The sequence below is a fragment of the Stegodyphus dumicola genome, chromosome 3 (genome assembly GCF_044657685.1).
Source record: "Stegodyphus dumicola isolate Sdum_Otavi_A_Nest chromosome 3, ASM4465768v1".
NCBI classification, from domain to species: domain Eukaryota; kingdom Metazoa; phylum Arthropoda; class Arachnida; order Araneae; family Eresidae; genus Stegodyphus; species Stegodyphus dumicola.
The window spans coordinates 264,836,020-265,377,602 of record NC_140770.1 but is presented as its reverse complement, the minus strand read 5'-3'; the positions used below and the strand labels follow the sequence as shown (position 1 = coordinate 265,377,602).

General features: G+C 33.8%; 5 protein-coding genes across 6 annotated transcripts; 2 read left to right on the top strand and 3 right to left on the bottom strand.

The window, feature by feature from the left end:
- Nucleotides 1–89,166: 89,166 nt before the first annotated feature.
- LOC118199980 (TAF5-like RNA polymerase II p300/CBP-associated factor-associated factor 65 kDa subunit 5L) lies at nt 89,167–139,751 on the top strand. The gene is made up of 14 exons (XM_035371885.2): nt 89,167–89,362; nt 97,897–98,054; nt 111,306–111,424; nt 113,850–113,979; nt 116,615–116,678; nt 119,902–119,956; nt 121,440–121,623; nt 122,581–122,784; nt 122,945–123,042; nt 123,261–123,342; nt 124,570–124,681; nt 124,763–124,931; nt 135,763–135,961; nt 139,001–139,751. The coding sequence occupies exons 1-14, from the start codon at nt 89,285–89,287 to the stop codon at nt 139,122–139,124; spliced, it is 1,776 nt and encodes a 591-aa protein (XP_035227776.1). The 5' UTR covers nt 89,167–89,284; the 3' UTR covers nt 139,125–139,751.
- Nucleotides 139,752–153,156: 13,405 nt separating this feature from the next.
- On the bottom strand, nt 153,157–167,715 carry LOC118199981 (uncharacterized). Its single transcript, XM_035371886.2, has 5 exons — nt 167,520–167,715; nt 167,043–167,214; nt 163,354–163,545; nt 157,175–157,422; nt 153,157–153,833 (listed from the first exon to the last, which is right to left on the bottom strand). Exons 2-5 carry the CDS (start codon nt 167,209–167,211, stop codon nt 153,288–153,290), a joined length of 1,155 nt encoding a protein of 384 aa, XP_035227777.1. The 5' UTR covers nt 167,212–167,214; nt 167,520–167,715; the 3' UTR covers nt 153,157–153,287.
- A 611-nt stretch (nt 167,716–168,326) lies between these two features.
- Nucleotides 168,327–191,385, top strand: eIF3k (eukaryotic translation initiation factor 3 subunit k). The gene is made up of 8 exons (XM_035371887.2): nt 168,327–168,484; nt 168,640–168,738; nt 176,464–176,584; nt 177,625–177,699; nt 177,786–177,852; nt 178,247–178,324; nt 184,935–185,060; nt 191,289–191,385. The coding sequence occupies exons 1-8, from the start codon at nt 168,432–168,434 to the stop codon at nt 191,318–191,320; spliced, it is 651 nt and encodes a 216-aa protein (XP_035227778.1). The 5' UTR covers nt 168,327–168,431; the 3' UTR covers nt 191,321–191,385.
- A 7,214-nt stretch (nt 191,386–198,599) lies between these two features.
- LOC118199979 (neprilysin-2-like) lies at nt 198,600–325,721 on the bottom strand. The gene is made up of 21 exons (XM_035371884.2): nt 325,564–325,721; nt 272,169–272,302; nt 265,548–265,655; nt 258,167–258,328; nt 252,958–253,041; nt 249,883–250,094; nt 248,042–248,221; nt 245,584–245,670; nt 243,197–243,321; nt 234,964–235,186; nt 229,939–230,037; nt 227,632–227,709; nt 227,448–227,551; nt 221,677–221,741; nt 218,220–218,271; nt 218,037–218,104; nt 214,343–214,470; nt 211,122–211,187; nt 207,751–207,846; nt 199,494–199,570; nt 198,600–198,852 (listed from the first exon to the last, which is right to left on the bottom strand). The coding sequence occupies exons 1-21, from the start codon at nt 325,620–325,622 to the stop codon at nt 198,753–198,755; spliced, it is 2,307 nt and encodes a 768-aa protein (XP_035227775.1). The 5' UTR covers nt 325,623–325,721; the 3' UTR covers nt 198,600–198,752.
- Nucleotides 325,722–420,346: 94,625 nt separating this feature from the next.
- mib2 (E3 ubiquitin-protein ligase mind bomb 2) lies at nt 420,347–539,955 on the bottom strand. Of its 2 annotated transcripts, none has more exons than XM_035355174.2 (18): nt 539,738–539,955; nt 489,803–490,070; nt 482,097–482,268; nt 477,458–477,564; nt 474,253–474,447; nt 469,981–470,129; nt 468,109–468,219; nt 464,194–464,298; nt 463,210–463,378; nt 460,222–460,352; nt 458,337–458,485; nt 452,757–452,913; nt 446,492–446,646; nt 442,883–443,009; nt 441,307–441,522; nt 437,494–437,678; nt 431,401–431,615; nt 420,347–430,122 (listed from the first exon to the last, which is right to left on the bottom strand). In XM_035355174.2, exons 2-18 carry the CDS (start codon nt 490,023–490,025, stop codon nt 429,893–429,895), a joined length of 2,796 nt encoding a protein of 931 aa, XP_035211065.1. In that variant the 5' UTR covers nt 490,026–490,070; nt 539,738–539,955; the 3' UTR covers nt 420,347–429,892. The 2 variants fall into 2 exon arrangements, with proteins under 2 accessions (XP_035211065.1, XP_035211066.1); XM_035355175.2 differs by lacking the exon at nt 539,738–539,955 and adding an exon at nt 539,588–539,730.
- Nucleotides 539,956–541,583: the final 1,628 nt, after the last annotated feature.

Sequence of the window (541,583 nt, the reverse complement as noted above, 5' to 3'; positions counted from 1 at the left end):
ACTGATTGTGCACTGTGATATTGAGAACAGCTGTACTTTTTTTGGAAAGGTCTAGAACTTTAAAGTGTTTCTTTTAGGAAAATAAATTTCATCAAGCTATCATCGGTTTTGTGTGCATTTAAGGCATTAAAAAACCGTAACACACATAGCAATTTTTGGTGTCGGAAGTGAGGTGGAATGACAGTGACCAGAACGATGGAGGAGGAACTGAGACAGCTGATGGCAGTCTGTGCATTAAAGAAGAGAAAACGAACCAAGAAAAGATGTAATGGGCAGTCACGTCCCTTAAAGAAGAGATGGACTAGGCCATCAATTCAGTTTAAAAAAAGATTGAAGCAGGTCAAGAGGAAATGAAAGGAGAAATTACTGCCATAGCAGGAAACAAATATGAAGGCAGAATTGACCCGGTTGAAAACAAAGTAAAGTTGGAGAAGCTGATAAAAGACTTACTGTTGCCGAATATCTGTTTGTTGTGCATTAGCACTGAAGGCGTAATGAGTACGTTTCCTCAAGCACAGAATTAAAGAATCATAAGTCAAAAATTTTAACTACGAAATCTTTATTTAATAAAATAGGATAATTCTACTTAACTTAAGCATAACAATAAAGTAATAATCTTCACAGACATTAAAATTGAAGTATTCAAAAGAATAACTTACATTCCATCATCGGGTTTTCATCCGCAGAGAACCCGTTGGCGCTTCGGGAAAGAACCCGTTGGCGCCGTTGCATTTTTACTCGCCAAGCTCGCCGTTCATCGACTATGAGCCGAGCCGTAAACGTGATTTTTAGTGCATGTAAATTCAAATTAGCAGACAAAACAATATATTAAGCATATGGTAGGAAAACTTCACAGATAATAAGCATGTAGGTGTAAAACTAGACTATTAAACGTGATATACGAAAATAAATTTGTATTAAATTCAAGTTAGCACAGAAAAGAATATATTAAGCATAAGACAATATACAGTCAAAAGTCGTTAATCCGGACTCGTCGGGACTTCGGCGATTCCGGATTATAGATCATCAGTTTAAATCTGGTAAAATGGCATGCAGAAATTATAAAATTAAAAATATGAAACCGTAATTTACGAAATAAAGAACAATTATGATCTAAAGGGTATCAAAATTTACAAAAAAAAAAGCTTAATATTTATTTGTTTACTTTATTAAACATTTCTTTCAATGTAAGTTGTTTAAGTTGCTTCGTTTTTTATGTGATAATACATTCTCTTTAATTCTATAAACAGACATAATTTCGTGTTCAGTTACAAAGTTCCGCTGTTCAAGTCCTATAATTGCTGTGTCAAGAATACCGACTAATTTGTCAATCGAAAATTTTCGTTTTCAATAACCTCTATCACTTTCTTCGCTATCCGAAGCGAATTATAATGACGAGGCATTTGATTTAAATCATATCGAAGACACATCGAGATGAAATACTACATTGAGTAAGCAATTATAAGCGAAATAAAATAAAAACATCTGCTCTTAAGATAAGGATAGTGCTGGATCAACTTCCAATTCATTGTACGCCGCCCGGTGTTAAAGATAAACAATGTTTAGATAAACAAACGTTAAAGTTTACATAAACAAAGGATATGCCATTATCCATTTTTTGCAGCAATTCTACTTTTTGTTTAATGGACTCCGAAAGATACTTTCGCTTCGTATATCCTTTACATATTAGTAAATATATATCGGAAATTCTATTTGACATAATCGAAAGTTCAAGCTTACTTTTATAAAATTGCTCTAACAGTCTGCAAAAAATAATAATCCGGATCCAATTCGAAGATTAAGGAACAACGCAATTTGCAACATTAACTGAAATAGATAATTAGATAATTTTAGCTTAGCTTATCCCGTCCGTTATACATTAAACGCGCATTCGTAAACGTATTTTGCGCACGCGCACACGCAAATTCGCAGCGGTAAAGGTCTTACGCGCTTGACGCATGCGCAGAAAGTTTGTAGCTTTGAGGTCCGGATTATAGATCATTCCGGATTATGGGTGTCCGAATTAACGACTTTTGACTGTATAAGGATTTGTAACGGAAATAAAAATTCATTTAAAAAATATAAATTAATAGTAATATACTGAAATTAACCGATTAAGCGTGATATACGAAAAAAATTGTCTTAAATTCCAGTTAACACAGAAAACAATATATTCCTTACACCAGCAGTGGTTTGCAAATTTTGATGACCATGGTGATGCACCGAACTATTCTGTCATCTTAGATAATCAATAATAATTTTTATTTCAATTTAATCATCCATTTATGTCACACCTGCCATCCTCTGAAAGGTTATTGTTAGAAAATATCTAACATATATCTACAAAAATATTTCTATCTATTCATTGTTAAAAAAGTCAGAAAAAATAATAATAAGTAAGAGAAGAATAATATAAATCTGCAAATGCGAACAACGACAGTGATAATTCAACAAAATGAACGCATGAGGAATGGTTGCAAACTTCGAACAAGCGATGAAGTCCTTGGATAAATCCGATGGGTTACCAGGTTTGAACTATTATCGCCAAAGTTGGCGATGTTTACATTTCCCGGGTTCTTTGCGGAAGTGCTTCCGAATCATCATCAGTACTAATTATCACCAGGCTTACCTATTTTAAGCAATAAGAAAAAAAGAAACAGGAATATACTTTGACACCGCACCTGAAAAAGAAGAAAGTACTAACTTGATTAGACCTTTGGCCAGGTACAAGTAGCTAGGGTGAAAAATCAAATATACTGCATTGCACACGAACTTTACTTTCTCTCGCCAATATATATCTTGGCGCACGTTCGTTTCGTATGCCTTTCGAGTTTCATTATGCAAAATACCTAAATTTATGCTAACATTGCCCCTGTTTTGCTAATGAAACTCATATCAATGAGATACATTCCGATGACATCGGAGATCACGTGACTTACGCATAGCTAATGTAAACAAACAATGCAGATGACCTCAGAGATCACATGACTTACGTATAGCTAATGTAAACAACAAGGTCATTCTTCCTCTTCTTCTGTTGCGGAATGTCTCATTGCAATTCATTCTTGCAAAACTGAAATTTAGCTTTAGGAATTGGTTTAGTCATAATATCAGCAACCATTTGCTCTGTTGAAGGATAAGCAAGTTTTACTATTCCTTTGTTATTCAAGTCGCGTATATGATGAACTTTTGTATCAATATGTTTTGTGCGCGAACTGAATTTTTCAGATTCTACAAGTCTTATGGTAGACTGATTATCTTCAAATACCTTTATCGGTAGAGTTTGGGGTAGATTGAAATCTTCTGTTAATTTTAATAGCCATAATAGTTCTTGCGTAGCTTGCGATAGTGCAACATATTCAGCTTCTGCTGAGGATAACGAAACACAAGTTTGTTTTCTTGAAAACCACGAAATACAGTTTTTTCCTAATAAAATAACACTTCCTGATGTAGACTTTCTATCTTCAATATCTTGTCCCCAGTCAGCATCTGAATAAACTGTAATATTAGGTTCTTCACTCGACGAAATTTGTAAGGATACATTCATTGTCGTGTTTAAGTATCTAATGATTCTTTTAACAGCATTCCAATCCTTTTGACGTGGATTATTACACCTTCTGCTGAGTATGTGAGTTGAAGCTGTGATATCTGGTCTTGTGATAGACGATATATACAAAAGACTTCCAATAGCTTGGCGAAATTTATCATTTGAAGTTAGGAGATTTTCTTCCTTGTTTAGGTTATAATAGTTCGTTTCCATTGGTGTGCTAGTGGGTTTCGCTTTTTCGAGTTAAAACTGCTTGACAAGTTGATTTATTTTATTTTTCTGTGATAAGAGATAACTTCCATCTTGCTTGCGATTTATTTCCATGCCTAAGAAATATTTAGCTTCACCAAGATGCGTTATTTGGTAACGTTTCTTTAAATCATTAATTGTTTGAAGAATTAATCCTTCTTCTGTAGAACTTATTAGGATGTCATTTGCGGTTTTGCAGCTGAAGATGGTGGTTCGGTAAAACCATCGAAACTAGTCCTGTGAAAATTTGGTAAATATAACGCTGATTTTTGTTGTTTGACTTCTGGATTAGTATTTATTCGGCGTGTTATTGTGTCTTAATTATTAGGATGTCATCAACATACACTATTAAATTAATTCTTTTATCACGAACCACTTTTTTCCGGAACTACGAATCCTTCTGGTTCTTCCATATATATTTCTTCATTTAAGTTGCCATACAAAAAAGCTGTTTTAACATCCAGTTGATGTACCTTGGCATTATTATACGCTGCCCATGCTAAGAAAACGCTTATCGTAGTGTGTTTCACTACTGGTGAAAATGTTTCATCATAATCACTGCCGTATTTTTGAGTAACTCCTTTGGCTACTAAGCGTGCTTTGTATTTTATATTTTTACCAGTTTCATCATATTTTGTCTTAAACACCCATTTGCTGCCTACTGCATGTTTTCCTGATGGTAATTCTGTAAGTGTATAGGTTTCATTTTCTTTTAGAGAATGTATTTCTTCTTGCATAGCCTTGATCCAAGTTTCTTGCTCACGTTTTGGTAAGTTTAGAATTTCTTCAAAGCTTTCTGAATCTTTATTTTTAGGTAAGATTGATTCTTCGTCTTTCCGGTGGGACCCCTTTGGTTGATCTGCTAGAAACCCTTCTTTCTACATTTTCTTCACATTTAATTAACTCTTCAGAACTTTTTGAATCTTCTGTAAAATCATCGCCAAGAGATGTTTCTTCATTATTTTCTTCAACTTCTTGCGAGTTATTGAATTGAATTAATTCTAAATCTTCAGCATTATTTTCTGCATATTTGTCAGATAAAGACGCGTTTTCTGAAAATTTAACAGTTCTACTTACTATTATTTTCCTTCCACCTACCTAAATCCTGTATCCCTTACTTCGTAAATCGTATCCTACGAATATTCCTTCTTCAGCTCTGTTGTCGAATTTACGTCGTTTTTGTTTGTTGACATAGTAAAATGCTTTACAGCCAAATACTCGTACGTGACTTAAGTTTGGTTTTCTACCATTCCACAATTCATATGCTGTTCTATCCGTGGCTTTAGTTGGTAACCTATTTTGAAGATATGCAGCTTCAGCCCAGAATCCTTTCGGTAATTTAGAGTTTATTAGCATAGCTTTTGTCATTTCTATCAAAGAGCGATTTTTCCTTTCTGCGACGCCGTTCTGTGCCGGACAATAAGGAACCGAATGGCAAATAAGGAACCGAATGGCGAATGGCAAATGCTCCACCAACGCTACGAAACGGGACTTGAAGAATGGATGCAACGAACGGAAAGTTTAATCCGCCCTTTGCAAATGGCTTTACAAGAAACGATCGAGCAACTGAAACTTCCTCCTTCTTCTACGACTACGGTCATTGAAACTTTACCGCTCGAATCGCCTCCTTCTCAGCAGCTCATGATCGAGTCGTCGCGATCTAAATTAGAGCAATTACAAGAAACCCTCGACCAGTTTTTAACATCGTATCAATCGGAACAAAAACAGCACGTCCAGCAATTGAACGAGGAACTGAAAGGACAATTGACCCTTTGTCAAAACGAAAAACGGATGTTGGAAAAGCAGTTGGAGCAGGGTCAGAAAGAACGAACCGACCTCCTGCAAAAATGGAAAATCGAGTCCGAAACACATTTCCAGGAAGGTATTCAACGCGTTCTTGACACGCTGCAAAAGAAAAATCCTCATATCGAGACGATTCTTCGAGACGAAATGGCTAAACAAATGAAGGAGTTCCACGAAACGCAGTTTATGACGTTTTTACAGACGATCCTTCCCCCCTCATTTTGGAAACCTTTAGGTGCGAACCAAGATTGGAAAACGTTTTTCTTCCAGCAAATTCAAACGTATATCCAGTATTTACAAAAATGGCAAACCCAGCTTTTGAACCAATTAACACTTCTCGGGAATGCTTTAAATCAATCGCTAACGCCCGACAATTTAGCTCATACCATTCTTCACAGTCTCCCTTCTTCCTCTAAAAGCATGATGGAAGACACAACCCTCTTGCAACGACTGCACGATCTTCAACAATCGATTGAGAACCAGAACGAAGCGAAGGAGGTCCTACAACAAATCCAAGCTCAACTCCATCGGGATCGTAGCCAAGAACATAAAAAATTACAGCAGAGTCTAGAACATGAAAAACGGCAACGCGTCGCTTTGGAAAAAAAACTGGAGGTCCTGAAAACGAATTTGGTAACTCTGATACGGACTAAATGGAATGCGTATTTTGGGGCCACGGATTACGATCAGATTCTCTCGGAACTCGAAAAAGTATTCCATTTCAAAGAAAATCTAGAGAGGACCCTCGAAACGCAATTGGCGCAACTGAAAGGTCATTTTCCCGAAATACCGGTCGTTCAATTCGATAATTTGGCGTCGAGCATGATCGAATGGGCTCGACAGGTCGAGAATCACAACGATTGTGAAGTCGAGCTCCATAAAACCAAAGAACAACTTTTCGAATTGAAACAGAAACTCGATCAAGTCGAAAGTAATTATACGAAATGTAATGAGTACCTCCTCTACGCCAAAACGAAATTGACCACGTTCCTAAAAACGATCCTTCAGAATGACCCTAGTGATCAGAGGGAAGATTGGCCGCAAGCTGTTGTCCATCAACTCCAAAACGTGATTCACGAGCATCGACAATTTCAAGATCTCGTTTATAAACAAATTGTCACGCTTCGAGCCCAGTTTCCGAACATACCGGATCCCATTGAAGAATTGGCGAATTCGGTGATTTTATATTTCGAGCAGGAACGAGACCTATATCGACGGCAGTTGGAGGAACGTCCTCACATCACCGAAGTGAAAGAACCCACTACTGTACCGGCCATTACGTATCCTACGGATCAAGTGGAGGAATTACAGCGGGAAGTGAAAGATTTACAAAACCAACTGGAAGTGTCTCGGTCTCGAAACCAAACTTTAGAAAACCAACTGGCTAAAGCTCTCGTAGCTCCGCAGGATGTAGAAATGTCCGATACTTCGAAATATAAACGAAAGCACGTATCGACGGTCGACGAAGACTATGTAAGAGGTCTGTCATTGGATTTACAAGAGGCCAAACACGCTTTGGATCGATGTCTGGACGAAAAAGCCCACTTTCAAAAGGAATTGGAACACATTAAAACCGAACCAACCCCTTCTCCCTCCGTATCGTCCGATTTCAAAATGCTCAGCGACCTGTTTTATCAATTATACGTGTCCTATTTTCGATTACGATTTGATGTCGTGTACGGAAAAACCGTTTTTTCGTCGGAGGAATATATTAGATCCGTGCTGAATAAATTGGATTTCGTGGATCGAAGCATTCGATCCAATATGACTGTGAAAGAATGGACCGATGTTTTATTGCAATACATCAAGTGGGACGTACAAACTCTGACAGGAGGGTTAGATTGGCAGGGGTCGCATACAGCCTACATTAAAGATGAATTCTTAACCTATTGCATGAATCAAACGATTGAAATCATTGACCGGTACGCGAAAGAATTGAGGAAACAGACCGAGATGTTTAGAAGTCCATAAAATAATAATAAAGGGGAACTATGGAATATTCAGAGTTAATCGATCGTATTCTTGCGCACCCGATTTTAAAAGCGGGGATTGACGAAATCGTTGAAAATAACCCGAGAACGTTAAACCTCGTGAGCCGGGAATGGAAAAATATATTAGCCAACAATCCTCAGTTTCAAGATTTTCAAGCTAAAGCGATCCCGTTCCAGCATCCCGTAGAAAAAGGTTATATTCAGATTGAAAATATTAAAGATTTCAATCATCATTATAATATTCTCGTAGCGGGGTATTGGGTTCTCTGCGCTACTAATTATAAGAGGAATCTGAATGCCCATTCTTTCATATGTAAACTCTGTCCTCCTCTGGTGGACATTACCAAAGCCGTGGCCGCCGATCATTCCCAAATGCTGATTTCAGAACAATGTCGGTTCTTCATTGAAAAATGTAGACCTTCTCTCTGTAAAGCGTGTCGGCAAATGAGTCAACGAAATGATCTGAATTCTCAGATGTCTCAAAATCAATGGTGTTTACGCAAAACCAAAGTGTTTGATGGAACGACCCTTTTAAACGTGTTTCAAGAAACCCTGGACCAAGAATTTGTGAATAACGATATGTTTATTGGTATTTTAAATATTAAAATTAATTCGCGGTACTTTTACGAAACGGACGCTTTGTATTGTAGAGTAGGAGGCATTTGTAGAGATATGATTCTCTTTCAAGAAGATGCTCTGAATATGATCGAAAAACCCGTGTTTCAGTTAAATATTTTAGAACCTTCTTCGAGAAATATTATTAACGAAACCATTTCCACTACCTTCGATAAAGAGAAAATCAAAACTGAAAAGGTGGATCCAGACCAGGTTCCCATCAAAAGCAAGATCAATCCAGATCTGTGCAAACCATTCAAGAAAGAGAAGCCTAAGAAGGAGGCTGAGGATGTAAAAGGCAATGAGGATCCAGTCTATTTAGGTGAGGTTTCTGCCAGTTCTATGAAGAACAAGTTTAGTAAATTTGCGTATAAACCGTACGCTCTCAGGTCTCGTCGTGATCTGGATGATCAGGATTAATAATTAAAAAAAAAAACTTTTTGTTAATTTTTATCATGTCTTTAGACATGATAAAAATTAACTACCCTCCCCTTTTTCTCTGGGAATGTTGTCTCACTCTTTCGAAAAATAAACCGTGACTCATTCTTGGAATGATTGCCATTAGAAAGGATGAGTTATGGTCTATTTTTAGAAAGTGTGAGACAACATTCCCGACAAAAAGGGAAGGGGGTTGTTAATTTTTTATCATGTCTAAAGGCATGATAAAAATTAACAAAAAGTTGTTTTTTTTTTTTTTTTTTTTTTTTTTTTTTTCAGCCGACTCGATCAACAAGACCATCATTTTTTTTCAAGAATGTGTTCTCACTTATCTATTTAAGCCATTCGAGTTTCATTTCAGATCGTTTGATGCTGTGGCCTGTGTACAAGCTTCTACATGATGAAAACAGATTCTGTGTCAAGGTATATTACCATTTTGTTTTTTTTCCTTTTTACATAATAGAAATTTTTCTGTACTGACTTTTTAACCCCCCCCAACCAAATCAATTTTTTTCTCCAAACCTTTTCGCATTTAGCAAGTTAGGAACCGCGTATCAGAAAACTGCATGGCATTTTTCATAATGAGATTATCGGGCAAATCCTTTCTCGTCAATTGTTTATTTAAAGCCGTTTCTTTGGGATACGTGATGCATTTGGATTGATAGAGATACGAAGATCCTGTTTCTTCTCCCATCACAACAATCGGTTCAGGGTGACAAATATCTTCTAACGTATAAAACCCAACCCCTTTCTTGTACGCGACATTCGAAATGACGGTTTCGGGAACGAGGTCTAAATTGGGTAGTTTATGAAAATCGAATAAACAATGCGCCAGCAGGAAATTGTAAAAGGGAGAGAATTCCGTTTTAGGGTCGACAAAGAGACCTCCATTCGCCATGTCGCATACCTTTATCTTGTCGAAAAGCGTCGCTACATTTGAATTATTAATATAGTGGTATAAACCGCAAAGACGTTGCTGAAGCGTGCTCTTGAAATGCACCATCATTTCTTCTTGCATCTTCGTGGTATTGTTCACGCCTAAACCAATTTCGTTCGTGTTGCCAACACTTAAATTCCGTAGCAGTTCGTAATGGAAACGCCGATCAAACACATCCATGGCGTTATTGCGTTTCAAGTCGGTCGGGTCTTGAGAATACAGGTGGTTGATATAGTGCTCGATGCACGGGTTGAGTTTAAATATGAGATCGTCCAACTGGACGTCGTGTAAATCGGGTCGGAAATGTTTATCCAGGAACTCGCGTGTCGGTAAAATGACAGTATTTTTCGGAAACGAGAAATTTTCCTTCACAATCAGGAAAGGTCCAACAACCTTGGTATGCGATTCCATTCGATGATAATAAATTTGCAATCCATAAGGATTTCGAAGATGGTTCAGGCAGAGAATATTCCGAAACGCCGAAATATTGTCCGACCCACAAGGAATTTTTCGATTACTAAAAATACAATTGGATTCGTTCATTGTCTTGGTTTCTGAAAATCCGGCAAGGGTCAAGAGACATGCGATTTTTTAACAAGTCTGGAGGCAAAGTCGCTAAACAATTTAAACAATTCGACATTCCTGTCAAACGAGCAGGGGAGGTCGCTAAAGTCGTCGCGAAGAATAAACCCCTTCAAAAAGCTTTTAATAAAGTGTTTAGTAAGAAAGCTCTTCTGACCGCAGGAGGGGTGACGGCCGTCGCGCTCGGTTCTCAATATGTCAACCAATACATTCGGGACAATTCGGGCTGTTTTCTCTACAACGGAGGGGACATGGTTTGTAAACTTAAAGAATTGAGTTGTTGTCAACCCGAACCTGTTCACGGGATCGAATCGTGCACGGGATTTCCTATTCAGCAATGGAATGCGTGTGAAGGATACAACAACGAGAAAGAGGATACGTGTTGTCGATTATGTGATTGTCAATATCACGATTGTACACCGACGCAAGAATTGAAATGCCGTCGACCCACGATCGGAGAAGCTTTAACGCATTTCAGTCAAGACGTGACGGGTTCCATCACGAGTGGTATTTTGGATGTTTTGGGTAATATACCGTACCTAAAACCAATCTTGTTGGGAATCGTTCTTGTCATCATCGGCCTTATTATTTGGAAATTCGTATAAGAAAAGATGGATATCGTTACACTTCAATCCTTAAAGACTCCTATCGATCACCTTCTTCATCATAAATATCGTCCTCGACTGAATACCGTGGTACCTCAATATATCAAATTTCATAAATTTCCGCCCTTCACGAGCCTCGTCACGCTCGAACTGGTGCGCGATCCAGAAGTACGGGAAGCGGTGCGAGACTATATTCAAACGCTGTTTCGAGAAAAAGAGAAATACGGCTATTTGTATTTTTTGAGTGAACAAAACCTCGTACTTCCATTTACAATTCAATGGAATACAGAATTGGTCGTGGATCCATAACTTTTTTACTATCATTACGGAAATAGATCAGATAGCCGACCAGTTCGCTCAACGGGGAGATATGACGTACGAAATAACTCGCGTTGAAATACTCTATTTTTTAGTGTTGATTGTGAATATTCAACTCAATTGGATCACGGTCGATTATTTGCTACGATGTAATCAGATGTATGATTATTTGATTGCTGCTCCTAATCGAATCTTGACCAATTCCGAAATGGAAAAGAATACAATATGATCTCCAAGTGACGAAATGCTTCTTCTTCAACCCTCCTGAGCGATCTGAAGTAAAACTTGAAATGTTTAAATAGATAAGCGAGAGCCCATTCTAGAAAGAATTTTGAGATGTCTTGCCAATCGAGTCGGCTAGGAAAAATTTCTGAGAGCCCAGAAAAATTTCTGTATATGAAAAAAAAAAAAAAAAAAAAAAAAAAAAAAAAAACTTTTTGTTAATTTTTATCATGTCTTAAGACATGATAAAAATTAACTCTCTCTTCTTTTTGTCTGGGAAGGATGTCTCACCGTTTGGAAAAAACAAATCATAACTCATCCTTTCTCATGGCAATCATTGCAAGAATGAGTCACGGTTTGTTTTTCGAAACGGTGAGACATCCTTCCCAGCCAAAAAGAAGAGAGAGTTAATTTTTATCATGTCTTAAAGACATGATAAAAATTAACAAAAAGTTTTTTTTTTTTTTTAAGCTCTCAGAAATTTTTTCCAGCCGACTCGATTCACAAGACATTTCAAGATGACGTCATCGTTTCAGGAATTGTGTATATCAGTGGATAACTTTCGCACTTCTTGTGGGTTGAGTTCCTAGCTGAGCTAAGGGAATCACCATTTCTCAATCTACAGATATTTGTTTCGTTTTTTTTTTCTCTTTACAACAGAACACATGGAGAGGAAATTGGTCGTTCCATAAATTCAATTCTTAACCGGACAATATCGAGAAATTTTCGAGCTTCCCGACTTAGGCGAATGACGATCGGGGACGATGAATTTCTTGGTACAATGATACCTTCTTCTTCTTCGGTTTCGACCGTTTCGGCCGAAAAGCATATTTTATGTCGAGCCAAAGTTAGAGCCAATTGAAAGAGTTTCAGATTGCCGTACCTGATTTCTGGATCCGTGGAACGATTCTGATGATAAAATTCCAGCCATGATTGAACCAGGTAAGGTAGATGAGCATAGGGTTTAGCAAGTGGAACTGGTTTTTCTTCTTCGATTTTGGTCAGACACCATAAATCATGAGGAATGGAAGCATATCGAACTCGGTGAAGCGCATGCTGACAATCGTATTCGTAACTCTCGAGAAACGTCAATTCGCTCACATCTGTGACGGGATGGAACAGACACGCTGTGTTTCTATTAGCAGGTTGTTTCGGATGAGATTCGAGCATGACATAACTTAAACATAAGAAAGCCTTTTTGTATTCAAACCCGATGATCGTCGAACAGAGTACGACCGGTTGAAGTGGATACGTGGTTTCTGGTTCGTAAAGAACAGGAATCCAGTGCACGGTCGTGGGAATGGCTTGATATTCCATGTACCGCTGATACGGTGATCGAACATATAAAATCGTTTCCGGTTCAGAACCGTTGACGACGAGTCCAATGCATTTCCCGTTAGGATTCGATCGAGTAGCATTTTATAACCCGATTTGAAATGGGTATTCGAGTCCGACCTTCTCAAGCGAATTTCTCTGATCGTACGTATTCAAAATATCTTGGACAATATATTGAGGATGGTGCTGATACGTCCATTGTTTTTGAATGAGCGCCGTACTCTTATTGTACTCAATGGGAAACGGGATGGGTTTCTCAGGATTCACGAACGGTAAAAATTCAATAAAGGAAGACGGAAAAGCCGTTCGCGTTTTCAGAGGATCGTAATAAACGTCCGGTCGATCTTTCCATTCGTTGATGAAATTATGGACGAGGTCATTCTCGTGATGGACCTGGTTGGACAAAAAACAAAGACGATACCTTTTCCCTCCGTCATCTTCTGGTAAATGTAATCTGGGCCCGTTATCATCATCAAAGTAATGTCCTCCTGGATACGGTATATCCCATTCGTCTAAATATAAAATTGTATGATTATTTTGGGAGCGGTACACGTTTTCGAACACGGGATTTTGTAAATACCGTTCGATCGTTTTAGGATCTTTCACAAAAAATGGTGTAGCGAAAAGTTTGAAAAGATTGTGGGAGGATTCCGATGAATTCGGGATCGTGGGGAAAATGACCCGTTCGTTTTCTAAAAGAAGGATCCATGATGCATTGCGTTGAAGAAAAACGGTACACGACAAGTCCGACATTTTACAATAGGCGGCTAGGGCGAGAACGAGTGGTTTCTGACTCGGGACGACTTTATCGAAATGAACGAGTTTTCGAATCACAGAAGGTTGAAGCCGCATATGGGCTAAGGGAAAAAAAATCGTATCTTGAATCACATTGAATCCTCTTAAATGCAAGCCATGAAATTGGCTGTAAAGTGTAGCGTATTTATGAATATTCATTATCCTTTGTTTTTGAGAGGGTCGGATTAAAAAAAGAAGAAAATAGACATCTGAGAAAGTATCCGCAAGTGGAAAAGCTTACGATGAGCCGATTTTATAGTTGGCGTAGTATCCGAACTGACATTCGCTAAGGGGTCTAATAAAATCTAAAATCCATGGCTAGAGAATAGATGGGAAAATCTTTTATGCTTCTGATAAAAACCGCTCGTTGTAAATCCAGAATCCATTGGTTAGAACAGATGCGGGAAATGTATTTGGAATTCTAATAAACAGACCAAACTGCCTTGAGTATCTGCAAGTAAAAAAATCTTACGATGAGTCAATTTTATAGTTGAAGTAGAATCTTGGATCCATTAAGGATATTGATAGAACTTGTATGTAATTAGAGAGAAAGGAATGAACAAGATAAAATGAGTTATGAATCATTTCTCCGATCCGTTTTTGGATCTAATTATAAGACATTTATGCCTTTTATTCATACTATTCAGCTTTACTGTTTATTTGTCATTACATTAGTAATTTGTCTGACCATCTACATGATTTATGAAACACAGCAAGATAAATATTAGGAAAACTATGTTCCCCCTTCATGATATTTGTTTTTCAGACATATATATTATGGATTAAGTTATTTCTTTATCAATAGCGTCAGATCCTGGCACCCATTCAAAAAATCATTAATAATAATTTAATATCATTAATAAAATTTTGAAACCTTCTAGTATAAACCTTTTTATCAAATTTTTAGTAAAATAAAAAAGATCCTAAAATCCTTACCTTTTAAATCTAGTGTGTCCCATAGGACAAACCGGTTTGTCCTATGGGACACACTACATTTAAAAGGTAAGGATTTTAGGATCTTTGTTATTTTACGGTCAAGGAAAATTTAAAAGTTTTATGGAATCCTTATATTTTTTTTAATCAATTTACTTTTTAGGTACCAAAAAAGGATTAGATTAAAAAATATAAGACGAAGTGAAAAATAATAGATAATAATTAATAATGAAGGGTAGGAATCAAGATGGATACTGAGGAACCTACAACTTTATCTGAAAGGAAAAGAAAAAGAAAAGCATATTTGAAACATTATTGGTCACTGGAACGAGTAAAAGAAGCAAATCGATGGAGAAAACGAGAAAGACGAAAAGATCCAAACGTTCGATTCAAAGAAAAAGAATACCAACGAATGAGACGATAGAAATGTTGGGATAACGCTCTTCCTAAACATAGACATAAGCCTGACAATACAGTATTCAAACAATGTCCGTCGATGGAGGAATGTCAAAATATTATTAAACGTATGAATATTTCGGAAGGAACACGAGCTAAGTATGAATTTTATTTTAATGAATTCTATGATTGGTATCAAAAACATGGTGACGGTATAAAATATCATTATAAAAGAGCACTAGAGATATATGAAACGTATCTGACTGAAGAAAAGAGGAAATCGTATAATAAAATAAAAAATAAAATTCTGTTTTTATACCGTTTGCTCGGTGAAAAAAGGGAGCGCTCGAACCAAATTCATATTAAAAGATGTCAAGGTCCTCTTCTTACATTAAATGATCTCAAAAAACTTAGAAAAATAGTTATAGATCGCTATGAATATGAAGAGATGGCTTTATTTATTCTTGTCATTCTTGAAACTGACTTAAAAGCAAACGAAATTTTAAAACTTCTGAACGAAACAGATCTTCGACGACATTATGCAGAAAAGAAATTGGCATCGTCCAATATATGGGATCAACGTAATCGGTTTTTGTATGAATTTTTGGCTTGGGTTATTGCCGGCCCACTTTTCCCTCGATCATTAGATGGTTGCTTAAGAAAATTAAAACGATTCTTTTGAAAGTATTTTCCGTATCAACCCTTTAATCCTTCCTATACCATCATTAAACGTTCCATGAAAATTGCAAAATATCGTAAATATATACGAGAAGAAGCTAAAAAGGAGATGGAATCAGTAACACAAGAGTCTATTCTTTAAAAAACTTTCAAAAAATATAGGGATCATTGCTTTTATGGATTGAAAAAGATAACCAGATTGGATCTTCAAAAGCACTTCGTAATCTGAAGTAGAACTCAAAACACTTAGATAGGTTAAAAAAAATAGGATAATCATTTCTTTCTAGTAAAACGAAAAATAATTAAGAAGGAAAAATCTCTTACCTTTATTGAAGCATTTGTCGTAACGTAGAAGCTGCGTTGAAAGATGTTACCTCTTCAGCAGTACAGACTGATCTGTAGGGAATGTCGGATTGTTTAAATAGATAAGTGAGAGTCGGGATAATTAAAAAACTATAAGGATCAAGTTGATTGAATTGAAAAAAAAAAAAATTCTCTCTTTTCGTCCGAAATTGATGTCTTCAATTTTTCGAAATTGTGAGACATCATTTTCGGACGAAAAGAGGGGTAATTTCTAATTGCACCCAATGTAAGATAGAGTCACGGTTTGTTTTTTCAAAAAATTTGAGACATTTTCAGACGTACATTTTTTAATGATCCAGTTCATTACGGATCCCGATAAAACCGAGCTATATTCCTATGCACACACTGAGGTTTTCCTTGAATCATAGCCTTTACTTGTGGAAATTGACACATGCATTCATGCTGATTGAACCCCCTATAGATAAATGTACCATTTTGACAAACGTCTTTCGCCAATTCTCCACAATCCGGTCCATTGTAAAAAGCTGGATCCGTACAGTAACACGACCACTGATAGAATCCATTTTTTTCGGTAAGAATAATCATACCTCCTTTTTCAGTTTGACACGGGTAAGGATTCAGTTTGGGCATACAGAGTCCTCGAACACATTGCATTTCTTCCCCGTTTGTGCAAAGAAAATCACATGTATCCACACACCGGACTTTTTCTCGTCGACAATCTTTAAGCGGTATAGATTCGTTCATGGGGATGGAATCCGATTCTATGACAGAAGTAGGAAAGAAAAATAGAAAGAGACCAAACATCATCAAGAATATATACATTTCAGCCATCTTTTTTTTTTCTTTGGAAAAAAACAAAGGATAAGGATATGGAAAGACGAGTTGATCAACACGAAGAACGTCGATCTTGTCGTCAAACGGCTCTTCAGTCTAAAATTAATACTTGGCGAGATGCTTGTACGGCATGCTTTAAAATCATGGATGATTGGGCCACGATCGATTTTAAAAAATTCCATTTCATATTTGAACGATGGGTCTCGATTCTCAATCGTATCTTGGAAAATCCAATTCGTCGATTGGACCGTTACGAAATGTCCATGTATTATTGTGAAGAGCCAGGAGGACCCAAAGAGGTTATTCAGTTATATATTAATGAAACCGAAACCGAGGAAGGAAAAATTCCCGTCTACGTTATTTTTAATCTTTTCGAGTTTATTAAAATTCATCGCAATTACTGCTTAAACTATTCCACTTCGAACAAGATGCTAGTAGATCAAAACAGGGGCACGATCAATATGAACACCTATTATGCTAATCAGGTTAATGTAGATCAAACTCGATTTTATCGTAATGAAACGACATGGCAATTATTATTCATTTTTACTTTACATGCCTTGGCTCATTTAGATGTGTTTGATTTATACGATCACGCTTACTATGATACACACCAGCACGTTCGAGATTCAGTTTTCTTCCGATTATATTTCTATGGACAAGTCATTTGGGGAATATAAAGCAAAAAAAAATGTCTTATCCTTCCAAAGTTCCTATTGAGTATGTTCAAAAAGTGTTAGAAGAGAAATTAAATCGAAACGTGCGTCGTTCTGAATTGACAGGGACATGTTCGTTGGGGCACGTTTTATTCGACTTGTCTCATTTACAAAAATTTTTTCCCCGCTATAGTCCAGAAGAATTTATAAAGTTTCGAGACGATAAATTTATAATCATTCCTGGAAATTACTGGTATGACGCTATGAGTGAAGAACCTCGTGTCCAAGACTATGTAAAACGTTTCTTAAACCGTAATAAAGTAGAAATAAATCCAAATATGCGGCGTCGATCTCAACGTCAACGTTCTAGAAGTCGATCGAGAAGTCGATCTCAAAGTCCAACGAGAGTCCGAACACGATCTCAAAGTCCAACAAGAGTCCGAAGTCGATCTCCAAGTCCAACAAGAGTCCGAAATCGATCCCGAAGTCGCTCTTCGAGTATAGATATACCCATTCGGCATTACTTGGCTCCTCTACCCAAAAAAAGAGGGAGAAAGAGAAAGTCTAAACTCAAAGCTCGTGTTGGCTACGATCAAAAGTTTATAAAAGCCCTCGAGACAAACGAATCAGGTCTGATTCTAAAACCGACTCGAGGAATGGATCGAGATTTAAATTTGCCGGGATCTATTTGTCGGGGTATTCGCCAAGTCTGTCGCTACAAGGATCCTCAAACGAAACGTTACATCAATTTTGTTCGTGACGGGAGTGAAGACGATGAGTACGTGCTGCAACTGGAATATTAACAAATGATGGGATTTTCTAACGGATTAAAAGCTAGCGGGACAAGAGCCTTCCAGTGATCCGAATAATATAAATTATAAGGATCGTAATCATATACATAAGACGGTAAAATGGCTTTATCGGTATGATTCTTCCAAGCATAATCATCTCGAAGGGACAATAATACTGATTTAGAAGTGCACGGTGACAATAAACCTTGAATCATGCGTGTTTCCAGTAAAAGAGATGAACGGGGTCCAAAATATTCGGGATCCATAATTTGATGAGTGATCTTGGCCGTTTTATAGTTATACACCCATAGTCGTATGGACTGGGGTAAATATCGAGTACTTTCGTCGTGAGTTAAGTTCAAAAATTCTCGAATGGCAGGAATGTTACTATTCAGATACATTATGAAATTATAAATTTGTTCTTCGAACATCTTGTATTTAAACATATCAAATTCAGCAAGATGGTGACTGGACAGTTTAACACGAAAACATTTTTCCGGATATTGATTTATATTAAAATCTTTAGGATCGATTTGTCGTCGAATAACCAATTTACTACTCTCGTCCGAAGTGATAAATTCCAGTTTATATGGATTGGGTTCTTCTAAATATCTTTGATTCAACTCGAAACATGGGGAGTCAAATCGTTTTACTTTCCCGTCTGATTTATAAACCTCTTTGTAATAAATATCCATGACCACATAACCCAATAAAATGAGATATTTTTTCTGTTTCAATAAATCGAGGACGAGTTGTTTATAATCCATCTTCTTGTTTATCTCGCAGAAAGCCACGTTCGAATGAGTTGACGAATAGGCTCATGGGGCATGAGTTCTTGAAAAGTATCTAAAACATCGGCCAGACTGCGTTGTCGACTTTTACAAATCAGTTGATGCGTTACATCGTTGAAGACGACTTTCTCGGAGAGAATGCATTGACCACGACATTTCTTCTTAAAATAATCCGGATGCATGAGTTTCACGTACCGAATAATGTCTCGAGTCGTTCGTCGTTTCAAGAACCGATGCCATTTCTTCTCGTTTAAAAATTCTCGATTACCGATGCGTTCTCTCTTTTCCACATTCAGAGCTCCAATATCCACGAGCACGGGATGATGGTCCGTGTACACAATAGAACATAATTTTAAAACGGGAGCCGTTCCTCCGAGTCGATAACAAATACTACACAAGAAAACAATGAACGTGTAAAACGTTTCTGCTAAATATTCCGGTTGAAGAATGCGAGCACTATAAAGTCCAGGATTCATTTCAAAGAGACCTATTGTATATCCCGAACGTTCTCGGAAATGCGTCGCAAAAGGCAACACATACTCCGAACTCAATTGTCGATGAAGAAGGATCAAATCGAAAAAATGTTCGGGCAAGTCACAAGAGCTGCTGGCACTGTAAGATCTCCATTGCATCGAGTGGGAAGTAAACAGGCAGTGGAATCGTCTTTGATTGAAATTATTTAAAATGAGGAAACAGGCATAATCAAAATGCCAAGGACATTTGGAAGGAGCATAATAAACAATTTCTTTCACGTGTTCAATAATAGTATGAGTGGTGGATCGACTCATCTTCTTCTTTCTTTAAAAAAGAAAGATGGTGGTGGTCTGTGTCTTAGATATGGATGAGACGCTTGGATACTTTGAAGGAGAAACATTTCAAATTCGACCCAAAACCAATTTCCTGATCCAGTTTTTACGTCTTTGCAATATCGATATCATTTTGTGGAGTAAAGGTTCGGATGATTATGTCGAGCGAGTGATCAACAGTTCATTGCACGATATTGCACGATATGCGTATCGGATATTTGGCCGCATGCAATGCGAAAAGTCGTGCCGAAAGTATAATATTTCAAAATGTTCGGAACATATCAGAGTCTTGTACGATTACGACATTCTTTTAATTGGGGTCGATGATAACGTCAATGAAAATATGGACGAGCGCTATGATTTAAGAATTCACGTGAAGCCGTACAAGCAGATAGATCCCCGTGATCAAGAACTGTATAAAGTCGTGGAAAAAATTACCCAATTTTGTATAGATCATCAACGAGAGTTGTAGATGAAGCGAGATAGGGTTTTTGCTATGTCAGCTGGGAACCCCATTCCGTATAGAGAAGTGAATACGAGAAAGTTATGTGTATATAGTTCTTGAAGCAATGACGTCATTTTTAAACAAACCAATAGTGAGCCAGTTTTAAAAAATGATGATTGGGAAAAGGTCGGTTGAAAATCTGGCTGGAAAAAATATGTCAGAAAAATTTACAACCATTAAAAAAAAAAAAAAAAAAAAAACTTTTTGTTAATTTTTATTATGTCTTCTAGACATGATAAAAATTAATGACCCCCTTTTTTGTTTTCAATGATGTCTCAGCACCATGTTTCTAAAATACACCATGACTCACCATTTCTAAAAATAAAATTCCAAGAAAAGAATGAGTCATAGTTTATTTTTAGAAATGGTAAGACATCATTCAGAGACAAAAGGGTGGTAGTGTTAATTTTTATCATGTCTAAAGACATGATAAAAATTAACAAAAAGTTTTTTTTTTTTTTTTTCAGATATTTTTCTTCCAGCTCTCACAAATTTTTTTTTTCCACTCGACTTCATCAACCAAACAAGACATTGCAAAATTCTTTCTAGAATGAATTCTTGCTTATCTATTTAAGTCATCCCATTTTCGCTTCAAATCAGTTTGTGCTGCTGAAGAGGTAACATCTAAGGCCAGTAGTCTAATAACCAAGATACTACATTCTACTTTGTTCGAAAAGAAGAAATCTATTGAGTAAGAATGGATTATTCGTTGATTATCAAGAATATTCTTTCTTCTCCCATCCTTGAGAAAGCTATCGACGAATTAAAAGAACGTCAAGGTGCTCTCAACTTAATATGTCCCGACTGGGAAGATGTTTTAAATCACGATCCGCTGTACGAGACACATTGTCAACAAAAAGTTCAATTTTCCAAAGGAACTCGAAAAGATACTGTTCACATCCGAAACATTATTGGTTTACAAAATTGCTATAATGTTCTCGTGGCTGGTTATTGGTATTTGAAACCGGGGGAGAATAATAAAACAGGAACTTCGTTCATGACTCGACTGTGTGCTCCTTTAACTAAAATTGGCGAAAGCATGAAAGAGAATCCGCAACACAAATTTGCGGAGAATTGTCGTTTTTTCATGGACCGGTGCGATCCCGCGTTTTGCTCTGCTTGTAAAGGAGCCCAAGATAAATTTCAAATTCATAGAAATATGTGGTGTATACGAAAGAGTCGGATCTTTAATGGAGAGGGTTTAAAAAATACTTTTCAGTGTTCGATTGAAAATATGTTTGGTACGACGACTTCTTTTCTAGGTATTCTAAACCTTCAAATTTCTAACCGGTACACGTTCGGAGAAAATTCGTACAAGGTAGGAGGTTTAGTTCGCGAATTTATCTTATTTAAAGAATCTGTCCTGTTCTCGACCGATCTGGATATTGAAACTCCTCTTTCCCTCCCTGTAGTCGAAGAGATGGAAGAAGAGGAAGAGAAGTGTCCCGAAATTATCGGCATTCCCAATTACTTCAAACCCGTTACTCATTTTTAAATAAGAAGAAAGCATTTAGAAATGGATTTATGGAAAATCCATCGTCGACATTTATTATCCAAACGACGTTACCGATTTTTTGCCAAGATGGCTCAAAAAGAAATGGATCAACTTCCCTATCTCACCCCTCATAATATGTTTATTCATCGAGGTTTATCGGAATCGCTGTTGAGTAACAGTTTTGTGATTACCGATCATATGCTTTCCAGCATTATACACCGAAAAGATAATATTGATCCTCAGTACAGTCAATATTTGAACAAAATCGTTCCTTGCCGCAATTTTAATCAACCTCTCCTCCTTCAGTTAATAGCCACCTCGATCGCGGAAAAGGTGAAAACGGAACAGAAAGAATTACCGATGGACACAAGAGGACTTCCTAAAGACCCAATAGAGGATCCAAATGCTAGGAAAGTAAGTGTTATTAAGGGGGGTCCAGGAACCTCCACGGAGGATGCACTGAATCAAATGTTTGGCGTAAACAAGTAATTTAAAAAATAATGGACGACCCTGTCAAAATGGTGAAGGTTCAACGAAACGATATGGTCTACAGTGTTCGAAAGTATTTATTATCGATCCAGAATCTACAAACCAAATATAAATTTTTGCAATATTTTGAACAAATAGGGGCCCAACGAGATAATGCCGGTCTGGTGCATGAAGATCGAGGCGATAAAATAAAAGTTGTGAACCACTATTGAAAAAAAGAAGATGACGCTTTGGATATTTCTTCTCGTCTTTTATCTTTACCTGATCATGATCTACCTGTTTCGAAACGAGTCCCAAACGACTACAACCCCTCCTTGGCAATCCATTTCTTACCACCCTCCTCAGCGGACGACGCTTTATTCGACTTGCATTCACGCAACCGATTGTGACGACGATCAAATATGTTTTCGGGGTGAATGTCTTCCCAAACTCCTTCCCCATGCTACTTGTTCTTCAGCTACGGGAGAGTGGGTTCTGGTGAATCAAAAAGGATTGAAATTCGCGACCTGTTTTTGTAAATACCCTCATCTCGTCACGCAAAAAGAACGCGGGGGGAATTGTGACGTAGACATTGCTTGCGGACCTCACGGCCGATTAGAAAGTTTAGACAAAGATCCTTTGAAAGAAGGTAAATGTGTTTGCGATTTTGGATACAAACCGCTTTTGCAAGGTTTCGGGTGTGAAGAAATGACCGCTCACGAACGATTAGCGTTTTCGAAGGAAGAAGAAAAAAACAACGTATGGGATCCGACCGTATTTTCCGAAAAGTATCTCGCGTCTTTCCAAAAACCCGGTTACTTCCAGCAGCCCTGTTCCTTCGATGCTTTTACAGGTCAGCCTTTAAAACATACTTTTTATCATGCAGAATTTGGAAGTTGTGTGTGTGATCCGAGGTATGGGAATATCGGGGTGCGACTCGATCATCCCTATTATTTGAAAAATAACGATAAGGGCTATAATGCTTGCGCGAATATTTTTAAAAGCGAACCCGATTCCCCGATCCATCATGTGAAACTGTTTGCCTATTTCTACATGTTTGATTATTCGCCGGTCGCGTTCATCGAATTTGAGAATTTAGACCCGACTCAATTATCCTATCCTTTCAATTATTACGTGGTCCAATCCAAGAAACACCATCTACAAATCGAAGAAACGTGGCCTTTTGACTACATGCAATATGTTTTTAAGTACCTTCCCTTTACGGTGCATACGCGTCACTGCCACGAAGATCCTATTTTTCATGTCAAAACGTGCTACGAAACCATTATTCGACAAAACCAGCTCACACGTTGCCAGTTGATCGAGCAAGAACTGGATGGAAAATTAAGTCAACACGCGAATGCCTACACGCTCCTGTATCGATATCCCGTATGTCTTTTTTCAGAGGAGGATCGACGCGTTCCCGAAATTTATCAAGGCCATGTCGTTCTCAATCCTTTCCATTTACTGTTGAAAGCCCTCCCAAACCTTCTTCGATCGAACGGTATTCAGATGAAACCGAATGAGGAAGGCATGTGGCATGTCACGTTTGCTCGAGCTCCTTATGTAGAAACATATGCGGCGACGTTAGATCCAGCCGTCTTTCCCGATATTAAAGGAGAACCCACGAAAGCGTTGGAAAAAGGTCATTTCTTTTAAAGAGAAAGAGAGAGAAAATCAAAATAAAAGAAAGGGAGACATATAATCAAAATAAAAATGAAACGCGCTCATGAAGAATCCGAAAAGGAAATGGACCATGAAGAGGGGGAGAAGGAGGAAGAAGAACCTACCCATAAACGAATTAAACAGTCGGACGTGTCTCTATTATTAGAGCTTCAAAATAAACACACGGATCCCGGTCAGCAAATGAATCGAGAATTGGAAACGGCTCGCGAAAAATATCTCGTTTCTTATCTACGGAAAGTCATTGAAAAACTGCCCATGAGTAAACACGTTCTAGATTCAACGACCAAAATTCCAGAAGGCTACGAAGGATTTTTAAAAATGTACAGTATCGCTAAAACATGCGTCCATTCGGAAATTCAGTTAAAAAAATTGATGGCGTTTAATTCCATCTTTGACATGTTGAATGGCGTGATCGGAAAAGTCATTCACGATAAATATATCGCTCCATATTTAACGAAACTCGTCACCGATCGCGATTTGAATCGGGCTTTTCCCGTATTCCAAGAAACTCTGCAAGCAGACGATACGAACGTATCCACGGAACTCCATTGCGTTTCGTTTTTGATTCAAGACGAATTGTCAAAGAAGGAGCCTCTCAAAGTCCCCAACCCTTTGTATAATCGTTTCACGCAGCAAATGTATGCCGTCAGTAAATACGTGACAAGTATATTAATGGCGATCGCAGCGAATCATGCAACTGCATCTACGCCTGACTTTGAAATGATCGGAACACCTAGAAAAGGAGAAAAATAACCAATGAAAAAAAAAGCTTAGGAATACGAAAGTCCATTAGTAACAAAACATGACAATGTCAGTTGGAAAAATTTTCTAACAGCTGGAAAAAAAAAAAAAAAAAAAAAAAACTTTTTGTTAATTTTTATCATGTCTTTAGACATGATAAAAATTAACTCTACCCCCCTTTTTCTTTTTTGTTGTGAATGATGTCTCACACTTTCTAAAACTAGATTTCTAAGCAAAAGAATAAGTCATATCGTTCTTGGAAATTTATTTTAGAAACATGTTAACACCTGATTCAAACCAAAATAGGGGTGAGGAGTGGTAAAGTTAATTTTTATCATGTCTAAAGACATGATAAAAATTAACAAAAAGTTTTTTTTTTTTTTTTTTTTTTTTTTTTTTTTTTTTTAATAGTCAATTCGATGTGGACAAGAAGTTACCCTTTTTTAACCAGAATAAACTTTCACTTAAGTATTTAAATCGTCAGTCAGTGCTGTGGACTGGATCCAAGCTTATACTCCATCATAGGAAAAAACCTTCTTATTTGGGTCCATATTCTTAAAAGAATTTCTTTTTTTGAATGTCTATTCTCCATTCGATAAACCACGCAACCAACACCAGAAACACGATCCATCGAAACTGAAATATATAGAAGAGTTTAGGAAAGAAATGAAATCCATGGAAAATAGTTTCGGCCGCTTCATGGTACCGTAAACGCCGATCAAGGTTGACGAGCTGTTTAACCGGTTCAGGAGCGATTAATAATTGTCTGTCTTGAGTCACCAGAATCACGGAATGAGCCCAATCCACCTCATTTAAAGAATCCACGTTGAATTTTTCTGCCGAGGGGTAATTGGGATAAACATGTTCCGTTACATATCGTAAATGCGCGTCTAAGAGTTGAGCTGTAAAAATAATATTTTTGGGATACGTCAATAACAACTGACTTCTTAGAAATTCTTCCTGATAAGGAATCCAAGCTGATGAACGATCAAGAATCGTTTCCATCATGATATTATTTCATGTACTCTGTTTTTTTCTTCTTTACCTATTCCAATGTTTCATGTACCGAAATTTACTCGTCTATTATTCGGGACAATCGATCCCTTTTCATTTCAATCTTCTTCAATGGTATCGACAAGTCCATCAAGAAATCACATAATAAAGGAATCATTAGTGGATAAAACAATGTTTGGTTTTAATCTTCGTTCGACTCTCGCCATAACCATTTTAATATGTCTGGTGACAACACTGGTCATCATGGCCCTCATCGTATATCGTCTCTCCTACGGCAGTGTGGCTTTCATTTACGATGCTGCTGATCCGAATAAAGTCACGACCAAAGGAACGACAGCGAGCGATTTCTGGGCCAACAATAAAATGTTGCTCATTGCTCCAACGGTTGTCAATGTGATCAATATACTAATGGTCGGTTTATTACTTTACGTGTAACCGAAAAGAGAATAAAGACTAGATTCAAAAATACATCACGATGGATACAAAGGCTATCATGGTAATTATCTTATTAGGAATTGTATTTGTCTCGTTACTCAATTTCGGCTACCTGGCAACAGCTATTTACAGTGATGCGACACCCAAAACAGGAGCCGAACATTTTAATCAACGCAACTGGATGTTTTACGGAAATATAATGCTACATATTATTGCTCTGATGCTAGGTAGAGGCATTTTTATGAAAAAGTAATGATTTAATTAAAAAAAATATGACAAGACCTACCCAAGATGAATCCAAAATCTTTCAGAGAAATACTTTCATAGATAACGATGAGTCACTCGTATTCATAAACACGTTCAAGGTGATGGACGGGCGTAACTTCAATCCAAGAAGAAATATACCAACAACTGCTTTTATTGGCATCTTGCCCACTCAAGAAGGAAGAACAAGAATGATCAGAGTCAGCTAGAAAAATTTCCCAAGAGCTGGAAAAAAAAAAAAAAAACTTTTTGTTAATTTTTATCATGTCTTCTAGACATGATAAAAATTCACTCTACCCTCCTTTTCGTTTTGAATGATGTCAACATGTTTCTAAAAATAGATCTCTAAGAATGAATCATACTTTTCTTGGAAATCTATTTTTAGACACATGTTGACATCATTCAAAACGAAAAGGAGGGTAGAGTTAATTTTTATCATGTCTAGAAGACATGATAAAAATTAACAAAAAGTTTTTTTTTTTTACTAGAGAATATTTTTCTCGGCTCTCAGAAATTTTCCCAGCCAACTCGATTGACCAGACCACCATTTCTTTACAATAATGAACTTTCACTTATTTATTTAAACCATCCCAGTTTCACTTCAAATCAGTTTGTGCTTGAATACAAGCTTCTGTTCAGGTATGTTAATAATATATTTTTTGTTTCTTTGGCTTTTCGCGTTTAGTTTATGTGATTCGTCTTTCGCTATAGAGATCCAATATTTTATAATGGCAATTTTGATTTAAGATGGTCACCATTTTCGCCATTTTCCGTAGCGCTTGATCTGCTCGAGTGTCCATGTTGCGTCTATCTTCATAAGACATATCTAAATACAACTCATTGGCGTTCGGTTCAATATTTAGGTGATACACTTCATGATTGCGTTCTTTGTCCATGAGAAACTTGAACACATCAAATTCATTTGGCCGGCGATCGGATTTGAACGGTTTCAGGACTCTCGGACTGTAAAGTCGTTTCCCCTTCGGATCAAAGACGAAACCCGGACAAGGTCCACTTTTTTGAGAACGAACTTCCACCTCGTCCGGTTCGACATTTTCTTCGACCTGTCGGCCATTGTCGGAACGATATTGTAATTTAAACCGTCGCCAATTGTCAATAAACGCGTCGAGAGTATCCTCCGATTCTGGAAAATATTGTCGGTAAAGCGTTTCGGCTTGAGTTTGTTCTTCGGGTAATAAATTGGCATACTCCACATATTCAGTGAACAATTTCCGGAAAATAGGATCTTTCTCACTTAAATAAGTGGCCATTTCATCCAACGTCATTTCGTATAACTGTTCGACAAAATTCATGATGGAAGTGCTTTCTTCTTATTATTATTATTGAATTTTCAAAGCGGACATTATATCTTCCATTCTCTCACATTGATAGCGGTATTTTAAATATTTGAAAGATGTGATGGCCATGAGCGCTAGAAAAATGACGAGCGTTAAGACCGTGAAATGAAATTTAAAGTGAGTTTCTTCCTCATGCACAATCAACACGCAAATGGAATAGAGTAATCCGCCCGCTAAAGCAAAGATACCGAACGGTTCTTTTCTGAATTCATGTTTCCTTATTTTTAAATATTTTTTTTCATTTATTTCAGAAATATTCATGGGGATCCTAAAAGCGACTGGGCAACTCTCAAGTTAGTAAATACTTTATTCCAAAATTCTTCGTGAATAGCGAGCGAATTTTCTAAAGAGGCCTGGAACGTTTCGTACTGAGGCAGAGTTTGAGCAAACGATAAAATACAGTCTTTGGGATTCTGCATCGGCGTATGAACTAACCATTCGCGTAACCGGTTCCACGTCTCGGGCCAACATTGAATTTCTTGGTTGAACCGATCGGCAATCGAGGGACCGAACGTTTCATTCAAAAACCAAGAAATGCAAGCTACAGTTTGTTTCATAATCGTTTCTGAATTCATGTTTCCTTATTTTTAAATATTTTTTTTCATTTATTTCAGAAAAAGAAAAAGAAGAGCAAAGAATGAATCATTTAGACGAATTGTTTCAGTACCTTCTCCAACACAAGAAAACAATTGTGTTTGGGAACCTGAGTCGATTACCCTATGTGATCAACGATTACATTTCCAAACATTTATCCCACCTCACCATTTTTGTCATTTGTCCCTTTTATACGTACCCGTCTTCCCCTCATGTGCGTGTGATTAAACCGGAAGAATTGAGCACGAACACGTGCGATTTATTATTCTACATTGAACCTTTTCCGCATGCCGTTTTACACCACGACATTAAAACGGCTCAACACCTCGTCATTTTAACGAGCCACATGATTTTTATCGATCGATACCATACGTGTTCCTATTTATCCTATTTTCATTTCCCGGGAAGTTTAGAAAGGTATATGGAAAAAACCAAACAGCTGATGGATTTGGAACAGACGTTCCTTTACAAAACGGATCTACCCGAAGTTAAAGAGTCCAAGAAAGCTCTTTCGATCGGTCCTAGTCCTACCCTGGATCGATGGATCAGTCCCGAGAATCCCGATCCGACTCCCTTAGAAAACATGTCATGGATTTTAATCGATCTCACGTCCTTCCGGAATACGTCGTCACTGTTATTTCATTTTTGGACAGCTTTTGATTGCATGCTGAATCATATTGATCGCATTGAAGGCTGGCAATTGTGTTTTAAAACGTCCGCGGAAGCTTGTCCTTATAAGAAACTCGTTCAGAAATGGATCGATTATCTCTGTTGTAGGGAATTCCAGCACGGGAACGTGATACAATTGAATGAAATTCTCTCCCTCACGCCTTTTTATCGAGCAGGGACGGTCGATCTTCCCATTATTTTAGAAAAGAAACGATTCGGACCTTTGGAATATATTCTTTGCACATCGGTTCAAGATGCGTATCGAGCTTCTATGCGATATAACTTAGATCCTGTCGTCGGATCCGTGTTTCGATTGAAATAAAGTCAGAATGAATGATCCTAACGAGGATGATGTTTCAAAGGAAATTCCACCTCTTGGAACACCCGAAGTTATTTATTATGACGATATTCTACCTTCACAAATTCAAAACCAAGTCGACCTTCCCGACGATTTCGAACTTCAATTTCCTCTCCACACGTATGCCAAATCCGATGTAACCACTAGCCCTTACATTATTCGAACGTCCGTTTCTCCTTCTTCTCGAAGTTCGAGTCCAAGTTCAAGAAGAAGTCCAAGAAAACGCAGTCCGAGTCCAAGAAGGAGCAGAAGTCCAAGTCTAAGCAGGAGCTGAAGTCCAAGTCCAAGAAGAAGAAAAAGTCAGAGAAATCGTAGTCGTAGTTTAGAAATACGTCATTCTAGAAGAAGAAGTCCTGTAAGAAGAAGTCGTTCGTCTTCCTTTTCATAGTCTGCATCTTCTTCCTCCTCTCCTTCCAATATCAATCGTAGAGGAACACAAAGACCCATTCGTAGAAGACCTATGAGAAAACGTCGAGGATACGTTCTTGGATCTCGAACCGTTCGTGTGGGTCCTAATCGATTGCTTCATAAATATGGTAACCATTCCATTACGTTTGTGACCGAAGGTGGGGCCCACATACGAAATAAGAAAATTCTCAATAAAGCTTGTCGATATCTATTAAGTCATTGCTCACGACGGCATCCAACAGCTCGAGATCGATTGCCACGACAAGCTCGTATTGTTTTGAGAAAGAAAAGAGCTTAAACACAACGAGTTGAAAAAGAAACAATATCCAAGCAATTCAACAAAATAATAAAGTTCACTTACCAAAATGTGTATATAATAGACTTTAACTGAAGCTCTTTCGAGGCTGGTATCCAAAGCACAGACTGATCTGAAACCAAAACTCGAGTAATTTAAATAGTTAAGTGGAAATCCTTTTTCTGGTTTTATCGATCGAACCAACTGGGAAAAATTTCCAAAGCTGTATTAAAAAAAAAAAAAAAAAAAAAAAAAAAAAAAAAAAAACTTTTTGTTATTTTAATCATGTCTTCAGACATGATTAAAATTAACTATCCCCCCTTTTGTTCAAATGATGTTAATCTGTTGTCTCGATATGTTTCTAAAAATAGAACATGACTCATTTCTTTCTTGGAAATTTATTTTTAGAAATATGTTCGACAAAGATGAGACATCATTCCCAGACAAAAAGAAGAGAGAGTTAATTTTTATCATGTCTAAAGACATGATAAAAATTAACAAAAAGTTTTTTTTTTTTTTTTTATTACTACCCAACTTTTGCTTCTCCTTTCTACCTTCCCCCCTTTCGTTTCACAGTATATAAACAGCTGGAGCTGAGACGATTTTCTCATTTCATACTGAGGACAAGATGGATCAGGAAAACACTGTAACCCTGGAGCCTTTGACATTACCCTTGAAGGATCGTCTCAAGTACGTGTTGGATGAAGTCGTGCTGGAAGAATTTAATCAATCTAATTTGTTTACGACTAAAACCACCGTTCAGTTGAGAGTTTTAAAAAGAATAGCTAATATGATGATGTTTCCGTGGACCTTGATTCAAGATTTGAAACCTCTTGTACCCGTCCATCGATACTGTTTAAATACCATTTGGCGTTTATGGATGGATGTGCAACAGCAGTTGGTACAAAATAAAACCATCTCCACGCCAGATGAATGGAATATGATCGAGAAAGTTTTATCTAAAGACTATTCTAGATCGACCGATCTAATAAGACTTTCCAACATCTTATTCAAACGACAGGAAATACCTAAGATAGAAGTGTATAAATTATTTGCCGTAGACGGATTGCTGGGCGAGGATCTGCAAAAGTATGTTTTTAATCTACAGTACGGAGGAGATGAAAAAACACCTTTAAACGAACAAGAAGCTCTAGATTTTAAAGCAGTTCATGCTCGAATCGTCCGTTGTTTATATCACGAAGTTTCCAAACGATCGGAATCTCTTCTCTACGTGGATGTGATTCGACGTACTACAGAAGAAATAATAAACACTACACCTTCTACCATTGATGAAGTAAGCGAATGGGGTGCATTGTATTTAAAGTATCTTGGAGAGGATCTATTTTCAAATATATTTTACGAAATTAAAGTCTGGAAGACGAAAGAATTGGAACAATACCAGGCGAAAAAGAATCAACAAGAAAATAATTCTCAAAAGAGAAAGAATGTGAGAGAGGATCCTAGAATCAAGAAGAAAAACAGAAATAATATGTCGGACCCTACTTTAGCTTCGAGTGATTATTTCGACCCTTCGATTGTCGATTTACAACCTGTTCGTTATCCTTCTCCCAAGAGTCTACCTCCATCGGAAAAGGGGGAAGAAGATCCTATTTCTCCCGAGAGTCCACCTCCATCGGAAAGGGGAGGAGAAGATCCTGTAGAAGCTTCCTTCGAAAGACTAGAGTGTGAAGACGAAAATGTAGAAACTACAAGTAGTGAACAAGGCAAAATGAACCCCTAGAGACTCGGAACATTTTTTCCATGGCTCTTTAATGGAATATAAAGAGTGGACAGTCCAATAATACATTGAAGGTATGTGGGAGACTATATATATATATTTTTGGAATAGATTTAAATACTTTAGATGCACAAATATTAGACGAAATGAACTTGTTTTTGTCCTTTACAAGAAGAACTACTAACCATGATAAAATGTTCTTCGAATAGCATCCTTTCCAAAATATTTTTTCATCAGGTTCCATCCTCAACTGTAAAAACTGATTTTGACAAGATTTTATAGATAAGATAGTTCATTAAAAAAAATTTTTGAGAACTGGTTTTTATCGCTATTCCATACGCAACTGTAAAAACTAAAATTTATAGGATTTTATAGTTGAGACAATTTATTTTTTAATTAAAAAAAATTTTTTTTGGAACTGGTTTTTGTATATGTTCCATACGCAACTGTAAATACTGAATTGAATCTCATTTTATACTTGTTACTATATAAAAAAAAGAATCCTTTTATTTTTGTTGTTAAAAAAGCAACAACATCGAACTTTTTTTCAATATATAGGAACAAAGCCCTCCTCCAAGATGAAATGGGATTCGTTTCAAAATAGAAATGAATATACTGTCACTTCTTACGATCTCGATCACGCTATTCGGTATGCTCAAGAAGCGACTCAACTCTATATTTACGAACAAGCTCTTCAAAGTCGGTACGCTTTTATTTTTAAACATACCACCTTCCAAATAAGAAAAGCCGACTCCAAACGGGATTACTACATACCTAAAACCCTCGATCCGGAACAATGTCACGTCGTCGAAGAATTTGTTTTTACGCAAACGGGATGTGACATGATTGCCTGCTTCCCTTTCCAAGAAAATTTAGAATCGTGTTTCCCGGAAGATGAACCGCGATGGATTCGACTCGGAACGGGTTTCAGTTTAGCTTGCCAACCCGCCTGCGATCGTTTATATTCCAACACGCAGCAGAGTATGGACACGGAATATCGAAATGGAAAATGTGTAGCGTAAATCTCGCCAAGAAATTATTAGCTCTCTTGCCCGAACAAGTTTTCTTTCAATCAAATCATCCTTCTCTTCCTCGTCATCATGCCGGCCTCAATCTCGTCGAGGGTCATTTACGACTCAACCAGCCTTATTGTGAAGCGTACGGTCTTGTTTTCAACGGGTCTGATTGTGTGACGACGACGGGGCAAGATATTGGCGAATTTTTCTTGGGAAGCAGTATCTATCGATCTATTTCCACTCTGCAAAAAAATCATACGTTACCACCATATCCTCCTCATCTTCCCGACTTTGTACAAAACTGGCCCAAGAAACATGTGAAACGGTCCTTGGTTCATGAATTGGCGATTGATGTAGGGATCGATATCGGATTAGAAGCCGCGCAAAAAATCCTTGAAAAACGGATGCCTAAACTCTTAACCAAATTGAGTATGCAGTCTCTTCCCATTCAATCGGCCATCCTTCAAGCCTTCGTTCGGACCCAATTAAGTACGCTCGCAACACTTTCCAGAATCGCCGCGACAGGATTCTCGATTACTTCCAATGTGCTGACGGGTATAAGTATTCTGTCCGCCGTACTCGATATATTGGATCCGTTTCATTTCAATAAAGTGCTGACCGCTCGAACTCTTTACGATATCGACTGGCGATTAGACGTTCAGTTTTATCAATCGGAAACGGACCATGTTCTAGAAATCACACCCGATCTTCTATGGGACGTGTTAGAAGAAGATGCGAGCGATCGATACCTCTTCTTTGCCGAGAAAGTGCAAGAATATTTAGATGCTATCCATAAAGTACCCATGACCGATCGACCCCAAACGCGAATGTCATTTCTCCAAAAATCACGAACAGACGAAAGAACCCCGAAAAATTGGATTTATTTCACGATAATTGTTTATTTGTTAACAGGATTCATCTTCCTATTTCAACCCTACATGCATTACTTATGCGTGACCATATTTTTCCTATTTGTGTTTTATTTTTATCGTCATTCTAAATGAAAGCTGAAGATTTTTGGAGGGGAAAAAAACGAATGACTTGGAGGGAGAGTAACTAACCAGTGAATAAACTAAAAAATCAGTTAGTACTTACAAATTACAAGATGTTTCTTCTTTCACAGCACAGAGTGATCTGAAGTGAAACTTGGAGTTTAAATAGATAAGCAAGAATCCCTTCCAGAAACAATTTTGACATGTCTGGTTTTGTGGATCAAGTCGGCTGGGGGAAAACTGTAAGAGCTGAAAAAAATTTCTAGATTAAAAAAAAAAAAAAAAAAAAAAAAAAAACAACTTTTTGTTAATTTTTATCATGTCTTTAGACATGATAAAAATTAACTACCTCCCCCTTTTGTCTGGGAATGTTGTCTCACACTTTCTAAAAATAGACCATTACTCCTTTCTAAAGAATAGAATTCCAAGAATGAGTCCTGGTTTGTTTTTCGAATGGGTGAGACATCCTTCCCAGACAAACAGAGGGGACAGTTAATTTTTATCATGTCTATAAGACATAATAAAAATTAACAAAAAGTTTTTTTTTTTTTTTTTTTTTTTTTTTTTTTCAGCTGTGAGAAATTTTTTCCCAGCCGACTCGATGGACAAGATACCATTTTTTAATAATGGACTCTCGTTTACCTATTTAAGCTTTCCAAGTTTCGTTTCAGATGAGTCCGTGCTGCGGATACTGTTCTCCTGAAGATCTTTCAATAATACCACTTTCTCGGATAAAATTCATCACCATTCGCTTTTTTAGCATAACTTAGATAGATATAGAGAAATTCCTCGTTTTTATGATCTTTCGGGTAATACTCATTTCCATTTTCGTCTCGTGCATATCGGATGTAATTCGTCTCTGGCTTTTCCCGAATTCTATCCTGTATATAATATTCTTTTCCAATGCTGGATTTAGGATAAATCTCTCCTCCCCTCGCATTGACAGCATACGTTTTCACATTTACATCCAATGAATTTAACGGGTATTCTCCTCCATTGTTTAATTTAGGATAAAATTCGTCTCCGGAATTGGATTTGGCGTACCGACGAGGAAGCGCTTTCATGACCCCGATATTCCACAGCGTAATATTCATTTCCATGCTCGTCTTTGGCAAAAATAGGTCGATTGTCATTATCGAAATAATACAGCTCCTGTTTAGGTTTTTTAGGATCTTTTGGATATCGTTCTTTTCCAAATTCATCTATGGTGTAAACCGAAACCATGTTTTTTTCCTTTACCGATCTTGATATTTACATGAGTCACCTCCGATTATCCAGTTATCTTTTGATACATCTTTCGAATCCAGTCTTCAATCGATTGGCCCGTCGTTTTGAGATGTTCGGAATTATGAACGGTCAAATAAGCCATGTAAGCAGCTAGACCAAACGGGAGGACTAATAAAAATAAAAAGATGAGCCGGTTCGTTAAGAGGGTGACTGCGACTAGGATGATGCTGATATAAACCGTAGAGTAAAACAATATGCCTTGACCTAAATAACGATCCATTTTTTTTTCTACTTTATTCCATTTGAATCAACGAGTCAGCCGAGACCGGATAGTCATCGGTCGTGACGGGCTTTTCGGTCATTTCACCCGTGTACAACAACGTCATGTCAGGATCGGGGAGGGCTTTTAATTTTCGGTCTTCCCAGTAAGCTGAACGAGGATGCGTGACGAGAATTCTAAAAAACAATTTCATGTCGCGCTCGGTCCAAATTTCATAGACTGAGGTAAGGAGGGGAATACCTTCGGGATGCTGCGTCGCATCAAAAACAGCTTCTCGTCCATCTATTTTATATTGCGCTCCATGTTCCGGTATAATACGACTCAGCTCTTGAACTTCAAGTCGAAGGGTTAATCCAGCCGGTAAAATCCCTTCATAGGCTTCTTCTTTGGGTACGCATACGTGATACCCGTACAGAGTGGCTCGAATTCCTTCTGTGGAGGAAGAAGGACAAAAGACAAAAGGTTGACGCCAATTACAAGTGGCGTATAATACGGAATCGGGAATAAATCGTCCCGATCGTATGCGATGGCCTTCACGACACGTTTCGGGAACACTATAAGTCGAAGCCTGTTTCACGAATCGCTGCGACCAAAATTTCAAACCTTGCCGTCGAACGCGTTTCTTTCGAATTGTTCCCTTTTCGAAAAGACACATGTGAGGAGAAGTGGGTAAATAAATAGCTGTTTTCAATTGTTTGAGGAATGGGTACGGCGTGCAGTCGGGATGAGAACAAATATTATAGCCGGGAATATAAACTTCTTCGTTGGTTTCGTCACAAGAGGCACGAGGTTCATGATCAAGAGTCGTCCAGGGCCGAATCCAATTCGCAAGGATCGATAAATGATCGAATTTAAACACATCGGGATGCCGATACTGAAACGCGCCGGGGATGCGCGGTCGACATTCATTTCCGTCAAAAATGTTTGAGGAGGACACGTTTGAATTTCCCTCCGAGCGCAATCAAAATATCGATCGCTCGTATCACCTATCGCGAGTTTCGACGACGACGACTTATCCTCACAAGCCCATTCAACCGTATATTGATCCGACACTCGATAGCCTGGTTCTAGAACCGTACGTTTTCGGGTTGGATCACACGTGTAAGCTACAGCTCGATCCAAAGATGTTGAAAATGGATAGGACGGGAGATGTTTCGTATACTCGTGAGCGGGAACGACAATTTCTTTTGAGCTCGGTTGAACATTTTCACAGAAAAGAGGCGGTTGACATGTTTGGGACGTTTCGTCATACACCATCGGTAAATGGAATAAGGCACCGCCGATCCATGTATCCCAGGAAAGAGGACAGGATATAGTGTCGCGAACCATTCCGTTTTCACAAATCGCGTAACCCGGAGAGTACAGAAAAGATCCTTTTTGGACGATGGGGAGAGGTCGTTGCGTATTATCCGGAAATCCGTCGCAGAGATCAGACACGCATCGCCGATAATGTGTCGAATATTTTTCTCCGGGCGAACATCGAATCATTTTCGGTCGATGGCCACGACACTCGATATACGTCACCTCGTCAATCGGAAAATGTTGACCGTCTTCACAGTAAGATACGAAATGTTTTCGCGAAGTGCAAGCGTCGTAGTAGAAAAATGTCTTGGGCGGACAGGCGATTCGAATCGGTTGTTCGTTCTGGCATTCGTAATAAAAACGTCGATTGGTTGGATCGGGTAAAACCGATCCGTCATGCTGATCGATGCAGGGATTGAGGGGAATGCAGGTAGAAGGAGAATGTTTTTCTTGACACATGAGCACGTCTAGAACACGACCGTGCCGACATCGATAATAATAATACATTATGGACTTTTCGCGGGGTACAAAACTCTGCGATCGTAATAAAAACAGGTAGAGGTTTTTCCCCGTTGCGGGGAGCTGAGTATCATCGGGCTGTCCAAAACATTCATCTTTTTCCCAAATCCGTCCTTCCGCGAAATAATATTCGAGTGGGAGAGGAAACGTCCATGTTTTTCCGTGGAGGTGTGAAACGAAACCTCGTTGTCGTTTGAGGTCTCGATCTGATATTGGAAACGCGTCGTTGTCGTCCGAGGAGAAGAAGGAACTTTCGGGGACGGGACCGAAAAATTATAGAAATACAAGTAGCAGGAGTATAAACCCAAAACGAATAAAAGTATGGCGAGCATCCAGCCTTTATTCATAAACGAGATGTGCCAATTATGGAAAGAGCAAAGAATTCCGAAAAAGGACGCAGCAGCGTGTTGTTCCAAACTGAATTATCGACATTTTTTAAAACAAGATCGCGCGTTGGATGAAATGCCGGCTCTGTATCGTGAATGTTTATCCTGTCAACAAAAAAGAAAGATCTTGGCGCGATAAAAAAGTAAGTCAGAATGGATTCGTATCGTCTAACCCGACGTTATTTTCGTCAATTGCAACGGCTTCACTTCCTCTCGCAAATGCGGCAACGCGATTGGTATCATCATATCGTCATCCAATACGTGATATGGATCCCCAAAAAGGACGCCATTTCACACTTTTTCATCCGGCTATGGATACCCATACAGAAGAGTCGCTGGTCTTCTTTGGAAAACGTCGCTTGTTTCTTACGTTTATGTTGAAACGGATCGTTCACCAAGGTTTGAATGCCGAACAACGGTTACAACCGAACGCGTTATTACCTTTCAAATCGCTCGACGATCCCGTCTATGAAACACAACGCAAGGCTATTCAAAATATTTGGGAGGTCGATGCTCATTGGTATACTACGGAGAATAAAAACGATATTGCCGTGAAGAATACGGCTCCTTTCATCAAAACCGAACCTTAAGCTCTGTAATTTAAAATATCCATCGGATGGGTGAGATGATGATGGGTGAGATGCGACACGATTTCAATCGTATGAGGCCATTTTAGCATGTATTTATAATGTAAAAGATCGTGCCGCTTCAGCGTATCGAGCCGGATAGCTGAAATATAGGTTTTTTCTTCGTTGGTTTTCTCGTACAAATAACAAATACCTTGATCGACGAACACGTAAACGTCTTGAGGAAACAGTTGCAGAAGCGACTTGTCCTTGGAAAAGTGTCGAATCACAGTATAATGAGAACTCGTAGGGATCGGAACCGGTTCTAATTTATAAAGGAGGAAAGAAAGAAAAATGATACACCCGAGCACGATCATTCTGTGCATTGTATTTCTAGTGACTCTCTTGAATCTTTTTTATAAACCCGATCTCCGGATGCCTTCTATTCCTCCCTCATCATCATTAGCCTTACCAGAAATTTCAACCGAGACGTATTGCCCTTTCCAAATCTTTCAGTGTCCCGATAGCCATTGCGATTGTTCTCAGCTCTGTGAAACAAATCCCACGTTTTACGAAAAACTCACTCTTTCTGATAAAACATGGAATCATCTCGAACCGGGTACTTATTGTATTCCCCAAGGAATCCGGACCGCTTGTCTTTCTTCCTCGGAAATTCCTATTTTTTCGGCCTCGGGATGGCTCTGTGCTCCTCGTTCCTCTTTCACCCATCCCTGTCAACATCCAGAAGCCCGTGATCCTTCTCTCAATGTTTTAATAGATCATCGAACCCAACAACCCGCTCAAGAAGTAGCCGATTATTACGAAACGTTAGAAGATGGATCGTTCCGATACCAATGTCAATGCCATTCTTTAGATCGACGAGGTAATCGAATGATTCAAACATCTCCGTGGGTCTGTTCTGTCGATTACTGCGTTCGAGATTTGTGGAACGTGCCCGGACTAGGATGGGACGCCGAACGACACGTCTGTGAATGTGGACCCTACGTGCATCGAGTTCTGGGCGATCTATCTTCCCCCTGTGTTTTGGAATATGCACACATAGACGAAAAGCATAGGTTAACGGGAAAACGAGAATGTATGACCGACCAATCTGTTGAATTCCGACCGATTTATTGTCCAGAGAATCAGTCGGTTTTACGGTTCACAAAACGGGTCTTGCGAGGCAACACAGCGTACGATTATGTCATTGTACATGGAACAAGTGTTCCTAAAATTTCGAGAGGTCAAGAATGACATCTCATTTCAAACGAATCGAGAAAAATTTTCAAACGGACCAAGAATTGAGTCGGTTTGAAAAGGAAGACGAAAGCCCCAAAGAGGAAGGATGGTCGAAGAGACAAACGTTCGCCATTCATTTACTACTGGTAACGGCAGGTCCTACGATTCTTTTCGCTTTACTGGGCAACGTATTGAAGATTCATTATTATGTCGTCTGTTTAATTCTATTATTTTACTTTGGAGCTCTGGCCTACTTGATACGATACCGATTTCAGTGGCTATTGCAAGCTTTTAAAGAAAGCCAGAAATATATTCGTTGAATATGGGACTTGAAGAGTGGATTATATAAAAAAAACTTTGAAAAAAAAATGAAGAGGGAGAAGAGGAATAAAAAAAGAAGAAGCAATAATTTAACCATGGCGATGGATCCTGTACTTATTCATCTATCTCCCAAAAATTCTGAAGGTAAAGAGTTAGATTTGGAAATATGGATAAACCCCGATGATACGGATGACAAGATTATAGAAATACATCGTCATAATCGCAAAGACAAAACGAAAGAATTTGAACCCTGTTGTCAAAATCCTTTTTTAACTCCCGCTATCCTCCAACGTAGAGAAAATGAAAAGAATAAGACGATAGATAAAACATTAGAATTGACCAAAGAAGCCATCCACATGTTGAAAGAAGTCTTTTCGGGAAATGGAGAATTCAGTACAATGGAATTTGATGCATCGTCCACTGAGGTAAGAGCTGATTTTAGACAGCCGACCAAAAAACCTGAAGTTGAGAAAGCAACAAGTTGTCAAGGTCGTAAACATAATAAAAGAGTTAATAAAAAGAAATAATACATTTAAAAAGACCTCCCCATCCTTCTATGAATTTCTTGAACAATGAACTGTTTTCACGAGACTCAATCCACATCTTTGCTGGATCTAAAGAGAATTTTGAGAGAAGACATGGCTTAAACTGTTTCCAGAAGAGTTGAAGTGCAGGCTTTTTCAACAGCACAGAGGGATCTGAATCAAAAGTTGAAATGCTGAAATATATAGAAGAGAAATTCCATTCTTAAAAAAAAACTGGGATTTCTTGTCAATCGAATCGGGTGAAAAAAAAAAAAAAAAAAAAAAAAAACTTTTTGTTAATTTTTATCATGTCTTTAGACATGATAAAAATTAACTCTACCCTCCTTTTTGTTTTGAATTATGTCTCACCTTTCCTAAAAATAGATTTCTAAGAATGATCATGTTTTTCTTGGAAGTCTATTGTTTACAAACATGTGTAGACAACATGTTGACATCATTCAAAACGAAAAGGAGGGTAGAGTTAATTTTTATCATGTCTAAAAGACATGATAAAAATTAACAAAAAGTTTTTTTTTTTTTTTTTTTTTTTTTTTTTACTGAAGAATTTTTTCTCCTAGTTCTTAAAAATATTTTTCAACGATATCTCGATACCTCTACCTATTTTATTCCCCCCCCTCTCTTAGTATATAAATGGTTGAAAAAGAAATCGGGGTTCATTCTGTTTCGTAAAAAGATAGCGAACACATGGCAACGGATAACTTAGTCATTTCATGTGAAGAAGATCCCTTTGAGGATATTCCAGATACGGAACCCACTTTTTATGGTCCATTTTCACCCGTTTTTAGAGTACCGAAAAAGTCTTCTCCTTCTCCAACTCATTCTTTGGAAATACTGTCTTCTCCTCCCTCGTCATCCACTCATCAGTGCTCTAGAAAGAAGAAGTCCTCACAGACCAAGCTCCACCAAAAAATTGTTGGTGTGTTGGCTGTCACCTCTGATGGATATACTCTTACGAACTGCGTCCGGTTTATAGCCAGAGACCTGAAAACACATACGAAGGAATTTATTCAGCAATTGAATGCGGATCTGGAACGACTTCATATTGAAAAACTGTACGTGGCGAATGAACCCACTCGAGAAAAAATTCATCAAAAGGTACATCTCAAGTTTTTATGGACTGTTATTTACAAACCTCAACATCGTCAGCCCCAGCAATGTCCATCTTGTCGATCGAAATCTTGTCATCGATTTATGGCCATGAATTAGTGAAATTTGCTGTTCATAAATGTATTCATTGAGTGGATAGGTAATCAAGGAATTTTTCTCTCTTTTTCCTTTTTTCAGATGATCCAGAGAAACAAATACTCTACTTCATATGGTTTAGTGGTAAAGACCTCATCAGGACAGGTGGTGATGATTCATCGAAAAATGCCATACTGTTTTCAAAATTATTTAATTCAGCTTTTAAAAAATAAACGTATCGAACCACCCTTCGATTTGGAAAAAATATCGGTGCTTCAAGATGAATTTGAAAACCATATTTATCCGACTCTCCATCCCAATTTACAAGACGATTATGATCGGTACAAGGCTAAATTAGCTTATGAAGATGAATGGGATTTCCCGCATGGACAAATGGATAAAAGACGCTTCAAGAAAGACGACGACCCTCGATTCAAATGGTTCAGAGTCGCGTATCAGGAATTTGAAGAAGAGTCCGGCTACCGATTCGCCTACCAACCCTCGGACGTGGCTCAGTATCCCTTAATCAAACTAGAATTTACGGGATTAGATCAATGCATTTATACACAATATTTTTTTATAGTCGAACATCCTAAACATTTACGCCGTAATACCTACTTTGATAATTATTCTCCTTTCCAATCTCAAGCTGCTTATAGAATGGCTCTCGAACGCAATATCGAGAGTATTGATGATCGGATGGTCTATCGGGGTTACTTAATTAAAATCGAAGAGGCTCTAAAGTATCTAACACGTCAACAGGAAATGAAAAAGGACGGGAAGGATCAAGTGTTGCTATATTTTTTAGAAGGAGATAAATGGAATCCACCCGATTCTATTTGTTATTTAGAAAAGTAAAAAAAATGGAATAAGATCCCTTAGCCACCCCGCATTTCCCACTTGAAGAATCCATCCTATCTATTCTTTTTTAAATGTCTCGGGATGTCATCCGACGCATTCTCTCCACCAAAAAAAAAACGAGTTCCTCCCACCTACCCCAAAAAGAAGAAGAAGAAGAAATTTCCCATGAGTCTTTTCGAGAACACTCCTTCCCCTCTCTCTTCCTATATATAAAAGAAACCGAGAGAAAAGTTGTCTTTTCTTTTTTTTTTCCATCTCGTCCTCAGGAGAAAGAGAGAGAGAGAGAGAAAACCAAACGCCATGGAGTGGTTACGGCGAGAGTCTTTTTCCCTCGCGATTCGTTTCCGTTTCGCGAAGACAATTCCCCTCACGTTTTACTTGGGGTCAAGCACGCTCTATTTTCGAGGATCGGAACTCGTGACTTGCCTTTCCCAGCAAGGGACTTGGATGAGTTCGAAAAGTCAACGGACTATTCAGCAATGGATCTCTCGAGCCCCTTTTCGCCCTTACCGATCCTTAACGACGGATCTCTGGATTGATACGTCGGACCGCCCTAGCCGGATTCTCCGCTATACCCCTTTTACCACCTTCGATTCCCTGGAAAGACTCCTCAACGATTTGGGTCCAGACGCTCTCCTCTTTTCGACCTGGCTTCAGAGTGTGATGAGAGAACCTCTTCAAATCCAAGAAGATTCTCAGACCGGGGAAACTTATTTTAGTCCCGTGGAGAACAAGGTGATGGACTTTCAGTTTCAAAATTTATCGGAACTGTTTCAATGTGCTTTATATTTTTATTCTTCTTAAAGAGGAGTGGGGGGAAAGAAAACCTAAAAATTGTAGAATAATCATAAAAAATAATTTTGTTTTTCTTTAAAAAAAATATTGAGATAGTCCAATCTTGTGGAGGAGGTGGAAAATTCAAAACTATTATCTAAAACAGATGTGGCGGTCAGTCCATTTCGATCCACGGAGGAGGATATGTGTGAGATTCTCTGATCCATAGAGAGTTTCAGAAAAAAAAAACTGCGAAAGTTTCCCCTCTATCTCCAAAGAATGGGTATCCAGGTTGAATGCAGAGTACAGACTGATGGGAAGCCGAAACTCAAGTTCCTTAAATAGAAAAAAATGAGAGCTCCTTCTAGAAACAATTTTAGATGTCTTGTTTGGATGAGTGAGTCGACTGGGAAAAATTTCTCAGCGCTGTGGAAAAAAATTTTGAGTTAAAAAAAAAAAAAAAAACTTTTGGTTAATTTTTATCATGTCTTATCGACATGATAAAATTAAGTCTCTCTTCTTTTTGTCTGGGAATGATGTCTCACCGTTTCGAAAAATAGAACATATCCCATTCTTGAAATTCTATTATTTTAGAAAGGATGATGAGTGATGGTCTATTTTTCGAAACGGTGAGACATCATTCCCAGACAAAAAGAAGAGAGAGTTAATTTTTATCATGTCTATAAGACATGATAAAAATTAACAAAAAGTTTTTTTTTTTTTTTTTTTTTTTTTTTTCAATTCAGGAAATTTTTCTCTGAGCTTTGCCAATTTTTTTTCCCAGCCAGCTCCATCCATAAAACAACACCTCTCAAAATCTTTTCTCATTTATCTATTTAAACCACTCGAATTTTTTTGCTTCCAATGAGTCCACGCATCTTGGCCTTTCTTCCACTCTGCTCTGAGAAAGATAAGGTAGATTGTTTTCTGTGGACCGTCCTGTTGACGCTTCCGATTTATATAGAGAGCTATATATATAGATAGGGTCCCTCCTAACTCCCTCTATTATGACTATTAGTCTTTTCTTTTTTTTCCAAGAAATATACAAAGAATGATCCACAGTTTTTTTTTCCGTTAATGAAAAAACAAATATGCTTCTACCTTCCGACTTCTTTTTTAGTACCTCTTTAGGTGTCTCCTCCTTCTGGATCTTTTCCTTCTCCTCTCTTCCTCGCGAGCAGGGAATTGGAAATGCTGTTCAGGATGCAACGCTCGTAAAGACTCCATTTTCTTCCTGGAGAGGGCGTCTACGGCAAACACCGTCTTGTCATGAAATTGGAGTTGGTAGTAAAGAGGTCCGTGAATAATGTACACGGAGCGAGCTCGCAGTCGATAGGGAATCATACGATACCCGTCGGCTTCTGATTCCATTTCCCATCCATAAAGACGGATAGAAGCTTCTCCGGTTTGAAGAATATGAACCCACTCGGGTGAAACGTAAAACTGTTTTAAAAAAGTTCCAGCATCGACGGCGATCACATTTTCCCATCGCAGATAAGCGTGTAAGCGAAAGGTTCCTGCCTCCATCATCGATTGGAAAGCAAAGTGCTTGAAAACTTCGATGGACGAAAAATAATGCAGGATTTTTCCATCGTAACAGGATAAATAGCACATGGTTTCTTGGACTATTTGTTCCATACGCTCCGGGTCCCGAAACCATTCTTCGAAACGGGAGAGAGGTTCCCATTGATCAGCTACTTCGAGATGACAGACGGGCGTGATTTCCACCAGGGTAGGTAGAACTGCAACAGCATCGGTCGACATTTTAGTTTTGCTCGGTTGAGAAGGAAGAACGAGAATGAACCCTGTAGGCAGAAAAACTCGGATCTATATAAATACTAGAGGAAAAAAGGCGGGGGGGGAAGGGAAGTTCTTCCTTCCTCCCAAAGAATAAGAAAAGTGGGTGGAAAGAAAAAAATCATTTCACTCTCAGGAAAAAAAAAAGAATTTTTTTCATGTCGACATGTTGTCTAGACATGTTTCTAAAAATAGATTTCCAACAAAGGTTCATTCTTTTCTTAGAAATCTATTTTTAGAAAAGAATTGACATATCCTTCAAAACAAATTTCTTTTTTTTCCCCTCCCTCCAGCAGCCAACTGGATGGGCAAGCGTTTCGGGTCAGATCAGTCCGTGCTGACATTATTTTTTTTTAAATACAATGGAATTAGTATAGGAATGTACTAGAAACTGACCCAAGGTTGAAAAGAAAATATCAAAATCAATACTCACTTCATGACGATTTCTTTTTTCCAAAAACCTGTTGAAGAATTCTTGATGGGTTATCCAATCTCTAGACCTGTCTGAAGGGAATTCAATCTAAGAGCGCGCATTTACCTGACGCGAAACTCGGAATATCTGCATAAATAACAAAACGTCCATTCTTAAAAACTCATCGTCTAGTCCATTGAGTTGGTTGGAGGGGGAGAAAAAATTTCTAAGCAATAAAAATAAAAATAAAAAAAAAAACTTTTTGTTAATTTTTATCATGTCTTATAGACATGATAAAAATTAACTGTCCCCTCTTTTTGTCAAGGAAGGATGTCTCACCGTTTCGAAAACGAAACCAAAACTCATCCTTCTCATGGCAATTATTCCAAGAATGAGTCACGGTTTGTTTTTCGAAACGGTGAGACATCCTTCCCAGACAAAAAGAAGAGAGAGTTAATTTTTATCATGTCTAGAAGACATGATAAAAATTAACAAAAAGTTTTTTTTTTTTTTTTTTTATCACTCAGAAATTTTTTCCAAAGCTCTGAGAATTTTTTCCCAGCCGACTCGATGATCCAAACAAGACAGATCCAAATTGTTTCTAGAAGGAACTCTCCCTTCTCTATTTAAACCACTCATGTTTCCAACTTCAGTTCAGTCTGTGCTGTGAATTCGACCTGGATACACACTTCTCCCTCTTGGAAAGAATTTCTGTGAAGGTATGCGAACATTTTTCTCAGCTCTTAGAAAATTTTACCAGCTGACTTGATCGACGACAGACATCTCGAACATTCTGTTATCTGCGGAAGCCGTTTCATTTTCGTGCAGTCCATGCTGTGGACTCACCTGAATATCCATTGCTCCCTCCCCTTCTGGAAAGGGTCGTAGCTTTTTTAGATCCTCGTCGCTCTTTTTACGTTTCGTTGGATATCTAGGACGAACTTTTTTACCTTATTCCTTTCAAACTCTAATATTGAGGTCGGAGAACCGTCATGGAAAATCAGCCATGATCCTGACGAATCTAAACCGACTCCTTGAAAACAGAGCTATGTCATGTTTTTTTTTGATGACAGATTTCCAAGCTCCGAGTAATGAGAAATTTAGAAATTTTGCAGTGTTAACGGAAAGGAGGAGACAGAAACCTGGAGAATGGAAATGCAGCTAAGAAAAAATGCTAAGAGCTCAGGAAAAAAAAGGCTCTTTCCAGGAGGGAGGAGAAGCGCGTATCTAGGTTGAGTGCACAGCACACACGGATCTGAAGTTGGAAACGCGAGGGGTTTAAATAGAGAAGCGAGAGTTTCTTCTAGAAACAATTTTGGATGTCTTGTTGTTTGGATCATCGAGTCGACTGGGAAAAAAAATTCTCAGAGCTCTGGAAAATATTTTTTAAGTGATGAAAAAAAAAAAAAAAAAAAACTTTTGGTTAATTTTTATCATGTCTTCTAGACATGATAAAAATTAACTGTCCCTCCTTTTTGTCAAGGAAGGTTGTCTCACCGTTTCTAAAAATAGATCATGACTCATTCTTGGAATAATTGCCTTGAAAAAGGGTGAGTGATGGTCTATTTTTAGAAAGAGTGAGACATCCTTCCCAGACAAAAAAGAAGAGAGAGTTAATTTTTATCATGTCTCTAAGACATGATAAAAATTAACCAAAAGTTGTTTTTTTTTTTTTTTTTTTTTTTTATTTCAATCTCATCTAGAGAATTTTTTCTAGCCGACTCGATCGACAAGACATGACATGACCATTGTTTCTTTTTTTTAATAATGGATTTTCACCTATCCCTTTCAACCCTCCGAATTTGGCTTTGGATCCGTGTCCTTGCTTCCACATTCAGAGCTCTTTTCTTCAACATTTCGATGCAGGGGAACAATCAATTCTCTCACGACGTTTAGATATTCTTTCAGAATGCTAGAAAACTCATTCAAAGAAGAAGTATCTAAGGGGGGAGTTGCCGGTTGAGGAAAATTCACGAGTCTTGGAACCGGATTATGCGAATCCGTCTGTATGCCAAACTGTAAAGGAGAACCACCCGCTTTAGGAGAGCATATAATAGTAAGATCCATCTTTTTCCAATTTTTGATTTGAATATACTTGTTTCTTCTTACTCGGAACATTTTTCTTTTTCTTCCTCCTCATCCAGGAACTGAATTCCAGGTGGAACGGAAGCATTTGTAATAAACTGTTGTTTCTTGGTTCCACACGCCTGACATTTTCCCGTGACCATCGGCCGTCGATTTTTCGACATGCGATAGTGGACGTCGACCGTATCGGTCTTGGTTCGGCATTTCACACACCAAATGGAATACGAAACAGGTTCCGCGTCAGAATGCTCCATTGCAGTAACACACTCTTTATTATTTTCTTCTCTTTTGATAGAGAGAGAGAGATCTTAACCAGAAGTGTAGATATAAAATTTAGGATACGTTTCGGATCCGTCCGCTCTTTTCGCATACCCCACTTCTTCACAGAGGTATTCCGTTTGCTGATCCGCTCTTCGAGGATAAAACTCGTTTCCCCAAGCATCGCGAGCATAACGAATTCGATCGCCGGCCGTTAAACAATATTCGACTCCATCCGCCTTTTTAGGATACATTTCATGCCCCGATTCGTCTTTGGCATAAGGGAATAAAACAGACGTATAAAGCGAATACTCGTCCCCATTTTAAAATTTCGGGTAGTATTCTCGTCCAAAAGACGTTCGGGCATACCGTCGAGGAGCTAAAATGTATTGGTTTCCGTTTAAATCTACTGCGTAATACTCATAACCGTTTTCGTCTCGAGCCAAGATAGGATTTCCTTCAGGATCCGTAACGTATAATTCGTAATGAGGATGTTGGGGTCGGTCGGGTATCGTTCTTTCCCCGATGCGTCTACTCGATAAACAGACATGCTTAGTTCTCGTCGCCTGCTCCTTCCTTCCTCCCACTCGAGACCCGTTGAGATGAGGGTATGAGGTTGATATCTATAAAATGGGTTGACCCTTTCAAACTATTCTATTGTTTAAAGACGGGTGCGTTAGGAAAAAAAATATTAATAAAAGCAAATATCTGAACGGTTTAACACAATGGGTGAATGGAAAAAGGAATAGTTCTCTCTTTCCACTCACAGGATGGTTTCTTCTTCTTGAACGGCTCACACTCAACTGAAGCGAAACTCGGAACTCGAAATGTTTAAATAGATCATAGAGTCCATTCCAGAAAGAATCCGGAGATGTCTTGTCCAGCCAAGTTGACTGGGAAAAAAATTCTCAGAGCTCTGAAAAAAATTCTCAGAGTTTAAAAAAAAAAAAAAAAAACTTTTGGTTAATTTTTATCATGTCTTATAGACATGATAAAAATTAACTGTCCCCTCTTTTTGTCTGGGAAGGATGTCTCACCCATTCGAAAAAACAAACCATGACTCATTCTTGGAATGGTTCCCATTAGAAAGGGTGAGTGATGGTCTATTTTTAGAAAGAGTGAGACATCCTTCCCAGACAAAAAGGGGGTTCATTAATTTTTATCATGTCTAGAAGACATGATAAAAATTAAACAAAAGTTTTTTTTTTTTTTTTTTTTTTTTTTTTTTTTTTTTAGAGTTACAGAAATTTTTTCCAGCCCACTCGATCGACAAGATGTCCCCATTTTTTATTTAAGAATGGATTCTTATTTATTTGTGTAAGCATTCCGAGTTTCGTTTTAGATGAGTCTATGTTGTTGAAGAGGAAACATGGGTATTTTTTTTTCCTATCTGATTTCTAAGATGAATTCAGTGAGTTCACCTTGACCTTTTCAAATTTTGTTTGTTTACTTTTAGCCCAGAGGTCGACGGATAAATCATTCTGATTTTTTATATATTTTTTGTGTCGCTTTCTCTCTTTCTAAGAAACCTATCTCGTTCCAAGTCTTCTCGAAGTGCTATTGGTTCGTTTCGAGACGAGGTCATTTCACATCCCCCTCCTCAAAAAGTATATGTATATAAATTAAAGGAAGTGATTTTCTATACACACACTTCACCTTTTTGAGTGGTGTCACGATGAGCCTATCCAGTAGAGAACGTCTTAGGGAAAGAATGCGTGAACAGAAACGACGCTGGCGAAGCAATTCAGCTAATCGAGAGCGAGAACGAATACTTCAAAGGGAACGTTATGCTGTTCTTAAAAAAACTCCCGACCGCGAAAGAAACATCTTCCTCCCAAGCAGTGGGAAAGCTATACGAATTTGCAGTATAAGGATATGTGGTCCGAAGAAGCCTATCAAAAATGTATTCGACAATGTAATAAAGAGCAATACAATTTTCTGATCTACGTTCTCGTCCGTTTGTATACCTATTACGCGTTACCTGAATCAAAACGTCCCCCTCCTCTGGATATTATTGTGCAAGGATCTGCCGGAACGGGTAAATCTTTCCTGATCCAAGCTTTATACCAAACTCTGATTCGAACGCCTCTTTTTAGCGAAGCGTGCTCGGTTCTCAAACTCGCACTCAGTGCTCAAGGAGCGGTTTACATTACGGGAGATACTTTGCATCATGCCCTGCGTCTTCAAATGAACGGGACTTTTGTTCGACCTCTGACCCAAGAGACTTTAGACTATTACAGACCCCTGTATGCTCCTTTACGGATGGTGATTTTGGATGACGTTTCCACAATCGGATCCAATTTATTTTCGCGCCTCGACCAGCAACTTCGACAATTGTGTCATGTGCCGGATAAGCCGTTTGGGAATGTGCATATGATTAAATTCGGAGATTTGCAGCAGCTCCAACCGATTCGCGACACGCCCATTTTTTATTCTGAAGGGTGGTGGACGCCTCAATCCACGCTCTACTATGAACTAGTCGAATGTATGAGATTCTCTCTGGATTACGAGGAGAGACTCGATCGTTTAACGAGAAATCACTTTTTAGAACCGGACGATGTGGCATTTTTCCAGTCCCGCGTTCGCAGTTTCGACGAAATTCCTCGCGAAGCTATTATTCTCTGTTTTTCGAGCAAGGATGCAGAGAAATATAATATGAAACGTCTCCAATCCCGAGGGACGTACTGTTCGTGTCTGGCTCGAGACGTGATTTATTCCGAGAGCGAAAAATTGCGGAAGAGGATGATGAAACGGAGTCGACATTTACATCGATCTCAGATGGCGAATCTCGAATCCGTCCTCCATTTACAAAGAGGAGCGCGATATCAATTGACTAAAACGCTCGACAGATCCAAAGGATGGATGAATGGAGCGATTAGAACACTACACCAAATAGACCAGGCTGAAGACGGAGTTGTGACGCGTGTCTGGCTGCAATTTTCGAATAGTCTAGCTCCTATCGATCGCGTCTCCATTCGTATCGACACCTGTTCGACAAAAACACTCGCATTTTATCGCGAACAGTTTCCTTTGATGTTAGCCGAAGCGATTACGGCTCATAAAGCCCAAGGAGCCACCTTTCCGTCGATCGCAATTTACATGCACGGACCTTTTAATCGATTTCAGCAATATGTCGCTTTTTCTCGAGTGACTCAACCCCAGGGATTGTATATTCTGGACCAGTTTCGTCCCCGCATGAAATTGGCGAGCAAGCAAAAATACGAGCAGGAACTGGAGCGATTGCAAAACATGTCCCGGATTCCGTATGATATATCGGCTCGAGAAGAGAACCAAGATCCGTACGAGTTTCTCATGAACCTTCTTCAATGTGGGAATCGTCTTTCCTTCCATCTTTCCAATAGAAACATCTCCCAAGAAAAAGAAGTCGTCAAACTAGAAGAAAAACCTTCTTTGCATGTAAAACCTGTTATAAAATGTGAATCTTAAATCTTTTTTGAAAAATTCAATAAAAAGAAATATTCTCCATCAAAACCCCTCCATTCTTTCAAAGCTTCACAAAACGCTCAACAATGTCCACACAACGGGAAGAGAAAAATCGATCTCAACGGTCCACACAACATGTTGACTCCTCAAAATATGTTTCTCCCAAGTGACAGGATGCTTCTTCTTCAACGGCTGACACTCATCTAAAGCCAAACTGGGAATGCTTAAATAGATAAACGAGAGTTTATTCTTAAAAAAAATGGCGCTGTCTTGTCAATGGAGAATCGAGTCGGCTGGGAAAAAATTTTGAGAGCCGGGAAAAAAAAATTCTCTAACTCTAAAAAAAAAAAAAAAAAAAAAAAAAAAAACTTTTGGTTAAAAGACATGATAAAAATTAACTCTACCCTCCTTTTGTCTGGGAATGTTGTCTCTCCGTTTCTAAAAATAGACCAGAACCCATTCTTGGAATTTTATTCTTTTTAGAAAGGATGAGTGATGGTTTATTTTTAGAAACGGTGAGACAACATTCCCAGACAAAAGGGGAAGGTAGTTAATTTTTATCATGTCTAAAGACATAATAAAAATTAACAAAAAGTTTTTTTTTTTTTTTTTTAGAGTTAGAAAATTTTTTTTCCTGGCTCTCAAAAATATTTTCCCAGCCGACTCGATTCTCCAATTGACGACACAGCGTCATTTTTTTAAGAATGGATTCTCGTTTATCTATTTAAGCATTTCGAGTGTCACTTCAGATGAATGTCAGCCGTTGAGGAAGAAAAACACAGATTCCCATTTTCTCATTTCCTTCAGAGAGAGAGGCCTAGATTTTCGAGACTCGATGACATTTCAAGCATTTTTTGTTTAAGCTATTCGACTTCATATTTGTCTGACGTTCAAGAGTATGATCTCTCGTGGATGGATCTCTTCCACCTCATTCTCTTTCCAGTCGATTTAGAAGGGGAAGGGGAGATTTTTTTTCCCTCATGGAGGATGTCTCCTGAATACCGTTCAAAGAGTCTATGGAGAAATTATATGGTCAGAGTCACGAATTTCCAGGGCAATCTGCTTCTCAGCTAAAAAAAAGGATCTCTCTTTCCCAGTCTGTCTTCGATTGCCTCGTTAACTGTGAAACCCATCGCTTTTCCGATTTTATTGTTCTCCCAGTATAATCAGACAGTCGGTCACAAAAGTATTCGAACACCGGTACCCTATCAGAAAATGACAAGATGGCGTTTTTTTTTCTCTTTCTCTCTGTGTGTCGTGTTATTCCATCCTAGGTTTTCTTCTCCCCCCCATCTTGGAAAAAACTGGAAAAAATTGGTTACGATCTCTTTTTGAATGGGGAGATGCCATTTTGAGCAAAAGCTGACGACCCTATCTTCGAGAATGGAAATGAACGCCTCTCCCTCTCTCTTTGAAATGGGAAGCCATTTTGGGACCCTCTATTCTTGGGGAGGGAGAAAAACTGAAGTCTGCATTTCGCTGTCTCTGAATACGGAAAGCCCTTTTGGGAAAAGCGGACCCTCTTCTTTTGATCTTGGAGAACTGGAAATGAACGCTCTACACGATCTCTCTTTGAATTCAGAAGGTATTTTGGGACCTTCTAATGTTGGAAAACTGAAATGAACGCTCTACACCTTCTCTCTCTCTCTTTCTCTGAAATGGGTAGCCATTTGAAAACTCCCTAACTTTGGAAAAAAACAGAAATGAACGCTCTACACCATCTCTCTTTGAAAATGGGGGGGTGTCATTTTGAGACCTCCCTCCCCTAAACTTGGAAAAAAAACTGAAATGAACGCTCTACACTTTCTCTCTTTGGACATGGGTAGCCCTTTGGGGACCCTCTCCTCTTGGTAGAAAAAAAAAACAGAACTGAAGTGAAGGCTCTACACAATCTCTCTTGGAATGGGATCCATATTTCGGGAAACGTGGATCACCTCATGCTGGAAAACTGAAGTGAACCACCAAGATTGGACTCTATATAATATTTTTTTTAAATTGACATCATGACCCTCCTCCCATTTGTTATTAAAAAAATTGTTTTTTTTGTTTTGGTTTTTATCCCATTTCCGATGTGATTTCAGAAATGCAATTCCATAACAGTTCAATTTCATTCGAGGTTAAATGATCTAAACAGTCTTTGACCCACCCATCCGTACGATTATTTTCTTCTCCTTCCTGTTGCACCAAATTTTGTAAGTCCATATAATCATTCCATACGGGAAGGGCTGGATCCTCACAAGGCTGTCTTGAAACACTTCGAGTCTCTTTGGGATGAGTGGAGGGATCTAGGATGTCTGGACCCGGCTGCGATTCTACCTCCATGATTTCTGGACCCGTTGGAACTTGTTTACCCGGCTGAAATTCTACCTCCATGATTTCTGGACCCGTTGGAACTTGTGAACCCGGCTGTGATTCTGCCTCCATGATTTCTGGACCTGTTGGAACTTGTGGACCCGGCTGACATTCTACCTCTACGATGTCGGGACTTTTTGAAGCTTGTGGACCCGTCTGACATTCTACCTCTACGATGTCGGGACAGGTTGGAGAAGAAGAAGAAGAAGAAGAGGATACTGGAAGAGGTTCTTTCTGTGAGGAGTCCGAAAGAGACTGCCTGTTTGAACAAGTCGAGGAAGAAGAAGAAGAAGTAGAAGCTTCTGGATTCTGAAGCGGATCTTGCACGCCAGGTAGGTTCCGGTAAGTCGACCGTTTTTTAAGAGGTAATTTTTTTTCTTCCTCCTCATCTTCAATTGTGATGACTTTAATTTCATTCCGTTGCCGGGTCGATTTTGTTTCGGGAAATAACGGTTTGGTCCAGCTCCTCTTATCATCTAAGGAAGGGATGGGTAAAGGTGGCGGAGGGTTTTCTTCTTCTTTTTCTTGAAACATCATCGGCGATTGAAAGAAATCTCCTCTTTCAATTGTTTCCAAAGCGAGTACGAGCACCGATCGACGAGAAAGAGAATCTTCTGAGTCGTGACGATGAGATATTGCGTTTTCGGGGGAACGACATACTTTTGAAAAGGTCTTAGAATATATTTCTTATATTTCATCCTGTCGCTGACTTTAAAACTTCTTTCCTTCAGATTGGGGGACGATGATTCGTAATAGGCGAGAGGAGTGGCTGTGGTTTGAACAATATGAACTTCGTCCTCAGCCGTCGTTCTCACTCCAAACGTAAAATATCGTTTCGTGAGAAAAATATTCTTCCACCGAAAACTCGTGCGCGGATCTGTATATCGCCGGTCTGTTTGCATGGGCCGTCTCAAAGCTCGATCCATCCGATTCCAAGAGAAGGGAGATTCCTCTTTCGTTTGTTGCGATTCGAATAAATTTCTGTATATATTCTGAACGAGCAGGTTGGAGGATTCGACATCTTGGTTGAAAGAAACGATCGCTTGATGAGGTGGTAAATGCGGAATAAATGTCGCACAATGACACGCCAAAAAAATTTTCAAGTTGGAGATTTGCTTTAGCGTCTTCAAATCCTCCCCGTTCGAAATCCGTTGAGTTGGAAAAACGTCTAATAGCGACATGGCTCCCAATGGAAAAGAAATGATCTCGCCCAGTACTCTCGTCTTTTTATATATCTATATAAACACACACAGACACACATAGAGGCTCTATGACGTCCGTTTTATTTGTTTTTTTTTGTTTCTCTCTCTGTTCTTTCCAAGAAATCTTATCTCCATGACCTCTTTTTCTTTTCTTAAAAAGATGAATGTGTGTGGGAATGAGGAAGTGAAAGTAATAATTTAATAAACGAAAAATTATCCAACCATGACCTTCTTTTTTTTTCAAAGTCACCCTTTCCAATCCAAGGACGTCCAGAGATAGAGGAAGCACGGAGAGAGGAGGAGGAGGGAAGGGAAGGTCACACTCTCTTTCTCTCTATAAATAAAAGGGGAGAGCCCCAAAGTCGTATTTTTGTCCAAGTGGATCATGAGGAGGCATCCCCAGCTCACTACGTGTATTCCTTTCAAATATAAATATGTTGATCTTTCCTTTTATATCATCCAAGGAGTCGTTTACCTGAAAGCCTCCGATTTTTCAAAATGTGCGGGTTATTATACCGTGGGGAATTATCAAAAAGTGCGGGACGAATTTTCGTCCGACGAAAACGTGTTGATGGCTCGTGACATTCCACCTTTGGATGCACAAATTTTGTTAATGAAACGAGCCAAATATTTTTACACGTCCCACTTTCTAACCGTCTCGCAAATGAATAGGATTGTGGATCGTCTTGAGAAGACAAAAGGGATTCTCGTTCATTTTAGTGAATGGTTGCACAAATGTTTGCACGAACCTCTCCTGATCGAGAAGACTGGGAAGAATACCTATTATATTCTTCTCGAGGACTCTCCTCGCTCGTCTCATCATAGAGAGGCCACGACTTTTGAAAAAATCCTCGAGCAAGAAAAAATAGAATGGTGGAACAACTACCCCATCCCTCTCCCCGAGCATCAAGAGGAGCCTGTTCAGAAGAAAAAGAAAAAACCTTTCCAAAAGCCTATCCTCATCCTCCTCGATAATGATGGGGATGAGGAGAAGCCTGTTCAGATTCCTCTCCGTTTGTCAAAACCCGTCGAGGATGAAAAACCTCTCCCTTCCTCAAAACCCCTTGAGGAAGAGAGACCCCTCGAGAAGGAGAGATCTCTCCCATTGTCAAACCTCCTCGAAGATGAAAAACCTCTCCCTTTCTCAAGACCCATCGAAGATGAAAAACCTCTCCATTTATCAAGACCCCTCGAAGATGAAAAACCTCTCCATTTATCAAGACCCCTCGAAGATGAAAAACCTCTCCATTTATCAAGACCCCTCGAAAATGAGGGACCTCTCGATTTGTCAAAACCCCTCGAGGATAAGGGAACCAAAACTTCTCTCTCTTTCGAAGAGGAGGGACCTCTCAATTTGTCAAGACCCCTCAAGAATAAGGGAACCGAAAATCCTCTCCCTTTCTCAAGACTTCTCGAGGAGGAGGAGGAGGAGAGACCGCTTCATGTCTCAAGACAGGACCCCCCTCTATCTCTTGAGGATCCGAGGGAAACGATTCCTATTGAAAAACCATCTATCGACGATCCCCAGAAAAGGTCTTCGGAGGAGATTAGACTTCCATGTAGAAAACGAATCTGCCACAATCATAATAATAATAATAATAATAATAATAATAATAATAATAATAATAATAATAATAATAATAATAATAATAATATAACCCCTTCTCAACAACAGAATCCTACAACATTTGCAGATAAATGCATTCAAACCAATCCCTTTATAGTAACCCTTTTGATTGGAGAACCCGTGCATTAGCCTCGAAAAATAAAATGAGATTCTAGACTGTTTCTATGACCAGAATGTTAAGCCAATAGATAGGTCTAGCTCAGAATTTTTCTTTTAAAAGAAAATAAATAAATAATCCAAAGACTATTCGTAAATATAAATGGTAAAGTTTCGAGTCGGCTGGAAAAAAATTTTCAAAGCTGAGAAAAATTCTCCAACTCAAAAAAAAAAAAAACTTTTTGTTAATTTTTATCATGTCTTAGACATGATAAAAATTAACGACCGTCTTCTCTTTTCATCTGAGAATGTTGTCTCACTCTTTTGAAAAACAAATCGTGCTTCATTCATGGAATGATTGCCATTAGAGAAAGGATGAGTCATGATCTATTTTTAGAAAGGGTGAGACATCCTTCCCAGACAAAAAGGGAGGGTCGTTAATTTTTATCATGTCTAAAGACATGATAAAAATTAACCAAAAGTTTTTTTTTTTTTCCCAGCTCTGAGAAATTTTTTTTCTCCCAGCCGATTCGAGACTTTACCATTTTTTTAAGAATGATTTCTGCCTGATCTATTATTTCAAAATTCCAAGTTTCGCTTCAGAACCATCTATGCTGTTGAAGAATAACGTGATATATGTATTTTTTTAATGAGTTCTGTCAAGATTGAATTGTGCAGGATCGACCTTGCGAATTTCTTCTCTGTGTCTTTAAATAATAATGATACCGAACTGCTTTTTGTAGAGCGCAATGGAAAAAACCTTTTGTATGGTTAGGACAATTCATGTGTTCGATCCCATTGTATTTGAGAATCTCTTGCGTCGATCCCGAAATGTAATAAATGGATCTTTGCAACCATTTCTCTAAAAACCGCCGTTTCATTTCTCCTCGCACCCAAATCATGGAAAAAGGTTCCGTCAACATCGTTAACACCCATGGAAAACAACTGTACGGAATTTCTCCTTCGTACCACGACAAGCCGTGATAATAATCACTTGCCCACACAGCGGTTCGTTTTTCTTTCTCGGTGAGCATTTGCCATGGAAACGGGGGTTTAAAAACAAATACCCCTCTAGAAGTACCGTTCAATGTGACGTAAGCCAATTCTTTCACATTAAAGACTCCTTGAGAATCGTAGAAACCTTCAAAGTCGAGCACGAGTTCCATGTTTTTTATTTCTTTTTCTTTCCAAGGTGACCTTTATTATTATGATGATGGATGTGTATTGAGATACGCACGATATTATTCAAAAAACAAATATATATACGAATGTGACCTTTCCCAGAATTCATACGACCTGTCACGTGCAACCTTCTCTCTATATATATATAAAAGAGGAGACGGCGAGAGAACGCTATCCATTTTTTCCTTCAGGACACACAGCGAGAGAGAGAGAGAGAATTTTGTTCTCTTTTTTTCCTCAATTGAAGAAGATGGACATTTTGAGTTCCAAACCTCTCAAAGATTCCTACATTGTTCTGGACATGGAATACTTTCACTGTTATGATCCAAAGACGGGAGATATATGTTTTATCTTGAAAGAACTGGGCTACATCACTTGCGATTTAACCTTATGCGGATCCATGATTTTTCTCCCTCCTGTCCATTACGATGACTTATCGTCCCGCAATCAAGCTGTGGTCAACCAGACTACAAATAACCGACACGGCCTGCAATGGACCGAGGGTCGTCTTTCCTACGAGCATCTTCCTACAATCCTGAAAATACTGACCGAAAATGTGGAGGTGATCTACGTCAATGGATACGATAAAGCCGAATTTTTCAGCAAGCTCTGCCAGCGATCCGTTTATGAGTTTTACATCCCAGGGAAAACCGAGTGGCGGAATGCACGCGACACCAATATTTCCAAAAGATGATTCATTTTGCCGAGAACAAGGTGAGAAATTTTCGATACCATTTGACGGAGGGTAGTTACGTTTTCCGGAAATTACATTGTAACCCCTCCGAGAGCAAAGCTGTCGAAGACTAAGAGGAGGCGGAAGAATCTCCCCAGGAGAACTCGTGCGACGATGAGGAGGAGGAGGAGGATGAACTTTCTAATAATAATAATAATAAATGTCTAAGTTGGGATGCTTTAGAGACCCAAGAATATTGGTCTCAACCCTTATCTCACCTAGACCTGAAAGAGGATCCTCAAGTGTACTCTTTGTGGTCCTCTTCTAAAATTTGGTCTTGGAGAGAACCCTTGAATGTTCATGAATGAAATGGTATGTAAATCCCTAGAGAAAAAAAAATAGAAAAAAAAAAGTTCCTTTTTTTTGTAATATGTTGATTTCTTTCCAATCCCATTTCTTTTCCATAACTCCACCCCAATCGACGAGAAGAAGAAGAATTTTCCAAGTTACACAAGACGTAGAAATATTTCACAAGGATTTATAAATTACACGCTCACACATGATATATGTACAGAGAGAAAAAAACCCTCTGTTCTCTAGCCAATACGTCAAGACTTCCCTAAACTAAGAGAGATCATAAGTACCGAGGAAACCTTAGCAGAGCAAGTGGAAAGACTTTCAAAGAGATTAGAAGAGTTAAGACGGGATAGATTTACAGTTCCGCCGACTAAAGAGGAAACTATCATCGATTTCAACAAACCGCTGTACTTTCATCCCCTACCCCAAAGAATGAGACGAGTGGACTCGCCGTTGAACAGTTCCAATGAGAAACAAAATGTCACTTATTTGAATAGTCAATTTCAACACATGAATATTTCATAAGTATTTTTTCCCTAAAGCGTAGGGAGATCGGATCAGTAGTTTTTCCCTTTTCATCGTCGAAAAAGATTGGGAGGAAAAATCTTTCTCAGCTCTCTCAGAAAAATTTTTCAGCCTTAAAAAAAAAAAAAAAAAAAAAAAAGAGAAAAAAAAAACTTTTTGTTAATTTTTATCATGTCTTAGACATGATAAAAATTAACTCTACCCCCTTTTTGTCTGGGAATGTTGTCTCACACTTTCTAAAAATAGACCATCACTCCTCCTTTCCTAAAGAATAGAATTCCAAGAATGGCATCTGGTCTATTTTTAGAAACGGTGAGACCCTATTCCCAGACAAAAGGCGGGTAGAGTTAATTTTTATCATGTCTAAAGTTCAGGGTCCATCTATCTTCTTATGTGAAACGGTGACCCTGACGAGATCGAGATAAACAAGTCCTGTGAGTTGTTTTGTAATCTTGACGCGATCCAAGAAAGACTTTTTATTTTATTTTATTTTATTTTATTTTTGAAATAGGCGGGGGGTAGGGAGAGAAAATATTCTCACGACCCTCAGATATCTTTTCATAAATATATTTTTTATCAAAGTGTTTCTTTCATTCCGATCCTTTTAAGAGGTTGGAATGACCCTGACATTTAGATTGGGTCGCGATCCCGACAGATGTCGCGCGAGTATAAAAGTGTGTGTCCTCCACGAGATTTCTTCAGAGAACAGAAGAAGACGTGAACTGAGCTGGTAAGTCCCTTTGATCCTATGAATATGGTTATCTATAAACTCAATTTGATTCTTTGTTTCTTTTTTTAATAATCATAATAATCATAACTTCATTTAAAAAGAACTCTCTTCTTAACCCTTTGAAAAGAAAAATGTCTCTTTCAAGACGACGACTCTAAAACGTTTTATTGTTTTTTTCCCTTTCTAGATCTTCCCTGTTATACATATATACCTTTTCGATTCTTTTTTTTTTTTGCTCCTGTTTGTGGAAGACATCACCGTATTCATCGCCATGGCGTGTTCAGAAAACTTTATCGTGCTCGATCTAGAGGGTTTCCAGTCCTACAACCACAAGAAGGGTGAATTTACCTACGTTTTAAAAGAATTGGGCTATGCGACAAAAGATTTTTTGACCGTGGGATCGTTGACGTTTGCTCCTCCTCACCCCTTCCACCAACTGAATGAAAAGAACCAAAAGACGAATGCCTGGCTGACAAGAAAGCGGCACGGACTTCGTTGGAACGAGGGTCATATTCCCTACAACCATTTAGGACGCATTCTCCAATCGCTCACTCACAGCTTCTCCACGATTTATGTGGTGGGATGTCAGAAAGCTAAATTCTTTGCTAAAGCCTTGGATTATCAAAAACCCGTGACGGAAATTTATGTGCCAGATGGAATCATTTGGAAGTATCGGGAAAAATGTGCCCGACATCATCAAAGGATGAAATATTTCCATTGTGCCGAAAACAAAGTGCGCAACTATCGATGGCATATTACGGAAGGAGATTTTCATATCAATCACGTCTATCCAGACGGAACGGAGAAAGAGGAGAGGATTCAGGAGGAAGCAGACAATCCTCTGCAAGCTTTTGATAAGGCCTACGATCAGTTAGAGAAGGATCCGTCCCCAAAAGCGTACGATAACCTCATCCAGAAATGGGATAATCTGTCCTGTTTCCAAGTGATGGAACATCCGGATGAGCATACGCCTTTAAACTTGATGGGCTCTTCTACTTCTTCTTCTTCTTTGTCGTCAACTTCCTCCAATAACTCGAGGAAGACGGAGGGTTGGGGAGACATACCTGAAAATATTCCCCATTACGATCCAGCAGCCTGTTGGGACGAACCTTCCAAAGAATCTCATGAGACCCCCAAAATATCTTCAGAGGATCCAAAGACAAAATCCACTGAGTGTTGGGACAATGAACGGACGACTCATGCTCCAAAATCCACTAAGACTATGTCCACTGAGTGTTGGGACAATGAACAGACGACTCATGCTCCAAAATCTACTGAGACTATGTCCACTGAATGTTGGGACAATGAACGGACGACCCATGCTCCAAAATCGACTGAGACTATGTCCACTGAGTGTTGGGACGATGAAACCGAAAAGACGACAGAGAATTGGGATGACCGTTCTCAAAAGTATTTGAATTGATATATACATAAACTCAGGAGAAAAAAAAATAAAGAAAAGATTTTTAGAAATAAGTAGAGAAAGGTTCTCCGCTTTCCCTATATTTATGGAAATGGACTGAGGAGAGAGAAAGAGAGACGAATCAGGAGACCAAAAAAAATGGGTCTCGGAAGGAATGAGTGCAAATGCATTCGATTCCTTCCGAGACCCATTTTTTTTGGGTCCCTCTCTCATCCAATCTTGGAAAAGAACTTTGTCCTATTTTTCTACGTCCATTCAAAAAGAAATGAATCTATCCATAAATTTTCTTAAAAGAAAGAAAAAAACAAAAAGATCCATTACCTCTTGACGGTCCAAAGTCGAGAATCTTGGAAAACGTTATCCAGTCTCTCCATCCAGTCAAGCTTCTCTGTAGAAAATCTAGTAGGTGCATCTGCATTCTTGAACACCCGGCAGTTATTATTGGACGCGAAACGTCGAATGCTGAAATAGTTAACAGTGAGCCCATTCTTAAAGAAACGGGGATGTTTTATTCATCCAGTCGAGTGCGGAAAAATTTCTGAGAGCCGGAGAAAAATTTCTCTGGCTGGAAAAAAAAAAAAAAAAAAAAAAAAAATACCCCCCTTTTAGTCTGAAAATTGATGTCTTCAATTTTTCAAAAATTGAAGACATCAATTTTCAAACTTTCAGACTAAAAAGGGGGGTAATTTATTTTTCAGAAACTTTTCCCAGCCGACTCGATGTGAATAAAACTTTACTGTTTGTTAAGAATGTTATTTAATGGATCGATTTCAACCTATCGAGTTTCGCTTGAGTTCCGGCCGTGCTGTGGGCCCACCTGGATACAAGTTTTCCCCTTTTGGAATAGAATAAAACTTTACTCTTTTTTAAGAATGTTATTTAATGGATCGATTTCAACCTATCGAGTTTCACTTGAGTTCCGGCCGTGCTGTGGGCACACCTGGATACAAGTTTTCCACTTTTGGAATAGAATTTCCGTCAAGGTAGGCTACTTTTCCTCTTTTTGCATTTTTCATGTCATTTCATTTGTATTACAATATACTGAAAACGGGCGTTCGAACTGATTTCTAGGCTATTTCTATACAAATGGAGCTCGATCCAAGAAAGAAATGATGTCTTTTTTTTATTTTGTGGACTGCCAATTTGTATTGGAATATACTGAAAACGGGTGTTTGAGTCGGTTTTCAGTATATTTCAATACAAGTGGAGCTCGATCCAAGAAAAAATGATGTCTTTTTTTTTATTTTGTGGACTGTAAATTTTGTATTGGAATATACTGAAAACGGGCGTTCACGTTGGTTTTCAGTATATTCCAATACAAATGGAGCTCCATCCAAGAAAAGAATGATGTCTTTTTTTTTATTTTGTGGACTGCCAATTTTGTATTGGAATATACTGAAAACGGGCGTTCACGTTGGTTTTCAGTATATTCCAATACAAATGAAGCTCGATCCAAGAAAAAAATGATGTCTTTTTTTTTATTTTGTGGACAGCCAATTTTGTATTGGAATATACTGAAAACGGGAGTTCACGTTGGTTTTCAGTATATTCCAATACAAATGGAGCTCCATCCAAGAAAAAAATGATGTCTTTTTTTTTATTTTGTGGACTGCCAATTTTGTATTGGAATATACTGAAAACGGGCGTTCACGTTGGTTTTCAGTATATTCCAATACAAATGAAGCTCGATCCAAGAAAAAAATGATGTCTTTTTTTTTATTTTGTGGACAGCCAATTTTGTATTGGAATATACTGAAAACGGGCGTTCACGTTGGTTTTCAGTATATTCCAATACAAATGGAGCTCCATCCAAGAAAAAAATTATGTCTTTTTTTTATTTTGTGGACAGCCAATTTTGTATTGGAATATACTGGAAACGGGCGTTCACGTTGGTTTTCAGTATATTCCAATACAAATGGAGCTCCATCCAAGAAAAAAATGATGTCTTTTTTTTATTTTGTGGACAGCCAATTTTGTATTGGAATATACTGAAAACGGGCGTTCACGTTGTTTTCAGTATATTCCAATACAAATGGAGCTCCATCCAACAAAAAAATGATGTCTTTTTTTTATTTTGTGGACAGCCAATTTTGTATTGGAATATACTGAAAACGGGCGTTAACGTTGGTTTTCAGTATATTTCAATACAAATGGAGCTCGATCCAAGAAAAAAAATGATGTCTTTTTTTTTATTTTTTGTGGACAACCAATTTTGTATTGGAATATACTGAAAACGGGCATTCACGTTGTTTTCAGTATATTCCAATACAAGTGGAGCTCGATCCAAGAAAAAAATGATGTCTTTTTTTTATTTTGTGGACAGCCAAATTTGTATTGGAATATAGTGAAAACGGGCGTTCACGTTGGTTTTCAGTATATTTCAATACAAATGGAGCTCCATCCAAGAAAAACATGATGTCTTTTTTTTATTTTGTGGACAGCCAATTTTGTATTGGAATATACTGAAAACGGGCGTTCACGTTGGTTTTCAGTATATTCCAATACAAATGGAGCTCCATCCAAGAAAAAAATGATGTCTTTTTTTTTATTTTGTGGACAGCCAATTTTGTATTGGAATATACTGGAAACGGGCGTTCGAGTCGGTTTTCAGTATATTCTAATACAAATGGAGCTCCATCCAAGAAAAAAATGATGTCTTTTTTATGTTGTGGACAATCAATTTTATATTGGAATATACTGAAAACGGGCGTTCGAGTCCTTTTTCCGACTATTTCTACACACATTCCACTATATTAAAATGACGTCATGGTTGAGTCCAAACAGAGTCGTCCTCGGATAGAGTCGTCTCCGGACAAAGTCGTCCCCGGACAATTTTATACCGAATTTGTATAGAAATATACTTAAAATGGGCTTGGAGGGGGGGGCGGAGTCCAAACAAAGTCGTCCCCGGACCATCTTGATGACCAGACATATTGCCTTTTCAACAGCCCGTATTATTCTGAACAAAAACGTGGAATACTTTTATAGAAAAGAGAAGAATTGAAAGTGAAAGTCAAAAAGCAAAATGGGATCGGCAGGGAAAAATTTCTGAGAGCCGAGAAAAATCTCTGAGTCAAAAAAAAAAAGAAAAAATATATAATATATATATTATATAATATATATATTATATAATATATATTATATAATATATATTATAAATACTTTTTGTTAATTTTTATCATGTCTTCTAGACATGATAAAAATTAACTCATCCCCCTTTTGTCTGGGTATGTTGTCTCACCGTTTCTAAAAATAGACCAGAACCCAGTCTTTTCTTGGAATTTAAAAGGATGAGTCATGGTCTATTTTTAGAAAGTGGGAGACAACATTCCCAGACAAAAGGGGGGTGAGTTAATTTTTATCATGTCTAGAAGACATGATAAAAAGTAACAAAAAGTTTTTTTTTTTTTTTTTTTTTTACATCTCAGAATTTTTTTCTGAGCTCTGAAAAATTTTTCCTAGTCGATCCCATTTCGTTTTTCGACTTTCACTTTCAACTCTTCACTTTTCCTATCCACTGTCGTTGGAATTGTGTTCACTGGAGGCTATTTCTTTTTTTGCAATCTCGCTTTTAGTTTTCTCTGAGATTCTTTAGAAATGGCTATACAAATTTCACCATCTATATAGAGATGATGTCCAAACAAAGTCGTCCCCGGACCATCTTGATGACCGAATATGTATAGAAATAGTCTGAAAATGGGCTTGACGGCCGGTTTCTGGACGATTCATCTACAAATTCGGCCGCATCCAGAAAAACAAAAATACATCGTTTCTTTTTGGGCGGACAGGAGATGATAAATTTCTTTTCTCTCTCTCCCAAGATTGGAGGAGAGAGTGGCCCAAAAAAATGGGTCTCGGAAGGAATCGAATGCATTTTGAAATGCACTCATTCCTTCCAAGACCCATTTTTTTGGTCTCCTGATTCAACTCTCCAGTCTATGGAATAGGGAAAGCGGAGAACGTTTCCCCTTCCTTAAGCGACTGGAGACCATATCGCATCATCATCATCATCATCACCATCATCCTCTTTCTGATACTTTTCAACGAAGGCTTGATGTCTCTGGATGATTTTGGGGAGATGATGGATCCCGAATTGAGTGATGAAAAAGAGAGGACTCTTTTTCCTTTCTTGTTCGTCTTGCACAGTCTCTCGGAGGGTGATATACGTTTCCCCGTCCTCCTCAATTTTCGTCAGAGGTCTCATGAATATTTTACACATCCAAGGGAAGAGCGACTTGTTATGCAAGGATTTCGAAGCGACGAAGGCCGCTTCATTCGAAGTGAGGACAATCTGGTTCGGTTGACCCCATTCTTTGGAGTAGTTGTCCAAATCGCCCAGTCGAAGAAAATGGTGTCGATTAGGAAAAAAGACTTGGAGAACACTCGTCGTATGCGAGACGTTCGTAGGCAAGAGAGTCAAGATATCTTTGGCATTCCAGTACAGGAATCCTAGATCCACATACGCGTGCACGTAATAGTCATCGTTATATTCCAGTTTGAGCAGCATGGCTTTTGTATTTTTTTTCCGTTCTCAAGGCGAAACACTCGTCTGATATGAACAAGAGCTCGCTGGCGATCCGTTTATATAGACTCCTCAAAGAGAGTGGGAGAGGGGAGGAGGAACAAGGTTGATGAATTCTAAAATAAAAAAAATGATAAAACATGAGTGTTTGTGATCGGCTGGGAAAAATTTCTGAGAGCCGAAAAAAAAAACGTTTTGTTAATTTTTATCATGTCTTCTAGACATGATAAAAATTAACTATCCCCTTTTGTCTAGGAATGTTGTCAATTAACTATCCCCTTTTGTCTAGGATTGCTGTCTAGGAATGTTTCTAAAAATAGACCATGACTCATCTTTTCTAAAGAATAGAATTCCAAGAAAAGAATGGGTTCTGGTCTATTTTTAAAAACGGTGAGACAACATTCCCAGACAAAAGGGGGTACATTGAGTCTGTGCTGTAAACCCTGAACAACCTATCGGTCACCGGTAATATATCTGGAAAGACCCCAAAAAGCTATCCACTGTCGTTGGAATTGTGTTCACTGGAGGGTATTTCTTTTTTTGCAATCTCGCTTTTAGTTTTCTCTGAGATTCTTTAGAAATGGGTGAAGATAGGTAGCGTGAAGCGGGGAACACCTGGATCAGGATTCCCGATTAGGGTAGAGAGGGAGGCGTGTAGCCTTTTGAACAGCCCACAGTGTTCTGAAACGTGGAATGCTTTTATAGAAAAGAGAAGAGTTGAAAGTCGAAAAACGAAATGAGATCGGCTGGCAAAATATTTTCAGAGCTCAGAAAAAATTCTGAGATGTAAAAAAAAAAAAAAAAAAAAAAAAAACTTTTTGTTAATTTTTATCATGTCTTCTAGACATGATAAAAATTAACTATCCCCTTTTGTCTAGGAATGTTGTCTCACCGTTTCTAAAAATAGACCAGAACCCAGTCTTTTCTTGGAATTCTATTCTTTAAAAGGATGAGTCATGGTCTATTTTTAGAAAGTGGGAGACAACATTCCCAGACAAAAGGGGGGGGGTGTGTTAATTTTTATCATGTCTAGAAGACATGATAAAAACTAACAAAAAGTTTCTTTTTTTTTTTTTTTTTTTTACATCTTAGAATTTTTTTCTGAGCTCTGAGAAATTTTTCCTAGCCGATCTCATTTCGTTTTTCGACTTTCACTTTCAACTCTTCACTTTTCTATAAAAGCTAAAAGCATTCCACGTTTCTGTTCAGAACAGTGTCTCTCTCTACCCAAATCTGAAACCCTAGTCACGAGAGAATATGAGACTAGAAAAATAGTTTAGCTTATTGATCTAAAAAATGTCCCATGCTAGAACTCAGAATTATAATCAGAGCGGGGCTTTCCAGTATCCACTTCCAAGATTTTAGATTTGCCATGGGTGACATGTTCCCAAATTCATAAATTCTTCAATTATAGTCCCCTTCTTTGACAAATGGCTAAGAAATTCTTAAAGAATATCATGATAAAGATTTAGCTATCTATATATAACATTATGTTTTCTTTTCAAAAAAAAAATCCAGTCTTGATCGAAATGGACTTTACGCACAATTTATTGTATCCCCCCCTTTCCAAGATTGGCTTGAAGAAGTGATAAAAAAAATGGGTCTGGAAGGAAAAGAGTGCATTTCGAGAAAAGAAGAGGACCCTCTTTTTCTCGCAATGCACCCGTTTCCTTCCAGACCCATTTCTTTTGCCTCCTCAGAACTCTCTTTCTTTTCTCCTCCCTCTCTCTCTTAAGAGGGATTGAAAGAAAGAGGCTAGATGGAAAAGTTTCTTTTTTTTTCTTTCGAGAAGATAAAAAAAAATTTGGAGGAGGAGCAAATATTTTTGGGTGGTGGTGGTGGTTTTTTTTAGAAGGTGATGACTTTAGTGACATTTAAAGAGACCACCAGAGGATCCGTTTGAGTCTCGACGACCTTTTCTTGACGGGGGTCTGTCTGGCAATAAGCGCTGGCATATTGTTTAGGGTAAGTAGAAGAGTCCGTCATGCCTGGATGAGGCGGTATGTAGCGCACTCCCAAATTAAAGAGGGTGATGAAGGGAAATCTCTCCCCCGGATAGAGCAGTCGGTAAACGGGTTGATTGGGTACAACTCGAACCAGCGGCTGAGTTAAAATGCTATACACCCAGGCCAGAAGCTGATTATTTTTAGGATTATTTTCGGCCAGATGTAACATTTCTTCGCTGGAGAGGACATATCCCTCTTGAGAACTGCCGAGACTCTCAAGATCTTTTATTTTCCTGAAGACGTGGTGTTCGTCGAAAAACACGGAGAGAATGTCCCAGGTTCTTTTACTAGAAGTATGAATCAGAGGCAAAATGTCCGTAGCGTTCCAAAACAATCTTCCGTCATCCACATAACAGCGAATGCTCACAAACTCATTATATAAGACGCGGATCATCATCTTGAGTAGAAATACAGCTACGCACAGCAGTCTCTCTCTCTGGGAAATAGAGTCTGTCTTCCACTCGCTTCTCTATATATACGAGAAGACCACGTGATGGGCGACGTGACGGTTGACTTCTAGAAAAAAAAATCAACTTTGTCTACCTCTCTCTCTCTCTATGACCTTCTATTTTTTTCCTAAAGGACACCCCGTCACCTTTTCAAAGGTCATGGGATTGAGAGGAACGAAAGAAAAACACAACCATCCTTTGTATACTACCTATGACCTTCTCCTAGAGACCCCTGTCATTTTCTTCTCGAGAGCTACGTGATGAAAGCTTTTTTTTTATTCTAGAGTTTATCAACTTTGTAGACACATGACCCCGTCACCTTCTCAAAGGCCATGTCGTATGGAATGGGACCCTTTTGGTTTTTTCTTTTGAGGAAATAAAAAATAAAACAACTCTATAAGCATCTCTCTATGACCTTCACAAACACTCATGTTTTATCATTTTTTTTATTTTAGAATTCATCAACCTTGTTCCTCCTCCTCCCCCTCTCCCTCTCTCTCTCTCTGAGGAGTCTATATAAACGGATCGCCAGCGAGCTCTTGTTCATATCAGACGAGTGTTTCGCTTTGAGAACGGAAAAACAAAATACAAAAGCCATGCTGCTCAAACTGGAATATAACGATGACTATTACTTGCACGCGTATGTGGATCTAGGATTCCTGTACTGGAATGCCAATGATATCTTGACTCTCTTGCCTACGAACGTCTCGCATACGACGAGTGTTCTCCAAGCCTTTTTTCCTAATCGACACCATTTTCTTCGACTAGGCGATTTGGACAACTACTCCAAAGAATGGGGTCAACCGAACCAGATTGTCCTCACTTCGAATGAAACGGCCTTCGTCGCTTCGAAATCCCTGCATAACAAGTCGCTCTTCCCTTGGATGTGTAAAATATTCATGAGACCTCTGACGAAAATTGAGGAGGACGGGGAAACGTATATCACCCTCCGAGAGACTGTGCAAGACGAACAAGAAAGGAAAAAGAGTCCTCTCTTTTTCATCACTCAATTCGGGATCCATCATCTCCCCAAAATCATCCAGAGACATCAAGCCTTCGTTGAAAAGTATCAGAAAGAGGATGATGGTGATGATGATGATGATGATGCGATATGGTCTCCAGTCGCTTAAGGAAGGGGAAACGTTCTCCGCTTTCCCTATTCCATAGACTGGAGAGTTGAATCAGGAGACCAAAAAAATGGGTCTTGGAAGGAATGAGTGCATTTCAAAATGCATTCGATTCCTTCCGAGACCCATTTTTTTGGGCCACTCTCTCCTCCAATCTTGGGAGAGAGAGAAAAGAAATTTATCATCTCCTGTCCACCCAAAAAGAAACGATGTATTTTTGTTTTTCTGGATGCGGCCGAATTTGTAGATGAATCGTCCAGAAACCGGCCGACAAGCCCATTTTCAGACTATTTCTATACATATTCGGTCATCAAGATGGTCCGGGGACGACTTTGTTTGGACATCATCTCTATATAGATGGTGAAATTTGTATAGCCATTTCTAAAGTATCTCAGAGAAAACTAAAAGCGAGATTGCAAAAAAAGAAATAGCCTCCAGTGAACACAATTCCAACGACAGTGGATAGGAAAAGTGAAGAGTTGAAAGTGAAAGTCGAAAAACGAAATGGGATCGGCTAGGAAAAATTTTTCAGAGCTCAGAAAAAAATTCTGAGATGTAAAAAAAAAAAAAAAAAAAAACTTTTTGTTACTTTTTATCATGTCTTCTAGACATGATAAAAATTAACTCACCCCCCTTTTGTCTGGGAATGTTGTCTCCCACTTTCTAAAAATAGACCATGACTCATCCTTTTAAATTCCAAGAAAAGACTGGGTTCTGGTCTATTTTTAGAAACGGTGAGACAACATACCCAGACAAAAGGGGGATGAGTTAATTTTTATCATGTCTAGAAGACATGATAAAAATTAACAAAAAGTATTTATAATATATATTATATAATATATATTATATAATATATATATTATATAATATATATATTATATATATTTTCTTTTTTTTTCTGACTCAGAATTTTTTCTCGGCTCTCAGAAATTTTTCCCAGCCGATCCCATTTTGCTTTTTGACTTTCACTTTCAATTCTTCTCTTTTCTATAAAAGTATTCCACGTTTTTGTTCAGAATAATACGGGCTGTTGAAAAGGCAATATGTCTGGTCATCAAGATGGTCCGGGGACGACTTTGTTTGGACTCCGCCCCCCCTCCAAGCCCATTTTAAGTATATTTCTATACAAATTCGGTATAAAATTGTCCGGGGACGACTTTGTCCGGAGACGACTCTATCCGAGGACGACTCTGTTTGGACTCAACCATGACGTCATTTTAATATAGTGGAATGTGTGTAAATAGTCGGAAAAAGGACTCGAACGCCCGTTTTCAGTATATTCCAATACAAAATTCATTGTCCACAACATAAAAAAAGACATCATTTTTTTCTTGGATGGAGCTCCATTTGTATTAGAATATACTGAAAACCGACTCGAACGCCCGTTTTCAGTATATTCCAATACAAAATTGGCTGTCCACAAAATAAAAAAAAGACATCATTTTTTTCTTGGATGGAGCTCCATTTGTATTGGAATATACTGAAAACCAACGTGAACGCCCGTTTTCAGTATATTCCAATACAAAATTGGCTGTCCACAAAATAAAAAAAAGACATCATGTTTTTCTTGAATGGAGCTCCATTTGTATTGAAATATACTGAAAACCAACGTGAACGCCCGTTTTCAGTATATTCCAATACAAAATTGGCTGTCCACAAAATAAAAAAAAGACATCATTTTTTTCTTGGATCGAGCTCCACTTGTATTGGAATATACTGAAAACAACGTGAATGCCCGTTTTCAGTATATTCCAATACAGAATTGGCTGTCCACAAAATAAAAAAAAGACATCATTTTTTTCTTGGATGGAGCTCCATTTGTATTGGAATATACTGAAAACCAACGTGAACGCCCGTTTTCAGTATATTCCAATACAAAATTGGCAGTCCACACAATAAAAAAAGACATCATTTCTTTCTTGGATCGAGCTCCATTTGTATAGAAATAGCCTAGAAATCAGTTCGAACGCCCGTTTTCAGTATATTGTAATACAAATGAAATGACATGAAAAATGCAAAAAGAGGAAAAGTAGCCTACCTTGACGGAAATTCTATTCCAAAAGAGGAAAACTTGTATCCAGGTGTGCCCACAGCACGGCCGGAGCTCAAGCGAAACTCGATAGGTTGAAATCGATCCATTAAATAACATTCTTAAAAAACAGAAAAGTTTTATTCTATTCCAAAAGCGGAAAACTTGTATCCAGGTGGGCCCACAGCACGGCCGGAACTCAAGCGAAACTCGATAGGTTGAAATCGATCCATTAAATAACATTCTTAACAAACAGTAAAGTTTTATTCACATCGAGTCGGCTGGGAAAATTTCTGAAAAATAAATTACCCCCCTTTTTAGTCTGAAAATTTGAAAATTGATGTCTTCAATTTTTGAAAAATTGAAGACATCAATTTTCAGACTAAAAGGATGGTATTTTTTTTTTTTTTTTTTTTTTTTTTCCAGCCAGAGAAATTTTTCTCCGGCTCTCAGAAATTTTTCCGCACTCGACTGGATGAATAAAACATCCCCGTTTCTTTAAGAATGGGCTCACTGTTAACTATTTCAGCATTCGACGTTTCGCGTCCAATAATAACTGCCGGGTGTTCAAGAATGCAGATGCACCTACTAGATTTTCTACAGAGAAGCTTGACTGGATGGAGAGAGTGGATAACGTTTTCCAAGATTCTCGACTTTGGACCGTCAAGAGGTAATGGATCTTTTTGTTTTTTTCTTTCTTTTAAGAAAATTTATGGATAGATTCATTTCTTTTTGAATGGACCTAGAAAAATAGGACAAAGTTCTTTTCCAAGATTGGATGAGAGAGGGACCCAAAAAAAATGGGTCTCGGAAGGAATCGAATGCATTTGCACTCATTCCTTCCAAGACCCATTTTTTTGGTCTCCTGATTCGTCTCTCTCTCTTCTCAGTCCATTTCCATAAATATAGGGAAAGCGGAGAACCTTTCCCTACTTATTTCTAAAAATCTTTTCTTTATTTTTTTTTCTCCTGAGTTTATGTATATATCAATTCAAATACTTTTGAGAACGGTCATCCGAATTCTCTGTCGTCTTTTCGGTTTCATCGTCCCAACACTCAGTGGACATAGTCTCAGTCGATTTTGGAGCATGGGTCGTCCGTTCATTGTCCCAACATTCAGTGGACATAGTCTCAATAGATTTTGGAGCATGAGTCGTCTGTTCATTGTCCCAACACTTAGTGGACATAGTCTTAGTGGATTTTGGAGCATGAGTCGTCCGTTCATTGTCCCAACACTCAGTGGATTTTGTCTTTGGATCCTCTGAAGATATTTTGGGGGTCTCATGAGATTCTTTGGAAGGTTCGTCCCAACAGGCTGCTGGATCGTAATGGGGAATATTTTCAGGTATGTCTCCCCAACCCTCCGTCTTCCTCGAGTTATTGGAGGAAGTTGACGACAAAGAAGAAGAAGAAGTAGAAGAGCCCATCAAGTTTAAAGGCGTATGCTCATCCGGATGTTCCATCACTTGGAAACAGGACAGATTATCCCATTTCTGGATGAGGTTATCGTACGCTTTTGGGGACGGATCCTTCTCTAACTGATCGTAGGCCTTATCAAAAGCTTGCAGAGGATTGTCTGCTTCCTCCTGAATCCTCTCCTCTTTCTCCGTTCCGTCTGGATAGACGTGATTGATTTGAAAATCTCCTTCCGTAATATGCCATCGATAGTTGCGCACTTTGTTTTCGGCACAATGGAAATATTTCATCCTTTGATGATGTCGGGCACATTTTTCCCGATACTTCCAAATGATTCCATCTGGCACATAAATTTCCGTCACGGGTTTTTGATAATCCAAGGCTTTAGCAAAGAATTTAGCTTTCTGGCATCCCACCACATAAATCGTGGAGAAGCTGTGAGTGAGCGATTGGAGAATGCGTCCTAAATGGTTGTAGGGAATATGACCCTCGTTCCAACGAAGTCCGTGCCGGTTTCTCGTCAGCCAGGCATTCGTCTTTTGGTTTTTTTCATTCAGTTGGTGGAAGGGGTGAGGAGGAGCGAACGTCAACGATCCCACGGTCAAAAAATCTTTTGTCGCATAGCCCAATTCTTTTAAAACGTAGGTAAATTCACCCTTCTTGTGGTTGTAGGACTGGAAACCCTCTAGATCGAGCACGATAAAGTTTTCTGAACACGCCATGGCGATGAATACGGTGATGTCTTCCACAAACAGGAGCAAAAAAAGAGTCGAAAAGGTATATATGTATAACAGGGAAGATCTAGAAAGGAAAAAAAAACAATAAAACGTTTTAGAGTCGTCGTCTTGAAAGAGACATTTTTCTTTTCAAAGGGTTAAGAAGTTTCAAAGTTTCAAAGGTCTTTTTAAATGAAGTTATGATTAAACCATATTCATAGGACCAAAGGGACTTACCAGCTCAGTTCACGTCTTCTTCTGTTCTCTGAAGAAATCTCGCGGAGGATACACACTTTTATACTCGCGCGACATCTGTCGGGATCGCGACCCCATCTAAATGCCAGGGTCATTCCAACCTCTTAAAAGGATCGGAATGAAAGAAACACTTTGATAAAAAATATATTTATGAAAAGATATCTGAGGGTCGTGAGAATATTTTCTCTCCCCACCCCCCGCCTGTTTCAAAAAAAAAATAAAAAGTCTTTCTTGGATCGCGTCAAGAATACAAAACAACTCACAGGACTTGTTTATCTCGATCTTGTCAGGGTCACCGTTTCACATAAGAAGATGGATGGACCCTGAAATTTAGACATGATAAAAATTAACTCTACCCGCCTTTTGTCTGGGAATAGGGTCTCACCGTTTCTAAAAATAGACCAGATCCCATTCTTGGAATTCTATTCTTTAGGAAAGGAGGAGTGATGGTCTATTTTTAGAAAGTGTGAGACAACATTCCCAGACAAAAAGGGGGTAGAGTTATCAGGTTCAATGTTTCTTCTAACCTTCTTCGGAAACATACAATGACCTGACTAGAACAGAGAGCTTACTAAAGCTATGTTCACTAATTGTAGTAAGTAGACAGGATACAGACGAAGGGTATACAAAACCCTTTATTTTTTCTTTATATACAATGACTTCCGTACTTCGGAATACAATGACCCTCCACTCGGGGTCTAACTTAAAAGATATCAAAATAAAACTAAACTCTAATTTAACTTTAGAATAAGATTGGCCTTATAATAACAGGAAGCGTATGTAGCACAGAGACTGTGAACACTACAATACGTTTAATTTATCAAGAGGATTAAAACCTCTGGCCTGGAAGGCAAAGTAGCAACTGCGTAACTTCTAAGGTAAGCGGCCTGCTTCGAACTCACGGCTTCCTCTCTTCTGCTTGGCAAAAAGGCCACACTTAAATACTTGGCGTTCGCCAGACAACTTTGCATAAACTCCTTCACGCTTATAATTCTGGCCGGAAGTAGAAAATAAGAAGTGATAGTAAAGATTTAAAATAAAATAAACGTTAGTAAAACTTAAGATCCTTACATACTTCCCGCCAGAGTTAATTAGTTTGAAACTGAGGTCTAAAACGACCTTGTTGAAAACTTTTAGCTCTAGAAACTAACGCGAGGCCAACCTTTAACAATCATAACTTAGCTAGAAACTAGAAAATTTTAAAAGAAAGAAATTTGTTACAATAGCAGCTCCCGGAATATACAACAATCTTTTTTCTTTTTCATCTGTACTGCATCAAAACAGGAGCTTTATTCAATTCTGGTTCCTTCCAGAGATCTGGAAGGAAAACTCGTTTAATGAAATGTTACAGAATGACATTGAAAATAACATATAGAATATACTTTTCTTAACATTCTTATTTCATTCATGACTATTTTAATTATCTCTCCCCGTGCTCTCTGACATGTGTTGTAAAAACACCAAACACGAATGTGTTTCTGTCTATGTGTTCAACACTTCCTCCTACAATCAAAACACTAACGTGTTAAAATTCAACATACGAGACCTCTTAACACACCCTAATTTCAACTCTAGACCCTGAGGTACTATTCTGAAAGTGGCTAACTCTAAAGTGTAGCGTCAGAGAGCCTAACTACATCATTCAACCTTTAACACATATTCACCATGATTTAATCTTTACAGTCACACGAATAACAAATTTTTAACATTACTTTCACTTTTACCATATCACGGTATTTCTAAACATTCAAAATAACAGTTCACATGTATACAAGAACATATCAAGATGCCGTTAATTTTACACATTTGAAAACATACATTAGTAGTACATTGTTAACTTCTATTCTTTTCAAAGCAAGTGCCAATTCTTTCTACATTGAAATAATACTACATTTCAAAAAGTCTTTCAGACTAAAACTTCTTTCTTGTTAGAATGTTTTAAATAAAATTTATACAATAACTTTTTACAATATTTAAGTCTTTATACAACGCTATTATACATCAACTTTAGTTTTACGCGCGAGTAATTGAAAAACATAATAAGAAATAACTCATTTTTCGCCCTTTTGGCGATAAAGGTAGACCTCGCATGAGGTAAAACTTCTTGAAATCTGCCACTTGCAGTAAGAATGAAAGATTACTTAAGTTTGCAAAGTAACATAAAATTTTACTTATCTTTGTAATATTCAGACATCCTTTTCTGGGCCCAGTCTTTAAAGGTGCTGCAGACCGTAGCTTGGTTGATCCTCCTTCTTGTACGGGCTCGCCCTTCAGTGCTTTCCTCTGGAAGCTTCCGTTTTTCACCACTACGGCCACCCTTGAACATCTTCCTTCTGTCCTCTGCTTGTGGTCTTGGCCGTTTGAAGGCAGCTGGTCTTGGTGGAACCGGGAAACTTCTGTCGTGATCCTGCTTGGACCTCGTTGTTGGCCGTTCAAATTTTTCTTGTACTTTTTCCTCCGCCGTTGATGGCCCTTCCGCAGTTCGGCGACTTTTGCTGCGGAGAGTTCTGTCGGATGAGTCAATCTTCCGTTTCACAGCCGGGTTATAGTTGCCGTCCTTTCTCCCGGTCTTTTCCACATACGTCGTCCTTCTCCCTTCTTCATTCTGGGGGTGTTCGTGCACTCTGTTTTTTGGACGGTGGAACGGCTTCTTTTTCTTTGTACATTCAATTTTTCCGCGGGGCAATTTTCTTTTCACTTGCTTCTGTCTCTCATTGGCTTGCCCTTGTACTTGTCGTTTTCCCACCTCTGGAACTTGTACCTGCGGTGTCTGCCGTACCGGATCCTGCAAAAGATCTGAAAAGATTTGCATTTTATTACGGTCATAGAATGGTTTTATCTGGTCAATGTTTGCGGAACAGGTTTCACCATTTCTTGCCTTTAACACTACAACAGCGTGAGTTATTTTTTCTATAACATATGGTCCTTCAAAGCGTGGAAAAAATTTGGCAGTTTTATCTTCTGGTGCTGAAGAAAGTGAATGCTTAATTTTTAGTACTTCATCCCCTACTTTATAAGTTACTCCCCGTCGTTTCAAGTCATAATACAATTTTTGTTTTCTTTGTGCTACTTCCGTATTCTTTTTTGCTTCTTTTATTAGTTTTTCTATATCACCCATTTTAAATTCTGGGGCTCTTTGTTGCACGTAAAATAGTTTATCTAACGGTGTTATAACCTTTCTGCCTAGAAATAACTCAGCAGGAGTTTTGCCCGTTGTATCATGTTTTGCGGTCCTAAGGGCGAAAGCAAATTCATTGACATAGTTATCCCAGCTTTTATGAAAATTTTTAACATAACTACGGATAATTTTCACTATATTTCTGTTGACCCGTTCCGCTATATTTGATTGCGGCCGATACGGGACCATTTTTAAATGACGTATGCCCAGTTTTTGGCACATGTCTTCAAATATATTACTTACAAATTGAGGACCATTATCCGATATAACTTTTAGGGGCGCCCCGTATTTTAAAATATATTTATTTAAAATAGAATCGGTAACTAATTTCGCGGAGGCTCGTTTTAAGGGAACAATTTCGGTCCATTTACTAAAATGATCAACTATAACAAGGAGATAGCGACTTTTGTTTAACTGACTTTTTGGGAAAGGGCCCAATAAATCGATGCCGATTATTTCATTTGGAAATTCGGATTTAATACTATTTAGAAACCCGGCCGGGCGGAAATTAATATAATTAACGGCTTGACATGTTGGGCAGGACTGGACATACGCCCTTGTTAACTTTTGCAGTTCAGGAAAGTAGACTGCCTCGCGTACGCGTTGAGTAGTTTTTCGAATACCAGCATGAGAAGCTAAAGGGCTGTCATGGAGCTCTTGCAGGATATTTAATCTAAGACTAGCTGGGATAACAGGTCGAAATTCGTTGTTGGAATTCGTAGTTTTTGTATAAAATAATAGACCATCTATTAGTTCGTAATGGGCCGCCCTATTTCTTATCGCCACAATATCTTGGTGGCTAAAATTTTCAGGATCCTTCAAATACTCATAAATACTTCCAAACTCAGGATCCTTACCCAGTTCGGTTATTACAGTTTCTCGGGAATTTATTGTACACGCTGTCAGCATTGCAACTTTTACGGTATTACCCTGTTCGTCTAATTTAATTCGTGACAGGGCATCTGCTACGATATTTTCCTTTCCGGGGGTATGCTTGATTACCAGATTATATTCTTGCAGCTTGAGTGCCCATCTTATTAACCTTGGGGATAAATTTTTTCCAGAGGACAATCTAGTTACCGCCGCATGATCAGAATATACTGTTATCGGCGCCTTTCCAAAATAGACTCGGAACTTTTGCACTGCTAACAGAACTGCAAGTGCCTCTCTCTCGGTCGCGGAATAGTTTCTTTGTGTTTGATTTAAAGTTCGGCTAAAAAATGCCACTGGCTGCTGATTTTGCGAAAGTACCGCTCCTACCGCATAATCCGAAGCATCCGCTGAAATTTCTAAATTTTCATCCTTTTCAGGAAATTTCAACACAGGGGCTTGCGTTAATGCTTGTTTTAATTTTTCGAAAGCACTATTGGCTTCGGCCGTCCACGAGAATCTTGCCTTTTTCCTTTTTAATTTTAACAATGGCTCAGCGATAGCCGCAAAATCTTTTATAAAGGACCTATAATATGAACAAAGTCCTAGAAAAGAAGAGAGCTTCTTTGCCGTGTTTGGAGTCGGATACTTTTGTACAGCGATTATTTTTGATTCATCTGTCTCGATCCCTTTTTGCGATATTTTGTAACCTAAATATTTTAATTCAGGGGCTGCAAATTTGCACTTTTCGACATTAACTTTTAGACCGGCCTCATTTAATAAAGAAAACACCTGTCTTAACTCCTGTACATGTTGGTCTAGATTATCACTAGTAATAATGATATCGTCTAAATAGATAAATGTGGACTTTCCGAGAACAGGTCTTAACACAATGTCCATGCATCGCTGAAATGTTGCTGGGGCGCCTGAAAGGCCAAACGGCATTCGCAAAAATGCATAAGTGCCAGACTTGGTTATAAAAGCAGTCTTAGGCACGTCCTCAGGCCTGATCCCTATTTGAAAATAACCATTCGTTAAGTCTAAAGTTGTCATAAATTTGGTTGATTTTATGTTCCTTAAAATTTCTTCTATAATCGGTAACGGATATACCGGATATTTCGTTATGGAATTTAATTTACGGTAATCAATAGCGAATCTCCACCTTTTTGGATGCTCCAAAGGGTAATCATTATTTTTCTTACATAAAACCACCGGACTAGCATAACTACTTGAGATAGGCGTTACGATCTTTTTACGTAGCATATCGGTAATATGCCATTCTATAATTTTTTCCTTATTCTTATCATACCGGTATGGTTTTTGACGAACCGGCAATGCATCTCCGGTGTCAATACTATGGTTAGTAACCTGGGTAAATCCTGGAATTTCACTAAATAAGGAAGCAAATTCACTTACCACTTGTTGGATTCTATCTTGCTCGTCATTAGGCAGGTGGTCGAGATTTAACCTTGGCGGTTCAACCTTTTCTACACGCACTGGTTTCATCGTCAGCTTAAGAGACGCTTCATTAAAATCCAGTGTAGCTTGTGCGTCTGAATGAAAGTCTATTCCTAGTATTAAGTGTGCTTGCAAATTCTTTACTATAAAAAACATCACCTTTACTTGTTCGTCCTTGATACGGATGTACAAAGGTACTTTACCTACGCACTTACATTGTTCTCCTTGCGCCGCTAATACTGTTGTATTATCTGCATTATATATGCGGTATTTGCGAAAATACTTTCTAAAAAAGACTTCTGCCACACAGGAACACTGCGCGCCGGTATCCAGGAGTGCGGTGGCCGGGATATTATTTACCAAGACTTCAATCTTCGGAAGAGTTAAATTTTTCACCATTACTGTATTTAACTTGTAGGAAGAGGGGTTTTCGTGGCCTTCGGATTTCCGCACCCTCTCGTCCGCAGAAATCCGTTTTAGTTTAAATTATTTTTTCTTTCGGTGCTTTCCTTCTTTCTGCACTGCCCTTGAGACTTTTTTCCTGGGTTGCTATTGAACTGTCGACGTTCGCCGGCTGTTTTTGAATGCTCGGGTTTCCTTGCCCACTGATTCGCTTTTTCTCCGTAGCCATGTGCTTGAGTTTGCTGTAGTCTTGGCGTACCAAATTGGTTTCGCTGTTGATATTGGCGTCTTCTTTCGACGTCCGCCGTTCTTCTACTTTCAAACTGGATTGCTAGCTCAAATAATTTTTCCAGTGTAGTCGGATTTCTCAATTCAATAAAGTCTTGCACTTGGGGTAGTAACCTCGGCAAAATCACTTGAATTATTTCAGGATCCGGACGGTTTCCATACAAGAGCTTGAAAACGTGAATTTTTCTTAAAATAAAACTCGACATGTTTTCCATTCTTTGTTGATATATACTGAAAAGTTCTGTTTCTAATTTCGCACGATCCCTTACAACAGGGAAGGCTTTTAGTAGGGCAGTCTTGAAATTTTCGTAGGTATAGGTGGGACTTCCTGCTTGACCCAAGAGACTTCTGCCGATACATTTAAACCAGTTAAGCGCTTGGCCCCTCAAAGCGCTGGTAGCTAAGGTAACTTTTTGAAACTCGTGCACGGGGTAGAGCATGAAGTGATCATCCAATTTTTCCAAAAAACTGGTTACTTGTGAGTTTCCATTAAACGTTGCTTCTGGTTTCATCGAAGCGCGCATGGTCTGGACAATATACCCAAATCCTTCCAGGGCGGCAGCTGGCATTTCTGGATTCTGAGCTGTTTCTGCAGGCAGCACAGGTTCTTCTTGAAACTCGGCCATGGTTATTCTTCGTCGGGCGCCACTATCAGGTTCAATGTTTCTTCTAACCTTCTTCGGAAACATACAATGACCTGACTAGAACAGAGAGCTTACTAAAGCTATGTTCACTAATTGTAGTAAGTAGACAGGATACAGACGAAGGGTATACAAAACCCTTTATTTTTTCTTTATATACAATGACTTCCGTACTTCGGAATACAATGACCCTCCACTCGGGGTCTAACTTAAAAGATATCAAAATAAAACTAAACTCTAATTTAACTTTAGAATAAGATTGGCCTTATAATAACAGGAAGCGTATGTAGCACAGAGACTGTGAACACTACAATACGTTTAATTTATCAAGAGGATTAAAACCTCTGGCCTGGAAGGCAAAGTAGCAACTGCGTAACTTCTAAGGTAAGCGGCCTGCTTCGAACTCACGGCTTCCTCTCTTCTGCTTGGCAAAAAGGCCACACTTAAATACTTGGCGTTCGCCAGACAACTTTGCATAAACTCCTTCACGCTTATAATTCTGGCCGGAAGTAGAAAATAAGAAGTGATAGTAAAGATTTAAAATAAAATAAACGTTAGTAAAACTTAAGATCCTTACAGAGTTAATTTTTATCATATCTAAGACATGATAAAAATTAACAAAAAGTTTGTTTTTTTTTTTTTTAAGGCTGAAAAATTTTTTTGAGAGAGCTGAGAAAGATTTTTCCTCCCAATCTTTTTCGACGATGAAAAGGGAAAAACTACTGATCCGATCTCCCTACGCTTTAGGGAAAAAAATACTTATGAAATATTCATGTGTTGAAATTGACTATTCAAATAAGTGACATTTTGTTTCTCATTGGAACTGTTCAACGGCGAGTCCACTCGTCTCATTCTTTGGGGTAGGGGATGAAAGTACAGCGGTTTGTTGAAATCGATGATAGTTTCCTCTTTAGTCGGCGGAACTGTAAATCTATCCCGTCTTAACTCTTCTAATCTCTTTGAAAGTCTTTCCACTTGCTCTGCTAAGGTTTCCTCGGTACTCATGATCTCTCTTAGTTTAGGGAAGTCTTGACGTATTGGCTAGAGAACAGAGGGTTTTTTTCTCTCTATACATATATCATGTGGGAGCGTGTAATTTATAAATCCTTGTGAAATATTTCTACGTCTTGTGTAACTTGGAAAATTCTTCTTCTTCTCGTCGATTGGGGTGGAGTTATGGAAAAGAAATGGGATTGGAAATAAATCAACATATTACAAAAAAGGAACTTTTTTTTTCTATTTTTTTTTCTGTAGGGATTTACATACCATTTCATTCATGAACATTCAAGGGTTCTCTCCAAGACCAAATTTTAGAAGAGGACCACAAAGAGTACACTTGAGGATCCTCTTTCAGGTCTAGGTGAGATAAGGGTTGAGACCAATATTCTTGGGTCTCTAAAGCATCCCAACTTAGACATTTATTATTATTATTAGAAAGTTCATCCTCCTCCTCCTCCTCATCGTCGCACGAGTTCTCCTGGGGAGATTCTTCCGCCTCCTCTTCGTCTTCGACAGCTTTGCTCTCGGAGGGGTTACAATGTAATTTCCGGAAAACGTAACTACCCTCCATCAACGGGTATCGAAAATTTCTCACCTTGTTCTCGGCACAATAAATCGTCTTTTGGAAGTATTGGTGTCGCGTGCATTTCGACTTGTTCCGCCACTCGGTTTTCCCTGGGATGTAAAACTCATAAACGGATCGCTGGCAGAGCATGCTGAAAAATTCAGCTTTATCGTATCCATTGACGTAGATCACCTCCACATTTTCGGTCAGTATTTTCAGGATTGTAGGAAGATGCTCGTAGGAAAGACGACCCTCGGTCCATTGCAGGCCGTGTCGGTTATTTGTAGTCTGGTTGACCACAGCTTGATTGCGGGACGATAAGTCATCGTAATGGACAGGAGGGAGAAAAATCATGGATCCGCATAAGGTTAAATCGCAAGTGATGTAGCCCAGTTCTTTCAAGATGAAACATATATCTCCCGTCTTTGGATCATAACAGTGAAAGTATTCCATGTCCAGAACAATGTAGGAATCTTTGAGAGGTTTGGTACTCAAAATGTCCATCTTCTTCAATTGAGTAAAAAAAGAAAACAAAATTCTCTCTCTCTCTCTCTCTCTCGCTGTGTGTCCTGAAGGAAAAAATGGATAGCGTTCTCTCGCCGTCTCCTCTTTTATATATATAGAGAGAGAAGGTTGCACGTGACAGGTCGTATGAATTCTGGGAAAGGTCACATTCGTATATATATTTGTTTTTTGAATAATATCGTGCGTATCTCAATACACATCCATCATCATAATAATAAAGGTCACCTTGGAAAGAAAAAGAAATAAAAAACATGGAACTCGTGCTCGATTTTGAAGGTTTCTACGATTCTCAAGGAGTCTTTATTGTGAAAGAATTGGCTTACGTCACATTGAACGGTACTTCTCGAGGGGTATTTGTTTTAAACCCCCGTTTCCATGGCAAATGCTCACCGAGAAAGAAAAACGAACCGCTGTGTGGGCAAGTGATTATTATCACGGCTTGTCGTGGTACGAAGGAGAAATTCCGTACAGTTATTTTCCATGGGTGTTAACGATGTTGACGGAACCTTTTTCCATGATTTGGGTGCGAGGAGAAATGAAACGGCGGTTTTTAGAGAAATGGTTGCAAAGATCCATTTATTACATTTCGGGATCGACGCAAGAGATTCTCAAATACAATGGGATCGAACACATGAATTGTCCTAACCATACAAAAGGTTTTTTCCATTGCGCTCTACAAAAAGCAGTTCGGTATCATTATTATTTAAAGACACAGAGAAGAAATTCGCAAGGTCGATCCTGCACAATTCAATCTTGACAGAACTCATTAAAAAAAAATACATATATCACGTTACTTCTTCAACAGCATAGATGGTTCTGAAGCGAAACTTGGAATTTTGAAATAATAGATCAGGCAGAAATCATTCTTAAAAAAATGGTAAAGTCTCGAATCGGCTGGGAGAAAAAAAATTTCTCAGAGCTGGGGAAAAAAAAAACATTTTGGTTAATTTTTATCATGTCTTTAGACATGATAAAAATTAACGACCCTCCCTTTTTGTCTGGGAAGGATGTCTCACCCTTTCTAAAAATAGATCATGACTCATCCTTTCTCTAATGGCAATCATTCCATGAATGAAGCACGATTTGTTTTTCAAAAGAGTGAGACAACATTCCCAGATGAAAAGAGAAGACGGTCGTTAATTTTTATCATGTCTAAGACATGATAAAAATTAACAAAAATTTTTTTTTTTTTTTTTTTTTTTTTTTTTTTTGAGTTGGAGAATTTTTTTCAGCTTTGAAAATTTTTTTCCAGCCGACTCGAAACTTTACCATTTATATTTACGAATAGTCTTTGGATTATTTATTTATTTTCTTTTAAAAGAAAAATTCTGAGCTAGACCTATCTATTGGCTTAACATTCTGGTCATAGAAACAGTCTAGAATCTCATTTTATTTTTCGAGGCTAATGCACGGGTTCTCCAATCAAAAGGGTTACTATAAAGGGATTGGTTTGAATGCATTTATCTGCAAATGGTGTAGGATTCTGTTGTTGAGAAGGGGTTATATTATTATTATTATTATTATTATTATTATTATTATGATTGTGGCAGATTCGTTTTCTACATGGAAGTCTAATCTCCTCCGAAGACCTTTTCTGGGGATCGTCGATAGATGGTTTTTCAATAGGAATCGTTTCCCTCGGATCCTCAAGAGATAGAGGGGGGTCCTGTCTTGAGACATGAAGCGGTCTCTCCTCCTCCTCCTCCTCGAGAAGTCTTGAGAAAGGGAGAGGATTTTCGGTTCCCTTATTCTTGAGGGGTCTTGACAAATTGAGAGGTCCCTAATCTTCGAAAGAGAGAGAAGTTTTGGTTCCCTTATCCTCGAGGGGTTTTGACAAATCGAGAGGTCCCTCATTTTCGAGGGGTCTTGATAAATGGAGAGGTTTTTCATCTTCGAGGGGTCTTGATAAATGGAGAGGTTTTTCATCTTCGAGGGGTCTTGATAAATGGAGAGGTTTTTCATCTTCGATGGGTCTTGAGAAAGGGAGAGGTTTTCCATCTTCGAGGAGGTTTGACAATGGGAGAGATCTCTCCTTCTCGAGGGGTCTCTCTTCCTCAAGGGGTTTTGAGGAAGGGAGAGGTTTTTCATCCTCGACGGGTTTTGACAAACGGAGAGGAATCTGAACAGGCTTCTCCTCATCCCCATCATTATCGAGGAGGATGAGGATAGGCTTTTGGAAAGGTTTTTTCTTTTTCTTCTGAACAGGCTCCTCTTGATGCTCGGGGAGAGGGATGGGGTAGTTGTTCCACCATTCTATTTTTTCTTGCTCGAGGATTTTTTCAAAAGTCGTGGCCTCTCTATGATGAGACGAACGAGGAGAGCCCTCGAGAAGAATATAATAGGTATTCTTCCCAGTCTTCTCGATCGAGAGAGGTTCGTGCAAACATTTGTGCAACCATTCACTAAAATGAACGAGAATCCCTTTTGTCTTCTCAAGCCGATCCATAATCCTATTCATTTGCGAGACGGTTAGAAAGTGGGACGTGTAAAAATATTTGGCTCGTTTCATTAACAAAATTTGTGCATCCAAAGGTGGAATGTCACGAGCCATCAACACGTTTTCGTCGGACAAAAATTCGTCCCGCATCTTTTGATAACTCCCCACGGTATAATAACCCGCACATTTTGAAAAATCGGAGGCTTTCAGGTAAACGACTCCTTGGATGATATAAAAGGAAAGATCAACATATTTATATTTGAAAGGAATACACGTAGTGAGCTGGGGATGCCTCCTCATGATCCACTTGGACAAAAATACGACTTTGGGGCTCTCCCCTTTTATTTATAGAGAGAAAGAGAGTGTGACCTTCCCTTCCCTCCTCCTCCTCTCTCCCTGCTTCCTCTATCTCTGGACGTCCTTGGATTGGAAAGGGTGACTTTGAAAAAAAAAGAAGGTCATGGTTGGATAATTTTTCGTTTATTAAATTCTTACTTTCACTTCCTCATTCCCACACACATTCATCTTTTTAAGAAAAGAAAAAGAGGTCATGGAGATAAGATTTCTTGGAAAGAAGAGAGAGAGAAACAAAAAAAAACAAATAAAACGGACGTCATTGAGCCTCTATGTGTGTCTGTGTGTGTCTATATAGATATATAAAAAGACGAGAGTACTGGGCGAGATCATTTCTTTTCCATTGGGAGCCATATCGCTATTAGACGTTTTTCCAACTCAACGGATTTCGAACGGGGAGGATTTGAAGACGCTAAAGCAAATCTCCAACTTGAAAATTTTTTTGGCGTGTCATTGTGCGACATTTATTCCGCATTTACCACCTCATCAAGCGATCGTTTCTTTCAACCAAGATGTCGAATCCTCCAACCTGCTCGTTCAGAATATATACAGAAATTTATTCGAATCGCAACAAACGAAAGAGGAATCTCCCTTCTCTTGGAATCGGATGGATCGAGTTTTGAGACGGCCCATTCAAACAGACCGGCGATATACAGATCCGTGCACGAGTTTTCGGTGGAAGAATATTTTTCTCACGAAACGATATTTTACGTTTGGAGTGAGAACGACGGCTGAGGACGAAGTTCATATTGTTCAGACCACAGCCGCTCCTCTCGCCTATTACGAATCATCGTCCCCCAATCTGAAGGAAAGAAGTTTTAAAGTCAGCGACAGGATGAAATATAAGAAATATATTCTAAGACCTTTTCAAAACTATGTCGTTCCCCCGAAAACGCAATATCTCATCGTCACGACCCAGAAGAGTCTCTTTCTCGTCGATCGGTGCTCGTACTCGCTTTGGAAACAATTGAAAGAGGAGATTTCTTTCCAATCGCCGATGATGTTTCAAGAAAAAGAAGAAGAAAACCCTCCGCCACCTTTACCCATCCCTTCCTTAGATGATAAGAGGAGCTGGACCAAACCGTTATTTCCCGAAACAAAATCGACCCGGCAACGGAATGAAATTGAAGTCATCACAATTGAAGATGAGGAGGAAGAAAAAAAATTACCTCTTAAAAAACGGTCGACTTACCGGAACCTACCTGGCGTGCAAGATCCGCTTCAGAATCCAGAAGCTTCTACTTCTTCTTCTTCTTCCCCGACTTGTTCAAACAGGCAACCTCTTTCGGACTCCTCACAGACAGAACCTCTTCCAGTATCCTCTTCTTCTTCTTCTTCTCCAACCTGTCCCGACATCGTAGAGGTAGAATGTCAGACGGGTCCACAAGCTTCAAAAAGTCCCGACATCGTAGAGGTAGAATGTCAGCCGGGTCCACAAGTTCCAACAGGTCCAGAAATCATGGAGGCAGAATCACAGCCGGGTTCACAAGTTCCAACGGGTCCAGAAATCATGAAGGTAGAATTTCAGCCGGGTAAACAAGTTCCAACGGGTTCAGAAATCATGGAGGTAGAATCGCAGCCGGGTCCAGACATCCTAGATCCCTCCACTCATCCCAAAGAGACTCCAAGTGTTTCAAGACAGCCTTGTGAGGATCCAGCCCTTCCCGTATGGAATGATTATATGGACTTACAAAATTTGGTGCAACAGGAAGGAGAAGAAAATAATCATACGGATGGGTGGGTCAAAGACTGTTTAGATCATTTAACCTCGAATGAAATTGAACTGTTATGGAATTGCATTTCTGAAATCACATCGGAAATGGGATAAAAACCAAAACAAAAAAAAAAACAATTTTTTTAATAACAAATGGGAGGAGGGTCATGATGTCAATTAAAAAAAATATTATATAGAGTCCAATCTTGGTGGTTCACTTCAGTTTTCCAGCATGAGGTGATCCACGTTTCCCGAAATATGGATCCCATTCCAAGAGAGATTGTGTAGAGCCTTCACTTCAGTTCTGTTTTTTTTTCTACCAAGAGGAGAGGGTCCCCAAAGGGCTACCCATGTCCAAAGAGAGAAAGTGTAAGCTTTCATTTCAGTTTTTTTTTCCAAGTTTAGGGGAGAGAGGTCTCAAAATGACACCCCCCCCCATTTTCAAAGAGAGATGGTGTAGAGCGTTCATTTCTGTTTTTTTCCAAAGTTAGGGAGTTTTCAAATGGCTACCCATTTCAGAGAGAGAGAGAGAGAGAAGGTGTAGAGCGTTCATTTCAGTTTTCCAACATTGGAAGGTCCCTAAATACCTTCTGAATTCAAAGAGAGATCGTGTAGAGCGTTCATTTCCAGTTCTCCAAGATCAAAAGAAGAGGGTCCGCTTTTCCCAAAAGGGCTTTCCGTATTCAGAGACAGCGAAATGCACACTTCAGTTTTTCTCCCTCCCCAAGAATAGAGGGTCCCAAAATGGCTTCCCATTTCAAAGAGAGAGGGAGAGGCGTTCATTTCCATTCTCCAAGATAGGGTCGTCTGCTTTTTCCCAAAATGGCTTCCCAATTCAAAGAGAGAGAGAGAGAGAGAGATAGTAAAAGGGTGTGTAGTGCGGTCATGTTCATTCTCCAAGATAGGGTCGTCAGCTTTTGCTCAAAATGGCATCTCCGCATTCAAAAAGAGATCGTAACCAATTTTTTCCAGTTTTTTCCAAGATGGGGGGGGGGGAGAAGAAAACCTAGGATGGAATAACACGACACACAGAGAGAAAGAGAAAAGAAAACGCCATCTTGTCATTTTCTGATAGGGTACCGGTGTTCGAATACTTTTGTGACCGACTGTACGTGTGCGAAAGCTTTTTAACGGCCGGGAAACGAAACCAGCAAACATTCGTGACTGGAAAACAAATGTTTTGTTATTATTCTTGGTAGGTTTCGGTTCTCGTCGGTTCGGAATCGTGTCCTTACTTCCGAGAAACAATTCTCAAAAACCACGGAGTATAAGGTGTCCATGTGACTGCATATCAAAAAGGAAACTCTCCCCAACAAAAATTCTTTTCTGATTTGGCATATATCAGCAGAAAAGAGCGCTCCTTTATCGCTTACTATGACTCATCATCACAATAACTTACTAAGAACATTTAGTGAATTTGAGTTTCAGAAAGCAGCGCCTCCTTATACTCTGTATCACGTGAAGAACATCAGTAAAACAAAAAGACGAAAGTAAAAGTCAGGTGGCCGCCATTAGTCGACGAAAAAGGTGAGTGTCTGGTCGAAGGGCCAAATCAGTGAACTGAAGAATCTAGTATAAGTAAAAAATGTTAAGGATGGACAATGTCAGATGGATATTTGTGCTTTTCTAAGAGAGTTGATGCAGTTGTTAGGATGAGTGAGAACTGAATAGAAGAAATTTCTGGCAAGTTTTTTAATATAATCTTGAATTGTATCTACTTTGAGATCACGGTGAGTATACGAATTTGGAATGAACCAAGGCGCGATGATGATCTCTTTGATTGCTTTGTTTTGAAGAACTTGGATCTGTTGAAGGTGAGTTTCGGCAGCGTGGCCTCAAACAGGACTAGCATAGAGTAATGCTGGTCGAAGTATAGATTTATATAAGAGGAGTTTATTAGAAACGGACATATGAAATTTTTTTTTAAAGTTAGCCAAGAAAGAAACGTTCCTGTATTCAAATTTCAGCTTAAGTTTTCCTTACCCAGACGATCTCTTAAGTTTCTAATTTTCCTTTTGTAAATGAGGAAATAATTAATCTTTAGCTTTTTAAGTTAAAAATTAATTAATTCACTAGTAGTTTGAAGTACCAGTCGAACTATCTGTTTCCTATCCACATTTTCTGTTGAAACATAGCCTTTTCTGAGATCACCGGAAGAAAGACTTAAGGGTGAAAGTTTGCGATTGTATATTTTATTTTAAACCGATTGTTGTTTGAGAATCAGCCGCTGAAGCGTGATGCGTAAATAGATATTATATGTTGTGCTGCCTTACATAATGTAACTCGATGCATCATTTGCTAATGAGACTCGTAGAGATGATGAACTCTGGTATCATTCGCTTTTCTAGAAAGAATGCATCTCTTGTAAGTTGAAAACTTGTCAATTTACAGAGGCAAATGGTTAATTTTTGAAATAAAATTTATTATTTATACTTGACACTTGTTTTAAAAAAAAAACGCAATTGTATGGCTATGTTTATTAGTTATCACATGTATATAATGATAAGCTGTGAACCAATATATATATATTTTAAGTGTAATATTACCGTGAAGCAAATGTTTGAAAATTTTCAGAGATTTTGAGGATATCAAATTGTGAATTTCAGACTTTTTGCCCCCTTTTTAATTTTTGTTTTAATTACTGGAGTATTTTTCATATTTAAATGATTTTAATACTTTCAGAGCACACCCTTTTTTATTTTATTTCGGGGCAGTTTTATGTTATGTTACAGAAGAAAATGCCTTCTGCAGTAGCCTTGGCAAGATAATACTGTGTAAGCAAAATTTGGCAGCTTAAGAAAGTGCGATTTGTTGCCAGTTGTTATGAGCCTGCATGAAACTGAAATTGACTATCATTCAGTATCTGCTCAGCATAAGTTATTTAATGCATACATGTAGAAGGAATTTAGGTTTAATCCTAGTATACGGTGCACACGGGATTTGGCGACTTTATGATAAGCAGTAAAAACGGGACATATACGATGAAGTAGTGAACAGGTCATTCAAAGAATATATATAGTTATACATAGTATATACTATGTATATAGTGATAGTGTATAGTATATACATAGACGTTGTTTGGGTCATTTTTGGTGTTGGCGATAATTTTCGAAATCTCGCCAAGGCTGCACCATATACTAAGATTTTACCGGAATTTAATATAAATTTGTCTTTATTAAACTGTTTTATACAATTTTATCAACAATTTATTTAAAGTAACAGCATAATTTAATAAACATATATACATCACCTTTTGGATTTAACAGAATCAACGTGAGCAATTTATTTTATATAACAACATATATAAACATGCGAGACAGTTATGCTTAATATCATGCATATAGAGAAATTCTATTTATGAACATGTAGAAAAATTCATTTTTTACAGACTGCCTCTGGTGGCCATAGTTCAGCAATTTCTGCTAACAGTGTCTCAAACATCAACTGTAACTTCTTTTGCCATTCATGGAAGATTAATAGTAGTAAGCATAATGAGTATTTTGTTTAATTTACTGTGCGGTTTCCCTTAGTTTCTGCCTGAAAAAGTCGTTAAGTCGTATTGGTTGTTCGTTAAATTTGAAAGCCTGCTATGTGAAATAGGTTTTCCGGTAACCCTGATGTTGAAAATGTTGGTGAAACTAGCTTTAGGGAAAATTGTGGATTTGTTTAGTTTTTGCCATTAAAAAGGGGTTATTTCTGCGACTATTGCCAGATGTGTTGTGATAAATTGAGATTTTGGCTATTTTTTGTAATAGTAACCCTTTTATATGAACATGTTTTTTTTTTTTTTTATTCATACCATTCTTTTCAGTTGCTATGCTTGGTTGCATGTGCGTTAGTGTTGTATTTTAAGGTGGGTACTATCAACTGAGTATGTCTGAGATAAGTAAGAGGATGAATGTTGATGGTTTGGATGCTATTATACGTATTTATCCACCATTAACAGCGGATGAGCCATAACGACCAAAAACTTAATTCAATTGTTTACGTGGAGGATGGAGGAGATGGTGGTGGGAAGTGTGAATGTACACATGAGGAAAAAAAGGTATGCTAAAAAATTGCCGATTCATTTGTTTATTCATCTCTGTGTGTTAATTTTTGTTAAAAGATTTGTTATTTAATGATTTTATGTTTGGAAATATGTATTTTTGATTGTTTGATCATCTCTGTGTGTTAAGACAGTGGCAAATTTTTTCTGGTTCACATGATATTTTTAACTTTTTAGCTTCCTGATTTTGTTTAAGTGAAAATAGATCGATGTGTACATGGACAAAGTTAAGACAGTGCACAATGCTTAGTTTGTGCAATTCTCTGATGTTTTTTTTTTTTTTTTTCAAGTTAAAATATGTTGATGTTTACATGGACACTGAGTTTGTGTAAGTCTTTGAGTTCTTGTTTTGGTTGTGTAGTGGGCGGAAGGATCAGCACCATCTTGAAATTGTTGCCGATCCTTTGCGGCGCTAATCTTGGTGTCAAAAAAGAAGCGATTTGCCAAGGGATACCATAGAATAAATTTTAACCTGTTTCTTGCACATGTACAGAATCCACGTTTCACCATGGTTGCTATGGAAGACAAGTATTGACAATATAATGCATGTTCAACAGAGTGTGAAAATACCATTCATGTGAGAAACCTTGATCTAATGCAACAGCATGATAATGTTATTAGAATTTGAATTAGATTTTATTATTTGATAATGGCAGGCCCAGCATTGGCAGAATAGTAAGGATGCTGGAGGCTGGTTAACTTGACTTGTTGAATGCGAGTGACTTGTAGTTAGATCAGGATTCAAATCCTAGTGAACAGGCTGGCTACGTGCAAATTTTTGTGGGTTTTTTTTCATATGCAGATCAAGCTGTGTGCTTTACTATAATTAGTATAACAATATACTTTGCTAATCTGAACAGATAATGATAAAACACACTAGGGATATCTACCTATGGGAAGAAATGACTTTGGTGGCTTACTTTTTAAGACAGAATAGCCTGTTATGTGTATAATGCCATTGGCATAATGCTAGTTTTTCTATTGGCATTCTATGGCAGTTTTTCTATTCTATTCTATATAGATGCATCAATACTCTCTTGAACTGATGGAGACACATAGATCTACTCTGGGTCCAAATAGCATGAGTTATGGAATGCTTGAGCATCTGTCTTGTATGCCACTGACTGTCCTTTCTTATTATAATTGAATGTGTAGGAGCATATCTTTTCCATTGCATGGAAGAGAGCTGTTCTCATCCCCATAACAAGGCCATGAAAAGATCTGAGAAATTCCTCAAACTGTCGGTCCATTGCACTTAACGAGCTGCGTCTAAAAATTGTTTGAAAAATTTTAAACTGTATCCTAGACTATTACTTAAAAAATAATGCAGTCTCATCATATCAGAGTGATAGAATGACTGTTGATAATATGCTTATTTTGGAAAGCCTTTTTGAAGAGAAACCACTTAGTCTTTGCCTTCTTCGACATTGAAAAAGCATACAGTAAAGCACGGAGATATGACATTTTGAATGATCTTTAAGCTTGTGGCTTGCACATAAACCTACCAATTTTAAATCAGAATTTTTTGAAGAACTTCTCAAGTATGGATTAATTCTGCATTGTCATTTGTGTTTGAACGAGAGGATATGACTCAAGGTAGTGTGTTCAGTGCTACACATTTCAGCTTAAAAATAAATTTCATGTTAAAAGAGCTTCACTCTACCCTTTCAGGAATGTTATATGTTGATGATCTCCAACTAAATTGTCAAGGTGCAGATACAAGATATATGGAGAAACAATTCCAGATCGCTTTGAACAGGATCCAGAAATGGTTAAACAAGGAAGGATTTGCATTTTCAAAACAGAACAAACTGTGTGTATCCACTTCTGTGAAAAGTGTAATCTTCATCCTCAGGGATCTTTTAATTCCTGTGGCATCCAAAGTGAAGTTCTTGGGAGTGATGTTTGATATAAAACTAAACTTCCTTCTGTATGTCTTATACTTGAGAAGGAAATATTTCAAAACACTGAATGCGCTAAACATCCTAGTGAACACTTCTTATTCATATAATCTTATTCCGAATTGTTGCTCATTGCTTCATATCATAGACCACTCATCTGCTTGAGATTGGATTATGACTCGATGATTTATGATTTGGCATGGCCTTCTATATTACTAAAATTTGGTTCTTTTCATCATCAGGCTCTGTATATATGTTCCAGAGCGTTTAGAACAGGGTTTCTCATAGTTTATAAAACATTCAAAAATAAACTGAGTTTAATTAAATGCTTTTTTTTTTTTTTTTTTTTTTTCTAGTTTGGAAATGGGGGCCAATAGTGGAAGGGGTATATTGAACAAAAGAGGTTGAGAGCCTTCTGTTCAGAGTCTGTACATTGATATTACCGGCATCACTTCAGTCGTGGCTGGAGCAACTGTCTCATTACCATTATTTGAATTTATTGTTGCAGTTTGACCATCTATTTAAACTGCTTTTGCCTGATGACACGTGTCAGCTTCTGTTTGAAGCATGACCATCTTGTGTGCCTTCTTTCTCTTTAAGAGTTTGCCCATTGATCAAAGAATACAGTATGACTACTGTGTATAGCCAAGCAGTCAAGCATTTTGAAATTTTATTTTGGGAACAAGCGAAATCCAACTTCTTGATGCTTTTTGCTATTTTTACAAATGAAATGCTTGCGATATCATATACAGACAATTCTTTCTTAAACATAGGCAAAAATATAGCTGATATATTTTTATCTGTGTTCAAGAAAAAGTTGTCATATGCAGCTAAGTCAAAGGAACTAATCATGTTAGAGCATCAATCGCATGAAGAGTATTTGTTCGTATGTTATTTGCTCAATACTGACCTTTGAATTATCTGCAGTGTATTAAATATTTTCTGGCATCAAAATCCAGTAGTTATTTATGTGATGAAGCTGTATTTGAACTTGAGGAAGTGTAGGTATCTGATACTTTATTGTTGGGCTACTGGGCAATTGGGAGTAAATGGCAGTGAGTTGGCAGACATCACAGCTAAATCTGCTGTTGAACTGTACAGTCAGCTTGTTCTTTTCAATAAATGGCAATGACTCTGGGACATTCAGTTTCACAACAAATTGAGAAGTATAAAATCTAGAGTGGAAGACAGTGAAAATGATAAAAGCCAAAAGAAGCAAATTCTTTTGACCTAACCTAGAATTGGGCACTTTCGCATTGCTCTTAATTACCTTCTAAAGGCCCATTTGCTCAAAGTGTAATGCCCTTCTGTCATATTCTAATATAATGTGTACACTTTAAAAGTCTTTGTTTAAAATATTTTAGTAGATCTGAATTTCATCTTGACCATTTCTTTGAACAAGAGGTCAGTTTTAATCTATTTCATTATATGAGAGAAACTGGTTTCTGTAATTTAATTTGAATGGTTTTAAGTAGATAAATGTGTTTTTATGTGCTATGTATATTGATATATTATCTGGCTTTGTATTTAAATTTATCATGTGGATCTGACATATGCTATTTTTAAACTGGAATAAATGGATCATGTATGTTAGGGTTGTGATGCATTATGCACCAAGAAATCCACCAATTAATCAACTTTCAGTTAAAATTTATGGTCGTTTAAGTTATTTGCTTCCCAGCTTCATTAAAAGAAAATATTAAAATCATGTTTCCAAAGTTCACGAGTGTTAATTATATAGCATAGTTTACCTCAAAACACTTTTGAAAATCATATGCTCTGACTTAAATGTTCCTAACTCCAGATACTGTTGATCATTTGAAGCATTTTTGTTCAGATAAATTGTTCATGAAGTGAGGCATTTATGATCCAAGGTTCCACTGTTTATATACAATAACAAAAATAGGTATGTAGAAGCATATATGTAAATGTGTATATAGTATATATACACTGAAGTGACAAAAGTCATGGGATAGCAGTATGCAGATATACAGATGGCAGTAGTATCACGTAGAAAATGTATAAATGCGAAGTGCTTTGGAAGGGCTTTCATTTGTGTTCAAGTTATTCATGTGAAGAGACGTGACTATGGCCGCACGACGAGAATTAACAGACTTTGAACGCAGAATGGTAGTTGGAGCTAGACGAATGGGTCATTCCACTTCGGATATCGTTACGGAATTCAACATTCAACATTCCGAGATCCACAGTGTCAAGAGTGTGCCGAGAGTATCTAATTTCAGGCACAACATCCCGCCATGGGCAGCGCAGTGGCCGACGACCTGCACTTAACGACAGAGACTAGCGACGTCTGCGTAGAGTTGTCAATGTTCACAGACAAGCAACACTGCTTAAAATAACCGCAGAAATCAATGTGGGACATATGAGGGACGTGCGCGATAGGACAGTGCGGTGAAATTTGTCTTCCTTGGGCTATGCCAGCAGAAGACCGACTCGAGTGCCTTTACTGACAGCACGACATCACCTGCAGTGACTCTCGTGGGCTCGTGAGCATATCGGTTGGTCCCTAAACGAATGGAAAACCGTGGCTTGGTCAGATGAGTCATGATTTCAGTTCGTAAGAGCTGATGGTAGGGTTCGAGTGTGGCGCAGACCTTATGAAGCCATGGATCCAAGTTGTCAACAAGGCACTGTTCAAGCTGGTGGTGGTTCCGTAATGGTCTAGGCTGTTTTTACATGGCATGGACTCGGTCCTCTGGTGCAACTGAACCGATCATTGACTGGAAATGGATACCTTCAGCTACTTAGAGATCACTTACAGCCATTCATGGACTTCACGTACTCAAACAACGATGGGATTTTTATGGATGACAATGCACCATGTCACCAGGCCACAATTGTTCGCGATTGGTTAGAAGAACATTCTGGACAATTCCAGCAAATGATCTGGCCACCTAGATCGCCCCACATGAATCCCATCGAACATTTATGGGATATCATCGAGAGGTCAGTTCGTGCTCAAAACCCTGCACCGTCAACACTTTCACAATTATGGACGTCTATAGAGGCAGCATGGCTCAATATTCCTGCAGGGGACTTCCAACGACTTGTTGAGTCCATGCCACATCGAGTTGCTGCACTTCGCCGGGCAAAAGGAGGACCGACAAGTTATTAGGAGGTATCCCATGACTTTTGTCACTTCAGTGTACATGAAACTTTCTGTAAGAGTAATTGTTTAAGAGTTTCTGTTTAATTTACAAATATATTTGCTTTCATTTATTTATTTCACTTTTTGGTTATCATAAAAATTAATTTGCTTACACATAACTAATTGATGCGTTTTAATGCATTAGTTACGGCTATGTTAATATCTATGTAAAAATGGCAGTTAGAGTTGACTTTAAGGTCCCCCTTGTATTATCGCGAAGTTGTTGTTTCATTTATCTCCAAGTTGTTGTTTTGTTTATTGCCAAGTTGTATTATTTATGGTAACCTGAGGGGTTGGATGTTATGGAAACCCTATTATGACATAATCGTTTGCATTATTCTGGGAAATTTTGAATCATTGGATGTTTTGCAAAGGCTTTTGTGGTGTGTGTTGCTTAGGAAGTACATTGCTTGTTTCATTGTTTAGACAGTACAATGGTTGAATGTAGTAGGATTAATTTGAAGTTTCTGTACGATTTGGAATGAAAGGGAAAAAGTGCATTAATTGATTGGTGTGTAAATGAAGGTTTACTTGGTAGCTATAGTCCGGAACTACATAGTATGTTTTTGAGTGTTATTTTTGTGAATTTCTGTGGCGACACCGATATATGGATTGTAGTTCAGATAATTTTAGGAAGTTTTTGGATGCTGTTAAGGAATTTTGTGTGTCACAGGTTGAAGACGAACAGATTTCTAAATAAGGTAAGGGAGTATTTGCTTTGTGTAGTGCTAAAATACATAACAGGTTTTTCCTTTTTTGTGTTATTTTATTGTTTGGTTTAAAATGTAGTTTATTTGATTATGTATTTTTTGTTTGCCTCTACTGTAGAATTGGGTGCTTCTTTGACTTTTTAAGTGAAAATATATTGTGGCCTTGGCTACTAATGTTTAAAATTAATTTATGATTAGGAACAGCATGAATTATAAACAAATAGCTAAGTTTATTGCATTCCAACTATCGAAATGCGACGCTACGAGCAACGTTTTGAAACCAAAACCTAGTAATCATGAATCAGAACTAGTTGCCATTCAGCATAAAGAAATTTAAATATAAATATGAACTACTTGTTGCCATTCAGCATAAAAGAAATATAAATATGAATAATTAACAAAATATTAAAGTTAATTTTATAAAATAATTAAACAAATGAACAAATATATAAGATAAAAAATAATTATTTCTCATGCAATAACTAGGCCACTACAATATCGATGTGTACATGGACAAACTCGAGGGAGTGCGTAAAGCATAGTTGGTGCAATTCTCTGATGTTGTTTTAAGTGAAAATAGGTCGGTGTGTGTGCATGGATAAAGTCAAGGGAGTGCAAAATGCCATTTTTGTGCAATTCGGGGATTTTTTTTTTAAGTGAAAATAGGTCGATGTGTACATGGATACTGAGTTTGTCCAATTCTTTGACTTGTTATTTTGGTTTGCGTAGCGGCAAATTTTGCACCAAAAATCACTGCTATGCAGGTCAAAATAAGTCAAAGAATTGCACAAACTTGGTATCCATGTACCGCTAAAAATCGCCAAGGAGTACCCTTAAATATACTTTTACCAAAATGGCTCTGCAAATGTCTTTATGTAAAATGGTTATGTAAATTATGTTATCAAAATGCTTTTATGTTGTCATATCATACCTGTCACTGTATAATAGTTTTCGGTATATAATCATTGGTATTTCTTTATTTAAAAAATTGTTATAATAAAAATTGGTTGAAATTTTGGTTATAAAGATTGCCATGACTGATTTTTATTTATTTATTTATTATACTGTAGATTGAAAGTATTGTTTCAAAAAATGGTGTACAGCTAACAGTAGGTATTAAAGAAATGGCTGTCTACAGTGTTGTGAAAAGTAATTCAAGTATTCCATGCTGTATAACATATTTTAATGAACGTATTGATTATCATACGGCTGATGATGAGTTCAGAAGGTAATGTATGTCTCATTAAGTATTTGCCATTTTTATTGATATGCTATATTTTTTATTAATCTGTATATTTCTTGTTTGATACTAAGGTTTCCCATTCAAGATTCTTGTTTAGTGTTTATTTTTTACAGATATCCTATCTGCATGTACCTTAAAGATGATGTGTGTAGTCATGTTAAAATTATTAAACCACCATTCTGTTAACCAAAGCATGTAGTACATTAGCTCTAGCAGATGCTAGGTGGGGATCTTACAAGTATAATATAAAGGCTAATAAAAAATTGGTATTGTTCCATTTCTCTGGTGCAGGCGATAAAGTCAACAAAAATTATACAGCTGATGTCAAACGGAATATTCCTGCCGTTAACCGTTTACTGCCGCAATTTCAAAACAAGTTGCGGCCATTCCCTGTCAGTTATGTTTTTTTCCTAATGTGCCAAAAATGGATGAAAAAAAAAACAGATGAATTGATTTTTTCCCAGAACAGAGAAAGAATAAATGAAAGGCATCTTGCATAAAATTGCTAATTGTGATAATAATCATGAAATGAAAATTGTATTTCCAAGATGAAATTGAGTGGTGCTGTAACTTTTGAACTTGTTGCAGTAAAAGAAGTAGCCGAAAAGGCACATGCTCTGGGTCATCGAAATTGAAGTGTGTGAGGTTTATTTATGGTTGGAATGAAGAATTAACTTCAGTTAAATGGTGTGAAAAGCAGTTGGAAATCAGTCACAGAACAGTTGTGGACTGGAATAACTACATGCCTGAGGTTTGTGTGGAAACTTTGCTTAAATGTCAACAACGGAAAATAGGAAGACCTGTTATGTATGTCAAAATGGATGAAAGTATATTCACGATGTGCAAAAACAATGTGGGAGATGGATTCAACCACTACAGTAGATCTTTGTTAGAGTTTGCATTGAAACAAATGAAATATTTCCTTGTGAAGATGCCAGACTGATCCATGGGCATTATATTAGAAACAATTAAGGAAAATATGAAGAAGGGAACTATAATATATTTCGATTCGGGGAAATTGTATTCTACTGAAAAACTGGAAGAGAAAAGTTTTGAATATTTCAACGTAAACCATAAATATTGTTGTTTATTAAATAAAATAAATAATGTTATTTATTATTTGTTAATCTGAAAACTGTTGTTTATTAAACGAATGGCATTAATTCCTTCAAAATTATGTAGTAACTGTTAGCACAACTTTGGTGTGATTTCTGCCAAATTTCATAAGTTGATGGTCGCCAACTTTCACAGTCGACGAGATAATACAGTAAATGCCATAAAATTCATTCTACAATCTGCTCTCGTGCATTCATCCAGTCGTTCCACCCAAGTGTAACGATGAACTTTAGTTGGTTTGTGTTTTATATTTATTCTTTAACAGGTTTTCGGAAGCTTGAAGTGTTGTTAGGTTTTCTTTTTCTTTCTTTCCTTTTCTTTTTTTATGAAACACATTTTTTTATTGTATTGTGAACATTCTTTTCTGAATCTTGATTAGCTTGTTTTTAGCCAGTCAAAAACATATAACCACATGCTATTTATATGTTAGAGCTGAAAACATGTTTTTGTAAGGCAGAACACAATCAAACACCTATGTAATCTGATTAGAGGCGAAGTATTGCTACCCATCATGTTGTTATCAGTGGTTATTCCTTGCTACACGTACCTGTTTTATATCAGTAACATCCAGTAAGATCAAGGCTGCATTTGAAAATCGGTGATTATTCTATAGCTTCATAGGGTTTTTTTAGTACCACTATCGACTTTTAATTTGACCACACTGTATATATATGTACAGGTATTCCCGTTTTCATCAAATGAAATATAATGACTGCTGAAGTATTTGTTAGAGCTTTTCTATTTTCTTAATAAATACTATATTGAAATCTACTGTGCACCGAGTTCATGCTATATTGAAATCTGTAAGTGCTGCATTGAAACAAATATATAACTGAAATGTATGGGCAGACGGCTTAAAATCATGTGACTCATGTGGCCACCAATGGTTTGCTGTTAATTGTATGTAGTATTCAGATGGCTGATAAGTGGTGTTCCCCAAAAACATTGAGGACGAAAACATTGCGGAGAAAACAATGCAAGGCGAAAATATCATGACTGAAAATAAAGCCATTAAAAACTTTGCCGTTTAAAAACATCGTTGTCAAAAATATCGCTGTAAAAAATAAAGTACCTACAAATCATCACATAAAAATAACATTGCACACATGCGTTTTTCAGGTTTTAAAAGCTGTAAATGCATTTTCGCATAATGATTTGGGAGTACAAGAAGGAAAGAGAGATATTTTTACTTTTATATTTCATATTTTTGAGTGAACTAATAAATTTTTACTGAAAAATTAAGAAGGAAACTTAAGCATGTAAAAATTGAAATTGAGTAGAAACTTAATGAAACTTACAGTCTTTATTGGATTTTAAATTTATAGTTAATTTATAAAGGTCAATTAACCTTTTTTTATAAAGTTTTACGCATAATGTTTTATGAAAAATACAGTGTGAAAATGTTTTGGAAAAGTAAGATAATAACAACATGAGGTTACCTCTATAAAAATTTGCTTAGTTAATAATCAAATTACTTTCTTTCACATTTGTTAATCTGATATTGCTTTGGTCAACATTATATCTCATTTTGTTTCCGTTTATTCTTAAAGTGTCGTTAACATTTCTTGCACTTCCAAATCTTTACGTGAATATGCATTTACACTTTTAAAACCTGAAAAACGCATGTGTGTGATGTTATCGTCATGCGATAATTTGTAGGTACTTTGTTTTTTATCATGATATTTTTGACGACAGTGTTTTTAAATTGCGAAGTTTTTTAACTGCTTTGTTTTCAACAACAATATTCTTACCACGAGGTTTTAGAACTGTGATGTTAATCTCTTTCTTTCCTCCCACGATGTTTTTCACCTTGCAGTGTTTTCTCCTCAACATTTTCATCTGCGATGTTTTCGGCTGTAACCAGTTAAGTAGGCTGCCTTTATGATGCCTTTTGGTCACAGTAAACCAGAACACCTGTCGTCCGGTTGACATGGGCAACTGCTGTCTGATTTTGATATCTTTTCATCTACAGGTCATCAGTCACCATTGTTTACCTTCGCTGACCACCACCAACCTTATAGCTATACCAGTAATTTTGAAGGCTTCCCTAGCTTATGAAGGAACATTTTTATTAGTTTCTAACTTTTGGGTAACAGATGTCAAACCTCCTTTAGCTTACCAATCTTTTCACTATGTGTAAAGGCATCTTGATGCTTTTTTGTAATCATACTGCACATACAGTCTTACTTTCACTTGGAGAAGAGAGCCTGAAAATGCACCTTCCTTTCTTGTTTCTAAGTTGCCTCACACTGCATGTGCTGACTCCTTGCATTTTGTGTGCCTTGATGTATGCCCTGATATCATGATGCTGATATTTGCATATGCACCACCTTTCTGCTGAGTTGGTTTTTCATTGTACTCATCCTTTACAACAATTTCATGGTTGTATGTTGAAAAATGAATTTTTTGCCTAAGTTTTGCTCACTATTGTGGATAAAAATTGTGATAAATTTGCATATCTATCACCAATCACTGAAAAAATTAAATTATGACTGATTAAAATTGATCTACTGCAATGTAAAATACTGTCACAGAGATGTTTCATTTTTTGCCTGCTCCATTTTTCATAAAATACTACTGCTAAACCCATTCAGTCCCTTATATCAAAGTATTTTAAAATTACTGCTGTCACGGTCACCAACTAAATGATGGAGTATGGTAAATGTAATAAACAAAGCTGTCACTGGCTTCAAATCCATGGAATATTTGTTTGTAAAAACTATATCCTAAAGAGCCATTAGATACACCCCCCCCCATGTAATCAAAGACTATTTTTTCTTCCTGATTCTTCTTCACTAAGAAGTTACAATACTTTCCTGCACAATAATAAAATGCTCAACAGTATGTTAAAAAAATTAAAATGTTCTTTATTTGTGATAAATGTTTATTATCATCATGTGTTATTAAACGCCTGATCGAACCTGGATGCTAGACTAAAAGAATTCATTTTCCTTTGCCCTCACTATTTATGAAGAATATTTTAAAACTACAAATGTTAACTATTATAATTCAAACATTTTATTACTTTATACAAAATGTGAGATTAATATTTAAAACATACTAAAACATTAATCTTTTCCTGTACATGAAAAATAATCAAATTAATCAAGATAAATCAATTATAAATCATCTCAAATATCATCCTACGAAAACTTCAGCTTGGTCACATAACTGTTCATTTCTGACATTTAAGGTCTTGAAGAGGGGAAACGTGTTATGGGATCTAAAACTTATAGGAAAATGTTTCTTATTATAAGCAATGTGATTACCTTGATCATGCTGTAGGAAAGGTGAGACTGAACTTGGCAGATTTCCTTTCAGAATGTAATTCCTAGTTCTTTTCTTTTAAATCTACTTTTTCTTTTGCTTTAATTTCATAAGTTTTTATTTACTTAACATCCTGGTGTGCCAGGAGACTCCTGTAAAGTGGTGCTCCAGTGGAACACAGATTAGGAGCTGCTGCATGACCATGAAACTTCATATAAGCCTAATATTTATAGTCCGAAAGCATCAAATGCATCAAATTCTTACAGGTAATCTGCAGTTTATGAATTACACTGGAATAAAAAGATCCCAAGATGTCAGAGGCGATATGTTCAAAAGGCACTCCTACATTGTATCATTGCAGCTTGTCTCAGCTTCGTTTCTTCGGTCCTTTCCGACCTGCACAGGCATCACAAGATCTGCACCAGTTTTGCACATCGTCCTTTGAATTATTCCAGTAGAAGCACTCACGAACTACCTGTAAGGTGTGCATTATTCCAAAGTGGCCTCCGGTAGGGCTGCTGTGAGAGAACGTCCGGGATCCGGTGTCTTGGAAGTATCAGCTGCCATCGGAAAGCCTTCCCGTCATCCAATTCGAAATTTCAGTATAAGACACTGTTTCGAATGTGTAATGACTCTCAGAGAGCCCAATATTGTTTTGTCATTGAACTATAGATCGAAATTCAGGTGGGGATCCCTTCTGAGGATGAATAGTTATGTCCTCAGAAGCTGAATGCAGTGCAGTTTGTTATTTTTAAAGTCCAAGGAAAAATTGTATTTCCTTAGAAAGTCCAATCTGAGTATAAAAGGATCTGTAATATCTGCCATGTGATGTTAGGCGGCACTTCCAAATGTGATGTTTATGTTTAATTTCCCATCTGTACAGATTTTATCACCAGGTGCAGTCTGAAAAATAACACAGGATAGCATGCAAATGAGTTCATCTTTAAACTGTTGAGCTAAATCTTTCCGAATGATTGTAATATTAGCTCCTGTATCGATCATCATATTGCAAGAAACTCCATTCATATGTCCCATGATGAAGAATCCATTAATTTCGCCACTCACTGCAGAAATATGAAGCACTTTGAAATGGGGCTTCTCATCCTCCTCCAAATTCCTCTCTGCGATAAGGCCATTAATTATTTATTTATTTTTTATTTATTTATTTATTTATTTTTTTTTTTTTTTGCATTGTTGCTGAGGAATGGTCTTATTTTCCATGCCCGGGGATGTTCTGCAGTTCTTCCTCTGTATGTAATCTTCAACACCGCAGTTCCAGCACTTTTGGCGTCAGGTGTTCTGCAATTCCGCCGTATGTTGGAAATGGGGTACAATTTCCGACATTTTAGAGCCAGTTTGTTCTCACTCCTACTCCGTATCAAAGCATTGACTTGTCTGCATAAATCATCTAAATGAGCCTTCACTTGATCCACTGGCTTGTAAACTTGAGCAGCTGTGATTGGGTGGTGGTCTCAGCTGTTCCTTGCTGGGCTGGTTTGAATTTCATGGCATACACTAGAGCCCTTTTCAAATCTTTGGCATCCGCCATTCGCAGAGCTTTCTGTGTTTGAGGATCCCGGATGCCATCGATGAAGTACTGCAAGGACAGGATTTTTCTTGTTTCTGTCGGGCATTCCGAAAAGGCGAGACGAGACAGCCTTTCGACATCCGTGGCTAGTTCCTGGAGTGTTTCCATGGGCTTCTGTTGACAGGATTTTAATTGAAGCCTGCTGTAATCTTTTAAACACATATCGCCAAAGTGCAGCTTGAATGCACCGTATAGGGTTTCAAAGTCTAGCCATTGGTTTTAGGGAAAAGTCTGAAGGATATCCGCTACATCTGCTCTCAGAGAAGCCGTGAGATAACAGGCCTTAGCTTGGGAATCCCAACTGTTCACTTCTGCCACTATAGAAAATTGTTTCTTATACGATTGCCAAGAGGGCTTTCCATCATATGTAGATGGCTTCAGAGAGGGACGAGCAGACATTGATAAAAATTTAAAACCATCTGTATTGCTCCTCTGCCAATAAAAATTTCTTCAAAGTATCATATTTTTTGGTGCAGAAACTGTGTCATCAATTTGTTGTTGGATGGCAGAAACTCTTCCTTTGATTCATTGTTTCACATCAGAAATTTTTTTTCTATTTGTTCTTTGACAGAAGAAACTCTGTAATCGATTTGTTGTTCCACTGCCGAAACTCTCTCTTCTATTTGTTCTTTGACAGAAGAAACTTTTTCTTCAATTTGTCCAACTTTTTTTTCAACCGCATATATTCTGCCTTCCGTAGCTCAAATTTGTTTTCAGTTATGCAGGCAATTTCTCTTTCCGTTTCTCCTTGTCCTGCTTGAAACTTTTTTTGATGAGCTTTCATCTTTCTTGAACTGCTTACATATCCTCTTTAACTGATTCTTGACCAGCTTTCATCTGTGCTTTAATGGAATCTTTCATCTCTTCTTTAAATGCAGGAAAGGCTGCTACCAACTGCTTTAACTGTTCCTCCATTGCTCTTGTCACTGGCATTCAATCCCACTTCCGACACCAAAAAGTGTTGCATGTGTACGGGTTTGTAACAGATTGAATGCACAAATCCGATAAAATGTTAATAAAATTTATTGTTATCAAAAGAAATATCACAAAACACTGGAATTTTTCTTAGAAATATTTGTACAAGTGTTCACAATATAATGCAGTAGTAATCAGTAGTTGTACTTTAAACTACTAAAAACGTTAAACTCAATGCAAAGCACAGAGAAAACTAATCCGATCAACAATAACAATAGCAGCTAACTAAACAACTACTCATAATAACAATAACTAAGCAACTGAGCAGAGATGGCTCTTTCCAGCTTTTTAAAGCTTTCAATCAGTCGCAAGAGAGTTCCAGTAATTTCTTTCCTTTTAGAGATTTCTGGAAATCAACAAGATGGAATACGGTTACAGCTAACACAGAAACAATTACATTTATTCAATTTCAATACAAATATTAGAGATATTTACTTATTCAATGTTAAATGCACATTCTCTTATATTTTTACTCTTTTGGCATAGCTTTCTCTTAAAATTTATCATGCACTGTATTGCACAGGGATTGCCATTCAGTAATGTTCTTTGTTATTTGCAAATGTGTAATATTCTTTAATTTATAATTTTGTTATGATTGGTGTGCCAACAGAATTTTCACGCAAAAAATTTATTAAATTTTTAAGTGTTAAAAATGCTTTATTCGTATTCTCATGCATTTTTGTTATTTTAGAATCCTAATCTAAAAATCATGCAAACACTTCGTTATTAGAAATAGTTTTAATGTTTAATTTACCCAAATAAGGTTACGAGTTGGCAATATGACGACACTGAAGTCTGCCAGTGTTTTCCATAACAAGAATTCTGTAAGATAGCATGAATATCTCTTGTTTGAAAAAAATTATGTTGATCAATATTTTTCATGCAAATATGCGTAGAAATGCTGGTCACTTAATTTGTTAACTTCACAAATCTTTTCCTGAGCTGCTATTGGAAGTACGAATAAGTCTGTGCCATTTTTATCAAAAATTGGGCATTTATTATGAAACAACGATTCATTGTTTCATTCACAGTACTATCCATTGCTAGCCACTGCTTTTTCCCATCTTTCTGGCAGCATACAGATACCACGTCAGAAGAATGCTTTATCTTTCGAGGCTATCCATCAACTCAGTTTTCGGTATCTTCATATGGTATGAAGTGCAGCTTAGACAGGCTATGCTTCAGTAATCGAAACAAATAGTAATCAGAAGTAACAGTGTCTGGTGAATACAACAGGAGGAGGAAAATTTCTCATTTGAGTGTTTCGAAGTAGGTTTTGACTGGCACCACAACATGTGGATGAGCATTATCATGCAAGAGAATAACTTTGCCATTTCTGAAGTAGTAGTGGCTGCATTTTTCTTCAGTGTTAGGCTCAGTCTCATCAGTTGTGTTCAGTAGAGAGCCACAATAATGGTTTTGTTCAATTTGAGCTACTCATAACACGATACCAAGTTGATCCCACCATATATGCAGCATCATTTTCCCCCACGAATATTCAGTGTGGCATTGTTGAAGCATGGCCAAGTGATCTCTGATTTCTTTTTCTTTGGGTTATCACATTGTATCCATTTTTCATCAGCAGTGACTATGCGATGCAAAAAGCGTTTTGTTTATGCATGACAAGCAGCATTTCACATGTAAAAAATTGGCAGTCAGTCAATGATTCTCTGCTTCAGTTGATATGGAACCCAGTTTTCTTGCTCTTGAATCATTCCTAATGATTTTAGACGATGTGAAATTGCTTCTCAAGTCACTCCTAATGTAATTGCAAGTTCTACTTGCGTTTGGCGTGAATCTTCATGTAATAATTTTTCCAATTCCACATCTCCAAGCACTTTCATCCTTCCACTGTGTTCTTTGTCTTCAACATCAAATTCACCATTCTTAAGCTTTCGAAACCACTTATGATAACTTCTGTCACTTAAGACAGCCTCACCATATGCTTCTATAAGCAATCGATGCACTTCAGCTGCATATTTCTTCAAATTGAAGAAGTAAATCAGAAGCTCCCCCAAATAACACTCATTCGGCTCTACATTTTTGCAAGGAAAAAATGTATGATGCTGATATAAAATCACTAATATTTCAAGGTTATGTTGTTAGCAGAAGTCCAACCATACAATATGACATTTTACATTGGACAATTATAACCATAATGTACTGGTGGCATCATTTTTTGTCAAACGGCAAAGACAAATTTGTACTCCCAATATTTTATTTAAGTACAAATATTTTGTTCTTCAATTTATATATGGTCCTTTAACGTGAAGTCAAATTTTCATATTCATATCTCGAACAGTTTTTTTTTTTCATTTGAGAATGACATTTTTTATATTGTTATAAAAAGTTGGATTTCATAATTTTTACGATTTGTTTTACATTTGCAAATGCCAAAAATTTATTGGCTATTTAAGAAATTTTTTGTAACTGGAAATATATGTATGTCGCCAAGAGTTTAAAAAAAAAATTGCTCAGTGAGGTTTTTTAAGAGCGCAGTATATAGTTATTTTCTTCCCTGGTGCACTAAAATTTATTTCATTTTAAAAGCTGCTTTAAAACTCTGGTATTTCTAAATTTATTATCAAAATATTTTCTAATCAAAGTTTTGTATTCAAACCATGGTAGAAGCCATTTCAAACTAGGGAATTTGTACATGGAAACTTCATGAATAATGGAAGCTTGCAGAATAAATTACAAATTTATGAAGCAGAAATGAAAATGTCAAAATCTGTCAAAAAAGATTTGGTACTTTTCTATTTTGCCGGTGCAAGTGATAAAGTCATCAAAAATGGTACAACCGATGCCAAACGGTAACCTTTTACACCTTATTTTCACAACAAGTTGCAGCCATTTCTTATCAAATAGATTGTTTCTTTTTCAATACTGGCATAAAATTACATAGAATTTTTACCAGATAGTTCAATTTTATGCCCTAAGGCTATTCAGGGTAATTAAGGCAATTAGGATGCAATTGACTCACCCGAAGGCGAAAATATAGAAAAGGCAAAGTCAAGGGTTAAATTCATCAATTCTATGAGAATGCACTAGCGAATTAAAGCACTGCGGTTTTACATAATTTCTGAGTAAGCTAGCTATTCGTGCGAATTGAAATAATTCTTGCACTTAACATTGTGTTCCAAATTGAGATTTAACTTGAAATTAATGTAGATAATTACTCAGAGAATTAGATTTTTGTAGTGCAATCTAACGTGAGAGGAAATCACTTGGGGTCACGGGATATGAAACAACAAATCAGGATGCTGTATCCTGAAAGCATAGTAAATTCTTAAATTAATGTCTTTTTACAAATTTTTTGTCTTTTTACAGAATTTTAAACAATATTAAAATGCTTATGCTAAAAAAATAAAAATTTCTTAGAACTAACATTCGTTAACATTTTTTATGTGTGTACTGTGTGTTGTCGCCTATAAAATCTGCTTCGCGAGATTTGCGCCGGCGAAACGGAAAAGTAACAAAGATTTAAATTCAAAAGGAGATTCAAAATAAAAGAACAGAGACTTCTAAAGTGTTGTAACAAAATGAGTATGGTCCAGAAAAGTTTTAATTCATGAAAAATATGTAATTTTTTAAAAACAGAACTTTTTTTCTGTATTATTTCCTCCAAATGCTGTGTTTTCCAAATTTTGGTACACTTTGTGAAAAATTATGACATGTATATGCATGAAATTTTATTATAGCAAAAAATTAGTTATTATCCATTCCGTGAACCTGTTTTTTTAGTGTTTATGATAATTGTTAAATTGTAAATTGGGGTTGAAAATGGATGAAATAAAAATGAATAAAGTTTTTATTTTTTTTTAAATATATTTTTATTTAGAGTAATAAAAATTTAAATTGACTCACTAAAGAGTGGATTTCTTGGATTCTGACATAATTTCAGGGCAAACATTTTGTTAATTTTTGAGAAATGTGCACCTAAGTGTGTACAATTCTTTGCTTTTTCCCAGAAAAACTTAATGTAAATGCCTTTAATAGACTCCAATGCAGCTATTGCAACTGCGTTTGATAGACTGCAATGCAGCTGTTTCAACTGTTGAGAAATATTTTTTTATTCTGTGTATTACAAGAATGCTTTGTTTTTAAAATATTTTAATCATTTTATGAAATTAAAGCCTAGTATTAACTAAACAAAAGTTCAGTCCTAGCTTAATGTTTAGCAGAAGAGGGTATATTATTTCAGGACTCTTAATGTTTCTTGGGTTATTAATCCAATATATTTCAGCGTAATAATGTTTTTTTTTTTTTTTTTTGTGTGTGTGTGTGTGTGTGTGTGATGTCCTATTTTCAAAGGAATCAACTGCATTTGGGGAAAACTAGATGAATTCTAAGGAGAAGGGCAATTTTTAATTCATCATGATTATTCCATATATGTTACACCTATCTTTGAAGAGGAAGGATTTTTTTTCAGACTTTAGAAGGTTTCTTTCTCACTTACTATAAGAGTTCAAGCTACTGAAATAGGCTAACTATATGTGCTGTTTTGAGCAGAGCAGTACCATTTCGTGGCCATTTAGATAAAAATGATAAGTTAGACCATTTTTAAGAGGAGCTATAAGTGTACTTTTGTTTGGCAATCAGGATATAAAGAATTATAAAAACTGTCAGTTAAATAATGTATTGTGGAATAAAGATAATATTACTTTACCTGATAGTCAGATTTTGAATATTTACGAAATTTACAAAGTATTAATGTTGAAATGTTTCTGAAATGCTGAAAAAATATTTTCTATTTTGAATAGGATGTGTCCAAAAGAGAAATTTGGTTTAAATGCTGAGATAATAAAAATTATGCTAAAAGTATCTTGGAATATGAAAAATTTTATGCTTAGGTATAGAAGAGCAAACTATTATATAAAGTAACTTAAAAAAAATATCATTGTAGAGTTGTAAAATGTGATAATCTTAACATACTTGTTATAAAACATTTGTATCATTTTTCTTTGTTATCATTAATTCTAGGCCTGTTTGTGCAATTTTATTGTCCTTTGTTACACACAGAAATATGGTGAGCGTATACCAAAGAGAATTTTCTTATGTTATTAAGAATCACACTTTATTTTAATTAACTTATGGATACTCGAGCAATGGAAGCTGTGTGTAAAGGCTGAAAAATAAAGCTTAAAGTACTTACTGATAGAAATAGAAATATTTATCTTAAGGTAAACTTCAACCTATGCATGTGATTTAAATTTCAGTATACCTATATATTCTTTGTAAGCGTTTACTATGTATACCATCAAGCGATGTCAACAAATGCCTTTACTCAAAATCTGTGGGTGATAGCAAAAATATAAGTTCTTATGTATTATTGACATATAAACGTACACGAAGAATAAGCTTTGCTTATTCCGTAGGAGGAAAAAATATCAGTATTGTTCATGAAGAATATATCATAAAGAACACAACTTTTGAAATTTCTCTAGTGAATGCTACCTCAATATGTTAAGAGAGTTTTTGTGGTCTGAAGTGGATCATATGAATGCTGAAAAAATATGGTTTCAACAAGAGGGTGCAACCTATCACACATTGATTGCAACAATGGGCTCGTTATGAGAGAGGTTCCCTGGCCGAGTGATTTCTCGCAGTGGGACGTGAATTGGTCACTCAGATCTTGTGAGTTGACAACAGATGATTTCTCTCTATTTTCTCTTGGATATTTGAAATCTCGTGTGTATGCCAACAATGATCATTTCCAGAGCTTCAGTATATAATTTGAGAATTAGAGGTGTAAGTATGCGGATAAGTTATGGAAAATTTCATTAAAAGAATGAGAGTGTGCTTGCAGAGTTGTGGAGAGCATTTGAGTAATATGATATTTCATACATAATCACTGCTAAAATATGTAAACATGTAATTATTTAATATGCAAATTACTTAAATTTCATCGGTAAACTTGTATGTTATTATGCACTCGAATGTTGCATTCTGTATTGGATGCCCTTTATAAGGTGCAAAAAAAGTTTTGGGAAATTCCTTCAAAATGTTTCCAGCATGGGTTATTAACATTGATTTGAAAGCGAAATATTGTGACTTGTTACGTGTGTAAATTAAGCAACAGGGATTTACTTTAATATGGTATTGGATTTTGTCATTATATATGTTTTAAATCTCATTGTGTGTATAGTTTTTTTATATCAATATACAGAATAATATAGTTTTCTTTCAAGAAGTAATTGTAGGTATTTCTTTAAATATCACGTGATTTATAATAATTCAGACTACCACGTAATTTATATTTATTAAGCTGACTTGTGTTTATTTTCTAGATTTATGGATTTCATTCGGAAAACTTCTGAACCTGTTAAGAGCCAGCTAACAAATTTCCTGTATCCTGTGTTTGTTCATATATATCTTGCTTTGTTTAGGGATAATAAGCTTTCAGAAGGTTAGTTTCAATCTTTGATAAAGTGTATTAACTAGTAGATACTAATAAAATACTGTAATATTCATTTTGGATAGTTCCAAAAAATTCATTTCATTTAATGAAGAAAATGCATATCGTGACTACAAAAACGTTTTTATAAATTGATTAAAGAAGAATTTTTAGGAATTAAAATTTTCAAATCAGTAAAAAATTTATTATGAAAACATTCCTGGTTAGTTTGTCAAAGTAAATCTTTTCTTGTGAATCTTTTTAATAATAAAAATTAAGTACTCTTGCTAATTTTTTTTTTTTTTTTTTTTTTGGTTACAAAAAATGCAAAACTAAGTCTTAGATATTTATGAAAATTAATATGTAAATAAAGCAAATTTAACTCCAGAATAAACCTGGAATTCTATTAACATCCTGTTTCTTTACTGTAGTTTTATCCATGGGCCATTTATAACCTTGGGATGCTGTATAATGTATTACTTTTATTTCTGCAGAAATGCACCAGAAGAATATTCAGTTTACAGTAAACAATTCATACATAATTTCTTTTCTTCTAATTTGTATGTAGAAAACAGAATGCATGTCAAAATATTTACTCTAATCCCCAAAGATAATGGTAATTTGACCTTTTTTAGTAATATGCCAGTACAAAAATAAATTTAATATTTGGTAAAATTTGACAATTTTAAATAAAACTGCAGTTGCTTTTGAGAAACAAATTATGTAATCTCTCTGTGACATAAAGAAGTTGTTAACATGAACTATACATGGTGTTTATAAATTAGTGGTATAGTTTTAAAAATAAGTCTATGTTTTAATGTGTATGGGCTAACCTTATAGCATAAGCAGTGGCAATTGTCCAAGTTTTGATGCATTAATTACAATCCTTCAATATATGCACCTCTGGTCACATGATACACATCTACACGGTAACCAAATTCTTCCAATATTCGATGTAGCATGTCTGCAATGCATGCTTTATCTGAACACAAACTTCCTCAAGGGACACGGGCATTGGCAGTACATAAACTCGGTCTTTAGTTAACCCCAAAGAAAGAAATCGCATGGTATTAAATCTGACAAACAAGATGGCTAGGAGGGAAGGTTGTTATCTGTTGTTGCAAGTGCGTCCAACCCAGCATTCGTGAACAACATGATTAAGAAGCTCTCATACATTTCTGTGAAAATGGGGTGGAGCACTATCCAGTTGTAAAATATAATCATCTGAATTGATGTTTAGCTAGGGTAATAACCAGGTTTCCAACATGTCTAGAAATGAGTCACTGATCACAGTTTCTTGTTTGAAGAAAAATGGGCCATGCTCTTTCTCATGGAACGCCGCACAAAAAACGTGCATGAAACTCGTGCTATGCTGAAGCCACAGATCTAGACACCTGAAAACGAAGAACACAGAAACCCTTTTCCTGTTGCAGTGCCATCTTGGAAGTGACACTACAGCAATGCAGTAAGCATGCAAATAGCAGATAGCACATGAGAAACTTGAACAGTTGCCAATGCTTATGGCATGCGTAGGTTTGGGTAAGGTAATACTTTGATTTATAATTCATTTTAAAATCAGACCATTCATTTTTAAACACCCTGTATTTCAATATCACTTATTGCTCTTACAAATTAATACAGTTCTTATAACAACCTGTTAAGCTATTACAGACTAAAGGAAGTATGTGGTTTACTTAGAAGTCTGCTTGAAATTACTGCTCTCACTTTTGGTAAAATGGACAGATGCTTGTGCTGTTTGGTCCCAAATTTCTCTTCCAACTTTTATTCAAATTCTTTCCCTATTAGAAAATTTAATAGCATATATAACTGAAGACTAAATCATTTTATTGTATTAATAATCATATTTAGTTTAATTTTATGTTTTTTAAATTGATTTATTTTAATCTGAGATTTTGTTTTTCAATGTTATAAGTGCCAACAAGTTGGCCTGAGTTATAAAAACTGTTATTAATTTTTAATTGTACCTAATTTTTTTATTAAAGGCCTTTTTGTGTTTAGTTTCTATTTTTATACACTTAATATATATTTTTTAATCTACATGAGCTAATTATGTAAGTCTTTTTATCAGAGATTTCTTTGCTTTGTTAATGTTAAAGCATTAAGAAAATTACATTGTTTTAGAAAATATCCTTTCTTTAAACTTAATCAAAATAATTTTGTTGTGTTTTTTTTTCTTTCTTTTAATTACATAATTTCGAGTTTTTTCATTAGTTGCCAAGTTGTATCAGCAAAGTTTGTTATTTGAACTTTAAAGAGTACCTGAATTCTTGTTGAATTTATAACAACCTATTTACTATTCACAGTCAAATTAAGAAAATTTTGAAATCTTATATTATATTTTAGCTTAAGGAACATGTTTGTGGAATTAATCAAAATTATGTGTATGTGAGATTTAACTTTTTATTAATATTTACAGCTAAAATTTTCCATGAAGCCTATAGTGACATTTTTTTAAGTGCAGAAGGCTACAATGATGTAATTAGTGACTTAATTAGCTTCAAAACAGTTAGTGATATCCTCAACCATCCTCACTTTAGTCTTTTTTGGTAAATATGTATTCTGTTTTTCCTTTTTCTAATCTATTGTTATGTTAAGCTTTGGTGATTATTCGCAAACATAGAATGTGTCTTTAAAGTGTCTTGTATTAAAAAATGAAACTTTTATCAAAGTTCATTTTAGTTATCTTTTCTTGCAACATCAGGCCTAAATTTAAACAAATGTGTGTGATTGAAAATGAGAGTATAACTTTATAAATCAAAAGTGTATTTTATAAAGTTATTTTAAAATTTAAGTATATATATAAAATGCTCCTCTTAAGTGTATTTTTTTAAAATTAAAATTCAGAGTCTCATCTGAAAAACAAATATGAAGTTTATTGAGATGATATGAAATCTTTATCCACAACGCTCTTTTCTGGAAAGGCAATGCTTCATCTGTAAAACTGGTGCATCTCCACAATATCTGCTTTTGGGGCACAACAGCTCACATGCAGTTGTCCAATAAATAATAGAGAACCTCAATTATTCAAGATATTTGGAAGCATAATCACCTCAGGTGCTCAAAACCTTGATTAGTACAGACTAAATTTAAATCATGCCAGGTTTTCTTTCAAGGTGATTTTCTGAAATTTTTCATTTACAATTCTAGAAATAAGTGCACAAGTACAACCATTTATACATACATTTTATTTCACTATAAAAATATTCATAAACTGGAATAAACAAATTTAACAAAATTTATGCAAATAGTAAAATTTTGTTAAATTTCTTACATGCAATTTTATAAGACAATTTCATTTGTAAAAGTTTTTTTTTTTTTTTTTTTTTTTTTTTTTTTTAAGATGGTCCATATATCTCTATTAGCTACTACATGATTTTGTGAGTTTTTGATCAACAAGATCCATAAGAGAAGTATCAAGATGTTACTTTAAATATTAAAGAGCTTTGCTCAAGGCTTCAGTATCTATTAATGGATGGTAAATCGGAATGGTAAAACCACTGAATACTGGTGATTCAATCCAAAATCAGATCCCAGCAAATGTGGTGGCTGTATGGAAGTTAACTTGATTTTCCTCTATGTTGTGTATATGCAAGCCAATTTCACATAAATAGTCTTTCATGAAAGCATCCTTTTCCTTAATCAGAAAATTCTTTTGCACCTTGCCATCATCAGAACAAATCAAAATCAACACATGACTAATTTCCAGATTTTTCCTTTTCTTCAGCATTAGTGCAATTTTTATTTTCCTTCTGATCTGCTGCCCAGCCAGTATATAGGTTAGTGACACTGACTGCCATACTGGTGGGCCCAAGTTTGAAACTTGGAGAAGGCATTAATGTTTGTAAATTATAGTGTCTGATTTGAGTTAAAATAATATGCCAATTATTGGTCGTGTTAACTAGTCCTGCAAATTTATGAATATTATGCTGATTCTTGTTGCTTTAACTCCTCTAATAATTATAGTGTAATGCAGCAAGGGGGCATTTAAAATAAACAGTGAGCCAAAAGTCCTCTACAGAGGTTATTGATAGGATGGAGAGGGTTGGAGACCCTTCAATTGCTGCTTGGGATGCTCTCCCTGAAAACTGAGATGGAACTGCGTGGTTGGTGCAGTGGGACTATATGTTCGACTAATGGTGAACATCTGGTGTTCCACACTCTTCTACTTCAGACCTATGATGCAGATTATTCCTTCATCACTTAAGAATTTGGATTGTTGTTTTCTATATTTATCCATTCCAAAGGGTTATCCTTTGACACGTGATTACAAGTCAATTATCAATTAACACTGCTTTCATTTTTAACATTTGTAAACTACACTTTTTGCTGTAATATACAATAGGAAGGCTGATAAATGACCCATTACTGATAAGAAGGGTTGACAGATTAGTCATTGGTAAAATTTGGGAACGTTGCTGATTTTTGTTGTATACTTTGTATGTTGCTACATTTGCTGGCCTATTTCTTTAATTGATAATTGGTTGCTGGCTCAATTGAAGGATTTTTTCTTTTGAAGGGGGGGGGGAAATGGTAACAAAAAGTTTATGATTGTTTGCCAGACTAAGTAATGTTTTAACTATAAGCATTAATTCATCAGTTATGATATAATAAATCTGAAGTTATTTGGTGATGATTATTATGGAATTGCTAGCTGGCTCAAATGTTCAAACCAACGACTTCTTTGCATACATTATTTCTATTTGAAATAAATCATCCTAACTCTTTATCCAAATAATATATCCATTAGTATTTCACTCACTGTAATCTTCTCTACTTCCATTATAAAAGCTTTATTCTCAGTCAAACTGTTTTTAATAGTTATAATAATCTGCTAGACTGATTCATGTAAATGTGCATTTTGACCCTGCAAATTGCAAATCAATATGAAAAATTATAATCCTGACTATTTTTATGTCAGTTCTTCTTCCTTTGTAAATGCCTCTAATTTGTAGCAGGACTTATCATGTCTTGAAATTTCTATGAATTTTTATTAAGTTTTGATGGAGATGTGACAGTAAGTGAAAAACCTAGTAGTAATGTGTAAGTGAATTTTAAAAAAAATAATGCTGATTGTTTCCAGTGAAAAGTATTTAAAAATTAAATCATGGAACATCTTATATGTTATTTCAGTTATTATTTCCTTTTATTGAAATAATTTTTTTTTTCTGTATTATTACTTAGGGAAGAAAAATATATTATACAAGCTTCAGAAGATACTATGGAACAATTAAAATCATATCTAAAGGTAAAATTTTTGGGTTTATTCTGTGTGTGTTGGGGGGGGGAGAAATTTTAAGTTTTAAACTTTGATCTTTTAATTTTAAATGTTTGGAAAGCAGAAGTAAGAGTATTATTATCAGTGCTCTTAAGAAAATGACTAAAAAAAGGGGTGCCATTAAAAGAAACAAAGCTGTAAATACAGAGGCTGTTCACACATTTTTTTTTAGACAATGTATATTGTATTCACAAAACTAAATTACATAAAATTCTTGTGTTTTAAATGTTCTATTTGACATCCCTTATTCTGAACTATTTTTTGACACCGCAGTTTCCAGGATAATAATGCCTTTTGAAGTAGCAGAAGAGGTATTCTATCCCATTCCTCCCGAACAGCTTTCCAGAGTCCTGTTAGGGTTTTGGGACAATATTTGGATAATGCAATTTTTAAAAAACCGAAAGCACAAAAATCCATAGGTGACACATCGGGGGATTTAGTAGTGATATCAGTGAAGGGTATGGTCTTGATACCAGTTTTTTGTTCCATTTCTTTTAGGAAATTTACAGTGGATTTTGATGTGTGACTGCTAGCTTTGTCCTGATGGAGTCTCACAGATTGATGGCACTGTGGGTAAAGCAATGGTATTTCATTCAGAAAAATTAGCGATAAAATATGTTCCTGATAGTATTTAGAGTTAATCTTGACATTTTTTTACACTCTCTTTATTTTTAATTTGCCATTATAAGAAAAACCAGCAACAATCATGAATCCCTTAGAAAAACTTTGTTTCGATTCTTTGAACCATGTACTTAAATTTTTTCTCCCCTTTTATGATAATAAATGGCTCTTTTTTCTTTTTTTTTTTGTTGTTACAGTTATTTAAATAGACCCATGCTTCATCTATTGTGACAATTGTTTTCCATTTTTCTTTGCATAAGTGTTTCTCATATAGAATTCTGCAGCGTGTCCTGCATTGAGCGATATGCTTTGGAAGAAGACGATGCACATTGCATTTTTACGCTTTCTTAAGATTAATGTTTATCATTTTGTTTACAGTGGACACCGAGCATTTTAATGATTTTGCAACTGTCCTTGGACTAGGGGGATTTTTTTTAACATTAAACAACGTACCTTTGCAATATTCGAAGATGTCCATTTTTTCCTTGGATACTTGTTTGGAATTTTTGTCCCACTTTTTTTTTGAGGCTCCAATTTGACGTTTTTTTCTTTTCTTGTTTATGATATTACCTATCCACGCTTTAGATATTACAAAACCATGACTTTCACATCGTTTTTGGATAACAGAGTGTGCATATTTCTCTTCGGAAAGAGCGTAAATGTAGCCTTCGAACCACTGCTTTGTTAAATTCGCCATTTTGAATAAAAACAAAACTTCAAGCCACAGACGATAATTTTGACTTCTAAAAACATAGTACAATTGCAATAACTTCTTTTGCAGCAAACGATTTTTTATTACCGCTTACCAAAATCATCTAAAAAATGTGCGAACAGCCTATATAATTGTTAATAAAATAAAGTGTATTACTGGATACATTCATCAGATTGTTTGCAGCAAAAAAAAAAAAAAAAAAAAAAAAAAAAAAATGCTTTTAATATCATTCCTGAAATATGTCGAGTGTAAAATTTGTTATGTATGTTAATGTTAGTTAATTAGATACTTCCCTATTAAAGTTGCTGCTGCACTTAATTGGCAAATTTAAGTGCCCAATCTGAACATACATTTCTTGCTAAAAACTTAACACAAGTCCTGCTTCAATAAGAAAGTGTCAAAAAATTTTTAGTGTCTACTTTAACTCATTTCGTGTCTACTTTGTTTTGAATTTGAATTTAAACAATAATTTTTCCATACATGCATGTATGCAGACTTGTGTGCTCACAGTTTTTCAAATTCTACTACAGCTAGTTTAAAGCACTATGTTTGGCAGTATTCCGTTTAAACTCTGCCAAGCTTATTTTAAAGAAAATATGCACCCATTTTGAAATATGACTTTAGTGATTTTATGGTAGAACCTATTACTCATTTATTGAATTCATAATTAAATGTGATACGATTTTATGAAGGAAATCCACCCCATCCCTTTTTGTCATCAGAGGTAATGACTGTAGCTCCATATAGCTTTGCTTTTTAATTTGATCACGTGATTCTTTCAATGTAACACTCATTCTGTAAATTGCTTTTAGTGAAGAATATAGAAGTAAAATTTATTAATGTATTTTTGCTTAACTGAAAATTCCAGTACTTATCATCGAAAAATTTTAAATCAGTGGCATTACAGTAAAGACATGAAAGCTGAAACTATTACCAAATAGTATGCATAGGTTTGATTCAAATACCTGCAGATCTGATTTTCCTTGTTATAGAAGTGCACACATTGAGCATGTCATCAATAAACATACATATGTAATTTTTTTTGTCTAATCTTTTGTTCTTCTCTAATTCTTCCTTGAATAAAAAATATTTATAACAACGTAAATTATGTCTGTTGATAAACTTTATTTATATGAGCATATATCTGTGTAAACCTTACATGAAACAAAGTATCTTATTACTGTAGATATGTTTTCAAAACTATTTTATTGCTAAAATTTTACACTAGCTAAAAAGGCTGGTTTAAAATGCATCTTGTTTATTACAAATTGATGTAAATAACAACATGAAGAATGGCATCTTTGTTCATGCTGAACAAAATTTACTTCATTCTGTGATATTTGCATGCCATTCTGCCATTTGTTTTTAAACATGTATTGATCGTAAAACTTTAAAATTATTATTAATAAAATAATGTCCAAATTTAAATGCTTATCATTGTTTCATTTGAAAAGAGTTTGGAATCAAATTTATGTATATAATTCGATTATTATTATATAAATTGAGTAGAATTGTAACACATGTTTTCTCTTTGTGAATAAATTTAAAATGCTGAAAAATAAATAAGTTAAAATTTCATAATTTATTAAACATTTTTTTTTTTTTTTTTTGTCTTTAGTAAAGCTTAAACATAAATTATCAAAAATAAATTTTGAAGAATTGTAAAACGGGAGACATTTTTCTGAATTACTTCAAACTGTTTGTTTTCATGCTAAAGCATGTTTTTAATCCATTATGTTAATAAAGTATGCTTCAGAAACGTTTATTATATAACTCAGAATTTATACATCCTTTGAATAAACTTATGATGATTTTTTTTTAATTTAATTTTACATCTTTATAAATGAGAACTCTTTTCAGAATGTAGAAAGTACTGTTTTGCTGCCTATTCTTCATTTCCACTTTTATATTGAGGGTAAGTAATTGTATTTGTCTCTTATTTCCATGTAACTTTTTACTGTGTTATGTTAAAAAAAATCTTGTAATTTTTCACATGCTGTTCAGTATGCATCTTTCTTAAAAAAATTCTTTAGTAGTTTTAGCATAAACGAAATGACTGAGATTCACCTTTTTTTATTGTATTGGGAAGATACAAGTGTATTCCAACTTATTAGTGCACCTTTGCAAGATATCTCTGAAAGTGATCAGTATTTTTGAGAAGTAAATGAAGATCGGTATTGAACATTTTGTCTCTTAAAAAATGATCATCTTCATAGATCAAAATCATCAGAAATCATGGAGGGTCATCTAATAGAGGGTTCACTGTAGTTTTGGTAGCATGGATATAATATATTGTAACAAATTTAAGCCAGAAAATTTTATATGATAGTGATTTTATTCTTAAAGCAAAAATTTTTAATCCAATATGTAATGAGATCCTTCCAGGGGCAACAGATAAGAACACTGAATATTAGCAGCTCAACCCAGATTCATATCATGGAAAATGAGCTGATTGTATAGGTGTTTTATTTATTTATTTTTTGTCATGTGTGACAGGAATAGGACTGAATTTCTCTTAGAATGTACTGGGTTCATATCATAGCAAGTGAGCTGATTGCATGAACTTTTCATGATTTTCCTAGCATGTGACATGAACATGAATGAATTTACTTTAGAATGCCCTTCACGAAGACATCTTTCCTCTTAGACAGATATCTCTTATATGCTTTGCCTTACTCAACTAACTTAAGCAATGATATATCCTATGTATTGTTTGACAGCAACTTTAATAGATGAATTGCTCATGTTTTGTGTGTGAAATTGCTTTATTTTTTTTACAGCTATTGGGGAAATATTTAGCGTTTTTAAGGAATTTATCACATGATGCACAGTATATATCATAGTGTTGAAATAGTTTAACAGTTCTTGTTTATGCCACCAGCAGGCATAGTCTATACCAAGTAAAATAAATGAAAGAAATTAATTTTCATGTATGTAAACCTTAATAAGTATTCTTATTCTAATTTTACTATGTTAAAATTGAATGAAATTTTTATTTATGTTAAAAAAAATTCACTTTTTTTTCAGTTTATTTTAACAATATAGTGCATAGCTTCTGACAAAATATGCAATGTTTCCTCTTTGGTACTATTTAAACCAAAGAAAATAATAAAAAATACATGAATGAATTAACTGCAAACTTGCATTTATTTGGCTAGATGGGAAACCAAGTGATACTGTTAATTAGGGTTTTGGATGTATGGTTAATTAGAATTTAACCCTTGATAATAGATAATTAGAATTTGGATAACTAATTGGGTAATTAGAATTTTATTGTGTTTTTAATTTTTCAGCAGTTTTTCACAGTCATTCATAAAAAAAGTTTATGCTTTATAAAGAAAATGTTTTGACCATAAGTGCCTTGCTATTATTTCATATACTTTTATAAATCATTGTAGGAGACAATGAACCTCAAGATCTTGAATATGTTACTGAAACTATAAAAGATTCAGTGCCAGTGGAAGTAGAACAATCACGAAATGAAAAATTATCTGCATTGAAAAACATAATAAAAAAGGTAACAGAAGGTCCATTAAGTCTTCCCACATCGTATGCTTATACAATTGAATGTGGTGCAAAAAAGTAAGTTTAATGAAATGACATTTAATGCATGTCTCTCAGAAAATTATTGAAAATGTGTAAAACATATGGTTTCACTAGTTTCTACTTGCTTGAATTATTTCGTAGGAATTCGTAGGAGAATTTAGTTCAATTAAGCTTGAGGACTATCAAGATTCTGAAACTAATTTTACTATTAATTTTAAGGAATTGGATTATTTAATTATAGCAGAGCACCCAAGGGCTTTCTGCTTGCAATCCAACCCAGTTTTAATCAAGGACACTCCAAGGTTGAAATATGCTAGTTTTGTGTCCTTTTTTCTCTCTTGCTTTCAGAGGAATAGATTTCATGGAATATAATTTGTCTTTTATTTATGTAGTGGCAACACATTGTATTTTATTTGCTCAGTTCCTTAATTTATAATGACTGATTAAAAGATAAAGATTTATTAAATTTGAAAGGTAAAGTAAAAGGTTCTTTGCCAAATGGCAATGCTTTGAAAATCTGCCATCTAATTTCATAGAAAATGAATTAAATGTCTTGCATTTTGTGCACTTGCAGCACATGCCAACAGCTGTTCTGGATACTTTATGCTCATCCATTCAGTATTTTTAAGTCAAGATTTTGTATGTTACGTGAAAACAGTACACCAACTACATCTGTTCTTGTTGCCATTGTGTTTTCCCCTACAATTGCCTTATTACTGGTGTTATATAAATTTTAAATAGGCAGTTTTCTAGCTAATCTGTTTAATCAGAATTAAGATTATTTTTCCATTAATTTGGTGATTTTATGCTAGATTCTGTCAAACTTTCATGATTTATAAGAATAGAATCATGGAACAATGTGCAAAGCTGATATTGATGTTAAATTTACTTTGATTTTTGTAATGATTTATTTTTAGTGCAAACATGAACAATATTGACTATATTGAAATATGATGTATATTTTTTGTAAGTCCTATTGATTCTTTATTTTAGTCTTTCTGCAATTGATGTGAATTCTCAGAACTCACTTTTTGCTTGTGCATTTGAAGATGCAAAAATTCATATTCTGAGTTTAACCTCTGACTTGTTGGAATCTGAAGAAGCTACAGATGATGTTTCAAACATTCAGTTAGCATTTAATAAAATTAACAGGAATATTAAAAGTGAAACTGAAAATGGAAGAAATAGAAAACCAAGGTAATTAAATAGTTCATATTGGTGAAAAACTGTTGCATATATTTTGATGGATATATTGCAAAAATTTTATTAATAAATTGTATCCTCTTTTTTATTTTTATTTATTTTTTTAAATACATTTTAACCTTCATAACACCTTTACTTTACTTTTTATGTTTAGTTATAATAAAGTACTTCGAGGTCATGTTGAATCAGTCTGTGGTTTATCATTTACTCCTGATCATGACTTATTAGTTTCTTGTTCTGAAGATTGTACTAGTAAGCATAATTTTTAATAATAATCTAACTTCACTTTTAGCTTTGTTCTCATTTCATTTAAGCTTATTGCCTATGTTTCTAAAGCAAATAAGAGTTACTATTTGCATCAAAATGTAAATGAACTAATATTAAATACAGAATGCATGCAGAAATGTTTTTTTTTTTTTTTTTTTTTTTTTTTTTTTTCCAATTTTTATACATGTTTTTCATTTTTCTAGTTAGAGCTTGGAATATGAAGACCTTCAAAAATGTGGCTTTGTATTATGGACATAGCTCAGCTATTTGGGATCTAGACATAAGGTGTGGCATTTCTGTGGAAAAAAAAGAATATGGCAGTATTTATAGCATGTTTATAAAATCATACCATTAGCAAACAAGTTTTATTTATTATTTTCTAGGTTAAACATTAGTTAAAATAATGAATTTTTTCTATCAATATTTAAATATAATTTCTATCACATTATGGTCTGCTACACCATTCCCTTTTTTTAGGTTGTTGAAAGCTATCATTACACATCATAATATATTGCTAGGGGAGTTGCTTATGGCACCATAGATATAGTCCTTCAGTTCCAATACAGTAGTACAGTGTGTTTATAAAACATCTTGCTAAGGATACTTCTCTAAAGATTCACATAATCATTGTTCTTGAAACTATAGAGTACTAGAGTTGGAATTTTTGAAATAAATTTAAACAGTGAAAGTATGATGCTCAGTTTCCGAGCTTTATGTGTTAAATGGAGGGGAGGGACAGCTTATTAAGAAAAGAATTGTGATGCTGCATCATGACATTATAGTAGTTTATAAATCAAAATATGTTATGAATGCAGTCACATCCTATATTTATAAATAAAAATAAATAGGATAGAAAATAACTTCATAGTTTTTGCTTGTATATTTAGAATACAGAAATTTAGGGTAAAACACTAAAGTAATACAGTAGAAAGTCCAAGATCTGAACTCGACAGGGCTTTGGCGTTTTCAAATTTGAAATTTTTCTGCATATTAGATCATCAGTTTAAATCTATAAGATGTCATATAGAAATTATAAAATTAAAAATATGCAATTGTTATTTATGAAATAATGAAGCAATTATGATCTAAAAGGTATCAAAATTTACAAAAAAAAAAAAAAAAAAAAAAAAAAAAAAAAGCTTATGCCTATTTTATTAAACATGTCTTTCAATGTAATTGATTGATGATCGGAGCATTGTCATTGCAATAAAAAACTTCTGCTATATCATCTTCATTTATTACTGCTTCTCCACATTTCTTAACAAAATCCATTAATTGGAAAATTTCACCTTTGGTTACGATATCTTTTTGAAATTTTTCTGAGTGTAATGTTATCCCCTTAAAACAATTTACAGAATTTTTACTTAATGAGAGATATTTATTCTGAAATTCATTCTGTTTAGAAGAATACTCTATTAATGCATTATACTATGATAGTAGATTATTAGGATTTTATTATATATGTATGTAGAAATGAAACAATATAATTTTAAATATTAATCTTATTTGCAGTTCACAGACAACATATTTTGCCACGGCTTCAAAAGACTGTACTGCTCGGCTATGGGAATTTTCTCACTCCTCTCCTCTGCGGATTTTTGCTGGACATTCTGCAGCTGTTGATGTACAGTATTATATCTGATTTTTTAACTTTAATTTTATGTAAGAAAATGCAGAGGTTTAATATTAAAAAAATATCTTTTAGGTTATTAGATTTCATCCAAATAATAATTACATAGCTACTGGTTCCTCAGATAAGACCATTCGACTTTGGACTACACAAGATGCACGTGCTGTTAGATGTTTTGTTGGCCATAATACATATATAAGTTCTATGGCCTTTTCTTTGAATGGACAAAACTTAGCAACGTCTGGTACTAATATTTTATTATTATTTTGAAGCATTTTATTCAGTTAATATATTTTATTTGTTAAAAATATTTACAGAAAATAAGTATAATATTTTGAAATAAAGGGAATGAGCCGCAAAGTGAAAAATATTTTTCTTATTTTTTCTTATTATATTTCTTAAATAGCTTCGGAATTTCTGCATACATCTTAAAACATATTTTGTTTCTTATTTTCAGATTTGTAGTTCTGTGTGTTTAGCTTAGATGGCTTAGATGGCTAAATACTATCTTGTTGCTTAGTTTAATTAAATGTTTTACTTTGGCATGTTTCTCTTCTCCCTTAGATTTTTAATTGGGACAAAAAGGTACACTGCACAAAAAAAAGGGGGGACAGTTCTATATCTCCCGTTCTACTGGGCCGATTGACGAAATTCAAGTTGCATTTTTCATGTCTCAAAAGCGCAACTTGCAATATGTAATAGATTTATATATAGCATTGTTCTAACATAGGTATTTTGACACAAAATCAGACGTTTTCTGAAATAACATACCAGTTTATTTCCATATTTCAATTCTACGACTCAAATTTTGCCAAACTACCAAGTTTTATAAAAATCGTACAAGTAGTTTTTAAAAAATTAGCTTTCAAAATTTTAGCTCCTCAATGTTAATTGAGTTTGGTATATATTTATTAATCTCTCTTTTTTTATTAAACTTATTTGATTCTTCCTTTCACATTTCGAAATTTAGATTCATTCCAAATAAAATTTACTCATTTTTTTATGATTTATTTTTAAAATTTGTATTTTTAAATAATTTTTATAAATTTTTCAAAAACATTTTTGAATTACAATCTGTAAAATTTTTACCATCCTCTTAAAGAAAATGTGTTTCTAAGCATACATCCAAAAAATTACAGTTTTTTATTCAAAATTTCTTAAGATATACGTGAATTTATATATTGGCATGTTTTAAAATTTGGCATATTTGTTGAAAGTAATAAAACGTCAAATGTGGTTTAGACACTTTGCTAAAATTATTTGTAGCAGAAGCGCAGTGACATTTTTTCCACTTATGCACAATGTAAAAAGCTAGGAATGAGGTGCTTTTTTTTCGTTCCAGCATAATGGAAGGGAAAGGAAAATTGGTTGCCACATATTAAGAGGTTCGCCAAATGAATTATTCTTCGCGCAAATTGAAACAATTATGCCAAGATAAATTTTTCGAATTGTCTGTAAATTTTGCACCAAATTTTACAAAATTTAATATCTAGGCATAATTTGAGTCGTAGAATCAAAATATGGAAAAAAATTGGTATGTTATTTCAGAAAATATCCGATTCTGTGTCAAAATACCTATGTTAGAACAATGCTGTATATAAATCTCCTAAGTCATATATCCTAAGTCGCAGTTTCAAGACATGAAAATGCAATTTAAATTTTGTCAATCAGCCCAATAGAACGGGAGCTATAGAACTGCCCCCCCTTCTTTTAGCAGTGTACATATTATTATGTACACTGCTAAAAAGTCAGTGTCTGACATCAACAAAAATTGGATATTAATAATATAAATAATGCACTTCAGCTACCACAAGTGAAAATATAAACTATAATAATATTGGCTGCCATGTATTTAGTGAAGCCACTCCAACAATTGGACATTGACAAAATTAATTTTCAGGTATGCTCAAGGGGTATTTCATGGTATCAAACTAGAATAAATGCTTCTCTTAGCTGCCTCAGTGATGTTAATGTCCTGCACCCATTTTTTACTTCCTTGTACGAAGTAAAAAGGAAGTATTGTAATCGCGAAAAGTTTCAGGCAGCATATTTCAACGAAAATATCCCATTTTGACCTCTTTCAAATGCAATTTAACGATGTATTTCCGTGATATCTGTATGTAAGGACAGAATAAAACACTCTTTTCCTCCAAAAAAATTATAAAACTGCTTTAAAATGAATTCTGAAGAGAATTTTTCGTGTCGTCTGTACAAACGTACGTACGTACGTGTCTCCCATAACTCAAAAATGAGTAGCCTCAGAACGTTGAAATTTTGTATATAGGAGTGCTATAACATGTAGATGTGCACCTCATATTTTGGTTGCAATCGGCCACACCAAACTTATATAAATATATTTATATATATATATACCCACTCTGTTACCTGGCTCAGTGATCTCAGTTTCTTTACTCTTATATGTTTGTAAACTGTACATTTTTTGCTTTAAAATGATTGAATTATGTTGTCCTTATCTTCCGGTTAAGGTTTTTATGCCTTTAGTAAATCTGTATGCAATATGTTTAGAATTATCAACAATTTTAAAATTGTTTAAGTGCCGCTAAGCCTAATAATGCTTTTGATGGCGGCCATTGCTCTTGTTTACATTTGAAACAGCAGGATAGCAGATTTGTTGCCAATCTAGAGAAACTTAGCATTGCAACAACAAAGATAACGCCTTCATTTATTATTTAAATATTGCTTAATCCTTTCTGGAATTTTTTCGAGGAAATAAGCGTTTAAGATGTACTTCGTAATTTTTAATACAGATATTTTGAGTTTTTATGTATTTTTGCCTTGTCGCAAAGTGAAAACTGAATTAATTGAATGAGAAATACTCAATCGTCTGTGAAAAACTGTTTCTTTTTTGTTTTGTTTGCATAATTTTTTTATACATAGTTCTAGCTTTATTATAGTATTTGAATAGAACATGTGGCAACGTCATGTCATCAAACAAGAACATCAAACAAGAGCTTTAATGGTCTGTTTCGGCGAAATGCGTAATGGTATTTAGCCTAGTTCGACATTCAATTATTTTTCCTTTGAAAAGCCTAGTTGAGGGTCCGATTGTGCTAATTTACCATTTTCCGCTTTGTAATTTTTATAATTTTTGTAATTTTGCAATTTATGTTTTAATTATAATTTTTGCAATTTATGTTTTAATCAATTTTATTTTGTTTTAACTTGTTCCGTCAATCTATTTTTATATGTATTAACTTTTCACATGTCACAACGATCAGATTAGTTTTTTCGTGCATTCACAAGTTTTCCAACATTGATTTTAAAGTTTTATTTCGCGTGTAAGCAGTTTTTTCTTTTTTCTGTGTTAATAATTTTTTCAAAAAATTTCTTCTATGTTAATATTTTAGTAATACTGTGTTGAACTATTTCATGGAGCTACAGCTCCTGGTAACTTTTTAGCAAACTCGCTACAATGTTTCTTCCTATTATATATATATATATATATTTGAGAAATTGGTTGTTTTACTTTAGACACATCACAGTCAAGGCTAAGCTATCCATTGCTTAGTCCATTTCACATATTGTTTATGGCACTTTAGGTATTTGGATCTCATTTTTGCAGTAAGTAGAAGCTTCGGTCTATTTACTGCAGTATACCATGAGTTGTTTGATTTCAAAAGTTGGTATCAAATATCCATAAATAATACTACTGCTTACATTCACTCCACACTACGATTTCCTTGCAGCTCTAAGATCTATTGAAATTGCTTTTCTGTGCAAAAAGGCAAACAAGAGAACCTCTCCTGTGCTAAAATAGACTTCTTTCGATAACTGCTTCTGGCCGTCATGTTTACTGAGCCAATAAAATTTTGTGAGCAAGCAAGACACATTGGATAGATTGCCATTGATCCTTTTGGATATCACATGTGTAGAAAAACCTTTGGCAAAAGATGTGAGAACAATGCTTTTCTTGTGCAAAATTAGCTGCGTTGAATAAGCAGCATATCTTTAGAATTTCCATTAGACAGTCTTGCACATTAGAGATAAAAATAGCTTATTGCATGCAGTGTGTTGCCACTGCTCACTTTGAAATTGTGTTTTTTAATCAAAAATTTAAAAGTTTTACAAAAATTAACTAGACAATAAAACAAATTTGAAATTCTATATTCGGGTTTCCAGTTGCCCATGTTCAGGTGCAGGACTATGTTTTTCAAAATTTGATGTCTCTAGATACTACTGTTTTTAACAGTGTAAGAAACATACATTCGTTCATGTATTTAGTTTCTTTAAATATAATACAGGGCGATAATATTTGGTGGCAACAATTTGAAAAGTGATTCAATGCAAAAGCTGTTTTGAGACTAATAGCCCTTCTGGGTTAACCGAAAAAAAAAAAATTACTTAATTTGCAACCAACTTGTTTGAGAAAAGGAGAAGTTTCTAGCAGGAAGTGAGGTTATGCTTTTCGTCTTTAGAGAATAGTCATGCTACTGTGTGAGACCATAAAAAAGGAATACTATATGAGCTACTACTTGACTACTATATGAGACAAATTTAGGGAAGAATTAAAATTGTTTTGTATAGTAATGCCAATAGATTTTTTTTAATATTTTCATAAAAATGATGGCTGTTATGTTTTTCAAGATATTTCTGAATGCATCTCTTTCCATGCATATTATGTATATGTGCACATTAATGGATGAACATAAACGATCAGATGCTTAAATTCTTGTGAAGGAATTAGAAGCATCCTCTGTTTAAAAACAATTTAACTAAAAAAAAAGGTAAAAAGATTAGCATTTTTTTAAATATAAGTATTGTATTTATATATTTTGAAAGATATAAAAAATTCACTAATGTACAGATTATTTATACCTGTATTTACAAATGTTAAGAATATAACTTTTAGAATTTAATCATTGGCAAGGATAAAAGCTTTCTAGCTGTTGTTATTGTAACAGAAAAATATACTTAAAAAATTTTAAAAAATAAATAAATAAAATTAAAAAAAATTCTGCATGTATTTGGAAAAATTTATTTACTTGAATAATCAGTTTCTGTAAAAATATTGAATGCTATTATTTTATTTAACTCTAAAATAACCTCAAAAGCAATATTTTTATCTTTGCAAATGTGCAAAATGTATTATTACTTAGTTACTAGGTAATTATAATTACACTGTTGATGTATTATTTTTATATATAAGATATTGTGTAGTACAATTGCAGCCTGTTTCTCTGAATTAATTTAAGCTATGACATTTCAGTTAAATATGCATGCAAGGGCCAGCGTCAAAATCCCATTACGATTTCTAAAAAGGGGGGAAAAATGTACTCAGTGCAGCAAAAACAAACTCTAATAGTAGTTGAATTTAAAGGTTGGAAACGTTACTCGTCTGCTATAAATACATATACCTAGGTTACTATATACTGTAATTTGGCAACATCATGAGTTGCTTATTTTGGCAACATAGCCAAATTTTTTGAATAAGTATTCATGAATCCTTTTTGGAGGGAGGGAGGTGTGGATTATCAGAAAAGGCCAATTTGAAATTTTAAGAAGAATTAAAAGTTTTTAAACTCAATAAAAATTTTATTCATATCATGAAAGAATTCAAAATTAAAGAAATCCTAAGAGACTGTCAGTGATATCCTGTGAAACTCAACACAGCATTGTCTGAAATAATTAAAATCAGAGAAGATTGCAGTTCATTAAACTTGAATTAGAATTTATGTAGAATAATCTTTAATTGGGAGATTGTTAAAATAGTAATCTATTATTTTGGGCATAATAGCCAGGTGGAACGTTAAAAGTTCTGAATCACTGAAAGAACAAAAAACTTCAGCTTTCATTAAATTTTTGAGAAATAATAATTTAAAATTTGGAATAAAATAATGTTAGATAAGAGAAATTATTATCTTTCATTACTTTTTAATGGGCAGTAGTACCAAAGTAGGAAAATGGTAGTAGAAGAGTTTAAGTTTTCAGGTCTATATCATTCTTTGAAACTGGGTTCTTAAATTTATTTATCTTATATTAGATCAGCACAAACATATTGATATTTTTAAATATAATTTAAAATTATTGTCACAAAAAGTGAACTTTAAATTAATTAGAGATTCTATTAAGACAGACTGGTATGAATATGTGTCTCAGACCCATGTAGACCATGTTTGACATTGTCAAAAAAATGGAGTGTTGAAAAGAAAATATTTTTTTTAATAAAGAATTATTAAATGAAATTGGTAACACTAAACGAGTGGCAAAAAAATTAGCTAGAAATAATAAAAAAATCTAGTTGAATCCATGAACTAAAAAAGATGAAGCTGTGTTCTTAAAAGCTAACAATAATCTAACAGAATTTTAGAAAAAAAAATTATATGAATTTTTTCAGAGGCATTGAAAAAAATTTGTCTTTATTTCAGTGGATGTTTGAAAGAATAAATTGTTCTTGTTTTTAGATAATCAATGGATATAGCATATAAAAAAATTGAATAACTATGCTGTCTAGATTAGAGAGTATCTGACAAATTAATTAAAACCAGTGCCAGCCATTCCAGAGAAATTATTATTACAGTCAAAAGTCGTTAATTCAGACACCCTTAATTCGGAATGATCTATAATCCGGACCTCGAAACTAAAAACTTTCTGCGCATGCGCCGCGTTGACACAAGCGCATAGGCATTTACGCGTGCGCGTAAGACCTTTTACGACTGCACATATGAGTGTGCGCAAGTGCAGAATACGTTTTCGCGTGCGCGTTTTATGTATAATGGACGTATAAGCTAAATAATTATCTATTTCAGTTAATGTTGATGATTGCATTGTTCCTTAATTTTCGAATTGGATCCGGCTTATTATTTTTTGCAGACTGTAAGAGCAATTTTATAAAAGTAAGTTTAAACTTTCGATTATATCAAATAGAATTCCGATATATATTTGTTAATATGTATAAAGGATCTAAAGCGAAAGTATGTTTTGAAATCCGAAATCTGTTTATCAATTTCACGCTGCTTGGCGGGGGGAACGCCGCGGCGTGCGCGTAATGAATTGGAAGTTGATCTGTCAGCACTATCCTTATCTTCAGGACAGATGTTTTTATTTTATTTGGCTTATAATTCCTTATCAAATGTAGTATTTCATCTCGATGTGCTCCGTCTTTGATATGATTTAAATTAAATTCCTTGTCATTATAATTCGCTTCCGATAGTGAAGAAAGTGACACAGAGGTTATTGAAAACGAAAAAATTTCGATTGACAAATTAGTCAGTATTCTCCACACAGCAATTATAGGACTTGAACAGCGGAACTTTGTAACTGAACAAGAAATTATGTCTGTTTAATAAAATTAAAGAGAAAGTATTATCACATGAAACAAAGCAAAACTTAAACAACTTACATTGAAAGAAATGTTTAATAAAGTAAACAAATAAATATTAAGCTTTTTCTTTTTGCAAATTTTGATACCCTTTAGATCATAATTGTTCTTTATTTCATAAATTACGGTTTCATACTTTTAATTTTAGAATTTCTGCATGCCATCTTACGAGATTTAAACTGATGATCTATAATCCGGAAAAATCGATAATCCGGAATCGCCGAAGTCCCGACGAGTCCGGATTAACGACTTTTGACTGTATTATTATTATTATTTTCATTTGACAGAATAACAAGTGCCAATCATTTTTGTGATAAGATTTTCCCCTCTAAAGATAAAATATTAATATATTTTGTGTTTGAGGATATTGAATAAATGCACACTTCAAAGAAAATCATTTCAGCTTAAGGCATTAATTTTTTTATATTAAATCAAAAGCAGTCAGTCACTTTTGTAGACACTGTATATGTAATTATTAATAATCATAGAAAATATATGTAACAACAGAAGAGAAAGATAGTAGCATTTATGAGCCACCAAAAATTGTCTCACAGCCCTTTACTGATATATGATCTATATTTTGTAAAATATTGCTATGCTGTAGAATATTGGAAACTTTATTCTTTAATTTCAATATACTAAAGAAAAAGAAAGTCCATTTTAAATGTATATTGCATTTTTCAGTACATTGTGTATTATTTTGTTTAAAGTTTGGAATGTCTTCTTGTGCATACTTTATTGATTAAGATCTTTACTTTATTTATTTATGTTATATGAATATTATTTTATGTAAATCATTGTATATTGTCTACTGTCAATATACAGTATAATTGTCATTGGTCTTTTAAACATATTGCCATCGGGCATTTTTGTTTCTTAAAATTTTGTTTCTTCTTTGTTTTAGTTTCTTAAAAATTATTAAAAAGAAAATTAAATAATTATCAAAGACCTTTATGAAAGGAAAATTAACTGCTTAATAGAAAAAAATGGTAATAAATTGTAACGTTAATATAATAGATATAACAGTAAATCAATTTAAGTTGTTGAAACTAATATCTGTGTCATTAATAATAGAATTAAAATAACAAGCAACAAAACTGGTGATTTTTGTTTTTAATCATTTTAATTTAATGTACTTTTTTATGTGATCCAGTTATAAAACATTTCAGTTTTTTACTGATAAAATAGATTTTGAAATATACCCTTTTCACTTGAAGAACTTTAAAGAAATAGTGCATGAATGTGCTTTCTCTTGTGATTTTGAGGTTACTTGAATCTGATTTTTGTTTTTGTTTTGTGAAAAATGATTAATTATCTGTGCTGAAAGTACAGAGTTCAAATATTCTTACTTTCAAATAAACTTGTGTAGCATTTTCTTTCTCTTAATGACAGGAATCTTATTTTTTCTGATTAAATATGGATGCCAGATGACATACTATTATTCTATATTTTGGAATTGATGCTATAGATTTTTATTTTGTAATTTGTATTAGGTGGGAGCATTAGTTCTCATTTTTTAATGGAAAAAGAAATTAGATAATATAAAAAATTAAAGCAGATAAAATTGCCTTCGTTATGCATGATCTTTTCTGATCTATCTGATAAATTTATTTCATGTAATTAAAATTTTCTGTTTTTAGTGAAAAAAGATTATATGATGATGTTTTGATATCCTTCACATCATCAAAGATTTGGAGAGTTAAATGTGGTAAGTAATGTTTAGGTGTGAGATGATAAATTCACATCTAAACATTACTAAAATGGTAAGTTCAGGATAATATCCTGGGTCAGGTAACACTTCCCAACCAAAGTTAAGAATGTTTTGTTAAGTAATTGAAGCAGGCTGAACTTTGGTATTGTCATAATAACAGATAATGCATTTTTTTATTTTTGATTGACTAGTGCCACCTACTTAGATGCTCTGTTAGTTAGGTTTGTCCAGCTGTTGGTAGATGAGGTTAGCATTCATAATTGGTTACATCCCATTTAATTATTTTCTGAACATCTCATTAAACACTTAACAAGATATTTTGGGGACACAATCTTCTTTTAGAAGTTGATTACATAGTTCTGATATTTGACACATGTTCCTGCAGTACTTAATATTATGATACAATATCCATTTCTAATCTATTTTTTTTTTTTTTCAAAAATGGTTCATTTCTCTGGCAAGAAAGCAAAGAAGCAAGTTCGTTGACTTGCTGTTTGCTTCACATAAATCTTGTGTAGAAATCAGTGTTCAAACTTCATGATGAACCCACATGCCAGCATTCTTCTTTCAACATATATTTTGTGTTTTGACAACTTTTCTGTTTATTTGTAAATGGTTGTAAAGGGTTCCTTTATTATGACTTAATTCAGAATTTCATCAGAAATAGTTGGTGGATGTCCAAAAGAGGACTGATTTGTACACCATCATGGAATGTTTGAAACCAACAGGGATATATGCTGTTATCATCAGTTACATACTTTCCATATGTTTTGTCAGTGCTATGGCAAATGGTGCCTGTATATTGTTTTTATAGTAACCAGTGTCTGATGATATGTTTTCTTACGGCTTGCCATTTTGAACTGTTAAATGCATAAGTTGCTTTGACAAATTCAGTGACGTTTTATGCTCTATTTCTTCACTGTTTGTTAGTAAAAGATTTCAGTCATTCAATGCTATCTGTTATGTAGGTCATGTCGTCTAATTCCAGTTTGCATCTTTTACACTTTCCCAATATTATTGATTCTGAAATTCTGTGTGTTGTTTGGGGTAGATTGCAGAACTATGAACTGAATTCTCCTTATTATTATTATTATTATTATTATTATTATTGATTTTTCATATCTGATGATTGGGAAATGTCGCTTTGATTCTTTATGCAGTTAACTGATTTGGTTTTAATTTTATGTGGCATACCAAAATTGTGCAAAAAATGTAGTACTCTTATTATCAGAATTGAAAAGTTTTTATTTCTAGTTAATAGATGAAGAGTTTCAGTAACATGGAAAAAGATCAACATCTCCTTATTTCTGTTGTTTAAAAATAAGTTCAAATTATTTTAAAATAAATTTTAATGTATAAAAATACCAGTGCTATCCAGCAGTACCCAGAGGTATAATGGTGCTCAGCAATGATTGCTGCTGCAACCTTAAAGGCATGTACATGATCTGCCTACAATCATATAATCAACACCTTTAAGCACATACTATCAGTAACTTTGGGTCAGAATTCTATGACTAATAATCTTGATATAATAATACTTCTGTATTCTAAAAATAGGTAAAATTATTATTATTATTTTTAATTTAAGAAAATGGAATATTAATACAAATTCATACACAGAGTTTAAGTAGTGACCTAAAATATGTTAACTTTAATTTAATGTTAATGCAATGTTTTACTTATTAAAAGAGACACTTTTAAAGAAAGAAGGCTAACATTAATTGGAAAATCATAATGGTTATGGTGCTGGAGAATATAGAGTGGATGATAAAAAATCACAGTTTGGTACATCATATTGTGTGTTTACATAACATACAATTTGTCTACCCTCTGTTATTGGTTTAATGATTAAGGTATATGTTTTATTTTGATAAATTATATATGTAAATTTGTGCGTAGCTTCTTTGTTCAAGAGCTTGAAAAACCATTTTTATGTTTGTTGTCTAGATAAATCTAACAAAATCTATTATGCTATTAAGAACTGCATGAAAATGAAATATTTTTAAATGTAATTTCCTCTTTTAGATGATGATGGCTGTATTATTATCTGGGATCTGGGTACTGGTATGAAAATTAAAGAGCTTCATGGTCATACAAGTCGAGTATTAAGCTTGAGCTTCAATGGAAACAGTTCTATGTTGGCATCTGGTGGTTTTGATGGAACATTGAAAATCTGGGATGTTCGAAATCACCCTTCTCAAAGACAGGAATCCTCTGACAAAGAGTAATTAATTATTTTTAATTTTATTTCAGCACACATTTTTAATGAATAAATTTTATTTATTTTTTATTGAAAGTTTTAAGTATTTAGATAATATCATGTTGGTCGAAATTTGGCATGGAAATGCCTGTTTAGAATCATTTAACTACAGAATTATAATTTCATGTTAGATAAATTTATTCTGACACAAACAATAATAATTTTATAAGCAATTTAAAAAGTACATACAATTAAAAAAATTAATGTTATGGCAGGAAAGTGTTACGATCATGATTCTGTCATTGATCATTATTCTTATAAATATATTCATCAGCAAAAAGTGGTTATTTTGCAACTTTTTAGAAGTCAACAAATTTCAATACTTTTTAATTTGTCCATGCTTAAATTGATTTATAAAATTACATGAACATCTGTTATTTTATACATCATCTTTTCCCTCTATTGCTCATTTGGATGGTTTATTAAACTTAGAAAATATTTTAAACATAAAAGTTTATGTTCAGGACCCATAAATATAATTTTATTAGGTATTTAATGCCATTTAAAATGGTAAGTTAATTAAAGAAGCTCACTTATTGTTAGCTATTAAAGCTATTAAAAGGTAATATTGTAAAGTAAAGATAATAAATATGCAATTATTTAAGAAAATTTTACTCTCGCTAAATTGCAGTGAGGGGAAGACGGACATCTGCTGTGAGCAATGTTAAATGGTTTTTTTCCCCTTCTCCCAGTTTTTGAACTTCCAGCTCAGTTGATAATATGCATTTGAGAAATATTTTAAATGAGTTTGATGTATTTATTTTTTTAAGTAATTCTTGTAACAATAATGTATTCTAAAATTAATTCTTGAGTAATTGCTTCATGCCTGAATAATGCTAAAATATGCCTAAATAATGCTAGTAAAGCATTTACACAGGTAATACATGCATTGTAAAGAACTGTTAAAAATATAGTTTAATGAATAGTTTGAGTAAAAATTAAATTATTTTGGAACCTTTCATGATGACCATATCTAAACTTGACCAATATATATGAAATCATAAACTTTGGGCCAAATTTGTGTATAATAGTCAAATTAGTGTATATTGTACATTTAGTATTGAACACCATCAGTAATCATGTTTTTTGAAGATGACTTTTTCTGCAAAAGATCAGAATCACCTGAAAACGTATGTGGTTCTGAAGGTTCAGCTGCAACATTAATGTGTTCTAATGTTTTTATTATTATTTGAATTTGTAACTCAAAAATGGAGTAGTATCCTAAAAGGCAATTTGCAGTTTAAGAAAAAATTTTATGAAGATTCGTAACACAGAATTCACAGTTGCTAGCATATATTCAATAAATTTTAGCATGGGCTCCTGTTGTAACTGTTTGAAAATGTCCACTTTTTGGAAAACTAAGTTCTCTTTCAGCTGTTCTAATTGATTTTCTAGAACTCTTATAGAAGACTCCCTTAACTTTCTTGATAGATATGTAAGATGTGATAGATAAGCAAGATTCTTGATAGAAAAGCAAGTGTAATTTTTCAAATGTAGAATATTTATTATGTCACTTTAAGCATGAATTGCTAGAACACTTTGAATGTACTTTAGCATATATTTCTTGAGATAGTTTACTTGATTTCTTGAGATATTTGAATTGTAGGTCTTTCCCACATTTAAAATCATTATAATTTATGTGGGACTATAATTAATGTATGACCACTGTAATTATTAATGTGGGAAGATGTCCTTCCCACATTTAAATTTAAAGAGAGGTATTTCACTGAAATGAAGTTTGAGCAGTCTTTTGAGCTTTACCTGGCAAAACTATGTGTTAAAAAGATCGCATGACTGTGAGCCGTTTGTGATTCAGAAGGAAGCACAGCAGTATGCTAGGCTGGAATTTTGCATTCTAATATGTCAGAACTTCAGTAATTATATCAAGGAAGGCTCTAGATTTAAAAGGCATCAGGCAAAATTTCTGGAGACAAAAACATGTTGCAAACAGGGCCTCTCCCTTTCTTGCTTTTGTAATCATAAACTTCCTTGATGAAGGATTTGGAAGCACCTGCTTCCAAATCCTTCATAAAGGAAGTTTATTGGCTGTAGAAAACCCATATTATGTTCTGCAAGGTCACCGGACCAGACTCTGTGGAAATTAATGCTGTAGGGATATGGCCATGTCAAAATGTAAATAGAAGAGCCAAGAACTGTGGATGAACTTAAACATATCAGCAATCACAATGGAATTTCAGATCAGTGCAAGACAGCTATTTTGGTATCAGGGCATAAAAAAATTCATTTGTGTGAAATGATATGCAGTAGGTGTCACACTGATAAGGGCAAACAAACATGCAATGTCACCAGGTAAAACTTTAAAGATTGACGTGCAGTACAAGCATCATTTCACTGAAATATCTTTTATATCTGAAATATCTCAACAAAGTTGTAGAGTATTTAAATGTAGACAGGATTTTCAAGAAACTGTGTTTTCAAGCTGGAGTTTGCTTTTAATTTTTTTTTAAGTCATTAAATTAACTATTTGTGCATAATCTTAGTTAAAGCAAATATTTTGTTATTAGAATGCACGTGTCCCATTTCCATCATAAAAATAGTTACTTCTCATAATAAATATCTGTAAATTGCTTTATTTCAAAATTAATTGCTATTATATGATTCTTACATAATGCTAATGAAGCAGGTACTTATATACCACTTCAGCCAATAATAACTTCAAATTTGGTAGCCAGAACTTATAATCAACCAATGAAGGGAAATCTTAACTGAAATTAAATCATTCTGAACCAGACTTTCATCTTAGACACATCACATTCTCTCTCTCACTTTTGTCAAATCAAATTATTTATGAAGATGTAGAAGACACAAACATGATCAAAAATGGGCACACTGCACTGTGAAATTTAAGAATGAGCTTCTTAATTGTTTTGTTGATAAATAAAATGTATTTAACTAATCATAAATGTTGTTTAATGTTTCATGCCATCGACTTGTAAATCATCACACACATATTAATTTTTTTCTTTTGTTATTTATTTTCAGGATAAAGGACCCACCCTCAAAACCTCTTGCATCATATGATATTAATAATATTATACAATTTGTACGTTTTAATGCGAAAGATCTATTAACATCATTTGCTACTTCACAAAGACCTGTGGAATGAATTTGTACAGTTGATGTATTTCTGTTTTACTAATGAAAAGACCATGGTTTTGGGTAAGCATGGTTCTTTGCTCTCCATGATGTATCAGAATGCATGAAGATCTCCGTGACAGAGTGGGAATTAGTTGCTGGCAACTAAAAAGGAAACATTTTGTATATTTTAGAAGTTGAGCTTACATATATGTAAGTTAAGATGGTTATGTATTCCCTGAATGTTTATTAACATACTTTAAATCCAAACATGTGTCAGTTTTGGCAAATTGAAAATAGGCATCATTATATTAGCTTTAATTTCATTTCATAATGTTCAGCCTAATGGATTTCAAAGGAAATGATTGTCTTTTCCTCAAGTGAAATATTTATTCTGTACTGTTTAACTGTTTTCAACACTGTAAGACAACACGATGTATATTTCTGTTAACTGTCCACTCCATAGAGTAAATGCAACATGATGAAAACTTTATTATATTTCTATTAACTGTGCACTCCATAGAGTAAATGCAACATGAAAACTTTATTGCAATAGTGTGCAAATTTCAGGGTTTCAAAAATTATCAGAGCTATGTAAATTTTTGTATTTTCCAATTATCAATTGAAAATATAAAAAAAGAGAATGTTTTTTCCTGCTGATTTTTTTTCCTTTTCTTCCCCCCCCCCTTTTGTGTGTGTGTGAGTATGTCATGCATAAGGATTAAGGTATTAAAATCCATAATGGTTTCATTGAACTAGTGAGCATGTTCTAAAAATTTAATCATAAACTTATATCAAAACCATAGTAACATTTATGATTTAAATTTACTAACAGATACAGGTAGAAAGGGGGCATCAGAATTTTACCATTGGTCAAACAGGTATAGTCCAATTGTATTAATTCTGATGAAGAGCCCTCCAGGGATGGATCTGAGGATCTCCTACTACCAAACTACTTGAGAGGACTTTTGGCTCATTATGTTAATGTTTACCCCGTCATCATGTTACTTGTTACCCGTTACCTCATCATGATACTTGCTCAGACCAGTTTATGTAAATTGTATAGTAAGCAGTCTAGTTTAAAACTGGGCTGTGATACAATGAACTTATACACTTAATTTTGTGATACAATGAACTGCCTACTATACAATCTTAACCATGGACTGATTCGAACTTCTGTGGATTAGCCATCTTTCTGAGTAGTGACAGAGATACTAAAAGGTTTAATGGAGCCTGATAAGTATTAAGAACATAGTTAGTTTTTTTCCATTCCAACTTTAAGTGTGTTTCAGATTTGTGTAATCTTTGTTATTGTTATCACATTTTCATTTATCAAAATAGATAAGCAGTTATTGTTATAAATTTACACAAAGTCTCAAAGTTTAATTTGCTGTCATTTTAGTTGTAATATCTGCAAATCATGGCTAAGAAAATTTGTAGCTTTTACCATCGAGTCTTATTTTGTGTTTTTGTAGTTGAGCAGTATCAGAGGCAATAATTTTCAACCATTGGACATAACTTCTGTGGACAGCTACTAAATGTGAGAGAACAGAGTTAATTGACATTATCATATCTGTCAATGCTCTTTTTTTTTTTTTTTTTTTTTTTTAAATCCTCCCAGCAGATCACTAAATCTCCCAGTTTTTAATTTTTAGCCTATTTAACAGAAATGTTTCCGAGCTGTAAATGAAATTTATTAAGTTAATGAAACTTGGTGCAGATTTCATTTTTGCGCCACTAATAATTTTCAGAATAATTTTTCTTATGAAATTTTATTTCACCTAAATTGTATTTTTTTTACATTTTATTGATCTTATTAAATTTCATTTAATCTGAATTGTCTTAATCTACTACAGACATTTGTAGATTTTTATATGAAGATTCAAGCAATGTTTAATTAATTAATATTTGTATTTAATATTATTCTGCTTCAATACATGGTACACAGCTAAGTTTATCCATACAAATACTATGTACATTAATTATTAATTTTATTTTATTCTTACTTAAAAGTACTTTGATAAATAAAATCTGTCCTTTCTTTCTCGGAATTTTCTCAGTAAAAAAGGGAAACAAAATTAAAAAATGAAACTAACTAAAGAACACAAAATTCAGAATATGTAATTAAACACATAGTATTCACCTTTGCAGTGAGGATGAACTGAAAACTTTGGCTGATATCAAATGATTTATGAAATCATCAAATCATTTGATAATGATTTGATGAGAGATAATTTAAACACTGATTACTACCGTGATCGTAAAGTATCATGAATGATTTCTTAAAACGCAAGATTTTAATTTATTAGTCAATATTTATATCATCTCCCTCCAAGTAATGCCCTCTGACTGCAATAATGTTTTCCCCAATCCTCAAAAGAAGTTTTCAGGATTCGCTATAAATTTTTTTTATATCGCATCAATAGACTCAATGTTGATGCAAAATGCCAATTTTAAGCATAAAAGTAAGAAAAAAATTTCACAGTACTGTATAAGGTAAATAAGGAGCTTGTTAAGTTGTATCGGTATTATTTTGGGTCAAAAATTCACAAAACAGTAAAAAAAAAAGTCCGTGGATTTACAAATTATCTTCCTAAAATTCAGTGAGATCGTTTGCTCCATATTGTTTTCGTCAAATATTGCAAAATGTTCAAATAATATTCTTCATTAACCCTCTCTCTTTATTTAATAATATTTATTTTCTGTATGTATATACATATATACAGGGTGCCTAAAAAAATGTAGAGTGAAATGGAGCCATTCCATACAAATATAATTGAGGAATCATGTTCATGAATGCTCAAATTGATGACCGTCATTGTCCGGACAATGCTGATAATGCACACCAAAGGTATTCGCAAATGTCACAAAACAGGTCATTAGGAATATCGTGACATTGTCTTTCAGTTTCCAGTTTCAGTGCATCAGTTGTTCTTGGTTTAGTGCGATAAACTTTATCTTTAAGATATCCCCACAAAAAGAAGTCCATGGGCACGAGGTCTGCGGAACGTGCAGGGTATTCAATGGTACCCCTTCGTCTAATCCATGTGTCTGGAAAAGCTGCATCGAGGTGAGGTCTTGCATTGCGATGGTAGTGGGGAGGTGCTCCATCTTGCTGAAAGTAAATCTCGTCATCATCACCAAACATCTCTGAAATTTGTAGACTGAAAAACTTCTGAAGCAAGTTGAGGTAACTCTCACCAGTAACAGTTCCGTAATTTAAAGAATGCCTCATCGATCCACACAATTTTGTGTGGAAACCCTGCATCGTCTGCACATTTTGCCAGGTACCATTCACAGAATTGAACTCTCTGGTCAGGATTGTCTTTGTTAGTGTTGGAATGTAGCATTTCCAGTGCAGAAGCTTCATTATGTGGTACACGCTATCTTTTGAGATGTGGGTTTCCCGAGTAATTTGTCGAAGAGATTTCTTTGGTGATCAGAGGAGTGTTTCCTGCACCTGCTCTTCTTTTCCAGGGCTCGCAGATGTCGTGGTCATTCAGAACTTTTCTTGTTGACATTCTGTATGGTTTCATCTGCTTCAGATTTGTCTCTCATGCAAGCAATGGTCCGCCGCATTGGTGGGATTTTTGCGAATTGCCATCTGTATCGTCTTTGCACTTCAATGGTGTTTTCGGTCTTCCTATAACATTTCAGGACAAACTTCCTCTCTTCCAAGCTAAGTTGATTTCTTGACATGCTGTGATAATTTAATTACACCTGCAGTTAAAAAAAGAAAGTATGTTAGCGACAGTTAAAGTGCGAGTACACTTTTTTCAAACACCCTGTATATTTTATCTGAATCTTCTGCAAGAATTAATAATTCAGTTTTCCACTTCTGTGTATATTTCAAATTTTAGGAAATAAAGTCTTTTATACATTTTAATATGGAAATGTAAAATTTATTTTGGTACATCAGCTTGTATAATTATTAAAGGAATTTTATGTACAAATAAATGTATGTGATGTAAGTACTAAAAAAGTATTAAAAATAATTATTTTGTAAATTTTTGGTAGTAATGCATCATATATTAATTAACCCTTTAACTGCTTAAGATGTCTTTAAACATTTTCAGAGATTGCTCTAAAAATGCTTAAGACAATACACAGAACTGAAATTTTTTGAAAAATGATTAAGATGTGTATTAAGGCAAGATTTTCTGATAAATGCTTAAGACGCGTGGAGACGCTATACGAGATCTTCCTTCGCCCTGCGTTTTCGCAGGAGGCTGTCATTTGGACAAAGCTCTTAATAGAGTGTGAAATCTGTTTGAATAGTGCACTTTAGAGAAGAGCCCTCTGAGTGAGGCCTTAGTGTCAGACAGCAAATATACATTATTCTGCAAGCTTGTTGAATGAAGATAAATAGTTTTACATCTGTTTGCCTTTTGATAAAGCCCAATACGCAGTCGCAGATTACATCCCCAAATGTTTAGTTAAAATAGAAAAAATTCATAATAAATCATATAATATATAATTGACTATTTAATCTTCGTATTAAAAGTTGGTTACAGCTTCTGATTTGTCAACTACAAGAAAAAGATATATAATGTCAAAAAGTTAATTTTGACATTATATATCTTTTTCCCCTTCGTATTTCAAGTAGAGTTTTTAATAGTATTTTCTTTCTTTTTTTATAAAATGACAACATTGTTTTCAGCATGTCTGAGTTTTGGAATTTGTATGTGTGACTGACTATTTACTATAAATGCAAACTTATGTATAAAAAAATTCTTAAATGTAGAAATTAAAATATTCTACTCAAGAAATTAAAGAGTAAATGAATATGCCGAAAGAATTTGTGAAAATTAATAGCTTTCTTTAAATAATTTATTAAAATTTGGAATGCAACAAAATTCTAAAATCTGCATGGGGGAAGAATTCTCAGCCGTGTCTTGGAACATTTTTAGAAAGAAATCTATTAGTATAAGTATTTTGTTCTTATAATTAATGGAATATAAGAGAAATGAAACAATAAGTGCATGGAAGTGTTAGATACGCTGCTCGACATTGAAAATGCAACACCAAGAAGGAGTGGCAAGAAAGAGATGAAATTTGGAAAAAAGAGACAGTAAGCAGCAATAAGTGATCTTTATTTCAAAATGATAGTCAGAATACAGAGCGAGAACGACGTCGGCTCATTAGGATGTAGGACCACCGCGGACAGCGATGCACGAAGAAACACATTTAGGCATAGAGTCAATAAGAGTGCGGATGGTATCCTGAGGAATGGCTTTCTATTCCCTTTCAACCATTTGCCATAATTCGTCTTCTGAACGAGGCAGGGGAAGAGTGTGCCAACGGCATCCAATCACATCCCACACATGTTCGATTGGTGACAGGTCAGGAGAGTACGGTGGCCAGGAAAGCACCTGTATACCTTGCAGAGCATGTTGGCAGATGTGAGCACTGTGTGGTCGGGTGTTATCCTGCTGAAAAATTGCATTAGGCAGTTTCTGAAGGTAAGGGATTGCCACTGGCCGCAGTACATTATCCAAGTATCGTTGGGTCGTCATAGAAAATTTGAATTTTATTAGTATTATTTTTTAATTTTCAGTAGTAAACTTTTATTTGAAGCAGAGAGCGGCAATCTGATGTTTTCAAATTATAAATGTTATATTTCTGTTCTTTGTAAATAAGTCACATTTAATACCTGTCCTTTTTCAAATCAGAAATTCACATATAGTTTTAAAAAAAAATTTCCCTTCACCCTGAATTTTAAGACATTTAGTCACAAAATTTTATGGTAGTGAATATTTAAAATTGTTTAAAAATGCTTGTCTATATATTTTTTCAGGCATTAACTACTGATAGAAAAAGACAAAACTTTTCTAAAAAGTGCAATTCCTTTATAAAAAGATGTAAATTTGAGCATAAAAGAAGCCTAAAAATTTGAAACTTTGAAATATACTTCATTTTTAACTATGAGTTTCTTTAAAAAGCAGTTTTAAAAGTCACATCATTGATCACGTTGATTAAATTTGATAGAAATCATAAAACACATTTTTATAACAATTATTCGAATATTATGCTAAACATCGTAAAAGTAAAAGAAGGTAAAAAATTTTAAAAGAAATTATAAAACTGTTTAAAAATAATTATTATTTGTATGCACATGAAAAATATAGAAAGTGATGAAAGTTTTAAAGATTTTTAATTTACTGGAAAAAAAAAAAATCAGAAAACATAAAATGTAAGTGAGCTATAAATAATGCTATTGTTGTACAGAAGGAATGAAAGGTGCACCAATTAATATAGATTTTATCAATAAATTATATCACAATTTAATCGATCTGCACTTAAATGCGATAGAAATTTAGAGTAACTTAGTTATAAAATGCATCATAATTAAAAATGAAACCGGGTGAATTTTAAAAACAATTTATTTGAAAATAAGTTATTTCTTCTACTCATGAAACTTTCTGGACATCAAGGAGGTATGAAGTAAGCCTTTCTTACCTCCATGCTAAACATTTACCTTAGCACACTCCCATGGTCCGTCAGAAAGAAGCTATTCATTTGTGATGTTCTTGACAGCTCGCATCTAGTAATGTTTGCAGTGTCATCAATCTCTTTTAAGCGGAACCAATTATGTAAAATTCTGGGAGGGAAGAGAAATAACAAAAGAACTAGCTGGCATTTTTCAAACATCTAGGCTTCATTTTGCGACAATTTAGGGGAAGTTGAGTAAAAAATCAGTGACAGTTTTAAAGGTATTTGAAGGAAAATAATTCGGCAGGCTAAGGGTTAATGTTTTTTAGGTATTTTTAGCAAGGTCTTAAAGCAGAAAACACATGAAAATATATTTTGATATAAATTTAGTGGTGGAAGTTAATATGGAAAATCATAAGTGAATGCATATTAATATAATAGAATCACTGAAAGCAAGTCTATTTTCAATCAATATATACATGATATGTTTAATCTGTATGATTTAGTAATGTACATAATTACCCCATACTGAAACATACTTCTATTCTAGCTGATACACAGAGTAGTCATAAAAAAACTTCGATATATGAACCCCTAATGAATTATCCACTCAAGCAATCAAAATGAAATTTCAGATGTTATTTGAAGGTATATGCTTGAGATTGTGATGAGTAAATCAGTGTTTCTGAACCTAATATACTTGTAGGGATGCTAAAATATTTCAGAGTTTTATTGTAGTCCAGTAAGGTTAGTAATTTGGACTATTGTCATAATTTTTACATATGCAAAATTGTAGAACTTAAACTATTGGAAGGTCTGGCACTGGTCCATGGATAAAAAAACACTGATGTAAAACAATACAGTTCTCACAGTTATGATTACAGTGAAAAAATTTCGAAATTTTCAAAGGAGAGGACTTACTGTTTTTCTTGTGCAAATTGATTAGAGCTTTGCCTAACAAAAGCCGACTACGAGATATTTAGTAAGACCTTTTTTTTCAACACACACACAAAAAGAAAACTTGTAAACTTTTTAATGATTGTTATGAATCATAATTAGCACTAAAAAAGGCATTGATTAGAGCTTTGCCTAACAAAAGCTGACTACGAGATATTTAGTAAGACCTTTTTTTCTATACACACACACACACACACACACACACAAAAAAAAAAAAAAAAAAAAAAAAAAAACTTGCAAACTTTTTAATGATTGTTACGAATCATAATTAGCATTTTTAATAAAATAATATGATTAAATTGATTTGGCTTCTTGGATCGGAATCCAAAAAGTGCTGTGGCAGTCAACTGTGTTAATAAACAGTATGGAAAAATTGTTTCTTCAGTCAGGTGTTCGAACATCTAATAAGATAACACTTAAAGGGAAACAATGAGGTGAATTGTTAAATCTGAATTGAGAAAATGTTGATGAAGCAATGCAAGTTTGTTACCAAAATCATAAGATAAGGTCCATGTTCCATAAAAACTGTATGTGATTTGGTAAAAAAATATTTAAAGAAACTGGTTGCACATGTGATTGACAGCCATGTATTCCTGTTGAAGTTGTTGCAGAAATGTATAATATGAATACTGTAGGTCTGTTGCATACTGTAAAAAGTGTTGCTCACAGTAAGAAATGCCTTTTTTAGTGCTATCCTTATCATTTATATTACTTTTATATTTCTGTGACTTTGATTATAATATTTTTTTATTTCTATAGAAATAACTGAAAATACATTAACATTCATAAATAACATAGTTTTCTCTATCAAAATTTTCCTCTAAAGGTCACTTGCAAAAGCTTCATTAATTCTCAGAATACCATTCTCTGCCCAGTACATTTATTTATACATCACCTCCTTCAACTTTATATACGTATAGGGTGGTGCAGAAATAGTCTTACCATATTTTAAAAAAATGACTCAATGTATTCATGATGTAATTAATCATAGTTGGCAACAGAAATTAAAAAAGAAATGATGAAAGTAAGTACATGTGCTTTCAATGTAATGGTCAACCATCTTGCCCTGAATAGTGAACCATGCTTAGAGACCGTAAATATATTGGTCATCAAAATTAAAGGATAATGACAGAAATAAAATGTAACTCATACTTAATGAAAAAGTATTAATAGAAATTTTTACATTAGTTAACACAAATAACAGTGTTTGGCAGTTGATTATTTGCAAAATATTGAAATTAAAACCAAATTTATGGGAATTGGAAAATGATGGAAAAATTAAGTCATCTCTTGTGGGAAAAACATTTTTCTTTAATATGGTACCTGGCCACCTTGGACAGATATGCATATCTCATATCTTGAGTTTATACACTTTACAAAAGTGTTGATCGAGTCTTGTGGAATTGCATGCCACTCTTCTAAAAGTGCACTTTTCATCTTTTTAAAGGAAGCACTTTGGTGCCTAAGGCACCTGGTAATTTCAGTTGGGTTCAAGTCTGGTGGCCAATCCATTTGAGTGATAGCTTCTGTTTTCAAGTATTTTGACATCACTCATGCTCAATGAGGTTGAGCATTGTCATCCATTAGCAAAAACTCTGGGCCAACAGCATCCCTAAACAGTCTCATCTGGGGTTCCAATACCTTGTCTACATATTTCTGAGTGATTACACACCCTCCTTGAAAGGTATGCAGCTTGGTGTGGCTGTTTGTTATGATTCTTTCCCAAACCATTGAACTGCAGTTGCAGAAACTGGATATTTCATGGACAAGGGAATGCAAATTGCATGTTCTCTTGAGATCAAAACAGGTCTAGAATCACTGTTCAGATTATATTTAGTCTTGCCAACAAACAACATTTGGGCTGGTTGTCCTGGCTGCATTGAACATGGCAACAGGACCAGTTTAAACGGGCTCTTCCAGAATGTCGAGTAAGTACGACCCAAACCATTAATTTTCTCATATATGGCTCAACTTCATTAAGCCTTCATGCAGCAGTAGAACAGCTAATTCGAGTTTCTGTGACAGCCTGAAAATCTAAAACCAAATCTCTTGCAGTCACTTTGTGGTTTATTCAATCCGACAATGACAGAAAATGGTCTTCTGATGTGGTTGTTGCCCTTGACCAGGCTGTCTGTCAACTGATCCAGTGCTTAAAAACTCTTGATATGACACTTTGAGGTATATTCAAATCGTGGACAACCTCCCTCAAATCTACCAATTATTTGCCACTTTTGGCCTTCATTTAAATGATGCCTTTGAGCCAAAACTACACAATACTGATCACTTTCAGAGACCACATTCACTTTAAACAGGCCCACCAGCAGCCAAGCGGTAACGTTGCTGAACACTGCTAGTTCGGTCTGAGGTTTGAATCCCGCGAACGGGCTGGCTGCATGGGCCTTTTCATGGCTTTCCCCATGTGTAAGGTGTATATGAGCCAGTTTTCCTTAGAAAGTCCTCCACGAAGGCATCCCTCCCTTAAGGCAGATAGCCCTCGAGTGCTTCGCCGTAATCTAATAAAACCAAATCACTTTAAACAAAACTACAGACCAGAATTCCAACATGCGCCCATTGCACACTACATTGTCAATCGCTGAATTTGCATACTTCTGGCACAAACATATGCATGAAAGTGCAATTGTGTGTTCAATTGTATTTAATTAACATAACAAATTACAGCATTGGGCATTCGTTGCGAGCATATTTTTTCTCATCATCTTTTAATTTTGATGACCAGTGTAATGTATTTGCATTTATTGGCATACATTTTAGTTGGAACATTGCGGAATTCTTTAAATCATTGGTGACTGAAATATCATATGTATCCCTCAAGTACCAGGTCAAGAGAGCAAGCAGGCTGGCTATTCCAGTGGGATATGAAAATTTCTATTGTGTGCATATTTCTAAATGCATCCATTCAAAACACACTGACATTACACATTACTCCTTTCTTTATACATATGGTAAGGATACTGATAGTTTTGTCTCTATGCATTGTGACTGTAAAGGCTATATAACATTAATAGAAAACAGTTTCTCTTGAAAAGGTCCTTCATAACTGCATCTCTTATTTGATACATATTTTTACATCATTAGGTCAACAAAGTAATCATTTTCTAGTCTTCCTGAATGACTAATCATGATAACTTTTTATCTCATTTTGCAGCCATATCATTTAAACATATGATGATTACTTCTGCATCATCATATACAAAAATCCTCATTTTCTTCAAACATGTTTTCATTTGCTGCTCCAAAAGTGCTGAAATACTGTTAATTTTTCTGAAGTTTATTTCTTAGTGACTGAAAAGACTGGCTGCTATTTTTCCCCAAATAAATGTGAAATAGTTTCTCACATTAACAGTCCTCCATAAATTGCATCTCTTCTTTGGCAGATAGTCCTCACATGCTTTTACATTATTTATGTCAACCAACTAACCATTTTCTAATCTTGATTAAATATGAATATAAAAAACATTGATCAGTACAAATAACTTCCTTCATATTACAGGAATAATTTATTTTCCTTACTCCTTAAAAAAATAAAACAACTTTTAGAGAATATTAAACAAGTCTATCCAGCAAAAACAGAAACATACCAAATAATGTTAATTTGAAAGAAAGGGGAAAAACTTAGCTAGTGCCATTTCTAGTCCCTTTTAATACAGACAGTGTTTACACATTTTTAGTATGATTTTGGAGCATTTCATTAATGTTTAAAATGTAAAAAATAATTTTTTAAATATTTGATCTGAGAATTTTTTTTTTTTTTTTTTTTAAACTAAGTTTGCTTTTTGATTTCTTTGACAGAAGGGTTTTTCACTACTTTCCAGATTCCATCAATAGTGGTGGGTTTGCCATTAGACAAAGCTCTTTTCAATAGACCAAAGACACACTAGTTCATAGGTGAAACGTCAGAGGACTTCACAGGATTACTTTGAAAAGGTGTATGCATAGTACTTATATTAGTCTTCATTTTCTCAGTTAAGGAATGTGTGTGTGTGTGTGTGTGTGTGATTATGGCAAAGCCTCGAGGGCTATCTGCCTAAGAGGAGGGATGCCTTCGTGGAGGACTTTCTAAGGGAAACTGGCTCGTATACACGTTACACATGGGGAAAACCACGAAAACACCCATGCAGCCAGCCCGTTCGCGGCATTCGAACCTCGGACCGAACTACCAGTGTTCAGCGACTTTACCGCTCGGCTGCTGGTGGGCCCTCAGTTAAGGAATGCAGTGGTACTTTTTAAAGTATGACTTATTGCTTTGTCTTGATGAAGTTTCACATTTTGAAAATCAATGAAATAAAGAAACTGAATTTCTTCTGTAGATATCAGACATAAAATTTTTCTCTTGATAGTATAATGAGTTTAACATTTTTTCCCACTCTTATTATTTCTAATTTTCCACTGTAAGAGAATCCTCCGACAATCATAAACCCCTTACTGAAACTTTCTTTGCATTGATGGAAACAAGTTTTTATATTTTTTCCTCATTGTTTTCAATAATAAACAGACCTTTTTTCATTGTATTCACTTATGTAAACACATTCTTCTTTGAGGGCCACAATATATTTCCATTTAGTCCCTGCTAAATAGTTTTCATACAAGGTTTTACAAATTGTTCTGCATTGCACCATATGCCTCAGCAAAAGCTGGTGAATATTTTTTTAAAACTTTTTTAAGTTGTACAGCTTAGTTTATTATTTCATTTATTGTTGCTGCAGATATATTTGAAGACTTTTTAAATTCCTTTCTGCATCAGTGGATTTTTTTTTGTTTGTTGTTGTTGTTGTTACCAATGGTTTAACTTTAGAAACAATATGTACTTTTTACAGGTATTCTTTTGGAGTCTTCTTTTCATGCAGACGTAATGATTAAAGGTTTTTCACTTTCTGAGTAATAACATTGCTTATTATGCATTAAAAATTTAAATACCATGCATTTCACAGCATTTTTAATTATGAAACATTTTCTTCAGGAAGTGCAAAAACATATCCTTCAATGCACAACTTGTTCACAAACAACGTTTTGAAAGAAGAATAAATTAAAAGTAGCAGATGATACAGAGGCTGTTTGTAAAATTATTAGATGATTTTGCTTTACTATAAAAAAATTCATTTGCTTGGAAATTTGTTTTTTAAGTGCAGCTATATTTTTGAAAGTATTAAATATCATCAGCTAATTGACAATTTTTTTCATGCAAAATGGCAGTTTTAAAGAGCCAATGGATAGAAGGCTATGTCTGTACTCTCTCTGAAGAAAATTATTCCTAATTATTGCGAAACATTGTGAAAGCCATTGTTTTTCGATATCTAAAGCTATGGTAGGTAATACTGTCAACAAAAAAGGAGAACGTCAAAGTTTGGCTTTAAGTAAAAATATTATTCCAAATAACATCCAAGGAAAAACGGAATGTTTTAGTTTTTGCAAAGGTAAGACCTTTAATGTTAAAAGAAACTCCACCAAGTCAAATGACAGTAGCAAAATCATTAAAACGCTCACTGTTGACTGTAAACTAAGTGATTACAACTGATTTGACTTTTAAAAAGGGAGAAAAAACATAATGTGGGTCACCTTTCTTTATGACATATGGCAAAATTCTTTATGAGAAACATTTATCCTGACAAAATGGGAAAAATATTCTCATAATAGATGAATCTTGGGCATACTTAAATGACTGTTATAAAAAGAGATCCATTATTATTATCAAAAATGAAGAAAAAAATCTTAGAAGGTTGTTCAAAGAATGTTTTTCACAGGTATTTATGATTGTTGTTGGTTTTTTGTATAACGACAAATTAAAAATAAAGACTGACAAAAATGTTAAGATCAAATCCACATATTACAGGAGCATATCTTATACTCAAGTTTCAAATATGAAATACCTTCTCTTTAGTCACAGTGCCATCAATCACTAGAACTGTATCAAGACAAAGCAAGCAGCCATATGTCAAAATCTACTGTTAATTTCCTGGAAAAGATAGAACAAGAAATGGTATCAAGTCCCTACATTTATATCCCTACTAAATATTTTGATGTATTACCTACAGATTTTTGCGCTTTTGGACTTAAAGCGAATTGTCTAAATGTCAACCTACAATACTCTTTGAAGTTTGGAAAGCTATTCTAGAGGAATGAGATAAAACACCTGTTATGAAGACTGCAAAAGGCTCTGCTTTTTTTTAAGTGAAGAATAAGAGTTCAAACAGAACATTTAAAATGAAAAAAAATTTAGCTGAACTATTTTTGTAAATACAAGGTCTAAAAAGTGTGCGAACAGCCTCTGTATTTATCATTTCGAATAAGCTGTCGCCAGAAATTTTTATACTAAAACAGTTTTTTTTTTTTTTTTTTTTTTTTAAATTCTTCATCAAAATCATTCTAAAAATGTGTAAACACTCTCTGTAAATATCCAGAATTCCATTTTATAACTGCACATTATCTTCTAATCTAATTTTAGTTTTTGCAAGTGTGCTATTAGCAAAACCATGTGTTAGTGCTCTACCATGCACGAGTGTGAAGTGCTATAAACATGCAGCAGCTTTATATAGTTAAAGTGGAATGATTTAAGTATAAAAGTGAAAACTTAGAAAGATCAAACATTAAAAAAATGAGATGCTTGCAAAAACTTCAAATGAAAGCATATCTTCTTCAAGGAAGAAATAAAAGATTACTGAATTTTTTTATCCTTTATTAATTTTAAAACTTAACATGTTAATGATTGTGAATAATTAAAAGTGATGTAAACAGTCCATTTTACAATATTTTCGTAGATATATCATACAGATTAAAATACACACTGCCATCAATCTTTAAGCTGTATGTGCTGAATCAGTGATGGAGGTAGAGGCAGTTGACAGACATCTTTCTCAACATTTTTAAGACTTTTTCTGATAAGTATATTGCATAAGTTTTCTAATGTGTGACACTGTTTAGATTTGTGCATAAGATAACTTAAAAGTGAAATAGTTTCTTCATTTCCAAACATAGTCATACAGTTTTCCCAATCATGAGCTTGCAAATTTGCACCACAGCTAACGAGTAATTGAACTAGCCTTTGATTTCCATTTCGACATGCATAGAATAAGGGAACAAAATTTAAATCATCTCGGCAGTCGATATTACTTCCGGAAACCAGGAGTTTTCGAACTAGAAGTTCATTATTTGAAGACACTGCCAAATGAAGAGGCGTCTGACCAAGGCAATTGATGGCATTAACATCACTTCCACTATTAATCAAGAGCATACACAGATCTGTATATGAATGTTTTTGACATGACTCTGTTATATTGCTAACTTGTGTAACAGCCCTGAGTAAAGCTGTTTCCCTATGAACATTACTTTGGTTTATCTGTAAAAGAGAATTATGTTAATATTTCATGTAAATGAAAATACTTTTCTTATTATTAGAACTGTAAAAATTGCTATATTATAATGAACTTGAAACATTTTAGAAAAAATTTCATTTTCAAAAAGTTCTGAATTTGAGATATTGTTACGTTTTTTTCTGACACCAGTTGATACGTTATTTTCTTCCTCTACATTTGTAAGGGATTCATGTGGATTTGGAATGACGACACTTGATGAAGTATCGAAACACACTTTATTAACCAGGACAGCTCCAAAGTCACTTTTTACAGTCGTCGAAGATCTATTATAAACACGCTGGAACAATCAGCGACACAGCCTTCACACTGTCAGGCAATAACAGTGGAGACAGCTCCCGACTCTGCTCGGTCGTTCTCGGAACTCCACATTACTCACGAAACTCTCCACGCTACAACTTGTGATGCACTCGACGACACATAGAACACAGCTCATGACTTTTTGGTTCAGTTGTTCCGGAGCTTAACACACTCTCGAGAGATGAACTAAACGCGATACACGAAGAGACTCTTTGATGCACTCGACGACCCACTCGGTACTCGCTGACCGACTGTCAACTCGATCGACTCTGCACAGACTGACTATCTTGCACTCTGACTCTCCGCGCACCAGCAGGGTTTATATAGTTTTTGGCTTGCGTTCGAGAACATTCTGGGCTAAACCGGTGAGAATTAGTTCCAGAAGGTTCTCCATCCGTCCATGGCATATCGCCAATTTTGTCACCAAATGGGCGATCACTTGCTGAATGTAGCAACCTTGCCTTCCCTTGCCATTTTATGGCAACTCCAAAACTGCTTTGCTGGGAAGCCATCTTACCACGCCTGGACATTTCGTAACAGTATCTTCATATACAGAAGTATAAAATTTAACATGCAAATGAGATCTCTTTCACCAAATAAAAGTTTGAAATAGATTTTTCAGATAATGTTTATAAACACATGATATTATTTTTTAATGTATACCGAGTTTAAAAAAATAATTTATAAACAAGTTTTCCAAAAAACAGGCGATGTTTAAACTGCTAGTATTTGGTTACATATTCTTTACATTTTCCCAATTAAATTAGTTTGAAACAGCTCTTCAACTATTATAAATTTTAACTGCTAAATTATTTTGTTACATTCATACTCCCCCCCCCAAAAAAAACTTTTTATTGTAGAAATGAAATGCTTATTATTAAATAAAAATCACTTAATGATTACAAAATATTTTCACTTAGATACAAAACTAACTATAGTTTTCAGACTGTTTCATGTATTGAATGGGTGCTTTCCTACAACACTTGAATATACCAGCAAGGCAACTTGAATATACAGTCAAAAGTCATTTATTTGGACACCCATAATCCGGACCTCAAAGCTACAAACTTTCTGCGCATGTGTTGCGTTGAAGACCTTTACGGCTACGAATGTGCGTGTGTGCATAATACGTTTACGCATGCGCGTTTAATGTATAACGGACGGTATAAGCTAAGCTAAAATTATCTAATTCAGTTAATGTTGCAGATTACGTTGTTCCTTAATCTCCGAATTGGGTTCGGCTTATTATTTTTTGCAGACTGTTAGAGCAATTTTATAAAAGTAAGCTTGAACTTTCGATTATGACAAATAGAATTTCTGATATATATTTACTAATATGTAAAGGATCTACAAAGCAAAAGTATGTTTTGAAGTCCATTAAACAAAAAGTGGAATTGCTGCAAAAAATGGATAAAGGCATATCTCTAACCATTTCGAAATCTGTTTATCAATTTCATGTTGCTCTGCGGCCGGGGGCGGGGATGCCGCGGCACGCAATGAATTGGAAGTTGAACTGTCAGCACTATCCTTATCTTCAGGGCAGATGTTTTTATTTTATTTGGCTTATAATTCCTTACTAAATGTAGTATTTCATCTCGATGTACTCCTCTTTGATATGATAGCATTGCAACTCTCCACATGTTTTATTATGAAAAAACATCAAATGCACAAGCATAAAGCATTAAAAAAAATCCGGTGATTCAGAGGTTTGAATTTTAAATCATTTCAGATATTGGATTATCAGATTTCAGACTTTGTATTCTATATTCTTAATCTGCTCTTCCAATGCACAACATAGGTGAACCCTATCTTGTTTTACAGAAGCTACAAATTAATTTTTTCCTTCTTTTGAACTATGATCTGTATGCTATGCAAGCATATTATGAAATTAAAAATTTACTTTTTGTAATATTTAAGTTTTACAGAAAACACAAATTGTTTTTTGTCATCATCAATAAAACAAAAATGGAAAGCTAAAAATTTAACTATAGCTGAAAATCTTATCACAGCATGTTGGAAAACTGCTTTTGATCTGGATAACAAAAGAAATATTATTCAGTATTGCAGTACTTCATTTATATACAGACTGTATTTCACCCACTACATTTGTTTTTTAGTATCAGACAGCACTGTAACAACAACATTTTTTTTACTCGAATGGAAACGAAACGAATTAATGATGTATACTGAGGATATCACTATATTTTATAAAAAAAAGTTTTAATAACAGTTTATATTAAAAATACATCACAAATTACACACACAGCACAGCAGTATTTCGTAAATAAAAAGAACAATTATGCTAATTATTTTTATTTTGATAATTTATAAAAATATACATCATCAAATTTCCTTAAAAGTTAAAAACATAGTGCTCACTATGCAATGCAACACTATTTAGAAATAATAGTAGGTATAGCTTGAGTTTAATGGCATAGCCAATTTTTGGGAAATGTAAAGACTGCAAATTTAGCCTCTTAAAAACATTAATCATCTTTTTTAATGATATTAAGAAAGGTTTTAAAAAAAATCTGCATTAACATCATATAATAATTTCACTTTTTTAAAATATTAAATATAATGGCTTGAATAAGAGGTGTGGTGAGTAAAAAAAACTCACAGGCATGTCCGATTCCAAGAAGTAAGCCCATGGAAGTAACAAGGACTATGGTGCTTATAATCTGTAAGTTATTTCAGTCTGCTGGATCAGTGTAGATGTGCAACTAATATTTTGATTAATAATTACCCCCCCCCATGGAAATTTGTAAGAAAATTTCTGCACATATTAAGTAGCACAACATTAAGCTAGATTTGTATAATGATCTTTTTCAGTCATACTTTTGAGTTCCTTTAGATGATATTTATGATAGTACAGGAGAGAGAGAAGTAATATGCCTTTGTTTAAACTCCTTGCATGGCATTAAACCAGACTTCCTCTCTGCCTTTCTATGAGAAATAACTGTGCACATTTGTTACTTAAAACATTTAGATAAAATTCATTACTTACCAATGCACCAGCATCTAAAAGCATAGGTATAATACATGTAGCATATTCTGCTGTGTTAGATGTGGCACTAAGAATTTCACCATTTCCCAGTCTGTCACTTGTACATACAATACTGCCTTTAGACAAGAGGAGTTTGACTATTTCTGGACAACTGTGCCTACAAGCTACTAATAAAGGAGTGGCTCCATCTACATCACGCTTACTTAAACTGGATTTAGTTGATTTCTCGAGTAACAACTTTACAATATCTGAAACAATGCATATATCATTTTTAAAACATACAATAAAACCAAAAACAGTACAATGAATTCAGAAGTGAAACAACAAAAATCAGCGTTATATTTTCAAATTTTCACAGAACTAGTTTTGATGGTTTTACCGAACCACCATCGTGAGATGCAAAAGCGCAAATGAACGAGATGAGACGGGATATAATGATCAGATCAGATAAGATAAGAAAGCCTGGACAGAAAATAAGCTAGTGGTGCCATCTGTTGGCAAAACCAGAACTAAAGCATAATTTCTTTAAAGGCCGAAGACAAAGATGGATTGGAATTAGGATCGGTACTTACATATTAATGCAACCAGGCCAAAATTTGCATAAATCGCCAAATTTGGCGACCCTACTTATGGCAACCCTACGTGTTTAGACGAAAGTTTATTTGTAAAAAGAAAAAATAACACTGGGCATGTACTACCACAGCAATGGGTTTTCGGCAGAATTTGCTGAGAAAAGAAAGAGAGTATTTTGGTTACTGTACCTAACAGAAGCGCCGTTACCCTCATGGAAAAAATTTGCGAAAATATCAAGGAAGGAAGCATCATTTATTCGGATTGCTGGAAAGGATACAATACAAGTGAGTTCGAAAATGCTGGATTTCTGCATGGAACTGTTGATCACAAACACTTTGTGGATCCCAACACGGGCGTTCACACACAACATGTAAAGCGCATGTGGGGCTCAGCCAAATGGCACAACAAAAAACAGAGAGGAACAGCCCGTCATCATCTTGACTCATACCTTATCGAATTTATATGGCGCCAAGCTCAAGCTGTTAATGGCGAAGACGGTTTTCAATCAGTGCTAAAAGCAATAGCCAAAAGATTTCCGCTGAAAAAATAATTCTGCAACTTATTCAAATTCGAAACCGGAAGGGTTTAATTGCTATTTTATATTTTAAAACAGAATAATATAAAAAACTGTATTAAAAATTATCTGTAATTAATAAATGTACATTTTCTTTCTATTCATACTTTTTTACTCAAACTTACAAATCGCGCCAACCTGGTTGCGATAATACGTAAGTACCTTAGGATCGTTAACTAGAACAGAAAGATTTTTTTGAATGTGAAATGCCTTTAGAAAATCCAGTTTTCCAATGGAAGATGTTTTTTGAATAATTTTGGCAGCAGAAAAATTGAAAGTTTGAAAATATAACGCTGATTTTTTGTGACTTCTGAATTAATATTTGTTCGGCGTGTTATTGTGTTTTAAGTACAATGAATCTCAATAGTATACAAATCAGAAATTACATATATTTATTTGTAATTTATATGTCTAATTGAAGCATAACAATCCTGCATTTAAAATTTAAAAGAAAAATTATACCTAGAATGCAAATTTAATTTCTGCTCAAGAAGCTCTTTAACTGAAACTTTATCTTTGAAAAAGTAAACAGAAAATTTACAAATATAAAAATAAATAAAATTAAAAATTATAAAACAAACATGTTGCTTTAGGAAATATATGTTGAATATATTTAAAACAAATAGAATTAATTCCGTTTTGGAGAGCAAGCACAGACATGTTCTCCATTAAAAGGATTTGCTAATGCTTTTCTTACATGGGTTAAAGCAAAGTGAAATTTTGAGACACATTGTCTAATATTCAACAAGGTTTAAAAAAAAAATCTGAAGGCCTTTCAGATTTTATATTACGCCCAAAGAGACATAATTTTTAACATTTTTTGGATTACCTTTATTTACTAAATATCAAGTTCTTTGCAATTAAACCAGAAAATTCAGTTCAACAGCAATCTCGCAAAATAATTTAAAATGAGCATATCTTTAGTATTTGTAATACAAAGCCTCGCGCACTGGAGATAAAATTTTTCCTCTGAAATCGTTGAGTTTGTTAACCCCTTCGCGCCGACTGTCACATCTAACACACTCACTTCCTGGCCAACACGCAGGTGTGCCAGAGCGTTTTCCCGCTCAGCCCCGACTGTCGTGTATTTGTGCCAGTGTCCTGGAATGTTTTAAAAACTATAATTTCTGCCACAAGATGGCACTGTATGTCCATATGGTTTCAGATACATGTACATTAGACCTTCTACTCAAAATGAGAGAAGCATGACTCACATACACGTGTTTTTGATTATATAAACAAAAGGGGAAATAAATGTTTCCGAATGGCGTGATTTATGACGTCTCTTTAAATTCGCACGCGGTAGTTGTTTATTGTAAGTAGAGAAGTTTTATTTTCGCTAAAGTGTTGGGTATTTCGGTTTGCAGTTCAGTTTTTAGAAAATAATTAGATTTTGTTAGACGTGAACACTTTCTGTTTTTACTGTTGCAATGTCGAAGCATCGAAAATGTTTAACAGAGCATGAAATAGCAGAAATGATGCAAAATATTTCAGATATTGATTCTGAAACAGAATCTGGTGAATATAATGATGATGAGGACATTTCGGACATCTTTATGCCGAGTACGTCGAAAGCAAGTACTTCTCCATGGTCATCCACAATAGAAAATTTATCGGAATTACCATTTAAAGCTTTACTCTATTTTAATTTACTATTATTAAAATTTATCAGAATTACTATTTAAAGCTTTACTCTATTTACAATAGAAAATTTATCGGAATTACCATTTAAAGCTTTACTCTATTTTAATTTACCATTATTAAAATTTATCGGAATTACCATTTAAATCTTCCTTTCCTGAATCATCGGCTTAATTTAGTTAATCAAATTATTTATCAGTATTCCTCTAAAAGCACCAATGTTAATATCACACCAAGATCAGCAGAATCATTAAATCCGCTCAGATTAACTGAAAGACATTTTCCAAAACTTTGTTCAGAAGAGACTGATAAGAAAATGAGACGACGATGCTTCGTTTGTCCACATTCCCGGAAAAATCCTCCAAAACGGCAAATGAGTTATTACGAGTTCAAGGAATGTAACGTAGGACTGTGTGTAGATCCCTGTTTTCAAATTTTTCATACGAAAAGAGAATTTTAAGTAATATATGTAGTTTTCAGATGTATACTGTTAAAAGTCACAAAATGGTGAGTAATGAAAATAAAATGTGTAAAATATGCATTTAAACAAGAAATAAGGTAATTAAAGTACATATAAAAATATCTATAAAGCATAAGCCATTTAAATACTCTATAGAGCATTATTAAACAATGCATTGATACTTCGGAAATTTCATGGATTTAGGCTTAATAGCAAAAAAGCCCCCGGCCCTGGACAGACGCTCGCGTAAGACACTGCCGGCCTCCACGATAAGCGCGCGTTTGCACTACCCGGCGCAAAGGGGAATAAAAAATTCTTTACTGTTTTACAAAATATGAAACAGATAATAACATATAACACTGCATGCGTAAACCGTATCATGCTGTAATCGAACTAGTATAATAATTCAAGGAGATATAACAGCTGAAAATAAAATTAAAAAAAAAAAATAAATAAATAAATGAATAAAATTAAAAAAAAGAAAGAAACAGTACGACTCAGATGAGAAAGTACGTTGCATTTTTGAAGTCATATTTTATGCTTTAGATAGTATGTACAAAAACCATGGTTCATACTATGATACCAAGAATCCCCCCCTTCCCCCCCACACACTTTAGATTATCGAGGACCGTAAGGGCCCCTTTTTTATTTTTTTGTAAATATAGGTTTTAATATATCTTTTTGTTCAGGAAGTAATGCCATTAAACAACTCTATTATTTTATACATATCAAAACTCTTACTTCGATTTTCAACTCCTTTGGCTTTTTAGGGGCTCCTTTTCAACTTTTGGATAAATTCTAGTTTGCATCTCAAACGGGCCTTAGAAATCTTTTCCCTTACTTTACCAACTGTGAAATTTATTTCAAAAGCAACCTATTTGTAGCCTAACCCTAAATTTCTCTTGCGTTCCCTAGTCTTTCATCTGAATTTAACAAAGACGATAAGAATAAAAGCATGCTTTCAAATCAGCAGTTTTTGTGATTACACTAAGAGATGGATCTTAAGTGCACTTCCATTTTCCATATTTTTAAGTGAGCTTTCTCTTTGTGTGATCTTATCGCACCACACAAAGGGAAGAAGGCGTGACTCTGGAATGACAAATCAGTTGTTAATCACCTTCTTTCATTTTCGTTGGGTAATAGGATTTTGGAAAACACGAAGCAATGGGTGTCTTTTGGGGGCTAGCATGCCACATTTAACTCCTACAATTGTGTACAATTTTGACCCCAGACGGCAATTTTGAAATTGATGAATCTTTCTCTTGAGAAAGGATGAAGTGCTGAAGTTAAAATTTTAACTAAATAGAGGTGAATGAAACTTGAGCAGAGTAAAAAAAGAAACAAATATACTTGTATTCAGTCCTAGTGCAGAGTCAGTAAACTCCCCATTCCTTTATGAACATAATACTGAATTTTAAACAACTTTTAAGTTAATCATAAACAAATTATTACATCATAAACTATTATAATGTAAAGAAATGCTGTCATTTCACAGAGTAGAGAAGGAGAAGCCTGGTGCAGCCATCAATTGGCAAGGTACCCTCAGTAGGGGCTCCTGTATACATTATATACCGGTATTAAAAATGTATACATAATCTTTTAATTATCAGTTTTGATTAAAATGCAGTAAATTTAAAAGGTTCAGCATGTGTACGCCATATATTTACAGATTTAAAATTTTTTCTTTCCCTCCAATAGAATTTATCAATCTTCATGATACCTTGGAACGATGTATATTAATTTCATAATAGCAAAATTTTGAGCATTGAGTGACAAAATAACTTGATAATAAAAACAAATAAAATAAAATAAATACAAATATTAACTGATTAAATATTGGTTGAATCTTCATATAAACAAATGTCTGCAATAAATTATGAGAACACAGATAAAATAAAATTTAATAATGGATAAGTATGTATTTAATAAGTAATTTAATAATGTATGTATTTATGCATGCAAGTTTATATTGTACGTACATATATGTGTGTATATACATACACATGTATACGCACATGCATACATACAAACATGCATACACAAATACATTTCCGAATCTGGTGCCGATAACAATAATATAAATATTTTTAATATGTCATCACTCATATCATAATCTAAACTTAATTCTTATTTTATTAACAACATTGAAAATTCTCTTGCACTTTGTATTGCTAAGGGATGCTGTCAAGATGGTCAAAGCTATTTTAAACAATTCATTACATTAAAAAATTTCAACAACACCCTTTATGTTTTCCAATCCAATTTCAATGGATTACAATCCTCGATCATTTTATGACTTTTATCTGTATAAAATCTTAACTGACTGGTTTTCTAATGCTAAATTACAAAATTCTGATTGCAATTTATCAGTTACAACATTAATACTATCATCTTTTAAAACAAGAGAAATAAAGTTGGAAATCTATTCAAACTAAATATTAAGGGAGGAAAAGTGCATTTGCTACAGCAGAAACATTTGTGACTTTAGCATAGAAAATTTCTTCATTGTTGGTTGGAAATTTAAGTAGTATGCAACTACACATGCAGCAGAAGTTTTACTTTTGAAGATTTTACATTCCATCAAACTTTATTTTTGTTTTTAAATTCCGAATAGTATTCAGCAGACCAGAACAAAATATTGGTGAACCAAAATTTGATCTGTAAGCTTCATACTGGATAATGCTGATCCAAATTACTTGAGGCTAAAATTAAGTATTAGATTAATGTACATTAGCAATTTGACAGTGCCAACATAAGTTTTCATAAATTTCACAAGAGTTATTGATCTTAACCTCAAGTAACTTATCTTACAAATCAATGCCCTTTATGTTCCCTCAAATACCATATCTTACAAAAATAGTTTCTTCAACCACATAAACTTTCATTTCAGCATAAGGGAGAATTTAAGTATTTCTATACATTTTATATTACCTAAAGAATTTCTTTTGCAGGCAATATGTAGAGGTATTTGACCTAGTCCATCGATGCTAGTAACGTCAGCTCTGTTTTCTAAAAGCAACTTTGTCAAAGCATAATCAGAATTCTGGACAGCCAAGTGAAGTGGACTATATCCAGGTACAACTTTGGAACTTAAACTACAACCTTTCTGAATTAAGAGTTTTGCTGAAAACAGATGTAAAATTATATTTTACTATATAGTTATATAAAGTTAAAATACATGTATTAAATTACATATATTTTAACTTCTTAATATAACACATGAGAAATTACATTGATGCATTATGTATTAAAAAAATCTTAATACATAATGTAGCATATATCTATTAAAAAGACATACTTGTAATAATATATCATAATTTAAATCTGAACAATATATATATACACACACAGTATCCATCAGTTATTAAAATCACTTTCATTCCAAATATACTTGACCTTATTAGGCAGCTGAATTTGGTTTGGTTTATTAGGTTACGGCAAAGCACTCGAGGGGTATCTGCCTTATAGGAGGGATGCCTTCGTGGAGGACTTTCTAAGGGAAACTGGCTTGTATACATATTACACATTACACATGGGGAAAACCACGAAAAAACCCATGCAGCCAGCCCGTTCGCGGGATTCGAACCTCGGACCGAACTACCAGTGTTCAGCGACGTTACCGCTCGGCCGCTGGTGGGCCGGCAGCTGAATTTAATAAACGACGATTTTAATATTGCAAATTATGGAATCAACCTTGAATTTATATAAGATAGTAACTAACCATTAATCTAACAACACCTAAATTATTCATTACATATTAATGGCAAAATTAAACTATTTAAAAAATTTGGAAATATATTTCTTTTTTTCTTAATAAAAAAAATTGAATTGATTTAAATATAAATCACAATCAGAAAATTTTTCAGCAGATTCTATTATGTTATAAAGCACATGGTTGAAATGTGTGCCATTTTGAATTTTATCTTCCTTTTCATTCTTTATTTTCTTAGGTCTTGGCTTAAATATGAAAAATAAATGTTTTCCTATGTTGCAAACCAAAGTTTATTATTAACACTATGAATCAAGTGGTCAAAAATGTTTTCAAATAATTTCTTCCCCATTATTCAGAAAAGAGGCTCTACTCTTATATGCACCCCAATATAACCAAATGTGGCGATATATGTTCTGTGCTGGTTTTTGCTACGCCTGTGCATTTTATGGCAACCCTGTTGACGTTGAAAAATCTTTCGCCGGAGTACTTTAATTGTTCATTGGTTCGTGTTGCGAGTATTTTGAAATGGCCTATGTTGCAATGAGAGACGTGCTGGCAAGATTTCAGTCCGTATTTTAGATTGTGTGCAAAGGAAATTTAATATTAAAAGGTATGATGTTGGAGTTGTTAACGAGTCTGCTCTGTGTCTGAGAAGATAGGGGGGAAGATAAAGAGGTGGAAGTTGATGAATCGAAGTTCATCAAAAGGAAATATCGTGGCCATCCTGTTGAGGGGCAGTGGGTATTTGGAGGTGTGGAAAGAGGGTTTGGGAGATTATTTTTAGTGGCTGTGTATAATAGAAGTAGGGAAATGCTGATGCAAAGTATTAAAAATGGATTGAGCCTGGTACAAATATTTTTCAGATGGATGGAAATCTTACAAGGATTTAGGAAAGAAAGATTTTGAACATTTATTTGTGAATCATAGTATGAATTTTCTGGATACTGCGCCTGGCTGTCATATAAATAGGATAGTGATTATGTGGCGGTTTGTAAAAGGCAGTATGAAATTGGTATTTCTGCTGTTCGAAAAAGCATTCATTCATGGTAAGTGCATTTTATTTTATTCTTCTTTTGTAGAATGTTATGTTCATTTTTTTAGTACGAATTTCTGTCGTTATTATTGTTTTTATGAACTGTTTGAAATTTATTTTAGTTATTTTGTTGATTAGTATGTAGTGCCTAAATTGTGCAAAGAATGCTGTCTACATGGTATTCTTTGAAATTTATTGTTGTTAATTTATTAAAGTGAGGTGTGCATAGTTCATAGATTCGTTGCCTAGATTATGCAATTCGTAGATTTTTTTAAAGTTTAAACAGGATGCTGTGTACATGGTATTCTTTTAAATTTATTGTTATTATGTTAATTTATTAAAGGAAGTGTGTGTAGTTCGTAGATTCATTCATTTCCTAGATTGTGCAATTTGTAAATGTTATTTTAAGTTAAAACATATCGCTTTGTACAAGGATTCTTGTCAAATATTTCTGGTTAGAAACTAAGTTTTTGCTATCTAAATTTTTTGTTTTTGTTTCGGAATTTTAGCTTACATTGTGTGCTCAAAACATGGTTTTTGCATGGGCGAAATTTTTGGAGACATTTTAGGCTTAAAGTTCAAAATGTAGACAAAACAATTAGATAGTAATATGGCAGCATGGAGTTTCTCACCAAAAATGTTTGGCGAGAAATTTGGCGACCTGAGGGGGCATATAAGAGTAGTTCCAGAAAAGATTTTATATATGGTTCAAACGCAAACTATTTTAAGTTTTTCTCCATTTGTAATTTTTCACATGATTCAAATGTTTACAATTCTGAATTTCATCTTCCTTTTTGCTCTTTATTTTGCCAGTTTGATCTTATAGATGAATAAATATGTTTTTCTATTATTTAAATATAACAAACATTCTCTACTCGTAGAAAGCAAATTTAAAATAAGATGCTTCATTTCTCTTTAACCTTTTTGGTAAAATCCTAGTAGAGCCCACCCTTGACGACAAACTGGGAAAGTGTACATCACCCACTCCTTTGCGCGTTTATCAAAATCACCAACTTGAAAATACCAAGTCGAAGAATTGCACAAACTCGGTATCCATGTACACATCAACCTATTTTCACTTAAAAAAACCTCAGAGAATCGCACAAACTTGGCACTGCACACACTCTTGACTTTGTCCATGTAGACATCGATATGCGCCATAAAAGTGAACGCGCCAAGAGTGTGGGCTCTGCTAGGATCCAAGCTTTTTTTTAATAGATATAACTTTTTCTTCTTCTTTTTAAACATAAACATGTTTAAAAATATTATAATAATTGATACGGATCTTATTCAAAATTACAACTGTCAAAATGAGAAAACATGTCGATTTTTTTAAATGCATTCACAGTTTCAAGTAGCTAAAGAAAAGGAATATTATTAAAATAATTATGATAAAATTTTTATTTTTAATCATTTCACTTGCTACATGTTTCCAAAAGTAACAATTATTATAATATTTGATTAATAGAAAATTTTCATAAATTTAATATCTATTCAGAAAATAGTTACATTAATAAAGAATTTTCATGGAATTCATAGAATGCTTTTACTTGCATTGTTCTTTAAAATTATCTTTGATGAATAAAACAAAGTACTTTATCAGGAGATATATATTGTCCGTAATTCATTTGAAATTAATACACAATAGCAAGAGCTGCAGTTTATAAACCTAAAGACAACTAATCCACACAGGTTATAAATAATATTTTATTGTATTTCTAAAACTTAACTGTTTGTGCAAAGTCTGTGATAAAGGAACATAAAAAAAAGTTTTAATGAAAATACTTTAAAAATTTAATTTTACTTTTCACCTTACATCACATTAAATATTTTAGTTATTAACTTTTTCTAGAAAATTTTGCACAAATAATTTACCTATTTTTATAGCATTCCTTTCAATGCATAGAGTCACAGCAGATTTGGAATGCATTACAATAGTGTCCACATCAAACCCTGTATTCAAAATTCGTTCAGCCGCTTCAACATCATCCACTTGTATGGCTTGTAGCATAGCGCTAGATAGTTCCCAGGGCCGCTTAGTCATTTTCTACAAAGAAACATACTTTTAAAAATATAACCGTTTTCAATAACTGAAAAAATTATGGCAATAGTTAATTTTTCATAGCAAGCTAGACGACTGCTTACAGTTTCTATAACTTATTTACTACAAAAATTTTATGAAAACTTAATTTTCCTCTGACAGAACACCAAAATATGTTCATGCGTAACCACACAAAAATTTCATGCATAAAGGTTAATTTACCATTCACATAACGACAAAATGCTGTAATTATATATTTATAATTATATGCAACAAAAAATATAAGGAAATAGTCCTAGTGAACAATTTACCAACTAATAAAGTGAAAGTCTACAGTGTAGACAGAAAAAAAATACGATTGCGTGATTCCCTATATAACACAAAACTTAGCGCTTCTTAAAAACTGACTATTACACCGCACAAGGCACATGAAGGTTAGTTTACGGCGTATGATTTCTGCGCCCAAAACAAACAAGATTTCGCTTCACATCACTTCTATTTTTATGACGGTAAGCATTCACAGCCCTCGAGAGAGGGCGCATCCTAAAATTGATACATTAAAAAAGCTAAGAAATTTTCGAAGGCCTAATTTATTCTTTGTTTACAGTATTGAGTCATAGACTGTACTTTGAGATCAACTAATCGGTTGTTTTCAGAACTTCAACGCTGTAGTCAAGTCGATGAAGAGTTGATCTCACGCAGAAAGCTCTCTCACTGATTATACTAAAATATGAAATAAAGTGTTATTGGAAAATACAAGTATAAATTTTTGAAGGTAAACAACTTTAATAATAAAAAGTTTGATACTGGCTGAAATAAAAAAATATGCTAATGAAATTAATATTAAGGTTTTAAGTTGATGAAAACTTTAAAAGCATTGCACATTGATCAAAACTTATCAGTTTCACAAAGCGAGTCAGAAATGATTTTGTCTCCTTAATAACCCTTTAGATTAGCATTAGCAAGTTCTGAGGGGGAATAAAAAAAATTACGCAATGAAAGATTTCAGAAAGGACAAAATTGTAAAACCCAAAGCATGAATGATATAAAAATAATTAATTTTCTCTTCACTGATATTGACTTCGTGAGATACTTTTCATTTAAGAAAGTTTTAGATGAAATGACTAGTATTAGACTAAATATAATTTAAGAATAAAAAAATTCTAAGACTCCATCAAGCCAAAAGGCTTACTGTCAGAAAAACAACTCTCTATGTTGAAAACATGGCGGAAGCAATGAAAGCAACTGTGGCTTCGATGCTCAAAGGCATAGACAGGTAATTTAGGCTATATGTATTGAAATATTTTTACTTACCGTATTATATCGTTTTATGAATATATGATATTTTATGGTAAATATTTAACTGGTATTTGTGTGATTAAATTTCCATGCAATACCCAGTTGTGAACTGTGACATCATTCCTTTCATAGGTACAACCCGGAAAATCTCGCAACTTTGGAAAAGTATATTGAAATCCAAGCTATAGAGAATGCTTATGACTTAGAAGCTAATTTAGCAGTGTTAAAACTGTAAGTACATTTTAGACATAAGTGTTAAGAGTATGTGAAATTCCTAAAGTATTTGCTCGAATGACTGCAACGTGTATATCTAGATACCAGGAGGGAGAAAGGTGTATTTTTATGCTAGCTTCGCTTGTTGAAGCTAAAATGTATTCTCTTTTCATCTAATATGAGAAAATTCATATTCTCTTATACTTTTTAAATGTGCTAGAAATATCATCTATGCCTCAAAAATATTAGGAAGATAGTTATTGTGTTATTACAACAGGTGACATTGACCACACTTTAGGTACCTAGGTGAATTGTTGCAGAAATTTTGACTGTTGCTAAAACTCAGATAAAACATATTACATTCTCATCAATTATATAGCATCTAATGCTAACATTCAGATTCAGAATCGTCTTTTGCAAGTAGATTTTTCTACCTGTGTTTCCTTATCGCAGAAGTGTGAAGCACAGGTAACATCATTTTATCAAGTCTTCATTGAGAATTATTTTATTTTCTCCACAGGACAGTCTTTAGTGTAAAATTCCATCTTTAGTTCCTCAGGTTCTGAATCAGCAATGTAACCACAGAAAACAACCTTGATCGCTGTTTCTCTTTTGTATCTGAACATACGAAACTGAATTTCATTCTTCGTTAGCAGTCTAAGTGATAAGTTATAATTTGAACTGTATTCAAAGATAATTTTATCCACTCGTTCAGCTTCATTAGTCAGTTTCTTGTTCTGGTAATCCATACTGTCATTAACAGGAGTTCAGTTAACAAAGCATAAACTTTATAACATAAGTTCTGTGAATTACAACCTGGGTGGGCACTGACTTGGCTGGTTTTGGGGGGTGTATCCTAAATTTACTTCCTTGTACGAAGTAAAAGAAATATTGTTACTGCGAAAAAATTTCAGCTGTCATATTTCAGCAGAAATATCCATTTTGACCATTGGATGATCTTTTTTACCCAGTATCTGCATGTACAGATAGAATAAGGGACTCAAAATAACCATTATGACAGCTAGAAACATCCCTTCCTCTTCATGTGATTTTTTTGCCAAATGTTAAACATGCACAAAAATAAAATTGACTGTAGTAAATGATAAACTAGTAATTTAATTACTATCTATACAATACAAGTTATTTAATATATATGTGTTAGGGATTTACTATATTTAATACAAGTTGGCCCACAATTTATTTAAAATAACATAATTCTACAGAATATATTTAATATATACATCACTGTATTTTATACAATTATGTAATCAATTTAGTTAAAAGTGTATCTAAACACAATGAAAAACTCTATTTATTACACATATCAAAATTCTGTTTATTCTTTAATATAATTTATTCAGTATTCTATTAAAAATTAATTTTGTAAAAGTATACTTAAGGGTACCCTAGGTGATTTTTGTCTGCACATGGATACCGAGTTCGTACAATTCTTTGACTTATTTTGGCTTATGCAGCAGCAGTTATTATGTCAAAAATCTCCACTACACAAAGCCAAAATAACAAGATGAAGAATTGCACAAACTTGGTATCCATGTACACATAAATCATGTATTTATTTTCACTTTAAAAAAAATTCTCAGAATTGCACAAAAATGGCATTGAGCACTCCCTTGACTTTATCCATGTACACATCGACCTATTTTCACTTATATTTATATATAAAAAATAAATAAATAAATTTAAAAAAAAAAAAAAAACAGAATTGCATAGAAATGATATTGCGCACTCCCTTGAGTTTGTCCATGTACACATTGAAATATTTTCACTTAAAACGTCAAAGGAGCACCCATTTCTACAGTAGAGGCAAACAAAAAATACATAATCTCAATAAACTATATTTTAAACCAAACAATAAAATAACATAAAAAAGGAAAAACTTGTTATGCACTTAAGCACTACACAAAGCAAATATCCATTTACCTTATTTAGAAATTCCTTCATCTTCAGTCAATTCCTTTGTCCTAACTACACACACACACACCACAAAAGCCCTTACAAAACATCCCAGGATTTAAAATTTCCCAGAATAATGCAAACGATTAAGTCATAATAGGGTTTCCATAACATTCAACTACTCAGGTTACCATAAATGAAACAACAACTTCACGATAATACAAGGGCTACCCTAAAGTCAACTCTAGTTAGAGTTCCCTGACATTTATCGCTGAGTTGTTGTTTCATTTATGGTAATCTGAGTAGTTGAATCTTATGGAAACTCAATTACGACATAATCATTTGCATTATTCCTGGAAATTTTGAATCGTGGGATGTTTTGGAGGGCTTTTGGGGTGTATGTTGGTTAGGAAGTACATTGCTTATTTCATTGTTTAGATTATAGAATGTTTAAATGAAGTAAGATTAATTTGAAGTTTCTGTACGATTAAGAACAAAAGGGGAAAAGTGCACTAATTGACTGGTGTGCAAATGAAGGTTTACCTTATAGCCATTTTCCAGACAGTCCAGAATACATAGGGTATTTTTTACTCTTATTTTTGTGAATTTATGTGGCGACGCCAATATACGGATTCGAGTTGAGATAATTTTAGAAAGTTTTTGGATGCTGTTAAGGAATTTTGTGTGCCACAGACTGGAGACTAAGGAATTTTTAAATAAGGCAAATGGATATTTGCTTTGGGTAGTGTTTAAATGCATGTGGTTTTTCCTTTTTTATGTTATTTTATTGTTAGGTTTAACCCTTTAACTGTCAAGTAATTTTGATGATTTGGGTACACAAATTGTCACATTTTTTATATTGCAAAAATCAAATGTTTAGTACAAAATAAAATATACTTAAGTAGTTAAAAATTGATATTTGAAGTACATGGGTAAAATTTTTAAAGTTTTGTAGCCACTGCATATTTGCTTGAGGCTGCTGCCACTCAACATGGCAGTTGTAAAGTTTGCTTCTAGTGGAGCATTATTTTCTAAAAATGAAAAAAAAAATTAATTATTTTCTAAAAAATAAATAAATAAAAGTGAATACCTATTAGTAGTTCAGTAATTCAGTCTTGTGTGGTACAACTGGAAACACTTTTCCAAGCAAAAACCAACTCCACAATCACTACACCAGAATCGTGTTTCCTTCCTTATCTTTTTTCCATTTTTATCCTTTTTCGAACAACACACTTTGCACTTGTAGGCTCACGTTTCGCAGGAGTAGGAGGAATATGGGATATAAAATGTCGTTCAGTAAGATGGGTAGGGTTATCTATTGTAGGTGGTCTGCCAACATTCTTTTGTCCAGAAGCTGCATCATCATATTTATGTAAAAGCTTTTCTACAACTTGGATTCGAAATTCTAAAAATGTAATACGTTTCCCAACTACATTTTTATAGAGAAAATATGAGTTCCAGAGTACCTTGTCTAGTAAACGTAAAAATATCTTTTTATAATATTTTTTCTGACGCTTTTGGATTGTTGGATGAAAGGATATTTCCTAATCACAGCGATCTACACCACCCGTAGTTAGACTGTAGTCAGAAACAAACTTAGGCTTGAGTATATCTCCATTTTTTTATTTTAGAGGCTGACCATGGAAGTATCATGAATACTGCTCATCAAACACACATCCTTCATCTTCGATTGAGGAATATAAATCATCTATATAACTTTTCAAAGAACTGGATGCCATTTTACAACAAAAAGATCCCGTGAACTTTGGACCAAAGAACTTATAACCTCTAACCTTTAAAATCTTCAGTAAAGTGCTGTCATCTATTAAATTGAGCGCACATTAACTTTTCCCGAGATACAGTCGGGTTTGACAGAGAGATGAAGCTGAAATAAACGTCTCCCGATATATATTCGGGTATAACAATACGATGCACTCAAAAAAAATTATCCCAAGGTATACTCGGGCGTGACATTTTCGAACATCAGTGCTATGCCCGAGATAATCTCGGGCATGACAGTTAAAAGGTTAAAATGTATTTTATTGAAATTATGTATTTTTTGTTTACCTCTACTGTAGAACTGGGTGCTCCTTTGACTTTTTAAGTAAAAATATATTGATGTGTACATGGACAAGCTCAAGGGAGTGTGCAAAGCCTAGTTTGTGCAATTCTCTGATTTTTTTTATAGTGAAAATAGGTCGATGTGCACATGGATAAAGTCAAGGGAGTGCGGAATGCCATTTTTGTGAAATTCTCGGATGTTCTTTTGGAACTACTCTTATATGTGCCCTCAGGTCACCAAATTTCTCGCCAAACATTTTTGGCAAGAAACTCCATGCTGCCATATTACTATCTAAATTTTTTGTCTACATTTGAACTTTAAGCCTAAAATGTCTCCAAAAATTTCGCACTTGCAAAAACCACGTTTTAAACACACAATTTAAGCTAAAAATTTGAAACAAAAAATTTATATAGCAAAAACATAAAGTTTTATATAGTGCTATATAATTTATATAGCAAAAACATAAAGTATTTGACAAGAATCCATGTACACACCAATATATTTTAACTTGAAAAAAAAGTCTACGAATTGCACAATCTAGGCAATATCTATGAATCTACAAACTACGCACACCTTGCTTTAATAAATTAACATAATAACAATAAATTTCAAAGAATCCCATGTACACAGCATTCTGTTTCAACTTTAAGAAACATCTACGTATTGCACTAATGAACAAAACTAAACTAAAATAACTAAAATAAATTTCGAACAATTCAAAAAACAACAGCAACGACAGAAATTCATACTAAAAAAATAATGAACATAACATTCTACAAAAGAAGAACAAGAATAAAATAAAATGCACTTACCATGAATGAATGCTTTTTCGAACAGCTGAAATACCAATTCCATACCGCCTTTAACATGCCGCAATCACTATCCAGAAAATTCATACTATGGTTCACAAATAAATGTTCAAAACCTTCTTTTCATAAATCCTTGTACAATTTCTATCCATTCGAAAAAATAGTTGTACCAGGCTCAGTCCGCTCTTTAATACGCTGCATCAGCATTTCCGTACTTCTGTCATGCACAGCCACTAAAAATAATCCCCCAGACCCTCTTTTCACACCTCCAAATACCCACTGCCCCCTCAACAGGATGGCGACAATGATATTTCCTTTTGCCAAACTTCGATTCATCAATTTCCACCACTTTAACTTCCCCCTATCTTCTCAGACACGGAGCAGACTCGTTAACAACTCCAACGTTGTACCTTTTAATATTAAATTTCCTTTGCAAACAATCTAAAATACGGACTGAAATCTTGCCACCACGTCTCTCGTTGCGACATAGGCTGTTTCAAAACACGCACGACACAAACTAGCGAGCAATTAAACTACTCCAGCAAAAGATATTTCAACGTCAACAGGGTTTCCATAAAACACGCAGGCATGCCAAAAACCAGCGCAGAATGCACATTGCCACATTTGGTGATATTAGGGCACATATAAAAGCAGAGCCTTTTTTTTAAGCAAAAATAGGTCAATGTGTACATGGATGTCGAGTTTATGCAAACAAAGATTTGCGCAAACTCGGTATCCATGTACCGCCAAGTTTCGCCAAGTGGTACCTTAAAATATACGTTTGCCAAAACATGATATAATTTGTATGAAATCTGTTTTAATGAAGAATTCTGGCATTGAACTAATATGAGACTACATATTTCTAGGCAGGGATAGATTTTTTTTTTTTTTAACTTGGCACATGTGCTTTAAAAGTCCTCTGAAATTTCCCATAATTTCCCTTAGAAAAATTTCCCATGACACTCAAGTTCTTAGTACCTAAGTAGGATATTATGCTAGTTGTATTAAACAAGGTGATTGCTTTTCTGAATTTGACTAAATAAACAAAAATTGTAAATATCCTCTTGCTCAAACAGCAAACAAGGAATTATAGTTTTTAATGATTGTGATGTGTTGTGTAGCAATTTAAATATTACAATTTGACTTAAACTGTCAGTTATTGGAGTTTAAATAGTTTTAAAACTGGTACAGCTGAATCCCATTTCTGTTTCTATGCAAACACTGAGGTTTTGTGTACTTTGTAATTCACCTGGCAAAATAATTAAATAAAAGTTACTGGTATCTAAGTTTATTATATTTAAGATATTTGGTAAACTTATCCCTAATTAGGTACCTGGTGGGAAATTGAATATTGACTTGATATTCTCCGTGTGACGAAGGCGGCACACGTGGAAGTTCATTGACAAAGGTCATGAAACTTTTTTAGTCTATCTAATCATTTATGTTATTAATTTTAGTCTATCTTTATTATTTTATGAGTTATTAAACATCAAAATGGGTTCGGGACTTTATATCCGATACCAAATGGTTAAAAGAAGAGAAGAAATTACATATTCTGCTGAACAGGTTTAAATAAAATATTTTATGTCTTAAAATTTCAAAGATTGTTAACAAGCTTTTATTTATACATGAATTAATTATTTTTTATAAAACATTTATAATTAATAATATTAATTTATCGTTTTATTAATTTTTCAAAAAGCAAAGTTTGAAATTTTAAGATATAAAATATTTTATTTAAACCTGTTCAGCAGCATATGTAATTTCTTCTCTTCTTTTAACCATTTGGAATCGGATATAAATTGCATTTTAAATTAATTTAGGTGTATTTTAATTAATTAAAGAGTTAAACTCCAACATTGGAAATCTGCCAAACAAATTCGCTTTTGTGACTTAGCTTATGGGACAATGTGCATCTGTACTGGTTCTGAATCCAAAATTACTTTATATCACCGTTTCTCCCTAATACAAACGGTGGCTGTGTGAAAGATGTAAACGGGGCTTCTGAGAAGGTTCAGGAAAGGTGAAGATTTCAATAAGAAATCCTTGAACTCGGCTTTCCAGCTCATTCTTCACAGAGGTTTGCCGATGTAGACTAATACTGAATTCAATAAATAATATATTATAGTTTTATACATCTTAATAAATAGGATCGTATATGTTATATTTATTTATATTTAACCTTACCATCATTTATGTTCAAACAATTATATACTTCAGTGAAAGCATTGTTTTATCATTCAGAGTATATTAAATTAGTGTATTTACTATTTTGATATTAAAACATTAGAGTGCTGATTGTCTGAGTTGACCAGTCATCCAAACACTAATTTTAAAGTCAATTAACAAATCAAAACAGTTTAGAAAAATTTCTTTTTCTAGAAAAAGAAAATTTGTTTTGGTGCTATCTGTCCCCTCCCCTTCCCCAAAAAAGTATTCCTTGAAATTTTAAAAATTTTTTTAGAAGGGGGAAAGGAATATCTTTATAAAAAATTGAAGGTTTTTCATTGATAATTAAAGAATAAAATTAATTAAGCTTCCATTTTTTGCAAAAGAATTCTGTTTATTTTAAAGGGTTCAAAGGCAACTAGTATTATTATTATTCCTAATGACTTTTCACACTTGCAGATATTAGTCTGAAATAAATTTTTCATTTTCTATCTGTAATTTGAAATGGAAGTTCCAATTGATTTTGATTATCAGTGTTCTGTTGTACATGTATTCAATCTTATTGCTTCAGTTGACTGTGTTACTAGACAGAAAGCAAAATCATCCTACTGACGTATTATAAATCTTTGAAAATGTATTTAGTGACTTTTTAATTGTAACAACTTTTGAAAAATTCTGAATTTGATAAAAAAATTTCGAAAGAAAGGAAACACAAATAATTTTTTAAATCCGTGTTTTTCTTTATGATGTGTGAATAATATGTTTCTAATTTCGATTTTTCTTTTTAAGGTACCAGTTTAACCCTGTTCGATATAGGCTTCCTATTGTGCAACTAATACTTTACAAAGCACTTACGAATTTGCCGCATACCGATTTTGTTCTATGTAAATGCCTGATTGAGCAACAGAATGTATCCTTTTTTTTTTGCAAGTTTGTTAAGTGTTCTGGAGAATTGGTTAATTTTTTTAATGGTATAATTCACAGCCATAAAAGTGGTCGTCTGTCTATCTAAATGGTGAGGAAGAGTCTATCTTTATTCAAAGCATTCATTGTTTAGTATTTCATCTATATCAAAAATCAAACCTTGACTATCCAAATAGTTTGGAAAATTCTGGATAGTTGAGAGTATAAAAAATGTAATTTGTGGTAAAAAGCGCAAATAAATGCAAAAAGAAATTTCCAGTCCAAAATTATAAAAACAGTAATCTTGTTTTTAGTGTTAATATCAAAAGACTTATTCAAATCTTTCACACCTGCAAGTTGCCCAAATGCCTAAATCCATTTTCTACCTGGTGTTTTCCTTTATCAGATTAGTGCACGGCTGATTGCTTTTTAGAGTTGCTTTCTTTCAAAGTGTCTAAAAGTAGCTGTGATATTTGAATGCACCTTCTTCCCGCCTTTGTTTAGGGTTAGCGTTTATCTTTTGATGCACACAGCTGCAATCTTGTTCTAAGAGAAAACCGCCAAAAGAGAATAGACATAGAGGATTTTTTGAGGGAAAGTGACTTGTATCAACATTGCACGTGGAAAAAACCATGAAAACCAACCATGCAGCCTGTCCATTTGTCAGGATTCGATCGCAGGTTGAACTACCAGTGTTCAGGACTACCACTTGACCGCTGGTGGACCTATCTGCTTAAGGAGAGACATGCCTTTGTAGAAGACTTTTTAAGGGAACGTGCTCATATTAGCATACATGGGAAAATTAGGAAAATATCCATTTATCTCTATTGATAATCTCTATGGGTAATTATATTAAACTATATTAAACTTTAAATGAGCTGCTGGTTAGTGAAGGTGACTTTTAAAATCTGAACCCTTTCAAATTTTATCCTATTTTATGCTGATTTATACTTTGAAAGTATCAAATGAATTTTTCCCCTGTATATTGTTATACCTTTATCTCTGATTTAATATTTTGTTTGTTGTGAATTCCTTAATTCCATTTAGTTAGAGAAAGATGATATTCAAAAAATCGTGTTTCTGCACAATCTTCTTGAAACATGCCAGTTTAAACAGTTTTGGGTAAGATAATTTATTATTTTGAAAAATAAACTTTTGTTAATTACAAAATAATTTGTAAATCATTAGCATTCCTAATATATTTCTAGGATGTAATCCAGTCTAATAGCTTAGGACCAATTAATATCACTGGTTTTGAAGATTCTATAAGGAAATGTAAGTTTATGTGTATGTTTGTATACTACATATATAATTTTCTTTGATACTTAGTTGCATTTTAATGCATTAATATAAATTAGGTTAATTTTTTAAGATAGTAAAATTGACCTAAAAATTATCGTTTAAATTTGTTTTGTTTTCCAAGTTCCAATGAATTTGGAAAATGTTAAGAAATTTTAAACAGTTTTAACTCTGTTGTTTTTTCTTTTTCCCTTAAATCTCGAATATAAATTCTTAGTAGACATAATTTATGGTAGCAAAAAAAATGAGAGGCACATAATCCCAGTGAGCTGATTCGATAAATAGCCATATAAGATTTTATTTTTTTTGTCTATGTGTAATTTTTCAAGTCTTAAATGTAGAGCTTATTTTTATTTATTTGATATTCTAGTTATCTGCCATGTTGTGAACATAACGTATCAGCATATAGTAAAGGATCATTTATCGACATTTTTAGGTGGTCTACCAGGTATGTAATTAATTTAATTTCTGTATATACAGGTAGCCCTCCTACAACATGGCATCCTGTAACAGGATTTCGCTATAACATGATTCATAAATTGCCCATGAAATCCCAAGAACTTTAGCGAACTCCGCTGAAAGTTTTTCCATATTGAGCAAAGCACCCAGATAGTCATTTAACATATAAGCATCCATGTTTAGGAAGTCCTGGCAGAGTCATTTAACGTATAAGCATCCATGTTTAGTAAGTCCTGGCAGAGTCATTTAACATATAAGCATCCATGTTTAGTAAGTCCTGTCAGTTGTCTTCCAAGATCCGGTTCCCATAAGAATAAATGTTCACAAGGAGACTAGCCGAGTAGCAGAGAGTGACTGTTGACTTCTTAACTGTTAATGGAGGAAAATCATTTCCCTCCATTACCTTTAAAGCATAGCAGAATGATAACAATACAGTGTCTCAAGAGAGCACAGTCATGAGATAAGAATGAAGAAATTTCCCTATCGCAGAAATTGAACAATATAAGGTCACAATAAGAGCTCCAAAATAACCTACATGTTCAGTTTCCAACATTTGAAATCCTTATCTCCGGGGCCTGAAAGCAAAAGTGCGTTACGCTGTTGGTCAGCAGTTTGCGACAAGCCATGGTGTGTTTAAGAATAACTTTTTCATCTTTAAGTCATTAAGTTTCAATCCTAAGTCATGTCTCATATAGATAAAAAAACAATGAGAGGAAATTCATTTCTTTAGAAGTAAAGATAAAGTCCTAGATTGTCTTTTAAATAGAAAAAGAGCATCTTGCATTGGAAAAAGTCTTAATTTGAATGAAGCAACAGTTCGTAGTATTAAGAAAAATAAGAAAAGAAGTGCAGCTGCTGCAAGATCTTCAACATCCAAAAAACATGCAGCTTGCCTTCATGTGGCAGTAATTGAAAAGTTGGAAAAGACACTGAACATTTGGATTAATGATAACTGTCAGAAAATAATTCCATTGGATGGTAATAGCATTAAACAAAAAACACTCAAAATTTACAACCAGCTTGAAGAGCATGGAGAATCAGCAAAAATTGCTTCAAAATTTTTAGAAAAATTCAAAACTTTATAGAAAAGCAAGGATACACAGCAAATCAATTTTTCAATGCTGACAAAACTGGTGGAAAAAAATGCCATGTTAAACCTTTATATTGAGAAAAGAAAAAAACTTCTCCTGGAATTAAGATGTGAAAAGATCATGTAATACTACTTTTGTGCAGTAATGGGGGACTTTATGACAGAACCCTTGCTACTTTTTAGATCTGTAAATCCTCATGCATTTAAAGGCATAAGTATACCTTACTGGTATATTGGAAAGCAAGGTACTCTTCTGCTATCAGGACTGGATTCAGAAGTATATGTAGGTGCGTATATATGTGTGTACACACACAGACACATACATGAACAGATCTATCGTATATATGTGTGTATACACATAGACACTTATGTATGGCATACATGAACATATCTGTCTATCCATACATTCATACATTTCTGCACCCAATCCTGATAACAGAACAGTACCAAAAGCAAATCCAAGAGCTTGGGTAGGGGGAACTTTATTTAAAGATCAAGTGAAATTGTTTTGTGCCAAACCTTAAACATTATATAAGGCAGAAAAACTTGAGCTTCAAGATGCTATTACCATTAGATAATGCTTCATGTCACCCAAAAGATTTGAATCATCTCAACGTCAGAATACTATTCCTAACACTACTTCGTTGCTCGAACCATTGGAACAAGGTATTATTTGTACCTTTTAAATGGATTTCATACGAAAAGCATTACAGTTGATTTTAGATGTAACCAATTCAGAATCAATTAATGTAATGGTAGCTTGGAAGAAATTTTCCATCAAGCACTGTATCAACATCATATCTTTGTTGCTGAAAGAACTGAAAATATCATCAAACGTATGTTGGAAGATATGGTCCTCTTCAGTTGAAATACAAAATGTGAATGAATTGTCAGAAAATGAAATTGGTGGCATATTAGAACTTACCAAATCAGTCGGAGGTGAAGGTTTTGTGGACATGGCTATTGAGGACATTCAAGATTTATTAGTGAAAGAAGTTGACGAAACGGATTTGATAGAAATGTCATTCGAAGCTGTAAATCAAACATTAAAAAAATTAAAAGATGGCCTAAACTTAGCTAAAAATATCAAGTCTTTTTTTTTTTTTCCTTTTGATGCGGACCCTTCCACTGAAAGAAGCCGAAACTTTAAAAGAGAGATGCAAGATTGTCTAGCTCCATACCAAGAAATTTACAATGACCTGGTAACAACCAACAAGCAAAGTAAAATTACAGATTTTTTTAAGAGGGAAGAAGATCCAAAAACTTTAAATGAAAGAAAAAGATCCAAAAACTTTAAATGAAAGAAAAAGTTCTGAAAGTGAAATCGATATCATTCCACTAGAAGAACATTTCCAGTTGACTATACTGAGCAACAACGACAAAGAAATTTATTAAATGAAAGTTGTGTTAAATTAAAATATTTTTGTATGTTGTACATGCATTTATATTTTAATAAAAAAATTAAATTGTTTATATAGAATTTAAAAAATTATTTGTTTTTAATAAGTTTTTGGAGACTACCCCCCCCCCCACTTTTTGTACTGGCTCTCGGTCTCATACAGCACGGTTTCACACAATACATCATTTTCTAAGAACCTGTTAACGAAGTTCAAAGGTAATGTGTTATGAACCTATGTAGCCTGTTATAGGAGGATTACCTGTACATTGTTATCTTATGTATTGGCTTTTTAATTTATAGTTTCTTTAAAGTGAATAATATTTAGAGGTGATTATACAGGGTTCATAGCGGTCCTTACAAGTGCTTATAAGTCCTTATATTTGAAAATAAAATATAAAGGCCCTTATAGGTGCTTACTTTTTCTTTAAAGCCCTTATTTTTTTTTTTTTATTTATTTATTTATTTTTTTTTTAGTGCTTATTTTTTGCTTTTAGTGCTTTTTTTTTAATCCTTTGTTTTTAATGAACGCGCATTTTTCCCCCGTTCCAAAGCCGAGACTTAACAACTTTTCTTCCTTATATGCAAACGTCAGATGGTGAATTATACTTCCGGAAATTGCTTCTCCCCCCCCTTCCTCTGCATTAACGTAACCTATGGTCCGCACGAGAGTACAGACAGGTGCACGTCGTTCTATTGGCCAAAGAATTGCGAAAACGATAGAAAATTCTGGTACATTTGGTATTCTTTTCCTCCCACCCAAATACTACACATGTTTGAATTTCTATCAAGATTTTAATAATTTGCATTCTCGTTCCGCGTGGTCAGTTCATATTCGTGTTTATTGTGATCGTTATGCTTATATTACGAGCATATGTATGAATATTTATAATAATATAGTTGCAGTAACTTCTGAAGTATAGATAAACTTCCAAAAATGGGTGTGTTTTTACACAGATTAGCTTTCTAAGGAATAATTTTCGGAATGGCTTAAATAAAAGGAAAGTAATCGAATAGTGAAAATAATTTCATTTTCTTTGCCAATACATTATACAGTATGGAGGTTGGGAGTTTCTCCGCAAAATCTCTAATATTGAAGCAGCGGACTTTTTTTGTCACTGTCCAATCTGGATTGAATAGGACTAAAAGTTTTGCGGTCTACCCAACCCAAGCGAAGATTGATTCTATTTCGGAAATTTAATACAGTCTGTTGAAAATTGGAATCAGAAACACCCCAGATTAGTAAGTCTCTTTCTTTTCCTTTATTTAGTTCTTTATTCTCCGAATACCGGCAGGTGTTGATTCCGATTGCGTAATATCACATATGGAAGAATTACGCCTCACGTATTGCGCAATAACGTTTGCGGTATTTTGCATTGATAATTAATTTTGATGTTCAGTCTGAGATTTGTTTATGAACACTTAAAAGAGTTTTACTGTGCTTTCTAAGCAGAATATTTCTCAGTTCCGTTGGTTTTTATATGATGCACATATCGAAATGTCAAAATCATTTATTTAGCTTAAATTTAAATCTAAAGAACGGCTACAGTCTCCCCCACTCCTCTTTTTCCAGTTACTATCCGGAATATTCGGGAATTTCCGAGTATGTGGGTTAGTTAAGTTTTTACTGTTAAAAGATGACTGCATGAAGCAATTTCCTGTCTTCTGATTTCAGAAACGTGCCTCTTTTTTACTTAAATTACTTTGTTTGGGATATATGTTAAGGGAAAACTGTTATGGAATGAAAATTTAGAAAATGTTCAGAATTTTGATTTAAATTAAATTATTTAAATATTAATATGAGTGGAAAAATAAATTGTATTTATTATTAGGTGCCAAACGAATACAATTAATATGGCTTATTATTTATTTTCTATATTTTCAACTGAAATATCATCATTAAATTTTGTAATATAGTTTAGTTCTGCATAGTTTTTTTTTTTTCTCTCATTGTAAACTAATTCTGTAAATTGAACTGTCATTTAAAATTTAAAAAAAAAATAGTTAATTGTTTTCCATTGTTGAGGTAATGCTCATTCTCGTAATAAATATTGCATTGCTCATATTTTAAATTACAAGTCTAATTTTTCTTTTAAGGTTATGCAGTTGTGTATAATGTAATTAGACAGGTGCTTATTTTTTCCTTAAAATGTGCTTGAAAAGTGCTTATAGGTGCTTATTTTTTTAACTAAAATGTGGCTATGAACCCTGTTATATTTAAATGTATATTTAATTGGAAATAAAATTATTATTGACCTTGTAACTGAAAGAAACATTTGCTGTTAAGATGGTTTTTACACATTTTGGTATTTTCATATTCATTTTTAATTTCTGTGTATTCTTTAGGTTTCTTAGTAAGCATGCAGAATGACTTCAATATTTGAGAACTATGATTTTAACAATAACTGGTTATGGCAGCATATCAATTCAGTTTCTGCTATTGAATTTTGTCTCACTTAATACACTTTTCAAAGTGATAGCAAGTTTTTGGAGTTTATTTGTCATAATTTCCTACCAAGAAAATCTGTTAGGTGCATTTGTTTTTTAATCAAATTAAGTTGTCTGAAATTATAAAGCATCAAATGTGCATGGTCCCTTCCTGTATTTCATTTTTGAGCAAAATAGCTAAAAATGTGTAGAAGTGCTTTGGGAAACGTTTAACAACAAAATTTATGGTCTGTTTCAAGAGGAGAGAATTAATTAGAAATGAACCACTTGTTTTCATTAATTTTTCACATGTAAGAATAATAAAATTATTAGAAACCTTCACCTTTCAAGATATCTCTGTAGATTTTGTTGGAACCCTCCCTTCCCTCCTTTCTCATTTATGCATCATGATAGTGACTGATGATTTTATTGCCTTGTGCTGTTAATTTTTGATTAAAAATAAAATGGTGACTATGCTGTAGCTTCCTATTTTCTCCTCTTTGTTTTGATGACTAAAACAGCAGCTAAATCAATCAGTGAAATTAGAAAAGCTGGAGATATCCATGATAAAACACTTACTTGCCACCCAGATGGTATAGTGGTTAGGGGAGCCTACAGTGATACCAAAGGGCATGGGTTCAAATCCTGAAGAAGGCTTGGATGTTGTAAACGTATAGTGTCTTTGTGGTATGGGGGCACTTTAAATATATGGTGAGCTGAGAGTCCTCTCATGTGATTTAGTGGTAGAGGAGAGGCGTGGGAAATCCTCAAATCACCCCCTGTAATGCTTTCCCTCAAAATTGTGTTGGAAGTAGAAGTCTAACATTTTTGAGGCCTCTGGCAGCCATTTTTCTGTGAAATACATGGACAAGACAACAACAGTACCACTTACTTTTTTCAAGAAACTTTAAAAAAAATTTTTTTTTTAATGTATAATCTTTTGTTCAATATTAAATGAAGTGAATTGCAAATGAGATACAGCTATCTTCAAACTGATTTCCAACCTCCTTCTAACGCTTCGCTTGTAGTTTTCTTGCATTGTACTTCCATAAATTCAATCATTTAAGAAATGCAGATTTTTGCATTCTGTATTGTTGGACAAAATGCCATACTTCTAAAGAAATGTGACACTATCATTTCATTAACTAACTAATCCCATTACAATTTGTTACAAGAAAAAAAGGAATTGACATTATTGTAGGAACAGACATTTAACAGAAACACTACAATCAAATGTGGAAGATGGAAATATACACATACTGAAATGCATACCTGGGTTTTCACGTAAGTATATTTTGGTGACATTGAGTGTTGGCACAACGATTTTGGAGACATAGTGCATTATTTCATGAATACTTTTTGGGGGGTTGCAGATAATCATAAGGTACAGTAAATTTTGTAAAGCTCTCTAAATTCATTTTTGGAAATATTTAATTATAATCTAAATATGACAATGCATGCAATTTCCAGTTAAAAAAATTATTAAAAATGTTTACATTAGATTGGAAACAGGCTTATTTTGTTTGGAGATTTTGTAAGAAGAATTTTAGGTTATGGATTTCTGTCTTTTGTAAGTTATAGTAAATTTTAAAATTGGCATTTGGAAAGTTAAAAGTCGGTGTATACTATATATATTTAAAGAATTTTTTTAAAATGCACTGCTTTTGATGTCTGTTCTTTGTTTAGATAATGAACTGCAGTTGTGGATGAATAAATATGGCTGGAAAGAAGTTGGAAATAACCTGATTTTGATTAATAATCAAGAAGAAAATATCAAAACGAAGAATATTACAGAAAAAATTGATTTTGATAGTAAGTTCTTTATCAGATTTTTTAACATTGTATTTTTCATTCTGACTTAACATTTTAAAACTTCTGAATTTCAAAATGTGTACTCAATTTTTAAAACACATTATGCCCGCATATGGTGTTAACTGCATAAATAACAAACTAATAAAATAGACTGTGATACAATTTTATCCCAGTTTCTGTGATTTGTGGATTTTTATAAGTTTGATCTTTATTTTTATGGCATTTGCTCATTCATAAGCTTAACAAATATGTTCTTCTGGTTTCTTTCAGAATACATTTAGACTCCCAATTAACTGGGGTTAAACATGGGAATGATGTGTGCAGTTAATTCAAAATAATGATTAAACTGAACTTTAGTCTGAAGGTAGTTAAAAAAACACGGGAGAGAGGATTGAACTGTTATAATTAGTAAAAAAAATGCTGTAAAGAATTTACCTATATTTTTTAGCAGTTTAATCTGGAGAAATAAGTTCACTTAGATATGTAAATTAAACCAGGATTCAAAGTAAAAAGGGCAGAACAAATGACAGAAGAATGAATATCATTAGAAAAAAAGAAGCTAAGTTGTAATGATTAAAAAATAGTGCTTACAAGTGAGTTGAACTATATTATTGAATTCAAACTTGCATAAAATAATCAGTTAATTGGTCAGAATGTTTTTTTTAAATAGAAATTTTGCAGTGATCTTGCAAAGTGTCATCTGGTCACTTGGCACATTGCGTGTTGCCTTGCCCAAGTAATCAAGAATGTAACAGTAAAGCAAAATTTCTTGAAATAGTGTCAATGATCTATATGAATTTACTTGAGATTGGCACAGTCAAAAACATAGCTAATGTGCATAGATGGCATATTTTTAATAATATGTGAAAGAAAAGCCGGTGAGATCTAAGTGAATGGTGGGAAGCCAGGAGAACGTGTGTCAATGGATTTTATATTTCTGTAGTCATAATGAAATACAAGATTAATAGTTCTGTATTTGATTTATTTTTATGATTGAGCTCAGGTATTTTGGACGCACTGCAAATGCTCACAGGTTAAAACTTATGTTGGGATGTTTAGTAATGATCATTGTATATGTATCCTGAAATGATTTTTTTGCATTAACTATGATTAATTGGGTTGTATCTTGATTTTGAATGAAAGTTTGAGATTTGATGAGTCGCAAATCCAGCTACTTATTTCACTATGCTGTCAATTTTATTGCTTTCTTACTTACTGTCCCTTCTGTTTATTGAACTTTTATCATTCAGTTTTGAAAATATTATTCAGAGTGTTTAAACTAAAATTTTTATTAACTTTACTAAACATGAATTTAATATTGTTACATTCTTAAAAATTGCTATTTCGTACATATACACTCTTAATCTAAGTCTTCCATTCATCCTACTTTTTTGTTTATGTGTGCGCAATTAACCTACTCTTTCTTAGCTTGAATTTCTCTTAGTCTGTTAGTGTTTTTCTCTGAAATCCATTGTTGGAAAAGGAGGAATGTATTTATTGACCTGGCAGCATGGGCGATCATTTGAGTGCACATGCACTGGATCCAAAAGACCCAATTGATGCTTTTTGAAGAACAATTATAAATCATCAGGGAAAGTGTTACATTTATGCCAATAATAAATTTTATGGTCAAACTTAGAAAATGTGTACTTTAAAATTTTTAATTTTTCCAAATGTTTTTATGAAATATAATTTCTTAAAGATACAGAAAATCCTATTATATATCAGCACAGGGGAAAAAATAGTATACCTTTACTCTGTATTGATTCTTTATTTTCTTTATCACACAGAGAAAAAGTGCAACAATGAATATTAGCATCACTTTGAACAAAATGTTGTCATGTGTTCTAAATACAAATATTTTTCACATTTGGGGCAGCGTGTTTTCATTTTTCTGTGCTTTTTCACTGGGCAAACATTGCATTATTTTCTTTTCATTTCCAATAACTTTTTTTTTTTTTCAAATAAAGCAATTTATGTCATTCTCGTTTTCAGTTTCAGAATCAGTATCGTGTGAACTTAAAATTCATGATCACTTCCATCCTCCTTTTCTTCAATACACTCTCCACCAGTTGATATGTCTAATAACTTTTTTAACATTTCTTCCCTGTAAGATAAATTATGCGACATGTTTGCCGCTTTTTATACTATCCCAAATCAACTATGTCTTAGTATAGTAAGAAGGTGAGTTGGAACTGAAAGACTCAATACGATCAAAATCAAGACTCCGAATCAAAGCCCTAGCAAAAAAACTTTGGAAATATAAAGAAGTTGACCTCAGAGCCAACTACGCTGGACCTCAACAACTTGCGTGAAAGAGGTTGGCTTTGAAAAAAGCGGGTTCATTGGACCCAGCGCATGCGCTTCAGGTTAATAGTGTTGAAAATATAGCTTATTTTAAACCTTTTACTGCATCATCCCTCCTCCTTGAAATGTTTATTTAGTTTAGTATTTTAATGTAATATAGTAGTTACTTCTACTTCTTTTTCTTGCTGCCTCTGTTTGCATTGAAAACGGACTGTTTCAACCTAATTGAGATGCAAAAACGAAACGTGATGTTACGTCATCTGAAAAGCCGATTCATGCTCATAGCTGATTGGTTGCCGTGAGATGACATCATTCCTACTTCTGCCATAAGTATCTCGCGTCGCTCTGGCTCAACCCTTCTAGTTCCTGCTTTCCTGGCACTTGAGTGAGCGGTTTCCAGCCCCTTCAGAAGGATGCATACAGTCCGGTGATTAAAGTGCCTTGGTTCCGGTTTGTGGGATGGCTGTTCCTGAATAAAGTTCCTTGGTTCATATCCATAAGATTATTGTTCCGGAATAAATTCCTTGGTTCCAGAGGCTACCATGTGAGTGACTGCCGTGGGCAACATCCATGTTCTTCAATAAAGGCGGCAATTAAAATACGTGAGCGGTGATTCCTTGTGCAAACGGAGTTAGGCCGGTTTTAAGTGTTTTCAAGAACTTGATTTAAATTTTCAGGTGTTTTTCTTGACCATTGATCATGAACTTATTGAATGTGTAGCCAGCTGCATTTTTATGCCGCATAATTACTGTTTAGGACATTTTGTTTGTATTGAACGCCAGTGTTTTGGAGACCAGGTAAAAATATTATTTGATGAATGATGGTTATATTATATTTTTCCCAAGACTCTGATATTGTTGACATTTATTTTTCTGTGTTTTTATTCTTTATTATATTGTTAATAAATTGGTTAAGTTCAAAATCTTTTATTGTCTTCAATGTCTGCACAACATATCTCAGGGAGCTTTTATTGCTACTACTGCTAAATGTTTAATTTCTTTAAACTTTAAACTTTGCTTTAGCATCAAATAGTCCAGTTCCCTTAATTGCAACTTTTAAATGAAAATATGGGAAAGAAATTCTTTGGCAAATAATTTGCTCTTTTGACTTTTTTGAATAAAGTGTCATAAGTGTTAAGAAAATTATAAATATGATTGTGGTTACTACATGTTTACATATTTAGCTTGCTTTAAAGAAAATGAACCGAAAGCTTCACTAAGAAGCACAGTGTTTGAAATTTATTTCCTTCTTGACCCACTATAGCCCCGTTCACATGCAACGCTCCTTCGCACAGCTGCCGTTAGCAAGGGGAGGAAAAGGAAACGTGAAAGAGTTTCGTCATTAGGACCCGTTCAGAAGACCACCGTCTTCCTTCCCCTTTACACCTAAGCCTCTGTGAACAATCACATCTCCGAATTGGCAGATTTCTAATACTGTTTACACATTTTTAACGTTGCTTACTATTGTTAATTTTGTAATCTGGACTTTCGCAACTGGTACTTGAACTTTCGTAATGGTTCCTGAAAAATATATGCTTTTTAATTATTATTATTTTATAAGCTGTTATTTAGTTCACTCTTGGTGCTTGTCGCTATTTTTAAAAGATGGTCATAGATTTTTAAACTGCTTCCCCATAAGATATAGAACTCAAACTTTGTACATACACTGCTTGTGGATGTGGTGTCACTCTTGATTTTTAGAGGATTAGATTTTTTTCAAATTTAAAGTTGAAACGATTTTTTGCAAATATTAACAAATAAACTGAGAATCTCAGAACACACTGTGGAGGGAAAAAAAAATTAAATGAAATTTTTAGCGTAATTTTTTTAAAAAATATTTTGGGAGAATTTTTTTAAATCGTTCATATTTTTAGACTTCTTGACGCCCATTAATTTTAAAATTTCATATCTAAAAATATATCGGTTACAAACTTCCGACATTTTTACACCTTATAAAACAAACGTTTCTCATTTTAAAAAATGATACAGGAAATTAATTGGATGATTTTTTTTTACTTTTTTGAAAGATGTGCAATGAAGGAGAATGGGAAATATTGGTTCTTCTTGTGCATCAATTCAAAACATCGGTTTCAAAGTAATAATCTCATTATACCACACTATTTTTATGACATTATTTATGCTATGTAAGTTGTTATTGTTGCCAATTGTTAGTTCAGCATTAGATTGGAGATATTTCTGAGTTAACTTTCTCTTAAGATACGTTTTGCATTCCGCTGTGTTTAACATTCTTATTAGATTGAAGCATAACTACTGATTATACTTAGTGATATTCTAAACACTTGTACGAGTATTTCTGTGGAAAATTCCAGAACTTTGAAGTGTTTCTGTTGATAAAATAAATTTAATTAAGCTATCATCGGATTTGAGTGCAATGACAATCATTTACGATCTATTATCAATCTATTACAAACCCATATGCATGCAACAATATTATAATTAATTAATGTATTAAATTGTTTTGAACGTATTTTACAAAACAAAAATAGGTAAAGAAAAATTCTGCTTGCGTTTTATGAGTTTTTGCAGTTTTTCTGGCCACATAAGGTTTTAAAAAAAGGTTTGTCATTTATGTTTATATTTACCAATATAATAAATAGCAGTAGGTTTGATTTATATATATATATATATATATGTACTGAAATTCAGTAATAAAATTTTAAAAGATTTGAAATCATTAAATGTCTATTTAGACAGTTTGTATTCTTTAAACTGCAAATGCAAACTGAGAAAACATTTGCATTTTTTTCAATAAATCCTTTTACTTAAAGTCCTAAAACATATACAGGTATGGACTAAATTTTTTATTATTTTTACTGCTTATTTAAAATTATATACTTTATAGAAACAAGGATGGGTTTTGCAAAATACTGAAAGGAAAAAATTATTTGAAATGAAAATGTGACTGAGATCATATTTGTTTCAAAGATTTTAGATAAAAGTATATTTTTTTTCTCAGAAACTAATTCGTTAATTACAAAATCATTCCTTGAAGTAATTAAGAACAGTCTAATAAATACAATAAAAAAACTGGGTGGAGACATTGAAAATTGTAGGAGAAGAAAGACATTTTAATTGTAAAATTTTTCTTCAAACATTTTAATTAAAAAATACTAGCAAAAACTTTTTTCAGCTTAAAATTATTTTGTCTCACAAAACCATTTAATAATATTCATAAAGAGTAGATGAAAATGCTTAAATTTTTTTTAAAAAAATCATTCAAAAGGTACTGAGTCCCTTGTCGCGTTGAAGCCGATATGCACTTGTCTTAACTTTAGTTTTAATTTGAACGATATTTCTGCAATACCTAGCATCAGATAACCTTGTCTGTATTTGTCTATAATTTGCATATCTTGTACAGTTCTATCTAATTTTTGGGAGGATGCTATCACATCCCCAGATATCTATCAGCACGATTGTTTCGCTGACAGTCCAGCGAGCAGTAACTAAAATTAAGTGAACCGCGCAGTAAGTACGGGAAATTCCCCCATTTGCCCTGCTCCCAAGAGGTAAGGAACATTCAACCAAGTTCTACTTCCAATTCGGCAAGGCAGTTAATGCTTGTTCCATGTGAACGGGACGCGTTGGAAAAACCGGTTTTCGCTACCGGTCGAATCTGCTCTTGTGAACGGGGCTTAAGAAACAAATATTGTCAGCAATATTTGCAGTTTAATGATAAGATAATAGTCCTCTGAGATATTTTCATATAGTAATTAAAAGGTAGAAGCAGTTTTTATTTAATTCACATAGGACATCTGTTACGTTTGCTTTATGGTATTGCTTTTATATCGCTACAGGGTATTAATAAATTTGTATTGATATATAAAGTGTCTGATTGACTGAAATGTTAGAATTTGTACAAAATAAAACTTCTTATAATTTTTGCGTTTTTTTTATTTTTTAGGTGTTGCTGCTATTATGTCATTGACAAGGTAACTGTGAAGTCTGAGAATTTCATTTCTGTATACGGTGTCATGAAATAAATTATATTCAGATTTTCATTGTCTGTTTTTTCCCTTTTCCATTGCATTGGGTTTGATCTAATTTATTCGAATATATTTGGCCTTAAACTAAATTTCTTCACTAATCATATTTAACCATCAATCATCAGGATGATGGAAGCCAGAGGATTCTGTTGAACAAGTAGCTCAGTTCCTAAGCCATTCTGGCTTTATTGTGAGGAAGTATTGGGACCAGTGGATGAGAGCGTGGTTGCATGCATAGCAGGTAGGCCAGTAGCCAACAGTATAAAAATCATCTGACATTTACACACAGCACCAACTGCATCATTTTCCGCTATCTGGACTTTAAATATGGACTTCTGTGTTTGGTTGTATCATTTTAAGGTGCCTGAATGAAGAAAATTTGTTATCACAGCGCTGCAATTGACATTCACCTACCATTGCCTCCATTTAAAGTCGTGTCGTGCTTGATGAGAATGCTTCATAATCAAATGGAACTAAGTTATCTTAGTGATTTTTACGCCCATGAGGGTCGCGTGACCTGCAACAGGGAGTCGCCAAAAATTTTAGCAGTTTGGATATTTCTTTAACTTATAATAATTTTACACTTATCAATATTTTTACACAATGTATCTGAAAATAGATAAAGATAAGACAATACAATACATACTCACGTGTGTTGGATTTGCGTATTGCTTATGGGGTCCCACAAAATTTTTATAAATATTTTGGGGATCCTGGGGTCGTGAAAAAAATCTCGGTTGTAAAAATAGGTCGCAAATGAAAAAAGTTTAAGAAGCCCTGTTCTACAAGATTCAGTATGGGCAGTGATGTGACAACTATGTACAATGCGCAACTACTGGGCTGATTGACAAAATTCAAATTGCGTGTCTCGAAAGCGCGACTTAGGATATATATTAGATTTATATATAGCACTATTCTAACATAGGTATTTTGACACAAAATCGGAATTTTTCTGAAACAACATACCAATTTTTTACATATTTCGATTCTACGACTCAAATTATGCCAGGCTGCCGAGTTTTGTAAAAATCGTACAAGTAGTTCTTAAAAAATTAGCTCCTCAATGTTAATTGAATTTGGCATATATTTATTAATATCTCTTTTTTTTAATAAACTTTTTTGATTTTTTTCTTTCACATTTCAAAATTTAGGGTTCATTCCAAATAAAATTCACCTATTTTTGGTGTTTTATTTTAAAAATTTCTATTTTTTAACTAATTTTTTTTAATTTTTCGAAAAAAAATTTGAATTATAACCTATAAAATTTTTACCATCATCTTAAAGTAGAAGTAGTTCTAAGCATACCTGCAAAAAATTAGTTTTTTATTTAAAATGTTCTAAGATTTTGCATATTTTCGCGTTTTGAAATTTGGCATCTTTTTTTGGAGCGATAATAACGCCAAATGTGGTTTAAGGATTTTTGTTACAGTGAATTGCCACAGCTATTTTTAACCTTAAATTTCAAATAAATTTTTAGGGAGAATTTATTATATCAAATTTTTTCCCTCAATGCTGCATAATAAATATTTATTAATACTATATGAAAGGCTATTTTTTTTAAAATTGTAGATATTCAAATTTTTAACTTTTTAAAAATTTTTTCCTTTTTTTTTTTTTTTTTAAATATTTGTAAGAGTAAAATTTTACCTTCGCTGTGTTATTGTCTGCTACTTTGACTGCATTTAAATTGAATTGTCTAAAACTGAGAAAGTTCATTTTATGTTTATTTTCACAAATATTTTAAGCAAACAGGACATTGATAGTTTGGGTTATGTTCCAGCTTTGAAAATTATATATATAAGTATGAATTTTTACATTAATCCTCTTTGAAAGAATGTTTTAAGTAGCTAATTTTCTCTCATGTTATAGATTGTATAAAACACATAATCTTTAATGTGATTTAGATTGTTTGTAGCTGATATAATAATCGGGTTACTCTGGTACAGAATAAACATTGCTGGACTGTTTTATTTCTTTGTCATTTAACAAAAAATCTTTTAATGAAAAATATTTATCCTTTGGATTTTGCTTTAAACTTTATTTATGGTTAAAATGAAAAGCTGTCTTCAACTGAAATGCAGTTGATGTAATTGACATTTAAAAAAAAATTGACAAGAATTTATGGCAGTGTAACAAACGAAAAATCTTAATTTTCTTGTGGTGAGCACTGAAAATAAATGTAGAAGGAAAGAAGAAAATTAGGGAGAAAAGTAAACAAAAATTTGAAGGGGAATTTGGCTGTCAGAAATACCAAGGTGTTTCAAAAAGTTGGATGCTTTTGAATATACTTTCAGAATACTTCAAGCAATTTGGGTGTTCAAAGAGTACATGTACACCAGCTAAGCATACCTGCAAAAAATTAGTTTTTTATTTAAAATGTTCTAAGATTTTGCATATTTTCGCGTTTTGAAATTTGGCATCTTTTTTTGGAGCGATAATAACGCCAAATGTGGTTTAAGGAGCGATAATAACGCCAAATATCATCAATTGAGCTTGTGCTAATGGAAAAGACAAAAACGATATCACTGCAGATTAAAGTGAAGAGAGACTGGTTTTCGACTATATGTTTGTATTAATTTAAATTACGTTATAGAACATCATATCATCATAAATAGAGAATCCCATTATTTCTTAGTTTAATTATTTGAATATTGAGGAATGTATCCAGTGATGTATGTGGATGTCAATTAAAAGACGTTTTCTCTCTTGATGAAAACTAGTCTTTCCTTTCATCTCATGCCTTCAAAATGCTTAGCGTCTAAAGACTGATAAAGGCTCTGACCAAATACTAATGGATTGAATTAGATTATTAAGTTACGGCAAAGCAGGGCTATCTGTCTAAAAGGAGGGATGCCTTTGTGAAGAACTTTCTAAGGGAAACCAGCTGGCATACACGTTACAATGAGAAAAACCACGAAAATGCCCATGCAACCAGCCCGTTCGCCGGGATTCGAGTCCCGGAGCGAACTGCCAGTATTTAGCGACTTTCGCGCTCGTGCTTTTGTGGGCCTTTATGAAATGGAAGGCAATAACTTTATTTAAAATGAATGTCAGAAATACCAAGATGTTTTGAAAAGTTGGATGTTTTTTAATATACTTGCAGAATGCCCGAAGAAAAAGAGCAAGCCATTAAGAAGAAAAAAAATGAATTTTTGCATAAAATATTTTTATTTTTGAAATCGTAAGAATCAAATGTCATACAATTAAAAAGTTTTAAATTAAAAAAATATTAAAATATTTTACTAAAATGCGATTAACATTTTAAGAAACTAAATGTAGGATGATAAAATTGTCTAAACCTATGAGCACAATATTAAAGCTATATTGTGCTCATAGGTTTAGACAATTATGCAATAATATATGCAAGTCATCCTAAGTTAAAATGTTGGTTATACATCTTTCTCATTTATATATCTTTTCTGAACGGAACATTGAAAGGTGTGTTAACTGTGTTTTACTGTATTTTCTCTTTTAATATATTCAGTTTTCAGATGCATCGTAGTCTGAGACACAAAGTATTCTTCTGAAAAAACTCAATTCAAAGAAATAAAATCAGATCCTGAAAAATTTATATTAATAAATATATTTAAAATGCTCAGTTCGAATGAATAAATAGAAAATTTGAAGAGACAATGCAGCACAAACAATTAAAATAAAAGTCTAAAAATTTAAAAATTACCTGAAATAATAACTGCGAGGGGAAAAAAATTATGAAGAAAACTATTTCAAAAAAATAAACGATGCACCGTATATTTAAACTACACAGTTCGAAAGGGTAAATAGAAAATTTTAAAACAGTTATTCAAAAGAAACCATGCAACTTAAACAATAAAATGAAAAAGAAAAAAAAAATATTTAAAATAATAAAAAAATATAAAGAACATTATTTGAAAGAAAGAACTTTGTGATTTTTTCCCCTTCCACGGGAAAGGAAAATAGGTTGCCATATATTAAGAAGTTCGCCAAGTGAACTATTCTTGGTGCAATCTGAAAAAAAGCGCCAACATAAATTTGTGAATTTCTCTATAAATTTTGCACCAAATTTTACAAAATTTCATATTTGAGTCGTAGAATCAAAATATGGAAAAAATTGGTATGTTATTTCAGAAAAAGTCCGATTTCGTGTCAAAATAACTATGTTAGAATAGAGCTATATATAAATCTAATATATATCCTAAGTCGTGCTTTGAGATATGAAGAACACAATTTGAATTTTGTCAATTGGCCCAGTAGAATGAGAGATATAGAACTGTCTCCCCTTTTTTTTTCGCAGTATACATGTGTGGAGGCCTCATTGTGAACCTGCCTTTGCTTTACAGTGTACACTTATCCCACAGCTGGTATCATGGTGATTGAAGGCCATTGCTTAGAAACTTGGTCACCTCTAATGTTAATCCATGGCGTCACAACAACCCAGCAGTACATTTATGGCCTTCAATCACATGTGTTGCTACTCATGACACGGCTTCCAGGAGATATTTTTCAATAGTACAGTAGTGATCAGCCGTGTACTGTAAGAGTGTCAGAGAAAGGCCTAGTCATATTTCCACCTTCCTAGCGTACAATATCTTTAGATATGTTAACCAATCAACCATGTTCTGAGACTACAGCCCAAGTCAAATTAAAGGTATGCCCCTCCCATATAACATTGTGCATTCACATGAGAGTTGGACTGACAGGGAACTAGAACCTTCATTCATTTTTAGTTTTTCATGTAATAAATTATCCTTTAATTTTGATTTTGTAATGACTTATATCAACGTTGCGCTCATGTATATAAAATTTCATTTGACTCTGAGAGTTCTTTCTCAGTGTGCAAGTTTTTATGGCAGTAGTCACACATTAAGTTCTGTCTTGGTATCTCATTCAGTAAATTTCACAAATTAAGTACCTTGTATGCAACAGCCCAAAAACAAAAAAAAACAAAAAAAAAAAAAAGAAATAGCTCACCAGGTTAGAGAGTTACCAAGCTTATGTTGAATTTTGCTTTAAGGCTAAGGGCAGTGTGACAGTAGGAGATAAATAACAGTAGATTCCTACTGTTATTTATCTCCTACTGTCATTCTATCTATCATTCATTCTATCACTCTATCTACTCTCATTTACTTGTTCTGGTATTAGCAGATTAAGGGCAGATTTAGTCAAAATGTGTTGATTAAAATAAATCTAACAATGATACTTCTGATTGTTGCAAAAAAAAAAAAAAAAAAAAAAAAATCATCCACTAGTTATTGACAGATAAGAGAAGTCACAATGTTTTCAGAGTTTAAAAGCTCCTGCCATTGTCTTACAACTTAAACAACACACACAAAAAAAAAAAAAAAAAAAGTATTTTAGAATGAAAATAAAAATTATGAAATTTTACTTTTCGTCTGTTTATTTTCATATTCAAGATATCAAACTTTTGACAAACATCAAGCATGCTTTTATCCTTCTAACTGTACCAGTCATGTCCGTCTATTAGATTAACCACAAGAATAGCTGTGAATTTTTTAATAAATAATAATATAATAAAAAAATTAAAAATGTTTTAAAACCTGCATGCTTGATACAAAAATATAATAAAAAAAAAAATTGGAAAAGTCTGTATCAAAAAATTGGAACATTCTAAAATACATTATCTTCCAAGATAAACTGATTATGTCTCAAATTTAAATGTAAATCTGATAAAATGACAGTTTAATAGAAATGAAGTTAAAAAAAATTCTGAAAGTAAAAATAGTTTTAATAAACATGACTAAGATGTCCTTAAGAAACTATAGGCTTCATAGATAAGGTAAAAAGTTTGTGTAGAGTGAGATGGGTTATCAAATTTTCTAATGTCAAAAATGATTAAAGTCCTCCTCTCTCAAGTCATTAGTTTATAAACAATTTGTGGGTATTTCCATTAATAATAGGTAATTGATGTTCAGATATAGCTAGATTTCTCAATTTTTTACTTGCCCAAATCAGGAACTTCGAGACTTGGAAGATGTAGACTTTGTAACTACCAGTTTAAATTTAATGTTTAAAGAAAAATTAAATATTAATTAAATTAAAAGCCATAGCCGACATCAGAACGTCTTGCTGAATTTGCAGTTATTAGCAAAGAAAAATATAGGCACAGCAGTTTGCAGAAAGTAATTCTCCCCAAAAAGGGGTCATAACTTAGCAATTATTTAAAAAATTGTTAAGAAACCAAATAGATAGACAACTGCGTGAACTGATGTAGTGAAACATAAATTAAATAAAATTATACTCTTTGCCAGTGAAATTCAGAATTATTTGAAATTATACTGGGTTATTTACTGCATAATATTTTTTAGATTTTTTGAAATGGGATTGCAATCAGTGCTGTAATAAGCATTATCTCTTATGAACAAATTTCTTATTATCTACCACATAATAGAAACAAAATATTCAATAAAGAAATAAGTATAAATAGTTATTTAAATTAATACAATTAGTCATTAATGCATTTTAGTGAATTATATAATTTGATAGGTCGCATATATCTTAGAATAGGTTCATTTAACGTCTTTCATGCTTTACTATCCTACCAAAGCTGTATTTAGTTGTATCATCATTTATAAGGCAGTTTAAACTGTAATTGTATGTACTCTTTTTATTTCCCTTATGAACATAAGAACTTAGTAGGTATGAATATAAAGATGTTTATTGTAGAAATCCCAAAAATTGTTGTTGTATCATGACAGGTGTTGTAAACAATTGTAGCTATTTACCTCCATATCGTAGCCCACTAGAGGTCGAATGATAAAGATGCGGAATAGTGGTAGTTTGAGCTGGGTTCAAATTCATGGCGAATGGGCTGGCTGCGTGCATGCTTACCTGAAGTGTAGCATGAATACGGCAAATTTAAGTCCTATATGAAGTCATCCCTTCCCTTAGACAGCTAGTTCTTGAGTGCTTTAATCCAGTTTGCCCACATTTTTCTTACAAATAACTTAACTAAATGCTTTGTAAGATAAATTTCCTTAAAACGTATGCATTTGTAAAACAGTTCTAACTATAATTGCAGTCGTTGTCTCTTGAACATTAGAAATATGATAAAATTGAAGGCAAGACTGTGTAGAAGTAAAGATGGTTAGTGTGAAAACGCCAAAATCTCAATAGTTCACGACTTCTATTCTTATTTACTTCTTTGTCGTAAACGAGATGTTACTTTGTATATGAGTTTTGCGTAAGGTGAGAACAGAATCTTGTTTACATTAAAAAATACAAAAAAGATGTAAAAAATGAATTAAATATTTTATTAAAAGAAAAAGAATGACTGTACAACTGTGCTTCGAAATTTTACATGCAATACCTGTGCCACACTTGCACCAATAATAAATTATACCAGTAAAAGCTTTCTGAAATAGAGATTTGTTCATTTGGCTTTGCTACCAAACTTGGCACTTGTTTTTCCGACTCATTGGAGAATCTGATGAGCACTGAAATTCTTTGGCAAACTCTGGTAGGTTAGACATTGGTCCTATCACTCTGAAACAAAGTTATTTTAAATTAATACATGCAGAATATAATTTTAGTTCTTTAATGCTTTTCATAAAAATTCTATTTTCAAATTTATTAGCTAATAAAAACAAAATATTAAATATTCAGAATAATGTTATAAAATGAAATATTAAACCACAGCTGCCTCCCAGGCTATCTAAGAGACTATGCCATTTCTTTTTGGTTATTTTTACAAGAAACATCAAGCATGCATTTTCATTAATAAATTATGAGAGGATTAAGATATGGAAGTTTCTTTTAGAAATATATTTTTGTTGTAGTTGGGCCTCATAGTCTGAAGAATAAGATATGATGTTATGGCTGCGACGTTTGTGAAACATGGAAGAAGGAAAATGCTTAGGGGGACTGAATATGAAATATTTCAAAGATTTTCTCATTAAAACTTAATTCTAAGTAACCGAACTTACATATTCAGAATATATGAGTGATAAGATTATTATATCAAAATATTTATTTTGTGTATTTAAAGGTGAAAAAAATACTAGTTTTGGTCAGAGAGAAATAGTGTACACAGAAATATGTAATACTGAAAAATAAGTGCACCAAAATATTTGCTTTAACACAAGCATATCATTTCAGAAAAATTCACAATATTAAACTGTACTTACCTAAACTGGGGAGGGCTATGCGATCCAGAGATAATTCTTAACTTCAGAATTTCTGGTCTGTATTTCCCACACCAGACCTAAAATAGATGATTAATGTTACTACTAGTACTCAAATCGTACTGTAGATGGCAACACCACAAAAAAAATTAATTTTAACTGGTGTCGCCATCTAGTGGTTACCGAAGATATTACAAGTTAGGAATTTTGCGTGATAGAAAAGTAGAAAGTGGAATACTTTTTCAAAATTTTGCCCCCTTTTCAAAGCTCATATAATACTGAATGCAATAATTTCTTAGCTCCTGAAGTTTTTACTTTAAATACCTTCTCCGATTGGACTGTTTTAAATCAAAATAATGTAACTGCTTTAAAAGAAGACTGTTTATCGCTAGCTGTTGGAAAAACATCTGAACTAACAGTTCCCTTTTTTACTTCTAATTAAAACTGACGTGTAAACTTGAGATAATATTTTACCAGAGGAATAGTCATGATATTTGGAAATTTTTTATTCGTGGATGTAGCCAGAAGTGTGCAGGAAGGTGCATTTGTAGCAGCTGCTTCTAGGTATAGTATCTTTCTGATTGCCAATCTAAGAGAAACTTAAACTTCGCAACAACAAAGATAATATCATACGCAGAACAGGATAATATCATACGCAGAGAGGGAGGAGCTACATCACAACACACTTCCATCCCCTAAAAATGCAATTTCTTTTCAAATAATATCCATTAAAATCAGACGAAAAGTATGTAGTCTCTTTCGTATAATTCTGCAAAGCTTTTTCCTATGTAAAAACTTCTGGACCGACAATTTTAATCTTTTGCAGATCTCACAGCTTATCATGCAAACAATTTTCAGCCGGAATCGGGGTAGCGTTTTGTTTACTCTCATTATAAGGGATACAAATACGTAGCGAGTAACTGATTGTAGTAGTTTCAAGAGGTTTCCTGTAGACATCACTGCCGCTATATCCGATCAGCTAACACCTGTGAATCCTTTCCTCAGTACCCTTGGGAATCAGTTGTCTTCGGGCTTCGTTGTGAAAGCTATTAACAACACTATCTGAAAGACTCATTCTCTTTTCTAGGTTAATGATAAAGGGGAAGGAAATTGTTTCATTCTACCATTAATTTCAGCCATTTTAGTATTTTGATTGCATAGTTTGTAAAGTACTTAATATTAAATAACGGAAGCAACCAACGTTATATGATTTTCAACGTTGTATGATTTACTTAATATTTCAGAAAATATCTAAAATTGGAAGTGCCGGATCCCTATGAAAAACTGTCAGAGAAAAAAATAATAATAATAAAATAAATAAATAAAATAAAAAAATCTGAAAAAGTTTCAGATTTTAAATTACTTCCAAAGGTTCGTTTTTTTTAAAACGTTTTATGTGTTACCTTTATTTATTAAATATCATGTTCTTTGCACTTAAATGATAAAATTCAGTTCAAGAGCAATATCTCAAAATAATTTTAAATAGAGCATGTCTCTAGAATTTCCAATACACAGTCTCACGCGCTGGAGATAAAAAGGTTTTTTTCTATAAAACGTTGCCGTTGATGGATTTGAAATCCTTGAGTTTATTAATGAAAAATTCGCTAAAGTTTTACAACATATTAAATCGATAATAAAACAAATTCCAAATTTCAAATTTGGGCTTCCAGATTACCATATTCGCAGTAAGATTACGTCATTCAAAATTGGATGGCTCTAGGCACTGTTGTTTTATCACAATGCAAGGAACATACGTACATTTATGCAGATTCTTCATTATTTAATTTCTTCAAATATGTTTTATCACAATGCAAGGAATATATGTTTTATCACAATGCAAGGAACATACGTACATTTATGCAGATTCTTCATTATTTAATTTCTTCAAATATAATACAGGGCGATAATGTTGGGTGGCAACAGTTTGAAAAGTGAAACGCACATTCAGAGTGATTCGAAGCAAAATCGCAAAACGAAAACGATAGTCCCTCAGGGGCAAAGCCCCTTTGGGCTAATAAAATAAGTAAAATGCCTAGTTGACTAATTAATAATTAAACAGTTAAATAATTAATTATTAAATTGAACAATTGATTAGAATAATTGGACAATTAATGTTAAAATTTAATGAGATAGATAAAAATATAACAAGTTATTGAATAAATGGTAAATAATTAAATATTAAAATAAAGTATTGGACCTTGACTTATTTGGAATTTCGGTTGGAATTATAATTTCACACAAAAAATAAGAAGTAGCTCAATTGGTCTTCAGTTTAATTTAAGTTCTGAATAAAATGTACTACTTCAAGGAATGATAGAAATAAAAGAGCATTCTTTTTTCCAATACACCCATAAAAAACGTGAAACTGGTTAAAGCGTCCCTAATGAAAATATAGAGAATGCTATAAACGGTAAGAGAATAGGGAGAAAATTTTAAAGGACGACCTGTAGGTATGAAAACAAAAAGATAAAGAGTCCAACATTTTCTGACCACTAGCTGCCAAGCAGAATATGACAGGGAAACAAATTTTAACCGAATCCAAGGGTTAGCTGAAAAAAAGTAGCAAGTGTCAATCCCCCCCGGTCTGTGGTTACATCGTTCCAAAAAGTCTGCAAGTACTCTTTTCAGCGGGAAAACACTGGCATTGGAACGAAAAATTTACCTGCTGTCATAAATTCATTGTATTTTCTGGAGAATAAACTTTTGATATATGGGTGAGGGTTTCTCTTTCCTTAAAAGTCACGACCTCCATTCCAAAGATTTGTTTCCCAAGGAAAAAGAAGCATGCATTCAGAAGTTAGAATCGATTTTTAATATAATTTTATTATTAAAAATAAAGTTTTCGAGATCAGATTTCTGCTGAAATTGTTGCTCAGCTAAATTAAAGAAGTGTCTGAGCCTTCCTATTTACAGCTTCGGTGCGCCCCGGCTAGAATGATGCTTTTTCCTAAAATCTAAGAAGCACCAGAGCCGGGCTCCGGTGCAATTTACTCTCTGGATTTTACAATTTTTCAAATTTCTCGAAAAGCTCTTGCACATGGAATTTAAAAAAAATTTCGTCTAGCAATCAGAATCTATTTAGAATAATATTCGTTCAATATATCAATCATTTTTGCCCACGGTTGCATTTACCTACAGCATGTCTTTTTCATTCATTCATCACATTGTTCATGCTTGTATAAAATTTAGTAAATTTTAACATTCAGTCAATCTAAAACAAACTTCATAAGGTGACTCGCAGTTTAATATAATTACTGATTTTTATTATTGTAAATGATATGATGGATACAAGAAAAATGCTTGGAGATACGGTTTAACATTTTCTTACTGTCTGTAACAGTTTTTTCCCGCATTGGGCCAGACACAACTTACAATTTGTAGCAACGCGGAAAACGTAACACAACTTAGGTATTGCTTAGAATAAATCAAAGTAAATGCCAATTATTGTTGAACTAGACTTGATTTAGGCAATCTTACCTGTGCAAAGATGATAGATGAATTTAATCTAGGCTTGAAGAATCTCTTTCTTGAAGTTAATAGTAAGTTATAAAACTAAATGTAACAGGGAATGAGTTTCTTTTCTTTTCTTCTCGCCTCTCCTTTTCAATGTATTATATCAACTGAATAATTTTCGAATTTATATTATTATTATTATTATCATCATCATTATTGCTATGACTCATCCTCATCATCAACAACAGATAAATGGAGTTCTGAAGAATTTTCATCCGTGTTTTTCTCAAAGAAAATTTAAAAGCAAATTAAAAAACGGGTTTGAAGCTATAAAATTGACTAAATATTATCATAAGGTCCTATATGCGACTAAATTGGCGCAAAAATAATGAAAAATATGAAGGAAGCATGTAAATCACCAGAAAATAGTTAAAGCTGAAGGTTAACTAAACATTTCCTCTCTCTCTCTCTATATATATATGATGTACAAGCTTTTGTCCGGAATGAATAGATTGGTGAAGAATCATAAATGTAGTCGTAGCTTAAATTACCAGACGATAAGCTTAAAAAACAGGATCCATTTATTATTATTCAGGAGAAATAGCAGTTACAAAATCAGATATCCGGAGTAAATAAAAAAGATTTACTAATAACTTTTTGTATGAAGTTTACTGCATTGTTACATTGGTTGGTTGGTTGGTAACGGAGGACGGGGACGCCTGATGTCTAACAGAGGTAAACAGGCATGTGTCCCGCGCCCTCCACTAACCAGGAACAACTCCCTGGGGCCTCAAGAGGCCGCCTCGGGAGATTTTTAGGATGTTAACAAGAGCATTTACATGGCCATACAAGGGCAGATTGCATTCGTTTTACCGTTTTGACATTTGTTGTTGCAATTTGCTATGGTAATTTTGCACATTGACAATAAAATTCAAATAAAAATACAAATTAAATATACAGATACAAAAATACAGTTACAAAATAATAGGATTAAAATCATAGAAAATCATAGGGAAAAAAAAAAAAAATAAAATAAAATAAATAAATAAATAAAAATAAAAAATTAAGTATTATGCATATACAGAAGAGGAAATGTTAAATACATTTGATTGTACATTATTTGAAAGGTGTCTGTTATAGGGACTTATGTAAGTTTTAGGAGTAGACTTATGTGTCTGAGAATGTGGAACTGCATACTGACTTAGTTAGTGTATCACGCCTTGAGAGTTTTGGTTAATGAGGAGAGCACAAATCTTGGCCCATTCTCTTGAGCTTGTTAACAACTTTGCAAATTGTATTTACTGCCGGTTTGTGCTTTATAACTGCATTGTTACATTAAAGGAAAGCCCCGATATTCCTTTGCGAGTCCTTTTATAGCCTCTGGAAAGGCGGAGCTTCCAAGAAATGACGTCAGCCTCGTCAGTCAATCCAGTTCGCTTTAAATATTTCCAGAACATTCTATAACTGTACGTGTAGAAAAGGCGGGAAAAACAACTTAACTACGGGGCTGTGGATTTAATTCCACGTACTTTCAAATAAGAGACCGTCGCCATTAAAAAATGAAAAGAACATACAGTTAGAATTTTAAGTGTATTCTTGACTATGGAATTTTATTATTACATATATGTACGTGTACGTAGAAGATAAAATATTTATTTTAATTTCAGACCCTTTGCTTATTCTGAAACGCTTTCTTTTCAAGTTATACTTATTATTATAGTATGCTATGTTTTATTTCAGTAAACTTTAATCGCCGGTTTTTTTTTTTTTTTTTTTTTTTTTTGGAAAACGCTTATTTGTTTAAAAGTTTTTATTTGCAGCATACCTCGCTGTAAGTAACTCAAGATAAATTAAATGAAAAAATCTTGATAATATTTTTAGTGTGCTTTGCTTTCATCGAATGTTTCAAAAATCTAATTCATTGCATTCACTGTTGCTTTTTTTTTTTTTTTTTTTTTTTTTTTTTTTTTTTTACTTTATTGTACGAAGTAAAGGAAGTATTGTAATCGCGAAAATTTGCGGTATCATATTTCGTCGAAAATATCTATTTTGCCCGCTCTCGAACCCATTTAAACAATTTTTCTGTTGACATCTGTACTTTCGGACAAATAAAGGATTTTTTTCTTCCAAAATGTTCAAGGAACAAAAGAAGAAGCATATCGAAATAGTAAAAAGATATCTTCAAACAAACGCTTTCGCATGTTTAAGATGCGGTAATCATTGAGTTGATATCAAAAAGCGTATATCAGTTAAAGAATCCCCCTCCCCGGTCAGAAAAATATACCATCATATTACATTCTATAACATTCTCTGTTTTCATCATCAAAAAGAACAGAAATTAATTTCAAAGGAAAAAAGTTCTTGGCTCTATTTTCGAAATGACGAATAAGATACGTTGAGAAATATATATATCATCAAAAGTTGAAATCCTGAATTATTGTCAAAACAGTTTGGTAAGTTACCAGTTTTTAATAAAATTACAGTAAAGCATGTTTTTAATTTTTTTTTTTTAAATTATCACAAACCAGTACACATAATAGCATTTTTAGACATAATTTGGAACGAAATCATTGGGATTTAATCTCCTATTTGAGTCGAAAAGTAGCTGAATTGTTAAAAAAGCCACGAAACCTTGGTAGTTGCAGCGGTGGTTACTTTTACAATTTGATTAAACATATTATTGTTTTTATGAAGTTTTTTTCCCCTTTCTTTGTTTCTTCTTCTTTTTTTTTTTTTTTTTTTTTTTTATCTACCTCAATATGCGACCTGAAGGAGAGCTAGTTTCCTTTAAAAATCCACCCATGAAGGCATTCCTCTCACAGCTAACTAGCCGTTGCGTAGTTTGCCCTAATCAAATAATTCAACCAATTCAATTGCAGATTTTTGATTTTTTTCAACCTATAAAATTTTTCATGAGAACTGCTTGCTAATATATAAATATTAATTATTAATCCAAAGAGGCAATTTCCCCAGAAAGACTATTAAATCTGTTTTGGCATTTTGTGTTGATTCACGATAAATGTCGGTTCACTTTTCAAATTGTTGCCATCAAATATTAGAGACCTGCATAACATTTAAAGAAATTAAATGAAGAATCTGCATAAATCTATGTATGATTCTAGCATTGTGATAAAACAACGGTACTTAAAGCCATCAAATTTTGAATAACGTACGTTTTCACCCGGATATAAGCATATGAAAGCCCAAATTTGGAATCTGGAATTTGCTTTATTATCTATTTCATATTCTGCAAAACTTTAACGAATTATTGATTAACAAATTCAACGATTTCAAAAGGAGCAATGGCAACACCGTATGGGAAAAAATATTTTTACTATATTAATATTAAAAAATATATTATATTTATTAAAAAATACATTTTTATATCCAGCGCGCGGAACTGTGTTTCGGAAATTCAAAGATATGCTCCTTTTAAAATTACTTCGCGATATTGCTATTAAACTGAATTTAATGGTTTAAGTGCGAAGAACATGATATTTAATAAATAAAGATGACACACAAAACTTTAAAAAAAAACGTTCCTTTGGGCGTAATGTAAAATCTGAAAGCTCTCAGATTTTATTTATTTATTTTTAATTATTAACAAGGTTGAAAACATGACATTTAAGAAGTAAATTGTTTTGCGCGTTTATCTGTCATATGGATGAAGGCCTTTGCACTTCTATAATATAAAAGACCAACTCTGAATGAAAAGGAATATATGTATCGTTTTGATCTGATCCATGCAGAAGCTTCCAAATAAAACACAGGAGAAAGACTCTCTGTTTGAACCTGAGAATACAAAAGCATTTACTGGGCTACATGTGAATGGTAAATGAAGATTGGAAAATGATTGTATTTTGAGTTCAGTGGTCAAAACACTCCTCTGCACACTAAACTCCAGCATCAAAGTTATATATTAACAGTTTTTACGTTTAGATTTATATCTAAGCTTCAATATTGTGATGACATGATACGATGAAATTTTTTGACGTCAAATACCTTAGCAGCAAAATATTTCCAAAATTTTGGGAACATTACCTTTTGTTACCATTATCATCAAGTTTTCTTCGAAAATATTGCCAGAGTTGGAACTTTAATATCTTTATCTTTTCCATAGCTTGACGCATAACCAGTTCTCATAGTGTTGCCATTCGTTTACATTATTCTTTCAAATTTAGTCAGTCTATATCGGCTTAAGAAACTGAGTAATTTAAAAGCAAAAAACGTAGCTGATAATTTCAACTAACGCAAAAGTAGTCAATAAATAAAAATTACTGTTTTGTTTAATTTTTTTTGTTATGCACATAACTGATATAAATTAAATACTTAATTTATGATATACTTTATTGATCATTTTAATGAAATTTGCAGTATTACTGTAATTAAAATAGATGTTTGTAACGCCATATAATAAATTGAATGGAAATATTTTTACTTCCTTGTACGAAGTAAAAGAAGTATTGCAATCGCGAAAAATTTCGATATCATATTTTGACGAAAATATCCATTTCAACTGCTCTCGAAACAATTTGAACGGAAAATCAGCTGTTTTTTCAAAATTCAGATAGAACTATTGGCGCAGTTTTGGTGGAATATCCGACAACTTTCACGGTTGATGGGATAATATGTAAGCTCCCCCCCATAAAAAAAGATGATTTATGATAATCCAATTGATAATTTTGTATTTTCTTAATAAGATAATTGAATTTTATGAATGTTTTGGAATATTTTCGGCTAACTAATTTAAGGATTACCCACTGTTTAAGTAATCTTTAACTATAAGCCGTTAAACAGATAAACTTACATTAGCTGCACTTATCCAAAACAATTGACTCGGTGTATATTTCAATCCTGGCAGCTTTGGTTCTTTTCCATGGTCTTTTACCCAAGAGTGATAGGCCTGTAAAAAAGATAAAGAGCAAAACTTTGATTAAAAAAATTGTTTTGCTCAAATCATAACTGAAAAATGAATTTATAAATGACCGTTAACGACATTATTCAGCGTAAAAAATGTGTTGAAAATACTAAAATGCTCATTAATAAAAGTGTTAAGTATTTAATGATAGAAAGCATATTAGCGATATCCTTATAAAATATGAAATGTATTTAATTAAAGTGTTACGTAACTGCTAAATTATCGCCGTTATCGATATTAAAAGTGTCTTAGTGTAGTTTTTCCGTTTTTCGGATCAGCTGACCTAACATGTGATAAACAGGTTAGGCAAGTAGAGCGTCAATTAACCATGCCAGCCTGCAATTTGCCAGTTTTGATATTTGTTGCTTATCTTGTGGAAGAAGTTCTGTAGGGTGCTGCGCAGCTCGTGTATAATTAATAAAAGGTTTCAGTTCTTTAAGGAGTGGAGAGGCGTGGTAAGAGAGTGTTAAACGAGGTATTAATGTGTTTATGCAATTATTTTTAATAAGATACTAATAAAGTATTAGAAGAAAATTAAGTATAGTGTTTATTTGAATTCAACATGACTTCAAGAATCTCCAATGGAAGAAAGTGCTTGAAAAAATTATTCTCATATGTTTATAATGTTCCTTGTTAGTTTGTCTAGACATAATATCTAAGAACCTAGTGAACTAAGTAGCGAATTAGTGCTGAGTTCAATTAGTTGCTTCAGAGACTTTAAGAAGGGTTAAAATACCCTTTTATTCACTCAAAGAAATAATAATAGATTGCCCCTTCTTGGGATTACAGGAAAGCCTCCACTTGGGCTTTTAACCCAGGATAAGAAAATAAAAAACTAATCTAATACTAAATTAAATAGGCTTAGCTGAAGGCAGACACAAATACCTAAGTTGGCACTTAAATTAACCTAGCCAGCGATTCTGAACAGGCACGTACAATGTGGCCGAGTGTGGTAGATTCAGAAACGAAGTAGCCACTCCTAAGTACTCTCTCTCGAAGTAAGTTGAACTTTTTTAAATACTTGTTCTAACTCATTTGCATTCAACGCGATTCTAAAAACTCATTCGGGTAGGGAGTTGTAAGTAATAAATAAGAATTAAAAGGAAAGAGTTTCAAAAATTAAAAATAACTCTTATAAAATTAAAATACATCTTACATGTTGTTTTGGATTCTTACACGTTGGTTGTTATCGCCAAGAAGAAAAGTTTAGGAATTTAGTTGTTCTCAAAGCATCGGCTAAAACACCATGGATTGATTTAGTTTTGCCAACTTGAAACAAGTGAGTGAAAGAATTTGTATCTACATGATATTTATCTTTGGAAGTGAAGATGAGTCTTGAAGAGACAGTTGAACGGAATAGGAAAATTAGAGGTTCAGTTCGAACCACTGTCCCAAAATTAAGAAAACAGAAGACGAATCACAAAATGAAAATCCAAATAAAGAACTGTTGCAAGAATGGCTTGCGGTGTTAATCGAGACCGAAGCTATTTTATTAAAATATGATGACGTTATTAATGCACGTTAATGACGAAGCATTATGCAAGAATTAGAAATGGAAGTAGAATATTTCTTAGAATACAGCAAAGCTGTCTTTAGATGTCAGTTGAAAGTTACCAGATACGTTCAAAATGCTGTTAAGACCGAAACAATTCCACAAATTTTCTGAAATCAAAATTAATTACAATAATAAATTACCTCGTATTACTTTAGAAACTGTAGAGTTGGCTTTCAGTCTTTCATTAAAAGCGGTATCTGTTTTGGGCGACGTAACTTCAGATGCGACTAATTTGAGAAAGCTAAACACTAATTCTAAAGAGTTGTGTAATTTATAGCTTCAAAATGGGTTGTGTGAAGAAAGAAGGGTCGAAAGGAATAGTAACTTAAAAGTGTTATGCTTGGTTTGGAATATGACAGAGAATGTTTTAAGATAAGTCCTTACATCATTGTTGAGCAGATATAATAAGAGATCAGTGTTGAGTACAGCAGCTAAGGTGTTTATCCAGTCGGATTTATTTCTCCACTTGTATCGCGAACTAAGAGATTTATGCAGGAAATATGGGAGGAAGTTTGGATTTGGATTCATAGTTCACAGCAAATTTACAGTATAAATAGAGTAGTGGCGCATAGAAGTTAAGGAATTAAATGAGTTACAAATAGAGAAGTACTCCTTTGCGGAAGTTCTAAGTAAAGGTTATAAGTATTTATTACCAAAAGGGTATTTCTTTTTGGATGTGCTACACATTAATAGAATTTAATTATTTTTCTTGTAACACTTCTTCAACATATTAAGGTCTGATACATGCCAGATCATCTTATATGCATCTTGTGATCTTTCTTTGCCTTCATTTTCTTTTTAAATCCTCCCAAATGCAGTATCACTTTCATAAAATCACACAGAAATTTTAAAAAAAATAAGACGGAACAAACTTGAGGACACAGTTGAACACGCTGAAACAACAATTTTTATCACAGAATGCGTAGAATGAACTGCATGAAGGTTAAAGCGTTTGATGGTGAAACTGAACAGAAGGATGAAATAGGAGGTAAAATATAGCTTTAATCACGAATAATTATAGTAACTACTCGAGACAACAACTACCAACACACAAGAACGATGGATTTATTAGGTAGTTTTATTAGGTGAAGCACACTAAACAAATCATACACAGATGCAGTACCCGGTCAAACTTCCAGCCACGAGTTCCTCAGAAAAGTCAAGGAAAAGTATCACAGCTGTAGCTTTTGAGATATACCCGCATAAAGCAATCGAGACACACCAAATCGGATGATGGCGAGAGACATATGACACCTCCTTCCAGCTCAGTCTCCTGAAAGGGCACTTTCTCATACTTTCTTACACCTTGCGGAAAATGGGCTGGTGTTGTTCGTCCTTCAACTCATGCGATACCGGATGGCTACTGGAACAACCTTCAGCAATTACGGCGAGACCTCTTTTATGAAAATATGGTATTATACCCTGCAGATTTGGAAAGCATTGCCATTCGTGTACTATTGCCTCAGAAGTGGCACATTTATGCTTGAAGAACTGCCGCTTGGTGGAAAGGAAGCCCCTGTAGCTTGGTTTTCAAACTCTTGAATTTCAATTTCTACGATGCATTCTATGAAAAAATGATAGTTCTGATGCATTCTATCACCTCTTAAAGTTTGTTCCAGCGTTTATTTTTTTAAACATCCTGTGCTTAGATTAATATGATATTCTAAAACCAAATCATTATTTCATAATTTTTTTAAATTCTTACCAGATAAGCTTCTTTCAATCCTCCGTTGTCAGCTATATTTTCTCCTTGAGTGTTGATGCCGTTTACCTGCGCAAAGACAATTGTTTTAGTATATATACATATATATATATATATATATAGGAGATCTATATCCATATTCTAAACAGAATTGAAGCCTGGGAAGGATCAGAGAATAACCCCACCTTCTGAAATTATGCTCGTTCGCTTTCTCCATATGCATACGTGAATATAAACATGGATGCATGCACATAAAAAGTTTCTTACTTTCCAAAGATATTTTTTACTTACGTTCCAGATTACAAGCTAAGGAGAAGCAGTTTCAAGTTGGGAAAATTTTACTTAAAAATGCAACATAATAAGGAAAGTCAGATAAAGATTTTACGAAATTTTTTTCCCTATGAAATTTTTAAATACTACCTCTAATTCATAAGATGTATTCATTTTGCTTCCCTTAATTGCACTTCATTTATTGCCTTATTAAAAAGCTTGTTAGCTAACCACAAAATTATTACTAATAGCTAACCACAAAATATTTTTTTCCCTCTCCATTAATTTGTAATTTTTTAAATTTACTAATTTCCGTTTAATTTTGAACTTTCAAAACATAACAAATTTAGAATTTTCTAGAATCTCATTCATAAAAAATAAAATTTTACAGAAAAATAAATAAAATTTTTATGGCAAAAACTATCTGCTTTTAAAAAATTTGGGAGAGATGAGCTATGTTTTTACTATATTAAAATGTTTTGTCAAAACTGAGAGCAAACATCTTTGCTGTTATCTTCATTTTAAGTTTACTTAACAAACTTATGGTTAACAAAAATGTATTTATTTTGTAGCTTATAAATTCTACTAGTTGCGTATTATAAGTTTCGAGTTAATGAAAAGAAATTGTCATTATGTTTCATTTTAGACACAAATGCATCCCTGAAAAGTCGCGTGTGGAGGAGGATAACTTTATCACAATTAACGATCTCCGGTAAGTGAATTTATGTTGAAAATTTGGGGTCCCGTCTGTTTTTTCATAATAGTTTCCCCACAGAAGCACGCATGGACCACCGCAACGGTCTGTTTCCTCGATGTTAGTGTGATGAAAGTGTCCCGGTCTCTCTCCATATCAACTGAGGCTGAGATTCGTTTATCAGACTTAAATGCCTCTCATCGGTAAAGATAACGTGGCTCCATGAGTTGTCCAGTCTTTGTGTTCACCACTGTAAACAGCTACAAACAGAATTTTTGGCGTCTGCTGCTGTCAGTGGTATGCAGCATTCAGGAAGGCGAGTGAATAGGCCACCGTCTTGAATGATGAAGTTGTCTGGCCATAGTAAACTGGGACATATCTCATACGGTTGCCGTGAGCAACTGCTCAGCAGTACTGCTCACTGTCTGGTTTCGATCTCCTGTCGCCTGCAGGGCAATATGTCAATCATCAGTCACCGGTGTTTTCCTTGGCCGACCAGCACCAACCTTCCTTTGCAACTATACCTATCATTTGGGAGGTTTTCCAAGTTCTTGAAACAAGACTTTTATTAGTTCCAAACTCCTGGGCGACAGACGTCTAACAACGCCCTTCCTCAAGCTTGCCAATCATTCCACCACGTATAAAGGCGTTCTGATGTTTTCTTGTAGCCATAGTACCCGTGCAATCTCACTATTACTTGCAGAAGAATTGCCTGGAAATGCGTCTCCCTTTCTTTTTTTTAAATTCCCTCGCATTGCGCGTTCTCACTCCTTTCCTTTTGCATGCCCTGACATACCTACCTCTGTCGTCATGCTGCTGATATTTGCACATGCATCAGCTTTAAACTGAGTTTGCTGTTCAATGCACTAATCGCAAAAAGCCCTTTCCAACAAACACATTTTGTTTTCCAAAATAAATATTACAAGCAAACTGAGGGATTAGCCATGGGAAGCCCCCTCAGTCCCATCCTGGCTGATATCTACATGCATTATTATGAATCAAAATTGTTTGAAACTTTAAACTTCCCGGCATGGTTCCGCTACGTAGACGATACTTTTACTCTGTTTGAAGGTAATAAAGATGATTTAAATAAAGTTCTTTCAACAATGAATTCTATTGATCCTGCTATTCAGTTCACTTTTGAACTTGAGACTTGCAATTCTCTTCCGTTTCTCGACATTCTGGTCACACGTAACACATCCAACTTCAGTACTACGGTTTACCGTAAACCTTCATCGGTTTGCCTTCCACCACACTTTAAATCATGTCATCCGACTAAACAAAAGTTAGCTTCATTTTATTCCTATATTTTCCGTGCTCTTCAAGTTTGCTCCTCCAAACTAGCCCTTGATGAAGAACTAAAGTATTTAAAAGCAATAGCTATTGACAGGGGCTTTCCACCCAACATTATTAATCAAGCAGTTAAAAAATTCTCATCCCAACACACTAAAAGGCACAATCTTGTTTTAGGAGATTATAAAAATTCTGTTGTCATTCCCTTCTTTCCATCAATTAGCTATAAAGTTGCACATATTTTGCAGAAATTTAACTTTCGGGTTGTTTATTCTCCCATCAATAAAATTCCGAGTTCCATACTCAAGGACCCCATTCCGGATATGAATTCCTGGAGTATTTATAGGATTCCTTGCCAGTGTGGTTTAATTTACATTGGCCAAACTAAGAGAGCCTTAAAATTTCGCGTCAAGGAACATGAGGCATATGTTAGAAAAAAGGAAACACAGAAGTCTTCTGTTGCTCAACATTGTTGGTCCGAAAACCACACTTTCAGTTTTTCTGCTGCCAAAATTATTCAAAAAACATCTTCCATTGGAGAACTGGATTTTCTAGAGGCATTTCACATTCATAAAAATCTTTCTGTTCTAGTTAACGATCCTAATTCCAATCCAAATTTGCCTTCGGCCTTTAAAGAAATTATGTTTTAGTTCTGGTTTTACCAACAGATGGCGCCACTTGCTTATTCTTGTCCAGGCTTTCTTATCTTATCTAATCATTATTTCCTATCTTGTTCATTTGCGGTTTTGCAGCTGAAGATGGTGGTTCGGTAAAACCATCGAAACTAGTCCTGTGAAAACTTTGTAAATATAACGCTGATTTTTGTTGTTTGATTTCTGAATTAGTATTTATTCGGCGTGTTATTGTGTCTTAATTTAATGGCTGTACGTTGAAAAACAAATTTGTTGCTTAATTTTTGCATCCTAGCGTAAATTCATGCACACAGAGAGCTTTAAATGTATCTTACCTGCATTCCATTTTCAGCTGTATAATTACTATACTGATCTATAATACACTGGGCTTTTTTCTTGAAGAGTTCATCTGTTTTTTGATCCCACCAGTTCACATTATTGCCATCTTTATCAAACTGCCGACCTGTGAAGTTATCATCAGTATTAGAAATGACGTAGGAAAGGAAAGGAAAAAGCACATTCATATTTTGTTTGATAAAAGTGAAATTCTTATCGTAAATCATAATTCGAATTTTATAATGCACGCATTTGCTTTCTAAATATGAAAGAGCGAATAGATTTTCGTACATAGCTAAAAAAAATAAATCCAGGAATTTATATTTTGAACAGTTGCATAAAATCTAAAATTTTTTAGTGTCCAAAAGGGCTAAAACAACTCAAAATCTTTCGAGATCTTAGTCTCGAAAGATTTTGCATTGTTTCACTTTTCACTCGAGTCTATTGGTATTCACAGAAACAAATCTATCATATTTAAACTGTCTGTTATTAATTAACAAAGTAAACTATCTAAAAGCAATAGGTGGTGTTCTTAATATTATTTTTTTAAATTTTCATTTGATTGATTTAAGTAAAAATGCATATAATTCATGATATATCTAATAAAAAACATTACACATTTTTATAGAATAACATTGTACACTTTTCTCCTTTTAAATAAATAGGACATATATAATTTTCTCATGTTGGTGTAAATGCATATTCATCTAATATATTATAAAATGTTTCACGATTCCACTTAAGCTATCTCTATCGATAATCTCTACTGATAATCCATATTAATCTTTAAAAAAGCGTTTTTCTCACGATTGTTAAAATTTGAACCCTTTCATATTTATTTATTATTCTTTTACTTTAGTATGGGTTTTAAAGCCATGCACGATTATCTTCGTAGTGCTTTCGCAATAAATGCAAGAAAACCTGGAAGTAAATACTGGAAGTAAATACTTTATATAGGTGGCCCACCCACGGTCGAGCACTAAATGCCGCTGAATACGAGTAGTTCAGTCCAGGGTTTGCGTACGGCGAATGGGCTGGCTGCATAGGCGTTTTCGTAGTTTTTTCCTTCTATATAACGGCCCACCAGCGGCCGAGCGGTAAAGTCGCTGAACACTGGTAGTTCGGTCCGAGGTTCGAATCCCGCGAACGGGCTGGCTGCATGGGCGTTTAAGTGGTTTTCCCCATGTGTAACGTGTATACGAGCCAGTTTCCCTTAGAAAGTCCTCCACGAAGGCATCCCTTCCTTTAGGCAGATAGCCCTAGTGTGCTTTGCCATAATTAAATACACCACACCACCTTCTATATAAGGAGGATACGAGTTAGTTTCCCTTAAAAAGACCTCCATGGGGCATATTTCCCTTTCCGCGTAGTGCCTAAGGACAGAACACGTAATAAGTACAAAATTTTATATAGGTTACATCTTCTCATAGAATTATATGAACCTAAAGGGTGATAGCCTAGTCTCCTCAAAACAATTCTATAATTATGTTTTCCATTGTAACAGCAAGAAGAGTAGGGCTTGAATGTATTTTCGAAATTATGTTGCGTCTGGAGACGAAAGGGTCTTAATCGAGACCTGCATACAAAATCAAAATTAAATGCTTTTTTTTTTTTTTTTTTTTTTTTTTTAAAAAAAGCCAAAAGAAGCGTTAGACCCAAAGGGCTATTAGTGTCAAAACGGCATTTTGCGTCGTTCACTTTCTGCGTTGGTTCACTTTTCAAACTGTTGCCACCAAATGCTATTGCCATGTATTATATTTAAAAAAACTAAATAATGAAGAATCTCCATGAATGCATGAATGTTTCTAGCACTGTGAAAAAAACAACGATAACTAGAGCCAGCCAATTTTGAATAATATTGTCTTCAAAAAACCAAACATGGGCACTTGGAAGCTCGAATTTTAAATTTCAAATTTGTTTTGTTATCTATTTAAAATTTTGTGAAACTTTGGTTTGATTAAATTTAACGAATTAATTGTTTTGTTATCTCACATTTTGTGAAACTTTAACGACTTAATAACCAGCGCGCGAGACCGGGTATCAGAAATTCTAAATGTATGCTATTTTGCTGTTTTTAAATATTTTGTGATATAGTTGTTGAATTGAATTTTATTTGGTTTAAGTGCGAGGAACATGATATTTAATAAACAAAGGTAACGCATAAAACGTTAAAAAACACCCTATCGAAAGTAATATAAAATCTGAAAACTTTCAGAATTTTTTTTTTTTTTTCTTTATTATATAAATTATTTTTTTAAGGTGAAGCTTCTTGGAAAAGATCTCATGTGGGTTTCTAACTAATCCTTCAAATTGCAAAAAACAACTGGAGTTTGTTGAAAGTGCTGTTTATCTTACTTAGATTTTGAACATTTTGAAGGGAAAAGCTGGTAAGCAAGTTAAGCCACTTTTATCGTTTTGAATGGAAATAACGATTGCATTTGTTTGGAATGCGATGCTTTGATAAATAGTTTGTTTAAAATTAGAAACTTGTTTACTATCTGCAGCGTTTCTAAATCTACTCTATTTTCACAGGTATTTCGTCAAACGAGGTCTTTCCATTTTAGAACGCAAATGTATTTGTGAAATAAGTATGAATAATTTTTAAACAGTACCCATTGGTTTTAATGACTAAGAAGGTAATTATAAGTATAAACTTCGTTTCCTTGACGAAACTTTTGATGAAACCCTTTCTTGTGAAAACAGAATAAATCATTTTTTCCCTTTGTAACAAATTCATAGCTCGCCTATAGGAAATATTATACATTTCTTTCCCTCTTGCAATGCCCAGAATTATAATTCATAACTATAATATCTTGAAATACTTAATATTTTTGTATTAATGTAATTTACACTGATTTTCCATTTTCGAATAGGTGCTTTTGTGCGTTATTTCCTACTTAATCTTGTTGTAGATTATCTGTTGTAACAATTTTGAAATTTTTATACTTACTACAATATAATAACCATAAATTAATGACTCACAAATTTAAGATAATCAGCATTTACAGGCATTCAAATTATTTAAATTTATCTGATATTAATTTCTACCTCACCAGTGGCAATGTAAATTGGACTCCTAGACTTTGATATCTTTCTATATATTTATTGTTATAATTTACGTGCTCCGCCCTTAGACACTACATGGAAGGGATGGGTGCCTTCAAGGAGGACTTTCCAAGGTAAACTGGCTCGTATACACGTTACAGATGGGAAAAACTACGAAAACGCCCATACAATCAAGACGGTTCGAGGAAATCGACCCTCGGACCGAACTAGCAGTGTTCAATGAGTTTACCGCTCGGCCGCTGGCGGGAACACTCTGACAGTTCGACTTAGGTTCAAAAATCCTGGTGAAAAGGCTGGCTGCATGGGATTTTCCCCCAACATAACATACGTAACAGCCAATTTCCTTTGGAATTCCTCCACTGAGGCATTCTTCTTAGGCAAAAAGCCCTTCTATACCCTTTAATAATTTAAACATCCCATTAAGCATCAGTTTATGTTTTAGGTCCTTTTTTACGTTTATGTATCATAAATATAATCATCATTTTTTCTTCTTTCATAATTTTTTTTTAAGAAATGTTTTTAATATTTGATGACTGCAGCTTTTGCTTGCTCTTTCACATTCTGAAAACAATGCACTTAACATAATATATTGCTTATATTTTATTTTAATGTAAATAATTTTGTCACCTCTATCGTCAAATCCGTGCGTGATTTCGTGACCAATAACATAACCAATGGCTCCAAAGTTTAGGTAGCTGAAATAAAAATAAAAGTCAATATTAAAGTCTTATAAGGTTTTAAAAGAAGTTATTGTAAGAGAAGTAAACATTTCAACTTAATTTACATTTAGCTAGCATAGAAATATCTTACTGTGGTCGATCCTTGTTGAAGAAAGAGTGTTGTAAAATTCCTGCAGGAAATTCTGGAAAAAAAAAAGTGGAATGTTGTTGTTTATGAATGTACTCAATAAATATAACGTCTATTTTAATACAACGTCATTTCAATGTTCTGAAATGGTAACATATGCGAGAGGAACTGAATAAAGTGAATATGAAATATGGCCATTTAAATTATTTTCAAACCTTTTATTTGTCTCACAAAGACATACACATTGTTTATAATGAACACAAATTCCTTAAATATATTGCACACAAAAATAGTGAAATTTGAAATATATTTATTTCAAAGATCTGCCACAAACAGAAGATTGTTAACTTACGTCGAGCTCTCCAGCCTATACATCATCAGCTACCGGTCGATCGCGACATACTTTTGAGTAAATTGTAAGCTATTCGTCTGATGCATTATTAGATAATTATTTGATATCCCCCCCTCTTTGGCAAATTGCAACGTTGCTTTTAAAGGAGGGATGTAACTCATGTTCACGAGAAGTTTGGGTAGTTCTGGGCCCTTCACTTGAAAATTATCAATGGCTTGTCTTTGATGTTGATGGTGCTTCGAATAAGAATTTCTGAAACTGGAAGTTTACAATTATTTATGGTGTTTTTTATTAATTATATCTTCTTATAAAATACTCACTTCCTAAAACTATATTACTGTGAGTTTCTAGTTTTTTTTTTAGCCCAAAGGGCGTTAGCCAAGAAAGGCTATTAATTTCGTTTTGGCATTTTGCGTTGATTCACTATAAACGGCAAATCACTTTTTAAACTGTTGCCACCAAATGTTAGAGCCCTGCATTATATTTAAAGAAATTAAGTAATGAAGGATCTGCATAAATGTATGTATGTCTCTCACACTGTGATAAAACAACGGTACCTAGAGCCATCCAATTTTGAGTAACGTACGTCTCCACCCGAATATGGGCATCTGGAAGCCCATATTTGGAGTTTGGAATTTGTTTTTTTATCTATTCCATATTTTGTAAAACTTAAAACAAAAATCAAAATTTTGATTCCCAAACTCGACGATTTCAAAGCGAGAAATGGCAACACTGTACGAAATAAAGAAATATTTTTATTTCCCCTTGCGAGACTGTGTATCAAAAATTCTAAAGATATGCTCTTCTTAAGTATTTTGTGATATTGCTGGTGAATCGAATTTTATGGTTCAAGTGCGAAAAACATGATATATAATAAATAAAGGTAATACACAAAACATTAAAAAAGTTCCTTTGAGCGTAATATAAAATATGGAAGTTTTCAGATTTTATATTTTTTTAATATTCAAGTCTCATTTGGAGTTATCAAGATGAGAATGGGAGCGGAAACTTTCTAATATAACTAGTTGAGTTTTCCTTTGAACATCTTAGCGATAAAACATCCGTTTTGTTACCGCAACTTCTTCATGAACGATCCTTGTATTCCTTACGAGTTTTTCATGGCTCATTTGAAGCGCTCTTTAACCGTATCTAGTACTTTAAAGAAAGGAACTTATATTTTATATACAAGATCGTGTTTCAATTAGCATAGCATAGAATTTTTAGTCCAAAGGGATTTGAGTCACCAAAGGACGGTTACTTTCGTTTTGGCATTTTGCGTCTGACTCCTATAAATGCCGGTTCACTTTTCAAACTGTTGCCACAAAATGTTAGAGTCCTGCATTATATTTGAAGAAATTAAATAATGAAAAATCTGCATAAATGCGTATATATTTCTCGCATTATGATAAAACAACAGTACATAGAGTCATCCAATTTTGAATGACGTAATCCTACTGCGAATATGGGCATCTGAAATCCCAAATTTTAAATTTGTTTTATTATCGATTTCATATTTTGTAAAACTTTACCGAATTTTTGATTAACAAACTCAAACGATTTAAAAGCGAGCAATAGCAACACTCTACGGGGGGGGGGGGATGGAACATTTTTATCTCCAGCGCGTCGAACTGTGTATCGGAAATTCTAAAGATAGGCTCATTTTAAAATTATTTTGCGACATTGCTATTGAACTAAATTTTATGGTTTAAGTGCAAAGAACATGATATTTAATAAATAAACGTAACACACAAAACGTTAACAAAACGCCCCTTTGGACGTAATTAAAAATCTGAAACACTTCAGATTTTTATTTTTATTTTTTTATTTTTATTTATTTTATTTTATTTTATTTTATTTTATTTTATTTATTTTTTAGAAAGAGAAATTTTAAAAAGTAAGATGGTATTACTCTTATCATTTCCATATCGTTTTTTAAAACGGTTTCTTTTCTTTTAAAGTCTTCTATAGATATCCCGCGATTTTATTTTTAGCTGCGTCTAGCCAAGAATATTGCGATAGCTGAAAGCATCATTTTTTACTTTAGAGCAAAGTAAAGCCGTTTGATTTAAAAAATTTCATGACATATTCCTTTATTTTACATATTTTAGTTTATAAAATAAGAAAAAGAAAACCACTGACTCAGAAACTAGAAAAATTATTCTTCCTAATCAGAGTATTAACGAAGTTTTCTTTGAGTGTCTTCGGATCTCTTTGGTGGTATCAATTAATTTAAATTTCTGTTTAATTTTAAGTCACTTAAATCTGTAAGCCTGCTAATAATAATGGGTTAGATCTTCTGATTTAAAAATCCATTATCTTTATGAACCCCACGATGAATAAAGAAAATCGATCAATTTTGATAAAATCGCAAATTAAACTGAAGATTATCGAAAAACTTTATTTTAAAGTCTGTTTTACGATCTGTCTGAAGGTGCTAAGATCAAAGTTCTGCAATGATTCGTATAAAGCTGAAAACGAAGCATATATAGAAAGAATACATAAAATTTACTTCATTAAGGAAAAAAAAAAAAGCTGTATCAAATTTTGAAAAGTAATGATGTAAGATTTTTCATTGTCATCGCAGAGAAGTAAGTATGTCTGCAAAATTTCAAGAAAATCGAGTCAGAAGATTGGGGTAAAAAATTGATTACAAGATTTGATTCAAGTGAACAAACAAATTGGCCGATATAAAATCGTGTAAAAGCAGAAGCTTTCAAATGTATTTCATTCAAAATACATCAAAATACATAATTAATATAATTATTATTGTAAAGATGCCGTTTCTGTTTATACTACAAGAGTAATTTCTAAATTTGAAGAGAAAAACTGCATTTTTTAAAAATAATTTTTTAGATGAATTTGGTGAAATTTAAAGTAGCTAACCTAGGGATGAGTTTGAAAAAGAATAACTATCTTTATATTTTTTTTTCGGAATATTTAAAAGCGTCTCCCTCTCCCTCAATAATTTTAGTTTTGATGGAGAAGACTAGTTTTCGTATTCACTTTTACTCTAGTTTCTGATAACAGATAAATTTCAAAATTACTGCTCTGGAAATTTTTAAAATTAGAACGATCGAAATTTAAAAAGAAAAAGAAAAATGAATTTACCAATGCTGTTCTCCAGTGAATTATAAAAGGCATTGACAACAGCAGCCCTTGCGTGCTTCTTCCATCTGAAAATAAATACCATTGATATGAAAATAAAATTGTGTTTTTAACAACTACAAATTTATTTTTAATTTATTGATTAAAAAATTTTTTTTCGTACATAAAATTTTAAGTTAATAATGTACAAAATGTAATGCTCTCAATTTGATTTTTGGTACATGGGTATTAATCGACACCCCTGTATACGCCGCCCATAATATCATCCATCACTTTGCAGTCGTAAGAGCTTTGCGATAACACTAAACGGTGTTCTAAATTCTTCGAGAATAATGCGTTTATTTTTGGTTTCTCCCTTTTCCCAAAGGATGGAAATGTATTTTTCTTTAATTTGGAGATCAATTTTAGACCAGTTACAGTAAGCATGCGCTATTTTTGTATACTTAACGTATTACAGGAACTATCTTAGTAAAAGTCGCTAAATTTTCAGAATGTGCAAAAATCTGGCAACCATGAGCATAACAATTCTTCAGGCAAACATGCTGGTAACAATCAAAGAATCAGTCAAGCAACGACTCCATTTTCGTATGCGTTCTTTTTGTTGTATTCCAAGTTTCAACGTTTTTTATAACCAAATCGTGATATTTTTTGTTTTTCACTCAATCTTAAAATATACGCGTGTGGAATTTGCCAGCAAAAAGAAACTACATTAAAATTTCTGCAGAAATACAGTATTTTTGGGCGAAATCTTTAAAAGAACAACTGTTTTGATTCTGTTGTGAAAGTTGTCGTCATTAAATTGCTAGCAGAACAAAAGAAATAAAAACCAGCTTGTAAGTAGGTTTATTTATTGATTTTCGGGATAAATGTCTAATTAGAATGCAAAAAAACATTTGCAATTTATATTTATGTATAAAATAAGTAAATATTTGTAACTGAATGATGGTCTACTGTGGTCTCAAACTCAAATTGCACGCGGGCCAAATGCACGATCTGACGGGCAGCAATTAAAAAAATTTATTAACAAAACAATTTATTTTAAAACAATTACTAGATGTTTGTGAAAACATGCATGTAAAATTGACGAATAAAAAAATTAAAATTTATACTTATTTTCTACCTGAAATATAAAAGTTGGTATCTGCAAGAGTTATTATTAAGATTTGGGATTGGGAAATTTGTGAGATTAATTAAGATTTGTGATCTGCTTTCTACAGAGCAGCAAGTAGTGGGTTACAGCAAGTAGTCAATTCCAAGATGATGTTAATGTGAGTAGACGTTACAGCACAGGTCGCCCCAGAGTTACGACGCCGAATGAGGACCGGTATTTGGCAGTTACTGCCAAAAGAAACAGACGGAGCACAGACTCAGACCTGTCTCGTTAGCTCTCTTCAGTCACTGGTACGACAATTTCAAGGCTCACCGTGTACAGACGCTTAGGGCAGATTGCTCTATATGCTCGTAGACCTGCCAGATGCGTTCCACTTACTGCAACTCAGTGTCGCCTGCGGTTAGCCTGGAGTAGAGAGCATGCATTGTGGATACTGCAACAGTGGGCTTGTGGGATGTTTTCCGACGAGTCCAGGTTTAGCTTGCAATCTGATTCTCGCCGGACTTTCATATGAAGAGCTCCAGGTACCCGTTACCACCAAAAAACATCATTCAACGACACCGTTACGGTGGTGCAGGAGTGCTTGTTTGGGGTGGAATTATTCTGGGTTCCAGAACTGACCTGCATGTTCAAATTGGAACCATGACAAGCCAAATCTATCGAGACGTCATTCTGGAACAACATGTACGTTTGTTTCGGGCCGCCATGGGCGCACAATTTATGTTTATGGATGACAACGCCCGTCCTCACCGTGCAAACATCGTAAGCGAATGCCTTCAATCGGAGGATATCACCCGTATGGACTGGCCAGCATTCTCACCGGACTTGAATCCAGTAAAGCACGTGTGGGACATGCTTGGCCGACGAGTTGCAGCCCGTCAACTTCCTCCTACATGTCTACCGGAACTTCGGAGAGCATTGCGTTTTGAGTGGTGTAATATCCCCCAAGATCAGATCGATAATTCGATACTCAGCATGCCTAGACGTTGTACGGACTGTATTGCATCATCTGGGAAACATACAATGTATTAACAATCATACCAACCATGTAATATTGGTTTTTTGTAAATAGGTTTTTTTTTTTGTAATTTGCTCCAGGGAGAAAAATCGCTAATTTTTTTAATAATATCAAACATATGGCATCTTTCTTTGCTCTTTACCTTTTGTTTAATAAATAAGCTTTACAAATAAGTCAAATTTGTTTTGCTTCTAACTATTCCTCTGCCTGATTTTGCATTATCCTTAATTTATGGACATGAGTGTAGTTGAAAATTTGGGAAATAGTATTTCAACCAATATTTCCTATGATTGATTTAAAACATATACCCTCCCCCAAAAAAAGGATTCTGATTGATATCGCTATCCATAGGTACAACAGTTCGTATATATATATATATATATATATATATATTTCACTCTAGTTATTGTATTTTGTATCCTTTTGTTTTGTTCACTTCCTTTTACGTATGTAATAGTTTGACTGAAATGCATGAAAATGATCTTTAGTGTCCTATAATATACATATGCGTGGATAGATTCTTTGTTTTATGCAATTATTGAGCTTTTCATTAGAGAATAATTCACTTTCATAAAATTGTGGCTTAAGTTCTTACATAGCCTCTAGCTGTGTAACGAGAGAGCTCTGTATTTATGTGAATGTATTAAGCTTTCATTAATTTCACTAACAGTTAGCTCTATTTTTTCTACCTTCTCCGTAACTCCGTACCTCTTCTTTCTACTCACTTTGAAATGCGTAAATGAGGGTTAAATACAACAGCGGGTAAAACACAAAAGTATACTAATTGATTGATTTATTTGACTAGAACGAGAGTGTCTTATAAAGTATTATTTTAAGATAACAAATTCTTTTGTTAGCGAAAAGAGACATTTGCCTAATTGCCCACAAAATAGACATTGAAAATCTACACCAATCTATGATCGATTTTTTTAAACCAAATTTAAAATTTTAGATTTGCATGTTCTTCTTCCAGTTAGAACTTTTGAGTCATTTCTAGATTAATCTGTGCCGCGAAGTTTGTGTAACGCTGATGACGTAGTAATTGGGAAATCTGAGTACTGAAACCTTTCTAAATCAAATGAAAACCTTCCTCTTCGTAAGCTTCCATACTGGATAACTACGCACTTTAGCTTCTCTTTCTACGCTGCTTGGACGTAATTTCGCTGTGCTCCTTCCTGTCACAATATTATCAAAAATGTAAATGTTCTTGAATAGGCACGATTAAAGTGCCAAATGAATTGTGGCCACAAACGTCAGTTTAAATAAAAATGGAATTAAAACCGCTTCGACTGCGAAGTTTCTTAGTCTTTATGAATTCTGCGGTCTAAGTATCAAGTATCTTCGCAATCAGCATTTCTACGCGTCTACGTCTCAGTGTTCCTGCATTAATACTTCTGTGAAATTCGTTTTCATCACAATTTTTTATTACACACATACACACACACATATATATAAGAATATCTAACTCATTTTTATTTAGTTTATGGCAGGTCATTTGACTTAAATGGACTAATTGCTTTCTATTATTTGTTCATACCTTTTGAAGTAGCTCTAGCAAAATAATAATTTGAGCCTTACTTGGAAAAAGATGAAACAGTCTCACTTTATTGTGTTATTGTTAATTGATGGTAGATCGGTTTGTTCCCCTTGACAAGTCAATTAATCTGCAATCAATGACACTAACTACTTTTTCAGTACTTAACAATTTTTACTTTTAAATTTGGTGTTTAAATGTTTTTTACTGCAATAAAGGACTAGATTATACTGATTTAAAATGCTAGTTAGAATACTGACTAAACATGTTTTCTTTAATTGAATTTCTGTTCCTTGGAGATAATACTTATATATTAAAAACTTTTTCCTAATAATAAATTATTGGTTTATTACTTAGCAGCTTTAGCGTAAGGTTTAGGTTTATTAATTTACTTATAATTACGTTACTTAAAAAAAATATATATATATATATATACATGTTAGTAATAGCGAATATAAGTGGTGGTTTAAATATATGTGTATATAAGTGGACATAATTGTACAACTTAATTTGTTACTATAAGATACTTACAAATAAATGCGTTTCACAAAATAGAAAACTTTATATCTTTTGAAAAATTAATGTTTAACGTTACCCAACTACTGATGTATCTTAATGGATTTATAAATTAGAGTTAGTCATAAATTAATTTTTGGACTAATGTTGCTATTTTTTAACTACGTAAATAATACCATTTATGCAACTGAAGTTTACTAATTTGGAGCAAATTCTTAAGTTTGTGCCAAGGAGACTAGAACAACTGGAGTAAGCCTTTGCCATACGTGCCGTGAAAAAATGAAGCCATAAAACGTCACTGTATGACGTCACGGCTTATCGTGGCAGCTGTCCTAAGTGGACTTCTGGTTGATTTTGTTTATATTCTGATCGGAGCTGCTTACATCATCATTAAATGTTTATAAGTCTCCCGTTCTAATTTTAGTACGTAACATAAAGGTATTTTTTTACTTAGTATATAGAAAAATAACAAGGATTGCAAGTAATTGTTTCAAACTTAATAAAATCTAGTTACGTGAAAATGTGCGAATGGTAACCATATAGTTATATGTATATAAGATATAACAAATGTATGCATGGAAGATCAGCGGTGGATATTTCAATGGTATTTTATGTGAATTATACCTAAAGAAATTTTTCTGAGCTTGTGGACATTGATATTTGCTCTCAGTCAGTATATTATATTTAACAATATCTTTCGCAGTCTTACGCGCACTCTGTATGGCGGCCATGATAAGTCGTGACGTCACGTTGTCGACATTTCCTTGGCTGCACTTCTGTGACGTCAAGGCGGCTTACTCCATCTTTTCTAACTTCTTTGGTACGTGCAATGTTAATTTGAGATAGACAGTTACGTCATGCACGTGTTAAATTTTTGTATTGAGTATATAGAAATGAAACGTAAACTAGGGTCTAGATTTTGTTTTGTTGTGGCTTATCCCACCCAGTCGACAGCAACATCAGATCAGGTCTCTGAAATCAGAGCAAGCCCACGAAATTCATCGCGGCAAGGGGTCAAGATTGCGCCTGTCGTTGGCAAGAGCCTTGGGCACTATACAGGTGACAGTACGACTTTGCCTATTTCCGCCACCAATTTTGATGGAGAACACCCCTAAGGGGGGATATGGGTCCGTGAATCGCGCACCCCTCTTCCCCTACCGCCAACCTGTCGAGAGGACTTTCAGCTCACCGTATATTTAGAGTGCTCCCATGCCGCACAGATACTACACACTTAGAAACATCCAGGCCTTCTTGGGAATTCGAACCCAGGCTCTTCGGTGCGGCAGTTAGAGTCACTAAGCACTATCCCGGTTGGGCGGCAGAATCTAGATTTTTCTTTGTGAAATGCTGGGTATATATATACAACTAATGAACTGTAACCGAAGCGACTGGAATTTTCTGATATGTGGACATCGTTTTCTAGAAAAAAACACCATGCTGTTTTTCGTTTCAGTAACCCGAGGCTTAAAAATACCTTCGTTGTTAATGACAAAGCTTTCGGGATATTGTTTACTTAAATTTTTATTTGCAATACTCTTTTTCAACAAAATAATAATAAAGAAAATTAAAATGCAAAGAATTAAAATATTACATACTCTCCTTTAATGTTCGGTTTCCGAAGCCGGGAAAAAGAGTAATCAGTTGACCACCTACGCACCTTCATTATGTTTTCGAAATAGCTTTCGTTGCTAAGCGTTAACTGTAAATGAAATAAGTAATATTAGTAAGCATCAGCAACAAATCTTTAAATTATTTTACAAATAAAATTTTAGTACTTACGTTTGTATACAGATCGGAAACGTAAGTATCATTCAGAAGCTCTTTTGGGTATCCAATATATGGTGTTATGGCATTAGCCTGTAAGTTATAAACAAATTAGCATTCTTTTTCTCGGAAAATAGATATAGATGTAATCATGAATGGTTACATATTCAAAATATACATTCTATTTAAAAGGTAAAACTAATTTAGTTAATAATTATATGAAGGAAAAGATAATTAGTGGGAGAAGTGAACATGTTTGACATCTTTCAAACGAGTTGAGTAGTCAGAAATATTTCTAAACCGTAATTCCGTAATTCTTCTGTAATTCTAAACTGATGACTGCACTCCGTTAAAACTAAGACGATTATCATCATAATAACATATATTTGTAAATCGACAACATAACAGATATTTGTAAATCGACAACATAACACATATTCATATATCGATAACATAATAGGCATTCGTAAAACTAGAAATTTTTAATGTAAATTAAGCAACTTACGAAAGGAACCGGGGGGAAGAATTCATTAATAAATTCAGATTAACGCGGAGTCTTGAAACTAGGGATTATCATTTAAAATGTCTGAAAACATTTGCGTTTTAAGGCTCTTCTTCCGCCACATAAACTCAACAAAGAATCTAATTGATTATTTCGTCATTTTGAACTCCTCCATACCCTTTCAATAGTTTTGCGCATGACAACCATTACCGAGACCGATAAAATTATATCAATACGGTTTTTGTATTTATTTAGCTATTTTTAGTAGAACTGTAATTAAAATTGTTTATTTCCCTGTGCAATGCAGCGCCAGACGAGTTTTAAGAGAAAGCTATGACGAAAAAGTAAAAATAGAGGAGCACACTCATTTAACATTTAATAAAATACGTAGATATCTCGTAATTGTACTCTTTTGCTTTCCAGAAACTAGCAGAGCGGTTAGGCACGGCAACTGAAAAATACCTTTTTATTCCTCGTTAAATTCCGCCGTACACCCACTGGGGAAGAAGATTACTATCAACGTTGTTTATTTTGAGGCCAAACAGACTTTCGTCAACTTCGGCAATATTACTAGAGCCGCCTATTTTAACTGAAGGTCAAAACTTTAATGTATGGCCACCGACTTCTCTTATACATCTATTCCAGTCAACAGCAGTGCAATGATTCATATCAAGTTGATGAAAATCGAATTCAAGGAAGTTAATTCTAAACACGGTGCACAAATGAAACGAATTGCCGTTAGGAAACTGATTATCTATCCTTCAAACCAATTATGAGAAAGTAATTATTTTTTTAAATCGGCACGTCATATCTTCACATTTCCATCTCGAAGCTTTTTTCGAACGAACTGAAGTAGAGTTTCATTTTATGCTTTTTTGAGCACTGTCTTACTAAGCGAAAAATTCTTCGTTCCTGAAGAATTTTTTTAGAAGTTCTTTGATCATTAGATGAGTCTCAAAGTTTTATATTTATGGTGAAAATAATAATAAAAACACAAGTTACCGTTACATCTTTAGAATTTGTATTCTCGTTAGCGATTTTGTAAGAACATTCTTTTACTTTTTTTAGAAAAGTAAACTTTGTAGCGACTTTATACATTGGCGACTTCATAGTAATCAATCTCTTGGCAAGTTTCGCAAAACATTTGGCGATGACTTCGCTCTTGATAACAGAACAATACCGATTTCTCTAATTCTAAACTGATGACTGCACTTCATTGAAACTAATACGATTATCAGATAATAAGATTTTTCGCATTCTTTATCACCTGCATTTCCTGGAGTAATTGGAAAGCACGTCCGCCTAGCAATTGGAAGGTCTGCATTTCGAGTACCGACGAGAGCACTGCACATTTTTCACGTTTACCGCTTCAAATAAACCCAAAAACTAAACAGTGGCACGCGAATTAGAAAGGTGGTAGATGATAATTCGTCATCACCTTGGTTTGAAGACTGGCTCCAGGGCTCTCAAGTCGCTCTTTAAGTGAGGGAAAATGTAAGGTTTCCCCCTCCATATTGCATGCCTTCGTGATGTACTGTATTGCATGCCTTCTATATTTCTACGTGTATAGCATGCCTTCTGCCTAGTGAATTGCACATTTTCATGTTTTCAGCTTGAAATAAACCTGATGACTACTATTTTATTATTTTGAAAAGTGAAAAATCATCTTAGAAATCTATAATAATTATTACGACGGGATTTTGTTTAACAAAAGTTGATTTAACTTTATGAAATTTAAGATTTTAAAAAATATAAGTAACTGAGTAAACATGTGAAAAATGAAAAAATAATAATAAATAAAAAAATATGTATAATAAAACCTTTTCTTTGGCTTGTTTTTTAGTTTCTGTGTCCATCCAATCTATGTTGGCTAGGATATTTAAAAACTCTTTGTGAATATATTCAACTAGTTCTAATGCCTAAAAAGAAAGAAAAAGTTTCACTCAAGCACATCATTCATTATACAAAAGTTAACAATTCTTGTGAAAGTACTTAATAAAGATAGAAATTAAAAATATACAAACAAATGTAAAACATTAAATTTAAGCATCATATAATTAACAAAAATATCTATATATTTTTTAAGTTTAGGTATTATCGCAACCACCTTAGTAGAAGACGTCAAATTTCCAGAGTGAGCCAAACTTTGGCCACCATGCGCACACACATTCTTTAGGCAACCATGATCATAACAATCTTTCGCCATTTTCGCATTCTTTCCTTTTGTTGTATTACATAGTTCCACCGAATTTTATAGACAAATCCTGATAGATTTTGCATTTGCTTTAAAATATCGCTTGTGGAATTTGCCAGCAATGGGAGAAACTGTGGTAAAAACATAAATGCAACATTTTGCTAAAAGGAAAGATGATGACATGAATTTGATAGATAGCAGGTGCATAGTACCAAGTTCGTTCAATTCTCTGACGTTGTTTCAAGCGAAAACAGATCACAGTGTGTATGGGAAAAAAACGCTAAAAAAATTAGAGAAGCACTTCGCTAAAGATGTAAGTGTTTTATATTTTAATGTGTCATATAATCATTATTTAATAATTACCATTTTGTATTTTAAATTTTTTTCTTTTATGTTGTAAGGTATTTCTCCCACCTTCCTAGCGTGCCTTCGTGGTGCAGTGGTTCTGCACTCTGGGCCGGTATTCCAGAGGTCCGCGGTTCGATTCCCGGCGAAGGCGTTGCTCATTTTTCATCTCTCTGGCTTTTCCAATTAACCTAATCTCTCTACAATGTATGCTGACAATGCTTATCTATTTACCGTAAATAGGGATTATATGGGGGGGGGCGATCTCGAAAATCGCGAACTTCCACCCAATAAGTGATGCTTACCTTTTCATTTGTAAAGGACCACTAGACTGCACCTAGGTGGTTGCATCAATACGTAAGAACCTATTTTTTTAACTTAAAGCCATGTTTTTTGCATGGCTTTAAAATTCCATGAAATTTTATTCTTTTCTGGTGCATTTGTTCATACACAAGTTTTCATACGCAAGTAATTAGCATTCGAATCTTTGAAAAATCTTCGGAATAACTATTATAACTTCTCACAAGAAAGAGTACAGCATCTATTACATCAAAGATATTCAATTTTTTTCAAGTCTTTGAGTGGATTACCTCTGATGCTACATCATGACATGTGTTTTCAGTTTATATTTTAGTTTTAAATAATGAAATCCTTTTGATGTTAGAAACACCTTTAACGAAATGTTTAAACATTTTTGCAAAGCATTTATCATCTGATAGGTTGACAGCTGTTGCCATACATTTTTCGATGATTTATACATCCATTTATTTTTAAAGCTATATCTAACTGGTATTTAAAATCATTTCATTTATAACGCATCAAATTGGTAATTTTCATAAATTATTCCAGCATTACTGTAATTCATAAGAAATGCTTCATAGAATACAGATTTTTTTCTTAAAAAAACGTTAAAATTAGTCTCAATGAGCCAAAAATCAGCCATTTAGTTTCCTCAATGCGAAGATTAGTTTTAGACATTTTGTACTCTATAAGAAATTATTAAAGAACTATCAGAGAAATGAACTTCCCTTAAAGATAATAAATCACATTCAAGAAAAAGAACTTAAATAGGGTAAAATGAGAAATGTGTATTTCTGAAAATTTAATAAATCGAAAACTATAATTAAGTTTTTGCTTAATTCTTATTTATTACAGCAAATTATTTTTAATGATTGATATGTAAAAAAACTGCTGAAGATTTTGTAAGTATTAATTGGAGGAAAGGATGATTTTGATGAATTTTTCTGATCTTACTTTTCCAATGATGAATTAATAACAAACCGAAGATCCTAGTAATCGGAAAAATATGGTTTAAAATCAGAAGAGTACTAAACTATTTTTTTTTTTTAAAAAAAGACATGTTGAGGGGTACACACTAGCAACGCATTAAAAGTACTTCATTAAAAGTATCATAAAAAGTATTGCATTTATTAAATGAACTGCGTCATAAGCTCCAAAAATAAAATAAAAAATTTAACTTGCTTTATATGTGAGCAATAAAACAAATGAGAAACATTCCCAAACTACAAAAGCTGTTTATTAAAAAATGATAAACAGAAAATTTTATTGTTTTTTAATTTGTAGGCAAATTAAACAACAAAAAATTTGCTTTTTATTATTTTTACTTTAAAGTAAAGGAAGTACTGAAATCGCAAAAAAATTCGGGTTTAATTTCGACGAAAATATCTATTTCGGCCGCTCTCGAACCCACTTGAACAATGTTTTTGCGTGACATCTGTACGTACAAACAAAACAGAGGACTCTTTTTTCCAAAACGGATTGTAAAATAGATTTAAATGTATTAAAAAGAGATATTTTTCGTGACATCTGTACGTACGTACGTATCTCGCATAACTAAAAAACTATTAGCCTTAGAACGTTGAAAATTGTATACGGGACTGTTATAACATCTAGTTATGTACCTCCCCTTTTCGTTGCAATTGACCCCATATATACAGGGTTATCCAAATTAAACTTCCCCAACTCAGAGGCCTGTGCAGAGTGTTGTATGGGTCATAATGTGATGAAATTTTAAAAACAGACACTTCAGATCATGCGCTCGAAATTTATTAAACAAAAAAAATTAGTACAAGAATTTGTCGATAGGTGGTGCTGCAAATCAACAAGACATTCTACAAATGTTCTATATGTGTGCCATGGTTCTCCACAACTCTTTCCATTCGCAAAGCAGTGTGTTCCATAGCGTAAGTCTACATGAATTCCACGAACATGTCGAATAATTGCGTCTTTCAGATGTACCAAGGTCACTGTGTGTTCTCGGTAGACCCGATCCTTTAAGAATCCCCATAACCAAAAGTCGCATGGCGTGAAATCAGGCGAGCGGGGAGGCCAAGCTGTAGGGAAACAGCGGCTGATCACACGTGCATCGGTAAAAGTTGCCCGTAACACCTGTTGAACGCCACGAAGAATATGGGGAGGTGTACCATCCTGCATAAATATCGTGTCCTGGAGGCGGCCACTTGTTGCAGTTCAGGGATCACAAACGTTATCAACATGTCCTGATACAGTTTTCCTGTGACAAAGCAGGTTTTGAAGCCTGTTGGAGTCACCTCTTCAAGAAAATAAGGCCCAATGACGAATGTTGAAACCGCACCCATACAGTAACCTTTGGAGGGTTCAAGGGCACTTCATGGATTGCACGCGGGTTTTCACTTGCCCAAATGCGGCAGTTGTGCGTATTCACTTGACCATTCAGGTGAAAATGGGCCTCATCCGTCCAAAGGATGTTCTACGGCCAAGCAGCATCGACTTCCACTCTGGCAAGGAAGTGCAACGCAAATGTTTCCCGAACTACAGGATCCCCGTCGGACAGCTGATGACGACTATGGATTTTGTAAGGAAAATAACCGAGGATTCGACGCATCACACGCCAGACGGTCGTATAGGGCATATCAACAGCACGAGAAACAGTTGGAACACTGACAACACCATGTGGCGATTGGCTAGTGGGGTCCACGACCGCCAAAGCAACGTCTTCTTAGCGTGCAGATTCCACAACCTGTCGTCCTCTACCTGGTAAACTTCCCAGCTGTCCCGTTCTTTCGAACTTCTTCATCATGTCTCGTAGAGCGCGTGGTGTCATTGGTACTCGGCGTATGATCTTCAGCCGACGGAATGCTGTTATCGCAGCACAGAAGTTCTCGTCATTCTGGCAGAAAAGTTTCACTAACAGAGCTTTGTCTTTCAAAGTCACCATTGTGCATCAGCGAGCTGGAAACATCTGCCTGTGCAAGGCCTGTCTTCCACTTTTGTAGGGCTCGTCTTTTGGATACGTTGCGCAGAAGCTTTATTTCTGCAAATCACGCTGCTGCAATAGGCACATTACTAGTGTTACAGCGCCACCTATCGGCAACTTCTTGTACTAATTTTTTTTTGTGTAATAAATCTCGAGCGCATGATCTGAAGTGTCTGTTTTTAAAATTTCATCACATTATGACCCATACAACACTCTGCACAGGCCTCTGAGTTGGGGAAGTTTAATTTGGATAACCCTGTACTATATATATTCCCACTCTGTTACCCAGCTTGGTGATCTAAGTTTTTTATTCTTATATTTTGTTAAATTGTGCAGTTTTTGCTTTAAATTGATTGAATTATGTTGTTATGCCTTTAGCTAATCCGCATGCAATAGTTGTAAAATTATCAACAGTTTAATAATTTATCTGAAGTGGCGCTAGGCCTAAGGAAGCCGATTTTTGTTAGAAACTCAAATTTTAATTGTAAAAATCGTTTTTTTACGGTATTCGTTGTTTTAGATTATCCTATATTTTACAATTTTTAATGAAGTTGTTTTGAGTTTTTATGCACTTTTTGCCTTACCGCGAATCGAGAACTGAATTGATTAAATGAAAAATATATCTCTAATGAAGTTTGAGAAAATAAGCTTGAATGAAGTTCAGCAAAAAATATGTGTAATTTAAAAGGCCGTACAAGGAAGCCATGTGGTGTGTACATCAGATAATTTTTAACTATAACCTAACCTCATCACCCTAACTTTGAAATCTAGACTTTCAAGCTCAAACTCTTATTTATAAATTTAGTATTGTTTTTATTTACACACACGTTATTTACATATATGAATACAGGCTGAAGTAGGTATAGTAGTAATTTTCACAGTCATACACAGTGGACACTTTACACATAACAACCGCTATTGGAAAAGTGTTAAATGAATTTTGATTTCATTATAAAGAAGCAATAGGAATTGATTTTCCGATTAAGCAAAGTCATGAGACTACAGCAACATAATCCATTAATCTGCACTCGGTCAGATTTAGAAACTTACCGCATCTTTGCTGTCTTCTCTGAAGTAATGTTTCACGTAATAGGAACTGAGAGCAACTCCTAAGCTTCCACTAAGAGATGAGAGGCATTGTTCCCACCGAGGCTCTTCCTGGCTTTTTCCTGTGATTACTGAGCTATATTCTTGAGCCAGAGTCCTCCAGTCCTTCGATAATATAGACAAGGACTGGCCGGCAACCCTCCACATCATGTAATTGGCCACCACCCTAGGGAAAAAAGAACAACGCACAGTGTTTTAGTTTTGCTTGTTCATTCTGGAGAGGTTTATTTTAATTTCCTAATAGTTATTTTTATTTCTGAGCAAGCTTTCCTTTACTTCCTTATTGCTCACCTACGATTCCCTACCAGTATGAGTTTTCATGATCATGTTTTATGTAAATGAGGTCCAGTATTTAAGTTGAAGTCTCGATCACTTCATTGAAAGGCCTCAGAAGTACCTAGCAGGGCGTTACGAGAGCGTGTTCTGCCTTCTGGCCACGTTACTATAAGTCTAATCTTACTACCCATCGGTCATATTTTTACGTGCCTGCTAGTTCTCCGGTGATCTTTAATAAAGCCCAACTCTGTTATAGTTCGACCGTCTAAAACGCAACCTTGGCTGGCATTCTGCCAAAACACATAGACTCGTCCAAAAGGGGCGCTATTACTTGCTGCGACGTGAAAGGTCACGTGTCAATCTTCTCTTCTCCGTAAAGAGAGAATTTATACGCTCGAGGGAAAGAACATTTCTATACTTTTACCCTATTCTGAGAATGATTCGGTCTGAATGGCGCATGCGTGTTTGCGCTCATGGTCGCGGATGAGGCGGTCAAACTATAGTTATATCTGAGCAGCTTCGGCTGGTTTTAGTTGCGCAGATCGGTTGGTTTTAGTATTAGATTAGTTTCTTATATTCTTTCTCAAACGTTAAAGCCCAAGTGGAGGCTTACTGTAAGCTCGAGAAGGGGCCATCTGTGAATCATATCTTTGAGTGTGAATTTAACCCTTCTTTAGACTTGCCATTTTGGCACGAAAACTAAGCGATTATTCAGCATACAGTTCTTAAGTACTCTAGCGTCCAAGAACCACAAATTTAGCTAGGATATTGGAACTCAACTAAGGAATTTTATTTTTAAAGATTCATAATTTTAATGAATCGCCTGGTAAATAAACACAGATTCTTTGGAGGGCAAGCATAACATTTATTTAAAGGAAAAGACAAAGATTTAAAAACGGTGAAGAATTCGGAAGCATTACTACAGTGTATTCTTATCAGGGCTAATGCCGAGGAAGAAGGTTACGGATAACTGAAAACACGGTAAAAACAAGTTATCAATTTTCATACATATTGCATGCATTTATTTCTAAAAAATCAGTAATTTGTTTTTGAGAACTTATCTGTTCTCAGAAAGAAATCTGTCTTATCTGTCAGATTTACCTGCATGTTTTTCGAAATGTTATTATTTTATTGGAATCTCTTTCGTCTTCAGCTCAAATTTGTGCATGTGTTTTTCACACATTCTCGTGCCTAGCCAGCGTCAATCTCAGATAATCCGCAAACCGGATTTTTAATTTCGTAAGTCATTAAATTTTTCAACAAAAAATAAGGATTTTATTAAAAGTTCTTTTCATTTATTAAAAATGTAGTTACCGATAGAATAGGTGATAGTAATATGTTATAGATTTATACTTTCTCTAACATTTCTTTCCCTAATTATTACATAAGGTGTTCCAACAGCATCTTTTTAGTGAGATTTTACCTTTTCTATTTACTGAAAAGAATGTATTTTTTAATTATGCATAAAGAGATAAATTTCAAACACCTTTTACTTGGAAATATAAAATTAAAAACGGAAAAATTTAATTTATTGTACACTACTCATAGCCTCGAATGTCAAATAATCCGCGAAGGCTACGTAAAAGTGTTGCGTCAATTAAAAAGGGGGGTTGCTGTCTGGTTTTCCGTAACCAAACTCTGTTTTGACATATGGAACAATTTTAAGCTGCCAGTTTATAAATTAATTCCCAGAAATTCAAGTATGTTTTAAAACTAGCTGTTGAAATAGTAATTTCAAACGGTAGAAAAAAGAAAACAGTTGATAACATTGAACACATTATGCTATTATGTGGAATACATTGTGAAAGAAGCCACTGCGATATTATTTCAGCACAATAATAATAACTGTCGGATTTATATGCCATATATATGCGTGAAAATATATCCCATAGTCATGTAATTCAATCTATTCAAGACATAGCCGTGCATATTTCGCACTGGGTCACTTGCGAAAGAAGTTTGCGGCAAATATTTCCCTTAAGTGGTAATAAGTCCCCTTAAGTTCTGTTCTGCCAGAGCAGTAAATCTACGCAGTGACAATAATAATACTAATTTGAGGTGTTAAAAATATTTTTTAAAAAAGTCACAAATCCATATTTATATTGTTTAAGAAATAAAGAAACATTTCAAGTAAATTAATAAGAGTTTTGCATTTTAGCATTTTAATATGGTTTCATAAAAATGTGAAACTTTATTCATCCTGCTTTGCAATCAGAAACGTATATTGCAGCAAATTATAAATTTGAAACTATTATACTATGCATTTGAGAGTTAGGCTTTGAAGCAAAAAACAAGCACATTCTTTTGGTTTCCTTTATTCCTCTTCGTTCATAATTGTTGTCTGTTTTTATTACAACTGAAGCAAATTCGGAAGAACTGTATTATCGGTGTTTAAAAATACGTATTATAAAGGATTTTCCATTTGAGTAAAAAATCAGTCATTTAAAAAAAAAAAAAAAAAAAAAAAAAAACTGAATATTTTTTCTTAAATTTCTTTAGGATTTTGCATTAAAATTGATAATTTTATTTTTCCTTAAAAATAGCAAGAGGTCCAGCATACTGAGATCAAATCTGACTTTAAAAAACTGAATTAATTCATTAGATGCGAATTGGATTATAAGCTACATTTTTTCCTAAGGTTGATACTTTCAAAACCTCATATCTCTCGAATTTTCATAAAGACTTTAAATTCTAAATCTCGAATCTTAGAACTATTTTCATCATTCAAATCTTTTGAACCCTAATTTAAAAAATTGTTAAGCATTTTAAATCAAAACTTTGGAATGACTTGTTGTACTGATGCACGGTAAATAAGAATTCACTAAATAAAAAAAGATGATTGCAATTTCAGTGGTATTGGAATCTTCATTTCATTTATGCCGACATTGAGCGCTGCATCGTTTTAGCATAATTCCTAGCGAAGTTTGCCAGAATTTTTAAGTCATCAGTTCTTCGGCCATCACTGAAAATTTTCGAAAGTGTCTCTCGAATTGTCTCTATAATTTTGGACATAGATAAACTACTATAGTTTGACCGTCTCAAGCGCAACCCGGGTTGGCATGTAATGCTGGTTTTCAACTCAGGTAAAGTCTCAATTCTTCCTCCATAAACACGGTTTTTTAGGAATTCCCACAACCACAAATCACATCGATTTAAGTCGGGTGAACGAGGAGGTCAAGGCATCCGGAAAAACTCTGTATATTAAAGACGATTCTCGCCAAAGTTAGCGCGAAGCAGTTCTTTGACTTGACGCCCAATGTGGCGAGTTGCTCCATCTTGCATGAAGACAGCGGTGCGGTCTGATAAAACAATTCTGGCAGTAAAGTTTGATCTTTCTTCTCCAAGGGCATGATTAACGATGACAAAGGCACGCAGAATGATTTTCTGGCTCTGACTGCAAGTCTCTTTATCGGTTTGACTAATTTGCATAACGAATTTTTGAAAATTGCCATCTGGTGGTCACAGTTTGAACAATATTTTTTATTGCAGAAATCTTTTCCCCGTAGTCCATATAACGTATATACCAAGTTTAATCAAAATCCGACAGGCAGAACGGGTTCTACGGGGTCTGAATAGGGTCACTTTAATTATAGCCACCCTGTATAACATTTATGCATGTCAGTAGAAATTTGGAGAGCTAAACTTTCATTTTTACTGTATTTACGAAATAACGTCTTTACAGTAGTTATAAGTATCTTTTCTTTCTATGACATTAATTTTGCTTTGGCTGTATTTGAAAACCAGCTCAAGATTCAACAGCCATCGCTGAAGAGTTCGACTGGTTTACAGATGGAATATGTGACCGAAGCAACATTTATGTATCACTACATGAATTGCTAGATTTATTAGTATAGTTCGACTGCCTCCTCCGCGACCATGAGCGCAAACACGCATGCGCCATGCGGACGGAATTATTCTCAAAATAGGGTGGAAGGATGGGGACTTTCTTTCCCTCCAGTTTAGCTCTTTCCGGAAAAGAGAAGTGCTTTCACGTTGCAACAAGTAATACCGCCCCTTCTGGACGAGTCTATGTGTTTGCTGAAATTCCTCGCAAGTTACTTCGCGCTACCACTGCACACGCTATAATGCGCTTTCAACACGTAATTGATGATGGAGCACACGTTGAGCACATTCTGTAATTGAATGAATATTAATTGATTCTGGCAGATATTTTGTCCTTCTTTAGGCCTCACAATTCTCTCTGGTGGTCAAACTTTGAACTATTTTTATTGCAGTAATCATTTCCCTATAGTCCATATAACATATATAGCAAATTGCATCAATATTCAATAAGTAGAACGGGTTCTAGAGTGGTCTGAATAGGGTCACTTTAATTATAACCACCTTGTATTTGAAAATCCTTTGTAACATGGCAGACGTCTCCATTCTCGTTTAGTTCCAGAGTTCTAGCCAGACAGATGTACGTATCCACCCTGACTGTAAACTATTGGACCTATAAAGACGGTCAGATGACTTATCGCCTCGCGTTAAAGTTCTAAATAAAATACTCAGAATCTTAAAATAAATCTTCTTTTTTAATTGTATGACTAAAGGTTACATGGTCTGTGTTCTACTCAGTATGTAGGATCATCAAAAATGATAAAATAAATTGAAAATATTACTTTACACGACAAAGAGTGCCCACAAACTGTGTTTAAGGATCACAAACTTTCACTAACAGTTACAGCTAGCAAACTGGAGATGGAATACGTAAAATAGCTACTAAGAGAAGTAATAGCGAGACGTCAGCTATAGCTGCCAAAAGATTTATCTTAAGACATCTGCGCTTAATACATGAACTTAACGTGGATATCGCTGGAAGCCGACGAAAGTAGAAATGAAAATGAAGGGAAAATACACTGGTGTGCAAAACTTAAGCAAAAGTATAATTTTGACCATAGCCATGAAATTGCAGAAAAGAAGTTTTTGCGATGAATACAATGAACACGCAATTCAGTAGAAAGTTCATACGTATGCAAATGTCAGGAAGAAAACGTCACAGGCGACGTGAGCGTACGCAAAACACGTGCGGTCGGCGGGCTCAACTCAAGTCTACAATAAAAGGAAGGACGTAGACGCAATTAAGCCATTCGCTGCAAGTGCAAGTGAGTTCTTTCTTGAAATATGGCTATAAGAAATCACCTGGATGACTTCACACCTGGAAGAATGATAGAAAAGCTGGAGGAGGGGCGCAGTGTGACCAGTGTGGCTGAAGAGTTCGGGATGAACAAAAGTGTCGTTTCGCGCGCTTGGAAAACCTTCCAAACCATAGGTACAGCTGTTAGAAAAGTTGGTGGTGGCTGTCCCAAGAAAACAACTGCAATGGATGACCGATATATCGTCCTGCAGGTAAAAAGAGCCGGAAACCAGTCAGCAAGCGCCATAGCTCAACAACTGTATACAGCAACGGGGCGACAAGTGTCGCGGTTTATTGTGTCCAGACGCCTTCACAGAGGTAGCCTATTCGCCCGCCATCCTTTATGCTGCATTCCTTTGAAAGTTGGCCATCGACGACACTGTTTACAATGGTGCAAGTAGCACGAAAACTGCGCTTCTCATCAATGGAGCAGTGTCCTCTTTATGCATGAGTGCCACAAGCGATTCTAAACGCCAGCTGATTTGGAGACAGGTCGGTTTCATCCCAGTAATGGTTTCATTCCAGGATCCGAGGATAGTTTCATTCCAGTAACATCACGTAAAGAGACCGTTACGGTGGTACTGGAGATTTCGTCTAGGGAGGCATTATGCTGAACGGGCGCACAGAGCTCCCTATTTACGACAGAGTTTCTGTAACCGGAGATCGCTATTGTCAGGAGGTGATCCATCCCCATACGGGTCTGTTCTGTGGTTGCCATTGGAGCAGACCGATTTTATGGATGACAATGCACGGCTACACCGGACTCCTGCTGTTCAGAAGCTACCGAAAAGTGACGATATCACTCGAAAGGATTGGCCAGCGTACTCCCCTGATTTAAATCCAATAGAACATGTGTGGGATGCTTTGGGGAGATGGCTTGCAAGATTACATTCTCCGGGAACATCGAACAACTGAAACAGATGGTGATTGAGGAATGGACACTCTTATCTCAAGATCTGTTGGACAGTCTGGTGCTGAGTATGGAGAGGCGGTGCGAAGCAACCATTGCAGTAATGGGAGGGCATATCCCATGCTAAGTAATATATCTGCTTGTTGTTCTTCCTCTTGTACAGACAGTCTTGTGTGACGATACTATGAGTTCAATAAAGCCTTTTTTGTTTGATTCCATACTGTTTGCATTGTATTCATTTTTGTGCACCCATGGTTTCGTCATCGTTTAAATACAAACTGCTGTCTCACATTTCTGAATTTCATGTCTCTCAGAAGATTTCTCGTGGAGCTATGGCAAAAAGAACACCTGTTGCTTAAGTTTTGCACACAGTGTAATAAGATAGCAATAAATGTAAAACTCTTCCTAGGTAATAATATACTAGCTTGATCAATTGAGCCAAACGCCTCGCCTGATTGTTTCTTCATTTGCTCTGCAAGTTTTGTTGAGAAGTAGGCATAAGGAAATCTTCTTTTTCAAGTATCCTCAAGAATTAAATTACAAGGTTGTGCGAAGAAAAAAGGTCGCGCTTTGGTAAGGTGCAGGAAACGTTTATCTTCAGAGAATTACATGTATATATATTCCTTATGTAACTAGCAAGTTTTCCATGAATCAAATACCATATTATACCTGTTCCCTTTGCAGCATAAATGAAACGTGTCTTAATCATAGAACGCGAGTCTGCCCATGAAATCATCTAAACTAAATTTCCTCCAGTTGACTTTTCGGTAGTGTCCGTTGTCAGATTTGTAAGACTTGAACTGCAAAGGCTTGTGCAAAACACGCCATAATTTTTCTTACTTGTCTTTGTTGGTATGATGCACGGACTTTGTGAGGCTTCAAGGCTAAATAGCATGCATACAAATATTTTCCGCCAGTTCATTATTGAACTTCTGCTTAGTTGTTGAGCTGGACAAATGCCAGAACGTTTGCGCTTTTTTCTCGAACAAGCCCCCCCCCCTTTAAACCGTTATATTTGGTTTGCGACGTTGTGACAGTGAGATTCATTTTTAGCAAATTTGATTCAGAAATGTCTCCAAACAACGATTACTTATAGAGGTTTTCCATGTTCAAACCTACGGTGAATTTGTTTCGTTTAAGCTGCCATTTTGAATTTTGTCATCTCTAATGAGTTTTCCAGCATTGTCAAATAAAAGGTAGAGAGTTAACCCTTCGTTTCATACTTTTATATGTAAAGTAAACTTATTATAGGGATTCCAAATATGGTTTCTTTTTGTATTGTTTGTCTTAAATTATCTTATATTTGTCAAATTTTGTCGAGAAAGGGATCTTAAAGGTTCAAATGTTTAACTATGTTAAAGTTTATCTATGCTAAAATTTGTTTGTATCCTAATAATAAATACAGATGTAAACATGGAGAGGGATATCTAGTACAAGTAAGTATCTAACAGTTCGCGAATGCTACATAATTGAAGAATGTAGAGATCTAATGCCAGGTTTAATAACGCAGAATCAGATTCAATGACAGCGCCATCAAATCGTCCATTCAATTTTAATAAATGTACTCTGCATTCCTTATAGGAAGTTCTGTATTAATCTATATAAGGCGAGAGAGGTTGCATAGATTTGTGTTATTTGAAGCTTAGGATCTGAGGCAAAAGTAGAGATCTACTTGAGTTCTCTAGAAAACGACAGTTTACAGATTTTGGTTTGGTTTATGTGATTATGGAAAAGCCTCGAGGCCTATCTGGGCCTAAAGGCCAAAGGGCCGAGAGCCGCAGTTAAGGTGTTGCAAAGCCTCAGTTTGGCCATGCCTGGTATACAACACAAAATCTTTAGTAAATTTACCTTACCTTTTATCGACTTTTGTGATGTATTCAGCGAACTTGATGACAAATTTTGGCACATTAATAATCAAGGTTTCGTTTTCTGTGATTTCATTGTTCAGTAGTCCATTGAAATATTTCAGCCAGTCAATCTGCCGAAAAATAAAACAAAAGTATTTTATACATTTATTCTTATACGGGTACTTTTCCGACATATATCATGAAGCACAAATAAGAAAATAAAATCTAGGAAAAAATAAACTTTAAAAAATAATACTTAGATTCAATAATAAAGTAGGTACTGCTAAAAATACGAAAAATATAAAATATTACTTTCATTTCCTATAAATGTTTCATTCAGACTTTTTATTTATTTTTTCCCTTCCTTCCTTTTTTCTTCCACGATTAAAATAATCGATTACAGTTTCTATCAACTATACTTAAGAACTTTCTTACTTCGTTTATTTAAGTATCTTTCTATTTTGGCCGAGAAAGCAACGACTCGTAAACTTTAAACCAATTTTTTTTCCAAAAAGAGTATTCAATATTATGTAACAAAGCAATAATTCAAACGTCAAGACAAGATTAATTTTATACTTATATTACAAGGATGACCCAAAAAGTGACTTTAAGAAGGTCAGGTGTTAAAAAACATGTATTAGACTATTATACTATAGATACATTATTTCCTATAGATTAAAATATGTAAATGTGCGGAGACTTATCGGATCTAATAAGGATACTCGAGACAACTATAAATTTTCCTGTAGAGGATTTTAGAAGGTCATTAGGATTTAGAGGTCATTGGGATTTTTGAAGTAAGAAACATGAAAAATGAGCAATGCCTTCGACGGGACTCGACCTCTCGAATACGCTCCAAGTGTGCTACCCTTATAGCACGAAGGCACGCAGAAAGGAGGGAGAAAATACTTTATGTATTATTCCTTTTAAAGGGCAACTGGGGATTAGGGGATCCAATTACTAAATCCTGGCGGTGAAGAATCATCATCCACCACGTTTTAGTTCGGGCGCCATTAGGCGTTTTAGTTCGGGCGCCATTAAGCGTTTTAGTTCGGGCGCCATTAGGCGTTCTAGTTCGGGCGCCATTAGAGTCATTAGGGTTTCTGAAGCAGGAGAAGTGAAGAATGAGCAATGCTCTCACCGGGACTCGAACTTTGGATCTCTCGAATACGTGCCGAGTGTGCTACCGTTACACCACGAAGGCATGCAGAGAAGAGGGAGAAAATAACCTTATACCCCTCAGAAAAACCTTATACTCCTCAGAAAATGTCCTCAGAAAAACCTTATACTCTTCAGAAAACGTCCTGCTACATGATCCTGAACCATTCAGCGTTCAGTGATGGATCCAGAGTAAGGAATGATTAGACTACTCAGCGAATATTACTTACAGAAATAGTCAGTAAGCAAATATTGCTTACAGAATTCATGATTAATGTAGCTTACAGAAGCAGACACTGTATTTTATACACACTATGTAGAATACATGTAGTATACACACTACGTAGAATATTTGGAAGAAAAACGTCATAAGCATACAGTAGCTAAAAATACACAATACGCCAAAAAGAGTATATTTAACTATGGTAGATGCTTTAAGCTGTATTACATAGAAAAGAAATAAATCGCTATTAGGCAACAAAAGCCTAATACCTCTTTTCCTTATAGGAAAAGAAATATTCTGTTGTTGTCTTGTCCATGTATTTCATGGAAGAATGGTTGCCAGAGTCTCAAGGAGGTTGGATATTTCCACCCCAACTTTGAGGGAGAGTACCCCGCGGAATGGTCCAAAAATTTTCGACCTCTCTCCTCTATCAACAAACCACACTAGAGGCCTTTCGGTTCACCACATATTTAGAAAGTCTCCATGCTGACTATATACATATACAGACACTATTATTGTATATTAAGACACTATACATTTATAGACATCCATGTATTTCATGGATTAATGGTTGCCTTGTCCATTCCTCGATAAAATGCATGGAAGAATGGTCAAGGCATATTTAAAGTGTCCCCATTCTGCAGAGACACTATACATTTATAGATATGCCTTTCCATGCCTTCTCCGGGATTCGAACCCGGGCCCTTCGGTACCGCAGTAGGCTCCCTTAACCACTATGGGCGACAAGAAATATTCTAGTAACAATCAAAGCGTATTTTGCCACTTTTACCCATTAGCTATAGACACGCATAATCAAAATTTAAATAGTTGATTAAATTTAATTTTAAATATGATAATTTAAGTGCTTTTATGTCTATTTGTAAGCATAAAATAATAGTTTTTTACAAGAATGCTATACATTCTGCTATGCTTGATACATGTAAAATTGTGAAAATAGCTGCCATTTTATTTAAGAATGCCAACGAAATATTTTATGAGGCAATAACTTTACCTGTGGTACCTCCTCCATAAGCTTCTTAACGGTGTACTTGTTGTACATGCTACTCATATTCCGTCTTTCCTCACGTGGCAGAGAAAACTGTGAAAAAGTAAAACTAGTTTAGAAAATGCATGCGAAGTACAAAACATGTGAATCAAGGAACGAGATACATGACTTCAGAGATCACGCGACTTATGTGCAGTTAGTGTAAACAAATAAGGCCTTTCCTCTTCTTCTTTTCTTGCGGAATGTATCTCATTTCGAAGCTTAATTAAATAATATACTTTAAGCAATAATGCAGTCTTAAGTTTGTAATACTTGCTGATTCTTGCAATTTTTTTTTACTGAACCTAAATTAGTTAATTAAAGAAGAGCAGGTTTAAAAAAATAATCAGGGAATGGCTGAAATTTTGAAATGATCACTGTATTAATTCTCATTTCCACTGCATTCCGCTCGTTATCCGAAAACTAAGTTCATATATACAGGCATTTTATAAATGAAACATAATTTTCATGTGTTGCATTAATCGATCCTTTTGTAAATGAATTAATAAATCATTTGATGGGTAAGAACATAAAGAGATTGATATTGTCATAATCTTATTTTGCTGAATGATGTTCAATAACAAATTAACTGCTTCATTTTCCTGCCATTTTGTGGCCAAAAATAAGCATATTTTTTATGACCAATTTTGTAATTTAGCCGATTACATAAATTCAAATCAGTAGTCAAAAGTTTTACAAGTATTGCATTTATTAAGGTAATTTTTAGTTACGGCGAAATTAAGGCATTTTTACTTAAAGTTGGCTTTTTTATGACGAAACTGCAGATCTAGAAAGAACATTTTACAGGAGGTAAATGTGAAAGAAGTAAATTCGCTGTGAAAGGAAATCGCGGGGCGGTGGTGGAAAAGGATTACTCGCATCCATTTTACAAAAGTCCCGAACCTGAATTAGATCATATGAGCTTTCCGTTTCGTCATCATCACTAGGGAATTCCGAAAAAGAACTTTCAGGACTACCATAATCGTTTATAGAAAATTCAGATTCCCTATCTGATCCAGTATCAGAATTGCTATTGAACAGTTACAAGCCATTTAGTGTTACCCATCGTTCTTTTATTTTCATGACAAAACTGGGAAGAAATATCAATCAATCAATGAATCAATATATCTATTGCCCGGATGTCGCCGCTAAAACGCGACGTGTCCGGCTCAGTAATAAATGTGCCGCAAGGGCGCATGATAGTAGTATGTTTGGACTGAGTAACAGGAAAAGTCGAAGTTGAAGGGAAGAAATACTATCCGCAAAGCCTAATACACTGAACACGTGCAAACAAACTTATTGAATTTCTCCACCTAATGAAAAGCGGTAAAACCTATCCTTGAATTTATTTTACAATCCATTCTCTCTCCTGGACCACTAGAGACATCTATTAGAAACACTGCAAAGTAAAAAATGTAAAAAAAGCCGGGGAATTCGGTGGATTGGTGTGGGAAAATACACTGCTCGAGCGGTGTACGGACAAATCAAAAATGTCCCTTTTCGCAACACCCGAACGGTGTTCGGGCAAAACATTTAAGTGGGTAAAACCCACAGTTAATCAATGCTAATGTTAACATAATAGCAACGTCCCTAATAGTTCCCCATTTTTCTTCTACAAAGGAAGTTGAAGCACATTTCGGAAGCCCGTATATACTTTTCTTGAATCTCTGAGAAATGAAACTGTGAAGGAAAGTTTCTTAAAAGAACTATCAAAGATTCACTAAGCGTTTCTGGAATATTCCGTAACGTAACTTTAAAAAAATGTTTCATTCTATCAGTAACTATTCTAATGCATCACAGGTAGTTTTATGCCAAATTATATGAAAAATTATTGAACACACACGTTGTCCCTTGAGCTCCGTCCAGATGGTGGTATAAGTGTCACAGAGACTTAGTCATGAGGCATAAAATGCGGGAGTTTCGTTCACACCCGCGAGACAGGGTATAAGCCGTAGCGAATTAGAGAAGCTAAATTCGTGTATGCTTGGATTTGTGTTTACAGCTTTTCCGCTCTGTTTTCTCTTTCAGATTTCTCGCGTTCGCTGTGATTGGTCGACTTTTATACCAAGTCGGCATAAAGTTGGAAACTTCGTATTTTATGCCAAAGCCCTAAACCAGTTTTTGTGACGTAGCACGATTTGGTTGCCTAGCAAGGAACCTCGGCTTAAACCAGTTATAGCATTTATACTCCGGCTGAACGGAGCCTTATAACTAATTCCCTGAATTTTTATAATTATGGGCAGAAATTTCAGTTGGATAGCTTTGAAATTCCTACTCACTGGATATTAAGTAATACAAAGAACGAACTGTAGATCCTTATGAAATAATCATAATACATATAATGAATAGGAAAATGAGACAGGTGAGTATGTCTAAGAAAAGTAAGCAGATTAATGAAATGAAAGGAAGAGTCTTTACTACTTACATTGGCGAGCATGATTTCGAAATCAAGGGCTTTTCGAAGTTCTTCCTCTGATGTACTTTCATCTGCACCCAGCTGATTGGCTGCTTTCACCATCAATTTGAAGTAAGCAGCTGTAGAAGAATCATTTAATCCCCGCATTAAATAGGTACGATCTGGCATTCCTAATGATGTCTGGTCCAGCTTGAAAAAGAAATCAAAAATAGTTTTATGTGGGTTGGCTATGAAAACAAAATTCAGCATTACTTTTTTTTAATGGAAAGTGCTATGTGATTGACTTTTTTGGAAACAATATTTCATGCAATCTTTTTTCTTTTTAACCAAGAGGTAAGCCATTTTTTAATGAAAGTCTGAAGTATGATTAAAATGAAGTATGATAAACAAATTTAGAAGTACTGATGTGACGTAGAAACGCAAAAATACTATTGACATAGATACTTGATAGCTTAGAATGTAGATCCAGTGAAGATCAAGAATTCTGATTGCGTAGAAAGCTAAAATGTTCAATCCCTAATGCCTAGGAAACTTGGCAGCCGAGTAAGATTAAATAGTCATTTTTTTATTTCAATTGACATTCGTGGCCACAATTTACTTGGCAGTCTAATCTGCCTATACAAGAATATTTATATTTTTGAATACTCCTGAGATAGGAAGAGAGGCAGACTAAAGTGCGCTGTTATCCAATATGGAAGCTCACCAAGAGGAAGGTTTTGGTTTAGGTTAGAAAGGTTTCAGCTGTCAAAATTTAGAGCTTAGGTTCAGAACTAGCTACGTCATCGACGTTACGGAAGGCATGGAACATAGATTAATCTGGAAATGGCGCAGTCCAGAAAAGTTGTTATTTTTTTAATACAGAGAGGAAATACACAAATTAAAAATAAGGAATTATGAGGCTATTATTAAATTAAATTATAAAACTGATGCACATATTTTTATCGTGTATATATATAGATGATAATTCGCAACATTCCAAGAGAGTTCCTCACATGAAATGTTTTATCACTAGACAATGCAGGGAGTACAAATTTGAGAGAAAAGAAAGATCGGATAAGGAAGAAAAAGGAGGGAGCAAATAAGAAGTTCAGTTATGGAAGCTGGTCTCTATTTCCAGTGATCCTGTAAGGTAATTTTTAACCGTATATTGATCTACTCTATGATTTTAAGACTTAACGCCCCACAGACGTATACATATAACTGTTTTTTTATTATCTGTATCATCGATTGTCTTACAACATTCAGTAAACTCCGCCAAATATTAACAAGCAGAATGTATTAGCTAAGAAACCAGTAATAGTTAAAGTAGATTTTATTTCAGAAGATTTATAGTTGGTTTTCTTACAGTCGCTTTTTCTCGAAGTATTATTCTTTAACTCTTTTACTTGAAATTAGGCAGAACTCACTTTCAGGTTTATTCTACCAAATTCAACCCATAAATTTAGATGAGTTTAAATTTAAGTTGACATGCTTCTGTACCATTGATTTATGATAAAAATATTCATATGATTAGCGTTTCATAGTAGTTCATGTGCTCAAACAGGTTAAGCACGAATATTAAGAATTCTGAGCTATGCCTGTAGGTTGGGCTTAGTAAATTAGTAGATATTTCGTCACGTGCAGCATGCTTTTACTGTACTGCATTGAAGCACGTTTAAACTCCCTTCTATAGAATTTACAATCATATTAAGGAATTTAGACCTACTTAGCTATAATGACATGAATTCTTGAGGATCAAGAAGAGTTTAATACTAATCTTTATTCCTCTTCGTCATACTCTTCTTTTCATAATACTGATTTAATTTGAGCATTTAGAGGCATATTTACGGAATGGTACACCAGGTACTCACTTCTATGATGTGAGCCGTGTTGTTCCTGTAGTCCGCTGTTACAGACAAGTCTATCAGGATATCGTGACTGTAGCCAAGCTGACGGAAACGAATAAGGGTATCAATCCAGTCGAAAGAGGCTTCATCCCATTTTTCTCCTTCTACAACAGGCCAGCCCCCGAGATCTTTCAAAGCTTTCTTCAGAGGTTCGCTGCCCGATTTCTCGATGCTTTCTGTTCGCAAGAAATGTTTAGTGAGGCACAGACAGGACAAAAATGTTTTATTGTTCATGCACATTTACTACTGTTATGCAATTTAATTTCCTTTCTGGTAGGACATATTCACAAAAGCAGTGCTTTGCACTCACAAGTGATATAATGTTCGTTTATTGTTTAACATTTAATTATTTCTTACCATACAAGCAAAAATAAAAAACATTAAATGAGACAAAAGTGTGAAACTGTATAAAATGATGTCAACGCAAGTCTTAGTTTTAAATACAAATTGAATAGATTGCATTATACTCCTGCAGAATGAAACAAGCAAAACTTTGTTTCAACGAATTTTATTTAGTTCGGTAAATTGCTAGGTTCTTTTGATCTTCCTTCTTTTCGATTGGTTAATTTACTTAAAATAGATCGTCGAATGCAAACTTTTTTCCGATAATCGATAGTTGTATTTTTGTACTTAAATCTTTTCTAAATTCTTTTGCTTCTAGAAGTACGATTCGCTATTGTTACTATCAATACTTTAGAAAGTTATATTGTCATTATCTATCTATGTTCTCTTAGAGCGTTTCTATGTGGACGCAGAGGTCTTTACTAAATATAAATAAACCGTAGTAAGTCTAGTAAGTAACCGTATATATGAGTAATATAAGTAAACCGTAGTAAATCTAGTAAGTAACTGTATATATAAGTAATGTAAATAAACCATAGTAAGTCTAGTAAATAACCGTATATATAAGTAATATAAGTAAACCGTAGTAAGTCTAGTAGTTTAGTAAGTCATACTAAAGTATTTTTTTCTGAAATGACTTTTTAATATTTGCAAAACGAATTCTACAAATTCATAAAAAAGTTCCATTTTAATTTTGAATAAAAACATTTTCTTAAAGCTTTATTTTTCTGCTGAACTATTTTAAAGTCTATACATTTAAAAAGGGTTTAGGAAAAGCTCTTTTTTAGCTAATATTACAAATTTAATTTGAATTAATTTTAATCGTAAAATGTTGTCTAATTTCTGTCTTTTTAAATATTGTTGCGTTATTTTCTTCCTTCACATTCGTACGGGGTTCGTAGATTTGGAGTGAATAACGACGACACTTGATGAAGTATAGGAACACACTTTATTTACCAATATTAATCAGGACAGCTCCAAAACACTTTTACAGTCGTCGAAGATCTACTATAAACACGCTGAAACAATCAGCGACACAGCCTTCACACTGTCAGGTAATAACGGTGGAGATAGCTTCACTGCAAAGCACCAGAGTACAGCTCTCTACTCTGCTCGGTTGTTCTTGGAGCTCCACGTACTCTCAAGACTCTCCGCGCTACAACTCGCGATGCACTCGACGACACACAGAGCACAGCCCCCGACTCTTCGGTTCAGTCGTTCCGGGAGCTTAACACACTCTTTCGACGATGCACTAACCGCGATACACTAAGAACTCTTCGATGCACTCGACGACCAACTCGGCGCTAGACTTCGAGACACTCACTCAATGGCTGATTATCAGCTCGCTAGACAAAGCAGACTAACCAACTCGCACTAACTCTCCGCGTACCAGCAGGGTTTATATAGTTTTTGATTTGTGTTCGAGAACATTCTGGGCTAAATCGATAAGAATTCCTTCCAGAAGGTTCTCCATCCGTGCACGGCATATCGCCAGTTTTGTCGCCAAATGGGCGATTTCTCGCCAAATGTGGCAACCTCGTCTTCTGTTGCCATTTTATGGCAACCATAAACCTGCTTTGCGGGGAAGCTATCTCATCGCGTCTGTACATTTCGTAACAGTATATACCAGAAGATACGTCGCCAGCTGAATTAATAGCAAAAATGCAATAAATGTAACAGTTTATCTGCCTTTACAGTTTACACTGCAGTGCAATGTATAATGCCTGCATATTTCACTCTATTATACGTTAAATGCATGATAAATACGTTGCGTTGATATATGCAGTTATCTTACTCATTGCTTCACATTTTCGTTCATTTACCAATAAGTGCATATTTCTATCGATATTTCCTCTATGATAAATATTTTCCCATTGATCAGACAACTCGCTAATGTGCCCTTTAAGTGCTGCAGCAGCCTGATCAGTGATGCACTCACTCATACACATGGCATGAAATTCAATATAATCCTTGAGTATATTTTAGTAAGAAAAATGTGAAGACCAATTGCTAGAGAAAGAAACGAAGACAAATTCTTTCATAAAAATAGAGAAAATGATTACTTTAGAAGCAATTTTTAAAAGCTTTCTTTTCGTGTTGGCTAAACAAAATGTATATTTACACGTATTCAACAACACCAGCTTTCTTTCTATTTCAACACCAACTTTCTTGGAAATAGTGTGCCTTAATTTTTAAGGTGGTTGATTTAAGCTATGTAAATCTGGGGAGTTTAAGATAATTAGCATGTATACATGTTATAATAATAAATTTTAAAAATGCCTCAGAATCATATTCATAATATATTTTAAGTTATTTACATTTATTTATAATATGATTGTGAAATCGAAAGCGACTATGATTTCCAGTAATTTTTCAAGAGTATTACTTACAAGCTTTTTAATATGGTAAAATCAAACGAAATGTGTATTATGTTATTGATATTTCGTTTGCATATGCACAGAGCTTTTGCTTAATAATTTAGATTTCGAAATTATACAGTGCAGAACTATATTGCTCGAGATATGATGATTTTTTTAATGTTAGAGATGCTTAATATATTATATCGAACGAAAAAAAAATGAAAAATAAAATAGCTGGTTAGCCATTTAGAGATCAAAACATCTTGATTATTTGAGTCATATATAATACATAAATATTAACGAGTCCATTTTTATTTAATTCAAAATTAAGACTTACTGAGATCCAGGCAAGAGTCGTACATTCCTTTTATCATGTGAATGAAATCTGGTTCTGTTCCTGTCACTTTCTTCTCGAGCAGAACTAGAAGTAAAATGACATTATTTAGATGATTTTTAACTACATATTTACATTTGATTCTTTTCCTAAATGATCCACATAAATTCTCTATACTGATACTTACCTCTATAAGTTGGTAGACATTTATATAATTAAATATAAATTACGTATTTTGCAACGAAAAACATAAGCTCACACAATTAACCCTTTCCGCACGCTACCTTTTAAAGTCGGAGTTTTGATTAAAAAAAAAAAAAAGTACGCAGTCTAATTAGGCCTGGAGGAGTACACAAGTCAAATTTTGTGAAGTACACAAGTTAATTCTGTGGGTGGTTCACTAGAGCTTCGAAAAGAGTGCTGAAACGAGCATTGTTGTCAATGAAATGATCGATGAGATGCGGAGAAACAATGAATACAGACTCTCAGTTGTTCGCCGTTTGATTTTAGGCAAGATTTCAAGGTAAAATTTTAACTTATATAGAATAAAGAGATTTAGCATATAGCCAAAAAATAACATAGAAATTTCTTTTCAAACAATTCCTTTTATACCCTAAAAAAATCCAAAAGATTTCTTTGAAAAATGAGGGTCTTAAAAAACTAAACATGGCTAAAATATATGGACTGGTTTGTGTTGAGCTGCCATCTACTAGAAATGAATAAGGTTCAGAGTAACCTATAGTAACCTATAAATCCTTTTTGATTCAATTTTTCTGTGCGTACAGAAAGAAAGTTTTATTTGTGTCCAGACCGGACACACTGTGCCGCAAAGGGTTAACTCTCTTATATGAGATATATCCTTTCTTCGTCCTGTTTATTCGCAGTGGATTTGATGGATACATTTGTCTGCAATATTCTCTACATTGTATCCCATAGAAAAGCAAGCTTCTTTTGCTCTCTTTTTAATCGGAGTTTACACAATTAGCTGGAATTATCTCAGTCACTACGTCAGAGCTTATTTTAGTGTTTTTCACGTAGGCCCATTTTCATAAAGTCTACTGATTTCAGTGAGGCAGCCATAATGCTTCAGTACATCGATGTCGGTTATCTTTATGCATTGCGAACTGCCTGCAGTTGCTCAAGATAACTAAAGGAGCTTTTTCAGATATAGAAGATCAAAGATGTAGAAGATATTTCAGATATAGGTCTCAAGATAGCACAAGAAGCGTTTTTCAGATATAGAAAAAAACGCTGTTAAAATGGGGTGCGTTCTTTAATGACAACAGTGATACTTGGCCTGACACTGACATTGAGGAAAGTGATCAGAATTCGAAAGTTTCTGATAATGATACAATATTGAAGCAGGCCGTCAATTGAAAATAGAAATGTCCTGCAATCAGGTATGTTCCAAAATTTCTGCCGAGCAAAACGAAAACATGATAGACAAGAAGATCCACCAGGAAAGGACATCGTGAAGGTACATGTTACCGGGTACATGGAATAAAAAATTCTTTGCTTGCAGTACCATGTATTAAAATATTCTATCCTAAAAGTAGTAGTTAGTTATATTAAAATATTCTTTACATCTAAAATATGTTATTCATTTATAGCCCATTTTTTTATTTCAGTCATTAGCTAACTATATAAAAACCTATTTCCGCCTGTTATCGCCGTACAATCTGAGCATGCGGTTGCCAATGCTCGAGAAATTTACCCAATGGGTAAAAGGCACGTCCCTGGAAAACTACCCACTTAAGAGTCAAGCTGGAGATCAACCATCTGCATGGCTTCCATTCTGTATGTTTTAATAGCGAAAAGTACTTCACATTATGCGTAGAAAATCATCTTCACCTGTTTTTATATGGCCTGCATAAGAGAATTGAGGAAGATATACTGAAAATCCTCGGTGAGCTCAGAGTTAATTATTGCCAGTTATTAACAATATATTTTGGAACTACTGAGGATATACTTGACTGGAGGTTTTTGGCGGAACAATCAACCATTTTTACAAATGACGTAATCATTTTTGATGTTCATTAGCGTATAAGGATTCTGCTATCCACGAGCAGACAGCCCAGTTTTCCCCAGCTTCGAAATGCAGCCGAGAAGAGCGATTCAGCTGACAATCAAACTGCTATAATATTAGCCGAAAAGCTACAGGTATCTGTGTTTTTCTTTCCGTATCTACAAGACAAGTTAAATCTGGTGTGGATTTCCTTCATGAGTAGTTGAAGGCATTGATAAAGATGCATACTGCGGAAGATAACGGTAGGTTGCCCGGAAAATAATGCAGGTTTTTGCAATTGTTTATCTTTCCTGTACATTTTTAACACCAAAAATATTTTGAATTGAATTATTTTCATATCATTTTTTATATATCATTTTGAAGCTCTATTTGCGCTCTATATTTCTATAATAAACATTCTGTTCCAAAACTATTTTCAAAAATACTTACTAGGTGTTTTTTAGACGTCAAAACGGGATTTTCGGCAAATTTACTTTTATGAGTACAAGCTAGGTCACAGCGCAGTACAAACGGCTCGAAATGTCAACTAAGAAGGGGGTGAGAAAAGTGTTAATGAATTTACAGTTCACGGAGATACCAAAAGTTTCGTCGGGGAAAATTTGACCTGGAGCATCGTGGACGCTCTTCAGCTGTTGATGACGCTAATTTGAAGACTTAAGTTGAAACAAAACCCGTGCACAATTGTTCGAGAGATTGGCATAAGCAAAACAATTTCTGATCACTTGAATCATATAGGAAAGTCAAAGAAGCTCGATAAATGGGTGCCTCACAATTTGAGCGAAAATAAAAAAAATCGCCGTTTTGAAGTGTCGTCTGCTCTTTTTCTCCGCAACAAAAACGGCCCTTTTCTTGATCGAATTGTTACGTGCGATGAGAAATGGATTCTCACCAACAACTGGCGACATTCGACATTCGGCTCAGTGGCTGGACCGCGGTCAGACACCACAACACTTTCCAAAGCCAAATTTGCACCAAAAGAAAATTATGGTGACTGTTTGGTGGCTTGCGGTTTGTCTCGTCCACCACAGCTTCCTAAATCTGGGCGAAACTATTACAGAAGATAAGAACTGTCAGCAAATCAACGAAATGCACCAAAAATTGCAACGCATTTGTTCGGCATTGGTCAACAGAAAGCGGCGAGTTTTTCTCCATGACGATGCTCGGCCGCACGCCTACAGAAATTGGATGAATTAGGATACGAGATTCTCCCTCTTCCCCCATGTTCGCCTGACCTCTCGCCGACCGATTACCGCTTTTTCAAACATCTGGATAACATTCTGCAGAAGAAATACTTCAGAAACCAAGACGAGGTCGAAAACGCCTTTGACAACTTTATCGAGTATAGAACTCTATACTTTTATTCTACCGGCATAAATAAACTTATCTCGTTGGCAAAATTGCATTGATTCGGCTGGTGCTTACTTCGATCAATAAAATTGTTTTTGAGTTGAGTTATGATACTTTAAAGATGTAGGTTAAAAAACTGCATTATTTTCCGAACAACCTAATATATTACCTGTCTTGAGTTTTTATGGTCTTATGCCAGCTATATCGACTTATGTTACTAAGGTTTTACTTAAGATGGGCCTCACTTTAATATTTTGCTTAAATCTTACCCTTTTAAATTATATTAACGCGTTTATGCCATAAATAACCCGCTTTCATTCCATAAATAACAGCAGCATAAACTCGACGTTTATGCCGTTATTTATGGGTGCATACGCCCATATATTTATTTAAAAAAATTTCTTAATTGCTTATCATTTGGAAGCTCAGAACTTAAAGGTTTAGGCAAAGCGAGAATTGAAGTTTCTCAACAAATAAGGATGTCTCAGATTCTGTGTAGCGATATCTAAAATTACTTGAATTTGATTCTGTTTGAAGGTATGTAGAGGTGCTTAAATTCAATCTTCAGGCAATTTTTAACGCTACATATCTTGATAACATTATTGTGGTTAGGTGAATGAAACTCGAAAAAAATGACAGCGGAGTTGATGTATTAATCTTCTATTTAGGTGTTTAATAAAAAGAAATTATTGTGCATTCTGTTCTTACCATAAATTACTACCAATTCGTGCAGATATGGAAATTCGGTTATTTTAGAAGTCTTTTACTCGCATTTAAAATCACCAGTGGTGCCACAAATATTTTACCCTTACTCTATTTTAAATCATTATTTTCAATAAATACTGGATGCGGGGTGTACGGTGGGATTGCACGTTGCACCATAATAGATAACTCTAGATCTTTTGGAAAACTTCAGTTGCTCATCTTGTCAACCATTCTTTGTAAACTGTTATAAAACTTTCAATTTTTTTAGGGTTAGTTAGTATGGGGTGACATTACCAGTTGACTCCTAATACATCGCTGGTGTCCCCATACTTTTACCTACACCTAAACCCATTTCCCTATCTTAACTGTGTTTAGAAGCGTTTGTATTTTATAGATTCTGACGCATAATTTTTTCAAATTTAAATCTGCTATTTATATATGGAACTATAGATAGAATTAGGTCTGATAATCTGCGAGAGCACTTAATAAATTCTGATTCTCTCCTAAGATAAAACACAAAAACGCAGAAAAAATAATCATACGAGAACATGATGAGACCATTGCAAAAGATAGGAAAAGCCCCATATTATTCCGTCTCGAGTCTGAGGCTTAATGTATATCTGTAAAATGTCCAGAATAGTTCTGTTTCTACGGCTTTCCTAAAAATAATCGTAACTAGCGTCAAAATACTCAGAGCTTATTGTTTTTAAACTTTTTTTGATCCAATGAATACTTTTTTCCCCAGTAACGAAGAATGGAATACTTAGTGTTATTAAGATTTAAGTTCTTTGCTCATTGTTACGCGCCTTATTATGAAGCTCTAAGTACAATTAGGAGATAAAAAAAAAGTTTCAAATATGTTTTGCTTGTTAGGGAATATCATATATGCATATACACTGCATCCATTTGATACAAACTAGAATATAGTACCCATTTCTTTGTCATAGGTTTTCCCTCTGAAAACGCCAACCCATTAACGAAAGAAATGGGAACTGACATAATATTCGGAGACAGTTTAATGTTTTATTTCCTAACCAGTCTCATCTCCTCAAGGTAATGCGTTTTCTTTGGCAAACAGATGGTTTTTTTCGAATATTTAAACATGGTTTCCTCTAAGCTGAAACGTGTACTAACCTCTAAGTTTAAGATTGAGATCGTCTTGAACTTCAGAAAAAACAGAAACGGATGATCTATCCTCCGAAATGGCGTGCCTATCTAGCCAGCCACCGCAAGCGAACTGGTAGAAATCATCGCAAGGATCCGCCTTGTCATCTAGATTGGACAAGATGTCGGCAGCTGAAAAGGAAATAGAAAATTATCAGTTAGATGAGAATAATTTAGATTATCAGTGTAAATTATCATATGAAACACTGGGACGGAAGTTCCGAAGGTATAGACTGAAGCTCTTTTGGAAGACTGATAAAAAAAATCCTTGACGTGAGAGCCAAACCTTATTACTAAAATTGAGGAAAATCACAGCAACAAAATCAGGGAAGGAATAATTTTGTTAAAAATTACCACAAAATCAGATCTCATATTGTAGAGTTATTACATTATTTTAAAGCAGGAGATGTGAAAAATATGCAATACCCCCGAATTAGGACCTCTCGAATACACACCGAGTGTGTTTCCAGTTACGCCACGAAGGCATGTTGAAAGGAGGGAGAAAATATCTTATATACTCCTCTTTATTATTATTATTATTATTAAAGGATGACGTGAGATTGGGTAACCTAATGGCCAAATCCTGGTGGTGACGAATTATCGTCCACCATCTATTTTTTAGATCGGGCAGCACTGTAGAGTCATTAGAAATTTTTGAAAGCAGGAGCCATGAAAAATTTGCAATACCCTCTCCGAAACTCGAAACTGGATCTCTCGAATACTCGCCGAGTGTGCTTCCAAATACACCCCGAAGGCACATGGAAGAGAGGGAGAAAATACCTTAAAATACAACTAAATAAGTGGAGCTCTTGTTGTCTATTATATATGAGGGATTTATTTAATCCCGCTGTTCAATTTCTCGAACCTTTTCCCCATTTGCTATTTTTACTCCTCTAGAATATACTGTACATATAATCAATTTCAAAGTGAAAGAAAAAGTGGAAACAAAATGAAATTTAGTGTCAAAAAAACAAAAGTTATCCTGATTATCCAAGCTACGTGAAGTTGGTGAAATCATCCAATTAGTTTCACTGAACGGTAAAAATGTTTAAAATTAAAGGAAAAGTATCCAAATCAAAACTATTAAAACTACAGTATAATCATATCCTAAAGTATTTTCCAAATAGCAAAATGCATGAAAAAAGGAAATTAACCTCCTTTGTTTAACGCTTCAAAGAGAACTTGTCAAGGGAAAAGTGTTTGAAGCATTAACCGCAGTCGATTAATGAATTCCGAATACATGCTTCGTTCCTCTGAATCATTTGAGACTTAACACATATGTGCGAGTGTGTATATATATATATATATACTCTACGACCATTCACATATGCATTTTTTTAAAAAAATGTTTAATTTAATTTAATTTTAATTTATTAAATTAGTAGATTTATTTTCATGATCAATTTATTCCCCATGTGTAACGTATACACGTTACACATGGGGAAAACCACGAAAACACCCATGCAGCCAGCCCGTTCGCGGGATTCGATCCTCGGACCGAACTACCAGTGTTCAGCGACTTTACCGCTCGGCCGCTGGTGGGCTCAATTTGCTTTTTCATGGATAGATTTTGCACTTGATTTGCTTATGCTTCTGAATTTAAATGATATTGTAGATTAGTTCGAGAATTAAATCTTTTACATGTTTGCATATTTTTAAATTATTTAAAATTATTTTTGGCTTTTTTTAGAATTTAAATTTGCTTTTTTATGTGGTGTGGTGTGGTGTATTTAATTATGGCAAAGCACACTAGGGCTATCTGCCTAAGGGGAGGGATGCCTTTCGTGGAGGACTTTCTAAGGGAAACTGGCTCGTATACACGTTACACATGGGGAAAACCACGAAAACACCCATGCAGCCAGCCCGTTCGCGGGATTCGATCCTCAGACCGAACTACCAGTGTTCAGCGACTTTACCGCTCGGCCGCTGGTGGGCTCAATTTGCTTTTTTACTTTTATATGTATTTGTTAAGAATTTAAATTTGTTTAAATATATATATATGTAATGATATTTTTAAATTAATTGATTAAATTAAATTCTAATAATATTGCTTAATAATGTGATGGCGATTCTCTACCTAAATTGCATCCCTGTTCCTAAATTTTGGCGAAATCCTTTCTTTAGCATAAAATATATTAACCTGTTGGCGCCCGCCAAATCGCCAAACTCATAAATCTGTCATATTACATAAAGTACTTAAGAACACTCCTGATGAGAAGATAGCGTCACCTCGTGATTTCAATTAATATCGCTGATTGGAGGAGCTTCGTGACGTACACATATGTATAAGTAGGGCTTCTGCTCAAGGTACGAGGAGAACGCTTACGAGATGGATGCTAAAATAAACCTACCACTTTATATTCCAAAATTTGTCTCATTCCTGTTGCCCCGGCTGCACAAAACAAATAATGTATGAGAAATTACATTTCATATATATATATATATATTTAAACAAATTTAAATTTGGAAAGACAGTTAATCGATTAAGCGGATCTTAATTTAACTTATGTTACTCTGCGTTATTTGTATTACTTTTTACGCTTTCAGATATGCATAATTTGGCCAACTATGAACTGTGTATACTCCATCTTTCTTGTGAATTATTTGGAAACGAAACCATGTTCTATGATTCTTTGACTGCCATAATGCATTATGCATAAGCTAAGCAGTTACACATCACGATAGAATTCAAAATACAGCTTGTGTTCCTTAAATTTGATTTTAAATTATTATATGCCCAATTATTTTCCTTCGAACTATCATAAGTTACATCTACATGGGTTTAATGTTTCAAAATAATTTGTTCTTTTAAATGCAGTTTAGGAGAACGGAGTCATCAAGCAGAGGGAATATTACTTTGTAAGAATATATTTTGTAAGGCTACATGATCTGTGAAATAGGTATTAAAAATCGCAGGAGGCGGCTTCGTAGTGTTTGACTGTATATCGAGAATAGCCAGTTAGAATTTGCTTTTGAAACAAGTATTTATCTTTTTTTTTTTTAAACAAAAGGTTTTGCTTTATACAAAAATTAATTTATTTTCAAGGAAAGATATATTTAAATGTTTATTTTATCAAGAAACTCTTAAACAAGTTTTAAGACATTAGGGTAAAATAATAAAGTCAAATTATTCATTCATTGTTTAATTATAATTCCAAAACTTCACACCTTCGTGATAACGTACAATTCAAAGATGTCCGAGAACAGTTTATAGATTATGATGAATTATTGATTCTAAACAGATAAATGCATGCTGCTAGTAGCTATTTATACAGTGAAATTAATTACATATTGTTATACGAAAATTTAAAAAATATTACTGATTAAAAATCAGTTTCAAATTTGACAACAGTCTTCTAAAATGTATAGGCTATAATATAGTGTGAAATGAAATCTTGCGCAGATAAAATATTATAAAATGAAACAACAGTAAATACGCAAATCGAACAGCTGTTCAGTTCATTTGAGGTTAAAGGAACTTTATTATCGGCATCAAGGATTTATTCTCCCCCAAACCGTAGATAAGTGACAATCGAGAATTTATGTTTTAACTGTTAGTCTTGAAACTGCTAATGAAGTCTCTTCAATCTTTAGCTCATCTGTGGTTTGGTTTATTGAGATTACGGCAAAGTACATTAAGGCTATCTGCCTAATCGGAGGAATGCCTTCGTGGAGGACTTTCTAAGGGAAACTGGCTCGTATACACGTAAAACATTGGGAAAAACCACGAAGACGCCCATGCAGCCAGCCCGTTTGCAGGATTCGAACATCAGACCGAATTACCACTGTTCAGAGACGTTACCGCTCGGTAGCCGTGCGACTATCTTAACTGTGTGAATTTCCTAATGACTCTCATCACTTCGCAGCATATTATTTGGAACTTGTTAACTTTATTTATGCCTTTAATAATACTGGAAATACTCAACAATCAAAATGATTACGTTTTTCCTCCTTAGGTTATAAAGGTATTTTCTCGCTCCTTTCCGCATGTCTTCGCGGTGTAATTGGAAGCATACGGACACATATTCGAGAGATCCATGCTTCGAATCCCGGCGAGGGCACTGAACATTTTTTACGTCTCCTGCTTCAGAAATCTCTATTGACTCTACAAGTGGCGCCCGAACTGAAAATTGATGGACGATAATTCGTCACCAACAGGATTTGGGCAATTGGGTCCCCTAATCCTTAGTCGCCCTTTAAAACGGGAAGTATATAAGGCATTTTTCCCCCCTTTCCGTATGCCATCGTGGTATAATTGGAATCACACTCGAGGAGTATATGAGAGGGCCACCGTTCGAGTCCTGGCGAGGATATTGCACATTTTCCACATCTCCTGCTTCAATAAAACCTTAATATCTCTAAGGTACATGTTAATTGCCGGCAATTTTCGAGTTAAGTTTGTCCTTTTTTTTATTGAAATAGAGTTTGTTTTAAAAACTATGATAAGAAGATGTAAGCTAAATATATTCTAAGATTTTAATTTTTTACCTTGCGTGCACATATAATTTACATATGAGTTATCACGATACCGTTTTTATAGGGCTGAATATTTCCTTTAACGCAGTTTTATAGATAGTGCATTGTTAATAACTTATTACGCAAATTCGTTGGGAAAAAGACAAAAGTCATAACAGAACAAGAATAAAATATGATATTAACAGTGTGAAAAAATGTGAAAAAAAAAAGTTTTAGTTCTTTTACTTTCAAACTTTAAAACAAATTTAAACCAAATTCTCTTTTTAAACTTATAAGGTATTTCTCCCGCCTTCTTAGCATGCCTTCGTGGTGTAGTAGTGAGCACGCTCGACGCGTATTCGAGAGGTCCTTGGTTCGAGTCCCGGCGAGGGCATTGCTCCTTTTCCATCTTTCGTGCTTTCAAAAAATATCTAACATCTCTACAGTGGCGCCCAGGTTGTGAATGATGATTCGTCACCACCTGGTCCCCTAAACCCTAGTCGACCTTTAAAAGAGGAAGTATATAAGGCATTTCTCCCGCTTTCTTAGCAAGCCTTCGTGGTGTAGTGGCCAGCACGCTCGACGCGTATTTGAGAGGTCCGTGATTCGAGTCCCGTCGAAGGCTCCTTTTTCATCCCTCCTGCCACCCAATGTCTCTACACATTCAAAAAAATCTTTCTGTTCTAGTTAACGACCCTAATTCCAATCTATATTTGCCTTCAGCTTTTAAAGAAATTATGTTTTAGTTCTGGTTTTATCAACAGATGGCGCCAGTAGCTTATATCCTGTCCAGGCTTTCTTATCTTATCCAAGCATTATAGCTTACCTCGTTCATTTGCGCTTTTGCAGCTGAGGAGGTAGTTCGGTAAAACCATCGAAACTAGTACTGTGAAAATTTGAAAATATAACGCTGATTTTTGTTGTTTGATTTCTAAATCAAGTCTATTTCTGTTAGCCTTTATTAGTTATCCCTGTTAATTTTCAGCTTTCACATTTTTATATTACCCCCAAAAGCGAGTTTTGTCCTTTTACATATACATACGCGTTTCGAGAGCGTACAGCCGTTGGGCTAAAAATATTAAATACAGCGTACAAAAATATTTAATTTCGTGCAGTGTATTTTTTTTTTTTTTTTTTTTTTAAGTTTAAAAAATATGAAATCGATAATAAAGTAAATTCGAAATTAAAGATTAGGGCTTCCAATTGCGCAAATTCAGTTGGAGGACTACGTTATTCAGAGTTTGTATCTAGATATATATTGTGTGTGTGTGTGTGTTTTTTTTTTTTTTTTTTCAATGTGAGAAACATACATACGTTCACGCAGATTCTTCATAATTTAATTTCTTTAAATATGTACAGGACGATAGTATTTGGGGAAGCAATTTAAAAAGTAATACAGCCGTTTACAGTGATTTGACGCAAAATGCCGTTTTGGTACTAACAGACGTTCTGGGTTAGGGCTAAAAATGAACAAGACTTTGTCATTTTTAGCTTTATCGAGTGTTAGGAAACTTAAATACACACACACACAGCGTTAAAATGTTTCTCTATACGGAAAGTAGAAGCGATGCGGATCATAAAATCATTTAAAATTTTGAAGTCTTAATTTAAAATGAGGCAAAATTCAGCCAATCTGCATAGGACAAGGTATGACATTTTCTTTATTAGGATTATATGGTTAAAAGCAAAGTACATAACTATCTTCCTGACGGTAAGAATGCCATACTGGAGTGTTATTTTAAGAAAATATGGAGCATATTCATGTTATGAATGGAACAATTATGTTATGCATGGAGCATATTCATGTTATGCATGGAGCATATTCATGTTATGCATGGAGCATATTCATGTTATGCATGGAGCATATTCATGTTATGCATGCATTACCACAATTCTTTTCTAAAGTAGATTTTTAATGTAATATATTAGGTTGAAAGTAATAAATGCTATTTATTTATAATATGTTACGTTGTAGAGCTCTTAGATTTATTTTGAAGCAGGAATCGTAAAAAATGAGCAATGCCTTCGCCGGGACTTGAACCACGTGGCTCTCGGATACGCGCCGAGCGTGCTGACCAGTACACTAAGAAGGCATGCTAAGAAGGTGGGAGAAATACTCCTTTTTAAAGGGCGACTGGGGTTTAGGGAACCCAGTCGCCAAATTCTGATGGTGAAGAATCATCATTCACCACCTTTTAGTTATGGGCGCCACTGTAGATCTATTAGGTTGTTTCGAAGTAAGAAAGATGAAAAATGAGCAACGCCTTCGCCGGGACTCGAACAACGGGCCTCTCGAATACGCGTCGAGCGTGCTGACCACTACACTACGAAGGCATGCTAAGAAGGCGGGAGAAATACCTTATAACATATTTGAAAAGTAAGAATATAATAGTTCCTAGGTTTAATCTTTTTCCCGCATTTATCTTTCCTCCAGTATCTAGTAAAAAAGATAAATCGAGGTTCCACTGTAATCAGAACTGTTTTAAATGTATATGCTAATCTTTAATTTGAATGAAACTTAAACGTTTTAAAAGAAAAAATTTCTTTCCTTTCTGATTTCCCTGAAAGTGTGAGCAAAATTTAATTTAAGAACTGAAATATAAATTTAGCTTTATGTTACAGAATCCTGAAATCAAGTTGATAAAAAGCTCTTCATTTAGGATTCAAGAATCCATGACGCACTTTTATATTGCAGCAGTTGAATGCAAAATGTATGTTCCCAGTGACGCACGTTTCTACGGGCAAATCACAACGCTTATGCAGATGTCGTCAAACCAGAGCTCCAGTCTACAAATCTTGTCATAAATGCGACATGTTTTATTACAGCAAGTTTTTTCTAAGAAACCCTTATTTACGCTTTCTAAGGAAATGACCGATAAGAAAATCTGAATATTACCTGCTTTGACGCATCCGGGTGTCAAGCAGAGATCGGAGGCAAAGGAGACGTTGAGCGACGACACAAGGCGATCTGTGTTGGATGGCACGTATATAGCTTGTCTGGAATCTAAAAGAGAACATTTCATCTGTTTTAGAAATATAAAGGATGTACATGTTTTAGCAATAAAACATATTTATTATAAATAGCATGGCTGCGGCTTCGAATCGCACGAATCTTGAAAAAGATTCCAGATAAAAAAATTCAGATGGAACTTTTTTCGTCATTCGAATTTTCCGAATTCTAACCCAAAATTCGATTAAACGTTTTAACTTAAATCTTTGAAAAATTTAATTTTATTGATATCCGATGGAAGGGCTGATTAAAAAGTAAACTTGATTTTGCAATTTTAGTGAATCTGACCCACCGATATAAATTTGGAGCAGGTCTAAATCGCATACTCTTACTTACCATGCCATTAGCGTTACGAATTTAGCGTTACATGTTTGATGTTTATCCGTGTAAACTCTTGAAATAACCATGTGTCATCTATCCTCGCTTTTGTTTAAAAAGATTATGGAAAAAAATAAAAAAAAGTAAATTAGCTGTTACTCATCCTCCCCCCCCCCAAATTATGCTGAGAAAATGAACCTCAAGATTCAAGAGCTTTTATTATGCATTTCATTTATTAAAATGATATGCATTTCATTTATTAAACTTCCATCGTACGTTACAATACCTCGAGAAATGAACCTCATGCTGAGAAAATGAACCTCAAGATTCAAGAGCTTTCATTATGCATTTCATTTATTAAACTTTATCTGTATATTTTTAAATTTTATTTTAATTAAATGCTGCTTTCCAATTTGGATTTAATTAAAAATTCTTTTTAATTATTATTTTTTTCCTTTCTGTTTCTTAATCTTACATGAAGTATTCGAGAGAATATTTTAGAATTCGGACTCTAGGAAATTCAGGATTCGTTTCCTATTTAGTACATTAGGTGGAACTTCAGTTTTCCAGGCCTCACATATTAAGAAGTTTAATTATCTTAATTTTGCCTCATCTTAATTAAATTTATTTTTTCATTGACTTAACTAAATTAAAAGAATAAATTAAAAGGGTTTTAAAAAGGGTTTTTAATTAAGTAATATGAATGTGTACGAAATGTAGACAGGCCTACAGTTTTTGGAAAAAACTACTAAAAATAGTTAAATAAACACAAAATCCGTAAAAATATTTCCGTTTCTATGCTATGTTGCAATGTACTAATACAGTATCATTAAACAGACTAAGAAAACATTTTCCGTGATGAATGGTAACAAAATATATAAATAAAATTTTCTGAAGTTTGATTTCCACAGATTACAACAAGTAAAAAATTAAAAAAAATTTCATAAAGTTATCACTTAATAAGCGTAAATAAAGACAAACTTTTTTTTTAAATTTCACTCACAGAAAAAGAGTAACAGCTGCCGAAGAAGATCCATTTTATATCTAAAAACCTGTACTCCTTCTTGTTGATCACTTAAAAGTTCTGAAAGTTCCAAAATTTGTAGTAACTTCTTCAACAACATCAGTCTGTTAGAATGTATTTTAACAAAGTGAGAGTAAAATTGATTCTTGCTTCGTCAACAATACCTCGAGAAATAGTAGGGGATAAAATCAACAGCCATGCATTGTTTAAGAAATAATCTTTTTCCAACTATTGCAGTATGTACAATAATGTAACGTACGGTTTTATGTAATTACTGAAGCCATTTAAATGATTTTTTATCCGTTTAAATGTGTGATCAAGACGGAAAACATGTGCAGAAAGCTCAATGTAACGACCTAAAATATTTTAAATACAAAATAACAATAATAATAAAATATATACTATATAAAAAATCTGAAAGGTTTCAGATTTTAAATTACGTTCAAAGGGGCGTCTTTTTTTAGCATTTTGTGTGTTACCTTTTTTCATTAAATATCTTGTTCTTCGCATTTTAACCATAAAATACAGTTCAAGAGCAATATCGCAAAATTATTTTGAGCCTATCTTTAGAATTTCCGATATACACTCTCACGCGCTGGAGATTAAAATGTTTTTTCTCTACAACGCTGCCATTGCTCGCTTTGAAATCCTCGAGTTTATTAATCGAAAATTCGTTAAAGGTTTACAAAATATGACATCGATAATAAAACAAATTCCAAATTTCAGATTTGGGCTTCCACATGCCCATATTCGTAGGAGGATTACATCATTCAAAATTCGATGGCTCTATGCACCGTTGTTTTATCACAATGCGAGAAATATACTTACATTTATGCAGATGTTTCATTATTTAATTTCTTCAAATATAATGCAGGACTCTAACATTTGGTGGCAACAGTTTGAAAAGTGAAACGGATATTTATAGTGAACCAACGCAAAATGAAAACAATAGTCCATCAGGGACTAAGTCCTTTTGGACTAAAAATATGAATTTGGAAGCTTTCAGATTTTATATTACGTCCAAAGAGACTTTTTTTAACGTTTTGTCTATTACCTTTGTTTATTAAATATTATGTTCTTCTCACTTAAACCCCATAAAAGCAATATCGCAAAATATTTAAAAAAAATGTATATCTTTAGAAATTGCGACACACAGTCTCGCGCGCTGGAAATAAAATGTGTTTCATTAAAATTCGTTAATGTTTCAAAATATGAAATAGGTAATAAAAAAATTCGAACTTCGAAATTCGAGCGTCCAAGTGTCCCTGTTAGGGTGGACGATTACGTTATTCAAAATTTGATAGTTCTAGGTACCGTCATTTTTTCATAATGTGAGAAATATACATACATTCATGTAGATTCCTCATTATTTAATTTCTTTAAATATAATAAAGGACGGTAATATTTGGTGGTAATATTTTGGAAAACGATACAACGCAGTGATTCTACGCAAAATGTCGTTTCGAGACTAATAGCCCTTCTGATCTAACGCCCCTTTGGGCTAAAAAAAGGATTCAAAACATGTGGAATTAGAAACGCAGAAAAACTATTTCCAATAATTATCAAATTTTACATTAGAAATATTATTCCACTCCGGTTTTTGACGGAAATTTGCTTTTAGTAGAACACTTGTTTCTTGGAAAATTCGAACCGCTATTTTATAAAAACTGCGTGACGTGTCAGAATTATTTTTTCGAAAATAAGAAGCAATTGAATCAATTATTATACTAAACTGAGTTCTTTTGTATAATTTAATAATTCACAATTTCGTCATATAAAATAATTCGTTATGTCATCATTTTCGAATAAATATATCTATAGAATCAGTGTGATGATAGTCCAAACATTACATAAACCATATCATTAAATATCCACGGAAAGGTATTATTAACGGGCCCAAAGTAAGTAGTTGACAGCAATAATTAAAATACCACTTCCCATAATAATATTAAGAACTAAGCATTCAATACATTCTGGAGAGATAGCCCCACTCACAGTAATGTATTGTTTGATGTATGAACAACCGATCCATAATAACACTTAACCTCTGAAAGATTAAAAGTATATCATTTAATTCTTATTCTTTAATTTATGTTCTTTATTTTACAAAATTGATAAAAGAAAAAAAATCGGTGGTGGGGGGTTGGGTTCTTTGGTAAAGCGGCTATATTGCACATTTTTGGCAACATCTGAAATTTGCACGTTGCAGGGTGAGAGGTTTTGTTTGCCATTTCTGGCGGCTAAGAGTGGCATACATTTTAACAAGGAAATAAAAATAAATATATAAATAAGCAAAAGTTATGTGAGGTGAAGAAAGATTTCCAACGAGCTGCTATATCAAAAATTAGCTGCTATATAAAAACGTTTAGCTCAAAAGGAGCTATTAATCTTGAAATGGAATTCTGCGTCGGTTTACTCGGCGAATCACTTTTCAGATTGTTGCCATAAAACATTATCTTCCTGTATTATTTTTAATGAAATAATGAAAAATCTGCATGTATTTGTGTATATTCCTTGAACTGACGGTAATTAGAGCCATCAAAATTTGAATAACGTAGTCCACCACCCGAACATGTACACTTGAAAGCCTGAAATTTTGAATTTGTCTTATTATTTTTTTCATATTTTGTTAAACATTAATGAATTTTTGGCTAATAAACTCGATGATTTGAAAGCGAACGGTGGCAACACTGTCCGAAGTAAACATTTTTATCTCCAGCGGGAGAGCCTGACTGCCGGAAATTCTAAAGATATGATGTTTTGAAATATTTTGTGAGTTTGCTGTTGAATTGAATTTTATGTGGTGTTACTTAATAAATAGAGTTAACGCCAATTAGAGATTCATATCATATTTCTTCGAAAGTCATACAAGCGTAAACTAACATCAGTCTAACTTATAATAAAAAAGAATCCGAAAGCTTTCAGATTTTATATTACGCCAAAAGGGGCATTTTTAAAACGTTTTGTGTGTTACCTTTATTTATTAAATATCACGTTATTCGCACTTAAACCATAACAGTCAATTCAACAGCAAAATCCCAAAATATTTAAACAAGAGCTCATCTTTAAAATTTTTGATACGCAGTCTCGCGCGCTGAAGTTAAAAATGTTTTTTTCTCTTACAGTGTTGCCATTGCTCGCTTTGAAATCGTTGAGTTGTTAATCAAAAGTTCATTAAAGGTTTTCACAATATTAAATAGATAATAAAACAAATTTGAAATTCAAAATTCGGACTTCCAGATGCCCATGTTCTGGTGGACATACATTCATGCAGATTCTTCATTAATTAATTTCTTTAAATATGCACTACCGGATATTGAAAATGCAACAACACCAAGAAGGAGTGGCCAAAAAGGGATGAAAGTTGGTAGACATTGGGAGACAGCAACGAACAACAAGTGATCTTTGTTTCGAAATGATATGCATAATGCAGAGCGAAAACAGCATCGTTTCTTGTAGGGCTACCTTCGACGGCGATACACGAAGCAACACGTCTAGGTACAGAGTCAATGAGACTACGGATGGTGTCTCAAGAAATGGCTCTCCATTCCCTGTCAACCATTTGCCACAGTTCGTCTTATGAACGCGGCAATGGCAGCGTCTGCAAATGGTTTCCAATCACATCCCAAATATGTTCGATTGGTGTGGGAACAGGAGTTAACGGTGGTCAGGGCAGCATGTGTACAGCTTGGCACGTTGGCTGATGCGAGCAGTGTGTGGTCGGGCGTTATTTTGCTGATAAAGTGCATTGGACACCGTCATAGTGCCCTGAATACGAACTAGGGGTGACCTGGAATCGTACGCAATTGCACTCCAAACCATGTTTCCGCGTTGTCGTGCAGTGAGGAGTTCCACAGTTGCTGCTAGATTGGACCCGTCTTCACATGGATGCCACACTCGCATGCGGCGATTATCATTGAAGAAACAGAAGCGAGGCTCATCTGAGAACATGACCCTATGCCATTCCGTCGTCCACATCGCTCGAGCCCGGCACCACTGCAGACGTTGGCGTCATAATATGAGGTCAATGGCGGTCTTCTTAACGGACGCCACGCGTGCAGGCCACTAGCCACCAATCGACGGTAAATGGTTTTGGTCGATAAGGGAACAACCAGGTTGTCTTGAACATGCTTCAGAATGCAAGCAGAAGTGGCTTGTTGGTGCGTCACCGCTTGTCGTTGGATGCTTTGATCCACACGTGCTGACGTCACTCTAGCTGTACCGGCATACCTTGAACTTGCCACATTTCCTTGTTCGAATCATCGTCGCCACAGCCGGTGCACTGTGAATGAGTCCAGGTACGTGTCAGCTGAAAAGTGCCGTATGGACCAACCTGACCTTCTCAGTCTGATCACCATGCCCCTTGTCTACTGGAATTGCCTCCACTGACGATTGCCGGGCATTCTCTGCTATTACAACGCGTCCTCTAAGACAAGAACAAATTTTCTACGATGACTTCCCCAGCAGAAATAAAGGCATGAAAACTGAACATTCTAGAGGTTCCTTCCCTTGTCTTCTTCAACGTGCGCTGGAGAGCTGCGCATTTCACATCATTCGCATAACTCGGTTACCTGCGTCTACCTTGAAATTTACATGATTTCCAGACCACACCTTCTTGATGCTGCATTTTCAATGTCGGGGAATGCAATGCAGGACGATAATATTTGGTGGCAACAGTTTAGAAAATGATTTGTCGTTTATAGTAAAACGCCACAAAATGCCATTTTGAGACTAATAGCTCTTCTGGGCTACCGGCAGTTTGGGCTAAAAGAAAATGAGAGGGGAAAGGGGTAGCAGGAGAGCTTAGAAAGAGCTTTAAAAACCCTTTTGGGAGACCATTTAAATTTGAAACCCTTCGAATATTATTTATTTGGATAAAGGTGGTAATCCGACTAGAGTCCACTTAACTTCACTTTAATTTAAATATGGAAAGACAAGTGAAAAAGTGTCTTCCCAAACCGGTGTTAAACCGGTGTCTTCTTTAAAGTGTCTTCCCAAACCCATGTGAGTAGAGTAGAAAAATTAGCAGTTTGTTATCAAATATTAAAAAAAAAATTATATATATATCCTATGCCATAACTGAAAACAAAATACTTTAAAATAAATTTTTTTAAAGGAGACATTTACAATACAAAATTAACTGAACAGAACTATGCGGTACTAACCTAAATTTCTTTGGTAAAGGTACCCGAAGACGGCCAGCGCAGCGGCCATTACTGAAAGCATCAATAGGGATGTTACTGTAACAAAACATAATGTCCTCTCTAACTTTGTTCGACGATTCCACCATGGAGGATTTCTGAAATGGAAAATAAGGAAAGGAATGAATCAAAAACAACTTATACTATGTGTTACATATTTGTCACTAAGAAAGGCATACAAAAAAGGCTAAGTATGACAATTCAGAGAAAAGTTTATCCGTAAGATTTTCAATGCAGTTCAGTGTCATAAAGTCCAGATACGGCGCAGATTTAGAACGAGTTTTTAAAAGAAATATATACAAGATGTTTGTTGTTTCTATTGAAAAGAGTTTTAAGCTAGATAAAATATTATTTTTAATAAAACGCAATTCTTTCTTCGAAGTTAAGCAAAAGGTTTGGATTTCATGTATTTTCAATCGAAAGTTGTACGTTATTTCGATGGAAACCTGACAAGTGCTCATGTTTCTTTTTCCTTTTTATTAACAACAAAAATGCTCTTTTTTCAAGGTTAAAAGTATTTTGCCTCATTCTTCTATGAGCAGGATATTTTTTTATATTTGAGAATTATATTTGTGTCATATTCGTTCGAAAGTCATACAACTATAAACTAACATCAGTCTAACGGTTTTTAACTATATTTGGTGTTTTAAGCTTTACAGTATTTTACAATTTTTAATAAAGATATTTTCAGTTTTTGTGTATTTTTGCCTTGCTGCGAAGTGAGACCTGAATTGATTGAATGAGAAATATATCTCTGATGAAATTCGAGGAAATAAATTTAAATGAAATGCAGCAAGAAATTTGCATAATTTAATAGGCCATACAAGAAAGTTATGTGTTATCTACGTCAGATTTTTATAATTTGAACATCATGTGGTATTTTAAAGAGAACTAAGCTTTATTCTGAGCGTAAGGATTACTCTTTCAAAGCTTTTCGAAATAGCGTTTCATATTTTATTTTTGTGACGATAAAGAAAAGGCAAATTTTATGTAGTTAACCGGAAAAGCAGTTTTAAATTATTCTTTTTTATACTAAAGATAACGAGATATTACTTGCAGATAGGTAAATCTGAAAGATTTGAGATTTTAAATTACGTCCAAAGGGGGCGTTTTTCTAACATTTTGTGTGTTACCTTTATTTATTAAATATCATGTTCTACGTACTCAAACCATAAAATTCAGTTCAACAGCAATATCGCAAAATAGTTTTAAAATGAGCATATCTTTAAAATTTCCAATACACAGTCTCGCACGCTGGAGATAATTCCCCCCTCCCGTACAGTGTTGCCATTGCTCTCTTTGAAATCGTTTAGTTTGTTACCAAAAATTCGTTACAAAATATTTAATCGATAATAAAACAAATTTCAAATTTAAATTAGGGTTTCCACATGCCCATATTCTATGGAAGATTACGTTATTCAAATTTTGACGGCTCTAGGTACCGTTGTTTTATCACTATGCGAGAAACATACATGCATTTATGCAGATTCTTCAATATTAAATTTCTTAAAATATAATACATGGCGATAATATTTGATGGCAACAATTTGAAAAGTGTTTCGCCGTTTATAGTTTTCAATGGAAAATGCCAAAACGAAATTAATAGTCCTTCAGGGCAAATTCCCGCTTTGGAATAAAAATAAATAAATAAATAAATAAAATATGAAAGGTTTCAGATTTTAAATTACGTCCAAAGGGACTTTTATAACGATTTGTGTGTTACTTTTATTTATTAAATATCATGTTCTTCGGACTTTAACCATAAAATTCAGTTCAAGAGCAATAATGCAAAATTATTTTAAGTTGAGCATATCTTTAGAATTTCCGATACACAGTCTCACGCCCTGGAGATATTTTTTTTTTTTTCCTGTAGAAGGTAGGCATTGCTCACTTTGAAATCCTTGAGTCTGTTAATCAAAAATTCGTTAAAATTTTACAAAATATGAAATTTATAATAAAACAAATTCCAAATTTGGCCTTCTAGATGCCCATATTCGTAGTAGGATTACGTCATTCAAAATTGGATGGCTCTAGGTACTGTTATTTTATCACAATGCGAGAAACATAGATACAGATTCTTCATTATTTAATTTCTCCAAATATAATACAGGGTGATAATATTGGGTAGCAACAGTTTGAAAAGTGAAACGGACATTCAGAGTGATTCCATGCAAAATCGCAAAACGAAAACTGTAGTTCCTCAGGGACAAATCCCCTTTGGACTAAAAACTAATTGACTCTACGTATATTTGACACATTTTTCTCATTGGCACGAATTCAATACTTCCCAAGCGTCAAAAATTCAAACAAAATGCATTTTAGCATCTAATATTTTGGTAAGATGATGCCATTTCATATCGTACTGGTAATCAAAATCTGTACTGACAATTATTCGCCCTAAGACGGATAGTAGACAGGTAGAGACACTGCACCAGTCGGCGTTACAAAAAACAACAAGTTGTATAAAATGTAAATTATACATTGTTATGTGATATGTTCTGCTCATTGCGCAAAAAGGGCAGAATTCTTTCAACATTAATAATGGAAAAATAATATTAACCTTAATTAATCCAACTCCTGTCTTACTCGAATAGTATTCTATCTGGGTCTAAATCCATGTGAGTTACTTAGGCTGGGCTCGCTTTTCTGGTGGCTACGAGGAAGTGATTAAACTAGAACGGCCATTAAGTTTGAACATTCCTCGCCATCAAAGTGGGAATATTTCCTAGATGAATATCCGGAACGGGTCTTCGGAATGATTAAGTTGAAAGGCCCCAGGGACCGATGGACCTCGATTAAGGGAGGACAACTCTCACTTCCGGTTTCAGAGCAGAGCAGCGAATGAAAGTCGAAGACGTGACTTGAAATTAATGAAAAAAAAAAAAAAACCTTCGTGCCTTGAACTTGGGATAAAACAACAGCAACTCTCGATTGAGGAAAGTGAAATATGTGCAAACCCTAAGGGTTATGACATCACCTGCTGGATTCTGCAGCATTACTTACGGTTGATCTAAAGTCTTTTGAGGTCAGCTTATGACTTCTTAGGTGATTTTATCGTAATGAATGTTTCCATTTGATGCTATCTAGGAGGTAATGGAATGAATTTTGATGAAGCTCAGGTAGTAATTTGTTTCGTCGCTGAAATATTATCGATTTAGCTTTTAAAGCGAGCTTTGACATGTTCAAAATGCTACCCACATGAAAAAGAGTTTTAATGTGAACAACATGTTGACAAACCTGTCAGTTTTAAATAGCTGAAATATGCAGTCGAATTGCCGAAATTGAAAACCGGGTATGGAATGAGAAGATATAACTTAATGGAAAATTCGACTCATTGAGAAAGAGCAAACTTTTTCGCCGAGAAAGAGAAAAACTTTCGCCGCCCAAACGGTACAGTGATTAAGGGAACCTACTGCGATACGGTGCCCGGGTTCGAATCCCGGAGAAGGCATCGATGTTTGTAACTGTTTATTGTCCTTGCGGCATGGGGGCACTCTAAATGTGTGGCGAGCCGAAAGTCTTGTCGTGTGGTTTGATGGTAGGGAAGAGGGTTGTTAGGAGAGACCCTCGGGGCCACTCACCGGGGTGCTCTTCCTCAAAATTGGGGGGAAATAAAAATTCAAACTCTTTGAGGCTTTGGCAACCATTTATCCATGAAATTCATGGACAAAACAATAAACAACAGCAACAAACATTAATTCCGAATCTTACATTTATTTTCAATTATTGAAGTTCTGCTGCAGTATGGTATGTATTAAGTTAAGGAGAAAAATAAAATTTCAAGGACGACTATTAAAGGTTTTAAAATATCTATTATGCTCATTGCATAGTTTAAAAGACAAAAACAAGTAAATCTATTATTTTAATAGTATAGTTAAAAGACAAAACAAACAAAAATTTTACACTATTGTCAAATTTCAGCTTGCATTAGAAATTTATTTACAATCACTCTGATTTAAAAACGACTAGATAAATGAGCTAAGATTTTCTTGTTTAATCAACTGATTTTTTTAAAATTTATTTTCCATATTGTCTTTAATATTTGTCAACAAACTTCACTGCTTAGGTTGAGAGTAAAACGAAATTACTTTTCAATGTCTGCTAAGACCTCAAATTCAAGATTTCTAGCAAAATTAGGGTACAATGACAAATTAAAATGTGCCCACTTTAGTGATTAATGATTCCATGTTGACTAGAAACTTAAGCCTAGTATTTAGAATAACCCATAAACATGATAATTTATATATAAAAAATTATTAACTGAATTCTGAAGTCTTTATAATACTAAGATTTTCTAATTTACGAGTTATAAATTCTGCATGTATATCAAGAAAACAAATATAGATAACATTACTTGCATTGTTCAAGATTACAATATTTGTTTACACCCATATTTAAAAAAATATATAAATTTAAAATTATCTTTTGTATTGTATTTCCTATTTCTGGACTCATTTTCGTTTGGGATTTGCTGTTTAATTGTTTCAATTTATTTAAATATGAGCTCGATGCCTTTTAGATTCCAGTCGTCAAGTATTGGACTGAAGGATGCAGATTTTGATTTAATTAGATTTAGGATTAATTTTATATATTTGGGCATTTGTTAATTCAGAAACATACTTTTTCTTTTACATTCTTCTTTACGTCTATTTCCTGATAAAGAGCGCTGAACACTGATAGTTCGGTCCGAGGTTCGAACGGTCTGGCTGGCACGGCCGTTTTCGTGGTTCTCCCCATGTGCAACATTTTTACGAGCCAGTGTCCCTTAGGAAGTCCTCCTCGAAGGCATTCCTTCCTTTAGACAGAAAGCCCTCGAGGCTTTGCCGTAATCACATAAACCAATCCCTGATAAAGATGTGTCCGGGAGATGTAAAATCCTTTATTGTTTTCGCGTTTTTTTTTTTTTTTTTTTTTTTTTTTTTTTTTTTGTGTGTGTGTGTGTGTGTGTGTGTGTGTGAAGGCGTTTTTATTGTATAAATTTTGTTTTTTAGCTACATTAGCTTGTCTGAAGATTTTAGAATAGTTATTATATTATATTTTTTTAAAAATAGTTTTTTAAAAATAGTTATAGTTATTATTTATATTCATATACATTAACAATTTTGATTTTTTTCTCTCTTGTGTGTCTATGAGAAAATTTCTTATTCCAAAACTGAATATGATATTTAAATTTGTATAGTAAATTTGTTTAGAAATTCCGAAAAATATTCATCTGTATCTATTTTTCGTTCTGCCCGGTGGAGTAAAGATCAAAATTCTCCGATTCCGAAAAACAAGATTGTATGTGAGAAAATTTTAAGGAAACAAAAAAAAAAAAAAAAAAAAAAAATCTGAAGGGTTTCAGATTTTAAATTACGTCCAAAGGGGCGTTTTCTTAAAATCTTGTGAGTTACCTTTATTTATTAAATATGATGTTCTTCGCACTTAGACCATAAAATTCAGTTCAAGAGCAATAGAGCAAAATAATTTTAAATTGAACATATCTTTAGAATTTCGGATACACAGTCTCACGTTGTAGAGATAAAAATTCTTTTTCTGTACAACGTTGCCATTGCTCGCATTGAAAACCTTGAGTCTGTTAAGCAAAAATTTGACAAAATATGGAATTGGTCATAAAACAAATTCCCAATTTTAAATTTGAGCTTCCGGATGTCCATATTCGCAGTAGGATTACGTCATTCAAAATTGGATGGCTCTAGGTACCGTTGTTTTATCACAATGCGAGAAACATACGTACATTTATGCAGATTCTTCATTATTTAATTTCTTCAAATAATACAGGGCAATAATATTTTGTGACAACAGTTTAAGTGATTCAGAGTGATTCGACGCAAAATCGCAAAAGGAAGAGAATAGTCCCTGAGGGACAAAGCCCCTTTGGACTAATAAAAGCAAATTTGTGTATGCAACTTCAAAACATTCTTGTGGCATATATGTAAAAAATTTAGAAAAAATCCGGTTGTAAAAGAGGTATAAAGGTGAATTTCAGGATTTGACGAAACAAACTCAGAAACCAGGTAAAAGCCATATTACACTTTTGTTATTTCTTGCAGTTTGTAAATGTTTCATTTTGTTCATTCGTAAGCAGGCCAGTTTCATTACAAATTAAGTTCAATTCTGACTGATTTCCCAAGGTTATAATGAGAAATTTTTTATTATCAAACTTCAGTTATATATAAGTATATACTTATGCGCTGTTTAAGTAATTTATTGTGTCGAAATAAATCACACAAAACAGCTTTTACTAAAGAAAAAATATGTTCTTTTCCAAAATACCTTATACCTTTAAGAAAGGGGAGAATAAAGGTAGGCGTGGTTACAGTTCACTGAATTTCGAGTTTCGATTATGTTCAGAAAACGATTCTTCATTTCAGAACGAACTGCAATAAAAATTGGCCGCATTTTTTTATTTATATAAAATTGTGACTTCATACAACAATAGACGTAAATCGGTCGTAACTGATTATGGTGTTTATCCGGAAAACAAATTGCAAAATTTTATTTTTGTATGTGTCACTGAGGCAACAGAGACCCTTTAGCTTTAAGATTCTATTATGTATCGTATTCTGAAAGTGGCTGAAGGACGGAGAAAAATATTAAATGAAATGTTGACGAAACTGAATGAAGTAATAAATGAAATATTGCTTGATAGGGTGGTATGTTTAATTTTTAAGATATAGAAAAACATTTACGATAACTTTTCTAGGGAGAAAACTTTGATTCAAGTGCAAAAAGTAGTTTTTGGCATAGCTCTGCAACAAAATATGATCGCGATCGAGCAGACGATATTGTTAAAGCCATTTTGGTGGATCGAGGAGACAACATACATTCTACATACAAAGTTTAAAAAACTTATTTAATATTAATAATCTTCTTTTAAAATGCATTCATATACTATATTACATTATTTTTTTGAGTTTTAACTTCTTTAAAACTAACTATTAATAGCCCGCACCTGACCCGCCCTCCAAAAAAAACAGCCGATGACATAAATTTTACAAACACAAATAATAATAAAGAACTCCAGAATAAAGGACTCCATATTTTCCAAAACTGATTATGAAATGGATTTGAAAGGAATTTTTTCGTGATGTCTACATGTATGTGTATGTCTCAAATAACTAAAAATATGATTAGCCATAGAACGTTACATTTTTGTGAATGGACTGATATGACATGCAATTGTGCGCCTCCCTTTTTTGTTGCAGTCGGCATCACCAAACGTGATATATATAATGAAATCTGTGGTTTATTAATATTGCCCTGTGAAGGAAATTTATTTAGCGCAATTTTCAGCCACTTCTAATAAGCTCAATTCACTAGACAATTGTAATTTGGTGACGGTAGAAAAGTTGGAAAATGATGAAATTTAGTAGCTTGCTGAAGACGCTGCAGTTTCGCAAGACATCATTAACAATCCATGCAGTCAGTTATAGTACTCAGAAAACTAAGCAAAATACTATATATTGTTGCGTTCTATCCAACTTCTGACACCAATTGTTACGTTATTTTCTTCCTTCACGTTCGTACGGTGTTTGTAGATTTCGAGTGAATAACGACGTTACTTCGTCTTCTGCGTAGAGTATGCATTTTATGCTACCAAAAAGAACATACCGCTTCTACATGTTCAGAGACGAAGCAAGATGAATCGTGCAGCCAAAGAAGCTAGATTCCATCAGGCATGTAAGGTGAATCATTAATTGCCTTTCTTTTGTATAAAACGATTGCCAGCTGATGCAAAAAGAATTTTAATCAGAGAAGGAACAGATATTGGGAATCGTTTTGTCCTTTATTGTTGTTTTGAATAATACTGGCCAATAAAGTGTGAAGTATCGAAACACACTTTATTGGCCAGTATTATTCAAAACAGCTCCAATAACACGTTTACAGTCGTCAATGAACTACTATAAACACGCTGACACGATCAGCGACATAGCCACCAGGTTATCAGGCTATCACGGTGGTTACAGCTTCACTGCAAAGCACGAGTACGGCTCCCGACTCTACTCGGTCATTCTCGGAACTCCCCGTACTCTCGAGACTCTCCACGCTATCACTCGCGATGCATTCGACAATACAAAGAGCACAGCTCCCGACTCTTAGGTTCAGTCGTTCATTGAGCTCGACACTCTCTCTCGACGATGCACTAACCGCGATACACTACGAGACTCTTGCGGCGCACTCAACGACCCACTTAGCACTCGCTGCCCGGCTGTCAACTCGATCCACTCCAGAGGGATTGACTCGCTAGACGAGACACCAACTCGATACTAACTAACTCTCCGTCTACCAGCAGGGTTTATATAGCTTTTGGCTAATGTTCGAGAACATTCTGGGCTAAACCGGTAAGAATTCGTTCCAGAAGGTTCTCCATCCGTCCATGGCATATTGCCAATTTTATTGCCAAATGGGCGATTTCTTGCCAAATATGGTAACCCTGCATGCCCTTGCTATTTTATGGCAAACCTAAAACTGCTTTGCGGGGAAGCTATCTCACCGCGCCTGTATATTTCGTAACAATATGAAAAAGTGCATTAAGGGGGGAACAATATATATACCACTGGCTGCATATCAAATTCGTCAACAGAGTACTCAAAATCATATTGGACGTTTTCCCAGAAGGAACAGGGAATCTATTCAGCAAGAGAATCTATTTCTGTAGGAATCTGAATATCTCCGTAAGCTAGGAGACAACTTCTATGGTACACAAAGATTTGGATTCTGAAGGATGGCGTTTTATTATGTTTGTAAAGAATTTATTTTATTCTAACCAATTATTTTTAGTTTTCTTTTCCTCCTGATTTCAGTTTCCTGCCAGAATGTAAATTTTAAACAACGTTTTATGCTAATCTAAACGTATTTTAGAAGCAGTATTAAGCAGCATTTCGTGATTTCGAAAAAAGTAGCAGCAGAGACAGTTCCGATTTTATGCTGGGTGTTTGCAATTAGCTCTCTAGACTTTTTTTTATATATATATACTGATATTTCTAGGCTCGGCTTTACTGTGTGCAACCGATTTAGCGTTGGTTAAGCTAAGGAGCCAGCCGTTAACCATCTTAATTTAATGTCCATTTACTCCTTTATTTTCCGCTAATTTACTTAGCCACAAGTGGTGGTGAATATTGAGCACCAAGTGCGCCCCTCTTTTTAATTTTAGTTTAAATAAAAAGTTTATTTAAAGCCCTCTTCTGCAGTATTTATTCTTTCGAAACACAGCGAGTATTCGTTACTTCGTCTTCTGCGTAGAGTCTGCATTTTATGCTACCAAAAAGAACATACCGCTTCTACATGTTCAGAGACGAAGCAAGATGAATCGTGCAGCCAAAGAAGCTAGATTCCATCAGGCATGTAAGGTGAATCATTAATTGCCTTTCTTTTGTATAAAACGATTACCAGCTGATGCAAAAAGAATTTTAATCAGAGAAGGAACAGATATTGGGAATCGTTTTGTCCTTTATTGCAGTTAACAGCGTTTTAGTGATGACAGTTAAGTTGCGAAGAAGAAAGTCGATGACCTCATGATATCTTACATTGTTGCACTCGGAAGTTCTTTTGTTGTTTGCGGACGATAATAAGCTTTTGTACAAAAAACAACTGATAATACATATGTCGGAAGATAAAGATGTACTACTCATGAATTTAAATCATCATTCAGAGTGTCTGCTGGATTTAAATCCCACTAAATGTGCAGAAAGCATGAAGTAAAGCGGAATTACTGGCTGTCGATCAATTCACAGACGTCTAATCAGCTGGAACGTGCGTCTTAAAAAGTGCATAAGAATGCCACAAGATTAACTTTTAATATAAAGTTAATCTTGTGGCATTTTTAATATAAAGTTAATCTTGTGGCAACAAACGTATCGTAAGAACTCACAGATAATCTGATTTTATTTATGCTTTTTTACAAGGTGGATATATGATTGCAATAATTCATGGGGTCCATACATCTTATCAGACGTGTTTTTCTTCCATTTTTTTATTATTTATTTATTGTTTTAACAAACATCAAAACATTTTCAACTCACTTCTGTAAAGTTGGCAAATGTACATAAATTTAAATGACCGAATAACTTTTAAACATTTTTTTTTCTTATACTCTAAACAGCATTTTCAGACTTGTAATATCTTGAAAATATTTTAGCGGCTACATGCCCGTTTTTTCTGCATGTGGCATCCACCGCTCATTTTGTTGAGTGTACGTAGTTGCCTGACAAACCCCAAGGGTTTAGCCGAGTTCCTTTGGTTATTCTCCTCAAAATAAGTTGGGAGAGTGTTGCCTCAAAAATCTGAATTGACAGCCTGATGCATTCTTCTGTTTTTTTTTTTTTTTTTTTTTTTCCTTTAAATGTAAGTTATAACCTACCTGACGACTTTTTAACAAGCATGAATAAATGATATTTAAAACGGTGTAGGGCTTCCCTTATTTTGCATACTAAATTATTTTAAGTTCGGTGCCTTTCTGGAACCTCTCATTTTCACCTCGCATTTCCTCGCCAGGATGCAAATTTAAAGTTACGTTGAGTGAGTATTTAGACGAATGAATCTTGTAGCTTATTCAGAGCATGGTATCGTTAGCCAGCGCACGTTACAAGTCTGTCCTTGTTGTTACACGGAGTTGCTGATACGCTTTTTTGACCATTTAATAAGTATAACGTCGGGTAGGTTGTTGAGTCAACCTAGTTATCCTTAACTTAATTTTTTAATCCACCACTACTCTTTTTTCAATTTATTGTGCAATGATTCTAAAGTTGTCGATGTTATTCTAAGCACGAAGTACGTGCCTTTTTCTGTTCAGAGTTTGACGAATTATAAAGGATTATTTTTATTCTTCTCTGCTGGTATTCTTTACGCCTGTGCAAGAGGTCGCCAGGTTACTTAGTAGGATCTAGCAGAGTTTATGTTACCAAAGACAATGTACGATCCTACACAGGGAGTAAATGATTTAAGATCCTGTTTTTGCTGGACACAAGTTTATAACATGAATTGTAAACTAGCTAGCATTTTTGCTCTAGTTAGTAGTTTCTTTAAGCTAAAATTCAGTTCTGGTATAAATCCGGACTTTCGCAATGTAATTGATATTGCACGAGCCATTGCTGCATTATTCAGAAGAGACAGTATTTGTAATCTATTGTTTGCATTCATGGCGTAAGCTAAAATATTAGGAAGCCATTTTAATTAGAGATTATTCTCATTTAATTAGATTTGTGTGGCTGTACTTCTAAACTTGATTTGCTGATACAAATCTGTAACCTCTAATTTTGTTGTTCCTAAATTGATTACATGTATCTAATCTTGTTGTTTTTAACCTTGATAAGTCAGCGACACGATGCTGCCAAGACTTTTAATTTTGATACCTTTAGATTCTCGGAATCTTGGGAGCTTCGAGAATCTCAAAATTGAGGTTATTTACCTCAGCATGAAGCTCACTGCTTCATCCGCATCTCTTCAAGTATGGGGGGAAAGGTAAAGAAGAATTCCTCTTTCCCCCCAAAAAAATTGGGGGAAAAGAAAAGATGAACCCGAATAAAGACATGACACCCGTTTCATGTTTTTTTCCTATCAATTCATTGCTCACGTGACAGTCTCGGCCTGTCTTCGGTTAAATGAGACCTTTTACATATTCTAGTCACGCTCTAGGAGCCAAATAATGCTTTCTAAAGTTGCTCTTTTTTAAATTATTACCAGCCGTTTTACGAAGAATGAGAAATCTTGCTTTTAACGGTGAAAGAATGAATATTTTATGACAAAATTTTACTGAGATGAATCATCTAATGGCGACCACCTCTCTAAAATAATTATTTCTAAAACAACTAGCATTCCTTAAATAATAAATAATCCTCAGTATTCGATACCACAATCTATAACAAAAGACCTTTCAAGTACTCTGAAAGCGTTGATGATCGCCTTAGAGAGGGTTCACTGTATTTATGAAGATTGTAATATAACTGAAAGCTTTCGAATATGAAAAACTGCAAACTTAAAGCCAGTGGTTCTAATGGCGACCACCTAAGGCAATTACTTCTGAAAGGACTAGCATTCTTTAAATCATAAATAACCCTCAATATTGAATATGATCTCTCTATAAAAAATCAAAATATTTTGAAAGCATTGATGGCCGTCTTACAGACGGTTTACTGTATTTATGAAGACTGTAATATAATTGAAAGCTTTCGAATATGAAAAATAGCAAATTTAAAGCCAACGCTGTTATAAACTTAAGCCAACACCGTAAAACCAATGGTGTACAGTAACAAAGCCAATGGTGTACAGTAACAAAGCCAATGGTGTACAGTAACAAAGCCAATCGTGTACAGTAACAAAGCCAATGGTGTTAGCTAATGGTACAAAATTGTAGAAAAGCGCAAAATCTTCGATTTTTATGTCTAGGATCAGTCATTAGGATTATATCAAGTAACAATAATGTATCAGTCCTTAAAGTATTTGGAGTGTCGTCGCTTTTATAGAATTCGGGAATTTTCATGGATCATAAAGAAAATATTGCACATAAAATAATATGTAGCAGTTTTGTTTTAATAATTAAACATTTTAACTGAATAGTCTACAAAATTTCTTATTTTTGAGGTGCAAACGTTTTCTTCAGACGATGAGTATTATTCTAGAATAGAAGGCAGGAAAGCTTAATGTCATACATCTTCGCATAATTCTAACGTGATATTTTTCTTAGTATTTATTATTGTTGCTTATGCCTGCAATAATATAATTTAGAGAGAGTTAGCTATTTGGAAGCTAATGCTTATCAGGCAAGAAAATCTCACTTAATCCTGTTGTTGATTAGAATTGATGATACTATACTTGTAAACAATTAGCTGTTACTATTGTGGCCCATAAATTATGACCAGAGATTGTGAAAGCTTTAAATCTGTAATCCTTTTAATTCGTGCAATAGCCAGTTTAATCTGCGTAACTTAACTCAAAGTAAAATTTAACTCAAATATAGGCAAAGGTCAAATTAAAGGCAGTCATTTTTAGGTCAATAAAAGTGACCGTCAAAGAGGTGTGATGCTTAGATTTTAAAACCCTAATGCATATGTTGTAGAATTCAGTTTAGTCTAGCTAATATAATAGGAAATCATATCAAAGTACCTCTGTTACCTTCTTGCGAAGAGTAAATAGTGAAGTATTGTTTCTATCAATGAAGGATGGTAAGAAATTGTATTTTATAGAATAAACATTGCTTTATGAAAATGCTGCAACGCGAATATCTACTACTGACGTCAGTTATGAGTATCGCTTTCTAAAGTGAAGTAAATTGATAATACTGTGCCAGTGATTCGCACTCAGCAAGACCTCAGGTTTTTTTTCTCTTTGAATTATCAATACTTTTAAACCAGTTACTACTTTTAAGTCAGTTTGAAATTCCATTCACTCGATGGACATATTAGATATTATTTCTTTATACTCCAAGTTTCTCGAGGTATTTCCTTGATTTTAAACACGAATTAAAATTTTTGGTCCAATAGTAGTAAATATTGCACCAAGATTTAATCTGTTATTCATCAGAAGCCAAGAATGTCGATCTCATTAAATCATCTGATTTTATTTCATTAATTTTTTATACTTTAAAAAAAATACGAAAACTACTTTTGTATATATTGTTACGTACGGGTTCGTAACGGATTGAATGCACACAGAGCCAATGGTAACTTGATAAAAATTTCTTTTTCCAAAAACATTTACAGCTTTTAAACTTTTTACAGATAAGTACTCGTGCAGCTTTTTTCTGTATGACAGAACACAATTATTAATTACCACTTCAAGCTACTAAAAAGATTGCGTAATACAAAAGGCCTCAAATGCGTAAGATCGCACGATGATCTTTCAATTACTCTGAGCAAAATTGATGCTCTTTCCGGCTTATATAGTTTATCCCCAATCCGCCGAAAGCTTTCCAGTACCTTTGATTTCTCGAAATTGCTGGAACGTATACACAGTTACAGTTACATAGGATAGAATTACAGTTACATAAGAATCGGACCAGTTACTGTTACACAGGGTCAGACCAAAATGTTGCCAAAATGGTCACCCTGGTTCGATCATAATGTAGCTGTAACATTGTGGCGACTTTTGGCGATTTCTCGTCTAATTTGGCTAAAAACGTTAATCCCAAAGCCATCCTCAGTTTGGCGACGTAGCCATTTCCTTAATTTTAAATGGATTTGCCCTTGTAACTTTGTTTTTAGGTTGAAGCTTTGCATTCTTGAGGCCTTGCATTATACGAGAGATACTACAATATAATTTCACTAAAAGTATTTGCATATAATAAAAAATTCGCAACAATATTGCTTTTCATAAGAAAGAAAATTATTTATGGTAATTTTTTTCATATTTTCTTTCATATTTAGTATGTAGGATTGCGAATAAAATCTTAATCATAAAAAGGATCCATGAATGAAAAAAGCTTAAGAAGCTTTGGAATACACAAATCATTTATTAATAGGGGAACTTAAGATGGAGAACGTAAGAAGTTATAAACTGTCGAGAGAAATTCATCGCTGTGGCTTATGGCAAGAAGATAACTAACTAATCACATTAAAAACTGTACATGCTGCACAAGTAACTTTCGTTCATTAAAATAATTAGGTATGAGTGTATGAATATCCATTGTGTATATACTGCATGTGACGGGGAAATGATGTACGGAAGGCATCGTCTCACTGCCATTTTCAAAGACAGCAATTTTAACAACGACAAACATTTGTCTTTGTCCATATTGAATCTCTTATTTTAAAAAGGATGGATGCCAAAAAATAAGCATTTCTGGTAAATAATAAAAAATATTTTTCTTGATCATTTAATACATCTGAAGTGTGCAAATTGCCAACATGTATCAAATTGTTGCCGTTTTTTAAACCTACTCTCAAAAATTATCAGTGTAAAACGTTGTTGTTGTTGACTAATGCTCACTTGTCTGACCTCTAGTCAGCCCAAGCCCATGAAAATCCTGGTGGCAAGGAGTACAAGATACGCCCGTCGTTGGCAACAGCCTTGAGCACCTTACAGGCAGCGATTTATCTCAGTTGTGCCCCCCGATTTTGGACGGTCCAAGGGTCAGCCACCCCTCTTCCCCTACCACCAACCTCTCGAGAGGACTTTCACTCGCGCATATTTAGAGTGCCACCAGGCCGAACGGAAACTATATTTTACAAGCATCCATGCTTTGTCCAGAATTCGAATCCGGGCGCTTCGGCACAGCATGGCGGGTAAAACGTAATGAGAGAGTTTGACAGAGTCAATAAATCATAACTTTTTGTCATCATTTGCCATAAATCCTTTGGAAAGTGACAGAGCCGTTTATAGTGATTCGACGTAAAATGCCGTTTCGAGACTAATAGCTTGGATTAACGCCCCTTTCGTCTAATAAAATGTGAGGTATATATATAAAAGGATTGCAAAGGTAGGACCTTCACAAGATCACTTTTACTAATAAAGAATATGTCCTGCGGTTTAGACAGAGAACTTTCTTTCAGTAGCTGTTATTATGTTACGATGGGACGTAGGTATAAATCTTAGTCAAGTTCTGACAAGAATGTTTGCAAATAAATAATTAGAAAAGTAATCGCTCATCCTTGATAAAATAAATCGGTAAAATTACAGCTATAACTGAATTTACAGCACTTGCGGTGAAAGAACTCTAGGAGAAAGTGACCCTGCCCCCAGTCACACACATCTTCCTTTTTTTTTTTATTTTTTATTATTATTATTATTATTATTATTTTCCTTCGCCCGGATGACCTTCATTGATAAAGAAAAAAAGGTTCCGAACTGGGATCAAAAACCTGCTGCTTATTTCGGGTGGGTTCGGAATTTATTCAAATGAGGTCGATGATGTTTTTGATCATTTACTTGTCTTCTTCATCTCTGACGTACGCACGACAAATAGACGTGATTCTTTTATTCATGGGATAGTTTCAAGAATTGATGAAGGGGAGGGATGAAAATGAATTCTGTCTTCGTTGTGCCTTCTCCAGCGAATAAACGCCCTTTATTTGACGGTTGAAAAGTTCTAGTCAGAATGGTTAATGTAACTTTTGAGGTATTTCCGATTTTTTTTAAATCTAAAATTTGGATGCATTCCAGCATTTAGGTCTTCAGGTTCAAGTATGTTTCTTAACTAGAACTATGCAGTTTGAAATATAACAAATAATTAAAATTTTTTGCATACAAAATCTTTTGACAAATAAAAGTTTAATTTAGAAGTTAAACAGCAAAAATCAGCGTTTTATTTTCAAATTTTCACAGGACTAGTTTCAATGATTTTACCGAACCATCATCCTCAGCTGCAAATGCTGAGGATGAATTAGTATTTGTTCGGCGTGTTATTGTGTCTTAATTAAATAAAGCATTTTCTGCCTCCTTTCTGCATGCCTTTGTTGTGTGACCGGTGGCCCACTCGGCGCGTGTTCAAGAGGTCCAGGTTCGAGTCCTAGCGGACACATTACCCGTTTTCAAGTCTCCAACATCATAAAAACTTAATGACTCTACAGTGGCGCCCGAACTAAAAAGGTGGTGGATGATGATTCTTCACCACCAGGATTTGGCGATTGGGTCCCTTAATTCCCAATCGCCCCTTAAAAGGGGTGGTATATAAGGTATTTTCTTCTTCCTTCTAGCATGCCTTTGTGGTGTAACGGTTAACACACTCGGGGCGTATTCGATAGGTCCAGTTTCGAATCCCGGGGAGGACATTGCTCATTTCTCAAAGGGAGCAATGGCGACATTGTAAGGGGGAAAATAAACCTCTAGGTGCGAGACTGACTATCGGAAATTCTAAAGATATGCTGTTCTTAAATTTAGCCAAAACGTGTGTGATTGTGTAAATGAAATAAACACCACTTTGGGCTTAATATATTGTTACGTTATTTTCTTCCTTCACGTTCGTACGTGTTTCGTAGATTTGGAGTGAATAACGACGACACTTGATGAAGTATCGAAACACACTTCATTTACCAGTATTGTCAAGATAGCTGCAAAACCACTTTTACAGTCGTTGAATTGTTATAAACACGCTGACACGTTCAGCGACACAGCCTTCACACTGTCGGGCAATAACGGTGGAGACAGCTTCACTGCAAAGCACCCGAGTACAGCTTCCAACTCTTCGGTTCAGTCGTTCTCGGAACTCCACGTACTCTCGAGACTCTCCACGCGATGCACTCGACGATACACAAGAGTATAGCTCTCGACTCAGCACAGTCTCAGACAAAACTCGACGATGCACTAATTCGCGATGCACTAAAAGACTCTCTCGATGCACTCGACGACCAACTCGGCGCTAGACTTCGAGACACTCGCTCAATGACTGACTATCAGCTCGCTAGACGAAGCACACACACTCTCTCGACACTAACTGACTGCGGACCAGCAGGGTTTATATAGCTTTCGACTTGTGTTCGAGAACATTCTGTGCTAAAGCGGTAAGAATTCCTTTCAGAAGGTTCTCCATCCGTCCATGGCATATCGCCAATTTTGTCGCCAGATGTCGCCAAATGGGCGATTTCTCGCCAAATATGGCAACCCAAAAACTGCTTTGCGGGGAAGCCATCTTGCCGCGCCTGTACATTTCGTAACAATATGAAGGCTTTCATATTTTATATATACACATATATATATATTATATTTTATCTTTCTTACCCTAACGCTTTTAATTTCAACTATTACAAGGAAGAAATTCTAAATATTTTTAAAAAATAATTTCTCTTCGTGAATTTTTAAACTTTAAGTTTTCAGTAATTTAATTTTGCATTTTTGCTTAAGATAAAATATCGTGTTTTATCTCAGTTCTATTATGAATTGAACCGGCGTAAAATAAATGTGTATTGATAACTTAGAGATTTCATTGCAAGAAACGTATGATACATTCATTGATTATTCGAAAATATATTTGTTATAATTTTGCAACAATATACTAATACTTCTGTATTAATATCCTACTACTCGTAAACCGTAAAGGGAAAAACCTTTCTCGATCTTTTCATGGGGAAATTTACGTTGCGCCTGCTGCATGCAGTCTTTTTCATGTTTATCTTGTTTATATTCCACATATTACGCGCTTGTTATGTAACATTATTAGATACGTATTTCAAAAATTAATTACAGACGTATAATATAATTTAGGTTTTCCCAGATGGAGGTTTCAAATTATTTTTCTTCGTTCAGCCTTATAGAAATCATGCTTCCTTCTTTTTATTATTCGAAGGTCATGCATTCTAGATAGATACACAATAGCTGAATTAGTTTGCTGGATCCGAATGCGTTTCTATTCAGGTGTGAATCATAACTTTTATTTCTCTCTTAAGAGTATTAAAGATGTAAGATTCGTAAAACAGTAGCAGAAGAAAATGTTTATCAATTGTATTGCGTTATTCGGGATGCAAGCACAGATGTTTAATCATGTCATCATACTTTATATTATCCGACTACGTTTGAAACTCACATTTTGTAAAATAGTATAAATAAATCTACTATTGGTGTTATTTAACAAAATGCTACTAAAATGATAAAAAAAAAAAAAAAAAAAAAAAAAAAAAAAAAAAAAAAAAAGGTGGTAAACATATTACTAAAGTATAATTTTTTGTTTTTTCTTACATTTTGGTTTAAAAATGTGTTCAATTTCTGGATTACTAGATACATTTCCACAAAAATATTTGTCAGTATTTTACTTCTGTTTTTGTCACTTACACTTGTAGAGACATTAGGTATTTTTTTTAAAGCAGGAGTGATACAAAATGAACAACGCTTTCGCCGGGAATCAAACCGCGGACCTCTGGAATACCGGCCCAGTGTGCAGAACCACTACACCATGAAGGCACGCCAAGAAGGTGGGAGATATACCTTATATACTCTCACTTTTAAAGGGCGACTGGGGTTTTTAGGGGACCCAATCGCCAAATCTGGAGCCGGAGAATCATCATCCAACAACCCTTTTAGTTCGGGCGCCACTGTATAGACATTAGGTATTTTTTTGAAGCAGGAGTGATGAAAAATGAACAACGCCTTCGCCGGGAATTGAACCGTGGACCTCTGGAATACCGGCCCAGAGTTCAGAACCACTACACCACGAAGGCACGCCAAGAAGGTGGGGGATATACCATATATTTTTATTAAGGTACAAGGAATTAAACAGACTGAAATCTAAGCGATAAAATAAAATGTCTAATAAATACGGTTGTTTAGGTACACGCACTAGCTATTTTTCGAGAAATTTTTCTCTTTTCATTTACAAAATTGTCTGAGAAAAGTTTTAGGTGTGTACATAAACCTAAACTTTAGAATATTGTGGAATGTTTCATAAAATTACTAAAGTAATATTTTAATTTAAAGTTCTTTTCGTAACAGAAAGGTTGGAAAAAAATCAAATTTTTCACAAAAAAGAAAATAGGTTTAATATATTGAAAACACGCAAAGAAGGAAAGGAAATATTGCCAACTATGAAAATTAAATTGCAAAGCTAATCGTGTGCTCAAGCTCTTCATAACAAGCAGAAAGGTTCAAAATCATCTTTTGAACATCACTAAAAGTACTCAAATGAAAAATTCTCATTTTAAAGATATTTAGATTGGGCTGTGTACCTTTAGACATCAACTTCCGGGTTCTTAAACAGAAACTTCCGGTTCACGGTGTAGACCAAGAGCAGCCGTAATTCCGCTTCTACAGATCGGAGAGACAAAATAAAAGTAGTTTTGCGAAGCTTAATGTATAAACTTTAAAATAGAGTATTAAAAAAATTTTTTTTTGAAAAATGTCATTAAAATTCACAATTAGAGCATAGACGGACATCTTTGAAAGTTGAAAAATTTTCCTTGTTGCCCCCTCCCCAAAAATAAAATTCTGTATGCAGCTAACGCATTTCAAAAAATGCCCATATATAATAGGTCAGAATCCTTATGAATAGTTATTTTTCTCAGCTACCATACAGATAGCAAAGATAGTTCTTAGTATCTTGTTTAGCATAGTTTGAAAAACATTCCTAATATATGAGACACATGAGCCCTTAATGTCACTGCATATAGTAAATATTGCGTCTATCATTATCAAGCAGACTAGAACCTTAGTCTGTATGTTCGTCTTCATAGTTATTCTCATATACGGACGCTCAACCGGTATAGTCTTTAACGTCGTTGACTGCCATGCCTAAGTGTTCGAATCCGGAGGAAGGCATGGATGTTTGTAAATGTATAGTGTCCTTGCGGCATGGGGCGAGCTTATAAAGTCCTCTAGGAAGGTTGGTGGTAAGGAAAGAATGGGTGGGGAACCCTTGGACACGGCCCTGTATCAAAATTGGGAGGGGGGAATTGAGCTAAATCGCACTGTCACCTGTAAGGTGCTCAAGGTTGTTGCCAACAACAGGCGTAAACCTGCTCTCCTTACTATGAGGAATTTCGTAGGCTTGGGCTGACTATAAGTTAGGCAAGTCAACATTAGGAACAGCAACAATTTTCATACATGAAAGAACTAATTATACGAAAATGCTCATAAAAGCTCTTTTTGAATCGTTCACTGAACGTAAGCATTGAACGTCACGTTTTTTTTTTTTTTTTTTTTTTTTTTTTTTTTTTTTTTTTAATAAGGATATAAATTAACTGTTTTTGCTATTTTTTTCTTGCACTTTGAAAAAAAAATGATTAAAATTTAGAACCTACCTTGTATAGAATAGCAAGCGGTGGACTATTTTCAAAGTTATGGGATTTTACCAGCAAAAAAAGGCAAAAAGTGTGCATCAATGGACACGAAAAGGTCAGTTGAATATAGCGGACATAACAGTATTAGTTATGAACAATTACCTCCGACAACTTTGTACCTCATAGCGTTCTAAACAGGGGTTCCGGTAACATCGGAGAGGTAACAAAAGTGTAGTATACTTTAACAGAAACTTTAACAGTATGCATAGTTTTTATAATATGATAAAAAATCACCAGCTTAAATGGAGTACACGAAAAAAAAAAAAAACTTTAGAAAGCAAAATATTTTAACAATGGAAATGAATTCGTACGCATTCCTTCTGCCCCAGGTGTTTAGCTTCACCTACATGATAAGCTGATATCCAGTACATGGTTATTAATCTCTAAATCCTGAGATAAGGAGAGACTTTGCTGTTCTACTTACTGCGCAGCGTTAACCCGCAAACGATGCTAAAGTTTATCGAGATGTACGAGGCAAAATATTAACACGAAGTGTATTAAGATATATCAAGGTCAGTGGGAAAAACATTTTATTTACATCCTTTGATTTTACATCCCATTTTGCTTTTACACGATTTTAAATATCCATAATTGAGGGAACAAAATCCAGTTTATATTTCTATGTCATTTATTTTGATCTAACGTAATTCGTACTGAGCATATTTTTTTAAAATAGAATGTAAATTCTATTTTTGGGGAAAAAATAATTTTATTCAAGAAAAGATTTAAAAAATTCAAATTTTTACCAAAGATGTGTATTAGGACCACATATTTTAAAACTGGATTAACTTTGGAAATATATTATGAGTATATTTCCATAAATTATTTTACGCACTGATGTTCCCAACGTAAAAGCCGCGCTAGCATAACTCTACATCGTGTCAAAGAAAGCATTTAACCACTGAAGTGTAAACTCCACGACCTAAATAGTATTTCAGGAATGGAAACTGATTTAATTCTTTTCTTACGCAAACGAATACCACTGTTTATGTGTAATACGAATAACAGTTTGTCGGTAAGTCATTATAGAGGCTGTTTGTTCGCCCGTTTTTTTAGACGACTTTGATTTGCTATAAAAAATCGGCTGCGTGGACAAAAACATTTTTTTAGCTGCAACTATATATTTGAAAGTGTAAATTATTATTTCCTATTTGACAATTTGGTTTTCTAGCAAAATGGCGCTTTTAAAGAATCTATAGACGGAAGGATCTGTGTGTGTGTGTGTGCGCGCGCTTTCCGAAGAAAATTATTCCAATTTAATTATTAAAAAATGCTGTGCAAGTCATGATTTTTTTATGTTCATAGCAATGATAGATAATATTGTCAAAAAGAAAGGGGGGAAAGGTCAAAGTTTGGCTTCAAGAAGAAAAATTGTTCAAAATTTATATTCAAGGAAAAAGCGGAATGTTTCGAATGTTGCAAAACTTTAATGTTGAAAGAAAACCTTCAAAGTCAAAGGACAGTTGCATAATCATTAAAATGCATAATGTCAGCTAAAAACAAAGTAATGAATGCTGATTTGAATATTAAAAAAGCGAGAAAAAATCGGAATGTGCATTGTCTTTCTCCATTCATACCGTCGAAAGCAGAAAGCACTGCAGAATTCTGTACGAGAAATAATTAGTCGGACAAAAATGGAAAAATGTTGTCACAGTAGACAAATCTTGGTCGTATTTAAACCACAATAAAAAGAGATCCATTTATTATCATCAAAGAGTGGAAAAGAAATCTTAGAACATGGTTCAAAGAATCTAAAGAAAGTTTTACAAAGAGATTTATGATTGTTGCTGGTTTTTACGTAAAGACATAATTAAAAAGAGTACAGAAAACTAATAAGGTAAATTCCACATAATATCAGGAACATATTTTATAGCCAATTTTCAAATATGAAATACTCCTATACCACAGTGCCATCAATCAGTAGAACTGCATCAAAACAGAACAAGCACCGTATATCAAAATCCAATGTTAATTTCCTGGAAAAAATGGGACAAGATCAAGTATCGTGTATCAAGGCCATGAACTTCACTCATATCCCTACTAAATCTCCTGAGGTATCATCCACGGATTTTTGTGGTTTTGGGCTTTTAAAAAGCGTATTGTCCAGACTTCGACCTACAACCCTTCTGGGACTTTGGAAAGCTGTTCAAAAGGAATGGGATAAAGCTTTTCTGCTGCTAAAAAGATGTTTTGTCGTCTTGGAAATTACGGTGTACAGAGGCTATTCGCACATTTTTTAGACGATTTTGGTAAGCGGTAATAAAACATCGTTTCTTGCAAAAGAAGTAATTGCAATTGTACTATGTTTTTAAAAGTCAAAATTATCGTCTGTGGCTTGAAAGTTTTGTTTTTATTCAAAATGGCGAATTTAACAAAGCAGTGGTTCGAAGGCTACATTTACGCTCTTTCCGAAGAGAAATATGCATACTCCGTTATCCAAAAACGATGTGAGAGTCATGGTTTTGTGATATCTAAAGCGTGGATAGGTAATATCATCAACAAGAAAGGAAAAAAAACGTCAAATTGGAGCCTCAAGTGGGACAAAAATTCCAAAAACGTATCCAAGGAAAAAGCGGACATCTTCGACTATTGCAAAGGTACGTTGTTTAATGTTAAAAGAAAATCTCCCTAGTCAAAGGACAGTTGCAAAATCATTAAAATGCTCGGTGTCCACTGTAAACAAAATGATAAACGTTGATTTAAATCTTAAGAAAGCGAAAAAACGCAATGTGCATCGTCTTGTTCCAAAGCATATCGCTCAACGCAGGACACGCTGCAGAATTCTATATGAGAAACACTTATCCAAAGAAAAATGGAAAACAATTGTCACAATAGATGAAGCATGGGTGTATTTAAATAACTGTAAGAACAAAAAAAAAGAGCCATTTATTATCATAAAAGGGGAGAAAAAATTTAAGTACATGGTTCAAAGAATCGAAAGAAAGTTTTTCTGAGGGATTCATGATTGTTGCTGGTTTTTCTTATAATGGCAAGTTAAAAATAAAGAGAGTGCAAAAAAATGTCAAAATTAACTTCAAATACTATCAGGAACATTTTTTATCGCCAATATTTCTGAATGAAATACCATCGCTTTACCCAAAGTGCCATCCATCTGTGAGACTCCATCAGGACAAAGCTAGCAGGCACACATCGAAATCCATTGTAAATTTCCTAAAAGAAATGGAACAAAAAACTGGTATCAAGGCCATACCCTTCACTGATATACCTACTAAGTCTCCCGATGTGTCACCTATGGATTTTTGTGCTTTCGGACTTTTAAAAACTGCATTATCCAAACGTTGTCCCAAAACCCTAACATGACTCTGGAAAGCTGTTCGGGAGGAATGGGATAGAGTACCTCTTCTGCCACTTCAAAAGGCATTATTATCCTGGAAATTGCGGTGTCGAAAGATAGTTCAGAATAAGGGATGTCAAATAGAATATTTAAAACACAAGAATTTTATGTAATTTAGTTTTGTGAATACAATATACATCGTCTAAAAAATGTGTGAACAGCCTCTGTAGAAAGATAGTGAAGAATAAAGATTATTAAATGGAATATTTAAAATATAAATATTTTAAGTAAAATAATGCCTATAAATACAATGGAAATCTTCTAAAAAATATGCGAAATCCTATGTATTTCTGTGTTTTTCAATCAAAGGCAGATTAATTTCCTTATGGAGAACAATTTACATTTAATAATTACCGCAAAATTTATATTACGCGAATAAAATTTTATTTGCAAAACTTCGTTAACCGTATAAAATGAAAAAAGAATTCATACGGTTTTAAACTTCGTAGATCAGCCATATATTCGTTGTAATAAAATTAAAGCTGCCATTTTTAATTTTTGAGCCAGAATAACTATCAAAATCGTAAAAACAACCCTGTATTTAGCGTAGATATAATGAATGCAAGGTTGTTTTTACGATTTTGATTGTCACATTAGCGTGTTTCTCTTCTAGTCCAGAATAACTAATTGATGAGAACAAGGTTCTAGACTGGTATAATTTCTTTCGCAAACAGTTACTTCAACTACCCTTGTAGACCCGTTCTTTCTCCTTTTTTTTTCAAGGTATGCTGCTTAGAATCATTTCGTTCAACGTCTATTACCAACTGCGAGAGCATGACCGTCTTTATGCAATAAGACCAGAGGCTATTGACCAAGGTGAATGGCTTGTAGCCAAACTTTCACCTTCCTAAATGATTAATTTGATGGTCGGCTTAGGCGACTAGGTTCCACTAACTAATGTCGTTTTGTGTAGATGTGTCGCGAGTTTAATGTATCGACAAAACTCTAGTCGAATCAAAATGCTCGTGTACTCCTCCGGATAGAATTCAAGTGGTCAGCCTAAGAATGATTTGCAATGATCTATCTGGGTTAATATTTGTAAGCATTTCGTTCTTTGTAGTGTAGTTAAATCACGCAGAGCATGTACAAAGCTGAATGATCCTCCTGTGAAATTGCCGCAGTTGTCTGGTTTCTCCTTTTCAAAGTCATATAACCTCATCGAAACTCATTTAGCCTTCTCTGGTGAGTTACGCAGGCTTAAGGATTATTGGATTTCCTGGTGGCTGTAGTGGCTCGTCTGTACTGTCGATCAAATATAGGAAATTAATATTAAAAATCTTGGAAGGTTCAAAACATTTGCAGAGATAATTTATTACTCGAGGCCAAAAGATAGGAGGAGTTGATCTTAAGAAATTTTATGTATTGTGTTACTGTTAAGGCATTAACTCACGAATTCGTCCCCCTTCTCCTATTAATTTTACCGCTTGAAAACCGGAAGGGGAAAAATACCCGGTGTGTACTATTTCCAAAAGAATGGCTTTAAATGATGAACATCGCACTTTAAAAAGCGCACGTAAACACACACCAATATTGTTACGCGTCAAGAGAGGCAAAAGCTCTTGTCTTATGCAAATAAAATATATGTATGAAGTACAGTAAACTGAAACTACTATATGTCCAAAAGGAGAATTAATTTATCTCATTTTGTTTTAGAAAGTTAATAGAAAATTTTAACTGATCAGTGTCCGAACGTAGTTATTTTATTTTATTTCTTGTTAAGAAATTTAATAATGTTATTGAAACACATAAAAAAGAAAAAAATAAAGATTGTTCATATTCTGCCAAACAATTTAAGAAAATCTTTAAAGATTAGATATGCTTGACAATGCTTTACGAATGTATGCTAGTGGATGCAGAAAGAGTCTACTTTTTTTTTTTTTTTTTTTTTTTTTTTTTAATTATTAGTAAATGTAGAAACTAAATTGGACTGGTCTGCGAGGAAAATAAAAATGCATGTAATGCATCAAAAACATTTTTTAGTTCTGTCAGAGTTAAATACCAGTTAAAAACAATTTTAAATTTCATTCAACGACCGAACTCATGGGAAATTTACGGCAGTTTGAAGCTTTTGAAAATTTGTTATAAATCTGATTAGAGTCACAGCTTAGAAGACGAAGTTACCCTTATAAAATTTCGGGAATCAGTAAAATTTGAGGGCAAGAGATATACGCCTTACTTGTCGTGGAACAAGCATGCAGAGGGAATTTCAGTTTTCCTAATTAGTGGGCACTTAACCGACTTAGGCTTCTCCACTACTGGAGCCGGAAGTGGTGACCATTTTATTGGGGGAGCACCTAATAAGTTGGCTATACCTTCTGTGAAGGGACGGACAATTAAAGCCATGTCTTTTCAGGGATTCGTATAGTAATAGGCACCCCTAACCACTATACCGCCTGGGCAGCTTCCGTCAAACTGTAATTAGAGAAAACAAAGACGCTACCAAACTTCGCGTTATCTTCGACGCACCATCGCACGCTAAAGGCAAACTTGCATTGAAAGATTGTTTAGAATCAAACATTTCTTTCACTACTTTTAAAATGATATAAAAATATTAACTTGTGGCTTTTGAAAAATCTAGGTGGGCTCTCGAACTTTCCTGAATTCCCACAAACGGCTCTTACCGACATGCTCACACCTATTATATTTTAAAGGACTTATCAATTTCAGTAATATCCTCTTTACTTACACAAAATGATTGCCTATTTCTGCATACATACATTGTAACTATAAATCAGAAGTTTTTAAATCATCTGCTGAAAAACACTAGGGGAGAGTACGAAAAGGGAAGAAATATGTGAATAAAGTACGGTAGTTTATAGAATTCATTCATCATTTCCTGTTCTGACACTTTGCTTTCAGTAAGCAGTAGTAAATATGCATTCAAAGGAGGCTTCTGTTTCTTAAAGACCTAGCTAGACTTTGCGCTGCTTTCCAACTAAAAATTTATATTTATTTAGGTATTTCTGTAATTAGTTATACAAAATACGATTTAAAGATATATCGAAAGGACATAAATTAGGAAATAGAACTCTAATTAGTATGCAAAATCATTCAAAATTTCAGGCATCTAAGACATATTATCGGCAAAGAACGTAAACTGCCTGTATCTAAATGCTCTAATTTAAGAAACTGCTTCTTATTAACGTATCCTGAATGTTTGTAAATTTACATGAGATACTCGTATTTTCTTCACAAATACATATCACGCCCACAGCGGCCGATCGGTAAAAACCGCTGAACACTGGTAGTTCGGTCCGAGGTTCGAGTCCCGGCGAACAGGCTGGTTGCATGGGCGTTTGCGTGGTTTTTCCCATGTGCAACGTGGACACGATCCAGTTTTCACTAAAAGGACCTCCACGAGGCATTCCTGCCTTTCCGTGTCGTGCCTATGGGCGCAGCACGTAATAAGTAAAAAAAAAAAAAAAAAAAAAAAAAAAAATACATGGCACTGTTTTCACGACACATTAAGGATATAACGAATATGTATTAGGACCGTAAACGGTATAAAATATTTAAAGGGTTTTGCATGAAGTCTGTTAATATGAGAATAAATGAAAAATATATCATTCCCGGTGGTAACTTTGTTATAGATTTTTAGAAGTCGGCGGAAAGTAATTTAAACAAATATATGAAAATTTTCATAAAAAATTTTCCACAAGGCTATGAAATTTAGTATTAAAAAACTTATTTCTTATGTTGAATGCAATCATTCCTCTAATTATTTCAGACGATATTCTGAAATTTTTACGAAGATTAACTTTAAGACAAAGAAAAAGAGCCGTTATATTTACTACAAATGAGCTACTGTACTTCTTTTAAGATTGCAATGATTATTAAAAGTCATTTTACTATCGCATGCATGATTATAGTTACTTTTTCTATGCATTACTATCATGATTAACGGCAACTTCGATATTTTAGCCTAAAAAAAGTTAACCCAGAAAAGCTATTAATTTCGTTTTGCCATTTTGCGTTGAAAACTTTAAATGTCCGTTTCACTTTTCAGATTGTTGCCACCAAATATTATAGCCCTGTGTTATATTTAAAGAAATTAAATAATGAAGAATCTGCATCAATGTGTGTATGTTTCTCGCATTGTGATAAAACAACGGTACCTAGAGACATTGAATTTTGAATAACGTACGTCTCCACCAATTATGGGCATCTGGAAGTCCTAATTTGGAATTTGTTTTATTATTGATTTCATATTTCGTAAAACGTTAACGAATTTTTGATTCACAAACTCAAGAATTTCAAAGGGAGCAATGGCAACGTTGTACAGAAAAAATACTTTTATCTCCAGCGCGCGAGACTGTGTATCGGAAATTATAAAGATATGCTGAATTTAAAATTATTTTGCGATATTGCTCTTGAACTGAATTTTATAGTTAAAGTGCGAAGAACGTGATATTTAATAAATAAAGGTAACACACAAAATGTTAAAAAAAAGGCCTTTTCAGAGAAATTAGTAAATATATTCCTTTTCCTTCGCTACATTTCCCCCTCCTTGTTTATTACATAATGACGCGATAAATGCGTGAATGGATAACAACCCGACAAAAACAGTATCCTTTGTTACTGCATATCAAATGTAATTTCTTTATGACCCTTTTAGAACGCCTTCAAGTATAGCAAACAAGGAAATTTCATTCATGCGCTTCCTGTATCTTAATCACAGGAATATCAACTGCATCAGCTGCGCACTTACGCTTTGTCTAATTCCATTCACTTGCGGACAAACTCATCACTTTGAGGATTCCTGGTGCAGCTTACTTTGCCCTTTACGCTTTCGTACCATCCATCCATTTAAGAATTCAATGATTCCGACGTTAATTCGAATTCGTCTCACAGAAGCACTTTTCCTCATCAAGGTCTAACTATGGTTCAGAAAAATTCTCATTAAAATTCCAGGACATCTACGAACAACTTCTTTGACACAATAAACGTTGAAGAAAAGAAGTGGACAACGCGCCTGCTTAGGAAGTAGTCATTGTTGTTCATAAAAGCAATTGTCCATTACATGAGAAATAAACATTTGCTTAATAAAACTGCTGAAATTATCCACTCGCTTAAATATTCGCCAAAAGATTGCCTCAGGTATTCTGCTTCACTATAAAACTCTTCATTTTTTTCAGTCCCTGTTACTAATAGTTATACAAACAGGCTTTTAAAATTTGTTACTTTTAGGGTTGAAACGGCACATCTTATCCAATGAAATAATTTCCGTGTTTAAAAATTAACTTCGGATAAATTAAAAAAGGGGATATGTATGTAAACAACAAAGGCAGACTTTTGTGTATGTAACCATCTTTTTTATAGTTACGTGATTCCAAACTATTACGAACAGCAATGTTTCAATTCAAATTCATATTAAAGCATGTGCTAATCCACAGTCTGGTAATATCTATTTACAATCACGAGCTAATCCAGATTATAATTTAAACATGGGTACTGGAAGTGATTCGAATCTCGTTTAGATTTATTCATTTACCTTTTCTACGAAAACAGTATTCTATAAGAACCTAGGTTTAATTATTGTTAAGATTAGATTAAAAAAAAAAAAAAAAAAAAAAAGGTACGTAAAAATTACACACGGAGTTAATTATCTAAAACGCAAGATCTTTGAGGACGTGGGATCGTTTATGTAAGTTGGCAACTGAAATACAATGAAATCAATTTAACAACCATTTCTGAAAGTAATTCGTATTTTTAAGAGAAAACACCAGTATGCAAAATTAAGAAAATTTGGCAGATTATCCCTTTGCGGCACAGTGTGTCCGGTCTGGGCACACCTAAAAATTTCCTTCTGTACGCCCAGACAAATTGAATGAAAAAGGATTTATAGGTTACTATAGGTTACTCTGAACCTTCTTTATTTATAGTAGATGGCATCTCAACACAAACCAGTCCATATATTTTAGCCATGTTTAGTTTTTTAAGACCCTCGTTTTCAAAGAAATCTTCCAGATTCTTTTTTTTTTTTTTTTTTTTTTTTTTTTTTAGGGTATAAAAGGAATTGTTTGAAAAGAAATTTCTCCATAGGTGTGCCCAGACCGGGCTCACCGATAATCTAGGACAACTGAGAGTCTGTATTCTTTGTTTCTCGGCATCTCATCGGTCAATTCATTGACAACAATGCTCGTTTCAGCACTCTCTTCGAAGCTCTATACAATCAGTGTGCCCACTTTGGGCACACCCACAGATTAAAACGATAAGTGCTGTCTTCACAAAATTTTACTTGTGTACTCCTCTAGGCTTAATTAGACTGCCTACCTTTTTTTAATCAAAATTCCAACTTTAAAAGGTAGTGTTCCGGAAAGGGTGATATCGAATTCTGAAAACAAATGAAGAAATTTTAATGAAATTTGGTGTGAATGTACATTTATAACAGAGAAAGATTGATTTAAATTAAATACATTAATAAATCAAAATAGATTTCCTAATACTCGCGCCTTAGCTGCAAAGTAATAAAATAATAATTTATTTGCTAATGGGTTAATTGAGTATATTATCTTTTTAGATAATGTTAGTAGAATTGTAGTAGAATGAAGTGACCTGAAGCATTGAAAAATGAATTTTGAAAATTTTTTAAGGGAACTTCAATTTGAAGCATGAAAAACTGAAATGGAAACTTTTGCAAATGAACAAGTTGAAGTGGAAACCTTTCAAAATAAAAAAATAATCAATAATTCAAGTAATTATCGTCATTGATCGAAAATTGGTTGACCTTTCAAGGGGAACAAACCAACTCCCGGAAATTGGTTGACCTTTCAAGGGGAACAAACCAACTCCCATTACTTTGAATTATATTTCATAAATTTTGCAAAGATTACGTTATGTTTATTATGTTTATTAAGATTACTTTGAATTAACATGCATGAAAGCGAGGGTGTCGGGGATACTTTACTCAAGTGAGAAAGAAAAAATTTTTACAACTACTATTCAGTTTGGCGAAACATTTTTACTAATACTCAATTTGGCAATGATCTCACGATATTAAAAAATTCATAAGCTAAATGGAACTGCCACTTTCATAATGAATTCTATAATGTCCTCCACTTTAATTCATCTAACCTCAAATCTAACTAATTGATTAAAGCTCAACTTACCAGTTTGGCCTCATAATTCTTACTTGTGTAAAAGACGAAACACCTTCGCATTTATTAATTATTGTTGATTGATGGGGAGTTGGTTTGTTCCCCTTGAAAAGTCAACCAATTTCGATCAATGACGATAATCGCTTGATTTATTGATTAATTTTTCATTTCCAAAAAGTTTCCATTTCAACGTTTTCATTTTTAAAAGTTTCCATTCCGGTATTTTCATGATTGGTGGGGCATGGCATGATGAGATATCCCTCCCGAGGTAATCGTAGACCAGCTGAGCTCTATGAGGACGAGCGTCGCTGTCCATTAACAGAAACCTAGTACCAACTGCGCCAATGAAAAGCTGAACATAGAGATCTAAGATCTCCTCTCTATACCTAATAGCAGTCAGGAAGCCTTTTTCAAACACATACAGAGGTATGCAGCCATCCATAATGTCTACCCAAATGATTAAACCTCCACCACCGTAATGATCCTTTTCCCTGTTGAGGGAGGAAGGATATCGTGTTCCAGGATCTTTCCAGATACAGGCACCCGAGAATCAGTGCTCAAGCTGAATCTCTTCTGTAAAAGGCACGGTATTTCACCGAAGACTGATTCAAGGGGCATGTTATCTGCAAATGCTGAACGCGCTTTCTTGACTGTTGCAGCAAGCGGGATGCAAACAACGGGTTTTCTGGCATACAGGCTTACCTCATGAAGCCTTTGGACAGCTGTAAACCATGAAATCCAGTTCCAGTGGCAGCATACAGCTTACACAAGAGCTGTGAAACTGTAGCATACGCTGATTTCTGTGGCTATCTACCCTTGCGATCCAATCTACCGACAATTCTACAGCTCATTGGGTCATCCATACATTCGTGGCTACTCATTTTATTTGATACGTCATAAAATTTATTCAACTCTTGCGACGAACACGGCGAAAATTGTAAAGGGGTACGAGCATACAAATCGTCCAAAACCCTTCATGAGCTTGTATCCCCTCCACAATCACACAGACGTGTACATTTACGCATTCAGATGTGTACGTTTACGTAGACACGGACGAGTACGTTTACGTGTTCGACTCCTGCAGTATTTGTAGGAATATTTGCATAATTATTCGGCGGCATAATTATCGCCTTGGTTCAATCTTTTCGTAAAAGCTATCATAATTTACAAATTCTCTTATTCTTTGCCAAACAAAATTTTCTTATTCTTTGCCCACGGGTGAAACTGTCCATAGGTATGGAACATTGTTCCTCAGAGACGATTATCTTTGCAAAAGAACAAAGGCGCCACTAGTGGCTGAGTTTTAAGACCGCTGAATACTGGTAGTTCGACCTGAGTTCGCGTCTAGGCGAGAACGGGCTTGCTGCATGTTGGTTTTCGTGGTTATTCACATGTGTAATGGCAATACGTCAGTTTCTCTTAGAAAGATCTCCACGAAGGTATCTCTCTCCTTAGGCATATAGCGCTCATATCCTTTGCCCTATTCGAATATAATCCCAGTTAGAGCTGAAAATGTAAATGAGTTCTGAGAACTTGAAATGAATTTTACACTTACAGTGGAATACTTTTGAAAATTTTTCAATCTGCCTTTCAGAAAGTAAATTCGTGGAGAACGCAATATTGCAAACTAGAACTTTTAACAAAAGCAACTGGTTCTGTAAAGGCCCGTCCACACGAGGACGCTCCCGACGTAGTTGACGTAACTTTTTTGACACCGGCGTAAATTCGCAGGACGCAGAAGACGTAAAACTGAGTACGCTCCTGTTCAGCTTTTACGCCCGCGACGCGCGCGTATAGCCAATAGCCGACCGAGTTCTTATCACGTGTCATAATCAGAAAACCTTCTTGCTTACCCGTTTCAATATGGCGTCAGAGCCACACAGAGATGAGTTTTTGCTTAGAAATATAACTGTATACAGCAATAAAATAATCAGCATTGTTCACGCCATCTTAAGATTTCTCAAATCGTACAAATTAGTATAAATTTAAAATTCTCATTAAAGGGGAAAACTGTATACTTATAAAGCAATGATCCGACCACTATATCCATATGCTTCACCTATTTATAACACCGTAAGTAATAGGAGCCTAAATAAATTACAGTTTCTACGAAATCAAAGTTTCTGCCTTACAAAATTCTCCTTAATTGTTATAAATATTGGCTATATCATGAGTAATAAAAAGCTCTATAAATATCCCAATATTAAATATACCAAAAACTAACTTCAGCAATATAATAACTCCTAAAATAAAGCAGTTGACTGTGAAAGAGTATTCAATAAAATACAATTACGAAATTTTGGAGGAAAGTTACAACTTGTGTCATACAGCAATCATTTATTTAAGTTTAATTAAATGACCTTTGTAGCGACTTCTACTTGTTACATTATTTTTCACAAACAATGCTATCACAGACAGCTGAGTGGTCAGCGCGCTGCTTTGTTGGTGGAGGAATGGAAAGGTGGCAAGTTCGAACCTCACCCGTAGACGGTATAATTAAGTTAGCTTTTCTCATTTTGAAACGTGTTTCTTATATTTAATCATGAATCATTATATTCTTATTTTACCTATTATTATTGTTTTTATTTCTTATTTTATTCATTATTATTATTGTTTTTAATTTAGTTTAAAAATGTGCAGTGCAAATAGAAATCTTTATGTAAAAATATATCTGCATCTCTTTATCATATATCATCTATAAATTCTCTCTTTATTTTTACTTTATTGCATATTTTATCATGCACATAATTTCTCATAAACTGTCCAAAGTTTGAACCTCATTCTAAATTCAAAAATAAATAAAAAGAAAAACAAAAGACCAAGGACAGCGAGTTAAAAAAATATGAAGTTGGTTTTATTATATGGTGGATGGTGTATATAAGGAGAATTAAATAATTTAATTCTCTTTATATACTGTATTACAAACCAATTTATAAATCCTAACTTTCATACGATATAGAATCTGCAAGTCTGTCAAACTGGTCGATACTCATCCTGAAGGAATTAAAAAACAAGTAATATACCCCCCCAAAAAAAAAAATTAAGTCAATTCCTACTTAGGTCCACAATGAAAAGTTTAAAAATACAAAAATAAATAAATAAATAAATAAAAATACAAATATAATTTTTTAAAATTAAAAATTAAAAAAATTTTAATATCTGAAAAATCTGTATTAACATCAAGTGTCATTCACTGCAAGTTTAAAAAATTGTATTTGAACTTGAGTGGATGAATAAAAAGCATTTTATGTACTGAAAATTTGAACAAGATATAGGGAGAGTGTGAGCTAATAGTAGGAATTTAATAATTCCAGATATTCCTTTCGCAAACAAGGCAGTAAAAAAAAAAAAAATCTCTTTGAACAGGTCGCTCTAAATAAATCTTTCGGACTCATTCTTGCCATTTTTTGCGGTTTTGCCTCTGCTTAATAATTGCACATAATAGTAAAGTTTCAGCTATAAAAAAAAATCATCTGATTCGGACAACTTGCCGCAGACATACAGAAGGACAGCGAAGTAATAAGATACAACTCTGTTGACGCTATATTACAGCGTCACGTGATTTTTGCGCAAAATAATTCTATTGGTTAAACGCACTCTTCGCAAGCGTACTCGTTTGGACGCTTTTACGCTGGTAACGTAAAAGCGCGTTCGTCAGCTACGTTTCGAGCGTACTCGTGTGAACGGGCCTTAAGGCATTTATAACGTCTGTCACTTGAAAAGATTCCAATGCAAGTTTCAATGGGATTCCTAGCTCTTTGTTCACTATTTTAACATTCGAAAATTGTTCCGGCACTCCAAATATTATTAAAAGAGAAATGCATTTTAACCGTAACAATTACGTCACTACCGAAGAAACGTGTAAGGTTGATACACAAACATCCGCCGAAGATAGATTAGATGCTTTCCTTTATCACATTTGTCCTACTTAGAAGGGCGAGAAGTTTGCAAAGGAATCAGTAGAAATCAGAACACCTGTCAATGCTAAAACAAAACAAAAACAAAAAAAAACAGCAGAGGCTTTACAGCCTTTTGTATTCTGTAAAGCCTTTGCTGTTTTTTGTTTGGTTTGGTTTGGTTTGCTTTTTTATATATTATAAGTCTTAATATACAATGATGTCATTCAAAATATTTAACAATCTATTCCCCTAGCTGTTATGGTTTTGCCTAAGGGTCGAAGAAGAAAGTTACGGAAGTGAATTACACGATGAGAATCATAAAATTTGGCCAAGTGATGAAAACGTAGTCTTGCACCGTAACTTTTAAGAGACAGTGAAGCAATACTATGTCCTATTTGCAAAGTCCATGAATCTGATGGCGTCTTAACTAATCACCTGTTAATGTTTCCTATTGAAAACGTTTATAAGAATATTTAAATTAATTATTTTCATAGTTTAAATTACAATTCGTTTGTTTCAAGAACTACTTGAGTAGAACTCATTTTTAAAGCAAATCGATTTAACGGTAACAAAATCAGCTTTGTAATTTAGTTTAATAATAGCCTCTTAATTTGGGTATTTCCTCTCAGTATGCTAAAAGTAGTAATAAATTTTCTGGACTGCGCCATTTTCTGAATTAATCTAAGTCCCCAGCTTGCGTAGCTCTCATGACTAGCTAATTCGGAACCTAAATTCAAAATTTTGAAAATTGAAATTTTTATAACTCTTCGTAAGCTTCCATTTTGCACACGCTATTTCGCTGTGCTCTCTTCCTATCGCAATAGTATCAAAAATGTAAATGTTCTTTAATAGGCACGATTAGAGTGCCAAGTGAATTGTTTTCACAAATGTCAATTGAAATGAAATTGAATATTTAATCTTACTCGGCTCTTACATACTCTTCATTGTAATTTTTGTATATATATAATACATTTTTATTGATTTTTTTTTATAAAGTTGTTCTGCAGAGTAAAATTCTGCGCAGAAATTTTTGTTTTTTGAGTTTCTTTGATGTTATTTTTTGCTTTTTTCACTGTTTGTAAGATATTGAAAAGTTTTGCATGATTTCTTTTCCTTCAATGGAAAGTTGGTTAATTTTTTGGTATGTAATATATTTAAAAAAAAATTTTTTCGGAAGTTTTTTGCAGAGTAAAATTCTGCGCAGTTTTTAAATTTAACGTTTGGTGTTTCCTTCAGGCACTTTTACTGTACATTTAAAAGCCAGACGAAGGCTGGCAGCGTAGCTACTAGTAAGTAATAAAATGATCAAGTTTCGCAAATAACTTGAAGTTAACCTCCTGAAGTGCATAATGACATATATTAATCATTATTTTAGAATTAAAAATATATATTTGCTTGAGGGGGATGTCTACACAAATCCACTTTAATTTTTTATAAAATGATTTTGCAGGTGAGAACTAATCCCAATACGCTATTCGTTCTTAAATTTTGCTTACAAAATATTGTGTACAAAAACATAAAATAACTGAAGAATCAATGTAATATCATTTTTCAATCTTAAAAATATCTCTAAATATTAAGATAGACGATATTCGTAATATGGCCCATTTGAATACTTAATTCTAATAATTGTAGAGACATGAGGTTATTTTAAGCAGGAAACATGAAAAATGAGCAGTGCCCTCAACGGGACTCGAACCTGTGACCTCTCGAATACGCGCCGAGTGGGCTAAAAGTTACACTACGAAGGCATGCAGAAAGGATGGATAAAATATCTTATATAAAAGTGAAGTATCTTCTTTATATCCTACAAAATCTTCTCTCGTAGACTAAAATAATCAACTACTGTCAATCGTCAACTACTGTTTAGTAGTATTAAAACTACAGAACTCGGCTAGTCGCACCCTGTTAAAAGAATGCCATTTTGCTCTATATTTATAAGTTACGTTAGAATTCTTAATGCAAGCACAGGAAGAATTTATTTTCATTTGGAAATATTACTGTGATAAAAAAAGTATCTGGAACAATTCCATGAAATGCAAGATTTCAATTTATTGATCAATATTTATTATATCCCCTTTAAAAGAATCTTCTCCGACTTCAAAGCACTTGCCCAACGTTTCATTCCAGTCCTCAAAAAACGTTTTCATGATAACCTTTCCAAGACTCCTACCAGTTTTCTTTTATTACATCAACAAATTCTAGACTTGGCCACGAAACTATAATTTTAACAAAGGAAATACGAAATGTCATACGATCCCATTATTAGATGAATACGGAGCTTGTGTAGCCCTCTTTGTTAAATATTTGCCCTCAAATTCACAAATAAGAGCATTGCGAGCCGATGCATTATGGTGGTGTAAAATCTACGCTTTATCTCGTCATAATTCAGATCGTTTTCTTGTTTCATGCAAACGTCTCAAAACATTCAAATGCCATTCTTATTTAACAATATGTCTAAACTAAACTTAGTGGCGCAACAGCCCTAGTGGGCTAAGGCCTGTGTGGGCCACGGCCCTTTTTCTACTTTCTTGGCCTTTGTGCCGCGGAGTGCATCAGCATATGCCCTGGCCAAGTGGTAAGCTTGTCGCAGGACCCCCGATGTTTAGTCCCCAAGCAAACTTGGTACTCATTTTATCGACCCACTTGAGGGAGGAAAGGCTGAGTCAACCTTGCCCAGCCCGGGGATCGAAACCCCGGACCTCTGGTGCAACTGCGCGACGCGCTAAACCACTTCGCCACCGGGCGGTCAACAATATGTCTAGTTGTTGGAAATTTATGATGCACGACCAATCAAAAAAAAAAAAAAAAAAAAAAAAAAAACGATCATTATTATTTTAAATTTTGATCTATACTTGCTTACATGGTCCTTACCATCTTGCTTCAACTTTTGAGCGGTATTCAAGGGTTTGTTTAGCAGTTTCTGTATCCAACACATAGATCTATGTTTTGTAGGGTTTCGCTTATTTTGCATAACAAATTTATTTTAAGCTTGATACCTTCCCTGAACTCCTCAACTTCCCCTTACATTTTCTCGCCAGGATGTAAACATAAAGTTAAGTAAAGTGGGTATTAAAGGGATGAATCTCTGAGTTTATTCAGAGCATGTTTTCGCAAGCCAGCGCACGTTTCATTGCTGTCTCGCTGTTACGCTAGTAGCTTTTTGGCCATTTCGAATTATCGTCATGCCTGTTAGGTTTTGGTAAGTCAACCTGTTAGGTGTAACTTAACGTGCTAATTCAGCGCTATTTTATTTTAGATTTGATTTGAATTATATTCTACGTTTTAGTTTCACCGCAATTTGACGGTGCCATTGTAAAGCTCGAAGATCGTGCCTTTCTGTTAATTATTAATTATTTGACTTAAACAAAGGGGTATTTTTCCCCTTCTTCTGTGCTGGTAATTTATTCACGCCAGGTTCATTGTAGGATCTAATTTAGTTTATGTGGAATAACAGGGACAGATTTCAAAGATTCTAAAACAGAAATTACGTTGCACTAAAGAAATTTGATACATGTTCTTTGAGCCTTATAGATAGCTATAGTAAATGGCCATTTCGGGAAATAGCCATAGCAAAAATTCTCTGTTTATTGAAAAAAATCTGATGCGTACACCACATGACTTACTTGTACGTAATATTAAATTATACGTATTTTTTCTGCATTTCATAAGAGACATATTTCTCATCCAATTAATTCAGTTCTCATTTTCCGAAAGACAAAAATACATAAAACCTCAAAATATTTTTATTAAAAATTGAAAAATATAGAAAAAACATAAAAGATAAATGCAGTTAAAACAATATAAAGGACAACTTTTACAATTAAAATTAGAATTTCTACGCAAAAACAAGCAATTCGGCCAGCGGGCAAGAAGGCAGATTCTTCGGTGCACAAAATTGAAAATTTAGAAACTGACTTAATTTGTTGCGCACGCTATGCCGAATAAACAAATGGGATAACTTAAAAAGTTATATGTTAGTTCCAGAATGGATTAAGCATGATTTAATATGCAATAATAAAAAAAAACGTTACGTTGTTGTTGCGAAGCTTAGTTTCTCTAGATTGGCAACCAATCCACTATTCTGCTAAGTTTCAAACGTAAGCAAACATGGCTGTCCCGGTAATAAAAAATTAGGCTTAGCCGCACTTAAGAAACTTTTAAATTGTTGATAATTCCACAATTATTGCATGCAGGTTAACTAAAGGCATAAAAATCTCAACCAGAGTAACATAATTCAATCATTTTTAAAGCAAAAAATGCACAATTTACAGACATCTAAGAGTAAAGAACTTGAGCCCACTCAGCAGAGTAACAGAGTAGATATATATATTTACTTTTGGTGCTGCCGATTGCTAACAAAATGGCAGGTGCACATCTACGCAAAAATAAGCTAATAACTTAAATGATAATTTCCAGTATTAATTAAGCATAATGCGCAATAATAAAAGAAGACGTTACTTTGTTGCTGCGAAGCTTAGTTTCTCTAGAATTGCAATAAATTCACTATTCTGCTAAGTTTCAAATTTAAACAATTATAGTTACTGTAGTAAACAAAAATTAGGCTTAGCCGCTCTTTTAAATTGTTGATAATTCTACAATTATTGTATGCAGGTTAACTAAAGGCATAAAAACCTTAACCGGAAGATAAGAATCACATAATTCAATCATTTTTAAAGAAAAAAATGCACAATTTACAAACATATAAAAGTAAAGAAACTTAGATCACTGAACCGGGTAACAGAGTGGATATATATATAAATATATTTATATACGTTTGGTGCAGCCGATTGCAACCAAAATACGAGGTGCACATCTACATGTTCGTCTACATCTACATCTACTAGCAGTTTTATATACAAAATTTCAACGTTCTGAGGCTACTCGTTTTTGAGGCGAGATATAAGACGTAAGGAAAAAAATATCTTCTGAATTCAATTAAAATCAGTTTTATAATTCGTTTGGGGGAAAAGAGTCCTTTATTCTGTTCTTACGTTCAGACGTCAAGTGAAAACATCGATAAATTGCGTTCTGTAGCGGTCAAAATGGATATTTTCGTTGAAATATTGTATCCGGAATTTTTCGTGATTATAATTTTTCCTTTTACTTCGTACAAGGAAGTAACTAGTTTATTTACTATCAATACACGAAAAGGAAATTTAGTGTTGCAAGGTATTGCTAAAAGTCGTAAAATCTTTAAAAAATCTGCTAGCAAATCTTTCCGAAGCGTGTCTTAAACGGCACATTCCCATTACTATTTGATAATAGTAGTATTATTAATTTACAGACAGTTTAATAAAATTGGGATTCTGTTGTGATTTGATTCTAAGATCTTCGCGCAGTCAGATTGCTGTAACACACTGAGCTACCGAAACAGCCAACCCGACTTGGCATTATTTCCTCGATCTTGGCGACGGGGCAGTTTTTACTCGGCAACTAAGTAAATAAATAAGTAAACAAAATTCTCTGTTGTTAAAATACAGATCAGCGAACGATAAATGGACAAAATGGATTTCGATATGCTGTTGCGGTCATCATCGGGAAGCAAAAAAGCAATTAAAACTGTTTTTATTACTGCCCTGGATAAATGTTCGGTAATAATCAAATTTTGAAATAAAATTTAAGAAAAAATTACATACATCAAATTCATAATTGGAATTATAATGAATTTAATGGGAGAAATTTGTTAAGAAAACTTAGGCGCGTATGTGAGAAAAAATATACTGCTCTGCATTGCAGAATTTTACAATAACCATTAAGTTTCATTTTTGATGTAGACAACATTAGATAGAAATTCTACAATCAAGGAATTTAATATATAATATTAGAACCGCATTTTATGCAATTTTATAGTTTAACGTCACTGGTAAAAAAAATAATTAATCTTCTTAAAAGTTTCAGCCTTTTATTCCTAGCGAAGGAATCATTGCATGGAAGGCGAGAAAAATGAATTGCCAAAAAAAAAAAAAAAATATCGAACTATTGTAAAGAACTTGATATTGTTTCAAACGGTTTATTTTATTAGGCTAAAAATGTAAGGAATGTACTGTTTTAATTGAAAGATCAATGAAAGATTATATGCTACGTGGGTTTATAATGGTTTCGTGTTTTGAAAGGTAGAGGTTTTTTATACCAATAAACCCTCTCTTAAATAATTTTAATTTTTGAAAGATTTACCTTGAAGAATGAATTTTCCCATACAGATAGATATAAAACTAATTTCTTACCTCTTCGATGCAAAGCGAAATGTAGGGGTAATAATAAAACTAAAAACATAAAAGCGCATATAAAATTAAAATAAACTTTTAATGTTAATGCTATAATTATGCAACATTACAAATACGCATAAAGAAAATATCTGATGTAGACAACACATGACTTCCTTATACAATCTTTTAAATTATACACATTTTTTGCTACGCTTCATTTAAACTAATTTCCTCGAATTTCAATTAGAGATATATTTCTCATTCAATGAATTCATTTCACACTTTGTGGCAAGGCAAAAATACATAAAAACTCAAAACACCAGCATTAAAAATTGTAAAATATAGAAAAACCTAAAACTCCAAATGCAGTTAAAAACAGTTATTTTTTTATTTTTTATTTTTTTTTTTTCTTTTGCAAGTAAAATTAGAGTTTCTATGCACAAACAAGCAATTCGGCCAGCAGGCAGGAAGATAAAAATTTCGGTGCACAAAACTGAACTTTTGCTATCACCGGGCAAAAAGATAATGAAGTTGGTGCACCAACTGACTTAGTTCACTATTAAGAGTTTCAAATGTAAACAAATGATGGCCTCGTTAGGCCTAGCGTCTGTTTTAAATTCTCGATAACTATACAACTATTGCATGCAAATTAATTAAAGACATAAAATCGTTAACCGGAATATAAGAATAATTTAATTCAATTACTTTTAAAGCAAAAACTGCACAATTTACCAACATATAAGAATTAAAAACATGAGCTCAGCGAACTGGATAACGCAGTGGGAGTATATATATACGTTTGGTGCGGCCGATGACAACAGAAAAGAAGGTGCATGACTAGATGTTATAGCAGTCCCATCTACAAAATTTCAACGTTCTACGGCTACTTGTTTTTGAGTTATGAGAAATTCATACATACGTATGTATGCACAGACATCACGAAAAAATATTTTCTAATCCATTTTAAACCCCTTTTACAATCAGTTCGAGGAAAAAAAGAATAATTTATTCTGTCCATAAGTACAGATGTTACGCAAAAACATTCTTCAAATAGTTTCGAGAGAGGTCAAAATGAATATTTTCTTTGAAATTCGATACCCGAAATTTTTCGCGATTACAATACTTCTTTTGCTTCGTACAAGGAAGTAAAAAGTATCAGTTAATATCATTAGTAAAATAATGTTGAACTTTTCATGTCCACAAAGGCAACTAATAGGTTTTTTTTTTTTTTTTTTTTGGTCTGTCTTCTTTTAGCGTCTGTCATCACCTAACAACCACACATAAAAAAATTGTTTCTGATTAGCATGTTGAAATCTGATTGTAAAACTAATCTAATGAACATGACCTTCCGATTCTTTAATTCTGCATGTTATTAAAATTGCGCAAGTAAGCATTTTCCCTAGTACTTTCCATAGCTTATTTTGCAACCCGTTAGTATATAAGGTTTGTCGGTTTAGAAAAGGTTGAAAATAATCCATTAGACTTAATCTGGTGGTAGTAATTACCTTTTTAGAAAATAATCAGAGTTAAGCCTTGACCTGAAAGCTATTAGTTCTAAAATACACACACAGTCGAGTTAATCAATACTTGTTTTCAACGATTTGTTTTACAAACAAAAATTCGGGTCAAATAATATGTCCTCAATCCTCGTATACAAAGTACACACATATATCTGAAAATTAAATAAATATTATAACTCTTTCTAACAATTATTAAGCAAAATCGATATTTAAAGAAATCTGAAAGCTTTCAGATTTTACATTACGCACAAAGGTGCGTTTTTTTAACGTTTTCTGTGTTACATTAATTTATTAAATATCATGTTCTTCTCACGTAAAATTCAATTCAATAGCAATATTGAAAATAATTTTAAAATGAGCCTATCTTTAGAATTTCCGATGCACAGTTTCGCGCACTAAAAATATATTTTTTTTTCCGTACAGTGTTGCCATTGCTCGTTTTGAAATCATTGAGTTTCTTAATCAAAAATTTGTTAATGTGTTACAAAATATGAAATCGATAATAAAACAAATTCCAAATTCCGGCTTCCAGATGCCCATATTCGGAGGAGGATTACGTTATTCAAAGTTTGATGGCTCTAGATACCGTTGTTTTATCACAATGCAAGAAACATACATTTATTTATGCAGATTCTTCATTATTTAATTTCTTTGAATATAACACAAAGCGATAATATTTGGTGGTAACAGTTTGTAAAGTGATACGGACATTTACAGTGAATAGACGCAAAATGCCAAAACGAAATTAATAACCCTTCTGAGCTAACGCTCCTTTGGGCTAATAATGTATAAGTTTAGGAACCGTGAGACCGCATTAAAAGTTAGATTTCGTTATTTGTTGAATATTAATTTTTTAAAATTTTACAAGTTCCAAAACATGAATTTTTTCGTCATTGAAAACTTCTCTTTAATTGAAAGTATATGACTGCGACCAAAAATTTAGGGAGCATATGTTGCGGGAAACTGAATCATGGAAGTATATTAAAGGTTTTTAATATAATTATAAACTTTGAGAGTTTATGCTTTTTGAGGTTCAATGTATGCTTTGTTACTTGTGCACAATCATGAGCTATCATGTTTTCTAATTAGGGTAAACATTTACGGACATCCTCACTCATTTATGCGCGAAAATAACTAGGCATGTTTGTGTTTTGTTATCAAAAGAATTGTGTTAATAATTATATATATATATATATATATATATATATATATATGATATAACAAGCAAGGTAGAGACTTTTGGTGCTGCCGACTGCAACAAAAAGGAAGGTGCACAACTAGCTGTTATAGCAGTCCCATACACAAAATTTCAACATTCTACGGCTAATCGTTTTTTGAGTTTTACACTTAGGTACGTGTGTACAGACATGGCGATAAAAATCCATTTTTATTACATTTTGATTCTATTTTATAATTAGTTTTGGAACAAAGAGTCCGTATAGGCAGACGTCATGCAAAAGAATAGTCAGAATGGATTTGGGAATGGTCAAAAGGGGTATTTCTGTTGAAACCTGATAACCGGAATTTTTTGCAAGTACAGGATTTCCTTTACTTCGTTCAAGAAAGTTAAGAAAAGGCTACATGTGTTATTTTGTAGGCAAATCGTTGCGGGTTGAAACCCATTTCCTCATTTTGAGCTTTCTTAAAAACGTTCTTGAGTTCTTTTTTTTTTTTTTTTTTTTTTTTTTTTCTGCTTAAGAGAAAGATCTAATACTTCGCATTTGTCTCAGCATCGAAATGTTAACACCTGCAACGTTTTCCTTCTGTCAAATATGTAAGTGATCTGTTTCAGTGACGTTAACTGTACATATAAAAATGCTCAGTGGAAGTTTTATACATTCTGACCAAATTTTTATGAATTTCAGGAAGTATCGTACATCATCCTTTTACCACAAATAATGTGAAATATCAGTTATCAGGATACCATCATACTGCTGAGTGCATTGTTTCATTTTAATAACTGAATTTTAATAAACATTAACTTCGACACGATATATTTTACAAATTAAATTATTTCATTCGTTTCAGCAAGATTATCGCAAGGAATTCGTTACTTTTTTAAGCATTATAAACTAAAGACCTTGCATCGCTTTGATTGACAATACTCAGAATATCGTCTTAAATAGAATTAAAGTGTTATTCCTCGTATATTAGCTACACACTCCATGTGGCACGCAGCGTACCATGTAACGGTCATGTAACAGTCTAAAACAGTGATTCTCAACCGGTAGTACGCAAGAGAAAAACAGCTTATAAGCAAAGAAAAAAGTGTTTTTAACTATTAAATTCAAAAATAACGTGAAGAAAAAGAAAAATTGATAGAAATTTCCTGTGATCGAACTCAAACTGATGATTTCAAAAATAACACACTTGTTAACTTTTGGCTGGTTTCAAATTTTTATTGCCTTTTTGCACAACCTATATGTGTGAACAAGTATTTTCTTCCACGTTTTATTTCAAAGTGAAACACAGAACGAAATTAAAATTGCATCCTAATTTGCGGTTAAAGTTAAGTGAAATAAGACCAGACATAAAGAAATTGATCTCTCTTAAACAGGCCCAAATTTCACACTAATATTTAGAATCAAAGTATTATAACTTAAATTTTGATAATTAAAATGGTATCCAATTTTGAATTCAGTATTTTTATGTGTGCACATTTAATATGGCTAATAGGTTGCGCAAATGGCAAAATATATTTTTTTAAAATATTTCTGAAAAATAATCATTGCAAAATATAGTGGTGAAAATCTTTAGTCATGGTACTAAAGATTTTCAGTATTCGTTTAGATGGTACGCATTAGTCAAAAAGTTGAGAACCACTAGTCTAAAACATTTGGAAGAGTCTTTTTAAAATATTGTAGAGTCATTAGGGTCTTTGGTGCCGGGGACGCGAAAAATGTACAATGCCCTCGCCGGGACTCGAACCTGGACCTCTCAAATACGCACCGAGTATGCTATCGTTACATCACGAAGGCATGCAGAAAGGAGAGAGAAAATACCCCATATTTAATATACTTCCCCTTTTAAAGGGCGACTGGGGATCACGAAACCCAATCGCCAAATCCTGGTGGTGAAGAATCATCATCCACCACTTTTTAGTTTGGGCTCTACTGCAGATTTATTAAGTTTTTTTGAAGCGGAATACACGAAAAATGAGCAGTGCCCTCTCCGGTACTCGAACCTGGACCTCTCGAATACGCGCCGAGTGTGTTACCGTTACACCACAAAGGCATGCAGAAAGGAGGAAGAAAATACCTTATGATGTTTTTAATGTCAAAACACTGTCTTGTATTCAGATTAAAAATATATAAAGTATTTATTCTCATCACTATCTCCGTAATCATATTCATTGGTTACTTGACGTCAATGAAGATCATACAATGATCTTAAAAGAAAATAATAGACAGTAAATCATAGTTATTCACCCCCCCAAAAAAGAAGGGGGTGGGCTTGCCATTCGTATTGCCTTGCAGAACTTTCAAACTCTTTCAGTAAACAGACTTACTTATTTTTCCCAACAGTGCTTTCTTACGACACGGTTAGAAATAAATTAATGAAACGTTCTCTTTTCTCTTATTCCCCCCCTCCTCCTGTCTACTTTTTTCTTTTAACTTTTTTTTAAATGAAAGATCTTAACTATAAATGCCTTGATATTATATATCTGATCGCAGGTGGTGCTGCTGTTCATCCAGCTGAGTCTAGAGAATGGAGTGAACAAAAAATTACACTGTGGGGAACCCGACTAAAAGGCCCGGATGACAGTTGAAGTCTTTGAGATTTTTGTAGTTGTCAGAGCATAAAAGAATTCCTGCTGCTTCTACGTTTGACATATTACTTGTACAAGTACATGCTATTGTATTCATTGAATAGTTTAGAATTTAGTATCTGAAGCTTATTTAAAATAATGCTTCATCATACCTAACAGAATTTCTTAATCTGAATTAAAACACATCATACTAAGCTATTAGTTTTTTTCTTGGACATTTCTTCCAGTGTTCTTTTGTAGAGACATTAGGTACTTTTTTGGAAGCAGGCAAGATGAAAAACGAGCAATCCCCTTCGCCAGGAATCGAACCAACGGACCTCTGGAATACCGGTTCAGTGTACAGAACCACTACACCACGAAGGCAGGCTGGGAAGGTGGGAGAAATACTTTACACTTTTTACGTGTTTTAACCCATCCTCGCTTAAAGGAAGCAAAGACGCAGATGATGATATTTCCTAAAGCGCTAACAATTTTTTCAACAAAAACCTTTTGAAAAACGGTAAATGTTTTCCTTATTGAGTACTTCGAAAGCCTTAAAAAGGAACTAACACTATTCATCCTAGACGAAGACAATTTTTTTTTTTTTTTTTTTTTTTTTTTTTTTTTTTTTTTTTTTCATTCTCCCTATTAAAATATATAAAAAAGGATTTGTTTTCAATTTCCGAAAAACAATTCTAGTTATGGCGAGTGCAATCGAAATAAAATATGTCATTTATCTTCTAAATTATAGCAGTACATTGCTTATCGGAGTAATAAAGTCTTTTAAAAACAAGCTTTATTGCTAATATTTTTGATATTTTTAACAGCACTGAAAAACATTTTTATCTCCAGCGCGCGAGATTGTGTATCGGAAATTCTAAAGATATGCTGTTTTTAAATATTTTGCTATGTTGCTATTGAATTGAATTTTATGTCTTTTAAGTGCGAAGAACGTGATACTTAATCAGTAAAGGGTGTATAGAGTCATTAGGTTTTTTTTTTTTTTTTTTTTTTTTTTTTTTAAAGCAAGAATGATGAAAAATAAGCAACGCCTTCGCTGGGAATCGAACCACGGACCTCTGGAATACGCCTGGAATACGCGCCCAGCCTGCTGACTACTACACTACGAAGGCATGCTAAGAAGGCGGGAGAAATACCTTATATACTCACCCTTTTAAAGGGCAACTGAGGTTTTTTAGGGGACCCAATAGCCAAATCCTGGGTGTGAAGAATCATCATCCACCACCCTTTTTAGTTCGGGAGCCACTATCGGTTCGGGTGCCGAGTCATTAGGGATTTTTTTAAGCAGGAGTGATGAAAAATGAGCAATGCCTTCGCCGGGAATCGAACCACGGACCTCTGTAATACGCGCCCAACGTGCTGACCATTACAGTACGAAGGCATGCTAAGAAGACGGGAAGAATACCTAATTAAGGTAATACACAAAACGTCATAAAAACGCCCTTTTGGGCTTTATATAAAATCTGAAAGCTTTCAGATTTGGGGGGGGGATTTATTTAATCTTAATTACAAAAGCGGTGAATTTCATGATCCATGACTCATACAACGTTTGATGTTAATAATTAAAAACCGCTATGTGGTGTAAACGCCGTAGGTTCTAGAGTTACAGTAGAGCTGATTGTTCCTAACTCCTCTTTCCGACATATGGGGACCGCATGCCTTGCCCAATAGGTTAGTTTATTTCTTGTATGCCTCATGGTTTCAGAATCCTTACGTCAACAGGTCACGTCCAAAAGGTTTCAGTTCAGAGTTTCACCTCTAGTAGAAAACGTCGAACAGGTTACAGGTTACTGACAACTCAGAGGGTGGAGCCGTCTCATCGCGTGGACAAGGAAAGTCATGGGTTGTATGCCCTGCCGTGGAACTGATCAAAGTTCTGGGAAGAGAAAAACAGGCTGGGATAATGCTCTCCCCTTCCCTCTCTTTTTTCTTTTATTTTTTATTTATTTATTTATTTATTTATTTTTAATGATTTCAGCAATAACAAAATGTTTTTCCACATTACAATAAGTTGTGAATATAGATTTTAGAAATGATGTAATACTTCAGAAAATACTGGTAGTATTCTTTTAAGCAGATAATTACTAGTTCTGCTTCCCTTATGGATCTTTGTGTTTATCCAATATATAAACTTCATTGATTATTGATCGTCGTTGCATCGGTCGTTCTTTTATTTTGAGAGACATGAGTACAGTAAGAAATATGAGAGACACCTGATATTTACCATGTCGGGGAACACAGAAAACATCTAGCCCCCCCTCATAGTTTAGTAACGGTTTAGCCTATTCCCGAATCAGATTTGACAGTTTTAATCAGTAGAGCACAAAGCCCGTTTGCGCTCCATGTTTTTAACGGCTATTTTTAAAGAATTCCTTTGATAAACACTATAGTATATAAAGAAACAACCTTACAAAGAAGAGTGGAGGGGAAGCGCAGTCTGTCTATCATAAGAAAAGCTCTCGCCAGTTAGTCTGCAGCTGTCTGTTGCCGTAGAAACGAGCCTTGACTCATTTTCCGTAGGGGTGTCTTGAAGACAAATGATAATTCTTTTCCCCTCAGCCAATAGTTGCCCAAAACAAATAACAATAACAAAATACATCTGTCTCATCAGAATTTTCTTTAATTTTTGTTTGCTTAAAATAAATCTTAAAATTCTTCATTTTATATGTATATTGTTTACCAAAGAAGTAAATTATTTACGGAAGGATATTTATTTTTATATCTTTATTTTATATTTAATATCTGGGAGGTCGCCAAAAAAATATCAGTGATAAGAAAGGGTCGCGATTGAAAAGACTTTAAGAAGCCCTGGTTTAGATTAATCAGAAAATGACCCGAGTAATGCAGGCTGACAGTTTGATTCGCTTTATATGCTGCAGAATCATAATTTGATTTGCTTTGGCATTAATAGAAATTCATAAAATAAACAAATAAATAGAAGAAAGAAAAGAAAAGAAAAAAGTATTGCTATGATTTGTTCAAAGTAAATGTATCGGAGTATCCCCTAATTTTAATTACCCCCTAATTAAGTTGAGTATCCCCTAATTAAGTTGAAAAATGCATACATGAGAAATAGAACAAAATAAAAGGAATAAGAGAATACCGACAGAGTAACAAATAACCCATGGAGAAATACGTCAACTTGAAAATTAAAATATTAAAATCAAATAAAACTCGATTGAGGCTACTTTCATCGAAAAGCTTCTATGAATTTCGAGAGAACTGAAATGAGTTAAAGAGTCAGAAATTTTTCTGAAAACACTCCACTTAACTAGATGAAAAAAAAAAAATTAACAAACAATGAAAAGAGGAAGCATTAGCTTTTGCTTCCTTTTTACTGATTAAAGTGAAAGTTAAAAATATTTTCAACAAAAAGAAATGCACTTTCCCTTTTCAAAAACATATTATATTGCTCTCAAAGAAGGAGAAAAAAATCGTAATAATAATAATAATAATAAAGAAATAAAAATATTAAAAAATTGCTTTAAAAGCTAACTCTGCTGTTAGTGTTTTGCCTGTTTACTTTTGGTTAGAAGATGGAGGTGTAAAGAAATTTACCATAGGTTTAACTATGATTTTTTTTGTTAATTAGATGTTCACAGCGTATGTCAAGATGGCACACGACAAAATATCTCTTTAATGATTAGTGAGTAGACCCCTGTTTCTAATTTTAGACATGAAGTCCCAGTGTGAACGAATATACTTTTATAGTGAGATAGTTTTGATCATATGACACTTGCAAAAAAAATAATAATAATAATAATAATAACACAAAACTCATATTTATGCGGACCCACAGAAAAAAAAAAAAAAAAAAAAATGTGTGAAAGTGAAAGAGGGTGAGTTAGTTATAAAATCGTAATGTTACTAAAATTACGCCACATATTAAATTTGTGAAATAATTTTGATATCCCAGATTAAATAAAATTTCTGAGTTCTGTATACTATCTCTAAAGAAAGCTAATCAAAAAAGCTTTCGAATGCTACTTTCTAAAAGTTACCTTTCATGTTAGGCAAACAAAAGCGCATGTGAGTTTCAGATTTCCCTTTCTAGACATGTTAAAATCAAAAAAATTATATCTGACATAATTCAATTTTCTTACTTCCCCTAAAATAGAAATTTTATAGAGAGTTGCTTGCCATATATTCCGGCGTATACCAAGCACCTGTAATTTAAAAACTGTATTTTTTAAATTTTAGGTACCTTCGCCATATAACGCGCATCCTTTTCTTTACGAGCCCATCAGCGGCCGAGCGGTAAAGTCGCTGAACACTGGTAGTTCGGTCTGAGGTTCGAATCCTGTGAACGGGCTGGCTGCATGGGCGTTTTCGTGGTTTTCCCCATGTGTAACGTGTATACGAGCCAGTTTCCCTTAGAAAGTCCTCCACGAAGGCATCCCTCCCCTTAGGCAGATAGCCCTAGTGGGCTTTACCATAATTAAATACACCATATTAAATAAACCAAACCAAACAAAAATTAAAACACTTGGTTATTTTTAAAAGAAAGACGGTGTCAGAATGTAATTTTTTTGAGTTTATTCGATTATATATGGGAAAGCACTCAAGGTTTGTCTTTCTAAGGGCAGGGACGCCTTCGTGGAGGACGTTTTAGAGGAAACTGGCTCATATAAACCTTATTACAGGGAGAAAGCCACTATAAAAGGTCCATGCAGCCAGCCCGTTCACGAGATTCGAACCTCGGAGCGAACTACCAGTGTTCAACGATTTTACTACTCGGCCGTTGGTAGGCCCCGTAAGCGGTGTGAAATGGTGGATATGTTCATAAGCTATGTCATTTCTTTTAAATAAACAACACCTAGGTGTGTGTAGAAGATCTATTTTTTGTAAGCTCTTTTGTTTATTTTTAAATTTATAAATTTTTATCCGGCATATAACGCGTGCCCGTAAATTTCGAACTTATTTTTTGTATTAAAAGTAAATCTAATTTTAATAACTTTTAGGAACATAAGTTCTGCAAGTTACAGAACCCAGTTTTCTTTAAAAAGTAGCGTAAGAAGTAACTTAGTAAACAGAACACAGTCTATATGGTGCCTGTATGAAAGTTTAAGTTTCGTACGTTTCAGTAAAAGGTGTCAATGATTAAAACTCTCGATGTCTGAAACAAACCAAGATAGCCAAAGTCTGATTTTTTAAACTGAAATTATGGGTCTACGACCAACCGTTCGAGAGCTACTTGGAATTGCATACAATAACAGTATATATAGATGCAATTTCACAAACTTTCAACGCAATCAGAAATACTCTGTTATTAATGCTTCTTCAATTAGCACAAATGTTTTTAGGGCAATTTAATCAGGCCCACGCTGAGCCACCTGATTACTCAGAGGTTTTAATCTGAATCAACATTCTTTCTTTTCATTTCAAGCATCATCTTTCTCTCCCATTCGTTCTTTCTGTCATTCTCACTGTGTTGCTGATAACTTCTATTCTCAAACCAGATGTCAATTTCACAAATGCATAAAAGGCGTAACAAGTGTTTACTTGAAGCATTTACGTGTACTTTGACGATTATTTCTGATTACTTATTGCCATACTTTTCAATCATTAAGGTATTAATTTAAATAAAATAGAATATATTTACATGAGAGCAACTTTAAAATTTTCTTAAATTAGATTTAAAATTCTTAAATAAAATTTTAAATTATCTAACATCAGCTTTTGTCCAAGAACTGATGCTAGATAATTTTAGATTTCTGTTTACAGCAGAATATTAGCATCTCTCTAGTCTAAATAAATACATCTAATGTCTCTATGCACAATACTTAGCTTAAAGTCATCAACGATAAATTTCTATATCACGGAAGATAAAATTATATAAATTTAATATACCTTTCGAATCGAAATATTCTATTATTTATCGATGCAACGGAGTGAGCCATTTGTCTTTTGGATAATATTTTGACAACTGTCAGTGACAACATCCTGGTTAATAAAATATTGAACTGATCATTCATACATACTAAATAAATCTTATATATTATATATTTTATTTTTATGATATTTTGTCAATTGAAACTGATATTTTACATCACAAATTATAGTTATTTATCTTCCTCATATGGCTTCAAACACCTCTTGTAAATAAACAAAAATTTACTGTGAAATAAAAATAGATGCTTGGAAACAGAGTTTTACGACCAAGTTGTTAAAAACACATTAAGAACACGATTAGAAATGCCTAATATTTTAAGTCAGTTAATTTATTTTTGAGATGACATATTCACTTGGTAATGTATCCAAACTTATCTTCCAATTTATATTTTTAAAACCATTTAAAACGTGTAACATATTAATTGCTTAAGACACAATAACACGCCGAATAAATACTAATTCAGAAGTCAAACAACAAAAATCAGCGTTAATTTACAAAATTTTCACAGGACTAGTTTCGATGGTTTTACCGAACCATCATCTTCAGCTGCAAAACCGCAAATGAACAAGATAGGAAACAAGATTTTTGTTGTTTGACTTCTGAATTAATATTAATTGCTGTTAATAAAAGACAAGGTCTGGGTTACGTGTATGAAGCCTACGGAGAAATAATTTACCAAAACAAATAAAAATTATCAAAACACGAGAAACATAAATGGATCTCCTTTGCGTGCCGAAATGATAAAACTAATCACAGCCGCAAATAAAAATGTATTTATTGCATAATCTGCGCGATTTGATGTCCTAATAGGATAAACAAAGACATTCCGCCTAAAGTAAAATCTGAGCAACAGTTTGCGTGACTTGTAACCGCTTTGTCTCACGTGCTCTTCATTCTTAACAGCGAAACTAAACTCACCTGAACTTTTCCGGCTCCGATGTGAGTGTCAGCTGGCTATGGCACACGCTAGTCGACATGCCGTTCGTTAACTGTGACTGTTTCTCTGCGGTGGAAATCGCTCTGCGGGCAAACTTTCACCACTTCCTTTCCACTGAGCGAACGAATTGAGTCTACTTGCTCTCGCGAACTGCCATGTGCTTATCCGAACCTGTTTCTACGCATTCCCCCCCCCGTAATCTCCCTCCCTACAATCCCCCTCCATAGAAAAGATAAAAAGGGTCAACCCCCTCGGTTGACTTTCTCCCTGAGAAAACAAAACTTTTTCGTTTTTCAAGAACGACAAGATAAAAACACATCAGAATGGAAATTGGCGAGTATTTTAAGACAATTTAAGAACTCTCCGAGATCGAGATGTTCGATTGTTCCCTCGCTGTGACTGTTCGATTCGTAGGAAATAAAATGCGTGCGGATGCATGATTCGAACGCTCGGAAGGAAAAGTGGAGGTCACTTCTGCAGAAGATTCCTTCCTCATTTCGGAGTTCCTATGACGATATTCGCTTTTTAAAATATTTATTGCGTAAGATTTTTTTTTTTTCTCTCAAAATATTTTATAGGTATCTTCCGCGTATCAATTCAAAGACTGTTTTCGTTCTGGAAAGAACATTAACTACGTTATCACTGCAATCGGTTTCAGGAATTCTAACTCCATTAACATATCCGCAGAACCGAACATCATTCTTAAATTCTTTTCCGTGAAGCAGGGGGTAGGAGGAAGATGACTGCTTAGAAACTTAAAAGACAGGCATATATCATAAATAGACTAAATAGATGTACAACTGTACGTAATATTTGTTATACTACTTATAGTGTTTGTTATACTACTTATGACAGAAATTGTAAACTCATTTCTGAAATGGCGGCTTATTTTTATTGATTTACTTGAGTTTATTTTGTTTGAATATGCTTACTTGTATCACTTAGTATCAGTAGATGATTTTGGAGTTGCGTTGTCTTCTCTCTGCTGTTTCCTGCAATTATAATCATAATATCTTTTATCTATTTCTGTTTCACTTTTAACAAGTAAACAGTCAAAGAATCTAAGAGGTAATTTAAGAGGCTAATCTAAGCAAAGCGACAGTTGTAAGAGCGACATATTCGATTTCTATGTAAAGATATTCATGTCACAATATTTCTTGTCTTTTTAACTTAATCTAACGCCAAATTAAAGCTAAACATCGCCAAAAACATACTTCACTTTGTTGCCACAAGTAGTTAGAGAAAAGTACTTGCTAAGTTCAAATCAATAATACAAAAATTTTATTAAAAAAACAAAATCGGAAATCTCTCAGATTTTACATTATGCCCAAAGGGGCGTTTTTCTTTTTTATAACTTTTTGTGTGCTAACTTTATTTATTAAACATCATGTTCTTCGCCCTTAAACCATAAAATTCAATTCAACAGCAATAGCGCAAAAGAATTTTAAAATGAGCATATCTTTAGAATTTCTGATACACAGTCTCGCGCGCTGGAAACAAAAAATGTTTTTTCCTTCCATACAGTGTTGCCATTGCTCGCTTTGAAATCATTGAGTTGGTTAATCAAAAATTCGTTAAAGTGTTACATAATATGAAATCGGTAATAAAACAAATTTCAAATTACAAAGTCGGGCTTCCAGATGCCCATATTCAGTGGAAGATTACGCTATTCGAAATTGGATGGCTCTAGGTACCGTTGTTTTATCACAATGCGAAAAACATATATATATTTATGCATATTCTTCATTATTTAATTTCTTTAAATAATGCACACAGCTCTAATATTTGTTGGCAACAATTTGAAAAGTGAACCGACATTTATAGTGAACCAACCCAAAATGCCAAAACCAAATTAATAGCCCTTCTGGGCTAACGCCCTCTAGGCTAGAAAAACCGTTTGAAAGTTTGCGATTGTATATGTTACTAGCAACGTATGAAATCTGTCATTCTGTAGAATGCCGAAAACTGGCCGGCTATGTTAAACATTTACACAATGCCTAGGCGTTCTGCAGAATGCCAAATGACAAACCGGCAAAGTATGAAATACATTTCCGATTTGTTTCGAATAACCGGAAATACTTACCATAGGTTAATAAATTACGGGGGGGGGTAAGCCAAAATGCCTAAGAAGAAGTTACGGAACTATTGGTTACTGAATCGCTATGACGTGATTCTGTAGAGGGAAAAAAGTAAACACATTTATCCTTTTAAAGAAATTATGAGTACTATACAATATAACGTCACGGACTAAGAGTTATTTCATGTACTTCATAAAATTCCTCTAGCCGTTGGAAACGAAGGACATGACAGAATGTCGAAAGAAATTTCAACCACATACAAAAACGTTACACATAGTGATATTGAACTGTACATACACTGTAACTGAACTGTACATACACAGTAACTGTACATACTTTATGAGCTCTGCCAGAAAAAACAAAAAGGTATTAAAAAGGGCATTGTAAAAAAGTGAAACATATGTTTTTTTCTAAATTTTAACTCGGGTTGTCAAGTAGATCTCATTGATTTACAATCTCAGTCAGATAGAGAATAGAAATTTATTATGGTGTGCCAAAATCATCTCACTAAATTCTTTTTTTTTTACGTATTTTGAATAAAAGTTTTTTAATGGTATTTCATTATTTTTAGTCTAAAGGGGCTTTGTCCTTGAGGGACTATTGTTTTCGTTTAGCGATTTTGCGGCGAATCACGCTAAATGTTCGTTTCACTTTTCAAACTGTTGCCACCAAGTATTATCATCCTGTATTATATTTTAAGTAACTAAATAATGAAGAATTTGCATAAATGCATGCATGTTTCTTGCAGAGTGGTAAAACAACGGTACCTAGAGCCAACCAATTTAGAATTACGTAATCCTACTGCGAATGTGGGCTTCTGATAGCCCAAATTTGAAATTTGGATTTTTTTTTATTATAGATTTCCTAGTTTGTAAAACGTTAACGAATTTTTGATTAACAAACTCAAGAATTTCAAAGAGAGCAATGGCAATGATGTATACAAAAAACCATTTTTATGTCCAGCGCGCGAGACTATGTATCGGAAATTCTAAAATATGCCCAATTTAAAATTATTTTGCGATATTGCTCTTGAACTGAATTTGATGGTTTAAGTGCGAAGAACATGATATTTAATAAATAAAGGTAACACAAAATTAAAAAAAAAAAAAAAGAAAAGCCCGTTTAGACGCAATTTAAAATCTAAAACCTTTCAGATTATCGGATGCACACTTTTATAATAATTCTACTTTAATTAAACTTAGGAGATAATATAATCAATTAATCAATACTGTTTAGGAAATAAATTATTATTAACTAACTTTGCAGCAATTGCGCAAGTAATAATAACTTGTATCCGCACTAAATGGATTTAAGTTCATACAACATATTATATATATATATATATATATATATATATATATATATATATATATATATATATTACATATACGTTTTTCAAAATAACATTTGTATTTTTCATGAATGAACGTTTTTAAATAATACCCTTAGCATGACCTTTTATCGAAGCTTTCCCTAAAGAGCATTTGTTATTCTATGGAATACCTAGGTATTATGTACAGTGCCTATGTAATACATAACAATTCTCATATTTCATATGTTACCTAAAACGCCAGGTATTCTATAGAATGCCGGTGTTTCATGTATTCCCGATAACATATATACATATGTATATGTTGCGCTTATAAGCTCAGTAACATTGTTTCCAAAACTAACTTATAAATAAAAACATCTTGCTGTTATTAAATTCCTTTCTGCAAGGAAATAACTGAGTGTTTGAAATTGCAAATCTGCAGCTTCTCCATGTCTTTTCGGCAAGCAGCCAAATATGTCTGCGGAGTCTTTAAATCGGCACTCAATGAAAAACTGATCTTTTAAAACCGTTCGTTGGGAGGGGGAGGGCATGATAAAAAAGTCTGAAAGGTTTCAGTGCAACAGAATTGTAAGGTTTTTTTTTACGTTCTCGCCGAGTTCACCTCCCCCCTTTTTTAATTTTTTTTATCCTATTTATTTATTTGTGTTTTTAGCTTTATAATTAAGCATCGTTTTCTTAACATCTTTCAAAGCTCATTCGCCTATACCCCACACGCAATTCAACAAAAAATCGCAAAATTTTTAAATGTTGCATAACAGGGTATGTTTAGAATTCCCGATGCACTATTAAGCGTTGATATACATTTTTATATTTTTTCAGTCTTTTCTCAGTTTATCTCGTTTTCTTAGTAAGATGGCTAACAAAACAAAATTTTCGTTTTATTATTTATTTTTTATGTGTAACTTTTATTTATTAAATGTCACGTTCTTCGGACTTACGCCACATAAAATTCAGTTCAACAGAAAATCACAAAATATTTCAAAACAGCGTATCTTTAGAATTCCCGATAGCGTGTTTAGTGCCACATGTATTTTTATTTTTTTGCCACACGTGTTTTTATGATAGTGCCATATGTATTTTTATAATCGCTATATTATTTCTTTAAAACTTAGCCGCTTGTGCGTTCAGTCGACTTAAATAATTATAAAAACGAAAAAGTATATAATGGTTTTAGGGACTCTCGCTGGTGTAACTTCATGAAAATACTGAATTTTAATGCATGTTTATTTAAATCAATCACATTAAAAAGGAGGAAAAAATATTCTTAAGAAATGTGTTTATTGTTTTTAAATCACTTAGTTTATTATCAGATTAAATTTGAAAGCATCTTAAGCTTTACTGAATGGCAACACGCTGGCGGGTGGAAGATAAAAGCATTTGATTTCCGGCAACACGTACTTTTATGCAGCCGAGCTTTTTAATTAAAACTGAAAGATAAATAAATATCTTTCCCTTTTCGGAATGGCAACAGTCTTGCTTCCTGGAGAAAAGAATGCTTTATTTTGAATAGTGTTGCCATTGCTTGTTTTCAAATCGTTGAGCATGTTAATCGAAAATTAATTAAAGTTTTACAAAATATGAAATGACTAATAAAACAAGTTCGAAATTCAAAATTCGGTTTTCAAGGGGCCCATGTTCGGGTGGAAGATTACGTTATTCAAAATTTGATGGCTCTAGGTATCGATGTTTTTTTTTTTTTTTTTCCCACAATGCGAGGAACCTACAAGCATACATGCAGATTCTTCATTATTTAATTTATTTAAAATTAATACAAAGAGGTTATATTTGGCAGCAACAATTTGAAAAGTGATACGCCATTTATTATGAACGAATGCAAAATACCATTTAGAGACTAATGATTCTTAATAAGGTTGAAAAAGAGAACAGGGATAAAATTACCTTGTCTTGAAGTTGGACATCGGTGGAGGCATAGGATAAAATAAAATTTAGAAAATATTTTAACGAATAATGATACTGGAATCACACATCTAAATAAAAATATTTTGAGATTATTCGTACAACCCTTTCCTGCACGCTACCTTTTAAAGTCGGAGTTTTGATTTAAAAAAATATTTAAAAAAGGTAGGCAGTCTAATTAGGCCTAGAGGAGTACACAAGTAAAATTTTTTGAAGAGCATTTATCGTTTTAATTGTGTGGGTGTGCCCAAAAAGGCACACTGATTGAATAGAGCTTCGAAAAGAGTGCTGAAACGAGCATTGTTGTCAATGAACTGATAGATGAGATGCGGAAAAACAAAGAATACAGACTCTCAGTTGTCCTAGATTATCGGTAAGCCCGGTCTATGCACACCGTTCCCACACGGGTTCGCCGTTTGATTTTAGGCAAGATTTCAAGGTAAAAATTTAAAACTAATATAGAATAAGGAGGTTAGCATACAGCCAAAAAAATAACATAGGAATTTCTTTTCAAACAATTCCTTTCATATCCTAAAAAAAAAAATCTGGAAGATTTCTTTGGAAAATGAGGGTCTTAAAAAACTAAATATGGCTAAAATATATGGACTGACTTGTGTTGAGCTGCCATCTACTATAAATAAAGAAGGCTCAGAGTAACCTATAGTAGCCTATAAATCCTTTTTCATTCAGTTTTTCTATGCGTACAGAAGGAAAGTTTCAGGTGTGTCCAGACCGGGCACACTGTGCCGCAAAGGGATAACAAGATTTTTCTAAACATTGTAAGGTAGTTTAAACAAGAATATTATTTCTTCAGGTAGCAACTTCTAATAATTATAATTTCCCTTCATTTAAGTTATATAAATCTGAGATAAAATTTTCACGGAGGTCCAACTGTCAATACCCCTTATGTGCAGGCCGATGTTTTGCAACAGATGCACCAGAAAGAAATGATAAGCATCTTATCGCCCATAATGTGAAATTCAGCCTTTGAAACCAAATCTAAACGTGAGAGAAAAAGTTACAATGCGCGAAATTCATAGACCGACAAAGGTGGCCAGATATTCGTCATGGATAAGAACACTTACATCGATAGTTTCACTAAACTCTTAAACGAAGGACCATATAATCGATCCCTAATGATCCTTTACCGTCGGACCTCTCAAAGATATAAACTGCAATTAAATCTTCCCAAATCCTTTCGACCAACTTAAAACAGTCGCTTATCCCATCTGTTGTGAATTGTGCCAGATGCTCTTCATAAAAGTGGTATTCCTTTCCGCCCTATTGTATCAAATTTAAGCACTGCCTCGTATCTGTTAACAAGTATTTAGTTTCAAAATGTTTAACTCTATTAGATAATAACATTTACATCATAAAAAATTTGATACATTTTATAAAAAAAAAAGTTAAAAGCATTTCTCCTGGAAATTAACTCATGGTTTCTTTTGATGCAAAATCATTATTCACCAATGTTCCAGTGGAGGGTGCATTAAGATATCTAGAAGCTAGGCTTCGTGAATTTCATTTCTCCTCGAAATTTATGAGCTAATTTCCCTTACTCAACTCTGTTTGAAATAAACGCACTTTGTTTCCAAACTAAGTATTACAAGCAAACTGAGGGATTAGCCATGGGAAGTCCTCTTAGTCCCATCCTGGCTGATATCCACATGCATTATTATGAATAAAAATTATTTGAAACTTTAAACTTCCCGCAATGATTCCGCTACGTTGACGATACTTTTACCCGATCTGACGGCAATAAAGATGATTTAAATTAAGTTCTTTCCATAATGAATTCCATTGATCCTGCTATTCAGTTCGCTTTTGAACTTGCATGGCACTTAAGACATGCAATTCTCTTCTGTTCCTGGACATTTTGGTCACACGTAAAATATCCAACTTCAGTACTACGGTTAACCGTAAACCTTCACTTCCACCACACTTCAAAGCATGTCATTCGACTAAACAAAAGCTAGCTTCGTTTTATTCCTTTGTTTTCCGTGCACAAGTCTACTCCTATAAACTGGTTTTGATCAAGAACTAAATTATTTAAAAGCATTAGCAATTGACAGGGGCTTTTCACCCAACATTATTAAACAAGGAGTTAAAAAATTCTCATCTCAACACATCAAAAGCCACACTCTTGCTTTAGGAGATTATAAGAATTCTGTTGTTATTCCTTTCTTTCCATCAATTAGTTACAAAATTGCACGTATTTTACATAAATTAAACTTTCAAGTCGTTTCTTCTCCTATCAATAAAACTCTGTGTTTAATACTTAAGATTCCTTTCCGGATATGAATTCCTGGGGTATTTACAGGATTTCTTGCCAGTACGGTTTGCCAGACATTGGTCAAACTAAAAGGGCCTTAAAATTTAGCTTTAAGGTACATGAGGCATATGTTAGGAAAAAAGAAACATAGAAGTCCTCTGTTGCCCAGCATTGTTGGTACGAAAACTAAACTTTCCATTTTTCTGCAGCTAAAATTATTCAAAAACATCTTCCATTGGTGAATTAGATTTTCTAGAGACGTTTCACATTTAAAAAATCTTTCTGTTGTAGTTAACGACCCTAATTCGAATCCACATTTATCTTCAACCTTTAAGGAAATTATGCTTTAGTTTTCTTGTTTCATCAACAGATGGTGCCAGTAGCTTAACTCTTGTCTAGCAATTCTTATCTTATTAACTATATCTTATCTCATTCCTTTGCACATTGGCAGCTGAGGCTGATGGTTCGGTAAAACCATCGAAACTAGTCCTGTGAAAATTTGCAAATATAATGCTGATTTTTGTTGTTTGGCTTCTAAATTAATACAATTCTAAATTAATACAATAATAAATTAATACCTCTACTATATTTATCTAAGTAGTTCTTTCATTAAGACATGCATTTATTAAGTTACTACTCCCGCTGTTTAAAGAAGATTTGAAATTACATTTTGTTCATATGTTCTCAGAAATGTCACAGCAGCTTTGGTCCTCTCTTAATTACCATCACCCAAAATATTTTTAGGAGGGGAAAAAATCACGTGAAATTAAATCTAAATTGCATGGAGGATATGAAAGAGTTTCGATACTTTTTCTTGACAAAAACTAAAGCTTCTGATTTTATGTGCCACGGCTGAACAAGAATTAACATCGTTCTTTCCATAAAACGTGAGACATCAGAGTCGTGAGACATCTCCTGAAACATCAGAGAACTTGCAACTTTAACTGCAGACTTCTCAGTTCTTTCTTTTTTGTTTTCAGCAATGAAAAGGATTTCTATACGGAAAATCTGTCTTCTCTTTCCTGGAGTGTAGCGGTGAACGAACTTCTTGATCCGCAGTAGTGAATCCATCTTTTGTTTACTCACCACACGTATTGATGTTCAGATAAAACAGCGTGGATATTCGCAAATACGAATATTCTACTTGTCGTAACGTGAGTTGGCAGTTCTCACGAATTATCGCTGCTGCAGTTCCATCATTGAAGTAACAATGGTTCTTGATGAAATAACATGTCAATGCTGTTTCTTAAACTTTTTATTTTATGCGTCATTAGACCTGCACGAGTCTCCTTGAACAACCATTGTAGAGAACTTACCGGCGTAATATTTTTAGCGTATAATTTCATTAGAATTACAAAGTCTTCTGCATTTGTTTTTCCTAAACGATATGAAATACTAAAAGCGTGAGTTATTTGTTGACGCTCCTAGCCTGACTCAGTTGACAAAACAAAGCATTTTACTTGAAATTAGATTTTAGAAGTGCTTGGTCACAGAATAATTCATACAGATAGCTAAGGTATTCAGCCTGACTCCTGGATTCTTCATTCAAATTCCTTTAAAATAATTCCACTTGATTTACAGAACATTCCCCCCAAGATTTCTCCAAATCTTACTACTTTCCAATGGCTTGTAAAAATGGTTCTCTTCTTCATGCAGAAATTCTATCATGTTTATGGAACACTAGCAGTCTAACATTCGTAATTTTAAAATAGTTTGATTTGTGCATCATTTAAGGCATGCATTAGTCTCTTTGATTCTGAATTCTTTTAAAAAAATGTGCAACTATTTTTTCTTTTTTTTCTTTTTCTTTTTTTTTTTTTTACGTATTTGGATTTGCTTTGACTGTACTGTTAAGAATCATAGATCAATATATATATAAATTTAAACAAATTTAAATTTTAGACTAAAATCAAGAATCATGTCTTTAATGATTTGTATGTCGTCGTAGCTTTCTTGAATGAATTTTTTTAGTTTGATAAGGAATTTATTAGTACAGGAGTGTAACCAGTTGAGAAGTTTTTTGGGAAAGTAGTTTGAGTCAAAAAAACATTTCAACTGTTTTTTCAATGCAAGTGTATCCAAAGTGGATAAAAATCTCGCATTATTTTTTTATTTTGCTTCCTCTTTTTCCTCTCTGCGTTTTGTTGCAGTAGAGCTTAAATTGGCTGAAAATAGACTTCTTAGAAGTATCTCTATGACTATGTATATAAGTGTTAAGTCCATATGGATAAAGTGAACGTTGTTTTAGTATATAGAGAGATTCCTGAAAAATTCGTGTTTTGTGATTGGGTATTATATCTAGTATCTGAAGTTGAATAGAGTTGAAGTCATGGTGTTTAAAGTGCTCTAATTCTGCTGTATTGACTTGTGATGGTGTACTTATTTTAATGCTATTTTTTTGTGCGTTGAATTTTTTGATTTGAGCTCTATGGTTATTGATTCGAAAGTTAAGATTGTTTTTAGTCTGTCCTATATATTTAATATGTCAAGTACCGCATGTAATCATGTAAATACAGTTAAATGTTTTTCATAGAAATTGTTTTTTGGGTTTACCTTGTAAGGATCTTAAGTTTTACTAACGTTTATTTTATTTTAAATCTTTACTATCACTTCTTATTTTCTACTTCCGGCCAGAATTATAAGCTTTAAAGTATTTATGCAAAGTTTGTCTGGCGAACGCCAAGTATTTAAGTTGTGGCTTTTTGCCAAGCGAAAGAGAGGAAGCAGTTAGTCGAAGCAGGCCGCTTACCTTAGAAGTTTACTCAGTTGCTGGTTGCCGTCCAGGCCAGAGGTTTTAATCCTCTTGATAATTTTTAAACGTATTGTAGTGTTCACAGTTCTCTGTACTACATACGGCTTCCTGTTAATATAAGGCCAATCTTCCACGTTTATTATTTTAAAGTTAAATTAGAGTTTAGTTTTATTTTTATACTTTTACGTTTTGACCCCAAGTAGCGGGTCTGTGTATTTCCGAAGTACGGAAGTTATTGTAAATAGAGAAAAATAAAGGGTTTTGTATACCCTTCTTGTGTATCCTGTCTACTTCCCACAATTGTTGAACATTGCTTTAGTAAGCTCTCTGTTCCGAGTCAAGTCCTTGCATGTTCCCGAAGAAGGTTAGACGGAACATTGAACCTGATAGTGGCGCCCAACGAAGAAGAATAACCATGGCCGAGTTTCAAGAAGAACCTGTGCTGCCTGCAGAAGCGGCTCAGAATCCAGAAATGCCAGCTGCCGCCCTGGAAGGATTTGGTTACATCGTCCAGACCATGCGCGCTTCGATGAAACCAGACGCAACATTTAATGGAAATTCACCGGTAACCAGTTTTTTGGAAAAAATTGGAGGACCACTTCATGCTCTACCCCGTGCACGAGTTTCAAAAAGTTACCTTAGCTACCAGCGCTTTGAGGGGCCAAGCGCTTAACTGGTTCAAATGTATAGGCAGAAGTCTCTTGGGTCAAGCAGGAAGTCCCACCTATACTTACGAAAATTTCAAGACTGCCCTACTAAAAGCATTCCCTGTTGTAAGGGATCGTGCGAAATTAGAAACGGATCTTTTCAGTATATATCAGCAAAGAATCGAAAATCTCTCAAGCTTTATTTTAAGAAAAATTCACGTCTTCAAACTCTTGTATGGAAACCATCCGGATCCTGAGATAATTCAAGTGATTTTGCCGAGGTTACTGCCCCAAGTGCAAGACTTTATTGAATTAAGAAATCCGACTACACTGGAAAAGTTATTTGAGCTAGCAATCCAGTTTGAAAGTAGAAGAACGGCGGACATTGAAAGAAGACGCCAATATCAACAGCGAAACCAATTTGGTGCGCCAAGACTACAGCAAACTCAAGCACACGGCTACGGAAGCAAAGCGAATCAGTGGGCAAGGAAACCCGAGCATTCAAAAACAGCCGGCGAACGTTGACAGTTCAATAGCAATCCAGGAAAAAAGTCTCAAGGCCAGTGGAAAAAGAAGGAAAGCACGGAAACGAAAAAGGATTTAAACTAAAACGGGTTTCTGCTGACGAGAGGGTGCGGAAATCCGAAGGCCACGAAAACCCCTCTTCCTTCAAGTTAAATACAGTAATGGTGAAAAATTTGACTCTTCCGAAGATTGAAGTGTTGGTGAATAATATCCCAGCCACCGCACTCCTGGATACAGGCGCGCAGTGTTCCTGTGTGGCAGAAGAATTTTTTAGGAAGTATTATCGTAAATATCGTATATATAATTCGGATAATACGACAGTGTTAGCGGCGCAAGGAGAAAATTGTAAGTGGATAGGTAAAGTACCGCTGTATGTCCGTATCAAGGACGAACAAGTAAAGGTGATGTTTTTTTATAGTAAAGAATCTGCAAGCACATATAATCTTAGGAATAAATTTTCTTTCAGCGGCACAAGCAACGCTGGATTTTAATGAAGCGTCCCTTAAGCTGACAATGAAACCAGTTCGTGCAGAAAAGGCTGAACCGCCGATGTTAAATCTTGACCACCTGCCTAATGACGAGCAAGGAAGAATCCGACAAGTGGTAAGTGAATTTGCTTCGTTATTTAGTGATATTCCAGGATTTACTCAGGTTACTAACCATAGTATTGACACCGGAGATTCAATGCCAGTTCGCCACAAAGCATACCGGTATGATAAGAATAAGGAAAAAATTATAGAATGGCATATCACAGATATGCTACGTAAAAAGATCATAACGCCCATCTCAAGTAGTTATGCTAGCCTATGTGGTTTTATGTAAGAAAAATAATGACTATCCTTTGACACATCCAAAAAGGTGGAGATTCGCAATTGATTACCGTAAATTAAACTCCATAACTAAATATCCGGTATATCCGTTACCTATTATTGAAGAAATTCTAAGGAACATAACATCCACCAATTATATGACGACTTTAGACTTAACGACTGGTTATTTTCAAATAGGGGTTAGGCCTGAGGACGTGCCTAAGACTGCTTTTATAACCAAGTCTGGTACTTATGCATTTTTGCGTATGCCGTTTGGCCTTTCAGGGGCGCCGGCAACATTTCAGCGATGTATGGACATTTTGTTAAGACCTGTTCTTGGAAAGTCCACATTTATCTATTTAGACGATATCATTATTACTAGTGATAATCTCGACCAACATGTACAGGATTTAAGACAGGTGTTTTCTTTATTAAATGAGGCCGGTCTAAAAGTTAATGTCGAAAAGTGCAAATTTGCAGCCCCTGAATTAAAATATTTAGGTTACAAGATATCTCAGAAAGGAATAGAGACAGACGAATAAAAAATAATCGCTGTACAAAAGTATCCGACTCCAAACACGGCAAAGAAGCTCTCTTCTTTTCTAGGACTTTGTTCATATTATAGGTCCTTTATAAAAGATTTTGCAGCTATCGCTGAGCCATTGTTAAAATTAAAAAGGAAAAAGGCAAGATTCTCGTGGACGGCCGAAGCCAATAGTGCTTTCGAAAAATTAAAACAAGCATTAACGCAAGCCCCTGTGTTGAAATTTCCTGAAAAGGATGAGAATTTAGAAATTTCAGCGGATGCTTCGGATTATGCGGTAGGAGCGGTACTTTCGCAAAATCAGCAGCCCGTGGCATTTTTTAGCCGAACTTTAAATCAAACACAAAGAAACTATTCCTCGACCGAGAGAGAGGCACTTGCAGTTCTGTTAGCAGTGCAAAAGTTCCGAGTCTATTTTGAAAAGGCGCCAATAACAGTGCACTCTGATCATGCGGCGGTAACTAGATTGTACTCAGGAAAAAACTTATCCCCAAGCTTAATAAGATGGGCACTCAAGCTACAAGAATATAATCTGGTAATCAAACATACCCACGGAAAGGAAAATATCGTAGCAGATGCCCTATCAAGAATTAAAATAGATGAACAAGGTAATACTGTAAAGGTGGCAATGCTCACAGCATGTACAATAAATTCCCGAGAAACTGTAATAACCGAACTGGGTAAGGATCCTGAGTTTGGAAGCGTTTATGAGTATTTAAAGGATCCTGAAAATTTTAGCCACCAAGATATTGTGGCGATAAGAAATAGGGCGGCCCATTACGAACTAATAGATGGTCTATTATTTTATACAAAAACTACGAATTCCAACAACGAATTTCGACCTGTTATCCCAGCTAGTCTTAGATTAAATATCCTGCAGGAGCTCTATGACAGCCCTTTAGCTTCTCATGCTGGTATTCGAAAAACTATCCAACGCGTACGCGAGGCAGTCTACTTTCCTGAACTGCAAAAGTTAACAAGGGCGTATGTCCAGTCCTGCCCAACATGTCAAGCAGTTAATTATATTAATTTCCGCCCGGCCGGGTTTCTAAATAGTATTAAATCCGAATTTCCAAATGAAATAATTGGCATCGATTTATTGGGCCCTTTCCCAAAAAGTCAGTTAAATAAAAGTCGCTATCTCCTTGTTATGGTTGATCATTTTAGTAAATGGACCGAAATTGTTCCCTTAAAACGAGCCTCCGCGAAATTAGTTACTGATTCTATTTTAAATAAATATATTTTAAAATACGGGGCGCCCCTAAAAGTTATATCGGATAATGGTCCTCAATTTGTAAGTAATGTATTTGAAGACATGTGCCAAAAACTGGGCATACGTCATTCAAAAATGGTCCCGTATCGACCGCAATCAAATATAGCGGAACGGGTCAATAGAAATATAGTGAAAATTATCCGTAGTTATGTTAAAAATTTTCATAAAAGCTGGGATAACTATGTCAATGAATTTGCTTTCGCCCTTAGGACCGCAAAACATGATACAACGGGCAAAACTCCTGCTGAGTTATTTTTAGGCAGAAAGATTATAACGCCGTTAGATAAATTATTTTATGTGCAACAAAGAGCCCCAGAATTTAAAATGGGTGATATAGAAAAACTAATTAAGGAAGCAAAGAAGAATACTGAAGTAGCACAGAGAAAACAAGAACTATATTATGACTTGAAACGACGGGGAGTAACTTATAAAGTAGGGGATGAAGTTTTAAAAATTAAGCATTCACTTTCTTCAGCACCAGAAGATAAAACTGCCAAATTTTTTCCACGATTTGAAGGACCATATGTCATAGAAAAAATAACTCACGCTGTAGTAGTGTTAAAAGCTAGAAATGGTGAAACCTGCTCCGGAAACATTGATCAAATCAAACCCTACTATGATCGTAATAAAATGCAAATATTTTCAGATCTTTTGCAGGATCCGGCACGGCAGACACCGCAGGTACAAGCTCCAGAGGTGGAAAAACGACAAGTACAAGGGCAAGCCATTAAGAGGCAGGAGCAAGTGAAAAGAAAGTTTCCCCGCGGAAAAATTGAAGGTAGCAAGAAAAAGAAGCCGTTCCACCGTCCCGGCTCTAAAACGGAAGATCTACTCATCCGACAGGACTCTCCGCATCAAATGTCGCCGAAATGCGGAAGGGCCACCAGCGACGGAGGAAAAGTTACAAGGAAAATTTGCACGGCCAGCAACGAGGTCCAAGCAGGAACACGAAAGAAGTTTCCCGGTTCCGCCAAGACCAGCTGCCATCAAACGACCAAGACCACAGGCAGAAGCGAAAAAGAAGGTATTCAAGGGTGACCGAACTCGAGAAAAAAGAAAACATCTAGAGGAAGGCACTGAAGGGCGATCCCGTACAAGAAGGAGGATAAATCAAACGACTATCTGCACTACCTTTAAGGACTGGGCCCAGAAAAGAATGTCCGAATATCACAAAGATAAGTAAAATTTTATGTTACTTTGCAAACTTAAGTTAATCTTTCATTCTTACTGCAAGTGGCAGATTTCAAGAAGTTTTACCTAATGCGAGGTCTACCTTTATCGCCAAAAGGGCGAGAAATGAGTTGTTACCGATTTTGGTATTATGTTTTTCAATTACTCGCGCGTAAAACTAAAGTTGATGTATAATAGCGTTGTTTAAAGACTTAAATATTGTAAAAAGTTAGTGTATAAATATTATTTAAAACATTCTGGCAAGAAAGAAGTTTTAGTCTGAAAGACTTTTTGAAATGTAGTATTTCAATGTAGAAAGAATTGGCACTTGCTTTGAAAAGAATAGAAGTTAACAATGTACTACTAATGTATGTTTTCAAATGTGTAAAAATAACGGCATGTTAATATGTTCTTATATACAATGTGAACTGTTATTTTAAATGTTAAGAAATACCGTGATATGGTAAAAGTGAAAGTAATGTTAAAATTTTCTTATTCGTGTGACTGTAAAAAGACTAAATCATGGTGAATATGTGTTAAAGGTTGAATGATGTAGTTAGGCTCTCTGACGCTACACTTCAGAGTTAGCCACTTTCAGAATAGTACCTCAGGGTTTAGAGTTGAAATTAGGGTGTGTTACGAGGTCTTGGTATGTTGAATTTTAACACGTTAGTGTTTTGATTGTAGGAGGAAGTGTTGAACACATAGACATAAACACATTCGTGTTTGGTGTTCTTTTACAACACATGTCAGAGAGCACGGGGAGAGATAACTAAAATAGTTATGAATGAAATAAGAATGTTAAGAGAAATATAATTATACATGTTACTTGCCATTTCATTGTGTAACATTTCATTAAACTAGTTTTCCTTCCAGATCTCTGGAAGGAACCAGATTTGAATAAAAGCTCCTGTTTAGATGCAGTACAGATGAAAAAATTGTGTCCTGGGAGCTGCTATTGTAAAAACAAATTTCTTTCTTTTAAATTTCTAGTTTCTAGCGAAAAATGTTTGTAAAAGATTGGCCTCGCGTTAGATTCTAGAGCTAAATGTTTTCAACAAGGTCGTTTTAGACCTCAGTTTCAAACTAATTAACTCTGGCGGGAAGTATGTAAGGATCTTAAGTTTTACTAACGTTTATTTTATTTTAAATCTTTACTATCACTTCTTATTTTCTACTTCCGGCCAGAATTATAAGCTTTAAAGTATTTATGCAAAGTTTGTCTGGCGAACGCCAAGTATTTAAGTTGTGGCTTTTTGCCAAGCGAAAGAGAGGAAGCAGTTAGTCGAAGCAGGCCGCTTACCTTAGAAGTTTACTCAGTTGCTGGTTGCCGTCCAGGCCAGAGGTTTTAATCCTCTTGATAATTTTTAAACGTATTGTAGTGTTCACAGTTCTCTGTACTACATACGGCTTCCTGTTAATATAAGGCCAATCTTCCACGTTTATTATTTTAAAGTTAAATTAGAGTTTAGTTTTATTTTTATACTTTTACGTTTTGACCCCAAGTAGCGGGTCTGTGTATTTCCGAAGTACGGAAGTTATTGTAAATAGAGAAAAATAAAGGGTTTTGTATACCCTTCTTGTGTATCCTGTCTACTTCCCACAATTGTTGAACATAGCTTTAGTAAGCTCTCTGTTCCGAGTCAGGTCCTTGCATGTTCCCGAAGAAGGTTAGACGGAACATTGAACCTGATAACCTGTAGCAGGCATGGCGTTAAATTTTCAAGTTTGTCATCTAGTAGAATGACATTTAATGATTTCAATATGAGTTAAACTAGCAAGATATAAAAGTAAGGAGGCTGCTAACCTTCAATACAGTAAAGTTTTTGTATAAGAACTTTAAAACTTAAAAAAGAATGGAGATAATATATATATTAATATATATGTTAAAATTTAAATTTAACATATATATTCTTAATGCTTGAGTGATGAATGCCCTAGAGAAAAATAAGAAGCTGCTGTCCAAAATCTTCCAAGAGTAACAACGTTCACAAGAAGACCTTGGGAAAAATTACCCCCCCCCCAAGCTACAGCCATTGAGTAGCTGCATTGGAAGAAAGTGATCACTAATTTAACTGTCAAGATTTTGGGGAATTGAAATACGTGTTCTTCACATTACTATGATCGTATCTAACGTGACAGGATTCATTCACAGTCCAGCGCAATCAAGTTTCTGATTGAAGGTGCTTTGGTAAAGACAGTATGGAAAAGCCAGGATAAAAGAAATTACTGGAAAAACTGCTACTTTGATCGTCGATACTGACAACACAATTCGAAACAGAAATAAGAAAGTGAGAATTTCCGCTGTAGGATATTTGGGTGATCTTATCATTCATAGAAAAATTTGACAGGGATTTTTTGCTTTTGAATTGCAACTGAAAAGCTTTCAAAGTTCAGCGAAACTGCAAAGCAGAGTCGTAACTATCTGGCAAGCTCTGGATGCTGTACCCGGGAACAGATATCCCTCTATGCTCGGTTATCTATTCTACTGCTGAAAAATGGGACTAAGACAGAAATAAATAAAATTCTACTGTCAACTGCCAATTGACCCAGGTAAAATCGGGACAACGTCTGTTTAAAACAAAATCACAGTTACTACGAGGGTAGTAAAAAGCGCATAAAAGAGGAATAACACGCACCAGAAAAACACTATTAATAATTACCTGCATTATCAAGAAGTTTAATTTAGAGAATAATCTCATTTGGTCAAGTAAATTTAATCAGTAATCCAAACAAAAAGTGTACTGCGTGGAATAATAAACATAACAGGCGTTTTTTAACGTTTTGTATGCTACATTTATTTATTAAATATCACAATATTCGCAATTAAACTATAAAATTCAGTTGATCAGCAGTATCGCAAAATAGTTTTGAAATGAGCATATTTTTAGAATTTCCGATACAGAGACTCGTGCGCTGGAGATAAAAATGTTTTTTCTGTACAATGTTGCCATTGCTCGCTTTGAAATCGTTGAGTTTGTGAATCAAAAATTCGTTAAAGTTTTACAAAATATGAAATCGATAATAAAACAAACACCTCTTTGGACGTAATTTAAAATCTGAAACCTTTCAGATTTTTTTTCACCTGGAATGTGTTGCCATTGCTCGCTTTGAAATCGTTGAGTTTCTTAATCAAAAATTCATAAATGCTTTACAAAATGTGAAATAGGTAATAAAACAAATTCTAAATTTGGGGTTTCAGATGTCCATATTCGGATGGACACGTACATTATTCAAAATTGGATGGTACTATGTACCGCTTTTTTAGCACAATGCGATGAAACATTTCCTTATTTAATTTCTTCAAATATAATGCAGACCTCTAACATTTGGTGGCAACAGTTTGAAAAGTGAAACTAACATTAATAGTGATTCAACACAAAATCGCTGAATGAAAACTATAGTCCTTCGGGGACAAAGCCCCTTTGGACTAAAAATTAGACTCAACATTTTTAGGGCTTCCTGAAAGTGAAAATGCCAGTTCATAAATTAGTCATTATGATTTAATTAGTTAAAAACAAATGAAAAAAATCCTATTTTTTTAGTGAATATAAAAACAAACAACAAACCGTACCATTATAAGCAACAAAAAATACTTTCAAAATTACAAGCAAATTTAAGAATGAATGCTTTTTTACTCAAGATTAATCACTAATCACTAAAACCAGCAGCTTTTATTTTGTAGCTGCTATCTAAATTTGTTTCCAGAATTTTGAAATTACGTCAGTAATATGTACATAAAATATCAATCAATTCGTTCTCTGATATCGCTGCAAATTTCGCAGTCAAAGATACAACATTTTTCGTTTTTAATAAACTAACGCATTAAGAATATTTAATGAAATGCAATTTTTATTCTACGAGGTCTAAACTCCTCCCTAATTAAAGGAAATCTTTTTAGCTATAGTACTTAAACTAATTCCATAAGGTTCTTGATCTTTTTTATAAAGATTTTTGGAGGTGGAAGAAACAAAATGAGCTCTCATCGAGATTCGAACTACAGATCTTCTTCTAATTCAGAGGTATATTCGGCTATACTGCACTTGAACACCAGGAAAATTATTTTATCCGATGAATTTATTTGAGCTTTTTACTTCTTGTATGAAATAAAGGAAGTATTGTAATCACAAAAAAAATTCGGGTATCATATTTCAACGAAAATATCCATTTTGACCGCTCTCGAATCCATTTGAACGATGTGTTTTGCGAGACATTTGTACATACGTATATAATGAAAGACTCTTTATTCCAAAACGCATTGTAAAGTGGATCTAAATTGGATTCAGAAGAGACTTTTTCATGACGTAGGTACGTTATCTCGCATAACTCAAAAAGAGTAGTCTCAGAATGCTGGAAAAGTTTTGAATATGGGACTGCTATAACATGTAGCTGTGCACCTCCCTTTTTTGTTGCAATGGGGCAGACCAAATGTTTATATGTATATATTTATATTAGCACTCTGTTACCCTACTCGGTGAACTCAATGTTTTCATTCTTATATTAGGTAAATTTGCATTTTGTGCTTTAGAAGGGATTGAATTATGATGTTCTTACGTTCCAATTAAGGTTTTTATTTTTAGTCAACATGCATGCGATAGTTGTAGAATTACCAACAGTTTAAAGTTATTTAAGTGCTAATAAGCCTAACGTATACGCCATTTCTTTACATTTGAAACTCTTAGTAGAATAGATAATTAAGTCAACTTGAGTGTCTTTCTGCCAAGTGTGTTCAAAATTTAACTTTCAATTTTGTGCACGGAAAACTTTGTCTTCTTGCCCGCTGATCGAATTGCCAGTTTTCGTGTAAAAATTCTTATTTTAATTGAAATTTCTTTAAAACTGTTTTTAATTGTATTTGGTGCTTTAGGTTTTTCTGCGTTTCAGAGTTTTTAATGAAGATTGAGGTTTTACGCATTTTTGCCTTGGCGCGAAGTCGGAACTGAATTTATTGAATTAGAAATATATCTCTAATGAAATTCTAGGAAATAAGTTTAAATGAAGAGCAGCAAAAATGTGTACAATTTAATAGGCCGTGCGAGGAAGTCACGTAGTGTCCACATTAGATATTTTACTACCTGAAAATGCAAAGAATGCTAGATTTTTAGGTATTATTTAATTTATTTCACTTCTTTAATATTTATTTACTCATAGCTACTTGCTTTCGTTTTACTCATAGCTTTTTATACTCATAGCTTTGCTTTCATTTTTTACTCATAGCTTTGCTTTCGTTTCTCGGAGAAATGTTTAATGCTGCCTGCAAAAATGGCGGATTTCCTGCGTAGATAATTTATTCCCAACAAAATAATTAGTGAGAAGAAAACAAAGTTCCTGTTGATCTACAGGTTTTTCAATATCAATCCACAAACTTTTCCTTACTTTACAGGATCTTGATAATATTAATCAACATGCGCATTTATGCATTCACATAAATGAGATATAACTTTAGGACTAAGGAAGATTTCAGGAAACTAGTGACACTGCTCATATTCAAAAGTGTGATACATGATGAAAATCACATTTTATTTTAGGCAAAGGTTTAAGCCATGAATCAGAAAAACGATCAGAAATAAATTTATACGAACTTTTAAAATAAGATTATTATTTAAAATTAACACCTTATATTATATACTAGCCGCTACATGCCAGCCTTTGTCTGGCTTTTTAATGTACCAGAAAAATGCCTAAAGGAAACACCAAACATTAAATGTAAAAACTGGACTTAATTCTACTCTGAAGAACAACTTTATCAAGACAACAAACAACAAAAAAAGAAAAAATCAGAAATTTCAATAAAAATTTATTATATATAAAAAAGATTACAATGAAATAAGCAATATTCCTTAAAACAAACATTAATTATCTTAATAAATAAATTTACCAACTTCCCGTTGCATAAGCTTAAGAATTCAAATGGTATAAAGGAAGTTAAGAACTTTGTATCTTAAATAAATCATGCAAAACTTTTTATATAATTAAACATAATATAAAACATAATCTAAAAAATTACAATGAAATAAGCAATAAATCTCATATTTTCGAGAGGATAGAGAAGGGGAAAAAAAGAAATTCTTTCTGTTGTGCCTCGCGAGACACATGAGTGTGAGAATAAGAAGATTGCAATGTGCATGTTGCGTATATAATTAATAATATTTTATCTCATATTTTCAACAATCAGCAGTCCAGTATACAAAGCATTGAATGAAAATCTGTTGCCAAAGCCATATTTCTAAAAGAATGAAACTATTCAAAATGATACGATTTCATCAAAAATGATAAAAGTAAAAAAAATCTGATTCGAATTTTGAAAAAATCGCTTCGTGCACTGGCTCTTGTCTAGATGCACCTATGTACCAAATTTCGTAGCCGTGGGTTCTATTAGCTTACGCGCAGCACGAACGAAAGACACACACACAGACAGACTCTTTCTTTTCTTTTATTATATGTAGAGATTATTATATTTAAATCTGTCAATGTTGTCATCAAGTTTTTACATCAAAATTCGATAAATAGTCACTGTTCTTATCCGATGTAATTGTTCTAGTTTAAGAAATAAATCTGCTAAACCAGGAACGGGCTCACTTTTTCGGTAGCGTGCCAAAAATCGAAAAAAAAAAGCTTGGCGGGCCAAGATAAATTTTTCTAAAATTTTAAAAACAATATACAAGTATTACGATTTAAATATATTAATAAGATTGTAAGGATCGTATGTTTTACTAACGTTTATTTTATTTTAAATCTTTACTGTCACTTCTTATTTTCTACTTCCGGCCAGAATTATAAGCGTTAATGTATTTATGCAAAGTTTGTCTGGCGAACGCCAAGTATTTAAGTTGTGGCTTTTTGCCAAGCGAGAGAGAGGAAGCAGTTAGTCGAAGCAGGCCGCTTACCTTAGAAGTTTTACTCAGTTGCTGGTTGCCTTCCAGGCCAGAGGTTTAATCCTCTTGATAACTTTAAACGTATTGTAGTGTTCTCAGTTATCTGTACTACATACGGCTTCCTGTTAATATAAGGCCAATCTTCCACGTTTATTATTTCAAAGTTAAATTAGCGTTTAGTTCTACTTTTATATTACGTTCAGACCACAAGTAGTGGATCTTTGTATTCCGAAGTACGGAAATTATTGTATATAGAGAAAAATAAAGGTTTTTGTATACCCTTCTTGTGTATCCTGTCTACTTCCCACAGTGATTGAACATAGCTTTAGTAAGCTCTCTGTTCCGAGTCAGATCCTTGCATGTTCCCGAAGATAGTAAGACGGAACATTGAACCTGATAGTGGCGCCCAACGAAGAAGAATAACCATGGCCGAGTTTCAAGAAGAACCTGTGCTGCCTGCAGAAACGGCTCAGAATCCAGAAATGCCAGCTGCCGCCCTGGAAGGATTTGGTTACATCGTCCAGACCATGCGCGCTTCGATGAAACCAGAAGCAACATTTAATGGAAACTCACCGGTAACCAGTTTTTTGGAAAAATTGGATGACCACTTCATGCTCTACCCCGTGCACGAGTTTCAAAAAGTTACCTTAGCTACCAGCGCTTTGAGGGGCCAAGCGCTTAACTGGTTCAAATGTATCGGCAGAAGTCTCTTGGGTCAAGCAGGAAGTCCCATCTATACTTACGAAAATTTCTAGACTGCCCTAGTAAAAGGCTTCCCTGTTGTAAGGGATCATGCGAAATTAGAAACGGAACTTTTTAGTATATATCAACAAAGAATCGAAAACCTCTCAAGCTTTATTTTAAGAAAAATTCACGTCTTCAAACTTTTGTATGGAAACCGTCTGGATCCTGAAATAATTCAAGTGATTTTGCCGAGGTTACTGCCCCAAGTGCAAGACTTTATTGAATTAAGAAATACGACTACACTGGAAAAGTTATTTGAGCTAGCAATCCAGTTTGAAAGTAGAAGAACGGCGGACGTTGAAAGAAGATGCCAATATCAACAGCGAAACCAATTTGGTGCGCCAAGACTACAGCAAACTCAAGCACACGGCTACGGAAGCAAAGCGAATCAGTGGGCAAGGAAACCCGAGCATTCAAAAACAGCCGGCGAACGTCGACAGTTCAATAGCAATCCAGGAAAAAAAGTCTCAAGGCCAGTGGAAAAAGAAGGAAAGCACGGAAATGAAAAATAATTTAAACTAAAACGGATTTCTGCTGACGAGAGGGTGCGGAAATCCGAAGGCCACGAAAACCCCTCTTCCTTCAAGTTAAATACAGTAATGGTGAAAAATTTGACTCTTCCGAAGATTGAAGTGTTGGTGAATAATATCCCAGCCACCGCACTCCTGGATACAGGCGCGCAGTGTTCCTGTGTGGCAGAAGAATTTTTTAGGAAGTATTATCGTAAATATCGTATATATAATTCGGATAATACGACAGTGTTAGCGGCGCAAGGAGAAAATTGTAAGTGGATAGGTAAAGTACCGCTGTATGTCCGTATCAAGGACGAACAAGTAAAGGTGATGTTTTTTTATAGTAAAGAATCTGCAAGCACATATAATCTTAGGAATAAATTTTCTTTCAGCGGCACAAGCAACGCTGGATTTTAATGAAGCGTCCCTTAAGCTGACAATGAACCCAGTTCGTGCAGAAAAGGCTGAACCGCCGATGTTAAATCTTGACCACCTGCCTAATGACGAGCAAGGAAGAATCCGACAAGTGGTAAGTGAATTTGCTTCGTTATTTAGTGATATTCCAGGATTTACTCAGGTTACTAACCATAGTATTGACACCGGAGATTCAATGCCAGTTCGCCACAAAGCATACCGGTATGATAAGAATAAGGAAAAAATTATAGAATGGCATATCACAGATATGCTACGTAAAAAGATCATAACGCCCATCTCAAGTAGTTATGCTAGCCTATGTGGTTTTATGTAAGAAAAATAATGACTATCCTTTGACACATCCAAAAAGGTGGAGATTCGCAATTGATTACCGTAAATTAAACTCCATAACTAAATATCCGGTATATCCGTTACCTATTATTGAAGAAATTCTAAGGAACATAACATCCACCAATTATATGACGACTTTAGACTTAACGACTGGTTATTTTCAAATAGGGGTTAGGCCTGAGGACGTGCCTAAGACTGCTTTTATAACCAAGTCTGGTACTTATGCATTTTTGCGTATGCCGTTTGGCCTTTCAGGGGCGCCGGCAACATTTCAGCGATGTATGGACATTTTGTTAAGACCTGTTCTTGGAAAGTCCACATTTATCTATTTAGACGATATCATTATTACTAGTGATAATCTCGACCAACATGTACAGGATTTAAGACAGGTGTTTTCTTTATTAAATGAGGCCGGTCTAAAAGTTAATGTCGAAAAGTGCAAATTTGCAGCCCCTGAATTAAAATATTTAGGTTACAAGATATCTCAGAAAGGAATAGAGACAGACGAATAAAAAATAATCGCTGTACAAAAGTATCCGACTCCAAACACGGCAAAGAAGCTCTCTTCTTTTCTAGGACTTTGTTCATATTATAGGTCCTTTATAAAAGATTTTGCAGCTATCGCTGAGCCATTGTTAAAATTAAAAAGGAAAAAGGCAAGATTCTCGTGGACGGCCGAAGCCAATAGTGCTTTCGAAAAATTAAAACAAGCATTAACGCAAGCCCCTGTGTTGAAATTTCCTGAAAAGGATGAGAATTTAGAAATTTCAGCGGATGCTTCGGATTATGCGGTAGGAGCGGTACTTTCGCAAAATCAGCAGCCCGTGGCATTTTTTTAGCCGAACTTTAAATCAAACACAAAGAAACTATTCCGCGACCGAGAGAGAGGCACTTGCAGTTCTGTTAGCAGTGCAAAAGTTCCGAGTCTATTTTGGAAAGGCGCCAATAACAGTGTACTCTGATCATGCGGCGGTAACTAGATTGTACTCAGGGAAAACCTTATCCCCAAGGTTACTAAGATGGGCACTCAAGCTACAAGAATATAATCTGGTAATCAGGCATACCCCCGGAAAGGAAAATATCGTAGCAGATGCCCTATCCAGAATTAAAATAGATGAAGAAGGTAATACCGTAAAGGTCGCAATGCTCACAGCATGTACAATAAATTCCCGAGAAACTGTAATAACCGAACTGGGTAAGGATCCTGATTTTGGAAGCATTTATGAGTATTTAAAGGATCCTGAAAATTTTAGCCACCAAGATATTGTGGCGATAAGTAATAGGGCGGCCCATTACGAACTAATAGATGGTCTATTATTTTATACAAAAACTACAAATTCCAACAACGAATTTCGACCTGTTATCCCAGCTAGTCTTAGATTAAATATCCTGCAGGATCTCCATGACAGCCCTTTAGCTTCTCATGCTGGTATTCGAAAAACTATCCAACGCGTACGCGAGGCAGTCTACTTTCCTGAACTGCAAAAGTTAACAAGGGCGTATGTCCAGTCCTGCCCAACATGTCAAGCAGTTAATTATATTAATTTCCGCCCGGCCGGGTTTCTAAATAGTATTAAATCCGAATTTCCAAATGAAATAATTGGCATCGATTTACTGGGCCCTTTCCCAAAAAGTCAGTTAAATAAAAGTCGCTATCTCCTTGTTATGGTTGATCATTTTAGTAAATGGACCGAAATTGTTCCCTTAAAACGAGCCTCCGCGAAATTAGTTACTGATTCTATTTTAAATAAATATATTTTAAAATACGGGGCGCCCCTAAAAGTTATATCGGATAATGGTCCTCAATTTGTAAGTAATGTATTTGAAGACATGTGCCAAAAACTGGGCATACGTCATTTAAAAATGGTCCCGTATCGGCCGCAATCAAATATAGCGGAACGGGTCAATAGAAATATAGTGAAAATTATCCGTAGTTATGTTAAAAATTTTCATAAAAGCTGGGATAACTATGTCAATGAATTTGCTTTCGCCCTTAGGACCGCAAAACATGATACAACGGGCAAAACTCCTGCTGAGTTATTTTTAGGCAGAAAGATTATAACGCCGTTAGATAAAATATTTTATGTGCAACAAAGAGCCCCAGAATTTAAAATGGGTGATATAGAAAAACTAATTAAGGAAGCAAAGAAGAATACTGAAGTAGCACAGAGAAAACAAGAACTATATTATGACTTGAAACGACGGGGAGTAACTTATAAAGTAGGGGATGAAGTTTTAAAAATTAAGCATTCACTTTCTTCAGCACCAGAAGATAAAACTGCCAAATTTTTTCCACGATTTGAAGGACCATATGTCATAGAAAAAATAACTCACGCTGTAGTAGTGTTAAAAGCTAGAAATGGTGAAACCTGCTCCGGAAACATTGATCAAATCAAACCCTACTATGATCGTAATAAAATGAATATTTTCAAAGATCTTCTGCAGGATCCGGCACGGCAGACACCGCAGGCACAAGCTCCAGAGGTGGAAAAACGACAAGTACAAGGGCAAGCCATTAAGAGGCAGGAGCAAGTGAAAAGAAAGTTTCCCCGCGGAAAAATTGAAGGTAGCAAGAAAAAGAATCCGTTCCACCGTCCAGAAAAGAGAGCTCACGAACACCCCCAGAATGAAGAAGGGAGAAGGACGACGTATGCAAAGAGAACCAGGAGAAATGACGACAACTATAACCCGGCTATAAAATGGAAGATCTACTCATCCGACAGGACTCTCCGCAGCAAATGTCGCCGAACTGCGGAAGGGCCATCAGCGGCGGAGGAAAAGTTACAAGGAAAATTTGAACGGCCAGCAACGAGGTCCAAGCAGGAACACGAAAGAAGTTTCCCGGTTCCGTCAAGACTAGCTGCCATCAAACGACCAAGACCACAGGCAGAAGCGAAAAAGAAGGTATTCAAGGGTGACCGAACTGGAGAAAAAAGAAAGCATCTAGAGGAAGGCACTGAAGGGCGATCCCGTACAAGAAGGAGGATAAATCAAACAACAATCTGCACTACCTTTCAAGACTGGGCCCAGAAAAGAATGTCCGAATATCACAAAGATAAGTAAAATTTTATGTTACTTTGCAAACTTAAGTTAATCTTTCATTCTTACTGCAAGTGGCAGATTTCAAGAAGTTTTACCTCATGCGAGGTCTACCTTTATCGCCAAAAGGGCGAGAAATGAGTTGTTACCGATTTTCGTATTATGTTTTTAAATTATTCGCGCGTAAAACTAAAGTTGATGTATAATAGCGTTGTGTAAAGACTTAAATATTGAAAAAACTTATTGTATAAATTTTATTTAAAACATTCTAGCAAGAGAGAAGTTTTAGTCTGAAAGACTTTTTGAAATGTAGTATTTCAATGTAGAAAGAATTGGCACTTGCTTTGAAAAGAATAGAAGTTAACAATGTACAACTAATGTATGTTTTCAAATGTGTAAAATTAACGGCATGTTAATATGTTCTTATATACAATGTGAACTGTTATTTTAAATGTTAAGAAATACCGTGATATGGTAAAAGTGAATGTTAAAATTTTTTTTATTCGTGTGACTGTAAAAAGACTAAAGCATGGCGAATATGTGTTAAAGGTTGAATGATGTAGTTAGGCTCTCTGACGCTACACTTCAGAGTTAGCCACTTTCAGAATAGTACCTCAGGGTTTAGAGTTGAAATTAGGGTGTGTTACGAGGTCTTGGTATGTTGAATTTTAACACGTTAGTGTTTTGATTGTAGGAGGAAGTGTTGAACACATAGACATAAACACATTCGTGTTTGGTGTTCTTTTACAACACATGTCAGAGAGCACGGGGAGAGATAACTAAAATAGTTATGAATGAAATAAGAATGTTAAGAGAAATATAATTATACATGTTACTTGCCATTTCATTGTGTAACATTTCATTAAACTAGTTTTCCTTCCAGATCTCTGGAAGGAACCAGATTTGAATAAAAGCTCCTGTTTAGATGCAGTACAGATGAAAAAATTGTGTCCTGGGAGCTGCTATTGTAAAAACAAATTTCTTTCTTTTAAATTTCTAGTTTCTAGCGAAAAATGTTTGTAAAAGATTGGCCTCGCGTTAGATTCTAGAGCTAAAAGTTTTCAACAAGGTCGTTTTAGACCTCAGTTTCAAACTAATTAACTCTGGCGGGAAGTATGTAAGGATCTTAAGTTTTACTAACGTTTATTTTATTTTAAATCTTTACTATCACTTCTTATTTTCTACTTCCGGCCAGAATTATAAGCGTTAATGTATTTATGCAAAGTTTGTCTGGCGAACGCCAAGTATTTAAGTTGTGGCTTTTTGCCAAGCGAGAGAGAGGAAGCAGTTAGTCGAAGCAGGCCGCTTACCTTAGAAGTTTTACTCAGTTGCTGGTTGCCTTCCAGGCCAGAGGTTTAATCCTCTTGATAACTTTAAACGTATTGTAGTGTTCTCAGTTATCTGTACTACATACGGCTTCCTGTTAATATAAGGCCAATCTTCCACGTTTATTATTTCAAAGTTAAATTAGCGTTTAGTTCTACTTTTATATTCTTACGTTCAGACCACAAGTAGTGGATCTTTGTATTCCGAAGTACGGAAATTATTGTATATAGAGAAAAATAAAGGGTTTTGTATACCCTTCTTGTGTATCCTGTCTACTTCCCACAGTGATTGAACATAGCTTTAGTAAGCTCTCTGTTCCGAGTCAGGTCCTTGCATGTTCCCGAAGAAAGTAAGACGGAACATTGAACCTGATAAGATGAATGAAATTGCGATTTCATTTTTAAAAGTTCCTTATATTGAGGTTCGAAGGGAGATGTACTGATTCTAAGGAACAAGGCTAAATGCTCATCTGTCAGTCTACTGAAGTAATTATTTAAGGTTTATAGTTGAAAACACTTGTTCACGTATATAAGATGAAGCAAACATAGCACTGATTTTCTGGACTTGATACATTAAATTTGAGAAACCTGCTTTCGATAATGATTTGCAGAACTCTATACTTTGGCATATTTAGAAACAACTGCTTGAGATGATTGTTAGATTGCAACTGAATTAATTCAAGCTGCAAATCTGACCTCACTGCTTCACAGTTTACGATAAAAGGCACGGTAAAAATACCCAGTTCTGTCTGAATGGCACTGAAATCTTCGTTCGAACTCAAAATGCAGTTTTTTCAAACCATTTTCATAATTCTTAATCTTCTCTTTAGTTAGTGAGGGTACTGAATTTACCCTCGGGAAATGAGAAAATCGTTCTGCCCAGCAAACAGATTAAGTTTATTTAAGATAAAGTTTTTTCTAAGAGGTCTCGTTCACATACATTGGATTCCCATATGTCTGCTTGCCGAGAAAGAGATAACGCGTGTTGGCGCAAATCTACAGCTGTAACTAATAAAGAACTTCCGCTTTTAACACTTTACCGATTGAAAGCTGGCTGTGCTTGATATTTCCGTCGATTTATGTTTTGTAGAACAAAAATAGAGAAAATAAGAAGATCATCAGTCCTTCAGAAAAAAAAAAAAGAAGAAAAAAATAATATTTAAACAAAGTAGAAAAGACGATAAATACATAATATATTAAATACAAGGGTTGGGGCAAAAGTCATGGCAACTATATTTTTCTTTGTAGATATGTGAACGGATCACAAAACGTATATGTGTCGTATGGAAGTTCTGCAGACATAGTGTGTATGCAGAACAACAGATGGCTCTGTGATAGCTGGCACTGTGGTAGCGAGGGCTCTGAAATCAGTCAGTTGGTGAGTGCCGTGAGAGATGGAGGTTACGTGCGAGATAGAAGGCGCCTTCATCAAAATAGCCGTTCTCCGAGGGAGAAATGCGATGGAATGTCACAATGAATTAGTAGAAGCCCTTGGGAATAATGGTTCGTCACGATCGGTGAGTGTGCGGACCGACTTGGCACGTGCCGTCATCGAGCACCTCATGGATGAAGACAGACGATGGACATTACTGGAGTTAGACGCCACCATCGAGATAGATAAGGCCTGCGCGCTGAGTTACTACGTCACTGCTAGGGGACCGGTCTTCGCGCAGTTTAGCTTCCTTGCTAAACACCCGTTTTTCTAAACCTATTCTATGAAATTGGTATCTCGTACTATAAAATCAGTCTAAAACAAAATTACAAGCGGCAATATAATGTTTTACAAAGCTTATACGAATATGAAATATTTTCATTTTCTTTTGTTGGTTTTTATTTTCAAAACAAAATTATTTGAAAATGGTGCGGTGCTTTTAAAAGCAAATCATTTCTTTGAAGAAAAATTGGTTTTAAAATTCAAGTAGCTAAAATTTTTACTTTGATTTTTCTGCACTGTCTTTGTGTCTCTCGTTGATTCTCATCACCGCATCAAATTTTTTTTGTTTCACCCACTACTTTAACAAAATGTTTGCCAGTGGGATGTTATCTCTCATTCTATAATTATTGCATATTTTTTATAACTATCATATTAATGTAGCGGGATTATAAAACATCAAACGAATACAAGAGACTACTTAATATTTAGACTAACATTTAAATGCCTTATATCAGTCAGAAAATTTTTCTGAATGTAATAAATTACTAAATAGTCTAGTCTTAAAATTATTTCTTACTTACATGTTGTATGTTAATCTGTATTACAGTTAATGTTTTCCTCTTAATGCTAAATAATTATTCGACAGAATCTGTAGTTAAATTGAGATAATGTTTATTACATAGCTCTGAAGACTATCAATATTAAAATTCCAAATAAGACAGGAAAAAAGTTTTTTAAATAAAGTTATACACAATTTTTTTGAAAATATTTTAAAAATATACGAAATACTTATAAAACTTTTAGAAACTGAAATTTCTTGCAAATATTTGCATCATACCTATTTAACTATAAGCGTTACCTCTGTTCTGAAAATATTTTTTCTATTAATATCCACATGAAAAGAAAATATAAATCCTAACATCATGTTCAAAACTTTTCTGTAAGCAATTTTTTTAACTTAACTTGCATAGCTTTTGGTGGTGCCATGTACTCAAATTAAAGATTGTAATTTAAAAGATAATTTAATTTTTTTTTAATTGCATTGAATTGAATACAATGAAAACAAGTATGTCTACATATGAATTCAATTACTACTGCTTCTTCAATAACTGTACATTTTTAAAATTTCATTTTGCAGTTTCGCAAATTAATTACCTTAATATGAATCTTACATACATTACTTTAGAAACTTTTCTGTCACAGAAAGATTTATATTGCATAACAAATTTTAAACAAACTGATTGCATGATAATAACATATATAAAAGTGAACAGAATCTATATTAGCTAAACATATGCATTTAAGTTTCATCGTGATAAAATGATATTTAACGATTTGCAAAAAACATTGATATTTAAATTTAAGAACACAGTACTCTGTCAAGAATCAAATTTACTCTGCATTTGATATTCTACATATTATGTAATGAAAAAAGTGTTATGCTTTTAACCCCTTAGGACAGTTATTTCATATAAAATTAGTTTCCAATTAAAATAAATAATCATAAATTTTGCTGACAATTTTTATATTACTAGTGTTAGTAATTATTACAAGAGATGATGCTTCAGATGTCAAAAGTAAACATAAATTCAATTCTTAAAACATAATGGATAAAAAATTACAACTTATAAAAGCCAACAGAAAGTTTGCTGAGGGTCTCTTAACCGTGACGTCACAAGCCAGTTTCGTTTCAGAGCGCAGGCCTTATCTATCTCGATGGTGACGAGTTAGAGAGGGCAAGTGGCATCGAGAAACGCACCGTCCTCAGGATATTGCGTAATGAGCTAGCGTCAGAATCCTTCCCCAATCAAATTGATGGTGATCGTCGCGTATGACGTCAGGGGTGTCATTGTTTGCCACTTTGTTCCTCATGGCAGAACAGTGACCGCACAGTACTACAAGGGCTTCCTGGTGCGACAGGTACGACGTGTCGTTCGGGATAAACGTCCGGATCTTGTGGACAGTGCAATAATTCTGTACGACAATGCAAGATCACATAAAGCAGAGTGTGTACTGCAGCTACTGCGACGTTGAGGATGGGAAGAATTGGAGCACCCAAAACCGTACTCTCCTGACCTTTGACCCCTGTGACTTTGATCTCATTCCCAAGATTAAGGAACTAATACGTGGTAGGCGGTTTGCAACACGAGAGGCCATTGCTAATGCTGTGCGCCAACAAATGACCCGATTCACACATGGTGTGGTAAATGCTGAGGCTGATGGTATTCAGCGTCTCCCACATCGTTGGCAGCGTGTGGTGACAGTAGTAGGGGACTACATTGAGGGTCTTTAGGCCCAGGTTTGTCATGTCACCTTTATGTGTATTGTGTTATCATACTTTTGCACGGTGAAGGCTATATTGCCCTGTATACTACCGTAATAAATTCGTGTGTTACGATATTTCAGTGCTATGCATTGTCCACACATGTAGTTAAGACCTTGTCCTTTCGTCTGTATATGTCACGTTTTTCAACCGGACTGGTTAGACCATTCGCCATGATTCGAACCTGGATCAAACTACCAGTGTTCAGCTGGTTTATCTGTTCCTCTAGTGATCGGTTTCTTTGTCAGACTAGAAATAATAATCGAGGAAATAGTATGTTCAAGAAAATTAAGCCTTAAAAAGGCAACTTTTTCGAACACCTTGTGAACTAAAGTGCATTATATATGAGCTGCTCACTTTACGAACAGAAAATAATTTAAATGCTTGATAAAATTTGATTCAAATAATTTTTAAGTTCTTATACAAAGTAAAGGAAGTACTGTAATAACGAAAAATTTCAGGGATCATATTTCAAGTGAAATACCTATTTTGACAGTTTTCGAATCCATTTCGACGATTTTTTTTGTATGACATCGGTACGTATGAGTAAAGTGAAGCACAACATTTTCCAAAACGTATTTAAAATGGATTTTAAGTGACATCTGTACGTCCGTACGTATTTATCTCTCACAACTTAAAAAGGATTAGCCTCAGACAATTGAAATACGTTGAAATTTTGTATATGGGACTGTTGTAACATCTAGTTGTGCACCTCCCTTTTTTTATTGTGCTCAGCAATACCAAATGTACATCTCTCTCTCATAAACATAAAGTATCCAAAATCAAAATTAAATTGGAATCAAAACAAAACAATTCTCTAATAATATTAAATAAATAATAATAATAATAATTGCAACCGGGGATAAAAGGTCTAAAATTGTAGCAAAACATAGCCAAAATTAATATAAGAATACAACAGTTGAATAAACCCGAAAAATATTTACTAATATTATTGGGGAATTGCCTTGTTTTGATTCCAATTTAATTTTAATTTTGGATACTTTATAAGGTATTTCTCTCACTTTCCAAGCGTCCTTCCAAGTGTAGTGGTTCTGCACGCTGGGCCGGTATTCCAGAGGTCCGTGGTCCAATTCCCGGCAAAGGCTTTGTTAATTTTTCATCTTGGCTGCTTCCAATTAACTTAATGACTTTACAGTGGCTCCCGAACTAAAAGGATTGTGGATGATGATTCTCCACACCCAGGATTTGGCGACTAGGTCCCTTAGCCGCCCTTTAAAAAGGGGAGTATATAAGGTATTTCTCCCACTTTCCAAGCGTCAAAGGCGTTGTTAATTTTTCATTTGACTGCTTCCAATTAACCTAATGACTCTACAACTTAATGTTTAATTTACTTCAATCTTGGAGCTGTAGCGTAGGGACAGGTTAAATTTTTGTATTTTGTATATTACTTTGTTTTTCTTTATATGTATATATGTGTGTGTGTGTGTGTACGTATGTATATTAAGTAAACTTAAAATTATGTGAATAAGGTAAATATCTGATGTACCTCCTTTTGATAACGTTGAATCAGATTTTAATTGTACTTCTCTTCCTGTTTTTATATTTTTATATATTTCTGTTGTTTGGGAGAATTCTTTTGGTTTGAAAACAGTTGTTAATTTTTAAAATTTTCATTGGGAAACTTTGTGATCTTACTGGTTTTGAATTTCACTTCTTTTATGGCTTTGTGAAGAAGGTTTTCAATTTCTTACTACTTTGTTTATATACATCTATATGTATACCCATACCTTACTCAGATTAAATACCTTTACCCAGCCTTTATTTTCGTAGTCGTTGGTCGTAGTCGTATACTTTCAACTACAGAAGTGTTTTAACTGACTAAAATATTCATCTTTTGACAATGTCAAATTTAAAATAATTAAAATGCGGTCTCCGTTTCCCATACTTATATTTGGGAAAATTTTATACTCGTTACGAAAAAATAAAATTATAAGAAGTTTGACTCCAGTACGACAAAAACTGAACCGAGTTATTTAATTTCAAAATTTGCAATTTTTTATGCCCTTTTCAACTTACCTTGAGGAATCTGTTAGTTAGGTTAGAACAATTCGAGGAAATAAGTTTACTTGAAATAAAGCAAAAAATATGTGTAATTAAATAGGCCGTACAAGGAAGTCTTGTGGTCTCCATATCAGATTTTTTAAAATTCTGCAGTTAATTCGCAGCAAAATGGAAAACAAAACAAGATCATTACTAACAATGAATTTTGGAAATAATAAATACAATATATTTAAATAGATTTACTGCGACTGTAACTGAAATACTTTTTCTTTTAGCATTATGTTATTTAACTGATAAAACTCCAACTTGTAGTGTTTGTCCTGATAAGAAATATGATAATATTAGACGTAAAAGTCTTGAGATTTATGATGCAACCTAACAGATACCTTTTTTTATTAGCATTTTACTTCTTTTCATTGTTCTTCTTACTTTTTCTTTTTTTATCTTTCGTATTTTTATACTCATACTATTCTTTAATCGTATTGAAATGTACATGCTATCCTTATTGTACGATTATTAATTTCAGTAAAACTCTATAACTGAAATCTTCAATGAATCTTTCCTTGACGACCATCTTTAAAAGTTACCAGTATTTCTGGAAAGATACATAAGCATCGATCTTGGTACTAAGATGAACGCTTCCTAACTAGGTCCATATTATACGTTAATGCGGCAACCAAAATCTCTAATTTTGCAATCAAACTGAAGCATTTTATGCTGCAAAATTGAGTGATCAAAACGCTCTATTTAAGGTAACAACAAAGTAAAGAATTACTAATATCAAAACTAATTTTATGGAAGACGTTTTATTAGTAATTAATCATTCATTCAGCTTGTTACAAGTTTGACTCATTTATGAAAAAGTTCTTTGAAAATGATTCCTGACAATCTATTTATACTGTATTTCATTTCCTGTCTGCGCACATGGTAATCCGTAACAAATCAATATCCAAGTAGAGCCAAATCAAACCATTTCTCCTTTTGACGTTGCTGGAATGGGACACGTTTATTTCGAAGTTGACGGTTCAATACGTTTAAGCATGTTATTTTAATCATAAATTTCGTAAATCTTAAATGATTTAATCTTAGATTAAATCCTTTGGGAAGCAAAAAAAAAAAAAAAAAAAGTAAATAAATAAATAAATAAAATAAACCGCTAAATTTAGAAACGTTGTTAAAAATTATTGAACGTGCTATAGGATGTTGGCAGATCTTTATTCAATAAATATTCTAATAATCGGTAGTGCTTTTGAAGTTATTAAAAATTATAACACCATGCTCATTATATTTTTCCTCATATTAATATTTATTTATTATTAGCTCAAAGGAGCCTTAGCTTTTATTATTACTATTAGTTGCAAAACGCCATTTTACGTCGAATCACTATAAATGACTGTATCATTTTTCAAATTAAACAAACAAATATTATCTCCCTGTATTATATTTAAAGAAATTAAATAATGAGTGGCAACACTGTAGGGAATAAAACCTTTCTTTCTCCAGGGCGCGAGATTGTCTATGGGAAATTCTAAAGCGATGCTGTTTGAAATATATTTGGCCCAAAAAAGCGTTAGCCCAAATGCGGTTTTTTTTTTTTTTTTTTTTTTTTTTTTTTTTTTTTTTTTTTTTCCTTCTTCCCTCCATTTACACATAGTGTCTGCATGTGTAAATGAAAAAAAAATGCCTTTTTGGGCGTAATATAAAATCTGAAAGCTTCCAGATATTTTTTAAAAATTTATTATCTTTTTTTTATTATTATTATCTCTATTTGCTTAGGTGTTGCGCTTAATATCTGCTTTTCCGGTTATAAATATGCAGTATTTTGGAAATATTTTCCAAATTAAGATATATAACCTATTTGTTTCGAATGGAGCCAAAGCTGCATTATTCTTATTGCTGCATTTATTTAGCTTTGTAATTAATTCGTAATTTATTTATATAAAGGTACTAATAAGCCTATATATCGCACTTATTTTTCAACGCATTTCTTAAATTAACTTCAAGAACCGAAAAGGATAAGCCCTTCATGAAAATCGATGATAACCATCGCTAATTGTCATCTTCTGTAAGATGAATCTCTTCGTAGATTATGGCCAGTTGCGCCAAACAGGCAACTTTTGGCGTCACTTTTGCCATTTGAATATCTTTTTTTTTTGTTCTTCAATACAGATAAGTTCAAAAATTTTTGTTCTGAATTAACTTCAATAAATATAAATTGTGTGCTTTCGCTAGATTTTTGAAATTGTTTAATTTTAATATTGTTATGGATTTTGTATTTAGTTAGCTATTTTTTGGTATAATTGTAAATAAAATTGTTTTATTTCCCTGTCTAATACAGCGCGTGACGAGTTTTAAGAGAAAACTATGCCGAAAAAATAAAAATACAGGAGCATGCGCATTTAATACGTAGATATCTCGTAATTTATATTTAAATTGAAATAATGGAATTCTGTGTTAGCTGTAACTGTAATTCTACTGTTTTGCTTTCCAGAAACCTCTAGAAATTACGAGAAGCTTCTCGGGACTGATTAAAAAGCTTATAAAAGCCAGAGAAATACATCTCAGTTCAGTTGTTAACTAAGTTATTGTATTTTACTTAGCCGCTGTAATTTTGAGATCGGATTAGCTTTCTCTGCGTTTGAATTGTGTTCTATTTAAAGTTTTAGTAGTTAAAACATAACTACTGTGTGATATTGTAATATTGTACGAATATCTGTGAAGAAAAATTTCAGCATTTTGTTTTATTTCTTTTGATAGGAATAAATTTTATTAACTTTTCATCAGACTTGTATATTCAACCTATTACGAACCCGTACGCACCCAACGATATTATTAATTGCATATAATATTACTTTATTAGGCTTTATTAGGCAAACTGAATTTATTTCATTTGTTTTTATGCATTACTGAAAGGAAACTATAATAATTAAATAATTCAAAATGGTTTACCAACTAATTTTTGATGAACAGCAACACAGTGGTTTTTCTAGGAAGTTGATTTCGACTGACATCTGATCCACCTCCTCTTGATAACGTTATATTTTAGTTGTATTTCTCTTCCTTTTCTTTTTAATGTATTTGTATGTAATTTTATTGTTTTAGGCATTCCTTTTATTTTAAAATCACGTGCGGCGGACTCTTTATTGGAAGGTTTAAGGATTGTAATGGTTTTATAATTCATTTCTTTCATGCCTTTGTGGTTTTGGTTCTAAATTCATTAATTTTTTTATAATAAATTAACTTTTCAGCAGTATTTTGCACGTATTTGATTTGAGATTTTTTTCTTGAAAAAAATTTCTGTAATAATCTATCCATCCATCTATCTAATACAATCCATCAATTCCATCCCATCCCACCCACCCAGCCATCCATCCATCTATCGGTCCACATCTATCGGTTTTCCCGAACTGGAATAAAACGATACTCAAAGACATAAATCGCTAAAATGACATTTTCACACAACTGCTATGTAAGAAAATTATGCTCGTCCGCAATTTTTTTTAAATTACACTATCGAATAACACATATAAACCTTACAAAATAAGCACTTTTCCTATCATGGTACAATTCAAATTCTTAAAATTTTTCTAATAACCGATTCTTTAATTACTTACTTACGCCGTGGCGATTTGGTTTCAAAAACGTACTATACTGTCGGATATGTCCCACTTCAGGTTTTCTCTATGGAGTAGGCAAGAATTCCCATTTCAGCTTTTCCAATCAGAGCCAATGTCAATCCGAAAATATGATCGGAAATCACATAAATTTGAAGCAATGTATAAAATTATATCAGAATAATGCTCCGCCTCGTAAACTTCGTGTTCAGACAATGTTTAAATACAATATTAATGCAATAGAGCGATGATAACTATTATAGTAAATATGAAAGGAAAGTTGTTTGATTGCAATTAATGTATTACTTGGCCATACTGGTTACAAAATAATTTCGGCTAAAATATTTTAAGAATGATGAATCTTTAAGGAAAGTGAAAATACAAAACTTTTGAACATCGGGCTATTAATAAATGTAATTAAAAAATATAACACTCCACAAACTCGTGAAACCCGTAAAAAGCTACTATTTTAGTTTTTAATAAGAATTATTATAGCTATTAAATCTTTAAAACTATACCTTTCGTCACGGGGGGGAGTACGTTGAACCTGTAGAGACATTAGGTATTTTTTTAAAGCAAACAAGATGAAAAATAGTAAACGCCTTCGCCGGGAATCGAACCACGGACCTCTGGAATACCGGACCAGCGTGCTACCGTTACACCACGAAGGTACGCTAGGGAATTGGGAAAAATACCTTATATATCTCCCTTTTTAAAAGGCGGCTAGGGTTTTAGGGGACCTAATCGCCAAATTCTGGGTGCGGAGAATCATCATCTACAACCCTTTTAGTTCGGGCGCCACTTGTAGAGTCATTAGGATTTTTTTAGGGGCAGAAAAGATGAAAAATAGCAAACGCTTTCGCCGGGAATCGAACCACGGTACTCTGGAATACCGGTCTAGCGTGCTACCGTTACACCACGAAGGCACACTAGGAAAGTGGGAGAAATACCTTATAAACCATATGCAAAAATAAATAAATAAATAAATAAATAAAAAATAAAAAATAAACTTTTCTGGATGTTTGACTGTATAACCGAATAGAGTTACCATATGTCATTCAAACAGGGGATGTATCCTTCTTTCTCAGCTGAAATAAGCGTTGTTCTGCATCTTAAAAAGATTTTCTTCTTGCTTTTCTTAGTTTCACGCACAATTTATTTCGGAATCATTTCATTTTATTTTTGAGTTCCTGCTTCTAAAGCAGAAAGTGAGAGGATTTTCTCTCTAATAAACATTCTATGGGTAATAAGCCGAGCAGATTTAACATGGAATCTATGGTGAACGAAAGATAATATGGTAAAGGTTCTCCGCCATACAAGGGTAGTTTTTTGGGGTAAAGTCTATTCCTTTTCTCTTAGGTGAGGAGTATTTTAGTCCATTTCTCAGATACCGTAGGAACCAAGCTCTTTTGCTCAGAAATTAAATAGATTTTATTATGTTGATAATTGCGGACAACAAAAAGTAGCTTGAGAAATTTGTGAAACATTAGCAGAAGCGAAAGGTGTTGAATTAATTTCAAAATATTTAAGCACGGAAACTGCACAGTAGAATCCTTTACCAATTTTAGAGATTATGTGGGACAGGGAAAAAATCCCCCCTTTATTCAAATTAAGACTGTATTGGTTTCAGAAAATTTGTAGAGTCATTAGGTTACCTTGAAAACCCTTAGGACATGAAAAATGAGCAATGCCCTCGACAGGAGTCGAACTTGTACCTCTCGAATACGCGCCGTGTGTGTTAAGATAACAACACGAAGGCATGCAGAGAGGAGGGAGAAAATACCTTATATACTTTATATAAATTTGGTAAAAAACAAACAAAAGTTAAAAACAAAAGTTAAAAATCTCATCATCAAACTTAACGAAAACAAAAATATCTGTTTTCTGCTTCTCGCAGTTTTAAGCAAACAAAAGTTAGCCTGTAAAATTTTTTTTAAATCTTTTATCATTATTATTATTTTTAGCGTTTTCATGTTAAAATAATGCTACTCAGTGTGTGATAATGAATGTTTTTCATCTTGAAAGTCTGTTGTCTTGAAAGGATTTTAGCTTAATGAGAGTAATTTGTTTGCGCACTCTTTTGTTCCTTTAATTTTTTTTATTTTCGATCCTAAGCTAACTTATATGAGCTTAACTTAATTAAGTACCTATTTGATAAATTACACTTTGATACCTGAAGTGTCATCATGATACTAGGTATTAAAATACTATAATCGTTTAAATATATGGGGCATATGGAGAAGTGTTTTTAGTCAATTTTTAAACCTAAATTATTTTAATAATTTCATATTTTAGGGAATCATTAAAATATCTTTTATTTTGTTTTAATTGCAGCTAAAAATTATTTCTTAATCTAACGAAACATTCTTCGCAGAGCTAAATCTTTTTTACTTACTTGTGTTAAGTAAAGGAAGTTTTGTAATCTCGAAAGATTTCGGGTATCTATTTCAACAAAAATACATTTTTCAGCCACTCTCGAAACCATTTGAATCATGTTTTTGAGCGACATTTGTACGCACGGGCAGAATAAAGAACTCTTTTTCCCAAAACAGATTGCCAAAATGGATTTAAAATGGATTCCGAAGAGAATTTTTCGTAAAGTCTGTATGTACACTGCGCAATAGAAAAAGAAAAAAGGAATAGTTCTCTATCCTCGTTCTGCTGCGCCAATTGACGGGGTTCAAATTTGGTTCCTTGCCTGCCATGTATATTGCAACTTTATATAACACGCGTGACCTGTTATGATGACCATAAGCCAACTTGTTTGGTTAGGTGAGTCGGGCTGCGGCAACACCTTCTTAAACAGAAGAACCTTAAGAAGGTGTTGGCTGCGCCCACTTCTGGTTCCTTATTTACTCCCTCTTTTAAAGGGCGACTGGGGATTAGGGAACCCAGTCGCTAAATTCTGCTGGTTAACCACTTGCGCTAAAAAGACGTGCCACGCACGTCGAGATGCTTTTGTCTCAAACCGCGAGCGACGTGAACACCACGTCGATAGGCATTTATCGCAAAAGTGAAAACAACGGTGGTGCACACGTCGCCTAACAACGAGATTGTTTATGTCTCGAGTTACAGCTCTGGATTGCACTCGCAGACGCGGAGCGGCGTAAATGAGACACTTTACCTCTTGTTATATTGTAGCGCACGGCACCGCAACCGTGAAGTTTAGTCGTAGCGCAAGTGGTTAAGAGTCATTATGCATCACCTTTTAATTCGAGCACCACTGCAGAATCATTTTAAAATTTTTTGAAACAGGGAAATCCGCAATGTTCTCCCCGGGACTTTAATCTGAACCTCTGGATTATGTGCTGAGTGTGCTACCGTTACACCACGAAGGCATGCAGAAAGGAGGGAGAAAATACCGCACAAACTTGTTGAAGAGAGAGCTCTCCTATTCTATTTGAACTCGAGGGTTAATATTGAAAAGTGTGGCTGCCCACAAAGGCATAAGGGGACTCTAGAAACGAAACTTTGCTGCATTGCATCGTGACAATGCCAAACCACACTAGGCAAAAATTATTGCATATTAATTCGACTGTTTTATGTCATGTGATATATAGCTAAAATCAATTGGACGGTTTTTCTCCAGTTAGTTTCCAGAGTTGTAAAAAAGAGAAATCCATAGCTGCTGGTTGAGCTATCTGAAAGATGGAAGAACAGTCAAATGGAATACTCATAGCTGATGAAATGTGTTTCTTAATTATTAACAATTTAAGAAAAAATACTAAATAGTGGAACGAATATATGCTAAAAGCTAATACGTTATTTGTAATCATGTAACTCTTTTCTCCCTTAGATGTGAGTACATTTACCCTTCTCTCTAATCTCCTGTGAATACCGCGGAGATAAGCAAACAGTAAGTAGCTCGTTCATAATCATGATGTTCCTCAACTCTAAATTACTCGTTCTCTGAAAAACGGTTTTTCTGCGCAGTATATTTTCTAATCTAGCTTGAAATAGTTTGGATATACATTTAAAATGACTCTTTAAGACAAAGACCTACTTTAAGTAATACGTTCCGGCCTAATTAGGGGCTTGAAATTCCGTTTCAATTGCAAATCCTTGAATAATTTTCAACCACGTGAAACAAATGTGGCCTCAAAATAACAAATGAATCTACGTTCTTTTTAAATAGCACCCTATGCAAACTGGAAAAATGACGCAATATCTCCTGCGATACTTTTTCTTTTTTGAAGCCGTTTGTAGATAATTTGTCATGGATTTTATTTAGTACTGAGAGTTTAAAATACTTTAATCAAACTCCCTTGATGATGATAGGCAAAACAACTATGACTTTCGTTTTGGAATTTTGTGTCGAAAACTTTAAAAGTCTGATTCACTTTTCAAAGTGTTGCCACCAAATATTATCACTCTGTATTACATTTAAAGAAATTAAATAATGAAGAATCTGCATAAATTTATATATATTCCTCGCATTGTAATAAAACAACGGTACCTAGAGCCATCCAATTTTGAATAACGTACGTATCCACCCGAATATGGGTATCTGGAAGCCCAAATTCAGAATTCGGAATTTACTTTATTCTCTAATTCGCATTTTATAAAACATTTATGAGTTTTTGATTAATGAACTCAACGATTTCAAAGCAAACAATGGCAACATTGTACGAGGAAAAAAAAATATCTCCAGAGCGCGAGACTGTGTATCGGAAATTCTAAAGATATGCTCAATTTAAAATTATTTTGCAATATTGCTGTTGAATTGAATTTTACGGTTTAAGTTCGAAGAACACGATATTTAATAAATAAAGGTAACACACAAAACGTTAAGAAAACGCTCCTTTGGGCGTAATATAAATTCTGCTTTTTGGGAGGCTTTGTTCCTGAAGGACTATTTTTTTCGTTTTGCGATTTTGCATTGAATCACTATAAATGTCCGTTTCACTTTTCAAACTGTTGTCACCAAATGTTAAAATCCTGCAATATATTTGAAGAAATTAAATAATGAAAAATCTGCACAAATGTATGAATATTTCTCGCATTGAGATAGAACAATGGTACATAGAGCCATCGAATTTTGAATGGCGTAATCCTCCTACGAAAATCAGCATGTGGAAGACCAAATTTGAAATTTGGAATTTGTTTTATTATAGATTTCACATTTTGTAAAACTTTAACGAGTTTTTGATTAACAAACTCAAGGATTTCAAAGCGAGCCATGGCAACACTCTACGGGGGAAAAAAACCTTTTTATATCCAGCGCGCGGAACTGTGTATCGGAAATTCTAAAGATATGCTCATTTTAAAATTATTTTGCGACATTGCTGTTGAACTGAATTTCATGGTTTGAGTGCAAAGAACATGATATTTAATAAATAAACGTAACACACAAAACGTTAAAAAAAAACGCCCCTTTGGACATAATTTAAAATCTGAAATCTTACAGTTTTTTATTTTATTATTTTTTTTATTTTTTTTAATATATTAAAGTTTTGAAGTAATGGTGAGGTGAATGTCTGCTTTTAATACATGCACTTTAATTGAGTTAAAATAACACCCCGAACAATTATTATTGAAGGAGTTAAAGTAATAGCAATCACCGTAATAATCATAAATTTGCAGGATTAGCTTTGAAGGTTTAAATTTAGAACATACTTCTTCAGCTGTATAGGTGCAAAATTCATTTTGCACTTCACATTTGAAAATTTATTTTGCTATTATGCACTGAAGAAGAATGTTCTACATTTAAAGTACCGAAACTTGTCCTGCAAAAATTTATGAATATTACCCTGATTCTTGTTCCTTGTTCCTTTAACTCCTCGAATATTACTTTTTTATGCTTTAAATGACCCTCTCAAATATTTCTATAGAAGCTACATGAGCTGCTACAAAGCCACTCATATCAAACAGAATTCCTGGAGGTTTTGAAAGAGAACAAGAATCAACTGGTAGAAGCTACTGAGAACTTCCTGAAACTCGTCTCTGTTAATGCATCACAGTTTATCGTAATTTTATTAACATAAAATGCAATGAGTGATTTTCGCTTTTCCGGCCGCTCTTCTCCAGTTTTGAAGTGGTCCCGTTTGTTTTCGGAGAATCAGCCTAATACTTTTAAGAGAGTTTATAGAACAGCTAGACGTATAATGTGTACCTGACTGCTGTGATTGAAGACTGCTGTGATTATAAATTTCAAGAATTTGTAACCACCGCATTCGCTGAGCTGGAATTCTAGGTTTCTTTTTATATGTTTTGTTTTGCAGAAAGATCAGAACACTCAAAGACCCTTGTAGGCGTTACCGATCGCATAATTCACAAATGCACATGAGTATCGCCACTGCGGGAGGTGTTTCAAAAATGAACCAACGAGCCTCTATTGCTCTTGTGGCGGTGAAACTTTGAAACTCTGCATTTGAACGCCTGTTATTGTTTACATTTTATTTTGCATTTGTTTCACAGCTATGAGTGTATGGAGTATAAGTGCTGCTATCATTTTAGTAGAATATCTCGTAGAGCTTTCATTTGATAGGTTTATTTAATCGTCAAGATTCCACCTTTGGAAACTTATTACCCACTAATATTAGGATTAATGTTCGTGGCACTCTTTATATCGAGAAAATGACACAAATTACAATTAGCGTCGAATACTATGCATTTAACTAACGTCTGTGGTTTAAGAGAATTCAAATATATAATTCTTTTTATTTAGCTGAGAATAATTGGAATTGAAATTTAAAAATTGAAGTGTTTCAATGAATCTAGTATTTTCTTATCTTAGTGCTTGAATTCCTTTGCTTTTGAAAGTGTAAGATTCAATATATATATTGGGAATGATCTGATTATACCTATTGTTAACGTTAAAAGTTATATATGAATAAATTAAATACATTCGTTGTGAATAAGACAAGTTCATTCTGTTTGAAGAATATTTCTTCTGCAGTCAATGCATTTAAGAGTGAACAGTTATTAGTGTGAAATTTAACCCACTAAATGTGTAGGAATTCAAATTAAGAAAGTTAATTTTGAATAAAATTATGTATTGGCTATTATTATGTAATATCTTCTTCATATAGATTGTAATAAAAATGCTAAGACTTCTACTATTTACATACATTACATATTTACATAATTATACTTATATTTGATCTAACATCTCACTGAAAATTTTCACAAGAAGTCTTAGATACTTTAATTATTTCGTAAAGGAAATTGTGTGACAAAACATTTTCAACCATCTTGCTTGAAGCACGGCAAAGGTCATCTGAAATGTCAGAAATATTACTGGAAGGCCACTGGTCCATTCTACAAGCTACTACCACTGTGGTGATACAGATGTGCACTTAGTAAATATGCTTACCAATCATGCCAACAATACTACTGGCATGACAGCACTATGCTGAAAACGCCCAGTTGCCCATTAGCCAATGCCTGAAAAGCCCATATATGTTGTTGTCGTGTACATATTACATGAAAAATGGTTGCCAACGAAGAGAGGTTGGACTTCTATTTTCCTGCCCCAGTTTTGAGGTGGGATCCGGGGGTCTCTCACCCATCTCCTCTCTCACCAATCCACACGACAGGATTTTAGGCTCGCCGCATATTTAGAGTGCCGCCATGCCGCACCGACACTATACATTTACAAACATCCATGTCTTCTCCGGGATTGTAGACCATTATATAATGTGACAATATGTGATTCAATATGTGATGTGACATATGCATGTTCGAAATGAAAGAAAATTAATTACAGAAATTTTTAACAATTTCTGTTCGTTCATTTCAAATCGATATCAAATCTTAAGAGATCCTTTCGATATAAATCCCCTTACATTAAAATTAGTTGTCTGGGCTTCTTCCCCATTGTATCTCACTAAGGGAGACAAAAATGCTAAAATTGAAATATGAAATCCAAAATTTAGGAAGTTTTAAATGATTCACATGCAGTTGTTACGGAGTGTCACGAGTGATTTGAAAGGCTTTAAACTATTCAAGCGAAACGCAGCAAAACCTTTCTCCAAAAAATGATTCGCTATCAAATTTTTTCTTTCCACGCACTGATTCGGCGCATTTTCGCTTTTCAAGACTGACCTCTGCTGTGTATGTTGTCGGTTTTAAAAGTAGGTGAAAAAGTTGTGAACAGGCTCGGAAAGGGCAATTCTAATCATTCAGTTATGCGTGAAAGAGATTAGTACGGTCAAATTATTTTCTGTGTTTTCTCTAGTAAAAATTAACAGTTATCTCAGTTTGTCTTTTAGAACAATGACAAAAATAAGAACTCTCAATTAACAGCTTATCTTAAGGTTAATGTCGTTTATTTTCTAATTCTATTAAGGCTATTAACGATCTATTGAACCATGAAAGTAAAGTAAAAAATATATTATTTCGATAAAAAGTTAATAAAATGTCTTAATGTAATTAATGCCTTGTTTTAGTTGGCTTTTCTTAAAAAAATAAAAACTGACTACGGAAGTCAAATATCTGAATAAATTTAAATAAATTTGTTACCATTGTTTATTAGGTTGTTCCAGGTCACTAATTAGTAGTGTTATTTCATTGTGATTGCAAATGACTGAATTAAAAAGAAATGAGCACCATTAGAGAGACTAAAAGATTTAGCCTAAAATTTAGTTAGCTTGATGTACTAACTTACTCAAAGAATGAAGTTTATTTTGTAAAAATCCTGGAAACTTAGTAAAATGTTAAAAAAGTCTTAAAGCTTTCAGATTTTATATTACGCCCAAAGTGGCAGTTTTTTAACGTTGTGTGTGTTACCTTTATTTATTAAATATCTTGCTCTGCGCACTTAAACCATATAAAATTCAATTCAATAGCAATGTCACAAAATATTTAAAAACAGCATATCTTTAGAATTACTGATAGACAGTCTCGCGCGCTGGTGATATATTTTTTTTTCGTACAGTGTTGCCATTGCTCGCTTTGAAATCGTTGAGTTTATTAATCAAAAATTCAAATAATGATTCAGACTTTTATAGTGATATCAACGTAAAATACCGTTTCGAGACTAACAGCCCTTCTGAGCTAACGTTCCTTTGAGATAAAAATAAGAATTCAAGATTTATTACACTTTATTACTTTTCTAAAAAACACCTTATTTTGTCATTATGATGCTTAGAAGGGTCAAACGGTCAAAACGGTTTTTTAAATGAAACACTAAAGTTTAATAGCGCCGACTTTTGTGTTCCAAAGAAAGGTGGAGATATAAACATGATGTGGTTTTAAAAAGACTGAACTGCCGAATAAAACTTATAAAAATAAACTTCAAATTGCAATATTTGAAGCTTTGTAAGCCATATTTAAGAATTGAACGCACTCTGATGTATTGTACAAGTGTTTACATGAAGATACAAAGATTTCATATGTCGGTGTGATGAGTGCGACAGGGTTTTCTGTAGGAAACCTTTGAACATAACAGAAACTCTGCGCTTTGGTGCATACAGTGCTAATATGTTAAAGTCAAAGGAAATACCACAGAGTTTGAAATTCTAAAGATAATCAACCGCAGAGTTTAACGATTCAGTGGCAACTGCTATGAAATACTCCAATAAAAAGAGAAAACAAATGAAAAGATAAACTATATTATAACAATCAAAAATGGATAGGAAAAAAGGGCGCAACAAGAAAGCAACTAGTAGTAGAAATAAAATAATAGTGATTTTACTTATAGGTGTGGACAGATATGATTTCACAAAAATAAATAAATAAATTATAAAAATTAATTTTTCTCAAAATATCTTTTTTTAAGATTGTATATACCTTTTCTCATAGTTCTACGAAATTTCTGAAGCATAATTCTCATGTTTTCTAGTATAAAATTTAAAAAAAAAAAAAAAAGCTTTTGTGTTAACACTGTTTATTTTTTCTTTCACAGGTCATAATATTTTACTACCTTAATAAAAGTGTTTTTGTTATTTAAAACACGTAAATTTTAAAAAAAATGTAATTAAAAATTGTACAAAAAGCTTTTTTTTTTCTTTCTTTTCTTTTTTTAGCCCAAATGGACATTAGCCCAGAAAGGCTATTAGCCTCGAAACAGCTTTTGCATTGAATCACTTTAATCTGATGTATCACTTTTCAAACTGTTGCCACCAAATATTTTCGCCCTGTGTTATATTTAAAGAAATTAAATAATGAAGAATCGGCATAAATGTATATATATTTCCCGCATTGTGAAAAAACAGCGATACCTAGAATCATCAAATTTTGAATAACATAGTCTTCCATCCGAACATGGGCACCTGGAAGCCCGAATTTGGAATTTATTTTATTGTCCATTTCATATTTTGTAAAAACCTTAACTAATTTTTGATTAAAAAAGCTCAACAATTTCAAAGCGAGCAGTGACAACACTGTAGGGAATTAAGCATTTTTATATCCAGCGTGCGAGATTGTCTAGCGGAAATTCTTTAGATATGCTGTTTTCAAACATTTTTAGCCCAAAATGGCGTTAGCCCGAATGCTCTCGACATGTGTATGCGCCTATAAATACAAAAAAGCTCCCGTTTAGGCGTAATATACATTCTGAAAGCTTTCAGATTTTTTTTTTTTTTTTTTTTTTTTTTAAATGTAACGCAACAGACGTGTTTGATGTGCCAAAAAATTGCCCTTTTTCATTTATAATAGTTTGTGAGAAAAGGTGCATAGCCCACCTTAGAAATATTATTTGATATATCAGATTCCTGAATTTTAAAGAGCATAAGATTTATTAAATTATATAGTCAGTGTTGCTAACCAGCTTGCTTAAGCTAATTTTATGTTTCCCCTTCGAAAACTGAGAAATATAGTCTAAACGTAAGATTATAGTTAATTAAACATACTAATCCATTAAAGGTCTTTAATTCCCTATCACATCCTAAATATGTAAACAACGCATAACATGGGAAGTTTATAAGACCTTTTTACTTCCTTACACGAAGTAAGTGAAGTATTGTAGTCACAAAAATTCCGGGTACCATGCTTCAACGAAAATATCCATTTTGACCTCTATTGAATGCAATTTAACGAGGTTTCTCCGTCACATGTCTACGTAAGGACAGAACAAAGGTCTCTTTTTCCCCGAATGAATTATAAAACTGATTTAAAATGGATTCAGTAGAGACTTCTTGAACAGTTTCGTCTCTTATTTATAGAGTTCTTGTCCAAACTCCATTTTTCTGGAACAGCTCTTATCTCTTTTTTAACGGATTCTTGGCCCACTTTGAGACCGAAAATGTTACGTGCGTACGGATTCATAACAAAATGAATGCACAAAGAACCAGTGATAGATCTATAAAATTATTTTCCCAAAAGAAACACTTTACAATTCTAGAACTGTTTACAAAAGTACTCGTACAGCTCTTCTCAGTAAGACAGAACACAATCAGTAGTTTCATCTTCAAACTACTTAGGACGTTAAACGCAACGCAATGCAAAGCGTGTCTAAAAAGCGAAGCTCGCACGGAGATCTCTCAGTAATTCGTACTCAACTCTGAATTAAAATCTCTCCGGTGAATGATCTCTCCGGTGTTATATAATTTTCTCCACTACCGCCGTGACATTTCCAGTACCTTCCATTTCTCGAAATTGCTGGAAGGCACATATAGTTACAGTTACATTTATCGTCGGATATAGTTACATTTACATATAGTTATCAGACCAGTAACAGTTATAAGGGTTGTCAAATTTCAGTTTCGGATCGAAATGTTGTCAAATTGTGACGAGAATTAGTCACCAAAACTTGCTTCGTATAGCCATATTTACCTTAATGTTAAATGGACTTGCCCCTGTAACCTTATTCTTCTCGCGAAGTTTCATTTTCTTGAGGCATGCTACATTATACAAAGGATGCTATAATTTTACATCTGATTTCAATAATCATTTAGAATAGAATCAGAATTTCAATCATGTAATTCGTAGCAATATTATGTACAGGTTTACATCCGTGCTGCAAGAACTTCTGCGTCGTTAGTTTTAGCTTCTAACAAAAACATGTAACTTTAGGATTTGAGAAGAGATATTATATCAATTAATAATGCAGGTTTTATAAATTTACCTCCTTAGATAAATATCAAGTAACGTTCTTAGTTATTATTGTAGTTTACGTTAATTAAAATGCATAATTTTACGTAAATGTTCCAGGTATATATATTAATGTTTTTATTCAGTTTTTATTTAGTGTCTACATTTTTTTCTCGACATTAGTTTAAAGTTATTTAACATTTTTGTTGATTTCTCATATTCGTGTATATTTTGTAGACTATAATAATTTCCCCCTTTTTTGTAGACTAAAATAGTTTATATATATATATATATAATCGAAATAGAAATTGAAAAGCTAACAAGTAATGTGACGTAAGACCTATTTGGTCTTAAAAATTTTTTGCGCAAAATGCTGCAAAAATATGAAATAATGGGAAGAAATATTGTAGCGAGCATGCTAAAAAGTTACCAGGAGCTGTAGCTCCGATTGGGCTAATTTACCATTTTCCGCTTTGTAATTTTTATAATTTTGGTAATTTTGCAATTTGTGTTTTAATTAAAATTTTTGCAATTTATGTTTTAATTATTTTTTAATTTTATTTTGTCTTAACATGTTCCGTCGATCTATTTTTATATGTATTAACTTTTCACATGTCACAATGATCAGATTAGTTTTTTCGTGCATTCACATGTTTTCCAACATTGATTTTACACAGTTTTTAGTCCAAAGGGATTTCAGTCCCGAAGGACTATTGCTTTCGTTTTGGCATTTTGCGTCGGACTCATAAACGTCGGTTCACTTTTCAAACTGTTGCCACAAAATGTTAGAGTCCTGCATTATATTTGAAGAAATTAAATAATGAAAAATCTGCATAAATGATTGTCTATTTCTCGCACTGTGATAAAACAATGGTACATAGAGCCATCGAATTTTGAATGACGAAATCCTACTGCGAATATGGGCATCTGAAATCCCAAATTTGGAATTTGTTTTATTATAGATTTTATATTTTGTAAAACTTTAACGAATTTTTGATTTACAAACTCAATGCTTTAAAAGCGAGAAATGGCAACGTTATATAGAAAAAAAATACTTTTATCTCCAGCTCGCGAGACTGTGTATATCGGAAATTCTAAAGATATGCTTAATTTAACATTATTTTGCGATATTGCTCTTGAACTGAATTTTATGGTTTAAGTGCAAAGAACATGATATTTAATAAATAAAGGTAACACTCAAAACGTTAAAAAAACGCCCCTTTGGACGTAATTTAAAATCTGCAAAATTTCAGATTTTTTTTTTTTTTTTTTTTTTTTTTTTTCGTGTGTAAGCTGTTTTTTTTTTCCCCATGTTAATAATTTTTTAAAAGAAATTTCTTCTTTGTTAATATTTTAGTAATACTGCGTTGAACTATTTCATGGAGCTACAGCTCCTGGTAACTTTTTAGCAAGCTCGCTACAATATTTCTTCCTATTATATTGTTTAGGAAATAAATTATATACATATATATATATATATATATATATATATATATAGTACTCTATAAAGGCATTTATCAAGTGTTGTCATTCCGCGAGGCATTTTATTCTCAGCCTTATGCAAATAAAGTACTATGTTCAACTGCTCTTTCAGTATTAAATTCTAAGATACTGTTATGAAAAGATTATTAGTCCAAAAGGGATTTGAATCCCGAAGGACTATTAGTTTCGTTTTGGCATTTTGCGTCGGACGGATAAATGTCGGTTCACTTTTCAAACTGTTGCCATAAAATTTTAGAGTCCTGCATTATATTTGAAGAAATTAAATAATGAAAATCTGCGTAAATGTATGTATATTTCTCACATTGTCATAAAATAACGGTACATAGAGTCATCGAATTTTGAATAACGTAATCCTCCAACGAATATGAGCATGTGGAAGACCAAATTTGAAATTTGAAATTTGTTTTATGATCGATTTCCTATTTTTTAAAACTTTGACGAATTTTTGATTAACAAACTCAAGGATTTCAAAGCGAGCAATGGCAACGTTGTGCAGAAAAAACATTTTTATCTCCAGCGCGTGAGTCTCTGTATCGGAAATTCTAAAGATATGCTCGTTTTAAAACTATTTTGCGATATTGCTGTTGCACTGGATCTTATGGTTTAAGTGCGAGGAACATGATATTTAATAAAGAAAGGTAACACACAAAATGTTAAAAAACGCCCCTTTGGACGTAATTTAAAATCTGAAACATTTCAGATTTTTTTTTTTTTTTTTTTTTCCTTGTCTTCTGATATCATTATCATCTTGTCTTCTGATTTACTTAAATTTTAATAAACATCACTGCCTTATCTCATCGTCATAAAAGTGCCACATTTTATTGCATGAAATATCGTTGCATCACAGGGTGGTCATTGTTCAGTTGTGCAATTTTTTTTCTTCAGCATCAAAACAAGAACTCTTTTTGAGGAGCAACAAGTTTTTTGCTTTCGGAAAGAACTACTCAAATTTTTCTTGTCTTGCATTTTTATTTTATTTATTTATTAGCCTAGCCCAGAAGGGTTATTATTCTCGAAACGGCATTTTGCGTTGAATCACTTTAAATGCTCGAATCACTTTTCAAATTGTTGCGATCGAATATTATCGCTTTGAATTACATTTGAAGAAAATAAATAATGAAGAATTTACATCAATGTTTCTCGCATTGTGAAAAACAACGGTACCTAGAGTCATCAAATTCTGAATAACATACACCTCCACCCGAACATGGGCATCTGGAAGCCCGAATTTGGAATCCTGAATTTGTTTTATTTTCTATTTCATAGTTTGTAAAATTTTAACAAATGTTTGATTAAAAAATTCAATAATTTTGTGAGTATTGAGCAATTAAAGTGAGCAGTAGCAACGCTGTAGGGAAAGAATATTTTTTTCTGCAGTGCACGAGATTGCCAATCAGAAATTCTAAAGATGTTCTGTTTTTAAATATTTTTAGTACAATGTGGTGTTAGCTCAAATATTCTCGAACCGTGTATGTGTTTTGTAAATGGAAAAAATCTGATGTTTACACCACATGACTTCCTTGTACAGAATATTAAATTATACGCATTTTTTCCTGCATTTCATTTAAACTTATTTCCTCGAATTTCATTAGAGATTTATTTCTCATTCAATTAATTCACTTTTCACTTCGCAAAAATATAGAAAAACTTCAAAATATTTTTATCAAAAATTGAAAAATATAGAAAATAATAAAACATAAATACAGTTAAAACAATTTTAAGAACAACTTTTATACTTAGAATTACAGTTTCTACTCAAAAACAAGCAATTCGACCAGCAGGGAAAAAGGCAGATTTTTCGGTGGTCAAAACTGAAAGTTTACTTTAGATCGCGCTCGGCAAAAAGACACTGAAGGCAAAGAAAATAACTTAATTTATTATGGACGCTATGCTGAGTCAATATATGGGATAATTTAATAACTTAACCCTTTCCGTCATGCTACCTTTTAAAGTCAAAGTTTGATATATATAAAAAAAAAAAAAAAGGTAGGCAGTTTAATTAGCCCTAAAGGAGTACACAAGTAAAATTTTGTGAAGAAAGCACTTATCGTTTTAATTCTGTGGGCCCACCGATTGAATAGAGCTTCGAAAAGAGCGCTGAAAGGAGCAGTGTTGTCAATAAACTGACTGATGAGATGCGGAGAAACACAGAATACAGACTCTCAGTTGTCCTAGATTATCGGTGAGCCCGGTCTGGACACACCTAGGGTTCGCCATTTGATTTTCGGCAAGATTTCAAAGAAAAAATTTTTAACTAATATAGAATAAGGTGATTAGCCTACAGACAAAAAAAATAAGATAGAAATTTCTCTTCAAACAATTCCTTTTATACCCTAAAAAAATCTGGAAGATTTCTTTGAAAAATGAGGGTCTTAAAAAACTATACATGACTAAAATATATGGACTAGGTTTGTGTTGAGCTGCCATCTACTATAAATAATATATTTTCATTCAATTTTTCTGTACAGAAGGAAATTTTTAGGTGTGTCCAGACCGGTCACACTGAGCAGCAAAGGGTTAAATGATAATTCTAGAATGGATTAAGCATGATTTAATTATCAATAAAAGAAGATTTTATCTTTGGTTTTGCGAAGCTTAATTTCTCTAAATTGGCAGCAAATCCATTATTGTTGTAAGTGTCAAATGTAAACAAATATGGCTGGTGTTGGAAACAAAAATTAGTCTTAGGCGAACTCAAACAACTTTTAAATTGTTGATAATTTTACAATTATTGCATGCAGTTTAACTAAAGGCATAAAAACCTTAATCGAACGATAAGAACAACATAATTCAATTATATTTAAAGCAAAGAATGCTCAGTTTACCAACATATAAGAATAAAAGAACTGAGCTCACTAAGCCGAGTAACAGAGTGGATGTATATATATACACTGTGATAAGGTGGCATAAAGGTTCTTTGTCGAGAGTGCAATAGTTTCATATCTGCGGAGAAATCCTGTGCCTTTGTTAATAATTCCGGTTGCAGCCTCGAAGGTCGCTCCAGTGGATAAAGAGGTAAAAGAAGTCTTTTCATCAGGGTCAGGAGATGGACACTTTGTTAGGTGAAAGAATCTTCCCCCCCCCCTGGAGTTCAGCGCAAGTAAACACAGGGAGATATATAAGGTGAGTGTAAGATATATAATGTAAGGTTTTCTGAGAAGAGAGAACAACTTTCCTGTTTAGAGCTATGGGCATGTTGGATTGCTAAGAACGATCATTCCTCGTGTATAATGCGTTAGAGCATTTTTCCTATAACAAAATTCTGAAGTCCGGGACTAAATATATCCAAGTCCTACACTGTCAAGATATGCAACTGTTAAGGTTTTCATCTTATTAAAATTTATGTTATTGTTAAAACTTGAGTTTGAAGTTCATTCCAACCCTGTGTCACAACCAAGGGTTTGCGCAGCGGTTTCGGGCACTACACCACAACACTTTTGGTGCGGTCGACTGCAGCCAAAAAGGAAGGTACACATCTACATGATATAGCAGTCCTATATGCAAAATTTCAACGTTCTCAAGCTACTCGTTTTTTGAATTATGCGAACTACATACATACATATTTACGTAAGTACATATTCGCGTACAGACGCCACAAGAAAAATCTCTTCTGAATCTATTTTAAATCAGTTTTATAATTTATTTATGGAAAAAAGAGTCCTTACGTACAGATGTCAAGCAAAAAACATCGTTAAATTGTATTTTATAGCGGTCAAAATGGATATTTTGGTAAAATTATGGTACCCGGAATTTTTCGTGATTACAATATTTCCTTTAATTCGTACAAGGAAGTGAAAACGCCTGTTTGGCGGTAATATAAAATCTAAAAGCCTTCAGATAATACTAAATAGTTTTATCTTGAAAGACACCGCATTTTCTGCTTTTATCTTGAGAAATATAAATTTAAATATTTCCAGATTGTATAATCTTAATTATATTAAGATGCTTTAATAATATTGACGGAACATCATTGATTATGTATGTCCCCAAAGGCGCCGTTATCATACTTGCATGTTAGGAGATACGAAATTTCTCGAACACACTTTGCTCTTCTCGCAGCTTTAGAGTGCCTGTTTGTCACTTGTTAGCAGATAAGAATAGAGGGCGCTTATTTGCTCATAGGCTTACCACTGTTAGCAAAACATAAATCATAGTACATATATATATCAATACATTGTTTTGTTATGTTTGAAAGTATAAATCAAATGATCTTAAACAATAATTCGTAAATTTTAATATTTGTACTCTATTTCCTTATTGCAGTTTACGCCTTCCTGTTACTTTAATTCTTTCTTTGAACTAATTTGCTTTCCCATTCCATTTGACGAATCACTGAATTAATTGTTTATGATGAAAATATATTCTAAAATTTCGTTTGCAGGTAAAAGTATAGTTTAGGGTACCCCTTGGCGAAATCTGGCGGTACATGGATACTGATTTTGTGCAATTCTTTGACTCGTTATTTTGGCTTGCGAAGCGACGATTTTTCCGCCAAAAATCGCCTCTACACAAAGCCAAAATAACGAGACAAACAATTGCACAAACATGGTATCCATGTACACATCGACTTATTTTCACTTAAAAAAAAATCCGTGAATGTCACAAAAATGGCATTGCGCACTCCTTTGGTTTTATCCATGTACACGTCGACCTATTTTCACTTTTAAAAAAATCCCAGAATTGCACAAACTTGCATTGCTCACTCCCTTTACTTTGTCCATGTACACATCGATATATCTTCACTTAAAAAGCCGAAGGAGCACCCAATTCTACAATATAGGCAAACAAAAAATACATAATCTCAATAAAATACATTTTAAACCAAACAATAAAATAACATAAAAAAGGAAAAACATGTTATACATTTAAGCACTACCAAAAGCAAATATTCACGTATCATGATTTTCGAGTTCGCTTCGTACACCCAGAGCCACGTAGAAATCAAAATATCAATCATACTCAAATGACTTTTTTCAAACCAGGTACTCTTTCTGATCGAACGCTTCCCATAGTGACCATCTGAACCTTTCTTCCTGCAAACCCATTCAAATCCATCTGAACGGTTTTTACGTTCGGACTAGATGCATATCCTACATACAGGGCACTTATAATGGCTACTAAATAAACCCACCAGTCAATTAAAGCTCTTTTTCCCCTTTCGCTCAAAATCGTACAGAAACTTCAAATTAATCTTACTACATTCGGCCATTCTACCGTCTAAAGAATCAAACCAACCCACACCACAAAAACGCTTACAAAACATCTCATGATTCAATTTCTCGAGGCGCCGGAGCCCTAAGTCCTCCTTGTCAATGGCATTAGTGAATTAAAAACGGATGTGGCATTAATCATAATTGCAGAATTCACGCAATAAAGAGCAATAAACTCAATGGAAGGGAGAAAACTTAATTGCGCTAAATAAAATAAAAATGAAAGATAAACTAATGAATCTAATTCTTAATTCTCGTAGGGAGCTTTTATGTCCAGCTACCTGGATTTCATATCAGTGTCGGCACCTTTATGTAAGTCCGTGACTATTCACTTAGATATTCCCGTGGAAGTCCTGGCGTCTTGATGAAAGTTACAGTCTTTATGGAACTTCATAAGCGTGCCGGGCACACATTACATTACCCATTGTGTGTTAGTGGGTATAGGACAATTTGATAAAAATGGTCCGACACTATGAAACAAGTTAGACGCGCCAATCAGACTAGCTTCATAGCTTCACCTGCTCCTGCACTGACAATTCCAGATATAGAATTTTGATTGATGATAATCTGAAAAATATATTTAAATTATTTTAGTCATCTCTGGATTTTGTTTGCAACTGTTGCTTGGGTTAAAAAGAAAATTCTCAGTTTCAATCAGAAAAACCTTCGTTGAGGGAGCAGTGTAGAAGTAAGCTAAATTTTGTTCAAAGCAAAGAACAAACTGATAACATAAAATGAAAGAAAATCTGAAAACTTTCAGATTTTATATCCCGCCCAATGGGGCTTTTTTTAAACGTTTTCTTTCTTTTGTGTGTGTGTTATCTTTATTATTTATTAAATACCATGCTATTTAATAAATAACATGTTATTTAATAAATGAACTTGCTATTTAATAAATATAATTTAATTCTTCGCATTTAAACCACAAAATTCAATTCAAAGGCAATATCACAAAATAATTTTAAAAGAGCATATCTGTAGAATTTCTGATACACAACCTCGAAGGCTGGAGATAATTCCCCCCCCCGTACAGTGTTGCCAGTGCTCGCTTTGAAATCGTTGAGTGTGTTCATCAAAAATTATTTAATGTTTCACAAAATATGAAATAGATAATCAAACAAATTCCAAATTTGGTTTCCAGATACCCATATTCAAATCGAGAACTACGTTAAAATTTGATGTCTCTTACCGTTATTTTTCCACAGTGCGAGAAAAATATATGCATGCATGCAGATTCTTCATTATTTAATTTCTTTAGATATAATGCAGGGTTTTAATACTTGGTGACAACAATTTGAAAAGTGAAATGCCACAAAATGCGAAAACGAAATTAATAGCCCTTTGTGCTCATAATACAATAAATATCAAGTCTCCGGTGAAATTTCAAAAAATGTGTATTAAGCTATTAAACAATCACTTGCAGTAATTCTGTTTTGTCTAATTTCTTATGAAAAATCGCTCATTCTCTAAGAGCGTACAAACTAATAAACGAGAAGAATGTTGATAGGCAGGTCTACAAACAATAGATTACGACAAGTGAGATCGATTTGGAATTATTTGACTGCCATCGTTCTATCTAGAACTGGTTTTCATTCGCTAGCTGCTTAGTAATGGAGTTCGATGGCCTTAACGAAAAATACCGAAGTGTTAAATGATAACTTTCTATTTGATAGTTAGTTTTGATGAGAGCGGTTTGTTGAAACTGTTACAAGCACTCATATTTTAAGTAAATGTTTGTAGTACATATTCCAGTTCCTTTAAATTATTCTGAATTGTCTGTTTCTGTGCCAGAAGCAGTTTAATATAAAATTTTATGTCGTATTACATAAGCTATAATTAAATAAAACTTAATTTTAATTTTTGAATCAAAATTTCTAATTATTTATTTACTTTTAACCAGTTAACTGTGACGCCCTAGTTTAAAAGTGCGCACCGTTTTGTGTCGCCAGAATCGAGCCATGACGAATATATTCGTCAATCACAGAGTAAGTTGCGCTGGTAAGATATTGGAGGAAAAAGATGTGTTTATTTTATAAAATTGAAAATTTTATTACTAATATTTACTTACTTGAACATAAGTATATATTACATACATATTAAACTAAAAACGCAATAAATTAAATTAAATATTACACATATAAAAGTAAGAATTTAAATTCTTGCTGTGGAGTGATATTCAGCGAAACAGGGTACTATACACAATGGGACTTTGCAAATCGAACACCAGTAACGCGATTCCTTCCCGATCTTACGTTTGTAGCAATGCAAACACCTTCGCATAAGAGTTTTTTTTTCCCGATGTTCCGGGCATATAATCCGGAACATGATTCTCTCCTAATTGGCTTATATTAGGTCTAAATGGCCGAATTTGTGTCAATTTCTTTCTTTCAATTGGATACGTCGCAAAAGTGTCTTCGATAAATTTGAGAAAAAAGTTGATATGCGATAATGTTCCATTATTTTTTATATAATATGAATGCATTCAGACACATAATGTCTACGAAATGAAGAAATATCTTTTTGCAGTACATTTTGAGTAAGTAAACTTCCCTCTTATCTTTCCATTTCATTATACGCATGACGAGTATACTCGTCAATACACAAAATAGTGGCGCTTCTCCATGACGAGTATACTCGTCAATCACAGTTAACTGCTTAAATGGATAAGTAACTGAAGAGCCTCAACAACAATGAAGAATGGCCGAGTCTTTTTGTTTCAAGAGGCGCCAGCGTAAATGTGCGATAAAGCGCCAATTGTGATGAGCTATATAGTGTACGACAAAAGTAATTATACAGGGTGAGTCTAAATTGTTTTTACAAAATAAGAGGGGGTGATTGTACCCATCCAGACGAGCAATAATTAATATAGAACAAAGGTTTGCATTTCACTCTGAAAGGCAGAATATCCCACCCGATGGATAGGATGTGCTGGACCTGTGGCTCTCTTACCGGACATCAACCCGTTGGACATTTTTTTTTTTTTTTTTTTTTTTTTTTTTATGGAAGCACATGGAATTTTTAATGTACGAAAAGCATGTGGACTCTTTTGAAGATGTCGCAGCGAGAATCGTTGTTGCCGCAGACAAAATTAACACAACACCAGGAATCTTTAGAGGGTGTACCAGCTATTCATTTGCCGATCTGAACTGTACAGCAACACGCTTGGTCGCCACTTTGAGCACTTGCTGCGAGTGATTCTCTAAGCAATAAATTAGACTGTGCAACTTTTGATATCGTTCAATCGCTTTCCCAACACTGTTGTAAGTTCATGTTGAATTCTAATTTTACTCTTTTCTGCCTCTCAGAGTGGAGTGCGCCCCTATGTTCTACGGCAATTATTGCTCATCTGAATGGGTGCTATCACTCCTCTTATTTTTTAAAACAACTTAAACTCACCCTGTATATTTACATAATTTCCAAGGAGCGATAAAAATGTACATTGAATACATTTGGCGTCGATTGCAGGAAAAAATGAAAATATTTCAGCAACAATAAGCGAAGTCGGCAGCTTTAAGCCTCATGCTTAATCCGAAATTAACACTAGAGTTTCCATTTTGGATCTTTTTATTTGCAATATTTGTATTTATTTTGAATTAATTGAATAGTTATTAACTTCTATAAGCTGTATATATTTTTAGGATTGTCATTCTTGTGCAAGATTTTCTGCCAACATTTATGTTTGGCATCAAGTGGAACCGATAAAAGTACCAAGTAACCTTGTTGCAGTAAGTGCAAGATTAAGCAGTTTAGCTTAGGAAAGAAATTACCAAAAATTACCAAAAACAACCAACATACCTGCTGGCAGCCGAAGAAAGAGGCATAATTATTTTCGTTCGAAACACCTTCTGCTGGAGTTTAAGTGGGGCTTTTTCAACGTTCTAGAAATTGAGCTCTAGAAAAGAACTTACAGAAGTTCTTTGGCTCTAGTTCAATTCCTAGACATTATAGGCAACGCTATTGGTCAGAGACAAGTCTCGAGATGTTATGCAGCTATCCCGTATAAGGAAATAAGTTCTAGAAAAGAACTTACAGAAGTTCTTTGGCTGTAGCAGGGCTTAACTTCTAAAATCAGAAGTGACAAGCCCTCTGGAAGGCCGTCAGAAAGAACGTAGAAAAAAATAAATAAAATATCTTTAAAAAAATTCTGAAAGCTCTCAGATTTTAAATTACTTCCAAAGGGGTGTTTTTTTAGCATTTTGTATGTTACCTTTTTTTATTAAATATCATGTTCTTTGCACTTAAATCATGAAATTCAGTTAAATGTCGCAAAATAATTTTAAAATGAGTCTGTCTTTAGAATTTCAGATACACAGTTTAGCACGCTGGAGATAAAAATGTTTTTTTCTGTACAAAGTTGCCGTTGCTCGCTTTGAAGTGCTTGAGTTTGTTAATCGAGAATTCGTTGAAGTTTTACAAAATATAAAATCGATAATAAAACAAATTCCAAATTCGAGCTACCAGACACCCATATTCGGTGAAAGATTACGTTGTTCATAATTTGATGGCTGTAAGTACCGTTGTTATATCACAATGCGAGAAACATAGATACATTTATGCTAATTCTTAATTATTAATTTTTTAATGTAATACAGGGCGATAACATTTGGTGGCAACAATTTGAAAAGTGAAACAACGCAAAAAGTGAATTTTTTCTTTCCTTAAAAGTCTTAACTTCCGTTCCATTAATTCAAAGTGTTTGTTCCCCAGAGAAAGACAGGCATAAATTCGGAAGTTATAATCGCTTTTAGAGGTATATTTATTTTTTTAAATAAAATTTGTCTATTGAAACTGTGTTTCACTTATATAAAAGAAGTACTGATGCCCTTTTATTTAGGGTTCCAATGCGCTGCTGCTAGAATTAAGATTTACCTCAGAAACTAAGAAATACCGGAGTAGAATCCGGTGGGCTCCGGCGCAATTTAAACTCTGGGCTCTAGTTCAGTTCCTAGGCATTATAGGCAACACTAAAGACAAGTCTTGGCATGTTTATGCAGATATCCTGTGCAATATTGTATAGTCTGATTCAGTTGGTCGACTAGTAGAGGCACATTTTTGTAGCAGCGTTTTTGCAATTATGGAATATGCGAAAATCAATCATTTTCTTTTTGTGTGAAAGAAGGTCTGTAAAGAAATTATTCAATGTCTATGAGGAATATTTTGTTCCTATATTTCTGTTCTCACATTTGAAGAACCTTTTACGGGGCATTCGGTTTCAGAGTTTAATCATGGTATATGAATACGTGGTTTCCTGAAAACGATCTTTGAGGACGGCTTACAAAAATTAGTTTTTAGTTTAAATAAGTGTATTCAATTAAGTGAGGATTTAATTGAATAACTGCGTTTTATGGGGATTAAGTTGAAAAACGGCGTTTTTAGTTGGAATAAGTGTATTCAGTTAAATGGGGATTATGTTGAAAAACTGCGTTTTTAGTTGGACTAAGTTTATTCAATTAAATGGGGATTACTTTGAAAATCTGCCTTCTCTGTTGGAATAAGTGTATTTAATTAAATGGGGATTGCGTTGAAAAACTGCGTTGTAATACTGATGAATTATATTTACAATTTTACAGTTACCTTTTGTATGTCGTTGTCAGCATTAGCTTGTGAATAAATAATATCACCAAGTTATAAATAATTAAAGTTAAAAAATAACTATAGTTAAATTTAAAATAACTATAGTTATTTTTAATACGAATTAAAATTAAATTAAAAATGTAGGACATCGAATACAAAGCACAGTGATCCGGAATAATTTAAAACATGTAATCAAACTTTTTTTACATTCAAACAGTAATGTACGTTTATGATATTTTGATTTTCTGTTTTTATAATTTAACGCTTAAAAGAACCTTAGAAGCGAATGTCGAAGCTCTCAATATTGAAATTCTTTTTGAGTTACCGCACCGAAAAATGAAATATTAAGGGTATTAAATGCGTCAACGATTCCTGTTATTTTTAGCTTTTTAAAATTTAATGAAGATTCAAGTTCATGAGTTGGCAAAGAAGGTATTATTTTTATTTAGGAAACTAGGAGATGTTTTTGTATGATATTTCACATTTTCCATTTTCAAGATTTTTAATGGTCTTCGAAATTGTCAAGTTGCTGCAGTCTTGTTTTTTGCTCCTTTAAGCTCTTTTTAATTTTTTTTTATTTATTTGTGCTTATTTTTTATTTTTAAGATTAATAGATATGGAACTACGCTTTTCTGAAAGCGGGTCAATCATTTTGAATCTGGAAGAGAACATTGAACTCGAATGCACTGGAAGGACCACATAGCCGTTCACGCTAATGTTTATGAATCGCGTGATAAGCACCGCAGTTGCAAACCAGAAAACAACCTGTTATGTAACTTAATTGCAATCATTTTTAACCTTTCTTCTTGTGGACTTTAAACGGTGAATGTTCCAGTTAATTATAAAGAGGTAAAACGCAATAAAAGACTTACTAATAAAATTTTAATAGCGTTAAAAAAACAATAATTTAAGTGAAGTTATTTATTCATTTATTTTAATATACAGCTCATTGGAAGGTAGAGACTCCCTGACTTAGGCTTCAAATCACAATCATAACATGGTACCACACGTTATAGTATCACTCTAAAGACGATCCACAAGGGCAAGTCCCCAGTGGTCAACCCCAGGCGACAATGAACAAGTTCAGATATATGAGCGCAAGGACAAAGCAACCAGGCACCAACTGCTCACCGAAATAAACAAACACAATGATTTATTCAATACTTCAATACACAAAACAATTCATTCAGTACTTGAACACATAGACTGTAATTTTGTGATCAAATGTTCCGGATTCGTAACCCCTCCTCAAATGACTAGCAGACTGCTTTCTGGACCTCTCCCTTCCCTGGCACTCCAGTCAGGCATCTTCTCTAAAAGAAGCAAAATGCTTCACACTCTTTGCTACATCTATTTTTGCCTCCTCTGAAGAAAACTTCGCTGTTTTCACGTCCGCCAGTCCCGTTTGGGGCTCATTAATGAACTGGTAAGAGCAGGATAAGAAATCTCCTGTTGTGGACCAGTATGACACAAAAGTATCAAAGTATCATTATACCATAACCCGTTAACCGCTTTTTTGTGACGTAGCAGACCTTACCTAGCAACGAAGCTCAGCTTAAACCAGTTATGACATTTATACCACCGTCTGAACCATGGAGGTAGGAAGTAAGAGGATAGGTCATATTTGTTTTTTCTCATGCACTGCCTTGAAGCAGTGGCTCACCCCTCGTGGAAACCAAAACATTCAGTAACTTACTATTAAGGGGGGGATCAATGGGTTTTTACATGATCGTAGGCAAGCTTTTGATAATTACATCGCAAATATACGTATTGTCTTTTTCGACAATATTTCAGAGTTTGAGAAATGAGTTTAAAATTAATTTTAACGATCCTTTGTTTCACATTTATTGAATGTAAAAATCTTTGTCGATTAATTATGAAATCTATTAACAGTGATCCCCTGGCAGTTGAAATTCTTGTTTAGGGTTCATTGTGTTGCGTGTTTATGTTCCTGTTTGTGTTTATTGCCTTTGTGGGATTTTTTTTTCCGTTGTGTTGTCTTCTTCCTTATATTTTAGTTCTTTTTATTAATACTTAATTATATTTAGTTAGTTTTGTTTGCGGTTGGACCTGGTGGGGCTCGTTACAATCATAAAACCGTCTTTGAGACAGTTAGATGAACTGGAATTCTCCCGATACTAGTACCTATTACAGCATTTCTCACTTTGCTTTATATTTTACTTCGTTCATTTTCTATTAAGTCACCACTTCTGCATTGTTCCTATATTCAAAGTCGGTGCAATCGCTCCGAGCGGCAGAATTGAGAGTTTGCAGAATTTTCACTGGGCGGCGAAAATTTCCACCGGCTCTATCTGTATTTGTATATATTCATGTAACTTTTGTCATTCACAAGAGCTTTTCATTTCTGTTCTTCTTAACCGCGACGCCACTAATTTAGGCTGCAACTTAGGTATTGCTGGTAAATTGTTCTTGCTTGACCGCTAGTCAATAAACCGCTGGTTAATTATTCTTATCCGAAAACTTACGTTACTGTACTGAAGATACTTACGTTATTATATGTAATTTTTATTATTGTTGAGTTCGTACTGGTTTTTAATGAATTGAATGCACAAGTCCATAAGAAGTTAATAAAATTTATTCTTATTATAAGAAATGTAACATAACGCTAGGTTTTCTCTTAAAGATATTCGTACAGTATCACTATATCACACAGTAGCTATAATTTAAACTACTAAAACGTTAAATAAAACGCAATCCAAAGCGCAGAGAAAGCTAATCCGATCTCAAAATTTCAGCAACTAAGTAAACAACTACTGAGCTGAGATGTTCTCTCTCTGGCTTTTATAGCTTTTTAAATCGGCCGCACGAGAGAGTTCTGCAATTTCTGGAAAGCAAAAAGCGTAGACGGTTACAGTTAATATTATAGTTAATTGCATTTATTAAAATTAAATATGAGTGACGGAGATAAACTTTTATTAAATGTTAAATGCACGTCCTTTTGCATTTTTACTTTTTCCGCTGTAGCTTTCTCTTAAAATTCGTTACGCACTGCATTGCATGAGGAAATAAAACAATTTTAATTACAATTCTGCTAATAGCCAACTAAATACAAAAACCGTAACATTATTTTAGATATTGTCAATGTATTACCATCAGTCATATATTACTATCAATCGTTTCAATTCAATGTATTACCATCAACCGTTGCAATTTAATGTATTACCATCAATCGTTTTAATTCAATGCATTACCATTCAATGTATTACCATCAATTGTATAGTATTATACTATTCTGCTAGTGTGTATATCACATGCTGTAACAACTATGTGTCAGTTCGTAATGCCTCTTAAAACTGTCAGCATTGTACTTTTTTCTCATATTTCGAAAACCTCTTCCCAGTAGCTGCACAAACAAAGCTGTTAGTCACAGAAAAAACAGCTGTTCAATTGGCAGAGGGGAAAAGTGTAAATTATTTAAAAAAGGTTTTTTTCTGTCTGGATTTCTATGCAACATTTTACATTACAATGAATCTCATGAATAAAACAGATTTTTGTTTAGATAGCTCGATTTTAGAATATCTTATATTTTTTGTATAAACTACCATCTGCATCAAAATATTATAAACTGCAATGATGATGAGGAATTTTTAGTAGTTTACCAGCCTATATACATATTTATTTCTGTTAATTTTGTTCAAATGGAAGTATAATTTTCTTAATATCTTGGTATTTCCTACTTAAATGAAATGCAAAACAGATGCTGGTATTTTTAAGATTGAAACTCTGTTTAATTTTTCATTGATAAAACTTAGTTTTATCAAGACTACAGCAGAAGGTACTATTTTTGTTAAAAAGAGAAATATTTGTATGATTTTTTATAAATTTTAATAATTTTTTTCTTTCCTCTTCGATATGGCCCCGGCAACTGAATGATCTTGTGTTTTGATAAGCACAGAGGTAGGTCGAATGCTCAAATTAAATGATAAAATATACACATGTCCATAAATTAAGGATAATGCAAAATCAGGCAAAGGAAGAGTTAGAAGCAAAACAAATTTGACTTATTTGTAAAGCTTATTTATTAAACAAAAGGTAAAGAGCAAAAAAAGATGCTATATGTTTGATATTATTAAAAAAATTAGCGATTTTTTTTTCCCTGGAGCAAATTACAAAAAAAAAAAAAAAAAAAAAAAAAAAAAACCTATTTCAAAAAACCATTATTACATGGTTGGTATGATTGTTAATGCATTGTATGTCTCATAGACGACGCAATACAGTCCGTACAACGCCTAGGCATGCTGAGTATCAAATTATCGATCTGATCTTGGGGGATATTACACCACTCAAAAAGCAATGCTCTCCGAAGTTCCGGTAGACATGTAGGAGGAGGTTGACGGGCTGCAACTCGTCGGCCAAACGTATCCCACACGTGCTCTACTGGATTCCGGTGAGAATGCTGGCCAGTCCATACGGGTGATAGCCTCCGATTGAAGGCATTCGCTTACGATGTTTGCACGGTGAGGACGGGCGTTGTCATCCATAAACACAAATTGTGCGCCCATAGCGGCCCGAAACAAACGTACATGTTGTTCCAGAATGACGTCCCGATAGATTTGGCTTGTCATGGTTCCAATTTGAACATGCAGGTCAGTTCTGGAACCCAGAATAATTCCACCCCAAACGAGCATTCCTGCACCACCGTAACGGTGTCGTTCAATGATGTTTTCTTGGTGATAACGGGTACCTGGAGCTCTCCATATGAAAGTCCGGCGAGAATCAGACTGCAAGCTAAGCCTGGACTCGTCGGAAAACATCACACAAGCCCACTGTTGCGGTGTCCACAATGCATGCTCTCTACGCCAGGCTAACCGTAGGCGACAGTGAGTTGCAGTAAGTGGAACGCATCTGACAGGTCTACGAGCATATAGACCAATCTGCCTTAAGCGTCTGTACACGGTCTGCCTTGAAATTGTCGTACCAGTGGCTGAAGAGAGCTGACGAGACAGGTCTGAGGCTGTGCTTCGCCTGTTTCTTTTGGCAGTAACTGCCAAATACCGGTCCTCGTTCGGCGTTGTAACTCTATGGTGACCTGTGCTGTAACCTCTACTCACATTACCATCATCTTGGAATCTTTGCCAAAGCCTGAAGATGACACTCTGGGCAATTCCAAGTTCGTCTGATACTTCCAGTTGGGTACGCCCACATTCCAGACGGTCGATAATTCTACCACGTAAAAAATCATCCAAATGCGTCCTTTGTGTCATAACTATTCGGTTATTTCACTGAAATGCTTATAAAGAGCCTGCGAACAATTTTACTTCTTTGCCTGTATTCCTTATATATCACTCTCTTACACTCTCGTCATTGTAACGTACCATCGGTGTCATCTGGTTACTTCCTGAAATTTGCATATGATTCTTGAAGATGTGTGTAGTTATTTTACAGGTGATATATTTATTTTAGTGTTCGATTTCCGCGTGACTCCGAATTATCCTTAATTTATGGACATGAGTGTACATACATTTTGAACTAAAGCCACATTTATACTTTTGGAGGCGCTAGGTGTAGCATCCTTTCGAGTCTTCGAAAGAACAAGTCTATTTCAGCTAATCAAATTCATATGCAACTTTATTTATTTGAAATCAAAGTCGAACTTTAATTAGTAACTTTTTAATAAAATGTTCACATGCATGAATTAGCACTTAAAGAAGTATAAAAACAGTTCTGTTCAAATTTTAATTAAAAAAAGCTTAATAACTAAAAGTTTGGTGTTTAAAGTGTTTTTGTTGTTTGGATTCTAAGTTCATACTTTATTTCTCTATTTAAGTAGTACGTCTTAACTCAACTATTTTGTCCTCCGATTTTCACTTTAAGCTTAATTTGCATTTAATATGTCTAGAAATGAAGAATAGTCTCTCTTAAAGTTATAATTAAAATTTTAAGAGAATTTGATATGAACATAAAATTTATGGAAATGCAACTGAAAAAAAATGAACATTGTGTCAGCAATGAAAACAAATGTTTCTGAAGGAAAGAAATTAGAAGAAAGATCAATAAAAGCGCAGAATAGGCTGCATCAACAAAGTTGAGAAGGTGGAGCTGTGTGACTTCCATAAATGGGTGAGACTAAGCTTGTGACATCACAATGTATTCAAGGTCCATGGTATTCTCGCATTTACACTACGCATACTTTCTATTTTCTCATAAAAATAACAAAACAAAACAAAAAAAAAAAAAAAAAAAAAAAACCTGAAAGGTTTCAGATTTTAAATTACGTCCAAAAGGGAGTTTTTTTTTAACGTTTTGTGTGTTACCTTTATTTATTAAATATCACGTTCTTTGCATTTAAACCATAAAATTCAGTTCAATAGCAATGTTGCAAAATAATTTTAAAATGAGCATTCTTTAGAATTTCCGATACACAGTTCCGCGCCTTAGAGGTAAAAAGTTTTTTTTTTTTTTTTTTTTTTTTTTAGAGTGTTGCCATTGCTCGCTTTGAAATCCTTGAGTTTGTTAATCAAAAATTCGTTAAAGTTTTACAAAATATGAAATCGGTAATAAAACAAATTCCAAATTTCAAATTTGGTCTTCCACATGCCCATATTCGTAGGAGGATTACGTCATTCAAAATTCGATGGCTCTAGGTACCGTTGTTTTATCACAATGCTAGAAATATGCATACATTTATGCAGATTTTTCATTACTGAATTTCTTCAAATATAATGCAAGACTCTAACATTTGGTGGCAACAGTTTGAAAAGTGAAACGGACATTTTTATAGTGATTCAACGCAAAATCGCAAAACGAAAACAATAGTCCTTCAGGGACAAAGCCCCTTTGGACTTATAATGAGTTTTTTATTGTTGTAAATTAATATCAAATTCTTTATTTTAAATTTACATTTATAACATTTAAGCTTAGGCGTTACTGAAAATAAGTATAATAATTTTTTTATATCTAAAATTACCATGATACAGTTAGCGTATTCTAACAATTATTAAAAGGATAAACAATGTCGTAGTCTCTGATACTTGTATTTCATACAGCTTCAATATTTTCAAAGATTTTTAAGCTTTAGCATTTGTACAAATAAAAAAGACTTTTTAAATTATTGTGGGACATATTGTGGAACATTGCAATTTTATAATTTTTACAAATTACCTTATTGTTACATAATAACATAATTCCTTACATACCAGTAATTAGACAATTTTCATTATTTTCTAAAAATTTTTAACTTTACATTAATAAAAAAGAATAATATTTTTTTCTGCATCTACATCATTACACAGCCTTCATATCAGTTTCTAAAATTCCTAAATCACGTCATATTCTCTGTAGGCATACTAGAATTCTACGCATTAATAAATTTTAAAAAAATCTAATTTCTCACAATGAAAGAAAATACTATAAGAAAATAAATACTACAAATTTGGAACAGTAAGCAATGCTTCCCATACGCGCACACACACGTATTATCAATGAACTCATATTATCAAGTGTAATTACGATACCAAATACTACGTATTAAAATAATGAAGTAAACGTTACTTTATAAGGTCAAAGTTTACCGTTTTGCTACTATTGAGTAGATCGTCGGATTGTCGATATTTATCGTAAGTCGGAAAGCATTATCAACATATCAAAACCAAACAATTAAAAATGCAATTTAAATAACAAAAATGATGTCTCAAATATGATTTACAATTAATACAACAATACGAATTTAAAATACACAAACGATATGTCAAACATTGCACATGAAAAAGCTACATTACTGCTCGGCATCACACACAACCTCATTTTCCCTTGTACACAACGATCCGTATTCGCTCAAAAAACATTAAAGAATTTCACAAACTAGGTGTCCATGTGCACATTCATCTATTTTCACTTAAAAAAAATCAGAGAATTGCACAAACTGGGCATCGCTCACAACCTCGGCACTTAGCACCACATTGGCTTTGCCCATGCACACATCGATCAGTTTTCACTTACAAAAATAAGACAATTGCATAACCTCTGCATTGCTCACCACATTAGCTTTGCCCATATACACATAGATCTATTTTCACTTAAAAAATCAGAGAATTGGACAAACTCGGCATTGCGCACTACGTTGGCTTTGCTCATGTACACTCGATATATTTTCACTTAAAAAAAATCAGAGAATTGCACAAACTCAGCATCGCGCACAACCTCGGCATTTCGCTCTACATTGGCTTTGCCTATGTACACATCGATCTATTTTCAATTAAAAAAAAAATCAGAGAATTGCACAAAATGCAATACGCCGTGCCAACCTCGGCAAAATGCCGAGGTTGGCACGGCGTACAACCTCGGCATCGGTCACTACATTGGCTTTGCCCTTGTACACATTGATCTATTTTCACTTAAAAAAATCAGAGACTTTCACAAACGCGGCATCAAGCACAACCTCGGCATTGCGCACTACATTGGCTTTGCCCATGTATACATAGACTATTTTCACTTCAAAATATCAGAGAATTGCACAAACTCGGCTTTGCTTATATACTCAAAAATCTGCTTTCACTTAAAGGAAATGGGGGAATTGTAGAAACTCGCGCATAACCAACTCCATTGATTCGAGTTGTAAAAAAAAAAAAATGTTTCAGAAAGATTACACAAATCGAAAATAAATTTATCAGAATAAAGTAACTACCGAGCATCCAAACTGCCATATTTTACTATAACACCCGATATTTTACTTTTTCAAGTGAATAATTATAAATGAAACTTACCTTCAGTCCTCTCCTTTTGCACCTCATCACATTCTCCTTCACTCACCCATCGACATTCTTCTTCAAGCATAACTCTATGCACATTTCCCTACAAAAACATTTCCAATCTGTCACCGTATTTTTAGCAATACGTAATTCTGATCGTATAAAATCATTCCGGCACTTACCCAACTACATATAGGTAACTCGCAAAACACCACACATGCTCAATTTACTCTTCGCAAACCAGGAGTGCTTTCGAACAGACCTTGTAATTCGATGCTTACATTCGCTTCCAGTAACTCTACACATCCACTCAAAAACACCATCTATACAGTTCTTTCGCTCTACGAGTTTCCTATCAGTTTCACAAATTGGGCAATTATACAATCTTGCAATCAAACGTTTCTCCATACACCACTCAATCCCACTTTTTTTACCTCTTCGCTCCCAACTGATAGAAAAAAATCCAGATTCAGATGCTCATCCATTCTGCAGTAAGCACCGAATCAGACACACTTATCAATAATCAAAACATTCTTTAAGCAGAAGAATTCTTTTCTACTATATTTTGAGAAGTTACGGTTATAATTTTTAAATCATGCATTCAATATTTTCAATCGTTTGGTAATGATCGTTTTCAATCGTTTGGTATCTTAATAATACATTCGTGAGAGATAATTCGTTGCGTTAAATCCTAACACTACCACACAACACACAAAAGTAGATTTATAATTTTAAAAAACTCTCGTGCAGAACATTATAAACCTAACATTTTAACTCAGCTAAAATATAATTTTTCTTTAAATATGAAGCTATAGCATACTGTACTTGTTTTTAAAAAGGAAACGTAACCAGTATTACTTCATAAAAAGGCGTGTCCAAGCATAAGACAAGTAAACACCGCATCGACCGATGTAGCCTATTCTGAGATTTAAGTCGAAAGCTCAACAGTTTGCAAAAGAAACTTCGCGTTCAGGACGAAATATCTGCAGGTTCAAATTTACGGAAAAAAAGAGGTTTCGCTGCAGGCAGATCTCAGTTGTACGATGCTCATGTAGCGTTAGCAGCTGTCTAAAATAGATCCGTCAAAACTTTAGAATACTAGAATATGCGTACAGTGTCTCACAAAAGTGATGGGACACTTGTGCTTTACAAAAGGAAATTGTAATAAAATTAATTAAAAAAACATGTAAAAATTTTTTGTGGGTGTGTTTCATACTTAAATTTAGTAACAATTATTACATAACATACATTTTCTCAAAATATTAAAATATTAATTTAATAAAAATACAATTGTTTAGAACAGAGCAAAAAATGGCTCACATAAGTGATGCGACACTACGTACTATGCAACAAAAATCGTCTGAAGTAAGCAATAAAAATATCTTTTGGGGTATTTATTTTTACTCAAAAGCAATTGCCAATAATTTATAAAATCGTCTGCAGTATTTCTCTCCAGTTTGTTTTGGAATTTTTGTGTTTTTTAGCTCTGTGCAGCCATGAATGCTAAACGAAAAGAAACTTTGCCTGGAATTCGAAAATTAGTTATGAATTTGCATATTGAACGTGGAAAATCTATTAGATAAACTGCTGAAACAGTTAACTTCAATCATTCAACAGTTTTCAATATCATTAAACGATATAAAAAGAATCATATGATTCAAGATAAAAGAAGAATACCTGGCCGACCATCAAAGCTATCCAATGGAATAAAGCGAATTATCGTTCGAAATATTTAAAAAAAAATCCAAGAATGAGTGCTCCTAAAGTTGCTGCTAATTTACAAACATTATATGGAGTAATTGTTAATTCTGAGACTATTAGAAGAGTAATTCGATCTACTAGATATCACGGTAGAGCAGCCAGGAAAAAATTCTTCGTAAGTGAAAAGAATAGAAAACTCAGACTGGCTTTCGCAAAATCCAACAAAAAAACTAAGAATTCTGATTACTGGAATGAAGTTATATTTACTGATGAGAGTAAATTTAATATATTTGTTTCTGACGGTAGAATCTTGCTGTGGAGAAAACCAAGGGAAGAATTTCGCAAACAGAACTTGGTGCCAATAGTAAAACATGGTGGAAGAGGAGTTATGGTATGGGGGTGTATGTCGTCCGCTGGAGTTGGTAATCTTGTTTTTATTGACAGTATAATGGATCAATACAAGTATATTGACATTTTAAATCAAAATTTGAAATCTTCAGCACGAAAATTGAATCTTCATAACGATTTTAAATTCTACCAGGACAATGACCCCAAGCACAGTGCTTTGAACGTTAGACTCTGGCTGCTGTATAGCTGTCCTGAAATAATAAAAACACTCCCACAATCTCCACAATTAAATCCCATAGAGAATATTTGGCAAGAATTGGAATCAAGAATTTGCAAACACACCATTTCTTCAAAACAACAATTAAAATCGGTGCTTCAAGAAGAATGGGGTAAAATCACTCCAGAAATCACAAAAAAATTAGTCGAATCCAACCCAAGAAGATTAAATCATGTTTTAAAAGTAAAAGGAAATTCAACAAAATATTAAAACCTTTTAAAAAGTAAAATTTTTGGATAAATATTTGATGGAAAAGTAAGTGTCCCATCACTTATGTGAGCCATTTTTTGCTCCGTTCTAAACAATTGTATTTTTATTAAATTAATATTTTAATATTTTGAGAAAGTGTATGTTATGTAATAATTGTTACTAAATTTAAGTATGAAACACACCCACAAAAAATTTTACATGTTTTTTTTTAATTTATTTTATTGCAGTTTCCTTTTGCAAAGCACAAGTGTCCCATCACTTTTGTGAGACACTGTATATTCTAGATTTGGAATCTAAAATGTGCGTATATTCTAGATTTGGTGCCTTGTGGTTTCCGCGGGCGCTCATAACATTTAGAATATCTACAGTTCCAGAGAGGATGTCATAAAATAAGCTTTTCTTGGGGGGGGCATCCTTTATAAAACGGTGTGAAAGGATAATTCAATGTAAAGAACTCATATTTTAAAAGAGAAAAAAAAATGTATATACATACAATGTATATAGAACTGGTAGAAACAACTAATTCTGAATAAGAGAATCCGCTTGTGTAATTTTCAAATAAATACAAATGATACTGGAGAATTTCCATTCCTGGTACAACCAATGCCATTACAATGCCAGTTAATTAAATACGCTAAAAATATGATATTGTTACGGATTTTGTATTTAGTTGGCTATTTTTAGTAGAATTGTAATTAAAATTGTTTTATATCCCCGTGCAATGCAGCACGAGACTTATTTTAAGAGAAAGCTGCGCCGGAAAAGTAAAAATACAGGAGCACGCGCATTTAACATTTAATAAATAGATATCTCGTAATTTATATTTAAATTGAATAAATGCAACACTTTTGCTTTCTAGAAACCTCGAGAAAATAAAAATTACTAGAATGTTCTCGTGCATGATTAAAAAGCTTCAAAAAGCCGGGAAAACTCAGTTCAGTTGTTTACTAAGTTGTTTACTTAACTGCTGTAATTTTGAAATGGGATTAGCTATCTCTGCACTTTGAATTGTGTTCTGTTTAACGTTTTAGTAGTTTAAAATATAACTACTGTGTGATATTGTACGAATATCTGTGAGGAAAAATTTCAGCATTTTGTTTTATTTCTTGTGATAAGCATAAATTTTGTTAACTTTTTATCGAACTTGTGCATTCAATCTCTTACGAACCCGTACGTACGAAACAATATTATAATAATAGTATTGTCGCGTGCGTACGGCTTCGCAATAGATTCAATGCACAAGTCCGATAATGGGTTAATGAAATTTATTCTTATCAAAAGCAATATATCAAAACTCTGGAATTTTCTTCAGAGATATTCGTACAAGTGTTCACAATATCACGTAGTATAATCAGTAGTTATACTTCAAACTACTAAAAACGCTAAATTCAACGCAATGCAAAGCGAATCGAAAGAGAAAGCTAGTCGGATAATCTCAGTTCACACGGAACTAAACAACTCTCAACAACAATAACTAAGCAACTGAATTCAGACGCTCTCTCACCAGTTTTATAGTTTTCAACCGGTCGCGAGATAGTTCCAGTACTTCTCAAAATTCCTAGAAAGCAATACGAAGGTGGAATTACGTTTAGAGCTAACACAGTGGTCAATTACATTTATTCAATTTCAATACAAATTACCGAGATATCCGTTTACTCAATGTTAAATGCACGTGCTCCTGTATTCTTACTTTCCCGGTATCGCTTTCTCTTAAACATTTGTCTCGCGCTACATTACACAGAAAAATACAACAATAAAAAAAAAAAAAAAAAAGAAAAGAAAAGAAAAGAAAGAAAGAAAGAAAAAGAAAAGAAAAAAAGAAAGAAAAGAAAAAAAAAAGAAAATTTGGAAGGTTTTAGATTTTGAATTACGTCCAAAGGGGCGTTTTTTTTAACATTTTGTGTTACCTTTATTTATTAAATATCATATTTTTCGCACTTAAACATCAAATTCAGTTCAAGAGCAATATCGCAAAATAATTTTAAATTGAGCGTATCCTTAGAATTTCTGATACACAGTCTCACACGCTGGAGATAAACTTTTTTTTGGGGGGGGTGTACAACGTTGCCATTGCTCGCTTTGAAATCCTTGAGTTTATTAATCAAACATTCGTTAAAGTATTACAAAAAACGAAATCGATAATAAAACAAATTTCAACTTTCAGAGACCATATTCGCAGTAGGATTACGTCATTAAAAATTGGTTGGCTCTAGGTACCGTTGTTTTATCGCAATGCGAGAAACATGCATACATGTATGCAGGTTCTTCCTTATTTAATTTCTTTAAATATAATACGATGCGATAAATATTGGCGGCAACAATTTGAAAAGTGATGTATCACTTTATGTGACGTATCACCTCTTAAAGTTTTCAAGAGCAAGTTTCTTTAAAGTGATGTAGCACCTTTTAAAGTTTTCAACGCAAAATGCCAAAACGAAAATAATAGTCCTTCAGAGAAAATTACCCCTTTACATTAATTATAATTGTAATAAAACTACCTATCTAAATAAAAAAATCCATAACAGTATTAAGAATATTAGTTAATATTGTTACGAATTTGGTATTTAAAAAGCTAATATTAGTTCAATTATAAATTAATTGGTTTTATTTCTCGCGCAGTGCAGCGCGTGACGAATATTAAAAGAAAGCTAAGCCGGAAAATTGAAAATACAAGAGCGCGTGCATTAAATAAATAAATATCTCTTTTTGATTTCGAGAAAGTACTGGAAAATTCTAGCGCGTGATTTTAAAATCTTATAAAAGGAGGAAAACATCTCAGTTTGTAGTAGTTGCTTAGTTTGTTGTTGTTTAGAAAACTGCTCTTGTTGATTGTAGCGAATTCGCGGATTAGCGTTCTTTAGCTGTTTTGAATTACGTTCTATTGGACATTTGAGTAGTTAAAAGATAACTACTGTGAGATATTGTAATACTGCATGATAATTTGAGAAAATTTAAGCATTTTTGTTGTGATAATAATAAATTTTTGTTCATTTTTCATCGGACTTGTGCATTCATTTCATAACGAACCCGTACGCACGCAACAATATTATAGCATTAATGAAAAACTATGCTGTGGATAAATTATTTACTGATGTAATGTTATAAATTATTATGTAATGTTATAAATTATTTGCTGATGGATAAATTATTTACAATGTAACTGAGGATACACTCAATAATACCATTCGAAATCAGAGCCTTTTTCTTTTACCAACTTAATCTCTTTCACGAACTCCCTTCATAATCCTCGCCTTATATGGTAACGAAAATGGCAAATATTACACGCTTTCTACTATTGTCTGACACAGTTTTGGATTTCATCTCTTTATCACGTTGGTATTTCACTGAACAACATTACTTTACTAGTATATGGAAATGGAGCTCAGTTCTCAGATGTTCCTTGTACGTCGAATTACCGCGTATATTCGAGATCAGCGCATATCACTTATCTTTTCAATTTGGATTAGAAGATGAAATATCATGGCATTTTTCCAGGTCTACACGAATTTTTGCAAGAAATCAAAAATCAATCTTCGCAGGGAGATTGTTAATATCTGCAAAGATTTTAGTGTTCGGTATCTTCTCAAAAGCTCAGTTTATAAACTGTAGAATTGGGAAATGTTATGGTAGTTAAAGTTTAAATTCCAGTGTCTCAAACTATGGTGCATGTATCATCAATGGTGCGTTCCATTATTTCTTATGGTACAGTTACACTTATTATTTAAATGAATGTTCAAAATAAGGTAATATGTCACCTCTTTTAACATTTTGTTTTAATCTTTATTATCTAGATATACATATTCCGTTTTCGGCATCACCGCTCGCTTCGTTAGGCGCCTATGACGACGGCAACCATGGCCATAGTTACGGTTGAGGTTAATACTGAAACAAGTAAGTAAACTTTCCAAGAATTTTAGTTTGTTGAAACGTAGCGTCACACTTCCGTTCGCCTTTTCCCTTACCTCACACTTTTGTAGCTATAGTAGGTTGTCGTGGTAAAGTTTGAGCTTAAATTAAAAGTTGCATCAGATACAAAGTTCACATATTGCAACATACATCGAAAAACATTAAATGTCAAAATAATGCCCACAGGACTAAAGACTGTTTTAGATCATTTTGAAAAGATAGTGAATTTTATTAAATTTTAACCCTTTGTTCACAGTTTCATGAAGTGAAATGTTTAGCACAAAATGATAGGAAACAGATAAATTTTGCTTTTATTTTAACGGTTCCTATTAACGATGATAATTTGACGGCTGACATTCAGAAATGTTTTGAAGACTGTGACTAAACATTTTCTTTTCTTTTTTCTTTCTTTCTCTCTCCTTTTTTTTTTTTTTTTTTTTTTTTTTTTTTTTTTTTTTATTGTGCTGAACTTTGACAACTAACGGGTCACTGTTAGTTGTCAAGTTCATTGAAGTATGGAAAATCTATGTGGAAAACTGAGGAAATAATTTTATAAAATTATCTTATACAAGCATATTAGGCTTAAAAACGTTTTAAACACCCTTCATGCGCTTACTCCAGTGTTTGAATCCTACTAGTAAACGAGCTTCTGCTAACCACCATGCCACTAGCAAACGATACACACGAAGCTTGTAAATAATATTAGACTTTCGTAGTATAAAACTTAAAAAAAATCAGTTGTGCTCTAGTGGGAACTCGAACTTCGGATCTTTCAATTTTAGGTCAGATATTCTAACAATTACACCGCAAAAAATTACACAAGAAGAATACCATAGTTCGTTACAAGTTATGTAAGTCAGTTTCTCTAATATATCTGAATAATTATCGGCTCTCCAAAAGAATAATGATCGGCGAAGCTATACTCTTTGTTAATATGCTGCAAGCCATGAATTACCTTTTAAGTAACAAGTATGGCAAATCTCTGTATGGCATTAATGTTCTTAATATATTTGAAAATGAAACCATTATTATCTGAAGTCAGAGTCAGATGTTAAAACTAAATTGTGGAAAAGAAGAGTGAAGTTTTATATTTTTAGTTGAAAGATAATTCACTGTTATAAAATTAGGCGAACTTTAATCATAAATTTATATTAATTTTAATAAAAAACAAAATTGTTTCAGTGAAATCTGGCATGGATCTCGCTTCTTTAAAGATAGGAATATGTTCAGTTCTCTTCTATTTAATGAAGAAAAGCTAGCGTTAAATTATCTCGAAACCTATCAAAATAAAAATAAATAAATAAAAAATCTGAAAACTTTCAGATTTGATATTATGCCCAAAGGGGTGTTTTTTTAACGTTTTGCGTGTTGTCTTTATTTATTAAATATCATGTTATTCCCACTTAAACTATAAAATGTAATTCAACAGCGACATCACAGAATATTAAAAAACAGCGCGTCTTTAGAATTTCCGATACACAGTCTAGCGGGCTGGAGATATTTTTGTTTTCGCACAGGTTGCCATTGCTCGCTTTGAAATCGTTGAGTTTGTTAATCAAAAATTCGTTAAAGTTTTACAAAACATGATACATAATAATAAAAATTCCGAATTCCAAATTTGAGCTTCCAGATGCCCATATTCGTGCGTAGAACAACTTTGTTCAAAATTTGATGTCTCTAGGTACGGTTGTTTTTAGAAAATGCGAGAAACATGCATACGTTTATGCAGATTCTTTAATTTCTATAAATATAATGCAGGGCTCGAATATTTGGTGGCAACAACTTGAAAAGTGATTCAGACTTTTATAGCAAACCAACGCAAAATGTCAAAATAGCTCTTCTGGGCTTAGCCCATTTGGGCTAAAAGGATTTAAAAAAAAAAAAAAAAAAAATCTGAAATGTTTCAGATTTTAAATTACGTCCAAAGGGGCGTTTTTTAACATTTTGTGTGTTACCTTTCTTTATTAAATATCATGTTCCTCGCACTTAAACCATAAGATCCAGTGCAACAGCAATATCGCAAAATAGTTTTAAAACGAGCATATCTTTAGAATTTCCGATACAGAGACTCACGCGCTGGAGATAAAAATGTTTTTTCTGCACAACGTTGCCATTGCTCGCTTTGAAATCCTTGAGTTTGTTAATCAAAAAGTCGTCAAAGTTTTAAAAAATAGGAAATCGATCATAAAACAAATTTCAAATTTCAAATTTGGTCTTCCACATGCTCATATTCGTTGGAATATTACGTTATTCAAAATTCGATGACTCTATGTACCGTTGTTTTATCACAATACGAGAAATATACATACATTTATGCAGATTTTTCATTATTTAATTTCTTCAAATATAATGCTGGAATATAATAAATATAATACATTATAATATAATAATACAAATATAATACAAATATAATACATTTTGTGGCAACAGTTTGAAAAGTGAACCGACATTTATGAGTCCGACACAAAATGCCAAAACGAAACTAATGGTCCTTCGGGATTCAAATCCCTTTGGACTAAAAAAAAAAAAAACTGAAATGCTTTAGGTTTTAAATTACGTCCAAAGGGGCGTTTTTTTTTTTTATCATGTTCTACGTACTCAAAATATAAAATTCAGTTCAACAACAATATAGCAAATTAAAATAAGCATATGGAATTCACGATACAGCGTCTCGCGCGCTGCAGATAATTTTTTTTTCTTACAGTGTTGCCATTGCTCGCTTTGAAATCGTTTAGTTTGTTAATCAAAAATTCGTTGAAGCGTTACAAAATATGAAATCGATAATAAAACAAATTTCGAATTCCAATTAAGGCATCCACATGCCCATATTCTATGAAAGATTACGTTATTCAAATTTTGATGGCTCTAGATACCGTTGTTTTATCACAATGCGAGAAACATACATACATTCATGCAGATTCTTCATTATTTAATTTCTTCAAATATAATACAGGGCGATAATATTTGGTGGCAACAATTTGAAAAGTGCAACAACGCATATCGTGAATCGACGCAAAATGCCAAAACGAGGTCCTTCTGGACAAATTGCCCCTTTGGACTAATAAGAAAGAAATTAACTCCAACCATACATCGATCTATACATATCAATATTTAATGTTGTTATTTGTTAGGTGAGAATTACGGATTAGTATCCCACTTATGCCTGCTTGCATAAGTTCTAATAGCTAGCGGATCTTTGTTTACATCGACACACATTTTAGAGGAAAATCTGCTTTAAGTAATAAAGGTGATTGTATTATGTATACGAGGCCTTGCCCAATACGGAAACATTCTGAACTAATATATGTCGGTTCAAACAGCTGGAAAGATAATGAGCAAAAGCTGAACAAACTCTTTTGCTCTCTGTGCCTCGTAGTGAAAAGACCATTTATTTTTCAGCTGTGCTACAAACGAAGCAGCTTTGATTGAAACTTCAATAAACACAGCATGTCACACTTCCAATCACGCTTCGTTGCTATCATTTTGTTACTGTTTCTACTGATACCGGCTATTAAAGCGAAATACTATTGTGCTGTCAGGAGACCCCGGATCTGGGTTCCCCCCAGTTACTCCGAGATTTATGCGTCGCCTGCACTTTATCCGGCTGGGTTTTGTTGATGAATGTGCGCAATTTTAAAGAATTGCTAAAACGACAGTAGAAGAGGAACAATTTCCTTTATGTCGTATAACATATGTATATAATAAACGCATAATAAGTATTTGATTATAAAAAATATACGTTGATTTTCTGTAATTACATTACATTAACGCAAAAACCATACGCAGAATACCTGCTGAGAATATCCGGTTTAACTGTAACCACAGGCTATCCGGATATTATATAAAAATCCGGATAATTGTATTTTCTTTTTTCTTTTTTTTCCCCTCTGACTGTCAGGTACATGTTTATTGTAAAGTAAAAGAGCTTTATATTTTGCGTAATTTTATTACCCCAAAAGGGACTATTAGTCTTGAAATGGGATTTTGCTATAATCGCTATAAACGGGGTATCACTTTTTAAATTGTTGCCACCAAATATTATCGCCTTTTATTGTTTTAAAGAAATTAAATAATAAAGAATCTGCATGTATGCATATATGTTTCTGTCATTATGAAAAAACGACGGTACCTAAAGCCATCTAATTTTGAATAACGTAGTCCTCCACCCAAATATTTGCACCTGGAAGTTCGAATTTTTATTTTATTATTATTATTATTCATTTCATACGTTCGTAAAACTTTAATGAATTTTTAACTAGCAGGCTGAACTATTTAAAAGTAAGCAGAAACAACACTATTCGAAATAAAACGTTTACATCTCCAGCGCACGAAACTGGTGCCATTCAGAAAAATATAAAACATTTATATTTCAATATTAATTAACAAACTGGGCTCTATGAAAGCAATGTGTTGCCGGGCCGGAAGTAAAATACTTATATTTTCCATGCGTTTTGCCATTCAGTAAAGCCTAAGATACTTTCTAATTCAGTTTGGAATGTTATTGAGTGATAAACTAAGCGATTTAAATACATTAAACGCAGTTCTTAAAAATATGTTTTTCTACTTTTTAATGTGATTGATTTAAATAAACATGTACTAAAATCATGAAACGTCTAATTAGAAATATTCAATATTTTTATGAAATGACGTTAGTTGGAATCATTAAAATTATTATACACCTTTTTCTTTCTTATGATAACTATCTTAGGCGGCTGGCTGTGCGAACGGCTAATTTTTAAAGAAATAATATAGCGAATACAAAATGTGCATGGCAACCTCTAACATTCTATCGAGAATTTCAAAGATTATTGTTTTAAAAACAAATTTGATTTTGCTGTTGAACTGTATGCGGCGTAATCAATCAATGAAGCATCCTTCCTACAAACTGATGCAACTAGAGAAGACAGTTCCCGATTTAAGACCCTCCACATTAGGCAGGAGGTTGAAACTAGTTATGAATCAGCTCGGAGAAAGGTCAGAAAAAATTCCTTTTGGTACGAACCCGAGGGCCTCAATCCAGGAACGCAGACTCACTCAAAACGAACTCTCTCGAAATCCCATCGCTAAAAGGAAACACCAGGCGCTCGTGAAACTTCGAGTGTCGGAGACACCGATGGGGTGAGGCAACAAAGACTTCAAACAACAAAGTTCATGGTCGTCACTCTACCTACTTGGATGGCCGAAGCCACTACTGTCCTAGACAGCATAGGCTGTCTTTCTGGCAAACCGGGTTCGTGTTATTGTGCCTCCAAGGTTCCTACTGTCACAGTATGATACTAACCAGTGGTATAGTACGATATTAACCCTGAGGGGGTTGTATGTGGCATAAATGCGAAAAAAACGATGCCTAATAATAAAACTAAGAAGACGAAAGAAAAAGAAAAGTTAGCAGAAGTGGTGTAAGAGCAGACTGGTAGACTCGAGTTCAGTGAAAGCGTAAAAACCTTAAACGGTTTAAGCCGACTGTTAAAATCTGAAAGTGTACTGATTTTTTTTTTAAATCTTTTTTCTGGAACTTGATTTCTGTGTTTGAATCAGATCTTGAAATTAATATTTGATTCTTTGCTACCGAGCCGATTTTCTTTAAGATTTCGATCTTCCCACCATCGGATAGATTGGAAAACAATAATCTAAACGGAAGTTTTTCTAAATTTCTAAAATAATTTACTAAATTTTGTCTGTTTTTCTAAACTTAATCCGACATTTTTTAAGCTGATGTGTAATTGCTAAGGGTGAGAGACTTTTAAATAAAAAAATACTGTGTTTTTTATAATAAATCTTCAACATGTCTGTCGTCATTCATCATCAATATCTGTAGTCGAGAGACAATGTTGTGAACAGCATTGTTGGATCACTGTTGCTAAACGACAACAGTCCCTAATAATTGCGATAGACCATGCGATTTCATGTAACCCTACAACCAATAATCACACGGGTTGAGATCTGGGGATCTGAGAGGCTAAGCATGACGGAAGTGGCGGCTCAACATGTGATCCTCATTAAACGATGTGTGCAAGTGATCTTCATACCTGTAGCAATGTGAGGTAGAGCGCCATCCTGCATAAAAGTCATACCTTCCAAAAAGTGTTTATCAGCAGGACCAGGGATGAAACGATTGTGTAATATATCAGCGTACCTCGCACCCCTTACACAGACAGTTTGAATAGCAGAACTACGCATTTCCTCGAAGATAAAGGGTCTGATCACGATTGATGTGATAAATCCACATGACACAGTGACCAACACCCGAAGGCGAGAACAGAAAAGTGACAAAGTTATGAGGGGACTGATTCCCTCTCTCACTACAGCTCATTTCACACACGATTCTTATGCGGCGCCACTGATATTTTGCTGCTCAGCACCATATGTTGGCCTTTTTTTTCATTTATTTATTTACTTGCTTTCAATAAAACCCATTGTCATTTCAACCATGTCTGTCAGTTTTTACCTCTCTACCTACCTTATTCCGTGAATTATTGAATTTTCAAAATTTAACGAACCTTTGGGTCACCCTGTATTTACCCTTTTCCTTCTCGATACCATTTCTTGTTTTTATTAATTATTCGCCACATTTTATTATTTCATTCGGTTTTGATGACACTAAAAAAATCTTATTAATTTATCTACTTTGAATCTATTTTATTATTTTTATGACATTTAAATTTACTCATTACCAGTTTATCATTAACTTAACTTCATTTATTTGTATTTTTATTTATCGCTACTATCTGTTTAATTTTATTAGTCCAAAGGGGCTTTTTCCCTGAAGGACTATTATTTTCGTTTTGCGATTTTGCGATGAATCACTATAAATGTCCGTTGCACTTTTCAAACTGTTGCCACCAAATGTTAGAGTCCTGCATTATATTTGAAGAAATTAAATAATGAAAAATATGCACAAATGTATGTATATTTCTCGCATTGTGATAAAATAATGGTACATACAGCCATCGAATTTTGAATGAGGTAATCCTCCTACGAATATGGGCATGTGGAAGACCAAATTTGAAATTTGGAATTTGTTTTATTATCGATTTCATATTTTGTAAAACTTTAACGAATTTTCGATTAACAAATTCGAAATTCAAAGCGAGCAATGGCAACGTTGTATAGAAAAAACATTTTTATTATCAACGCGCTAGACTGTGTATCGAAAATTTTAAAGATATTCTCATTTTAAAATTATTTTGCGATATTGCTCTTGAAGTATGCGATATTGCTCTTTATGGTGTAAGTGCGAAGAACATGATATTTAATAAATAAAGGTAACACGCGAAATGTTAAAAAAACGCCCATTTGGACGCTATTTAGAATCTGAAACCTTTCACATTTTTTTATTAACTCTATTTTTTATTATTATTAAAATAGCCATAAAATTACTTAAAACCTTTTAAACTATATTTACCACATACGATCGGCTATGTGTGAACGTTAAGTGAAACTCAATTGCATTCTTTTGTAAAAAAAATCGAAGCACCATGTAGGACTTTTGCTATAGTGACGAAATTTGGTGTGCAAAAACATCTTGATCGAACATGCAAATGATCAAAGTTTCAAGGCAAATGAACAGGAATTGCGATCATAGAGCGCATTTCTAGTGCATCTATTCATTCTACGCAAAGTATAAAACTAGTAACAGATGCAGAAAATGTATCTTATTTTGTTGCTGCCATTGTAATTCCGTAAAGAAGCAAATAAAGATGCCATTACGACGATAATGAAGACCTTACAGATAACTAAGCGACTACGAATGTGGTCGCATTGAAGGGTCGCGTTAAGCTGGTGGTCATACCGAGCCCTACCGAGCAATAGGCCGCCACCTGCAGCGTACAGACACTGCTGTGCAGAGATGTTGGCAGCAATGCTTGCTACAAGGAAACTGCCGGCGAAATGAAGATCTGGAAGGCCAAGGAGCACAAATGCGAAGCAAGATAGGATGATTGTTCGCCAGGCCCCAACCGCCCCAACGGTATCATTTTCGACTATTCAACGCACTAAGGAGAAGAATCTCTAAGGAGAAGAATGAAAGCTTCCATAGACGCAATGTAAACCTGTTTCGCCTCTGCGCCGCTGTACCGAAGAGCCACGGCTATGCAGTGAAACACCAGCGCAGGGTGAAATTTAAACAGCGCAGTTCGAGGAGATAGTAAATTTTTTACTTTGAAATAACTCAAAATGTTTTATTTTCATACATTTCTGGAGTTTTATGAGTAAAATATGTTAGTTGGAATTTTGGGGCGAATTATAGAAATCCTGTCTAATTTTTACTTTCAATTTAAACAGCGAGCCGTACGAAGACAAAATTTAAATGAAATAAATTTCTTAATTCTTTTCTTCTGTAAACTTAAAAAGGGGGAAAATAAATGCCATACAAAACGTAATAAATTTTTATGGATCCATAGTTAAAATTTTACAGTGAAATTTTAAAAGCAAAATTTGCAATAACTAACTGAAACAGAAAAAAAATATTTAAAGACAATTAAAGGCACCCCTAAATAAATTGAAAACACTGAAATACATTATAATTATCCGACAATAATTTTAAAAACAAATTACCATGAAAATGTTTAGACAATTATTTGGAATGACCATTGTGAAAACCAAGAGCAAAGTTTTCACCCAATAGCCAAAACCATTTCACTTACAGCATTACATTTAAAAAGTCTTTAAAAGAATTTCACATAGCTAAAACCAAGTACCTCTGACTACAACAACAAAGAACGTTTTCGAACAACGTGGTAAAAGATTGCTAACATGGCCGACGGCATGCTGCATTCTTTGATGCTGCTTTGTTGCCTCCTGATGTTATTTCGCACATGCGCAGTGAGGTACGAAGGGTGGATAGCTTTGGAATGGTTTGCCCCTTTAAAGTAAGCTTCAGGGATATACATAATGTGTCTCTTCGGTCTGACGGAGCCACATTTGCCCCGGGGAAACTTTACTTCTTCTCCTTAGAGATTCTTTGCTACAGCCACGTCTATACCACCCGTGGTACCGTCCACCATCTCACGGCGCTTGTCTGAGGTGGGGTTATGCTCACATAGGCCTTTAAGACGTTTGGCTTTGATCCCACAACATCGGCGGAGTCATCTGGTGTCGCAGCCGATCATCATGGCTGCCATCAGACTGGCATCCTATAGTGTTCAGCGACGAATGCCGCTTCACTCTTGAAGCAGATGACCACCATGTTCGTGTCTGGAGAGCACGGGGCCAGCGGTTCCAATCAGCCTTTGTTTTACAAAGGCATACAGCCATAACCTCTGGTGTGATGGTGTGGGGCGCTATTTCTTATGACAGCAGGTCATCTTTAGTCATCCTCTGTACATCTTTAACAGCTCAACGATGTGTTGATACCATCATGCGACCGGTTGCCTTACCCTTCATGGCACGTCATCCTGCGTCCATTTTCGAACAAGATAATGCCAAGCCACCTACCCCTCGCATATCTCTGTACTGTCTCCGTGCGTTTGATACTCTTCCTTGGCCGGCAAGATCATCAGACCTTTCACCAATCAACCATATATGGGGCATGGTAGGCCGTCAGATTCGGGCACCACAAAACATTGCAGATCTGGAGCGACAACTGATGAATGCCTGGCAGAATCTGTCGCAGGATGGCATAAGGAAACTTTACCATTCCTTGCCTCCACAAATTCAAGCATGCATTGCAGCCAAGGGCGGTTCGACCAACTAACTAATTTGAACGCTAAGTGAGTGATTGTGACCTTGATTTTTTAATCATTTTATTATCTGTGTATGAACTATACACATATTCAATTTCATAAAAAAAACACTTCCTTCATGGTGCTTCGATTTTTTTGCTAGAGTGCGTTTGACTAATCCATTATTACCTATGCTAATGTAGCATTCAGTCATTTAGTATATAAGAGTATGTATCAGTGTCAGGCACGGATTAGATTTTAGTTCTCCCATACATGTTTACGTAAGTTTTTTCTTCATTTTCCCCTCTCTCGGTTTTTTTTAGTCGCTTCATACATTCCACAATAAATTCGACAATAGAAAACTTTTTGGTGCCCTTTTTCCTGAATACCTAAGGTTGTTTTTTTGTGGCTTAATTTAAGGTTGTTTTTTTGTGGCTCTTAATGGCTAATCCAGCCCTGGTGTGTGTGTCTGTATATATATATTGAAAAAAATATATGTACTAAAAATATATGTACAAAAAATATATGTACTAAAAAATATATGTACAGAAAATGACGATTTAAAGGAAGAAATCATAAAACTAATTAATGTACAAGTTGATAATCAAGTACCACCAAAATTTATTAATTTATATATTAAAAAGGCAGGCCTTGACTTTACTTTATAATTTTTTAGCTCTTTTGAATATGATAACATTACCTTGAACCTTAACTGGAGGGTAATGAAGGATATAAAAGAGTAGAGAAATTATTGTAAATTTTTATTGTAAATATTTTGTAAATATGTATATTTAATCAATACTGGATTCTTTCCTTTTACTAATAAAGGGCCAACTCTTTTCAAAAGTCTCAATTATAGCCCGAATTGAGTGAAGATTTTAATCTTCTTCTTTTAATTTTCCATACTCTAGCCAGTATTTAGTTAAGTTTTGATATACCAATTAAATCAAGTTCATTAAACTTTTAATATTTTCTTTCATCAAATTTAAGTTTTATTTAACTTCTTAAGGAATTTTTGAGAAATTTCTGGGAATTTTTAGAATTTAAGGATTTCATTTCAAAAAAATTTTGTGAAATTTGTACTTTAAAACTTTAATATTAAAACATTTCAGTTTTTCTTAATTACTTTAATTTTTTGCAATTTTCACACAAAATATCTTTCACTTAATTTTTTAACAATTTTCACAATATTTCAACAGAACACACATTTCAAATTACAAACAGTTTACATTTTTTTCAGATACCACTTCACTTTAATTTCCTTCAAGCAAACATACATCTCTTAATTGGCTCAGTTACTTAACCCCCTAAATAATTGATATTACTACCTTTAGGACTTTTAATTTAATTTAATTCAATTAATATTAATATTTACAAAAAAATTTTTACTATAACAAAGATAGCAGCTTGACACTCAACTTTACCTACATTAGCGCCATCTATATAATTTGAAGAATACACTTACTTCTCTTTCAAAACACTTTTGCAGACCCCAACACTCATATAGTAGGTAAGTTAGAATTAAAACTTACTATTTACTTGCTTTAAGTATTTTTTTAAAAAAAATTTTTATGTAGTATCTAAGTATTTTCTAAATATGAAATTATATTTTTAAATATTTATTTTAAAATTTGTAAATTAGTTCTTTTTGTTTTTTATTTCTTATTGGTTTATATGGATTATGTATAGTTCTTTTATAGTTTCTTTGTATTGATATGCATATTCGTGTAGGGGAAGTTTCTGTAGACAAGGATTTCTAAAATACATTGGTTTCTAGATTTTTTTATTATTTTATAAAAAATTAATTTTTAAAAAATTTAATTTAAAAAAAAAAAGTTTAATTCTTGACTTTACTTGCTTGTTTCTCAAAAGACTTAATTAGTATTTTCCTTTTTGAACTTTAATTCTTAAATGTTAATTTCTAAGGGTACCACTTTATTGGAATTACTTTTGGTTTTGACTTTTACCCTTGCCTGCATGAATGACGAAACACGAATTGAATGATCGGAGAGTTAGGTTTGGAGGCAACTTCCCCTTGATAAGTCTGTCTCCTGCCTACTCTACGATCATTCACATATGCATTTTTTTAAAAAAAAATTGTTTAATTTAATTTTAATTTATTAAATTAGTAGATTTATTTTCATGGATAAATTTTGCACTTGATTTGCTTATGCTTCTGAATTTAAATGATATTGTAGATTAGTTCGAGAATTAAATCTTTTACATGTTTGCATATTTTGAAATTATTTTGTTTTTTTTTTTCATTTTTTTAGAATTTAAATTTGCTTTTTTACTTTTTTTACTTTTATACGTATTTGTTAAGAATTTAAATTTGTTTAAATATATATATATATATATATATATATATATAATAAAATTCCTTAGTCAAGAGGAGCCCACCAGCAGCCGAGCGGTAAAGTCGCTGAACACTGGTAGTTCGGTCTGAGGTTCGAATCCCGCGAACGGGCTGGCTGCATGGGTGTTTTCGTGGTTTTCCCCATGTGTAACGTGTATACGAGCTAGTTTCCCTTAGAAAGTCCTCCACGAAGGCATCCCTCCCCTTAGGCAGATAGCCCTAGTGTGCTTTGCCGTAATTAAATACACCACACCACACCATAGTCAAGAATACACTTAAAATTCTAACTGTATGTTATTTTCATTTTTAATGGAGACGTTCTCTTATTTGAAAGTACGTGGAATTAAATTCACAGCCCCGTAGTCAAGTTGTTTTCCCCGCTTTTTCTACACGTACAGTTTTAGAATGTTCTGGAGATATTTAAAACGAACTGAATTGGCTGACGAGGCTGCCGTCACTTCTTGGAAGCTCCGCCTTTCCAGAGGCTATAAAAGGAACCGTAATAATTACTTATTATACTATTGATTAATAACCGTAATAATTACTTATTATACTACTGATGATCAGGATTCAGTTCTTGACAATTGCATTCTAAATTAGAACTTTAAGGATTGTCCACAGACCTGCTGACTTATCCAGCCATTAAGTAGCTGCAGATCATTTCTACATAACCATTGAACTTCCATTAATTCAGTCTCTAGAGGGTTGTATGTTTATATCATAATTTGACTTTTATAAAAATGATTATTCTAAATCTTATATTTCTAAAACTCGCAAAAGGAATATTGGGAGCTTTTTCTTAAATGTTACGATGCAGTAAACTTCATACAAAACGTTATTAGTAATTCTTTTTATTTACTCCGGATATCTGATTTTTGTAACTGCTATTTCTCCTGAATAATAATAAATGGATCCTGTTTTTTAAACTTATCGTCTGATTATTTAAGCTACGACTAAAGCTGATACATCTCATATATATATTTTGCAATGGTTTTAAATTTGTGTTCCTTGGAGATGGTATATGGAAAGTTTTCTTATTATAAATTATTATGAATTATATATATATATATATATATATATATATATATATATATATATATATATATATATATATATATATATATATATAAAGTTCAAATTTAAGAGCTCAAAATTTTTAGCTACGCCTCTGCTCGCATTCAAATCACGACTGAACTTTGGAGAACTTCCAGAAATAATTTAGTTATTAGTGTAAGACGTCATAGAAGTAATAATTCCCAGATTTCACTCTAGAATTAAGAAGGCAGCGTTTGGGCGGTGGACACGATCCTCATTTCAATAAATGGCGCCTTCAGGCCAAAACCTCTTACACAGCCGACTGTAGTTGCTTAATATAGTGTAAATTTCAAGATAGCCATACATTCTTAGGAAATAATTTCATACATTTGAGTAAACTGTGGCAAAATCTGAATGCATATTTGAAACAGCATTTTTTAATGTATAAAATAAGCTTCATTAAAATAAAACTTTGTTTTTTTTAAATCTGTACAAGACCTTCTCTCTTCGGCTTTTAATTTAAAAAATATGAATTTTTATAGTATTTTAATTAGTTGTCTGTCTCCTTATACGATTTCCAGTGAGAATGAGAATAGCATTAGAATAAATTCACACTAGTATGCTTTGCTTGTTTGAGACATTTTTAACTTAAAAAAAATTATTCTTGATATGAATTAGTATTAATATTTTATTGAGGAAGTAATGCTAAAATAAGCAATTATTCCAATGAGTTTGTAGTTCTGACAGTGAACAAGAGGTGGCAGCACCTACATGATTCCTAGCTGTGACATGGAATCATTGGCCCTTAGAGATTCTTTGTCATTGGGGGTCAGAAAGATACCGTTTTTTAGTTGGAGCATAAGGCGCCAAACGGAAACCAAGCTTCAAGAAGGAGATCCCGTAATTACTTGGACTCGTAACTTAAGAATTTTTCTTCCTGAAATGTTTTAGATTCCCAACTCAAAAATGAATATATTTGAATATTGAATGAATAATTCAAAATATCGACTGTGTATGCTTACAGACTTAGATTTAAAAATTAAATAATTTATGAGGAATAAACAATACTACACTTATAGTGTATCCATTTCAACAATTAAAATAAATTTGTTAACGGAAACTAAATTCTTTTTAAAAGATTTAAATTTTTAATATTTGCAATCAAAAATGATTTTTTGATTTTGTGAATTTTAATTTTAAAATAGAAACCAATACTATTTTAACGAGAGATTAATTCTCAACTTTATAACAAATAAACTATAAAAATTTCATCTTTACTGCTACAGAAAGGCCAGTTCTATGCTGGAATTCAGGCTACGGAGGGAAATATTGTTTCTACCGAATCGATACTTAAAATCAAACTTTGATATTTATTTAAAATGAATATAATAATAACTTAAAATAATTATATTATTATCTTAATATTTATTTAAATAATATTTCATTAAAATCATCACTATTTATTAACTAATTAATGGCAAACCATTTCTTAAAAGGACTTGCGTATTAATGCAACCATCTTCAAGCAATTAAATTGTCTGAATTCCATTACTAAGGTCTGTGAAATAACGTTTACTGAATATACCCACTCTTTCTGGCAATAAATAAATACTTTCTAAACTCTATTTATTCACAATCCTGAAGATAATGACTGTGAAAAATCTGTCTGATATTGATTCAGTGCTTCAACAGTTTTCAGCATTGTAGGAATCGCAGGGGTTAAATATCCCTCCTCTCATTTAATGACTAGATTCAACAGAAAATCTAATCAGTAATCATCTTAACAAATAAAAAAAAAAAAAAAAGAGTTTATTTGGTAAACATAACAGATCAGAACACAAAATTTACCCTGAGCATAAAAAATACTGGAATAGAATGACAAAATTTCCCATATCCTGTTTTATGAAAGTTTTTTAATTTCCTTAATACATTTTGGACAAGTAACAGTATCATCTTTTATGCTGAATATTGACAGATGATTGAAATAACAAATACAGTGGATGATCAGTTAATGAACAGTTCGGACAGCGAACACTTTCAGGAAAGATTTTTGTGTTTGGAAAATGAACAATATTCGGATAAAAAACAAAAACTAATTCTAACGAAAACCTCTTGGCTCTCGGAACACCCAACATCAGTCCTCAATTCGTCCTGAAAATGGATGTGCACGTGCTCTGACACGTCATCATTTATACTATCACAGCCAACTGTGCCATGTCATACTATGTAGCAGTGAGGCAGCATGTACGACGTGTACAGTAGTGTGCGATGACACTTTGTCAAACTGTGTACCATAGTTGGTTTCTGTCATTGTGATTTTCGTATGTGCTTCTCTAAATGCCTTATAAAAAACCTGAAAATCTGACAATATTGTGGGACCTAAAAAGAGTGGAGTGTCAGAAGAAGACCATAAAAAACAAGCAAGAGATTATAACTAGAGAGTGGACAAAAAAATGACTGATGTTGCTAGGCAGTACGGCTTGAACAAGTCTACAGTAGGCACAATCCTAGCTAAGAAAGTTATCAAGAAGACTCAAGCCGCTAAAGGAGTAATCAAAATTACATCTGAAAAGCAAAGAAGTGCCACCCATGAAAAAATGGAGAAAACTGAAAAAGAAGGGTATTGTTCACAACAAATATTTAATTGTGATGAAATCTAGAGCATTAAAAAAAAATTCCATAATGAATAGAAAACTGCCAGTGATGTGGAGATCGAATCAGAGGGCATGGGTCATGCAGGTTCTTTTCAAAGAGTGGCTATTTGAAGTTTCTGCCCTGAGCACCAAGGACTACCTTGATACCAATGACTTGCCATTGAAAGCATTGCTTCTATTGGACAACGCACCAGTGCACCCAAAGGACCTGGAAGATAAATTGCTGATAGACTTTCCCTGGCTGACAGTGCAGTTTTTACCTCCGAATAAGACTTCACTGATTTAGCCAATGGATCAAGAGGTTATTGAAGGTTACAAGAAATTTTACACTCATGTGCTGTTTCGGCGATGTTTTAGAGCATGCCAGTTCTCCTCAAAAATGACTTTAAAAACGTTTTGGATAGAAAACTTTGACATTCTCGAAGCTATTCGTCTTATTGAAAAGGCGTGGTCAGAAATCACTCAATGACAGTTGGTTTCTGCCTGGCGAAAGCTGTGTCCATCCCTCATTCAAGGAGACGGAGGTGATCAGGGCGACACCCCTGAAATTATGGATGAAATTGTAACAACTGTGAGAGATCTGGAATTGGAGGTGAACGAGGATGACATTGAAGAGCTCATGATGGAACATGAAGGTGACTTGAAGGCAGAAGAATGAGAAATTTTGAATGAAAAACACCAAGAAACTCAGTGAAATGTGTTTCCTTCTGAAAAAGAGGAGCAATGCCAACAAATCTGATATTAAAGATCTTTTGAAGAAGTGGGAGGATGTTAGAGCAACGATCTTAAAATGGCACCCAAACCAAGCTGTCAATAGGGTTGCTGATCTCCACAACGACATTACTATCAATCATTTCCTGAAAGTCCTGAAGGAGAGAGAAAAACAATCGACATTGGACATGTTCTTTAAATTAGGACATTAAATAAGTAAGACTATATGTATGTATTATATTTGTAATAAATAAACTTACTGAGAAATTATTACTTGTACATGGCATTTTTTTAAAATTTAACTTTTAGGATCTCCAGAACAAATTAATCGAATTCGCATTAACATATATGGTAAATTGGTGATCGGTTAACGAACAATTCAGATAGCTAACAGAATCTTGGAACGGATTATGTTCGTTAACCGATCACCCACTATACATTTCATATATATTTTGTAACATTAAGCTCTTTATGACTGTTTTGCTCTTAACTTATAACATTCAGCTTTTGTTCAAATAATTGAGAATGTAAATAAGATTGGAGTTCATTAAAAATACTAAAATTACCTGCAACACCAACACTCACACACACAAAAAAAGGGGGGAACTATTTTGGGGATACATACATTAATGTTTGTAAAGAATGATCATAAGTATGGCACATATATTATTTACATCAATTCATCCATTTTCCCTTCTGTTGTAGATATTAATAACCAGTCAGTTTCACAAATAATAACAATATCGAGTTATAAAATATTTATTTATATGATGAAATGATGTTCCTGTACATTTCACATTTGAGCACTGTTAATACACATTTATCAAACACACATAACTTTTTAATTTAACATACAGCATATGAAATAATCAATTCTTAGAAAAAATTAATATACTCATGCTCTCTGCAGAAGACAGCCACAACTAAAAATGAAAATTAATACAATATATGTAACGCTAAATGGGAAACAACTGCTATGAATAGAAGTGATTCAAAGACAATATACAGTAAACCTTAATATACAGAATAGTTAAAATAATTCTTTTGATACGGGAGAATTTCCAGCTGTGTATTTGATGTTCTTAGTCCAGCATCACCATTTTCCCTCCTCCAAGCTCTTGTTCAATAAATATATATACAGTGAAACAGAAATTATCTTTCTATGACTATATATTTACATGAATCATACACGATTACATTCTTCACTTATAAAATTTTGCCTCCTGTTTACTGAATATAAATGACAATTAATTATCAAATAATTCCATAATAGAAGTTATCTTGAAATAATCTTGATACAAAATATAATGATTTTTATTATACAATATGCTGAATATATATGAGTAAAATATTAACAGTAATTTTTAAACTAATAACACACAAAAAAATCATTTTTTTTCCTCTTTAAATCAATATAATAGAACTTATTAGGAATGCTTTACCTAGATTTCCCTTAAACATTCCACTCAAAATATTACATCAAAGTACTTACATAATAGTTCTGTTCTCATCTGCATGGAGTATAAAATATTAACTAGAGAATTTAATTTTATGGTTGATAGCTTGCTATAATGACTGCTCCGTTATAACAAATAACATACAAAAGTTCCTAATCTTTCTCCATGTATGCTGTGCTCTTTTGATATCCTGAATAATAAGCACCAAGGATTATTCTGGTATAGTGTCCCTATTCAGATTTCCTGCCGATTTTTCTCAAAGACATTTATCAAATATGCTTAAGACATAAATTCTTAAGCATATTTGACTTTTAGTTTCATATATTACAAAGTTAAGTTTATAAGTAACTGAACTGCCAAAGTTCATAGAAAGGGACAGAGACAAACGAGAAAATGTAGTTGATTGAAAGTACTTATTTCTTTTAAAGGCTGTCATTGACTGGGTTCTAAAATGACAGGAATATCTGTTAAAATAACATAATTTCTTGCTGTTGTATGCAGGACAAAACTGCATCATTATTAGCTAAAGAAGCTATTCCATTTGCACTGATACAAAACCTATCATACAAAGCACTGCAAATGTTAACATCATGTTAAAAATTATGGTCAATACACAAAATAATTACAACTAAATTTTTTAAAATTTTATTTTTGAAATAAATTTTATCGCCCACCAGCAGCCAAGCGGTAAAGTCGCCGAACACTGGTAGTTCGGTCCGAGGTTCGAATCCTGCGGACGGGCTGGCTGCATGGGCATTTTTGTGGTTTTCCCCATGTGTAATGTGTATACGAGTCAGTTTCCCTTAGAAAGATCTCAACGAAGGCATCTCTCCCCTTAAGCAGATAGCCCTCGAGGCTTTGCCATAATCACACACAGACAGAAATAAATTTTATCCTTTTAAATTTTAACTGTGTATAATTTTTAAATGTGTATATATTTTCATTGAAAAATGCAGTGCTTATTAAAAAATGAACTGAAAAAATAATTAACTGGGAAATTTTGTTATCTAGCCAAAGATCAAGAGATGTGTTGAAAAACTGGGAGACTCCTGGTAACTGGGACAGTTGGCAGTTATGATACCCCTATTTGCAAAATTTCCTTTAAAATCTTGAATTTTCAAGCAGCTGGTGAGAGTAGACTAAAACCATTTTCACTACAGCTACAATCATTATTACATTTTTCTCCCTCCAATGCAATGCAGAGAATTGTTGTTATTGATGAATTTTATTTTGGTTAGTAAAGAAATTTCTGGCTTATAAACAAGATATTTATGCTACGATGCACTGACTGCAACAAAGAATAGCCTTAGATCTCTCCAAACAGGGAATTCAGTATTACATCGTCAACTAGGAAGAAATGGCTGTATAAACAGCATATAGATATCTTTCATATACCAGGGTTATTTAAATTGTAAAGGATCAAAATAAAGTGCACCATGGAAAACCTATACGTGTTTCAACAAATAAAAATTTCCACAAAGAACTATTCTATTCTTGGTGAACACTCATTCAACAAAAACAGTTTTGTAAAAAGAAGCAGAAAATTTCTTCTGCATATTTCCCAACATTATTTTAGTTTGGCACATACAAATATGGGTGAAAAGTTAATACAAATAAATTAATTTTTTCAAGAAAAAAATGTGAATATACAGTTTATTAAAATTAAAAAAAAAAAAAAAAGAAATGAGTCATTTTGATAAATGATAAAACTTACATAAACCTAACATAAAAATATACAAAAAGATATTTCGAAAGACAATTTTGATTGTATTTATTTTTATCTCCATACAATTGAAAAATTTATTTGATACCTGACCTGCTGTGATTAAAATGTTTTCCGATTTAAATAAAGCAAATGATTAGAGTATCTCAAAATGTATATTACAAGAAAACAGATTTTATGAAGAATAATGCAGATGATTATGCACTTTTTTTTAAAATAGTGCAGAATGAGTATGCGATAGACGTACACATGTAATTAACAATTGATGATTGAAGTTAAATTGATACATCTGTGAATTTTGCTTTTCAGTAATGTTCTTTGTAGTAAACTTTCAAAATAATTTTAATAATACTAACAGAAGTAAAAAACAGAATAAGGAGGCGGGCAACTTTAAGATTGCATTTTTTAGATTCTTCCCACTTAATATTTGAAAGGTGACATAAACCTAGATCTTTGCAGTACAACCTTCCCTTAATTAGAAACATATGATACATTAATTAAAAAAGAAATTGAAATCAAATATTATGGTAGTATTATAGACTAGTTATAGGAACATTACAAAATATGGGTTACTTTGATTCCTGTCGGACTAGAGCTTCCTAGCCTGACAGGAAGCAATGTTTACATAATGAAAGAAGAAGGTAAGAAAAAGTATTTTAAAACATTAAAAATTACAATAAAATACAAAATATAAATTATGATTCAGATTAATTTCACGGAATTACATTTTTTATAATTTCAACAGTTATTTATTGTATTAAATTGATTATCATATATCTCAGCATATTTAAACATAATAGAAAATTCAGCTCCAAAACTTTTATTAACTCTGGAAATTCTCCTGTATTTTTATTCACTTGCAATTAAAAATATATCAGTTATACCATTTTAAAATAAAGGAATACAGTTTATATAAACAAAAGGAAATTTATCTTTATCAGAAAATATGATGATAAGTCAGCTTTATCTTATAGCAAAAGAATTAATACCAGTGGTAAATTAGCTTGATGAAATTAGTAATTCTTTTAACTCCTACCAGTAAAAATCAAAATTATGTCATTAATTCTATAGTAATAAAGAAAATTTTCAATACAAAAAAAAAATTTCAATGAAAAATTTAATTCGCAAATTATTTTAAAATAAGGAAAAACATTTAATTTTGTTACGTTTGAATTAATCAGTTTCCACGGATTTTTAAACATAAGCAAATCTAAATGTTTTCCAATTTTAAATACTATACTAATTAAAATGTTTTACATTCTATAAGTTCTTACACAAGTGTTAGTAAATATAACAAAAATTAATACCACACACACACACAAAATAAATGTATTCAACATTTAAATATATTAATGAAAAAAAATGCCTATTCTAAAATATTTTAATGAAAAACATTACCTATTCTGATCAGAACTAAAACTGTAAAGGCCATTCTTAATTTTATTGGAGAGATTTATATTTTTAAATCCTCATGCTCAAATTCTGTATGAGCATATTTATTATACAATGATTATGTTCACTAAATAATAAAAGCATAAAATACAGAGAAAATCATGCATATGCAAGTGCAAAATTCTGAATATCCTCAGTGACAGCAAGCTGACTTCTCATCTTTTATTTTGAACAAGATAATTAAGTGATAGCACAGTTTTTATTTATTTTTTTTTTTTTTAATTACACCTACATAAATTGACTAAAGATCCCAAAATGTGCCGCCCTTTAGCTAGAGGCTAAAAAAAATAACATATCTATGTTTTGCTTTTTGGCCATCTTGATTCAATAAACTGGTTTAGAATTTTAAACCTTTAAACCTGTTATATTATGTTCCATAGGTTTAAAATATGAAACAAAAGATCACATCTTTGACACTCGAATATTGCCACAGATGACCACAAATCATACTTTAGAACAGCAGATCTGTTACTTGATATGCACCCACGTCAAAATGCAATAAAGGGAGAAGATTGTGCAGAAATAAGTCACATAAAAACCTTAAACCAAAGAATTATTTTAAAACATGCTCAAATAATGAATTTTCAACTCATACTACATGATTTATTGAAAATTATAGCACACTATGTACTAAATACAAGGATGAAAATTTATCATATATTTACTTTATACGAGCAACCAAACTTTTCACTGGCTTGCAACAAATTTTCCATTTTTTATGAAAAATTTACGAACAGTAGGATTAAAAATTTATTTACATTACATCAAATTTAATAACTGTGCAAGTTTGTAAGTGGAGAGTTAAGAATTATAAGTAGTTAAACACAGTAAAACATTGAAAAATAAATAGCTATGACAAAACTTTTTCCGTCTGTATTTTCTTTCCTCTTTCCATTTGATTCAGATAAAGTTGAACACTAAATTTTTTGACAATGCAAGAGATATTCCAGGGATAGCAATATTAATGCAATAATTTCCATGTGTAAAATGAAAACTGGATACAGTTGCTCATAATGTCTATGAAATTCCCAATAACATCTTAAAGAATGAAAATAAGGTTTTCATTCTTTCAAATATTCCTGAAAACTCAAAATAAATAAAATTTTGAAATCCATGTAATTTTTTTTTTAAAATCATAACATTTACCATATTATTACAGAAAAAGATCATGGAAACTGTACATTTTATGAGCACAGCTGTTCATAACAATAATTACGATTTGTTTTTACTTTTCACGATTCTATTATTGAATATGCAAGCATCAAAATAATTATGTTTACATAAATCCATTTCACAATATTTTTAATATACATGATTGTAGAAAATTTTTTAAAAATTAATACTGATGACAAATTATCTTTTGTAACAAAAATGTCTTCCTTCAATGTTTAGGGACATTGTAATGCTCCATCTTTTGCACAAACATACATCACCTATAAACCTTCAATTTAAATAATAATTGAAAAAAATATTATAAGATAACTCTGATGTGTTTAAAATATCCTTCTTGAGGAGGAACTACAGATTATCTAATACTTTAACATATGAAATATTTTATTATGCAACCATTTCATCAACATTAATATGTCTTCAATTTGTTTCTTTTAAATGTACAGAAGATTAAAACATTTAATGATAATTTGAAAAAAAAAATTAAAACGGACTACATTTCAAGAAAAGAAACAGAAATGATAAAATGGTTTGTAAAATTAACATAATTCTAAAATAGAAAAGCATCTTCCACACAAATACATTCACATAATTAAAAAACTGAAATAGTAACAAATTATGATTAGCAAGACATCCTTCAATCTTTTATTAATAAAATAACATAACATTAAATTTCACAAATAATTATTTTAGAAACAATTTTATATGTTACACATAATTTCATTATTATGCTTTTGCCTTATACCATTACCGAACCTAATTGGTGAAGCCATAAAATATATAAATATTGACAAACAGTTCATTAGAAGATAACACTTAAAGTTTTAAAATTAAATGTTATCTTCTAATGACTGTATTTGGAATATGTCTAAATTTTGAAAGCTTAATTTCGAAATTTAGACATATTTCAAATACTGCCTATAATCTCAAAGTCATAAGAAAAGAAGAAATTGTATAAAAAGCATGCATTTTATTGTTCTTTAAACAGTGAAATTGCTTAAAAAGTAACAACTGAAAAACTTATATTAATTCTAACTGAAAAAAGTGTCATTTGTTTAAAATTAACAGACATTTTCAATACATCATATGATGGTGGCGAACAAAAACATGGAATAATACTATTTCAAATATTCACTCTGAAACTTTGACCTTCCCATTTTTTATGAAAGCATAAATATTAAATGTCACTAAAAATGCATGGTCTCTGATTTAAAAATAATATAAGTTTATAAAATATAAAAATACTGAAATCCATTTTCATAAATCATAAACTAGTCAAAAGAAACAAGACTATTAAAGGCTACAATTATTTTGTATGGAAGAATAATTGGTTTAATGAATATATAATCAGGATGCAGACAGACAGTCACTTTTCATGGCTAGAGAAAAAAGTGCTTAAGCTAAGGAATAATACATATTTTTGCCTCCTTAGTGCAGATTTCCTCATCTAAGCAAATTCTTTACAAGATAAATTTGTTCATCACATTCATACATTTATGAAAAATGAAAATATTTTACAAGCTTATATAACAAATAATAGAAAAGAGAATAAATAGCACCATTCAATTGATATTAGTCTCATTCAGACTGGAAACATACAAGATGTGTTACTCAGGACATTATCTATATAAATAAAGTAAGTATTGTTTTAACACAATTTAACTTATGAAAACAGTGCCATAAAGATTCAAGGAAGTACTTAAATTAAGATAGGATGAAATGCACACTAAATAAATACATTTATATTGACATGGAGGTAAAACATTCAAATCTTCAGTTACAAACATAAAAGAAGATACATACATCACAAACATGCATCTAGAAATAAAAGACAGCGTAGTTCTGTTTCACAATTTCATTTTGTAAAAGAAGTAACATATTGGCACGTTACAAAAATGCCTGAAGAGCTGATTAAATATAAAAGTCTTTCATTTTATGGCAGAGAAAATTTTATCTCTCATTCTGTAAACTCAAAAATTTGATATCTAAAGATATTTTCAAATTATCATGCATTAAACTTTAAAATAAAGTTCAAATATTTTTGAAAATTAATAGCATTTCTTTAATGTTTCAAATAAAATAGCTTATATAAAACACAATTACATAAAAGACTTTTTATAGTTATGAAAAATAAAAAATTCATAAAATTTTAATAACATGAAATTCACTTTTTTGTTTAGAACAATAAAATCTCATTATGATAAAGGATTAATAATTCACCCAGTTTTTTTCATAAGATTACCTGGTTTTGAAAATCTTCAACATAAAACATGATTGAAATATGTAAATTTAACTAATTTCAAAGGATACGACAAAAAATTAAAGATGCTTAAAATAATACAGCTAGATGTAGCACAATGAATGGCTTAAAAAATTACATTCAATAAAACTTCATAAATCTATAAAAATAAAATAACTCAAATCATGCACTTTTACACGACTGCAAAATACTGAATTTCTGACATATAAAAGGGAGAAACTATACAAATATTCACAGCTATATTACATCATGAATTGTTTCACAGAAGACAAGAAATATGAGAAATATTATCTATCAATTAATTGATGTACTAAGTTACTCTTTCATTCTGTGAAAATATTTTCCCTCTGTATTCCTCTATATATCATATGAATCTGAATTTAAAAATTTCGGTCTCTCAAACGGTTTAAAAAAAAAGGGGCTATGCAGGATGAACAACCATAGTTTCTTCATAGTGCTAGAGATTTAATGATCAGTTTCAAATTTTAATGGAGTTGTATTATTAATTATGAAAATAGCAAAAATACCATGAAAATAACAAAATAAAAGCAATAAATAAATGTTAGCAAATCACATACTCAGAATGTGAATATTAAAAAAAAAAAGATAAGCATAATTCCAATTACAAAATTATATTAAATATATAAAAATAAAGATGATAAATTAGCAACAGCATATCACAAAATCTTAACAATATGTAGTTTTACAAAAATATTAATATGTGGAGCAAAATCATACAAGACCTGAGAACATATGTAGAAAGAATAAAATGGCATTTACAAGCAATTTGCAAAAGAGATTTTTAAAAAAATCTAAATATTTAAATTTCAGAATGTTGTACCCATCTTCAATATTTTATAATAAATGAAAGTGGATCTAAAATTGTAGAATCGTGGTTCATACACTTAATGCAAGAATAAACTCAAACAATCTGCAAAAAACAAATTGTGGAATAATCTGAAAACAGAATTTTATACATATAATTCTCGCTATTTTTTTAATTGTTACCTTTCAAAGCATTTTAAAACTTTTATAACAATATATCTGCAGTTGTATGCATTTAATCTTTTTTTTTATATATATAACTGATCTACTTTTAATCTTTCCAGCAAAACAGTTACGAAGTTCTTATTACACAAAAAAGCAACCTTAGTTTGGAGAGATTTTGAGGAACTTAGCCATGGGTCTCTCTTCCTCAAGGTCAGAATATTTTTATTTTAAGTTGATGTTTTTTAATATGTTTAGATGCTGGGCTTGATAGTTGGGGGCCCCTCAGCTTAAGATACAATGTATAAAGGTTTCAAATTTTTGCAGTGTTTTCCTCTGAATCCAGAGCATGATATGGGAGCTCCTTGGAACACGTAACTTCTTGCATCTGCAATCAGCAAAATCCCATAAATCCATTTTTGAGTTAAGGCTTAAACTATCAATAAAAATTTAATGGAATAATATTAAATAAATATTTTTAATAACTTTAATAAAAACTGAATTTTAAACAAATATAAAACTAAAAAGTTAAAAAAGATAAGAAAATAATGGGATTTCAAATACTTTTTAAGATCTTAAAAATTATGTTCTATTTTTCAAAGTGTATGAACCATGAAAAATGCACTAATTGTTAAATTCATTATTTTCATATTACAGAAGGAAAGAAGATGAAACTTTCACTATCTGAAACAGCATGTACATATACATGGAAATTGGCTGAAAAACATTTAATATGTGTTACTTTACATAATCTTACTCAAAGACAGAATTGAAGACTCATTAGGCAAGCTCAAGATAGATATGAAGTTTACATTAGCTGAATCAATGATATGAAAAATTTTGGTGTCTGCCAGAGGCAATGGAATATAAGTCTTTGTTACACATACTTTTACATATGAACTTTGTTAAATACATAAAACATTATTTCTAAGAAATTTGTCCTAAGATAAAATTTCATATAGTAAAATTTAAATACTTAAAATGTAACTTTGTTGAATTAGATTGAAACCAACTGTAAATTTTTTGTAAGCAAGTTCATAATACTAACATAACTTAGAAGATGAGGTAATTTCAGAACATTAGGATATAACTCCATTATCATTTAGTCCACATCATTCAGTTTTTATGAAGTATTCTGTCATAGAATGTAGTAAATAATTTTCTATCAGCTCAGCTCTAAAATGAAGCTTATTCTCTTATTTTACACAACCAGAAGTCTGATTAGAAATTGATGCAAAAACTAATACAGGTTGATTTTTTTGGTTATAGGTTTACGACACATGTGGCATGTTTTCAGTGTGTGAGCACAAGTAACACATGCTCCATGTCCACACATGAATGCAACATTTCGTCTTCTTTCCATGCAAATGGAACAACTGTGTGCTTCTTCAATTTCTTGAATTTTGCTTTCTAAATAGCGCAACCTCTCAACACTTGCTTGGCGACATTTAGAGGACAAAACACGTCCACCTAAACACAAATGTGTAAAAATAAGTTATTGTTGAAAATATATGTATAAAAAAAATTCATAAAATTTTACTTAAAAAGTAACAAATAATAAAATGACATTATTATTATTAGACAGTCTGCAACAATATTCATAAACGAAACAATTTTCCCCATAGTAATTCATGCAAAATGAATTAATCCATTACCAGATCCAAAATTTTTGCTTAGAAAAAATACTTTAAATGTAAGTCCATAAAGCAAAACTGATAAAAACCTATTAAATCTAACACACACACAATACTTAAAACTACACTAAACATATATAAATAGGAAAACTAGAATTAATTTTAACATGCTGCTACACAGGAAAGTTAACAATGCAGTTGAAAAACAGTGAAGAAGCCAAAGGTGAAATGTTATTCGAAAGGAAAATCCTATTCTGTAAAAACATCACATAGCTTTTTTCTTTTTCTTTCTAGATCCCCATCTTCTCTTAACACTGATGTCCTCTACTTCAGAATCGTTTCGCTTTATTCCCATTAAAAAGTTGTTCAATGAGATTTGTTTGTTTTTAAAACATTCTTAAAGCAAGACAACATATTGTCTTTTTGTTGTGGTATTGCTTATCAGTACTGCTTTATCTTACTGCTTAGTATCATGGTACTGCTTAGTACTGCTTTATCAGAGTGATAATGTTCTATGTACCTTTACACTTTACCCCATTTTACACAAATTTCGCAAATAACTAGAAACATCCTCCTTTTTGTCTTCTGAAGAAAATTTTTTCCCACTGCATTTTGAGGTATCATTTGTTGCTGGTTCACTTGATTATATCCTGGCATGTTTTATATATACTGTTTCTGAATCGGAAGCACATATTTCATTCAATTTTTAATTTACCAGCCTAACTGCATCAACTGTTGCTGTAACTGTTGGGTAGGGTATGCTCTAACTTAAGGCACCATGAAAAAGTTCAGACGCACCAAAATTTCTGTGAATAATCCATTTCTTTAAAGTCATTTCAATGCCACTGCATAACCTCCCCATTTGTGATTGTAATGCATATGGTTATCACTGCATCATACTTATTTCCCCCATCTGATTTGAGAACTTGTATAATGTATTAATCATGTTTCTATTACATAGTATTTAAAGTGTTAATTGTTGAATTTCAACCATCTAAAATATCATGATTTGTTTACCCAAAGGTTAGGGCAAAAAAATATTTTTCTTTATGTTTAACACGATGCAAAATAAATCTCATTCAAAATTTTTAAAAAATAATAAAAGTCAACAGACCAGAAGCAGTTTTCTTCAAAATTATTTCTTGGCATATTATACATTTCTTCATTCGAAGACAACATTCTTCACATGTAACTTTATGTCCACAAGGGTCAAATGTCACAACACCAGGTGCCTCAGAACATATCACACATTCTAATTCTGGGGTCTTGGATTCAGATTGGGGTGTTTCGCTGCTTTCTCCTGATACTGGCAAACACTGTGCTTTTGACCTGAAAATTATAATATAACAGTAATATTAAAATAGAATAAGTTCATGTGGTAGATCCTATACTATACATGAAATAAAATACAAACACTGCAGGCACTCTCAACATCTCACGAATATTTAAATAAATATATATGGAAAAAGACGAACTCGGCAGTACAAACAGGCCTTACAGAGCCATGGCTGGCAGTGCCCCGATATCTGCTTTCTAGACTGTGAGCTCCGGGGTGCTTGTGCATCTTGCCTGGGCAAGTGGTCAGCTTGTTGCGGGACCACTGATATTTAGTTCCCAAGCAAACTTGGTACTCCTTTTATCAACCCACTCATGGAATGAAAGGCTGAGACAACTTTGCTCAACCCAGAAATCAAACCCGGGGGGGGGGGGGTAATTTGACAATTTTAAATTAAATAATAAAATACAGAAAATTATTTCACTAATGCTAAATTCAAATTCCCAAATACCATAACTACAACACATCAAAATATACGATATATTTCAAAATTTAGGCTTGCTCGCATTTAAAATATTGTTTCCTGCTCTTGCTTTTTCAGTCTACAGGTCCACTAAAATTAATTCTCCTAATGTTTGAGAACTGCTCTCTGAAACATAGTAGTTTACAGAATACCCATAAAAAAGAAATATTTTCTCAATTTTAATTTCATCAGCCACCTTGCACTCGGAGGCTATTCCTCACAAAATAAAGCCTTATTTCAACACACATGGGAATACACGCTATTGGAACAAACACTTTCAAGCATACTGTTGCATTAGGTTCATGATGGACTGAATGCACACAGAACCGAAGATAGCTTAATAAAATTTATTTTTACAAAATAAACACTTTACAGTTCCAGCGAAGCTCGATCTAACTCAGAACTGATGCTCTCTCCAGGCTTATATGGTTTTCCCCCAGCTGCCAAGAAATCTCTAGTACTTTCCATTTCTCAAAATTACTGGAAAGTATTAAAGTTACACATAAGGACTGGATATGGTTACAATTAGAGAGCAATTTTAGTTAGTTGCACAGGTATCAGGTTAAATGTCACCAAATTTGTTAAAGAAATAGCCATTTACCTAAATGTTTTAAATATACTTGCCCCTGTAATCTTATATTTCTGGCATATTCACATTATACAAAAGATACTACAATTTTACATATAATTTGACTAAAATTATTTATATACATACAAAATTTGTAACAATATATATGTATTATGAAATGTTGTGTATCCATTGTGAAGTGGATTCTAGATATATTTAACATGAATGTAAGGTGAACTTTGTGTAGGCATTTTCATACAGCATATGTATTACTAGGTTGAATCTTTTATTATAAAACGAACAAAACAAATATAGTTTACATATTGTTAGTATCATAATATTTCACTGGCATACAGTGTACAACATCCATTATCATGACATACTCCTCTACATTCTATAATCTTGACTCAGTGTCATGTGAGAAAGAGGTGAAAAACACATGCCGTTCAGCTAAAGTGCACATGCATGACATTCTTCAAATCATCACACAAAAGGTGATAAAAAATTCATATAGCAGAGTATTATAAACAATGTTAAGTAAGCCAAATATTATTTACTGTTCAATATAACCCCTCTTATGGGCAAATATTTCCTCCTGCATCAATTATTGGAAGAAAATTGTTTTTATATCTCTCTAAAAACCAGAAGCATTTATAACATTACTATCTTAAGTAAAATGCATTCTGGAAAAGTCTTCCTTCAGATTTTTAGAAAGAAAAAAATTATTTGGAGCAAGCTTTGGTGAAGATAAAATTCAGGTAACATCTGGAATCCTGTTCAGGTTACAGCAGTTGTCAGCTCAGCAGAAGTGTGTGACAACATATTGTCATGAAGGCAAATAATTCCCTTTGTTAGCTTTCCTCTCTGTTTACCTTTAATTTCTTCTAACAGCTTTGCTTTTAGTTATGCATAGTACTCACCTACGACTGTTTTCCTCAAGTGAAGCTAAACAATCACCAACATCTTTTAACATCCCAGAAAACATTGGCTACATCTTAAGCTGACATAAACTCCTTGCTCCTATCAAAATAGATATGTTTCCATGGCATCTCTGTCACTCTTACGATCAAAGTGGTGCAGATATTTTTCATCCATGGTTGTATACCTATATCCATGGTTGTATACCTATATTTTATCCATGGTTGTATACCATGGTTGTATACCTATATAAAGTCTTGTGGATTTTACTGAAATATAGTAAAAATGAATTTGAAATTCCCTATTTGCAGAATAAAATGCAAATGCCTCACATAAATCCTAACAAATGATGTACATTAACTTGTGCTTCAAACATAAATGCTTTATCATAGCTCCCACTTATATTTGAAATTTTTTTCTCGTACTTGTATTTGGAATATGATTCATATTTGGCTACTTTATTAAAAAAAGGGCAAATACCAAATTTTCTATTAAATCTTGCAAAATTATATAATATTGTATAAAAATTCCATCAAATTTTACGAACATTTTGATCAATCCTTACACATGCATATATGGATTAATGGTTCAAAGGTTCCAGGCATTTTGCCCCATACTTTTGACACTTCTAGTAGTTTAATAAAAATAAAATTTATACTGTTACAAGGTTCATAGCCACATTTTAGTTAAAATATAAGCACCTATAAGCACTTTTCAAGCACACTTTAGGAAAAAAAATAAGCACCTGTCTAATTACATTATACACAACTGCATAACCTTAAAAGAAAAATTAGACTTGCAATTTAAAATATGAGCAATGCAATATTTATTAAGAAAATGAGCATTACCTCGACCATGGAAAACAATTAACTTTTTTTTTTAAATTTTAAATGACAGTTCAATTCACAGAATTAGTTTACAATGAGAGGGAAAAAACTATGCAGAACTAAACTATATTACAAGATTTAATGATGAAATTTCAGTTCAAAATATAGAAAATAAATAATAATAAGCCATATTAATTGTATTTGCTTGGCACCTAATAATAAATACAATTTATTTTCCCACTTATATTAACATTTAAATAATTCAAAATCAAAATTCTGAACATTTTATAAATTTTCATTGCATAACAGTTTTCCCTTAACATATATTCCAAGCAAAGTAATTTAAGTAAAAAAGAGGAACATTTCTGAAATCAGGAGACGGGAAATTGCTTCATGCAGTCATCCTTTAACAGTACAAGCTTAACTAACCCGCATACTCGGAAATTGCCGAATATCCTGTATAGTCGAGCATAACTGAAAAAAGAGGAGGGGGGAGATTGTAGCCGTTCTTTAGATTTCTCGGCTAAATAAATGATTTTGACATTTCAATATGTGCATCATATAAAAATAGACCAACGGAACTGAGAAATATTCTGGGTACTTACGTATTAACGCAACCAGGCCAAAATTCGCATAAATTGCCAAATTTGGTGACCCTACTTACGACAACCCTACGTGTTATACGTAGTTTTGTAAAAAGAGCATGTGAAGATTCACAAAATTTTCCTGCATTTTCGTGCAAATTTCTGTAATTTATGAGAAAATAGAGTGTACATGGATAAAGTCAAGAGTGTGCGCAATGCCATTTTTGTGCAATTCTGAGATTTTTTTTAAGTAAAGATAAGTCGACGTGTACATGGTTATGGCAAATACGGTTTTCAATCAGTGCTAAAAGCAATACCAAAAGATTTCCGCCGAAAAAATAATTCTGCAACTTATTCAAATTCGAAACCGGAAGGGTTTAATTGCTATTTTATATTTTAAAACAAAATAATATAAAAAACTGTATTAAAAATTATCTGTAATTAATAAATGTACATTTTCTTTCTATTCATACTTTTTTACTCAAACTTACAAATAGCGTCAACCTGGTTGCGATAATACGTAAGTACCATATTCTGCTTAGAAAGCACAATAAAACTCTTTTAAGTGTTCATAAATAAATCTCAGACTGAACATCAAAATTAATTATCTCTGCAAAATACCGCAAACTTATTGCAATACGTGTGGCGTAATTCTTCCATACGTGATTACGCAATCGGAATCAACAGCTGCCGGTATTCGGAGAATAAAGAACTAAATAAAGGAAAAGAAAGAGACAGACTTACTAATCTGGGGTGTTTTTGATTCTAATTTTGAACAGACTGCGTTAAATTTCCGGAATAGAATCATTCTTCGCTTCGGTTGGGTAGACCGCAAAACTTTTAGTCCTATTCAATCCAGATTGGACGGTGACAAAAAAAAAAAAAGTCCGCTGCTTCAATAATTAGAGATTTTGCGGAGAAAGGGGAGAACCTTCCAACCTCCGTACTGTATAATGTATTAGAAAAAAAAAATTATTATGACTATTCAACTACTTTCCTTTTATTTAAGCCATTCCGAATATTATTCCTTAGAAAGCTAATCTGTGTAAAAATAAACCCATTTTTGGAAGTTTATCTACACTTCAGCAGCTACTACAACTATATTATTATAAATATTCATACATATAATATAAGCATAATGATCATAATAAACACGAATATAAACTGACCACGCGGAACGAGAATGCAAATTATTAAAATCTTGATAGAAATTCAAACGTGTGTAGTATTTGGGTAGGAGGAAAGGAATACCGAATGTACCGGAATTTTCTACAGTTTTCGCAATTCTTTGACCAACAGAACGACGTGCACCTGTCTGTACTCTCGCGCGCACCATAGGTTACGTTAATGCAGAGAAAGGGGGAAAAGCTATTTCCAGGAGTATGATTCCCCATCTGACGTTCCACATAAGGAAGAAAAGTTGTTTATTTAGTTTCGGCTTTGGTACGCGGGGGAAAATGCATGTTCATTAAAAAAAAGCACTAAAAACAAAAAAAATAAGGGCTTATAAAGTAAAAAAAAAAAATAAAAAGTAAGCACTTATAAGCGCCTTTATATTTTATTTTCAAATATAAGGATTTATAAGCACATGTAAGGACCGCTACGAACCCTGTGTTAAATAACACAGTTTTAAGAACAGACAAATTAACAAATTCAATGTGAATAGTAGCATAAATAATTCTATTATTTATTGCTGACTGCAGTTTCATTGGAACTCAGTTCAACCTTGATCAAATGATGGCATTTTTCATATTTGCAGTAAAAGTTAGAGTGCTGTGTATGGAAGTTGAAGTGCTTGGTCATAAAAATAAGAAGTGGAAACAAGAAAAGTTTTTTGCATGTCTCTGACAAGAACAAATCAGAAACTATATCATTAATTAAGTTGTTGTGGAAGAAAATTCTGAAATCTAAGAAATCCAAATTAAAGGTTGAATTAATATAATCAGTAATCATATAATCAGCCTTTGAAAACCGAAGCATCTGAATAAATTTAGCCTGACAATATAATGCCACAATAGATTTTCTTTTATGTTTTTCTAATTATAGGGTATGTTCACTTATATGATTTTAAAAAATCACATAAGTGAAGAATTTATCATATGTGCTCAAAGTCATATTTGCAATGAATTTTATAAATGCTTCATGAATGAAGGTTGTATAATCCTTTTTCTGAAACTCATCCTATCTGAAAAATGTGGAAAAGATGGAACCGGAATTAGAGATGCAAGAGGTTTACTATCTTACTGCCTGAAATTAAATTTTACATAAAATTACCTCACTGTCTTAAAGATAAAACATTAGCTGACACAAACATACACATATGTACACACATGCACACAAACTTTCACTCTTGTTTTAAAGCATATAAGAAGTAATATTCTGACTAACATACCATTTGTTGACGGATTCTCTTCCTAATGAATGAGTTCATAACTTAAAATTGATTACAAAATCAGCATAACAGGAATATATATATGTACAACAGAATATGGAAGGATACAAAATACTTACTTAATCATTTTTAATGCTGCATAATGTTGTAATAGATCTAGAGCAGTTGAACTATGTACAAGCTCAGATGGTGTTTTACCTTTACGGTTTTTATGATGCAAATCTGCACCCTCTTGGGCTAAGTAACAAGCCATTGCAAGTCCATAATTTTTGTCCATATTTAAACCACTAATATGAGCCAAAATCTGCAATAAAAAAATTTTTTTTTACTTGTGAACACCTGTTTTAAAAACTGTTTTGAACATTTGAATTGTTCTTAAGCTTTAAAAATCACATATCAGATACAGAAGTACCCTGGTATCTGCAAGTAATTCATTTCAGAACATACCACAGAAAACAATGAATGGTATGCAGAACAGGATATCCATGTACAGTAAGTGCATTACCTGTATTAATAAATATAATCCATGTACAGTAGGACATTAACTGTATTAATAAATAATAACAAAATAAACTGTTCAATATATAACTTCATATACTGTACTATTAAAACAATAATGCAAAATTACTATCCAAATTTTTTTCTTTCTTTATTAAGGATAAGATATCACATCATAAGTTTCGAAGCACGGGTGGCATTTCTCTTATCTGAGTATGAGAGTTGTGATAGAAAGTCACTGATGAAAGTAGGGAGACTATTAATAAAGACAAAACCCAGAGAAATTTAATGGAAAAATCTGTGTATATGAAGGAGGTCACATGTTTTCACCCTTAATAGCAGTGGTACCCTACTGATATAAGGGAATGACGATTAAGAAAAAAAGCATAGCTCTGAGAAGCAACCCTAACCTGAGAATGTATGTGAAGTTCCGAAGATGACCATTTTCATTCTTCCTCCCATTTAGTTACAGGAAAGTACATGCATGCACATATAGTCATGATTACTGAGGAATATCATGCTTAGTTCATTTCTGTGGCTCTGTTTCACATTTGTCAATGAGCTGTTTATCCTTTAGTATAAATTTTGAAATTTTAAAGGCCTTTTTTTCCTCTATTGTGAGCCACAGATAACTAAAACTGCAGATATGGGGGTACAGTCATATTATTTTTTAACGAGACCTGGATTTTCTCTTCATTACTTACGAAGTGTACTAATAATGCTTATTGCAATGACAATACATAATTTACATTATTTATTATGAAATTTTGCAGAAATAAATGAACTGGGCTGGTACCCCATTCAAACCAGCAACCTGCTGCTTTTATGAACCTAGTGGCAGGATTTAAGAAATGAAGGATCTATCTCACTTGAACTTTTGGAAGCCTTTCATCTGAAAATACAAGGTATGTTTATTGGCATTGTAACATGAGGTTCCAAAGATAACCATGAAGATTTCTAAAAACTATTTAATGTTTCGGGGCATCCTGAAACATGGGCTCCTTGCAATTGCTACCAGTGCAACCCCATAAACCCATCTTTCTATGCACCATGATTTGAATGTTCCATCCAATCTTTTAATTAAAATTTATCTAGAATCCTCCAAACTTTGGCCTCGGGTATCATCTCTAGTAACAGCAGAGAACAAGCTTTTGATTTACAACTAACACCCTGAAATTTCAGCAACAAGATTTAGAGTTAAGGGCTAAAAATTTTGAAAATCCAAATGAAAAGCTAGGAATGCAACAAATCTAATACTGGTAATTTTTCCAGGAATAAGATAGTATATCAAGAAACCAATGGGGTACCAGTGTCATGTTCTGATGTGGCTGAGTAAGGGCATTCATTGCTGAAGATCTTGACAGTTAGAAATGAGAACTTCTTTCCCTACAGTAACTCACAAATCCAATGCCCTGAAAATGCATTAGCTTTCAGTGGAAGCATAATTCTTAGCAGGAGCTTTCTTCTAAATTGTCAAGTGTAGCACACAGTTATTTTTATTTATTTATTTATTTTCTAGGTTGAAATTCAAATTGAAGAATCATTGCTTTGATTCTCTGAAGAACATTCATGTTGAACAGCAAAGAGTGTTCAGAACTGCTTCTGAAAATTAAATGTAGAAAAGAGCTTCTAAAGAGAATCAAGAGCACATTTAAATCATATATGTTTTGAAATTGGGTTTAGTTTCATCTTCCTTTTCAGTAATATAGAATGTAAGTTAATATAGAGAAGAGTATTTTGCTATAAATTAATTTCTAATCAATAAATGCATATTTAGCTTTTCTCAAATGCACAATGCATTTGAATAATTGATCTGTGGCTACAAAAAGTGTTCTATTTATATTTTTGTTTATTTACTCTTCTAAAATCAAATTTTGCATAAATTGATGTCACTTAATAAGACTAAATTAATTATTCTCATATGCTCATAAATAAACTGAAATTGGTTCCTTATATTTATATGATATTAAAATTTAAAATGTTAAAAAGAAAGGGTATTATTTTGTTATTGGAGCTGGATTCAGAAACTGTATGTATGTATGGATGAATGAGTTATGCATGCATGTGTGTACACGCACTTATATACACATACATAACACATCATCCAGTAAGTCTTGGGACTAAATAAGAAAACAACAAATGCATGTTTACTCATCAACATAATTACCATCAAGAATAATGCAATCATCCCAACGCTTTTCTAACTTTTCGATACCATGCTTGTAAAACGATTTGTCCTTGTCCACAAAATAAGCTTCAGTGGCAGCAATGACTTCCTCATTCAAGCCAAATCTTTTTCCCTGCAGCATCTTTTTCAGATCAGCAAACAGCCTGTAGTCGCTGGAGGCTAGATCTGGGGAGTATAGTGGGTGGGAAAGCAGAGTGAAGCCCAACTTGTTCAATGTAACCAGTGTTTGCATCAACTTGTGGCATGGGGCATTGTCTTGATGGAAAATGATTTTTTTCTTCTACACGTGCAGTCTTTTTTTTTTTTTTCTTTTTTTTTTTTTTACGATTTCGTCCTTCAGATGCACCAATAACTCACTGTAATAGGCGTTATTGATAGATTTTCCCTTTTCAAGGAAGTCGATGTAAATTATACCTTGCGCATCCCAAAACACTGATGCCATGACTTTGCCAGCATACTGTTGCGTTTTTGGATGCTTCGGACGGCTGACTGCTACTCCGGAGTGAAATAATGGATCCACGTTTTGTCAACTGTTACATACCGATGCAAGAAATCCTGTTTATTGTGAGTAAACAGTGGCAAACAGCTCTGTGAATTGTCGACTTGTTGCTTTTGTTCCATTGCAAACACTTCCAGTTGATATGTTTACCATCTTAGCAATCTCACGAACTTTCACCTTGCGATCATTCATGACTATTTTCAACACTTGTTGCACATTTTCCGGAGTGACTGCTTCATTTGGCCTACCCGAGCGTGCTGCAATATTTGTATCCGTGCGACCACGCTTGAAATCAGCATACCAACGGCAAATGGTTGTTTACAACGGAGTTTCGATGGATAACGTTTTTCAAGCCATTGCTGAGCTTGTACGGTATTTTTTCCCATTAAATAGCAATGTTTCATCAACAATTGAAATTCGTTTTTCTCCATTTTGTCCACAGATGCACAAGTAGTGTCATTTTCACCACAGTAGCTTTGCTATTTCCGGTCCAAATGCCATGAAAATCAGACACGTGTAATTTGAAGGTTAGTTCTTTCTAACAACGAAGTCAAGTTAATATTACTACACCATCTATCGGTTAGTCCTGGGACATACTGAACGATGTGTTACATACACACATGCATATATACATACATTTCTGAATCTGGTCCCAATAACAGAAGAGTACCAAAGAAAGCTTTAAATAATCAAAAGCCTAAATATGTGAAAAAAACATGTAACATGAAAGATCAATTTAAACCTTACATTAGATATAGTTGGTGCATCAGCAAGATAGCCGTCCTCTCTATTGTTTTGCCTTGAGACAGCAAGATGTAATCCAGTGTCTCCATCTTCATCTTCTACATTGACATCAGCTCCTAAGGACACTAAAAGTTCTACCAATGAACAATGGCACAGACTAATGGCTAAAAGTAATGGAGTCTGTTTACGGTTGTTTCGTACATCTATTTCACAATGCCCCTAAAAATCGGAGAAAAAGTTTTTTTTTTTTTTTTTTTTTTTTTTTTATTTATGCATTTTATTATTAACACAGCATTTAAAATCTTAAATATCTAGTTTTATACACAAATTATGTTAAAAAAGAAACAGTATAAAATTAATGCATAAATTTTACATTCAATGTATAAATCTTATTTTTCTAATAAAGATTGCTCATCGTATTATTTTCACACTCACAAATATCATTTCTTTTAATCTTTGCTTACTGGAGATAATATTTTTTTAATTAAAAAGCATTTAATAATTAAACATTCCATATTCTTGCACAATCAGATTCTAATCACAAATCAGCGACCAAACAATGACCCTAATTTACTTTGCAGTTCTTTCATTGGATACCTTCAAAAATGGTACTGCACTTGTATGCAAATTGGTCACTATTTGACAAAACACACTTTAACAAAGATGGTCAGAATCTTATGAATATTAGTTTTAAACTTGAAGAATGCAGTTGTCATACAGATAATGACATATTGGCACTGCTATGCAAGAGTATATTTTTATTTGCTTTATTACAAACAACAACACTCACATAATTTAGGTTAAAATAGCATTCCAAACAATGATCACCGGAGAAGTCAAACAAGTATCAGCATTATATTTGTATATTTTGCAGGACTAGTTTTGATGGTTCTGTAGTTAAATCATCAAAACCCTATGAAATTTACAAATATAACGAGAACAAAGAACAAATTTTGAGAACATGATATACATAAGTGTAAAAAGAAGCCCTTTTTTTGTTTAAGCAAGGTAACATGATTTAGCATAAGGAGGCAAACAAACAAAAAGTAACTCATGGTTAACAATAGTGTTGTGTATTTCAATATTCCAAGTTGTTGCAGCATTCCAGTTCTCCCTTGGAGCCTATAGAAGCTCATACTGTCCTATTACAAGAATTAATTAAATAGTAAAATAACTCCCATAGGCTTTAATTTACTGTCTAATTAATTTTAAGGGATGGCACTGCATTATCAGCATTCAGTTTGAGATGATCTCACACTATATTAATCCCCATGACTGCCTTCATCTGGTCATGAGATTTATTGTCATTTAGTATATACCAGATTATAATTTAAAATATTTTGCTTTTTTTGTTTATTTTAATGATCTAAATATTATCTCAATGAATGCAAGTTTATGAAAAATTAGGCTAAAAGATAGAATTATGCAAATTTAGATAATAAATGCTGTTTAAATACAGTTCTTTGTAAGCAGATCCAAAACGTGCAAAAATAAAGGTACAAAAATAATATTTTTTTTTATATCATAAAAAGAAAAATCTTAATAAATAAGCAACATGGCTAACTATATGACAACTCACTTGCATAAGTAATGTCTCAGCAACATGGAAATGTCCATTCAAGGCAGCAAGGTGAAGTGCAGCAAAACCATCATCTTTTTTGCCATCAACAATTTGTCTTGACTTGCTTATTAACCTTTCTGTTGCACTGCAAAAAGTGAAAATTAGCATTTATAATCATCTTTACATTAAGTAAATACTTTTTTTTAAATCAAACTGACTCTTTAAATTAAAAGCATCATTAATCTAAAGGAAGTACTCTTTAAAGTAAAAACATAATGAAAAATTAAAAAAATGAGTTTTTAGTACTTTCAAAATTACTAGAGACAGCAGTTATCCCTTTTATAGTACACATCATACTCCTTTCAATTAGTAAAGTAAAGACGCTGTTTGAAAAGTGAGCTAGATATATTTTTAGAATATTAGTAGAATATATTATTGGCTTTAAACTGAATTATTTTTAACACACATTACTCATTATGTTAAGTAGTTAAATGAGAAATAACATACAGATTACATATTTCCATTCATTCCCCATAACTGGAAAGTGTTATAAATAGCTACATCTAATAATAACAACAAATTATTTAATTTTGTTTTCCTTTTTACCTCCTTGTACGAAGTAAAAAGGAAGCATTGTAATTGCGAAAGGTTTCAGGCATTATATTTCAACGCAAATATCCATTTTTACTGCTATCGAATCCAATTTAACGGCGTTTTTGCATGACATCTATATGTAAGAACAGAATAAAGGACTCTTTTCCCTTCCAAAAAATTGTGAAACTAATTTAAAATGAATTCTAAAGAGAATTTTTCGTGGCGTCCGTGCATACATACGTATATCTTCCGGTTAAGGATTTTATGCCTTTAGTGAATCTGTATGCAATATTTTTAGAATTATCAACAATTTAAAAGTTGTTTAAGTGCCACTAATCCTAATTATTTTTGCCATGGCGGCCATTGCTTGTTTACATTTGAAACAGCAGAATAGCAGATTTGTTGCCAATCTACAGAAAGTAAGCTTCGCAATAACAAAGATAACGCCTTTTTTTATTATTGCCAATTAAATCATGCTTAATCTATTCTGGAATTTATTCGAGGAAATAAGTTTTTAATATTTACTTCATAATTAAGACACAATAACACGCCGAATAAATACTAATTCAGAAGTCAAACAACAAAAATCAGCATTATATTTTCAAAATTTTTTTCACAGGACTAGTTTCAATGGTTTTACCGAACCACCATTCTCAGCTGCAAAACTGCAAATGAACAAGATAGGAAATAGTGATTAGATAAGATAAGAAAGCCTGGGAAAGAATAAGCAAGTGGCGCCATCTGTTAGTGAAACCAGAACTAAAACATAATTTCTTTAAAGGCCGAAGGCAAAGATGGATTGGAATTAGAATCGTTAACTAGAACAGAATTTTTTTTTTTTTTTTTTTTTTTTTTTTTTTTTTTGAATGTGAAATGCCTCTAGAAAATCCAGTTCCCCAATGGAAGATGTTTTTTGAATAATTTTGGCAGCAGAAAAATTGAAAGTGTGATTTTCAGACCAACAATGTTGAGCAACAGAAGACTTCTGTGTTTCCTTTTTTCTAACATATGCCTCATGTTCCTTGACGTGAAATTTTAAGGCTCTCTTATTTTGGCCAATGTAAATTAAACCACACTGGCAAGGAATCCTATAAATACCCCAAGAATTCATATCTGGAATGGAGTCCTTGAGTATAGAATTCGGAATTTTATTGATGGGAGAATAAACAACCCGAAAGTTAAATTTCTGCAAAATATGTGCAACTTTATAGCTAATTGATTGAAAGAAGGGAATGACAACAGAATTTTTATAATCTCCTAAAACAAGAGTGTGCCTTTTAGTGTGTTGAGATGAGAATTTTTTAACTGCTTGATTGATTGAGAACTGCTTGACTGATTTAACTGCTTGAAGAGAATTTTTTAATTGCTTGAACTCATGTTGGGTGAAAAGCCCCTGTCAATAGCTATTGCTTTTAAATAATTTAGTTCTTCATCAAGGGCTAGTTTGGTTTCAAGAGTCTAAAGAAAATTCCATTGAAAGATTTTGTGACTATCTGGTTTCCAAACAAAGGAAATCTTAAAGTTCAAAAAAAATTAATCCCACTTGTTTATGAACACAATGTAAAAGGAACTTGACTACATCAATAATAAAGCCATGTCATCATCAACATCTACAAATAAATCTGTATAAAAGAATTGAAAGACGTATCAGTATAAACTACTCAAGTATGCTAGAAAAGGCTTCCTATTGTGGCATTGATGGGATGATTTTGTTGTCATACTGTTAAACTGAGTGCTTTCTACACCTAAACAAAACACAGTTGATAGATTATGGTAAGCAGAACAAGAGCTGTATAAAATAATTCTCATGGTAAAATTTTAAAATGCCTTCTTTTCATAGAAATCATGATACAGCTGGATAGCTAAGAAAAAGGGCTACGAAACTGAACACTGCCAAGCTTGAAATATGAAAAACCGAGAGTTTCCTGGAATTTTTGAATAAATTTCATTTAAAGCAGGAAAACATTTTTCTACATAGTTTTCTTTAGAAAATGCTAAATATTAAAATGCAGGACATTCAGAGATCTATCAATAGACCAGAAGATGTGATGAAAAGTGGAAGAGTTGACAGCTAAATATATATTGAATTGTATTTGAAAATATTTTTGTTTTATTTAACTGCATAGCTGCATCTTCAAAAAATGTGTAAACAAGCTCTGTAAAATAGAGACTTTTATGTCAGCTTTAAAGACTTTAAGACAGCTTTAAAATTGAGAGTGAAAGCTTTCTGTAAATAAGAATTCCAACTTTTCATTTTATCTACAACAACAGAATTTCCAATAAGTAAAATATTTATAACCCACAACTCATTAAAAAAGTTCAATTTTAGTAAATTCAATATATTTGAATAATTCCATCATCTGATCTATTCATATGGATTAGGCCACAATTTATGGATATACATTTGAGATCAAATTCACAGACTTAGACCACTTTTTTTTTTACTATTCATCACAATTTAATTGTCCTAAAAGCCTACAAATAAAAGCTTTACTCTAGAAGACAATTAAAAATTTGTCAGAACAATATTTTGATTTTTTTTGTAAGAATTATGATCCAATCAGTTCATAAGAATTCTGAACACATTTAGCATACTTATATCTAAGATCAAATTTAAGAATTTAGCTCACTTTTTATGTGTATTAAAAACTGACGTTCAATAATCTTCTGATCAAACTCAAGAAGTAACCACAAAAGTTTATTTTCACAATTAGGCTTTACAAACTAGGTAAAAGAACACTTCAGAAATGGCAACATGCAAATACTAAGTACACCCATCACTGCAAATTTTTTAATTTAAGGATACAGATCATCTTGCATGAAATATAATTAATAAAAAGTTAAGACTTTGTTATTTACAACTACAGCGTTGAGAGAATTTTTTATGCAATTCTCTACCTTAAATAGAGAAACTTTTCAAACTAGAAGTTTCTTGGAATAAGGTAGAATCAATATTCAAGAAAATATTTCCCAAATTTCACTTGCACATTAAAATCTAATAGGAATTGCAATCATCAAAAATTTTATACATACAAATTATTTCCTTTCAGAGCAGCATGATGTAGAACATTGAAACCTCTTTTGTTCTTTAAGGTGAAGTCAATCTCTGGAATGTTTATTAGAAGATCAAGGATTTCCAAATTTTCCTTGCTAATTGCATCATGTAAAGCAGTATCACCATAGGAATCCTTTAAATTATAAATAACAAGGTCATTTTTCACATTCAATACAAGTTTTAAAAGTAAAGGGGAAAAAAAGAAAAGACAATTTTAAATCAAATAAAATGTTTAAATGTTTTCAGTTTTAAAATATACGCAGTAGAACTTCTAATGATTTGAATTGCAATAATTTCTAATCCAAATATACAGATAGTCCTCAATTTATGATTAGATAGTCCAATCATAAATCATCATCCTATAAATACAAATAGTCCTTGATTTATGATTGGATTCTGGCCCACTCATTGTAGATATATTCTGAATGATATTAACACGTTGACTGTCACGGCACTTTTTCAGATTCCGGTTCGAAAAGCCAAATCGATTTAATTATATTATTTAAAATACTAATTACCTACAAATTATATCATAGCCGGCTTTTGTTAGACAAAGCTCTTTGCAAAAGCCTACTATGAGTTGATTCGTACAGACATGCTTCAACTTGTTACCTCGGTACAGCTAAAACAAGCGCTAAGCAAATAAGTTACTCATAACAGTGAAAAAGTGGGAAGTCAAGAAATTACGAGATAACTCGTATTGGGCATTCTGAAGAAGAGCGCTAATACGAGTTATCTCGTGTTGGCAGTCAAATGTCTTAAGTCAATGTTATTTTCCTCTCCTGGATTTGTCAAACTTCTGTTAAAATATTGTCACAAATTAGATTTATAATAAATTTAAAGTGATTACATATAGTGATACATTCCTTTATAAATTTTTATTTATTACTATGCAGACATATACTTTGCAAAAATTAACAAAGTTTTTTTTTTTTTTTTTTTTTTTTAATTACATCTATTTAAGGAAATTGTGCATTTGCTTTAAATACAAATTATTTCCTTTTAGAACAGCATAATATACAGCAATGAAATCTCTCTCTCTCTTTTTTTAAATGAAAATAAATTCCTTCTCTATGCATTTTGTGATAACATTTGACCACTTCTCAAATCTACTTGTCAACTTCAGTGAAATTATCACTAACATGATTCATATTTTTCAGTCATTGATTTTATTCATGAAATATTTCAGCCAATCCTTTTATGAAAAACATGTTTCATGATTTTTCTTTCTTTTCTTCATCCCCCCTTCTTCTACAATTCTTGTGTTTTAAAAATGAATTAAGTCTTAAGCAAGTGATTTAACTTCTTCATGATTTACTAATTCTTCAACACTGGCAATATTGACTTTGAGACATAGCTTTTTACTAATTTGTTACAACATACAGCTCATTGTACTCAAGTATCTCTTGTGCCAGTAACATCTTCAAATTCATCACACACATTGTTCTATTACTTCTTTCTGCGAAATTCCAATGTCCAATGTTCAGGATATACTAGTGAATATATAATTTTCCCAAGAATCATAAAATGTCCTTTTATCCACTACTGTTATTGCTTGAGATTTCTTAGTTTGTTTGATATGTTTTGAATGTAGCAATTAAACTCAATCCATTGACTGAATCACAATCTAAATATTAATCATTGATTCCAATGATTAAATCTACTGAATTATTGAATCCATGATAGAATCTATTGATTCCATCAATTCAATGCATCCATTGATTGATATGTATTAAATGGTACATACATCACATTTATAGTTTTCTTAAAACTGTGACAGGAAGAGGATATCCTGGAGCAATATCAAGCAGCAAGAGAATTTTGGAATGAGTATTCTTTTCATGAGAGTACATATATACCCTTTTTAATAAAACAATTAAGAACTAATCATTGAGTAAGACAATAATTATCCTTCAAGACTTAGGATTATTCCTGTAGTAAACTAGTAACATATTCTTGTCAATGCTTTTCAAGATTCTAGGGTTTTCTGAAAGGTGAATAAATCATGGTTTTTATTTAAAACTAGCAGCATATCTTCCTAGAAGTATAATCTTATCTTTAATGCCTTAAAACCAGGAACGAATGCAGCTTCTTTGAGAATGTAATCATTTTGCCATTTTTTCCAGAGAAAGCCCAGTTTCAACTATATTAAAGATCCATTGTGGCATAAAGTCTTTCTTTTTTTCCCACACTTTTAGATATTTCTTAAAATTTTCATACGCCTTTCCATTCCCTTTTACATCACACAAGTTTTTCATAAGCTTCTCCATTCCCTTTTACATATACAAGTTTTTCATAAGCTTCTCCATTCCCTTTTACATCATACAAGTTTTTCATAAGCTTCTCCATTCCCTTTTACATCATACAAGTTTTTCATAAGCTTCTCCATTCCCTTTTACATCATAGAAATTAAAAAACTAGCTCCTGAATCGATAAAACCAGCCTTACTAGCATTAAACATATGTTCACTAAATTTATCTCCTTGTTTCTTTCTGAAGTAACTTTACTGTCAAATAGGCTGCAGACTTTCATTGCAATTATTAATAAACTTGCTTTTGTTGATTTTTAACCTTTCTCCCTTGCCTTTAAAAGAGGAAAATTAACTGTATACTTTATACTACCTGAATTCTTGATTTACTATTTACAACTGCTAAAACCATTAAAAGCCTTTTTTTTTTTTTTTTTTTTTCCTTTTTCACATAATATTTGACCACTTTCTCCCCATGTGATATTTCACCACTTTCCTCTCCTTTTTCTTACACATTAATGCCCTATATTTTAACACCTAAAATGAAAGCTTTTCTGGCTTATATGTTAAAATCCCTATCGGTGGTGTGCTCACTAAAATAATGTTGCAACCAATGCCCAATTCTGCAATTATTTATGTTAATTAATTACAGTTGAACATAAAACTGCACTTCCGTGCATATGTTAGCGCAGGAAATATGCAAATTCGGTGATTGATAATATGATGCGCAATGGATGCATGTTGGAATTCTGGTCTGCAGTGTTGTTTAAAGTGAATGTGGTTTCCGAGAGTGATCAGTATTCAGTACTTATGGCTCAAAGGCATCATTTAAGTGAAGGTTAAAAGTGGTGATTAATTGGCAGAATCAAGGGAGGTCAAACACAAACGGAGGTCACCCAAAATTTGAATATTAAGTGTCATATCAAGAGTTTGGAGTTGCTTTTTAAGCATTGGATCAGTTGAGAGACAGCCTGGTCAAGGGCGAGCAAGAGCAACAAATGCATCAGAAGACCGTTTTCTGTTGTTATCAAGTTGAAGAAACTGCAAAATGAGTACAAGAGATTTGGTTTTAGACCTTCAAACTGCCACAGGAACACGAATTGCTCGTTCTACTGCTGCACAAAGGCTTTATGAGATTGGACTGTACGTGTGAAAACCAATGGTTTGTGTCCCACTCACTCCAGTTACCTGAGAGGCTGTTTAAACTGGTGCTGTCGTCATGTTCAATGCAGCCAAGACGAATGGGCCTGAGTATTGTTTGCTAACAAGTCTAGAAACAGTCTGAACAGTGATTTTAGATGCGTTTTGATCTAGAGAGAGAGAGAGAAAGGAACATGCAACTTGCCTTCCCTTGTCCATGAAATATACCATTTCCATGACCACAGTTTAATGGTTTCGGAAGGAATCACGACAAATGGCATCACTGAGTTGTGTATCATTCAAGAAGGTTCTGTAACCACTCAGAAATATGTGGACAAGACATCGAAACCCCAAGATGGGCTGTTTAGGGGTGTTGTTGCGAATAATCAACTGCCAAAGAGGAGTATATCTAATTGATGTTAACTGATGCTTTCATACAAATTTCTATAATTAATTTTTCATCGAGTATCAGTTATATTTTCTTTCTGCCATTATCCTTGTAATTTGATGATCAGTGTATTTATAAAACTGCAAGCAAAAAAATAAATACCTGGACTACTGATTAATAATTAATGTTACAAAAGCTGTGATAAGGGGCAGATCATAGCAATGGCTGATCATGAATTGATGACAGGCTTTAACTGTCATCAATTCTGCTGTGATGTGTATAGAAAAGCAACGAGACATAATATATATGTTACTGTGAAAGACCGAAATGCAAGAATGTCAACTTTCACTGAAGAATGTCAACATTCACCAAATACGTTGGTGAAAGATCGAATATTGCATTACATTCTTGTACTATCAGACCCTCACCGGTGCATGTCGACAATTACAGATATGCTCTGGTGTAGGTCAAAAAAGAGAGGAGTAGATGTACGTGCTGTCATTGCAAAAGGAAGTGCTCCACAAATAAATGTAGTTGTAAAAGCAAGGGCCTCTTGTGCAATTCAAAGTGTCATAACAGTTGCTACAATAAATAAGATTTGAATCACATAATTTAGTAAGTTTTTAACTTCTATTATTTTCCTTTCTCATTTTGAATGTACAGTGTGTTTTAAGTTCTTATTTTAAGTTTCAAGTGCGTTTTTTCGCGACTGAATTACGGAGAAGAAAATATAATATTCTTACATGTTCAACATTCACCATTAGTACATGGTGAATGTCAACATTTACCAGTGTAAGTCAGAAATAAGACTATTTGGAAAATATTTCGGACATACACCAAGCGACTATGTGAATGTTGACAATCACCAGTGAAAGTTGACATTCTCCAGATTTCGGTGTTTCACCATAACATATACATATATACGATAATGAAAATATAAATTCACTAAATAACTGAGTTCACAAAATTTAATTAATTATTCTACAAAAATGATAAATCCCAGTGAAAAAAATAAGAAAATGTAGGAAAATTATATATACACATATTAGTAACAAATTTTAACAAAAAAAAAAGGGAGGAAGTTTTAATAATACTATTTGGCTGTCATTAGTGCAAATCATGGGGTAAGTTCAGGATACATGACTTAAAAATTGGATTTCATAGTTTTAAAGCCAGAATAGAAACATGCCAAGTAAAACATAAAATCAGCAAAGCAACAACCTTGTGCAAGGTGTAGATTTTAGTCAAGACTCTATTCATTTTGAGGGAAAATAGGCAACATTTCTTTTTGCTTTTGCAATGAATTCAATTATTTGGGATCAGTTGACAATGACCGAGGATCTTCTCATGTGACATTGATAAAGCCTTTAGAAAATTTTCATTTTGCAATGAAAGAAGACATGCCACTGTTAGAAATAACATTAATAACCTTATCGTGCTCCCATTTCATTCTTCTGTCAATTAAAAAATTGCTTCTCCAGAAGTTCAATTTTCAAGTCATTTCTTACTTATCAATAAAATCTATGGTTCGATTCTTAGGGATTTCATTTCCTACTTTAATTCTTGAAAAATTTACATCACATCTTGTCAGTGTGGTTTGAGATACATTGTCCAAATTAAAAGAGAATTAAAGTTTCGCATTAAGGAAATAAATCTTATGTCCAGAAAGGTGAAATTATCACGTCTTTGATTGCTAATCATATTTTTAATCATAATTTTCACTTCGGGTCTGCAAAATTACATAGAAAGCTTCTTCCATTGGTGAAATGGATTAAGCTTTTCACAATCACAAAGATTTACCTTGCTTAGTTATAGACTTTAATTCCAGTCCAATCCTACCTAGCGCTTTTAAAATTCTATTAATTTAATTTCTTCATTTTTTTGCTACTAGTTCTGCTAACAGATGGTGCTACCTTCTTGCTCTCTTTACTTCTTTTGAGTACAAATATAACCATGGCTTTCCCTTTGTTGATTTCCTTGCTTCTCATGAAGATGTACCTGTACCTATCTGCCCTCCGAATCGAGAGTCTTGACTGAAATCTACACCAAACACAAGGTTGTTGTTTTGCTAATTCTATGGTTTACAGTTTTATTTATATTTCAGCACTTCTTATACATAAAAAAAAATTTAGTCGTTAATATGCAATATAATTTCAGTCTCACTTATTTAATAATAAACATACCATATCGAAACAGAATCCTACATGCTTTTTTAATGCAATTTACTTAAAGTCTCATTAACTTGAATGTTTAATTACTTGAAACTAATATTCAAGTTAATGAGACTTTAAGTTTGACTTGAACTTGAGTATACGGAATTTAAAAACAGATAAAATAAATTTCTTCATAAAAACATATAGCATAAATAAAAATAAAAATTCAGAAAAGAAGCCAGTATAATATTTACTTTTTAAAATAATGTATGGGGGAAAACTTCAACCAAAAAATACTGTGATATTAAACATACCTGAATATTTACATTACAATGATGCTTAAGCAAAACTTTTACGCAATCAAGATGCTGCTTATTGACTGCAACATGTAAAGGACTACATCGAGCTTTATTCACAGTATCTATATCAGAACCTTTCTTTAAAAGCAAATCCATAACAACAGGCTGGTTGCTGTAAAATATATAATTTCAAAATTCAACTTGCGAAAAATTATAAAAAGATTCACAAAAGAAAGTACAAAATCTCATCTCAAAATATGACTGTTATAATATGTAATGATTTGGACAAGATATAAATACCTATGAATTTTAATAACATATGAGAAAAATATGCTTCTCTAATTTTAAGAAATAAATACTCAAATAAAGGCACACAGCTTAAATAAAATTCAAGCTGTTTTAATGCACTGACACACAGAAATGAAAGAAATTTTTCAGCATTCTAAGGCAAAATATCAGCTTGTATTTTTGTTTAATTAAGAAGTATTCTAAGTAACAGCTATTAAAATTAAGTACCAGGTTCTTAGTAAAACACTTATTATGTATGGGATGAAAATAAACATAATTTAAAATGTACTTTTCAGGCCGCATAAACACACAGAACTCTTATGCACTTCTCATGCATAAAATACTGTTCTTTCACCAGACATAGCCGCGAATTATTTTATTAAATAAAGAAAAAAAGCAATTAAAATTAACTAAAAATTATTATGAAGGGATTGTGTAATAAATAATATTTAATTTCTTTACAAAGCTTAATTACAGCTGAAAATAATCAAAATTAAAAAAGCTATAAGTTATTATTCAGATTACTATAAATCAACCTAATTTCATTAACTGTATTTCTAATGACCCAGTCTGATAAAATGAAGAATGGATAAAGTTAATATGTCATTAATTTATAAAATATTTTCATATGATACATATTTCAAAGCACTGAAATTAATTTCAATTACTATTCAAAAACTTAGACTTCTTTACTTCATTCTTCTATGGTGTCACCATTTTTTATAAGCAGATTTTGAAGCCTGGAACAAGCTTTTAAATGCCATGAGTACAAAACCTCACTTTCTGAGTTTGGAACAGCAATATGGCAATATCAACTTATCATCCCTCGAATTATGGACAAGCAAGCCATTCCTTTAAGAAAAACAAAAGAGTAACCAGGTACAAAGTCAAGGCTGTACAGTAGGGTTTGGGGGGGGGGTAATTTTATTTTTCCTATCGCTATACCTCAGAAAAGTTATCTGTCTCTTAGTTAAATAAAATGGGAGGTGGAGAAAACAAAACAAATTTCAAATAAAATTGTTTGCATCTTTCCCTCAGAGTTTTGAAAAATGATGAAATTTTTATGCTTTCTGTCAATTTTTGATAGTTGCTAAACACACTACTGTTGAAATGTAATACGTCATAATGTGAAATTTGGGATAGGAGAAATATATATATACCCAAAATAAAATAAAACTTGTAATTTCAAACTATTTATTGTTCATATGAAAAACTATATATATATATATGTGGGATTTTAAATCCATAGCTTAATATTTTTCCTCACGCGCTTTCCAAATTTTAGCTGTTGACTGCACGAGTGAAATTGATAGAATTCTCGCCACTTGTTTTATGAGAGGAGATGCAAGATGATATAGATGTGGTATTAAGAGATGTAAGACGTTAAGTTGTCATGTTAATAGATATAAGATGTTATAGATATCGTGGTAATAGATAAACGATGGTATAGATTTTGTAGTAATAGATGAACTATATTATAGATGTATTAATGTTTTATTAAATGTGTTTTGTTTGAATATGAATTGATTTCGAAACTAAAGAACCCACATATATATAAACACACACTTTTTGCTATGAACCTTTTTAAACAGTGACTATAATATATATTTTGTTTATATATTTTTAACAGTGACTTCACAAGTAATTCGACCTTGGTCTGCATTTCGTGTCTCAGGTTTGAAAAATGATGTTATCTCCCAAATCAAATTGCATACTGGAAGACTATTGCAGTGGGCTATATGGCTCCCACATTTCAATAAACTGCAGTTCTATCACCTATTTCATCACCTTGATGTGTTACCACAGGGACCAAATCCTTCAATGGCGGAACAAAACTTACTGACAGTGACACACTTCCACTGGTTCACTTTGATTGTGTTAAGAGCTCTATTCCTCAAGTTGACAGAGCAGTGCTGAACAAGGATCAATTATACTTGCTTGATATTTCTGCTGCCATAAAGTTCAGATCCAATTTTAGAAGATTTAGCAGCTTAACATCTTGGTCCACTTTTTCCACTCAAAATGGTTGACCATAGCAAACTCACTTCTCAGATTATACATGAGCTTAGAAGAACCTACTGATGAATTTAGGCATTTGATATATCTTATTTTACATGCCTCTATGGTCTAAAATCAAAATCAGCAAAAATTTCACATACAGTCCAAATATAGTTTTTGAAGCCATCAGAATATCGCACCCGACTCAAAATTTATCACCGATTGTTGAAAATTCGATCACTTTGCAAAGAAAAGAGTATCTGAAACTTCAGCATATCAAAATTCAACTTTCAAGCAACATATTACATCAACTTGATTTGGTGGGATAGTTGCAATACCTATCCTACTATTAAGGAACATTAAGAATAAAAGTATTAAAAATCTATTAAAGTCTGGCACATCGCTACAATTGGTTTCCACAGCTTCCCTTGTTTCACCCAGGCTGCAGAATGGTTCGCCAAACTTGGGAGTGAAGCATTTAAAAAGGTGTGTCGCACTGATACAAGAAACAACCTGATGAGGATGATCCTCTTATCAAAATGTAGTATGCCAGAATTTTCCTAAAAAACTAATTTTAAGGGGTGCTATTTTGAATAACAAAATATAAAAAAAGAGATGGAATATATTCACAATTTGTTTACTAAACTAAAAAAAAGATGGAATATATTCACCATTTGTTTACTAAACTAAAAAGTAAAATTATCAGAAATTATAAAATATTGCTGTTTTTAGGGGGGAGAGGGGGAAAAAAGAGAAAGAGGAGCTTTTCCCCTCCCCCACAAACAATAATTAATTTGAAAAAACAAGCTTTAAACTTCTTTCCTGTTCATCATGCCCAAAATTTTCCATTAGGAACAGCTGCATTTTGATAGTAACAACTTTAATAATCATAAAAAATTGATGAAAAGCAGAAAAATTCATAATTTTAAAAACTAAGTGCTATATGGAAGAGCAATATATATTTTTTAAATGAATTTTTTTTTTCACTTTATATTGCTACGCGATAGGCACCTTTTTCAAGGTATAGCAATTGAAAATTTTTTTAAAATGTGTTTTTTCAGCCCACCTTACTGTACAGGCTTCATAAATTTGACTCTAGTGAATCTTTTGAACATTAAGAGTGGCAGTATGTGAGCATTGTATTTTCATGAAGGCAACTTCTGATATCGCCATTCCGAGTCAATGGCTCTGAATGGTACAGAATTGTTATTTTGTCTAAAAAATCATGCAAGAAATCCACAGATCATCACCTATAAAGAGCATTCATCCCCTTCTCTCCAACAACAACAAGAAAATAATAATAATAATAATGCATGAGCAGATGCCATTTTTTAACTACTATACATATCAATCAACATTTTTAACACATTTTACGGATAGTAAATAATAAATTTCATTTTCAATTAAAATTCTGTAAACAATAATCTATGAACCAAGCATGCTTTCCATTGAAAGAAATACTAGTCATGAAAAAGGAATTTCCTTGTCAAATTTCTTTCTCTGAACACTAAACCTTTCTTCTCTCATAGACATCTGAACAACCTTCTCTAAACTCACAACACTGCTGCTACACATTTCTTCACTTACTATGTTAAATTCATAAATGCAAGACTATACATGGCAAGTGCCAGCATCATTAAGACCTTTTGTATTGAGACACTACTTCACAAAGTGACTTCACAGCTGAGGGTAGTTGTTTTAATAGCCAGACTGCTAATTGCCATGGGAAAGAAAACAAGATAATAAATGCTATAAAATACACTACAGCTACTCAACAAATTGTTTACAAAATAGCTGTCTATACTACCAATTGTTGCCCCCCCCCCATTTTTTAATTTGCCCTTGCTTTTGATTTAGGTCTAATAATTTTAAAAAATATGATGTGTACACCACATGACTTCCTTGTATTGGAATATTAAATTATACGCATTTTTTCTTGCATTTCATTTAAACTTATTGGATTGAATTAAATCTACTTTGCCGACAGCGCATAAACCACAATAGAATAAATGCATTCTTTAAAATTCACTTTGTTTACCATAGCGACACTCTGGCGCTAGGTTCACTTAACAGTATTATATTTCATTCATATTATAACTCAGAATGCACAAAATTTATATCATTTAAAGAATAGAATTATCTAATTGTTGCCACATGTTCTATTCAAATACTATAATAAAGCTAGAATGATGTATAAAAGAAATTAAGCAAACAAAACAAAAAAGAAACAGTTTTTCACAGACAATCGAGTATTTCTCATTTAATTAATTCAGTTCTCATTTCGCGATAAGGCAAAAATATATAAGAACTCAAAATATCTATATTAAAAATTACGAAGTAATTCTTAAATGCTTATTTCCTCGAAAAAATTACAGAACGGATTAAGCATGATTTAAATAATAAATGAAGGCGTTATCTTTGTTGTTGCGAAGGCAAGTTTCTCTAGATTGGCAACAAATCCACTATCCTGCGGTTTCAAATGTAAACAAGCAATGGCCGCTATCAAAAAAATTATTAGGCTTAGCGGCACTTAAACAACTTTAAAATTGTTGATAATTCTAAAAATATTGCATACGGATTTACTAAAGGCATAAAAACCTTAACCGGAAGATAAGAAGAACATAATTCAATCATTTTTAAAGCAAAAAATGTACAATTAACCAACATATAAGAGTAAAGAAACTGAGATCACTGAGCCAGGTAACAGAGTGGATATATATATAAATATATTTATATACGTTTGTGCGGCCGATTGCAACCAAAATACGAGGTGCACATCTACATGTTATAGCAGTCCTATATACAAAATTTCAACGTTCTGAGGCTACTCGTTTTTGAGTTATGCGAGATACGTACGTACGTACATACGTTCGTACAGACGCCACGAAAAATTCTCTTCAGAATTAATTTTAAAGCAGTTTTATAATTTTTTTGAATAAAAAGAGTATTTTATTCTGTCCTTACGTACAGATATTACGCAAAGACATCGTTAAATTGCATTCGATAGCGGTCGAAATGGATATTTTCGTTGAAATATGCTGCCTGAAACTATTCGCGATTACAAAACTTCCTTTTTACTTCGTACAAGGAAGGAAAAACATGCTATGAAAATAGTTTGCATATAAAATAGTTCTTAAAAATGTCTCAAAACTAGGGAGTGAGGAAGAACGCTCAAATATCATTCAAGGGGAAAATGAAATTCAGTTTTACTTGGAAGTAATATTTTTAAAAAATTAGGCAACACACTTGATATGAAATTATAAAAGTAAGAAAAGAAAAAAAATATTAAACTGAAATTAAAAAACTGACCCAAAAGCTGAATAATGTAGAGCTGTGTCACCATCATCATCTTGGACTTCAAGACTACTGCCAGCAGCTAATAACAATCGAACAATCTCTAAATGGCCTTGATGACTGGCAACTTGCAAAGCTGTTTTTCCTGAGCTTTTTTGGTCAACCTGAAACCGAAAAAAAATGTAACATCTTATTTATTTTGAATTAATATGTAATTAGATAAAGGGTACTTAACGTATTAACACAACCATCTTGGCACAATCTGGCAATTTTTTCAACATTTTAAAAAATGAGTTACAAACTTTTTTTTTTTTTTTTTTTAAATAAGCTGGCAAACAATATGCAGCATATCAAAAGAATACACAAAGCAATTTAAAACACAAATTTAGCACTTGAAAATACAAATTTGAATTATTAAATCCTTTAAAAATACTTACATCCCCCCAATTTCTTCTGTAATCTTTTCCAATTGTTCTCTCCCTGTACAGAGTATCTTTTTTTTAAAAAAAATCGGAGAATTGCATAAATTCAGCATTGTACACAATTTATGCACTGGCTGTCTACCAATGCATCTCAGTATTATTTTCTGTAGTGACTGCAGCAAAACAATATACTCCTGCAGAAATTTTAGTTCTGAAACCATATATTTTAAAAGTGAATTTAAAAGGGGAAAATCTTTTTTTTTTTGGGTTGTTGTTGTTGTTTTGTTTTGTTGTTGTTGTTGTTGTTGTTTTGTTGTTGTTGTTGTTTATAAAAATGACTGGAACTTGGAAACAAAAAGAACACACATGAAAATGGCAAAGTTGCTTCATTGAAGAACTGTTACTGTTGAACATGATTACCACAAAAATAGTTACTTGCATGCATGTTTGTCAAAGTTTGGCACATTCTGAATTGATATGGCTGCAAAAATACTAAGTAACAGATAAAGTACTGCTATTTGCAGAATATTCTGCCCAAAACTTGAATAAAAAATAAAGATTCATCATGAGCTGCATGCAGTTGCTTAATTTATATAATAACAAAAACTAATAAAAATTATCCCTCACAATGCTAAAATATTAAATCTCTAAGAATTTTTCATAAACTGAGAAATAATATTGTTTTCCCTTACATTTTTAAGTTTTGCTAATGAAATAAATATTTCAATAACACATTAATCTTCATATTTTACAGCATAACTGGTTTAGAACCAAATGCTTTAAATTATTTTAATTAGCAGCATGAAATAATCACATTCTTCAAAAAAAAATTTGTTTACAAAGATAATAAAAATGACAAGATTTTTTTCTTTTTTATCAGCATAAAAATTTCCTGAAATAATTTTTAAAGAAGATAATTTTTCCATAAATTTAGTTTTTAATGTTTTGTATTTTTTAATGGCTTATACTGGCTTGTATTTACTCTGTGTACAATAGAAAACATTATGCAAACAACTAGTTTTGCAAGATCAACCATTCGTTTTAGATCTAAAATTTAAAAGTATTTTCAACTCAATTAATATTTTGCGTAATAGTCAAATGCTATCTCATTATTTTCAGCCAATTTATCTCATCAATAAAACCATATCTTAGAAATTAAACTTATGATTATGTTTGTGAGAATGATAAAAACTAATAATAATACAAATTAAAACTCATAACAAATACACTTTTTTCTAATTTATTATTTTATGCATACACAAAATATTTATAATTCAGCTTATTGCAAATGAACAACACTTTTATTAAATAATAGTTTCCTGAGAAATTATAGCTAAATAACACATTTAAAAATGTTTCAAAACAGAAAATAAAGCTTTCTAAAATATGATACAGAAGAGTTAGGAAAGATAAAATGACATCATACATAAATAAATATTACATACTTCTATTAGACCACTATTAATTTTAATCCATACCTTATCAGGAAATTTTTGCAATAAGTCTCTGACAACATCTGTGTGACCTTGAGCTGCTTCACGGACTAATCTATCTGAACTGGCAATTTCTAACTGATGAGGTTCAACTAATAAATGGCCCAACAAAGGATCTACAAATATTAAAATAAAATATTTACTAGGCTATTTTTGCATATTCTGCAAAAGATAACTTTAAAAAAATTCAGATGAAATAGCTTTAATTAAAAAAAAAAAAAAAACTTTTCTAGTCCTTTACGGGCCAGTGGTTATAATATTTTGCCATCCACAGTAAAAGCTTTCTTTAAAATATATCTATTATCAGATAAGTACAGTCTGAAATAGATTATGAGAATAAAATTTTGAGACTGAAACAAACAGAATTTTGAGATCTTTTCAGAATTTTGTTACATTGTTTACATTCTGACATATGAAGGAAACGCATCATTTTGCAAGAAAATATTTCTAGTCCCCCCCCCCAATATAGCTATACATCATCTAGGTTCATATGACTACAGTACACATAAAAAGAATTCCTTTAGTTTAGAAACATTTTTATTAATGGCTACATGACATAGCTGCTGCATACTTGGCTTTAATAGAGGATAGTCCCAAGAACTTGAATTTGAGTTGGTTCATTTTCAGATGCAAAACACATTCCCTTCAAAACATGAGGAATTTTCTCCTTTCCTACTGCATGTTGCAACAGGTTTCTGGTAACTAGAAGGTTCCACTTAACATCCCACTGGTAACTAGAAGATTCGTGACACAAATCTTAATGTGAGCATAGCAGATTTCTCACACTTGCTGTCTCTTCAAAATTTCTAAAATACTTTGCAGCACCTGAGTAAAATGTGCTAGAACGTAATTAGTCACCACCTGACTTTGACAAATGGGTTTCCTCCCTCTATAGTCGCCTTTTAAATGGGGAGCATATACGAAGATTTTGGCCTTCCTCACTGTGAGTTATGATAGCATGTCCAGCTAGTAATCAGAAGACCCATAGTCTGAATCCCAGCAAGGGCATAGCTGATTTTGCTCATGCTACCAGCTTATGCAGTACATAATAACACATTCTTTAAACCCTTATGTAGCTTGAATTTGTAAACTGCATATATGTTATTTGCACAATCATAAGAAACAGCAATATTTATTATGTAAGTATATTCTATTGACACAGTGTTATTTTATTTATTAAAGAAACTTAATGCAGCACTATTAACTCAAATCTAAAATAAAAAAAGAGTATCAAAATTACTGGAAAAAAAAATTGGAATAACACTTTTCAACTAAAAAAACTATTGGGATATCTAATTTGGTTCTGTAATGGGAGAGATGGCACTGGAGGTTGATGGTTGTGATATAAAAAGAAATGCTGTGTTCTAGCAATTTCTGCCTTTCCTGATGTTTAAATCTCAGGGTAGTTAGGATCATTTGAGTTATACTCATCACAGTGACATCTCACAAATAGATTGAGCATAGAATGTATGATCACATGCTTTTTAGCATCATATATAGGCTTGTAGTTAGGTATATCAGCATGGATATGACTGCTAGTAATCTTAAAACATTTTACATTCCGATGGAGTAAAGCTTTAAATAAAAACCTAGCCTTTTCCTAGATAATTACGCAAATGAGGAGTATTTACTTCTGTCTTAGATCTTCAGTCCAATGACACAAAAATTTCTCCTTCTCTGAAATCGGGCACAGAGTTTTCTTGATTTTTTTTTTTTTTGGGGGGGGGCTTTAGTGTTACAATATGATTTTGCTGAAAGCATGAAAGATGTTGCTTTATCTTTCACTATCATATTCAGTGTTGAAATAGCTCAATTTATATTTTGAGATGTTGCTATAATAATTTTTACTTGATTTTATATGTATGAATTATTTCCCAGTTTTTCTTCTAAATTAGTTTTTAAGATTCATTACTAACACATTTAGCTTTACATTTCAAATCAATTTAAAGATTATATAAATAATTTAATTTTGAATGGCACTATTTTTGCATTGTTATGTAACTGCAAATTTATATAAGTTGGTGGGATTTCTGTATAGGAGATATGTCTTTAATGAATGAAGGAAATACAAAGAATGAAGTTTATTGTTTTTGATAGTTATTTAAAACTTGTAAGTACCATCACATCGTTTAAAGAAATGATGCTACATGCTTAATATTTTCATAAGCTTAATGAATTATATTTACTTGATTCATTTTCAAACATTTCAGCGGAAATAATTAAAGAATTATAAATTATATAAGACGTAATTTTTGTTAATGTGTATACCTGTGTGAATAGAAAAATAATATAATTAATACACAGAAATAAATCTACTAGTTACTGCAAAATTAAGTTACATTATTATTATAAAAATAATATATGACATTACAGTTTACTTAGTTAATGAGAACATGTTATCAAAAATATTTACACATATTAATAATAATTTTTTACAAACTAGAGTGAGCAAATATCCTATATGCAGTATAGCTAGGATATCTGTTCATGAATGAAGGGGGATGAAAATTTTTTTTTATTATTCGAAATAATGCTTGTAAAGATGCGTTGTAAACAACACAAATGTTGCTGTTGTCTTGTCCAAAGAGTCAATGCATGGGAGTCAAATAGGACCGAAAGTATCCAGAACAGCCACAGCAACATCAATAACCTTCGAAGAATAGAGGAGTTGGTGCGAGGGAGCTATATCTATACTGAGGAGCCTGGCCAAAATAGTAGTACAGTCGAAGAGATGGTCTGGAGAAGGTTGGATATCAGCACAGTGAGGACAGTTATTATAATTTTGTTGGCCATCAGGGAATACCTTCATTCCTTTCCATGGACAGTGTAACACAGATATTAAGATTTTTATATATTTAATCACTGACATAACTAATTTAACCATCGTACTTGAAAGTTTTACCTGAAGTGCAATGTAACATCAACAAATTAATTATAACAAATACTTTTAAAAATACCAATTAGAGAACTTACGCGTATGTTCTTCCCTCTGATTGGCTGTCATTGTATTATTCATTTCTGTAGCTGTTCCTGGCACAGATGTAACACATAGTGGATTAAATGTCCATGTCTGCCCATCAACATTAACTCTTAGATCACCATCAGAATAGATCTTTGTTATTTTTCCAGTTTTCCCTAGTGCCTACATAACATAAGTAATAATTTTAAACATGGATTCCATAAATATACGAGCAAAGCTGTAAAGCAATTATTTTAATTTTTCTATAAAAAATATATATATACAAATCTTGCAATCATGACCATTTACAACAAAGGAGAAAATTTACAAATAATAGTTTTAAAAAAGTATATAATGCCAAACATTTATCTAAAATAGTTATATACTCCAAAGACCATCTCAATATTTATTATACTTCGAAAAGAGGACCTGCCGATTCAATAGGAAATATCATCAGCTTTAAAATGTCTGTCTCTACTGTGAATAAACTAATAAAGAGAACTCTTTAAAAAAATTAATTGAAATTTTTATTTTCTTTCGAGATAGTTAACACAAAGTAAGACCAGATCTAGAATTCTTTCTGAAATCATTTATTGTAAGAAAAATAGAAATTTGCTATTACTACAGATGGAGCATTGCAAGATTTAAGCAGCTGTATTAAGTAAATGATCAATTTGTCATCATAAACCAGGAGATAAAAGCTTTGAAATTTGCTCTCTTAATCTAAAGAAACTTCCATTAAAGGATTTATAAACATAGTGTATTTTTTATATGACAAGAAATGAAGAACGGTAAAAATTAAATTATATGCATTACCAAAAGAACAACAAAAAATCAAATAATAATAATAAACAAAAATAAATTACATATATTATCAAAATAATATTTTGACACCCATTTTCAAGTTTAACTTGACCGGGACAAAAACAGTTACATGTCAACATATAAGTCTATATTTCTAAAAATATATGTTATTTATTTATACATAAAATACTTACCACTTTCATAACTTCAATCCATTCACCATGGCCTTTTTGAAGCTCTTTCATTTTAGTCATGTCTTCAATTATTCTAACCATGTCACCAACAGAGAAAAGTTGAACCTGAAAGCATACATAAATAACTAACTATAATGATTTAAAATTTTAATATCACATAACATAAATGTCTAAATCATGAAAACTCTTTTCAGAGACTCAAATATAAAACTCCTGCCTAGTAAGAAAGGCGCTCTTAACAACATCAACAACCTTTTTGGCTCTATATTCATAATTTGAGAAAAAATATTTAAAGTGACTGTAAAATAATTAATCGTAAATTCATAAATTACATAACTACAATGATATCAAACAAATGCTGGGGGAAAAAAAGGGTGACAATGAAACGCACATTACCTGTGCATTAAAAATAAACTATAATGTTTTATACATTTTATGCTGCAATGCACAAACACTAAAATATTTCAAACCTATGTTTCACTTCATTGCCTCTCGGCAAATTTCAGAGCACACACAGTTCTGAAAATCAACCAGAAAGTTAAACAAAGATTAGGAAACATTCAGCATCAATTTGTGCATTTTCTCTTTTCATCTGATGCTAAATCATTCTATGTGCATTTTTCTCAAAAGTCATATACAACAGACTTAACTGTCACAAATTTTCAATTAATTAGACAAACATTTTTATTAATTATCATATTAGTGCCATAAAAACATGCTTTTTTAATATTCCTACTTGCAAACTTTTTTTACACAGTACAAATTTATCATATCAAAAGTCCATTGTAACTGAAATGCTTGGAAAACAAAAACAAAAAAAATATTAAATTATAAAAAATTTAATTTTCCATAATCCCCCCCCTCTCTCTCCATATATATATATACAAAATACATACTGTTTTATCATACATACTCTCTCGACATATATATATACATAGTCTCTCTATATACAACATCTCTACACTCTACTGCTTTATCAATACAGTCAAAAGTCGTTAATTCGGACACCCATAATCCGGAATGATCTATAATCCGGACCTCAAAACTAAAATCTTTCTGTGCATGCGCCGCGTTGACGCGTGCGCGCAAGACCTTTACGACTGCACATATGCGTCTGCGCAAGCGCAGAATACATTTTCGTGTGCGCGTTTAATGTATAACAGGCAGTATAAGCTAAAATTATCTAATTATCTATTTCAGTTAATGTTGATGATTGCGTTGTTCCTTAATCTTTGAATTGGATCCGGCTTATTATTTTTTGCAGACTGTAAGAGCAATTTTATAAAAGTAAGCTTGAACTTTCGATTATGTTAAATAGAATTTCCGATGCTGGAGCTCCCAAAGGATCTACAAAACGAAAGTATGTTTCGATGTTCATCACACAAAAAGTGGAATTGCTACAAAAAATGGATAAAGGCATATCCTTTGTTTATCTAACCGTTCCGAAATCTGTTTATCAATTTCACGCTCGTTATCTTCAGGGCAGATGTTTTTATTTTATTCGGCTTATAATTTCTTATTATATGTAGTATTTCATCTCGATGTACTCTGTCTTTGATATGATTTAAATCAGATTATAAATATCACGAATACAAACCAAATAGTTTTCTGGTTGCAATTTTCTAATTTCGGCTATGCGTAATGTATGCTTTACGCATGCGCACGTTGAAAGAAATGTTTAATAAAGTCAACAAATAAATATTAAGCTTCTTTTTTTTGTAAATTTTGATATCCTTTAGATCATAATTGCTCATTATTTTATAAATTATGGTTTCATATTTTTAATTTTATAATTTCTGCATGCCATCTTACCAGATTTAAACTGATGATCTATAATCCGGAAAAATCGATAATCCGGAATCGCCGAAGTCCCAACGAGTCCGGATTAAAGACTTTTGACTGTACTTATCATTTTAGTTTGGTCTTCTCCAACTGTTTCTGTGAAGTGTGAAAGAAAAAAATCATACACAAATTCCACAAAGTTAGAACCTTTAACCCTCACATAGAATTATCAGAATGTAGGTTGTTATCCACTTAACCAATAGAACCCTTTTTTTGGGGGGGGGGGGCACTTCAGCAACTAATTTGGATTAGGGAACAAACTTTGAACAAGCAGGTATAATTACTAATATGCTATAGCTCCTAATTTGGACTATTGAACAAGTGTCTATATATGTAGAATATTATGTCTTATTTTCATTCTTGGTGAAAAAAGAAGCTACAAAATTTACTTAGCTTAAAAATATTTTTTGCTCCATTAAATACTTTACCATGATTTAATTAATGAAATACCATCACAAAATCTTATGAACTAATATCTTACATTGCATTCTATCACACTACCCTGACAGATGCAGGCCCACCAGCGGCCGAGCAGTAAAATCGTTGAACACTGGTAGTTCGGTCCGAGGTTTGATCCTGTGAACAGGCTGGCTGGACTAAAAGATCCATAAGAAAGTTTATGTTAAAAGATCCATAAGAAAGTTTATGTTAAAAGATTCAGCACAAAATTTTGTTGCTTCATACACTCTTTTATATGCTCCACCTACACAGGGTGTTTATAAAGTCTCTATACATTTTTGAGAAATAAATTCTAATTCCAAATTCTTTGGAGGCGATCTGAAAGAATGCTGTGAACAGAGGAAAGAATAACCACCGTTTGTGCCTGTACATGTGGATTAACATATTAACAGGTGCAGGAGGACTTTGTCTGCAAATTCAGAAAACAAGCCTCTACCAGAGCAGCTATTAAAATCTTGGTAAACAAATTCAAGCAAACTGGTAGCATTAAAGATGAAGACCATTCTGGGAGATCTTCAATAATACCACAAGTTGAGTAAAGCATACACGAAGCGATTATACATAGCCTCCATGCATCTACACGAAGACTCAGCCTGGAACTTGGTATTTTGCATACTACTGTTTGGAAAACTCTACGCTGTCATTTAAACAAGGATGCCTGCCACATTCAAACTGTGCATAAACTTGAAACTGAGGACTATGCAGCTGGGCAAACCAATGTGTTATGATTTGTTGTTGGAAGCTGCGGATAATGAGAACATAATGGAGAGTGTTTTCTTTAGTGACGAAGCCACATTCCATCTCAGCGGCCATTTTAATAGGCATAATTGCCGAATTAGGGCTGATGAACAACCATACGTGTTATACGAATCTCAGGGAGACATATGTAAAGTTAATGTATAGGTTGGAATAACTAAACCCTGTGGACTTTTCAGGTTTGCAGAAAGGACCATCACTGGAGAAATTTTTCTTGTTATGTTGCAACAATATCTTCAGCTACAGTTTGTATCAGATGGCATTATTGACACTGCTGTCTACCAACAGGATGGGGCACCTCCCCATTTTGCTATTATTGCGCGTAATAATCTTAATGAAACTTTTCCTGATAAGTGGATTGGTCATGGCTCTCAATGGCTTTGGGCTCTACAATCACTAGAATTAACTTCCCTAGACTTTTTTGTATGGGATTTTGTCAAGTCCAAAGTGTACTGAGTGAATACTGGCAGCACTGGACAATTAAAACAGTGAATTATGGCTGCAGCAGCTGAAATTACACCAAAAAGTTTACATAAGGTATTCTGATGTGTAGTGGAAATGGTGGCAATTGTGCTTCGGACTGAACTAGACACACTGGGGGGGGGAGACATTGAACTGCACTAATTTAGTGTTCTATAATGTTGCATTTTCATGTAAATAACTTATATTTCGGAATAAAGCCTCTTTAAAGCAAAAGCATATAGACACTTTATAAATACCCTGTATAAATTTTGTAAAAATATGGAAGTTTTTTTTTTTTTTTTTTTTTTTGCCAAGCTCTGAAATGACCAAAACTTTCCAGTAACCTTATGAAAATTAAAATATTAAGTTTAAAAAGAGCATTTCTGTAAAACTTGCCTTTTTTAATGCTCCAGGATGAAATGTCCAGCGATTGTTGCAGCCTTCATATTGAACACGTATATCGCCTTTGTCAGTCACTCGATGTACAGTGCCTACTTTGCCAACAAACTGAGAAAAAAATGAAAACATATTTATTAAAGTCTCAAAAACTTTTCATACTCTTTTAAAAATAGGTAACAAATAAATTTTGACTTTTATTATTTCTATAAAGAAATCCAATCCAAAGTTAGCATTACATATATGAAAAATTTATTAAAAATTAATTTATGTTTCATTACATCATTTTCTATAGATGCCTGCCATTTAGTCTCTAATATAAAAAAAATAAAAATAACTGCTAACTTTAGCTTGCTAATTTAGGTAAAAATAACACGGCAAACAAATATTAATTTAGAAGTCAACAAAAATCAGCGTTATATTTGCAAATTTTCACAGGACTAGTTTCAATGGCTTTACTGAACCATCATCCTCAGCACAAAAAATTCATTTCCTCTTTGGCAGCTGAGGATGATGGTTCGGTAAAACCATCAAAACTAGCCCAGTGAAAATTTGCAAATGTAATGCTGTTTTTTGTTGTTTGACTTATAAATTAATATTTAGCTTGCTACGCAGGAAAGAAAGAGTAAGTTCTGGAAACTACTGCACTTATATTTTTCTCTGCGATTAACAAAAAGTTCAGTCTGATCAGCAAGGCACATAGCCCTCAAATTCTTTGCCATATACAAATAATCTAACGAGTATAACTAGCAAGACATTTTGCTATAGATAATGAATTTATATTAGAACTTGCAGCATGCATACTAATAGGTGCTGGAGTTGACAGACTGCTAGAAAGAACAGATTGGTTAATGGAATGTAAATAATTTTGGCAAGCTGTCCAGTTATTCAATAAATTATTCATAACATCTTTACGAACAGGGTCTTCAGAAGCATTTTCTGACTCAAAAGATACATATGTATTTTTGTCTAGTGAGAATAAATAATATTTCACAGCCTGTATAGCATCTAGGCTATCAGTGTTCAAAGAAATTCCACATTCTTTCATAATATTACCCATATACATAAATGAATTTTCTGCAACAAGCCCATGAAACCAATGAAAACAGATTTAATAAGTTTTGCTAACACTGGATATTTTTGTTTTCCATTTTCTTTTAACTTGAATACACCAGCAAAACCTTCAATATTTTTCTTGTTTTCTGTATAATGCAAAAAAAATGACTTTTCTGTATAAGACAAATTTCTTAGCACATTCATTTTGCTCATATACGAAGTATGATCTCTCACTGTGCTTTCCAGTCTTTGAACTCTATATAGTCTAAAAGTTTAAATTTTTATAATGTCTGAATTATACACTTGTTCTAAAATTAAAACTTGAGAAAATTTATGAGTCTATATTTCATAAATCCAGAAAATCTGGATTTGAGAAAGTAAAAAATCCAGAATGCAGGCTGTATCTCGATCATAATCATCCTTGTCTATATTTTGTTGCCCCAGTTATATCCTTCATTTATTCAATATAAAATGCTGCAAAATATTCCTCCACAAGTTTAGAAACTTTTCCTAGTCCGTGGACAAAGTAGTTTGCTAAAAAATTCAAGAAAAAGTACAGTTGTACAAAATTCTGTGAAGTTATGGTATTATAGCCAGCTATAACCAACTTCTGAACCTTGCACGTGATTTCACAAAGTAAAAATTCGCATAAACACTACTTTGCATTTTAACCCTCCTTTTGGGGGGGGGATAAAGAAAAGATATTTAAAAAAAAATGTTTCTGAAAATTTTAATGCAGAAAGAAAGTAGGTATATTGTAAATGATACAATGATTTTTCATCCATTACAAAGTTTATAATAGAAAAAGCTACATACCTCAGCCATTCTTGGATTCCATCCTCCATGCCCTTCTTGCATAATTTTTAGTGTTTCGATATCCAGCAACACTTGGACCTTATCTCCAACACTAAATCTTGGATGGTTTAAAGCGGTGGGTTTGCTACTATTGTCCTCAACAATTTGACCTAGAAAATGGAAGTTTATATACACTGTCACAAAATACAAACATTTATTAGCAATAAAATAATTATTATGAGTATGTATTAAGCTTACGTATTAAGCCATTAAAAAAACTTAGTCAATGCCAAATTTATTTTATTAACATTTTTCTTTTCTATAGAGCAGAACATAATAAAACTATTTTAAAAAATGTGGTACACTTCTGCTATCAGGAATCAGGACCGGATTCAGAAGTATATGTATGCATGTATACATGTTTGTTCACACACAGATACATATGTACATACATATATAAATGCATACATGAACACATACATGCATACATACATACATTTCTAGGGTTACAGCCGAAAGCATCGCGAACGAAAACGACGCAAGGCGAAAACGTCGTGCTACGAAACATCGTGGGAGAAAGCATCGCAAAGAGAAAACATCATGGTACAAAACATCGTCGTTGAAAATAAAGCAGTTCAAAAACTTCACAGTTTAAAAACATCGTCCTCAAAAATATCGTGGTAAAAAATAAAGTATTTACAAATCATCGCATGACGATAACATTGCAGATATGCTTTTTACAGGCTTTAATAACTGTAAATGGATATTCCTATAATGATTTGTGAGTGCAAGATGGAAAGAAGGATATTTTTTACTTTCATATTTTTTATTTACTAATAAGTTTTTGGCTGAGAAAATAAGAAGGAAACTTAAGCATAGAAAATTAATGCAACTTATAGCACTCAATAGAATTTTAAACCAACATAGTTAACTAGCAAAGGCCATTAATAAATCCTTTTTATAAAGTTTTTACTGGTAATTTTTCATGAAAAGTACAATAAGCATGCATATTATTATTGCCTTTAATTAATTAATGCAATAATTTAACTTTTCCAGCAAAAATTTATTAGTCAATAAAAAACTGTGAAAGTAAAAATTATCCTTCTTTACATTTTGCACTCACAAATCCTTATTAGAACCATATTTCCATTTACAGTTATTAAAGCCTGAAAAAAGCATGTTTGTGATGTTATCGTCATGCGATGATTTGTAGATACTTTATTTTTTACCACAATATTTTCGACGTCGATGTTTCTAAACTGCGAAATTTCTGAACCGCTTTATTTTCGACGATGTTTTGTACCAGGATGTTTTAGGGATGAGATGTTTTCTCTTTGCAATGTTTTCTCCCACGATGTTTTGTAGCATGACGTTTTCGCCTTGTGTTGTTTTCTCCGCAACGTTTTCGTCTGCGATGTATTTGCCGCGATGTTATCGGCGGACACCCATTTTTAGACTCGGTCCTAATAACAGAACAGTACCAGAAATGTTTCCAAAATTAATATCTATTCATTATACTTTTTGCTATACTTCTTATAATCATATTTTAAAGTATTCTTACAGACATTTTTTCTTCAAGTTTATTTAGTTCCCACGATTAAAAAGAAACTTTAGAAAGGGATAAGTGAACCAGCTCAGTATCTTTCCATCTGTTTCACTAGATTATTCAGTAATTTTCGCTAAGATCTTGAGTAAGCACTTTAACATGTCCTCTGTTAATAAATTAGCTTTGGTATCAGTATTTAAATGCATTTTATATGCTTTTAAGTATTCCAATATAATAAACAGCATTAGTTTCATCCTCTTGAGCAAATGAATGTTCAGGTTCAGATCACTTAATTATTCTAGCATCAACCACATAATAATCACAACCGTAGTTGATAAGGTCATTACTATATTACACTGAAACAGCTAAGAGTTTCAGATAGCTCTTCTTATTGTGCAATGCCAAGAACTTTACTTAAATATGCCTTGTAATACATAATTCAAGTTATTCAGTTATTTATATGATTTTGCTGTAAATTATATTAATATTTAATTACATATTCTCAATTTTAAAAATCCTAAGCAGAGAATGAAAGTTTTTAAACATGACAAAAATAAATTAACAATTAATGTGCATACTATTGTGTGAACAAACTTAATAATGTCCCATATACTGATTCAAAGCAAATCTAAATCTAAATATTTTTTGAATAAATCTTGCTTTATATAAAGTTCTTACAAATGTCTACAGCAGACTATGTTAACTCAGATTAAATAAAATTTAAAAAGAAAAAAAAGTACGTTAAAAATCACTAGGGGTAGGGAAATGAAATTTGCACAACTTAAAATTCATTAATCTAATAAATTTTATTCATCACTGAAAAACACTTTCCTTAGTAAAGACTAAAATTAAAAGCTTGGGAATTTGGGGATTTACCAGGAGACTGGGAAATGTAGGGGAAAACTAGGGAGTTGGTAGCTATGTATATCACACAAATGTAGCTAACTCACTTGGATAATTTTGTGTAAAAAACAGTTTTCAAATTTGAAAAACTGTAATCAGTCAAAAAAGGGAAAATAATTTTGAGCTTCTAAAGAAAATGCTTTTTAGAATTCAAGACCTGAAGTATAAATGATAAAAATATTCAAGATCTGGGAATCAAGCATTTTTATTATTTACGTATGGAAATTTACTTGGTTGATTTCTTGTAAATCTCATGATTTCTTCATGATGGATCTCATACAAATATCGGGTTGGAGGGAGTATTTTAAATAGGCAGGTGATTTTTCTTGTAAATAAGAAAACATCTGGCTAGTGAGTCAATCGGAATTTTTTTTTTTTTTTTTTTTTTTTTTTTTTTAAGCTGCTGTATAATATAAAAGGTGCCCTTTTTTACCCTTCATTTTTTTTACCCTGTAATATTTAAAGGGAAAAACATGTCGGTAGATAAAGTGCATTTACGACACTGCATTTTATATGAATTCCAAAAAGGAAGCAACGCATCTGTTGCATGTAAAAATTTATGTGCGGTATTTGGAAAAGATATTGTAAATGTTCGTACTTGTCAAAGATGGTTTAGCAAATTTCGTTCCGGGGACCTGAGCCTCAAAGAAAGTGTTCGATCTGGACGACCATCCAAGATCGATAATGATGTTTTGCGATCCATGTTGGAAAATAATCCACATTTAACAAGTCGAGAAATTGCAGAAGAGTTTGGCATTCATCATACAACTGTTGGAGATCACATTAAATCTCTTGGGTTTGTGTTAAAGCAAAGTGTTTGGATTCCACGTGAATTAACGGAAAAGAATTTGTCTGATCGTGTAAGAATATGTTCATCACATCTGATTAGACACAATGTGGAGCTGTTTTTGGACAGGCTGGTTACTGGAGATGAAAAGTGGATTCTTTACGAGAATATTAAGAGAAAAAAATCTTACTGCAAACCAGGAACATGATCAGCAACAGTTCCAAAACCAAGTATCCATCAACGAAAAGTACTGCTTTGTTTGCGTTGGGACAGGAAAGGTCCAATGTATTACGAGTTGTTGAAACAGGGAAAAAACATCAACGCGGATCTGTACTGCAATCAGCTGGATAAATTGAATGCAGCTATCAAAGAAAAAAGGCCAGCATTAGCGTCCAGAAAAGGAATAGTGTTCCATCACGATAATGCTCGCCCGCATACTGCAGTGGTGACACTACAAAAACTGAATGCGTTAGGATGGGAAATCCTTAGTCACCCCCCCCCCCCCCGTATTCACCTGACATTGCACCCTCTGATTATTACCTGTTCAGATCTCTGCAAAATTATCTAACGGGAAAAAAATTCAAGTCTTTTGAAAGTGTTTCTAAGGCAGTTGCTGACTGTTTTAACTCCATGGATGAGAACTCCTACAAAACAGGAATTTACAGGTTACCTGGAAGATGGCAACAGGTTGTAACAAATAATGGAGCATATATAATTGATTAATATTAAACACATATTTTTATAAATGAATTCAAATATTTTCTTTAAAATACGACAGAACTTTCCCTCCAACCCAATAGCTCTGGAACTTTCAAACCATTAATCAGAAAATAAAAATCTTGGAGATTCTGTTCTCTTTTATCCTGCACATTAAAAGCACTTTTAAAAGTTTATTTTTATTCCTGAAACTATTACCTTAATATGATTTAACAGTACTTCTATTTTTCAGGTGCAACATTTTGCCACTTTTAAAGTTAATAACATGTCTCAAAGATAGAGTAGCAAATGGCCACCAGTATTTTTTTTTACAAAACGCAAATGAAAAAAGAAACCTTACCAAGGATTGGTAGATGATCTCGGTAATAATAACCACCAACAGCATCTTGGGTATATTTAAGATCAACTTTTCCTTTATGACCTAAGCGATAAACATTAGTTGAGCCAGATGACCAAGTTACATTTGCAACACTCCTCTCAGATTCATTATCCCATCCTCTAATGTCAAGAACTTTTCCAGTTTTTCCTTCTCCACCTGCAATGATATATATACAAAAACATCATCAAGTTTCTTAAAAACTGATATGCATATAACCATTATCCTTAAGAAAGGAGATTAGACTGAAATAGAAAAATATTTATGAAACTGTAGAAGAGGAAAATTTTATAGAATACATTTAATTAAATGAAGAATAGTCAATATTTCTTATTAAACTGAATAAAAATTAGGAGAGGGGCAGAAATTAAATGTACTCATATATAACATTTTATAGCAGTTTCTGTTAAGTATTCTTTGACTGTTCCAAAATAGCAACAGGAGCTGGGGATAAGTTTTTAAAATTTAAGGAAGAACTTAAAACTTTGGAAGAAAAAATGCAAAGAAATCTTATTTTGATAATGGTATGAATATCTTTGGGGGGGGGGAATCTTTATAAACACTTCAGGAGAAAGTAGGAAACATCCAACTAGCATCTTATTCCCACCCACTTATTTTATTACTATTATGAAACAGTTTTTTATTTTGCAGCATGTGCCAGCTATTGAACCACATAACACACTGGTGTTCAAAATTTTATTATTGTTTAAGTGATGCTAACCATACAGAGATTAAACTTTCATTAAGTGTAATTATTCATGGGAGTTATCAGTTACAAAAATTTACTGAAGTGCAGATACTTGCATATAGGACATATAAACAGAAAATATATGGACAAATCATAAAAGGAAACACACATCTTTAAAAAATATAAAATGTGAAAGTGGTACGATAAGAATTATCGTGTCTGAAAGGCATATGGATGAAGGCCAAAAGTGGAAAATAGTTGGTTAATTCATGGCATGTAAAACATACTTGGACATTTCCAGAGACTTTTCAAGGGTTACTTCAAAAATCTAGAACCACATCAGAGGTTAACTGCAGCATATGAAAACTGTTATTTCTCACCTGTCACAAATATATCACAAGCAATAGCTAATTTTTGGCTTGGGACCACTCAGTGGCCACATAGTTTTAGCAAATCCTAAGTCTCAATTGTTGATATTAGTGTAATTATTTTCTCCTATTAACACAAATATGTACAAACATAACACTTTGATACAAATACATAATATTTTGATAATCCTTTTTCTAATGCACGAATCACTTCCACACACATACACTTCTCTTTGCAATGCTTCTTGAAAACCCCCACTGCACATTTGACGATTCTTGTAGCACTGCGTATAAATATTACAGAAAACAGAAATAATACATGGAAAATTAAGACGCAATAACACGCCGAATAAATACCGATTCAGAAGTCAAACAACAAAAATCAAAAAAAATTTTGTGAATTAACGCTGATTTTTGTTGTTTGACTTCTGAATCAATACATGGAAAGTCAATCACAAAGTATGAACAGTCTACATACGGTATGAACAGTCTACACACCGAAGGAAAGAGAAAGTTCCAAAGTTCTGTTTACCGCAGCTGGCACAGTGATAATTGCGTAAATGACCAATAGGGTACCTGCACCAATAGGCAGGTATTTCGTTTCACTATCAGTTGTCAGTAAGATGGCTACAATGTAGCATAAAGTTTTCTTCATTCTTGGGTTTGCAAGAAGTGCGAGTCAGCAGTTACAGTGCAGCAGGTATTTCATGTTCTATTTGCCATTAACCCACTAACTAGGAAAAGCATCGAACACTGACTTACATAATTTCAAGAAACTGGATATCTCTGCAAAGGAAAAAGCTCGGGCTGACCACTTGTGTCAGAGGATGCCATTAGTTGAATAAAAGACAGTTTCGTGCATAGTCCAAGAAAGTCAACTAATAGAGCTAGTAGAGAACTAGGAATACTCCAAGTGTATGGCATGTTTTGAGATGGCATTTGCTGTACTAGCCCTACTGCTTATAACTTATGCAGGCTCTCAGTGAAAATGACAAAGAAAAGTGTATTGAAGTTAGCTAGAAATGATGCAGGATGACACATTTTAACTGTGATTAATTTTCATCAATGAAGCTACACTCCATCTTTGTGGCAAAGTGAATCAACACAACATTCATATATATGAGGTTTGTAGAATCCCTGTCCAAAATTGCAACATGAAAGACACTCAGTGAAGCTAAACATATTCTAAGTCGTATCCTGGACAAAAGTGTATGGATCATTCTTTTTGCAGAAAGCACTGTGAAGTAGAATAAAGTACCTGGACATGTTGAACAATGGCTTTTTCCTCAAACTACCGAAGATTCATGACTTTATTTTCCAACAGGATGGAGCTGTACCACTTTGGCACTGTGATGCCTGAGGATTTTAAATCAATCCGTTCTCCAGCAATGGACAGGTTGCAAGACCTGGCTCTGCAATTCTAGCCACCGAGATTTCTGAATCTCATGCTGTGTGACTTTTTCTTGTGGGGCTAATTTACGGAGGCTGTTTATGTCCCACCGCTACCAACAACTCAGGTCAAAAAGCAGAACTGTGTCACTGTTGCGGTGCATTCAGTAACACATGATATGCTTTTTTGCGTGAGGGATGTCCTGTGCACACAAACTGTGTGTGTGTTGAGTTATGGCAAAGCACACGAGGGTTATCTGCCTAAGGGAAGGGATGCCTTCGTGGAGGACTTTCTAAGGGAAACTGGCTCATATACATGTTACACATGGGGAAAACCACGAAAACGCCCATGCAGCCAGCCCGTTCGCGGGATTCGAACCTCGGACCGAACTACCAATGTTCAGCGACTTTACCGCTCGGCCGCTGGTGGGCCGCACACAAACTGAAACTTCCTCTTTTCATTAGTATGTAGATTGTTCAGGCCCAGTTTATACTTTGCGATATGCAAAGTAATTAAATTGGGTCCATCTTTTTGAATAACCAAATAACCCTCTATTTATCTGAATCAAAATTGCCAAGTTTTCAATAACTGATAATTTTGTTGTTATATAATTTTGTTACTAATGCTCATTTACTTCAAATTCTTTTTATCACATAAATTATATAATTAATCATTACACAATAAATGGACAGTAAAAAAGCAAATTAATATGTAAAAAATTACCATCTTGATTGCCCCAATCCCAATCTGGTCCTCTAACAACTTTAGCTGAAACAAAAATTCCTTTCATTTGCAGGCGAACAGCACCTTGTCTTTTTGGCATTTCTACACTAAAATCAAAAGAAAAGAAACTTTAAGAAAATGTTAAAAGATATAAAGTTTATTCTTTTACAGTTTCTTCACATCAGATCTCAGTTACTTCCTCGATCAGCATTAAACTTGCTAATAAATTTATAAGCCCCTTACCAAAGGTGAATTAATATATATAAATCATTGTATAAAATATAAAAGTGACATGTTATTTGGATATTATTCAACCACCCAAAATGTTTTCTATATGTAGGCAGTGAGTTAAATTAGAATAAAGGCCTTCAAGCAACCTAGATTTCCGCTCTGCTTCAAAAAAATGTCTGAAAATTTGCAGAAATAATACTGACTGAAAAGCCTGCAATTAGTTAGAGCAAGTGGCATATGTGTTTAGTGTTTTGCCTTTAAGGCCTTCAGCATTTGCCCTGGCATAAAGTTCACAAATTAAAGCACATTGAAATCCTATCTACGATGTGATGCTTCTATAGACTTAAACACAACATATTAAGACATCAAATTATCGAAGAAAAGCAAATGGCAAAAGTTAAAAAGAATTCTGTAAATATTTAGACTGTTTTATACAGTTATTTTTACAGACATCGGAATATATCATATAACATTACCATTCTCATACCCATGCAAAAAAGTGCACATTAGTTCTTTAATGTAGTGGGAAAATTAACATAAGCTCTTCCTTACAACCACTGAATTACATCCAGTGTGTAAGGGGGATGAATTTAGCAACGATTAGCCCACTTCAAGACAGTTGCTATTAAAGATAATACAATTATTTTCACAAATCGGAACATGTTTTACAATATTACCATTCCTCTGTTTGAAAAGAAAACTGCATTAATTTAAAGCGGTTTGAAGTCTCAGGGAATTCAGTGGTACAAAACATGTTGCTTGTCACTCATTAATCAACTTGGTTTGAGGCTTCAAAACACTTTTCTCTTGACAAGTTCTGTTTGAAGTGCTAAACAAAGGAGATAAAAATTCTTTATTTTTTAGTTTCATTATGGACAAATTTCCCGTTTTTTATATTTTTGCCTCTTTGAAGTGAGTATTTTTTATTGCAATTTTCTTTAATTTGAGTTTTATCAGTTCATATTGTAACACGGAGAAAATACAATGAACCTTCAAATATTTAATACAGCATTTTATTCTTTTTCATTACGATTTTTGAGAATTCGATTTATTATTTCCAAATCTTGCAGCACATCACACAAATTCGTGTCTAGGTTTTCTTTTCTTTTCTTCTTTTTTTTTTTTTACAACTCTTTAAAATATTTTCAAATATTGGTATACATCACATAACTTAAATTAAATATATGCTCTCCCTTATTCTGTATAACGACGTATACTGCAACCATCAGCATATATATATGCACACATGGTGTTTGGATCAAGAATTGATGTCATTCATAAATGAGGAAATCTTGTGTTTGAATTTTTTATAAGTACGATCAACAAAGGGGGTAACAGAACAGTTAAGCACATATATAGCTTGAAGAACAGAGCTGATAGCAGAGAAAACATTGTTCTAACATCTTCTATCTAATGATGAGATAAGCATTATTCTAACTCATGATTTATGTACTTGACAGAGAGCCCTCAAGGTTGCACTAAATGTGGTCAGACAATATTTCACTGCCACTTTGCTAATAACATTATACCTAATCTAGGCAAAAGAAGTTTTGAAAGTTAAATTGCCAATAAGTTTGAGGTTATCATATAACATTCCTAATATTATGCATTCTAAGCCTCCAGCTACGGTTTTTTTAGATCAAATACACACATTTAATGCATTTTCAGAATATCCTCAACCATATCCTTATTAATCATATATTTTATATGTCTTCTACACTGGAAAGGAGAAATACGAGGGCTATCCAGAAATTAGATTACGTTTTGGAATAAAAAAATAAACAAAGTATAGGAAACAAATTTTATTATATACAGATGAAAGCCACACTCAAATACTACTTTTCTACATAGTCACCATAAAAATTAAGGCATTTATCGTAGCGATGTACGAGCTTGGAAATTCCTTCGTCGAAAAATTCGGCCGCCTGTGCCTTCAACCACTTCGTTACCTCTTCTTGCCTTCCATCTTGCACAAAACTTGTGGTAACCAAGCTTTTCGCTGATGATTTCGTGCAACAAACTTCACGAAATTTGTGGAAAACTCAAAGAAAGTTCCGTTATTGTGAAATTTCGATTTTCACGGACTTTAGCATCGACTTTTTCGAGAAGTTCGGCGGTCACTATGCTGGGTCTCCCACTTCGATCTTCGTCGTGAACATTGGTTCGGCCATTTTGAAATCTTATGACCCACTGACGCACTCCACCTTCAGTGATAATGTTGTCCCCATACACTTCACGAAGCTGCCGATAGATTTCTATCGGTTTACAGTTTTTTGCAGTCAGAAACCTTATTACTGAGCGCACCTCGCAGCTCGCGGGATTTTCAATTAACGCAGACATTTCAAACCGTCACAGTATCTGAACGGAGCACAGCACGAACCTCTCACTAGCACGGCTAGATGCAGACTGAGCTGCGCAACACTCTGACCCCAAGATGGCCGCGCTAGCCCCGCCCCTAGCGGACACAGACGGAAACGTAATCTACTTCCTGGATGGCCCTCGTATTACTGGAATTAAAACAAATTTATTAATAATCAACAATACAGATGTAAAATAATCAGTACTATGAAAAAACAGTAATTTTGGACAACTGTAATGTGCAACAACTTGTAAACTTTTAAATATGTAAAATTATATATGGCAAATTCGAGAATATGACTAATTATTAGTCTGATTTCACAAACTGGCTATTAATACCAATGATAAATAGTTTAATGACTATTAATATCACAAAAATGAGAGTGCACATATGCTTCGACTAACAAAAGAATCACATTCCAAGGAATAAATAAGCAAATCAAATTTTATGTAAGCCAGAAATTTCATCTAGGTTTAGGATCAGACAAATTTCAATCTTTGATTAATGTTGGTTTTACAGAATTTATGCAGCATTCTAATGCAGCAAATGTAACATGCCTCAGATTCTGAATATAAATCAGTAAATATAGTATGCTTCACCAATACAATATGTCCCAGAATACTATGCAACTTTATGACATATTTATGACTATATTTATTCAACTGATGCATAAAAGTGAAGAAATAAGATTTGCTAAATTAGACAAGAAAAACAATAAACCCCAAGTTAAATATGAGTAAAAAGCTTAATATGCCAGGATAAATGCTTTTAAAATGAAATATAATAACTGTTTGACTGATGTCATAATAACATAAGGCCCCACATATGTATTCTTTCTAAGTCAAGCATTTTCATTTCCTATTTGAAAAATAAATATCTTTTTCAGAAACTAAATTTGTACCTCCCAGAAAAAATTCATGTGAAGTAAAATTTAAGGATAGATTTGATTATTATAGCAAACATTCAACAGCTTTTACAAATTATTTTAAAAGAGAAGCTAGCATACACAGCCAATACACATGCGAGAAAACCACAAAAACACCAAACAGCCAACTCATTCAGCTGTCAAAACTGAATTTCATAAGAAACACTAATGTCCTGCATCTGATCTATTCAGCTGCTAAGAAACAGCTTTACTTACTGTTTTCATACACTATTCAATTCATTAGTCTGTAAAATGAAAGTGTAGTAAAAATTAATTTACAGCAAGCAATTTACCAAATTAAATAAATTATATTTTTAAAAATCTTAACAAATTTGTTTTTCTTTATTATCCCTACATTTGCAAATGCATATTTAACATCAGAAAGGTAAAATATAATATGTGGCTTAATTTTTTTACTCAAATAATTGAAACCAATTTTCTTACTCAAAATAATTCATTTTACTCGTCCTCAACGTTTCCTCCCCTTCTTTAACTGTGTAACTGTGAGTAACATTTAATTATATTCCTAGGAAATACTTCAAATATGGATATCAACATTGCAAATCTATGACAGTCACTATTCACTCTCGTATATGTGCAATGCTGAGTCATAACTACAATGGATAACTAGCCAAATGCTTTCCATGTAATCCCATAGAAGTGCCTCCTATGAATTACATAATTACTGAATGAAGCACAGTTAAATGCTTCATCTTCATATGCATACTGTAACATTTCAAGTATTTAACACAAAATGTAATCACACTAATGCTCTACTAAATAGACACAGATAAGTCTTCTTTACCCCACTGCCAAAAAATATAGCAGCACTTCTACTCACTGAGGGCCATGGGTGTCCAACTACATGTTCTAACAAGCTGATCAATAACTTTTACAAAACATAGTGCAAAGTTACTATATCTAATGTTGAAAAAGAGGAACTGAGGTAGTTTCAAAATTTTTAGTCAATCCTTGTACATCAGAAAATCTTGTCAAAATCTGGATATAAGAATAACAGAAACTGTGCAAATGAATGCCATATTATGGCGTAAAATGAAAATAAAATTAAGTATCACAGAATTAAATTCATATTAAGAAAATTATCATGAATATAAAAAAAATACCCAGTTGATGCCGCTGTTTCTAGTCTTAGAAATGGATGAGTCAAATCATGTTTGTCTGACATATAACACTGAGTGCAGAGATCAAAATCATAGCACCGAGTACACTTCCAGCGCATTCCAGCTATACCCTGTTTCCGGCAAGAATCACAGATAATGTTTGGATGTTTCACACCTAAAATTAAGAAATAAGCAAATGTCATAATGAATGCTTTATTACAAAATAAGAAATGAATAAATATGGAAAAGGTGAGAAAGAGACAGAGTTTATATAATTAGGAAAAAAATTAATATTTAAAAAATAATTATCACTTGAGCAAGAAATAATAATAAAATGTTTGATTTAAAACTTATACAAGCTGCATAAATCAGAGGTTAATAAATAAAATGGTAACAAATAAAATGATAACAAATAAAATAATATGCAATGAATAATTAATATGAAACAAAATATAGAGAAAAAAATTAATTGTGATAAATCAGTTATAAATAAGTAAATTAAAATATCAGAACTAAAGAATTATAATAAATTAGAACATAAAAAAATTAAATGCAATGAGTAAATTAATATTAGCTGATATAAATTTGAAAAAATGAAAAGTTGTTAAATTAAAAGTAATAAGAATTTGGAAAAAGAAGGTGAACAGTATTTTTTGTGATTGGATAAAACAGCATCTTTATTTTGACATCTAATCTGTTTTAAGCCAAATCAGTAATGTTTATAAAAATTCTTTTCCTGATGAAATAGTACTTCAGCATGGGGGGAGTCATCCTCAGTTGCCTAAATTTTCCTGCATACTCTGTTGTGTACAGAGAAACTGAGATATACATTCAGTATCTAATATCAGTTTCCTAACTCTAAATAAAATGTTTGCATTATTAATGCAATTTTCTGCAAATTCTGTGGTTCAGTTGTTTAACGAAGTATTGTAGCTCATCTCATTTGGGATTCAAGTGTGCTATGCCAGAGTTTCAATTTCATTCAAAAACTGTGAAGTTCCAAAGCGGGGCTGTAGCTGAATTAAAGGCTAAATGCACATGTATGTTAGATAAAATGGTTTCCTTAATACGCATGTTTAGTAAAAGTACACTAATATATAAATTAACTAAAATATCACCACACCTATCTTCCCATATGATGATCAGAAAAGTTATAGGCTTTTGATTCCTCAAACATTGATCCTAGACATTTATTTCCAATTACATGCAGAAAATAGTCTCAGTACTTTGGGTGAGAAGGTTCCACAAAAGTAAATTAATTTTTATAAATTTCATAAGTGAAAGTTAAGTCTTAGCAGAATACAATATTATTTACTAAAACTTCAGTGCACTTTTATTAGATAAAAAGAAAATGTTTCATCTGAAATTCCAACAACTATTCCAAAATTTATTTACTAACTTTATCCTTTTTCATGTTAAATTCAAGATTTTTTTACCCTTCCCCCTTCCAAAATATATATATATATATATATATAATAACAAGCAAGGTAGTTATTACAATACTGAATGACCAATTTTGTCTAGATAACATTTTGCGCAATATGCTGCAAAATAAGTAAATTAGAAATTGTAGTAAGCTCGCCTAAGAGTTACCAGGAGCTGTTACTCCAAAAAGTTCAACACGTTTTAAAAAATTAATACATATGAAAATCAAACCATGTAACAAGTAAAACATTAAAAAACAAAATCAGATAAAAAAGTAAGCGGAAAATGGTAAATTAGCCGAACTCGACTTCCAAACTGGCTTTTCAAGGGAAATTTCAGGTTTGAACGTCGAATCAAGCTAACCCCATTACGTGTTTCGCCGAAACAGACAATTGAAACATTTTCGCTACAAAATTTTTTTAATTGAGGCAAAGTATTTTGGAAAATTTATTAGTCTCAATTCTCTGTTCCAATTTCCCGACGCGTCCGCACAAAATGACACATTAAGGTGTTAAAATATGTAAAAACTATTCCGATTACATCTAAAATCAAGACTAAAATAAAAATAAAAATAAAAATAAATAGCAGTCTGCTATTAGTCCTTAATATACAAAAACATACGGGCTGGGCCTGCAAGCTTAAAGATTTATAATTTTATATATTTTAGAAATCTGTAGTAAAATTAAAAGAAAATTAAGATGAAAACTAACAAAGTGGGTCTTGCTAAAACCAAGAAAAAGTTGTAACAAAAGAAACATAAAAAACTGACCCGTGGCGATGCAGAGCTCTCCCTCTTAAAACTAAGTTGAAAAGTAGTTGTAATTCCCTTCTGTGTATTTCAGTCATGTGACGTATGTAGGGGGGAGCGATGTTCTGTGGGCATCAGCCAATACGAAAAGACTGTCCATTAGCTGCAACTCGTTTCTAATTATCGAAAGGGGTCGGAAAACTCAGAAAAAACGTGAAAAGATTTCAAATGGCGTCTGACATGTAGTTGGAAGAAAAAATTGTTACTGAAAGTGAAAATGGCTAATTCAGCTAAAACTACTAAACTTGGCCACAAAAGCAAGAGTAAAAGGAAAAAACAGCCATTTGTTATAAAGTCGTAATTCTTCAAGCTAGCGGGCGATGAAGCTACTATGAAAAACGAAAAGGCCCGATTTGTTAATAAAAGCAGTAAAATTATATATATATATATAAAGAAAAGAAAAAGAAAAGGGGGGAAAGAAAAGAAAGAAACTAGCATTAATGACTAATTGTTCTACACTGAAAAGAACAGCATCAATTAGTACATCTGTAGGTGGTTAAATTACTTTCAATGGAACCATTTTATTATTTTTCCATATGCTTTCCCTATTTGTGAGATATTTTTCACTAATTAGACAAACAATGAAAGTGTGCTCCCAAATTTCACTCAAAAATAACACGGAGAAGAAATACTCTCATCTGGTTTGACTACAGCACATTTATAAACTCATTCCAAGATTAAGACGCAATTTAATTCTCTTAATGAAACCAGTGATGACAGACTAAGCTCTTACTTTCAGCATCTATTGCAAAAACTGTATATTATATCATTCTTCTCAGCTGGTAACTGGAATGGATGCTGCAAATATCTAAGCAGCTACTGTTAACAATTATGTAGGTGCTTTATTCTGTATGTATGACTATAATGAACATTCTATTTGGTATATATAACATAACCTGTACATATACAATTTATGAAAATGAACAGTAACTTTTTCAAAAATTATTTTAATCACTTTCGCTCTCTTTTACACATATTATCTTATTAGACAAATCTATGTTTAATACCATGATGCAGCATCACATGGATCCTGCCCTAAACATATGTTGTAAGATGCTTTCTCATATGTATTACCAGTGCTTAGAACAACAGTACATATGGAAGGTCTCAAAACAATACATGAGTACATCTGGATTATAGCAGCTTAAAGTTTTATCCTATCTTCAGTGCATACTATTACTAAAGTAATTCATCAGCAGGACAATATATATCTACATGTAGCACACTATACCTGCTACCACTAATGAACGTTGGCATACACTGGTGTGCAAAAATTAAGGATGAAGTCGAAAAATTAGCATATCAGCTGAACGAAGAGGCAGAGCGGACAGAAAGACCAATCAGGAGATTAAGTAAGGTGATGTACGGTAGCACATGCGCAGATATGCAGGTAGATGCAATGGGGGAGTGTCTGAGTAGTATAAAGCATGTTGTCGGTGTAAGATCAGTATTTCTGGCAAAGAGATTGCACGCCGTATAGCAGTTACAATCACACTGAGTTGCTGCCTCAGCGAGAAATGGCGAATAATCAATCTGTTAGACGACATAAGGATGCTTTTACCCAAGGTCGAATCATTGGGAAGTTGGAGGAAGGCAGCAGTGTGACAAGTGTGGCTGCAGAGTTCCGAATTGCTCACAGCATCGTTTCACGACTTTGGAGACAATTTTGAACTACAGGAACAGCTATACGAGGGTTTAGTAGTGGTCGTCCACGAGGTACCACACCTGCAGATGACCGGTATATTGCCTTACAGGCCAGAAGAAACAGGCGGCAGACAGCGGGAGAAATCGCTAGACACACGACACAGGTGACCGATATTGCATTTTACCGTGGCCAGAAGACTGCACAGTGGTGGTTGTTTGCACGACGCCCTGTACGGTGTGTACCTCTAACGCCTGCCCATCGGAGAAGGCATTCTCTGTGGTGCCGGGAACACCGGAATTGGAGAGACAATGAATGGGGACGAGCACTCTTTACAGATGAGAGCAGATTCAGTCTGAGTAGCGATTCTCATCGCATACTCATCTGGAGAGAGCGGGGAAGCCGCAATCATCCCTCGAACATCATTGAAAGGGACAGGTATGAAGGTGACGGTGTTCTCGTTTGGGGAGGCATCATGCTTGGTAGTTGTACAGACCTTCACATCTTCGACGCAGGTTCAGTCAACGAGACCCGTTATTGTAACAAGATTCTTCTTCCATATGTGCGTCTTTTTAGAGGCGCTATGGGTCTGCAGTTCCTTTTCATGGACGACAATGCACCATGCCATTGCACAGTAGCTGCTGAACAGCTCTTAGAGAATGAGGATATTGAACGTATGGATTGGCCGGCACGATCTCCGGATCTCAATCCCATCGAGCGAGCATGTATGGGATTTTCTAGGCAGACGCTTCGCAGCTCGTACCTTACCACCAGTAATGATTCCGGAGCTTCGATTGGTGCTGCAAGATGAATGGCAGTAATGCCTCAACAACTCATTGACACCCTCATTCTCAGCATGGGCACCCATCACAGGGATGTTTCGGCCTTCAGTCGCATTGCACTCCATGCTACTTTTTCAATAAAGCTTCTTTTTATCCCTCTGATTTCTCTTTTAGTAAATGTTGCTTACATTACTCATGTTCTTACGTATTGGGGATCTTACGGTATTAAATGTGTTGATTTGGAAAGCTTTTGTACAAAGTTATATTGAAAAAACCGTCTCGTCCTTAATTTTTGCACACCAGTGTATTACCAAATATGCATGTGCAGCACAAAGTCCAAGAGTTGTGGAAGTTGCAAGGGTTTTTGAAAATTTCTAGATTTTAAATTCTCAGTTCAAATATATTAAAATTACATGTAGGAATTGTAAAAATAAAACTATCAAAGGTTGTTTGTAAAATAATGAAGCACAATTTTAAAATAAAACTTATAAAAAGGGGGGAGAGGGAAAAGAAAAAGAAATAAAACAAAATTTAAATCAATAATTAAACTCAATGCTATAGTTGTCTGTTTCATTATTTTTTTAATTTAATTTAAATAAGTTGTTTAAGTAATTTTATTTCGTAGTTGAGTCCCACTAAATGAACTTCAAGGGATTGAAAGTTCACTATTCTGGTAATTTGCTATATCTGATGTGATAAAAAAAAAAAAAAAAAAAAAAAAGGATCATCTTACATGATAATGGGAAAATTATTGATAAATCCATATAAACAGTGATTGGCATTGACACATCTCCCAAAAAATGTTAAAAGCAATTTTTAAAAAAAAGTTAAAATTTACTCCAATTAGTATTTGGGCAATGACTAAATTTATTTTTTGCTGTTTTCAAATTTCACTATATATAAATAATTTTACATGAAAAATTACTTATCATAAGAACGGTTTACAACTACTCTTCCAAATACATATTTCCATCTAAAATATGTATAGTACAAAGTCCATAATCCGGACGTCCATTATGCGGAATGATCTATAATCCGGACCTCAAAGACACAAACTTTTTTTTTTGTATGCTTTACGCATGCACGCAGTGCGTTTACACATGCGCGTTTAATGCATAATGGACGGTATAAGCTAGGCTAAAATTATCTTTACTGATTCTAAGGCATTCAGTTAATGTTGCATATTGAACTATTCCTTAATCTTCTAATTGGATCCAGCTTATTGTTTTTTGAGACTGTTAGAGCAATTTTATAAAAATTAAGACTGAACTTTCGACTATGTCAAAAAGAGATTCCAATTCTGGAGCTGCCAAAGGATCTACAAAGCGAAAGTATGTTTTTATGTCCATTAAACAAAAAGTGGAACTGCTACAAAAGTCCATTAAACAAAAAGTGGAATTGCTACAAAAAATGGATAAAGGCATATTCGTTTCAAAATTATACGAGGAGTATGGCATTGGAAAGTATGTGACATAAGAAAAAGGAACTTTTTGAATCTTTTATACTTAAACAATTTACATTGAAAGAAATGTTTAATAAAGTAAACAAATAAATATTAAGCTTTTTTTTTTTTTTTTTGTAAATTTTGATACCCTTTAGATCATAACTGCTCTTTACTTCATAAATTACAGTTTCATATTTTTAATTGTATAATTTCTGCATGCCATCTTACCAGATTTAAATTGATGATTTAAAATCCGGAAAAAACCCTAATCCGGAATCAAAGTCCCGATGAGTCCGGATTACAGACTTTGTACTGTATTTACAATCATTAATAACATCAGCCTTAAACAGACTGCAGTCTGACAGCTGTAGAACTCTAATGGAATCAAAAACTGATCCAAGCTCTTTGGCTCAACGTGTAACACAATAAGATATATGTGTTTATTGTACCTCCTGGTTTTTGAAGAACTGAATGCTACAGCAGCCAAACATAGTTTTTTGTTTAGAATGCAGAGAAAGGTGATGGTGTAAAATAAAAGACATACAACCTGAAAGTGTTTTTCATTATTCTAATAGTCTAAATGAGATGAATTTAAGGATTAGTAATTTTTCAGTTGAAAGCTGTAAAAATTTTGGAAGAATGTTTACAAAGAAATTTTCAGGTCAAGCTATCCACAAAATCTGTTATGTCTGATTTTTATTCATTTGGGTGTTTACTATACCTGTATAAAATAATATAAAGTGTATAGGAAATTGGGTGGGATTGAGAAGTTTGTTTATTATATTGGAGGTTATAAGCTGAGTTCATTATAATAAGGCTAACTGTTATGTGTTAATACTTTCTCTTCAATTTCATTGAGATATGCTTTCTTGTTCAGTTACAAAGTTTTATTGTTCAAACCCTATAATTGCTGTGTCAAGAATTCTCATAAAATAATCAATTAAAATATTCCATCTCTTTATCACTTTCTTCATAGTCCATGGCGATATTTTGTGGCTTTGAAACCATACTACGTGTTTTGCAATTCATTAACTGATTGATGATTGGGTCATTGTTATCACTGCTTTCTTCCCTGCTATGGCAATGAAAGAAAACCAATATATGCAACTTTCCACTAGAAACAAATACTGATCTCAAGTTTTTACTTACTGTGTATAGGGCTAAATAGGATAATAAAAATACTGCCCCTCCGCAACCATTCAACAGTGAAAGTAAAAATATATTAGCTAGTCAGCAGGTGTTTAAAGCTGAACCAATATGAATGATGATTGAATATTATAGTAGATAATATTTTTTTATTTAAAAAAAAACTCAGTGAATTGAAATAAAAATTTATACATAGCACACTTGCTTTTACTTCAGTATTTTATTATCTGTTTCAACACTATATCAGAAAAAAGAAGAAAAAACTAAAAGGTTTTACTGAAGGCCTGGATAATAAGTCATTCTGTTTATTAGGTTCCTATTTTTGGACTTCATACTGTATTTGTAATGCAGTAACTATGTATTTTGCCTCTGGTCCTTTTTTTATTATCCAATGGGCCGTGGTCTGAGTTACTCTAGATACTTAAAATTGTGCAATATTGATATGTTTCTTTTACTACTTACCTAATGGTGCATTATCCAGAGTCCTTAGATCATAAGCACCTTGATATCCGACTCTGTAATTAGTACGAGATCCTGAATCCCACTGCACAACGACAGTTTTATCTGGAGATGTGGAACTGCCGGGTTTTCCAATTTCGACAACAGTTCCCACATGACCTTCCCCATCATCTTGATTTCCCCATTTCCAGTCAGGACCCCTCACCACACGTAGACCAACCTCCATGGAAGGTCTTCTGGAGACGAAGATGACCACACTATCACGTAAAGCCTGAAAAAAATTTCAAACATTACAAAGATATATAACTGTCTTAAATAAGTTAACAGATAATTAAATGTCTAAAACAAATTATTTAACAGAACTAAAAACCTGTTTCTACTGGTAGATCAACTCTATGATGTAAGAAAAATTTTGTTTTATTATCAAATGTTTACTCAGTGAAAACAGTTACATTTAAAATTCTGTTGATTTTTTAAATTTCCTATTCTGTTTACAACTAGTTAAATTAAAATATGACTATAGTACTTTTACATATTTTTTTCAAGCATATTTCACTTAGAAGCTGCTGCATCCAATTCACATATACTCTTTCTTCACTAATGAATTAGTTTATATCACATACAGTAGACTCTCAATTATCTGCCCCTGCCGCACTTTTTTTTTTTTTTTTTTTTTTTTTTTTTACACAAGTGTAAAGCAAAGAAAATAAAAATGTTCACAAAACTGAGCGAAACGTTAAATTTGCTAACATCGTGCTTATTTATGGCAAAAATATCCCAGGCCTTCTCAGAACCTTCTCTTCTGATAAGTAATTGATTTCTTACTCACCCTTGCAGAGTCCGCTCCACCGCCCTCTCTCGTCTTAATCTTGGAATTCGAAAAATTGGACTTCATGGGGAGAAACTTAGTGGTGACCAACAAGCAGCCGATAATTTCCACCATGAATTTGAAGAATTTGTTTTAAAAGAAGAGCTATCTTTTGAACAAATTTACAATTCCAATGAATCAGTACTTTTGTGGAAATGTCTTCCCACTCACACTTTAGCATTTGAAAGTGAAAATAAAGCGGCGGGTCATAAAAGCAGAAAGGAAAGGATCACTATCATGTCTTGCAATAATGCTACCGGTGGACATAAACTTAGACTTGTTGTTATTGGAAAGTCAAAAAAAAAACCAATATCTTTTATAAAGACACAAGGATAGAAAATTTGCCCGTTGATTACTTTAACCAAAAAAAAAAAAAAAAAAAAAAAGGACGGATGAACCGAAACATTTTTCAAAAATAGTTCGAAAAAAATCTTTGTTCTTCAAGTGTGTAAACATCTTTAATCGAAAAACCTGCCTGAAAAAGCTGTGCTATTGATCGACAACACACCTTCTCACCCAGCAACAAGCGTGCTAAAGTCTTCTGATGGACGAATTTTTGCAAAGTTTCTCCCCCTGAACATTAGTGCGCTAATCCAACCCATGGACTAAGGAGTCATTGCAAAATGAAGAGAACATACCGAACCAAGCTGCTAATGACCAAAATTGAAGAAGGTTATGATCTGAAAGAGTTTTGGAAACACAATCTTGGACAGCATCTACGATATTGCATCTGCATGGGACTCAGTGAAACCGTCAACCCTCATAAAATCATGGAGAAAACTCATGCCTAATGTTGAAGCCAACAGCAACCTAACCCCTTTGAGTTGTGAAGAAGTAAATGAAGATGTAGACATGCCCACGGCGACTCTTGTCGATATGGTGAAAACAGTTCCGGGTGGTGAGAACGTCGATGCTGAAAACATTAACGAGTGATTGGAGTATGACGTCAACGAACCTGGCTTCGAATGCTTGACAGATGACGAAATTGTGAAGAAAGCAAGGGGAGAGACCAATAATGAAGGATAGCGAAGTGAAGGCTAAGAGGAGCCCACTGTGCAGATGCGGAAGACTCACGAAGGGCTTTGCAACAAGTCAACGGACTGCTGAGCTATTTGGAAGAACAAGACGACGCGGAATTGGCCGAGAAACTTATGCTACGAAAAATGCAATCTCGGATCAAGAGAAAATGCTTCCAAAGCAAGAAGAAAACACAAATGACTGATTTCTTCAAAAAGGTGTAGTTTTACAGTTATGCTTTTGTAATTACATAATACATTACAGTATTAAAACAGTACATATGTATTAATTTTTCTGTGTATCCTTGACGCCTCTCGTAAGTACAAAGCACTTTTCTGTTTTCATTAACAAAATTTAGGTTAGTTTTGAGTGATATACTAAAATATTAAGCGTTAGTTAAACATTTCCTGCTGTTTATTTTACTGTTTATTGTACATAAAACGATTTTTCAAAGTTGGAATAACTGTTTTCTCTTTTGCAATACCCGTTTTTAGCTTTTTTCGGATTATCCGCGATTGGCCGCGCCACCCAATGCCGCGGATAATCGGGAGTTTACTGTACTCATAAACCTATTTCTGCAATCTGATTTAGCAATTAACTATGTAAAAAATTCCCAAACTTTACAGAACTACAGCAAGTAATTACAGCAATCTTGTAAAAATTAAAGAAAACAATTTTTACTACATAAATTTAAACATATCTGTGTAAGCTTATTAGGTGTACACTAGGAATGAAGTTCACATGCTACTTTAGTAATACTCTACTAAATTTAATTATATTGAGATTGGCAAATTCCAATCAGTTGATTAAAATCAACTGCTTTAATTACTGATTAAATTTCAAAATGAAGTATGTTTAAAAATAACGTATTTTAAATTGATTAGAAGGTAATAAAAATGTTAAGAAGTTTACAAGAAGAGTATACAGACATTACTTTATTATGCATTTTCCTAAAGTTTCTCTCTCTCAGCAATCCCTCCAATGACTCAGTGACTGCACTAGAGTGATAGAAATCCATTACCAAATACAGAAGTGCTTAGAAGGGAAAAAAAAAAAAAAAAAACTTAAGTGCTATTTGAAAGATTATTCACAGCTCAGGCAATATCTGCTGGAACTGAAAAAGTGTTTTCAAAATCTGATTTGATGCATAGAGAATTGCGAAACATATTAGGACTTCGGAAAAAAAAATGCCAGCTTTATAGCTTTTTAAAATTACAAAATGGAAATACCCATTATCAGCATGATATATAAATCGAAATATCCAAATATATGAACCGAAAACCAGACTAAACTATCAGTATATCATCGATATTCGACTGATTTCTTCTATATATATATATATATATATATTTACAATTTATGTTATAAACGTTACCGTTATTAGGGCTTACAGAAAAAAAAAAAAAAAAAAAAAATGTTTTAATAATAGATTTGTATAACTAGAAGTTGTAGCACTAATTTGTACTAAATTATGCTACAAACGTTTACACGAAGAGTTAGTTTTACATCTAAAAACAGATTTAAAAAAAATATGATTTATATCACAAGGATCTTTTTTAAATCAAGACGAATTTTTGAAAAAATTCCGAAAAACATATTTTTTAATACACCCTAGCATAAACTGTAGCGATTGTTTTAATTATTTGATACCTCAGATCCAATCAAAATTTACATGCCATACTTGAAAACACAGTTGGTGGCCCACTTCCATACTTAATTCTTAAATTTTAATGGATTAGTATACCTGATTCTGCCCCTAAAAATTATTGTGCTTCTCTCAGTACGGTGCTCACTTTTATATATTTCACTTTATTTTACAAACCAAAAATAAATAAACAAATAAATCTTAAACCATTTTCTTTTAACGTGAAAAAAAAAAAACTGCATCAAAATATCTCACATAATAATAATAATTTGAATCATCTAAATAAAATCTTGTGGGGAAATTTTCATATAAATAATAAGAAATATGCCGAAACGTACCAAATAATTTAAAATTAAACTTCTTCAGCTATTATTCTCATTAAATCAATTTTGTTCATGTTCATAAAGTAAATTACGTGTGCACTTAACGCTCTCTGTTTAGACTTTATGCTCCTCTTGAAATTGAATTAGCTATAACAAATTGTCGCGCTAACAAACAGAGAAGAGAAAAAAAGTTTTTACAATAAAACACCGATGTGAATGTACTCTGCGAAATTACGGGAAACGAAGTCAAAACGGGACTGAATGGAATACCCGTTTTTAATACACTGGGCTACATGATCCTTTCATCGGTGTTAATGACATCGATCACTCTACAACCTGCACCACCGGATTCAAGGTCAAATAGACACCACGCGATTGTCACGAATCTTCCGCAGTCTAAGGTTAAAGTACTTAAAAAATAATTTACACTTAAAAATACAGAATAAACCTTCCAAATGCAAACATTGTTCCAGCGATTTGACAAAACGCAAGGAATAGTATTTTTTAATATCTAGTAAACTAGTTTAAAAATCGATTTCTTCAAACAAAACAAAACAAAAAATCGAACTAACTTCGATGCGAGGTGATTCCGGATAAACAGCTTTTCTAATAAATTATATTCTGCAGATTTTGTTATCAATAAATTATATCCCATAGTACATGTATCAATAAATTACATCTTGCAGGTTTGGAATAATGAATTATTGCAGTTAGAAAGGGCTATTTCCTTACGGGGAAGAAAGTCTTCATTAAAGTTGTTCCACGAAAGATTAGCTCGCATAACCCTCTAGCAAGCATTTAGTTCAGCGCCAAGGAACAAAGCCCAGGACAAATTATTAGTGCTTCATGCTCAGCCAAGCTAATGATTCTCAATTTTTTTGACCCAAGCATCCTTCTCACCACTGCCAGGTGATCACCCTCCTTTTCCAAAACTCTAAAAATACACATACACAGTATTACTTATATTTAGATTATTTTTAGTGTGTTTTATAAATTACACAATTCTTGCTTGCTCAAGCAAATATTTACACGAATTGTCCATGTACTGAACATTTCAACTGGACTCAATTTCTAAAATTAGACCTGCCGAAGCCGTGGAAGGTCTTCAGGAAAGGTATGCAAAATTAAATCAACAAAATAACAAATAAGTTTAAATAAAATGTAAAATAATAATATTAATAATATATGTTAATGACAATTAATCCCTCGCCAGGACGCGAACCTGGACCTCTTGAATACGCGCCGCGTGTGCTACCGCTACACCACGAAGGCATGCAGAAAGGAGGGAGAAAATACCTTTTAAAAGGCGACTGGGGATTAGGGGACCCAATCCCCAAATCCTGGTGGTGGAGAAGCATCGACCAAAATCTTATAGTTCGGGTGCCACTGTAGAATTATTAGGTTATCCTGGAAGCAGGAGACATAAAAAAATGACTAATGCCCTCGCCGGGACTCGAACCTGGACCCTCGAATACGCGCCGAGTGTGCTACCGTTACACCACGAAAAAAGACTGAGCATGTGGCTCCGGTTTCATTTAACGCCGGGGGTGCCTTCGACAATGAAAAGTGGCTCTCCCTGATGCGATACTTGAAGAATATTAGAATTACTAAGGATAAGTATGAGTTATATAAAAAGTTACTTTGAAAGGCGAAAGATGGTTTTTAAAGGTCCATCTGACAATCTGAACCTGGTTTTTGACATTTACAAAGGATGCTCCCAAGGCTCCTTGCAGCGCTCCTTTGTTCTGTGGCCTTATTGTTAATAATTTACTGCAGAAAGTCAATATTTTGAATCATTAGATTATCTGTTATGCCGACGATATATTGGTTATGGTGGAATGAGACTCTCTTCAAAAAAATGGAGAAAGTATTTAAAAAAGTAGAAAATGATTTGAAAGAATGGAGTGACAGACTGAAAATACAAGGTGTGGCTATTAATTTTCAGGACTGCTCTAATAACACCAGAACAGATGATGAGAAAAACTTAACCTTTTAATATGTTTCAAAGTAATCCCCATCGTCCGTTACACACTTTTGTGTTCGGCTGTATAAGTTGTGGAAACAACTTGTAAATTTCTTTTTCGGAAGGCTCTTTAATGTCGACGTTATGTTCTTCTTGATGTCTTCAATATCCACAAAGCGTGTTCCTTTGATCACAGTATTGAGTTTGGGAAACAAAAAGAAATCTGCGGGGACCAAGTCAAGAGAGTATGACCGAACATTCCCAAACGTTCATTAAATGTAGCTGATACTTAATACAAAAAATATTAATAGAAATTTGTACATAAGCATTAGTTGTACACTAATGCTACAATACTGCATTTCTGTCTGAATAAATAAAGACCAATCATACGATCCAAAAACTGCAGCGTATTCCCGACCAAATAAAAAATTTGTTTCCGATACAGAAAATCAGCAACACACCAAAGAGCGCAGACAGATGCTGTATTTGATGACATTCCACAAGAGTTCCATTAGGAACATTTTAAACCAAACATCTTCTCGCAACCTGTCAACTACCTATTGATACTAAAGGAATCATATCTGATGACAATCAACTTTCGAAGAATACATTATTCACAGAAGCCACAAAACTAATGCGCATTGATCTCAATGTTGCATAGCGATTAGATTTTTAAAATGAGATTACATCGATAATCGATTAATGTCTCTAATTTTTACCTAAACATCTGCCATCATCAACAAGACTACCAAGTACAAGTTAGGGTATATACCCATTCAAAACCACTGAAGGGCATAATTCCCAAAAAATTAAGGCCATTTCAAGGATTTCAATAGATACTGCATTTTAATATCACAAAAGGTTTAGATATTCATATACGAGCAAACATTTCAGCCCCTGCGGATTGTTTCAAATGACTAATGTATTATAATATTAAGATATTTATGTTACACCAAGACAATGTTTTTGTTGGTTTCGTATCCTTATATCATACTTTCATTTAACTTTTAAATAAACCGGTAATGAATAAAGTTAACGACACGGAAGAATTTATCGAAATGTACTCGGATACATACTGAAGACGAGATCTGTACTAACATTTACTATTTAAAGGACGAACTACGCTGATATTCGCATTGTTGGGAGAGAAAAAAAAGTTTTTGTTTATGTTGAAGGCGGCGGCCTAAGAATACGCTCTGTACACATAGGAACGAAAATATTGTTAAAAATGTTAAAATTAGTAAACCACTGAACCACCATCATCTGATTTAGAAACGTAAATCATTAATTATTAAATGGCGCATGCGGCGAAAATATAAGATTTTGTGTGTTCAATCTGAGTGTTTCGATCTGGATTTTAGAATGGAAAGTTCATATTCAAGGGACAATCGAATTCCAAATAAAGGTAGGGAAATCTTAAATGAATTATTTAATGATTATTTGTAGTAAAATTAGCCTGTAGTTATTACTTCTGTCTTGGGTGCATTTAAATTAAATAAAATGAAGGATAAGTTAGACAGATTGAAACGTATACGTTCCACATTGAGATCGTCTGTTAGAATGTTAATTAAAGTGATTGAAGATAAATTAAAAATTGAAGTGGAGGAAAATTCGATAAAAGAATTAAGGGAATTGTTTGAATTATAAACCGAAAAGAAAAATAATTTGAGAACGCTTGATGATGAAATAAAAGACTTAATTGAAATTAACTTAATTGAAGAAGATTATAGTTTAAGCGAAGAATATAGTGACAAATGTATAATTGCTTTACCGCAGTACCGCCAGCGAGGTATCCCCCAAAGATCTGATATAAACCAGTCTAGTGGTAATGGAATTTTGCAGGTAAGTTCCCGTTCGAGTGGGAATAGTACGCTGAAATTACCAAAATTAATGATTAATAAATTTTGGGAAGACCCCAAACAATGCAATGAATTTTGGAATAGCTTCGAAAATTAGATAGATAAAAACGAAACGCTCTCAAAAATACAAAAATTTGCATACTTAAAAACATTCTTAACGGGACAAGCTTCGAATGTTGTTTCAGGCTTTAAATTAACAGAAAGTAATTATGATAGTTGTAACATCACCAAAGATATAGTCGAAAGACCTGATCATTAATTTATTCATGAATAAAATTCTCAATTTAGAAGCCGTTAAAAATTCTGCTAGCCTTAAACTTTATATGTAAATTGTATGACGAATTAGGAGTTTCGATTCGTAATTTGGAAACTTTAGAGATAACTTCAGGTTCATTACTAATTCCAATATTATTAAAATTAATTCCGGACGATTTAGTTTTGCAATTTAATCGGCGAAGAGGATCAAAAGGTAAAGTTTCCGAATTAACACAATTTATAAAAAAGGAAATAGAATGCAGGGACGTTTCAAACCTACTATTAAATGAAAGGAAAAATCCTGTGCCTCCGCGAGTTTATCAATCAAAATATGAAACTAGAAAATATGTAAAAAATACACCCACGGCTGCATTTCATACTGCAGTTAACCGAAAATGCATCTTCTGTGATAATTTGCACGAGTCACTTAAATGCGAAGTGAATGTTTCTGATAAATTAAAGGAATTAAGATCCGAAAACCACTGCTATTCTTGTTTTAAAAAATTTCATACACAGAAAAAGTGTAGAAATAAAACTAAATGTAATAAATGTGGCGGTAAGAATCACAATGAATCGATTTGTACTAATAAATCCCCTGTAAAAAAAAAGTCGGAACAAGGTTATTCCGAAAATTAAATTGAATTTCTGACTTTGAATTCTGAGGAAAGAAATAAAGTTCAAAACTTGAAATTGATTGCTTCTGTTCCTCAATGTGATAATAATAATGACTGTAATGCCAGGAAAATATTATTACAAACTTGTACAGTTTATGCTTGTTCTAAATATAAATCAAAATTAACTAGATAAATTCTTGATCAGGCAGTCACAGATCCTTTATAACGAAAAAATTGGCCGACTATTTAAAACTTACTCCAATCCGTTATGAAAGACTTTCATAACGTTTATTCATTTGGTGTGACCAAGGCAATGAATCATTCCTATCCGGTCGTTAAAATCGAAATTCAGAACTGGAAACAAAAAATAAAATAAAAATTGAATGTTTGATCCTCGGATGTTATTTCGTCGGCGCCCATCAATGTGCCTAGTAAACAAATTGCAGACTTCATGGAGCATCTGGGGTTGCAGATCGCCGATTGCTCTAGAAAAAATAACACAGATGTTGAGATACTAATTGGCGGAGATGAATTCTGGAATGTAGTTTATTCCCAAAGAATTAAAATATCTGAAGGGTTGTACGCCTAATTATGTCACATACTTTCAAGGCACAGCCGACTGTATCATGGCCTTGAAGCGAAATCAGTTTCGGAAGGTCACGTGATCGAAATAGTCGATTTCTTTCTCTTTACCATAATCCCGGAGTTAAACTTTACCGAAAATAGTAGTTTGTATTAAAATAAATATAAGTAAAATTAATAAACGTGAGTAGGTCGTATGATTAACATTAAATTTTTCATAGTGCAATATTTTTACAGGCGGTAAAAATGCATATCTTCAATAATTTTTTAAACAATTTGTACTTCTTTTATGTAACTAAAAATATCGTTGAGAATCACCTCATGCGAACTTTATTTATGTAATTTTGATAAAAATGAAATTCATTTATGTAATCTGAATCAAATTTATTGCCAAAATAATATAAAATCCACATAAGGGGGGAATTCAATAGATTTATGGATGCAAATTTTAGATTTTCATACTAGTAAAATAAATATTAAGGGAAAAATTATTTTGTAAAAATCCATGCCGCTACCATCGCATCAGCTATATAAATTTTTAAAAGTCAAATACCCATAGTCATCTCTCTTCACTCCATTCACTAATAAAATCTGCATATCTCAATTTTATCAAAACAGGAAAATGAATTAAAATTCCTTAAATGCTAGAAAATTTGAATATAAAGATTAAATTACATGCACGTTATACTATAAATAAATCTTTCAAGATAATTTCAAAGAGCTAAATGCTAATTGCATTCATAAAAAATGATAGCCATCTATTTGTACCAGTTCCAATTTTATGTCGAATCACTTTTTCCAAAGCATCCAAGAGATAAGTGATTAGGCTTGGTTTTTTTTTAAAGTGATTTCCCCAAATTACAGGCCTATACCACTATTAAAATTAAATTCATAAAACTTGGAGCTGTACAATATACATACATGCTACATATTATATATAATCTATGCAGAAACAAAGCATAAATCAAAATAAACAATTGAGTTATTAACTGAAATTAATTAAATTTTTTAACATTTTTATATGAACATTTTATATTAATTTTGTCATTTTTATATTTTGTATAATTATTTAACATTATTTTACAAGTTATCAAACATATTTTCTAACCGAGTTTGTAAAGTCATTCCACAAGTGCAAGAATCTGTTAAATTAAAGTAACTGTATAGTGTACTAACCGTATGCAAGATAACTTAAAAATCCATTTGCTTTCCTGACATAAGAAATGCGTTTTCCATGTTTTTAAGAATTTCACCAAATAAGAAATATACAATTGAAGATTTTAATAGAGTAACTTCAGATGGAAAATTTTTAATTTCCCCCTTATCTAATTCTTTAAGAAAACCAAAAATATCATCGGCTGTATCTACTGAATGAGTACTTTGCAACAAGTCCTGGCAAATATTGCATTTTATCACCCTTAACTTTTTCATGGCATCATAACCTGAAACATAAACTAGCACTGCTAAAATATCAGAAAAAACATTTTCTATAAAAAAATCATTAATAAGTAAATTTTAATAATCAATTAATATTTACAAAAGTAAAGATAGAATCCTTATCATAATCTGGTAAAAGAGACATTCATATTTGATGAGGAAATTATAAAACGAAGCTTCTTCTCATTTTCTAATAATTGTAGGTCATTTATTTAATAATCTGAACCTGACATTTGCCGATACATTTCAAAACGTGATTCAGGAACATCAGTGCGAAATTTTCCTAACAATATGTATTCAGCTTCATACTTTTGAAACAAACATGGAATCAATTGAATGAATGCATCTATAGTTGTTATTAATGCCTGAAATGTTTGTGGTGATAAAGTTTATTTTATTGGGACAGAATGTTAAATATACCATTAGAAAGTAATAATCAAAATAAGGAATTCCTAATGTACTATTCCAAACAAATATTCAAAACAACACTATGCGAAACGTCCAAACTAATGTATTCGATGTTATGTTAAAACGAAATTACTTGAATAGGATTGAGAACAGCTACAAATTTTCCCAAATAAATCTAAAAATTAAAAAAGTATAAAACAAAGTATAGATAAAAATATTATTTACCTTAGCGTAAGTGATTTAAAATCACTTAATAGCAAAATATACATCTAATATTTACCTTAGCGTAAGTGATTTAAAATCACTTAATAGCAAAATATACATCTAAAAAATCCGCCACCACGGATTCACAACCATACACTACCACAACAACACATCGACCATCTCGATCACGTGACTTTTGCGCTTCAAGGCCATTATAGAGTTGGCTGTGCTTTCAAGGACTGTTATGGAACTTTGTTTACATTCCTTTCCACGTGTTAGAATATCGGACATTGTGCTATTCACGGGGTAACGCTCCTTCGTAGGCACCCGAATTGCAAGCCCCCGCCTTGCTTGAACCGAAGGGTTGTACGCAGTCAGTTCTGTGTTTGGTTGGGTTGCTGCAGGAATCAAGAAAAATAAAACGAATAAAAATTGTTCTGAAAATTTAGCGGTAATGACAAACACTATTACGTTGAAAGATTTAAGAGGTTTTGGAGAATTAGAATATATGGGAATTAATGATGCTGATGATTATTCCGATATTGACTGCGAAATAATAGACCAGTTTGAAAGAAATTTGCAGTTTAAAAACGGTAGATATGAGGCAAATTTAATCTAGAAATACAGTCCGAATAGTCTGGGAAATAATTTTAAGGTAGCTAAGAAACGATTCGCAAACCTTCACAATAAACTAAGTAAAACTCCGGAGATTTTTCAGGAATATTAAAACATAATTGAAGAACCAGATATTAGAAGGAATTGTGGAGGAATGTCCGAATAATGATACAAATTTGGGATGTTTTATGCCGCACCGAGCAGTGATACGATCTAGTGAAACCACTAAGGTGAGAATTGTGTACGATGCTAGCACGAGGACAGAGGACACAAATTCGTTAAATGACTGTCTTGAATCGGGACCTAATCTAAATCCAAATATACTAGCTAGACTTCAGACACAATACTTCTGAATTAGTATTCATTCGGCACAATAACACGCCGAATAAATACTAATTCAGAAGTCAAACAACATTTTTTGCGGTTTTGCAGCTGAGGATGGTGGTTCGGTAAAACCATCGAAATTAGTCCTGCGAAAATTTTGAAAACTCATATTTGCTCGCATTTATAAGTTGAACCAAATGCGGAGCCAATTTTTTGGAATTATCGATCGGCATTGCCAAACTTATCGATTTCTCCTCGAAATTATGCTACAATTTTTATTTTAAAAAAAAATGCATGTTACAGCACCTTCGTAATTTTTTTTTTTTTTTTTTTTGTATTCTTCAAGTGTGTGTGTCATATTTATGTTTTATAATTTATTTTTATCTATTGCACTTTATTTTCGGAACTTAAGTGGTTCACTTGAAATTATGAAACGGATCACTCTCAGTGACCCGTGGTCATCTAAATCTAATAAGTTAAACAAAATTTAATGAAGCAAAAAAATAAACAAATATATTTTTTAATTTAATTGATTTTTACATATTTAGTTTTATGATACTTTGTTGTTAATGGAATTACAGAAAGTATTTAATAATAATTTGCAAACACTGAAACGCTCTCTTAGAGTTACCTATACCTATCATATCTCTAGGTATTTAGTAAGTCCTTTCCTCTTTTTTTTTTTTTTTTTTTTTTAATTTGATTATTCCTTCTTTATTCTAAAAAAATGAACATTTTCGGACTGCGTCATTTCTAGATAAATTCATGTCGCATGGCTTGAGTAACGTTCATGACGTAGCTGATTCGAATCTAAAAATTTCGAGAAGTGAGACCTTTCTGACCTAAACCAAAACCTTCCTCTTGGCTGTCTTCCATATTGGATAAATGCGCACTTTGTTTCTTCTGTGCTGCTTGGAAGCTATTTCCCTACGCTCTCTTCCTATCGTAATAGTATCTGTATCAAAACTATAAATATTCTGGAAATAAGCACGAATAGAGTGCCAAGTAAATTGTGGCCACAAATGTCAGTTGAAGTAAAAACGAATATTTCATATTACTCGGCTGCCAAGTTTCCCAATCACTACAGATTCAAAAACTATATATATTATTTTAGGTAGGTAGGAGGAATCCGGTACCTTGAGTAGCTTCCAGTCGTAATGACTGAGAGTTAAATGCGTACAGACGAAGATAACAAAACTGGATTTCGAAAAATTACCAATCTTTATTTTCGCACATATCAAAAATCATCCTTTTTATCTTTCTCTAAGATATTTTTTATTCATAGTGAGAACACAATAATTTCCATGTACACGGGTTTTAAAAGCATTTTGGACAGGACAGCATAAGCGGCGCAGAGTTATTTCCAAGGGAAACGAATGACGTAGTTGTTTTGCAAAGAAAGAATATTTATATACCTATTAGATGCAGGAAGTACTCGAAGCTGTGATTGGTTAATTTTAATTTTAGCTACCTTTTCCAAGCAGCGTTATGTAACATGGAAAGATTCCAAATTTGAGAGAACAGGTGAATTTAGGGGGGAGAACATCACATCTAGAATAGTTAATTTTGAGATCGCCAATTATTTCTTAAAGCAGTCATCGAATTTTGTTATATCTCTCATACACATATATGTATATATTGGAACAACTATAAAAACGAGCTTTGTGTTAACTCTATCAAGTGAAGTTCAATGAAAAGTAGGTGACTGATAATTCAAAATCAACATTATGACGAAGTCCAAAGCTTAGCTACATAAAAAAATGCAAACCTCTGCGCCCGTTTTTTTTCGGCACTTGTTAGTTTGGTTTCGTTTATTTGATTACGGCAAAGCATTCACGGGCTCCCCTGCCTAAGGGAAGGGATGTCTTCGTGGAGAATTTTTGAAGGGAAACTGACTCGTATACATATTACACATGGGAAAAACCACAAAAATGCCCATGCAGTCAATCCATTCGGCGGAATTTGTTCCCCGGACCGAACTATTAGTGTTCAGCGACAGCTGGACCGCTGGTCATCCTCGACACGTGTTGAAAGGAGTGCAATTGGAGGCTTCAAATTCTAATTTCCTGGTTTGTATGAGTAGTTGGGTAAATCTTCTGCATGTGAAAGGTGAAACAAGTTGCTGAGACCACATCTATCTGATGGACTATAAGAAACTGCAATTCGGAGAACGGAAGTTTTACAGACACTGAAACAAGTTCGTAAAGACTGTTATCCTGTCAAGAATCAGAAAAATATTTAAAAACACTGGTGATAAAAGCAAACGACCAAGTCAGGGTCGAAACGCGCCACAATTTACTCTCAAGATCATTTGGCAACGACAGCAAAAAGAAATAGACAACTGACGTCAGCCTAGATAGAAGGGGAGTTCATGCAGTTATAGGAATATATCTATTCTGATATACCACGAGTGACAGGCTGCTTAAAAGAGGGCTATAACTGTAAGAAAACCCATAATTTGTGTCTCATTAACCTGTGCTGCGAAATATGCGACCATGGTGGAAAGATCATCGTGATTGGAATACCGGACTGGAGTCGAGTTCTTTATATTGATGAATTTCGTTTTTGCTTGGAGAGTGATTATGGACGTGCTACAATCTGGCGGGAGCAAAACACACTCAATAAACCTGAAAACATTCGTGAAGGCTTCGTTAAAAAAGTGCTAAATTCATAGCACGAGCGGGCATCATTTTGAATACCTGCATTGTCCTATACATTTTTACCAGTGCAACATTTTGTTACGACGGAACTCCTGAAAAATCTAATATAGAGCATGGAAACTCGCTGGAAAACCGTCAGGTCAGGAATGGCCGCACATCTTATTCATTTTTTCAAAGTACCTTTTAAATGCTGTAACACCAACTTTTTTCTAGCCTATTGTATATCACATTTCCTTATGTTCTTACTTAAATTCAGATTTTGCAGATATAGGCAGTTTTGCATTTTGAAGATATGTCAGATATGACAAAAATAAAGATCTTGTGCAAGTTCCGTGTTCTTAACTGCAAAATCATTCAAGTTGCCCAAGTTTTTTAAAGTTGCTCCCCTAATTTTTCCCACCTATGTATATATACTCGTAGTTCCGCATTTCTTTTACTGAACCAGCTCATATTACGAAAGATCATTACGAACGTATCAAATATTTCCGCAAGGTTGTATTTTGAACTATTAAATGAACCATTAGTCAAGCATCCTAAAGCTATTTGCTTAATCTCACACGGTAGTTTACAATTGTTTCAGCTCAGAAAACTTACGTATTTGATCTTCAGGCTCAATTAAGGATCGTTGCTCAAATACCTCTAAAACTATTCAAAAAAAATTTTCTGATATTCCGCTCAATCTACGATATCACTAATCACAATTTCATCACATTCACACCTTGAAGAGCTTAAATATAGTGAAGAATGAATCTTCTTCCCACCAGCTATTCTGAAAAACGTTTCGATTTCATGCCTTGATGATACTTTTTAACAGAATGATCCGAAACATTTTTCCACTATTCCTTCAGTAAAAAAAAAAAAAAAAAAAAAAAAAAAAGATAAATATAACAGCAGAAATTGGGTAATGTGAATAAAAATGCGCTCGACAAATTTCAAAAGAAAATAATTCTGCCTTTTTCAGTATGCATATTCTTCAATGACTTGCAATTTCGTTTTGGCAGATTTTAATAAACTTTATAAACACCGCTCCAGAATTGTTTGGGGAGGCCTTATTTATCGCGAAATTAAGATTTAAAGGAAACGATATTAGTTTCGAGCAGTGTTTCTCATCCGACGGTTCGCAGATCGAATGCCGGCATGCAAACACTATTCGCCGGTACTTCCAAATTCAGAAGAATTATAACAATATACCGTCGTTTACAAAAGAAAAATATTAAAATCTGGCAACTGTGTATGTTATCGTGCATATTGCGCAACGCATTAGCTCAAGCTTTCTCAGCGTACTGTTGCTGTCTGTTTAATTTACGTTTATTAGTCTCAGAGGACCTATGGTGGTGTTACGAACATGTATTTGCGTGTAAACACGTACTCATATTAAACGATACATATTAGATTTCAGTGGAGAAACGCTTATTATTCTTTGAAGTCCGTTGAATACAGGCAACTACATTATTAGTGTAATAAAAGAATGAAATTCTTTAAATAAACTAAACAAACAGAACTAATTCCAAAGTCAAACAACAAAAATCAGCGTTATATTTTCAAATTTTCACAGGACTAGTTTCGATGGTTTTACCGAACCACCATCGTCAGCTGCAAAAGCGCAAAATGTCCAACATTGTTGGTTCGAAAATCACACTTTCAATTTTTCTGCTGCCAAAATTATTCAAAAAGCATCTTCCATTGGAGAACTCGATTTTCTACGTTTTAGTTCTGGTTTCATCAACAGATGGCGCCCATAGATTATTTTCTGTCCAGGCTTTCTTATCTTATCTGAACATTATATCCTATATCGTTCATTTTGAGCTTTTGCAGTTGAGGAAGGTGGTTTGGTAAAACCATCGAAACTAGTCCTGTGAAAATTTGAAAATATAACGCTGATTTCTGTTGTTTGACTTCTGAATTAGTATTTGTTCGGCGTGTTATTGTGTCTTAATTAAGAAAACAGAAGTTAAGCAAATGACAACGAAGTTTTTTTAACCAAATTCAGTTGTTATGAATTGCAATTATTTCAGCTGTTGCCACTGGAGAAACGGAAAAGTGGTTGACAAGTGCCGCTTCAGTATGGTAGATAAGGGATTCTCAACCGCTTGTCTAGAGGACCGTCACTGATCATGTGCAATGATTTTGTGATTATTTTTTTAAATTTCTGTGATTTTTCTCAAAGGTTTATTTACTTATATATAATAATTACAATATTTACTTATCCTTACATTTAACTATTATTGTAGGCAAATTATAATAAGAATGTTACAATTAACTTCCGTAGTAATTTTTGTATCAAGTTTATTTTATTCATTTATTTATTTTGAAAGGGGGGAGAGCAAGGGCCGCCATATGTTTTCGTAAATTTTACCGGTCGGCGGGCCAAAAAAGTTTAAGACGCACTGGTTTAGAGCATAAATTCCCAAGCGGTCGGCAGGGCTCCCTGTGAGCCGGGTGGATTGTAATTATTTGGATAACTAGTGTGCCTGGATAACACCCACACTGCCAATGGTTAAACAATGGGTGTCAACCATACTCCCCCCCATATCAATATCCAGTATTGCTGAAATGAGTGTTAATGTTGAAACCTCTTTGTACCTGCAAAGAACCCATTTCTCCACACCACTGGACGAGTCACCTTTACCTGGTAATTATTAGGATAGATCCCTTATGTTATAAACCAGGAAATTCATGAAGAACTGCTCTTCGTGAGAACTTTGGTTTGATTTATATAATTAAGGCAAAGCACATGAGGGCTATCTGCCTAAGGGGAGGGATGCCTTCGTGGAGGACTTTCTAAGGAAAACTGGCTCGTATACGCGTTACACATGGGGAAAACCACGAAAACGCCCATGCAGCTTGCCCATTCGCAAAAAATTAACCCAAGGCAACACCGTCGAAATGAATAAGGTTGCGCGCTGAGTTACTACGTCACCGTTAGAGGACCGGTCTTTGCGCAGTTTAGCTTCCTTCCTAAACACCGTTTTTCGAAACTTATTCTATGAGACTGACATCTCATACTATACTTTCAATCTAAAACAAAATTACAAGCGGTTATACAATGTTTCACAAAATGAATATGAAATATTTTATTCTTTTGTTGTTATTTATATTTCAAGATAAAAGTATTTCAGGAAGTATGGTGCTTCTAAAAGCAAATAATTTCCTTCTTAACAAAATGTTTGCCGAACACAATATTATTTCTCATTCCATAATTACTGTGTATTTTTATTAGCATATATATCATATTAATGTAGCAGGATTATAAAACATCAAACGAATGAAAGAAGCCACTTCATATTTAAATTAACATTTAAATGCCCAATATCAGTCGGAAAGTTTTTCTGAATGTAATACGTTACTAAACAGTCTATTTGTTAATTATACATTGTATGTAATTTTGTATTACAGTTAATGTTTTCTCTTAATGCTACGTAACTACTCAATAGAATCTGCAGTAAAATTATAATATATTGTTTAATACATAGCTCTGATGATTATCAATAGTAAAACTCTAAATAGAACATAAATAAATAAAAAATATAATACTTCCATGAATGTTTTTTCATAAAAAAAAGGGAAGTGTCTATGAAAAAAGTTCTTTAAATAAACTTATAAACATTTTTTAATGCTGTAGAAATGTATGAAATACTAAAATATAATTTAGAAACAAAAATTTCTTGCAGACAGTTACATTATACAAATTTAAGTATAAGCGTTGCCTAGATTCTTAAAACATCTTTTCTATTAATATTCACATGAAAAGAAAATGTAAATCATAACATCATGTTCAAACTTTATCTATAATGTAAGCAATTTTTTTAACTTACCTTACGTTACTTTTTGATGGTGCTACATGCTCAGATTAAAATATGTGATTGAAAAAATAATTACAAAATAATTGCTTTAAAACCGTATCGAACTAAAAAACAATGAATACAAATATGTGTACATATGACTCAATTACCCTTAAATTTAGTTAGAACTTATTTACTTTCTTAATACTGTGTTTACTAGCGTAATAGTCGCAGTCCCGTTTTGAAGCAGAAAAAAATCGTCAAAAGTGTACAATATTATGTAGTAGATTTCCCCGCATAATAGTCGCACCTAGACTTTCAGAATGAAAAATCGGCAAAAGAAGTGATTGTAAATTTTTAAAATTTCATTTTGCAGTTCCACAATTTAATTATAGCTCGACCAGCCTTAGCCGCGACCATGAGCGCAAACACGCAAGCGCCATTTGGACTGATTTATTCTCAAAATAAGGTGGATGAAATCATGTCGTAGAGAATTCTTTTTTCCATTTTATTCGCTGCTTATTTCCACGGCATTCAGAGAGCACAGACATAAGAAAAGAAAATTACTTTTAAGTAATCTAACATGATATGCTGGACACCTATTGACCGGCTTCCTTTTTTTCATTCCAAAAAGAATACTTCCGTTAAAGAACATAGTTCGATGATTTTAGTGACCTTATCTTTATAAATAAGCGATAAAATACGGATTTTTGATATAAAATTCATAAATTACAAAAAAAAAATTTCAATATTCTTGGTTTCCGGGATTCAAACCAATGCGAAGCTTAGCATTTATTTCTGTAATTATTAAAAAATAAAAATAAATAACAAAACAACCGAAGGCGCGAAAGACGACGACAACATGGGGGCTTTCCCTCCCTCAGTCATATAAATTCCCTCTTTCCCGCGAAGAGGAGAGAGGCCTTTCACATGACCTCTCACCTCGCGCCAACTAACTTCCCAATTTCGGCTTCCAGATGCCCATATTCGCAGTAGGAATTACATCATTCAAAATTTGATGGCTCTAGGTACTGTTGTTTTATCACAATGCCAGAAACACAGTTATGCAGATTCTTCATTATTTAATTTCTTCAAATATAATACAGGACGATAATATTCGGTGGCAACAGTTTGAAAAGTGAAACGGACATTCAGAGCGATTCGACGTGAAATCGCAAAACGAAAACAAAAGTCCCTCAGGGACAAACCCTTTGGACTAATAACGGGATTCCGTGAATTTCTAAGCACTTTAAAACATCTGCATATGTCGAAAACATGTATTTTGCTTCCTCTTCTGCTTTCGCTTTCATGCTTTCCTGCAGAGCCATATGCAGTTGCTGATTTTGTAATCGTACATTTTTTATTACGAGGAGATTCTGGATTCTCTTTCTGATAGGATAAATATGCAGGACAACCCGGAAATAAAGAAGGTATTGGGTCTTCTGTTAATCGAGAACGTGAAAGAGGTACACTTATTTTTTTTTTTTTTTTTTTTTTTTTTTTTTTTTTCCCCAGAGACTGGATCACATGCATTTGTCTCCATCGCAATATCTTCATCTTTGAAATGAAGTTTGCAAACTTTTGAATCTTACGTTGATTTAAAGTTGCTCCGATGTCTGGCTTCTTTAAAATTCGATTAGATGGAAAGCTGTAGACTCTCACACCAAGACTATTATCATAATTTCCCTTGCATTCAGGAACAATACAACGGGATGGCATAATAACGATAACACTATTTCACACGAAAATATGCAGAAACGAAAGCGTATCACTAAGCAATTAACTTGAAAAAGCATTGAATAATTCAGAAATATTAATAAAACTAATGAAATCTATGGATTTAAACGAGAGCGTGAGAAGTATGCCTAACAACTTTAAGAGACAAGGAAGCTACTGGTATGAGGGGTGAACAAAGAATGCGGTGAAAATTTCAGGAGTGTCATTGTGGAAGTTATTGTTAAGGGTATTTTAACTGTGAAGTCACAAGCTTGCTTCGATTCGCAGCGCAGGCCTTATCTACCTCGATGGCAGTGCAAGGTCGAACTACCACTGTTCAGCGACTTTACCGCTCGGTCGCTGGTGGGCTCGCGAGAACTTTGACAACAGACACTTAATGCTAATCAATATTCAATGTTTTGAGAGATTTATTTCAGGGAAAAATAGATACCTTTATTAAATACAATTTCCGCAGCAGTAGTAGATGGAGCACCTGCCATGTCTAGAAGATATCGTGGTTTCTTAAGCCATTTAAAAGAATGTACTCGAAGTGTTTACAATTCACTACGTCATCCCTCGACATTTAGTTGCTAAAATCTGAGTGGCAGATTGCAACAATCCCTTCAATTCGTCCTAAACGTGGTAAACAGAATTCGGTGCAACGCGTTGAATGCTAGTTTGTAAAAAAAAAAAAAAAAAAATGACCAGCGGTGTGAAAAAAAATGACGAGAACTTGCATCGATTATTTCTTCACACAGAAGTCTTCTCATTGCCAAAAGCTTTACGTTGACTTTTTTTTTTTTTTTTAATTTTTGAGACTGTTTTAGAGAGGAAACCTGACACTGCTTATGTAACAGATTTGTGTTCTAAATTTAATGAGATTACCCAGCAGTTACAAGGTGACAACCTAAAGTGGATAAAAACTAAGTTCATAACTGCAGCTTTTACTGCCAGAATTAACCTAATGAAGCTAAACACTGGAAGGCATTCCCAGTTTTCCAATTTGTCAGAGATAAAGTACCACGATGACGACGTTTCGACCTACGTTCAACATTTAAATGCCCTTCACGAAGACTGGTTTGAGGATATTTTAACTATTGGAATACCACAGTGAATTACCAATCCATAATTATGTAATCAAATGTCATACTACAAAAACTGCTTACTAGGAATAAGAACTAAATAAAGAACTCGAAGCAGCTTTAGAAAGGATGTCAGCAATTTTGGCTTCAGACAGACATACTGTGTTACTTACCCTACATTATAAACTATTGCAAGAAAGCTTTGATAGCATTTTCGTCTTCATATCTCGTGGAAAGTGGTTTCAACGCAGTTGCCAATCTTCTTACAAAAAAAAAAAAAAAAAAAGAAAAGGAAAGAAAAGAAAACAGATCGGAAATCACTGGCCAAGGAGATTTAAATATTAAGCCTGACTAATTTCAAGCCAAAAAAAAAAATTGCTATTAAAGGTACAGGTCCATCCCTCCAATTAAAAGATGGTTTTTTTTTTTTTCCCCGTGTCTGTGTGTGTGTGGGGGGGGGGGAATGCGAGTACTTATTTAATGTAAGAATGTTACTAGATTCGGCTTTCGTGCCGTTTTCATTAATTAAGGTACTACATGAATAAAAAAACTTTACATTTTGTTAATTAAAAAAACTTTCACTCTACTGTAAAATCAAGTCCGTGTCAGATGTCGAAAACACGCCTGAAGTAGACGGATTTTTAAAAATTCAATATTAGGGTAGCGTTCCAAACCATTCAGCCAGGATAAGATAAATTTCGTACTTGGCACATGACATTTCTATATATGCTGCTTTCACCTGAGTGTTTCTAAATGCCTTGGATGAAACTTTACCCTCGGTTTCACTCTGTTTTGAAACGCTCGAGTTTACATATTACACTGTCTGAGTGGCTTTGGAACGACCCCAAGGGAAAAAAAAAAAAATCGGCAAGTGGTCTACAGGATAAAAAACCGTTTCGAAACGTCTGGTTTAAACATTTTCATCGTAATTTTACATATACTTATTCAATGAAGAAATGCACCATTCTTAATAGCAATATTTTAAATATCTTTTAGAATATTTCTCACGTTCCAATAAAAAATGATGAAAAAACTTATCTAGATTTACTTCTGCTTTTCTAGTGAATTTTTAAATTGGAGAAATATTTCAGACGGGAAAACACGGCTTTCCTTACAACGAAAGAACAGTGTGGTTTTGCAGTCTTATAAGAGTATTTCCTCCATAATGTTGATTAATTGAATCCGAACTGCACATTTCTTACGCAAAATCATACGCAGGTAATAATGGAACACGTCACGCGACGTATCTCATACGTCTATTTACTTAAAAAAATGGCATTACTTCTGCTGGAGATGGTATTTTGGGAATATGTCAGTTAAAGGATCTTAATGGGTAGTGCACAATTTAAAAGCTTATTTAGGAAAACATAAATTGCTAATAAATCAAATCTCGTTTTAGATGTCTAGGGTGTATTCTTCCCCTTCCATTAAAAGCCTTAACAGAAGTAATACAGACTTGGTCGACTGGCTCATACGTGCTTTGTAGTCAGTGTTGCTTACGTCATTTATTTTTTCTTGTAAGAAGCATGGATAGTTGTTTTAGGAATATGTCTGCTCAGCAGGTGAATTTATGTTCAAAAATATTATTAGGCCGATTATAAAACTCCAATTATCCGAACATTCTGCAGTCACACCCGAGGTAGAAATTATTTAGGAAGCAATTATAGTTTTTCAAGAAACAAGACTGGTATGGCCACAGGATATGTTCAAGATGAACAAGAAATAAATGAAAACGTTTCTTAAAGTTATCCGGCCCATGAGCTATTAATTATTATTAGAATCAATGTTTTTCAGGCAGGATTTTCTCTAAAACCTAGTGTTTTTATGAGAAGCCGCTAGCGGCTCCACTATAATTTGAATTGAAACAGCTAATCATACACACGGAATGGCCTAAATATTAGCGATATCCATTTTTTAACACGGAACAATCTGGCAGTCACGTGCAAAGATGTAAGGAATTACTTTCACAAGCAAACTTACCTTAAAAAGAAATAGTTATCACTGCGGTTAGCGTGAAAATGGAAAAGACATAAGATTTGAGTGACTCTCGAACGTGGCAAAATCGCAGATGCACGAAGACTCGGGTCCAACAGTTCTTAAACTACCAATCTAGCTTTTCTGATGTAAAAGTATCTCGATAGTTTACAGAGTGGAAGTTGGGCAAAAGAACTTCAGGCAGAAGGGCAATTCTAGTCGGAAAATCTTGTTAACGAATCAGGTGAAATACAGCTGCCACGAAGCTCCCCATAGTGATGGATGGGCATCAAAATGAGAAATTACAGCTCAATACACTTCAAATGCATAAAAAAACATATCTATAGCACAGCACGACGGGCTTGTGATTTAACAGCATGAGACCGCCAAGGATGCTTATGGTATGACTAATAAAAGGAAGATGCAGTTACTGTAGGCCTAGAAGTACCAAAACAGACCCTTGGCGATTGAAAAGAAGTTGCTTGGTTCCCGATGAATCTCGTATCCTGTTGTATCATGCAAATGAAAGGGTTAGAATATGGTACAAATAGAATGAATTCATGGACCCCTCTCGCCTGATGGATGACAACTCTTCAAGTTGGAGGCCCAGGCTCTGAAAGATATCTTTTTGGAACAGCGGCTTGATATGCCTGGAAATAGCTCTCAGCATCACAACTCACCTCATTATCATTGCCAGTCACGCACCGCTCACTCATTTACGGCAGCGCTCATGATGCAGATGGTCACTTTCGACAGGAAAATATACCTTATAACTGAGCACGATGATCTCAAATTAACTGAAAGACTAGAGATTTGGAATTCAGATTTGTTCTAGGGCCAGCTAGTCCTCTGATCTCAATTCTATTCATCATTTGTTGGACTAAATGCAAAGATTACTTCAATGATTTTTGGAAATGAGTCTAAGCCCAGAAGAAGCTGCTGTGACTACAACTAAAGCAAAACAATACCTTTTAGGGGTTCCTTAAAATATACATATTACTTCAAAGGTTTTGAAAGGTTTTGGTTTGGTTTATTAGATTACGGCAACGCACTTGAGGGCTATCTGCCTTAAGGGAGGGATGCCTTCGCGGAGGACTTTTTAAGGGAAACTGGCTCGTATACACGTTACACATGGGGAAAACCACGAAAACACCCATGCAGCCAGCCCGTTCGCGGGATTCGAACCTCGGACCGAACTACCAGTGTTCAGCGACGTTACCGCTCGGCCGCTGGTGGGCCGGTTTTGAAAGGATAAAAAGACTATGCAATGCTTTTTTAAGTAGTTAGTTACTATTAAATTAGTTAAAATAGTAAGAAGATTCTGGCACAATTCAAATTTTATGCCTGAAATGAATTTACAATACGGCTTAGTGTAAAAAATTGCCTCCTTTGAAATGAAAATTATTTTTTATTAATGTTTAAAAATTACAACTAATTAAGCTTTTACTTTTATAAAACCTGTATTGACTTTTCCAGGCGTGTGACTCTTAAGGTTGCGAAGTGTCTCTGTCCAACTATCCAAACGTTTGCTCGTTTCAACTGAAGTAATCTTAAGAGGTTCAGAGAATCTGTGTTCAACTATTTATTCGTAAAGAATAAATCCTCAGAAATGAGTAAATGTAACCTGTATATCAGGCGCGTCAGGCTCGCGATTGCTCGATAAAGTTTCGACATGTTTTCAGTAAAAGAAAATCCAAATTAAAGAAACAATGCATTAAAAATGCCTAATTTCAAATATTTAACTGAAATAGAAAAAAAACATCTGCAGAAAGAAGATAAAATAAAAAGTGGGCCTGTCATCGAACCTCCTTCAATAAATTGCGTCAGTGATTCACTTTTGCTTTTCACCATACGTCAGAACTTCACCTCTTCATAACATCGTCCAGGAATAGCCTGAAAATTATTGGGAAGGGGAGATTTTTCCCCCATAATTAAAAAAAAAACTTTTTTTTAAGCTTTTGAAATTTGAGGCATATAGCACAACTGTTCTAGGTGCACTGAAGTCAAAGGAAGCTATGCAATAAACTACGAAAATAACGTATGATATTTATTTCGTACAAGTGTGTTAAGCTTAAAACTTATTGAGCGGCCTCCAGTCATTAGAATAATTAGTTCAACTAACTTATGAGTATGGGAATCGAAGTGGAGGGGCGGCAGCTTTTCTAAAACGCTAGGCGAACCTGAATTCTAGTTCGTACTCTGTTACGGAAACATATTTGCATGTGTTGCTGGTTATATAATGCAGAAGTGATAATCTGAATTTCAGGATAATTTTAGAAAAAAGAACAAACGATTTAACGATAGCATTTCAGAGAAAAAGAAAAATATTCAATATTTTTTTAGAAATAATTTAGAAAAAAGGCTGGTTTATGATGACGTTAGAAACGAGACCATAAAAATAAGTACGAAAACAAAATTAGCATAATCTCTTCACGCTAGTTCACCTTATTCCATTCTTACGTGCCCTTAACCTCTTAATGCAGCCAACCGATTTTAACTCGTGTTCAAGAAATTGAAATTTTTCCGTTCATTCGAAATAATTCATTCTAGCTTAACATTGGTTTCGAGTACAAATACCACTGGAATATAATTGATAGACAATCATGTACAGATTTCCTCACAGCCAGGCAAAGTTGGATATAGACATGTCGTTCTACCATCAGTACCAGAGTGGATTCAACGACCCACTAACAACTCCGCATCTTCCGTTTAAGTTTAGAATTTCCATAAGTTAAATAGGTTTAAATAAGATAATAAGAATATTTATATATATAATACTTAAAAAAGAATTACAATAGGCTTTGCTGCATTATATATATTTCTTAATCCCCAAAGGTGCACAAGTATATAATATTAATGCTGTTTTAATATTATTTCATCATATATTTAGAATCTTACCAGAGATAATGTTTATGATTGGTTGTTTAGTACAAATGATGAAAATTTAGAACATTTGCTTAACGATTAAACAACTAATGCTATTTCTGAGGATGGAAATACTGATGACAATTACTTCCTTATGGGATGACAACGGCATTCATCGCTACAATATCCTCAATTCATCTCCATAACTGTGATTCATAGCAGTTCCTGTTATAAAAATATCTGATATTTACGATTAGAATTATGTAAATCTGCGTATTTGTGGTTAAATCAAATTCTTCTGGTATGCCTCAAATCCCAAAGAAGTAAGAATACTTTTGGCTGCTGTACTTTAATAAAGTATATTAAAAATGCTGCCATTATTTGTCGAAACATTTGTGATTATAAATATTACTTTTTACTGACTGTATGAGGGGCACACTACTTGAAAATATTAAAGCAATTTCTGTAGGTCCGAAAATGAAGTTATTTACGAAAAACCGAAAATAACATCACGCCAGAGAAACTGATTCTTTAAGAAAATTTAACATTCTTTTGTTTAAATAAATAAATAAATAAATAAATAAAAACGGTCTAAAAATTCGAAAATAATTTTTAACTGCAGCATTAAGGAGTTTATGTTATTTCTTCACAATTTCCCCACCATAAATTCATTTGTTGACGCTGAAACAATTATACTATGTTTAAAGCGTAAAGCTTCGAAAAATTGTTAAACAACATAATTTATAATAATAAGAAAAAAATTATCGATTTCAAAAATGCAGAACGAAAATAGATTTACATGTCTTCAACGTAATGATCAACCAATTCGCAATCAGGACAGAGGCAAGATTATAAACGATAACGTCGACATGTTTCATTGCATAGGCGATTAGTAAAATCCGCATGATGTTGAATTCTTCCGCAATCACTTACCTCAAACCGTTGATTTCTGAAAAGTCACAGATGCAGTTTTAATTCTAGCGCGAAAGAAAGAAATCCTTTGATATCAGGTCAGGGACCATTCCAATGATTCTGGTCTTCCAATCCAAGAAGTCTCGTCTAATCACACACGGGAGGAACAGTTGATAATGGGCGGATGCCCTATCTTGCTGCATCACAGTCAGAAAATATTCTACAGTTGAATGAGATGACAGACACTGTTTTCAAGCAAATCCAAATAAGTGTCTACTTCACATATCTGTCAGAAAAGAACAAACCTATTACCTAGAGACACGACATGCCAACCCAAAATCATCATATTTAGACTTCAACAATCCACATCAATTGTTACTGCGTAATTTCATAATATCCAATAAATATAGCTGCGTTTGTAGATGCTACCTAAGTCTCGAAACATTACTCATCCAGCCACAGCACTAGTTCTTCTAAATCGACGTCATCGTTCATTTTAGTGAGCCACATCAAAACGAACTGAATATTGTTGCGTGCGTACGCGTTCGTATTGGATTGAATGAACACAGAATAGATGATAGCTTGATAAAAATTTATTTTACCTAAAGAAACACTTTACAGTTCTAGAACTTTCCACAAAAATACACGTACAGTTTTTCTCAGTATCACAGAGCACAATCAACAGTTACACTTCAAACTACTAAGAACGTTAAACAAAACGCAATGCGAAGCGCATCTAACCAGCAAAGCTCACACAGAAATAATATTCCGAAGTCGACACTGAACTAATTCAACGCATAAACATATTGACGGATTTCTCCGGTCTTGTACAGTTTTCTGCCGACGGCCGAGAAATCTCCAGTACCCTTCACTTCTCGAAATTACTGGAACGCATACGAGGGCCGGCTACAGTAGCATACAGGAATCTCAATCAATTTATTCAATCTCAATACCAATTACAACATATAAAGAGTTACAGAGGGGCCGAACCAAAATGTCGTCAAATGGTCGCCAAGTCTGGTGATTTCTCAACAAATTTCGAGACAAAAAATTAGTCGCTAAAACCGTCGCCATTTTCTCAATGATAAATAGACCTGCTCCCTGTTATCTTATTTTTCCGGCAGTGCATGGCCTCTTTCAAATATTTCATGTTATATTATAAGACAATTACTACAGTTTCACGTGTAATTTTACTAAAGTAATTTAAATATATACAAAATTCGTAGCAGTATGTCTGTACAAATCATCCTCGAGAAGTTTGTTAATGAGTCTGCGATGTACGGATGAAAGCTTTTTCAGAATTCTCTTTAATGATTACGTTGAAATGTTTAGCTGCCTCGGTAATCGTATTAAGAGATTTTGGTTTCCGTAGAGAACGTACCAGTTCAACTACACACGTCGTTTATTTTCTTCACTAATCACTTGTTTTTTGCTCTGTTAATTCCCTCTCCATCTAACATATTGTTACCAAAGAAGGTCCAGGCAGTTCAAATTCATAACATCTGCCTTTTTTTTTTTTTTTTTTTTTTTTTTTTTTGACTTCTCTGTTGGTAACCGAAAAAACAAGACCACTAGTCACTGTTTTCTTACGTCATTCATGTCAGATGGATCCACTTGATTTGTTGATAACTACATGTTAATCCTTCCTTTGTACACTAGACTTATCGCAAACGTTTGCCTCCATCTCTTTTTCTCTAAGCATATCATTCTAAACATCATACAACTACTTCTGAGCCACCCATTGCTAAAAGTTGATGCTGTTAGCAAAGGTTTCCATTTTATCGTCCCATTTCTTTAGTGTAATATTTTCATATAATATTCTTCTTACATTCATACATCTACATTCTGAGGTACCTCCAACTCATTCACTCTTTTTCTTCTTATTTAGAAAATTTCCCTGTGTTCCCCAAATATTCAATTTGCAAGCTATTTGCCCTTCTGCTATTAAAATTCGTACAGCCCCTAGAGACGTGATCTAAGGTTTTTAATTTCAGAGTAATATAAATTGCAGGGTCAAAACATCAGGCGTTTTTTAATTAATAAAGTTTACCTCATTTATACAACATTAAATTATAAATGATGAGACTTTTTTTTCAAACCTTGAAAAAATATTATATAATTTTTAGAGTCAAATAACACAAGCCGGATATTTCTACAATAATTACATCAGCAGATGAAAGATTTTGTTTCACTGTATTATCCAAGCGTGAAACGCCCTCTGCTTGGAATTAAACGTTCCATTTTGGCTGAAAGCATGTAAACAAACTTCTTGATTACTCTATTTTTAATTATATCTTTTTCTCTTACAGCTTTCGCGATTTAATGTTTGTTGATTCTGAGTTTGTATGTTTGTACGAAACTCCACTGTTTATATGATTCATTTTGTCTATGTCAGCTTTAATAAGGTTTCGATAGATCATTGAAATTTTGCATTTATTTTTCCGAAAATTCCCTTTCTAAAGACGAAAAATTATTAATAAGCTTATAATGTGAATTTAAGGTATTTTCTTGAACTCTCTGCTTGTTACTATTTGAACTTCGCCCATTTTAAATCAAAACGGCATTAGTTTGTACACATTTAATGCTTAGAATACATTTCGAAGTTTCATTTTGGATACATACTGAATTTATCTTTCAGATTTCAAAACGGTCTATGGACCGCTTACCTAAGAAACGTTTAATCTTTGGATTATGGTAACTTGGCGATTTTTTGGCGAAAATTTGGCGGCCTACCCTGCTACAGCAACCTGCTAGTTTTCGTTTGGACGCCATTTTGTTTTCGCGAAGTAAAGGCTTTTTTTTTTTTTACTCAACATTTTTTTCCAACAATCTGCTAGCCGAATACTCACCGGCAAATACTTAAATTGTTTTGTTTTATGAAAATATCAGACAACAATACAATGTTTCATCTAATAGATGACATAGTTTTCCGTGATCTTGATAAAAGTTTAAAATTTGTGATCGTTAAGTTAAAACTTTATAACGTATTTCTCCGGCCTTCTTAGGCCCACCAGCTGCCGAGCGATAAAGTCGCTGAACACTGGTAGTTCGGCAAGAGGTTCGAATCCCGCGAACGGGCTGGCTGCATGGGTGTTTTCGTGGTTTTCCCCATAACGTGTATACGAGCCAGTTTCCCTTAGAAAGTCCTCCACGAAGGCATCCTCCCCTTAGGCAGATAGCCCTCGAGGCTTTGCGTAATTAAAATAACCTAACCAGCCTTCTTAGCGTGCCTTCGTAGTGTAGTGGTCTGCACGCTCGGCGCGTATTCGAGAGGTCCGTGGTTCGATTCCCGGCATTGCTCATTTTTCATCTCTCTTGCTTCCAAAATACCTAATGTCTGTGCATCGTTTATCAAAACCTGTCCTGTTGATAGTCAGCGAATCTTGCAGTCGTCTGGCAGATCAACACTGTACGTTTTCTCGTCTAAATTGAGCATCTGCCAAAATTCACGATGACGCATTGCACTTAGGCGAATATAGTCGACAAGCGAAATACTTCTATCCAGACTGTCTTGCAAAATAGTTATTTTAGCGCAATAATTTTTGCTCATGCAAAATACAATGAAATAATGTCAATTTTATCTAATTTTCCTTTTTTTAATAAAGAAACGAATCCTTTTTTTTTTACCTCTCGTGGAAGGTGTGCCATCGGTGCAGACACTGACTAAATTACTGATATTTAATTGTAATCGACGGCATATTTCTCTGAAGTTTTCGAAAATGTCAACTCAGCGATTTCTTCCAGTTGATGTACTCAGCGCAAGAAGTTATTCGTAACACTGAAAATCTTTAGTTAAGCACGAATAAAATACAAAACTTGCGCCGAGTCAGTTTTATCAATGCTTTCATCTAAATCAAGCACCGAATTTAAATGCTTTTATTTAAATAAAGCAATTGAAAAATAAACATCTTCCCTCATTTTGTATAATTGTGAGAAGTTGCTCTGTTACATTTTCAGATAATTCGTGCTGACGATCTGCTATAGTTCTAGATAGAGGCAATTGTTTGTAGTGATCAACTTTCTCTGGATCTAACATACTGTGATACTTCTTTGGCGAAATGAAGCAACTCCAATGATGGAACACAGCAATAACTTTTATTTAACACTCAAAAAAATGGCGACATACAAACAAGAAGAGAAAACATATTCTAACATTTAAAAATAAATTACATTCTTCGTGCGAGAGTCGCACGTGGCACTCGAGTCTGGTTTCAAATATTGCCATACACAAATACCTTAATGTTCATCTATTTAAATTGTTTAAACTACAAAATTTTAATATTATTTAAAGCTGTTACAATACCTAATGTTTCAAAAATGCATTCTTTAATGATTTCTACGTCACTACATGGTCTGCCTCTTTTTCCAAGTATATGTGCTATTTTTTAAGTAACAACAACGGCAGTGGTATTTTTCTTTACAAAAGCATTGAAAGACACCTGTTGATGATGCTTTTCGTTTTCCAATTTTTTAACTGCAGCTTTTCGATAACTAAAGGATACCTTAATCAGAATATAAGAATTATCTAATTCGCTTTTAAAGCAAAGAATGAATAATTTACCAACATATAAGAATAAAAATAGAGCTTACGGAGCCGGGTGACAGGGTGGGAATATACGTTTGGTGCGTTAGATTGCAACGAAAAAGGAAGTGCACAACTACATGTTATAAGAGGCCCATATGCAAAATTTCAACGTTCTACGATTACTCATTTTTGAGTTATGTGAGATACGCACGTATGTACAAACGTCACAGAAAAAAAAAAAAAAAAAAATCACTTCTGAATCTATTTTACAATACGTTTTGGGAGTCCTTTATTCTTTCCGTACGTTCAAGATGTCACGCAAAAACAATCATTCAAATGGATTCGAAAGTGATTAAAATAGTTATTTTCGCTGAAACATGATACCTGAAATTTTTTCGCGATTATCATACTTTTACTTTGTTCAAGTAAGTAATAAATCAATAAACTGATTTTATAAATATATTCCGTTACATTTTTCTTACATAATTTTTACTTCTTTCAGTTCATTTTACATTAGTTAGGATGCAATGGAAAAGCTTTCGGCTAGATATACCATCTTGAATTTCAAAATATCTTGAACTCTGCTTCTCTGAACCCCAGCTATGCACTGTCTGTCAGCAAACACTCGGCCAACCTCTTCGACCGAAGGTCTTGTTCTGTTTTGTGTTGTTGTTTTAAAGGAGTGTGGGTGACTAGAAGGTACTAAGTAAGCAACAGAATGTGGGTACCAAGCAGATTTTTCTCCTTATACACTTAAAATGGCAAGGATTTTCCAATAGAAAAGTAAAGGTTTTGGCTAAAGAACAGTCTCTAGCTAAAATTTTTAATAGTCCAAATACTGGGTACGTTAAACACAGCATACTCAGAACGACCATTTTCAAAATCTCAATTGCTTTTTTCTATCACTTCCTTGTATGAAGTACAGGAAGTATTGTAAACGCGAAAATTGTCGGTGTCGTATTTCAACGAAATTATCCATTTTGACAGCTATCGAATGTAATTTAAGATGTTTTTGCGTGACATCTGTACGTAAGTATAGCGTAACGGCCTCTTTTTCCCAAAACGAGTTGCAAAAATGATTTTAAATGGATTCAGAAGAGAGGCTCCGTGAGTTCAGTTTTTTTTTTTTTTTTTTTTGAATTTGTTATTATTCTTATTCTTATATGTTGGTAAATCGTGCATTTATTACTTTAAAAATGACTGAATTATGTTCTTATCTTCCGGTTAAAGTCTTTATGCCTTTAGTTCATCTACATGCAATAGTTGGAAGAATTATCAACAATTTAAAAGTTGTTTAAGTTCGGCTAAGCCTAATTTTTCACCACAGCAGCCATATTTGTTTACATTTGAAACTTAGCAGAATAATGAGTGAGTGAGTGCACCGCTATGATGGCTTCCGACCACGGACATGAACCAAACGGTATTATATACCATCACGGCAGGGAAGACTCCAAAGTAACAAGATTGAATATTACATACTAATAACAGTTTTTACATATTGATAACTGCAGGCACTAAGCGTTATTCTGGTTATCTGCTTTAAGTTCTGAACATTTGAAACATAATATTATTCACGGTTGTTTCTGCTTAGGCAGTGTCTTGAGATTTTCTCTATTTTATCAAGGGCTATTCTGTTTTTGAGCGTCTTGAATTCAGTTTCTGCACCTACAGTGTCTTTTAGCCGAGTGGAACCATAAGCAAACTTTCAATTTTGTGCACCGAAAATATGCCTTTTTGCACGATGGTCGAATTCCTTGTTTTTCTCTTAATTTGGATTGTAAAAAAAAATTTTTAATTGTTTTTAACAGTATTTGGTGTTTTATATTTTTCTATATTTTTTTAATTTTTAATAAAGGTATTTTAAGGTTTTATGCATTTATGCATTTTATGCATTTTTCCTTGCCGCGAAGTGAGAACTGAATTAATTGAATGAAAAATATATCTATAATGAAATTCGAGAAAATAAGTTTAAATGAAATGCAGGAAAAAATGCGTATAATTTAATACTCCGTACAAGGAAGTCATGTGATGTACACATCAAAATTTTTTAATCATTAAACATATAAGACGTATAAAAAACTATAAAATCTTTGGAAAAAAGCCCCAAAACTAACTTTTCTCTCCACTTTTAACTTTTACAAGTCAGGTTACTGCATCCTATCTTAACTTCCATTGTCGCCTCATCAAGCAGTATTCACTATCCATATCTGAATATTATTTTACATTTATAATAAATAGTATGCAGATATGGATCACTTCAACTCCGGCACTCCGTAAATGAATCCTCAGAACATCCCTTACGGCACTGAGACTAGAAAGAATACATACCGTCTGAGCGTAAACTCAATCTTTTCAAGGAAAATAAGAAAAAAAAAAAGCCCTTTCTCTGTCATCCTACATATCACCTTCATTTAAATCTTACGCTTGTCAAACACAGCCGGAAACTCGTTAGTCTATTCTACAGGGCGGAACAATATTTCGCTTTTCGCGAATTTACGCTCTATTTTACTATCACAATACAAGAGAGGAAAGTACCATTTATAAAAAGCAAACGATACCAAAAAAAAGCGAATTTAGAAATGGAAAAAGAGACACGACTTTTTGTCCACAAATACGATTTCGAATGGAATTTACGATTGCAATAAAAACATCGGAATAGATTTTTTTTTCCCTTTCAAAAGATAAATGGACAAAAATTTTACGAAGAATGTGTAGCACATTTTTTTAGAAATCTGCCTAAAATTTCATTCTGCACGGAACAATGCTCGGAGGGGGGGAAAAGATTTCATTTGCACACGATACTTAAATGAAGCAGTTATTAAAATTTGGAAGCGTGCATTGTGGAAACAATGAGATACATTTCTATGACCTCAGAGATCACGTGACTTATGTATAGCTAATGTTAACAAACAAGATCGATGAGTTCAGAGATCACGTGACTTACGTATTGCTAATGCACACAAACAAGGTCATTTTTCCTCTTCTTCTTTTGCGGAATGTATCTCATTATACAAATAAAACAATTCCATTAAATAAATCACAAATTTTACCGCCTAATGCAATACATATGAATAGCGTATTTGTCAATACTTTATCTAAATCCATAGAGCTGCGTTTTAAGATCGAAATTTTAAGGGAAGGCCTAGTTACCAACCAGCCAAAGTCCCAAAATTTTAGGAGGCCCGCAAAATCCTTCTAAATTTCTGAAAACCATTTTTGCCCCCTATTCACTCGCGTACCTGCTGAGATCCAAAATTTTAATATTTCCGAATTACTCTGTCGAAACAAGATATGAAAATTAAGTTTTATGCACCAAGATAATTTTATGCATTCCAAAAACAATGTATAATGAAGTGAATAATTCTGTATATTTGCTACAAAACAGAATGAGATACCGTATATTTCGGCGTATAACGCGTACATGTAATTTCAAACTACATTTTTAAATTTTTAGGTATTTTCGCCGTATAACGCCCACCTTTTTCGTTAAAAAGAAACCTGAAAGATGCATGTGCGATGCTGTTGTCTCTGGAAGTCGTTCATTCAAAGTTTTCTCGCCGACTTTCTAATAATGGCATACTGAATTACGGCATATCTAATAATGGCATAGGGGAACAATATATGCAAGGGGAAAATGCTTGAAGGAGTGCATAATTCTGCAAGGGGAGTGGGTTGCATTCAACGCAACTGTGTACGAGAATGTAAGGGTTTCGAGAAAAGGAGGAAATAATTCGGATAGAATGTACAGTAAGACCCCGCTTAACGCTGTTTCGTTTAGCGCTGTTTCGGTTTAGCGCTCTTTTATTTCAACCCGGGGATTCCACGAAATATTATGCAGCGATAGGTTTCAAATACATATCCGAAAGAGTGTACTTGTATTTCTTGTTTGGTGCGGTATTGTACAGACATATTTTGAAGGGGTAAATGTGGAAGATGTCGAAGAAATAATTCAAGAAGCAGCGGCTAGTCTTTCTAATGATGAGCTCAAGGAATTAACTGACCAAGAAAAAAACAAAAATGTTGACAGCAGTGATTCAGAAGAAGAGCAAAAAGAACTTTCGATGGCGTTTGTAAAAAGGAGTTTGTCTACCATAACTGAAATAATGGATCAATTCATTGAAAATGATCCGAATTTTGACAGGAGCTCCAAAGTAAGGCGTGGTGTTAGAGATGCTCTATCCGTTTATGAAGAACTTTTAAGAGAACAATGCAAAAGAAAAAGGCAAACAACATTAGATGCTTTTGTCACAAAAAGGCAGAACACTGAAAACGCGGAAGGCTAACTAAATATGACTGACTGAGAATTTTTTTTTTTTTTTTTTTTTTTTTTTTTTTTTAAGAATATTCGTTTTGTTATTTATATTTTGTTTTTATTTTTGCAAGAAATTATAATGTGGTATTAATTTGGGCTTTAAGAAATAAATGTTTGGTTTTATTTTTATTAAAAAAACATACTTTTTAAATTTAATACCTAACAAATTTCCTAGCCATCTTCCCCTAACCCCAATATTTACATGTAAAGATAGCCTCGTTTAGCGCTGTTTCGCATTACGCTCTACTTTGACGGAACGTATCCCCCCCGGAGGAGGCTCTGTTGTAAGCCCGAGAAAGGGGGCCAACTTTTATTCTTGTTTGAGTGAAATAAAGGGTAGTTTAACCCTTCTTGAGTCTACAATGCTGTGTTATATACTATTGCAATCTAAAATATATTTTGCACTGTTGTTTATTCTGTCTCTCTTATATATATGAGAATAAACAATTTAGACTTTTTCACAGAAGACAGCAAGAAATACAGAAATGCAATTTCTAATCAGCTCGGCATCGGCAATAAGTCACTAAACAGTTCACTAGGTTCCTCCACGTTAATCTGAGAAATAAAGAGGAACCCTACAGGAGTGCTTTAATGAACTGATAAAATTTTATCAGATAGGAGGTAGGTAAAATATTTTCTGGAAGAAAAAGATTACATTAACTTCACTTTCCTTTCCAAGAGAGGGAATTTAAAGTTTACATTTTTCCTGACTATCTTTCATTTAACTTGTTATGATCCAGGTAAGTGCAAACCTGTTAAATCTTGCAGACTATCAGAAAAATAAGAGTCTCAATATGAAAGAATTTTGGAATAAAAAAAAAAAATTGTGTAGAAAGATCTGGTCTGATGAAGTAAAGAGGATATTTCTTAGTTCTGCTAAAAGTTTAGCAGTTTGATGATCTAACAGCAATAATTAGATATAAATCAAAGCACACATATTATGCCCAAAAACTCAATTTATTTCTTTTAATTAAGAAATTAATTTTAATAACACAGATGGAATTAAAACACAACAGCAGTTCTACAAATATTACTTCCAGAAATGGGTAAAAGTGGCATTTAGTAGCACGGAAATGTCAGTTAGATGTAAAACTTCTGACCAGTTTCTTTGCAGCAGAAAGGCGGTATATAAGCATAATAAAACTGAAAAATATATCAGGAAATATGCAAAAATATCATTCTCTAGATTAGCATTTCTCAAACTGTAGTACATGTACTCCCAGAAGTACATGACATGGTCCCAGGTACGCATAAAAAATAGATGCAATGGTGGTCATTGATAAGATTTGCGGCGGACCACACAAAAATAAGAAATTCATATGTGTGGTTCACCATAAGTCACAGTGTTCAAGCTGTTACAAAGTGTGAGATGACAGGCGCTGACATGACATAAACAATAATTTGCTCAGTTACAACTACACTTGACATTACAAGAATCACAACTTTACGGCCAGTGTTAAGGAATTTTGCGATCTGCCCTATGTCTGTCACTAAAGCCTCTGGATTTCAGGGGTAGCTGACCTATGATCCTATTGCTCCTCTGATATCGTTTCAACTATAATGAATCAAAGGACGTAAAATACATCATAAAAAACAATAGGACGTGACTAATTCAGTCTGAAATTTTTAGAGAAGGCAAGAACTCAAAATGTTCCTAAACTCTTGATTCAAGAGACTCTTACCAGTAGCAAGATCTTCACATTATGAGGACAATAACATATAATAATCGTGTTCATGCCTTCAGTTTTGCTGCATATTGAACTTCTTAGCTTTATATTAAATGTTTCTTAGTGCTAGCTGCAGTAAATAATATGCAACCTTAACAAAACCAACACCAGTTACAATATGGAGTCGCGTCATCAATGCAACATATAACAAATCCCCCCAAATTGATTGAAGATAACAGAGTCCGAGAAAAATTAAATTAATTGAACTGAAAACAGATTCTTTACTTGAGATAGAATTTGAAAAGAAATACCTCATGTCATTCTGGACTGAAAGAATATTCTGAACTATTCAACAAGGCATTACTATTCTGTCACCAACCATTCACAAGCACACTATTAATGGAGAGGGTCTTCTTGTTCTACATATTACTCTAAAAATAAGTACATTTTTCCAGCTTAAGTACGGACTTGTATTTGTCATCTTCCGACTTAAATTTTAAATTACTGAGTGCTGCTAAACAGTCTCAATTTACAGCTAACAGTTTACTGCTTACAATTACAGCTTACAATTTACTCCTAAAACAGTTATGTTTTCCATTTAATGTGCCCCTATACTTTCTCAATTAAATTAAATGTGTATAATTATTAATATATACCATTTTTATATAAGCGGTAAAATAATATTTCTGTATTACAGTACTTGTACATAAAATTATACATAATGGGGATGGGTTGGGATACTTGGAGCAGTGACGGCAGGTCAAGCAGCACGCGAGTTGAGAAATACTGCTCTACATCATGGAAATTTCCACCTCAAATACTGTTGAAGGTTGTGCAAGAAAGTTCAGAATATTTTCTTTTGAAATGTTCATTTCATTTTCTATTAGTACTATATTAGCAAGCATTTACACAATTACTAAGTTTCATTATTGTTATATATATATATAATAAAATAATTGTTTGCTTATAGAATATTTTTCACCTATAAAATATACCTATAAATTTTCCATAAAAATAATTCATGGAAAATGAATTTTAAAAAAAATTAGAAGTCTTATCAGACTAGCTCCAGCATTCGTGTGAAAGAAAGTACAAAAGCACAACCAGAGTCATAGCTAGGGTTTTCAACGCCCCCCTCCTATTTGCAAACAATAGGAAACATTTAGCCCTTTGCGGTCGTATGTCCCCTCTCAACCACCAAAGCCTTTTTACCGTTCTGGTCGTATGTCTGCTCTCAGCCACCAAAGCCTTTTTACCGTTCCAGTCGATGTCTGCTCTCAGCCACCACGGCAAGGAACTATACGAATCGTATACTGTATGCATTCACGTATCAGTTTACACTTTTCTTATATGAACCTCAATGCCTAAAGAAACTATTCATTAACCAATATGGTGCTCCATCGATTGGAGATAGCATAATCTAATCTAAACCAAAGTTGTGACCCAGCCATGTAAGACGCAGTGGCGAGTCAGTCGTTTTTTGAACGTAATGAAATCGACAACGTTCGACGATACCTTGTAGAATTCCAAAGAATATTTTATAAATTGTATTTAACAGTAATTAGACATTCTCTCTTCGTAAAATATTCCAAAATAATTCCCTAAAATTCAGCTAGAAGAGAGAACAGGATACCTATGCCACATTTTATGTTCGTCCGAAAATTGGTGGCACAACTGGTAGGTGATTCTCGCGACAAAGCAGATTCAAAACCAGGAAGACCAACGACCTCCAATAAGGAAGAAAGACTTAATTGTGAAAATGTAAAAAGTAAAGATTGTAGTGTATGTTAAAACAGAAAGATTAAGGGTGGAAGGCACCAAAACAATTATTTTTGTGATACATGCACTCGAAAACCTGGCCTGCATGTTGGAGAGTGTTTTGAAAAATATCACACGAAGGAGAATTATAAAACATAATTTTCATACAAAAACATATCACTAGATTAGTGTATTGAATAAAAATATATCTAAAGTTCACAAAAGAATTACTAAATCTTGTTTATCCATCGTAAACTTGCGTGTTATGTATCCCTGCTTTATCGATGGAAATTAATTCCGACCACTACGATCCCCATCTCCAAATTTAATCCGACCACAAAGGGTTAATACTAAAATTTCGTAAGATCACTTTTGCACCCCTTGGATGCTGTGCCCAAGGACAGATGCTCCTTCTGCACCCTTCCTATGCCCCTGAGCACGGCTAGAAAGTCACATAATAAAAAAATTACATCAGAAATATGACACAATATAATACTCCTTGATAACTTCCTTGCACATACCCAAGGTATTGTAAAAAGAAAAAAATTGTCTCTGTGAACAAAATGAATTTCTTCCTTTTAACGCTATCTTGTTTTACAACCTATATGCAATTTCACTCTTCTTGGCTTTCATCTATCTTTTCTTGAATTGATTTGACGGCCCCTTCCATTTTTTCTTGGGCCACTTCATCTCTTCTTTAACGACCTGATAGCCTTTTGCATCTTTCTTGGAATGCAGCAGAGGTTGTCACCAGCTGTCTTAGTTACTCTCCATCACTCTTGTCACTGGCATTCAAACACACTTCTGACAACAAAAACTGTTACGTGCATAGGGGTTCATAATCGATTCAATGCACTGTTTTCAGAACCAATGATAGCTTGACAAAATTTATTTTCCAAAAAAAAAATAATTGTTTTACAGTTCTGGAGCTTTTCAAAAAAGTACTCCCTCAGCTCTTCTCAATATGGCATAGAACTATCAGCAGTTACCACTTCAAACTCCTAAGAATGTTAAGCACAATGCAATGCAAAGTGCATCTAAAGAGCAAAGCTCGCACCGAGATCTATCTCTCAATATTCCAAAATCAGCTGTGTACTAAAGACTGAAATTCTTTCCAGTACCAGTCAAAATGGCAGTTGCCTTTAGTGCATTAGCTTGGTAAAAAAGTAATCGGCAATAAGTTTGTGACTTTTTGATGGGGGTGCATGATAACCATAAAGTACCATTTCAAATGAGTGTGCCAGTTAATTTTTTAACATATTTTTTTATATTTATCTATGAATAGAAGAGCACTTGTAATCCATAAAGATAGCCAAAAAAACAATCATTGCCAATTCCCAAGGTCCCCCAATCCACAAAGTCTGTGAGTGACCTTTTTATTGGGGTGTGGATAATAAGTACCCAAGAATTCTGAGAAAAATATCTATATGGTTGATATTTACGAAGATAAATCAAAATTTATCCGCAATTTTGACTTAACTCTTCTTATATTGTTCATACTGATCTCTGTCCTCGTTTATCCTACTGTTATGCTGTTGCGGTCATGCTAAGAAAGTTTGATCCTAATTCCCCCATTTGTCTTCCTTTTGTTGCAGATAAATCATGGACGCTCCATCAGAAGTTTGCATTAAAGAGGAATAATGGAGCAGTGATCCCTTTTTTTGCAGTCGGAAGGTGTATCAGGAGCTGCAATCCATCAAAGATTTTCAGCACAATATAGGAAAAGTGTCTTTCTCACAATGAAATGGCTATGAATGGATTGAAAAATTCAAATATGGTCACACAAGCATTATGTAAGAGGAAGGAACCAAACGACCATCTCCACAAATGATGACAACATACAGCATGCATGTGGCATGGTTCCGTTAGACAGAAGAGTGACTACTGATGAAGTAGCACATTGTCTGCAAATTAGTCATGGTTCTGCCTATGAAATAACCCACAACAGACTTGGGTTTTTATAAAAGTAAAGTCTGTGAAAGATGAGTCCCAAAACAACTCACAATGTTGCATAAACGAACATGCTTGGACATCTGCCAAAACATTTGGATCACTATGGTAATAAATGTGATGGCTTCTTAGTCAGAATCATCACTGGTGATGAAAAATGGATCCATCATTACAAGCCAAAGAGTAAACATCAAAGTATAAAATGGAAACACCAACAATAGCCTAGCAATAAAAAATTCAATACGCAACCATGTGTAGGAAAAATGATGCTTACCCTTTTTTGGGACATGCAAGGCCCAACACTGGAACATTATCGGGGGTGTGGCACAACACTAACAGTGCACATTACAGCGAGATGCTTACTGACAGGCTAAAGCCTGCAAGTCGAAGCAAACACCAAGGACTATTGCCAAAAGGATATGTGTTGTTGCACAACAAAGCCCATTTACTTACAGCTGTCCCACACTGTTGAAACATTCCAGAAACTCAAGTCTGAATAATGGCTCATCCTCTGTAAAGTCATGATCTTGCCACTTTTGACTACTGCTTGTTTTGTCCACTCAGAGAGGCATTAAGAGGCCATCGATTCACCTCTGACTAAGAAGTGAAGGACGCAGTGCATGCATGGCTCGCTGCTCAATTGAAAACCTTCTTTTCTGAGGGTATCAGGAAGCTTGCACAATGATGGACCATTGAGTTTGAAAAGTAAGGAGAATATATTGGAAAATGATGTTAACATGAGTTTCCTATTTGTATTGCACAAAATTTATAGCTACATTGTGGATAATTTTTTACTACACTCGTACATTTGTACAATCAGTGTATATTGTTCAGCAAACTGACAGTTAAATATAAAGCACACAAATCAACATGTATTAGGTCATCCAAAAAATTTTGTGCATTTTTGATGATACAAATAAAGCAGTACAAAAACATATAAAAATTTCATTGAATCACATAAGCACCACTTCGTTCTCTGATCCTGACATCTCTCTGGCAACTGAAATATCCTTTTCTAAAACAGTCATTTGGTTTATTCATAAAGAAATTACTGTGATGCTTGACAGCCTCTAAGGAAATGAACTCCAGGTCATTCACAGAATTTTGAAATGACCTGAAGAGATAAAAATCTAAGGGCCAAGATCTTGGGGGAAGAGAACACAAAACATCCCACCCATACTCAGTAAGTCTTTGACTGATATTCATCAAAATGCAAGGTCGAGTATTGTCATGACAGAAGGTGACACCTCAATGAATGATCAATTCTATGTGCTTTTCTTCAATTCAAAATTGCCATTTGGAAACAGTATTTTTCTGAATTTACTGTTTGATTTGGTGGCAAAATTCATAATACACAGTTCCTTAGTAGTAGCAACATACACAAAAGCATTACTTTTTGGGGATGAAGCCTCTACTTGATGTTAGTAAAGAAGGTTCATTACACTTAATCTCATGATCCTTTTTCTTGTAACATTACTTTATAGTACCCACTTCGCATATTCTGCTTTGTTAATGTATGAGATACCTCCATGTTGTAGCAGTTTATGTACCCAATCTTCTTCAAATGATCATGTACAGTTCATTTTGGAATTTTCAGTCTGTTTGCTAATTCGTGAAATGTAAATTTTCTATAATAGCTTCCCTATTTACAGAGGATGATCATCAAGAGGCAGCACCGCCTTTGAGGCTGAAACTTATGCATAGCTCAAACTACCTTTGAATTGTGTCATCAGTAGTACTTTCTCCATATAGGACAAATTTTCCAAGCTACCTAGCATTTTCCCCTTTCTTAAAATAAAAAACCACAATATGATGAAAATGAACTTTTGAGTTCTCTATTCTTAGCACTGCACTAGACTAAGAAAAAAGTTGCATCTCAATACACGCTAGAATCACGCAATGTGAGAAGAGAAAAAAACTGCATTTGAACTCGGTAATAACAAAATAAATAGAAGAAAATGCACTGCAATCTGAAACACCCCAGAACTTTTTGGGCGACTTACTTAAGCATGTGTATAGTACATAAATGCATGGGTTGACTACTGTTGCACATATACTCGAAAACACCCCCAAAAGAGCAATTCGATCAAATGCTGGAACCAGGGGTGTAGATGTTACTAGCAAAGTCTGAAATCCAGCATACTATAGAATACCTAGGCATTTTACAGACAGACAAACACTGGCTATCAATGTATGAAACGATTAAACATTTCATTCATTATCTAGGCATTCTACAGAATGCCAAATGACAAACCAGCAAGTATGAAATACATCTCCGATCGAAAGTTCTCTCCGGTCGGTTGCAACTGCTCAGTCCAATGAAACCTTCCAAGGATTTGTCAAGTGTGTGGCAAAACAAAATGCCAAAATATGAACTGTCTTTGCATGAAAAAAGTGTTGAAGTGTAATTTAAAAAATCCTTCAAGGCATACCATTTTGTAACAAGTTAAATTTAAAATTTTTTTTTTTTTTCATATATATTTCTATTTTTAACCCTCCGAGCGTTACAGGTTTAGCCCTGAAATTTCAAAGTTCAAAAAATCCATTTTAAATATGTTTAACATTCTATTTTGGAATATAGAATCCTTAACTCTGTATGTACATTCAGATGTCACACAAAAAAATAGTCAAAATGGATATTTCTACCAAAATCTGAAAAGGGAAAATTTTCACATTATAATACTTCCTTTACTTCATACAAGAAAGTAAATCTGAAACAATACAGTCAGTAGCAGTTCTCAACCACTATAATAAACAAATACTGCCATGGATATTTTTGTTGCATATTTCTTTTATCGTATTAAAAATGCAAGACTGATAGTTTTTCAATTAGTTCTTCATTTCAGTTTTACACAGTAGCTCCCAAAAGTGTTCGTACACTTATGATTTTCATTGAAATAGGGCTCTATACATTAATTAAAAGCAAACTTTCTGAATGAGATTTTAATAATAAGATCTATAATCTATTCGTAACAAAATTACATGAAATATTTTTAAAATATAACGAAATTTTATTTTTAAGAAATTAATAAAAAAAAAAAAAAATGACAAACATTTTATCTCACAAAAGTCTTTGTACACTTGAAAAAAATCTTGACATATTAGTAAATATTTTCATTTTTCGTTAAATTAATATTAATAGGGTATCCTTTAGCATCCACATCAGCTTTTAAATGTCTGGGAATAGATTTTACTAGTTTTTTTTTTTTTTTTTTTCTTTTTTTGGTAATTTCTGTATCAATGTTCATCCATTCTTCCATCATGGCTGTTTTGAGTTCGCTTTTCGTTTTGATGTCGTGTTTTCGTACTCTAAACGCCAGCTCTTTCCAAATGTGTTCCCATGGGGTTTAAATATGGCGACTGAGGTGGTGTTTTCAGAACCTGTGGACAATTATAGAGACACTACAGGCGAACGTTGAGAGCCGTATACTTTGGATCATTATCATGATTAAAAATAAAGTTGTTTCCAATACCCAAATTCTGGCCTGATAATTTTAAATTGTCTCTTAAAATATTTAAATGAAGAGGATGATTCATTATGCCATCAACAAATACCAAATTACCTCGTCCTGATGCTGTCATGCCCCCCCCCACACACACACGAACACCTCCACTGCCACACTTAGCTGTTCCAACTAAGTTCTTAGAATGAAGTTCCTCATTTTTTATTCTTCAGACAGTTATTCAACCATCAGAACCAAAAATGTTAAATCAGCAGTTAATCTTTGGATTATGGTAACTTGGCAATATTTTGGCAACCAACCCTGCTACAGCAACCTGCTAGTTTTTGTTTGGATGCCATTTTGTTTTCACGAAGTAAAGGCATTTTTTTTTAACTGAACATTTTTTTTCAACAATCTGCTAGCCGAATTACGCTTATGCTAGACTTTTATGGATCAAAAATGCTTAATCGTGACCAAGATTAGGTGCAAAATTGGGAGAAAGTGCAGAATCGCAAACTGCTTGCCGCGTTTTTAAGAATTGCACATACACGGTATACATGTACACGTCGACCTATTTTCATTAAAAAAAATCCCTGAATTGCACAGAAATGGCATTGCGCACACTCTTGACTTTGTCCATGTACACTGCTAAAGTCCTAGCTAGTAACCTTTATCGCCTTACCAAAATGTCACCAAACTACCTATTACCATATTCCAAAGATTAGCCAAATTAGCTTTTGTCAGCAAATAGGACATTATTCCAGTATGTTTCAGGTGTATTTATCATTGATTTTGCGAATGAAAGCCTAAGCTTTCTGTTTTTCTCACTAACAATTTTTTTTGGCTGATCTTTGGAATATGGTAACTGGTAGTTTGGTGACATTTTGGAGGCGATAAAGGTTACTACCTAGGACTTTGGTAATAATGTGAGAAGCACTCAGTTCCGATTACGCATTATTTTGTGTGAGGGAAATGAGAGATCATGAGATATGTCATGTGACATTAATGGACGAATTACAGTTGTTTAATCGGAAAAGGGGGGAAATCTGGAAATTTCGTATTTAGCTATATTCTGTGTTGTGTGAAACGTGACATTAATGGACAAATTACAGTTCTTTAATCGGAAAAGGGGGTTAATTTTGAAAAGCTTCATTGTGTGTTGCGTGAAATAGTGTTTATTAATTTTCGGATTGCATGGCGCTACGTAAAGTGAATTCTAAATTTTTAATGCGTTTATCTGATAATAATAATAAGTTGAGATTGTGTTAAAGGAAGGATATTACAGTTAAGTTTAAATGGTGGTGCAAGAAATATGGTGAAAATGGACATTTTGTGAAAAGGAGTGTAAGGAAGGGTACGTGGTTTCCTGAAAGTAGTTTGAGTATAGGTGAAATTTTATTAATTTCTTATTACTTGGTGAATAGACTTCCAGTTGACTACTGGATTTAGGATTTAGAAATTAGCAGTAGTACTGCAGCCACGTAATGAAGATTCTGAAAAAGATTAGGTAAGTTAGTATTTTTAATCATTTGAGGATATTATTTTTATGCATTGTTCTAAATGTAAGGAGTAAATAAATTAATGTGGTATTATTGGAAAATTGTTATTAGCAATAATTTAGTTTAAAGTAATTAGGATTGTAATCTAATTTTTATTAATTTAATGTATGTGCTTATTTATATTTTAAGTAGTGTTTTTTAACTTAATTATATTTTAATTTAATGATCGTGATTTTGTGAGTTATATATTTGTAGTATTTTGGAATACGTTTGAGTAGTATACTTTCATGCATTTTCATGAAATTTTTCTAATTTATGAGAAAAAAGCAGTGTACATGGATATAGTGAAGAGTGTGCGCAATGCCATTTTTGTGCAATTCTGGGATGTTTTTTTAAGTAAAAATATCATTTTAATTAAATGATAGTTATTTTGTGAATTTTATGTTTATAGGAATTTGGTATACGTTTCAGTTGAAGTAAACGTGTATGGAAATAATTTAAATATTTGACACTAAGTATTTGTAACTATTTTTGATGTTTGCGTATAAATTCGTTGCTGACGTTTATAATATAATAGATAATTTAGAGGTAAAAGTTTTTGGATATTTTATTTATTTTATACGTGGAAATGTTCATCCTTGGAAAGGGTATATACTTTTTCGCGATGAGGTAATTTCATATATGTTCTTTTTACCGGATTTAAAGATTCACAAAATTTTCATGCATTTTCGTGAAATTTTTCTAATTTATGACAAAAAAGCAGTGTACATGGATATAGTGAAGAGTGTGCGCAATGGCATTTTTGTGCAATTCTGGGATGTTTTTTTAAGTAAAAATAAGTCGACGTGTACATGGTTTAGTGATATTTTAATTAAATGATAGTTATTTTGTGAATTTTATGTTTCTAGGAATTTGGTATACGTTTCAGTTGAAGTAAACGCGTATGGAAATAATTTAAATATTTGACACTAAGTATTTGTAACTATTTTTAATGTTTGCATATAAATTCGTTAGTGACATTTATAATATAATAGATAATTTAGAGGTAAAAGCTTTTGGATATTTTATTTATTTTATATGTGGAAATGTTCATCCTTGGAAAGGGTATGTACTTTATCGCGATCAGGTAATTTCATATATGTACTTTTTATCGAGTTTAAAGATTCACAAAATTTTCCTGCATTTTTGTGCAAATTTTTGTAATTTATGAGAAAATAGCAGTGTAGATGGATAAAGTTAAGAGTGTGTGCAATTCTGGGATTTTTTTTAAGTAAAAATAAGTCGACGTGTAAATGGTTTATGTGTATGTGCTATTCTGAAAAACGCACAAGGCGTTTGCGATTCTGCACTTTCTCCCAATTTTGCAGTTAATATTTGTCATGATTAAGCAGTTTTGTTACATAAAATTTCTAGCATCAGTGTAATTTGGCTAGTAGATTGTTGGAAAAAGAGTTGAGTAAATAAAAAGAAAAGAAACATGTCTTTTACTTCATGAAGACAAAATGGCGGCAAAAAAAAAAAAAATAGAGGGTTGCTGTAGCAGAGTTGGTTGCCAAAAAATCGCCAAGTTACCATAATCCAAAGATCAACCTTTTTTTTTTTTAACAGGCAGAAGACCCATGTAATCCAGCTTCTCTGAGAACTCGTCGAACAGTTTAAGGTGAAATTGAAGTAGAAAACTTTGCATTAAATTATGCAGAAACTTTTACAGCACTCAAATATGGGTTTTTCACAAATTTTCTAATAATAAATCTCTCATCACGTTTAGTTAACTTTCTTGGTTGACCTTTTCTTAACTTGTTTTCAATCCAATTTTCTTTTTTAAAGGATTTTATCACATACTGCACTGTAGAATAGGATAAATTAACTAATTTAGCAATATTTCGAATTGATTTACCACTACTATGGTGAAAAATTATCAATTTTCAAATGTTGTTTGTAATTTCTTTGTGACCCATTTTTTTTCAATAATAAATAGAATATTATGAAGTAAACAACAAAAAATTAAAGCAAACGGATTTTTAAATGCCACCACAATGCAAAAATTTTAAAAAGTGGCAAACGATAATTCTAATTTTGATTTATCCAAAAATATTTCAGTGTACGAAGACTTTTTTGAGATAAAATGTTTATCATTTTTTGATTATTAATTTCTTAAAAATAAAGTTCCGCTATATTTTAAAAATATTTCATGTAATTTGGTTACGAATAGATTATAGATTTTATTACTGAAATCTCAATCAGAAAGTTTACTTTTAATTAATGAAAAAAGCCCTATTTTAATGAAAATCATAAGTGTACGAAAACTTTTGGGAGCCACTGTATGTTAAATTTGGAAATTTTATGCTTTGGCTTTTATTAAACGTAACTGATATATGTAATTAATAATTATTTAACCTAATGAAAAATTATTTAGCTATCAAAATATGGGTGCCAAAATCTAATATCATGAATTTTTCTGATACAAATTAAAATCTCAGAGTATCACGGTTAATTCACAATGCATTTGCAAGAAGATTTTAATATTCTAGTAAACAATAAATTTACATATTCTAAAAAATGGTAATACCATTATAAACAGAAATGAATATTCACACTGAACAGAACACAAGATTGAATGAATATGAAACTTATTTTACCAGGCATAACCCACATAAAGAGATATTTCATTATTGGGAAAGTCTAGAATTACTCACTGCTTGGTGAGTTTTTAAGAATTGCACATACTCGGTATCCATGCACACATTCACTTAAAACGACATCCCAGAATTGCACAAAAATGGCATTGCGCACTCCTTTGACTTTATCCATGTACACATTGACCTATTTTCACTTAAAAAATTAAAGAAAATTGACAAAAATCCAATTCTTCTTACTGTAAAAAGCGCCAAACAAATAAGTGGTCGATTCTGAACTTTATACTTCATTATTTCATAAATTATTATTTGTATCTACTTATCCTTCATACATAATAAAAAATGAGTTAAGTACATAAGCAAAAGAAACTATGTATGTATTGCTACATAGCTGAAATGATTTGCAGTTTATGATAGCAGATGAAAAATAATGATTTTTTTCCCCTCCAAATAGTTCTATAAGTATTTGTTAATGATCTAATAAAATTATTTAAGGCATTTATAAAACCTCCTTTTAACAAATTTGATCTTTGAAGAGGAACTTTTTGTATACTCTAATAAACAGTTTTTTACCATACGATGACAGATGTGAGCTGATGATATGTTTATTTTTCATGTGTCTTCAGTTAGAAATTATGGATAATTATTTCTATCTTCCTACTTCACAACGAGTGGTTTTTATAAATAAATTCATAAAAACTTGTGAATTTGACTGTACTACAAAAGTGTATACCACTTATTATACAGTTTCCAAAAAAGTAAGTCAAATTCAGTTTCCTAACATAGTGCCGTATTATAATGAATAATACAATATTCACAAAAAGTATAACAGTTTACTGTAGTTTTTCGAAAATGATTACCGAAAAAATAAAATAGGATTAAGTGGTAACAACCTAATTAGGAAGAGAACTCCAGAGTATGCAGATGAAATCTTTTGACACATCACAGATGAGACACACTTCATTATGGTTATGTTAGTTTTAATCGCTAATTAATAAAACCATAATATAACTTTTAAAAATTTAAAAAGATGTAAAGCCCACCTCCTCCTATGGTGTTTCCATAGATTAAACGTCCTGTTACAATGATGTAAACACATAACTTGAAAAAACGTTGATTTGAATTCAGAAACATCATGCAACACAAAACAGAAAATATCTACACTCAGAAACAAACATATTCATTCGGAAACGTTTGATTGGAGAAACAACTTGTAACGTATAAGCCCCTGGAGATGATCAAGAACGCACGGTTTCCACGGTTAGTCAGAAGTTAGTCAATATACAATGCTTTCGTAGCAATAGATCTAGCATGACCTTAAAGGCTTCTTCAGATAAAAAATAAAATAATTCTTTAACAAAAATTAAAGATAGAAGTGAAAAATGTCAATAAAAACACACAGAAAATTGTTGAAAGGAAAAGAAAAACTGTATGAAATCTATGGATAATTTTAATATTTTCAGGTGAGCAATTATTTTCTTTCCTTGAATTTTCACAAATTTCGTGAGATTTAATTTCTTACTATTTAATCATTCAAGTTAATAAAAATAATAAATAGTTCATTAGAAAGGCAAAGCGGTTAGGAACTACATTGAAACTTAAAAATGCAATACTGTGTAGAGACGTCAGGGAAGAAATAGAAGGTATGATTCTATTTAAGGAATCAAGTCGCAGAAAAGAGCTATGCATCGGATAAGACATCGACCAGTAATAGCTTTGTCTTCCCAAGTAAAGATTCCCATCGCAATATATTACAAGAAAGTAAAAAAGTTTTGTTTATATTAAAAACTTTCTTTCTCGTGTATATATACAGGGTGTATCTGAAATGCTTCAACTAACTCAGAGGGATGATAGTACTAATCAAGACGATCAAAAAATGCAACAGAACATGGGGTCGCAAATGACGTTTAAAGGGTGAAAATCGAGAAAATGCGTCTGATACAAGAAAGAAACTTCAGAAAATTATTTATTGCACAGAATAGGTACAACACCGCTTGTGATGTCCAGCTAAAACAAAAATTTTACAACAATTGTTCAAAGTGTCGACCGCGGACATTATCAGACAGGGACGGAGGAACGATTGGCGGACACGCTCGAAGATTACGGGAGTTTCCTGGATTTCTGCTGCAGCGGTCATAATAGGGGCCACTACTTCTTCTGGTGTCTCATAAATGAGTCCCCAGAAAAAGAAATCCAAAGAGTTCAGGTCCGGCGAGGAGGCCAGGCAACAGGGCCACCACGTCCAATCCATCTTGCCGAATAAACTGCATCAAGGTGGTTATGCACGTCCATAGAAAAATGAGGCGGAGCACCATCGTGCATGTACCAAATTTGTTGCTGAATGCCGGTTTGTGTCGCAGAAATCAAACGTGATAAGATATTCCGCAAGAAACTCAGGTAAGTTGGACCATTGCGATGGTCAGGCAGCAAGTACGGGCCCACCAGGTTATCACCGAGAATGCCGCACCAGATGTTGACACTGAACCGGAGTTGCGTATTTCGTGGAACAATGGTGTGAGGATTCTCTGTACACCAAATATGAGCATTGTGCATGTTAAACATGCTATCTCGGGTAAATGTAACCTCATCTGTAAATAGTACTTTGGAGGTAAATTACGTGTCGTTCCTCATTGTATCCGTTACCCAGCGTACAAATTCTAGCCGACGAGGATAATCACTTTCGTCAAGTGCTTGCTTGCACTTTCTATATGCAAAAAGGGTACATCCGTTCATTGCGTAGAGCTGTCCAGACTGACATGCGCGAAACATCCAGTTCAGCTGAAACTGGTCGCATATTGGTAGTCGGAAAGCCCGTAAACGACTGCAACACTCCTTCCATTTCTGCAGTGCGCACATGGCGGTTTCGCCCTCTATTGTATTTTTATTTCA

Coding starts and splice junctions, on each gene's coding strand:
- LOC118199980 (XM_035371885.2), top strand. CDS start 89,285: ATGCATCATTTGCTAATGAGACTCGTAGAGATGATGAACTCTGGTATC. Junction 116,679..119,901: donor AATTAAAATCATATCTAAAG/GTAAAATTTTTG, acceptor AACTCTTTTCAG/AATGTAGAAAGTACTGTTTT. Junction 121,624..122,580: donor ATTGAATGTGGTGCAAAAAA/GTAAGTTTAATG, acceptor TCTTTATTTTAG/TCTTTCTGCAATTGATGTGA.
- LOC118199981 (XM_035371886.2), bottom strand. CDS start 167,211: ATGACTAAGCGGCCCTGGGAACTATCTAGCGCTATGCTACAAGCCATA. Junction 163,546..167,042: donor AAGGAATGCTATAAAAATAG/GTAAATTATTTG, acceptor ATCTGTTTTCAG/CAAAACTCTTAATTCAGAAA. Junction 157,423..163,353: donor CTGCAAAAGAAATTCTTTAG/GTAATATAAAAT, acceptor GCATTGTTTCAG/ATATTGTAAAGTTGTTACTC.
- LOC118199979 (XM_035371884.2), bottom strand. CDS start 325,622: ATGTCGACTAGCGTGTGCCATAGCCAGCTGACACTCACATCGGAGCCG. Junction 227,552..227,631: donor TTTCCGATCTGTATACAAAC/GTAAGTACTAAA, acceptor TTTCATTTACAG/TTAACGCTTAGCAACGAAAG. Junction 198,853..199,493: donor CATAGCCCTCCCCAGTTTAG/GTAAGTACAGTT, acceptor ACTTTGTTTCAG/AGTGATAGGACCAATGTCTA.
- mib2 (XM_035355174.2), bottom strand. CDS start 490,025: ATGGAGGTTGGTCTACGTGTGGTGAGGGGTCCTGACTGGAAATGGGGA. Junction 437,679..441,306: donor ATGCACCAACTATATCTAAT/GTAAGGTTTAAA, acceptor TTTTTATTGCAG/ATTTTGGCTCATATTAGTGG. Junction 431,616..437,493: donor GCAGCATTAAAAATGATTAA/GTAAGTATTTTG, acceptor TATAATTTTCAG/GTCAAAAGCACAGTGTTTGC.
- eIF3k (XM_035371887.2), top strand. CDS start 168,432: ATGGCGGAAGCAATGAAAGCAACTGTGGCTTCGATGCTCAAAGGCATA. Junction 177,853..178,246: donor TGAAGATTCTATAAGGAAAT/GTAAGTTTATGT, acceptor TTGATATTCTAG/TTATCTGCCATGTTGTGAAC. Junction 178,325..184,934: donor ATTTTTAGGTGGTCTACCAG/GTATGTAATTAA, acceptor TTCTTTGTTTAG/ATAATGAACTGCAGTTGTGG.